Source organism: Ixodes scapularis, unplaced genomic scaffold (assembly GCF_016920785.2).
Source record: "Ixodes scapularis isolate PalLabHiFi unplaced genomic scaffold, ASM1692078v2 PGA_scaffold1__304_contigs__length_218370807, whole genome shotgun sequence".
NCBI lineage: Eukaryota > Metazoa > Arthropoda > Arachnida > Ixodida > Ixodidae > Ixodes > Ixodes scapularis.
In genome coordinates this window covers 31,798,026-32,228,994 of record NW_024609846.1, presented here as the reverse complement: position 1 = coordinate 32,228,994, position 430,969 = coordinate 31,798,026, and the positions used below count along the sequence as shown (strand labels likewise).

General features: G+C 47.2%; 3 protein-coding genes, 1 long non-coding RNA gene and 1 pseudogene across 4 annotated transcripts; 3 read left to right on the top strand and 2 right to left on the bottom strand.

Annotated features, from left to right (window-relative positions):
* Positions 1-59,168: 59,168 nt before the first annotated feature.
* On the bottom strand, positions 59,169-61,154 carry LOC121835671 (annotated as a pseudogene).
* A 55,465-nt stretch (positions 61,155-116,619) lies between these two features.
* Positions 116,620-220,139, top strand: LOC8023440 (the record flags this gene model as incomplete). Its single annotated transcript, XM_002401139.4, has 7 exons — positions 116,620-116,805; positions 141,453-141,527; positions 142,813-142,873; positions 185,538-185,656; positions 202,310-202,415; positions 207,166-207,221; positions 219,966-220,139. Coding segments are annotated over 7 exons (777 nt in total), but the record flags the coding sequence as incomplete, so codon positions are not given.
* A 4,406-nt stretch (positions 220,140-224,545) lies between these two features.
* On the top strand, positions 224,546-380,434 carry LOC8038010 (calsyntenin-1). Its single transcript, XM_042290670.1, has 17 exons — positions 224,546-225,070; positions 324,988-325,089; positions 343,791-343,974; positions 348,266-348,477; positions 351,839-351,985; positions 353,239-353,430; positions 354,031-354,306; positions 355,762-355,940; positions 356,545-356,671; positions 358,118-358,272; positions 359,908-360,059; positions 362,056-362,263; positions 363,022-363,217; positions 364,532-364,677; positions 370,353-370,593; positions 372,630-372,829; positions 376,867-380,434. The coding sequence occupies exons 1-17, from the start codon at positions 225,010-225,012 to the stop codon at positions 377,101-377,103; spliced, it is 3,015 nt and encodes a 1,004-aa protein (XP_042146604.1). The 5' UTR covers positions 224,546-225,009; the 3' UTR covers positions 377,104-380,434.
* Positions 380,435-388,476: 8,042 nt separating this feature from the next.
* Positions 388,477-390,681, bottom strand: LOC8026428 (sentrin-specific protease 2). Its single transcript, XM_002403641.5, has one exon. The coding sequence runs from the start codon at positions 390,530-390,532 to the stop codon at positions 388,781-388,783; it is 1,752 nt and encodes a 583-aa protein (XP_002403685.3). The 5' UTR covers positions 390,533-390,681; the 3' UTR covers positions 388,477-388,780.
* A 200-nt stretch (positions 390,682-390,881) lies between these two features.
* On the top strand, positions 390,882-405,312 carry LOC120840335. The gene is made up of 3 exons (XR_005715521.3): positions 390,882-391,031; positions 398,050-398,275; positions 403,713-405,312. It is a non-coding gene; the product is annotated as an uncharacterized LOC120840335 (long non-coding RNA).
* The last annotated feature ends 25,657 nt before the right edge of the window (positions 405,313-430,969 follow it).

The following is a 430,969-nucleotide window of genomic DNA, read 5'->3' as shown; positions in this document are numbered from 1 at the left end:
TCTACTCGTTCGTCGTCATTCGCCGAAGAAGTTTTTTGAAGACTCCGTGTATTGTTGAGACTTGCCGTCGTGAACACGTGGAAAATTTTACGAAAGTGCAGTGTCGCAGGAAAAAGGCACAACGCGTCGAAAGGAAGGGCTGGCGGCGTGTTCAAAGCTTCCTTGGCACGCCGAAGTGCCGTGTCCACCGTGTCTCTGTGCCTTCGCACGCTTGGATACCGACCAAGAATCGACGCCGTGTGGATGTGTTTTGCGAGTGCAATGTGCGTGAAGCCGTATCAAAAGGTACAACTCGTCGAAAACAAGTGTCGCCGGTGTCGCGGCGTGATCAAAGCTTCCTTGGCACGCCGAGTGATGCATCTTTGTGCCTTCGCACGCTTGGATACCGGTCAAGAATTGACGCCGCGCCAAAGTTCTGAACGTGTGTCGCGCGTAGAAGCCTTTAGATCATTTATATATATCGGCCACGGAGTTCTGGATCATCCAGCTGTTCCGGTGAGTTTCTATCAATAAAAGGGAGATATCTGTACGTGTTCTTATGTACTATATTAACCATGGCTATGTCCCAAATCTACTCTAATAGATTCCGTGGGAGCACGAATAGGGCAACGTTGTGGAGCCAGGGGGGTTTTCGAAAGCAAAAGTACAAGACGGCGAGAATGAAAATCTTTGAAGCGCGGCCGATATGGTCGTGTGCAATCTGCTGACCAATTACAATTAGGCGAGCCGCGCTCAAACGTCAAGTGCTATAAAGTAGTAATAAGCCGGCACTGATCAGTGATGAGGGGCTGTTGTGCACGGTATTGTGTAAATCGTCTAAGGACGAAAAAAAGACCTACCTTCCCCCCATCTCCCGTCGCTAGTGGACGCTGGATTAAGCTCGTTCCTAAACCGCGAGGGGAAAAGACGCTGATCCAGAGGCACGCACAGCTTCACGCACATTGCACTCGCTAGACACATACACACGGCGTCGGTTCTTGGTCGGTATCCAAGCGTGCGAAGGAACAGAGACACGGCACTTCGGCGTGCCAAGGATGCTTTGAACACGCCGCCAGCCCTTCCTTTCGACGCGTTGTGCCTTTTTCCTGCGACACTGCACTTTCGTAAAATTTTCCACGTGTTCACGACGGCAAGTCTCAACAATACACAGAGTCTTCAAAAAACTTCTTCGGCGAATGACGACGAACGAGTAGAAAACGTGTCCACAGCACGCTGGAAAACCGCAGCAAAGGCTAGCAAAAACGGCAAATCGTATCCCAAGCGAGTGAAGTCCGGTGGCTTCACTTGCGCTGCAGCGAACAAGCGGGGGAAGCGGGGAAGCGCGATCCAGCAATTGTCATAGAGATCAGTGCTCTAAAAAATGAGTTTTAGAATAAACAAACATTGAGGCTGCCTGCATTGCTCGCTTCAGAACAAAATCATAATGTTCGCATATTGGCATACATAAGCTCTGACTCGCAACTCGCTCGACTCTAGTGACGTGCCAAAGACGTGACCACTTGTGACTTGTGCAGCGGTCTTGATGTATTGGATCTTACATGTGGCAGAAGCTGCGTCACGATCGCCTTCGAAAGCATCAATAAGACAGTGGGGGTCACCTTTCTGTGCATTGCAGGCGCCTTAATTAGGCAGAGTTGAACCCAATCGCGGAAAGTTGAAAAAGGAGGTTGGAAAGGCTTTCGTGAAAATGAAAACTACGAAAGCGCATATATTTTATAGTTTGGTTATATATATTATATACATATGATGTATAGATTTGGTCTTGACTTTAAGCATTCATACATTTATGATTTGTAAAGATAATGGATAGATTTGTATTTACCTACTCAATATTTGTGGCACAGGCAACAAAATGTTCGTTGAACGCAAATGTATTGCCTTTTCATATTATTCACTTCACTGATTTCGTTTGTCAGCCATATTGGTGCTGCAAGCAAGAAACGCTAGCATGTCGCGCTACGTATTGGAAACCCTGTTCTATAATGCTATGTTCAGACTGCGGACGCAACTTGCATAAAATTCATATTTGTCCTCTCTGGCACAACAGCTGTAAATTGGTGTTGCAGTTGTTTCATTCAGACTGTGTAGTGCAAGCAATCAGTATGCAAGGCGTATGAATGATGTTTACAACGTAGGTAACACTGCACTTTGTCATTTGTCTGATGAATTTTGAGACGTCCTACATACGGCTTGTTGGGTTTCAAAAGCTGCCCTGGTCCGTTCTTGAATATTTTTGGAAAGCCAATATCAGCTGCGTTTTGAGTGCGAAGAGAAGTTGAGAGGTCAATATTGGATCTCCCAATTTGTTGCCCCCCTAAGCTCGTTCAACATGAATCAAGATTCCAATGTGGGTAAGAAGGTCTAAGAGATCCACGGCCAGTCAAGAAGTGCACCGTGTCAAAAGATGCATTGCGGGTCTAGAGGTTCAGTGAGTCAAGAGAACCACAACGACTCAAAGTTAAACCAGTCAAAAAGCGATCCAAAGAACTAAAGGGCCCAATATTGGATCTTTTGACTCGTTGGTCCCACGATCGCGTGTGTTTGGCTAAAATAACTAAAATTACAAAGTTTTACGTGGCGTCAACAAGAGTCCGCAACTTCCGTCAAAGCGCCACTTTTGCTAAGAATTGCGTCACACCTGCGCCGAGGTGAGCTTGAACAAAGCAGACATGATAATTTTATTATTGGTCGATCCTAATATAGAGAAGTAGAAGGAAACGAAAATTGTACAAATATATGTTTCACAGCGTCTCTGCGTCGCATGGGCGCTGCCATCTTGGAATCACGTGATACGGCCGACATAACGTAGCTTCTACTATAAGTAAGTTACAGGTCAAGAATATAGCGGCAAATGGCCCTCAAAGGGATTCATATATTCCTCCGCCACCTCCGCATCCAATAGCGTCTCATCGTTTTCGCGACGTCGTGGCCAACGTGGGGGAGGGTTTTGCCTTTCTGTAAATATTTGCTTTATCTTTCGACTTTGACTTGGCGTTGTGGAAGCCACGAGAGGGAGATTAGAATCTTCCCCCTCCTATGAATACAAAGGCCACTTTCAGGGGCTCGGTTCCTTCTCCGATGAATACTAAGGTCGCTTTCTTAAAAAGTGGGGGTCGGAGACAAGTTAACCGACCGCCGCTCGCCCCTCCGCACCTTGGCGAAGGCTTTACATTCGTGTTTTTCGTTGCGTTTCTCGCCTTATTGTGTAATGTGTAGCCCGACGCTTACATTCACCACTTAATTGCGTGCCATCATTATGGGCACGACGACTTCTGCAGGTTTGTAACACATTTTAACTATTTTCAACGTCGGCGTGTGAGAACGGAGTAGGCTTATAATCAGCGTCAGCCCTGGCGCACATTGAGCCGAATTATTTAAGACGACTAAAGTTTGCTCGGTGATAGTGGCGGGATATTCAAAATATGTAGCACAATGTAGAATACTCAGCATATGAAGCTATCTGTGTTTCCTGAAAGTTTCCTGCTTTGCCTTCATAACAAATTTCAAATAGTTGTTTTTGATTATATAGGATATGTAAGATAGGAGTACGGGTTCTTTCGTTGCTCGGTCACCTTGCGCCGTCCGGACTGCCAGGTCCGGATGGGGTGACGGGCTTCGTTGTGGGAAGCTGGGCGGGTCTTGCCGGAGACGAAGTTGCTTCCCTTGGCCGTCGACGACTAATTCAGTTGAATTTGGGAATTACTTTTCAATAGACAATTTAATACTTTGGTAGAGAATGAAAATACAAAGATAAACAATACTGCGAAATGATAACTTCCCCTGTACGGGGTTGGGAAGGAGGTGGTCGGGTGTTAGCTTATCCAAGCTCGGGAGTTGGCTGGCTCGTGGGATTACGTCCCGATTACGGGGACAGAGGTCCCTCGGAATCCCACGACCTGACTCGATTACGGAGCGGCAGCTCTCGAGCCCCAGCACGAACTAAACTCACTTGCTGAGTTTCCCATCAAAGTCACTCGTTGGACCGTCCCCTTTTAGCAGGCCGGCGAATCCTCGACGCGTCGTGAGACAGGCGTTTCCCACCGCCAACCAATCGGCTCACTTTCTCGCCACGTGGGAATTGCCTATATTCCTGGGTGAGAACCCGCGGTCTGCGTACATCTCACGGTCAAAGGTCGGGCTGGTTCAGATGCAAGCAAAACCATTTCTCGCATGGCGAAGCGGACAACCGACCCCAGTGTGGATAGCGCCGACTAAGTGAGCCATCCCGCAATTCATTCTGCCAGAGGCGGTCTGCCGTTGCCGTTCTGCCGCGACCCCCCCACACTCGGGCGAGAAAGGTAAACGCGCCGTGTAAACAGCGCCGGCCAGAGCCACTGCGTTCTGGTGGTGGTGCATGGTGTAACTTTATTTTCCCGGCCCGGAACGTACGCTCCGATTCTCTCGGCAGAAAACGCGCGTTCCGAACCTCGCGTCGTAAAGTACGCCTGTCTCTCGAGGTCGCCCGCCAAGGGAAGTGTTTACAATAGTGCTTTCCCCCCAGCCAAATCTCCCTGGTGCTAACGGCCCACCCGCGGAGCTCTCGTCGATCCTTACAATAGGTAACGAACGTTTAACTAACCTTTCATATGATTCTGGGGATCATGGTAACGGTACATTTGGGCGATTTGTTCACGATAATAACTTAAATGTGTAAGTCGTTTTTGCGGTATAAACATTTGCTTGATTTGTTTATGGTTTTAAAGAAACTGTACACCTTGCTCGGCCTCATCTGCAGTCATTCAAATTGTTTAACAAATTCTTTAAGACATATAGCTCTAATTTATTTCAATTATTTTAACACAAAAGTCGGGACTATATACCCGGTGAAAAGATCCGCCACAGGCAGCTTGACAGTGCCTAGGGCTCTCATTATGTGATGCCGAAAAGAAGCCATCTTCATACAGATCACCCGAGCCCAGCGTTGTTGATTCCAGACGACATCACTCTCAATGAAGATCATTTGTCTTGCATTTGACTTTAGCCAAACGTGCAGGAAGTCACTTCTCTGGTGCCCTTTAATTTCATTTGGAAAAGATTTACTTTCTGGCGCCAACGGCAGGGCCGATCGCTAAATAAATCTCCCGCCCTACCCTTACAAAAATATGCATGGACACTCCGAGGACGTTCTATAGAGCAGCGTCCTTAAGAAGAACATAGGCATCTTCAGACCACGACTACTGTTGCCTTCTTAAAGTCATCCTTTGGCCGCCCTATAGAATATTGGCCAACGGATGTTCTATGGACGCCCAATTCTAGTGACGATGTAAGGTCATCCTATAGTCTACATCCTATTTATGCTAAGACACGCTATGGGGTTCCATACGGACTCAATAGGGTGTATACACAGGATCCACATGGTGTCTGCAGAGAACCGGTGTTGGACAAAACACTTGATAAAAGTATTGAAGCTAAGTTACTAAATACCTGCTTCATAAAGTATTTAAAATGCTACTCAAGTTACTTTCACTGTAAAGTATCTTGAGTAGAGTACAAACACTTAGAAATGTAATTCAATTCTTTTTGAAGATACTTCCGCATTGCGTAATTTGTATCGACGTCAGTGACAACGACAATTATACAGTTGCACAAATCTGGTTTACCAGAATGGTTTTTTAGCACGTAACAACACAAAACTGCAAAAAGAAAAAAAAAGCATCGTAGGGCTATTTTATGCAGTCCAACCAAAGGAACAGAATATTGTCACGAACGACAAATGATGAGGCGCCGAATAACTGAAGAAACTAAATCTTTAATAGGGCGAACTTGTGCCCAAAACAAAATAGAGAAAGGCTAGCGTCTCAGGTGTCGATGTTGGCGAAACAGCGCAGGATCGAGCGCTGGGACGAGACTGACTCCGGACCGCCACGCGAAGCGCTTATAGCCAGAACATCCATTGGGTCAGAACATCCATCGAGTCAACACATCGAAGAGGTCACGTGACACCAGAGTCAGAACATCCAACGAGTCAAGACATCCATCCGAGTCGAAACATCCATCGAGTCAAAACATCCATCGAGTCAGAACATCCATCCCAGCCTAAACATCCATCGAGTCAAAACATCCATCGAGTCAGAACATCCATCCCAGCCTAAACATCCATCGAGTCAGAACATCCATCCCAGCCTAAACATCCATCGAGTCAAAACATCCATCGAGTCAGAACATCCATCCCAGCCTAAACATCCATCGAGTCAAAACATCCATCGAGTCAGAACATCCATCCCAGCCTAAACATCCATCGAGTCAAAACATCCATCGAGTGAAAACATCCATCGAGTCAGAACATCCATCCCAGCCTAAACATCCATCGAGTCAAAACATCCATCGAGTCAGAACATCCATCCCAGCCTAAACATCCATCGAGTCTAAACATCTATCGAGTCAGAACATCCATCCCAGCCTAAACATCCATCGAGTCAAAACATCCATCGAGTCAGAACATCCATCCCAGCCTAAACATCCATCGAGTCAAAACATCCATCGAGTCAGAACATCCATCCCAGCCTAAACATCCATCGAGTCAGAACATCCATCCCAGCCTAAACATCCATCGAGTCAAAACATCTATCGAGTCAGAACATCCATCCCAGCCTAAACATCCATCGAGTCAAAACATCCATCGAGTCAGAACATCCATCCCAGCCTAAACATCCATCGAGTCAAAACATCCATCGAGTCAGAACATCCATCCCAGCCTAAACATCCATCGAGTCAAAACATCCATCGAGTCAGAACATCCATCCCAGCCTAAACATCCATCGAGTCAAAACATCCATCGAGTCAAAACATCCATCGAGTCAGAACATCCATCCCAGCCTAAACATCCATCGAGTCAAAACATCCATCGAGTCAGAACATCCATCCCAGCCTAAACATCCATCGAGTCAAAACATCCATCGAGTCAGAACATCCATCCCAGCCTAAACATCCATCGAGTCAAAACATCCATCGAGTCAGAACATCCATCCCAGCCTAAACATCCATCGAGTCAAAACATCCATCGAGTCAGAACATCCATCCCAGCCTAAACATCCATCGAGTCAAAACATCCATCGAGTCAGAACATCCATCCCAGCCTAAACATCCATCGAGTCAAAACATCTATCGAGTCAGAACATCCATCCCAGCCTAAACATCCATCGAGTCAAAACATCCATCGAGTCAGAACATCCATCCCAGCCTAAACATCCATCGAGTCAAAACATCCATCGAGTCAGAACATCCATCCCAGCCTAAACATCCATCGAGTCAAAATATCCATCGAGTCAGAACATCCATCAGAGTCGAAACATCCATCTGAGTCAAAACATCCATTGAGTAAAAACATCCATCAGAGTCAAAACATCCATCTGACTCAAAACTATTATTTGAATGAAAAGAAAACAATATATATGGTACAAATACCTAAAAAGTTGCAATACATGAGAAAACAAAACTAAAATTTGTTCCGATAGTCCTTCCGTAATTTAAAAACTACTATTTATATACAATTGAGTAAATCCATGTAGAGTGCTTTCTCCGAGAGTGAGACTAACTTTAAAAAACCACGAACTAAAGCTACGATTCTCTCGGAATAACGTTACTGATCACGGCGAACGTCTGGGACAAGAGCGTCTTGAAACAATTGACAGGCTTAACACAAAAATGGAAGCAATTGACTGGCGAGGTGAAATTAATTTTTCTGAAGGGCTTACGTTGCATAATTCCGCGACAACAGTATTTTGGTCCCTCGAGCAATGGTGCGCCTCAGTGCCAGCCCATCGCCGCGCTCTGCTGCTCCCACCCACATAAAAAAAAAAAAAATAATAAAAAAAAAATAAAAGCTTTTTCTAAAATTTGATGCGGCGAAGCGAAATACTTTTAAAATAGAGCCATTCTGTTTTGAAAATTGTTTCACCATCACAAGCTTGAGAGTGCTCTAACTTTTCATGTGAATAACAATATCGTTCTTTTCATTTGGATGATTTTTATCACGTACCTTTTGAATGAATTGCTAAAATTTGTTACCCCACATTGCCTGGAAAAATACACTTTTCTTTCCGAACCTCTTAGGAAAGCATTGCCATACACCAAGCTAAAATTAAAGAATGGCTGTCGCACTGGTTTCTTCAAAGGCGACCTAAATACCTATCATTTTTATATGGATTCAAAAGGCCTTGTCCATTGTCTGTGGGTCACGTAGCTGCCACGAATCGCAGAGTAGCGTGCTCTCGAGCTGCACGGGTCAAACGACAGCAAATAAAACGCTACCAAGACGGCAAAGCAGCGTATTTTACCGATAGTGCAAGCAAATTACAATCTTAAACCACGTCGCGTGATCACGTAACATTACCGATCGCCGCTTTCGAGAGCCATTGCCACTGCGCCGTCGTGTCCTACCTGATTTTATTACGGAGTGGACCACCAAAATACTTTCTTATTTTACGCTCCGTTATGCTACAAGAAAGACACAGGGTCACTGACGAGCGTACACCCACTAATACGGGATAAAACAAAAGAAAAATTATTTAGGTCCGTTTACATGCCCCTGACGATATTAACTTTAATATTTTCTTTATTTATTTATTAATAAAAACAACATACCATGAGTGGTTCAAGCAGGGACCAAGAAATACCACAGCAATTATCTTGCAGAAAAAATAAACAAAAAAGTAACTAACACTGGTAGAGAAAAATTGAAGAAATCGGAATCACAAAATACATATAAAAACCCACGTTTATTTAATAGCCTAAATAACTGACAAGGTCTCAATAAGATAATAAAATCGTAAAGGCAGTTCACAGCTCAAATAATAGTAAAGAAATAAGAACATAGGTATCCTATCCACTTCCGTCAAATACCGAACTCAATTTTGTCCTTCATAAATTATTAAATTTTATCTAGGAGTGTATGCAAACGGTCCTTGCTTACCATAACGTCAAAAGTCATTTACACAACAGCTCTCTCCTTTCAGGCAAAAAACGATAGAACATTCAACTCGTCAAAATAATCATGACAGCCATCCGAGTCAAAACATCCATCGAGTCAGAACATCCATCCGAGTCTAAACATCCATGGGATCAACACATCCATTGAGTCAGAACATCCATCCGAGCCTAAACATCCATGGGGTCAAAACATCCATCGAGTCAGAACATCCATCCGAGTCAAAACATCCATCGAGTCAGAACATCCACCGAGAAAAAACATCCACGAGTGGATGTTTTGACTCGGTGGATGTTCTGACGCGTTGGATGTTCTGACTCGGAATCCACGCGAAGCACTTTTTGTACCCGCGTGGGTTTCTGGAACGTCCGGCTTAGAACGTTCGGCACGTAGAGCATTTGTAACTAGATCACACGATGAGGTCCTCGAATTCACGAAAATGTCAAGTTGAAAGAATGAACAAAAGAGGAGTCCGCTCCCTGAATCGAACCCGGAGACTCCGCGCGAGAGTCAAGAGCGGCAACCATTCGGCCACGTGCTCGCTCGGCAACGCGCGTGACAATATCACTGATACATGTTACAAAACATTTTGGGAACAGAAATAAAGAGGTCGCTTTAGCTATAGTGACATCGCTGAATATCACGTCTTGTCCTGCGGCGCACCTTAGACGCATCGTTTAACTACAATCCATTTCCCCGTGGAGTTCACTACGAACGAACTCGGGATACGGGTATGAGTGAATGAATAACAAAGAGAGCCCACATAATAGCCACGGCGGCAGTGGTCGCACCTTCTTCAAGTAGGTTTCGTTCAGAAAGGCACTCAACGCTGGGGGACGCTTTCTTGAGATTTTGAGGGGTCATCCAGCTTTTAGTTCGTTTCCTGTCATGTTCTCTGCTTATCAATGCTCATCAATGCTGAATGCTGGGCCAGTTGGTATTGGTCTTGGGTTGCCAAAGGTATGGTAGAGCTTTTTAGACGAAGACTAAAGAAAAAAGACAAGATAGAGACGAGCACTCGTGTCTGCCTTGTTTTTCTCTCTTTTGTCCTCGTCTAAAAAAACGCTACCATGCCTTTGGCAACCCAATTATCAATGCTCGCTTACAGACAGTGTTCCCGAGAGCAATAAGTGACGGACTGACGACAAAAGGAAAATAAACAAAAGAAAACCTCGACGATTTGCCGTAACGGGGTTAAATATAAAAGCAAAACAAAAATGTCTTTTTTTTTTTTTGTCCACTTCTCATTTTCTTTTATTTGTTATTTTCTTAACACTCAAGTGTGCATTGCTGTCGTAGGTCATTTTCCGGTCTGCGTTGGGCCTCAGTGTGGCAGTCTCTGCTTCCAGAAAACCACCCCTTTTGTTTGAGGATTTTTCGGGAGAACTCAAGGAAACAAAAGGCGCATATTTGGGAAGGCGAGGGGAAAATCTTCATTGTACGAACTTTGGGCTGAAATATGAGTCACAATCGGCAAAAAAACGATGTTTTTTTTCACGAGCTCAGCCAAAGTCACCGTAGCTAATCGGAGCTAGCAACAGGATTTGGTTGCTCTAAAGAATGTTCACGTTTGCTCGCGCCACGCCCACGCCACTTCATACCGAAAAACTCGAAATATGGCGGAATGTAAGAAAAATGTATTTGAGATAATGAGTACAAGATACACAGAAATGTAATTAAAATAGAGTATCAAATACTTTTGACCTAAAGTATTTTTCAAGATACCAAGATACTTCAAAAAGTACTTGAAACACAGTATCTTGAGTAGAGTATTTGAAATAGGCACAAATCTGCTACAGAGTGATGCACGTTAAAGACCCCAGGCTAGCGGTTGTCCTGCAATGGCTAAATTTCTCACCTACAGCTGAGACACATGTCGCCCGTTGAGGCAGACTAAGTTCAGGCTGTATAAACATACACCCCCCCCCCCCCCCCCCACCCCCCCGATAAAAAGAGGGAAAGCCTTGGTACCTTATACGAGCAAATAATGTCCGAAAACACTCGGCATGTCATATCTTTGAAAACTCGGATTTATTTATTTATTGATATTCGTTAAATTCACACAACTATAAAAAATATTGCCTGTTCTGCAAAGGAGACGGCGCCGACTTTGAAAAGTATGGCGCGGTATTCCAAGACTGTTCCACTTTTTAAGAATTGTCATAACCAGCTCGTATTTTGAGATATGCGTCTTCACACCTGTCATTCAAACCTGCTCATTACGCATTCAAAACCACGAAGGTCGGCACAAAAGCTCACCCCGGTACGACCCGCGTCGGACCGGGCTGAACTTTTGCGCCGACCTTCGCGGCTTTGAATGCGTAATGAGTCAGATTGAATGGCAGACTCGGAAGCGCATATCTCAAAACACAAACTTATTACGACAATAAGAAAAGAAAAAAAAAAATTGGACAGTCTTGGAATATGGCCGCCTTGAAGTTTCCAATATAAACACACACCCCAATTACAGTAATTAAAGCGTTGATGAATGATTTTGAATTAATTGGGTAATTGAAACTACAATTATTGTTGCCCTTAGTGTCACTCAAAGAGCTTAACTTAGATGCAAAAAAAAAAAAAAAAACGAATGTCACTTACCACAATTGTTTTTCGTAAAAATTATCTTCCTGTGTATTTTTTTGCATCCATTCTGAAAACACGCTCCTGGTACAATTTCATACTTCCTATTTCCAAATTTAAAACAAGAAAAAAGAAAAAAAAGCTGAAGGCTAACCACTTTCCATGCCCACGCGCAGTTTCTATTCCCGCCGACATCGAACTGATCGAACCGCCGTCACCGCGCGCGTTGCGTTCTTGGAACTTGTGGGCCAGGAGCGGTGCGCGTATGGATTTTGCTTGCCCCTGATTCCCACAATGCATAACGTGGCATTACGCCACCATGAGGCGCTTCGAGTTTTGAAATAGGTGTATTGCCCATTAGTCTCCGAGCACAAAGGAAGTTATGGTATCGCAAAAGACGGCTGGGGCGAAGGAAGGACTGGTTTTATGAATATGCTCTCTCTTCAATGGTACTGCTTCTTTAACTGTTTTTTTTTTGTGTGTGTGTGTGGCTATTTGCAGCAAATTGGCACAGTGACACACGGATAGCCACGTGGGACGAGAATACTATACCTGCATATAAATGACCTCGTTGTTTCTTTCTGTTTTCCTTCTTGGTGTATACAACGCATCGGTTTTCAGAGTGCATTGAAAGGGTTGTTGTGATTTGTAGCGACCAGATGGGTTTCCCCGATTTCGCCGCCACGAGCGAGTTTTGGCGGACAAAGAGGCCCAACAAAACGAAAACCAGGTCAAAGGAACTAAACCATGCGAGGTTACACTATCTCCGCGCAACGAGGAATGTCGCAATTTCAACAGCTTGTCTATAGACGATCCACGACAGACACCGAGAAAACGCCCCCCCCCCCCCCCCCCCCCCCCCAACCGCCGTCTTTGCAGACGCGGCGCCGGGAGTGCTGTTTTCCAGAAAGAAAAGACTGCGTCATGCAACCAAGACTCCTCGGAATCCTCAGGCGTCAACGGTAGCAATGAAACGAGAGAAAGGGGGAAACAAAATGTGTGTGTGTGTGTTCGTGGGGAGGGGGGGGGGGGGGGGGGCAAGCTGGCGAACTAGATCCACTATAAATTTCAAACCAGGAAAAGAAAAATGGGCAACCACAATAACGTTTTAGCAGTAGAGAAAATAAAAAAGTTGCTCGCGAACACTTTTTTTATCATTGTTTATCCGTCTGTGTTGTCCTCTCACTCCTGAAAATTTTATCGATTATAGTTGTATTCCTTTTTCTTTTCTTTTTGTTGCTTTTGGCGTTATTTTTTCCCATTTTCGGCGCGTCAGCCGCCATTCCTGTTTACTTACTGCCGCCGCCCGTGAGCCTTCTTGCTGGAAGACGTTCGCTCTCTCCTGTTTCTCTGCTAGGCGTACTTTCCTTCTGACTTCGGCAGTAACGCTCACGTCGGCTATTCGCAATTCCGGTGTAGGCGCCCAGCGCCACCTAGCGCGAAAGTCAAAAGAGGGGAAGCTGTCATGTGCTACGCGCGCGCATTCGAACGTGCGGCGTAAACTGGCGCAGCCTTCCGGCCGAACTAAAAACTAGAGAAACCGGAATTAGAAATAAAAGCACGAATGTTTGGCACGTAGTAAACGCTTACCCGGGCACCGGCGCTTACATATTTGCTGCGTATTTTGACGTCGCTTTCATCTACAACACCGGTTGTGTGTCTATAAGCGGAGCCCACCGCACTGGGCTTGCTTCTGTCCCTTCGCTCGTCTCTTGGCCGCGATTCAACGAGTCAATATCGGGAAAAAGAACGCAATAAAACGAAAAAAAAGGCTTACTTTAAAAACAAACAAAAACTAAAACGTTTTGTAGTTGTTGTTGATTTTGACTCCTTTTTGTTGGTTTACGGCGCAGTTGTCTTCGCTTCTCTCTGCGCGACTTACATCGTCCGGGTGCCCTAAGCTCCGAGTCGACGGTTGGGCCCTCGTTTGGACGCTGTGGCCCACTGGTCCGTGTTGTCGAAGGGTTGCGGCTTCGGAGCTCGGAAGACATTCGCCTCGAGTCCTTCGACGCCGAACAAAAACGGAAACAGAAAGAGAGAAGGGACCCCCTTCTTTTTGAAGAGCCTCCAGTCTGAAAAGACTCAGAAGCAAGAGGCCCGAAGCGATGTGCTTTTCAGCAGAGTGGTTCGATAGCGGCGCCGTAAAAGCGCCGTCGGTTGCGAGCTCGGTGGCGAACGGCGTTTGAATCGATGGACGGAATGACCTTGGCGCAGGGAGATACGGGCTTTCGATAAGGGCTTCCCTTCCTGCTCCGAATGCGATTCGGGGAAAGTGCCTGGGGAAAAGATGAAGCGACGGTCGCCATAACCATCGACATCGTGCGCTGAAGACGTCGCTCTTGTTTTTTTGCGTTAAACGCATTTATGGAGAGGGACGGCGTTCCCTATAAAGAATGCAAGCACCCGAGTATTCAGAGATATGGAGAAGGAATATGCAGCGTGCCTTTCCGCTACGTCTATTGTCTTGGGCTTGGCTGATCAAGTTGTTGGAAATCGCGTGGAGGAATAAGCAAGAAAAACAAGGGACGGCCCCAAGCGTATCTTTGAAAGATGGACCTGTGTCCGTCCTTAGTTTACTTATTTATTTCTTCTTTCGTACGACTGCCCCTACAATACTACATGCTCACCAGTTCATTTAGGACGTCTTGATACGCTATTCCGAAGATAAACTTGATTGCAGCAGGCGCGGATATAGCAATGACCGCCGGCATTTGTCGCGACGTGCAGCCGCCACGCCCGTTTCGGCGAAGGGCGGAACTTGGCTCCCGTTTCGGTTAGCTCCAGACTGTCATAGGCTATGCTTGACGCAAGCCCTTAGGAAGGTACTGGTTTCGCATGAGGTATGTGATCTCCAGAGGATCACCACTTTGGTCATTGAAACAACAGGGCAAACGAATGTGTACACCCAATGTGGAGCGGAAGTTTGTCCGCTTCTAACGCCGGGCTCTGATTGGTTCTGAATGAAGGATAGCGTAAACAACCAGAAAGAATAAACACAAATTCGGGACGCAAACAGACGATACAACTCTTTCAACTCTCAACGACATTTATTTCGTCTCCGCTCAAACGACGGCCTCCCCCCCCCCCCCCCCCCTTTTTTTTTTTTTTTCCTTCTCCGCTCCCTCCCCAGAACCTGCTCGATGGCCGTCGTTTGAACGGAGACGAAATAAATGTCGTTGAGAGTTGAAAGAGTTGTATCGTCTGTTTGCGTCCCGAATTTGTGTTTATTCTTTCTGGTTGTTTATGTATTTACCAACACGCTCGTTTTTTAATGTTAAGGATAGTGGGTAGACCTCAAGGCAGCTTGCCTCGAGGTCTACCCACTATCCTTCAAAGAGAGCCAATCAGAGCTCGGTGTTCTGACGTCACCAGAACCCCCGCAAAAGAAGCAGACGAACTTGCGCTCCGCATATTCTGTAGCCATCGAGTTGGTATTGCAGGGGTGTCAATGCTTATTATCTTGGGATCATTAGTTTCTGCCTCTGTTGGACACATGTGGTCACTTAGAAAATAACAAGGGAGGTATTTTGTCCCGCCTCCGGCGCGCCCACCTTCGACGACGCGTCTCGCGAGCCTCGGTGTGCACCGGGCTGCCAAAAGCCGACGGACGTCAACGATCGTCTGCTGGGGGACACCCTGCGTTTCGCGTCCTGTCAGAAACTCTGTCGACACTCGACAGGAAGGATGAAATTAACTACAACTTGATTCTACGCGTCCCCTAGGAATTGCAGTCGTTGCCGAAATGTTCAACCCTGTGCGGTTCAAGATCCTTCGACTGGAAAGAAGATGTGGTGGTGCGGCCGAAAGCCACGACCGTGTTGGCCGCTTTCCTTTCTGCCACGTGCACGTCTCCCAGACAGAATTCTCGGAGGACCCCGCGGGGGGCCGAAACAGACGCCGACAACGCGTCTCCATTGTTATTCTAAATTTGGACATTTAACCATCAGTTAAATAAATTATATGTGTATATATATATATACAGGGTGTTTTTTTTTTATTCGTACACATTTGTTTAAAAAATACCGTTAAAGCTACACTAATGCGGTTTGTGCAGGTGGGTTATACGGTTAGGTGGACATTATGTGGGTGGCTAATCTTTGCTAATTAATTAAAATTCGTCAATTAACTCTTTAATTACTGAAAATAAACATATGGTTTCAATTAGAAACTTGCTGAGCATCATCGAAAACCCCTAAATCAACTATTTTTAGCAAGATATAACGCCGGGGCAGCATTTTACGGCGTTCTGTAAAAGCGTTCCAGTTGGACGCGTTTCTAGATTTCGGTTTCTTATCGGAGCGCATCTCCGCGCCCGCGATCCTGCTCCCTGGTGGTCGCGGCGTGAAGCCACCTCCTCGCCTCCCTCGTAGAATGGAGGGAAGTAGGGCGCACGTGTGTTTCGCGTCTCAGCCACTGGGGAGCAGGACCGTGGGCGCGGTGATGCGCTCCGATAAGAAACCGAAATCTAGAAATGCGTCCAACTGGAACGCTTTTACAGAACGCCGTAAAATGCTTCCCCGGCGTTATATCCTTCCAAAGATAGTTGATTTAGTGGTTTTCGATGACGCTCTACAAGTTTCTAATTGAAACCATATGTTTATTTCCACTAATTAAAAAGTTAATTAACGAATTTTATTTAATTAGCCCACTTATCGCAAAGATTAGCCACCCACATAATGTCCGCCTGACCGTATAACCCACCAGCACAAACCGCATTAGTGTAGCTTTCACGTTTTTTTTAAAATGTGTAAGAATAAAAAAAAAACACCCTGTATATGTACATATATATATATATATATATATATATATATATATATATATATATATATATATATATATATATATATATATATATATATATATATATACAGGGTGTTTTTTTTTTAAGCTTAACAGATTTGTTTAAAAAAAGCCGTGAAAGTTACACTTAGGCTTCTTGTGGAGGTGAGTTATACGGCCATGGGGACATATTATAGGGGGCTAATCGTAACAATCAGTCGACTAATTAACTAAAATTCGTTAATTAACTTTTTAGCCCTCTCATGCATGACTTATAATCACTGTCAGAAAAATTTTATACCGTGTTGCATTCATGTGAACCGCCAATGATGTAAAAAAATGTCTAAAAAAATTCAACCCTATTTACAATAGCAGAACTTACATGTCCTGATTTGAGGACAACGTGCATTCCAGTGGTCAAGTGATTTAATTTCTGGTATTTGTGCAATGGTCATTTTAATCAAAATAATGAGTATATTCGGGCTAGAACACATGAATACTGTTTCATTTCTGTTCCACAATGCTAAAGAAGCAGGTCTCAGCTGAAAAAAAAAAAAAAAAACGAAAGTGAACATCTCACGAGGCTTGAAACTCTTCAAAGCACTCAGGGTAGAAAGAAACATCGCAACGCCCACAGGTGTACCGCGTCTTGCTGCGACAGTTCTTACTGCGACAGCGCTGCGCATTCTTCAGAGTCATTTTTCTGGGGTAATGTGCACCGCCGTCAAGCCTCTACTCAAGTGGCACGTCATGCTTAGCCCGTTTTTTTTTACCGGCTGCAGAGGAGAGAACGTCTGCCGTTACCTTTTCATTCAGCTAAAGGCACTGAAGAGTTAGTAAGAAAAAATGTGCAAGCGTAGCTCAAAGTTTTTCAGGCGCAAATGCCGAAAAGCCCGCGAAGCGGAATGAGAACAAAGCAGTGTTCCTGCATGGTGTCCCTATCTAAAAAAAAAAAAAAAATATAGCGGGCATCAAAAAAAAAAAAAAAAAAAAAAAAGGGAACAACTATTTCAAAACTTTTATTGCTAATACATAAAGTGTGTCTAGAACAATCTGAAAACTATTTTCCTTGCAATTTTCATACAAAGTTTTGCTAGTAAAAAATAATTACTTTTACGAACTGTTGCATATGGCTTCTCCATGAATGAAGACGAGGAACGATGCCCTCTGTGCGAGATGCGGCAAGTGCTGCCATCTGGCGGCCGTCTAGAAAACCTTTTTCTGTCCTCATTTGAGGACACCATGCAGGAAGGCAAGGCATGAGAACATATTCTGTTGAGAAAAAAAACGACTAAAAACATCTGTCCTCATGTGTGGACGTGATGCATGAGAGGGTTAATTAATGAAATTAGACATACGGTTCCAATTAGAAACTTGCTCAGCGTCATCGAAAACCACTAAATCAGTCATTTTCAGAAAGACATTGAGTGTGTGAGAAGCGTAGTAGTGCACTAAAGTTACCACTCGTGGAGCAGGTACAAAGCTAGCGGTTGCGATAAGACGCCCGAGCGATTTTTCCGTCTCTTATCTAGCACCAGCTTTGTACCTGCTCCACGAGTGGTAACTTTATTACAATACTACGCTTCTCACGCGCCTAAAGTCTTTGAGAAAATGACTGATTTAGTCGTTTTTCATGACGCTGAGCAAGTTTCTAATTGGAACCATATGTCTATTTTCATTATTAAAAAGTTAATTCACGAATTTTAATTAATTAGCCAACTGATTGTTACGATTAGCACCCTCTAATTGTCCCCCTGGCCGTATAACTCACCTCCACAAACGGCATAATTGTAACTTTCACGGCTTTTTTAAACAATTCTGTTAAAACTTAAAAAAACACCATATATATATATATATATATATATATATATATATAGTGAATGAAGGGGGAGAGGGGGACTAATGAATTTATTGCGTCAAAGTTAGGGGAACGGAAAGAAAAAAAGAGCTGGCGAAAAATTGGGCCCAATTTTTCGCCAGCCCTTAGGGTATTTTTTTTTTTATTATTCTATCAGATTTGTTTTAAAAAAGTTGTGAAAGCTACACCTATGCGGTTTGTGCAGGTGAGTTATACGGCTAGGGTAGCATAGTATAGGAAGACAGTCGTAACTATCAGTCCACTAATTAAGTAAAATTTGTTAATTAACTTTTAAATTAACGCGAATAAACATATACTTTCAGTTAGAAACTTTCTGAGTATCATCGAAAAACACTAAATCAACTCTTGTTAGAAAAATATAACGCCGGGGCAGGCATTTTATGGCGTGCTGTAAAAACGCTCCATTTGGATGCCTTTCTAGATTTCGGTTTCTTATCGGAGCGCATCTACCCGCCCGCGGTCCTGTTCCCCAGTGGCTGAGACGCTTCCCTCCATGCTACGAGGGAGGCGAGGAGGTGGCTTCACGCCGCGACAATCGGAGAGCGGGACCGCGGGCGCGTAGATGCGCTCCGATAAGAAACCGAAATCTAGAAACGTGTCCAAATGAGGCGTACGGAACGCCGTAAAATGATGCCCCGGCGTTATATCCTTCTAAAACGAGTTGACTTAGTGGTTTTCGATTATGCTCATCAAGTTTCTAATTGGAACTATATGTCTATTTGCGCCAATTAAAAAGTTAACCCTCTCATGCATCACGTCCACAAATGAAGAGAGATGTTTTTAGTTTTTGTTCGTCAACAGAATATGTTCTCATGCCTTGTCTTCCTGCATGGTGTCCTCAAATGAGGACAGAAAAAACTTTCCTAGGCGGCCGACAGATGGCAGCACTTACCGGATCTCGCACAGAGGACATCGTACCTCGTCTTCATTCTTCATCGTACCTCGTCTTCGTTCGTAAAAGTAATTATTTTTTACTAGCAAACGTTTGTATGAAAATTGCAAGGAAAATTGTTTTCGGATTGTTCTAGACATACTTTATGTATTAACAATGAAAGTTTTGAGATAGTTTCTCCCGATTTTTCCTTTTGATGCCCGCTATTCGCCTCGAGATCGAACAGTGTCGCCACCGCGCGGCCGAAATTGGAAACGCGCGAAAGCGGGGATACCGCCGTGCGTCGTCTGCTACGAACGCACGCTCAGAAGCATGGATCTCGACGACGCAAGCCCGTTTCCGGCTGAGCTTGACATTCCTTATTAAATGCTTTGTTTTTGCTGTCGTCTCTTCTTACTAAAGGTTGTGTTGTATCGTTTCCCATGCGTAGAAATTCAGCAAAGCGATTATTATTAAGTCGGAAACTTCCATAATCTTAGTGTGTTGGTTTGTATACAATCGCTGGTCCCAAGTATTTTTGTTATCTCACACACACCGTGGCTTTCATAAAGCATTGAATTTCGAGTGGGTTTCTGGTTTGATTAGAAAATTAATCCGACTGATTGCTATCCTTTAATAGACTAATCAATCAATAAATCCGTATGCTGATTTTTCGCCGGTCATATTGCGTCAAATACGTTAAAACTATTTTTTTACTCGTTTTACTCTGTCATAAATGGCATATTGCATTCCCATTCTAAATATGAACACGGGAAGCCTTTTAAAATGAGGTATTTTTAAAGTTATTATTTAAACAGTATAATCACCCTCGGTGAAATGACAAGCACGCTGAAGTGGTTTACCGTGCAAGCCTGAGCCACAAAAGAAATAAAGACGTCAAAAATATTAAAGCAGGCATTTTTTACCCCTTGTTGACTTTCTCCAGCTCAAGAATCCAATTAACCGGCAAAAAAATTGCAATTGAAGCATTACTTGAATAATCTGAACGTTACTCGATTAACTGCCCAGTCCCGATACACGTTAGGTGAGGGCGGAGGGTGATCGGAAGGTCTCGTGAAGGACCCTCATCAGTAAAAAAGTACCACTGCGGCCGATGCTGTTTGTGTCGTGGTGCGCGTCGTTTGTTGGGGTTGCACAGTCTGCTGTGGTTGAATACAAAATTATTTATCCAGAAATTTATAGTATTAGCCTCTTGACATCCGCGGCCCTCACCAAGAAAATTGAAGCGGGTGAACCCACACTACCGAGAAAAGCATTTAATAACAGGAACATTGCTGCGTTACTCGGTTACACTCGTTTATTACAGTCACAGCACATATACTAGAACAGTTTGTTTCACTTGTTTCAGTTGTCCTGCCAATTGTGCAGTTTGCAGATCTTAACTAGAAGAGACACACTCTCCTCATCGCAACGCAGTAAATTTGTTCGAACTCCAAAAAACTTACCCACACTACTGCACAGTAAAAGGGCGGAGGAACTCAATAGCATGGCAATTTCCAATACAGCGCTAACTTATCTTAATTCTAAATATTTATATTACTGCAAAAGCTACAAGTTAAGAAAAGAAAAGCATAGAAGCTGCGATTTCACAGCCCACAGTATCAGTTTTATGTTATCTGGGTGGGAATTTATTGTTTTTTTTTTTAATTCCCACGTTGATGAACCGATACATCCATTTTAAAAGAAACAAATATATAACATAAATATTCCAGTTCAGCCGGAGACAGGCATCAGTCGTGGTTATCCATGCCTTCCAACGTCTGCCTGGAGCAGACGACGCACCCACAGAAGCGATTATATAAATGTAGGCCGCACGCTGGCAACACAATTCGATCTCCACTGAAGCACCGAACAATATCGCACCATTTTCCGCTAGAATTGGTTTCCCACCGATAGTATGCGACAAAATAAACGAAAGAATCTACGCCGTCTCGCGCGCGAACGTGGAGAGTCTATGGGGCGGCCGTTCTCCTATCCCCGCTTTGATGATGATGATAGCGCGACCGTAGCGCCACCACTAGGTCGATCTCGAGGCCAATATCTGTCCTCAAATAGGGACACCATGCAGGAACACTGCTTTGCTCTCATTCCGCTTCGCGGGCTTTCCGGCATTTGCGCGCAAAAAACTTTGAGCTACGCTTGCATATTTTTTCTTACTAACTCGTCAGTGTCTTTAGCTGAATGAAAAGGTCTCGGCAGAAGTCCTCTCCTCTGCAGCCGGTGAAAAAACGGGCCAAGCATGACGTGCCACTTGAGAAGAGGCTTGACGGTGGTGCACATTACCTCAGAAAAATGACTGAAGAATGCGCAGCGCTGTCGCAGTAAGAATTGTCGCAGCAAGACGCGGTACACCTGTGGGCGTTGCGATGTTTCTTTCTATAGCCTGAGTGCTTTGAAGAGTTTCAAGCCTCGTGAGATGTTCACTTTCGTCTTTTTGAGCTGTGACCTGCTTCTTTAGCATTGTGGAACAGAAATGAAACAGTATTAACGTGTTCTAGCCCGAATATACTCATTATTTTGATTAAAATGGCCATTGCACAAATACCAAAAATTGAATCACTTCACCACTGAATGTACGTTGTCCTCAAATGAGGACATGTAAGTTCTGCTATTGTTAATAGGGTGGAATTGTTTTAGCCATTTTTTACATCTGGCGGTTCACATGAATGCCAGAACATGGTATAAAAGTTTCTGAGAAAGTGATTATAATTCATGCATGAGAGGGTTAATTAACAAATTTTAGTTACTTAGTGGACTGATAGTTACGACTATCTTCCTATACTGTTGTTACCCCTGCTGTATAACTCACCAGCACAAACCGCATAATTGTAGCTTTCACGGCTTTTTTTAAACAAATCTGAAAGAATAAAAAAAAAAAACACCCTGTTTTATGAAGCACCCTGCATACAGGGTGTTTCATAAAAAGTGGACAAATTCGATATTTCAAAAACTACGCGTCACAAAAAAAAAAAAAAAAAAAAAAGGCTTGTGTTGTTTTGGTCCTAGGCCAGGGGCCTACGTCCGGGATAATTAGATTGTTAATTATTTTTGCGTAATTAACTTTTTTTAATATTGTGTTTAAGCGCATGGTTTCAACTAGAACATTGCTTAGCATCATCGAAAAACACTAAATTAACAAACTGCAGAACGACAGAAGGTATGCGAAGCATTTTACAGCTTTCTGAAAAACCGCACAAATTCGACGGGTTTTTGTTTCGGTTTGCAATCGGAGCGCATTTCGGCCCCGAAGGCACCGCACCCCGTGGAGTGGCGATCCTTCGCAAACACACCCTCTCCGGCCGATTGTGGATTTCACAACCTCACCACTTCGGGGATTGTCGAACTACCTCCACAGCACTCTCGCTCCTCTCGTTGGAAACACAGCGACCTGCGTGCGGAACACCGGGCACTTTGTGGAACAGGTTGCGCAACTAAAGGTAAACGATGACGACAGCCTGGTGTCGTTCGACGTCGTCTCGCTCTTCACCAGCGTGCCGGTTCCCCTGGCAGTCGCCACAACCAGAGCTGCCCTCGAGGGAGACAAGAAGCTGAGCGAACGGACCAGACTTATGGCGCATTCACACTGGAAGCGGATCCGCGTTCGCGAAACGGTCGCGGATGCGGTTCGCGAGCGACCCCGTTCAGACACACCGATAGGCGGTTGGCGGTTTCTCGGCGATCTCGCGTGATCTTCTGAGACTTGCGTTTGGCAACCCTGTTTTACAATCCAAAATCTACTTTAATTCAAGATCCAAAGCCGAACTTTTGCTATTATGGCACTCGGAATATTTTTCTCCGGGATGTTCGCACGCATCACGAGTGCAGACAGCGAAAAAAGAAGCATAGTCCCGCCAAACTCGCCTGTGATTCCCTCGACTTCGCCCACAAGCAAAGCCCAGCTGGGCGCGCCTTGCTGACTCAGAACAGGATGCCCCCGATATCTTCTTCGAAGTGGACCCTTCCCGCATGAATAGCTCACCTTGTTTTCGGGATAGAGGGCCAGTTTTTCCCCCTCGTTGTTGTTCGCTCTTATCATTTTTGAAGTTGTGAGCGGTGGGATGGACCGTAGTGCGGGCGGGGAAATGTGTTCGGTGCTAGCCGGTCGTGGCTTCGTTAATGGCGGACTCCTCTCGTCACTCGCTCGTCGATCGAGTGTACTGTTTGTTTGACATTAAGCTCAAATAAACGCCGTATGGATTACCTCTGCATTGTCTGGTACGTACACTTTATTTCTTGATTAGGTTCCTTTTATTTATTTTGTAAGTAGTAAACGTTACAGGTCGAGCTAACGCAGGTACCCTGCCCGCTCCGCGGTAGTACGTTGGCTATGCAATCAAGCTCACGACGTCTCTATCGGCCTTCGTGGTGGTCATGCACGGTGTCGAAAGCTTTCAATAGTTCACGCGACTATCTTAGTAGGTAGAAAGGTTGACGTTTCGGTCGATCAGGGGCGGGTTCCGACGTTCTACAGGCAGAGATTAACAAGGCAGCGAGCTTGGGCTGTTGCACCCGGAATAATGAACAAACCCTTACCCGAACCAAATCACCGGTGCGAAGCCCGTTAAAATTACGAGTCAATTCTTTTCGCGGCGGATTCAAGTGACGGACGTGAGCATCAAGTTTCTCCGTTGATTTGTCGAAAGCTAAGACTACAGCGCTAGGACTACAGCGCCTTGGACGCCTCACCAGCGACAGGTGCCATCTTGTTTCGAAAGTCACAGACGTCACGCACGTCAGCGTCGCGTTGTGATTGGTTGCCGCTTTGCGGTTCGTGAAAGCGGTTGGGAGAAATCGGTCCCGAAGCGGTTGGGAAAAACGCGCTCGAACCGCTCGATCCTAGCCGCTTTGCGGTTGAGAACGCGCGGATCCGCTTCGCGAACGCGGACCCGCTTCCAGTGTGAACGCGCCATTACGGGACGAACTGTGCCGCCTGCTGGAGTTCTGCCTGGGGAGCACCTACTTCAGCTTTAAAGGAGAATTCTTCAAGCAGACCAGCGGAACCGCAATGGGCGCATCCATCTCCGTCACCACGGCCAACCTGACAATGGAAGCCATTGAACATCGCGCGCTGCAGTCTTTCACTGCACGCCCTAAAGTGTTTTTACGGTATGTCGACGATTGCTTCTGCATTATGAAGAAGTCAGAAGTGAAGAACTTTTTGGCACACCTCAACTCCATCGAGCCGGCCATCCAGTTCACCGTTGAATCTGAAAAGAACGAAGCCTTGCCGTTTCTTGACGTGCTGGTCAAAAGACAAAAAGATCAATGGACCTTTTGCAGAAACATCGGTTCGAGAGTAAATGGTTCCAGTACTCTCTCTTTCTTCCTTCTGGCCGAACAGAGAGGGAAGATGGTTTCGTCAAATACTTCGGGGCGGAAGATTACGCACGATGGGGACAAAAACGAGTTTGCGGGAGTCGTATCTAGGTCACAGCGCCTCAATGGGTGAACAGGATGTAGCTGACGTTTTGGGTGTGGAACGGGTGGGAGAGGCTTTGCGCGCGCGTTGTTTTCTCGCCACTTAGCCTCGAACCCAGTCGCGTGTCTAGGTGGCAGCACATATTTGCCAAGAGGTCCATTGGAATTCACAGTATACAGAAAACCGACACACACTGGGCGCTACCTCCGATTTGACTCAAACCACCCTGCGAGCCACAAGGCGTCGGTCGTCCAGGCACTCCTGTCCCGAGCGAAGACTATTTGCTCGTCGGAGGACTACAGAAAAAAAGAAGAAGAAACCATCATCTCCGACCTGCTAAATAACGGCTACACACACAGTTTTATTCAGCGAATCGCTCGTCGTCAACGTAAGTCTGATCGACGCCTAAGACCAATCGGCGAAACACAAGAAATCGCACATCCCCGCTCAACCACGCGCGTCTGCGTCCCTTACATAAAGGAAACCAGCGAAGCGCTCGCGCGTGTGCTGGCAAAAGAAGGCATTCAGATGGCCCACAAACTAGTGTCAACGCTTGGACACCTGATGCCCCGGCCAAAAGATCATCCCCCCAAGCAAGGCGTTATTTACCAGATTCCTTGTGCGGATTGCCCTGCCACATACATCGGCGAAACCAAAAACTTTAAAGAAAGACGTGGCCAGCACAAAACCGACGTGCGAAAGTTCGATCATGAACGCAGCGCGGTTGCGGAACACAGTGACTCGAATGACCACCGCATTGACTTCGACAACACACGCATCCTCGACATTGAGACCAATTCCCGGCAGAGGCTCTTCGTCGAGTCATGGCACATCCAAACCACACCGCAAAACATCAATCGGTCGCTTGGCGCTTTACCGTCCGCCTACGTCAGCGGGCTCAGCCACATTACGATCGCGAAAACATCGCGTTCACCGCCGTAAAAGAAGACCACTTGCTCCTCGCGCACACAGTCGCCCCTGAAGAAGAAATCAAGCAGGTTTCGAAACGTTGGGCTCCTTTTTATTTTTGTTGGCGTTCCTTCCCCCTCTTCAGAAATAGTGCAACCAACATCTGCTGCGCTGTCCTCACGCAACGCATCAGATGTTGTTTGCACTACTTCTCCACGGGGCGCGGTGTCGTCGGGGCCTTATGCGAAATTGCTTTGTGGTCTGACAACTTGCCATTTTTTGGCAAGCGCCGTCGGTAGCGAAGCACGGTGGAAGCATCGGAGAGAGCCGTACGGGCAATGTGCGATGGCGCGGCAACTGTTTTCCGCTTTCCGACCATATTATGTGGACGAACAGTTTAAACAACCTACCGCAACTGTCTGACAAAACTCTCAGAGACCTGCACACACTGGCGACAACCTCGTCGAAGCAGCGGGCCAAGTCCTACGCCTTCGCTGTGGAAGCATATACAATGCGGGTTGTCGTCAGCGTGTGCACAGGCCTCCGAAAGGGGATCCGGACATTTTGGTGTAGGACGTTTCGGTGTAGGGCGTTTCGCTGCAGTCTTTTCGGTTCACGGACCTTTCCGGTGCACGGACATTTCGGTGCACGGACTTTTCGGTGTGGAGCTTTTCGGTGCGCGGACATTTCGGTGCACGAAAAATGAATATCACGAGTTTTTTTTTTTTTTTTTTTTTAGTTTTTTCTAAGCGTAATACGCACTATTCTAGCTAGAAATTTATATTTTCGCACTTCAAAAATGTGCAGACAAGGTCATTCATTTACGGTCACTAACTCATATACGACCTAAGCGACTTTGTAAGGCGCAGCACCATCCTGCGGGAGGACCGGATACGTTGGACGTTATGTTTATTTTGCCGTTGTCTCTCTTTCAACGTACGCACTAGACGCATCACATCGCGTTTGTGCGTTGGGTCGATACAGGCGTTTTGGGCAACTTGTGTACAGGTGTGGGTTTTATTATTGGTAATCTGTGTAGGAAAGGCCCCAACAGGAATAAGCTTGAGATTGTTGAAAATTACCCGAGACATGTGATGCGACTAGTGCATACGTTGGAAAAGGGACACCAACAAACGAACCATAACGTCCAGCGTCTTCAGTCCTCACGCAGGATGGCACTGCGCCTAACAAACTCACTTATGTGGTACATCAGTAAGTGGCCGTAAATTAATGACCATGTCTAAAAAGTTATAAAGTGCGAAGAAATAAATTTCTAGCTAAAATAGTGCTTATTACGTTTAGAAAAAGCTAAAAAAACAAACTCGAGATTTTGATCTAGGCCTTCATGCCTTTCATCTTTGAGAACACTTTTAATTCTTTTTTCGATGCGAATACGCTTGAAGTCGTACTGTTTAGCGGTATAGTGCTCCATGCAAATTCATGCAAATACATGACTCAAGGTTAGTTTTTTTTTAGTTTTTTTTTTTTTTTTTTTAGTTTTACTGGTGGAAGGACCGTACCACTGTTAACCATACGCATCTTCAATTATGGTTAGATTATTAAAACTGTCATCTTTTTGCCTCGTTTAACAGCCTTGGTCTCGTCCGTATGCATTGAGCTGCTTCCGCATCAAGAAAAAGGCAGGCCGACACTACCACGCAAATAAAAGAAAAAAGAAGGTCGTAAGCAAATTTGGTACAACTTCGTGAAATGATTAGGGCCCAGTTCAATAGTTGTATATGGCTTCACGCCGCGAGATAACGTCCGCACGTTTCTTCGCGTAGTCACCGATTGTTTTTGTCAAAAGCTGCGTCTCAAGTAACATATAAAAATAAGGAAAAAAGGTGAACCCTGTTCAGGTTTGCGTTCACGTCACGCACGAATCGAAAGTTTATCGTTGCATCCGCAGCGGAACGCAGCAATCGTTGGCATCGCATCTCTCGCACGAAACGCGGTCGCTGGTTTACGTGGGTCTTTGGTTTCGTTTTCTCGCCGCTAACAAGATGGCGGACGTAGTTCTCAGCGGGCTACTAGATGGCGCTCTACATTTCGGATATGTAGAGTTCCTGTATAGGCCATTCCATTTAGCGCTCTCTGGGCGGCACCATTTTCTTCGACCGCAGCGCCCTCTCCACACATCCGGGAAGTTCAGCGGGTTCGGCGGGGTAAAACGAGAGAGAGAGCACGCGCCCGACTCCGCTAGCAGACGACAAACCGGGAGGTTGCCGTTCTCCATCTTTGGGCTGTATCGGCGGGCTCTACCGAACATCGAACTCTCGCTCGTGGCTGCCGTTGTGAAGTGGTTCGCGTTCTTAGTATAGTTGTGGCCACTCCAAAATCAGGCTATAGGTCTCTGTTGTTCTATTTCGCTAAATGATCAACTCGCATATCTTTTTTTCGTTACTTAAATAGCAGTTGAGTCAAGCGGCAGTACTACCCTCAGCTACTGCGTGTATTGCGGCAGAAGATCACGTTTTATTTATTATTTCAGACTTCCACTCATGGTCGCTAAGGGCCTACACTAGTAGGAACTTTGTATAGTAAAAAAGGTACAGCAACCGGATTTACTTCTTGCCAAAGAGATCGGCCAATCTGACAGAGTTTTCCCTATATTTTTTTTATTTGCACGCAGGTAACAGCGCAATTGGACCCTGTGAGTCTTTTTATCTAGCATAATATTACACGACAACTGGCATACCAAAATCCGCGCATCTGCGCTTGAAAGTTCCAAAATGACGCGATTTTAAACAGAGTTTGCACGCCAGCAGGGCGCTAGCTACAGCCCACTCGGCGGAGCGGACAACATGCGTGGTGAGAGGGGGAGTGCATTTTTTTCTCTTTTACCCTCTCTGCTATGACCCTAATGGAACGGACCTTTGCAGAAAGAGCGCTCTGGCCGCAGCCATTTTGCGAATCGAGCGACCCCTATCAGCCAGAAATTTCTTGCACCCGCCTGAGCTGTGGAAACCCGGTCAGCGTGACTCCCCACCTGCATTTTGCATTCGGAGTTCGGCGGCTTTTCTTGGAAGTTTTTATTTTATTCGCCTGTTTAGGATGCTTACCCTTTGTATGTTATCTTCCGCTGTGAGAACCAGGGAATACCAGGGCTCGTAGCCCGCTCGGCCTTCGCAGGAAACGAACGAAGAGAGCGAATGTCAAGCAGCCCGCGACGCAGGCAGTTGGACGTTCTTGGAGGATTATTTCCGTTGAGATAATCTCCAAAAAGCTTTCCCGGCTATGTTCCGGGTCTTCGCAAAAACTATACTGATAGGGTCGGGTCCGGGATGTGGCGACGGAATAAGCACGTTCGTTCATTTGCTAAGGAGCTGTGCAAAAAAGGAGCTCTCTTCTACATGTTCCCCAAAACACGCCGGATTCCGTCCGATCGTCGTGAAGTGACTATCGTCGACACTGTATATTGGATATGCTGTGTTGTTTGAGACCTTTCTCAAATCCTGTTCGGATAACGCGGCACCGTGGGGTACGTACAATATATTTTTTGTTCGAGTGATGAGACTCATTGAATTTTATGTTGTGGGCGGAGAATATCCATGCAGTACGGATATCCTGTGTGGTCAAATATTTTGACATTTATAGATTGACACGGCTGAGTGTACGGTGCCGTAAAACAATGAACATAAAATTAAACAAACATTCCAGTTGCATTTGTTCTGTCGCGCACGGACTCACCAAAATAGCTTTCATTTCTTTGTTTTTGGTCCAAAAAATAGAGCACTGCTTTCTTAAAGACCTTTATAAATTATGCTCGCCACAGAACACAATATAAAAAAGAAAACGCGGCAATTCAGCCGCCACCAGCGTCCGGAATTGCGCCTACGCAGGCTGCCACGGCCCACTGACGAGAAACTCCAGAGCTCAGCGCAGTCGGGCAACACTGACGTGCACTCTCAAAACCAGGGATACGCGCTGTAAATCGCTTCGTTCGAGACTGCCGCTGGAAAGGTCTATACAGGAACTCTACGCATATGGTCTATTCAAACCGAAACTTAAAAACCCGTCGAATTTGCGCGGTTTTTCAGAAAGCCGTAAAATAGTGCGCGTGCCTTCTATCGTTCTGAAGTTTGTTGATTTAGTGTTTTTCGAGGATGCTAAGCAATTTTCTAGCTGAAACCATGCCCTTAAACACAATACAAAAAAAGTTAATTACGTACAAATAATTAACAATCTAATTATCCCGGAGTTTAATAATTTTTGCATATTGTTGCACTGCAGGTTTGTTGACAATCTTCCCCCTAAAACTGTGTAGTTTTTATTGCTGTCGTTGCTGCTGAACTTCCTTTGATCCGAAAGGTTTGATCGCTTTGATCGCGGAGGGGGACGTCTAAAAACGCAACTGAGAGGAATAGTCGTAATGATCTCCGCGATCTCCGCGCTGAAATGAGGACATTACAGAACAGCATGAATTTTGTAAACAAAGAATTTGAGTACACGAAGGAAAAGCTCGAAGAAGCACGCGGAGAAAGAAAAGCTTCGAAAAAAGAAAATCAGGATCTTCGCGAGAAGTGCAAAGAACTCAAAAGTGTTATCGAGCAACTTCGAACGAGGGTTGTTCGAGGAAAGTTTTGTTACACTCGCGAAGGTGTAATATAGAGATAAAAGGACTTGCGCAGAAATAAAACCAGAGCATCGCTGAGCTTGTGAGCAGTATAAGCGAAGTGATGGGTGAGCTCACAGCCGCCAACGATGTTGAGTCCTGTCATCGCGTGCCAACCCATGAGGCAAGCAAGAGCAATGTCATCGTACAGTTTAAGAGCAGGCAAAAACGAGACACTGTTCTTGAGAGGGCCCGTAAAAGCCGTATCAGGAACAGCCAAGTTGGAATTCCGGACGAAACACAACTGTACCTGGATGAGCATCTATGCATGCCTTGAACTCACTGGATCTTTACTATGCCCCATGCTTCTTTCTTTGGAAATTGCCAAGAAGCGCGAATGCCAAAAGCGGTCCTTTTGGACACGGAACGGCAACATTTTCGCACGGACAGACCAAAGTGCCGTAGTACATATTATGACTGATAATTACTACTTGTATAAAATTGTCTTAAGCGATAGCTTTGCATGCTTACTCTTTTCGATAAAGTATGTTGTACCAAGACTTGATTTTGCCTGCTGACATTCAACGACCAGTTCCTCGCTGGACGTTTCTTCTTTTATCCATATAAATGCCTGATCACTTGCTCCTAAGCACGATCAATTTTTTATTTTTATTTTTAGATGAATTTTACTTTCGCTTTGACATTTTAATGTTTACCGAAACGTGGTATCGCACGGATAATGACATGTTGGTTTTGGATGAATACAGTAATTATTTTATGAACAGAACCGGGATGGGCGGTGGTATTGCGATGCACGTCAGACAACAAATAACATGCGAGGTTCTGGAAGAGTTCACACGTATTAGTGTGGACGTAAAGTAACAGTCAAATGTTTTCGATTGTTTATCGCCCACACTCCGGCAACCAAAGTGTTTTCCTTGAGTTTATTGACGAAATATTAGATTTAACCTCACACAATCAGTTTAGGTTAATAATTGGAGGGGATCTTAATATAAGCGTGGTTGATGAAAACGTGTAGGCTCGCGATCTAAACATCAGAACAGGCAACGTTCGACGTCCGGAAAAGGGGGGGGGGGGGGGGGGGGGAGGTGTATATAAGACGTAGAGGCAATGAAGTTTTTAGTTGAGTTTGAGACGTTGTCTGTCCCTTTTTCTTTTTACTTCACGCTTTTCTGTTTTTCAAACCACAGTCTCAGGTTTTCAATCATCATGTATAGAATATACTCTTACGGCTCCTACAACGTTATCACTACACCGACCCGCTCAGTGGCGACGCCAACGGCGACGCCGACGCCGCTCAGGCTGGAAACGGGCCCCTAAGAGCTGCGCTCTAAAACAAATATTAGAAAAATTGGGATAAGAGCACGGCATTTCGAAATGACGGAAGAATAACCTCTAATTAAAGCATCCATGCGTACAAGGGAACCGTGTAGACTTGAGACCTTTAAGAAATATAGAAACAAATTAACTGCAGAGTTAAGGAAAACAGAAACATGCCATTACAACAACCTTTTTAGAGCGCAGCTCTTAGGGGCCCGTTTCCGGCTTGAGCGGCGTCGGCGTCGCCGTCGGCGTAACCGCGCGGTGCATCATGGGAAATGTCCCATAATGCACAGCGCGAGCCCCCCACCGGGGTCACGTGACTTCGTGGGGGGCACGTGACCCCCCCGAGGTCACGTGACCCCCCGAGGTCACGTGACTCCCCTGAGGTCACGTGACCCCCTCCTCGAGGTCACGTGACCCCCCGAGGTCACGTGACCCCCGCCGATGTCGCGTGACCCCCCGATGACGTCATCGACACTGATGACGTCACCGGCATCCACATCGTCATCGTCATCATGACTGATGACGTCATCATCAGTGATGATGACGTCATTGTCATCGTCACTGATGACGTCATGATGACGATGACGTCATGACGTCATCGTCATCATCAGTGATGATGACGATGACGATGCGGATGCCGGTGACGTTATCAGTGATGATGACGATGACGATGTGGATGCCGGTGACGTCATCAGTGATGATGACGATGTGGATGCCGGTGACGTCATCAGTGATGATGACGTCATCAATGATGATGACGTCGTCAGTGTCGATGACGATGTGGATGCCGGTGACGTCATCAGTGATGATGACGATGACGATGTGGATGCCGGTGACGTTATCAGTGATGATGACGTCATCAGTGATGATGACGATGACGATGCGGATGCCGGTGACGTCATCAGTGATGATGACGATGACGATGTGGATGCCGGTGACGTCATCAGTGATGATGACGATGACGATGTGGATGCCGGTGACGTCATCAGTGATGATGACGATGACGATGTGGATGCCGGTGACGTTACCGACATCCGCATCGTCATCGTCATCATCACTGATGACGTCATCAGTGACGTCACTGATGTCGTCACCGGCATCCGCATCGTCATCGTCATCATCACTGATGACGTCGTCAGCGACGTCACTGATGACGTCACCGACATTCGCATCGTCATCGTCATCATCACTGGTGAAGTCATCAGTGACGTCACTAATGACGCCATCGGTACCCACATCGTCATCGTCACTGATGACATCGTCAGTGACGCCAGTGATGACATCATCGGCATTGGGGTCACGTGACCCCCAAGGTCACGTGACCCCCCAAGGTCACGTGACCTCCCCCTGGTTAGTCTAACCCCCCCCCCCCCCCCCAGCGCCCTTCCCTCCTCCTCCTCAAGAGCTGCGCTCTAATTCGGTGTTACAGGGAGTTGTAAGCGGCTTTCACTTTTTTTTTTAATATTCCTAAAAAAGTGCCTTGATAAAGTATGGCAAACGATAATTCAGGTTATAAAGCGGCAAACATAAAATGTAGCATAACGGAGTTGACAATACTAGAAAAGAAACTTTCAGGGGTCTCCCTAGCTGAATACTTTAATACACATTTCGCGAGTATACTGTGGAACCACTAAATAACTTTACAAGTCACAGTCTAGATAATCATGTTGTGGGAGAAGCGCTAAGTAGATTCACTCACCCTCAAACTCACACTCACACCAGAAAAACGGTCATTCACGTCGCGCTGACTTTCAACTCAAATTGTATTTTCGTCTTCTTTCGTTTTTCTTTTACCCGTCTTAAAATTGTCATCTCACTTCATTCTCTTCTGTACAAAACAATTAGCAATGTCTATCGCACATTACCTTCGAGAATGAAAAGAGAAAAAGAAGTGGTCAATGTCGAGGTTGTTCTTGACAACGGCTCCCTGATTTTCTGGCAAGTTTGGAGACTGCATTCTTTGTTTCCACCTTCTCCTGGGCTCTGTTTATACAACCGCACTACTCGACGCCCAGAAGATCCCTTCCTGGGTCAAACTGGGTACCTAGACCACTAGATATGACCTCGCCGGAGGCCGACCCAATGGATGACCAAGAGCTGGCCGCTGAAAAGGACACCACAAGCAGTGCCACCTTAACAAGTCAGCGAGCTTATATACATGGGAAAAGGCGATTTGACGATCAGGATGACTTCGTGCAACCAGAGACAACACCAGCGAAGCTGTACATCAAAAACGGTGATGCAAGGAAAGAAACCCAGGCAGACGATGACGACGATGGTTTCACCCTTGTCCAACATCGTCGAAAGAGGACAACAGGTATACCCGTGCTGCTGACTCCAACACAAGAATCCAGCCGTTTGCAACACCTTAACCCCCTCAAGCTAAGTGAAGAACTGAAGGCAGCCGCTGGCGCAACTTTTGTTCGCCATCGCTTCACTGCTAAAGGAGGACTCCTCGTCGACGTAACGGAGCCGGCAACAGTTAACCGACTGTTGAAGATTCACTCTATAGGAGAAATCGCAGTTCTGGCAACAATCCCCAAGGCATATATGCAAAACAATGGACTTATCGAGGGAGTTCCTGACTGGTACTCAAACTCACAGTTGACAGAATTTCTTGGACCCATTGGCGTCATCGCAGCTCGTCGTCTCTACCAGAGATATGGCAAGCCTGGTGAAGCAGCTAAGCCCACGGATCGAGTCGTGATCACTTTTCGCCCGAATACGGAACGCCCTACCAAGGTAAGCCTTGGCTTTACTCGACATGAAGTGATCGACTATGTTGAAGCGCCACCAAGGTGTTTCAATTGCCAAGCGCTGGGCCATGTGGCTAAATATTGCAAGGAAAATGCGAAATGCAAGCATTGTAGTGGGACTCACTCCACAAAGGACTGCAAAGGCGAATCACCTGTCAAATGTTCCAACTGTGGTGGGAACCATCCAGCCGATTATGTTAATTGTAAGGCAAGACTCCAGGCGCTTGCCAAGAAGAAGCTTTTTGTCCACGGCCCAGATCCTATCAAAAGCACAGAAGGTCAAATTGTTGAGCCCGGTATGCCGTCCTCGAGCACAGCTCATAAGGAGGACGAAGTCACCGTTGAAGTGGACACACGCTACCGACCTCCAAAGTACAAGGCGAAAAAACAGAGAGCAAGCCCAACCTCAACTACTGGACAGCAGAAGGAAGCTTCTTTAGAGACCAACGACATGGGAACATCTTCCCCAAAAACAGCAAATGCATCCGCTGCCCAAGTACCAAGCCAAGGTGCTACGGGAAGGCGCTTATATAGCAAAGTGGTAACAGATACCAGACCCCCTCAGAGTACTACCAGATCTCAGCAAGGATCCATGGCGATTGGAGACATAATAAGTTTCATTTTTTCTGTATTGCCGAAATTCGTCGCTATCCTACCGCCAGGTATTTTCAAGACCATACTCCAAGGAGCTATGCTTCTACAACCAGCCATAGTAGAGATGACACGAAACCTGCAAGAGTGTCATGGCTGACTCTTCAAATTGTCAACCTAGCTCTAAAGCCAAACAACGACAATTACCTTTTCTCATGCAATGGAACTGTGCTAGTCTTCACCTTCGCCATGCGGAACTTTCATTGTTTTTAAAACGTTCGCGAATTCCGATACTTGCATTTAGTGAGGCGGGTCTGCCAAAGGATCAGAGTATATCTGGGTATTTTTGCTACCGAAACCCTACAATGACCGGTTTTCCAAATGGGAGCGCGGCCCTATTTATAAGAAAGGCCGTCCCTCACCTTCAGATTGACACCACTGACTTATGTACAGAGGATTTGGAGATTATAGCAGCTCGTGTCAAATTCAACAATCAGATTTTGTGTGTGGTAACAGTGTATGTCCGTGCTGGAAAGGGCGGAATCAAAGTTGCAGATTGTGTAAAAGAAATCTGCCAACGCTGCGAGGATCCGATTTTAATGTGCGGCGACTGGAACGCACACCATGGCCTCTGGGGAGCAAACAGAGATGATACGCGCGGCCGGGCTTTGGTAAGAGTTTTTGAAGAATGCAATCTTGCTGTGGCGAATGACGGCAGTCCAACGTTTTTTCGACCACCTGACACTTACAGCGCCATCGACATCACTGTCCACTCACCAAGCCTGTGTGTAGATTGGAAACGATACCCTGACACAATGAGCAGTGATCACTATCCAATATTTATAGATCTACATGGATTTCGTGGGACTCGACAGTGCACCAGACAGGTCACCCATTGGGACTCTTTTAGAACATACATGGAAACGTCGACAGAGCCCATACTACAAGCTATATTGACAAGCGCGGAGAAAGCTACTATAAAGATCCGACTACCAGAGCACTACCCAGAACCTGACCTCAAGTTGCTTAATCTTTGTGCAGCCCGAAGACAGGCCCAACGACAGATCCAGCGAAAATACTCAAGCACTGGCAAAACTAAGTTAAACAGAATCAATGCACTTACGAACCGCTATGCCAAGAAAACAAAACGAAAGCACTGGGATGACACATGTGCTACAGCTGATGCCAACAAACCTGGAACTGAGATTTGGAGAATACTCGATGTTTTTACAGGCAAACGTGATTTACGCCTTTCACATGCTTCGATGGCATTTCGCCTCGGAACAAATCTGAGGGAAGCAGCGGAGAAATTTGCGGACCAATTTTTTTCGACCCAAGACCAGACCGACAAGGTGTATGAAGCTGTGACCAGATCGTCTCCCTTGGACACGGACTTCAACATTGAAGAATTAACGTTCGCGTTAAAATCAACTAAGCGGAAAAGTGCCCCCGGACCAGACGGAATCACAAACCAGATGCTGCAAAATTTACCAGCAGAGCGTCTACAAGAGCTGCTAAAGTTTTTTAATTCTGTATGGGAATCAGGTATCATACCAGAAGAATGGAGAACAGCTTGGGTTGTACCCATACACAAACCAGGAAAACCACACGACGCACCATCATCCTACCGCCCCATTTCTCTCACCTCCTGTGTGATGAAGCTCATGGAAAGGATGATACATGCTCGACTCACATGGTGGCTTGAAACTAAAAATCTTTTGCCGCACGAAATGACAGGATTCAGACGCGGGCTATCGACTCAAGACAGCATCCTAGACCTAATTAGTTCGATCGAACACAACCAATCTAACAAAAAATCGACTTTGGCGGTATTTTTCGATATCTCGAAAGCATACGATAATGTTGAACCAGCGGTAGTTCTCGAAAAATTGACAGACATCGGCATAACAGGGAAGTTCCAAACATTTCTGAAAAGCGTCTTCACCAACAGAACTCTCAGGGTTCGGCTTGGTCCGGCTCTCAGCACTACTCGCAGATGTACTAGAGGCTTACCACAAGGAAGCGTTCTATCGCCCATTTTGTTCAACATTGTTTTGGCAAGATTACCAGCATGCCTTCCTAAGTACACTCTTCCCATTAATATGTCAGTGTATGCGGATGACATATGCGTCTGGGTTTCAGGGTACAGGCACCATGGCCTTCGAAACGCCGCTCAAGCAACCATCACCGCAGCAAGCAATTATCTCAATGATTCTGGCCTACAATTCTCACTCGAAAAAACTGCATTCATACTGTTCCTGGGAAAAAACCGACGTAATACCAAAATTGACCTCACACTTTACAATACACCGATACGTCGCGAACGACAACACAGATTCTTAGGAATCACTTTGAACTCTAGGCTTAACTGGCATGCACAAGCTATGATGGTAAAAAAATCTACGCTGACAGCAAGAAACGCAATTCGTAGAGTCGCAGGACAGTCGTGGGGAAACTCACCAAGATCCATGATGCGTCTGCATTCAGCCCTTATTGTAAACCGTATATTATATTCTTTGCCATTCATTAAGCTGTCATCAACAGACTCCCAAATGCTCGAGTGCATACATAGACAAGGCCTGCGCACTTGCTTGGGGGTTCCTAGGTCAACAAAAAATGAAAATGTATACAAAGAAGCTTGCGCTTTCAATTTACCCCTGCTAGCAACCAAGAGCCTTCTTTCTCAGCACGTACGTTTGAGTACCACACCTGCAGGAAGAGACCTGTTGCGACGACTTAAAACAAGGCAACAATCGCGTCTTCATATTACTGGACAAACTCTACAACACCTTGGATGGACACCTGACCTTTCTCATGATCGAAATGGTGTTAAACCATCGCCCCCCTGGAACAACTACTGCCCAAAGTGCACCTGCCACATTCCGGGTATACGCAATAAGATGAGCGAAAATGTAACAGTAATCAAGCAAAAAACAATTGAATATATCTCGATAACATACGCTGACTGTCTACAAGTATACACAGACGGGTCAGTAAATCGCACCAGAAGAAGCGGCACTTCCGCTTTCTATATGCCTAGTTTACAACTTGAATGGAGTGGACGACTCGATAAGATGGTATCGTCAACAACAGCTGAAATGTATGCGATTGTAGAAGCTCTTAGTATGATAAGTAAGCTCACACCACAAAATGTGGTTTTACTAACAGACTCTCGTGCTGCACTCCAACAGCTACAAAGACCCCAAGAAACGTCGAAAGCAGCAACGGCAGCTAAATTAACTACAAAAACACTGGAAGCGAACGGTTTCAAAATTTACTATCAGTGGGTACCGGCACACATCGGGCTACGAGGCAACGAAAAAGCGGATCAACTTGCTTCCGCCGCTCATAATTTACCCGCTAGCATTAAGACCGCAGAAGATACTAGAAATTTCTACAAAACTATATATGACCATATATGCTCGTTATCCATAGGCCACTCCTCTCCGGTTCAGCCGTGCTTAACCCGAAATCTCCGCCGCGCAGACGCCACTCTGCTTTTCCGTTTACGTACAGGGAGTGCACGTACAGGCCAACTGCTGCACCGCTGGAAAAAGCGAGATACCGATACCTGCAGCAAATGTGGAGTAACCGAAGACCTCAATCACATGCTGGACGATTGTCAAAAGTTTGAAGAGGAAAGAAAAACATTCTCGGCTGAGTTGAGAAAGCACAAATTTGTGATACAGGACACAGCGCAACTTATATTTCCTTCTGGTACTCGTGCTACGAGGAAATTACTTCAGAGATTATTTTTGAATTTCCTGCGAGCCACTGGCCTACACACTCAACTGTAAAGGACCCGTATACTACAAATGTGACAAAGACAACAGTGGAAATTTCTGACCACTAACTTTAATACCTCCTCTAATCTTCTCATATCTATCCTTTTTCTTTTTATCTTTTCATTAATTTAATTTTATATTTTTCCTTTCGCGCGTGGGACAATGTCGGCCTAGTGGCAAGACTAACTCCAGCCGGATTTCCGATTGTTTTAATAAACGATTCATCTCTCTCTCTCCCCTTCGAGAATCGAGAAGAAACAATTATTTTTCCGTTAGCGTTATGGATGGACTGCTAACACAGGTGTCACTTCTTTTTATGATGTGAGCTGCCTCTATTATCTCACGTGTTAACTGATGATGGTTCTTTGCGATTATGGTGCTATTTTCGAAGTTCGCGGCGCAGCCACAGTCACGGCAGTGAATGCCCAAAAGTCCTGAGTTAGCTAATCGGGTGTTGTTGTTGTGTTCCCTTAATCTGTCGTTAATACATCTTCCAGTTTGTCCTATGTATTGTTTGCCGCATGATAGGGGAAAGGAATAAATCACTCCTTCTGAGCAAGGTATGTATGGGGTTTTATGCTTTTTAGTGCAGACGGTATTAGTTTTTGGTATGGCGTTAACTTTTTTACAAAGGCCTGATAGTTTGATGGGGGCAGAAAAGACTACGTCGATGTTTGCGCGATTCCCAATCTTCTTCAGGTTATGAGAAATGTTATGAATGTAGGGGATGACTACCGGTCTCTGGTTACTGAATCTTTCGCGTAGCTTGCGGGATGTGATTTGACCTTTTTTAATCTGTTTAAGGATACTTTCGGCGACTGAAGTTAATATATGTGAAGGATATCCCGCACTTACTATCCTAGATACTTGTCCTGTGAAGCTTGTTAGGCCTGAATGTGGGCAGGACTTGAAAATAGAGTTTTTGAAGCACTGATTAACTATGCCTCTCTTTACCAATTTGGAATGCGCCGAATTATAATTGAGGAGTGGTTTTTTCCCTCTTGGCTCATACGACCAACAGACATGACGGGGCTGAAAGAACAATCTTAGGTCCAGAAATCTTAGGGATCCTAGCTCTGGAAGCTCGTGCGTAATCTCCAAAGGGTTTAAGCATGTTTTAAACTTGACGAGCACATTGGGCACATGAATCGGGAGGTCTTTTTCGTTGGTGTCCAGGAGTGTTCCGCTACGTTGATGACTATTTGATACTCCTGGACACCAACGAAAAAGACCTCCCGATTCATGTGCCCAATGTGCTCGTCAAGTTTAAAACATGCTTAAACCCTTTGGAGATTACGCACGAGCTTCCAGAGCTAGGATCCCTAAGATTTCTGGACCTAAGATTGTTCTTTCAGCCCCGTCATGTCTGTTGGTCGTATGAGCCAAGAGGGAAAAAACCACTCCTCAATTATAATTCGGCGCATTCCAAATTGGTAAAGAGAGGCATAGTTAATCAGTGCTTCAAAAACTCTATTTTCAAGTCCTGCCCACATTCAGGCCTAACAAGCTTCACAGGACAAGTATCTAGGATAGTAAGTGCGGGATATCCTTCACATATATTAACTTCAGTCGCCGAAAGTATCCTTAAACAGATTAAAAAAGGTCAAATCACATCCCGCAAGCTACGCGAAAGATTCAGTAACCAGAGACCGGTAGTCATCCCCTACATTCATAACATTTCTCATAACCTGAAGAAGATTGGGAATCGCGCAAACATCGACGTAGTCTTTTCTGCCCTTATCAAACTATCAGGCCTTTGTAAAAAAGTTAACGCCATACCAAAAACTAATACCGTCTGCACTAAAAAGCATAAAACCCCATACATACCTTGCTCAGAAGGAGTGATTTATTCCTTTCCCCTATCATGCGGCAAACAATACATAGGACAAACTGGAAGATGTATTAACGACAGATTAAGGGAACACAACAACAACACCCGATTAGCTAACTCAGGACTTTTGGGCATTCACTGCCGTGACTGTGGCTGCGCCGCGAACTTCGAAAATAGCACCATAATCGCAAAGAACCATCATCAGTTAACACGTGAGATAATAGAGGAAGCTCACATCATAAAAAGAAGTGACACCTGTGTTAGCAGTCCATCCATAACGCTAACGGAAAAAGAATTGACAATTTTAAGACGGGTAAAAGAAAAACGAAAGAAGACGAAAATACAATTTGAGTTGAAAGTCAGCGCGACGTGAATGACCGTTTTTCTGGTGTGAGTGTGAGTGTGAGTTTGAGGGTGAGTGAATCTACTTAGCGCTTCTCCCACAACATGAATACCCAACTCGCCCGAGCATCCATTCTAAGAAGCTAGATAATCAGTTCAGGGATTCAATGTTTCTCGAACCAACTGATGAAATAAGTCTTTCGCACATTTGCATGTCTAAAAAACACCAAGTCCGCAGAATAGATGGTCTGGAACTAAACCTGTAAAGGATGTGATCGATGCTATCACGCCTTGCCTTGAATGCATATCTAATTTGGTTCTGGAATCCGGTTTATTTCCGAACGCAATAAAAAAAAATATTGATAATCTTTAAAGGTGGAGAAAATAATCACGTTAATAGCGATAGGCCTTTATTCATACTCCCCGTGCCCTCTAAAGGACTTGAGAAGATTATTTTTCTACGTATTAAAAATTTTCTCTCAAAACGCAACTTACTCGCAGACTCGCAACACTGTTTCCGCCAGGGAAAGTCGACTGAGACAGCACTGTTGACCCAGAAAAAACTATGCACTAAAATTATTGATGCTAACAAGCTTACTCTTTGAATATTCATTGACTATAGTAAGGCATTGACTATAGTAAGGCAAAAAAACGTGCAGCGCGGTTTGTGACTGGCGATTATGATTTCTCAAAAAGCTCGTCTGCTATGTGTACTAAATTAGGGTGGCCTTCGCTTGCTGACCGCCGAAAATATCTTAGACTGTCCTTATTTTACAACACATTTAATAACAGAAATGGCATTAATAAAGAACAATACATAAAAGAACCAACTTATGTGTCTCCCCGTACAGATCACCCTCTGAAAGTCCACGAATACAGGTGCAGAATAAACATATTTAAGTATAGTTTCTTTCCCCGTACAGTACATGATTGGAACAACTTACCAGCTGAAATTGTCTCTGCTCCATGTTTCTCATTTTTTACAACGCTGCAAAATTTTCTGTTAAATTAGTTTTTGCTGTCAATCTCGTATCATCTTTTTCTTGGTGTTTTTGTTGTAAAATTGCTGTGGTGGTATCACCTACATAGTTTGCTATTGCTGTCATTGTCACTGTTTCCGCGTCACACAGTCTGCTGTTTATTATGTACTATGCATCTGTGTATATCTTGTACTGTCTTCCCCCCTACAATAATGCCCTATTAAGGGCGCTGTAGGTAACCGAATAAATAAATAAATATAAATCATGAAATCGTGTTAAATAAACTATGCATATGGTATCCGCGGGCCTGCCCATCTGTTATTTTAGTCCTACCTTGAAGAGCGCATACAATGGGTCTCAATAGAAAATCGCCGGCCGTATTTTAAACTAATTAAGTCGAGTGAACCGCAGGGCAGTGTGTTAACACCGCTTCTATTTAATCTATACGTTAACGATATAGAAAAAAAGATAGCAACGCAGTCTACGTATTTACGTGGATGATATAAGTGTGTTTATGTCTGGTCGTGATGTAAATGAAATAATCATGAAAGCTGAAAATGAATTCTTAAGACTATGGGAATTGTCCAACTGGAACGGTCTAAGAATAGAGTGTAGAAACCTAAAGATGTTTTACTTAAAACTACGCAAAAAAGGTAAAAAAATATCGAGACATTTGGTATTTGGTGGCACACATATTGATATATGTAACAAGCATAATATCCTCTGTGTTACTTTTTCTCAAATATGAAATAGACAGATCATATTCATAAAGAGTCTTTATCTATATCATCAGCCGCAGGAGCACTCGTTATTTCCTTCCCGGCAATGCGAAATTTCAAATATACCATGCTTTGTTTATTTTAAATATAAATTATAGTTCGCTAGTCTGGGGCAAAAAACAGGGGGTAAAATATACACAACATTTTATATTTAGAGGAGAAAGCCCTTCGCTACCATGCTAATGCACCACGATTACATTCAACGGAACGGTTGTTCAAGCGTTATAACATTATAAATGCAGAAAAAAATTATGAATATAAATTTCGCTGTTAGCCTTTCTTCGCAAATAAAAATTTTATACCCTTTTTGAATGTTTCCTCTCAATTTGCAAAAGAAGAAAACGATATTGACCCTAGGTGTTTAGTGCCACGCCAGCGCACTGATTATGTGGCTCAGTCACTAACATAAGTAGGATTTCGTGTTTTCGGAGATTATTTTTCGTCAGATTCGGAGGGTGTTTTTCGGAGTTTATTTTTTCCCGAAAATTCGGAGTTTATAGGAGTTTATTTATGCTCGATTCCAAAATCTTCGAAATTCTGAGCTTAATTTCGCAGTGTTTCCTATAAAAAATAAATAAATAATATCCGAGTGTAAACATATGCTAGATAAAAACAAATAAAACGCGCTTATATCAATGAATATTTTTTCAGCTGGACTTGGTGTTGGTGACATTCCCATTTGCAATACGAATTTGTATCACGGCAAAAGTTGCACACATATGTGGCTTGGATAAACGTCGATACCTTAAAAATAAAGTGGAGGTAGTAACTGGGAAGCACGTATTCATCCCATCATATTCCATGCTAGTCCGCGGCCGCGTGACGTGGAGTGGTAAAGAATGTAATAGGGAAGTTTCAACAGCCCCTCTTCCCAATTTTATACAATCTCTATGATTCATAAGTTTCACTGTTACAAAAACACAACCTATCCTTTAGTGTGGCTCAAACTGACAAACCAATACAGGGGCTTTTGTCGTGACCCGAAAGGACAATGACATGTCGTCTTGAACCTTGACAAGATAAGCGGACCCATTTAGACAATGATCCGAGCTTTGAAAGATAACTGCGGCATTTTCTCGGGACCATTGACTCTGTGCGCAGATCGAACTTAATTGTAAAATACCGTCTCTATTTAAATTTCTTTTTTTTTTTTTTTTTTGGGGGGGGGGGGGGTATTAAAATTCGGAATTTATCGGATAAATCCGAAGTGACTAAAATTTTACCGGCGGGTGTTTTTCCGGAGGTTTTCTTTATTTATCCGAAAACGCGCGGAACCCTGAATATGAGCTGCTGTTCGTACTAAACAAATATGACAAAAAATATTGATTTTAACTCGAAAGAAGATGCGAGAGTATATTGTAAACCAGAGTTGAATTACTTATATTTTGTATGTTATGGATCAATATATGTTCAAAGCCATTATTGTTCGTTTGTGAGGATTGAGTTTCTGCTATGAATTCAGATCTCGACTATTTTATTATACAACTTTTTGTACTGTATTTTTGTGCTGATATTGATTGTTCCTTTATAATTAAGTGCCAAAAATGTCAAACTTGTGCTATGCAAATTTATATGACTGAAACGCTGCTAGTTGTAAAGGCCACCAGCCATTCTGAAGCTGTCTATGACAGCTTTTCTTTTGGGGGTCCCCAACTCTGTGTTGAAAAAATAAAAATGAATTTAATTGAAATTGAATTGACTCTACCGAAGATGCAGTTTTCCAGCGCTCTTCGCGGTTACTCTGAAATCTAGCAAACTATCATGGGCACGCTAGTCGGTTTTCAAGTGACCGAAATAATGCAAACCTCATCAGCGGGCGACATTGGGAGCCCGAAGCATGTGAGGTTGCACGTCCTCCAAGGAGATTGTTACCGCACTCGCTGGACCCTATTTACGACGGTCGGAACTTGAAGGGACAGGAGAGAGGAAAACACGTTTGTGTGCCGTCACATCGCACTCTATATTTGGCCTTCATCCATTGTAGCCTCACGCTGTGTGGCCACAGCGAGAAAAGGGACAATAGCGAACGCTGTCGTACAATTGGACCTTGAATCCTGGAGAAATAGAGTGCTTTTTCTCTATAGGCTTCAGTGTGCTAGTAAGGTTTACATTGTGAACCATGTTTTTGCGTGGTTTATTTATGTTCACTTCTTTGTTGCTCTCCCCTATTGTTGTCCCCGTTGTAGGGACTGATAGTTTTGCCAAATAAAATGTTCTGGTAGGAATCCAGGACGGAAGGATCACACCCATTGTATTAACCAGGGGGGCTATGTTGCGCTTTTTGCACTCCCAGGAGACTAGGGAGAGGGAAGTGACGTCAACAACGCAGCAAATGCAGATTGGATGTTGATTTTGTTTTCTTCTGTCAACATCCAATCTGCATTCGCTCTAGTCGTTGATGTCACTTCCCTCTTCCAAGTCTCCTGGGAGTGCAAAAAGCGCAACATAGCACCCCAGGAGACGGTTGAGGACCGTGTGTGGCGAAGACGAGTTAGAGCTTGTCTGAAATTAAACTGTTTTAAGCGAAGGCGAGCATTTTTTTCGACGGTCTTCTTGTTACCACCAGGGAAGTCCCCGAAAGATGAGATCAGTAGGGCGTGTCTTGTCGGGCCTCCAGCAAGTGTTCCCCGTCATGCTTTGTCTGCACGGGCACGCTCCAAGCTCAAGTAGCCGAAGAAGCTTATGCTGAATGCGGAACAAGACCTCCCTGCCGCTATTACCTTGACGCAACAACGTCTCATGCTCCCTTTAGCATTCTGGAGCTCTACCGTGACATCAATGGACACCTTCCTTTGTTCCGGATGGGTCAGAAGCACGCGAACGGACATTACAGGGCACAAAACTGTGCTCACTCTCGCTGATGACGCTGTAGAGCGCTATCTGGACGGCGCTGACCGGCCCGCCGGTGGACACTTCCATTATTTATTTATTTATTTATTTATTCCTAAATACTGTACGCCCAATCGGGCGCATTACAGGGGTGGAACATAAGTAAGAATAAACAAAAGGTCATAAAGTACAACCGCACTGACTCACATATCCTGTCATATTCAAACACAACGAAGATAGGAAATTATGTTTTTATAACAGTTACGTACAAATCTATTAGACGTTTGACGAGGGATTTTATTGTATCACAATTTGATTACATTTTCAGGAAACCTGTTCTAATTTTCTACTGTCCTAAACGAAATGAGTACTTATAGGTATCAATATTAACTTGTTAAATTTGAAAAGCCCTATTTTTTAAGAAGACGATGAAGTTTTTCGAGCATGGCAGCTTTTTTGTAAACTCATTTCTTCGAAATCATTTTTTTTTAAATTATGAGCAGTTTACACATTATGAGCTTCAGGCATCCACAAGAAGGCTGTTTCCGCTTCTCAGCGGAGGGATCTGCCGCTCAAGGTTACCCCTTGGCTACCGGAATCGACCTGACAATGTCGGCTGGAACTCGTTCAATAACGACAAGTCAGAAAAACGGTCACCTACCGGTACAGCATGACTTCCTGAATATGCGCTGAAACTGAGGGCGAGAACTCCAATGCTGGCCGGCCCTAGGACCTCAACGCTTATATGGAGCTTTCAGACGCCAACAAAGGTGACTGGATTGACCCTTATGCATTCAAGAAGCGCAAGAAACCAAGCTCCATTTCGAGCGGGAGCGCTACGACCGTGGTCAAGCGCCCCGCGATCTCAAAGGGGCTCGTTGTTATCTTTACGCCAAAAAAAAAAAAAAAAAAAAAGGCTGCTGACGTTGATTACAAACGTCAGCAGCCTTACGATGTCAGTCGCTTTAGAACAGAAATTCCCGGAGTGCATCCACGAGATCAGGCCAAATAGCAGGCTTAACCTCATCGCGGTCTTTACGCGTAATGGCCAAGCAACGCGAACACTCCTCGCCTGTATTAAATCCTGCAGCCTCAAAGTCAGAGAGTATACGAGTCCGTCCCTCGCCACGCAATCCGCGTAATCCAAGACATCGACAAAGAACTACCGCGGACGCCGACATCGAACAGCATTTGAGATCGCCTGATGGTCGAGTCGCTAGAGTGCGCCGACTTGGCCAGAGCACTGTAGTGAAACTATCTTTCTGCGCATCAACACGGCCAATTTATGTGTATCTCGCCCACGTGCGTCATTCGGTTTACGAGTATAAGGAACGCCCAAGCCAATGTCGCAAGTGGTGCGGGTGTGGACATCGTGGAGCAACCTGCAAGGACCTTTCCATCACCAACCGCCGCGGAGACACACACGAGGGCGACATGTCTTCTGCACAACAAGAGATGTGCGTCAACCGCGGAGGTGCTCATGTTGCCCCATCTCCATCTTACATGAAATGGAGGAAGGAAAAGAAAGCTAGAAATTACGCTCCAACACACGCAGTTGACTACCACGCTGCAAAGGCCGCCATACATCGGCCTGAAAGGGCTAGGCAAGCGACAAGAAGTATCCAGCCGTTCCGAGACACCGCAACCGATACGAATAAACCACTTGGAGAAGACTCTCCATAAGCCAGATATACCTCAGCGTTCAAAAGTCAAAAGAAATCTACCAAGATGGCGGCTCGGCTGCAGAAGCAGAAACCCTACAATAAAGAGCCCAAAGAAAACAGCCAAAAACGGTTAACAACAAACAAGCTCTTCCAAGCGACAGGCTTCTTCTGACTCTCCTTCTGATAATGCGAAAGGAACATTAAAGGATTGGAAATCATTACTGCAGTCGGTTATACGCTTGGCTCGCACAGAATGGGCACAGACTACCATTATACTTTCTTTGACATGAGACTCCCGTTCATGGGAGCGTATTAAAAACTGGAAACGGCAATATGCAATGCGCTCCAGCAGCCACCACTTACAGCGGCGTCACCTCCGTTCTTTGACCCGCTCACCCAGCAGCCAGTCGCTTACAGATCTTCCCACCGACGAACGACGATCCTGCCACCACCATGCCCTCCGGCCCTCCCCTCGCTCACATCCCTTCTCCCTCACCTCCACCCTATCACCTGTTCTGCTTTCTAATGGAACTGTAACGGCTTGAAAACGCGACTCCCAGTACTGCGAGACCACCTCCGGGATCACGCCTACGATGCGGTGCCCTCTAGGAACCCGGGATGCCAGCTGGGAGCACACGAATCGCGGGTCCCCTCGGCCGCCGCGAAACCACGGACCGCCCTCCTAGTCCGAAGACGACTTGCGCAAACTGATGTCGAACTCATTGATTTCTGAGCGGAGGTTCCGCAATTTGTGGCAGTGACTTTCGAGCTGGGAAAACGATATTTACGACTGTCTCGTCATACGTGGCCCCTGGTGCTCCCTGTGATCCTCGCGTACTTGAAGATATCCGCGCACGAGCGAAAGGAGGACTGCTAGTAGCAGGAGACTTTAATGCGCACTCACAGTCCTGTGGGGACGAACAGGACACTCCAAGAGGGCGCCAACTGCACTCAACACTTGATATGCTCGACCTTAGGAAGATCATAAGCAACTATCCGACGTTTGCGCGCCCCGGAATCATGGGGATACGAGTTGGGCACTACGACTCAGCGCGAATCCTGGGGCGGGCAGCAGAAGAAGCGATCATCTCCCGATAGTCATCGGAAAGTCACCTAAAGCCCCTTTGATGACCAGCTTGGTAGTCAGTCGACTGGGACCTCAGGAACGTGCTCGGAGAGGCTCTCAATGCGGGACACCTGTTCACTTCGGAAACACTCTGTCGCGCCCTCCGCGCGGCCACCCGAGAGGTCAGTGCTCCAACAACGTGGCCCACACCGGACCTCGAATGACTGAAACTCCAGGTGAGAAGAAGACGAGCCCAGCGGCGGTCATCGAACACCGGGAAACCGGCGGACGTCCGGACTTACCGGCGACTAGATGCCAAATTCAGGAGAGATGGAAAAAGACTGGCCCGCCGACAGGGGAGTGAAACGATTTTAATGTTAAAACAATAGGCAGTTTTTTTTTCTTTTAATGCTTATTGAAGCACAAGTGGCAAAAAACGCGTCACCTTGCCCCGAAAAACTGCTATTTCAGTGCGTAATCGCAAAGAAGAGAACGAAATCTTTGCCGATCTGCAGCCGCTTGTGGCGGTTAGCGGAACTGATGTGTGACGTACTCTGGGGGATACACGGAAGTGTCCCCCTCCGCTGCTACACTCGTCGTCACCCCCGTGGCGAACCGTCTTTTGTGTCGATTGCTCGCCGCGACCTTCGACGATGCTGATCCCTTAAAAGTCTATAATCGCGGAGGAAGCGGCTGGGGTCTCTGAAGAGAGAACCCAAGGGGAAACCACGTGATCCACCAGAGTACGTCACTCCAGAGGCGACGTGGAGAGTTGGGAGGTCAAATTTGGGGGTTTTACGTGCCAAACCTACGAGGGGCATCTGGCACGCCTCAGCGGAGGACTGAGGATTAATTCCGACCACCTGGGGATCTTTTGACGTGCAACCGAAAACTCGCTTAGACGGCGCCTTCTCCGCAATAAGCATCCGTCATATTGCGGGCACCTCGGTCGGGATTCGAACCCGCCACCTGGGGATCCGTAGGCCGGCGCTCTTGCCTCGGAGCCACCGAGGCGACGAGAGAGAGGTGGGAGGCACTTCGACCTTCGATTTGTTTCATTTTTCTACAGAAAAACTAGCGCACGCAAGAATATACAGTTTTCTGTTCTTTGTTCTATGGGTGACACAGATCAATTTCCGCAGTTAATTGGCCAAAGTCTGCAAATCGTTGCACGGCCCCTTTAAACGAACTCCTACCCGAACCAAATCATCGAAGCGAAGCCCGTTAAGATTACGGGTCAATTCTTTTCGCGTTGGATTCAAGTGACGGACGTGATCACGATTCTTTGCTTCAACGCTACAGCGTCTTGAAAGCCTCACCAGCGACAGATGCCATCTTGTTCCGAAAACCACCGACGTCACGTCAACGTCGCGTTGCGATTGGTTGCCTTATCGCGGTTCGCGAAAGCGGTTGGGAGAAATCGGTCCCGTAGCGGTTGGCAAAAACGCGCCCCAAATAGGGATGTTGCGGACCGGTCGAGCTTCGAGTTCGACCAGGGTCGACTTTTTCGACCTTGTTAAAATTTCGACTCAGGTTCGACTGCTATGCGCATGCGCGACAGGCTGGCCAGTTGGCTTCGGATTGGATGGTGATGGCTAAGGGATGAACTAAGGGCAGCACGGATTGGTTATTTCAGTTAATACAGTACACAGTTAACTTCTTCAGTGATTAGAATTAGTTTCTTTTAATTGCAACTGTTCATAAAATTAAAATAACCATTTTCATAAAACAAATTCTCCAAACCTAGACATGCTTGTATCAAACCCTGGCCACACTGTCCACAAAGTCGAACCAGTCGAATCTGGTTAAGGGGTGGAAGGTTCGTCGAACCAGTCAAACCCCGAAAGTTCGACTGAATAATCCGGTTCGACCAAAGTTCGCGACACCCCTAGCCCCAACCGCTCGATCCCCAGCCGCTTTGCGGTTGAGAACGCGCGGATCCGTTTCGCGTTTGCGGATCTGCTTCCAGTGTGAACGCGCCAGAAGGGAGCCATGCATGCGATCCGCGGCGGTCTGGCGGGCGCCTTCGAGTATCGCCCGAATTTCGTTTTCTGTTGGGCTGCGTTGGCCGTTGGACCTGCGGCTCGATCTGTTCGCGTTGTTGATTGTATGCACTTCGATGCTCGCGTGGTCGTCCTTGCCGACCATCGCGCCCGTGTACACGAACAAGATTTTGTGTCCGTGGTGAATCCTTTGACGAATGTTCCGAGCTCTTCAGCTCGATGTCGTCGCCGTTCTTTGTGTTCCTTGCCCATGTTGCGGGGCGAGGGGGCAAAGGTAGTGAGCTGAAGTCTGGTGTCTTCTAGGTTGAGAGGCGGGATCGGTTGGAGGTTGGCTGTGTCGCAGTCGATGTTGCGGAGGATAGCCCTCTTTGGCTCTCTGGTTTTAAGACGGTCGAGTTGGGCCACCTTTTGAGCAGCTTCGCCCTGTCCTCTAGGAAAATGCTATCGCGTTTCAGTGACAATCTGCGCAGCGATCAGAGTGACAATTAAGCGAAAGAGAGAGAGAGAGAGAGAGAGAAAGAGAGAGAGAGGAAAAACTGAACGACTAGAATGCTTTTGAAGCACCAGCTGGCGGCCGTCCCCTCATTACCGCCAGATTAACGACACCCTGCCCGCGGTCCCCGGCTGTAAAATAGGGTCGTCTAGATGTTTCTGCAGTCGGCTCGTCAGCCCCTCGCGTGTTCCACCGGCGAAATTGATCCAAGTAGGAATTCATAATCGTCTCCCGTCCGGGCTCCGGACAGGACACCGCGCTCTGCCGCAACTGCGTAACGACCGCCGCCAAAAAGCCGCGCTTTATGGACAGCTATCAGAGCTCCGGTCGTGGCCCCGGTGTCGCTGTCCACGTACCAACAACCGCCTTCTGCGCGCCGCCATCTTTGTTCGCTGGGCTGTGCAACGCGTTCTGAGCATGCTTAGTGGCTCTGTTTTGCGAAATATCGGACGTGTGCTCCCACAGTACAGTGACTCGGCATTTTTTGCCTGATTGATAAGTGCTCAATTAAAGAGCTCCTTCGCTGGTCGGCGAGTTTCGATGCAGGAGAGCTAAATTGCTCGCTTCCTTTCTTCTTTTTGTTTCGAGGTGAATCTCACTCTTAAACCTTATGATGGATATAACTTAGCTCGTTGGTATCTTCACCAAGGGCACCGTTGTGCGTCAAAAACAGGCTATGCAGCGTCGGAAGTCAATCAATCATTCCCAAAGAAACATGGTAGCAGTGGCGGAGCCCCGCTGGAAAGTAGATGAAAAGTGCCGTGGTGACGCGGTCGAAACTTTGAGGACGAATCGGGGGATAGCTCGGGAGTAATTCGTGAGAACAACTCACAGGCACGAGCCCACATCATTTGAAAGCGCTCCGACTTTGAACGAATGTTACGCAGTCACGGCGGAAAAAAACGTGCTGGATCTCTTTCCCTGCTGCAGCAGAACTGTCGGCAACAATATTCACTTGAAAGCGTCGTCACACACGAGTGAGTGTTCAGGGGTGACATGGCGAGTAAGAAAGAGAACAGTGATTTGAAACCACTTTTCTAATGACATAAACCTTCACTTGCCTAAATATTTATGCTTCTTCTCCCTTTCGGCAATCATAGCCGAGGGCCTCTACAAAAAGAATTAAGATGTAAAATGTTGTGAGTGCCCTTTTTACACACAAATGTAAGCGGCGCAGCACCTAACTACCCCAGTGCGCATAAAAAATACAAAACTGGCAAGGGCAACGTAAATGCAGCTGTAAGAAACCATAGGGTACTGTGGAACCATTACAGGTGCAGTGAAGAAGGAGGTTTGTAAGGAAGACACTGTGCCAGGTTTTATTTCCGGAAATGTAGCTTTGTGGATGCAAGCGGACGCTCGAGAAAGACAATCAAAGCAACGCGAAGTTAGCGTTTAGCAAACTAAAAGTTTGAGTAAGGACGTCCAAGGTGATAGAGAATGGTGATCACTCAAAGGCAAGGTTGTAGCAGGTTAGAGTTTGAAATACAAAAGCTCTTAGCTACTGGAACATGAAGGGTGTCGACGCGAGATGAAGGAGGTGAACAAGAAAACTCAGATCGTAACTTTGTTTGCAGCAGAGAGAGAAATACGGAGAGCGAGTACGCAGACTAACTCAGCCTCGCGATCATAAAGAATGCCGGAGATGGCTATTGTTAGAAAAGTACTATATGGCAATTTCAGACGAAGCTCATCTGAGGCCCGGACAAGAGTAATCTGAACTAAAATGTACAAGGCAAAGTGTTAGATTAGAGATCAGGGGTGGCCAGGCTAACCTGTCCTAAGAGCCGCAAACAAAACCACAAAACTTCTGAGAGCCGCAAACTTTTGTCCAGGGCAATAAACGAAACTCGAACTACTTTATATCTATCCGAGTCAAAAGCAGTCCAACTGTACGTAAGGTAGCAGTAGCACACCAATAGCAAACCGCAGCCTGTCTTTCAATTAAAAACGCGTTCCATTTTTCTTTTTGGTGAAGTGCTCGAGTGACCAGGAAGGGGTGGGGGGGAGGGGGGAGGGGGAGGGGGAGGGGAGGGGTAGGGGAGGGAACTGCGACCCGAACTTTAACACGCGAAGAGCCGCAGGTTGGCCACCCCTGATATAGATAGTGCGCTGAGCGTGTAGCGGTGAGGAGGAGACGACTGAACACTCGACATTTCATTGTAAAGAACTTCACCCTGCAGTTGCGAAAGGGGAGACTGATTTAGTAAAGGTATTGGTACTTTAGGACAGCGAAGAAAAACGTAAACTTCGTGAACATGGAGATAATAGCGAGTTTTAGAATAGAAGGCCCCAAACAGCTCGGGGCATCGCAATGGGCATGCGCAAAATTTCTGCGCATGCGCAGTGGGACGCCCCAAGCTGTTTTGGGGTACCCAAAGCTGTGGGGCCCCCTATTCTAAAACTCGCTAATAATCTGGCTTTTGAGGCATCAGTCGAATATAAGGATACACATTTTCCTCATTCTCGCCTTAGAGTGGAGAAGGGCTTTTCTTGTCATTCTCCAAAATGCGTCAAAGGAATATAGACCAACTCCTATTTACAAACAAACCGGAGCGCTCCTAGCGGACGCCACCGGCGCCGCGCATGCGCGTTGTAGTGTGACCAAGAAGCTCGCCGTCGCCCATAAACAAACCATTGGAATCCGCTGTTGTCGGCGTCGGTGTGAGTCCCCGTGCTTTTTTTTCGCGTCGGAATTGTTGATTCTATGTCTTCCTGACATGCCTGACTAGTTTAGAAACCTCAACTAAATTAACGAGGCTCGTTACAGCGCAAAACTTCGCGTGATTAGTGTGACATGCGGCGATTCATTCTGCGTGGATGCCGCAGGATGGGCGCTAAAGCCTGATTCACACGATGAGATTCTGCTCGCTATTTCCAGTCGCGACGTCGCTCGGGCTGCAAAAGCGTGGACCGTAGCTGAGATGGTGGACGTCGAAAACAAAACGCCAGCAGAATCGAACCAAGTGAATCGGGCATAACAAGTCGGTGATGGCCCCTGGTAGCAACGATCAACATCTCCTTGTATGTACTGCTTACACCGAGCCTATACTTACCCCAACCCACCTTCAAACTTAGAAGTCCTTTGAGGCCTGCAGTTACTTCTTATCGGAATAACGGGGTCTACATTTGGTCGACGGGCCGCTGTCGTTTGAACGAGCAGACGACAAGCAGAAACGTGTGAAAGAGCAGACGAGAGTTCGAACGATCAGGCAGCCATTTGAACATGAAAGCGCACTGAACGTAGTCCGCTGGTGGTCTGTACAACTCGGCGGTTTTCCCGCGTTCATGTTGAAATAAAACAAATAAATTCAACGACCACAAGTACCCGTGAATTTAACACTTAATATGCTTCCCGTCCAAACAATCGTGGTCCGACGGCGTCTGGTTTTCCCTTTTCACGGCACATATCCACGTTGTCGGACGAACCGAGCACATGTAAACTGACCTTCCAACCTTTCTCGACTCTTTTGGTACATCCACAGTCACGGCGTTTTGACGAGAAGGCAGGTTTTTGTCTCGTTTCTTTCAATACAACGCAGAAATGCACGTCTCGCATGGTGACTTCCTCCCACAGCCCCAGACCGGAAGTGCTCTCGACGCGCCACCACTGCGCCGTGACGTAACAGAGTTGAGTTCGTGTTATTAGCTGTAGAAGTTCAAGACACTGGCCAAGTGGCTCAATCCGCCGCCCGGTACAGAGTGAAGCCGAATCTATCTATCCATCCATACATTCCCACGCTCAACGCCAATAGAAAGAGCCTCCCTCTCTCGTTAATGGATGTACATACACATATATTTTCATTGGCACCTCAACCCTGGCTCATCTTTGCCTCCCCAACTAAGACGACGAATATATCGCCATTCACCAGTGGCTATAACTGTACGTCTTAAATCGCTCTTTCCGTCGTCGTTTTTTCGATCATTTCGTTTTATAGCGACGCCACCATACACGCATCCCATTAGTATACAATAGAGACCCCCGATCAATATTTCTCCGCCTCGATAGCGAGGCGCCATTCCGTCTCTAATAAAGGTCCAATTGAGCCCCGATGGCCCCGGCCCGACTTGAAAGCCCGCTGTGCATGCTCCCGAATGACCATCGTTAACAGATCGGATCGAAACCCGCTTCGGGTCGAACCCTGATCGAACTCCCAGCTCCGAGCCAATACCAGATAGAAGTCAAGGCCTGCGTATGAAGTCACCGTTAGTGGATTCCCGACGCGCCCCAAGCGGCAAACATATCGAAAGTCGACTAGAGACGCCACGCCGCCGAGCGGCAGAGACGTCAGTCGTGGCGTTGCCGCGTGCTAGCGTCGCGCGTCGTTCTGAGCCACTGCGAGACGCGCTGGCGGCGATTAGTGACGCAAGGGCGCTGGGTGGATTCACTAGTGATGACGTTGGAGGGCGAAAGGCCCGGGCCTTGTTGTCTATGTGGTGTTGTTCGAGCCCACGGAGTTACGCAGAACTCCGCGCACGTAGTGCCTTCCCCCAATCGTTTCTCTGTCACGTTTGTCATGCTGGTTTTTGCTCGCGTGTGCGTCGTCGTGTTTGCTCGGGCTGTGTCGTCCGCGTCGTTTGTGCGTGCGCATCTGTCGCCGCGTGTTTGCCGTCGTCTTTGTGTGCCTTGTCTGTGCGTGAGACGCCGCATTTGGCGCGCATCGAGCCATTACGTGCGCGTGTGCGCGAGTCGTCTGACGCGTTTTGCTTTCTTGCCAGGTCGATACAGGTTCGACAATGAGCTCCAGAAGTGTGCAGGACAAAGGTGCGAACGTCAGTGGCCGAGTGATTGATTAAATTGCCGACGCGAGTTCGTGCGGAAGGAGCGGTTATCTTTCTTTTTTTATATGATGTCGTTCGTTTGCGTTTTTTTATTTATGCTGTCTTTTTTCTTTAGCTAGCATATATACTGTTTGATACTTAGCGTGCAACGCTGTCGAAGCTACTGGCGTGAGCCCGTGGCTTCATCTATGGTTTTATTTGCATGAGAACGCGCGCAAATTATCAACGAGATCAAGCCCCATGCTCGCGCCAGTAGCCTTGACACCGTTGCACACAAAGTATGAAACAGAGCAGAGTTGCAAGGAGCGAAATTATTCAAGCGAGCTGGGTTGTAAACATCATAATCTAAACTTTGAGACAATGAGCAATAAAATAACGGACAAGACGGCACAAAATCGCAAAATTTTGTGTCGTCTTGTCCGTTATTTTATGGCTCCTTATCTCAGGGTTTAGATTATGATGTAGCATAGCTGCATAGGGTGTTCTTTCGTGCTCCTTTTTTGCTTCTTCAGCCTTTCATTTTGGTACGTTGTGAAAACATGCACAGAGTATGTGATATACGGTTCTGTACACTCCGAATAAAGTGCATCCCTCAATTAATTTATGATGGGCACAGTTTGTCACCAGGGGAACACGCCATTTGTTTTTCTTCTTCTATAATATCAACTTTTGTCATCAGCGCCTATGGACATAGAGTGCGCGAAAACTTTTTATTTTTCCTGCGCAAATTTTTCGATTTGTAGGTCAAAGTGTAGTGCGGCTGATATCCGTTTCGCTAGTGTTTGCACTCAAGTAATGATTATCAATAGCGCATAGGAATCACCCTCCCCCTCCTACCTCCCCCTTCTCCTTATGTGATGCCCTCAAAGACCCTTTAGGGATAGCTAAATAAATAAACAAATAAAGGACCATTAAATGATTTTCCAGCTTTTTCCAAATGAAGCCTCCAAACAGTAGCGTATCAAGTTGTTCTTGAGTGGACGGGCAAACCAGACCCCCCCCCCCCCCCCCCCCTCAGGGCCGGTGGGCGGTGCCCTTGGTATCCCTTGGGCGCCGCCGGCCAGTGTTTGCCCTGCCCAGTGGCGGCTCTTTCGGGGGGGGGGGGGGGGGGGGGGGGGACAAATGTCTTGCCCCCCCAACTCTGAGAACTGGGGGGGGGAAGGGCAAGGCCCCCCTTGCCCCCCGGGCTGGTACGCCCGTGACCCCAAATAATCTTCAGTGTTCATAAAACCCGAGGCAAAAATTCGTTTTCGCTTTATTGCCTGCATTTACGCACACAAAAAAAGAAAAGATGAAAACTCACGTCTGCTTTTCTCTTCGATTCGACCGGACTCGGCCACCAACATGTGAAATCACGTGGCCGTGAGGTAAAGTCAACGTTGGGTAAAGTATGCCTTTCTACCGGGAACGGAAGTTCTCCCATCCGAGCGAGGGAGCCGCGTTTGGCACCAGAGCTGCGTGACACGGACGCTTGAACTTGTTAACAATCAATCCGTCGACAAATATCTGAATTCGCGTTCGTGGCCAATGAGTGCAATGACGGGACTTATCATCACTTGCGAATGACAAGCTCCAAGGCGAGCTTAAAAAGCACGGTGAGCTCGGAGTCATCGTACCGGTGCCCAAGCACATCACGACCGCGTGATTTCTTATTTCACTTTTCAGTAGAGGAGGAAAGAAAATAAGGAAGAGGTTAAAAATCATTTCACGGTCCCTTTATAAGATTAAAAAAACGCAAACAAAACGAGGACAAAGACGACACGAAGACAGGAGTCTTCGTGTCTCCTTTGTCCTTGTTTTGTTCGCGCTTTTTTAAACCTTTTGACAGCGGAGCTGTTAGGGGCTAGGTTCCCCAGGATTGTGTCCGGTACCAAACAAATGTCGACACAAATCTCTGGACAGCTACCACCATCTATGAGCGACGGCGGCAACCAGACAACCGGTTTGCCGGCCTCGCTCATAGATGGCGGCAACCTTTCCAGCCTTTCCAAACAGTTCCTTAAGGATTATCGGCCCCTGACCGTGACCTCTACGGTATACCGGACCTTCGCCCACATTATCAAGGAGCATGTACATGGCAGCATGGGCAGAAGAGAACGAACTGCTCACCGAACTTCAGGGCGGATTTCGGAGGGGTCGAAGGTTGGAAGACAACCTGTTCATCCTCACGCAGTGTATTGAAATTGCCCGAAAACAGGGAAGAAGACTGCTGTGCTGCTTTCTAGATGTAGCAAAAGCATGTGACAGCGTACCGCACGCGCAACTCGTGCGACGTTTGGAGGAGCTCCACCTTCCCCTTCGGTGGCTAGCTTTCATACGGCGCTTATACTCACGCAATACAGTAACGACGCAACTGAAGGGGGTCGACTCAGAGCAAGTCACAGTGACGAGGGGGTCTCCGCCAGGGATGCCCACTCTCCCCGCTTCTTTATATTCTGTATGTGTCAGGGTTGGAGGAACGCCTGATCCAGTCGGAGGTGGGTTTTTCACTGGCACACATGGAAGAAGGCGCAGAGGTGAAGTGGATGCAGCCGGGCCTCACCTATGCGGACGATGTTTTATTGACGGCAGAGACGATGGAGGACCTGCAGCGTCTAATATGTATATGTGAGACGGAGGCGGCTACGTTGGGCCCTCAGTTCAACGCCAAAAAGTCCTTTAATTAGCCGGGTCGGATGAGGCTAAATTACACAGTCTGGGGCTGAACAAGCACAGGTGCAGGAGTCGCACAAATACCTGAGAGTTGTACTGACCAACAAGCCGGAGTACTTGTCCGATCATTATGCTCACCTCCGACAGGCAGCCGTGCGAGGTACGACTGTACTCTCACAACGCAATCTTTGGAGTTGCAATCGTTTTCCGGTGACTCGCGAACTCTGGAAGGCAGTTGTGGTGCCTGGATTAACCTTCGCCATCGCGGTTCTTTGTGTCCCTGGCACAGTGCGGGAAGTCATGGAACGTCGTCAACGAGAGGTCGGGATGCAGGCCCTGGGCTGTCACGGAATGGTGGCCACCGGAGCAGTCCAGGGAGATCTTGGGTGGTTGTCGTTTGAGGTCAGGGAGGCGACCAGTAAGATAACCTACAACAGCCATCCCCGTCTCATGAACCGCGGCCGGTGGGCCAAGAGACTCTTCATCTACACGTATCTCACGGGAGTGCAGACTGGCTGGAGGAAGCGGCTGTATCAGTTAGAGAAGAAATACGGCTTCTTTTCAACCCCTGTAACTATTACATCAGACAGGAAGTGGGAAATGGAGATACGAAACAGGGTGAGAGAGGAGGAGGCAGCTTGGTGGGCAGAAACGACGAAGTCCAAGTCGACACTATATATGTACCATCGATATAAGCACGAAATTTCGGCAGAGACTAGACTATACGACAACAGCCTGGGCAGCCGGCTCCCCTTTGAGTCACGCGCAGGAGGGCTGCGAACGCAGGTGTATCGCCGTTGCTTCGGCCAGACGGTGGAATCTGCAGCATGCCGTGTGTGTGGTCAGGCATGTTATGTTGCTAGTTAAGCTCAGGAGGATGGTTTAAGCAAACTGTTTAATATGTAACATACGAGATCAAAGCAGCAGCTATGGCGATTGCTCGTCAGTTCCAAACGCAACAGCGCGTGCCACACCGTGCGAGCGTGCTCACTGGATGTCCTCTTCTTCTAAGATCAGAGAACCTCATGACATCATAACATCCCCCCTTCCTCTTCTTCTCCTTTTTTTTTTTTTGAGATTACGCAGTGCGAGTGCGGCACTTGTCAGTCTCTGTATCGTAGCTGCTTCACCACGACGCGTCCACTTCTTGTTGTTTTTTGGTTTTCCTGTTAACCTTGTAGACGTGGAAATGTTTTCAAGTGATTCGTCGTTAGAGACTGTAGGGACATAATCTTCAGCAACTTCGTTTGAGACTGTAGGGAAATAGTCTGCTGTTCCATGTGCTTCTTTGATGTGGTACCGGTTGCGCCTGTAAGTCCTCGATGTGTTTCAGCTGCTTCTTCTCCTGGTTCCACTTGCACTCCTCGGCTCGAGACTGCTATACCGCCGGGAGAGTTTCTCTATCTCGTCTCGGCTTGCTGGTGCCTCCGAAGTTCTCGCTGTACCCCCAGTGCCCTCGGTGACATGTTCCATCGAGGCTCCCACTTTTTGGTTTGGCACCTGTACCAACCGTTCTTCAGCCTTGAGATGCTTGTCCTTGAGGAGGCGAAAGCGCTCTTGCAACTGCTGGTTTGCTTGCCAGAGCTCTTGCAGCTGCTGCATGGTCTTTTGTCCCACTGCGCCCTGCTGCTTCTCGAAGACTGCGAGAGCTCGTCTGGCTGTTGCCCACTCTTCTGTGAGCTGTGCGCACCTGTCCTCCAAACTGCGTTTCTCTTGGGCTGCCGCGTGAAACTCTTCCTGCAGGTTCCTGTGTCTGTATACAATGTGGTAATACCTGTCCAACAGCTGGGAGTAGTGTGTCTTCAGCGCTGACAGTGCTGCCTCACACTTGGCCGCTTCGTCCAGCGCACTGCAGTGCTCGTTCTCCATCTCCTTAGTGGCCTTGACGTGCTGCTCGCGCTGAGTCTTCAGCTCCTCCCCGAGGCAATGTCGTGCATGTTCTAGGTTCTCTGCTAGCTGTTGAAAATGTTTGTTGTCGTTGACGACCATCTCGGCTTGCTCCTCCAGGCTGGAAAGTACTGACCGCAAAACGTCGGCTTCGATTTCTAGCTTTCCGTTGCGTTTTAGGAGGCTGCTGACTTTCTCGTCCAATCTGTCACACTCTGTTTTTGCCTTCTCGGTAATGGAGTTTCCGTCTGCTTCTGTTTGCGACGAATTGTGACACTTAAGAACATTCTCTCTCTCTCTCTCAAAGTCCCCGCCACCTTTTCATGTCTCTGCTGCCAGAGGCGACTTTCATCAGACACGCATCTAATTTTTTCACTCGCATCTTCACAAGATGATTTTTACTGCTGCCTTTCTTGAGCGAGGAGCTCGGTTCTAACTGTCAAGGATGTGACCCGTTCCTGAAGCACTACCAGCAGACAGTTCAAGTTTTCCAGCTGACTTGCTTCAAGAGACACTGCAGCTTCTGACAACTGGTTGGTGTGTTCGATGATGCTCCGGACAATTGCCGCCGATGATGCTCCGGAAAAATGCCCCGAGATCTTGTAACGGCCACTGGTACCGATCCTTTAAGTACTGATAGTTTTGCTGAAGTAGATTGAACTGCTCCTCTTTTTTAGCAAGCTGGTTTTCCAGGGCTCTCTTTTGCGTTTTGAGATGCCCAGCAGCTTCTTGAGGTACTGAAAGACACTGAACTCTCGTTGTTCGGAATCATTCTCAACTACCGGCAAGTTCTCGCCACAGTCTTGAAGAAGGACATCCTGCAAAATGCAGTACTCGGCAGAAAACCTCTCAAGCTCAAGCTGAGATGCTTCAAACTTCTCCTTCAGGGTGTCCGCTTCCTCTACCTTGGCATCTACAAGCTCCATTCGCCAAATTCCCATTTAGAGAAACTAACTGGGCTTTCAATGCTTCGGACTCCTGATACTTGGCATGAGAAAATTCTGCTTGCTGTGCTTGCATCTTCCCCAGGAGAGCCGAAGCTGCCTTGCACTCGCTTTGAAGGGCCTGCTCACGGCCAAAGCTCGCTTCAATATTTCTCTCGTGCTCCAAAGACACTCGCTGCATTTCGGCCTTTGCCAGCACCAACTCTGAAATCAAGCCTTGTCCCTCTTCGGGGCGAGATGCCAGCATGCCCTTTTTTTTCTTTGACCGCCTATCCAGCTTTCTTCAAGTTTGCGCAAGCTTGGATTTGAGCAGTTCGAAGTTCTCTATGGATGCCACTGCCTCTTTACTTCGTAGCTCTTCCACCTGGGTCTTCGAAATATCATTAATGTATACGCTTTCGTACCATGCTGTTGCTTTGGTTGATGGAAGAGGTCCAATTGTTATGCCTCCCAAATGAATCGTTTCATTGGGGTCATTGTTCATGGATGAGTTGGAAGTTTCTTCTACTGCAGAAACACGTCGATATCCGTAGGTTTGCTTTCTGCTGTGTCTGGTTGCACAGTCGGGAAAAATGTCCAAACTTTCCTCTGGAAAGGCAGTGCTTTCCGTAAGCTGGGCAGTTTCGGGGTTGATGGGAAGTACCACATCTCGAACATGAACTTTGCTGTCTGTTGCTGAATTGGTCTTTTTGTGGTTTGGATGGTTGATACCTTCGTTGCGCTGCTCTGAAGCTAGATGGCTGACGATAGAGTCCATCAACTCTAACTTCGTCTTCAGTTTTCAGAATATCATTCACGTGTTTCTTTGAGATTTCAGCTGCTTTACAGGTTGAAATGATTTTGTCCAGGGTTAGACTCGGTTCGCGAAACAATCGTTCGCGCAAGGCCACGTCTCGTACCCCAATGATGATACGACCACCAAGGAGCCTGTTTTCTTGAGCTCTGTAGTCGCATTTCTGAGCCTGCAGTTTTAGCTCAGTTACAAATTCGTCAATGGTTTGTTCCGGCTTTTGGCTCATTGTGTTAAAAATGGCTATCGATTGTGTGACGCTTTTGTAAGGTGCGTACAGTTTATCAAATTCGTGCAGTATGTAATCTACTGCATTCTCTCTTTGCCCGCTTTGGCCACCTCCCGTTGGTTGCAGAGGAAAGGTTCGCGTAATTCGTCTTGCCTGAGGTCCAAGGCAGTGGAGCAGAAAAGCTTTCCGAGTTGCGATAGGCTTGGATGCATATTCACAGGCTGCCTCGAAGATAAGGTACGATGATTTCCACTCCTCCCATGCTCTTGCTGGGTCGTCACCAGGCTGGAACGGAGCCGGCGGTTGTAGGAAAGCAGATGCCATGCTGTTGCTGCTGTTGCTTGTTAAATGAAAAATGTGGACGTTGAGCTGCTCACCACTTCTGACACCATGTTATGTGGCTAGTTAAAGGGGCACTCAAGTGGATTCTGAGATCGTCTATTTATTGTCATAACTCAATCTGCGGGCTCTAAGCATCCTAGAAATCCCAAAATTACATTCAAGGGCGGCCGATTTCCCTATTAAAAATCCAATCAAAGATCGCTGTTCTGCGCCTAGGCGCACGCCGTCAGGGGCGCTGTCGGACGGGAAGGCAGCAGGGAAGGGCGTGCGCCATCCAATCACGAGTGACGGCTTCCCGGCGGATTGATCCTTCGAACCGGCGGAGTGATCTTCCGAATGTGCGCGTATTTGATGGATTCTCGTTGGGACTCATTTTGTTTACTTCGGGTCTTGCGTCGTGCGGAGATGGACCTGCCAAATCTAACACCGTTGGAGGTGGAAATTCTTCGGCGGACGGCAGATATCAGCTCAATCTCCTACGACGCCACTCCTACGCGCGACGCCGATGCCTCGAACGCGACGGACTCGGACGACAGTTCGCGATGCTCAATGTCGACACTGGAGGAAGACGACGAAACCGACGACGCAACCCAGCGGCTTGGGAACACCAACTGGTAGGTGATGAGCTGTTTATTATACCTCTCATATGTATAGCTGATGCTGGTTTTCTGTTTTAAGGTGCCAATGCAGTTGCTGCGTGCCGATGGAAACCGTCGCAGAGTGTGTCTGCTGCCGTGACTACCCGGCCGCCGTTCGCAAGCAGCCGGGCCGGCAGAGCTGCGTGACAAGCCACCCGGATTTCGAGGGGCTGTGCCTCGATCCGGGTGTGCTACAGCTGGCCTTGTTGAACATGCGCCACTATGGTGAAAGAAACATGGGGGCAACCTCGAACGAGTGAGTACAACTTCGTGTTACCGGTCGCGAAACTTGCTGTTCTGCCTCGGCCCCCGTTTTTCTTGCGTACGCATTGAAGCGGCGTGATAGCTTTGAATAGAAATCATCATTAGCGTTCAACTGCTTTTGAATGTTTTTCGCTTTGCGTGTCTGCTTTTTTCTTGTTTGTCGTGCGTTTTTGGTTCCATGCCCATGCCTCCCAAGCCGCGGGCCAAGGATAAGGACGGGTAGCTTTATGACAGCGTCTATTCTCCCGGCAGCTGGGAGAATAATTTTTCGAAATTTTACCGACGATCGCCTCCCATTGGTTGTCTGAAATCATACAACTGCCGGTAGAATGCTGATTTTCTTGTTCTTCCAACATCTCATGGAAACACGTTTCATGGACAACTTTTCCTGGACACGTATTGTCGACGCTGACGTTTCATCGACACTCGTTACGCGAATTGCACGCTGTAGGGACACTTCATCGCGCGTGTATCCCTCGGGCCAGTGTTAAACCCCCCCTCTTCGCCTCCGCTTTCCCTTGGCGACAGTCAATGGTCCAATGGGAGTCAACTGCCGGTTGAATTTCGGGGAAATTATTCTTCTGGCTGCCGGGAGAATAGATGTTACGTGGCTTTATAGACTGACATGGAGTCAGAGTTGGACTACTGTCTCTCGTCGGTTCTTGAGGCTGTTCAAGTAGTCAGACAATGCAAGCACAACGTAGTCAACTATTCAAACGCAAAAAAATACAAGGGGAGTCACACAGACGCCAGCAACATCGCATTTCAATGGTTTGTTTATGGGCAAAGGCGAGCTTCTTGCCCACACTCCATTGCGCATGCGCGGCGCCGGTGGCGTCTGCTAGGGACGCTCCAGTTTGTTTATAAACATGAGTTGGTGTATAGTTAGTTGTGCCGATCATTTGTTTGTTTGCAAATACATCACATGCACAGCGAAAGGAAACATAAAAGAGAACCATAATAAATGATGGTTTTTTCGGGGAAACAATCACAAGAGAGGTGTAGATTTCAGAGTAGCGAATATTGCTTATTACATCTGATTAGTCTGGTCATTGCCTCAGGTGTATGGGTGGTGGGTGTTCCTTACATTCAATAAATGTGGACTTTGTTTCAGGCGCTTCCGGTTCGCTGCCTATAGGCAGTGTGTGCTTTGGCTGTGGCGGAAACTTGGACAGAAGAACAGGCGACCACTGCCCTCCTGCATGGTCAAGGCAATTAGAGGTCACTTTGCCAGCGACACCTACTCCGGGTTTCGGTACCCCTCCCTTGAAAAAAATAAAAGCGCTAAACACTGCATTGCCCAGCAGTCGTTCTTCGCCCAAATGTAATGTTAGGCGTTAGAACCAGACGACAACTTATTTTTGTCCAGTTCAATGTCAGTATCGATTTTCATGTTTCAGCGAGAACATTGGGAGTTTTCATTGGCTGCCATCTTCTTGGCGCCTTTAAGCACTTACTGCTATACTCCGTGTCACCTAACAACCGACTGCTGTGGATGCTACGAGCCATTGAGGCGAATCCAAGGCGCTTTGAGGGTTTCCCATAACCTTTGAGAAAAAGCACGTTTTTTCAAGATAATTTTTTTTACCGACTTGACGGATTTTGTGAATAACACATTATTTTTGGAACAACGCCACTAGATACAGACGAAGGGAAATACTGGAGAACACGAGCATGGACAGATTGTTTTCATGTAAAGCCTAGCCAAGTGCTGTGTTCTCGGAGCCAAATTGGCTAGGAAGACTCGAACACTAATTAGGAATTCTTGCTCTTATTCCTGCAATGCACATACAAGTTACCCAGTAAAAAGGCATCTTTACTTGACATTCTTTTCAGCTAAAATTGGATCTTTTGCTAACACACAAAGGAGCCTCGGGAAGAAGATCCTCTTCCTTATCGTTCTCGCGGCGAGATAAGCTGCGAGCCACGCGCTTTCCACAAGAGCCGCGTCGCCGCGTGGGCACATCACTCCCGCGTAACAAGGCGAGGAGAAAACGTAGTTCGCTCTTTTTCAAACAATAATAGCTGTATTACGTCACCTACAGCCAAAGGTTTGACGTTGTTTTCAAAATATAATGTGCATGCGCCTAAAAAGAGCAATAATAATAACTTTAGCAATCTTTTCGCAGTTCGCTATTTCTATTGGTCGAATTCTATGGAGGTGGTGGAGACACGGGATGGACACCGCAAGAGGATATAGTGCCTGTGTATTTCTATTGCTGTGAGTTTACTAGGGCGCCTTACCATTTAGAACTGGTCATTTTTATTGACTGAAGCCCAACAAACAATATGCTTCCAAAAACAAGCTTCTCCAAAAAGCACTTGAGTGCCCCTTTAAGCTCAGGAGGATGGTTTGAGCGAACTGTTTAATATGTAACATAGGGGATCAAAGCAGCAGCTATGGCGATTGCTCGTCAGTTCCAAACGCAACAGCGCGTGCCACACCCTGCGAGCGTGCTCACTGGATGTCCTCTTCTAAGATCAGAGAGCCTCATGACATCATAACAAGGCGGATGAGACAATTGAACACCTTGTGCTGTCGTGCACCGGTCTGCAACCAGTTCAACCGGCGGAGTGTGGACAGGCAACCCGGGAGCTCGCACTGGCAGAGGCACTCGGCTTTGGGTCTGCTTCCAGCTCAGTGGCAGACTCTTCGGGTGGGACTAACGGCAACAACAACGCCGACGCTACACCTATAACCAACGGAGGGTGGCGTGAGCTGGTGGAAGCCACGAAGCGAAGATTAGAGAACTGGTGGATGCTAGTTCACTAACGGGGATAACCGAATACCCCACTGGCTAGGTCCCAAACTCTATCGGCAGACCGCCCTGGTTAACCCCTCTGTTTTCTCCTCCTGCCCTTACCTTATTCTTCTTCTATGGAACCGCCCGATTCAAAAGAAAAGAGCCGCAAACCATCATCATCATCATCATTTCCTTTCTGGTTTTCACCAGAGTGGAAACGCTGAATTTCTCTAGGCGTCGTCCTAGATGTCGTCCTCGAGGTCGTCCCAGAAGTCCTTGAGGTCGCCCTAGACGTCGTCTTCGAGGTCGTCCTAAAAGCCATCCTTGAGGTCGTCCTAGAGGTCGCCCTACAAGTCATCCTTGAGGTCGTCCTAGACGTTGTCCTCCAGGTCGTCCTAGAAGTCGTCCTTGAGGTCATCCTAGACGTCGTCCTTGAGGTCATCCTAGAAGTCGTCCGTGAGGTCGCCCTAGGCGTCCTTGATGTCGTCCTAGAAGTTGCCTTTGAGGTCATCTAAACGTCGTCCGAAAGGTCGTCCTAGACGTCGCCATTGACGTCGTCCTCTAGGCGTCGTCCTTGAGATCGTCTAAGAAGTCGTCCTTGAGGTCGTTCCATCATAGTACAGCTTCGCTGGTCTTCCTTCTTCACCAGAATGGAAAGGCTGAAAGTTTAAATTAGTTTTAACAAGTCCAACCTCGTGGTTTGAAATAATCTGCACTTTTCGATTATCGGTATCACACGGGAAAACCATTTAATAGAGAGTTTTAGTAGATCGTTCCGATACCTCCGATAGCCCCGATAACGATACTATGCATGCACAAGGGAGGCAGTGGCGGAGTATCGGGTATCGTTATCGGAGTCATGGGACCGATCTACTAAAACTCTCTAGTAACATGCTCCCAGTTTCAACAGGTGACCTAACGGTGAAAAGTTTTTTTTTCGTGTAAATTGAAGTTGACAAACTTTTAGTGAGGTATTTTTAGCTCGTATTGGGTAAGAAACCTTTGACACAGCCCGAGTGCGGGTTGCCCTGGCATGGCGTTCGGCTTAATTTATTGGTAATTTAATTCGATTCAGTTTATCTCTTTACTTATTTATTTATTGAACATACCCTCAAGGCCCGAAAGCATTATTCGCCTCGATATTCAATCGACATGGCTCATGTGGTGAAAAGCAGAACTCTTTGTTTAACACTTACTTGGAGCAAGACGAATGCTACGCACGCGAGGATCGAAGCCATGGGAGGCGCCAATGCAGCGCGCGCGCTGGAATCAACTGCTAAGAAGAGCTTGTGCTCTGTACCCTTGCCCGTGCTTTGTGCCGTTAGTGTGGATGCTTTGTCTTCAACCGTGTTGTTGACAGATGTAATCACCACGTACCTCATGGAGAAGCATGGATAAACAAAAGCACGTTTCCACACAGTTCAATCTGGGTCTCGAGGCCGCTACAGGGGGAGAGCAGGTACAAAAATATAGGAGGAAAAACTGTAAGAAATTAGAGAAAGCAACAATATAGACCCTTTTGCTGTTCCCAAGCATGAATCGCCGCTTGCGTCCCAAGCGACTTCCGGTCGCTCCGTCTTTGCAAGCCTGTAGAGCTTGCTTATATCATCAGTGCTAGAGAGCATAAATGCTCCACGGAAAACAAATTAGGAGATTTAACGAGGGCCTTTGGCTGTACAACTTTTGGTCTTGGAGGAGGCCAGTTGGCTTACAAGAATATTCGAAAATATTTAACATATTTCGCGCTTCTTTGTTCTGTTGGCGTACTCCTGGATAATAGACCTATTGCTAAATTACCCAAGCATTAAGGAGAATGCAGGGAACGTTGCTCTACGCGCCGCACGTGCTGGTCTCAGCAGTAGTACAGTGAACTAGAATAGTAGTAGTGGAAAAATAGCCGGCCTCCAGGTAGCGCTGGTGTTCGATTCCGTAGCACTCCTGCCAGCGAAGTTCGCGCCAAGCGTAGCTGTTTTACAGCGAAGCTGTTAAAGGGGCCATGAAACGAATTTTGGGATGGGATGAATGATTTTAAATTGGGACTTTACTAATCGCATATCGTTTAGTTGGCCAAAAGAAAGAGGCTAGAAAGTCCAAAGCCAGCTTTTCGGTACGAACATTCGAAAATATAGCGGACTATTTTGTACCTTCTTGCCTTCGAAAGCTCTCCGCCTTTTCACTTGATACATCCGCGGTTCCAAAAGCGCGTCACCGGCGCCAAACTGACGTCGGCAGAGCCCAGCTCACGCATTGGACACGAGAACTGCATCACTCGGACGTATGCGCTCGTCGACAATCAATCCGTCGACGAATATTTGGATTCGCGTTCGTGGCCAATGAGTGCCCTGACGGAACTTATTGTCACTGGGGAATGACAAGTTCTATGGTGTGCATAAAACGCACGGTGGAAGCTAGGAGTCATCGCACCGGTTCCGAAGGAATGTCATGACCACGTGATTTCACAATTCTCATTTGAGTTGAGGATTAAAGCTAAGGAGGAAGAAGTAGGAAAACCGTTTCATGACCCCTTTAAGGGCTAGTTTCCCCTAGTTTCCCCAGGATCGTATCCCCCTCAAAGAAATGAAGACACCGAATTCTGGACACCTACCGCCATCTATGAGCGAAAGTGGCAAGCGATATATCTGGTTGCCGCCGTCGCTCAAAGATGGCGGCAGCCTTTCCACTCTGGCTTGTCGACTTGCGGCCGGCCATTACTTTCTATTGTACGGCCCCGCTCCGCTGATCTTCCTTAAGGCCCGTTCACACTCTTGCGACCGAGTACGACTGAGAGAGACGAGATCTCTTACAACTTCTTAAATGTTTCTAGAATGAGGGAACACGCTGACATTGTGGCGCCATCTATGCGGTGACCCTAGAACTGCATTTCACAAAAGCGAAGGTTTTGCGGGATTTCCGAGGTCAAATGTGCGTAATACCCACAGAAAGGCTCGTTTATAACATTGACAAAAGCTTTTCGAGCCAAAAAAGAAAGGATATTGCGCGAGAAATAAAAAAAAAATATGCCGGACCGCCGAGTTTACACTGCTTCCCAATAGATGGCTCCAGTGTGTTCTCTGGTTTAAGAAGTTTTAAGGAACCCAGGTTGAAGAGGTCGCAAGCAGTCGCAAGAGTGTGAACGGGCCTTTACGTGGAAAGGCTGAAAGTTTTTTTTTTATCTGAGCGGTTCATTAGTGTGGCCTATGTATGCTTGATGGGTGTTTCAACGTCCATGAATTAATGTTTAAAGTTTACTTGGGCAATGTAGTGAAAACCGGGGTAACCAGTCTTGCATGCTGGCGCGTAGCGGTGCGCATCCGTCTTCTTTCTCTTCGTTTTCATTGCTTAGCGACAAAACTCGAACTTAAGTAATCACAATGCCAAGCGCTTGACATTCACGAAAACAAATTTCGAAAACCGACCATAGACGCCACAGAAACCACCTGAGAACGTACGCGACGCCATATCCCATGTTACAGTAGCCATGTCCTCCGGATTTCGACAACAGCGCCACTCGCGGCAGTCTACACTTCTGGCTTCACACAGCCGATGGGGCGCCGCCGACGCTTTTTCCACTGCCCCTATACTCTAGTTCACTGTAGCAGTAGTAACTTTTCTAAAGCAAATTCCTAAAATAAATGGCATCTTGCAGATGCGTTCGCCAACTTTTTATTTTGCTTATTTACTTTGAAACGTTTATACGGGGAAGGCGTGCGTGCGCCTGTGGTGCGTAACACACTAATCCCTGCATTCTCCTTGATGCTTGGGTAATTTAGCAATAGGTGTATTGGTGGTTAAACGTTTCATCGACATTTCAGGCAGCGGTGTTATGGTGGCCTCTGTTCATTCTTTGTATGAACCGGAAGTTCTCTGATACGTCAAAGACACCACCTATAACAAACAGGTCGGGAATCATTGCAAAAAATTGTTAGTGGTAGCATTTCAAAGTAGACTAGGGTCAGTTATGGTAGCAATTAAACCGGGGAGGTGGTTCCATTCTTGTGCTCTTCGAGGAAAAAAATGATGAGTGAAATGCAGTTGTTAGTGAACTTGGGACTCCAACTTTATGCTGATGATCAACACGGCACAAAATGTAAAAGGGGAGAGCTTTGATTGGCGTAAGATAGGATTGTGAAAATATACCTTGCGAAATAAACATAAACGTTTAATTTTACGGCGCAGAGAAAAAGATGGTAAAGTTAAATCATTTCTATCGATGTGACACATGGCAGTGCGACTATAGTTCGATAGAATGAAACAAGCTGAGCGATTTTGGATGGATTCTAGTGCCATGACGAAGGGTACCGTGGCGCTGATCCCAGGTAGAGGCTGCATATTCCACTTTCGGTATGATTAATGTTTTATATAAAATTGCTTTAAGTGAAACGGGCGCCAATGATAAGTTACGTCTTATGTAGCACAACATGCAGTTAGCACGAGAAGTGGCATGCTGAATGTGGCGTTTCCGTAAAAGGTTAGAAGTTACGTGAACACCCAGATATTTGCAAGATGATACTTGTTCCAAGTAGTTCGTCGGAAAGAAACCTTTTCAGAGTTCTCCCGACAAACTTTTCTTACAAAACAAAACAAATGCAAAAAAAAGAACCATGGTTTTTTTGGCGTTTTGCCGGCCCCGCGTGGTGCGCAATACAAACTTTATAACTTTAATAAGCGCAGTACATGAGTCGTGGGTGCTGCGCAAGCGCAGAAATCTATTTTAAAAGAGAAAAGCTTGTGCGCATGCGTGCCTTGGAGTCCGTCTGACGGCCCATAACCTTAACGTGACCTCAGCAACCCGAGTTCGCGCCCACACCTTTCCGGTACTCGAAATCCAGGCAAAACGTGCCGATTCACTGGACTGTCGACGCACGTCTGATAATCTGCAAAGGAGAGTTACTGCGCACGCTCAAAAGGCCCTTCACAGCCCGGACGGCAACGAGGGCAGCGCGAAAAAGGCGATTACTGGAATGGTCCATGCGGTGGCCGAACAGGCGATAAGATGTGGAAACTCCAGATAAATATTCGAAAGCGCGCTGACAGCTGCGGCCTCGAACGAGCTGCGAACTATGTCAAACACGTCGATAACCTTTAACCGAATCTTGGCTGAACGGCGATCAGCCTCGACACTCGCTATCGAGCACGTAGTACGTTAACACGTTTCGTCTGATAGCCATGAACTGTCCCGAACGTCGCATGTTTAGCGAACAGGGATTTGGATCGTGCTTTGGGTCCGTCCAAATCCGCATCCGACCCCAGTCCAACGTTGAGGCCCGTGCGTAGCGGAAGCTGGATCGTCTGCCAGCCGGGACCATGCAGGCAACCTCGCCCCAGGGGGACCGGTACTCCTCGATGGAAGCCGTGAGTCACGCCCCTCACCCCCTCAGCAGCTGACCCGCCGGCGCAGTCGACACACTAAGCTCAGGGGCTGTACTCGTGCCTCGTGTGTCTTCGCGGGTTGGCTGACAGTAGGCGTCGTTCATTTGCTCTGGAGCGGGACCACCTACAATACAACCTGTCCCTCGAAAAAATTACAGTGCTTTTTCACCGCAAAAATAAACGGCCCATTGCCGAGCGCTTAGACTGTTCCCCAATGCAGCGGTAGCGGTCCCCCGAGTCAGGTTCTCCAAACTTTCCAAACTAACCGTTCTGCTATTTAGAAGTTCAACTGATTTTGGGGACATATACATTGGAAACTGGCGCCCATCCTTGTAACTTACGCCATTCAGATATACGCATTCGAGGACACAGTCGGCCGCCATTGTCTTGCTAAAATCTTTCAAAAAGCGAGATAACTTTTAAATAAGATACAAGTGAGTTCTGAAAGTTTTGCATGTGGTTCGGACCGCTAGCGTGACATTTCTTTGGGCAACGTATAGGGAGTTTTTGTAGACCGCTTTCCCACCTCCGCTACGCTCTGAGGAACAAAGACTCCTTTACCGCGCATGTGCGGCGCTAGGCTTCCCTGCAGAGTCCTGGATCTCGTAGCGCGTTGCAGAGAACGTTGCGGGACTACGGAAACGATATACGAAAACTCCCTAATGAGCGTTCGGCAATAAATAAATTATTTATGCGTAAAAAAAATGTTAAAGGGGCATCTGTATACATTTTAATCGCGGCTTATTACCGCCACTATAATCCGGTCCGCGCAACGCCTTGAAGTGGAACGCAAGGAGTCGTAGCGCAGTCGGTCCCTCTCCAACGCACGATGTCCGGCCAGTCCGTTCCAACTCGGCGTTCATCGCTGCCAAAGTTACTAGCGTGAGTGCGTCGCTTCCACTTGCGTCTCATCTGTGCGAGAGCACGCGTGCAAATGAACCGCGAGATGATGCACAGGCTCGCGCCAACAACAGCTGTGACGGTCTCGAGGAGAGGAGGAGCGCTGAACCAGCTGAACTCTGGTTGGAATGATCGGCGGGTAGACGCAAGACTAGCTGCCTTTGTCCCTACTCACTCTTGGAAAGCATTGGAACGTCCATTGCAGTGGTTAGAACATGTGCGAATAGTGAGTCGAGACAGTTAGCTGTGCGTCTATCCATTAATCCCTCAAATCAGAGCCCGGTCCTCTGGCATCTCCGCGCGCTCTCCTCCTCTCTGTTTCCATCCCCGGAGCACCACTAGCGAACGCCACCGGCGTCGCGCATGCGCGATGGAGTGTATAGCAAGAAGTTCCCCGTCGCCCATAAACACCATTGGAATGCGACGTTGTCGGCGTCGGTGTGAGTCCCCGTGTTCTTTTTTGCGTTCGAATTGTTGATTCTACGTCTTCCTGGGTAATGCCTGACTAGTTTAGCGGCCTCGGCCAAATTAACGAGGCTCGTTACACCGCGAAACTTCGCGCGAATAGTGTGACACGCGGCGATTCATTCCGCGTGAGCGCCGCAGAATGGGCGCTAAAGCCTGACTCGCACGATGAGATTCAGTTCGCTATTTTCAGTCATGACGTCGCTCGGGCTGTGAAAAGTGTAAACCGCAACGTAGATGGTCGACGTCGATACTGAAAATCGCGAGCAGAATCGGACCGAGTGAATCGGGCATAAGTAGTCGCTGATGGTCGCTGACAACAATTATCAACATCTACTCAAGTTACTGCAAACTTTAGTATTTGGCGGCCTACACTTAATTCTTATCGCAATTACTGGGTCAACGTTTTGTCTACCGCCGCTGTTGTTTGAACGGGCAAACGACGAGCAGAAACATTTGAAAGAGCAGACGGGAGTTCGAACGATCAGATGGCCGTTTAAACTTGAAAACGCACTGAACGTAGTTCCATGTTGTCCGTACAGGGTTTTCCCACGCTCATGTTGGAACAAAGCAAATAAATCTGACAATTACAACTATTCGTGAATACAACCCAAAGTACTTCCCGCACAAGGAATCGCGGTCCGACGGCGTCTGCTTTCCTTTTTCACGGCCCTTTTCCACGTCCTCGGACGAAACCGATCGGGCAGAAAACACATAAAAACTGACCTTCAAACCTTTCCCGACTCCTTTTTGACGAGAAGGTAGGTTTTTGTCTGGTTTCTTCCAAAACAACGCAGGAATTCACGTCCCGCATGGTGACTTCCGCCCACAGCCCCAGACCGGATTCGCGCCCGACGCGCCACCACCGCGCCGTGACGTAATAGAGGCAACTTTTCGTGACTATTTGTCCCTCTTTGTCGCTTATAGCCGAAGCTGAAGCGGTTTTATATTTGATGAAAAACACTCGAATCTTTTTAATCCGACCTCAAGCATCACGAATATTGCAAAAAAGTAGGCTATTACATGTCCACGTTGCCTAAAAAGACTCATTCGAAGTTGCGTTCAAACCACGCCCCTCCGTGACAGCGGGAAAGGGCAGTAAAAGAACGAGGGAAAACATGACATCACGAACGGCCCCTCACGCGTGCTCGTCGGCTCGCAGAGAAGCGTCGTGCAGAGATGGCAGTAGTGACATTACTGTAATGAAATTACTTTTTTATAAAATGAATTACTTTCCTACGCTGGTAATTTAGTAATGTAATAAATTACTTTCAGGCAGTAATCTTGAGAAAATTATCATTACTCGTTAGTATTTTCCGGGGCCCATCTGAGACCCAAAATTGCAGAGTGTCGAACCGATATTTTTATTGGTTCGGTTCGGGTTCGGGTTCACGGCTTTCGGTTCAGTTCCGGTTCACTTCCGGGGCGCAAAAAATAACGGTTCAAACCGGTTTGAACCGCTAAATTGAGAATATATTTTCCGCGTTGTTCTTTCAATGGGCGCTATTTAGGCCGTGAAACTAACTGCTGTAAACGATCTGATTTTTGCGAGGACCTATTTTTGAGAATTTCGCGAATCGCCTAAAATTCGCGAAAAATGGGTCCCGCGAACAATTTCGGTAAAATGTAAACAGATTGAAATTTATATTGAGATTCCACCGCGTCGAGAAAATTACAACCCGCGAATTATTCCAAAACTTCAGCTTTGACCTAAATCGCGAAATATTGAGCCCACGAAAAATAAGTCGTTTACAGTATATAGTTTTCTTTTTTTTTATCGTTTGTTCAATTCAGTTTTATTTTCAGGTACCAAAATTATAAAATTCTGTTATTTATTCCTACACAACAAGAAAGGAAAATCTACATTAACATACAAAACGTCGTGTTTATACGACTCAACATCCCTTCGTTTACCAGAGTCACATATATTGTACCTGAATCGAAATGTTTTCGCGAAGTGAAGTAGGTTGCCTAAAATACCCGTGATTGGTACAACTTTGTATCGCAGTATTAGATGTTGAATCGTGGTTTTGCCCTTGAACTAATGAATTAATTACAGTGAATACAATCATGAAATGGGCACCTCGTCGCCATATATACCATAAAATGTGTTTTACGGAATACGTTTCACAATATATGTATGATGACGAGACGACTGAGCTTAAGGGAATATAATTTTCAAAATGTCACGAAAGTCACGGGACAAGTCCTTCCAGTCTATATTCTATAGAAACACTCAGCGACAATCGCAATGCTTGTTTTTCTGACTAGCATTGTTTGCTCTCAGCACCATGATGCGGGCGACGAATCATGCGAAAAGGAGTGGCTGAAATTGTTCACTCTAACCTATGAGCACCTTAGTACTGAGATCGAATCTGACCTAAAACAGTGCTTACCCATGTGAACATTTTCTTATATTGGATAAACTGGCATAGCCTGGATGTTGAGGTTTGCTCTTGACAAAATGCAGGTCAATTTAATTTGCAAATAAGCATCACCCTCGCTAATTGATGATTTTTGTTAAATAGAACAAAGTGGTATTTCATGCTCTACTCAATTCGGAAGCTACTTAATTGGACACTTTCTGAGAGTTTACGTGTGCAATCGTCATAGTTCCACCATTCGTTCCAGTAAAAAAAGGCGATAATAAAAACACATAAAAAACGCGATAATAAACTTCTATATATTTGAGAAGTTATATATTCGTGAGGAACACATATAGTTATTTAAATTAGCTTCAAAATAAAAACAAACATTATTTAAAGCTTTTCAAAATCACCTATAACGTGTCTATAGAGGATAAAAGCGCCGAAAAATATTTGCAGAACATCTTTCAGATAATTTAAAGGCGCATTTCCTTATATATCTTTGAGGTGAGGATCTTCTATTTATGCTGCCAAATCTTCAGACAGGAATTAAGTATTTTTTATTATCATTCATAAATTTGACTTTATGAAGTTCACATAACCGCCTGAGACCGACACGGAAGGACGATACTCAAAATACGCCAGCTGTTGTGTCTTCGGCAACGTGCTTTTGTCAGCTGTTTTGCAGTGTAAAATAGTGGGTTGCAGGGTATGCCAAAAAACACTGTGGTCACATGATATATCGGAAGGCAAATACACGAAATGTGCAGAAATAAGGAGATGACACGCAATTTTTTCTAAATAATCCCTTACACAACGCTTTACTGCAAAAAGAAATGCATAGAAATGCATAAAATGATATTCCTAATTAAACATAGATTCCGCGCAGGGCAAACGATGATTTTTTAGAATCCTAATATAAATCACTTTTGGACATCAGCTTGCCTCAGCTCAAAACGTCGCGAGATACTGCCTCGGGAGGCTACTGTTATCTTAAGTTTTACGTGCACTTGTTTTGAGACCTTACTTCACGACTCTGTTCTTTATCAGTCATGTGCTCCAACATTTCATTAGGCTGCCGTATATCATCGCGAGACTGCTATAAATACTACACAACTTTACACATTGGACGTCTACTGCTGGTGTTGCGAACGTCGCACTTCACCAGAAAGCTGAAGTATTTAACATGGTTTGCACGTGACGTAATCGCACTAGATACTGGTTGTCATCGCGAGTTGTTCTTGCTGAGAAAATCAAATCCGGTTTGGCAAAATGCACGCTGCAAACGTTTCGCGCTCAGTGCAAGCTATGTATTTGAGAGGCACACATTTTTCTTGTTGGCACATCGTCGTTAGGCACGGCGCGAGTATCTGGCACGACGAAAACGTGCTTTCTGGCAAGAGTGTTTTTACAAATAAAAGTTGTACCAACTACCCATCTGTCACTATCGTTTCCAGGCCACGCTTTCTAGTCTGCGCCGAAAATGTGGGGCAGAGGAATCTTTACGACACAGTATGCTTTAAAACTACCCCCCTCCCCACTCCCTTTTTTGTTTAGTTGCTCCTCAAGATACTTTTTACTCCTCAGGGATTGCCTGCTCCGTATTGAGTGGAGTTCACTCGACAATTATATTTGTGTCACTTGTTAACAGTAATTCTTCCTTGCTTTAACTTTGCACCAAACTGTGAAGGTTAAACAAAATACAGGGCGGTCGAAACTTGGAGAACTTGAGAACGACACTGCTGTGAGACTTAGAGCGGCTGCCAACGTTCGGCTATCCCCGTGAGGCCACTAGGATCTTTCTTTTCAAGTATCCCACCCGTACACACTAATAGTTTCATGTAACGTCGGACTAATACGTCACATTTAGACCCTTTAACACTTCTATTCTTGGAACAACTTTCTGAGGCAGTTCAGCAATAACGAAAACATGTTTGGGAGCCTCAATGGTGTGCATACATGTAAAATGGGTCGTGCAGCATTTTTTTTTTTTACCTTAAGTTCAATAAATACCGCTAAGTTGTAATCCCTGACGTTGATAACTTGCAAAAGCATCCATTAGTTTGCCCCTCCGCGAAATGGCAGACAGTCGAAAGAAAGAAATGAAACAGCTTTCCCCTCCTCAACTCACAATTAGAACTATCAGCCACGTGATATGATCCTAATATATACACCGTCAGTGTTTATCATAGTCATACGCAGGGTTGGCAAAGCAGAGAGCATGGGCTGATCTTCAGATATGATCTTAGTTGGGCTATAATGCCCGAGCCCCACTAAAGCGACAAACAGAAACAAACGACAGCGGCTAGCCTTAAACCAGAGTATTTCGCGATTTGACAGGCTTTGTAAAATAAAGAAGTCTATGCTCAAACACGAGTATCATGCACACGATGGTACCATTTGCAGGCTTGTAAACACTCGTGCTAACTTCGCGAGCACCGAACAACTCAAAGCCGTATAAAGGTACCATCGCGAACTTGCTGCATCTGTCTGAGGCTTGCCGCTTTCGTTTGTTTCTGTTTCTAGCTCTAGTGGGACTCGGGCCCATCATAATCTTTGAGTTGAACACGAGCCGTTACCCGAATGTTTGGCGATACTGGTTGTCATGAACCAGAGAATTTGACTCGGGATCATGACAATCGGGTACATCATGGTGTCACGTGACTTTCAGTGCGAAGTTGTGATGTCATGTGACGTCACGGTATGAACAACGTTAATAGATCTAGCGACGTCCTCAATTCGAATCGACTTAACGCGGTGAGTCACGTGACGTCACGGGGTCACGTGATGTGACGTTACTTGACAGCATGTCTTGACATCATGACGTCACGTGACAATGTGACACATGGCTAATCATAGTGCCAATAAGAAAGCGCCGCAAAAAACCAGGATTTATTATACATTGCAATTCTGTATGTGACGATTTGATCAATACATAGAGGAATACACGTGCCAATTTTTTATTCCCAAATAATAAATTTGTAATACTAACAAGAAAAAATACCGTGAACCGTTTTGAACCGGTTACCGTTATATTTTTTTCCGGTTTAGTTCCGGTTCAGTTCCAAGATGGCGGTGAAGATTTCGGTTCGGTTCAGTTCCGGTTCGGCTAAAAATAACGGTTCTGTTCCGGTTTTCGGTTCGGTTCGGTTCCGGTTCGACACCCTGCAAAATTGTGACGCGGAAGTCGAGAGCGAGACAAACGCACAAAGGCGGGTTCGAAAGGTGAAGCGAATGAAGAGAAGCTTTCGAGTGAATGCATAGCTGGAAGGCCACGGCTCACGAAACTCCAATGAAGACGGATTCACGGCGAAAGGGAATCGGGGACCGTTCCAGGCTACAATGTGGACGGCACGTCACTACGGAGATGAACACATTTTAAAACCCGTGACGTGGAGCCGGGAGTTAATCTGAAATATTTTGCCAAGAATCTGGAACTTCTCGTGGGTTGCCTTGTCCTTCGTAGGTAAAGATGCTTTGTGAACGGGCCTTAAAGACCGCCCTTCCGAATCCTCTTCTGCCGGGTAGAAAACCGGTGCCCAGATTTTTTCTCTTCGTTTCTCGCACTCTTCTCTCCTCCTCTCCACACAGGAGCGGGTATCTGAGCTACTCCTCGCAGAGAGGAGGAGGGGGGGGGGTCTTCCTTTTTCTCGAATGGAAAGGAGGAATGGTGAGAGAGTTTCCTCCTTTCAGCTTGTTGGTCGGCCTTTAAGCTGACAGTGCGGTGGAAGCTGCGTGCTCGTAGAGGCAGTGTTGCGCCGATCTTTCGCCATCTGATCAGGCTTCCGTCAATACCCACGCGCGGAGAGCGAAGCCGGGGGATGAAAGGGAGGCGGTTGACTGGTCCACCGCACTATCAGCTTATAAGTGGCTGAAATATAACAGGAAACGACAAAAAGCGAGCAAAGAAGGCTCACATTGAAAAGTTAAGTCAGGGAGAAGCCAACGCGCAGATATATCCGCACGGTTCGTTGGGGAAAGATACATTTCTGGAGGAGCTCGCCTCCCCTTTCCTTCTCTGGTGGCGTTTCTCCCCAGTAAACATCCGGCCCCCTCGCGTGACAACGCGCGATGATTTGCACTATTCTGGTGTTACGGAACGATACTCCTCGAGAAGAATCTCCGGGAATACGTCGACCAGCGCTCTTGAGAGAAAACGATTCGACTGCGTCGGAATGAGAAGAAAGATGTTTTAGATATTTCCTCAACCTTGCGTAAAAAGGATTCGGGAACGATGGATCCCGTTCGCCATAGGCCAATAGGGGCAGTTTAACGCATCTCACAACAGTCGTTACGACTTCATGTAAAAGCGATTTGATATGGCCCGACCAACCGAAGTGGGCGACTTCTCCGAAATCAGGAGGACGCAAACACATCAGCCGTTAACCGATCAACTTCACCGTTGAATGAACAGCGAAACCGATGAGCTGTCTGTTTTAGTCATATTTTAAGAAACTCTGCATTATGTTTAACACTTCCGTCGTTACGGGCACGAATTTCTGCCTAAAGGAATTTAAAAGCAATTTCGAAGTAATTTCATAGCTTTTCAAAATTAATTGTAACGTTATGTAATGTAATTACTCTTAGCCTTCGGAAATTTGTATTGGAATATAATTATATTTGAGTATATTACTGAGGAGAGTAATGAATGATGCAATTTAATTATTTTGGAAAAGTATAATTCTGCCACAAATAGCGACTTGCGTCGTCGATACTTGCTGCGACTGCTTGTAGCTGAGCAAGTTGTTGAGTCATGCTTCTGAAAGATGCCAGCTGAACGTAAGAAGAAACACGAAGAGTGAGAGAGAGAAAAGAAGACAAACACACTGTTGGATTAACAACCATTTACTGAAGATCTTCCACACATATTAGCTTCATATCTCGGAACTAATGAGTGAGGAAGAAGTTTATCTTCAGTAAATGTTTGCTAGTCCAGCAGTTCCCAGCATCTTTCTACAGAAAAGACAGGCTTCTAAACGAATCCAAGGAGCTTACGCGAAGCTGAGACGAAACGAGGTAAGGATTGCCAGTAGCTGATCGTTCTGCGAAAGATGCAGTTAGAATCGTGCCAGGTCCTTTTATGACGTCACGGCTCGACCAGCCAATGACGTTCGGTGGTGGCAAGCGGCTGTATGTTTTTTTTTATTTTTTCCCCATGTTTTATGTTGTTTTGAGGGCAAATTTTGGTGATATTCAGACTCTCCAGGAAAAACTACGCAAAAAAACAATAACATTAACCCATAAAAATACCCTTGCAGCTTTGTTTTAACTAAAAAAAGAAAAACCCTTAGTTTTAGGTCAAGTCTAGACGCAGCCGATGCTACAAGCGCGAGCTCCGGGCTTGCAGCGTCCCTGCCCGGCACGCCTGCTGGTGCAGTGCAAGCACTACTCAGGGGCACATGCTCGCGCTTGTAGCATCGGTTGCGTCAGGCCTTAAGCTGAAACAACGAAGTATAGGACATAAGTATTCTGGGAACTCTGGCAACATCGTTCTACATCTTCGTTTCATTTTGAAAACGAAGGATGTTACCGTACACGTTGGAAAGCAGACGTGACCTGTGCGCTAGGTTACGTAGCTGATGCGTAACAAAGCTTCGTTTTGCGAAAAAAACATCTCGTGCTATTTATGATTTGTTTGGTCATTTAGAAGAGCACGGTTCAACATGGTTAATTGATCTTGTAACTGCTGCTCTTCCCACCTCTGTTGCCATGAAATGCGCTGCTCTAATTCTTCAGTTTTACGTTTTCTTGTGTGGACGAACTACTCTTTGATGTTGAGTGTCTGTATTCAGGCCCTTCAGATTTATTTTCTAAAAATATATGTTTTGAAATCGTGTCCGTTAGGCTTTATCCAAATCTTTACAAAAGCGAAATAAAAACTTGGAATGTTTTGCGAGGTTACTATACGGTTCGCTGTGGAGCGCCCAGTTTTTCGCGTTCGCCTCTTCGTGTTTGTAAATAAACAATCCTCGTTCTGGCTTGTTAGCTTCTCTGCCGCGTTTCCTAGCTCTATTTAAAAGATGTGTAATTAGTAAGCATATCTGGCAAAGTTCTTTTAAAACGCCTCGTGTAGTGGAACGTGTCTTGAGAGACGGTGAACGTTTCATAATCCCACGTGTTTATACAAAATATGGAAAACGACTGCGCTCATTTTATGTACCCGAACTCTTTACCGGCTTACCGGACACGTTTTTTGGGATAACCACAAAGCGCCAATTAAAAAAAAACTATAAGAGCAATATGCTAAAGTCATACTTACGCTCTTGTTTTCCAGTTTACATGCACTGTTAGTCCCCTTCGGCGTTATATTATTAATTTGACCCTAATCTTGAATAATCTGCAGATAGTCCCCGATGCTGAATTTAAGCTTGATTTCCCTTTTGGCCTTTGCCTCCAATATGAAATAGCAATAATTGTAACACGTGCTTCTCTCCAGTTATTGACAGGGTTTTTGTCTGCGGTCTGGTGGTTATTTGGTTTAGTTGTGTATGTGCTTTATATTTAAATGAGTGTTTTGCGGGAATTTGCATATGTATCCTGACTGCTGTGTGTGTTTTTTTTTCCTTTATTTTTCATTGTTGTTTTGCGTGATATCTTTCAATGACTCGTTTGATGTTTTATTACACCGCTGCCGGGTTCAGTCCCACAAGCCGCTATTGGCTTTTGACGGACCCGCATATGTATGTATTGTATCTATATTTGTGCAATAAACATTATTATTATTATTATTATATATCTTCTCAAATCCAATTCTGGCTTTTTAATTAGGTGAGAGATGTACGTGGATTACATAGACACATAAAAGGCTTGTGGCATATAGCCCATCTAGAGTCTTCCATTTTGTTTACGTCCAAGCATCGATTCTGACTGTGTTTGTTCCAAACGTATGAGCCAATTTCTTCCCAGCTTGCCAGTTTCTTAAATAAAAAAAAAATAAGTGGGCCCGTTGTTGTTTAATCTTCTTTAATGTTCTTTTTTTTTTTTTTCAATCAACTCGACCCATCAATTGCTCCGGCGCAATTTCGACTTACCCAATCATTGCACCGGTGCCACCACAGCACTCAATTGGCGGAAGTATCTTTATTCGTTTTCCTTAATTTCGTTTTGGTACAAAGATATAAAACAAGATTCCCGAGTTCGGGGAAGGGCCGAGTTATCGATTCCGGATCGCCAAAGCACTCACCTATAGGTGCGCGTTCGTTGAGACCGTCTGTGGATCGCCAAATAACTTACCGATCGACAACAAACTTCGTCAAGTGAACCACAAAGAGGTTAGAAACAGAAACATCTTAAGGTTTGAGAGTGGAAGCCGAAGTTGGGATAAAATGGGCTTTGCGTCGAAGAAAAGCCCCTCTCAGAAATCCCCGGAAAGACGTCTCTTAGCGAAGCGGCGGTCGCCGCTTTAATGCTTAGGTAATGCCTTTTTTAGTTATTGTTTCTTTCTGCTAGCTCGTTACGTTAGAATGTTGTATAAAGTTGGATTTCGAGCACCGCATATCACTTTATAAAACCCATGGCGCATTTTCTTTTTGCCTAGTTATCGGAGAAAAGCTTATTCAGCTAATGGTCCGAGTTTTTATAAATATTCCAATCAACGTTATATTCAAGCAGCTAATGAATATTACGGTTCGGCAATTCATCGATTGACCTACCGGTTGATCTATTCATGCTTAAACGCGATGAATTTTTTTTTTCAACCGGTTAATCGGTAAGCATTTTACTAACCAAAAGAAAGTAAACGCTTTCACCACGCAGATGAGGGCGAGAACAACTGTATGAAGGGCGAGATTTAACTGAACAATATGAAGGTTGATTCAAAATTGAAATAATATATTGCACCGTTTATCACATTACCAGCAAAAACAAAACAAAAATTATTTAAAAAGTAGGCATAGAAACGAACGAGACCGATTAATCGAATGCTTAGTCGATTAATGCGTGCCGATTAATCGAGTTAAAAGTTTTACCCGATGCCCATTCCTAATAAGTATTTCTTAATTATAGCGAATACAGGTGGTCCTTTTCCGGCAAAATATTTTGGCATATCTTCGGCAAGGGCGTTCGCCTGGTCAAAGGCTGGCGAGTGCAAGCTGTTCGGGTAGCGCTTTTCAGGCGCGAGCCGGCATTCCACTTTTTTAGAAATCATGGTTCCAGAGTTTCTGGTATGAAAACATATGTTCGCGTTCATCGGATTCACGAGCGAACATGGCATGCTTTCAAGCGAGATCTCGTGAGAGCTCTCGTGGTGTGTACGCGGGTTCTCCGCCCAAAACTCTCGAACCGGTGATTTTCTAAAAAGGTGGACTTGCCGGCACAATTTTTGCCCGAGCTCCAAGAGGTCGGGCAGCTTGCCTGCCAGACTATATCCGGTATTTTCACATTCGAATCAGGAAAGGAAACGAAACGAAGCAATGCTTGCTGACAACAGCAAGTGGTGGGTTCGGGTCGCAAACGAAGCCATCGGGAAAGATACTCTTTTGTGCTCAGAGACAAGATTGTAAAAACAACGAAGATAAAGATAATTAATGTTTTAAAGTAAGATAACATTTTTGGAAGTATTTGACCAGCCTGCTCAAGGTCAATTTGCTCTTTGACACGGGTTGCATCACTACCCATACATTATTATTATTATTTTTACAGCGGTTTAATAACACGTTATTATACACCGCTGTAAAGCACTTGAACGACACTTGAACTCGCATTACAATTTTAAGGGCGGCGGGCGCAACGAGAAGACTGGATTAAAAAAAGTGAAAGCCGTTTACAAATACCTGTAACGCCGAATTGGAGCGCAGCTCTTGAGGAGGAGGAGTGAAGGGTACTGAGGGGAGGGTAGACCCCTCCTCCTCCCCTCATTCTTTAATATGCTCCGGGGGGGCGGTCACGTGACCTCGGGGGGGGGGGGGGGTGTCACGTGACTTCGGGGAGGGGGGTCACGTGACCTCGGGGGGTCACGTGACCTCAGAGGGGTCACGTGACCTCAGAGGGGTCACGTGACCTCAGAGGGGTCACGTGACCTGGGGGTCACGTGGGGGTCACCTTGGGGTCACGTGACCTTGAGATGACCTTGGGAGGGGTCACGTGACCTTGGGGGTCACGTGACCTTGGGGAGGAGACCACGTGACCTCGGGGGTCACGTGACCTCAGAGGGGTCACGTGACTTGGGGGTCACGTGACCTTCAAAGGGTCACGTGGGGTCTTGGGGTCACGTGACCTTGAGATGACCTTGGGAGGGGTCACGTGACCTCGAGGGGTCACGTGACCTTGGGAGTCACGTGGGGTCACGTGACCTTGAGATGACCTTGGGAGGGGTCACGTGACCTGGAGGGGTCACGTGACCTTGGGGGTCACGTGACCTTGGGATGACCTTGGTTACGCCGACGGCTACGGCGACGGCGACGGCGACGGCGACGCCGCTCAAGCCGGGAACGGGCCCCTAAGAGCTGCGCTCTAAAAAAACGTAATAACAACAAAACATAATATAAAAAGCGACGCTGGCGCGCCTCCTTGGGATCCTCGTAAAATGGCAACAGTTCCTCGGAAACCTGAACAAAACATATTGAAATCTGACACTTGTGCGGGCAGCTCCACACCGATTTATAAATTTGCGCCCCCGTTAACTTTATAATTTAACATCGTGTAGGCTGTGCGGACTGTGGTAACGTTACCATTTCGAAAGCTATTATGAAGCCGCTTGTGTTTGCACACATCTCAGAGAGTCGGAATTTCTATTGTTGACGCATACAGCGTGCTCATTGTATCATAGATTAAGTGAGGAAGGAAGAAGTTCACAAAGCTCACGGGCGACTCAGGCAAATAAAAACGCCAGTTGCCAGCGTTACAGTGTTCCAGCGTGTTGTGTTCGGGTGGAGAGGGTCACGTGGTGGGCCGCTGGCGCGTTTTTAATCACCTGTGCCACCGGCATTAACTCGTCGGCGATTGCCCACCTGAATTTGCCACTAGTAGACGTGTTTATTCATTGTTAGATATGAAGTGTTTGGATTGCCCCTCACTATTGACAGTACAACGGTCTAAAAATTTGGCTAACGGAGCCATAAAATAATAATATCAATAATAATAGCACCAGTAATAAAATTAGTAATAATAATAATAATAATAATTTCTATTTTGACGTGTCCACCATCACGAGCAACTCTATACTTACGACCACTCCATCTGGAAACACTCCTGCACGCACCTCCCGGAGGGCCTTTAGGAGGGCTAGAGTTCCTGTATAGGCTCCCTACCCGCTCATTCACTCTGGAAGCGGATCCGCGTTCGCAAAGCGGTTGCGAACGCGGATCCGCTTCCAGTGTAAAGGAGCGGTACGGGAGCCAGAGTTGCACGTTCATCTCCGTAGCGCCGTCTTTCCTGCACGGCATGTTGATCCCGCTTGCCATGTGACAGAATTCGGCGAATAGCGGCGCCGCGTGCCCTCTTCTTCTTCCCCCCCCCCCCCCCCCCCCCCCCCCCCAAAGCAGGGGAACGTACGCCAGGGCGCGTGCAACGTCTACTTTCCTGCAAGGTACTTGATCCGGCTCCTCACGTGATCGGATCTCGGCGCATAGCGGCGCGGCGGCACATGGAAAACAGACGCGCAACTCTGGCTCCCGTTCTCAGGAGAGTCACCGGTCATTCAAAAGTCGACTCGCTCATAACGGGAAAGCCTGTGGGGCTACATCTATAGTACCTGTGAGTAAAATGTGGTATGCACCTATGTCACTGAGAGGTTATGGTCGTGCAAACGATAGGGAGCCAGAGTTGCGCGTCTGTTTTCCACGCGCCTCGTGGCGGAGCCAGGAACTCGGCATTTGTTTTCGTCTTTTTCCGCGCTGCACCAGGTCGTGTTCGCCTCTATGGCGTTGGCGGCGCGCGGTCGCAGCCAGTACCATCTGGTGTAGGCTGCGCAAACTAAAAAAAAAATAAAAAAAAAGAAAACTAATGAACGAATTTAACTCTTTCAGTATCCTTTACATAGAAAAAACCATTTTACAGCGCGAACGTTCTTGAAACCAGAAAGCGCGACCAGCTGGCACGCACCCACGGACAAGAGAAGAACCCGACGAAGTAGGAGTTAGGTAGGAGGACCGAGTTCTCGTGCCGCCTAGCGAGAACGCCTCTCACTAGGCGGCGCTAAAACTCGGCCCTCGGCCGGGACCAGGCTCTTCCATAGGGAGCGCTCAGATGGAGTGGTCGTAAGTATAGAGTTGGTCGTGGCCCACATACACATATGACCAACACGCGGCCCTGCGTCACACCGCTACGGTGGCGCTACTATTGACATTGCGCATGCGTAGACGCTCCTCAAGAATCTGGTTGGTGTGCACGCGCAGTGCCCACACCTTGTGGTTTTGTAAACAGGTGTTGGCCCATAGATAACTTGAAAAGAAGTATTCACTAGGCAAGTACTAGACCAGCGGACGGCGTCTGTGTGCAGGGCAGGAACGACGATGTCTTCGACCGGAGCGACCTTCCGGAGCAGGCCCCCAATCTCAGCCTGGTGCAGCGCTGTGCCGCTTTCCTGGTCCCCAGGAGGTGAGGCGGCGTGGCCAGTGGCGTTTCCACAAGCACTGTTCTTTCAGTGGTCCTCCTTGGGGCCTGTTGTACGAAATCGCGCAGTCCCGTTGCTCCACACAAAAAACACGGTCTTCGCTTTAGACACGAGGACATGAGGACATGTTGAGAGCATGTTGGCATATCTATGCTTCGAAGAAGTCTGCAGGCAGGTTTTGTATGCCCAGTTTGTGACAACCCCGTCATACAAGAAAAAAACATGCCTCAGGGAGTGACTGCATGCAGACTGTATGGTGCATGAGCATTGTGACCTCGGCCTTAGTCAGCCCTGGCACTGGTCAGCCCTAGTACCTCTAAATAAGCTACAGAGTATTGAAACTCACCCATCTTGTGGCTGAAAATCATGGTTGCCAGTTATCCGAAGCTTTATCTGAAATCGCAGGAAGCGTTTTCTCCGTCCTCCACAAATGTTTAAAGGGGCGGTGCAACAATATTCAATTGGAATGTTTTTCACTTTACACGAGCTTACTGGCACTAATGGGAGTCAAGGATACTCGCACGCAAAGCCACTGACCAAGAAACCCCTTTGTTGCGCTGTAATCTTCAGGACAAAACCGAGCGTTTTCATTCAATCTCTCCTTCGCAAAACCTGATGACGTAGCTCGGCGGTAGCAGTACCACCCAGTGACGATATTTGAATGCGGCTCATAGATTGGACCCGAGCATTGCGTGGGCACTCGATTTGGGCTCGTGATAATCTATAGCTCGAGAAGCATTCGGGTAGTGTCGCGTGTCCAATCGCTGCAATGACGACAACAGCCGAACCATAACAATGCCTGGAACTTAGCGCGTGTCCTGTGCGTTATCGACCCCAGCGCATGGCTATGGTCAACATTTGCGGCATATAATCGGCTCCAGATCACGTGGTCGCTTGTCCTGGCTGCGAGTTGAGGGGATGAATTCTGCTCGTTTTTTCTTAATTTTTTTCTGCGACTTCGATTGCGTGTAGTGAAAAACGAACGGGTATTTCACAGGTCATTAACGTCAGGGATTCGTTCTAAGCGGTATTTGCGCAAAATACAAAAATCGGGTCATCGCCCCTTTAAACAGTTCGCGAAAAAGCGCAGCAAGATTACACGAACTTGCTCACATCGAATCTAATGCTGAGGAAGTCGCACTTTTGAATCACGACGATGGGCAGTTGCGTCTCCTCTGTACAATCACCAAGGTGGCGGCGCCGACGACAATATCGGGGAACAGAGTGCCGATACTCCGAGCGAATGTCATTTACCGGCTCTAGTCAGCCTCAATAGCTCGCACGCGAAGGTGTGTGGCCTCCGAGATTTTTCGCGCGCTTCGCTCCGGCCTGTCCAAACGCTCAGTTTTCGTCTTCACCTCTATCTTAAACTTTGGTAACATGAACCTTCATGGTATTATTTCATTTTTCTGCGCATCCATTACTTTTGTTATTTCGGCCATCAATATAAATTTGGCGACCGAAACGAACTTGTATTCGCTCATCCCGCATGACTGTAGAGGCCCTTTCCGAAGATATCGTATCTATATTTAAGATTAATGCCTTTTCCGGCAGTCACTGTTAACGTTTGTTCTGTATGCCCGTTTTTGCTTTTAGTTTGTTGATTTTAGTGGCACGTGTAATTTCTTTAGTCTACAAGGCGTACCAATGTCAGTATGTCTATGGTTCAAATATTTTGCCGCACTTGTTCCTTTCCGTGGTGTTGCCTTTGACCCCACCCCGCTGTACAATGCTTCCACGTTCGAGGACGTGTATAATAAATAAACAAATTAATAAATTAGCCCGAGTGTCTACCGGCCAGTGCAGCTTAATTCGTGCACCATTACAAGATTCATTCATGCAGTTTGCATCGGGTTTGTGCAGAGTTGAGCACCAAGCAAACTTCTGCTTGAAAAACAACAGAGAAGTAGTAGTAGTAGTGCTTTATGAAGGAAAGGCAGAGATTTTAACCCGAACGTCAGTTCTACTTTGCTACCGCACCGGGGGAAAGGGAGAGAGATACGTCGGTACCGCATGGCGACGCAAGCCGTAGGCTTGTTGCTCTCGGTCAAAGGGCGCGGGCGTGTTTCTAAAGACTAGGGTTCCTGTATAGGCTTGCTACGGGAGTTGCGCGTCTTCCTATACGAGAGATGCGCGTCTGTTTTCCACCACGTGCCGCCGCGCCGCTATTCGCCGAAATCCGATCACGCGAGGAGCAAAGAATCTAGCGCCGTGCAGGAAAGTCGACGTTGCACACGCCCCGGCGTATGTACCCCTGCTTTTGTCTTAATCCCTTCTTTTCTTGTTCTCTATGCGCGCGCGCCGCGCCGCTATTCGCCAAATTCAGTCGCGTGACCGGCCGCAATCGACGGAGCATGGCTCCTACACGCGCGAGGTGTGACTTTCCCGCATAACTTATGATTTCAAGATGACTGAACGCGCAATTCTGGCTCCCCTAGGAAGCCTATAGAGGAACTCTACGTAAGACTAAAGCCGGGGTCACACTGCTTATACATCATTCGAAGGACAGTCTGCAAACAGATTCGAACGCAAGTTACCACGAGATCCATGTTTCGAATGCCGTATGGCGACGAGTTCAATGAGACACTTAGCACCGGCATTCGAATCACGAATATTGCGGTGACTCGTGTGTACAGACTGTATTTTGTATGATGTATAAGCAGCGTGACCCCGGCTTAAATTGCAGCACTACAGCATGCTCGATTCACCAATACGGCTCAGGCTGGATCTAAAGTCCCTTGATACTTCTTTTTACAAGGAACGACAACAAATTACAAAGTGCATTCCGCTGGAACCAAATAGCGTCATGCATCATTCAGTTCAGTCTTCTGCTGCGCGCCGCCCTTCGCTTTCTAAAACCTTGCAGTCGGCGCTTGAAAGAATGTATACCTACTTGTAGGATGCTCTTATGTAGGAACTTCAGCTCGATAGCATGCACGATTCATGGTCATTTACAAGCGTGTGTCAGCATATGCCTACGCGCGGTAACAGAGCGCATTAATGAACTGAAAGAAAAGGTTAAATTGAATTGAATTGAAGTTTATTTGACATATGAAATGTCGGGGAGGGAGGAGCAAAAGGTTGCCGAAGCTACCTGACGACGCTCCATTCCCCTTTTCGGCGCTACACCAGTCGCAACAGCAGTGTAGAAGTCATACATATAAAATTCAAGTTGAAAATATTTTCACAGACACTGTTTTGACATAAATTAAACACAAACAAAACACAAATTAAACACAAACTAAACACAAACCAGACACAAACTGGGATGATTTGCCTTAAATCGATTCATAAATGAATGCATAAAATAGTAATCATCTGAATCTGGAGAGCATGAAGCAGCGGCCCAATATTTAAGCCGAGAGCGTAAAAATGTACTCTTTTATTTCCTTTCTAAAGCTCCGCAAAGAAGAACAGCAATTTATAAAATCTAATACTTCTGAAAATTTGTTTAAATATTCCGGAATCAAAAAGCTCAATTTCTGTTACCCGTAATTTCTGCGAATTTTCTCCTGAAGGAATAACTCATGCCGTAAATTATATGTCGTAATTTTCTTTGGATATATATCTAGAGACGAAGACCCGCTGTTTTTTTATCTATTTATAAATTAATAAGGCTAATTTGAAGTTTTATTGTTGGTGAATTGTAAAAATTTTGTGTTTGGAGAAAGGAAGAGCGGTGTGAGCGCAAAAATCTAAATTGTCTATGCATCGAATCGCTTTCTGTTGTAGGACAAGTAACCTGGTAAGATTCGTTGTTGCTGTTGTACCCCAGATATGTAGACAGTAGTTGAGGTGAGAGTATTGTGGGGATTGTGATCCCTCAACATTCTGTGGCGTCAGCGTTTTGGCGCGCCGTGGCGGCCGCGCTGGCGTAGCGAGAGGTGGCGCTGCTTACCACTGTGAGTGGCTTCCTCCTCTCCCCCCTTGGGGCGATTTCCGTAACGGACCCCCGCACAAAGGAGATCGACGTGTCGCTCCTTGATTGGCCACTTCGCCCCCGCCGTGATCTTAAAACCAGCGGACAGGAGTTCTCCGCTCTCTTCTTCCTGGGATTCGGCGGCGGCGACAACGGGGACCCTTCCGGCGCACCGGTGAGCGTTTACCCCGTCCTTTGTACATTTGTGAACGACCGTTCGGCCGTGGGCGATCTCCACACCGACGGCGTTCACCAGCTTATAGCCGCTGTGTTGTTGTTATTTTGTTTCATTGTAAATAAACAGTTTATCACAGTTACCAACGTGACTGGTGTCTGTTTGCGCTCAACGAGCAGCATGCCACGCGAGTACGAACCCGTTTTGCGGTAGAGCGTCTCGCCGCGAACGTGGTACTCCCAAAGGCAGTGGCCCCAAGGAGAACCACAGTATAACAATCCGTAATATAATTGAAGTTTTAACCAACATGGAAGAACCAATCTAAGCCTGCGCAATATGCCAATAGATTGGCAAAGTTTCGAGCAGAGGTGTTCAACATCGCGCGACCAAGTCAAACTTTCATCAAACCAGACACCAAGAAATTTATGCGAGCTTACGTTTTCGATAATAGTTCCTTCAAATGTGATTCTCATGTTATAACTAACCGGTTTATTTTTTTGGTTTAAAACGAATATATTTTGTTTTACCAGTGTTAAGCTGAAGTGTATTAGACCGCAACCATAGTGACAAATCGTTTAGCCACTCCTTCGACAAAAATTCTAGAAAAATGCAGTTTGCGCTTTCAATGACTTCAAAACGATAAGAATGCTTTTCTTGGTGCCTTTCAATACGTTAGCACTACAACCCTCGTTTTGCGAAATCCCGGCGGTGTCTTCCGTTTGTCAGTTGTCGTGTGTGACGTTTCCATTGGCCCGAAGCACTGACGTGGGCACGCCTCAACCTCTTCCTCTCACCCCGTCGCAGACAAACTGACAGACACCGCTGGGTTTTCGTCAAAACGAGCCCTTTTGTTTTTGGCAAAATCACACGCACAGCTGGCACGGAGCCAGAGAGGAGGAGGCGCCGCGCAACACCTTCTAAATAACAAAGCCGTAGTGCTGAATCAGATTGCTTAATCAGAGAAGGTCAATGCTGGACAGATTGGAATCGAGTGCTGCGTTAGCTCTCGGCTTCGAGTTAAGTTTGAGCCGAACCGCGCAATCGTGATGTCCAATCTGTGCCCAACGTTGACCTTCTCTGATGACGCCATCTCATTCAGCACTTCGGCTTTGTTATCTAGGAGGTGTTGCAGCGCTAGGGAATGCAGGCGTGCTCAGTTGCCGCTCTGCCGTCGCCGGTTGTTCTTCGCTCTGGGTTTCTGTAGTAGCGGTGCGTTGGCTGTGATATGTCTGTGTGTAGTTAAAACTATGGATGCGGTTCCCTCCACGAGTGGTATGAATGTGGCTCTTTCCACGAGTGATATGGGTTGCCGTATCCAAGGACATCAACGTACTCTAACAGGCAGAGTAAAAAGAAAGTAAAAACAATTACAGGAAGATTTATTGGTGGATTTATTTATCTATTTAGATATACCGCTAATCTCACATGGAGATCACAGTAGGTGGGATACAAAGATAATGAAACATAATAAGCAAGGTCAGTTATACAGGCACTCACATCCTCCAGTACACAGTAGCAAAACACAATAAATGATTCTAAACGCCCGTCAAACAAATCAGGAGATCCTAGTTCCACTGTCTCTCGAGGAAGCCCGTTATGCGTAGGGTCATGCTAACGCATCCCCGAAGAATCCACCAATGGATCTTCATGCAATTTTTGTTCATATTATTTTTTCGAAAATTTTATAGACAACAAAAAAATCCTGCCAGCTTGGCGCCCACGAGCAATGCGCGAGAACCGAAAGACACACAACCGATACGCGACCGAAAAATATTCGGTTTTGATCATCGACGCTGCTCAAACTTGGGAGCTACAGGCATATTGTACAGTCGCTGTTTTCTGTGCAATTATTTACGGTTCTATAGTTTTTATCTTAAAATGCAGCATGTGTTGACACGTTGCAGGGCAACAAAATTGTTTGGAGAGTTCTATAAACCAAATTAAATAAGAGTCTCGTGATTAATTCCACTGTCGTTGAGCAGGAGCTCAAACTATAGAGAGCTCTTTATCGAGCTTGTTGTCCTCCCAGCCCGGGGTTTACTAACACAGCATAACGAAAAACTGAACCTCGCCCAGTACGGTCTGGGGACGAGTGCTTCACTCTGACCAGTGCTTTGTTTGCGCGAGGAGCTGTCTGCAAATCGTTATCTTCTATTTCTCGGACCAAAAACAAACAAATAAATGCGGTTTGTTGTCCCCTCAGCGGGAGCGTACTGTTATAGGCGTGACCGCTCGATCTTCTCTCCAAATGCCGAAAGGAAAAGCTTTATCGCTCCTACGAAAAATTAGGCCGCAAACGAGCCGGTGAAGGTTCAACATGATTTAAAGGACACATGCAAAGGAAAACAAAAACATTTTTTAAACAGCCTAGATGAAAAACGAATGTTATAAAATGAATTTACAATAAAGAAAGAAAAATTTTAGAGCTATATTTACGGCGCAAAACGAATTTGTAGTTGGCGCCCGCGGGAGCCACCTCTGGTCACGTGGTAGGCCTGTGCGCTGCCGCTCTGCGTCGCCGCCGCCGCAAAGTCACGCCGCCGCCGCACGCTGAGTGTTGTGCGCCGCCGCTTCAACGCGCTTCTCCACGCCGCCGCCGCCGCCGCCGCCGCGCAAGTTCGCGTGCTCCGGGGTGCCGCCGCAGTCATCTGACCGGCGCATAGGTCTATCACGTCTGCTTGCGCTTTTAGATGCCGAACATCTCTTGCTCGGGTCTATGTCCCGCGGCGTCGTTGTCCGCACTCACACTACGCATGCGCAACTCCCCTCCTTCCCTCTCTCCAACAGCTGCGCGTTACTCTCTCCGCTTTCGCTCTCTACCAGCTGCGTGCACTTCGTGTGCGTTCGCTTCTACTCACACCGCGCGCGCATGCGCAACTTTCCTCCTCTAGTCTCCTCTCCTTCAAGTGTGAATATAAGCAGCGGTAGCGCGCAGCGTGCGTTCGAGGGAGGAAGTGGCCGAGTGGGCTAACGCGTCTCAGCTCGGAGCGTGGAGCGAAAGCTTGCGCTAGGAACCTCCTGGGTTCGATCCCCGCCTCCCCCGCCCGTTTCGATCTGGATGAGTTTCGTACCGGCACGCGTTCGTGTGATCACTACTGCGTGATGTACGTTAAAAATCCCAGGTTAGCGGTTGTACCGCACTGGCTAAATTTCTCATCTTACATCAAGGCTGTATAAACATAAAGAGCAAGCCAATTTTTTTTTTTTTTTTCAGCGCGCGTTCCTCTTTTGATTTTCCTGCTCTGAAGACTCTGACTGACTGACTGCGCGCGTTCAGTTCACCGCTGTTGACTTCACTCCGTTCTTCCGATGAAGTGTGATGTAAGCAACAGTCCCGTGAGTTAGTGGGTTGGCGCAAGCAAGCGTCAGCACCACCCCACAAACTAACGTTGTTTATTTTGTAATAAAGAAAATAAATATAGTGAAAAGGGAAGGAAACGGAAACGCGTAGAACGAAAGGTTAGTCTCCCGTAGGCGGGGTCAGCTTTTTCGTCCTACAGGAAGAGGGAGAGGGGGAAAAGATAGAGGTAGAAAAGGTTAAAAAAACGTATAAAAAAAAAAGAAAAAAAAGCTGTACATTGGCCCTTAGGCAGGGCGCACAAAAGAGTCAGGGCGGGTTCTCGATGTCGTGATTTGCGCTGATCAGGCTGTTACTTTTCAAAGTCGAGAAGAGAGTCCTGCCTCATCCACGAAGTCAAGCACCGCCTGGAGTGCAGCGGTCCGCTTGGCCCGTGGTCCTTTCGGGAATAGGAGTTCTTGTGTAGTGCTGGCGTTGATGTGAAGTTTTCCGAAGGTTTCTAGTAGCGTCTTTCTCTGATCCTCATGCGCTGGGCAGGTCCAAAATATATGGTCGATGTCTTCGGGTTCATTGCATGAGCTGCAATTTTTTGTGTTTGACCGTCTGAGGAGGTGCAAACGGATGTTGGTGTTCGAGCAACCCGTTCTCAGTCTGTGTAACTGCGATTCTTGTTTACGGTTGAATTTTTTCTTTTGTATCGGGAAAGGTGGATAACCAGCTGCCGTTTCTGCGTCAGGGTGTTGTTTTGTTAATTCTTGGTGGATTATGATGCGTGCGGAGTTGTATTTATGGATAGCAATTGTAGGGCAGGTATCTTTGTGTGCTGCCAATGCAAGACCGTCTGCTTCCTCGTTTCCTAGAATTCCCACGTGTGATGGAATCCACTGGAAGTATATAGTGATCCCCGAATCGTTTGCTTTCCGTGTGAGTTGGGCGATAGATTTTGCAAGGGGACAAGCTGTGTTGAGGTTAGCCAATTGCATTAGTGCGCCTTTCGAGTCAGTGAAGACAGCAAGGTCTATTGAGTTTATGTATTTTGGTACTTGTGTGATGGCAAGCCATATAGCTGTAAGCTCGGCTGTTGTTGAGCTAGTGCAATTGCTCAGCCGATCTTTACAACGCAAGCCCATTTCAGGGACGACGTAGGCTGCTGTGGCCGAATCGCCTTTCACACTGCCATCTGTGTAAACGTGAATCATATCTGCGTAGGTGCTGATTGTTTCGTTTCCAATATAACGAGCCACCGTCTCTGCAACTTTTTTCCGTCTTGGAAGGTCGACAATGTCTGTCGCTATTTTGAGATGGTTGTCCTCTCGATGCGGTGGCGGGATGGGTGGTACGTTCTCTGGGCATCCGATGACATCCAGGAAGGTCTGCGCCACCTTTCCGAAGTGGGAGGATGGCCTTGCAGTGACTGAGTTTAGCAAGGCGTATGAGGACTCAGTACCAGCAAGCCTCGATATCTGGCGCAAAGTCCGTTCTTTTGCCTGTAGTTGAAGTGGGGAGTCGCTCGCCTCTACCAGGGTGGGAACGTTCTTTGATGAAGTGGGCAGGCCGAGGCATATACGGATCGCCTTCCTGTGAAATGTCTCCAGCATCGTCCATTGTCGTTGTTGAAGATTCAGGAGAGGCAGGGCATACATAATTCTATTAACAATAAGACCTCGATAAAGTGTCATCATTGTCTGCTGGCTGGAGCCCCAGTTTTGACCGGCGATTCGGCATAGCGCTCCAAGTAATTTCCGTGCCCCTTCTAGCACCGTTTGCACCGCCGGCCGCCAGTTGACTCGATCGTCGATTATGACTCCAAGGTAGCGAACTTGTGGTTCTCTTCTGATCCGGTTGCCGTAAATCTGTAAAGTAGAATATTTTCCTTTCAATCGACCTCGTGGTCGGTATGTTAGAACTGTTGTTTTTGGTGCTGACAAGGTAAGGCCGGCATGATGAAAAAATGAGGTAGCAACATTCAGGGCTTGTTGCAGTTTGGCTTGTACGGTCGTGGAGATCTCTGTAGGACCTGTGCACCATAAGGCTACGTCATCTGCGTAGATGGCACAGTTGACGGGGATAGCTTCGAATTGTGGGAGAATTGGGGGAAGTCCCGCCATTACTATGTTGAATAGTAACGGACTGAGCACACTCCCTTGCGGTACACCTTGGGTTACGGTGCGTGTTGTGCTGGTGTGTCCACCCATTCGTATTTGAAATGTTCTACCACTTAGAAATGCTCGAACGAATTGTAGAGACCGTCCTCCGACCCCGATGAGCTCTAGGCGCTCAAGAATGACACTTTGTGGAAGTGCATCAAAGGCGCGGTGTATGTCGAGGAAGACGATGTGGGCTACCTTCCCTTTTGTCTTTGCTTCCTCCAAGGATGATGCAAGGTCCCCTATTGAATCTGATGCTGACCGGCCTTGGCGAAATCCAGATAGTTCAGTCGGTAGTGCTCGCGTGCGCTCCAGTTGCCAACTGATTCGTCGGTGAATCATTTTTTCTAGCAGCTTGCACATGCATGAAGTAAGAGATATAGGTCTGTATGATGTTGGTTCATGTGTAGGCTTACCAGGCTTTGGGATGGCTATCACAATTGAGTGTAGCCATGTATTTGGAAGATTGCCAGAGCTCCATATTTTGTTAAGGTGCTCCAGTAATCTTGGCCTGAAGCACACGTCTATGTTCTTGATGGCTTGGTATGTAATGCCGTCAACCCCGGGTGCGCCGCGTCGGCGACATCGTGAAAGCGCGTAATTTAACTCTGTCATTGTAAAGTCGTCGTCAATTGCGATTGGGCTAAACGCTAAATTGGGCGGCTTTGGTACCGACGGGGTTTCTTTAGGTGCCTCAATTGTTTGGGAGAATGTATCCGCAAATATTTCCACAAGTTCTGCAATCGAGATGTTGCGTTTGATAGCTATTGCTGCATAGGGCGATGTCGGACTCACGGGGCTGAGGAGGCTTTTGACTGTCGTCCAGGGCTGCCGTGACCCTGCCTCGGTGTTGAGCGATTCACTCCGGAGCTGCCACTGTTGTCGTCCTAGGCGCACTGTGTGACGGCGGAGTATAGCTTCGAATTTTCGCGATGCGGTCCAGTCTTTTGGGGCATCTGTTCGCCGCGCAATTCTTTGGGCACGCCGCGCCAGCGACCTTATTTTGAGGTATGTCAAGTCAGGAACCGGTTTGTTAATGGGAAGGCAGACTAATGTAGTTGCCTTTTTCATTGATAATTCAATGGCCTCCTCAAGAGATGGAGCGTTTGGGCTCGTGAGAATGGTCGTAAGGGCAATTCGGTATTCGTCCCAGTTTATAACACTGTGAGTTCGCTTCTTCGGAGGAATGCTCGCTTGTGGAGTAAGCCGGATGGGGAGGTGATCTGATCCCCAAGTATCTGGTTCAGTATCCCAGACCATCTTAATCTCAGGTGATACGAATGTCAAGTCTAAGACGCTCACTTTGCTGAGGTGAGCCCTGACGTATGTCGGATTGCCAGTGTTGAGGCATCGAAGTCCAAGTTCCCTGATCATATCAAGGAGCGTGGTCCCCCGAGGGGTGCAGTCGTCGCTTCCCCAAGCAAGATGGTTTGCATTGAAGTCTCCGCACCATATAAGTGGTCCTGGGCAGCGCGCACGAATGTTTCGCATTGTGACTGGGTCCCATGGCTGGTTTGGTCGGATGTAGCTTGAAATTATCGTAACGTTTTTATCCGCTATGCGAATTTCTGCTGCGACGTGCTCGTCGTATTCCGTGTTCAAGTCTTTTAGATTAATTTCATTTTGGTGAATATGTCTTTTTATTAGTAGAGATGCTCGTGATTTGCCGTCAGTATGAGGACTATGGCTGTTGTATTGAACGTACGGGGAGATGCGCTGTGAGCCTGGGGTTACGTATGTTTCTTGCAAAGCAAGGACATCTATTTGGGTTAGTAGCAGTCGTCGCCGAAGGTTTGCAAGGCGAGGGCGAAGACTGTTTACATTCCATTGTATAATTGTCGGCAGTGTTTTTATCGGTTTGCCTACAGGCATGTTGAGTTCAGGAACTGTATTATAGTCAGTATCGCCCTAACTTCTGCGATGTTATTATCAAATATTGAGTTTGTTGTTGTCCTTATTTCAGTAAAAAGTATGAGAGGATTCTTTTTTCCAATGTCGTTCACTCCTTCCTGGAGAATTCTATGTTGAGTTGAAGAGTTGGAAGGGTTTTGTACCGTGAATTACTTGAAAACAGCAATTAAAAGAGGAAAAAGGAATTCAAATGCCTGTTGCGCAAGGCGAGCAACTGGAGACGAAAACTTGGCAAGGAAATCACGTATGTGCTTCTCTGCCGCAAGGATGATCGCTGACCAGACTCCAGAGCTGGGTTGCAAATGGTCAGATGGTTGGTCAACACGGGGAGGATGTTGTTCATCGTGCCTCTTTGTTGTCAGTATCTGGCTGTAGGACGGTCTCGTCCGTTCTGATTTTTGTGAGAAATGATGTCCCAGTGTTTTGTTCTGGGCCGGTGTTTTGACACAAGTCTGGTTTTGGGGAAGTGTATCTTCCCGTTGGTGTTCTCGTTGGGATGTTTTACTGTCTATTATTTTAATGGAGTCCTCCTTTTGTGTTGTGCTTGAAATTCCAGTAGTGGTGGAGCGAGCGGCTGTGAGGTTCTCTCGGGGGATAGGTTGTTCCGGGGCCGTTAAGTTGGTCGAATTTGTAACCGAGCTGCGAGCTGTTTTGTAGTCGAGCTTGTTGACTTGACGTATGCGACGTATTTCAAGCTCATCTTTCCATATAACGCACTGGTGAGATAAAGCCTCATGGTTTTTGCCACAGTTACAACATCGTGTAGATGTCTCATCGGTGTTGCATTCTGTTCGCTGGTGTGGCCCAGAGCATCGTGAACATGTTGGTGCATGTTGGCATGTAGATGCAATATGCCCGAAGCGAGAACATCTGTGGCACTGTATCGGCTTTTCCACGAAAAGTTCCACTTTGTGCCGAACAAGCCCTAGGAATATGTAGTCTGGAAGTCTTGCAGATGCGAATGTTATTGCGACAGATGCGGACGTACCGAGCCGACGTGCAGATATCACCGGCGTGTTGTCACTCGATCTAAGCTGAGCTATGATGTCTTTGGAGTCAATATTGATAGTTGCGTCTATTCCCTTGATAACTCCTGTTGCTTGAGCGGGTGACCGTGGCTCGAATGCTCCAACCGGGATTCCTAGTAATGATGACACCTTCAGAAGCGAGGAGGATGCAGCCATGTTTCGAGTGTCAACCGATAATAAGTTGAGTCGGTGGTTGGGACGGATTTGAATTACTGACGCTGGCGCGTGCGATTCGAGCAGCTCGGTGAGTTTCAGTTCGTTCAGCTTTGTTATTATCTTTGTTTGATCTTCGTATAGCGCCATAAATATAGCTCTAAACATTTTTATCTTTCGTTGTAAATTAGTTTTATGACTTCCTTTTTCCCAACCGGGATGTTTAAATTTTTTTTTTTTTTTTTTACTTTGCATGTGTTTTTTAAGACAAACCCGCGAGACTGGGGAAAAGACGAAGGACAACACAACACACAGAACATAGCCTCCTCTATACTCACACAGCCGGGCAGTTCGACGAAGGAGCCATATAGTGGCCGGTCGCAGATTTGGAGCGCGAGGATCTGGTAGCACAGAGCATTTCCGGTATTCATCCCACAGCTTCTGCGGTGGCGAGGACCCGAAACATGGTTTTCAAATCCGACGAGAAAAGAAGCGATAGCGCGAAGAAAGCCAGGAGCACGAGCGGACATTCCATCGCTCGGGACAAGTGTTTCGGCGTCTCGCCGCAGCGGGGCGCCCGTTACATGCCTCTCCTAGAGTGCCTTCATACACACGCGCGCTTTTGCTTGAGTGGTGACATCTCAGCCATTTTTCCGCCCAGTCGTTTTTTTATGCATTTTGAAGTGCACGCAATCCGGTGTCAGTCAGCTCGAGCGCGTAGCTTTGGCTAACGCATAGACGCCATTTTACCGCCCAAGTCACGCACCGAGCGCTCGTGAGCCTCACGCGCTGACACATCCAGGGCAACAATGAATGTCTTCACCCTGAGACAGACAGACATGTAGGCACCCTAGCCTCTCCTAAAGCCCCTCGATGTGTTTACGTGTCGTGCAAGTAGCGTCAAATGCGCGAGCGCACAAGGCCCATGTCTCAAGCGGCCCTTGGAAGCAAATGGCGGTGCAGCACTGAAATGAGCGGCCCTTGGAAGCGAATGGCGGCGGAGCACGCGCTCGCGGCACGTGTCTCGCGCGTTTCCACAACAATGGTTGGCGGTACTTGTAAAAAAGGCCTTTATCAAGGGGCTTTAGCCTCTCCCCTCATCATTTGTCTGCCGCACTACCTTTTCACTTTCGGCGGCCGCGTCTCGTGGTGATCTGTCGGTATAGAGGAGGCTATGCGCGGAGTCTCTGTTTTGTGTTGTCTTTCGTCTTCTCCCCAGTCTCGGAGGTTTGTCCTAAATTATGTTATCGCTCCTTTCGTTCATTTTGTATGTACATGGAGAGCAGCTTCATGTCTCTTGCTGTCCTTACGATGATGACGTTATTAAGAAGCCCTCGTAGCCCCCGGCATCAACAAGTCTAAGAAGCGGCCAACAAGCTCACAGCCACTACTCAAGTAAATACACAGCACCGTGCCGTGCTCGTGACTCCAGGAAAAAAAAGAATAGCCTATGTCGACTGGACTAAACCGAACCAGTCGCGTCTTGGGGTCAGTCGTGACTGGGTGGCGTTTGAGGGCCGGACTGTGATTCCTTTTAACTTGTCTTCCTTTTATTTGATGTCGTGACGTATGTAACCTCTCCATCCCTGTAGATGGAGTCGGTTTAGAGACGTCTCAGTCGTGCGTGTAGCTATAGAATGAAGCGTTGGAAAGGAGTCTAATTGGAACGCTTCTGTATTCATTAACGTTGATGTGCGTGCAAATGAGGTGGAAGGCCCAGGAAAGAGATGAAACTCAACCGCCGACCTTGCACTTTCTTGGGTCTGCACGTTTGTGCGTTCATCACTAAATAGAAACCTTCCAACTATTGCAGTTATCCTGGCCGTTTTTTTTTTTCACGACGTCACTTACAGAAACCGATATAGCAACGCAGGTTTATTTAAAAACCGTATTAGAAGCGGTCAAATTTCTTAATTGTTTCGCTTCTAATACGTTTTTTTTTTAACTTCGTCAATGCGCGTTCAAGCATTTAATTATATTGAAACCTGCAGTGACGAAGTTTATAAAAAAAATTCGCTATAAGGAGTATTCACTGAGCGCCATATTTGTGGGTGCTATCTAGAGCGCATGCTCAGAACGAGCCCACATTAATAGGCTGCTAAGACCGGCAATCTTGAGGGTGCGGATTGCATGTTACAAAAGAACTGTGGAAGCTCGCCATCAGCACGCGCTCAGCAGTCGCGCGCACAGCTATGACCGCAAGTGAATACTTCCTATAGTACCGTTAAAAAAAATCTCGCTGTTGTTTGATATAGCTGGTCACAAAAAATCACGAATAACGCGCGTGAGATGCTGTGGTTGACTATTTAAGTTTGCGGTAATTGCTCATCCCTTTAATGACGGGAGATTTTATTGTTGGGTTAGTGACGAGCCATCAAAGCTGGCAGTGAGACGACTCGGGCAGCAACGAGTGGCGACTCCCTAATGGCCAATCGTCGCCGATGAGTGCCATCTCCTGAAAGAGGCGACATTTGACGCGGCAGACGAGACGTCGCATCTTCGCGATTGTAAACACATTGATGGCGACGAAGCAGCAGAAGTGTATCAAATAAAGCTCGATCCTAGATGAGAGCCTCCTACAAATAGCGACATTCTTTGAAGCGCCGACTAAGTGACGGTGCAGGTTTAAGGAAGTGAAGGGTGGCACACAGCAGAAGACAAAACTGAATGACGTCAATTTGTTCCAGTAGAATGCGCTTTGTCATTTGTATTCGTTGTCGTTACTTGTAAAAAGGAGAATCAAGGAACTCCAGTAGCAAAAGAATGACCGCACCTCCACGTGGTGAATGATGTTGATTGGGGCGAACCTCTGGTGGTGCTGATGATACTGGTTTTGTACATAGGTAGTGCTGATGGTGCTGATTTTTATTGCTCATAGGTAGTGCTGAGTTCCGGGTTGCGTTTCGACTTTATTATTACTGCTTTATGGTCGGTGAAATGCAGAGCCAGTGGTTCTTCTAGCGGATCAGCTTGGATCCGCTAGAAGCCGTGGGAACGCATCTCCACCGCTTAAGTCAACGGTCCATGTCAGAAAGAGTGTGGTATGGAACGTGGTTATATAGGCATTTGAGCATTTGACTGCAGCGCCCTCTCGTCTATAAACGTTGAGCCAACGCATGCAAAGTTTAACGCTATTATATACGCGTGTGACCGCAGCGCCCTCTCCTGTATAGACGCTGAGCGGCTACATGCAACGTTTCATCCATGACATCACCGGCTCTTGAGTTACTACCACATCTCAGAGCCCCCCTACTCGTCCCGCAGTCGTGGCCGAGTGGTTAAGGCGATGGACTAGAAATCCATTGGGTCTTCCCGCACAGGTTCGAATCCTGACGACTGCGCAAACATGTTTTTCTTTTTTTAAGACAGATGGGATGGCAATCGATGTGAGCACGGACGCCGGACGGACAAGGCTAGACCCCAAGGAGCTTCGCCCCTAAAATAGTCAAGAAAGCAAAAACTAACTTTCTTGAGTCATTTCCATCGCGAATTAGAAAGAACCCGAAGGAGTTCTGGAGGTACGTTAAACGTAACAGAAAAGATAAAGTATGCATCCCACCACTCGCGCATAACGGCGACTTCATAGAAAGTAGCCTTGGGCAAGCAAACTGCCTGAACGACTTTTTTGGCTCAGTCTTTTTACCTAAAACGTTAAATTCTAATCATTCAAGTCTAGCTAGAACGAAGAATGAAACCATGGGGGAGGTATTAATCGACGAGCATGGAATTACACTGCTGCTACAGCGTTTGGATCCATCCAAAGCGGGAGGACCAGACGGCTTGCCAAGTAGTATCTTGAAGTTGTGTGCGCGGTCCGTTTCACCGTTTCTGAAGGTGTTGTTTACTAAGTCTCTTGACACATGTGGCCTTCCCAGCGATTGGAAGACAGCTTATTGTGTTGTTCCTGTGCATAAATCATGATTTAGGGAGCTCGTCACGAATTACCGACCCATCTCTCTAACAAGTATTGTTTGTAAAACGTTAGAGCATATTTTATATACTAGCATTATAAAACACATCGACGCGCATGCAATGTTTAATCCAAACCAACATGGTTTTCGGCAGGGAGTCTCATGTGTTACTCAACTAACAGAGTTTGTTCACCAAATAAGTGAAAAATTGGATCAGCGAAGATGCATAGACTGTGTATTTATAGATTTCAAAAAGGCGTTTGATGTTGTAGATCACAACTTAGTTGTTCGTAAGTTAAATAGTTTTAATATTAACCCTCGCATAGTTGAGTGGATTCAGGAATATTTAAATTTAAGATCCCAATATGTGGTAGTGAATGATGCTGCATCTGAAACTATTGACGTGACGTCAGGCGTCCCACAGGGGTCGGTGCTGGGCCCGTTGTTGTTCTTGGTTTATATTAATGACGTCGCAGAAAATATCACTTCTTATATGAGACTGTTTGCAGACGACTGCGTCGTGTATCGAGAAATTAGAAGCGAGGAAGACAGCTATGCATTGCAACGCGACCTATTCAGAATACACAGGTGGTGCCAAGAATGGAATACGAAGCTAAACCTAGAAAAAACAGTACATACTGTACATGCTTTTCAAGAAAAAAAGATGGACCTACAAATGTATACATGATTGACAGTGCCCCATTACAAACTGTGTTTGAATTTAAATACTTAGGAATATACCTAACACCATCCTTATGTTGGCACAGGCACGTTGATTTCGTAACAGGGAAAGCTTGTAAAGTATTGGGTTTTTTTACGACGCAATACCCGACAATTTCCGCAAAGTGCGCGAGATTTGTTGTACAAAACTTATATCAGGTCTGTTCTCGAATACGCGAGTACAGTCTGGGACCCACCAACTGCTGTTGATAGAAATAAACTTGAAAGAGTTCAAAACTTAGCGGCTAGATATGTTTCCGGGAATTATAACAGGCGACTCAGCATGACAAGTCTGAAGAAGTTCTTAGGCTGGGAATCTCTTGAAAAAAGAAGAAAAAAACTACGGCTAAAATTATTTCATAACATTTACCACCGCAGAACTGGTATACAGCGCGAAAACTACATTTTCCCCCCGCAATATATCTCTCATCGTGTCGATCACGAACGAAAGGTACGTGAATATAAATGTAATACAAACCAGTTTAAATCTTCTTTTTTCCCCAAATCTATTAGCGAATGGAACCAATTGCCTTCGGAGCTTGTTGACATTTTGGACAATGACGCCTTTTCTGCTTCATTGTGAGAAGTGTTTTCTTTTTTGTTTCCCGTGTGCTGGGTATGCATATGCGCGTTCTGTTGTGCGCGTTCTGTTATGCTCCTTTATATTTGCTTAAATGTATCACATTGATGTACACTCCCCCCCCCCCCCCCCACTGTAATGCCACTGGCGCTGTGGGTAAGTGAATAAATAAATTAAATAAATAAATAAATAAAGGAAAAACAGGATACAGGTGACGGCTCGGAGTTCGCTGTCAGCCGCAAACTCGGAAGCAGCGATACTTTAGGGACGTCCACCAGCGGTCTCACTAGCCGAAAAAACATAGGACATAGATTGCCAACACTGCGATAACCGATTTGTTGGCGATCCGACCACCCTTCAGCGCCAGCGCCGATTAGTTGGGGAAGCATTCTTTTATTTCCGGCTGGGGATTATTTGGAATTAAGGCGGTTCGCGTTTGTCGTATGTTCATATACCTATATATGAACATACGACAAACGCGAACCGCCTTAATTCCATGATGAAAGGAAGTATGCTTACATAGTGTAACCATACTTCCTTTCACCATGAGCCATACCTAAGTTAAAAAAGAAAACGCACCGAACCATGCACTCCCGATTTATTTCTTCTGTGAATTGATTTATGGGTTTATAAGACTGGCTTGCGGTTTTCTGGGATTATTTTTAGGCAGTATCATCTGGCGCAATAAAGCTGCGTCTCTGTGTACAAATTGTGTGGGACTAACTTGGCACAAATGTTCGCTACAATTAAGTAAGTGTTGGTTTGTACTCTTCTGGCCTTCTGATCACCCATTCGCAAAAGGGCAGGATTGCCAAGCCCGGCATCCACACTGGTATATCATCTACAATCTACATACAGCATCATCTACAATCTACGTGGGAGTCCAGCGTGGTGTTAACGACTGGTTCTAACGCCGATTCTTCTGCATTTTCTAACACCCGGGATGAACGCTGCATGAATACCGCAGGACGCCACGGCCATTACGTGGCATCGAAAGCTTTGAAGCCACAGGCATTCTGTGGCATCGAAAGCTCGACAAGTTTCTCGTCGCCAGTGACAAGAACGACCGAGGCAAAGCGAAACCCGCTTTTTGCGCTCCTCATTGATCAGTTATCGACCTTCAAGGGTCTACGGAAGCCTCTTGGTCGCACGGTGAAACCGTTATTGCTCTATCGGACAGGGGTCTGCCGTCGATAAGCTGCTAGGATCATGATTGGAGCATGTGACGGTTTATTTTTTTTTTCTGCTGCTCTGTTTTCCGAACTCGTCTTCAAAAGCGAGCGGCAGACGACGGTGAAGCGCAGTCCAGCAGGGTGTTAACGACACCTTCTAACGCCGATTCTTCTGCAATTTCTGGGTAAGAATTGGCTTAATTTGTTTTGTTTTCATTTGTTTCACGCCTCGCTGGACTGCCGCATTATACCCGTAATGTCTACTGTTCATTGCACTACCTGTTTGAAGTCGATTCTAGAAGATAGCGAGAGTTTGAAGTGTGCTGAGTGCGGGAAGAGTTACCATGTGGGGACATGCGCGGGGGTATCAAAGACTGTACTTAAAACATGGTCTAGCGAAGAACCGAGCATCTGGCTATGCGTGACTTGCAAATCCCGCTTATGTCAGCAGGCAGTACTTTCGGCTACGTACTCTCAGGATATTGGTCAACATAGCACAAGTGAAAGCTCGGGAGAACCAAATGTGGCACTTTTGATGAAGCATATTCTGGACATGAGTACTAAGCTGACACACGTTCTAGATCGAATGAATAACTTCGAGAAGTCAATGGAGGAGCACTCAGGAAAACATGACGCTGTAATGGTGAAGTTGACTAACGAGGAAAAAACAGTGAAAGGAATAGAACATTCTTTAGAAATAATGGGCAAGGACTATCATGAACTTCTGGGGAGGTTAACGTGTAGGAAAGGGAGTTAAGAGCTAAATAAAATATACACAGAACTTGAAATGCAAGTCCCGAGAAAAAAAAAAAGACACGGAGATCCAGGAGCTCAAAACCGCAGTAGACGCTGTCGAACAATACTCCAGAAGGAATAATGTGGAAATTCATGGTATCACTAAAAACGATAACGAAAATCTTTTGGAAGTCATCCAGCACTTGTCTGCTAAACTGAAGCTGCCGTCTCCGGCACCTGAAAGCGTAGAAGCGGTCCACAGATTGGACCAAAAAGAGAGTAAGATAGCACCTATCATCGTCCGTTTCAAAGACAAGGCGGTTAGGGACCTCTGGATTGTGTGACATAGAACTGCTGCGTTCGCGCGTGTCACATAGGTGGTCACGAGCAGTGACGCTGGGCTCACGAGGTGGATGCCCCGCTGGCCTGGCTGGCTGCTCGATGTTCGATCTGTACATATGATGATGTTCTTTTGATGTTATAAATGTTCTGCTTTCTATTGCCCATTTGCCGGTCATGAGGTATTTACTCTGCGACTCGCAGAATAGAACATGGATGTCTAAAAGAAGAGTGCTAAAAGATGAACAGGCGTTCATTAATAAAAATCTGACCAAATGTTTTAGACAAATTTTGTGAAAAACTAAGCTGTGTGCAAAGGAGAATGAATACAAGTTGGTGTGGGTTAGTAATGGAAAAAATTTTGCCCGTGAAAAAGAAGGCTCGGTTGTGATCTATGTGGAAAATGAATATGGCTTGGCTAAACTACCTTAAACATGGCGAATTCATATTCATAATTTGATGACTGGGACCTTAGTACCCAGAGCATGTTAGCAGATATAGACGGTAGAAGGGTGGAACTTAACAAGGGGTGAAGCAGAAGGGCACGTGTGTCAGCTGTTCCGCGGGATTTCACCACAAGCAGCAACAGATTGTTTGCTGTGTGTGTTAAATCGCTTTCACTGCAAGTGCGTGAATATCGTCAAGGATGACTACGACCTACTCATGCAAGATGGGGTGAGCCAGTACAAGTGTGCGAAATGCGTCAAGCGAAAAAACAGCGACGACGACGAAGTTTTTACACCTAGAATTTCAACCAGGGTATATATAAAGTCACTGGATCCTGGGAAAGTAACGCCAAGCTCCCCGTGTGGTCGCCATCTTGGTCCGTGTAATGAGCAATTTCTCCTTGACCCCTCCGCTCTTGGTGAGCCGATCTAGGTTCGCTGGTGACGGGGTAGCTTTATGGAGTGGTTTTTTGTATACCGAGATATTGCTAACCACACACCGGCGAAACAAGCGCACACCTTCGTACCACCACCAGATGCTGTGTCGGTGCTTGGAGGCTCTGAAAAATAAGTTTACTGTATTGAATTACGTAAGAAGAACAATAAAATTGTAAGACATCAATGGAGATGGTCATGAATAAAAAGTTGATTGCATACTGAGTGCCAAAGACTCTTATATTGGCGAGGAACGCCTCCAGCACGATGATGCTCCATGGTAATCTTGGCGCGACTGGTTTAGAACGACCCTCTGGAAGCTTCGAAGATTTAAATGGACCAGGATGGCGATTTCCATGGCAACGTAGACCGATTAGCCAATCGCCTTGCTAGGTTTGGGTCGTGTGTATGTTAGTATCCGTTTGTGCCCGGCTAGCAGGTAGGGAAGGCAATGGCGCTACTTTCCCAGGATCCAGTGACTTTAGGTATATATGGTGGACGCGGCAGCGGACACCGATGACATTCCGTGTGCTGCAGATTCATCGACATCAAAGAAGGACATTCAAACGGTACTGGAAGAGCTCGTCGACAACTTCGCACGACTAAAAACGGGAAACGTCTCGCTACGTCAAGAGGTTCGTCGTCTCAAGGACACCGTTTCTTTGTTCGTGAGTCAACGCTCCACGAATATTTCAGACAGAACTGACGGTTTTCATCCGTTATCCTACGCCTCTGCCACTACAGAGCTTCCCGCATTGAGTTCCCGACAGCAGAGCCTACCGAGACCTCGAAAAGCGCTGCCAGTTGACACTTCGACAAATACAATCGGACCAATTGGGCCCCTTTCACCTGCAGCGTGTACAGCCCAACGAGACTGCGTTCCGCGAAGCACCGTGGATGGTGACGGCTTCACGCTTGTCACCCGCCGTAAGCCCGTAAAGCCCTCTTTGGAACTTTGAAAGCATCAAAGATAGCCGTGATTCAACGTGCTCCACAAAAAAGTGCCCTGTTTGTGTCAAGACTGCCCCCGGAAACAAGTACGAAAGACGTTGAGGATTTGGTCGCTGCTGTTTTGCAAGGTAAAACTTTTGTATGCACGAAACTGAAAATTAAACTTTCTTACTTTGCGTCTTTTCACATTCTCGGTGACAAAAAATGTATTTGAAGCGATAAACAGCGTGTCTTTCTGGCCAAAAGGCTGCATCTTCAGGCAATGTTTTGGGCCACTTCCTGCGTCGCACAACTTCGATAGTGCAGAAAGCAACGTTGAGGCTGGTGCTACTGCAACGTAATACATGATTTTTTTTTTGCATTTTTAACCTCTAGCCTTATGACCGAATACCATGAACTTCAATTACCTGTTAAACTAAAGCGATATGCATGAGTCAGGGACTCGACCACGATCTTGCATTTAAATATACGCTCTTTGAAATGTAAGAGTGATAATTTCATTACTCTTTTAGATCAACTCTTTGTTTCGTTTCAAGTGGTGATGCTTTCCGAAACATAGGACGTAACCGATGACGATGCTCTTATCGTGCTTGGTTACAATCACTCCTTTATGAATCGAAGCGGAAAACGAAGGGAGGTGTTTGCATTCATGTTAGACAGGATATTAGATGTGAAATACTCGATGCCTTTACCGAAGTGGCAGACGACTATGAAATCGTAACTGTGAAGCACGGACGTCAGCTGCTTTCTGTTTTGTAGCTGGTAACTTTAATAATTTTTTTACTTTTCTTGGGACGCATCTTGATTTCATATCCTTGAATAACTACTACTTACTTGTTTTGGGTGGTGACTTAAATGTAAATAGTGCGGAAAACTCTTCTCTTTCGTCACGACTGAGTAGTAAGTACACTCAGTAGTAGTGGTTTTTTCAATGTGATTGTGTCCCCCACCCGAATCGCCCATTCTACGGCAAGTTGTATCGACGGTTTTATTATCAATATAAATACTATAGTTCGCAGTGCAGGCACTATTAATATCATAAGCGATCATTTACCTTTTTTTTTTTTTCAAACTCGTGATTTATCAGGGAGCGTCGATAGACTTAACTTTCCAAACGATAACCGACTGCCAACTGCGGTCCTTTCGAAGTACAGTCCTGCAAACAGACTGGACTTCTGTCTTCTCAAAGGTATGCGTGAACAAAGCATATGATTTCATAAATATTTGTAAGGCGATATACATCGCATGGTTTCCATTAAGACGGTTACGGCTAAAAAACGAATAAGAAAACCATCGGTTACGCCACCTGTTTAACAATAAGAGAAAAGAATTGCTTATATCAAGCGTATCCCTCTGTCCAAGAGATGACGGGGACCATGCAGTTTTCAAGAAGTATCGCAATCAACTCACATCTGCACTAAAAAAATCAAAAACAGAATATCACAAACTTCTTTTTTATGACGCTCACAAGAAGCGTCCTGCGATTGTTTGGCAGTCGATAAACGAAGTGCTTAATCGCAGCAAGCAGAAGATTTCAATAGATAAGCTTTCACTTTCTGGTGAAAGCGTGTCCGGAATACAAATATCTGAGCTCTTTAACAGACATTTTACGAACTTGCCTTCTAGAGCGCACAATGAGCATGCTTCCTTGTTTATCTCGCACCGTGTAGCAGGCACAATTTTCCTACAACCGACAGACGAATTGGAAGTGATTCGTGTATTTATGGGATTGAGTAACTGTAAAATCCATGACATAGACGATATACAAATAGAGCCCGTTAAATTCCTAATCGATGTGGTGGCCCCACTCTTGGTACATATATTTAACCTAGCATTGTCGAGTGGCCGATTTCCGAATAACATGAAACTTGCGAAAGTTTCAGTTTTGCGTAAAGGTGGAGAGAAAAATTTAGCTATAAATTACAGACCCATCTCGGTTCTTCCAATATTTTTCAATGGGTTGGAAAAATTATATTATATCGTTTAGACACATTTTTTACCCAGAAATAAGTTTTAACTGGCTTCCAGTTCGGATTTCGAAAGGGAAAATCAATGGAAAGCGCTTTGATATCACAGAAAAAAATAATATTACACAATATAGAATGAAAACGGCTGACACTGGGAATCATTTATTGATCTTAGTAGAGCGTTTGATTGTCTTAACCATTGAACGCTCCTTGATAAACTCTCGTGTTATGGCATACGTGGAACGCCTTTGATACTTATTCCATCATATTTAGAACATCGTAAGCAATGCGTCTCAGTGAGCGATCATGTTTCCTCTTTGCAAATCTTGAAGTTTGGTGTGTCCCAAGGCAGCATACTCGGCCCTCTGCTGTTCAATGTGTATATAAACGATCTAGTCAATATTTGCAACCAAGCACGTTTTATAACGTATGCAGACGACACGAGCATGTTTCTATCTGCATCGAATATGGACGAACTTACACGGGAAACTTAGTTCTAAAAAAGTTTCTTTCGTGGTCAACAATAAATGGTCTTAAAATGAACACTGTAAGGTCTAAATCAATTTCGTTTAGACCTGTAAATGAGCACGTTTTTGGTAATTATGCTCTAGAGATTGGCAGCGACCAGATTTAAATAGTTAAGCAGCACAAAACGCTAGGTATCATTTCCTCAGAACATGCAATCGGATAACCACATCAAATACTTAGTTAAGAAACTGTCAAAAGTTGGTATAGTATGTCACTGTCACTCTTTGTTGCCTGTAAATATTAAAATGCAAATTTATCATGCTCTATTTAGCTCACAAATAAACTATTGTCATTTGGTTTGGGGCACAACAATTAAATCTAATATTAACAAACTTACGATCCTACAAAAGAAAATGCTGCGTTTTATTGCAAACGTGTCGTGCGGCACTCATACAGAACCATTATTTCTTGAATTCAACGTCATGAGGATTGCGAATATATACGAGTACCGTTTGCTATGTTCTTATTTATTTTCGACCGATGGGTTCTGGAATGTGCCTCATTTTCGTACAAATTATTCACTGCAATCTATTGCGCATAACTTGCCTACATTACTTAGCAGGTTCTTTATAGACCACAATGATATTCACTGTTTAACAAAAAAGTATGTACGCGTTTGTTTTATTTAGACAAAGTGTAGTGTATATTAGTTGTTTTTACCATGCCCTGTAAGTGCAAGGGCACCAGACCCGGACAAGCTACCTCATTGAAACTTTTTGTCTGCCGCACTTAGCACAATATTGCTGAAAATAAATATTACTTATTACTAAAAGCACTGGGAACAAGTAAATGTCTATTTACAAAATAGAGAAGCATGCTTGGATATATTAATTTTAACGTACATAAATATTGACTCAACGGTGGTAAGTTCTTTCAATATGACCGGATTTCAATTGTTTTCGGAGTGCAGTGAAGGAAGAAGAGATGGTGGCATATTTGTCGTTATAAAACAATCCTGGATGTCCGATCAACTGGCAATTTCTTGTAACTACGCGGAGGTTTTGGTATTTTGTTTGTCTAAACGGGAGGTATCTTTTGTCATTTGTGCAGTATATAGACCGCCCAGTGCAAATACACCTTGCTTTCTCGTTTAATTAAATGAAATCTCTAAAAAAATTAATAACAACAAATACTTGCTTGCTGCTGGCGATTTCAACATAGATGTAATGAATGGGGCTAAGTACGGTGTGTCTGATTATCTATATTTACTAGCAGGTTTTAGATTACGAAATATAATTAATGATTATAATAGGGGAAAATACTTGGGGTCCCGCATAACAAAGTAATCTACTGACCATGTCATTGTTAGAGGAAGTGATCTTAAAATAGTTTCACGTGTTATTAGACAAAAAGTTGCTGATCATTATTTTATAGCTCTGGCAATAATAGGGGTGAGTTCTGAGGAAACCGGGCGTGCGGTATACAGGCGCATTCTCAATAACAATAAGATTGACAGAATGACACGATAATATAACTGGGCCTCCCTCCTAGCTTTTGATCATATTACCACTTACCAGATGCTTGGGAATAATTTGAGGTCGATATACGAAAAGTGTTGGAAAACTGTGAAACTAAGACAAAGAAATCCACAAAATGCCTGGATAAACGACGAAATATTGACACTAAACCGTGAAAAGGATAGGTTGTGGAACATTTGTAAAACAAGACCACATGATCTGATAATTAAAGGGGAGTTTAGAAAACTACGCAATAAGGTAACTTCCAAAATAAGACTGGCAAAAAAAAAATCATTATACAACTAAATTTCAAACAAATGCGAGGGAATTCTGAAGAAAACTTAGGATTGGATAAAGGAAATTACGGGCAGTAAAGAGAAGCAAAACATAGACGAAACAATTGAAAAAGCTTTTGGTAGTAACAATGTTACTTCTTTATGCAACCGATTTAATGACTTTTCTTGTTCAAAGGATTGCGGATCTGAGAAAAGTACAACTTGAAGAAGAATCGAATAGCTGCGAGAATGGTGTGCACTCAGCTTACTTGCCTCAGATGACAGAGATAGATCTTAGACGCATAATAAACAGCATGAAAGCGTCAAAACCTGCGAGGAATGGTTCCGTTCGATTAAGAGACATTCAGACAAATTTCGAGGTATTAAAAGACGTTTTAATAAAAATCATAAAGGAATCACCATCATCAGGGAAAGTTCCAATAGAATTGAAAACAGTTGTCGTGAGACCATGATATAAAAATGGCAGTAAAAAATAAATTAGGAATTATCGACCCATTTCAATATTGCCAATCATAGCGCAAATGATGAAAAATTTTATTTTTAATACTATGACATTGTATTGCGAGAAGTTGTGTTTAATAAACAAGTCTCAGTACGGATTACGTAAAAATAGAAGCGCTGAACTTTTGCTGGAGGATCTTTTAGATTATGTTAACTACAGCCTTGATAGGAATCAATTTGTTTCAGCCCTATTTTTAGATATAACAAAAGCTTTTGAAACTATCGATCATAAGCGGCTATTAATAAAACTAAGGAATATGGGTTTTAGAGGTCCCTTCAACGGCGTTCTTGAAACACTATTACAGACAGATATCAGTTGGTCAAAATTGGCAAGTTTAAAAGTAGATTAACATCATTTAGCTCGGGAGTACCCCAGGAATCAATACTGGGACCCCCTTTTATTTAACATTTATATAAAACAAATTTAAACTCTACCTTATACATCTCGATTGTATCAGTATACGGACGATACTGCCTTGATATTAGGGCACAGTGACGAAAAAAATGCTTTGTCCATTTTTCAGAAAGATGTTGAAATAATGAGTTGTTTTTTTGCTAATCAGATCTTTGTTAATTCCAGTAAAACAAAACTGATGTTTCTGAAGTCCGTATAGATATTTACATTTTAGCACTCCATTATTTCTCCACTCACAGAAATGCATTTGTTGCAGTTGTGTAGCATTAGATCATGTTACAACAACTAAATATTTAGGATTGCACCTAGATCAAAATCTCCCGTGCAATGAGCATGTAGAATATCTTATCTAAAGAGCGCATGTCGTCTCGATTTATTTGTACAGGATGCGTAGTGGTAGCGACAATGTCATTACGAAGTAAAATGTAGGGTGCACTGGGTGAGTCTATTCTCCGATATGTTATCTCTTTCGTGGAAATGGAGCGTGCTGGTTAAGTTACGGTGTTTGTGGAGACTAACATAGAGGACGAAAACAGGACGATACGGCGTGTGTTCTAATTATAAAAAGAAAAACTTAACAAAATACTACATGAAATTGCAAGTAATATTGTCACGAACGACAACTGATGAGGCGATAATAAAAACAAAAAGGGAAACAGAAGAAAACCGCAAAGCGTCGCGGGCGTCGATGTCAGCGAAACTGCAGGATCGAGCGCAAGTTGAAAGAATAAATAAAATGACAGTCCGCTGACTGGAATCGAACCTATACCTTCCGCGCGACAGTCGAGCTTGGTTACCACTCGGCCACGCACGCGCTTGCTCGCCAGCGTGCGTGGCAATATTACTTACGAAGAACCTACGCAAGGTTGGAAATGAGTCAGAAAATGTATGTCTTAAAGTTGTTATTCTTAGAAAAACTGCGCTGCTACGTTATTTTAGTAAAACACTATTATAAGAGAAATTTTAAAATAGCATTACAAAAGGAACGAACACTTAGGCGCATAGAAAGTTTTGTTATTCCGAAGATTTACACAAATAGGCTTCTGGAAACTTACTGTAACATGGTCACTGAAACAAGTAAAATACAAGTAAAATATGAACTAAAACATTGGTGTCTGACTTTGCAAATTTAACCAGTACATCAGTGCTTTCGCGGGCCTGCATGTGTAACATGTTTATGATCTGAATAAAATTATTATTACTATTATTATTAATATTATTATTATTATTATTATTACAGGCATGATCATTTAGCCTTATCACGTTGCCGTCGCTCCAGTGTTTCCTACATCCTCTAACTAAAAAAAACGAAATGATTGGAACGGCCACTTAAATTTCTGGTGTTCATTTATTTTTTCGCTGTATTTTTTTTGTCTCTTTCCAACCCCTTCCCCTACGTCCTGGGAGGAGCGGCTGAGCAATGACACCGCCACCGGCCAGCAATGGCTGGTGGACAGTGCCGAGTCGGTGGTCGCCACTTATGAGGCCCCAGTTGCCGATGCTCGTCTCGCCTGGTTGGCGTCTCGCGCTCGCATTGTAGCCGAAGTTGCCTCTCCTTGTTCCGCGAGACGTATTCGTTTGCTTGGCATCTTGATCGCGTTGCAGCCAAAGTTGCCGTTTTTTTTTTTTTTTTTTTTTTTTTTTTTTTTTGTCAGTTTTGCTGGCTTTCTTATTGGTTCTTGCCTCTTGAGCTTTACACAAACGCCTCTCACGTTGTTCGTCAGTCTCCTCGGCAGTCTTGCGGCTCATCGGCATTTTTATTTGTCTTTTTTATTTATTTACTTCCAATACTGGAGACAAGCCTTAACCCCATTAGGTTTGTAGCAGGGTTGTACAGTTTGAAGTATTACGAGCGAATACAATATTCAACACAAAGTTTGCAGTTCAATATTCAACGCAAACATGGAAGCCAAGAATAAAAAAAAAAAAAGGAGTAAATAAGTTCGATACAACAGATACATTGCACTTTGGAAAACTGCATAAAATATTAGTTTATGATGAAATGTGGGCATCTGAGTAATCGAGAAAGATTTCAATTGAAGATAAATGAACGAGGCAGGTGGTTCCATTCGTTAATGGTTCGGGGGGAAAAAGAGAATTTAAAGCAGTTATTATGGGCGACGTCTTGCTCATCAAGCTTGTCATAGTTGTACCGTGTTAATCATTTCCTTGTGTGGATTATATTATTTTTGTTGGTAGGTTAGAATGATCGTTTGCTAACTCGTATAGAAGTTAAGTCTGGCCATTTTCGCTCTGTTTTCTAACGAGGAGAGACACGGTTGCCTGCAAAGTTCAGAGGGAGAGACGTGCCTACTATATTTATTGCAAATAAACCTCGCTGCCATTCTTTGAACACTTTTTTACCTTATTGATGCCAGATACTGTGTGTGAGAACCAGACGACGTTGGCGTACTCGAGCGTAGGACGTCTAAAAGGTTTGTAGGCTAGTAATTTAGTGGCAGGAGATCCAAATTTTAAAACTCGTTTAAGGCATGATTTCAACATTCGGAGAAGCTCCTCCACCGCGGAGTGGAGGCACTGCGGATCACGGGGTCTTTCCGCGGCAGCCAGTGGCGGCTTCGCTGGTCACGAACAGAAGGGCGGACACGAAAGTGCGAATGGTTCGCTCAGAAATGCTATCGTATTTCAAAAATAGTAATGTACACGCCCACTCAATTAGCATATTTCGTTCTCTTGGTGAGTAATAAATTTTGTTGACCACCTACTAACATGTAGACACAACTGAATCTTAACATTTATTGAACTTAGGGTCTTCATAGATACGAAAGGTAACCATATTTTTTTTTCTCGCTTGCGAGGAAGGCATCAAAAACGGCACGGGTCCAGTTTGTTCATGATCACATAAAAAGCGCCGAAAAACACTCAAGGACAGGAACGCGTACGAAACAGGGCGCTTTTTTGGTGCAATGAAGTTTTAGCGCCCTGTATCGCCCACTTTCTTGTCCTTGCGTACTTTTTTTTTTTTTATGTGTGTGTTTTTCTAAATGCAACGAATGAGCGGCATTTTCTTGGAAGCGCTCGCCCTTGCCACTGTCTCAGAGTGCCACGACCTCGTTGACCGCTGCCGCAGACTACGAAGCTTCATGCGGTTCGACGACCGCGACGGGCCCGACGCCCCCGGCTGCGGTGGAGGCGGCGGCGGCGGCAGCGGCACCTGGTGCCCCGAGCAGCGCGACCTGCTACGCCGCGACGTGGAGACCCTGGACCTGCTGGTGCTCAAGCTCGAGGGCCTGGCGGGGACGCTGAGGGACGCCATGCATCTGTCGTCGTCGCAGAGCTCGCCGCAGAGCCCCGGCTCACCCGGATGCCGCCGCGTCGAGACGGCGCCCTACTTCATCCGCTTCCAGCTGCCCATCGTCGCGCTGGTCCAGGCGAGGCCCGCTTTCCAACCTAAAGCCGCCGCGGTCGCTCTATGCTAATACATCGCACAAAAGGCAGTCTGCAGACTCTTCCTCGTAGGACGGTCAGATCGATCATACCGTCCGCAGACGTGCTTGAAGCATGTACGAAGCCAACATGCTCGGGGCCTTTCCGAAGCCAACTCTGTCGTCCTGTCCTTTTGAACGATATGTGAGCAGTGTGTCTACGGCTTAACCGAGGCCGCATAGGTTTATTTATTGCTCATTTGGACTGGAATGATAGATGCAAGGATGGATGCGGCTCAACTCCTCGAATCGGACGGCGACCTGCGCCACCGAGCTTGCAAAGTACGTTTGCCGCCTCGCGGATTCCCAGCGAACTACATGCTCGTTATCACGTGGCCTGCGAGATTTCTGGTTCACCGGTGATCTGGGGGCCGTCATATTCATTTCAAAGGCCGTAGTTTAAAAACAAACAAAGAGCTTGGTTAAACATGAAATAGCGCAAACAAGGAGACAAGGACAAGACAAGCGCCAACTTTCTAGTTTTACGCAGGAAAAGCAAAGCATATATACACACTACACTCGAAGCAGCAACAGATAAAAGCTAGGAAGTCAGTATCCGGTCATGCAAAAACTGAGATTCATTCCCATGGAGCACAATTAACGTGTCGCTAACACATGTCGTCCCACTTTTTTTTTTCTTTTTTTTTTTTTTTTTGATAAAGAACGCCTAAAAAAGCACAGTCTCACGGCTTCTCCTCAGAATCCTTATAAGCTGAAGTCGCGGAACACAGCCACACATGTTGCAATGTATTGGCAAATGCGAGCCATATTTATTTTTTACTGGTAATGCGTGTTCTCCCGAGCTCGGTCATTGATGCACCGCCCCGTGTGGCCGATGTAGACCTTACCACAACTCAGTGTGATTCCGTAAACCACACCCACTGTGCTGTCCACCTAAGGGGTGGCGTGTTTCTTATCACATGGCCTTTTGCTTTCTCATCAGAGATGCAGGAGCACAACCCAGCCAACTTTTTCGGGGCAGAGAATACAACGGGCACATCGTATACTTGCTTGCCACTTTCTTCAGATTGTGGGCAACCTTGTAGATGTCCAGAATAATTTCTGGTCTTTTTGTTCTCTCTGCCTCGAACCTCGCTGCCTTTGCGGTACCCGCTTTCTACGCTTCGACCTTGCTTTTAATTGCCAGAATCATATTAGAGCCATCCTTTGGAACGAACTAAAAAGCGACTCCTTTGAGCTCTTCAATTTCGTCTTGCGAATGACCATCGTTCCTTTCATTATCGCAGACCGGCGTCTACGAACAAGAGATTAGAAGGATTAGAAGTTCGACCATTAAGTTCTATTGTACATGCTGACTGCATCTAACGCTCAGTCGTGCGGAACATTCCTGCAAAAAAAATATCTGCGCTTTATTTTTTTCAGATTTTTTTTTATTGGCGGCGTTTCACGCACAGAAGTATGCTATGAAACCCAAAATTTTCTCTCAAAACTCATTAAAAAAATTGACATTTTTTAGCTTGTTATTAGTTATGTAAAGGCTCCAGAAGTTGAACCTTTTATACTGTATATACAGGGTGTTTCACGAAAAGTGGACAAATGCGATATTGTGAATCTACTCGTCGCAACGAAAAAAGGCTTGTGTCGTTTTGGTCGTGGACCTGGGGTCTATTTAGGAAAATTATGAAAGTCCGGGATAATTAGATTGTTAATTATTTCCGTGTATTTAACATTTTCTGAAGAAGTAGAAGCCGAATTAAAACACGAAATACAAAGTTGCTAGTGAGCGCTGTGTGAGAGGAGTGTTCTTTGGGTGTGTGAATGCTTGAATGACAGTTTTTCGAGTGCGCTAAACGTCGACAGGCATGATTTCAATTAGAAAATTGCTTAGAATCACCGAAAAACATTAAATCAACGAATTGCATAACGATAGAAGGCACACGAAGCATTTTACGGCTTGCTGAAAAACCGCTCAAATTCGTCGGGTTTTTAAGTGTCGGCAACGCAGCAGAGGCTGGTTGCCCTATTTCTCCACGGGGCGCGGTGCCGTCGGTGCCGAGATGCGCTTTGATTCCAAACCGAAACTTAAAAACCCGACCAATTTGAGGGGTTTTTCAGAAAGCCGTAAAATGCTCCAATTTGCTGTTTTAGGGTTTTTCGATGATTCTGAGCCAGTTTCTAATTAAAACCATGCCCTTAAACACAATATTAAAAAAGTTAATTACACGAAAATAATTAACAACCTAATTATCCCGGTCTTTCATAATTTTCCTAAATAGGCCCCTGGCCCAGGACCAGAGCAACACAAGTCTTTTTTTTTTGTTGTTGCGACGCGTAGTTTTCGCAATATCGAATTTTTCCACCTTTCGTGAAACACACTGTATATATATATATATATATATATATATATATATATATATATATATATATATATATATACACATCAACCCATGTTAACAAAAAAACTGGAGCGCCCCTAGCGGACGCCACCGGCGCCGCTCATGCGCGGTGGACGTTGGGCAAGAAGCTCGCCGTCGCCCATAAACAAACAATTGAATTGCGTTGTTGTCGGCGTCGGTGTGAGTTCCCGTGCTCTTTTTCGCGGTGGAATTGTTGATTCTACGTCCTCCTAACAATATCTGACTACTTGAGCGGCTTCAGCAAAATTAACGAGGCTCGTTACACCGCAAAACTTTGCGTGAATAATGTGACGTGCGGCGATTCATTTCACGTGGACGCCGCAGAATGGGCGCTAAAGCCTGACTCCAACGATGAGATTCATCTCGCCATTCTCAGTCGCGACGTCGCTCGGGCTGCAAAAGCGTGGACCGTAGCTGAGATGGTGAACGTCGATACTGAAAACCGCAAGTAGAATCGGGCATTACAAGTCGGTGACGGCCACTGGTAACAATGATCAACATCTTCTTGTATCTACTGTTTACACTTAGCCTACTTACCCCAACCCACCTTCAAACTTAGAAGTCCTTTGAGGCCTGCAGTTACTTCTTATCGCAATTACCGGGGCAACGTTTGGAATACGGGCCGCTGTGGTTTGAACGAGCTGACGACAAAAAGCAGACAAGTTTGAAGGAGCAGACGACAGTTCGAACGGATGCGCAATGGAGTGCGAGCAAGAAGAACCGCGTCCCGCGTCGACAAACCATTGGAATGTCACGTTGTCGGCGTCTGTGTGAGTCTGCATACTCTTTTTCGCGTTCGAATCGTTGATTCTACGTCCTCATAGCAATGTCTTAGCACTTTAATCGCCAGAGCGAAATTATCAAGGTTCGTTAAGCCGCTAAACCTTGCGTAAATAATTTGGCGTGCGGCGATTCATTCGCATGAACGCCGCAGAGTGGACGCCAAAACCATGATGAGATTCTTCTAGCTATTTTCGGTCGCGACGTCGCTCGTGCTGCAAAAGTGTAGAAGGTAGCGGCGATAATCGACGTCGATACTGAAAATCGGAAGCGGGAACACACCAAGCGTAACAAGTCGCTGATGGCCACTGGTACCAATGATGAACATCTTGTATCTACTGTTTACACCGAGCCAACTGAAGTCTTTTGAGGCCTGCAATTACTTCTTATTGCAATCACCGCGGGCCGCTTTTGTTTGAACGAGCAGACGACAAAAAGCAGACAAGTTCGAAAGAGCAGACGAAAGTTCGAACGATCAGGCGGCCGTGTGAATTTGAAGACGCACTGAACTCGCGGGTGGTCCGGACAACTTGGCGGTTTCCTCTCGTTCGTGTTTGAACACAACAACTACGTCTGGCGAGCACAAAGTGTTGCCCGCACAAGCAATCGTAGTTCGACAGCGTCTGGTTTGCCCTTGTCACGGCTACTATCCACGTTCTCGGACGAACGGAGGAGGCAGAAACACATGAAAACTGTTTTTCAAACCTTTCCAGACTCTCTTGATACAGCCCCCGTCGCAGCATTTCGACAAGGCAGGTTTTTTTGTCTGGTTTCTCCCAGAATAACGCAGGAATGCATGTCTCGCACCGCGACTTCTGCCCACCACCCCAGACCGGAAGTGCGCCCGACGCGCCACCACCGCGGCGTGACGTAGGAGAGTTGAGTTCGTGTGTATATATATATAGTGTTTTTCAAAGTCTAAAAATGCTTCACAAAAAAAGAAAATCGACGTGAAGCTTTTCTTGGCAACAATAACGTAAAAGCAGAATTAATTGAAGAGGTGGGGCGTCAGTGGAGCGAACACGATCGCGCTTCCGAGGGAGCAGCGCCATGGGCACACTTCCCGCGTTTTGCAATGGCCCTTATTTATGTAAGTATACCCAGACGCACCCGGCACTACGAGCTAATCGGACCAATCAAGCTGCGTCAGAAGCGGCCTTTCCTGTTTATTATCGGTTCAGCGATAGTAGAACACGTATAGAAGCATGAAACACCATGACGATGAGCTTTTGACGCTGTCTCATGGTTCCCATCAACTCGTAGAGTCAGCTGCGTCTGGACTTGCGTGTAAATAAAGTATGGCGTGCCTATACCACGTAAGCGGCATGAATCGTTGGCCTCGTACTATTTCACTTATATGTCAAAAGCTGCTACCATCTCTTGGTTGTAGCGTCGCCCCGAAGTCTTCCATTTGCACGCGGCAACGTTCGGCAACAAATTCACGTAATCTTTTGCCCCTTTACTGGGGTAAGGTTATTCTTTGAAATTTTGATACACAAAATTCACCACTTCGAGTCACATCTGAACAACATCTCTGTCCTTTCAATGGGCCAACGATCCATTTGGCTACTTCGTCCGGCGACAACTGCGCTTTCAAAGATCTAATTCTGTGAAGATTAGGAAAGGACCACGTTAGACGATAGCATGGAGCAACTTCTTGGAATTTAGTAATGCATAAAATTTAATTATTTGTTTCTTTTTAGTATCGAAACAATGGCTAGGGTTTTGAACCGTGTATGGTCGGTGGCATAGAAGGAGTTCAGGGGAAGCCCACCTTTTTTTACTTTAGCAGAGTAAACAGATTCGCCCTGCTAAAGTGGAAAAAGGTGGCTTCGCTTGGACACTCTACCTGTCACCGACCACAGCCTGCTTCAATCCAACCCGGGTGCAGATGTCGGGCGTGGCGAACCGTACGCGCTGACTGTTGCTCCGGGCTATAGACCAGCGGGGACACACGCTAGCAGCAACCACATTCACACCAAAAGGGAGAGAGAAAAGCAGCCCAAGCACTATTTTGGGTCCCAAAAGGGGCCGAATCCCGCGAGTTGTGTGGGTCCGGAGACCTTCGTGAAAATGGACTCGCTGAAACAACGAACACAAAACGCAACATCGGATCGAAATGCCGGGTGGAGGTCATTTCTCTTCGGGCTTGTCTTTTGGGTCATAAAAGGAACGAAGGGGGTGTTTGCCCTGAATGTCGCACCGCCCCTCACTGGAGCTTCGTAATACATCACTCGTTGTTTTTTCGTGTATTTCTATTTATTTATTCGTCGCGTCGTTTCAGTGCAAGGCATGTTTATCGCTTCACTTTCAATTTTGCGTGTGTATGCGTGTGTGTTTGTGCGTGTGGCGGCCGCTGGGCGCCAGTGGAGAGCCGACATACGGCCATCGGTCGACGATATTTATCGTTCCTTACCATTAGCTCACAAAAAAGAGAATTAAAGTGTCTACACTATACATTGGGAATTAATGAGCCAGTGAAACGGCCATGTATTCCATTGAAGCATTTCTGTCCCCTTTTATACACTAATAATGCTTAGGATTGTAGTCTCACTAGAGCGACAAGCAACAAACATTTATCTTATACACGTCAGCTGTATCTTGTTAGTAACTTGAGTGTCACTAACCGGACACAAAGAAAGAACGTAGCCACGAACAAGCCTCAGCGTACCGCGGAAGACTCCTCGAATCACCGGGAGGTTGACTGTGCTTTGTCGGCGGTCAAAACTTTGTACAACTTTCTCGGAAGAAAACTCGGTACAGCGAAGTACGCAAAGGCGACATCTTCCCCCCTCCATGACGTCAAACTGGTTGATTAAGCGTAGCGTGCTAATTGGGTCACGAACGTTGTGTCGGCGTTTGATAAGGCTCCCAGTCCCACCGCTCATCTAAAAGACAGTCTTCGCAGAAGACCTGCGGACACATACCAAGCATGTTTGTTTCCTATGTATACTTCGAACACGGCTGCATACAGTGTTTGTACGACCAATGGGCAGGGACAAGGAACACCTCAGACAGTGTATGCAGACCTTGCTTTTGTAAGAAGCAGTAGCAGAGTGGCCGCTGCTTAAATTGGGAAAGAGCGATAACCACTCCGTTCTGGAGGTCGCCAAAGTTGAGAGATCAGCTGAGGAGATTAGCTGAGTCTCTCGCGTTATCCGGGTGTTGGGAAACATAGAAACAGAGTTTATAACTAAGGCGCCGTTGTAGGTTTGTCAGAACAGTAGAGGCGAAAAAGTCGAGAGATGCCGACGGACGAGGATTGAAAACGATGTGCGGACCACTATAATAGTACTTACTAAAAATGAAGCGAAAATTCATCGTGGACGGACTGCGCATGCGCAGAACCTTGCGTAGTGCGAGGCCCCAGGCTACTCGGAGCACTCAGAGCGGTTGGGACTCCCAATCTAAAACTCTCTGTTCTTATCTTAGGGTTAAGTCGTCACACCGAGTGGCATGTGACCTTATTTTTTGCCACAATCATAACCAGAATTTTTTTTTTTTTAGTTGGGTCACTGAAGCCGATTTTGAGACCGTCATTTTGTGGTGACAACTCAATTCAGACGCTCTAAGCATCCCAACAAACCCGAAACCACAACCGTGCGTAGCTTATTTCCTCGTTAAAAGCGTGTTCAAAGACCGCTACCTGCCCTTTTTGAGGAGAATTTTCTTCCGAGTGAAGTGGTCGACGAAGGGCACTTGTCGGCGAGTTCCAAGCGATGGCTTCGCCCGCAGAGAAAAATAGGAGTCTTATCCGAATGTGTACCTTTCAGACTCTTTGAAACGAATTTTAATAAAATCATTCGGAATCTGCGCGTATTGTAGGGCTTTCAATGGTCCACACAATGCAGTACGCGAGAAAAAAAAGTTCACATGTTTTTCAATTGCCCTGGGATGAATAGGCGGTTTTGTAATATAGGACTTGGTTTATGCGGGAACTAACACGTTTTAAACAATATAAGATCAAAAACGACCTTTTTCAAAAATGACTTTAGTTCCTCTTTAAATAAATGCTTTGCAGCTCTTCTTTTTTTTTTTCTTTCTTTTCTTTATGGGTTTATAGAGGTGCACCCCGCAGTCTCTTCGGGCCTTTAGTAATCGACGAGCGCTCTTTCCAGTCTGTCATGTTGTCGATCCCGTAGCCCCCGTGTGCGAGGGAAAACACCTCTGTTCCTGACGCGCGTTGATCGAATTGCCTCGCCACCTGGCGGCATTGCGAGGCGGAGGCGCGTGTTTCAGAATTGGATCCCGGAGACCCCACCGCGAATAATACGCTAGTTCTGAGGCGCCTTGGGGGTCCAAACTCCGCTCGGCAACAAGATAATAAGCCGGCTTGGAACGGCACTCGACGACAGTGTAATAAGCCCTTTCAAAAACTCGGTGCCGTCTAGTGACGGAAATATCAGTTTAGTTTTTCGTATACTATGACGGTCCGTACCGTACTTCAACGACCGACGTACAAAAGGGGCAAGTTCGATAGTGACGAGAAACTACGAGGCGTTTACACGAGTAAAATACTTGGTAAAATCACCATACAGATGCCGAGGGCCTAGCGTGTCAACTCATTCTTCAGGTACGAGCTTGACATTATAAAGGAATCGTCCAGTGATATTCGAAAGTTACTAAACTTTTGCGCTGGTTACGTAGAGAAGGCCTAAATACAGACATATGTAATGCTTGTTTCATTAAAAGACGCCCCAATATTCGGTAAATCACTTATGAACATCGATACGAAACTACATGCTAAATTTCGCAAGTATGTATGGCGTGTTGTGACGTCACATCGGGCATAGTTACGTCAGAGTGGCGGGTGTTGACTTATTCCCGGTTTTGATCAATATGGTTGATGGTGCTCGCAAAAATCATCGACGAAGGATTGAGCTTTTCTCAATACCGAAAATCTTGTCTTTTTTAAACCAAGATTTTTTATTGAGGCAGAAGTCAAAAGCCGAGGTGGCTCTCTTTGCCTGATTTTACGTCAGAGCTTCCCCTGTTACCAACGAAAACTATGTGAGTTTTGCAGGTGCAATCTGAGCAGTTGTGTGCTGCTTAAATTCGAATTACTTGTGCGGCGAAGGATTGAAAATTCGAATATTGTGCGGACGATACTCCTAAAAGCAATGACAATATTATTTTGTTTTCTCAGAGACAAACTTTTACCGGACAATCCCTTTAAAGTTACCAAGAAATGAACTTTTGGCTGGGATGAATGACTTTATATTGAAATTTTACTAATTGCATATCGTTTAGTGAGCCAAAATAAAGATGGTAGAAAGTCAAACGCCCGCTTTCGGTACGAAAATGATAATATAGCGAACTATTCCTTGCCCCCTTCCCTTTAAAAGCTCTCCACCTTTTTCATGTGACGCACCGCAGTGGCCATGCACGTCAGCCGAACCTGCAGCTCATGCAGTGGACGCGATAACTGCGTCACTCGGACGTATACGCTCGTCTGCAATCAATCCGTCGGCGAATATTTGAATTCGCGTTCGTGGCCAATGAGTGCCCTGACGGAACTTATCATGACTTACAAATGACTAGTTCCATGGTGCTAGTTCCAAGCTAAAAAAATAATTTCATGATCCCTTCAGTCTGGTTCAGGCAGTTGCGTTTGACTGCGTTTGACTGCGTTGCAACAACGAGAAACCAGGACATCCCTGCTGCTTATATCGCGCGCCAAGATGATTCCTTGGATTGGATTCCACGCTTCATACGAAGCACAGATGTGCCGGTGACTCGCTTTCGGTTCTCGACGCAACGCAGTCAACCGCACTCAAACGCAAGTGTCTGAACCGGCCTTTAAACGTTGACGCAGCGCATAGCGGAGCTCGCTGCTGCTAAGCTCGTGTTGACGGCAAGCTTCCACAACGCTTCCAACACGCATCTTGCACACCATCAAGATTGTCTTCTTTGGGAGGCCATGCATAAGAACTCCTCCCGAGCATGCGCTGCGAGCAGTCACCTCAAATATGGTGCTGTTACCTTCAATTTATAAATAAAAAGTGACGCAAAGGTAACGTGCGTTACTTTTGATCGGTAACGGTAACGCGTTCCTTTTATTTTTAGGTGATGTAGGTTGCAAGCCGACCTAAGCTTTCGTAACTTAACACAACGTAAGAAAACGGTGTTATGTGAGTTGGCCTCTGAAGGGGCGATGCAACAATTTTTGTACTTTGCGCAAATACCGCTTAGAACGGATTCCTGACATTAATGACCCATGAAACACGCGTTCGTTTTTCACCCCACGCAATAAAAGTCCCAGAAAAAAATTAAAGAAAAACGAGCAGCGTTCACCCCCTCAACTCGCAGCCAGAACAAGCGGTCACGTGATCTGGAGCCGATTATATGCCGCCAATGTTGATCATAGCCACGCGCTGGGGTTGGCAAAGCACAGGACACGCGCTGAGTTCCAGACATTGTTATGGCTCGGCTGTTGTCGTCGTTGCAGCGATTGGACGCGCGCGACTATCCGAATGCTTCTCGAGCTAGTAATTACCACGAGCCCAAATCGAGTGCCCACGCAATGCTCGGGTCCAATCTATGAACAGCATTCAAATATCGTCACTTGGGTCAAGGTGGAAAGTTGGGCGAGTTGGTTGATGGTCATATTGAATGGGTTAAAACAGCGCAGAAAGACGAAGGACCAGTAAAAGAAAACGCACAGACACAGCGCTGACTTACAACTGAAATATTTCAGTTGTAAGTCAGCGCTGTGTCTGTGTGTTTTCTTTTACTGGTCCTTCGTCTTTCTGCGCTGTTTTAACCCATTCAATATGACGTCACTTGGGTGTTCTGCGATACCCACGTTACGTCATCAAATTTTGCAAAGGAAAGATTGAATGAAAATGATCGCTTTTGTCCTTGAAATTACACCGCAACAAAGGAGTTTCTTGGCCAGCGGAGTTGCGTGCGAGTATCCTTGACTCCCACTAGTGCCAGTAAGCTCGTGTATAGTGAAAAACATTCTAACTGAATATCGTTGCACAGCTCCTTTAAGGAACATTCACGCAAGATCGAGCGTTGTATGTTTTCTTACGTTACGTTACAAGTAACCGCTACATACATGCTTCGAACGTTGCGTGCGAAGCTACTTTTTCAGTTGGTTCTTTCTAAGAAGAACGGATGTTCCAGTAAAGTCTGGGACGACCTTAACGAGCGAAACACCGCAACAACCGTGACTCGTGGGTCGCTTCATGAAGGTGTGCCCTTTGCATCGCTTGCCATGCTGTGTACAGGTCGAAGACTTGTCCCGGTGACTTTGTCGGTATACGGCCGTTTCGGTTGCATGCGAACGCAACCAAGGCAGATATGTGAAGTCAGCTGTGATTCTCAGTGTTAAGGCCGATTCACACTGCACCTAGAGTTACAAAATAAGCTACGCTTTCGAAGTACCGCATTCCTTTTCTTTGGCATTTCGCCGACAATACAGTCGCTCTATTCAACAATATTCTGGTTTGCTGCGGCATCATTGGATAGCGGCAGTCACGTGAGTCGCTATCATCGTCATCGCGTTTTTTCAACGCCACCATCTTGGGTCCAGCGATCCTCTGCCTGCTGCTGTTTGCTGTTTACTGAGCGCGCACGTTGAAGTCCGTCGCTCAGCACGCGCGTTTTCCGTGTTGCGTCGAGGTACGAACAACACGACCTTGATTCGCTGCCACAGCTACTTCTGCGGTAGCTGGCGCAGGCGACGGCTACAGCTCGGCTTGGCTCAGCTACAGTCAGCACTCCTCCATCTCCGCGCGCGGACCCAAGATGGCGGCGACTGACGCGTTTCAGACGCGTAGTTTGGGAGTTTCGGCACTCTTAAAGCGTAGCTTTATATAGTGACTCTAACTGCACCATTTTCTTACGATAAGTAAGGTTACGTATAAGTAACCGAAACATTCGTGTCTCGAATGTCGCGTGTCATGCTTTCTCCTTGAACTAATAGCCTCGCTTAATATGAAGCACAGAGGTGACTTGAACGTAATATTTCGTAACGTAACTTGACGTAAGGAAATGGGGTAGTGTGAACCAGACTTTAGAGGTCGGTTCACACGGGGGCAATTTTCTACATTACGTTACGTTACAACCGCTTACGGTCGGTTACGTCCCTTCCAACCGGGACGTGCGTGCTTCGAATGAAACGTGGCGCCCGGTTCAAGGATCTGCTTTGCACGAGACATACAAAACACGAAGGTCCCGGTGGCTTCTCACATGACGTAAGAAAACTTGACGCAACGTAAGAAAACGGTGACGTGTGAACCGTGTTTTATGGCGAGGACTAGGGTGCCTTCAAAGACATTGAGGAACTCTACAGAGGACAACAGCGCCTTTTTCATATTACTGAGACTTTATTGATGAACGGCAAAATGTACCGCACAAGTCGGTTCTCCGAGTGAAGCCCGATCCATCATGCAACCAGTTTAGCTGACAGCCATTCCGTTATGAAAGTTAAAGAGAAAAAGCCGCCGATCGCTTGAGTGTGTTAACATTGTTGCCCTTTCCAGACGCGACATTAGTCTTACGCACATGGCTCGTAAGGATACCACCCGATACTATGTAAGGCGACAGCGTGAATCGTTTGATTTTTAATTTATCAATGTCTTGGCCGCAAAACATTAGAAAAAGAAAAAAGAGAAGGGTGTGAATCTGTCACTTTTTGCGTGGTTGGAAAATGGAGCACTGGGCGCCAGACCACCCCGACAGAGATTAACGTAGCAATGTGTAACGAGGTCCAACAAGTTTAAGGCCGGTTTACATAGAGTGCGTAGCGCTTAAAAACTGCCCTGCTGCAGCGCTGACATGAACTACTTGAACGTAACCTAGCACTAATGCAGCCCCGTATCAGCGCCATAGAGGGACTTTTAGCGAACCGTTACCGTGTCTCGCGTACCGCGTTATACCGGAGCCTTTGAATCATACTTTTAAGCGCTCGCGCCCGAGGGATACCTTGACCACGGGGAGCGCGCTTAAAAGCATGCATCAAAGGCTCCGGTTGTGCGCAACACGGTAATGCTTTGCTATATAAAAGCCTCCCCTTCACAGCGTTGACAAATTAATTTCAGGCCTATGATTGGGACTATTAGCACTTTTAGCATTGTATTAGCACTGTTATCGCGGCATTAGGGAGTCCCAGTTTGCGACGGGCTGTGGATTTGTAAGCAACGAAGTGCCGCATGTTTGCCCTGGATCCTTCAAAGTCCCAACACGCGGAGGAATTGATGGATTCGTCGCTACTCCGAGGCGCGATGCAGTAAAAAGAGGCTACTGGAAAGCCCTGTCTCCCCAATCCCGACGTGTCTCGCGCATTCTCCGAGTCGATTTCTCAGCCGAGCTGGGACCGGCCGTCTGCCCTGCTTGCGGCTCACCTTGAGATGGAGTGGCGCTCTCGGCAGACGCGACGCGCCGTTGACTGGCGTTCGGCCGAACATCCGTCATGCACGCTTGAGCGTCTCGGATGTCACGTGAGCGCGCCGCGGTGATGTTCTTCCAGATCGTGCCTAATGAGGCCCGTGATCGATGGCGAGATCTGCGGTCGACGCAAAAGGAAGCATGTTTTTATCTGCTTTGTTTAGGTCTCTCGCTTCCGCGAATGATAGCTCTGGGTGTAGGTCTTACCAAGGCGAAATGTACGCGTTTGGTTGAAACACCGGGATACGTGATAACCGTTCTCAAAGGGACACTCAAGAACATTTCCTAACGAAAATTATCGAGGAGTTTCAATTGAGTTTCTAATGCTCTCTGTAAGAAGATATTGGAAACTAAATTGAGACTCATCGATAATTTTTTTTAAGGGTTTGAAAAACATTTTGAGGAATTGTAGTTTCACTTCTGTTACTGGCTGACGCATGTAACTTTCTCTTACCGCGTCTGGGGTGTTAGTTTGTATCTCATTTCCTCGGTATCTCTTTCTCTCACCTCCTGACCACGGAACGTTTCGCGAAAGCTTCGCACTCCTCCGGGAGGCAAACATCCTGCTCTCTTTTACAGCAGGAGTGCGAAAGAGAGCATGCGTTAGCCTCCCAGATAATTTTTGAGATAAAAAAGCTATATATTCCGTGAAAGACCATGAGCTTTCGGCGGAATCTTTCGCACATCGAAAAGGCGAAAAGACAAGCAACCAAGAGGAGGCGGAGTCGGTTTTCGCCAGCTGTCGCGATGTAAAGAACTACGCGGGAAGTTCACTGCATGCACAAAGTATCACTTGGGTTCGCTATCGGGGGAGGTTCGAAATACTGTTCATACCGCCGTTGACTGGGCGTAATGGCCCCAATTCCTGTGACGAAACTACACGAAAATTACTTTGGTTACGCTGCGGAGCGTCGAGTTGTCGAGGCGTGCGTGCTTCGTATGAGGCGTGGTTACCAAATCAAGAGAGAGATTGGCACGCGGCATACCATGTACGAATTTCACGGAGCCAAACGCAGTCGCATTAGGGTGTCTTCAGATAAGATCGAACAACCATGTCCGGTGACCATTTTTAATATTGATGAAAAAAAAATTTGGCTGGTGTCATGCCAAGAAAAATAAAATAAATCCTTGTTTTCGAAAAAACATTTGTCTTTGCGAAAACAATTTGTAGCACCCTCTCAGTCAAGTGCGTGTTTTCCGTTAGGCGCGATGTTGACATTTCGGGCGGCTTCCCCAAAAAGCTGTTCTGGATACGAGTCGAGCAATATTTACTGATAAATTAGACATAGGAGGGATTTATAAAAAGTGTTAATCACCATGTATTAGGGTCGTTATTGTGAGAATAAAACTTGCAAACGCGGCACATTGCGAAATAACGCTCTGGATTAACGATTGTTTTTCTCCGTATCTTTATAAGCTAGGGTCTTAAAGGTTTGCCAGTGTGTTGCGCTGTATATAGTGCATCTTTGCGTAAAATTTCGTGGTCCTGGTTAGCGAGACAAATTTACAAGAACTGCTCACACAGGAGCATTTAACTAAAGATGCATTATTTTGAAAATCATTTAAAGAAAGACCATCTTTAACTTTCTTTAAACTTTCCGAAATCAATATTTATAATATGTACTAACAGAATCCGCAAAAACATAATGCGATATTTGTGTGGCTTTGAAGTTATAAAGCGAGAAATATGGCCAAATTGAAGCTAACGCTGTTGCCTTAAATGGGGCGTCTCGTAACCATTTTCACAATTTTCATTAATTTTAAAAAGCGTAAAAATGCTACGGGGTGGTCAGGAAAAGATGAATTGACAGCACAGAGGCTGACGGTAGTTTTGAAGAGAAAATTCCAAATACATTTTCGTACAATCGACCCAAACATGCCCATGGGCCGGAGCGATCAAGGTTTGCCACCCCGTAACATGCTTTGCGGGGCCTGTTTCAACAGCCAGCGTATAGCGTCTCCGTCTACGCGACGTAAAGGAAGCATCCGGAGCGACTTTGCAAAGAGATCAGCCTACAGCCTTGGCGGTAACATGATATAGTGTCACGAGTGACATTGATGAGGCGATGATAACTGAAGAAACTAAACGTTTAATGGGGCGAACTTGTGCCCAAAACAAAAAGGGAACAGAAGAAAACAGCAGAGCGTCACGGGCGTCGATGTCGGCGAAACCGCAGGATTGAGCGTTGGGGCTAGACTGACTCCGGCTCGCCACGCGGAGCCCCTTGTACACGCGTGGGCTTCTGGAACATTCGGCGTAGAAGTTTCGGTGCGTAAAACATTCTTCGAATCAGCAAGACGGTTCTCGAATTTACCTGAACATCACATTACAGAGTCAATAAAAACGGGTAGCCGCGGCTACGAAGCGAACCCTGGCCTTCTGCGCGGAACACAAGCGTGATAACCGTTAGGCCATTGGCGCGCTGCCTACTTGTTTAGCTGCGCGCGCGACAATAGGAGGTAGGGCAGGGCGAAACCTTAACCTGCGCCGCCTGTGCCCCGCGAGGGGCACCTGTGAAAGCAGGTGTTTGGTGAGTGGCGTCACCACGGAGCCTGTGAAAGCAGGGCGAAACCTTAACCTGCGCCGCCTGTGCCCCGCGAGGGGCACCTGTGAAAGCAGGTGTTTGGTGAGTGGCGTCACGACGGAGCCCGAGCCATGCGGGTTCGCCCGCCCACGTCTGGCTGTGCGTGGCTTTCCCGTGTCCGAGGAAAAGGTCATCCCGGAGGTTGAGCCGAGCCCGGGATAGGTTTGGACCCTTCGGGGCCCCCCGGGTGAGGCAATACACCACTTCGGCCCCCGCTTCTCGTAGACGGGAGTCCTGGTAAGGCCTGGTCAGGATGATTCAGTCTAGTCGCCTTTTCTTCTACTATCCCCTCCAATTTTTTTATCTTTACCTTTCCTGTTTCTTTTACTTCTCTCTCATTTCTCTTACTCCTTTTTCATCCCTCTTTGGCGGCAAGGGCTAACCTTGGGTGGCAATAGACCTCTGTCTTGATCCACACTTGGGTATAGTTTCCCGGCAGCACTGTTAGCGTAACGTCTCCAGCCAAGCCCTTCTTGTTATGGTGCGTTACCTAACCCCTTGTTGGGCTCGGTGGTGGGCTGTGCACCGCGGATTCTGAGCACTCTTTGCCCTCGTATGGCGCCCCACCCTTCCACCGTTCAGGACACGCCTTTAAAAGGCGTTGCCTTGAACACAAAAAACATTGACAAAGATCCCGAGATGGAACCCTTCACAAGGTTTTTTGTTGTTCACTCTCTTAATGAACACAAGACAGTTGCAAAGATGTCACCCTTCATTATAGCCAAAGTTCTAGAGCATTTTGTAGGGTTTTAATTCCTACAAGGCCAAAAAAACTGTGCTCTGGAGACCTCCTTGTGGAGGTAAACACAAAAAAACAAAGCGAAGCACTCCTCAACTTGACCACCATTGTTGACGTAAAGGTGTCGGTGAGTCCTCATCGCACACTTACCACCCTTCGTGGAGTCCTCTCTGAGGATGACTTTTTGTACACAAGCGAAGAAGAACTCCTCGAAGGACTCAAAAGTTCCGGCGTTGTCGCTGTCAAACGTATCATATTTCGGAAAAATGGTGAACAGGTTCCTTCGAAACATGTTATTCTGACCTTTGAAAAGCACACACTCCCAGAGACCGTCAAGGCAGGATACCTGAACTGCCGCATTCGCCCTTACGTCCCCAACCCCCAGCGGTGCTTCCGTTGCCAACGTTTTGGTCACGGAGCACGCAGCTGCCGATGGAAGGAGACGTGTGCAAAGTGTGGCAGTCAGGGCCATGTTTCTGACATTTGTGAGGAGGCTGTGATCCACTGTGTTAATTGCGGTCGACCACACCCCGCTTACTATCGTACCTGTCCCCCGTGGAAACACGAAAAAGACGTCCTTACTATTAAAGTGAAGGAGAACCTATCATATTCAGAAGCTAAGAAGCGATTCTCCTTTGTGTCAAAGGGGAGTTTTGCCGACGTGGTGCGCAGGGGCCCAGCACCACGTTCGGAGTCGAGGGCCACCCAGGTCTCTCCCGAGATCTTGGCGGCCGACCTCAGGGCTCCAGCTCCCCAACAGGGGCAGCAGCAGCTTCCCCCAGTCCCTGGTGGTAGCACGCGTGCTGCCCCTCCATCCAAGGACAGGCCGGCAGCAGCCGCGCCTTCCCCTTCTCCTAGGTCCCCTCCTAGGGAGAGGGAGCGAGTTTCTCGCTCTTGCTCGCTGGAGAGGGCCACCCTACCAAAGGAGCAGCATGGAGCCCATGCAGCTCCTGTGAAAGGAGGGGACAAGACGAGCTCGGGTGACCCCTTGCCCAGTTTGTCCGCCACTCCTCCAGTCGGCCGTGGCCGGGGCTTGCCCCCCCGTGGGCCAGGCCGGACAAGTTCCGTATCGACTCCAATGGACACTTCTCAGTAGGGGGAGATGCCAACAGATGTTGACACTCTGTCCACTTCTGGGTCTGACCAGGATGGCATGGAATGGGAGACGCCCTCCCGCAGATCCAAAAAGAAACAGCCTGTAGTACCGCCCAAATGATGACCCCGTCAGTAGCCGTATTGTGGCCATATCTTAATTTTTGTTGACTCTCCATGGTTTTATCTATTTTACTATGTTTCACTCATTATATATTTACATGTTTACACATTTTTTAATAGATGACGAAGTTACATTATATGCAGTGGAACTGTCGCGGTATTTTAAGAAATATTGATGATGTTAACTATTTCATGGATGAGCTTCGGCCCATTGCTCTTGCTTTGCAAGAAACCCACCTTCAATAAAAAAAATTTTAACATTTTAAAACATCATCAGGTTTTTAGGAAAGACCGTCCTGCTTCCCCTCCTTCTGGTGGTGTTGCAGTGGTTGTGCAGAGTGGAGTCGCTTGCTCTCAAGTCCTACTCTGCACGCCACTGGAAGCTGTTGCAGTGCGTCTCCTCGTGGACCGCCTTGTAACCGTTGTCTCTTTATACTTGCCACCAAATATTCCTTTGAATCTTCAAGAGCTGCAGGGACTTGTAGGACAGCTTCCTCATCCTTTTTTTCATTTTAGGCGATTTTAACGCTCGTCATCCCATGTGGGGTAGTACCCGTCAGGACTCCCGTGGTGGTGTAATTGAACGTCTTTTATTGTCTTCTGGGCTGTGCCTTCTTAACGGGAGAGAGCCAACTTTTCTTAGTGCGGCACACAACTCATTCACATCCATTGACCTTTCTATTGCTTCACTTTCATTACTTCCTTGCTTTTCCTGGAAGGTTCTTCATAACCCCTTTGGAAGTGATCACTATCCAGTTATTTTGGAGAGCACCATCCCGTTGCCTAATCTTTTAAAGCGGGTCCCTACGTGGAAGTTAGACAAGGCTGACTGGACGCCTTTTAATCTTCACTCCACTTTAGATCCTTCGATTCTTTTTTCTATGTCCCCTGAGAACGCTACTCTCTATGTTACTGAGCAGATGCTAAAGGCTGCTCAGCAGTCCATTCCACAAACATCTGGTAATATACACAAAAAATGCAAACCGTGGTGGAATGAGGAGTGTGCCACAACCCGGACAGAACAGAATAGGACGTGGGGCCGATTTCGCAGATACCCCACTTCACGCAACCTTGTTGAGTTCAAGCGACGAAAAGCTAAGGCTCGTTGGACTAGGAAGCAAGCAAAGCGGAAGTCGTGGATGAAGTATATCTCTTCTCCAACTAGTTTTGTCCCGGCCAAAGAGGCCTGGGACAGATATCGGAAAGTAAATGGAGATTATAGGTGCTTTGCTATTCCAACGTTTAATGCTCCTTCATCACTACGAGACATTGGTAATATACTCGGGGAACATTTTTAAAATGCATCTAGTTCGGCCAACTACAGTGTTACCTTTGTACAGTTGAAAGCTTGTGCGGAGCGACAAAAACTTGTCATGTCGGGAGGAAATTCAGCATCTTATAACCAACCTTTTACGCGATGCGAGCTTGAGGTGGCCCTTAATGTATCTAAACTCTCTGCCCCTGGGCCTGATAAAATTCACTATGAAATGCTTCGCCACCTTTCTTCAGAATCCCTTGAAAACCTCCTCTTTTTCAATCTTTTGTGGGAAAAAGCATGTTTCCCTCAGGCTTAGAAACATGCACATATCATCCCCCTTCTAAAACCCAATAAGGATCCCTCACAACCATCTAGTTATCGCCCAATTTCCCTGACGAGCTGCCTCGGGAAAACGTTTGAAAGGCTTATAAACAGGCCACTGGTATACATGTTAGAAAGCCAGAGGGTCTTGGATAATAATCGGTGTGGATTCCGCCAAGGTCGATCTACCATTGACCACTTAGTGCGCCTGGAAGCTGTGATACGTGAAGCATTTGTAAACAGGCAGCACTGTGTTGCAGTTTTTTTCGACTTAGAAAGGGCATATGACACAGCGTGGAGGTATAGGATTCTCCGAAACCTGTATGTCTATAATATCCGTGGCCGCATGTTGCGATGCATAAAGGAATATCTGATGGACAGGACTTTTCAAGTTCGTCTCGGTTCAGTCCTATCTGATTCCTTTGTTCAAGAAAACGGAGTCCCTCAAGGGGGTGTTTCAAGTGTGACTTTATTTTTACTAGCAATGAATTCACTTACACGACTGCTGACACCTTCAATTAGATATTCTCTCTATGCTGATGATATACAGATCTCATCATCCTCTTAACCTTTCCAGTTGTGAGCGTCAGTTGCAGTTAGCCATAAACAAACTGTCAAAGTGGGCCGACGAAAATGGGTTCAGATTCTCTGCTTCAAAAACGGTCTGTGTGCCTTTTTCTTTGCGCCGCGGGTTGTCTTTGGATCTATCCCTGGAATTAAATGGAACCCTTATTCCAGTTAGAAAGGAGCACAGATTTCTTAGTGTAATATTTAATAAAAAGCTGAGCTTTATTTACCACCTTGAAGCGCTAAAGCAAAAATGCCTTCAGTCCTCAAATCTTTTTAATGTTTTATCTCACACGTCTTGGGGGTCTGATAGAAAATGTATCCTGCAGTTATACAACGCCCTTGTACAATCCCGTCTTGACTACGGTGCAGTAGTGTATGGATCGGCTCGGCCCTCTGCCCTTAAAATGTTGGACCCAGTTCACCACCTTGGCTTGCGACTGGCAACAGGAGCCTTCCGGACGTCGCCCGTCCTCAGTTTGTATGCAGAATCTAATGAGCTGTCCCTGAACAAACGATGTAGATATCTTAGTCTAACATATGCTTACAAGATTCTGGCCGACCCCCAGCATCCGACTTACTCTTCACTTACAAGGTCAAGGTACTTTCGCCTTTCTGAAAATAAACCAAGCATTGTGACACCCTTAAGCTTCCGTATTGAACATCTTCGCAATTCTCTGCACCTTCCTCTGGACCAGGTCGGCCTTGTTAAGAAAGCCAATGGTATTCCACTTCGGAAAGCACAGCGAGTTGAATCCGACTGGTCTCTCGCGAAGTTTAACAAGCATGGCATTTCCCATGCTGTAATTAAGCAAGAGTTTGGTGAACTGCAAACTAAGTAGGATGGTTATCATCATGTTTATACAGATGGTGCCAAGACTTCCTTTTTTGTCGGTTGCGCTGTGTATTCTGAAGGCTTCTCCAAGGTTCAACGACTTGACTGTATTGCCAGCATTTTTACTCCGGAGCTCTATGCGGTATCAATGGCGATCGAATGCATTATTAATAGGAAAATACTGAGGGCAGTCCTGTTTGTTGACTCTCAAAGTGTGATTCTTGCAGTTTGCTCTCTTAAAGACACTAAAAATATGCTTGTACAGCAGATTCGATATAAACTTAACTCTGCTTTGCATGGAGGCCAGAATATAAAATTTTGTTGGGTACCCAGTCACATTGGCATACAAGGCAATGAAGAAGCCGACAAGCTTGCAGGGTGTGCCGGTAACCTTCCACATTCTCTGTCCTGTTTACCCTATCAAGATATTAAGCCCTTGGTGAAGTCCTCGATTCTTCATTCTTGGCAATTGGAATGGGACATGAAGTGCGATAACAAGCTTCATGTTGCCAAACCGGCTTTGGGAATTTGGGAAAGCTCTTCATGCTAGAGCCGACGTCATGAAACGTTGTTGTGCCGTTTGAGAATCGGACACTCATTTATAACCCAGGTATCTGCTTTCGGGAGAAGATCCACCAGTCTGCGGTCAGTGTGGTGATAGGCTCACTGTTTTGAATATCTTGTGGTTGTGCCCAGGCCTTGAGCCCAAGCGCCGCATTCATTTCCCTGAATTTTTTCAATATCATATTCCATTTCATCCTGCTCTCCTTCTGGGAGAGAATCCTCTGGTCTCTTTTGAACGAATAATAGAATTTTTTGGTAGTGTTGGCCTTTTACAGCGATTTTAGCTTTTTGATTATCCGTTTTTAAAACCCACTTTATAGTACAATGAAACCTAAAATTAGTTTGGCGCAGATGGCCTCGTAGCTATTGCGCCATAAACCCCCAAACTCTCTCTCTCTCTCTGCGCCACACAACGCTTAAAAGATAAAGATACTTAAAAAAAGAAAAAAAATCCGATTTACAGAGATTCTCTGTATTGGGGCGTTTTCAGATAAGATCGAACGATCATTTCCGGTCGACATTTTTTTTTTTTTTTAAATATTTACCAAAATATATATTTTACTTATTGTGCAAGCGCAAAAACATAATCGAACTTTTTTGCTGGAAGTAAAATTCCTCTGAGGAACAAAATTACTAATTCGCTGTCGGTACACGCGCACGTTTTTGCAACTTGCGTGAAATCGGCCTTCTGGATATTTATAAACGAAAAACTGTTGTCGCCTTAGCTTTGATATGTTTTTGTCCAGAGACTGTGCATAAAATAAAAGGGTAAAAATGCATTTTCGATTACGAAGCGATTCGGAGCTTTGTGGACCCGGATATTAAAAGACTGGAAATTCAAATTGTATAATAAGATATGGACGCGTTTGCTCTATATTCGCCTAAATTGCCATTGAAATTGAAAACGATACACTAGAATGTAGAAAGGTTACAGATTTTGCAATAATTGGAAAATCAGTTTAAAATGAAGGCCATCTTAAATTTTCTTCTAGTTTTCACAGATCAAGGCTCATAATCTGTTCTATAAGGCCCTTCAAAAAATGCTTTGCGATATTATTTTATTTATTTTACAGAGCGCTAAATCTACAGAATTGCTGTAACGGGAGTAGAGAAATATTGGACGTTGCCGATTTCAAACAAGGGCAAGAAAGGGGTCGAGAAATGTAGTAAATCTGTGAAGAAAAAGTACTGTGACAGGAGTTCGTGAAAAATAAGAATTCACATCAAAAGATTACAGTTGAGTTTGAAGCACAAGTCAGCAATTTAAATACAGATTTCTCCAAGCAGTGAATTTCGGAGCCTACCCTTCGTAAGGAGGCTGGGCTGTTGACGACCAGGTTTAAATAGTGTTAAGAAAGAACGCATGTTTAAAGTAGTACAATTGAAAAAAAGTTTAATGAATCAAGATCATTTGTGCACATTCGGCGGTTGTCGCGTGCATTCTTTCTGCCGGACGCTGACCTAAGTCGGTCACGGAGCTCTCCTGGCACTCCGAGGAGGAACATTTTTTCCCCCGTTTTTCCTATAGCGATCACTGTTCATTTCTTCTCAGTGGCACCGCAAGCTCGCGACATCGATCTGCTTTTCGCAGCCGTAGGAGACTTCACTTTAGAATATATATCTTTTCTGCGCCTACTGCTCGTGCTAAAACAGCTGTGGTTGCGAAATGTGGGACCGCGTGCACTGCCACAAGTGACAGGACTGCATTCCACGCACAACAGATAGAGTCCCACTCCTTTGCTTTCATGCCCCTGAACGCTTTGGCGTCAGCTTTCGGGAGGTCGATTAGTTTTCGTTCGGCAGTTAAGTGTTCGGTGGGGCAACCATCTCTGACGCCGACTTGATCACCGACGTGGGGAGCCGTCGGAGTTTGTACAACGTTGCCTGGTGCTTGACACGACTCCCGATTCTAGCGGAGGCACTCTTGCCATGTCCAGTTGCGGAAAAAATGCACTTCGCTGGCGTGTACTTGTTGCTCTGCTGCTCCTGTAGTTGGTATACTTGTTTTTAAAGTGGCTTGCTGCACCATCGCTGACGTAGGTCACATGAGCCTACACAAATTGGATTTCACGATTCTCCAAACCGTTGTCATATAAATTAAATTACAAACAATCTCACTCAATCGAAATTCTTTTTTTTTTTTAAGTATCTTTATTCTCTACGCGTTGTGCGGCCCTCCACGGCGACGGATCTATTGGCGCTCACAGGCGGCGCAGGTTCAGGTTCTGCCGCGCCCTACCTCTATATCATGTTACCGCCAAGGCTGTACGCTGATCTCTTTGCAAAGTCACTCCGGTTGCTTCCTTTACGTCGCGTAGACAGAGGCGCTATACGCCGGCTGTTGAAACAGGCACCGCGAAGCATGTTACATGCAGGGTGGCGCACCTCGATAGCTCCGGCCCATGGACATTTTTTTTCGGTTGTACGAAAATGTATTAGGAATTTTCTCTTCAAAACTATCGCCCAACTTTGCGCTGTCAATTTGTCTTTTCCTGACACCCCGTAGCATTTTTACGCTTTCTAATAACAATGAAATTGTTAAGAACGGGTATGTGCACGCCCCATTTATGGCAACCGCGTTAACGTCAATTTGGCCATATTTCTCGCTTTATAACTTCAAAGACACACAAATATTGCATTATGTTTTTGCATACTCTGTTAGTACATGTTGAAAAGGTCAATTGCAGAAAGTTTGAAGAATGTTAAAAATGGACTTTTTTTTTAATGATTTTCAAAGTAATGCTTATTTAGTTAAATGCCGCTGTGTGAGCCGATTCCTGTAAAGTTTTCCCGCTAACCAGGACAACAATATTTTACGCAAAGGTGCACTATATACAGGGCAACATACTGGTAAAGTTTGAAAACTTTAGCTTTTAGAGATACGTAGAAAAAAAATCTTCGATCCTGAGAGTTATTGGGCAATGTGCCGTGTTCGCGATTTTTTTTTTCTCAAAATGACAGCCCTAATACTTAATGATCAATTATTTTTGTCGATCCTTTCTCTGCCTAAATTGTCAGTATATATTTTATACCCGTAGCCAGAACAGTTTTTTTTGGGGGGAGCCGCTGAAAATGTCAACATCGCGCGATACGCAAAACGCGTACGTGACTAAGAGGGTGCTTACAAATTTTTCCCGCAAAGACAAACTTTTTTTTTTTTTTGAAAACAAGGATTGGTTTTATTTTTCTCGGCATGGAGCCAGCAAAATGTTTTTTCATCAAAATTAGAAATGGTCATCGGACATTGTTGTTCGATCTTATCTGAAAACGCAATTCTGATATGTGTATTTTCTTGACAGTCGCGGGACATCCATGCTTTCCATGTCCCGTACTAAGTTACTCCTTGAATTGCTTGCCACGCTTCATGCGAAAGCCTGGAAGACCCGATGACTCGCGGTTGTGACTCGACGTTAGTGCACGCAGTCAGGCGTGTCAATATGAGACGTGAGACGAGTCATGCGTATCAGTTTAGACATGAACTCCGCATGTTGCGCCTACTTTGAACGCTGTCATAGAGTGCTGAATTCAAACTCAAATGTGCCGATAGAGAGCTTTAGTAAATCGTTCCAATACCTAATACGCCCCCGCTAACCCTGCGATGCGTGCACGAAGGCCACGGCGGAAAATCGGGTACCGTTATCGGAGTCATCGGCACGAAACTCCCTAATATCTTTATCGCGTCGGAAAATGAACCATAAACAATCGCAGCGCTTCTCGTCGCCGTTAAGTTAAAAAAAAAGAACTTTTAACATAACTTTGTTGTTTTGTGTGACCAACTGCAACTACGACGAGATACATTCATAAAAAAGATAACTATTATTGCATTGTACCTTAACTTCCTAAAATGTACATCTATGAATAGATGTACCATCGGCGATAACGCTACTTTTTTCACGACGGAAGTGTATCTTACGATTGCACGTGACATATTAATTTTGTTCTTTTTCTCTACCAGGTTCTGTGGGTGGGTATGCTGGCCGCCTTCGATAACGTGACTGGAGACCGTGCCAACAACAGCTACCTCTACCTGGTAAGTCTGACCATCCACTTGTTCGACACGCATTACGAGCGCGGTTAGCTTGAGGCATAGCCTCCTTTGTACTCACAAAGCCTGGCAGTTCGATGACGGAGGCATAGAGCGCCCGGTCGCATATTTGGAACTCGAGGATCTGGTAGCGCAGAGCATTTCCGGAGACTCTGGTATTCAGCGCACAGCTTCTGCAGCGGCGAGGACCCGAAACATGGTTTTCAAACCCGACGAGAAAAGAAGCGGTAGCCCGAGGAACGCGAGAAGCACGAGCGGACATTCCATCGCTCGGGAGAAGTGTGTTTCGGTGCCTCGCCGCAGCGAGGCGTCCGTTACATGTCTTTTGTGTGCCGCTGTACCTTTTCAATTTCGGCAGCCGCGTCACGTGACGACCTGCCAGGCTTTGTCAGTATTGAGAAGGGCAATTGCGTCTTGTAGTACTCGTTGTCAATAGAAAAGGAGACTGGGTTCGCTCAAAAGCCCTACAAATAAAATCAAAATTGACGTAAAAAATAATACACACGTCTCCCAACGTGGGAACATTTTTTTTTTTTAATTAGTGTTGGTCCCAGTGTTGGTTCCATTTTTTATTTCGTATTAGACGATTATTAGATTTTGTCGTTATAATAATCTTTTGTAACGCTATTAAACTCTTTGTATGTTGACGCAGCAACAGCACTCGCTGACTTCAGTAGGTTTTTTTATTTTCGGTTCCGAAATTGTTTTGCCCCGCGTCTCAAAAATGCTTGACAAAAGTGACCTGCGGAAACGCCAGCGTATAAACATTTCCCTATTTTCTGCAACGTCTGTTCTACGTAGTAGGGTCCCGTTCCACGAAGGATCGATTCAGATGTCTTCGTGCAGAGCGAGTGTTGATTACCCACCAAACTGCCAAAAACCTCTCTCCTTCGAGTATTGTGCCGGCGTCCGGCACATTTGACGAGTGTCGGATGCCGAATGCTAGTTTTGTGTGGTCACGACCCTATAGCAGACGAAGGTCTCGTTAGCTCCTCGGTACCCTCTCATTGGCAGCATGGTCGGATGGATGGTCCATAAAACGGCTCAGTGCAAACTCTGCGGCGCGTGGTACGCATCTTCGACTGGTGTGTTCAGCGCGAATTAATTAGGTTTTGTCCTGGCAACGTCGTGATTCTGTAATTTCGATTCGCCGCGATCCTAGCGTTGTCACAACGGTGGATTCCTCAACGGCCTCCGAGGCGATCTGTGCGCGAAGTCGACATCGACCTCGCGGAATGAAGCAGCGCGCTTTTAATTTCTTTCGGGACAGGTGGACTGCATCATGGTGTTCCTTCAGTTGGTCAACATTCTGCACGTGGGGCTGGCATCCTGTGAGTGGGCACTTGTCTTTTCATGAATCACTCTGGTAAAGCTCCCCTCTCAAAGAACTTGAAAAAGTGAAAAAGGAACTAAATATCCCGATGAAGAGGTACACAGCTAGATCCCGCTGATATGTTTGTGCTTGCATTACTTGCATTTACCTGAAGAACCGTAGTAAAAAAAGAAAAAAAGAAAGACGTTTATAATAGACCCTTTGCGAAAATCCCAAAAGCCCGCGCGACGACTAATGGGAGTACTCGGTTCGCCCCCTTCCATCGTCTTTCCTCCTACTACAACATGTCATACACGAGCAGGCGCAGGTTACCATAGCAACAACATTCGAGCACCCCAGAGCCGATTAGCCGAGTTGGATCGTCGGATGAGCGACGAGCGCACGGGGAGAGGGTCTGCCCTTTTTTTCGTCTCTCCTTTGTACCACAGCGGCTCTGTCGTCTGCTGCGCCAACGCTTTGTCGAACCTAGTCGAACCCTGCCATGGTCGCGGTGCAAAATAAGTGGATTCTGTGACTCTGCAAGACGTGAAGGTAAGTTACGGCCAATAACGTATACAGATCACCTGTATACGTTATTGGAGGAGGTGTCGCGGCGGGCGACGAGCGGGAGGAGAGGCAGGGGGCAATGAAGCCGGGGGGGGGGGGGGGGGGGGGGATGGAGGATCGGTGCCACCGCCCCGGTGCCGCTGACACTAGTGACGCCACTGCTTGCACCGAGTCTTGCTCTGGAGGAGTACCTTTCCCCTTAGTACGCGGGTGTGCTGCGGCAAAGAAACACATGCAACATCGCGACGCCTAGTTCGCGACTGATGCTTCACTGCATTACACCACTATGTGGTGAGAAGCGCACTCAACCAAGCTAACTAACCGACCAGAACAGACCACGAACACGAGACTTGTTGCGAAACTTCTGAGTACTGTCAGTGCTTGGTGCGAAATCGAATGGTATGTTATTTGAGGCGACTATCGAAAGTTCTGTAAACCTGTAAGAGCCTACACTAACAAGTCGCCCCGGTAGCGAGGACTGAAGCTGTTATATTTTCAGTATTATTTATTTGAACTTAAAGACCGACGACCAGTTCGCGCTTTCCACTTTTCGCCCGCTTCCTCCTCTCCCTCCTACCCTTTCCAGCCACGCCCGTCCCTCTTGGTCCCTTCTTTCCATCCTTCGCTTCCCTCGCCCGAAGGCGTGGAGAGGAGGGTCTTCTGCCTTGCAGAATCTCGAGTCTGGTCGTCGGCCTTTAAGTTCTGGTACAATGTTGGCGCAAATTCCTCACATTTTGATCAAATGTAGCAAGTGTAGCAGAATAAGCACTTTGGTGCAGTTTGGCACAAATGGCGCAGCAATCACATCACTGGGTTATAAGAGAGAGGCGGCTGATTGGTCCGGCAGGGTGAACATAGTATGGCTGGTGCACACTTTTGAAAAGGGTCTATTCAAGGGTAGCTGACAAGCTGTTGGTGGCTGCAATACAAACAAAGAGCAGAAGCGCATACTGCAATGTTCACTCATCTCCTATGATTTTGATATAGACTTTGTTTTTCTCATGGGCAACACTGGATCCCACCGCTGCCGGCATGTCGTGGTCGAGACAGGTTAACGACGACAACTAATTTATTGCATACAATACGTGGTCTTGTGAGTTGTTGGGCTGGTGGCATCGATTACATGGTGGGCCTTGTCTTATAACCCTCTTTCGCATCTTTTTTCTGGTAGTTGCCACATGAGGTGCTGTGCTCTGCGGTGGGCCACGGTGTTGCCTACAGCAGTTATAAATTGCTATAAAAAAAACAGGGTGACAAACCTGTAACAATGTAGCAAACAGATTTTTTAGGCTGGCTTCACACGAAAAATCTTTTTCAACATTTTGACATCGCAAGGCAAAGAGAATTCTGGAAGTTTCACGATCTAAACCAACAAGCACGCACCCCCAAAGGATTAAGGATCCATTCCACTGCCTGGCCATGGTCTGACGAGCAGCTGAAATCTCGTTACATCTTGAAGTCGCAATAGCTGCAATTCCAGTCTCTTGAGTTCGCGAGCAGCAACCGCTAAAATAGCAACATGCTACTTCTGGTTTGAGCACCATCCAAAATTACAGTTAGTTCATGCTGTATGAACCCCAATTTTTGGAGTGATAACATGCAACTATGCCTATGTCTTTTGCTGATGCACCTAGAACCATAAATTACAAAACTAGAAGAAATAAAGCAAGCAAATCTTGTTGTCAATTAACCTTCTGACCCTGTAACTACAAGCATATACAGATTCATTAAAAATATGTTTAATATCTATCTTGAATGAATTGCTATATTTTTATTGTAAATGTCCCATTCTTGCGAGCACATCCAACGCACTCACTGAAATGTGACAGAGACATCTTGGGACATTTGGGATGCGAGTCACCTCACCACGGCCATTGCTAGCCTAGCTGCAAGCATACCAGTTGACAGTGTCACCAAATACCTTACCAAAAAAAAATACATTTGTCTCCATTCATTTATGCCAGCGCACCCACAGTGCCAAATGTTGCTCTCTTAGTGGTGTAGACTCCACGCATCTGAGAGAATGCATGATGATTACACCGTCCACGCTGTACAGCAGTCATGCCGCACCAAGGGAGAGGGCTGCCGTGGGCACACCGAGATACCGGGTTTGCCGAGAGAGCAGAGGCAGCTGTCGTGACTAGTGCTCCAGGTGTCCGCAACCAGAGATGGCAACAGTCATCTATTGTTGCCATCAATCATCCTAATAGACAGATCTCACGTGATGCCACCATGGAGAAGAACGTCAGAAGAAAGGAGAGGTGAAGCAAAGCGACTGACCGAATCGTCCTGGGCGAGCCAACACAGGACACCACTCTGTGCGGAGCGTGGGCTGGGGTGGTGTGTTGCCAAACCTGGGGGGCCTTTGAAGGAAACCTAGCCCGGGCTTGGCTCAACTGCCAAGACCCCAGTTTCATCAGACGCGGGGACACCTAGCACAGCCAGGCATGCAGGGAGTCTGAACCCGCTCGGGGCTCATGGTGATTGGTGACACCACTCACCAAACACCCACAAGCGCACAAGTCTCCTGTAAAACAAAGCATTGCAACAACGACAATGATGCCGAGAAGCCGTGCTAAAATTCTGAAAAGTGGTGCATGCTCTGTTTTTGCTGCATAATTGGTTTTGCTTTAAAGTTCAGAAGGTGAAGAGGAATTGCAACAGCCAGGTTCCTCTGGGGTAACAACTGCTACGAAGTCATGTAAGCACTGTGGAAGGTGTTATCTGTGCCGGGGCTCACGTTTCGTAATGACGCACTGTGCCTGTTGTGAGGCGCCCGTCACTATATACCTCGAGCAGTGCAAGAAAGATGTGCGTAGGTAAACAGTAAGAGCCAGTCAAGAAGCACCAGAACAGGACCTGGAAGGGTACTTGGGCTCATCCAGCTTTGACACCAGAGAGGCCTGAGCCAAGCTGGGCTTTGAGTAGAGCCTCAGCAGAATGCACGAAGGAGGACCAGACAGGCCTTCCTTCATGTACGTCACAAAAAGGTGCCTAGAACGCACTATTAAGTACATAGGAGGTCGAATTTGGGATGCAGTCTTTCCTCAAAATAAGCTTTAGTCACTTTCCATGAACCCGGGTGTTGCTTAGTATCTCTTGAAATGACAGCCCCGGCAAGTTCTTGCCCACAGGTACCACGACAAATGCCAGAAATAGCACCAAGAATACAAGAACGCACGAGAAGCGCTTATTTTCATTCACATTTTCTGCCTTGTATAGGAAAGCGACGCACCCTTGTGGTGATAGCTGGCAACTGGCAATTGAGCAGGCATTATCATTATACAGAAGGCTATGCTCCATGACACCTATCCTGGGGCCCTACGTTGCGCTTTTTGGACTCCCACGGCGGCTAGGGAGACGGAAGTGACGTTAAAGACGCAGCAAACGCAGATGGGATATTGATTGGTGAGTCGCTGATGACGAATTTCCGCAGAAGAAAACAAAGAAAAAGTGAGCTTTGTTTTCTTCTGCAAAAATTCGCCATCATCGACTTTCACCAATCAACACTTAATCTGCGCTTGCTGCGTTGTCGACGTCACTTCCTTCTCCCTAGTCGCTGTGGGACTCCAAAAAGCGCAACATAGGGCCTCACGCAGGTCAGTCATGAAGAGCTTGACACAAACTATCTTCTGGTACCCCGGTGTTGACAAAGACATTTAAGACCATGTAAGAAGGTGCGAAACATGTGCCCAGTCCTGTTAAATGTCCCTGGTGCAAGTTCGGGTCAGCTGACTGGATACCAGGCAACGCTGAACATGGCTTATATTATGCCGTACTGCTGGAGAGTTACGTGATACCGATCGTGGTCCACTGGGAAACGAAGCAGATAGAAGCATCGGCCGAGACCACAGTGGAAGCCCAGTGCGACATCTTTGATCTATTTAGACAGCCAAGGACACTTTTGTTTGACAATGGACCCAGATTAATAGTAATGTTTTCAATCAGTTTTTACAACGGTCATGTACATCACCCCACCAACACTTTGTATCACCCGCAGTTCATCGGGTTATCGAAGCATGTGATATGTGGAGACAAGGGGGCATTTATGAGTACTCTTTTTAACTGTTATTTGGCTACCACATCAGATCCCAGATTGATTTTTGTCTATAGGCCTTTGGACTCGTCCCCGCACATGGGAGGCAACCATCCTTTTGGTGTGGGACAGACTGTGAGGGCGCGCAGTTTAGGCCTATGGTGGATTCCTGAAATGGTCTGCTCACTTCATGGTATACGAATGACCACAGTAGGCACTTGAAGAGGACAGCAGCAACAGCGGGCAGATCAGCTCTTGACACAGCTTCCCCACAAGTGGACCGGCCTGCCTGTAGTAATTTTTTGACGGAGAGGCAGAAATGTTGGAAGTTCAGTGGTTCAATGGTCAGGCTGCTTCTTGGCAGCAGGAGACATCCAAAAAGCGCTGGTAGAGCGGCCAAGTGATGGGGTACCCTGACTGGAGACGAGTAGTGGCCGGGGTTCACTTTCAGCGCGAACCCTGCCGGCGACAAAACAGAGGTGATTGACTTTTAGGTTTAGATTTAATTAATTATAGAGCAGAACATCAAAACTGAAGAACAAGAATGGCAAAAGAGGTTCAAGCTCGGGCTCGAACCTGCACTCATAATAGTACAAATAGCGTCTGTGACGACGTAACAAACTAGTAAAAGCCAATTATTATATTCTCCTTTCCTTATATTTTTTTAAACAAAACCCCAAAAAAGACATTAAGGGGTTACTGAATCAAAACTTGGAATATCCCCGGAACACTTAGGAATCGGTGAAATATGATCCATGATATCCGGAAATGATAATCACTCGCTTGTGTTTTCAGCAGATGGCTATATTTTTTGTTCCAACCGACAGATTCTGGCGAGCGCTTCAAAATCAGCCATCGAGTTGGCACGACACATCTCTGGATATTTGCCCGTGACATCACGCTCGCAACGTCACGGGCCCATACGAGGCCAAGGGTGTAGTAATTATGACCGTCGTCTCTAGGTGGTGCCAGCTTCATCGTCAGCGCGTTACAATACTGCCAAGTGCTGGCCAAGTGGAAATGCCCGAAGTATGGTGTACTAGACCTGGGAGGTGCGCCAAGCGCCGCTCGCTCCCGCACGCCTCTATCGGACCCGCCACACCGTGGCATAGCTCCTGATGGGCCCGTGACGTGAGACATTCCAACAAAACTCAGGCCTCAACTACCAGGTGGAATTAGGAATTTGTTTTATTTGTTTTAAAATTGCTTTTCTTGCATTTACAGACAAAAGACTGCTGTTTGTGAGCTGCTGTCATGAAGCAGACCTTGTCTACACAAACGAATAGGCCCTAAAATTTTGCTTCAGTACCCCACTAAAGCAGAACGAAAAGCTACTGCTCTCCCATTCTTAATATCTTTTTTTGACAGTAGCTATAGTGAGAATACAATAATAAAATACCAGAACACGACACTTATCTTCCAATACACACAAGTATTCAATGAGAAATGATATTGAAAAAACTTTATATCTGAGGAAAGTTAGTCATATTTGAGATAGTTGCAGCAGTCAGAGAAAAATGTCGGCTTAACGGCTGCTGTTGAGGTCACAGGCATTTATGATAAAAACGTTTTCTTAGAAGAAAAACGGAAAGAGAAACAATTAATTTCACAACACTGCGATTCACCAAAAGCACCCGTCTTGAACAGAGGAGATGCTAGCTCCTCCGCGTAAGGGCAGCTGTCGATGAAGCTTCGTGTCGCGTGCTGGTGCACGGTGGTTCTTCGGCATAGGGTTTCGAGCGAGGAGGCCAATGAAGACAACGGCCGTCTTGTAAACACCAACTTCTTGATGTTTACAAGATGGCTGCGTGGCCATCTTGCACGCTGACTATATTCCGTTCATCCCTAAGCTGAGACTGCGGTGAAAGCTACGTCCTCAATGGACCAGTCATACATCCGACTTTCACCACGTGATCACACTCCCGCTCATACCCACACACCGAGGACTGGGTCAGGTGATGAAAGGGAGGCGGCTGATTGGTTCGGCGGGCAAGTAGTTGCCACTGCAGTCTCAGCTCAGAGCCGTGTATAGAGAGTGTTTGGTAAATGGGAGGAGCGGGCAGAGCCTGGGTGTGCTCCAGAAGCAGAAAGTGGGCTTGACATTCTCTCTTGGCCAACCCGAAGCCTAAAAGAATCCCTAGCGGTAGTAGCGAGAAACTGTTTTAATCATAGGTATATGTTGGTATATGGTTTTAATAAGCACGTAAGTGTAAAGTGTAGTGACCCTTCATGGTTGAAAATAGGGTGCACTTGATGTTACGATCATGATCATGCAGAAAGATGTAAGAAACAAATGGTGCTGCTCAACCCTGTTTTGCTCGGGCAGAGTGTGACCGCTCAGACGGCAGATTCCCGGCCCTCGGTGCACGGATTATGTCGATCGTTCCGCCGGTCGCACTTTTCCACCATAGGGGTGAACGGAGTATACACCGACACGCGGGCTTGACATCACGGAGCTGCGGCGGCGCTGCAATCGCGCCGGAGCCGAGGGGTGTGGTCAAAAGCGCGCACGTTTCGCATGGGCGTCATAGCATTTCTGCATGCCGCGAAGCTGTGTTGCCGTTAATTGCACCGAAAGGTACAAGAAAAGCAGCGGAGTAAGTGTCCACAAGTTCCCAGCAGACTCTGAAAGGCATAGAAGGTGGATAATATCCGTGGATGGAAAAAAAAATAGTCGGCTCGCGCGAACGACCGTTTGTGCGGCAAACACTTTCTTCAAGGCAAGTGCGGCTTCCATTTCAATCTCCGTCCGGAGGCTTGCTTATGTGCAAGGAAACCGTTGTCTGATCGAGACCACCCGGATTTTGTTTCCACGGTGTGCGCGCACAAAGCATCGGCCAAGCGCTCGTCGAATGCATGCTCGCTACGCCCGTGCTACCCAGCAGAAGGGGATCGACGACAGAACGGCAGTGTTGTAGGCCTTACCAAAAAAAAAAAAAAATAATAACGAAATGCGTCACTCGTTAATTGCAAATACAAGGTACGCGTTACTGAGCTACGTTACCTAAAAGTAAAAGGAACGCGTTACCGCTACCGATAAAAAGTAACGCACGTTACTTCTGCGTCACTTTTTTAAAATTATGATTTAACAGGTTTTGCGGTTTTGACGATACAGGCCATATATCAAGAAATATTATGTTCATGCAGAAACTGAACATAATTACTTTATCTTTTTTTACGGTTTCACCTAAATACTCACGAGAAAAAACGCAAAGAAAAACATGGCTTGACGCCTAAAACACGGAAAAGAATGAAGCGTAATTTCTTTAAGACGTGGGGAGTAGTAATGAGTAACGTAGTCACTTGAAATGTTAACGTAAGTGCGTTACCCGTTGCTGTGTCAAAAACGTAGCGAGTAGGTTACTACGTTACTGGAAAAAGTAACGCGTTACCGGCAACGCCGTTACTTGTAACGCGTTACCGCCAAGACTGCAGAACGGACAAAACGTTACTGCTTGTCATGCCTTGTGGTCAAGAGAGTAGGAAAAATATCATACCTTGACTTGAAGACGCTGTGTGTATTTAATCAATTAATGAATACACTTCCGCAGACCCACAGTCTGCTGATCCCGCCGGCAGTGCGGAGACCGACTCGAAGTAATCGTAGGCCTCGAGAGACTTGTACGCCTGCACCGTGTCGGCCATGAACTGGCTAGGCGAAAAAACTAAATAAACGACGACGTGAAACGTCGACTTCGGTGGCAGCAACTTTACGTCAGAACTCCAGCAGGCCTTGTTTACGGCGTACGGATCCTCGTAGGCAACGCCGTCCACGCACAGTTTGTTTCGATACCGCTGCCGTTCAAGCTCGGTAAGCGAGCTCAAATAGTCGGGCATAGCATACGACATACGTTGTCAGGAAATATGACGCACAAATAAAGATACAAGCGTCCCTACAACGTCAACAACGAGCGCACGCCATAGAACGCAATGGCGGAAACACGGAGAGCCGGGCTGGTTTTGCCCACATAGCTGCCGCGCATGCGCGGCTTTCCGGCCGTGTTGGTAAACAGAGTCGCTCCGCGTGTCGGTCTATAAATAAAATTTCGTAAAGTCCAAAACAGGGTACAGCAGAGCGACTGGCCAAGGGGAAAAGATCAGGGCCCGTTTGCTCGAAGCACTAACCGCGGCTAAAGTTAGCCGCAGTACCTAGGAGAGGGATTTTGAGATCACGTGACTGAGGCTCGGTAGGGATGCGGGGAAACATGGCGGTGCCCCAGTGAGTGAGCGCCGCTCGCTTTGGAACTAATATGTCGTTGTGGTTGCAATATCGGGCGCGTTAGTCAGCAACGAATGGTGCAGGAGGCTTTCGCTTTGAATTACCTCACTTAAACCGCAAAGCATGGGTAATGTCATCGCCGCATTTTTTAGATAGTGTTTCGATTCTGGACACTCCTAAGCCTAAATGAACGCGATAATTGTCGGCATAGCAACGTCTTTGGAAAGCAGATTGTTGATAGCACACAAAAGCAGACGGCGTCCCAGCAGACCTTTTTCCTAAATTATCCAAGCACCGAGGTGCATGCTACGACTGTAGTTGCACGCGTCGCAAGTGCTGGCGTCTGCAGTAGTAACCGTTCTAAAGCAAAAAGTATAAAACAGATTTTGCCTTGCTTGCGCGTTCGTTAAAGCCTTATTATGATTTTTTACTTCAAATATTTTATAAGAAGGCCAGCGCGCGTGAACCGTAGAATTACACTTCCAGTGTTCTGCTCGAGATGCTTGGATAATTTCGAAAAAAGTCTGTCGGGACGCTGCCTGCTTTTGTGTGCTATCAACAATCCGCTTTCCAAAGACGTTGCCATTCCGACAATGATAGCGTTCATTTAGCTTAGGAATGCCCAGAATCGAAACACTATCTAAAAAATGCGGCGATGTCATTGCCCATGCTTTGCGGTTTAAGTGAGGTAAGGCAAAGCGGAAGCCTCGTGACTTATTCGTTGCTGGCTAACGCGCCCGATATTGCAGCTACAACGACATATTAGTTCCAAAGCGACCGGCGCTCACTCACTGTGGCACCGCCATGTTTCCCCGCATCCGAGCCAGTCATGTGATCTCAAAATCCCTCTCCTAGGTACTGCTGCTAACTTTAGCCGCGGTTAGCGCTTCGAGCAAACGGGCCCAGAAGGTTTTAAAGGGCATGTCTTGCAGGGCAGACTAGTAAACTGATCGATCACGAGCGTTGGAACACTGTGAAGAACATCAGGGGCTTATTTACTATCCTGAAAGAACTGAAGAAACACAAGTGTTGGAACACTGCAAAGAACCTCAAAAGCTTATATACTGCCCTAAAACAAAAAAAAAAAAGGAAAAAGCTGAACGAGCACGCGCATAAGAACGTTATGAAAAACCGCAGGGGCTCTTTTTGTGATCAGAAGAGAGTAAACAGTCGAAAAAACGGAATGGGCCAACAGGCTCGGCCGACGCACCAAAATATAGCGACAGCTGACGCGCCGAAATATAGTGGTAGCTGACGCACCAAAATGTAGTGATCCGAGGTGACGATGGGTGTGGTTTGACGATCCGGACGTCCAGGAACAGCCGGTAGAGCGGCAGCGCCATGGGGTGCCCTGACGGATGACGAGGCAGAGGTGATTGACTTTTACGTTTTGGTTTAATAAATCATAGAAGAGAACATCAAAACTGAAGAACGCAAACGGCGAAAGAGGCGCAAGTTTAGGCTCGCGCTGGCGCTTGTAAGGGCACGAATAGAGCCCGTGACGACGCAACAATCTAGTAAAAACCAATTACTACGCTGCCACTGAATTTCAAACTGCTACTGAATCGGAAAGTTCGCGCACTACGTACGTATAGCCAGGAGATCACAACCACGACGGGTGCGGCTCAGAAATTCAACCAGGTCCGAGATTGATGAAAACAGTACGGGCGACACGGTCACATAACTCTGAGCACGTTTACCCTGCGGATTCTCGGTCTCAGTGGTCAATGGTTCAACACGATCCGATATAAAACTAATCTTTTTTTTTAAATATTCTTAGCAATACAATACGGCAAAAAGATATCCTCACCTCAGTTCGGCAAACACCAAAACACCCGCGCCGTTTGTTGTTGTTATGATGCCACAGCTAAACCATACCACGGTCCACGGCTGTCGTCGCTGTCGTCGAGACCAGTGTTGCTGCTCGCGCTGACAAAATGTTTATTCCACCAATTTACGGGAATCGCACGACAGATGTGATCTTGGCGGATCTTACATGAAAGCTAAGGAAGGATATAATTTATAGTATTTCTGTAGTTATCTATAAGTTACTAATATCATTTACGACTGCCTGCACGTGACTATCAGATTAGAAAGTGACCACTCCCTGTCGTAACCTGCAGAAAGGTGGTCATTCCACAGCGGTTTGGGGTCGTCACTTTGCCCAAAGGCTAGTAACTCGCCTTTTGGGGTAGTCAAAGCCTCCAAAGCGCCATTTGACTACCCAGGGTAGTCATTTTTTCTTAGAGTGTAGGTTTGACCATAGCCTCCTGTATAGTCGCAAAGCCTTGCAGTTCGACGATGGAGCCGTAGAGTGCCCGGTCGCAGATTTGGAGTGCGAGGATCTGGTAGCACAGAGCATCAAAGAACCATTTCTCGGGGAAGCTGGACGTCAGCGCACAGCTCTCGCAGCTTGTTCGCTCGGGAGAAGTGTGTTTCGGCGTCTCGCCGCAGCGGGGCGCCAGTCACGTGGCTCTCCGGCTCTCCCCTCATTCGTTGTCTGCTGCTCCACCTTTTCCATTTCGGCGGCCGCTTTTCCTGACGATCTGCCAGGCTTTGTCAGTATATAAAGGGGTATTCACACGAGGGGGAAATCCCCGGGATTTCTCCCTCGTGTGAATACCCCTTTAAGAGGCTATGATTTGACCCTAAGATCTGAATTTTGACTTGGCTTTACCTTAGATCAGAGCGCAGCCAACACTACGGGCCGATGATGCCAATCAAGCAGCGCCAAGGCTGCACAGTTATGCAGTTCGTTTTTTTTTTCTTTTTGCGTTTGTGCGATTATTGGCATAACCAAATGTAGTGAATACGCAGTGACATTGTGTCTTTAGTGCGTGTGTTTGCATTTTTCTTTTCCATATATCTTTGATTGCGCTCTTGCTTATGATGAATCCGGGTATAGTTGTTAAACTTCTGGGAAAATATTGTATTTTTTAAAAAAATAGTAAAAAGTTAAAGCGAAAAAAAAAACACACGAAAATGAGAGGTTACAGTGACCTTTCTATGTTTCTGATCGCCAAATACCTCAATACCCGTAACCACGCTAATTGTTTACCTTGATATGGAAAGAAAGCCCCGATTGTTGGGGAACGTCTTCGTTTTTGTTTTTAATATTGTTTTTATTGCGAATATTTTTTTATGCTGTCGCAGAACGAAATTATCATCTGTACTCTACATCGCAAGTATGCGACTTTATTTATGGCGAATTTGCGTGGTTCTTTCTGCGCGATGTCGCGCGCTCTTTCGAGAGCGCGCGACATCGGGAGGTGGAAAGCGAGTGGGGTGGCCTGATCGGCTGGTTCTTTCCGAGGGCGCCCCTTCCTTTCAGAGCGCTCCCTAGCACTCCGTTTCTGGCCGTCGGAGTGCGGAGCGGAGCGGCGCGGGTGTCACGTGCTAGATGGATGGGGATCACGTAGTTTTGTTCACGATGGCGGTCTCTGGTCTGCTTTGGTCTGCGGAGTCCGGCATGACAGCTATGAATGCCTGGTTCTACAAAGTGCTTGTGCGTTCGACGGTGCGAGGATTACAATTCGCCTCGAGATCGAAACGTGTCGCCACCGTGCGGCCGAAATTGGAAACGCGCGAAAGCGGGGATACCGCCGTGCGTCGTCTGCTACGGGCGCACGCTCAGAAGCATGGATCTCGACGAGCCAAGCCCGTTTCAGGCTGAGCTTGACATTCCTTATTAAATGTTTTATGTTTTTGTTGCCGTTTCTTCTCACTAAAGGTTCTGTTGTATCGTTTCCCATCGTAGAAATTCAGCAAAGCGATTAAGTCGGAAGCTTCCATAATCTTAGTGTGTTGGTTTGTATACAATCGCTGGTTTCGCGTATTTTTGTTAACTCGCACAAACCGTGGCTTTCCTGAGCATTGAATATTGAGTGGGTCTGTGGTTTGATTAGAAAATTAACCCGACTGATCGCTATCCTTTAATAGACTAATCAATCAATAAATCCGCATGTTGATTTTTCGCCGGCCATATTGCGTGAAAGACTTTAAACTACACTTTTTTTACTGGTTTTACTATGTCATAAGTGGCATATTGCATTCCCATTCTAAACTTCACGTTGTGAGTCGTACATAAATATGAACACGGGCAGCCTTTTAAAATTATTTTTTTTAAGTTATTATTTAAACAGTATAATCACCCTCGGTGAAATGACAAGCACGCTGAAGTGATTTACCGTGCAAGCCAGTGTCACAAAAGAAATAAAGACGTCAAAAATATTAAAGCAGGCATTTTTTACTCCTTGTTGACTTTCTCCACCACAAGACTCCAATTATTCGGCAGAAAGAAAAATTGCAATTAAAGCATTATTTGAATAATCTGAAAGTTAATTGAGCTGCCTAGTCCTACGTTAGGTGAGGGCGGAGGGTGATCGGAAAGTCTCGTGAAGCCTCGCTAGCCCTTATCAGTAAAAGAGTATCACTGCGGCTGATGCTGTCTGTGTCGTCGTGCGCATCGTTTGTTGGGTTTGCAGAGTCTATTGTGTTTGAATACAAGACTATTTAGTCAGAAATTTATAGTATTAGCCTCTTGACATCCGCGGCCGTCACCAAGAAAATTGAAGCGGGTGAACCCACACTACCGAGAAAAGCATTTAATAACAGGAACATTGCTGCGTTGCTTGTTCACACCCGTTAATCGCAGTCACGGCAGATATATTAGAACAGTTTGTTTCACTTGATTCAGTTGTCCTGCCAACCGTGCAGTTTGCAGATCTTAACTAGAAGAGTCACTCTCTCCTCATCGCAACACAGTCGATTGTTCAGACTCCACAAAACGTTCCCACACTATGGCACAGTAAAAGGGCAGAGGAACTCAACAGCATGGCAATTTCCAATACAGCGCAAACTTATTTTCATTCTAAATATTTATATTACTGGAAAAGCTAGAAGTTAAAAAAAAAAAAAAAAACATAGAAGCTGCGATTTCATAACCCACAGTACCAGTATTATGTTATCTGGGTTGGAATTTTTTTAATTGCCACGTTGATGAGCCAATACATCACTTAAAAATATTTAATATAAATATTCCAGTTCAGCCGGAGACAGGCATCAGTCGTGGTGGTCCATGCTTTCCAACGTCTGCCTAGAGCAGGCGACGGACCCACAGAAGCGATTATATAAATTTAGGCCGCACGCCTGCAACACGATTCGATCTTCGCTGAAGCACCGAACAGTACCGCATCCTTTTTCGCTAGAATTGTTTTCCCACCGATAATATGCGACAAAATAAACGCAAGAATCTACGCCGTCTCGCGCGCGAACGTGAAGAGCCAATGGGGCGGCCGTTCTCCTATTCCCGCTTTAATGATGATGATAGCGCGACCGTGGCGCCACCTCTAGGTCGATCTCGAGGCCAATATGTACGGGACGACATTTGCTTGTTACCGTGACAGGAAAACTCGACTTGGGAAGTATTCCCAGCGCTTTTACGAGGTCGTTCATCTCACGGTGGTTAACGCACTAAACATAACCGATGAAAAAACAGCTCCCAGAGCTCGCCGCAGTTTTACCGGGTTTTGTGAACGCTTCGAGGCATTTGGTTTGGTAAATCCGCGTTCAAAGGTTTTGTGTTGTAAAATAAAGGGAAAGCCGACTATAATGCACTGTGGTTTGTGTCACATGGCGATACGTGCTATGTCCTCTGTGTATGATGTTTGCACGATATTCCGCCGTGAAGCTGTTTATGGGTAGTGTTCAATGCATTTTTCGTGGGCGTTACCAAAAATTTAGATCCAGGTATAACGAGACTTTGGCCATTAATTGGGAAGTATAGGAGAAAATGAGGAGGCACTATTGGCCGAAAGTGGGCTGGGCGCTTTCCAGGGCGTCTTCACAAATTCGAATGTGGCCAACCAGAAGCCGGAAATAATACCCTGGCGGTGGTCGCGAGAAACAAACTTCCTCTCGTCCAACATCCATTCACCCAGAACATGGCTATTACGCGGTATGTCACGTGATCCTCAGCGTAACGACGGGTGGGACTGGGGCGGGCGTGTGCCAGGCGCAAGTGTCGTCTGCACCGCATTCTTCGCCACGTTTTGATGTCTACGACTTTCGACGACGTCTGGAACAACTGTGGCATAAGTCTGCGCACGTAGTGTCCGTAGTGTGAACGAAACTCCGAGACACAATAACGACCAACGATGAGACGACGACGGTGGTTGTGACGCAGGAGACGGCGGCAACGGAGGGACCACGACGGAGAGGGTCGGCTCCCAAGAAGCGCACTGCGCATGCGCGTAACGCCAATCACGTGGGCACCGCTGAGTGACGAGAGAAAATATTGCTGACGACACCCGTTACGCTTGCTCGGAGAAGTAAAAACAAGCAGAAAGGGGCAATGGTGGTGATGTTTAGCACAATGTTGGCCACGCCCACGCCGTAGCCTTGACTGCGCTGTTGGTTGCGCCTCAATTCGTCCGCTCCAGTCAGACGATTTCGGCAACTTGGCGAGTTGCAAAGTTTTCCGGACCGTTTAAGAAAGATTTAAACAAAATTAGGTCGTAATATTTGACGTGTGATCTTCCTAGGTGATACTAAAAAAGGCTGCATTGTTTTTTGTTTTGTTTTTCAAAAAGAAAAATTAAGCGGAGTTGCCCTTTAAGGTGCAACGAAGTGTAGCTCCCCGGAGTGTTAAAACTAAAAAGAAAGAACAGCGTTCTTGAGCCAGGCCCGTGACTTGATAACGAATCGATATGATTCCTCTCTACAAGGCCGGAAGCTTATTAGTTCTTCCGGCGCAATGCCCCTTGTTTTATCGGTTCCGTTAGTTTCCGATCCCCGACTTCCTTCCCGAAGCGGGGAGTGAAAAACAACGTCGCCGCTGTACGAATAATTTCGGAGTCGAGGAAAATATCCTTGTAATCTTTAACTACATCCTTAACGTGTACATCCTCACTACCGCTACTTACAAAAGACCGTAGTTTAGCGAACGATATGGCTTGTTGTTGTTTCAAGCAGCAGAAAGACTTTCATAAAAAAGGAAAAAAAATGGTAGACAACGTTCGGGATAATAGGTGCAAATTCGTGATGAAGCAAAACGCGCTAAAATCAAAGAAAAAAAAATGTTAGCGCTTTTAAATTTTTTTTTTGTCTATGCACTAGTGTACTGAACGTGCAATTTTATATTTATTCTTTTTAATCCACTTAAACGTAAAAATTTGAAGAAAAAAAGTTTCTTCCGTCGATTTAAAATTTCTGAATGAAGTCAGTTGATGGGTTCTAAAACACGAAGAGCGCGTCTCGTTGATGAATTGACAATGTGCTCCAGAGTCTCGAGATCAAAGAGGAAACCCTCGTAACATGGGTCTCAATCGTTAAAAAACAATGTTTTATTGCTACGTTCAGCTATTTCTTAGAACAAACGCAAATATAGCAACGGTGAGCTCTGCATCGCTCGAACGAACTCCCATAGACCTTTCTTCTACGCCTTTCTTGTTCGTTGTTTTTTTTTTTCTAGTTTTATTTACTTTTCGTGTATCTAGGAGGTAGTCCCATTTATCCGGCGTAACAAGCAGATTTGTTTCCTCGCCGGTACCCCGACGGTAATCCGTTTATCCCGAGATAATCTGGTCCTTGTCTTCTCCGTGCCGAGTAAACAGCTTAGTCAACGGCGCTACGCCGGCGGCCTGCCTCCGTCTCTTCGAAAGGGAACAAATGAAACAGAAAAAGAAGACCAAACAAGAGACGGACTTCGGCGCAAAGAGAGAACGACGGAAAAAAGGAGCTCTCGGTTCGACATGACGATCATCTCTTATGTAAGTTCGAACTCTCTGATGTGTTTTTTTCCTTTAAACCGAGGTCTCCTTTTATTACGAGCTTTTACGAAGTAGCTTTAGGGCTGGCGTCGGTTCTTGTTTTGTCGTTTGTTTTTGTTTTTCCTGCGGGAACGTCGCTTTAGCGAAAAGAGAATGGCTTTTTATGGATCAGTGGCAGTGGTATGGGGGCGTAAATTGGAAACGTTCTTCAAGTGAAGCTCTGTCTCTCTCTCTCTTTGTTCTTGTTTTTATTATTAGGTTCTCGGGTTCTCGTAAAACTCGTAAAAACTACATAGTCTTGCTTACCGTACACTTCCCTTCATTCCGACCTGCGCCCTCGCATTTTGAAAGGCCTCCCGAGGCGAGAGATCTACCATTAAACCAAAATGAACAACATCAAAAAAGAAATTCCTTCGGGTTCGTACCAGTTAAGGTTCACTGCACCCTCCCGCGTTTTCTTTCCTTTTTTTTTTTTTTAACGCACATATTTGTGTGTTGGCTATCGTCTACTTTTATGCAGGCACATAATTCCCCCTCTTTTTCTTTCATTTTTTCCGCTTCTACTTTTTTGGAAAGCTTTTTTTTTTTTTTTCAAGTACGAGTGTTTATAAAACACAAATTTGAGGGAGGGGGCACAAGTAGGGACGATGGCACATGCGCGATTAAGTATATGACGCCTAAATATTCTACTGTACCCAAAAAATTCCTCTTTGCGTGTACGCTTCATTTTGAAGAATGTAACTATACTTTACGACTGTTCTTTTTCTTTTGTGGGGGTGGGGGGGGAGGAGTGAGGGGGAGGCTGCGTCGCCTTCGGGGCTAAGCTTTTGCGAAAGAAGCTTCGGTTATGCGAGGGCGGCAAGGCTAAAACGCTAAAACAATTAAGGCCACTTGTTCAATCGAAACATCTTGTGGGGTTTTTTATTATTATTTTTATACCTCGTCAGTTTCTCGACGAAATATAAAAATGATCGTTTTTTTTCCTCTGGTTTAGCTTACGGTTGAATCTCACGGAAATGTTTATTGTGCGATTTTCTCGGCGCTTTCCAATAAACGAAACCCGGCCAGGCGCCTTTGTGCGCAGTGCCTTGTGTGCACAGTGTCCAACTGAATGATTAATTATTCAGCAAAACGGAGAGAGGCGCACGGGCCCCGTATTATGTCTCTCATTTCTTTTCTCTTTTTTGCAAAGAGTAATAATGCCCATTTGGGCAAGCCGAGTCCGATAGGTCATTGATACTTGCAACTAACGCAAAGATTCGCGTACATTCGCAACATTCGACAGATGGCCAAAGATAAGAAGAAAAGCTCACGTAATAATAATAATAATAACAAGAATAATAGTAATCTTATTTGCAGGGGAAACGTTACCCCGTGTTGCTTGCGAGACTAGGAAGAAAGGTGAAAACCCGTGCGCTGGTGTGCCACCCGGGGCGGGAAATAACAAAACAGCAACAACAGTTAAGGAGCAAGATTATGCAGAGCGCCAGCTCGTCTGCTACCAGCGCAGGGGCTGCGGGAACGCGATGGCGGCGCGCCAAGCCCTGTCCAGCTCCGACCGGAGGGGCACAACCCCGCAGAATATAGACCCCGAGTTACTATAGGTAGGTAGATCCCAAAAGCTGGCACCTCAAGGCCGCTAGCCCAGAGCTACCCCCACCATTAGAGCCCGGCGCGCAGATACCACCGCAAGAAGCAGCCGAACCCGCACTACCGCACACATCGGTTCCGTTCAGCGTAATGAGCGCGAAAACGCCCGGCGTAGACCAGCCGACTCTGCCCGGTCGGTGGGGAGCGGAGGGTTTGAGGAACAACGGCTGGCAATGCGGCAGTTTCCGTGGGAGGCAAACTTTCCACTCGGAAATACTTTTGGCCAGCTTGCCCCGAACTAGCGTCTCTCAAACAAAACGAAACCATACGAAAGCGATGGCGCAACTGATATTTTTTGAATGGAGGCCGCCCGTTTCCGTAGTCAGTGTTTAATGATGCCTACGGTTTCAACGCCCAGTAAGTAAAAATAATTTTTGCAGAACACGATTGTCACAGGCTTCGGGGAATTATAAATAAAAGAACCCAATTCCTATGAAAACAAATTTATATTTTGATAGGTCCACGCCCTGGTGGACGGACTCACGGAGGTGAGAGAAATCAGTCGGAGACGTTGGAGAATAGGCGTTCTTTACTAAAACAACAAAAATCAACGCGACACTCAAAAGCTTAACCACACGTCACACGGAGACGAAAAGAAAAAAAATAGCACGAAGGCGCTGATCCTAAAGAAATGAGAATGCAGCAAAAATATAGATGCACTCACAAGTGCTTACATTATTGAAAATACACAAGTGCGGACAAAATATATATACAAGTAAAATCAGATTATGCTCAATCCCGACAAAGCAATGAAATTAAAATATACTCGCCAATTGACATGAATAAGAACAAAAAGAAAAAAAATTGCAGGTGAGAGGCGCGAGCCAGGGATGTTGGCCGCGGTCACGTGGCCTCCTGCGTCGCCGGTTGAGCCAGAAAATTCGTGCGTGCTTGGGGACCTTGTGCAGACGCCTCTCGGCGTAACACTCCTCCACTAGCACACACACTAGAAAGCCTGTGACATCACGGCGATGCCCCCCACACAGCCCTCCGAGCTCTTCCCGTTACGGTGGTGAACCCCAACAACACCGCCAAAGAGATGCCCGAACCATGCCCGCCCCTGACCGTCGGCCGAATCTTCACGCGCACTGACTGACTACCGCCCAGCAACACCCCATCAGATCTCGGCTGCTGCATCTCCGACGTGAGCGTCCGTACAAAGTGCAGCGAGCTCTAGGCTTGTGTGTCGTGTGTACACACACACGCGCGCACGCACGCACGCGCACGCGCACACGCACACGCACACACATAAACACATACATACATACATACATGTATACGTACATACACACATACATAAATATACACACACACATACATACATACATACATACATACATACATACATACATACATAAATATATACACACATACACATGCACGCACAAATACATGCATACATGCATACATACACGCGCATGCATACATGCATGCATGCATACATACATACACATATATACACACACATACACACATATACACATATACACACATACACACACATACACTCACACATACACACATACACCTACACACACATACACCTACACACACATACACACACATACACACACACATGCACACACATACACACATATGTGCGGACACATACATACATACACACACATACATATATACATATATACATATAATCTCCGGAGGTAGAGGGATAGGGCAGCCTGAGCCACCGGCAGGCATAGCAGCGCGCGTCACGTGTGCAAGTTTCCCTGTTCGTTCGTAGTAGAATAATAAAGTCGTTCATACTCAGCAACCGACTTGTGTCGTTCGTCGCACTAAGGACTAACCAGCCCCCAAACATAGCTGTATATTTACGCCAACTTTCCAAACAGAAACTCATGGCCGTGTCTGAAACTCCGGCCAGTTTTGTATTTTTACCAGCTAAGCAAAGGGAGAAAAAAAATCCAGGAGTCTCTGTTCCGATCGTGCGCTTAGAATTTTCTACGTAAATACATTTTTAAACTGACAAAAAAAAAGGGCTATGCTTGACGGACTTTAAAGCGAAAGGTGAATGTCTCTACAGATGAAAACTTCCAGTTTCGTGGAATTGGATTTAAAATCGGGCAGAATATTGTTTGACGTGCGAGTACATTATAATTTTGTTTGCACCAGTTGCCATAAGTCGAAGCAGGGACAGTCTAAAGCAGCTGTTTATTTACGATCACTCGAAGGTTCCCCTGCGTAAGTGCTGGTTCGCTACCTCGTGAGAAAAGAAAAAAAGATGTGAAGGGTTAGGGACATAAGCAATATTTAAACAAGATATATATATTTTTTATTGTATAGATAAAGAGTAAATGTGATTCTGTCCGTTAAAGATGTGTACCTGTTCAATGTTTTCCTGCACAATTTGATGCACACAATGGACTTCTTCCAAAACCGACGCGCCCCATCGCGGCGAAATACCACGCGGTGCACTCTGGGAACTAGTTGGCCACTCAGTTTCGGTTTCGACTGAGCAGGTTCATCTCATGCAATCACGCCGCGACCGAACGCGCTGCTTGAGTTTTCGATTATCTGACTTTTCACGAACGTACAATACACTTATTCTTGAGCGATACAAAACGAAGACCGGGGCACTTTCCTTGGTTCCCGAAACACCGGATATTTTGAGCGCGTGTGCAAACGTAGTAAGACGTGGCTTAGTCACCTCACCCCACGAGTGCATCTTTGAGTTCAAATTCAATGATCCCGTCTAGTACCAGTGAACTAGAACTGAAATTTGGTCATCTGGAGCCTTACACGTATTTTGTTTGCCAAACGTCCGCTTCTTGTTACTCCATTTAGCGAAAAGCAAGCCGCATCCTCACAGGAGAATCAAAGTTGAGCCCAGCGTTGACGCATGAACTTTTAAGGAAACGCAATAAATTCGACCTCACTACTGCACAAAAGTTACTTTGATGTCTTCCTCCGTGTCATTATATATCTCCCACTCAAATTTTATGCTGATAGAAGATGAAGTTTTCGCAAACGCTGAGATCGGCTAGCTAGGACGGACCTAACAAGCGTCCCCTACTCCTCGCTAAGCCTTTTTGGACGAGCATTACTGACGCCCAAGATCTGTGCCTGAACGGTGTGTCCGAAATGATCTCGGCATACTCAGGTAGGAAGAAAGCAAACGCATAATAAATATTATGGCCATTAGCAACCGTCAACCGCGCTTTGAATAGTTTCGTTCGTTTGGTTCATGCCCGTCCGGCGCACTTGCGGCGAACGGTGCAACATTCTTCACACAAGTGCTCGACTTTTGCTTTCTTAAAACGGTCTGTCTGTGCGAATGTGCCTATATGATTTCAGGATAACTTTATGCGCATACGCGATGTTGAATATTAGAGGAATGCAAGCGGGTGAGGACTTCACTTCGTGCAGTGCTGCGGGTCAGTACAGATAAGCGATGGGAAATGTGTTCAAATGAAGCTTTCCAATGGCGCCTCCGAGTTTTACCTCGCGTACTCGGGCGTATTAAGAAAAACAGTAATTGCAAAAAGTAATATTTCGTCTATGGACGCACGAAACAAACAAACTTCCTGATCAACAACACTAATGTAAAGGCGCGAGCTCGATGTATGCATACTTATTGGCTGCTACAGCTTGTTGACTCGTACACAAGCTTCGCAGTGTCGAAATTCCAAGCACTGGCTAGTCCACATACGTCGATTGGAACGCTAACGGAAAGGCTCAAGTACAAAAATACAACAAGCATGTGTTAAGACAAGCTGTATGTCTCGGGCTTGTGCTAAAGCTTCGAGGTCTAGCCATTTAGGTTAGTTTAGAGGCCACAAATGACGCTCTCGGGACCAGAAAACATGAGATAACGACCGTTAATAGTCCACGCTCTGTGTATATACTCTCTTCTCGACGTGCCGATCGAAACCGAAACTATGCCACCCTCCTCCCTGGCCAACTAGTTCCCAGAGTGCAACGCGCGCCGTGTTGCATGCAGGGCTTTATGGAAGTAGTCCATTCCCGAAGGGAGTCGATACTAGAATACATAAGTAATAACGCCCCTACAAGCTTCAGGGGTGGCAGCCGACGTTTCTCTAAGTGACTTTATTAGGGCGCCAGAGCATTGCATCGTGTCATCTTCGTGACGTTAGGCCCCATGAGGTGGTGCTTACTGTCGAACATGGCATGTGTAGACGCTTCACTCTTCCCAACACGAGAATTGCTGCGCCTGCGCAGTGTTCACATATTTTGTAGGCGAGCGAGTACGTGTATAAAAAATGTGTATAGGTGCATGAAAGAGTTACTACTTGGTGAGTAGAGACGGTGAGGTAAGGGGGAGAGAATGAGCGGGAGCAACAGCTCTTGGATAGGGAAGCCTAGCTTAGTGCTGAATTTTTTCTGCGTCAGCACAAGAGGCCACCGCAGGGCACAGATTCGATAGGCCAGCGTTCGGCCGGAACTCGTGTCGAATCGGAACACGAGTCCGAGCCGAACGCTGACGCCGCAGTCGTGTGGGATCTGCGGCGGCCACTTTTGCTGACGCGACAAAATTCAGCGCTTAGGCGTGTTTATCTAGGATGTGCTGGTGGGGGTTGAGAGATCGAAAGGGAACGAAGAGAAGGTCGATCTAGTCGTGAAAATGTAAGGACTGTTCCCGAGAAGACAATAAAATCTGGATTAGATAGTTTACTAGATTGGCTAGCAGTGCCTGCGGCTAGGCCCGAATGCGTAGTTTTGGGCAAAATGGAAACGAAAAGCGGTTATTTGTGGAATATTAGCGGAATTTTGCAAATTGAAATACATATTGGCATTTGGATTGTCTGGTTGAGGCTCTACAACTCTGCGGAAAGCGCGTAGCTCGTGTAACTTAATCGGAGACGAGATGATGCGGGTATATTCGGCAGATATCGCGGCTACGCTGGAGGGCGAGAGATTCATAATATGTATTGTGACTAGATGGTTTTCTTAGGTTAATTAAGATATAGACTTGCTAAATATCGCTGCGCTTGAATGTCTCAAAAGCTGAATTACGGTAATTTGTTTTTCGGTCATTACAGAGTCCGGGGACGATGACTCCTCGACCAACGACCGCAAAGTGGCGCGTACGTGACTTGGCAGCGAATGTCGACGCTCTTGATCGTGTTAATTGTAATAGCCCTAACCGCCGTTAAAGAATAATAATGGTCTCTGACTCGCGACGTCTCCCGGCCGTTTCCTTCGTTACCACGCTCACTGCAGCTATCGACCGCGAAGGTCTGCTTCTCTGTACGGGTAGTCTTAATGAGGGAAAGCCGAACCGCGTTTAAATATCGCGTTGGTGCAAGCGTTTTTTTTGTTTCGTTTTTTTTACATGATCACGCTTTTTTGATGAAGTAACTCAATACAGTTGCTCGTTAGCTGCATAAATAGTAAGCGCTCGCGGCACTTGTTATCAAGCTTCATGCGGGACGAGTTACTTATTCGTGTTAGGAAGACACGACACGGACTCAATTTCGCCAGACCGAACTTAAATTTTACTTCGGGTACCCGTTAAAAGTGGCACACCTCATCTATACACCATTTCAACAAACCTTGTATTTATTTTTAGACAGGTGTTATGCTGGTGCATTCACGTACCGCGAATTGATGTAAATATATAAATAACCTCATGGACGCGTCTTTGATCATAAGAACTGTCAACAATCTCTCTCTCCCTTTGGCTCTCCCTCTATCTCTTAGTTTCGGAGTAATTGAGAAAGGAGTCACTTGGAGAAAGAAAAAAAAATTCTTTATACTTAAAGCCGTTAATTATGGCACGCTACCCATTTACCCTTCTCTGCACTATCTGGAAGACTTCCGATATATGTTTGACTAAAATTATTATAAAATTGTTCAACTACGCACTTGCTCTTTATTAGCGTGCCTTTTAGAGCGCAGCTCTTAGGCGCCTGTTTCCGGCTTTCGCGGCGTTGGCGTAACCGCGCTAATTTTACCTGGAAAATTGACGTCTCGTCACCTCAACACTAATTCAATTCCGCGCTTAATTTAGCGGTTGAGAATGACGTCACATGACTTGGGGTCTTGTTATCTATGAACAAATTCAGTTCCTCCGCTAGATTTAGCTGGAAAATTGACGTCACGTGACCTCAACAGCGATTACAATTCCCCGATAAATTAAGCGGGAAAATCTACGTCACTTGACATCAACACAAATTCAGTTTCCCCGCTAAATTTAGCGGGGAAGTTGACGTCACGTGACTTGGGGTCACGTCACCGGCGAACAAATTCAGTTTCTTCGTTATATTTAGCGGGAAAATTGACATCACGTGACCTCAAAATCAATTCAGTTTCCCCGCTATTTTTAGCGGGGAAAATGACGTCACATGACTTGGGGTCACGTCACCTATGAGCAAAATTAGTTTCTCCTCTAGCTTAGCGGGAAAATTGACGTCACGTGCGGAGGAGGACGAGAAAAAAGAGAAGGGGAGAAGGAGGAGGGGCATACTCTCCCCTCCTTACCTCCCCCCCCCCCTCATTCTTCTCAAGAGCTGCGCTCTAATTTTGCGTTACTCAGATTTGTAAACATCTTTAATTTTTTATCGAAATATTGCTATCCGGAGATCTCGCCTTTTTATGAATAGTCATTTTATTTTAGCTTATTTGTTTTCCAAGTAAACCATGGATTGTTCGTTTTAAACTGGAGCGGGATCCTTCAGGAAGCAAATATTGTTGTTCTGTAGCACATTCAACCAAAGAACGAATGTACTGTAGCCGGTGTAAAACTACCTTTTTTGTTTTGTTATTCTTTATACATAATGATTGCGAGCTTGCTTTGCATGAGGTAGCAGAAGCAAACAAGACTAATCAATACGCAACAAGTGCAAAACATTTAATAAATGTATGAAAAATTTTCGGCGATGGAGGTCTAATCTGATAGCGTGTGCCTGTCTGAGCTTTTTCACTATATAGTAAACTCAAATTCTTCGTCAAATTCGGTTTTCGATTATTGAGTGTAATTGTCGACCTCATTTATGCACACCGGTAACGGATTTTTTTAACTGTATTGCACGTAAATCAGCCAGATATTCCACATTTGCAAAATGACAGCTTGATATAAAGTAGAGACAGGCATGTTAGAGTTTTAAAGATTAAATTCGCGCATTGAAACTTTTTCTCGGCGTTGCCGCAACGTAATCAATCTAGAAAGTTGGTAACTTTGTTGTTTTTTTTAGCTTGACACGCCGTGCTCGCTAGTAAGCTGAATTTATCAACCAAATTGTTTTCTAGACATAATAATAATTCGTTTATTTCCATCTACATTGATGGTGGAGGTCGAGGGAAAAAGCTGTGAAGAACAGCTTGACAAGGCACTCGACCCCCTACATAGTCACAACAGCAGAGGTACAGGCAAAAATGATACTTCATGCGAGAGTACAAAACGGGTGAATAATATACGATCACAACACACATATTGTAGAAGATTGAATAACCCTGGAAATATTTAACAAACCGCATGATCACTGGTATCTTACCTACCTAGGCTTACAAAATATTCTCCAAGTTGCTTAAATGACATCCTAATAAGGTCCAGCTCACTAGCACCAAACTGGTTGAGCAATTTAGGCAGCATATATCTAGTCATCTGAGAGCCGTAAATTGTCCTCGGTTCCTTCGCAGATAGATGTGCCAAATTTGTAAGAAAACGCGTGTTTCTTTAGCTTTCCATTTTGAATGTATTGCCAAGTCTATAGTTGTATAAATTGTATGTATTAATAACGCGGAGAGCCGTAAACAGACCAGCTGTATGAGAGTCAAACGAGACACCACTGATAGACCTCAGCACCCTTTTTTGTAATAAAAATATGTTCTCAAGATTGAATAATGTAGCTGAGCCTATACTGTAAAACACTGTGTAACTAATATAATTATACTGTATAGCACTCGCTAGACAGATACGCACGGGGCATAGAAACAATTAACTCCCTGGAGTCTAAACCTATACTATTAGGTTTAAGAAATAACGTTTTCGTATCGCGTGTTCCGGATTTAGTAAATAGACTCCTCCTGCTGAGCAACAATGTTCGTTTCAGCTGTTGCAGATAGGATTTCTCTCTTCCTTTACTTTTCTTCCTCAGTTTCATCCTTCTTTATTTTCCCGTCTTTTTCTTGTCTTTCCTTCTTCCCTCGCTTTATTTATTTATTTAATTATTTTATCTCTTTATTTATATGACTTGTATATTTTTTATTTATTTCTCCCTCTTACTTTTTTTGTGGCTGCGTAATGAGCCGTGCCGCTGATTCAAATTTCGTTTAAGGTCTCGAGAGACCGAGCGTGAGAGAGAATTAAGAAGAAGGAGGAGGAGGGGGGTCGAGTCTCGGCGGAACTTTCCAAATATTAATTGGAAGCGTTCTGGCGCGTGCGTCGTTTGACGCGGGGGCGTGCTTCTCCCGCGTTATTACACGCCTGCGAAACCTCCGGGCGTTTACGCAAGCCGCCCGCGACCCACTGTGCCTAGTTTACAGAGTGTTTCCAACTGATCGGTTGGTGTTTAGGGGCAGCATTTGCAATACGAGCGCTGCGAGGAGGTGACGAACGCCTTGGTCGTCCTCGAGCGTCCCTGCCTCCCCAGCCGCTTTCTTCCCAGCCAGGTGACAGACAACATAACGCGTGCGCACTTGCGACCCATCTCCGCGGGAGGCAACTTTGGCAGATTACCTGAGTTGTGGAACTACCAGCTTTACTAGATTACCTCAGTTGTGGAAATCCCAACTTTACTAGATTACCTCAGTTTTTAACTCCCAGCTTTACTAGACTACCTTAGTTGTGGAACTCCCAATTTTACTAGATTACCTCAGTTGTGGAACTCCTAGCTTTAGAAGATTACTTTCATTGTGGAACTCCCAACTTTACCAAATTACCTCAGTTGTGGAGCTCCCAGCTTTACTAGGTTACCTTAGTTGTGGAACTCCCAACTTTACTAGATTTCCTCGGTTGCGGAACTCCCAGCTTTACTAAATTACCTCAGTTGTGGAACTCCCAGCTTTACTAGATTACATTAGTTGTGGAACTCCCAGCTTTACTAGATTACCTTAGTTGTGGAACTCCCAACTTTACTAGATTACCTCAGTTGTGGAACTCCCACGGGGGGTACCCCCCTCACTCACTTCTGTCCGCCTCCCGTAAGGTCCCTAGCCTCCCTTCGTTTAAAGCGCCATCTAGATTTTCGTTTCAGAACTGTACGTTGCATAGAATAACGGCGGAACACCAGCTAGACGCTGTGCTTCGAAACCTACGCATTCCATAGAATACACTGCGAGCAAAATCTATGAGCAGTTTCGTAACTGTGCTAATACAATAACGTTGGCAGGAGGCGTCCAGTATTAAATTTCAGGCGCTTTTCACGGTTCGAGTTTTTCCCTCTCTTAAATATTCGGATAGCAACTGAGAGAGAGGAGACGAGAGCTCCAAGCTCTGACTGGAATGACTGACGGGTAGACGCTGCCTTTGCCTTTACTCAATGATCGAAAGCGCAAGAACGCGAACGCCGAACGCCAGACGCCGGCTTTCGAACGCCTTGAGAGAGAGACTAAAAACAAACGCACCTCGTCTACCCACCAATCATTCCAACCAGAGCTCGGTGTTCCGACTGCCCGGGTGTATACCCCCGTACGATTAACTTGCAAACGCGGTTCCAGTTGCTCCGTCTCTTAAATCTAGGCTCTGTACCGGCGTCCGCTCGCAGCCGTCGCCCCCCTTCGCGGGAGCTGCAGCGGGAAACCGTACAAGCGTCGCGACAATGAATGACGCGTCCCCGAGGAACTTCGTTAGGCAGAATCTGTTTGGGAACTTCCTGCCGACGCTACACGGCGGAAAGCGCCCGAAACCACATCTGAGTTGAGTGTGCCTAGATTTCGGAGTGTTTCCAACTGCTGGATCAGGGTCACGTGGTTCATGGACCCCGTTCATAAACCCTGGATGGGAGGAGGTGACGAAAGCGTTGATTTGTCTGCGAGCGTCTCCGCCGGCTTTCCGCCTTGGTAAGCCACGACCCGGCGCATGCGCTTTGGCGACCAATCAGCGTCGGAGGTGTCCGCCATTAAATTACAGACGCTCTCCCTTGTCTGAATTGCTTGCTCTCTTAAATCAGGCTCTCTATACGAGTCTTTGCCGGCGTTTGGAAGGATAGTTTCAAAAAGTAATTCGTTACAGTTAGATACTTTCAGATAAAAGTGTCGAAGTTAACGTTAGAGTTACCGCCACAAAAAGTCATTAGTTACGGTTATTTTTAAAAAGTAACGGCGTTACTTCTTAAGACTACAAATCTATAAAACGAGTAGCGAATGCAGACCCCCCCCCCCCCCCCCCATAAAAAAAGCAATAGTGTTTTTGTATGGTTATACCAGTCTTGTGCGTGAGTTAAATATTCTACTCGAATTACTATGTCTTAAATTGGTATCTTGCAAATACTTTCAAAAGTCAGTACTCAGCACACTTTTGGATTACCTTTTGCGTGTAACTTTGACTCAATTCTTAAGTGACTTGTCGGTTACTTCCACCTCTTTTCAGACGGTCGATGGTGACCTAGATTCAGCTCCGGTGGCATTGCTTTTGTGTCCATGGTGACTTACCTTTCGCCCCCGAGTTAGCACGATGGAGCTTGTTCCCTCTCCTTTCTAATGGAATGCTTTTTTTTATTTCATTTAAGTTAACTTTTTGACATGGGGAGCTCCTGGGTGGGGCTGAGAAAACATATATTTTCTCACCCTGATTAGAAGGAGGTTGGAACCTGTGGTATAAACATTTTGCTTGTTTGTTTTTTTTTTATAACTTGTAATTTGATAATATCTTGGCAGTAACGAGTTATTTTTATGAGTGTCTAGTACTCTACCCAGATACTTTTCAAGTTTGGGCATTCCGTACTCTACTCAGTTGCTTTTTAGCCTGGTGATCAGTAAGCTAACTTAAGTACTTTTTTTAGTATCTCGTACAAGCCTGGTTTGTACAGTCTGAAGTTAGCCCCAGTCTTGTACACGTTACGGGAAAAAAGCAATCAATCACAATTACAATTACTCTCGCTTAAAAAGTATTCAATTTGATTACTTCATTACTCGAGACGAAAAGGAATTGGCCATATTCTTTGCAAAAGTAACCGTTACTTACCTGATTCAATCAATCAATCTTTTTTGGGGAAAAAAAAGTGGAACACGGGAAGCGCGCGTGGCTGGCGGGAAGGTCAGAAAACCCGTAACTTTAGCGCCTGCGAGCCAACTCCTTATGAGCAAAGTAATAAATAAGCAGACACAAAACAAACAAACCCGTCAATTTGACGTTTCAGACGCGGACGAACAAACGAGACGCGAAGGGCAAAATATGGCCCTCGGTCTAGCGAGTTCAGGCCGGCCTACATCTTCGCGCCAGGTGCGCGGTGCCGCACAGTGCAACGCAACGCAGAACACCCGGCGCAAACGGGCGGACCAGGTTCTCAATCGAGCGGCTCTATAGTGTTCGGAGAGCGCGCGACACGCTCCGACTGAAGTCGGGGGGCTCGTCACCAGACCCAGGCGAGGGTGAGCGCACGTTTCCCGGCAAAGACAAGTGTGCGACCACTGCTGAAGGGAACATGGAGTGCCGGGCGCGAGCACGGACGGGGGAAGGGAGACCCGTTCGGCCGGAGGAGCGCGACAGCGACGCTGAGCCGACCAGAGACGGACCAGAGACGGACCAGAGACGGACCAGAGACGGACCAGAGACGGACCAGAGACGGACCAGAGACGGACCAGAGACGGACCAGAGACGGACCAGAGACGGACCAGAGACGGACCAGAGACGGACCAGAGACGGACCAGAGACGGACCAGAGACGGACCAGAGACGGACCAGGGACGGACCAGGGACGGACCAGGGACGGACCAGAGACGGACCAGAGACGGACCAGAGACGGACCAGAGACGGACCAGAGACGGACCAGAGCCGGACCAGGGACGGACCAGGGACGGACCAGGGACGGACCAGGGACGGACCAGGGACGGACCAGGGACGGCCTAGGAACGGACCAGGGACGGACCAGAGGTGACGTCAAGGAGGCGGACTCGGACGTTCGCAGTCGCGCCTCGTAGTCCAGTGACTGATCCCGACTGACCAGCGTACGAGACGCGCGGCGCCGAACCCCCTCGAATCCCTCCGTGCATCGCACCTGGTGGGGCAGGGGAAGGCGGGGGGGGGGGGGGCGGGGGGGGGGGAGGGAGGGAGGGAGGGAGGGAGGGAGGGAGCGGGGGAGGGGGGCTTCAGATAGAGAAGCATTCCAGTTGAGGAAGTACTAGGGCACTGTGATACAGAGTCTTCGGGGTGTCTCTTCCAAAATGGCGAGAGAATCTGGGCACGAAGCCCGGTAAACTGCGAGCCTTAAGGTGTATCCACACGACGGACCGGGCCGCGGACCGATTGATCACGTGATGCGCGGCCCGCGGGCCGCCCGGCTGCAATGAGCATCCACATGGCGGACCAAAAGAGCAGACGACAGAGTGAACGGGCCGGTCTAACCCTCGACCTCACAGCTCCGCCAAACGCATGCAGCGAGCTGCTTTGAGGCTATTTGTAAGGAGCCAAGATGCAGTGTTGCCAACCGTAGGGTAATTACCCTACTTGTAGGGTATTTTAGGCATTTTTGGTACATTGTAGGGTTGTAGGGCCGTCCGGCCATTTCCCCTCCAAAAATAAGGTAATTTCAAAAAGTGAAAAAAAAAAAAAAAGAAAGCTCCCGTGCAGGTTTAGCACAGCTTTGATAGCTTTGCAAACTCGTGAGCTGCCACACCATGACATCATGCAGAACGAAAGTATCCAAGTTGCAAGACGAGCTAACAGAGAGTACCACACACCAAGCTGGAGAGTATTGGAGAGCTGGAGCAACGAGCAAGTGGGAGAGGTGGGAGGAGTGGGAGTTGCGCGGAGGGAGTTTGGAGCCAGAGGAGGTAACTTCCCAGTGGACATATTCCCGCCAATTTTTCTCTGATGACTCTGGTACATCCGGCGGTTCTTGTTACACCTGCGAAACACGTGGCACCACGGGCGAAACCACCCCGAGCCCACCAGAACCGGAAGCCACCTGTTCAACTGAGCTCTTCTACGACTAACAATAGCTGGAACTACCACTCGTCCTCTGCGCTCTTTTCTTATGGCGCGTTGCAATTAACTCTTTCCTTACCACGCCCATAAAGCGTCGATCACCGATGATCGACGAGTTTTAGCGACGTTTTAGCGAACGAAACAGAAGCCATGACGTTTCATCGAATGACACTTTGGCGAATACGAAAGAGCCGCCGGTTTCCTATCCTCCCCAATAGCATAGTTTGTCGAAATAGTACCTTAGTTCGACGAATCCCTAGGCGCGGTACACCCAAAGAAGCTAATATGCCGCTCGGATTAGCTTCCTTTTGTAATGAGCCGCCTTGTCTGTCGCCGCGAGTGCTGGTCCCACGTAGCCCAGTTTTTAATTTGACGACTAATCGGCTAAACGTGTTGGTTGGGGATATGTTTGCGCTCGCTACATCACTGTTGTGCTGATTATACAGAGCGCACCTGAAAGCATGGTGTTCTAGAATAATGCAGGTATGCGCCCGGATGCGTGCCCTGTCGCTTTGCACTGTATTAATATTACCCTGTATCATGATCATTTATGCAACAGTAATATCTGAACAAAGATTTGCCTCGTAGAGTAAATTGTAGGGTAATAAGAAACATTCGTAGGGTAATGTAGGGTTTTCTGGACGTTGGCGTGGGGTATTTTCAAAAAATAGGTTGGCAACACTGCCAAGATGGAGGTTGAACGAAAGAGACGTTTGGCCGCGGTGGCCCTGGCGTTGACTATTGAGGACGAGGAGGACTTAAGTGAACCAAAGAGGGCATGCATTTTTGTCCCACAGAGCGGGGAATCGCTCCACGAGCGCAATGAAGTAAAAAGTTCCATCGTCGCACCATGCCGCCATCGTCGCACAACAAAAGGTTCGCCTTCTTCGTCTTCAACAGTTGGCGCCAAAAGAACACGACTTTGGATTTGGATTCCAATCTAAATAACAAAAGTCAGCTTGTTGCCAGACTTAGCACTTCAATTATACTAAAAACGCCGCGGTCCGCCGCCAAGGTCCGGGCGAGAAAAGCGCTTGGCATTTCTCAGAAGCGCGGGCCGCGGACCGCCGGCGGACCTCGAAAAGCGGTGACGTAAGATCACGTGATGCGCGGCCCGCGGGCCAAAACAGCAATTTGGTCCGTCGTGTGGATACACCTTTACCGACGGCCCACACGAGGACAAAAAACCAGAGTGGGCGCGGCGCGAAGGACACGCCTAGGAACGACGGAGTGTTTTGCCGTTTGGAAAACGGGTCTTTTGTACTCTCCATTCTTGGATTGAAATAATCGGAGTATATCTTCTTCATCCACCAACCGGGGTAAACCATCCTCCTGTCGGAGATGTTAATCGAGGATGCCTCGGCAGGAAACTTGTACGAACAAAGAGTGCCACTAAAACGGGAGGGGGAAAAAGAAAGTTACAACTAATTTTAGTATTTCCCGAAGTAATCAGATTAATCTCGCGATTCTTTATTTCTTTAATAAAAGTAATCATAATACTACAAAAGTACTCTAATAAGGAATTGATTACAAGTACTTCGATTGCTTGTAATGACTTCCGTACAAGTCTGTCTGTTCAGCCGCAATGGTGTCTCAGCTGTAGATGAGCAATTTAACCACTGCAGTACTGCTAGCCTAAGGTCTTTAGTACACGAGTGCACGCATGTCTGATGCTCATCCAATTCGGGCAGGGGTGGGGATTGAACTCAGGTGGTTCTGTAGCGCGAGCTTTCGCTCCGCCTGCTCCGAGCTGGTGTACGCTATACTCGGTACACCCTTAAAACCCCTGCGCAAAGTTGCGTTTGAGAGCGTTTGACCGCGTTTGACAGCGTTGCGGTTCCGAGAAGCCAGGACATACCTCCTTCGTATGTGGCGTGCCAAGCTATTCCTTGAATTGAATTCCACGCTTCATACAAATCACAGATGTGCCGGCGACTCGCTTTCCTTTGTCGACGCTGCGCATTCAAACGCCACTGTGTGTAGCACTGATCTCTATTATGGCGCATTGCCGCTTTCCGAGCAGGGCGCAAGTGAAGCCGCCGGAAGTTTGATCCGTGTACCGGAAGTCGGGTGCATTCAGTCAAGGTTTTGGCCCATACTGTCCCGTGTCTTTGAATGGGTTTTAATAATCATGCTCCGAATTAAATCCCGAGAATGCGGCATTTGAACTTAGGACATGTGCACACTTGATCAACTAGAATCTCAAAATGTCTACATTGAATAGCTTCCCATGATACTTCTCGGGTGTGCATGCGCTCGTACTACGCAACAAGCAGACTCTCTTGAGGGGACAAGCGAAAATCCAGCGCCCTCGACGCTTTTCGATCTAGTACTCGGAAAAGGTACAAAGCCTGCTAAGCGGCTTCTCCCGGAAGTGAGCGCTTTCACTTCCGGGAGAAGCCGCTTACTTCCGGTGACTTCAGTCCCACGCGCTCGACGCGTCATCCAGCCTCCTATTGGTGACGTGCGCGATCGAAAGCGTCTCTCTGGTCGACCTGCCACGATTGACCAAATGCTGACTATGACGACAGCAAAGGATTTCCCATCGACGGAAAAAAGAGGAATGTAAGAACTTTAATCTTGAAGGTGTTGGCAATGTTGATGTGAAAGTGGAATGATTTTGAGCTTCCGCCATGCTAATTCCAAACACCATTGAACTTGTTGTTCGCGAGGTAGTGACGTCACGAGAGGACACCATAGGAGGGCGCCACTAAAACATCTCGCGGCTAATAGTAGAGATCTGTGGTGCGTAGGGGCCTTTAAGCTGAGACTACGGCCAAGCGAGCTAACCCACGCTGCCGGCTTTGAGACGCGCGTTTCCAACTCGAGTGCTCGTTCTGCAGAAGAACGCCTCGAAGCAGCGAGCTCGAGCTCTCGTGCTTGCGGCATTGACTGCAGTCTCAGCTTAAAGTGAGACCCGCCCTCGGTTAGTGTGGTTCTGAACCAACAGATGGCGATGGGATCGGCTTCCAGACCTGTCCATCGATGCAATGAATCTGGCGTGGCGGCGCTTAGATACAGTGGGGTACTTTTCTTTCTCCTGAAATTGACATTCCTGGGGCCCTAAAGTCGTTAAACACAAAGTTGGAGCGGGAAGTTCGTGGAGCGCGTCGATTGGACCTCAGCGAGAAAAGCGCGAAGTCATCGTCGTGATCGGCCAATCGGTGCGCTCCGTCAACTTCGGCCCCAACTTTGTGTTGGACGAGTTCAGAGGCCCTGGCCGTTCACTTGTTTCTCGATTCGCGAGCTTTCTGTGGAACGCGGCCCGGCTGCTCCGGTTCTCGTGCCAAGTGAGTGGCGAAAGAATTATAGACGCTTTCAGGCAGCTGTGCATGGGCGCCGCCATAACCGACCTTCAGTTTTTCTTCCCTCTTATTCCGTTCGCTCCACTTCATCATCACCACAGCAGGACAGGTTATTGCCATGTGAAGTGTTACTGTGTCCTTCTCCCCAGCATAGGCCCTTGTGGAGACTCGTCAACGCCCGCTTCAGTTGCTCGGCATCTCGGTAAGACAAGAGAAGGTCGGCTATGGCGGCTCGATTTGGCGCGCGCTGAAAGCGTCTATAGTCACAGTGCAGGTGAGCTGGTGTAACTTGAACATGAGGGTTCATTTGAGAAATCCCGGAGAGAAGCTTACCGGAGAAAAGCTGAAAGGAGAAAAGCTTGCCTACCTTTCTGCGGGCCGGAGAAAAGGTTACCAGTCTTGAGACAGAACCCCCCTCCACCCCCCCCCTCCAAAAAAAAAAAAAGCTTACTAAGATTTACACTTTTATGCACGTTGGTAATGTCTTTATCCATTCAATGCTTATTTCATGGAGTGGACAATTTGTTCCTGCATTCCTGGATCGGGTTGAACATTTTAAAAGCAGTAGTGGAGCTAAATCTACGGGCGTGTCCCATGCAGGTGGTATAGACCCTTTCCTTTACAAACGCCACGGGGCGGTGCCCGTCATTGACGTCCCAGCGAATTTACGGTTCATAAAAAGAATTCACAAAGCCCACTTTAACATCGCTGCTTGAAACGTTGATGAAACATTTAACCACCAATTTTTTTTTCGGAAGAACGCTGAAGGAACCACGAAGCGCGAGATCCGTTAAAATGTTTCGAGTGTTCTTGTAATCCAACTTGTCTCCTCCAAGACGTTAAATCGTACAGCCGAAAGCACTCGCTAAATTTCTGACGTCGTTGCCCCCGTACCATTTGCGCTTTCTAGCACTGGCCGTGCATACGCAAGCTCTACAGGCTTGCAAAAACGGAGCGACCGGAAGTCGCTTGGGGCGTAAACAGCGGTTCATGTTTGTAAACAGCAAAAGGGTCTATACATTTGAAAGCAAGGCGCTTTGCTGCAACCTTCGTTTCGCTTTTCTGTCGGCCATTTTGTCGTGAGTGTGCTGCCATATTTAATTGTGACAGCCGGGATAGAGGAAATGTCAGTTTTATTTAGATGCTCATTGGAAGAGCTTAGAATATTGAAAGTGTGCCTTCTTATATGTCGAAATGTGAAGTTGCGGAAATGAAGCATCCGCTACTAGTAGATGAAATGTAATTTAATGCATTCTGCAACACCTACACACACATAATTTAATACCTAACAATTCAGGAAGGAACTACTCAAGCAGCAGCCTACTACACTGGTTGTATTTTCCCCCGTCTATTCTTCGATTGCCGGTTTATACATATTTTTTTTTATTTGAGTTTTATTGTGCAACCAAATTTGTATAATCAATGTATACTTAAAAGGACACGATTTATTAGTAAAATTCAGAATGACCGCTGTATGTATGGCATCCAAACACACTTGAGTAGAAAATTGTCTTGCTTGTATGTTTAGACAGCCTTGAAGTCGGTACGCCTCAACGGGTGACCTGGCTCTCAGCTGCAGGTGAGAAATTTAGCCAGTGCAGTACAACCGCTACCCTGGGTTTTTAAAGCTGCGTCACCCAGTAGTGATTACACGAACGCGTGCCGGTACGGGTGAACGTAGTTTAGTTAGGCGAAGGCTCGGTTCATAGATTCGCTGGTGAGCTTTTCTCCGCATCCACCAAAAGTCCGGTTAGCTTTTCTCCGCATCGGACGGTTTTGCGGTGACCATTTATCTCGTGAGCTTTTCTCCGGTGAACTTATATCCAGTGAGTTTTTATCCGGTGAGCTTTTCTCCGCCGACCAAAACTGAGACTAGGCTAGAAAAAGAAAAACACAAAGGAAGACAGAAAATCCCCAACACCGTCACCACAATCACCAGAAGGAACAAAACCCCACGACTAGAAAACACAATAACACAAGAGCGTAAAGAAACACACGCACAAGCACACGCACACGCGCACACACACACGCGCACACACACACAGACACACACACGCGCGCACACATACAACCACGCACACGCACACACACGCACACACACGCACATATACGCGCACACACGCGCACACACGCACGCACACGCACACACAGGCGCACACACGCGCGCACACGCGCACACACGCGCACACACGCGCTCACGTAGTTTTTAAGAAAACGGGGTAAACCTCTTAACGTCGGCTACTAAAAATTTACACAAAAGGTCACAGTTCAGCACAACCACATCATTGCCCTCTGCGAACGCAAGGGGTTCATAAATGAACACGAAGAAAAGGACATTCCCTTCCGAGATCGAACCAACAAATTAATAAAACTGCGCTTTCTCTAGCAAACGACACAGTCCAAAGATACACATAGACACTGCTAGCACTTCGGAACTGCCTACTCGGATCCGCGACCTTGTGACAACCTGCAACATTCCTTAAAAAAATAAAAATAAAATCTTTCAAGCGCAGATATAGTTTACACTCGCTTCCGAACTGCAACGACGCCTGACTATGCATTTACCAGACGTCTTTGTACAAATCGTTTCTTGAACTACACGTTTCATATCATTACATCCTTTGTGAATTACTTCAGTTTCGGACCAGTTCGCTTTACATGCGTGACATTCCTGAAAGTGTCCGACTAACTCGGAGTTGGAAGCGTTGTTTCTCACTTTCCGTTAGTCATCAGTCAGTCTATTATTTATACACATCGACGTTTGACCTAAGTATGTGGACACGCACTACAAAAGGATCTTGTAAACCACAAACCGACCTTTCGCAATGTCTTTTTTTTTTTTTTCATTTTTGTTTCGATTTAAAAAAACGTGCGTTTGCAAAACTTTAAAAAAGAACTTTAAAAAGGGACCTTTTGCTTGCGCGATGAGAGCGCGTCTCCAACAAATGTGATCAAAGCAAAACGTGGAAATCGTCCTGAGGTAATGGCGAGGCACATCTTCGACAATAGAACCGACGCGTCAAAAAAATGGGATTGTCGGTGCACATTTATCGCCCCGGGGATTTCGGAAGCCAATTACACGTATTTCAACGTCGTCAGATTCGCATGACGGTCGGCCGTTTTGTCGTGCACGTATTTATCGCTTTATAGATTAAAAAAAAAAAAAAAAAAAAAACGTGATGACGTAATAGACGCGTGTTTCCGAAATTCCAGCTTGAGAAATTAAAAACTTCAAAAAGTAAAAACAAAAAAATATTTGGTCAGGATTTTTATTTTAGTTCACTGGGATTTTCAATTGACAGTGAGACTTGAAAACACCAACTAATTCTCCTTTTCTGTTGCATATATTCAGTTTGGTGAACACAAAGTAGGTCTGTCACAAAAGTATTGTGCTTACAACATAACAAACGTAATGCCAATGTTAAAGAATTACTCACACCAATAAAGGATCAAAATAACTTTTAGCACTAAGTGCGGGGACAGTTAAAATGACTGAAGCCTATCAATTATTAATTATTAGTTTTATTGATAGTTATCACAAAGTTTAGGCGATGTAGCAATTTTAATTTGTGACTTCTGCGGACGCACTAATCATGCAACAAAAATATTAAAAAAGTGCAAGGGGTGAAGTGTGACATTATGTCAAATATTATGTACGTACGCATATTGCGCGCGCTGATGAAGACTGCAAAAGCGCTACATTTTATATTCTTCAGCGCATCAAAAGTTAAAGCTTGTACACGTATACTGTTCAGGCTGTCATGTTTGCATTTTCATAGTACTTTATTGCAATGAGACGTAGTGTAAGATGTATCTCCTGATTGCTTGCAATAGAACAAATGGGAGCATTCTAACTTTAGGCTGCTGAAGAAAAAAAAATAACATGCTGACGGCTGACAATCTTTTCGGTTAAGCCACAAAGCGCGCACTGACAGCGAACTTTCGCCACGTGGTTTTGCACCGTCATGGTTGTTCTTGACAGACGACAACGTTTACACACGCGAAGGGAAAAATCTGAACATTCTGCGTTGATTGTACCACACATAGCCAATGGTGTAGGTTTTTTTTGTTTTTTTTTTCTAATCCGATTTGATTCTCAGTGTAAACTATAACCAAATCAATATTGATAAACAAGCGTTAAAAGTGATTGGCACTGTGCATATTTATAAGGCAAGCTCTTTTTCACCGTAAGTGGGGTCCATATCGTTTCGTCGAAACACGTTTCGTGGAAAAGTTTTCATGGACGCACAATACATTGACATATTTCATGAACATACTACGTTTCATCGACACTTGAATGTTTCGTGGAAACTTGTTTTGTAAACATATAAAACTGCAACGTTTCGTCGACAACGTATCCTTTTTTGCTAAGTGGATTGATTTACTGGCTTCATTTGGTTCACTGGAAGGTTACCGGAACCAAAGCAAACTCACTCAGACGGCTCCGATAGGGTAAAAACAAATTCGCGAGTGCAGATAACGGGCTTTCAAACACTCTTACACTACGCGTGGAAACCCCTCACTTCGCTCGGGGAAACTTTAGTATAATCTGAGGCCCGAGCTTTCACGAGCCCTCATCGGAACAGCCATGGATTCGGCCAGCTATAGGCCCATCTAGAGGCGGCGATAGAGGCGATGTGCGCGGACAGACGATTTCAACAAAACGTCGCAATATCCGTCAATGAAACGATCGTGGGGGAACCTTTCGATGAAACGAATTGTGGATGGTACGTCGCAGTATACGAAACAATCTGTCGATGAGACGTCGTTCGACGAACTGATGGCCACCACTCGGCAGGCTCGTTCAAAGCACGAAACTCGATTTGTAGCTTTTGCTGTGCTGAAATGCCCACAATATATTTTTTTTTGTGAAATGTCGAAATATCGTTATTACCGCAAAGGTTGTGTAGTTTGTGCATAATTTTGGGGATATGTGCCTCACCTTCTTTTCTCATGGCAGCTTCAGTAAAGGTCGAGTGACTAGTCTTGGCAGGGGCTCCAAATACACGACAAAAATAACAATCGCCGTGTTCCAAACTTTACTCGATCTTACTCCAAGGCAAAGGTTTTGTGCTTTGACGTTCTAAAACCTACCCGCGTCCAGCGTTTTTCAGTCTTGTCTTATCACGTGACACGACCCGTCGGAGTAACTCGGATTCATTTGGGTAAGATTTGGAACACAGCCGATGTCATCACGGCCGCAACCGTGGCAACCAAATCAAGGAGTTGAAGGGCGAGTTGTCACATTGATCAATCAATCCCATATGGGAATGTCCACCGATCTCTATGACAATTGCTGGGGCGCGCTCCCCGCTTCGCGCATGCGGCCACCGCAACGATCATCTTGCGTGTATCAAAGTCTACCTTTTGGAGCATTGTACAGGTTGGGCGGCAGCGTGCTGAAGACATGTTTTCTGCTTGTTCGCCGTTATTCGCCGAATCATTTTTTTCTTAACCTTGTGTATACGGTTGTAGTTGCCTTTGAAAACACGTGTGAATTTTTACAAAAACGGATCATTGCAAAAAAAATGCACAGTTTGTCAAACGCCAGTTTTGCCGGTCTAGCGGCGTGATCAAAGCTTTCTGTCATGCCGAAATCCTGCTGCACGAGTGCTATCTTGAGCGCACTACTGCGCTACTCACGCACTCGGAAGTCTTTCTAAAATTCATGATTTAGTGGTTTTCAATGACGCTCGGCAAGTTTCTAATTGAAGCCATTTGTCGATTTTCTTTCAGTTCAAAGTTCATTAACAAATATTATTAATTAGCCGACAGATCGTTACGATTGGCCCCCTATACTATGTCACCTTGGCCGTATACCTCACGTGCACATACCGCATAAGTGTAGCTTTCACGGCGATATTTTAAACAAATCTGTTAAGCTTAAAAAATTAAAAAAACTCCCTGTGTAATGAATCTTTTAGAATCTCTATGCAAAATTTATTTGTGACAGAGGTTTTTATCCGCCGCCTTGCTGCTAAGTAATACCGAAATCCAAGGTAAGGAAAGCACAACGTACGTGTGCTTTGAAGGTAACGGTATTTCGTTACATATGCAGAACGGTAACGAATCTCAATAATCCGTTTATATCGGACAAGCAAACGAGTAACGCTATTTCGTTACTTATTCTCGGTAACTAGCACAAGACTGTATGAGGCACAGCCTGAGGCCTCCCTGCCAGCCATCCATAACGTTGAGTTAGGGTTTCCTTATTTACGCCACGTCATGGAAACATCGTAGTAATGTCTTTAGATGCGGAGCGTGCGCCCTCTCGCAGGCGACAGTCCCCCTCCCGAGGGACCTCCATAACCGAGCTGATCTAATAACGTTGCCCCTGGCTCCGCACATTCATTTTGGCAGGGAACGATCGGAGCCAAGGTACACCGAACGCTTTCCTTTGTTTTCAGTCAGAAAAGGCGCCGTGGAATTGAGATGTCTTCTACTTGGACTTATGCCTTAGCCACACGGGCACCCTCAAACGCGGTTAGGTGGGGCCAGACTTAACTGCTGTGTAGGCTGTTCGGGTAACTAGGGCGTAGATGGAAGTAACTGTACGCCACACTTAATCGTAACTGCGGTCTAGGATGCCGATCGCACACCCTTTAGTAACCGCGGTTAAGGTTGACAAGCGTGCTTTTTGAACTAGAGCCTTACTGTTAGTCTGAATGCCTGCGTTAGCCCTCCACCTATTCCTGCACAGGAGCAGAGATCAACTTAGACTTGCCTCTCCGTGTTTCAATAAAAAAGAAAAAAAAAAAGACTCGCTTATCGTGCGCTGGGATATTCTAGAGCCAAGTCTTGCCCGTGTCTAGAATTGTTAGCATGAATGCTCGAACCTGCAGCCTGTGCGCTAGAAAATCGCCGCGGGTCACTGGAAACGGCGAATAAACAAAAAATTGTCCGGCTTATTCACCAATTTCAAAGACTCTGGGACTTTTTAATAATGCGCTAAAAACATCGAGATATTACGGAATTGACACCGCAGTGATACATTCACTTCAATAATCAGAACCATACAATAAAAGACAATCCATTACGTTTTTTCGTCATTTTACAGCTTAATTGGCACATAAACCAATAAGGCTTTTGTGCAAGACGTGGCAGTAGTGGTACAGGGCAACGCTCCAAACGGATGCTTGAACGTGAATATTATATTAATTATGGTTGACCTGCTGGATGCTTTCTTTTTGCGCACGTTACTAAGCAGCACTTTTATCTCTGCCAGAATAGGATGTAAGTTTGATGGAGGTCTATTGAATCTGCGTACTGCGAGCCTCATGGACGCTAAATAAAGCTGTCGTGAGACATTTCTTGTATCGATGCTTTGTGTCTAGTGTGCGCAAAGTCTACCATCATGTAAAAAGCCAAATCCGACGCTCTAATGGCGGCACTACACAGCTTCCACACACCAAAAGCACGAACGTCTTCGAAAGCATTAGAGCAGAAAGGGGAAAAGATGTCGGTCCTTTTACGCCACCTTTGATTTACGAAATCGAGGGTGCTTGATCTAGCCGAGCGTGACCTCCTATCGCCGCCATTAGAGCGGAAATAATAGAGCTTTTGGGACTGCCGCAAGGTGACTCTGACTTTTGAAAGGGATCTGTGCTTCCGGGCGCCGTGACAAAGTCGACCAGCAACTTGAGCTCTCGCGCTGTTCTTCCAACTGATCGAATTGCCTGTTCACAGCGTGACATGTAAATCCTATTTCGTAGTTGGATGCACGTAACAATACGTGCCCACGTCTTTTGTGGTCAGGCTTGGTCGTGTATTTACTCGTTCGGGACTCCCGTTTCAAGACGCTTCGAAGGCGCACTCAGCCTTCTCGAACGTTGGTCTATAGGGAGTATTCACTAGACGCCATATTTGTGGGGGCTGTTTAGAGCGCATGCTCAGAACGAGCTCGCATCAATAGGCTGCTAAGACCGGCACTTTGGTGCGGAATGCACGTTGCAAAAGAACTGTGGAAGCTCGCCATCAGCACGCGCTCAGCATTCGCGCACCAAGCTATGGCCGCCAGTGAATACTCCTTATCGCGCTGTTGCTTCTCACCCGAGCATCCCCTGGCTCGTGCGCAGGGACGCTGACGCACCAGATGCTCAAGTTCCGCGCTGCCAGCGGCTTCCTAATGGCCCAGACATACTTGTCCACGGTGCTGCTCTTCTCGGGATTCTACCTCATCATCTATAGACTTGACGTGAGTGCCTATTCGTACGTTTCCGGCGCGTTGGTGGGTGGATGAATGCATGGATGCACACGGCCGAACCCTGTTAATCGGGCGGTGGCTAGCGAGTCAGTGTAGTTTTCAGCAACGCAGTTGTCGCTCGGAAGCATGGTGTAAGGCGCAAAGACACAAGAAAGAAGACACACACAGACACCAAACTTGTTTTTTTTTTATGTAGTTGTTGTTTTGCGTGACTTACACCATGCTTCCTAACGTTCAACGGCTAGCCCAACTAAAAGTCCTACAGTCGTCGCCTCGCGGATTTCGAGCGACCTTTTCCCAGGATCCATATCGACAGGCGTTCCAGCTATGGAACCTGGAGGGCATCTTTGACTGATGCATTTGCTGCGTCCTCAAAAGGCGTCCCTCCATTTCCGTTCATGACGTCATAAATTGCCACGCTGTTGCCTGCTAAGACTGTGGCGCAGCTGCAGAGTTGAATGCGGCTAGACGCCTGTTCTGCAGCCAGACAGTCGATTGAAACCCCAGCGGACATGGGTCGGGACGCCACGACGATAGCAATCCTTGCGTCCGGTCGCCCTTTGCGCCAGCATTTCTAGGATCAGCCGCCAGGATTCAGACATCTGACGGCATGTCACACCGGCTCCTGTGACAGTCTGTTGCCACTTTGGGGGCCACTTTGGAAGCATGGGCGGACGGGTAGGTGAACACACCAGTCGAAGAAGCCTTCTAAGCACTATAGCTTGAACGTAATGCCGTCTGCTTTTTCATGCTTGACCGGAACGTTGATCTGAGTCGTCGAAGATGTCGCTTGTCTGGACATTTGACCTAAGCCGTCGCCAATACAACTTGCTTCTACTAACCGGCTTTCTTGAGACAACAAATCTAAGCAGGGCAACGGAAGAAACGCTAAGAATGCGCAAGGGAATACGCTACGTATCTAGCGAACCAGTGGGGTCTGAGTTCTACGCTAAACTGGGGTCCTAAACCTTAGTCAAGCAGATAGTGACTGCGCAATTGCAGGCCGCCACGTTGCTTATCCCGGTCAAAACGAGCGAGGATGGGGGATTTTACGACGCGAGCATTAGCTCCGCGTAGTCAAGGAACCGGATGGCCTTCCTTCTCTCCCGCGGGAACCTTCGAGTGACGTCACGGCATACTTCGTGTGACGTCCTTAATTTGCTCGTGTGACGCGTCGGGTTATACATCGGGTATTGCGTGCAGGTTTTTTTTTTTTTTACTTGTTTCGTTCAGTTAGTTGCGACGCTTGCCACTTTTCAGATTTCAATATCCAGCAAGCCCTGCTAAGCGGATTATCCGCGGCCAAGATTTAATCCTGTCCCCCTCGGCTTCGGGCCGCCCAGTTGGGGATAAAAGCGGTGTACTAAGAAGGAAAAGGAAAGCCTCGTAAATGGACTCCTGGAGAAAAAAAAAAGTAGCCCACGTCAAAACAAACTGGTCTGTCTCGCTCTTTATGGAAGTGAAGCTTTCATTCTGATGACTACTTGGTGGGAGTGAAAGCGAAAGCTTCTTATGGTTCCTTTCGAGCGTTTTAAATGCGTCTCCTCTCAGTCGCCTGCGCGCCGTCTCTCGTCTCTTTCGGCTTCTGTTAACTCGGGCCTTCGTAAGAATGACGGCTTAATCCTCATGCTTAATCTCATTACCCCACCTGCGACGGATCGGAGAAAGGTTGCGAACGTCGTTGGCATCGGGCCACTTCGTCGAGAGCTCCTTCGGGCTCTTGCCCGCCACCCTAGACCCCCTTCCTCCGTGAGGCCCCTAAGGGCGTGCTTCGCCACGTGACGCTGCCACATCGCGGGGAAAACCCGCCTCTGATCGACCGCGCGAATGCGGAACGTGAACAATTCGGGTGGGTTTCTCCCGTTTGTGCTTCGAGCGGAGAGTGAGTGACCCCTGACGTGCGGACTAAGAATAATGTTTAAATATCAACGAATCCGTTCAGGCTCGTAGGTATTTCGTCGCGTCCAATTCGCCATCGCGGGTTCTTGCTCCGGGTTGCGACACTGGCGATTTCGATTGAGAAACTCCGGCTCGCTTTGATAGGGTTTCTCTATCGCGTTACGAAAGTGCATCGAATCTCAGAGCTCCGACCAACGACGGCTGTGGCTCGCGACAGCTGACGAAAGTAGCCGGTACAGAAACGAAGCATTTTCCAGCGCGATTCCTGTGCAAGCGCTTTCTGGCGACGCCTCCAGGCAAGACACTGACCGCACTAATTGAAAGATGCGCGAGTTCCCTCAATCACTTTCACAAGCTTAGATAGATGTTTCGTCTCGCGGGAAACTTTTATGGAAGATCTAAAACCAGGGAGAAAGATACCACTTAGTTTGCTTATGTATATAAAAAATACCTTCACTTTTAAAGTCTTCTAATGAATGAAATGCAGCATTTAAGAAGCAATCGTTTTAATATATATAATGTCTTCCTTCTACTTTCTTTTGATTCTCTAGTTTTACTTATTTTACTAGGCTTTATTTATTCACAATTACATATATAACTAAGTTACATTTTATGCAATGTAACTGTCGCGGTATTTTAAGAAGTATTGATGATGTTAATTATTTAATGGATGAGCTTCGGCCCATCACTCACGCTTTACAAGAAAACCATATTCAGTCCAATTTTTTGTAACACTTTAAGACGCTATCAGGTTTTTTTTAGAAAAATTCGTCCCACTTCCACCCCTTCTGGTGGTGGTGCAGTGGTCGTGCAAAGTGGAGTTGTGTACTCTGCTGTTCCCTTCTGCACGCCATTGGAAGCTGTTGCTGTCAGTCTCCTAGCTTCTGAACCGCCTTGCAACAGTTGTTTCTTTATACTTACCGACCAATGTTCCTTTAAACCGTCCAAAGCTGCAGGGACTAGTAAGACAGCTCCCGCGACCTTATTTTATTTTTAGTGACTTTAGCGTCCATCTTCTTATGCGCGGTAGTACCTGTCAAGACTCCCGTGGTAGTCTAATTGGACCTATTTTATTGTCTTCTGCGCTGTGCCTTTCTTCACGGGAGAGGGAAAACAATTTTTAATGCGATACACAACTCGTTCACATCTATTGGCCTTTCTATCGCTTCGCCTTCATTACTTCCTTGCTTTTCCTGGAGGTTTCTTCATAGCCCTTTTGGAAGCGATCATTATCCGGTTATATTAGAGAGCACTGTCCACTTGCCTACTTTTTTTAAAGCGGTACCCTAGGTGCAAGTTAGAGAAGGCTAACTGGTCACTTTTTAATCTTCACTTCACTCTAGATCCTTTGGTTCTTTCTCCTATGTCCCCTGAAGACGCTACAGTCTGTTGCTGACAACATACTAAGTGCTTCTCAACGCTCTACTTGAAAGGTGCGCTAAAGACGTTTCTGAGATCGTCTTTTCTTGGTTATAACTTATCTTACGGGCTCCAAGCATCCTAGAAATCCAAAAATTATGCTTGTGCGACGTCGATTTCATTACTAAAAATGTGATCGAAGTTTGTGCCACTCCCCTTTCTGAGCGTGACGTCAATGTTTGCCGCCAAATTTAACTTGGAAACTAGATTGGTGTATAGTTCACGTGAGGTCGGGTCACGTCACGTGTCGTCAATTTCCCCGCCAAATATTAGCGGGAAAACTGAATTAAATCATAGGTCCTGTAAGGTCAGGTCAAGTGACATACATTTTCCCGCAAAATTTAGCGTGGGAACTGCTCGGACGGACGGACGCACGAACGGACAAAACTTTGGGATTAGGGGGGTTCTGTTAAAAAGCCTTTCGTGCTTTAAAAAGTTTTTTCGGGGCTTAGCAAAACGTCGGCTATCCTTGTCAGACTTCCACAGGTTCGTTTTTGAAGACTGAAATTCAGTTACATAGCATCCCTCTGCTTGCTGTGATTGCATCTACGGTTGCATCCACGATTGCGCCCACGGTTGCGGCCACGGTTGCAACCAAGGTTGCGACCACGGTTGCGACCACTGTTACACCAAACCGTTCGTTTGGATTAGTTTTTTTTTTTTTTTTTTTTTGATGCAAGGACGATGAAGTAGTCGAGAGAGTCTTCGTTGCCTTGCATCGATCAGTATTAGATGAACAAAGGCCCAGCAGAATATTAGTGACTGGAGACCACGTGCCACTTGTGAAGAAGGAAATATATATTGGGGCCTCCTCCGTCTCGCGGTTGAATTTAGTCGAAAATAACTCGGTTTTCTGAGCTTGTAAAGGTAGGACTCAATCGATAGGTATTTACTAGCATCTATTCACCATGCGTCCGGTCCAACACATAATGTAACAAAACAAACCTTGGCGGACCGCAACCAAAAAAAAAAAACGCATTAAAAAAAATAATGCAAACAAAACGTGCTTATTTTTGGCTAAGTTGCACAAGATTTTTCCCGTCTCATAAGCCAGAATCAAAAAAAGAAATTATGTTTGGTGACCGCCGATTATATATCGTGCCATCTAGGCACTATTCACACACAAATGAGATACCCGATCCAGCGCAAAACCAGTGAACACAGCGAAGTCGAAAGGAATTTTGCTTCCTCTTCATTTTGGGGTCGTTGCCCCGTCTATTGGCCCCGCAACGAACGCGCAACGCCATATTTCAAAGCACATACTGACTTCCGGTTCTATTAACGTCCATACACCCGATTTCCTATACTCGCGTGAAACCCTAAGCTTATTTTCATTTTTGCTCCCATTGAACGTCAGGAACCTGCAACCCACGAGAAAAGCGAGCAACCAACTCTGGCCGGTGCGTGCTGGAGAATAATACTCGCGCTCATGCTTTCCATAATTTCACCTTTGTTTACAGAAGCGTGACAGAGGCGCATACGTCGGCAAGGTTCTTCCATATTTTTTCCTTTCGCTGTTTGTACCGAAGCTCTACCTCCGACCCGCTCGACTTGGCGTGCTTTTAACCTGTCCGGCAGCGCCTCCCCTGCCTTCGTGAAAATTATATGGGACCGCCGTATTCTGCGCGATAACTGATTTATCGACGGAAAAGCGCGGCAAACTACGTGCCCACTTTCGCTTTGCAGTTCCACCGCCCCATCGCGTGAGTCAAGTGCGTGTTTACACGCAAAAAAACGCTGAAAATATGCATGTTACTATTCTATTAATATGCGGATATTACTATAATTAATTTGTGTGTGTGTGTGTTTCTGTTCTTTTGTTTTTTTTCTAGCAGAGGGCATGAAATAATCACATAAATGCGCTGTTTAGACAGATATAATGCTTTCTGAATTGCGGAGCGGTTTTTTCTAGATCTCTCCGGACAAGGCACAAAAGCAAAAGGCATCCCACTGTTACATATTTTTGAAAATCCGTAGACGGGGGGGGGGGGGGGGGGGGGGAGGGGGGGGAGGGACGGGGGGACGACGACGAAACAGGGAACAACACACAAAACGTCTCAAAACGCAGCTGCTCAACTTTATTGGCTTGTCGTTATACCATCCAGTGGCGTAGCCAGGATTTTATTTCGTGGGAGGGAGGGGGGGGGGGGGGGGGTTCAACGGCATGAATTCCCCCCTCCCCCTAATGACCAAGCAGGGTGAGCTCGGCGGTACGGACGCTCACGTAAAGGCTAGCCCACATGGCGCGCTTTTCTCCGCGTCTGCGTCGCGTCTGCGCCTGCGCTTTGACGTCACTTCCGGCGCTGGGACGAAACGCAGCGTTTTTTGGCGCATTCCGGCGTATCTGGAGGAGCCAGATATTTTGCGTCCAGGCGTCGCGTCTCGCGCTGCGTCCAGATGGCAACAACCAATGAACGGCCGTGTTCACTAGTTGCAATGAGCGTTGGAATTTTCTCCACTGTTTTCGCCACTGTACGACTGTAGTTTTCGCCACGGACCTTGCGACAAAGGCGATCATAATAAGAATAATAATTTTTATTTGCACAGATTGCGACACCCCCTCGGCAGCGTGCAAGGCTAGGCAGAAAGGTTGAGACCCTTACGCAGGTGCACCTGCTAGCCCACCGCCAAGTAGGGAAAGAGATACGGGAGAAAAAAAAATACAAACACTCAAAACAGAAAGATACACACACACAAAGGGTAACAGCCCTGTGCCATTCCAAAGCAGAGCGCACGCACACACGCACACCCGCGCGCGCGGAGTTTACAAAATTTGCATGCTCGCGGCCTTAAAAACGGCTTTTAGCCCCCGCCCACACTGGCAGCAGGGCGAACATGGGTAGTTAGTAGTTACGTCCTTCCCTCCGCGGATATCAGTTTACCACACCTTTTACGCAAGTCCAGGGACTACTCCCTGCTCCGCGGGAGAGGCTGACGCTGCTTCAGCGGAACAGAGAGGACCTAGCAAAGTACAAAAGCGTCCTGCACTCTGGCAGGCCAAATGTAAAGAATACAAGGACACCGAGAGACAAAGATAGAAAATTAATACTACCGGCAACAACCGCAACAACGCAACCTCTGTCGCCTCTGTAGCGGCCAGCGGCCAGCTGTCAATGTTTTGGCGCGGGCGCGGGCGATGGTGATGCCGTATCGAAACGTGGATGAGGCATACGCACTAAAAAGGATGAAAATGAGTGAAATTGAGCTTCATTGCCATTGCTGTAATAAAAATGAATCCTTACTATTACTAAAATTAAATATTACGGCATGTAGCCATCATTTACCGCGCGATTTCTATTTAAAATTTGCTTTTGTTTCTTAAGCGCGTCTGGCTACGTTGGGCGGACGCTTCGGAGACGCAGACGCGAAGCGCGCTGCGTGTGGTTTGACTGGGCGCACGCGTCTGGCTGAGCGCGCGCGCCAACCCGAGACGCGCGTCTAGACGCACTGAAAAACGCGCCATGTGGGCTAGCCTTTAAGGTTAGCGAGGCGCTGTTAAGATAAAACGGGTAAAGCGGCATTGTCATTTTTGACACCGGAGCAGGCTTCATTTACAGGAATACGGGCGTGCTGGCTCACTGTTCTACTGCCGTCGTAGTTGCGGCCCACCAACTTGAAAAGCTTCCTCACAGCACACAACTACCTCCGCTTTTTGCGGTACCATTTTGCATTACCAAAGCGTGAAGGCCAGACAAAACACAAGGATAGCTATAGAGAAGTGTCTGCTCTGTTGCATGGGCGCCACCATCTATGCTGACACAATGACACGGTAAAAGGGGAGGGTGGGGGGGGCGGGGGGGGGGGGGCTGTGCTTTTTGCGAGGCTCCGTTTTTTGTAGAAACCTTCGCACATATCATAGTGCAAGAACGTCGGAAAGGCATAGTCACGAAGCTTCCGGCCCCGCAGGGGGCACCTGTGAAAACAGGTGTTTGGAGAGTGGCGTCTCCACGTACCCCGAGCCCCGCAGGGGGCGCCTGCACCTTTGGTGCTAGGTGCTTGGTGAGTAGCGTCACCACGGACCCCAGCCATGTGGGCCACCATACCCGCACGCAGGGGGCACCTGCCTTGGTAGGTGCTTGGTGAGTGGCGCCACCGCGAACCCCGAGCTATGTGGGTTTTCCCACCCACGCCTGGCTGTGCGTGGCTTAACCCGTGTCCGGGGAAAAGGGGACCCTGGTGGTTGAGCTGAGCCCGGGGTATGTTTGGACCCTTCGGGGCCCCCCGGGTGAGGCAATACACCGCTTCGACCTCTGCTTCTCGTAGACGGGTGTCCTGGCTTGGCCCGACCAGGATGATTCAGTCAGTCGCCTCTTCTACCCTCTTCTTCCTTCTTTCACTTTTCCTCCCACCTCTTTCTCTTTTCTTCTACACTCTCTTCCTTCCTTTTTCACCTTCTTAGGCGGCAAGGGCCAACCTTGAGTGGAAACAGGTCCTTTCCCTGCAACCACACTAGGGTATAGTGCCCGGGCAGCACTGGTAGTGTAATTGTGTCAGCCAAGCCTTTCTTGCTATGGCACATTACCTACCCCCTTGTTGGGCTCCGTGGTGGGCGGTGCACCCGGGCACTGAATGTTCCTCCCCATGTCATGGGTTCTCGTGCAAAAACCTTCCTCGATCGGCCCCCGAAAAGGGGCCGCACCGAAGTTCCGACCACAGTCAACACACCATCTACTCCTGCTAGGTTCCCAAAGTTCTTGGTTCTGCACTCTGAAACTGAAAAACCACTATCAAAGTTTTCTCCCTTCCTTGTAGCCAAGATACTTGAATCTACTGTCGGAAAGAAATTCAAGGCCAAGAAATTGCCCTCTGGCGACCTGCTTGTTGAAATCGAATCAAGCCAGCAGAGTGCTGCCCTTGTTGCTTTAAGTTCCATATCTGACCAGAAAATCACAGTTACACCTCACCGCACCCTAAACACCATCCAGGGGGTCATTTCTGAGGATGACCTCCTTGACTCCTCAGACAGTGAAATAGTTGAGGGACTTTCCGACCAAGGCGTTGTAGCGGCAAGGCGTATCTCCTTGCGCCGCGACGGCCAAGAACGGAAAACAAGGCACATAGTTCTTACCTTTGAATCCACTACATTGCCAGAGGCTGTGAAGGCTGGGTACCTTCACTGTAGAGTCCGGCCCTACGTGCCAAATCCTCGCAGGTGTTTTAACTGCCAGAGATTTGGTCATGGATCCCAGAACTGCCGAGGCAAAGCCACTTGTGCGAAGTGCGGTCAGGCTAACCATCAAGCAGATACATGCTCTAACGACGCCAACTGTGTCAATTGCAACAATCCCCATCCTGCGTATTCCCGCTCTTGTAAAACTTGGAAAGATGAAAAAGCCATTCTTACCTTGAAAGTAAAGGAAAACCTCTCGTATCCAGAGGCACGCCGTCGCTTTGCGTTTTTGCAAAAAGGCGGCTTCGCGGAGGTGGTGCAGCGGGGGCCTGCACCACTGAAAGTTGCAGTGGCAACCCAGACGTCTTTTCCAGACAATGGGAAGCCACTGCAGTCCCCCACGCCCAAGCTGAAGATTCAGCTCCCTGGGCATGCACTTTCAGCAGGTCGGTCTCCCGACCATTCCAGCAAGAGTGCTAACTGCCCTGCACCTTCAGGGCAGCAGCCTCTCCGTTCTGGCAGAGAGTGTGCACAAGCTACCTCCCCTTCTCAGGATGGGCCGGCAGCTGCAGCTGTCGTGCCCGTCCGCACTCCGCGGTCCCCTTCCAGGGAAGGAAGTCGACGCTCTCGTCCGCACTCGTCGGAGAGAGCATCCTCTTCCAAGGAGCGGCATGTCTCTTCTGTCGCTCCTACATCGAAAAAGGGACAGGAACGGGTGGAGTCGGGCAGTGCACTGCCCGACACACCTGCTGCCTCTTCTGCTGGATCAGGTCGTGGCCGAGGCCTGCAGCACCGCGCTCCGAGCCAACCCAAAGCTTTACCCAAAGCCCCGTCCCAAGAGGCGGAGGCAATGGATGACAGCAGTGAGGTGTCTGCGCCAGCGTCTGATCAAGACGACATGGACTGGCAGACAGCTAAATCTAAGCATAAGAGCAAAAAACCAGTAACCCCTCCAAAGTGACGTAGGACATTCTTTTTTGCCCTGCGCGGCTAAGTTAAGGTTTTACTTTTACTTGTCCTTTACTACTTTTACTTATTTACTAATCTTTTAACTGTGTTTTAGAATAATGTCTAAATTTACTTTTATGCAGTGGAACTGCCGCGGTCTTTTACAAAATATTGATGATGTCAATTTTTTCATGGACGAATTGCGTCCTATAGCTCTCTCCTTACAAGAGACACATCTTAATGATCATCATAATTCAGTGTTACGTCGCCATCAGCTTTTTAGAAAAGATCGCCCTTCATCAAATGCATCAGGTGGAGTAGCTGTGGCTGTTCAAAGTGGAGTCGCATGCTCGCAGGTTCCTCTTTGCACACCTCTTGAGGCAGTGGCTGTGCGCCTTCTTTTGGATCGCCTCATCACTGTTGTATCTATTTATATTCCACCAAACATTCCACTGCATCTTCATGATCTCCAAAGACTTGTTGCACAGCTTCCTCACCCTTTTTTACTTTTAGGAGATTTTAATGCTCACCACCCCTTATGGGGTAGCGCCCGCCAAGACTCACGTGGTGGAGTCCTTGAGCGGTTTTTATTAACATCTGGGCTGTGCCTTATGAATAAGAGAAAACCAACCTTTTTCAGTGCAGCTCACAATTCATTTACATCTATCGATCTTTCCATCTCATCCCCTTCAGTGTTTTCTTCATTTACATGGAAAGTCTTAAATAATCCTTTTGGAAGTGACCACTTTCCAATCATTCTGGAGAGTCTTGTTTCAGTTCCAAGCCTTATGAAACGTACCCCTCGTTGGAAACTTGACAAGGCAGACTGGAGTCTATTCAACCTAAATGCAAAGCTTAAGCCTTCCATGTTCTTGTCCTTAACACACGATGAAGCCACCACATACATTACACAACAGATCACTAATGCCGCTTTTCGCTCCATCCCTCAAACCTCCTCTAGCATCCCCAAAAAGTGTACACCATGGTGGAATGATGATTGTTCCAATACTAAGAAAAAACAGGACAAGGCATGGGGTATATTTCGCAGATATCCAACATTCATGAATTTGATAGAGTTTCAGCGAAATAGGGCCCAAGCTCGTTGGACCAGGAAACAGGCCAAGAGGAAGTCCTGGAGAGGCTATCTGTCCTCTATAAGCTGTTATGTCCCAGCAAAGGAAGTGTGGGACCGACTGCACAAGGTTGAAGGCAAATACCGATGCTTTACAGTACCTCTTTTTCCCTCTGTAAGCTCTTTATATGACCAGGCAAATGTGTTGGGTGCTCATTTTGCAGCCGTTTCAAACTCATCTCATTATTCTCCAGCGTTTCTGAAGTTTAAAACAGATGCAGAAAAAACGAAAGTCAGCTTGGCAGGAGGAGCCTCTGCACCGTATAATCAGCCGTTTACAATGGTTGAGCTTCAAATGGCTCTCAAAATCCGGAAGCATTCATCCCCCGGTCCTGATCGAATACATTATGAGATGATCCGCCATTTATCGGAGGAGTCACTCTCAGCCCTCCTGACATATTTCAATGAACTATGGAACAATGCACACTTCCCCGCCGATTGGAAGCAGGCAGAAGTAATTCCGTTACTAAAGCCTGGAAAAGATCCTTCACTTCCTACAAGTTACAGACCGATTGCACTGACTAGTTGCTTGGGTAAAACATTTGAAAGGATGATTAATAAGCGTCTTGTTTATTTCCTGGAGCAACACAATATTTTGAATGTAAATCAATGTGGGTGTCGATCAGGACGTTCCACCATAGACCATTTAGTCCGGCTAGAGACTGTTGTACGAGAGGCGTTTGTGAATAGGCAGCATTGCGTATCTGTCTTTTTTGATTTGGAAAAGGCTTACGATACCACTTGGAGGCATGGCATCCTACGTGACTTGTTCATGTATGGAGTACGCGGCAGATTACTTCATTGTATAAAAAACTATCTTAGTGGACGTTTCTTCCGTGTACGGTTAGGCACGACAGTATCCAACAGCTTTCTCCAGGAGAATGGTGTTCCTCAGGGTGGAGTACTGAGTGTCACCCTCTTCGCCATAAAAATTAACTCTCTTTGTCGTGTCATACCTTCCTCAGTATCATATTCATTATACGTAGATGACATTCAAATTTCTGTAGCATCATGTAATAGGTATGTCTAGTTGTGAAAGGCAGCTACAACTAGCCATAAATAAAATGACTAAATGGGCTAACGAGAATGGTTTTAAGTTTTCTCCAGAAAAAACTATTTGTGTTCCATTTTCTTTACGGCGGGGTCTCTGGTTAGAGCCCTCTCTCATGTTAAATGGAAATACCATCGAAGTTAGAACTGAGCATAAGTTTCTGGGATTGATATTTGACAGTAAGCTTAGTTTTGTCTCCCATCTCAAATGGCTAAAGCAGAAATGTATGCAGACATTGAACATTCTTAAAGTCCTCTCACACAAGTCTTGGGGTTCTGATAGGAGGTGTCTACTTCGTTGGTACTTCTCTCTTGTACGATCGCGCCTTGATTATGGGTCTGTTGTGTTCGCGTCTGCTCGGCCGTCTGCCTTAAAAATGCTTGACCCTGTGCATCACCTTGGGTTGCGCCTTGCGACGGGTGCTTTCAGAACATCTCCTATTTTAAGCTTGTATGCTGACTCCAATGAAATGTCATTGGAAAAAAGGCGGCAGTATCTAAGTTTGGTTTATGCCTACAAGGTGTTATCAGAACCCAGCCATCCAGCCCACAATAGTATTCGAGAGTCTAAGTTTTATCGTACTTTCGAGCATAAACCAACTGTTATTCGACCCTTGAGCCTTCGTTTTGAGAGTCTCCGTATCTCCCTTAACCTGCCACGTGAGGGTGTCCATTTCCTAGAAAGTGCACATCATACTGCCCCATGGGATATGAAACAAATAGCTTGCAATTGGTATTTTACAAAATTTAATAAACATAATGTTTCTCCACTCATTCTACAACAGGAATTCTTAGCTCTGCAAGAAAAATACAGACATTACCGCCAGTTTTATACTGACGGTGCCAAGTCCTTAATGTATGTCGGCTCAGCTGTTTATTCAAATTCGTTTACCCATGTTACTCGACTTCACAATGTCGCCAGCATTTTTACTGCCGAACTATATGGTGTTCTGGCAGCACTTGACTATATAATCAGGAACAAAGTGATGAAAGCCATTATATTTGTAGACTCTCAAAGTGTTCTTACTGCAGTATGTTCTATCACACCAACTACGAATAAGTTGACTCAACTTGTACGGGCCAGAGCTCAACAGGGACTTGCTGGTGGGAAGGACATTGAGTTTTGCTGGATCCCGAGCCATGTGGGCATCGCAGGCAACGAGGCTGCAGATAGACTAGCTGCTTCTTCACAGAACCTTTTACCATCGAATGTCTGCATACCTTACCAAGACCTTAAAGCGTCCGTAAAATTTTCACTCTCGCAACTTTGGCAATCTGAATGGAAGTTAGCCGATAACAATAAGCTTCATGTCATCAAGCCAGAACTTGGTGCATGGGAAACCTCGTATAATAAAAATCGTTTCCACGAAGTCCTCCTGTGCCGGCTGAGAATCGGCCATTCATTCCTAACCCATCAATACCTGCTTATAGGTGAGGAACCGCCGATATGCGAGCACTGTGGGGAAGCTTTATCTGTTCTGCATGTTCTCTTTCTTTGCCGTGGCCTTTTACAACAATACAAGATCTATTTCTCCGAGTTTTTCAGGTACAACATCCCATTTCACCCTGTCTTATTTCTAGGGGAGCAGCCTCTCATATCACTTGAACGTCTTTTAGCTTTCCTCAAAACTACAGGTATCTTACATAAATTATAGCCAAATTCTAGTCTAGTGAATGTACTTTTACCAGTGTTTTTCAGCTTACCTAGTTTGGCGCAGTATGGCCATCGGAGCTCTTGCGCCATAAAACCCGTAAACAACAACAACAACAACAACGAAGCTTCCGGAACAACACCAATGCCAGGAGTGCTGTAAAGTGCAAAAACCTTGTTTTATGCGCAGCCTCTAAGAACCTGCGCTTGAGATTATTATTTTACATTTTTATCGCTGGGGGCTAGGATTTTGGACACTGCATGGTCTATAGGCCACCTGCAATGCTGTTTAGTTCGGCGCTATCTATAGCGACTGAAGCAAGAAATATTGGGTATGCCTGGGAGTGGCATCTGTATTGTTCAAACGTGACGTATTACTTTGGTGGCGCCGCTATAGCCTAGTGTCTGAAGCAAGAAATACTGGGTAGGCCGGGAAGCTGCGGCCTGGCGGGCCAATCGGAACGTGACTTGGTATCACCGGAGTGCGCTTTTAGTGCGAAGTATCAGGCTTTTCGCTGCGTCATGCTCCAATATGTGTGCGTCGCGTAGCGGATATCGAAGCCGTCGGCACGCAATGGGGAGCTTATCGTTCACCCTCTGCCAAGTTACACTAACACAGCCGAACTCTGCGTCAGAAACACGCCCAAATAATTAATGTTGTACCCATGGGCTTAGTTCTAAACTTACCTGCTAGGGGCGCGACAGTTGGGTCTACTACCCAAAGGGGTCTCAGACCCCCCGTCGAAATCGGGGGGGGGGGGGGGGGGGGGGTCTCAGATCCCCCGAGACTTTAAGCCCTGGGGCCGAAGTATATTTCCATAAAGCCACTGACCAAGAAGCTCGCTTGTTGCGGTGTAATTTCAAAGAGAAAAGCGAGCGTTTTCTTTCAACCTTTCCTTCGCAAAACGTGGAGACGTAGCTGGGCGATCGCGGTACCGCCCAGTGGCGATATTTGAACGTAGCTCATAGACTGGACCCGAGCATTGCGCGAGCACTCGATTTGGGCTCGTGATAATAAAAAGCTCGCCATGGCATTCGGGTAGTGGCCCGTGTCCAATCGCTGAAATGATGACAAGAGCCTACCCATAACGATGTCTGGAACTCGGCGCGTGTCAGTGTGCCTTGCCAACCCCAGCGCGTGGCTATAATCAACATTGGCGACATATAATCGGCTCCGGAGCACGTGGCCGCTTGTTCTGGCGGCGAGCTGAAGAGGTAAACTTTGCTCGCTTTTCCTAAAATTATTTTTGCCACTTCTATTGCGTGTGGTGAAAAGGGAACACGTGTTTCGTAGGTCGTTAACGTAAGGTATTCGTTCTTAGCGGTATTTGCGCAAAGTACACAAATCGTTGCATCGCCCCTTTAAAGCTACCTTTATGATCGTGTGAATGGGGTATAGTTTCACACGTTGATAAAACCAAAGTCGCTTCTTTTTTTCTTTTTTTTCTTTTTTTGCAGGCATCTCAGAAACCGCGTTGTTACAAAAATAAGACTACCGAATAAGCTATTTTTGTAAAGTCTTTTTCTTTTTACAGTGTTTTTTGTGTTTTTTTTTATACAAGGTAGGAAAGAAGGGCCGGGGAAAATGGTTAACACGCCTAACAAGGCACGGGCTTCTTACAAGTAGTGGGAATGACCGGAAAAAATACATTCAGCTGAAAGCGATATGTCAAAATTGATCGGAATATCTCATAGGGTCCTCCTTCTCAGAACTCTGAAGATACTGAAATTTGGCAAAACAAGCAAGACCTTACTTACGCCGCGGTCACAATCCAAAAGACAGTCCCGTCTGAGTCGTCTTTCTTCCTTGCCGTGTATTAATCATACAAAAACTCTCTGCAGTCGTGTTCGGAGTATACGCATGCATGCATCAAACATGCTCGCAACACTCGCCAATCGTGTCAGCCCATATTTCGGTCATCTGAGGCTCTAATCTGGAGGACACTTGGCGAAAGAGTCAGCGAAAGATTCGACCACTGTGATGGGCCGGCGCCAAGGTCAAGCGCGGCGCCTACCATTCACAGATCCTGGCCGACTTTATCGCCATGATTCCAGATTAGAGCCGCTTGTAGGCAGCGAACAGCCTGTCGTTTGTCTAATGTATGACCAGCGTGAGTGCGGTGTGCACCTCGATAACCACGTACCAATAGACCCTCTCCAAAACCCCATCAGGCAACATTGACGGTGCGCCATTTCCTGGACACGAAGCGTGTGGTTGGATACGATTGCTTGCCGAACGCTCACGTGGTACTTGTTATCGATACAACCCGAGCCGAGCTCACGCCGAAAGCTGACGTAGTCCTCGTCGTGTCCAAGGGGTGTTCAGAGTGCGTTAATTTATTCATTGGTTTTGGGGTGAAGGGAAAAAGGGTGCCCAAACAACAACCGGCTGGGAGTATTGGCGCAACATCTATACTGTATCGTACGCGCTTTTAAAAGGGTATATTGCTTGGAGGTTAACGCCCTATGTGTCATGGACTGTATGGACTTGTCATCTATATGGTGTCTCTTGTACACGCCAGGGCCAAGTATTTTGAGCTCTACCAGGAGAGGGACTCCATATTTAAGCGGGATGCCCACACCACAGCTCATGCACTTAGGACTAGCTCTCACTCGTTGTCTGCCAAAGATCTGAGTGACGCAGAATGCTCTTTGCAGAAACTGTCTCTCGCTGTCACTAAGCACTCAGTGACTCAACTCTGGCTGCCGCCAGTGAGTATCGCCCATACACGTTTGCAAGCAACAGCACTTAATAAAAAAAATTAAAAAACTAGTTTGAACATTGTGCGTGGCGAACGCTTTGTTGGGGAACTAGACTGGCAACCTTCAATACTTGACTACCAGGTGAACTACAGATCGTCTGGTAGTCAAGAGATCAAGAAATCTTCAGCTCCAAGATGGTGGCACCCAAAGGGAGGTCGTTCCTGCAAACAAAGAGCACAGTAAAGGCATTCCATAAAGGCAGGCGACAGAACTGAGCCTTCCGGCACCCCGGCAGTCAGAAAAGTTGTAATATTTTGGCGATTTTAAATAGCTACGACCTGGGGACGTCCAGAGAGGTACCCGTTTAGAAACTAGAAGAACGAACTCCTAAATCCGAGTTTGTATAATTTAGAACAAAGCATTCTGTGATTTATGCTATCCAAAGCTTTTGTAAGAAGTTTCTAAAACTTGAGTTCCCCGTTCAGACACGAAACCGGTTATAGGATAACAAATCCAACCGTTGTGAAATACTGCTCATTACCTTTACCGAGTGTTTTTTTTTCCTAGTAATTGTGCAATGGACGACAGTATCAATATTGGGCGATAGTTTTTAAAATGTCTCGCTGAACCTCCTTCGTACAGTGGTTTTACAATAGCTGTTTTGGTTCCTGCTGATCCGTTTCTTGTCTGAATGGCATTATTCAGCGCTGCTGTACATGAATATCTGCGCAGCCGTCCAGCTGGGAGCTGTCCGTGTCGGACCCGATCACCAAAGGTGGCGCCTTCACGCAGCACGTCCGCATGTTCTACCTCTCCGTGTCGTCGGCCACACTCTGCGGTCAGTTCCCCTCTCCTCCATCCGAGGCACTTCTCTACGGGGAGGGATATACTGTCTCTTTAAAGGTGCACGGAAACGAAATGAAGTGACCGCGAGCTCTCTACATCTCGCTTCAAAATTAGCCAGCGAGAAGCGCAATGCGTATCGCGTTCGTGACGTCAAAGGTTTCCGCGCGGCCAAGGGTACTCGCCTATAATCAGCATACTGTGATTAACAACCAGTCGTCAGCTTATTCTCCTGTATCATCCGGAGTCCCCCAAAGCAGTGTTCTCGGACCTCTGCTTTTTTTAACATTTGTAAATGACCTACCAGATCGCATAACATCCTGTATTCGACTTTTTGCTGATGACTGCGTAATTTACCGATCTGTATCTAACCTGAACGATAACATAACCCTACAAGCTTACCTTAACCTAATAGCCGACTGGTGTAAACAGTGGAAAATGACAATTAACTTTTCTAAAACAAATCTCGTTTCCTTTACGCGTGCTCATAGTCCTCTCTCTTTCACTTATACCATGTGCAGCCAGGTAATTACCAAGTGTCCATCTTACAAATATCTGGGTGTTCACTTATCTGACGATCTCTCATGGAACACGCATATAACACACGTGCTGTCTAATGCTAACCGCTCTCTTGGCTATCTTCGACGGAATCTGAAACTAGCACCATCATCAGTTAAACAACTAGTTTACACTACACTCGTAAGATCGCAACTTGAATACGCGTCATCCATCTGGTCCCCTTGGCAACATTCATTGATAACAAACATAGAGGCACTTCAAAATCGCGCAATCAGATTCATTTTTTCAGATTACCCACGAGACACCAGCATCACTTCTTTACAAATGAAAGCTAACCTTGATCTCATCTCAACCAGAAGGAAATTATCACGCCTGTCTCTTTTTCACAAGATTTACTATCATAGCCATGACATCAAAACTTCACTATTATCCCCAGTCACTCGCATATTTCCTCGCATTGATAACGTCTGTAAAGTTCGTCCAATTTTCACCTCGTCAGTTTCGTTTCTTAACTCCACCTTGCCATTCACAATAACGGACTGGAATAGCCTGCCTAAAAGTATCGTGACCCCCAGACAGATTATAATACATTCATATCCCAACTGACCATCCATCTGCATTTGCACTAATAGCAAAGTCAACTCGTGTTTATAGAAATGTTTTATTTGTGTATTTTTTCTGTTTCATCAGCTGTTTTTCCCTAAAAATGTTTAAGTGTTTTTTTTTTCCTGTTTTTGCTGCTTTATATAACGATGTTTTCCAGCATGTAACCCACTTTTTTGTTTGTTCCTTTATATAATGTTTCTTCAGCAGTTACTCCCACCTTGTGTAATGCCAGCAATGGCCTTCAAGGTTTAATAAATGATGATAAAAATAATAAATGATGAGTTTTGCGGCTTGGTGGTGTCAACGCGTTACGATCTTGCCTAGTAGTAATATCCGAGGACTGGACTATTTTCACCTTATTCGGCGGGAGTTGGTACCACGAGGGCGACACAGTATTTGGTGGCCCAGTAGACTTCCGGTAGCGTATTTATTTGACCTTCAGGAACGAACAGTGATCGGGTAAGAGAAATTTCCTTCTGAGAATTACCTGTAATACGTTTGTAAGAACCTGCGCGCTTTGTAGAACGCAGTACAAGTAACAAAAGGGTGCGAGACAAAAGGAAGGAAGAGGAAAACCTGAAGCACGCGGGGGTCCGGCGATAGAGGGCGGCAGCGAGCTTGTTTGCAAACAGACATCGGTGAATACACAGCTTGCCCGTAACGTCATTCGCGGCCATGCCGGTATTTGATGTGCCGTGAGCGTTCGGTTTACCTAGAGCCACTAAATGAGCTGCGCTTTTAGAGTATCGTCACTCGGTCTCCTGATATTGTTGTGGGCGCCGCCATCTTGGTGCTTAGTACAGAGCACACGCAACTGCCGATCGTCATTGTCCAAGAGTGCGACGTCCTGAGCATGAGAATCGGTGTTAGGAAGCGCATGTAATATTGCTTCGCTCGGTCACGGATTGTTTAAACATTTGCGGAGGACGGAGAGGCGTTTCCTGAGATTTCAGATAAAGCTTCAAATAACTGAAGCGCAACTCTTTTAGTGGTTCTAGGTTCACCGGGTTAGTTTGACACCGCGTAAGTACGAGCTGGAGGGAACCAGTAGGTAGAAATGACCGTCAGTACCTAGCAATGGCGACACCTACAAGCTATGTATGTAAGGTATTCACTGCGTGCCATATTCGAGCTCGTTATTTACAGCACATTAGGGGGGGGGGGGGGGGAGAGAGTGAGAGATATGGTTGGCTTGACAGAGGTCCCCGCATCTTCAGATCAATATATACCTATCGTATTCTAAGGACGGCGGTCTTGATGGTGTGGAATGCACGTTCTGGGAAGCACTGTGGATTTTTCTTGGCCAGATTTCGCTGTTCCGTTCAAGCCCGGGTTGTCTATTCATTTCCGTCGTACTTCCGTGAATGGCGCTGGTGCGGGAGGCATTCAACGTCATAACTACATCCGCCTTCCAACTACCCTGGTGGTGTTGAGAAATCGTTTGATCAGTTCTAAAATTAGTTTTTTTTTTTTTGTGCGTTTACGAGCGAAAGACTGGTGTTTCTAAGGTGCTGTCACAAAATAGTTTCTGGATAAACAAAAAATAAGAGCCAAAAATTTCGTTTCCGTACCCCTTTAACACGCATGGTTTTGATCGTGATGCTCGATGTGCGCGATAGCGGGGTGCCCGTATTTGGGACTTCATTGCCACTGAAATTTGCCCCCCAGTGTGAACTTTTTAAGCAGTCGCCAGGTTCGTAGTGACCGCTTTGATCGGTCACCAAAAATATATATATATTGCCGTTTTGTTTTTGTTTTTGTAACGTATGAAATGTTTTTCTTTTTACTCTACCCCCCTTTCCCAATTTTCGCTTAAATTTGGCGGAAACAGGGCGTCACGTGATGTCATGTGACCTATAGACCTCGTAAAAATTGACAGCACGTGACCTATTCGTCAACCCCGTTTCCCCGCTAAATTTAGCCGGAAACCACGTCATGTGGTCCAAACATTAATTCAGTTTCCCCGCTAAATTTAGGGGCAAATTGACGCCACGTGACTTATACACGAATTCAGTTACGTGCTGTATTTAGCGGGAAAATTCACGTCACGTGACCAATACACCCATTTAGTTTCCCCGCTAAATTTAGAACGAAAATATATACATCACGGGACACACCAATTCCCCTACCAATTTCCTATAATGAATTTCATGAATTATAGGACAAAGGTAACTTTGCTTCAGTAGTTTTTAAAACAAAGATCGCTGCCAATTTTTTTGTCCCATTTTGTTGGTTCTTCGAAAGAAACGGTCGAGCAAGTCGTCTCTCTCATGCCGCGAGCATACTACTAAAGAACATACAAAAGACGAACATTATCTGAGTCGCATTTCCTCCTTGTCACGCTGCACATCTGAGAACTGCCAGCAGACATGTTCGAAGTGTATGTGAAGCCTTCGAGGATGCTTGAGGCCGCATGTAATTCTTCCATCGTGTCTCCAGCGATCTCTCCCGTAATGAAGGAGCAGTGTGATAAGGTTCCTCGCATATACGACACTTGTTCAGACATAATTTTACCTACGTGACAGCGCATATCTTCCATTGTTTCAACAGAAGGCTTCTTGCTCCAGTGTGGTGGGCGAAAGTACACCATGTGCAAGCCTCGCACACGGAGCGCAAGTTCGTCTGCTCCTTTTGAAGGGGTTGTAATGGCGTCAGGAGGCCGTGCTTTGATTGGCTCTGATTGGAAGGATAGTGGGCAGACCTTGAGGCAGCTTGCTTTGCGGTCTACCCACTATCCTTCAGTCAGAGCCAATCAGAAATCGGCGTCGTTCTGACGTCACCGGAACCCCTGTGCAAGAAGCAGACGACTTGCTCCCCGCATAGCGAGCGGGGTGCACCATGGGGCCGGCTTGCTAGAACAGCGTCTCAGCTGAGACTGGGTGGAAGAAACCACTGCAAAGGTCGGGGCGCGCGCGATCGTCTTGTGACGCGGTTTAAGTCCCGTTCAGCTCGTCCGTTGGCTTTAACGGTGCTTTCTTTCACCTGCAGTTTCAGCTGAGACGCTGTTTCTGTCAAGCCGGCCCTGATCGCCGCCATGTTTCTGCTAGTGAGATGAACCACGTCCGATTCCGATCCTAGCAAATCGAAAATTGGAGTTACCTTCGCGCGCATGCTGCACATGCGCGTGGCGCATCAACCGGAGCAGCGTGTTTGCAGCCCCGCTCACGAGCAAGCGGCATGAGGGTGAGCGGTGAGCCCCCGCGTCACCTCCCGGAGGCCAGCGCGGGGCACACATCGGACATGAGCATTACATCCGCGAGGAACTTGTGTCCTCACTGATCGAACACGAGTCCTGCCTGCCGAGCGCAGCTCTTGTGTCCGGTCTGCGGCGCATATTGGCCTCCGGGAGCTGACGTAGAAGATGCGGCACTACGGCCTCGTGGTCTGGCAAGTGTGGAGTGAGTGCGCGCAGCAACTCCGCCGTTCCAGAAATCGGCCACGGCCCGTGTCCAGTGGCCACGCTCGTGCCCAGTGTCCACGCTCGTGCCACCTGTTAGTGAATGAGGCCTACGCGGATTAATAATAAAACCCTCGCAAATGCGAAACGCCGAGTTGAGATCATCTCCTGTTTACTCAGCCGATCTCGGTGCTAACGGAAGTGACGTCAATACTCGATGCAGGCGCGGCCAACATCCAGCCGGTGTCCTGGTATGCCACGATCTTTCTCTGCGTTCAGGTAAGCTCAGTCGCCGAGTCGGGCGTTCGGCGCGGCCGTGTCGGTGCAATGAACTTAATGACGCCGCCTAGAACTACGGATCACACATTGTCGAGCCGCGCTGTTCACACGTCGTACAAAAGATGTTCACAAGCAGAAACGATGGCAGGATTAACGTGTTTCAAGCATGTCGACTGCTGATGTAAGAGGAGAAAAGTCTCGGGCGGCCTTTGCTTCGATCTGGTGTTTGTATGGCACGCTAAACCCATACCAGACCTAGAAGACAACACCTGCGCCTATCCCCCCGCCCTGAACTTCTTTCTTTCTTTATTAAATGACAAAAAAAAAGGGGGCAATTGGCAGCTTCATCACCTCATCAACATCGCCGCAGGCACATCTCGCAGCGTTTCACAGCGAACGCGACGCCAAAACGGACGCGTCTGCCGCTTCAAGGCGACCACGGAGGTAGAAAGCTTCTGGAAGTGGCATGGCGCCACCAGAGCTGAAGCCAGAAGTGAGGGACACGCTCCCAACGATAACCAAAACCAAGAGACGCTATTGGACGAAAAGGAGACAACTCTCCTTTTCGTCCATTAGCTTCTCTTGGTTTTGGTCATCGTTGGGGGATGTTTCCCTCCACACTTCTGGCTTCACTACTGTGGTGTCATGTCGCCTCTAGAAGCTTCCTACCTCCATGGCGGTTTCTCTCGTCGAGCTTCAGCGTATTTGCCGCTTGTTGGGGGATGCACCATCGATGACGTCATGCGCAGGCCTTGTCTTCAAGGCGGCTTTGGCTTCGCACACCACTCGGAATCCCTAATCTCCATTGCAGTAGGCTGGATCGCCGATCGAGACTCTTCTTGCTGGAGATGAGCGGCACCACCGGCGGCCATCGCTTGACACCAGCTAATGCATGGGACTCTATGGGAGAAGCGGGCAAAACTTCAATTTCTTATCTTTGTAGGTTGTTCTCAACGATAAAACTTTGATCGTGTTTTCCGGGTATAATAGTTAATATTCTGGGCGCAAATATCAAAACCGTTAAAAGGAAGCTGAAAAGGTTCTTGAAGAAAACGAGTTAGAGGTGAATTCTCGTGTATTTTTATCCCGTGAATCTGAATACCACGTTCGTTTTCCCCGAAAGTGAAACTAAACGCGAGAAAACACGAAAAACCTAGGCCCAGTCGTTATGTCTATAACCCAGACCTTTCGGCCGCCAAGCGCGTGTCGCTTGCGTGTAATGGCAAGCTTGCCAGGTAATCGCGGTGAGAAGCTAGCAAGGGGCGCTTCTGTTTTCCTCACTATGGGTAGTGCACGTGCTCGCGGTTATGTTTTCATTTTCATAGTGCGTAGAAGCTTGGCATTGCACGTGTTTTCACCAGCAGAGCAAGTTGAAGCATCCTCATTCTGGGTAGGGAAAAAATTCCACCAGGCGGCGACACCCAAACTTCTCGTCAAAAATGCATCGTACAAAAGACAGTCTGCAAACAGATTCGAGCGCGAGTCATTGAGAAATTCCTGCTTCGAATGCCGCATGGATATGAGTTCAAAGGGAAAACTTGGCACGCGGCATTCGAACCGGATATTGCGGTGGCTCGTGTTTGCATATGACTCCGTTTTTTGTTTTTCTTCTATAGATAATTTTTTTTTTTAACAAATGTTGTGGTTGAGGGTTGCGGGTTGCGACTTTGTTGGGTGTAAACTGTGATCCGGTTCAATAAGACAAGGGTTACCGAGAGTTAATGTCGAGTCGTTCGTGATCTCGAAGTCATTAGAGCTTAGCAGACGATAAGTTGGAAAGCTTGTCGTCTGCTGGGGACATTCGCATATTTTTAAACGCTTTTACAGCGTACAATGCTGGTGCAGGCTGTTGCTTTGGACTTCATTGAGGGCTCCTGTGAAGAACTAAAAGTCGGAGCGTGTCGTTCATTTGTTGAACGTGTCGTTTATTTAGCAAGTGAAGCAAGCGACGCATACACAACCAGTAATGCTCCAGCACGTTTGATATTTTTTTTATCGGCTTTCGAACGCTTGAAAAAACTAGTCGATTTTTAAATCGACTAGTTTTGAAAATTGAAAAAACTAGTCGATCGCAGCACATCATAAAATCCACTCCTCAGTTCGAGCATCGCGTAGAACCTTCAATATTACTACTTTTGTGTGTTACTCCCATAGACTCGCGTGTATTGCCTGATGTTAAGCAATGGCCGCCGGTGGTGACACTGACGGGCTCCCGATCCGCGATCCAGCCCACTTCAATAATGATCAGTGGTCGCAACAGGCGGAAAATAATCGTAGCGCCGCCGCGCGTGGGATCGAACTCGTTTGAAGCAGACGGATGACGGAATCGATTGACTGCGCTAAAAGACCATCCGATAGACTATTGCCCAACCGTGGCCGTGGGATGTGCAGGCATGCCTGGAAACCTGACCGTTTGCGAAAGCGAAACACTGCCCAAGCGCACCGTGGTTCCGGCTAGGGATTCAAGTGTTCACATGATGTCGCAAGCGCTGCAAGCTGAAACTCCAGAGCATTGAGAGAGAGAGAGAAGAGAGAAAGAGAAACTCGAGCGAACACAGGCCGGTTCGCGTGGCGAAACACATTGGCCAAACCATATTTCACCGATTGAGCTTTTCTTTTAGATTGGAAAATTGTTGAATCACGTTGCGTGTGTGTACTAATATTTCAGAAAACTACGCAGTACCCGTGCTTATCGGAGGAAGACTTCTCCGATCCGCCTGCTCAATTTTCTTCGGGCGGCAGCGTCCCGTAACGCGAGACAATTAAAATGGTTTCACCGATATGCCGAGACGCTGTATGCGCCGGGGCCGCGGGTCTCAAGTCAAATTGGTGGTGTATGGATTTTTATCGACGGTTTTTCCTGATCTCTTCGATCTCAAGGTGCAGTTCAGCCGGGGACGCTGCACGTCTGCTAACCTGGGATATTGAACAGTCATGCAGCGTGCTGCGATCGCAGGAATCTACGATTTACCCTTTGAGACCAAAGAAGGAACAACAAATTTCGCTACGTGTTTTGTTCGAATTCAGATAAACCGCGCTGTCTCTTTTTTCTTTTTTTTTCTTTCTCCTTTTGATATTTTGTTTGTTTATTTGTTGTATTTTGCAACAATCGAGTCAATATTTCCACCCCTCTTGTCTTCATCTCGCTGTTCGAATTTCTCCAGAGGTGGAGGAATAAGTCACGAAGTTTCGAGTCTCGAACCGCCCCCGACCATCGAGGCACTTCTAAACATATACGGAAAGCAAATCGTGCAATCGAGAGCTTCCTTTTTTCCAAGGCCTTTCTCTAGCTCCCCTACAACTCGAGCTTTGCATATCCGGGAATTATCCGCAGATATCCACGGATATCCCATTTCCGCGGATATCGGATGCCGATACCCGCGGGTCCGGATCCATTTTTGTCAATGCGGCCCATAAACGTGTGCGACCGTACAGTGTAGAGTAAATAAGTGGGTGATCCTATGGAGTGCATCATCGAATGAATGGCGGGGGACAAACTACTCTCTTAGATAAAAATGTGCCAATAGGGGAGAATATTGTTCATTACGACAATAAAGATTTCATTCGCACTGAAGATCGCAATAGAGCGTTTAAGAACGTTCTATCTCGCTAAACATACTGTACCTAGAAAAAGTGAAGAAAGCAAAACTATCAGTCGTCCCGGGAAGCGTGTTCTTGTTTGGCAGGGAAAGAGCGGAAAACGTTCTTTGGGGCAAAGGAAACCTAAAACGTACAAGCCACAGAAAGTAGAAGAAGGCTGCAAGTGGCTTTTTCGCCTACAAATATATATTGAGGACACTGCATTCGATCCTCTGGACAGGTGTAACTTGCACCAGCACGAGTTTCCGGACCTCATTCTTGTAGCGAAGTTTGTGCATACCATCCCAGCATCAAGTGCACCAACAGAAAGAGACGTCATTAGCGGGTATTACTTTGAGGGGCGAACCAATCTGAATCCGTCTGAGTTTACGATATTCTGTCCCTTTCACTCAACAACCACGACAAATAAAACGTTGCGTGTGTGCGCGTGTTTTCTTTTTCTCGATAGTTGGCACTGAGTGTTGTTTTTTTTTTTTTTTTCTTTAAGTATATGGTTTTGAGCGTGCAGTTGAGGGTTCGTGTCTGAAACTGTAACCGATAGGAGGTGTTGCCATTATTACATTGTTTAGCTTTAAAAAAAATTATACAGTTTTATTAGTTTGTCCTTTGGCAATTTTCATGTTTATAAAATATGCGTCTCCTTGAAGCGGGTTTTACGAAGCAAAAATGAAAATAAAAATACATTTCCTTCCATCTGAACGCATATACTGGACAGAGTGTCATTGTCACGGACTCCCAAGACGATCGCATAACTGCGATCATCTTTCGAGCGATGCAAACTGTCTCTGGAAGGATGATCGCTTATTTTATAAATACGATAAAACAGAATACGATAAAATGACTTTCACCGTATTCTTACACGAAGAGTTCTTCGTAGGAAGGTAAGCAGGCGACTTATAGGATACCATCCAGATGTTTTTTTTAATGTTTATTTATGCCTGATTTTATGTAAAATGAAAGCGCGGATTAAGAGTCGGATGCGGTTCCGAATTTTGCGAATCGGATGCGGATGATCAAACTGTTATCCGCGTAGGGCTCTACCTACAACCTTCGTTAAATTTCCTCCCTGTCCTTTGTTTAATTTCCTCCGTCTCCCCTCCCCCCTCTCTCTCTCTCTCTCTCTCTCTGTTTGTCTGTCTGTGACTTTCTGCGGATATTTCCCCGGAACTAAGATTAGACCGACCCTGGAGTTATTTAACAGAATTTGTGCGCCGATAATACCCTGCGAAATTAATTCTCAAATGGAGCGACAAAAGTCAACAATTAAAACAACTCGACAGGGCCTAGGCGAGTGACTATATGCTCGTGGCTTCCAGTTTTTATTCATTGCTTCACTGTCCGTGATTAAGACGCCGGAAGGCGGTGGTACTTAGCGACGTCTCAGAAATGTCGCCTTGATTTCTTCAATAAACCGCATACAGAAGGTGGCACAGTTAGCGGGAATGCACCATGATTTGTATGTGCAGTTCCGCGACGCCAATCCGATACTGAGTTGTCGTGTCACTTAAAAACGTTTTTTTTTTCTTTTTTTTTATTTGCTTCAAAATACTGTCAATCTCTTTCAGGGATTATAGGAGACATTTGAAATGCGAAAAAACCGCTACAAAATGAGGTGCACGAATAGCAAGTTCCACGATATGTCACGTGTTTTTTTTTTAATTACTAGAACAAAACGGCAGTTACTATTCATTCGCACGGTGCATGCATCTCATCTCAACTGCTTCTGTATAAAATTCAACACTGGTGTAGTTGAAGTAAATGAGGCTCAAGGTCATTGCAGTCTGTTACAGCAGCAAGAAGAAAAAAGAAACGAGTGTCTAAAAAAAATATTGTTTTTCAACGAGTACTGTATTGCTTTGCTTATGTCTGCCCACGCTTCTATTGTTTTACCATAGGTTTCAATCAGAAGCATGGGAAGAGTCCCATCGCAGACTGCATTTCCAGGTTTTCCAAAGGTTTTCTTTTTTTCTTTTTTCGGTCTTATGATTTGTCAAGCTTTTTCCTTGAATGACATGCGCATTGACGCTTCTCATGCTTTGTAGAAATGTAGATACATGATTCTTTACCGTTATATTGCGGTGTAGAGGTAAAATTCGTGTTCATAACAATGAAATACGTATGAAAAAAAAATGCAATGGGAAATGTTGGTTTGCTACGAATGGCCTTGATTTGGGTCACTGCGGTTACCATTTAGCTAATTTACATCATATACGTCGCTCATTTTTTATCGCTCACTATTGTGGGAAGTTTATGATTTTAGAGACATGGTGCACGGCCACGGGTATCGGAAAGTTGACCGTAACACGATCTACTAAAAGCGCGTTCTCAATAGTTCCGGTGAGTGTCTGTCCTCGCAGACACGTGTGCCTCCGGTTTGCGACATCCATGCCACTTTAGCAGCAGTTTCCGGCCGTTTTGAAAAGAATATGAAGTGTCTCGAGATGTGACTAAGCTTCGGTGATCTTCGTTATAAGACAGTTTTAAAGGGCCTCCCTAGCCTAGCTTAATTTCATCTAAAAACCTTGTGGCAGGTACTAGGACCTCCTCATGGAAGTGACCACGAAATGTCCACGAAATGGCTGTGAGCCTCACTGGAGCGACTCCATTTATTAGCTTTCAAGTAATTACGGCATGAGCGTTTACCTTTTACTAAGAGATTTATCCCCTGAGCCGTTTAAAATACTCTCAGAAGTATCACATTACTGAAAAAAAAAAAAAGATAACATGCTGACAATATTATTTATTGCTTAGGTGGTCACCGGGATCATGCGTACCTACAAAACGACAAAAACAAAACAAAAAAAAAAAAAAAAAACGAAAACGCATAGCTCAGAAGTAGTGATCGGGTTAGTGTGCTGTTGTATTGATCTTTGTATGTGCCATGTGTGTGTATGCGCCCATTGTATTTGTTCAGCTGATGCTAGTGGTATTCGTAATCCACCCACATGTATGTATAATAAAGGTGCCCGAAGGGCCCTAAGCGAAATAATAACAAAAACAAATAAATCTTGTTGTTTTTTTTTTAGCACACGAATTAGCCGGTATTTAGCGCCGACGCTTCAAGCACTCTAGATATACGTGCAATATCCGGCGGTACTTAGACGACACTGCCAGTACTCGATTGACATACGCGATGCCCGACGGATACTTAGCCGACGCTCCAAGTACTCTATAGATATACGGGTGCTATCCGGTGATATACTCAGACGACACTGACGGTACTCGATCGACACGCGATGTCCGGCGGGTACTCAGTCGACGCTGGCAGTACTCCAGTGATATTTCATTTCATTTAATTTCACTTCATTTATTTTCATTTCATTTATTTTCACCTTAAGGGCCCGGTTAGGGCATTACATAAGGGGAGGGCAGTAGAACGAAGAATGCAATAGCAGACGCAGTGGTAGAATAATAACAGTAACTATAAACAAGAACATGAGAAATTATACATAATGGGCTAGTAGATTATCGTAAATCACTGTTCCATCAGAGGTGCTGACGATGGAGGATGGCAACTGGTTCCGCTGTGTGGTGGCATATGGGAGGAATGATTCGTTGAATGAGTTAGTTTTACCAGAAATACGTTTTATTGCACAAGAGTTGTTTAGGCGGGAGGATATTCTATCGGGGGGGTGAGAGCAGAGCGTTCTTTAGTTCTGGGCAATGATAATAAATTTTATGAAGAAGGCATAAACGGGAGAGTTTCCTTCGAATGAGTAAGGGTATAAGCCCGAGTTGACTTTTTGGAGAAGAGACACTGGTGAATTGGTCATACGATGATAAGATAAATTGGGCGGCTCGGTTTTGTACTGACTCCAGGTGATTGATTAGATAGACTTGATGAGGACTCCAGATTGCAGATGCATACTCTAATTTTGGCCTTACATAAGTTTCATATGCCAACTTTCGGACTTGGGGAGGGGCGTCTCGCAGGTTACGTCTGATGAATCCGAGGGTCTGGGAAGCCTCTGCAGAAACGGCTTCGATGTGCGGTTTCCATGAGAGGTCAGGCGTTAGTCTAAGGCCAAGATATTTATACATTGAAACTGATTCGAACACGTCTTTGTCTAGGGTGTAATGGAAGGGTAATTGAGTTTTCTTGCGGGTAAAATGGATTAGCTTACACTTAGATTTGTTAAGCGACATGAGCTATTTTCCGCACCAGTCGTTAATTTTTATGAGATCATTTTGAAGCAAAAGATTATCAGTGTCTGTTGAGATGGTGTTATAGATGACGCAATCATCGGCGAAAAGTCGTATTTTGCAGGAGATGTCATGTGGGAGGTCGTTAATACAAATTAGAAAAAGCAGTGGGCCAAGGACGGAACCCTGAGGTACACCTGAAGTGACGTTTGTTAGCTTTGATTCGTGCTCGTTAACAACCGTGTATTGTATACGAGGCGCGAGAAAGGTGCTAATCCATGAATATGCAAGGGGATCTAAGTTTAGGGATGATAGTTTAGAAAGCAGACGTTGATGGGGGACACGGTCAAATGCCTTCGAAATGTCGGGAAATATGGCGTCGGTTTGTATATGGCGTTCTAGGTTAGTCTGCAGTTCATGAACAAATTCACATAGTTGGGTCTCGCAGGAGAACCCCCTACGAAAACCGTGCTGGTGCCTGAAGAAAAAAATATTTGACGTTAGGTGAGTCATGATGTTAGAATACAAGATGTGCTCAAAAAGTTTTGACGCAATGCAGGTTAGAGAGATGGGACGATAGTTCGAGGCGGAAGGTCGAGTTCCCCGTTGGTGGACTGGGGCGATCCTCCCAATCTTCCAGTCGGAAGGCAGACAACTCTCGGAAAAAGATTGATTAAAGATGAGACTGAGAATTTCACCGGAAACGTTGGCTGTATTTTTAAGATATTTGCATTAATATTGTCTGGGCCTGCTGAGGAAGTGAGCGGTAGTTGTTCTATTTGCTTAACAATACCGGATGAGTTAACAGTAATCAACGACATGGGATCATAACACTCTTCAGGCACAGTTGGAACATTTTGTGGGGATTCAGTGGTAAATACAGAAGAAAAGTAATCGTTAAGCACTACAGGGCGCTCCCTCTCCGGTACAGGCTCACCAGCAGTATCCTTCAGATTGTTATTTACGTGGCCACTTTTAGGTGACATAAGCTTCCAGAATTTTTTTGGATTATTTTGCAAGATTGCGGGCAAGTCCTGGGAAAAAAAATTTAATTTTAGATAGCTTAATGGTTTTGGTATAGTTTGTGAGCGTAGTGTAAAAAGCGTCCCAGGCAACAGATAAGTTAGTTCGTTTTGCCCTTGCAAACGGTCGTTTTTTCCTATTGCACAATGACCGGAGCGCTTTATTGTACCATGGATTCGAAGAGTCCGTCCTAATACGCAAGGTAGGGACGTATAATCTAACCAGATCACTTATTTTATTCTTGTAAAATACCCAGTTTTCCTCAACAGATCTTATCGAGAATTCAGTTACGTACAAGCTATAAAAATTTGATAAATCAATGTTCATTGCTACTTAATCGGCTATATTGTGCTGATACTGCATCACTTTTGAAAATATATTGTCTAGACATCGTGTGGATGGGAAGAACCGCATATTCGGAGTATTTGCCAACAATATTGTGTAGATACTCGCCGAATATTCTTGTGTCGCTTGGGTCGTTTTAAAATTAGTATTCTTGAATTTTATGCCGTCAGCCCAGAACCATTAGTCTAGACTACGTACTGTTTCTGGGCTGTCGGCACAGTATAGACCGTTTTACTGAAAGAGGGCGAGAGAGAAAAGGGGAAAGGGCTACCGGCGCTTTCCCCCTTTCTGATTGTGTAGAAAGAGTGAAAATCCCGGATGAGAGGCTTGGCCGGTGTTGGGTGTCTGCTGTGCCCCAACTTCGTTCGCGCTTTCTTTTTTGTTTTGAACTCGCAAACTTAATTAGAGTAACGGGCTTCGATGGCAACAGTTCCCCGGTCATAGGGTGCACGAATAACGGCAGAAAGCGTCGAATACTGTCCGAGGACCTATGTAGCTTGCAATGAATCCGGCAAGGCGAGAGCGACTGCAAATGTCTTTAAGCTCCATCGCTTTCCACATGACCCCGGTCTTGGCGGCAGCGGATTGCGTTCGTAAACCGAAAAGACATTTCCTCAACACCATCTTCTCGACTGTGCTCGGAACAGCTTGTGAATGGAGCGCGCACCGAACGCTGTACCGCCGATGAACATGGGGTACGCTCGCAAGGTGCGTGCCAGTTTTCTCGTGATAATTGCTGTTTCAGCTTGTAAAATTTTGTAACTGAATTTATCTTAATATTGATAATTTGCAGTGGTGACTGACTCGATTTCATCATTGACAACACTTAGTTGAAGGCTTATTTCCGCCGCCGGGTGAGGCTAGAAATTGTTGAAAAAGTAGTTCTATCGGTTTTCCTGAATAGCGATCCCCTGTGCGATACCAGAGAGCCGGCAAAAGCGCTCCTTGGAGTGCCGCTGGTGCTATTTGGGTTGTTTCCGCTGATTGGGCGCTTTGAAGCGCTGGATAGTCGCTCCAGGGTACGACTCGTGTGTCGCGATCTGCGTCTTCGAGCCCAGTGTGTACGTTTCTTTGTTCGAGTCACGGCATCCGCCAGTGCGGCAACGGGGGGAACAGCGGCAGCGAACGTGTCAGTGATAGAAATTGGAGGTTAGTACTCAAAATATTGCATCAAATAGTAAAATAATTCGTGGCTGCTTTGACGCTTTCTGCGGTTCGATATAAGATCATCTAGAACGTCTTCGTCGTTCATCCACAATGAAATATCAGAACACGGACAAGCAAGATAAAAGCAGCGCAGCAAAACGATATGTAGCAGCTCCGGGTGTTTACAAAAGTTATTTGAGGTTCCCGTTTCGTGTATCTCTTGTTCATTACTAAAAACGGCTGCGTTGAAATGGGCCTATTGCAAGCAAAAATTTATGAATGGTTCATCATTTCCAGTCACGCGGAAAGTGGTGGAGCTTCAAAACATTGCAGCCGCACGTGCCTTGCCGAATTCCATGCAAGCTACGAGGTCCTTGGGCGGTATTCGACGCTTCCTGTCGTTATTCGTGCACCCAATGACCGAGCAATGGTGTCCCGATGACCGGGGAACTGTTGCCATCGAAGCCTGTTGCTCTAATTAAGTTTGCGAGTTCAAAACAGAAAAGAAAGCGCGAAAGAAGTTGGGGCACAGCAGACACCCAACACCGGCCAAGCCTCTCCATCCGGGACTTTTACTCTTTTTACACAATCAGAAAGGGGGAAAGCGCCGGTAGCCCTTTCCCCTTTTCCCTCTCGCCCTCAAAATGGCGCTACCCACGATAAAACGGTCTATAGACCACATCTATATAAAAAAAAAAAATAATAAGTGCAAACCTTTCGTTTCCGTCACCCTTCAAAAGTACCTTTATGCTGGCGTGCAAATGAGGCATTCTACCTCTTTGTGAAAAAAAAAGGACCGTGGTAGAAAGAAGACGAAAAAAATAAAAACAACAAACCCTGGAAATCTACGCTCATCACATTGACTACTTCGCCAAGTAGTATAATTCTTTGGTGAATAAGAGAACGGGAGGGGCTCTGACACACTTGTCATCGAGTCGAGCGATCTTCTCGGCCTCGATACTTCATCTAATTAAAGGGTCGCCACTCCGCGGCCAAACGGTGCATTCTATGGAATTGGGGATCAAAACCAGAGTGTCGACAGTGAATCCCTAAATGGCTCGAGAAAGTCTCGATCGTGTCGTTGTGATGCTCTCGCAGCCGATCGTTGAGACATCAGTCCGTTTGTCCGACATCCGTGTCGGGTGTCTCGGGGGAGCGGCTTGCTGTTGGCAGTGTTGGCGGTCACGGAAAGCCTGGTTCACACAGCACGGTTTTCTTACGTTTTCTTACATTACGTATAAGTCACCGAAAGATTCTTGTCTCGAGTGTCGCGTGCCAGGCTTTCTCCTTGAACTGGTTGCCTCACTTAATATTAAACACGGATGTCACGGTGACTTCTGCGCAAGCTTTCGTAGCATAACGTAATGTAAGAACACGGGGCTGTGTGAACCAGCTCTTACGGTGTTACCTGTAACGCGTTACTTTTTTCGGTAACGGGTAACGTACTCGTTACATTTTTCAAAACAGTTACGGGTAAAGTACTTGCGTTACTTATTTTGAGTGACGGGCAACGTAGTTACGTTTCTCGTTACATACTCATCCAAAGACTGAAGAGAATCACGCTTTATTTTTATTTTTTCGTGTTTCTAAACTTTAGCCACGTTATTTTTCTGTTGTTGATTTTTTGGGGGTTTTTTTTTTGCGTTTTTTTCTCACGAGTATTTAGGTCAAACGGTAAAAAAAAGATAAAATATTTATGTTCAGTTTCTGCGTGAACTTAACGTTTCTTGAAATGTGGTGCTTATGGATACCAGTAACGTCAAAAGAGTAAAACGTGTTAATTCATAATTCAAAAAAGTAACGCAAAAGTAACGTTACTTTTTACAGGTAACGGTAAGGCATTCCTTTTATTCTTGAGGTAACGTAGGTCGGTAACGCGGTTCCTTTATCTGCACTAACGAGTAACGTATTTCGTTACTTTTTTTCGGTAACGCGTATAACACTGGCTGTTGGTAAGGAAGGGAACCGAAAAAGTCGTTACGTCACGATTAGTGGTTGTAGTATCTTCTTATATCAGAGGTTTCGTCGAGTGACAAAATGAAAATGTGTATGTCAAAATCTGAGCTTCTCAAATTAATTTCCTGATGGAATCCTAGTTATTTTGGTTTGATAAATTAGCAGCGTAATTGAAGGTACGTTATATTTCTCGATGCGTGAAGACATATACGATAGCTATATTTAGGCTGGAGGTCATTTAATGGCAAACGCACATATATATTTTTTTCTTCAAAATTCCCAATAGGGCACTTGTCATGCGGGCAACGAATTATGGGAACGTATGTTCCTCTTTGCCCCCGCCGCATCCACCGCATGACACTGAGGAGAGAGAAGGTTGCGCAGTCACAGTCCTCCGTCGTCTGCTACAGCCGATTATGTACAGCCAGTTCCCGGCATTCCTTTCGGCGCAGCGGAAGGCGCTGCCCGCTTCCGACTAACGAGGCGACGTAAACTCCCCGATGGCCGCGTGTGTTTCTCCCCGCGCCGCAGAGCCTGGTGAACTTCGTGTACTTCGCATCGATCCTGGCCCAGACCATCGGCCACTGCGGCTCGTCGGAGACGCTGCTCGAGCGCAGGGAGCGGCTGCAGTCCATCTCCCGGAGGCTGTCCGGTCGCGCCGCCGCCGTCCGGTCCCCGGCCTCCCATCGCGCCACCGTCTCCTGACCGCGAGCGCCGCACGAGCCACCACAGCCATCCACGGTCTTGCATCCGCGCCTTCGTGTGTTTGGCCGCCAAGCACCATGAGAATAAGCACCCACGTTTATTTTTGTGGGCGCCGAAAACATTCCTGCAGCCAGCGACGTGTGAACATCTCCTAGGTGACAAGTCCGTTGTGCTGGAATTTTTACGTTGCCTCAACCGCGGGCCAACGCGCGGCGCTGATTGGACACGAGTGTGGCGTCAGTGTTCGGCTGGGGCTCGTGTCCTCGCTGATTGGACGCGAGTCCCCGCCGAACGGTGACGCAGCACTCGTGGCCAATCAGGGCCCTCCTCTGGTCTCCGGGGTGTGACGTGAGAAATATAACACTATATACGGCCTGGTCGTCTATAGGAAGTGTCCGGAAAGCAGAGGAAGCTGCGGGTCGTTGAGAGTTTACGACAGGGTTACCGACACTGGCTCATCCGGTACGTCGGAGTCGCTACTCTCGGTGGTCGGAAACGACGAGCGAGATCCTCGTCGGAATGACCTAACGGATCCAGCCACACGGGGGTTAGTCGAGGGTCTCTCAGGGTTTACTCGCAACAACTCTTCGGGAGGGACTGTGCCCGTGGGCTAGGCTTTACCAGACCGGAAAAAAAATTAACTACAGTCCGTTTCAAAGTAACTGGTAAACACGGACGCCACGGCACCTGTGAGCCAATGAGAGCATCGGGACTTCACTTTTCAGGAGTGAACTTCGACGGCGCGTTTGTCACGTGTCTGACTTCGACGCTCCTGTTGGATTACGAGGTGCCGTACCTTTCCACCGTTTTCCACGTTATGCCGAAACGAAGTTTTCATAACGTCGGTTTGTGTCACGTGAGGGCTATTTGAGTGGAGGTTGGGTTAATTTGCCCGTCTGAAACGGCTGCGATAAACCAGGCGATGGCGGAAAGTATAGTTCGCTCCGTTGCCACCAGTGGGGCGCTGAGGTGGCGTGTTGAGAACAGTGATTCGCGAGTTCCGGTTAAGAGTTTGCCGACATTACGTCCCTGTGGCTGGTGTAAACGACCCTAGAACCATAACAAGATAAAGATGCATTGTGGGTGGTAACTCGTGGATCTCGTGGGTAAACTGTTTTCTACCCGAAGGTTGTGCGGTTATTGTTTTCTTTTTATTGTTTGTTCGCGTATTAGCTTTTTTCCAATTTGCGTTTATTTTGTTCGAGTTTTTTGCCAGCGGCGAACCATTGTCTGCCCCCCCCCCCCCTTCCTCCTTTCTCTTTTTTTTTTGACGTATTGCAGTTTAAGCGTACGCAATAATGACGACAGACACGGGGCCGTACACATTAAACTGATGAAACTTCCAACGTGTCACTCTCTCTCGAGTGTACATAACGAGCCAGACAAAAGCGACAAGAAAGCGAAGGGCGACTTTTATCGTCGCAGTTTGGGTCACATTATCGCGCGGACGTGAACGCGCTTAGTTTAAACGAGGGCAGCATCGACCGATATTGACTCGGAGTCATCGCCTCGTCGCAGCTTGCCTCTTTGCATTTCGTTTGGCTCATGGGGGAGTGCCACCAATGTTAATTTGTCAGTCTTATTGTTGGATGTCTCTCCATCGTTCGGACTCTATATCGCACCGCACGCATCTTCAGTCCCTTTGAATGCCCACAGCAGTGCGAAACTCTATGGGCCATCGAAAGAAAACGATTGTGTTAAAATAGAGTGGGTCCGCTTATTCAGATCGTGCGGGAGATCGAACGTTACTACGCCCTCTCTATTTTGTGTCATTCTTTTTCGTCCGCGTTGCACTGCTATTCATTAATTTCTTTTTTATAATATTGCGTGTAATCGAGCGCTATTGGGGCGTAAAACGTTTTATAAATGAACCAATTGAAACTTTTCACAGCGGTGTCTTTATGTACACTCATATTTCATGAGTAGGTTTCTACTAAAGAAATAGAAGTATTAAACACAACTGTTTTTTTCCTACCGACAGGGAGGAAAGCGGCAGAAACCGGCTGGTTGGCGTTGTTTCTCACAGATGGCGCAACTTATGGCAAAAACGTGTAATTTTCTCTTAGAGATGAACACCCAAAAGCAGACTAAGCAGACCCGAGAGCGTACGATATACCTTCTTTGTGTACCTGCGTTAAGCAGACGATTTCCGCCGCCTCCCTCCTCCTGCATTAAAAAAAAAAAAAAAAAAAATTATTATTTATTTATTTACTTTTTTTTGGGGGGTGGGGGGTGGGGTTAACTGTCTATCTGAAACCTACCCTCGTGAAGTTCGAGTAGAATAAATGCGCCACTTACAGCCGCCTTGGTGAAAAAGTTTCAATGCACTCCGTACGTTCGATTTACTTATACAAATGTTTTTTGTTTGTTTTTTTACGCCCGAACAGCGCTCGAGAGCAGCCTGTATATAGTTCACGTTCGTTGCGTAATCGCTGGCGGATGTTGTTGCCCGTTTCGGAAGTCAGGTGTTTGGAACTTGGGCGTCCGGACGTTGACGTCAGTGTTCGCGGCATTGGCGAAACGGGCGAGCCGAGCTTGTGGGCCGATTGCTGGGCAGTGGCCCGGAGATAGCCCCGTCGTAATCTCGAGTGTTTGTGTGTCAGGGGCCTCCTTCACATCGGAGCCCGAGCCTCTCTGGGATTCCGCAGTTCTCGCTGCTCTTGCTTCGGTTCAGCCACTCTGCTGACCAACTGTCAATAAAGCTGTCTCAGTGTGCAGAACTTGCGTCCGCCTCGGTGAATTCGGGTTAAACAAAACGGGTTTTGGGTTAACCGTTGCCTGCTTTGGCCTTTTTAGAGCTGCGTATTTTTGTTATTACGTTTTATACACTGACTTGTGTCTCATGGCGTCATGGAGGGGCGGTGACGTAATGCGGTGACAGTACGAGCATGCGAAGATACTTGGCTCGTTCTAAAACCCGTTCCATCCGTTGCTCTCGTAGCTCTTATTAACGAACCATTGTACAATGCACACGCACGCCATTCATATGTGGATAAAGTTCAGCGTGACCTAAAGTGCTCACTTTACATATCCAGTATCATTATACTGCAACATCGAACTGTCAACAACAAATATGCATTAAAAAAAAAAATGCAGCCGAACTGGATAAGGTTATTTAAGGGGTATTCACACGAGGGAGAAATCCCGGGGATTTCTCCCCGGCACGCGCATTCCACGACGAAAACGTCAAGCTTTGCGATGTGCAAAAGCCTCGCGTTTTCATCTCGTGATGCGCGCGTGCCGGGGAGAAATCCCCGGGATTTCTCCCTCGTGTGAATACCCCTTAACAAGCTTCCACCCATTCGAATGATCGAGTTAATTTGCTTTTAATTCACTCAGTAGACCTTGACTTTGAATAGTTGGCCTATTTAAATACGGTAACGAAAGAAGCGATTTGAGATACAAAAATAATTTTCTAGCGAAGCCCATAATATGCTCTCGATTTACCAAAGTTTTCTTTCTTGAATCATGAACTTGAAAACAACATCACGACCACTGATGCAACTCGTCAAGATGTCGCAATCTCATGTATACTAGCCGCGGTTTTATTTCTAAATGTATACAACAAGGTAGAGTTTTCACATCAGCAATGACTTGGGGATCTTTCAATAGTTTCCAAATACCCCTCGCGCGCTTGTGCAGAGCTTTGCAAAAATGCTTTTCCCCTCAGCGCGCGCGTGCGCTGCGGCAAAGCGAGGTCCGCACAACCATATGATGTCCGCTCTGCGGGTGTCGCTTTAGCGCGGTAGGATGCACACTGGGCGGAGCTGGCCAACCTACTCAAACGCCACGACACACCACGAAAAAAAAAAAAAAGAGCGTTTTTAAGTACGGTCTGTGTTTTGAAACGTAGTTGAGATCGAACATTAGATTATTCAAAGCGATAATCGAAAGCTGGGAAAATGTTCACAAGTGCATGGTGACGATCTGGCGGGCCTGAGCTATTCGTCTCAGTGTTGACGAAGTTCAATTAACTTTCGACCCAAGAAGAAATAAAGAAATACAGCGGGATGTAGCGAGGTAAGTACTTCGGCGCGAATGGCGCAGCAATCACAACAATGCTATGTTGAAGGAGAAAGGTATGATGGAACTTACTTAGCTCATCTGAAATTTTACTGTTTTCCTAAACTGGTCGTTATGCAATTGCGACCATCGTCCTCTGTCTGATACGCTTAAACCTTCTCTATGTGGCTCTCCCGGCAAACGGACGCCAGTCGTCTCTTGAAATCCTCTGTCGGTTAGAGCAATAACATGCGCGAGATTCACGAAGGAATAATCCGAAGCGTTTTATCGCAGAGAAGAATGCGCAGGCACTCGAGAAGCGGGCGTCCCATCGAACAACCAGCTATTTTATCATCGTGGAAACGATACGCGTATTCAATCCGATGCCGCCGTCTTGTCGCGGCATTCCTATTCAGAGACTGGATCAAATTCCCCGCACACCGGGAATTCGCTTCTCCCACCTGAAGGGCCAACTGGCGCGGGATTTCTTCGAATTTCATGCCGCCCGCACTTCTCCGAAGCTTCCAAAGGCGGGGAGGAGAGAGTCGGATCAGCAACCCGGACGTGACGCACGACGTCGTCACGTGACCCGTCTCCGTCACATCCGCCAAGACCGGTTTCCTCCTCTCTCCGAGGCCTCCGCGTTTGCAAAGCGGAACCCGTGGAGCCGCCACTGTCGTCTGCCCGGCGAACGGAAACGCCCGACCTCGAGCGTCTCCTCTGCTCGGCACGGGGAATACTGTCTGGTCGGCGGCGTGCTGTGTGTGAACCACTCCGATCGGCTTCCTTTTGTCCGGTGTGTGTGTCGCCCGTGCCGGTGGTGGGCCGCGGTTTGTGATCGGACGCTCTGCACCATCTGGATGAAACGATGAGGTGTGCGTCCGTGCTAGCGCTCGCGCTTTTCGCTGGCCTCTCCGCCGCGCTCAAAGGTAAGCGTTGCCTCTTTCCGAGCACCCCCGTGTGTGTCGCCGCCGCCGCCGCCGCTCGGTTCCCCATATTTGGGAGATTCGAGGGTGGCTCCCGCCCGAACGGCCGAGGGACGGCCGCTCGTGTACGTTACAGGGCCGGCCAAAGGTTGGAGTGTGGCTTTCCGCAGCGCCGCGATCGCTCGGGGGAGAGCGAGCCGCTTTCGCCCACCCCAGCAGCGGCGGAGCTAAGCCTAACTGTCGAAGGAGACGCCAAAACGCTGGGCTGCGGCAGGCGCCTCTCCCACCCGCTTTCCTGAACCACCAGTTTAAAGGGATCCCGAAAGTTCCTGGCAGCCCTTTGATCGTACGGGCGGCTGCGACCGAGTCCCGACGCGGCTGCCCCTTTACATCGCGCTTGTTTACGCACCGCGGCCGAAGAAAGGATACGGACAAGCGCTCGAGTGCTTGTATGCTAGTACGCAGAAGCCAGTGGTTGCTAGGGGCAACGCGCTCGGGGCTTGTGCTCCGGTAGTACGTCGCGAGCTTCTCTTTTTTTTTTACCCGGACCTTTTGAAATTTTGGGTTCTCCTTATACTTCTAGCATACATACGAGTTCCCACGGGCAAACGCGAATTTAACTCTCGCCGCGCGCGCGCACCCGAGAAATGCGCGAGTTGCGGGTCGGGATTATGCATGCGAGGCTGTACGCCGCGCTAACCAGCCGCTCTGCGCGATCGAGTTTTCGCTCGGATCCCGTTCGCTGTAGCGGTAAAATTGCGCTTTTCGGGTTTTATGTCTTTATTTTTTTCTTTTCCGCGAGACGTAGCCGCCGTAACGCTGGCACAACGTAACAGTGCCGCAATTACCGCGCTGCAACGTGAACAGACGGCTGGAACCAGTTCGCCCTTCTTTCCTCAGCGCCCCTGCCTTTCGTATAGGTCTATTCGTATGCACTGTGTAAAATGGCGGCGTGCTTGTGTGGGCTTCGTCCGCTCCTGCGTTTCTTTGCCTTCTCTCTTTCCTTCGAGGTAATGCTTAATGAGGCCGTTCTTCGTAATACGCCGCTGTGGACTTCAACACCGTATTTAGCGTAGAGGCAAAGCAACCAGACAAGAGAAGATAATGCGCGCGTTTCGGCAGTGCTCGGTTCATCGGAATAAGAGCGCTTGGTCGATGCCTCGGGGAAATTGGGCGGCACCGATAATTGACCAATTTGCTTTCATTCTTGCCTTTTCGTGCGTCTACAGTCGACGCATGCATGAATATCGGCGTTCGTATGCTGGGAAGACGCCAAAGGCGGGCGCCGAATCTTGTTGTTTTTTTAACCGGTGATCCTGCTTTTTTTTTTTTTCTTTTTTTAACAGATTTTGACGTGAAGCTTTAGTAAAATAAAAGAAGGTCGGACGTATGACTTTCGTACAGTAAACGTACGTTAAACACGTAATTAGATGACGGACGAAATCGGTAACGAAAGGAGCTCGTACCGCAGGCTACAAGTTGATTTCCGTACGTGGATCTCTGGCCGTGCTACCCCCTTTCTGTCATCGTCCTACCGCTGTGATTCCTATGGAGCAGTTTCGCCACGAGCCACGGGTGGGATCAGAAATCAGCCCCTGCCAACGCCTGTATTCGTCGTTTCATTCGAAACAGCTTCAAGCTTGGCCAGGCACGGTGCGAGAGACGTTCGCTAAATTACCCGAGGCGCATGGGGCGGCGTCTGGAGCAGGAACCGGTCTAAAGCAGAAGCGCACGAGAAATGACACTTTCCACGTGCGTTCGTCAATTCCTTGGTTGATAAGCTGAGCGGGTGTGCCTGCGTTCCCTGCTTTCTCCTCGGCTGCTATGTAGGGTGCCGCGTTATGGAGTTTATTTTTACTAAAACTTCGAGGCTGTTTTTCGGACTTTATATTTCCCCAGAAATTCGGGGTTGATCGAAGTTTATCTTAGCTATAGTTCAAAACTCCAAAATTCAGAGCTTAATTTTGCTGCGTTCCCAACTTTTCAAAATCAAAATAATAATTATCCGGACACAAACATATTTACAAGAACTCGACATGTACCGAAGCATATATCTTCGGCTCAAGCTATTCTCGGCGCATTGGCAATATTGACTGCAGCCACGGCGAAATTTGCAAACGAGTCTTTTCCGAATCAAGTTCGAGTCTTAGAAAACGAAACGTACCTGGACGTGGTTGCTGAGAAGCTTCAAGTTGCCCTTCCCTCGTGTTCTAGAATCTACGGGTTCATATGTATTCGAGTTGGCGTTGGCCCGCACAAGGCGATTCGAGGCTTTTGCGCATGCGCAGCACCGACAGCAGCGCCACCGAAGCGGTATGACGTCAGAGCCGTGTGTTGGTGCGTAAGAAGCGCCAATAGTACGGCCCAAATGAAGCGATGGAAGTGCCGCGCCATTTGTGCCATGAACGAAAGCATACGCGACATCTTGCGCCATACTGCCATTTCTCGCTAAGAATTGCGCCACAGCTGCGCCCAGATGGGCTCGAAGGGATGCGAGAAATACAAGTATTTAATTATTGGTCCCCCCTATTTATGGGAGAAGGAGGCGGAAAGGAGAATGGTACAAATATGTATTTCACCGAATGTCTACTAACCTTACAGTTTGTTTCTTCATTTAGGTCAGAGCACAGTCGAAGGCTCGTACACATACAACCACGAACGCACATACATCAAAAGCGCGAGTCCCGCGGGACATTCGCTGTTGCGATTGATTTGGTCGATGAAAGAGCACTTGCAGGAACGTACGCTGTTTGGTTTGGTCACATCGGCTCGTGGCGTCGGTTGCGCTTTGAATTAAGATATAACGAAGCGTAGAGATTGCTCGTCAACCGCTCTGGCGGGCTGATCGCCGACGTCGTCGAAATTTCTAGACGATGTCGGCCATGTCCGGAGCCAGAAGTCGCGAGAAAACGTTGCGTAGTAGTAGTAGTATGATGGCGATTACTGTGACAACACAGAAGCAGAATCTTGTACTCATGACGAGATCATCTCGATCATCATGTGTGTCGCGTGGTTCCTTCTGCCGCCTCTCACTAGCTCGCCCGCTTCCATCTTCACCGCTTTGCATCGGAGTGCTAGGAGCAGTGGCGGACATGGGTGAGCGCCTGGGTTAATGTGATAGGCTCGGAAATTAAGCTCACTACTATTACAGGTCCCCCCCCCCCCCCCCCCCCCCGGGCCCCCTGTGTAGTTTGGATGACAACATCCTTTCAGTTGGCAGATCCTAAAGTGAGATAGCTCGACCTGCGTCTGCCGGCGAACCAGTCTGCTTTCTACGAGTCGCACCGTTCTGCTAGAAACCCCCAGCGGACTGTCTTATTATTTTTTTCTTTTTTCGTCCAATAACTATTTGTCGGACCTGTTTTCTGCCGGGGTGACTTCGAGCGTCGCGAAAAGTGTCTGCACGCCCACCGTCCGGCCTAGGCGACCGGCTGGCCGTGCGCCGCACCCCGCCGCCGGTTTCGAGGCGCTCTTTTCTTGCCCGGCCGGCACGGCGTCATCTGTTTGCCATTCCTCGAGAGGGCTGATGGACGCCCGCTGCCTCTGCCAAACCGTTTCTTTTTTGCCCTTGCCGGTTGTTGCAGTCGCGGTGGCCATGGCTCTCTTCCGATCAGACGCTTCTTCCTCCGCTCGGCCTTCCGTCAGTGCGTCTGTTATTGTTTGCCTCCCCTCTCTCCGGTGGAATGCTCTTCGAATTGGTGCCAAGATCCGCTCGGTGTATTTCTTTTATGCCTCGCAAGCAACTCCGTTAAAAAAAAAAAAAAAAAGGGGGGGAAGACATTTTCCGCCCCGTATGACGTCACAGAGTTCCGTAGCGGCAGTTGGCTACAGCGATTCGGGTTTCTTCTTTCCGGTTTCGTTAGTTTTGAACGTGTATTGGTTTAAGTGTGTGAACATGCCTGTTTGTGTTCACCGTTCGGCAAGCCTGGCAAAGCGGATTTCCCGTAGTTTCGAGGTAATCCTTTCCTCTTAGGACGAGAAACAACGCGGGTGAGGTGGTAGGCCGGGTAATTTAAAACACGAAGACGGGGAAAAAAAAAAAAACATGTATTACAGGTCGGGTTTCACGTGTTTCCGTTATTTTCACGGTCCCTGTTCGGGGTATTACAATTACGCGAGCGGCGGCCTCTATATTCGGAATAAAGGAGAAATAAGATACGATCAAACCATTCGGATCTTTGGCCAACCCTCGCTTCGGGTCGGTTGCATGAAGCTTTCGGAAATAACAGCAGCACACTCGCTGGGATTAAAAAAAAAAAAAAAAAACATTATTGGGGTGTGTTTTTTATCTTCTCGTTCCTCAGTCTGGGGTATTCGCAAAGTCGCCATTTGACCGAGCCTTTCTCGGTCCTTTTTCCACGCTCGCATGGCGATGTTAGCCCGCCGAGCAACGATGTCGTGTCCGCGGTGTCGCTTCTGGTCGGGGTCGAAGAAAAGTAGCCCCAACGAGGGGAGGGTCCTCTCGCTTCCCCTGACCTTCGTTGCCGTCAGTTCAAGGGGGCGGCTTCCAAGCCTATACATAGAACGTCTCCCCCGACATGCCGATAACATTTTTGAAGCGGGCTCTTGAATTCTATTTTTCACTTTAACGACTGGGCTGACGCGCTGTCTTTTCTTAATATTTTTTTTTACGTGTTTATTGAATTTTGTTACATTCTTGCTCCTCGTTAACTCCCCGTTTGCCATGCGACCAGAAAGCCACGGCAGCAAACCAGGAAAGAATACGTGTCATAATGACGAACCTCAGATCCCGTGGAGATCCTGTGGATGTGCGTTTGTCCCACCTTTGTTTTGTGTCCCTAAGTCGCGGGGATTTCTCACGTATAGCCCCCCCCCCCCCCCCCCCCCCCCCAAGCCCCAACTACAGCCTTTCCTTTCCCTCAGAATCATTCCAAGTGTATTGTATATCTCGTTTGGCAGCGGATAATCCAGTTGTTGGCGGGGCTTGCCGGATGCTGAACAACTCGTGAACAGCGAAAGGAGCAAAATTGAAATTATTAACCCTTAATCGCCACTGTTTAATCGATTAATTAATCGATTCATCGGTCTCGTTCTAATCTCGTTCTAACCTGCCTAATATACTTTAAAGAACAAATTAAATATTTGTGTGCTTTTGTCGTTAATGGGATAAACGATGCAATATACAATGTAGATAATGAATTAACTTTGATGTGTGGTTGAGAACATTAGCGAAACACTCAGACCCGCAGATTACTTTTTCAGCTGCATGAGGCAAGGGGGTTCGTCGATAAGAGCGACCCCCTTTGATTATCTGCTGCGCTAAACGGACACTCGCACGGCCTTTAAGTGTCCGGGACCTTCTGCACTTGCCTAGAGCTACAAATCTCGCCCCTACTGTTTACTTAAGGTTAACATTTCACCTACAGTTTGACCTTCATACAGGTGTACCCGTCCACGTCCGCGTTGATGAAAGCGTTCCGTGTTTAATTTCATTTGGTTCGTCAAAATTGTATCAATTAAGATTTTAAAAAAAATATTAATCGCGGTTAAGGCATTAATCGTTTCATCGAGAGGTTCATCGACCAATTGCCCAGCCCAGAACTAGGTTAGGTACCTGTCTCGTACACGTTCCCCTCCATTACTTCATCAAAAAGTAAAAAAAAAAAAAATATATATTCCTCGTTCCTTGTCTTTGAGAGTAACTAGGTCGTGTTAGCGAAAAGAGTAAGCACAGCGCGCCCCCACGCCAATCACGGAGTGTCTACCGGCGCTGATGGTTCGCCTCGGCGCACGGATGCGTCGGCAGGTTGTAGCTTCTGGACTGCGGCACGTTTGTTGCCGGCATTTCCGACGAGACTCGAACTGCTGTCTGTTCCCAACTTGAGGGGGCCCCGTCTCGTAATGCGAAATCGTGACCACGGCGTCGTGTTCCTTTCCTCCCCCTCCCGAAGAGCGCGAGCGCTGCTGCCTGCTTACTTTGCGTTCTGTTTGCTCGGCCGACGCGTTGACGTTTTTTTTGGCCAATGCCGCCTCGAAGCCAAGGCCTGCTCATGACGTCATCGTTAGTGGGTCCAGGCGGCAAACACGCGAAAGCTCGATGAGAGTTGGGAAGTCCGTCCCTGCCAGACACGCTGGCGGCGATGCTGTGGCGAGCTACGCTGGGTGGCTTGACTAGTGATGACGTGGAAGGGGGCAGGCCCTGTTCTCTACCTGGTCTTGGGTCTGGCGACCATTGGCAGCTGCGTCGTGGTCGCTTCCTTTCCCCGATGGCAAGCTCGGAAGCTACATCTTCGCTCGTAGGGTGCCCCCCTTCGCCCAGTGACGTTTATCGCGCCGTGCAGGGATGCCATTGGCTGGGTCGTTGGCAGCCTTCGCGGAGGCTCGCTCGGGAATTCAATTCCGTCGACGAGGAATCATCTCGCAAAGGTGGCGCGACACGTCGCGTCGTTCCTTCGAACGGTCAATGGAACCTTTTCGAAGCCGTGTATTGGGAGAGGTTGGCCATTGATTGGTTTGAACAGGCGAGCGTCTCGTGGCCAACCACAGGCCGCGAAACAGCCCCTAGCGGTGGTCGTGAGCTCTAAAATTGCGACTCGACTCATTTAAGCCGTTTGAGCGTCGATAGAGTAAAAGAGTGTAACTCTCGGTGACTGAAAACTTGGCGCATGTGGGTTTTTCGTCACGTCCATATTCAGCGGTAGAATAAACGAACGTCCGCTCAGAACGAGAGCAAACTGCGTTGTTGCGATCATATTGCTGCTGATTTGCTATTGACGCCATTGTCACCGAGATCATACCGAGACGCCGAGATTGAACTCTTCTGTTTCACGCTTTAAATGTCGTTTCTAGTAATGTGACGTCGCGGTCTGCTGATTGGTCGACCCTTACAAAAATTTTTAATGAATTTCATTTGACAGTTTATGGAGTCTACTCATTACATCTTTTCGAGTCTCAATAGAAATGCAAACGAGTTTTGTAACGAGTCCGTAAGGAGTTTACGAAAACTATTGGCCACCGCGTTCCAATTGATGTTTCGACAAAGCTACCGCATAAAGTTTCCAATGTATTTCATATGAATATAATTTGAAAGTCTATTGACACCGTTTCGAGTCTGTGTTGAAAAACAATTGATTTCTTGTAACGAGTCCCTAAGGAATTTACGAAAACTATTGGCCACCGCGTTTCAATTACGGATTTCCCGTGCCACCTCATAAGAATTTCTAATAGATCTCATTTGAAAGTCTAGATACACTGCTTTGAGTCTTTGTTGAAAATCAAATGTTTTTTTTCTACCACGTTGTACTTGAGGTTTTGACGTGCCATCTCATTAGGTATATTCCGACGAGTCGGAATATACCAAATGAGATGGCCCATCAAAACCTGAATTGCAACGCTGTAGAAAATAACATTTGATTTTCAACAGACTCAAAGCAGCGTATCTAGACTTTCAAATGAAATGTATTAGAAATTATACTCCTAGCATGGGTTTCTAGATAGACGGCTCTAAGGGGGAAGACGGCAATAGGTTGCATAACATGTGGTCCGGATCTAACCATTGTTTCGAGGGAAGGGGAAAGTGAGTGCAAGTGTTTTACTTATATGTTCGCCTATATACGCATGCAAGGTTCAGAAAATGCCTGCATAAAACCGTGGGAAGGAGTAATAACTGGTTTATTAAAAATGCAAAATTCGAGTATACGGTACACTGCCTTTGTGTTCATGGGGGACCTTGTACTGCCTTCGTGTCCATGGGAGACCTTGTACTGCCTTCATGTCCATGGGAGACCTTGTACTGCCTTCATGTCCATGGGAGACCTTGTACTGCCTTAGTGTCCATGGGAGACCTTGTACTGCCTTCATGTCCATGGGAGACCTTGTACTGGTAACCTATAAAGAAAAAAGATGCACAGTTACACGTTGATCTGCTTATCTAAACTTCAGTGTCCGCGCAAGGTATCCTGATCACAGCGCAGCACTACCTCAGCGCTGAATCAGTATTACAAACCGGGACATCAGTCCTTTATGAAAGGAGGACCCTCAGAACACACGATACAGGCCATGGAAGTAGCAGTGACTCGTTGCCTTAACAAGACTGGGTTAGCGCTGCACTGCATGTGTGAACCAGCCTTAAATGCAGAAGGTCACATTCAAAAATTCCTACATTTTTGCTCACCCAGGCACTTAATTTACACACTACCTTGATAGTTTAATGAGTGGCACTAATAACACTGTCAGGGGCACCATAATGCAAAAGTATATTTTGCCCCCGAGTCTGCGAGAATCAATCGCTCACTGTTTTGCCGCCGCATTGCACTCTTTTTTATTTCGGCTTTTGAAAAGGTTTTCCAAAGATAAGCCAGCAGATGTTGCCGCTTATGAAGTTTACCAAATTCGAACATCGAGAAGCTAAGACTTATAAGCATCTCGCAGAATTAATATGGCAATTCGAGCCAATTGATCCATGATTGTAGACGAGCGCCGCAAAAAACACATGGACAATAAGTGGTGGTAAACACTGGCGCCAGTGTTTTATGCCCACAATTGTTGTCCCTGTGTACTTTTATTTACTTTTTTGTGTTTGTTTACTATCTTGAAGAAGTATTTTTAATCGCAACGGACACGAAGGAAAGGGTAATAGGGTTCTATGCGGATCATAAAGCCATGCTCCGAATGGGTGAGTGTCAACAGCAGCTTTCACAACAGTGGCGGATCCAAAGGGGAGGGGGGCCATACAAAGTTGACCCCCCTTGCTCCCCCCTTTTCGGAGGGCAATTAGATATGAGTGGACCCCCCTTGCACAAGAAAGAATGGGAGAATAGTATCCTTAAAAATTTTCCGCCCACACCAAAACGGAGGTCTGGATCCGCCACACTAAGTTTGAATTATTGGGAGGATCGAGACATCAGAGGCCGAATTCAAAAAGCAAACTTACGATAAAAACTTGTGTATGACAAAACCCGAGAAGAAATCCTTATTAACAAAACAAGATTGTCGCAACTTTTGTGTGACTTACAACGGAATATTACGACATTATCCAAAGTGTCTCACAAACTTTTTAGGGCAAACATGGCCGCACATCACTTGGCTATTTCGCTGCGACCAGCAATGAATATAGAAGCGTGGGCAAGAGGCATGTGTTTTGCGCACTGTTCACATGCATCCCTACTTGAAGCAGCCTAAGGACAATGCTAAATTACACACGGAGGATTCAGCCGACAAGTCTGCCGAGCTGTCCATCCTGCCCGTTAGAGCTAACGAGGTGCAGGACTGCGATCAACGGCGAGATGCGCCAATGAATCAACGAAAGAAAATGCCACACAAATCTTCAGTGCACCCAAAAGGATCCTTCACCTATGAATGGCGTGAACCTGATTTGGTGATCACTAGCGCCCTCTCATACTTCAGCAGTGATTTTCAAAGTGGTGAGCAGCTGTGCGACTCTACCACACTAAAAGGCACATTCCTGACTGGATGTGCCTTTTTAATGCGAAAGCATTATATCTCCACGGAGCGGAAAATCCGAGTTGTACTAAACGTTAACAGAGGAATAAAAGGAAGAATAAAATGTGCCTCCATGGCTGAGATATGAACCCAGTGCTGCTGTGTGAGAGCCGGGCATGCCAGCTGCTCTGCTATCTCAGCCGCTTTGGAATGCGACATTACTCTCCCCTCAAAAAGAAGCTTGTCCCATTACAGCAAAAGACGGCATGTCTTTACCCGCTCTTCGTCCCTGTTTATCCGAGGCTGTTTTTTCATCATGTTTGACGGCATCGGCGTTGATGTGCCCGAAAGATGGTCATAAAAATATGTCCTCGGTTCGATGACATCACACTCCACGTGACGACATGACGTACCATGATGTGTGACGCCGCATGATGTAATGTAAAACAAATATTAGAGGGGCACTTAGGTATCCCTACGTGGATTGAATGCGAAAGCATTGCCATTCCTAACAATAGAGGGGAAAAAGAAGGAAGTGTCGTTAGGAATGGCAATGCTTTCGCTTTCAATCCACAAAGGGATACCTAAGTGCCCCTCTAATATTTTGTGTGGAGTAGAGCTCAAATAAACGCCGTACGGTGCAGTATATCCACGATTAAGTTGCTGCTAGTCGTGAGGCTTAATGTTTTGCACCAACAATACCATAGTTTTTCCTCGGTTGCGACGAAGCGCCACTGCGCTACGAACTTGCTAGAAATTTCTGCATATGCGACCGCTTTCTTCTGGAAACCTATGCTGACCTGCCACTCACTTTTGGCCAAAGAACAGTGAAAATACCAGATGTGAAAACAGCCATAACAAGTATTAAAGAAATCAAGATGGGGGTCATAGCATTAGCTTCCTAACGTGGCGAGACTAGCACAGGATTTCTGTTACTCGCCGTTTATAAGACAGGAGTCGACCTTTTCCGGTCTGATCTTGAAAACAAAGTTTGGTTCGGTTAATTTTGTAGCAGAAGGCCCGTGCTTTCCCATTTGTAGGGTCATTTTCTCGGTTCAAAATATGACACCGAGTCCTTCCCATAAAAATGCATGGGTGCCCGCTAGGACTCTTCGAAATGATTAAATTAACTGAGGTCATGCTATACTCTGTTGCCACCCTAGAATAGCAAAGCCCCTCCCACAAAGCCCTTCACTCTTTTTAATAAGCACACACTAGAGAGGAGGAAAGCCAAGAGGACACCGCCAATCATGGCGAGCAAAGGGAATTGTGGGAGGGGCTTGTGCTATTCTATAGTTGCAACGGACTATAACAAAAGTTTACAGTACCATGAAAACAAAAAGACCAAGTATGCACAGAAATTTGCAGGAAGTGTAGCAGGGAAAGAATAAAAAAAACTGCAGCTGCAATATTTACCCTTTAAATTTCCCTCGACAGCAGAACAGAGACGACATGCTGGTCGTCAGAGCCTGGAGGGCCACCCCCTTGTACTGGGAGCACATGTAGTCTGAAACAAACAACACACAAAAAATTAAATGCATGGACCGCAATCCGCACATGCTGTTATTTCGCTTCATTGGCCGCTTCAGAGAAAGCAAGCATGCACACCGTTGTCCAACCATGTCAACTGCTAGCCGAATCTTCCTGCCGCCAGGATTAAGATATTGCTTGCGCTATAAAAAAAAAACAAAAAACAATTACACACTACCCAGCTGGCACGCTGAAAGTTCAAACATTGAAGAAACTAATTCATAAAACTTCAATGCACGAGCTACACCTCGTGGACAATACACAAAAGTATGTTCAGTGTAAACCTTGGTGCACTGCAAGGCTGCTTTACCTCAGCCAGTCTGGAACATCTGCAGTTTCATTCTTTTCAAGATATTATGCCTGAAAATTTGTGACAAATAACTGGGTTAAAATTTGTTAACCGACACCCGGCCCAAATATTTAGGAAGTATACTAGTGGGATAATTTCTAACTTACCGTAATTATTTTCGGCATCCTGAAGGCGTCGCGCTTCAGGGTCCAGTTTTCATATTGGATCCACCTCACCCTCACAGCTGCAACCACACTGAAATGTTTGCAGTTTCAGGCAGGGTAATAAACGTCTGCAGTTTCTCTCGAACACCGCTGTCACAAATTTTGTCTTTTTTGTCATTTTGTTCTGTTTAAGGGTGGTTTGGGGGAGGGTCAATTGCGATTCTCACACGTTTACCTGAGCGCCAAAGGCATGAGCTCGGATGAGACTATACTCCCTTTCATACTTAGGGTGCAACGCTGTCAAAGCTACTGGCGCGAGCGTGGGGCTTGATCTCGTTGATCATTTGCACGCCTTCTCGCGCAAGCAAAACCGTAGATAAAGCCACGCACCCGCGCCAGTAGCTTTGACAGCGTTGCACGCTAAGTATGAAACAGAGTATAATGCCGGCCGAACTTCAAACCAATGGGAAGAGGAAGACAAGAAGAAGGAAGTGGGACTTGGAGCGTTTCAGGTTGACCAACCACGAACCTGTGACAACCGCATAGGTCATTCAACACACGTCCCATACCACTTAAACACTGTGTCAAACTGCATTTTGAAGTCAGTCCCAGTTCCAACGGTGTATGAATAAAGGCATCCATTTCGTAGCATGCCTTGAAATGAATCGAAGTGACGCAAGCTGGGAACACACTGCTGCTGCTTCATTTGGGAATAACTGCGGCCCTCGGCTTTATCACATCACAATTGCAAAATGAAAGAGAAAAAAAAAAAAAGGCAAAAGGAACAACTGCTTTATCAATCTAACCGACAAATGTAAACCCAGTTCAATTCTAGAAAGCTAGGGGACCGAAGTTTGTCCTAACAGTACAATCCAGTCCACTTCCATAACTTCAAAACAAAAGATGGATATCCTCTTCAACCATATTGACTGAAAAGGAATATTGGCTCTGCATGAAGCGAATTCCAAGGAAGTCTAACTTCTGAAATGTAATGAAGTATTATCAATGTAATCAATTTATAGTTGAATGACATCAGTACACTGCTAAACCAATAAGACATTTTCTAAAGCAACGGAGTGAAAGTAGCATTAGGAATTCAATACATGCTCTGTTGACATAAGCTACAATTTCTTGAACCATACACAGAATGAGTGGCAACTTTTCATTACGCTACACATAGAACCAAACATTAGGACAAATAAAGCAAACCCAACTAGTTAAAAAAAGAAAAAAAAATTCTAGCTTAACGAGAAAACGTGTGCCGAGAAAATAGGGAGTTTTAGAATATCGGGCGCTACTTTACCGCGCGTTACGGACGGTAAAATAGCGAGGATTGCGGCGAAGAGTTTTAGAAAGCGTTTCTCTGCCGGGGACCCCCCAAAACGCAAGCGTCTCGCGCTTAAAACGCCACCAAGATGTCGCGACAGCTTTTATTTGGAATTTAGAACGTTTAATCTTGAAAATTAAACAAGCTTTTTGTCCAGAGTAACATTTTTATAGTTGTTTTATACTCAATGCCGCATGTTTTGTTTTTGTCACTGCCAATCTGCTCTGTTGTACCAGAGCATTGAAGGACTCTGGTTGTACTTACGAAGCCCAGACGATCCACTACCCAGGCATGCTTAGATGTCTGCCACGATCGTAAGTACACGCGCCTCGATAGCTCTGAGCTGTGAATCCAGCGATCCGTGACGTTTTGAAAACGCTTCGACCATACCGACCGCGGGCGCCGAGTGCGACTCACGCAGTTCCCGAGCGGGCGACGGCGTCGAAGACGCGATCAACGGAGATGTCGTGGGCGCCGCCTTTTGCGGTACCCACGCCATTATCGAGAAATAACGGGCCCCAAAGCTCGAGTCCGAAGCTTGTTTTGGGCCTCCGCATGCACAGCAGCCACGAGATTAATCTAAAACTCCATAATGTTCACTCCTCGTTCAACGCGTACAATGCAAACAAAGAAGTATGCTTACCAACTGCGTTGAGTTGCTCGTTCTGTCGCGTCGTCGGTCTTCCGCGCTCTTCTTGAACATAATCATCACAAGAGAAACTTCACAGATAGATAAACTTGATTAAATTAGCACATTTCCATGTCTAAAGGCCATTTCCATCCCGCGACTTACCCAACGGTTGGCAAAACTGGCGAAACCATGGCGGAAAAAGAAAAAAAACAAAGAACTGGTGTCGCTACCGATGGGGCGTCGAAGACGCGATCCTTAAAATATGAAACCGAAACCAGTAAAGTTACAATACTGAAACCGAAACTGACCAAATCGCGGTAGTGGGGCGCTGTAAATAGGTCTGTTCCTCTGGTCCGTTCCAGAGCCGTTTATGGTCTGTTCACATGATGCATCGTGTTGGCGAATCTTGTGGCGCTAAACTAGGTTTCGGGAAACAGATTCCCCGTCTGAACTCGACCGAAAAAAGTGGCGCGCCTCCGAAAAAAGTGGCGCGTGTTTCTCACTTCTGCAGCAATTTTTCGCTGAAACCTCACCGACGCCCGTCAATCACCCGAAGGAGAAACGCGGACGCTGCCAATGGCCGCTCGACTTCGCTATGACGTCTGACCTTCGAGGAGGAGCGAGCTTTTGGAGGAGTCTAATTTTTGGCCGATCCCGAATCCAAGCTTTGCCGAAAGAAAACAAACAAACATAGCGAGCGACAAGCCCCCTATGCGACAAGCGAAGAAGCGGTGCGTACGGGCGACGAGTCTTGGTCCTACTCGGTTGCAGGTGTGTGAACGGCGCCTACAGTACGGATTGGGGGCGCGGTGCAGATTCGTCAACAGTCGCGGCGGGTGCAAGCACCGTATAGAAACATGATGACTGGGGATGACGTTTTTTATTAGCGGTGTAAAAATGTCTTAAATGCTTCGAGATCATCTCGCGGTTTTTCGCGGGTTTGGCAGGACTAGTAAACCCAGTGAGCCGAATCTGACGAAATTCATTGAGTGGCATTAATAAAACAGGCTGTCCCTTCACGCTGTGCGTACTTCATATAATTTTGATGCGAAACGCTTGGTATTCCCGGTGCAGATGACAAGGTTTGGCGGAATTCTCGTGAGTCAATACGTCACAGGTTTCGCGCGTCAAACTCCACGTGTGAACAGGCCGATTTCGCGAAATCTTGGTTTCGCTAAACTGTGGCGCGTTGAAGAGATACATCGTGTGAATAAGCCTTTAGGAGTAAAAGAGAGTGAATACAGTTATTATTTTAAGCACAGGAAATAAACCTGTATATCAGAACTAGCACCGACGCGCTATTTGTTTCGGGTGCAATGCAGTAGGGAGTAGATTTATTGATTTTTTTTGATAACACTCATTTCAATGTGTAATTAGTAAACTCAAAAGAATTGCTATTGATTGGGTAACGATAAACCTCACTTGAATTTGTAATGAGTAAACTCGAAAGAATTGATATTGATTGGGTAACGATAAACCTCACTTGAATTTGTAATGAGTAAATTCAAAAGAATAGATATGGAGTGGGTAATGATAAAACTCATTTAAGGATGAGTTTCTTATGAGTTTCATTTGACTCTATAAAAACGCATTAGAAGCTCAATTGAAACTCATTGTTCATTTTTGTAAGGGGACGCCGTGCCGTACTTTTAGTTTACGCTCTAACCGCGGGGGGAATACACGGCGGCGGCGGCCTTTGCTCTCCCAATATACGGCTCTGAACCTTTCTGAAAGTGGTCGCCACCACGTAGCTTATGCGGCAATTCTTCGAGTCGGCCATTGTCTCTGAGCGCGACTCGAGGGCAGCGTAAAGGCGGGAACTTGGCTCGGCTCGTATCCTTCCTCGAGGCGCACGAATCCAATCGTCTACTGCTACGCTCAACTGTACCGACCCATCTTGTTTTTTTTAAAACAACAACAACAACGATAACAACAGTTCTGATTGCCACAGCGTCCACTCAAAACCGCCTCCAACACGCAGAGAGAACCAATCACGGCGAATGACGAAGTTCGCCGTGATTAGCTGTCTTCGTGCTCTGCGGGAAAGTGAGCTCTCAGACCTTTTCTTGGAGGCCGGGGTTCCGAAAGGTTTCTCGGTCTCGTTGGCAGCGAGTTTTAGTATAGATCGTTCGGACGACTCCTATAAAGATACCCCGATACTCTGCCGACGCCTTTGCACGTGCGTCGTATCGTACCGTTATCGAAAGGATCTGTACTCAAACTCCCTTTTAGCCGTTATCTTTCGGCTTCCAGCGCAGCGACTGACTGTTCGTGGTTCTCTGCGGGGAAATCGACGAGCGTTCATCTTTATGTTCGTGACAAGCGTGCTGGTATAATCGTATACGGTCTATAGCAGAAGGAAAAACCTCGAGGTACACCTAAGCACTTATGAGTTGTGAATGCGAAAGCATGCACGCCGCTCGTCCGCTCCCTTATTTCGTCTGCTGCTTACTTTTCGTCGCCGGTCAGCGCGCGTGCTCCCCTGGTGACCTTGGACGCTGCGTGTTAATAACGGCGCGCTGATGGACACGCAGCGCCATGGGGTGAGCGGTCGTGGAAACTGACGAGCGCAGCGGCCAATGGGAGCCCCGTCGACGCGCGCCAGCCAATGGAACCGAAGGCGAAATCTATGAGCTTTATACTTCGCTTTTATTGAGATCGCGGAAACTAGGTGCCGTTTTTGGGCTTCAATCTGATGACGTGAGCTCGCTCCATGGGACATTGAATGCTCTCGCATAAATAAAACGGGAAGAGGACGAGAGACACACGGCGACACGATGTTGCGAGTTGCAAGGATGTGTCCGTCTTTTTCTGCCTGCTAGGGGCCATCTTTCGTTTGTTGACAGCGTAAGCGTCGCTTCGACTGCGCGAGCGTCACTTCTTTATCGTTGCTCTCTCTAAATAACAATAATAATAATCACGGATCAGTTTTCGTCTCCGTCGAGGACGGGGCAGCGGCGGCGACCCAGAGCAGGAAGCTTTTTTTTTTTTTGTTCGAGAGGCGATAGGAAGTGCAAAGAAGCCTCTCCTGTGCCGGCACCGAAGGCAACAGATGGCGGCACGGCGGTGCTGGTGGGCCTTCGAGAGTGGGCACACTACCGCTGCCCGCTCTCTTTATTTTTTTGCGTGCTCTGCCGGCCTAGCCCTTTGGAAGTCGCCGCAGTCTTCCGTCTGGCCAGCGCCCCCTTCCGGCCTGGAAGGAAGTCCGCCGAGCCGTCGCCCGCTCGAGCCCCGACTGCTGGACGGCACTCCACTTTCGCACATTTTTCATTTCATTCGTTTTCTGTTATTATTATTATTATTATTATCTTTCATTTTTTCTGAGTTTTCGATGGGCAGGTTTCGAGAGTGGGGTTTCCGAAGGCCTTTAATCGTCTAAAGCACAACTCCCCCCCCCCCCCCCCCCCCCCCCAAAAAAAAAAGAATTGTTGCATAAATGTATTTTTTTTTTTTTTTTTTTTTTTTTTTTTTTTTTTTGTGGGAATGTCGTTTTTGGGTTGAATCCGCTTTCCCTCGAACATTTTTCTTTTTAGCGTTCGAGATTTTGGGAGAGTTTGAGGATTGAGCTGCAAACGTCTCTGTGACGGAGGCCGCCTCCTCCCATCTTTGACCGCACGACGGGGGCTCCGTAAATCTTTTGAGTGCGGGTAGATGACGTCATTTCCGGAGACGCGCATGCAACGAGAACGCTGGAACGCGTAGTAGGAGTGTAGATACGCCCTTTACCTTGTCACCAAGTCGAGAAACTAAGGGAAAAACCTCGACTCAGGCAATCATCTTTGACCTTGAATGGATCCTTGATACATAGAATAATATTAGTTAACTTTCGCTCATTGGAATTCAGACTTTAAATACAGCTATATTAAGGTCAGCAAAAGACTCGTATAACGCCCAGAATAAAAAAAAAAAAAAAAAAAAAAAAGACGGGAAGAACAGAAAGGCATAAAAAGAGTCAAACCAAGAACGAGGTACAAATAAAAAAAATACTTGTGAGGAAGAAAAGAACGCGGCGAATCTGAGTCAAAATTTAAAGTAACTAATTACTGTTCCAGTTCGAGGCATGTAGAGCCAGCAAGGAGGCGCTTGAGTTCCTTCTTGAGTTATTTCAGTGATGATAATAATAATAATAATAATATTATTATTATTATTAAAATTAATCACGGATCATTTTTATTACATGCCCAGGACTAACCGTACAGTCTTTAGGCTGGCACACTGAAATTTACACACTACAGAAGTACGCATAATAATGATGATAAGAATAGGAAAAACAATTATGTCGCATGAATTGCGGTGAGAATGTGTGATCTGTTCTCGATTATATTTCGAATACACGAGGATGCTCTCGTATCAACCTGCCTACCCACTTTGCTTTGGCTTCACGGCTGGCGGTATGTTCGAAAGAGAAAAATGAATCAATAAAAGCCGGATTCTCTCATTCTTGCTCACGATTCACCGAAAGAGTGCCCCGATTGAAATAAATAAAATAAGGATAAAAAGAAAGCTCTACGCCGAGCGTTCGCCGTGTCTGGCGGAAACGGCGACGCTTCACGTGCAAAGCAGTAAAAGAGACGACATTCCCGAGTGTGTACGGGCTGCGTTGGCTTTGCGCCGGAAACGGCGAAACAAAACGCTCCGAGGGAGACAGGACGACGACGCATGGCGAGGCGTGAATCCTGCCGGGAATCGACCGCGCGGGGGGACGTCGTCGTGTTAAGAATCCCCGATATGTTTGCTGGCCGCCCGCCGCCTTGCCACGTCCGTGTACCTATACTTCTCGGGCACATAACGAAAACTGCGTTACAGTCAGTATACATCCGTCCAGAAGCTGAGGGAGAGGAGGGTAGAACGACGAGGTCTGCTTGGAATGATGAGTGGGTAGACCTCCAGCCTTTGTGGAACGCGTTGGAACATGGAACGCCGGCGTTTCAATTTCGCCTTCTAATTCGCGTTGGGCGAGTGCAGTGGAAGCAATTGGAGCACCTTATAGCTTCGCGTCTACCCACTATTCGTTCCAACCAGGGCTCGGCGTTGGGTCCGCCTCTACCTCAGCGTTAGGGTCGTCGCACAGAGCACGAGCAGGACTCGTTATCTGTGTTGCTATTTCTCGAGTTTGCGACCTCTGCGTCCAAACCTCCTGCGAGCGAGCGACGAAGAAGAGAGAGAGAGAAAAAAAAGGTATCCTCACGGTCTCTTTAATCGCGTTAACGCATCAACCCCTCCCCTTCTTTTTTTCGATGGAAGTTTGGCGGGAAGGTCTAATTAGTCGGTGTCCTAATGGCGTCCCTTTTCTCGATCGGTGGCCTCGAGTGTTGCGCTGACGCGACTACGGCCTTCTCTCCGCCCCGTCCAATAGAAAAAAAAAAAAAGCAAAGGCGCGCGCCTTCGTACTCCTACGAAGACTTCCATCCCGGTCGCAAAGATGTTTTTGAGGCTCGCGCTGATCGCTAGGTTTGGCGGTGATTAGGGGATCACCTTCGGGGCGACCATCTGCCGCAGGTTGTTGTAGCGGGCTGGGAACACTGTCGGGCGTTCCCAGCCGCAATCCCCGTCTTGTTGGCAAACTCCCAAGGAACTCTTTCTTCGGAAACTGTTCGTCTGTTTCACAGAAACGGGGACAAAATTGAAAACTTCCAGAAAGAGGGCTCGTTCTTTTTTTTAATTTTTGTGTATTTTAAACGTAGCGTATTATATGTCGAGTTGCGCGAGATAACAGCAGCGTTTTTTGTTTTTGTTTTGTTCTGTAAACGAAAAAGTTGTTTTCTTCGTAAAGAAAGAAAAAAATTCTTTTTGTTTTGTTTTTTTATACTCGAGCAAGTTAGCGTGAGATTCGGAAGGCAATTAACCGAAGTTAGTCGTACAGGGGGAGGAAGCAACGTAATGCGCCAAATAAGAACATGCTGGCGAATAGGACTGTCAAATGTGGCAGCGCCCCGAGTCGAGAAAGCGAAAACAACGAACAAACAAATTGATTCAGTACAGTGTGCGTGCTCTTCCTTTCTTTTTTTTTTTTTTTTCAGTCTCTGCGTTGTTGACGCGTTAGAGGACAAGAACATTAGTTTCTGCCCCGCTTTGTCGACGTCCGGGTAGAAAACGAACGACGAGGTTCGAGCAAGAAGTTCGAGCAAGAAGAGCACGCTTGGGTTCGAGCACGAAGTTCGAGCAAGAAGAGCACGCTTGGGATTGTTTTTTCCGACAACCGTCTTTGACGTCTCACTCATTCTTGCTGTCGAGCTGGCGATGTTCTCACGTTCCAGCGGGTCCTCTTGGGTTCGCATTGTTCCTACGGTCTTTCAGAACACACGTATAGCGTCAGAAGCTCCGTCGCCGAATTCCCGGTGGTAATTGCGCCACTCCATAAAAACGCACCATTTTCCTTCCTTCGCGGAACGGGACAGCGCGGAACGTGCGCTCCTATGGGCGACGTGCACGACCAGAAACGTCGCTGTATAGTCGTCCTTCCACGATTGGCCATACACTCAGTACGATGTCTTGAGTGGCACTCATTCTGCTTTCATCGGCGGAAGTAAGATTAATGTCAGGCCGTCCGCTTTGACGGTGTCGCTTGAAACTGAAGCGATTCCGTATTTTAGGCAAAAACACTAAATTCTTCATTTGACCTCCAGAATCACGAATATGAAGATTAAGTTTCAATTTGGTGCACGGAGGCTCCAGGAAATCATTATGAAAGTACCGCCGGCCCCCCCCCCCCCCCCCCCCCCTCTCCTTTTCCCGGAGCGTGACGTCATGTCAGAAGTTTTCGGAATCTCCTCTCTCGCGCATCTTCAGCGCTTATCTAACTTATCGAAGCTAGGCACGCACACTCTTGCCGTTCTCAAAAAGGGTCAGGAACAGGCGTCACCACTGGTCTCAGTGCGGGGAAATATACGTGGCAAGCTTGCAGTTGCACGCTCTGCCCACACAAGCGACACGCGCTTCGCAGCCCAAAGATCTGGGAATGACGTAACGACTGGACAGAGGTTGTTCGTGTTTTCTCGCGTTAAGTGACATCTTCGGGATAAACATACTCTAAAACTCACCTCTACGGTCTATCTCGTTTTTTTTTTTGTTTTTTTTTTTTCGAGAAAGTATTTTTTTTTTTTTTTTTAGGACGAGATGAATTTAGGTTTTTACCACGCTTTTCACGCACACACCGTCGAAGCCGTCCTTGATAGCAGATAATTCTTGTCGTGACGGTCATACATAAGACAAGTCTTGTAGGAAACTGCGTTCCAAGGAACGACGTTCCTGGAATGGGGGTTCCTTTTTAGGAACGTCACTGTTCCATCTTGCATCGGTGGAACGGGAACTCGTTCCATTTTTGAGGGAACAGCTGCACAGGGAATGGCGTTCTTGTCTTAATTGCGTTAGAGTTTATTGACCTGGTGCGTGCAGGCCCATGTGACGATGTAGACTGGAGGCCGCGGCGCTGTTCCCGTCATGCCCATTCGCTCCGTTCGTTCGCTCGTAACGTCCCCTCGCACTTGCCGGGGAAGCGACGGGCGCGACGACATGTGTCGCGGTTCACCGCGCAAGCGACGTCGTGCATTTCCCAAATCACTCGGAACCGCGCGGTTGTCACGTCGTCTGCTAGCTCACGGCCACTTTGGAACGGCGCTCGCCTTAGAACATGAATGCAACTGCACAGATCGTCGCGTGCATGGGTGAGAGGGAACGCACGTGGCTCTCGACCGTGCACATTTGTTCCAGTTTGTTTTCGACCTCCCAGACAGTTCCTAATCCCTCTGGGGTTGAAATAGTCGATAATAAAGAAACATTTGGGTTAAATTGCTGATATATATAACAAAGAAAAAGGGAGCGTCGTCCCTATACTGCCCTCGAAAACGTGATGAGTTCTCAGTCGCACCGATGCAAGATGGAACGGCGCCGTTTCTTCGTTCCCTCGAAAAAGAACGCGTCCCGGATGATGTCGTTCCTTGGAACGCCGTTCCGTACAAGAATGGTCTCGCGGATCGAAAACATGTAAGGTGAAAGGTCGCTTGCGCTCGTGAACGTACGTTTCGCCGTTAAAGTTCGGCGAGGGAGGGGGGCCCTGGAAGGGTATTCTACGGGAGCACTACAGTATTGAAACGTCATCCGTAGAGTGCATTCCTCGTTTCCATCCGGCTCATTACTGTATATCGCAGGTCGTGGATATCGTCGTTGATAGTTTAGAAGTAAAACGGAAGATAGTTTTTTTTTTTTTTTTTTTTCACCCATTCACCTCATTCACCTTTATGCGTTGATCTTGCGATGAAACAACCCGCCCTCTTTTCCTCCTGATTTATTTTTTCCGGACACATATTACGACATTATGGAAAACAAAATATAAGGACGATGGCTACGAAATCCCGGAATAAAAAGAGACTTAACATGGCCATCGCAGGCACGTACACGTACGAGATTTGACGTGGGCAGAAAAGGGGGGGGGGGGGGGGGGGGGGGGGGTGCTTGCTGCGATTCTGTTCTTACTCTCATTTACCCGCAGCAAACCCCATGTCCAGCTTGGGGTTTCGACCTATTGCTCGTCAACAAGCGCGTGTGGTCGCAGGAGGTGCTGTATACAAGGTGAGCAAAGGATCGTGAAGCGGCAGCTGCGCATGCGCTAATCGCCCCTTAGTGACGTCAGAGCTACGAATTTGTCTCCGTTCTTTAAATAATCTTTCGAGGTCGCGTCTCTGTGTCGGCGGTGTCGGCGCGCGCGATGCCACCCGGTCGGCAACATCGACCCAGTGAGTGGCCCGTGCTCTCAATTTCCTTTGGCAACGGCAGCGATCCTCGTTGTGCAATGCGTCGTCGTTACGGCCCGCGGTCGTCGTTACGGCCTTTGGATATCGTCTTCTGTCTTTGCAGCAGCTTTTTCATTCCACTCGTGAAAACCGAGCATCAAACTGCCTCAGCGCTCAAGAAAAAAAAATAAAAAATAAAAAATAAAACATGCAGCTTGTTTTGGTTAATTTTGACAAAATTATCGTACGTAGAATACGCGCAAGGACCACTCTCACGCTGGTGACGTCTTTCCTACGTAGACTAGGAGGGAAAGCGGTCCAGCTGTTTCGGAACGCAGCGAATAAAGCCTCCAATGGGATTTGCGTATCGCGTGAGTGAGTCTCGGGCGGCGCGGCCGGCTCAATCGGCGAAATGGGATCATCCGCGCGCGCGAGGGTGGGTGGGTGGACGCCAGACCCCGCACCGCCCACGGTGCGTCGCCGGAGAACCGGGCCGACGACGGTGGCGAGCCGAGAGAGTGATATAGTACTGCCTGTTGCGGGGCACCGGCCGCCGTTCCCATGGCGCGGTGGCCCTGTGTGTACCCGCGCCTTCCCACGACGCGCACTGCCCCGCTGCGACCAACGGCACCTAGAAGGCGAGGCCTTCTCCCCGCTAACGTCATCACTCGTGGATCCTCTCAGTGTGGCGTGAGCATCGCTTTGCTCTCGTCGAGCCTTCAGCGTGTCTTGGGGCGGGGATCCACAAACGATGACGTCATGCCCAGGCCTTCTCTACGAGGTTCTATTGCTGCCGGCCACACCTGTCTCACGCCGAGGATGCGGCGACCCTCGCACTGCACGCGCTCGCTCGGCCCTCCCACGCAGACGGCTCTTTTCCTCCTGGTGTTCGTTCGCGTACAACGCCGCACCGACGGTCGCTCCGTGATTTACATTTTTCGAAGGAACACGCCCTTTGGCTCGCGAGGGAGAAGACATGGAGTGTTGTCTGAGGCGTTCCCTTGTCCCGTTGCTCGTAGAAAAACTGTCTGCGGACATAGCGTACGTGCGAAGCCTTCGAAGATGATTTTGAAGACAAGCTTCCCCCCTCCCCCAAACGTCATCACATCCACGCAGCGTTGCCTTCCTCGCGCCACTGCATCGTCTCCAGGCATCGTCTCCAGCGCGCCTTGCAGCGTCTCACAAAATTCTGTCAACGAGCGTGACGCTACGCAGAGCGCAAATTCGTCTGCTTTTATTTATTTTTTTTACGCCAGAATGACGCCGAGCTCTCATTGGCTCTGATGGAGGGATAGTGGGTAGACCTAGAGGCGGCTTGCCTCGAGGTCTACCCACCCTATTGAAAATTCCATCAAGGTACGTAATTTGGGACACTGACTGCCAGTCAGCAGCCTTGGTGGAACGTGATGGACCATCAGACGTCATCTGATGGTCCATCAGATGACGTCTGACTGCCACTGCCGAGGGAATTTGATCGACAAGGGCAGCATTTATATAAGAGTAAAGCTGTACGCACTCATAGATATCGCCAAATGCCTCGATAAAACAAAATATTCGAGAAAAAAAAAAGCTGGACAACCGCGGATTCGAACCCGTGACCACTTGCGTACAAATCGCACACGTTAACCGCTATGCTATGGAACCGTTTTTAAAACTCGATTTCACTAATCCTTTTATACGAGATGCTTCGGCTGCAAATGCAGTTAAGCCGTCAGCATGTTATGCAAGGCACTCGTACATCACTCGCCGTACTTCAGTTCTACTCACCTGCCATGTAGAGTACTTTCGCGTCGTAGAACGATCCTTTTGTTCGCGCGTCACCGGCCCAGTAGACCTGGTACACCTTGTCGTCTTCAACTACACCGCTAAAGTCCCTTACATCGTCGGAACTCACAACAGGCTGGGTCTTGTCGGGCAGAAATTCTACTAAAACATAAGTCATTGTAGAACCCTGGCAGGATCGACAGGTTGGAGCAAGCGGGCAAACAAAACGAGTCGAGAGCGATCGTTCATGAAAGCTCGGCGAAGCGGCGAAGCCTCGCTCCTTGCATTGACGTCACATCGCACACATTTGCACACCAAGTAAAAGGAGGAGAGGGAAGCTGCTTTTGTAAGAATTTTGAGTGACGGGTTAATCTTCTATAATCTTCTGGGAGGAGAATAGCGACGCCTGTGCAAATCCGGAAGGCACAAAGGAGGGTCCTGATAAGAGGGGAGCTCCTTCTCCCCCTCTTCTCTGGAGGGTATCGGAAATGACGTCATGTGCAAGCGAAGTGTCGTTTTCGGCGCTTCGGCGGGCTTCTGATCAAGGTTGTCGGTCGGTTGCGTGTCAAATATCTAACGTCAGCGGTTTTATGGGCTGACGTCCCGAAATCGTTTTCTCGTGCATAGATTGCTTTTCGTATTCATAGATTTGACGAAATAGTGGTGTCCGAACGAGCTTTACGTCCTTTGACCGTACGTCTGTCTGCACGTCAAAGCTTTTTGACGTACAGTCAGAGACAATCGATGTACAGTCAGAATCGCCACCAAGACATCCTGATGGAATTTCGCGGCGGCCGACTGCCACCAGGAAACCATCAGAAAGCCGACAAGCAGAGTCTGACTGGAGTTTGACTGTCGGTCAGAGTATGGTGCCTGGATCGCGTCTTCGACTGGTGTGTTTAGCGTCCTATCCCGCCCATACATCAAAAGTGGTCCCGATGTGGCAACAAATGACGCGAGTGTCATGCTGTTGCCTGTCGCGATCCTGCCGGTTGGCCGTAGAAATGCTGGCGAAAAGCACGAGCGAACGCGAGTGTCGCTGTCGTCACGGCGTCCCTTTAGACGTCCCAACTCCGGCTGCTGTAGCTTCCGTGAACTGTCACAGTGAAAAGCGACCTGCAGCAGAACAGGCATCTGCTACATACACCACAGCTGTTGGGACGCCGCCAGGGTCGCGACCGGCGACAGCATGACACTTTTATGACGTCATCAGGCGGAAATCGAGGGACCACTTTTTTGGCCGCGGTAAGCACACCAGTCGGAGACGCGTTCCAGGCACCATAGGTCAGAGTAACTTGTTGGCCAATCAGACATGCTTGACGTACAGTCAGGCACAGTCAGCGGTCCACTAGAAAACATTGACTGCCAAACAGGGTTACATTGATGGATTTTTCCTTCGGGCACTGTCCTTCAGTCAGAGCCAATGAGAGCTCGGCGTCGTTCTTACGTCACCACAGCTCCTGCAAACGAAGCAGACGAACTTGCGCTGCGCATAGCACGCGTCGCAAAGACGGACGTGTCTCGCCATCTCTCGTCCAACTGAAAGCATAGATTAATATTATTATTATTATTATTATTATTATTATTATTATTATTATTATTATTGTTGTTATCGTTGTTGCATGGTATTAGCTGACGCCTCATCGATGCGGTACTCCGTCTTTTCGGCTTTTAGGCAGGTATAATGAAGAGCAGCGCGCATGACAAAGCACGTTTTCCAAAATAAACAAAATTGATATATATATATATTGTTCAGCGACGTTTATGCAGGAGGTCCCGAGTAATGGGAAACGAGGGCGGTGTTCTCTTCGCGCTTCGAATCCAATTATCTGAACGTCGTACGGAGGGATTTGCGTCTTGACGCGTTAGGACAAACGAACCGGAGCAAACAAACGGATTGCTCTCGGGAAAGAAATAAGAGGAAAACTAGCGATGACGGCGAGGCGTACGGGAGGAGCGGACGATGCGGACGGTTCGATATTTGCCTTCGCGGGTCGTGTGTTGTCTCTTATTTCTGGGCCGCCCTAGAGGAGCGACGCCGGTGCAGGTACTAATCTGTTGTCGGCTGCTCATTCTCGAAGCAACGCGCGCCCTCGAGGCAAAACAGAAAAAAAGATAAAGAAAGAAAGATGGGACTTTGAATTTTGGCAGCGAGTTCCACCTTGCAGGCTTGTTCGCGGACTTTATAACTCGTTCACACACAACTGAGTTTGCTTACGACCGGTTTCTTGTGACCTCTTATATCGAGAGAACACACTGGCATGCTGGCGCCATCTATGAGCTGACCCTGAAACTACATTTCACTAGAGCGAAGGTTTGCCGCTATTTGCGGGTCAAATGCACGCACCATCTTGTTTTTTTTTTTTATTATTCTATGTTATACTGATTTGTTAAAAAGAAATCTTTCAGCCACTCTGCTGAAGAAGGAAGATTAGCGAAGCTGTACTATGCTGGGGATGAAATAATGGCCGGCCGCAAGTCGCCAAGCCAGAGTGGAAAGCCTCGAATGGTTGCCGGCGTCGCTCATAGATGGTGGTAGCTGTCCAGAGTTTTCTGTCATCATTTGTTTGCTGGCGGACACGATATTGGGGAAACTATAACCTTAACAGCTCCGCTGTAAAAAACCGTAAAAGCTACTCTTAGGGAGTTTGTGCCGGTGAGTCATACGGGCAAGGCGACATAGAATAGAGGGTTAATCTTAACGATCAGTCGGCTAATTAAGTAAAATTTCTTAATTAAATTTTAATTAGTGAAAATAGAAATATGGTTCCTATTAGAAACTTGCTAAGCATAATCGAAAACCACCAAATCAGTTTGTTTTTGGAAGATATAAGACCATAGCAGCATTTTACGGCATTAAAAAAAAAAGAAAGAAAGAAAAACAACCCGTTAAATTTGGACGCATTTTTGTTTCGTTTTTTTTTTTTTTTTATCGGAGCGCATCTTTGCTCTCGCGGTCCTGCTCCCCGGTTGTCGCAACGCGAAGCCACTTCCTCGCCTCCCTCATGGGAGGACGTCGGGCGCACGTGTGTTTTGCCCGTATCAGCCACTGGGGAGCAGGACCGCGGGCGCAAAGATGCGCTCCGATTCCCGAACGGAGGGTTACGGAAACGTTAACTCCTCAGAGATGTGCTGAGAGACTGCATTCACCATGCTTTGTTATATTTAATCGCTCCGCGAAATGCTCACGCATTTCTTCGAGAATCAGCGTAACGGCAGCAACAATTTCGGTTCATCTTTTGTAGCGTGAGCAGTTTCGCGTTGCTCCTGGAGAGCCGTGCTGCGCATGCGTGAGGAGCAGTGACGTCACATGGCGCCCAGCTGGCGCGCCAGAGCCGCCGTCGCCGCGCGCTCCGCCGCCGCCGGGCCCGCCTCGCCGGCCTGCGCATTCCAGAGTAGTGACGTTATAGCCGCGGCAGACGCACTGGCACCGCCGCGTGCCCAGCTGTGCGCCTCCATTGCGCAGTAGCCAAGTCTGACGCTGCACCGGAGCCGCTTGATAGCGCCTCTCTGACGAGCTCGAGTTGCCGGGCTGTACTGACCTCCTATTTAAGACTTAGCAGGGTAGCCATTTATATCTCCGTTCGTTGTTTTTTTCTTAGTATGTTGGCGTTCTTGTGGTCAAATTTAACGCTTGCGTCACAAAATCTTATTATATCAATCGATCAATCAGCGCACTCGCCGTGCTTTCACGGGTCCCGGGAGTGGACGTGGGCTCGTTTAGGAAACGCGGTGAGTCGATGTATCTACGGGTTGGGGGGAGGGACTGGCGGAGACAGTTCTCGGGAATCACGACGAGACGTGATCGTGACCTAGTTGTCGGTACTCTCTCCTCGAGCCGAACAAGGCGAGGACGTGACTGGGTCTCCTCCTGGCCAGCAGCGGCTCCGGATGATTCTTCCGTCGTGACTCCCGCTTTCGGGCGAAACTGCCTGCGGTGTCTCTCTCTCTGTCCCTTTCCCAAACAACCCAAGGAAAGGAGCCATGAGCGACAAGATTGGGGTTGCCGTGAACCGCCCATATGCCTCTGGTTTGTTTCTGCTTGCTCGCACGTGTGCGGTTTGCTGAGGCGCTTGGCGTGAACGCGCTGTGTATAGGTTCGAAACTTGGGCGGCGCCGCCTTTCGGATCTGCTGGCGAGCGTGCGTCCGTTGAAAGCCAAAATCGTTAATACTGGGAGAGTGACGGCTGGGGGTTTGGTAGCCGGGAATGTGCTCTCTCCGTCGTCTCATGTCGTTGGCGCATAAGACAACCACGACATTCTCTCCGTATAAGACAACGCGCCGTATTGTGTTGTTGCGAAGTCGGCAAAGTCACCTGCAGGTCGGCCCCTCGGCTGAACTTCGCAGTATGCATAAGCGGCTTTGCTTTAACCGTACCTTAGAATAGCCCGAACCTAAGAGTATCGAAATTAAGGATAAAAAGAGCACTCGAAAGGTGGCGCAGTCCGACGCCCGGTCGAAAGGGCTTCGTCCGTATCCATCCATCCAATACAAGCGGTGTGGAGGCATGTGTCGGTTTCAACGGCCTCGAGTGAGCGGAACGGCTACACGCGTATTTTGGTTCGTGGAGGTGGGGGGGCCTCTGCGGGGTGGGGGTGCGTCGGCGTGGCAGCTGCGAGACGACGACACCCCTTGGGGAGTTTCCGTCCGTTTGGGACCCGAGAGGACCCCGGAGCGAAAACAGCGGCGTAGCATTGCGCGGGGCTCGGAGAAGGAGGCTCCATTATCGGCGAACCAGGATGGCTTCGCAGCTGTCGCCGTCTGCCGGCGGGAGTCGCTCGAAATGTCGTCTGCGCCGCTTCCCGCGCTGCTTTTTTCCATTCCGGGAGGTGCGGACTGAGTGGAAGACTTTAGCGCCCGAAGCTCCTCCAGCGGGCAGGAGAATATAGCACCCGGCAGCAGGGAAGAACGGGAGAGGAAAAGAAACACACAGAAAACGAGAAGCGAACTTGAAGGAGTGATGGCGTCGTTTTTCGGACGCGTTTTCAAACTCTCCCCTCGTCGCCTTATACAGCCTCGGTTTTTTGTTTTAGATTTTGGCGGGAAGGGCCGCTTGGTGGCGCCCGACAATATTGAACGAAAGCTTCACTCACGCTTTGAAATCGAGATTTTACGAGAGCTGCAATAAAAACCCCAGACACAGACAAAAAGAAGAAAAAAAAGTGTTACAGGCGCACACGAGGTGACAAAATCCGACCGACTCAGAATTTCGAGATGATACGCGCGGGAGAAAATAAAAGTGACCTACATTTTGATGTTTCTGGTTGGGCGGTTTATTTGGTGCACTTAGGTTGCGACAGCGAAAACGCGGCGGGGGATCGGCCCCCATTGGCTGTCGGGGGTTCGTCGGCCAATGGACTGCTCAGTAGCTACCTATGGCCTGCAGTACCGTCTCGCGGCCTCCCTGTTTACCAGTGCTTGCAGATAATCTCAAACAGTTACCATTACAAGGTAATTGAGTTACGATTCCCCGAGCTGACACGTAATTAAGTCAGCTTAAGTGAGGAAGGAAACGAGCCTCTGAAAGGGCCAACGAAACAACCTCTTGATTCTGCTTGTTGTAAGGCTGACGACGGGGTTAATTACGCAATGAAGGAACGCATTTAGTACAAAGCGCTGCCATAGTTTGTTACCCGAAAAATAACGACCGCGTTATAAACAAGTACTGAAGCCGTCACTCGGAAAAAAAGAAAGTGACCAGTCAAAAGGAGGCGCTGTAAAGTTCGGATCTGATCTGGCGGCGGTGTTGGTCGAACGTTGGCGTCGACGCGTCTCTAAACGCGTTGTATTCCGCCTTGGGGCACGCGTGTCGAGTCAAATGTCGGGGGTGTGTTCCGTGTTTATTTTCCTCTCCGGATGCTTCGTTCAAGGCCGCGCCGTCTCGATCCATTAGGGTACCAGGACGAACGGCCCTGCGGACAAAACAGGCACGCAGGCGAGAGCGAAATGCCGCGATTTTGATATTGCTGCGACTGCGAGGGGGAGCTTCCAGGCGCGCCGAGTCGCGTTTCCGACGTCGTGGCGTGACGTCACTTTGCGACGGGCGCTGCCGGTTCTGCTGCTCCCTGTTGCGTGTTCGGTTGGGGGAGTCGGTCCCCTTCTCTCGTGCTCGAGCTGACGAGCCCCCGCTGCGAAGTTGATTGTCCTCGACGACCTGTCGTCTAGTACCGCGCCCCCGCTGTTTTCTTCCTAGGAAAAAAAAAAAAAAGAGGCTAGGAACGAAGCCGAACAGCGGAGCTTGCGCACTCCGTTCAAAACATACGCCCCGTCGTGGTAGATATCGCTTTTCTCGTCTTTTTTTTTTTTTCCATCCGAAGCGCTTCGCGCGTTCTTGGCGCACCGTGCGATGACGAATTGAGCAGCTTTTTTTTCTTTTTCGGCGAGCCGTCGGTGCCAGACGCGTCAGCCTGATATGTTACGCGAATGAATTTCTCCGCTAACTCGTACATCGTATACGAAAGACGCTCGCTGTGTAGTATCTGGCTTGTTCCAAGTGCTATGCTGTGTCTACAGAGAGCTTTTGTGTCCCACGAGGAAGAGACAGCGTCTGATGACGGCCTTTTGTAGGATGCATTTTAACGGCTGCGGCTTTAGGGTGTGGGGGAGGTACTCTTGAAAAGGTGCAGAAACGAAAATCAAGATATACGCAAACCTTTTATGAAATGGGTGAAAACCTATGATATGGGTAACTGATAATCGCACGTTCGTATTTTGAGCGGATGAGTGTATTTTGTTTCGTTTCGAGCCTCCGGTTCTTAAGCGGGCGCTTCGGAATCGGTCATCGAGGCGCGCGCGATGCGTCGTCGTGGGAACTCCGTGGCAATCGTGACGTCAGCACTGTAGTCTTATATCTACTACCTAATTGCATTACATCGTAATTGGGACAACTTTTCAGTTCATTTTGTAGCACGATTTGACTATTTTTACCTTATAGGTCTACCAATGTGCATGAGGATGAGGCGCAGGAATCAGCGTTAGCTCTGAGCCACATTGATTGTGTATGTGACAACGACAGCACGCGGGTGCCAAGGTCAGTTAGTAATGACAACTCAGGTTTGTTTACTAGTAGTGGCGAAAAATTCGCAGTTACAAGTGCGACTATATTTATGATCTCGTATTTGGGATCCGAAGGTGTCCAGAATAGTCGACGTGAGGAGACTATGTGTTTTCCGAAAGCATAGCGTCTTTTGCATTTATATTATATACGAACAAGAAAGTTTCAGTTAAATATCCGATCGAACTCGCGTAGTATAGACAGAGAATGAACGTTTAACTTGTCGGTTTACCCATGCGTTTTAAGGAACTGTATACCGTGTTGGGGCCAATTTCGGCAATCTTTCAATTGATCTATCGACTGTCTTCAAATAACCAGTTCAATTCATTGATTTATTTATTTTTTAACGCAAAGGTTGGGACTTCCAAGCTTAAGAAACTGTCGCAGGCAGCTTAATTAAGAGTACGGACTTTTAAAATAGCGTACGCCAGACCTTTGAATACGGAATGAAACAGCGTCGTCTCTATGTGCCAGTCAAAAATGCGGTTTGGGCTCGGCGAATGTGCAGTTATTACGACACTTTTTTTTTTTATCTTATTGCGTACGCAAAAATTTTTCATACGCTGCTCTAACTCTCGCCAGTGCCTAGAGTTAACGATATTTGACGCATAAAAAAAAAGTAAAGACGTCTGCATAAAGATTAGTTGGATTCAGCGTTGTTGATGGCAAATCGAGGTTTGCTTTTAGTGGTTGGCGACTCCAAAATTTACAAAGCGCATCGGTTCAAACAAATAGAGATATGTTTACACCGGTCAATCAAGTGGCGCATAGCGTTAGACTTCGGCCAAACTTTGCGAGGTGCTTCTCCTGCACCCTGGAATTTTATTTGGGCAATTTTACCGAAGACTTAATTTGACTTAATTTGACGGGCCTGTCACTTGTATAATATCGATTATGTACGCGGTAAGCAAATATCCGCATAAAAAAAATCATTTCCAAGGACCAATAATGTGAAATGCTGCTCATGAATACTTTAGCAGGGTTGATAGTTAAAGAAATTTCCTAGTCGTCCTAGGTCGCACTGTCAAAACATTTCTCGAGTAATTAATATTTCTTTTTAAATAAGAGAGGCTGAGACAATGTCATTTGTTTTCATAAATGTTCCGAGTCATTGTACGATACTTCTTTAGTCTGAGAAATTCACTTAAATTTGGGTGTTCACGCAAACAAAACATTCAGAGGTAAACTCGGGAGTTCATATTTTCTGGCCGATTCAGCACATTGCTAATCTAGCTCTCATTGTTGTTGTTTTTCCTGTAAACTAGTGTCATTGGGTACGGCCCTACACCATGGTAATCTTTCCTTTAGATCAGTTTAGTCGTTTCGTCGCCGACCATAATCATACGTATCACAGGTGTGCCTAAAAAAAGCCAAGAATTTAGGCTCGAAACCACTTCGTAGTCTTCAGAGTGTTTTAATACCACTGTTTCATTGGTCGTGTGCTACAAGAGAAACATTTGTATCGCAAAATTAAGCAAAAACTATAAGTAAAACAGCAACACAGCCGCGTCCGCGTTGAAACCGAAACCAACCAAATTGAAGCAATCTAATGGCGGCGAGTGCGTTAGCGCCCTCTATCATCCGGTCAGGCAACTGCTGAGAGGAAAACGGTCTTGTAGTCCGCGGTGCGTTCCGCCATAATTTATGAACTTGAGAGAACGAAGATTTAGACTACCAACGAGGACGAGTAGTCACTCTCGCACATGGTGACGGACAGGCGATTCCTGCTAGAACCGTACGAACTCTCCGACAGACCCACCGCCCGCCCGACAAAATCTGAAGGGGGTCGCCAAAAAATGCCTCGCATTTAATAATGATTGGCGAACTTATAACTTTGCGCTATTAGGTGTTTTGTTAACAGCGTGCTCTCTTACAAGTTTGCTTCGTTTTTCGTGCGGTTCGCTGAGCGCTTCTGCTATTCTTTTCCTGGGAAAAAAAAATAAAAAATAGTCGCCACAACCTCTGGCAGCAACTGCATATTCTTGGTAGGAAGACCCAGACTCCCGAGGACAGTGGGTAGCTTTTCATAGTCTTTATCGCGGAAATGGTCACCTTGCAGGCGATCCGTTTTCACCGACGCCCGAGAGACGACGGATGTGCGAGACGGATCCACACGCTTCGGAGGTTCTCATCGTTTCGAAACCCGTGGTTTGGCGTCTCGCAGTTCAGCACGCTGTTGCCGCAGCCCTCTGCCGCGCAATATCGCGGCATCCTGCAAGCAAACGAGATGAATAACTCCAGAAACAGTCGGCGGTTCATAAAACCATCGCGCGCCGCGGGAAGCATGCGCGTTCGCGTCATTGCGTTCACGGCCAAGCTATCTATATGAGTGGGGTGTATACTGCCGAGGGTGGCGCCACTGCGGGAGTAGCAGCACGTTTTAACACGTCTTCGTTTTAAAATTACTTTTTTTCGCGTTTACAAGTGAAAGCCTGATGTTTCTTAGGTGCTTATGCGATGTGGTATATACCTGAGCAGTAAAATGAGCCCTAAAATTTCGTTTCCGTCCCTCTCTAAAGGGGTACTCCGGTGTTTCCTTCATAGTCCCCGATTTGCCTGAAAATTTGCTAGATACGCCAACAAACATCGCATCGCCAACTCAAATATTGGGCCGAAATATGTATTTTTCCGCGAAGTTATTATTGAATTTACTATATTGGTTATTAGCGTGTTTGTCAAAATGAAACTCTCGACTGGCAGCCATGAGAAAGTGACATCAGCGGAGGGCAGGGGTTCACTCTTTGGACTGTAGACTTTGTTCCCAGCTGATCGCAAGCACTTTCGTGGTCTCAAATGAATGCTCTGGAAGCTAACGAATGCTGACTGCTCGCCGTGGCGCTTGGTGTGGTGTGGAGGGATTACGTGCAAAACGATCCTGATGCCAGTTTCCGCGTTTGCTCGCAAACAGGGCGTATTCGCCCGATTATATGTTTGTTTTGAGTAACATTACGTTGTGTCTCGCCTACCACGACACTGATCGGGTCAGGTTGTAGTAATAAATAAATAGACGAGTAAATACACAAATAAAGAATAGCGTTAAGAATAGCATAGGGTGCACGCATACTCCCAATTGGATCATTACGGTGACTCCAAAACCGCACGTCGTCGCCTTATTGGTCGAGCTCCCGCGGCGACGGTTACGCTATCGAAAACCTCGACTGTTCGGTCTCGATTAGGCTCGACTCTAAAGTGTTGAAATGAGCGTCGCGTGCGAATGGCGACGTATGAAATAATTTTGCGAAGAAAGATCCACATGGTGTGCGGTCGTTTCGTTCCAGCCTGACGGAGTCATCCACGCGTGGGCGGACGCCTAAATAAGGTCGCGGTTCGCGTTCGCTTATACTTCTCGCTCGGGTTTGCGCATGCGTTGTTCGGTCCCAGCGGTCGCCATGACAGGCCGCTTTGACGCATCGCAGCTGCCGTCTGCTTTGCCGAACCGTCGCGTTGGCTGTGCCGAAGAAGTTGATTTTACCTGCGTGGACGTTCGAGGCACGCTTGTCAAAAAAGAATACGGAGGACCGCGGCCGCTTGATCACGCCGCTTCGACCTGCCGCTTTACGGAAGATGCGTCAGTGACTCGGTTGACTTTACCGAGTTCGTTCCTCGAGCATAGCACGAGGAGTGCTATTCCGTTGCACGTGCCTGCAGTGCGAGCACTTTATTTAGTTGGTATACAAAAGCCACCGCGACCCGCACTCGACTCCATATTCGTATACTTTCCAGCGCGACCACAAGAGGCAGTGTCGCGCAAACAAAAAAGACGCTCTTTAATGGTACTACTCGATAATAGTAGAATCTTTGTTTGCGCGACACTGCCTCTTGTGGTCGCGCTGGAAAGTATACGAATATGGAGTCGAGTGCGGGTCGCGGTGGCTGCATGCCTGCGACCGCGTCTTTGTTCGCCGGACGAATCGGCTGGCGCGCTCGAACAAGCGGCGGCGCCGGTCTTGCTCGCCGACGACGGTTGCGGCGAACTGAGGAAAGAGGGGAGGTTTTGGAACCGACGTCGGATGGGGCCGGCCGAGATCGACGCTGCAAGCTCTCGCTTTGCCAACGCGATTCGAAGCGAGACGTAAAAACAAAACAAAAAAAGGAACTGGAATTCTTTCCGCATATTTTGCGCTGGCGTGAGTACGCATGCGGCGGTCCGCGCGTAAGATGTTTTATTTTTTACGAGAGTGAACGCGGGTTTGGGATATGCGAGGATCCCGATTGTAACTCTCTTCGCCGTCCATGTTTCGAAAATAAAAAGAAAAGAATAAAAAGGGGTCTTTTGTGTTTTTGTTTTTAGTTTAATCTCGTTTATTGCCCTCGTTTATTTTTCGTCGTACACGGTCCGGAGTTGTCGGCGCTGGTTCTGCAAAAATACCATCCCCCTTCCTCCCCCCGAAAGAAAGAAAGAAAAAAATGAATATATATATTTTTTTTTCTCCTTTTTTTTTTTTTTTTTGTAAATAAAATCTGGAATTTTACGTTGCGTGCTCGACTCTGTGCGTAATAAGTGTGCCGAACCGACCGATTTGCGCTTCATTAAAAAAAAAAGAAAGAAGAAGAGTGCTCGATTTGAAATATCGAATAATCTATAAAGAACACGCCCCCCCCCCCCCCCCCTCAAAAAAAAAAAAAAAGAGAAGAAATTGCGAGTTTGCGTTACAGTTTTTGTTCAGAAAAGTCCCTCACCGAAATTCCAGCCTGGGTATTTCCGTTTCTCTCTCGTTGCCAGACGCTTTCGTTTGCCGGGAGGAGGTCTGCTCGCCCTCAGCGCCGCTAGAGCACTATATAGCTCCTTCGGAGCAGAGTAGCGCAATCTAGAACGCCGCCTCTCGGCGACTAGCGGCGAACGGCCGGAGGTTCCAACTGTGGTCAGAAATGCATGGAGAACGTGAGAAAATCGTTGCTTCTCCAGTATTGTGAGAATGTACGGAATCGCAATCATTTTTGACATAATAATGGAACACTTTAGAATAATTTGCGGTAAGTTTTGTGCCCCGCAAGGACCTGACTTTTTTTAAAAAATTGCCTGAGCGGCGTCATGCAGCAGACGACACGGCGACGTCACACCATTCACGTGACCCGCTCCGGCCAACCCGAAAAGCCCATCTCCGCTGCGAGCAAAAATCGTCTGCTTCAAACGCCATTGACTTGGAAATTGCCTTCTCAAAATTTGCACACGCATCCGATATTATTAAAACTTTGATAAAGTGTTTAGTGCTTTACTAACTTCACGACAGACTAGTTTTGAAAAGTGTGAACTCGCCGCTCATTTTTTAATCAGCCGTGTTGTGTCGATCTCCATGTATTTTCCCATAGGGCGGGCCGCCTCCTGGAACCCTGAGTACCACGTGACTCGCGCCGAGCCGCTCTGTCGGCCATGTTGTCGGCAAAACACGGGGTTCAAAGGATTGCGCTACTCTGCTCCGTAGGAGCTATATAGTGCTCTAAGCGCCGCCAGGTGCCGTGGTAGTGGCCGATCGATCGGCTTCGGGCCCATCCGGAGACGGCTACGAGCTCGGCTCGGCTCGGCTGCGCCCTAACAACGTCTCGACGTCGTCGTCGCAGCCGTCTTCGGTCCCGCCGCCCCTTCCCGGCCCTTCCACTAATTGCGACACAGTAGCGCGCTAACCAGTCCTCGCGATGGAGGTGCTGCTGCTGCTTTTTTCTTTTTTTTTTCCTAAGGTTGCGTCGTGACCGGATCTGTGTATTCGTATTTCTCTCTATCTCTCTCTGCGCGTGTGTATTTATGCACATACGTGTCTTTAAGTCGTCTTTATATTCGTACATCAATGACTGCGTCTGCAGGGATCCGGCCGAAGTCCATCCAATCAACGGGAGACCCATCTTTTGATCACCAATCACGCTATCAACCCATCTCTTTCTAACCTTACCAATCATAGTCGTCAAATTCCGATGCAACCCCCCCCCCCCCAAAAACAAACAAACAAACAAACAAACAAACACACACACACACACACACACACACACACACACACACACACACACACACACACACACACACACACACACACACACACACACACACACACACACACACACACACACACACACACACACACACAGCTTTATCTTAATTTATTTTGCAATTATTACTTTACATATCTCTCTGTATGCGCCCACCTACTTGGATATATCTAAATATGCACCCATAGGTCTTTTAGATGAGCCGGTCCGTGGCGACAATATCGCGAATGAAGCGATCGATACTTATACACCTCCGCCCGGTTGTTTCCGTAACACGCGATGTTTTATGTCTCTGCTCGTCGAATACGCGAATTTATTTTGCTCTCCGCTGTTCGGCCTACCTGCAGTGCTGGGATTGGCCGCAAGCCCAGCACTCGCGGATGAGCCTCCTCGTGGCCAATAGTGCTTGTCCTATCTTACACTTTTTTTTTTTCGCGCTTTTATCTTACGTATGTAACGTCTCTTATTCAATTTCGAAAAAAAAAAAAAAAAAAAGATCCGAGGACGTTTCATCACTTTTAATGAGTTGTGAATGCGAAAGCGTGAATGTCGTTTCCCCGCTTCCTTAGTTCGTCTGCGGTGTACTGGCGTGGAGGGCCACGTTTCGCTACTGCCGAGGTTGCGGCCGCCGATGATGTAGATGCCTCAGGCGCCGCCATGTTCCTCGGCGCCGAGAGGAGCAGAAGCGGCCGCAGCCCCCCTCCGGCAACGTCTGACACGAGAGCGGCAGCCGAGCGCGTGCTCTCGTGAAGCGGCCGCCAATGGCTATCTAGGAGCCGTTTCGTTCAGCCAATGGGAGATTGGGCATTTCTTTCGAGTTTTTTTCGCAGTTGCTGACGCCGCCGGCTCCGCTCCAAAAAATAATTATGCTTTCGCATTAAAAAAACAACAAAAAAAACTGGTAGTTTAGCAGAAGACTTGGAAGTGTTGTTGGGAGATTGCTAGAACGCGTAGGCGCCACCACGTTTCAACTAAAAAGAAAAAAAACATGTTTACATATGCCACGGAAACTGTGCAGTAAACAAAGGATCATAAAATGTCGGGCTATTAACCTGTCTGCGTTATCCACCAATGAGCGAAGCCTTTACAAACAAAAATAAATATAAAAAAGATTAATGGACCTTGCACGTGAGGGCTACTCGTCCGGCGGTTCCGGCCAGTCGTCGCCGACAATTACGACGGAGTAATTGCTGGCCACGCTTATTGAGCCTCAGGCACACGGCATACATACACGCGTACGTGCAGGCACGGAAATGGTCGAACACTCCGATTGTTTCCTGCATGCATCGATAGATGGAATGGACGGTCCAGAGAAATTCGGGCCGGTCCCGGCTAAGTGCGGTTTTGCCTCGCATGACCCTAAAGTGCTCCTAAAAAAAAAACAAAAAAACACCGTGGTCAGATTGGCGTGAGGTTGCGACAGGTGTTTCCGATAGCTGCGTTTCGTTCTGCTTCCTCTATATTGCAGTTCCTGGCTTATGGGCTCGTAAACTATTCGCGGTCTCCCAAGTCGCTATCTATAACTGCCTGCTCCGCTTTTGCTCGTTTTTTTTGTTTTTTTTTTCGCATTTTATTTTTATTACGTTTCGACGGGCGAAGGGATGGCAACAACTTCACGGTTGCTCGCCTTCCGTCCGATCTGTAGCGAATCCAAGACGCGCGGTGGACAAACCCAAGAGAAAAAAAGAACGTTCGGTGCTCCAGAACGATATCTATATATCTCCGGATGCGATATAAATGACACCGATGACGCAACCGGGGCCCGGACCCAGTTGGGGTGCAGACCAAAAGCCCGGCAGTTTCTCGGCGAGGCTAATGCAGGAAACACGCGGCGAGGCTGGGATTGCCGAGTTGGGAAGCCGGTGGCGGCACTAATCTCTGCGCTCTCTTCGAGCCGAGAGGGAGGCCGGCATCCGGGCATCAGCGGTGGGATCAAGGAGCTCTGCGGGAAAGCCTACCCCTCGCTCCCCTCCGAACCGCCTCCTCTCTCCATCTTCTTTTCTTTCCTGGTTACGCTTTCTTTCTCTCCCTATGGTCTCGTATCTCTGTTACGCTCTCGTTTTTTCTTTCTTTTTTCTTTCTCTCCTTTTTGGGTGCGGTTGTTTTGTGTCTGTGTCTTTGGGCGTTGCGTGTAAATGTGCCTCCAAGCCGTTCTGTTTTCTGTTTGTCCGATTTGTTTTTTGGTCGTGGCTGGTGGGTGGGAGGAGGTCTTTACTGCGGTTCTCCTTCTGCCCCTTCCGAAAAGGGGTAATATATTTGGAGCCCGGCCCCGTTTGTTACTGTCGCTATTTGGGACGCTGGTGCCGCAAGGACGACGGGCTCCAAGGAAGCCTCCTTTGCAGCCTTTGGTTTTTGTTTTGTTTTTTTCCTCGTTTCTTTGAGGTCGGCTGACTTTTTTTTTCTGATTTTCCTCTTTTAATTCTTTCTCTCGTTCCCTTCCTTATCTCCATCTTTGCCTTCGTCTGACGCGGCTGCTGCCCTCTGGCTGACCATTCCAGGGTTCGTACAGTCGCCGTTGGTCGACATTTCGACCGAGCAGCTCTTGGCGAAATGGCTGGATGACTCGTCGTTGTCGCCGTTTCGTTCGCCGCGTTTGTTTGTTTGTCGGTCTGTTTGTTCTCTCGTTTCGGGGTGGCCCCTTTTATTAGCGCGATTATTGCCTGCGCCGCCGCTCTCGATATTGACTGATTTTTTTTTTTTTTTTTATTTCTCGCTCACGGGCCTTTTGTGGGTTGTTTGTTTGTGGAGTTCGGAAGATCTCGAGCATTCTTTCCTTTTTTTTTTTCCTCCGGATTTTGATTTTATCTTTGCTTTTGGGATCGGCTTTTGAGTTGTAGGTTGGCTTCGACGTTGGCTTCTACCTTGTCTCGGCTTGGCACGGCTCAGGTGCGGGCAGGAGGGAGGCCGAAAGGCAGGTGTCGTTATTGTCGGAAGAGCTTAATGGCGGGATGCGATAAGGAATGCCTCGGAATGCTTCGGGATTCTTTTTTGCTTCTCTTCTATTTTTCTGTTGTTTATTTTTTCTTCACGTAAGCGTCGATGTGTTTGCTCTCTTATCTCACCCCTTCCTTTTTTCTTTATTCGCGTTTTTCGTGTCTGTTTTGGTTCTCCTTGATGCGTGCGCGGCGGAGAAGATGCGCACCGGCCTCGAGGAGAGACCACTTCCGGCTAATGGAATAACACTGAAGATACGCGAACGATGATGGGGCCGAAAAAACACGGTCTGCCGAATAACGAAAAAAAAGAAAGAAAGGGGGGGGGGGGGGGGGGGGCAGAACAAGCTTGTCTTCAGTCCCTTTTTCGCACTTCTTAGCGCATGCAGGAGGCGCTGTCGCTCCCCGCAAGCGCTCTTTTCGTCTGCCATCTTGATGAGCAGAAGAGCAGACGATGAATCTGAAATCGCAGCTGTTTATTCGTCGCAACGGACCATAGAGTTATTATAATGAACGCTAGAGGTTCAACTGGCGCTGTCTATGCGACTTCCGGGATGCGAATAGAAGCAGACAGCCCAGTCTACTTTTGCGATGCTCCTGTGCATTCCTACGGAAAAATAAACCCGGCGCATTTTCTTTCTTCGCCGGAAAATAACGTTGATAACTTTTGTTATTTCGGTCGTACCGAATGGCATGCTCGTTTATTATCATTGTAAAATTGTGATTGCTTTAGTTGTAGTATTTTTCTTCACCACTGAACGATGTTAAACTTGGCTATATTTCAGGCCCGACTGTTTCATAGCACGTCTGTATAAAAGAGCGACGATTCTAACCCAAATAACAGTCGAAAAGAATGTAGAGTGCGTTCAAGGTTCGCCAGCATTCCGCTGACGCGTACATATTGCTAAAATGCCCGTCCTGTCCCTATATAAAAAAGACCCCGTCGTGCATCGTTACGAGCTGTTAAAAACATTCGAAGCGTGGAGAACAAAGTACGTGGGACATGAAAGGTGTTTCTTTTCATTTTTTTTACTATTCCGGGCAGCTTTTATCGGACTCTTGTTCTTTGGCGTGTTTTTATTTTTTAAAAGATTTCAAGCGCGTGGATGATGTTTTGAACGCGGAACAAACATCATCGCACATATTATTGAGCAGCAAGAATAAAACAGTAATTTATTTTGAACGCCTGCATGCACAGGGAGTTACTGACACAGTGTTACTGAGTCTCTTGGTTTTGCAGACGGCCTTCGTTCGTTTGAAAAGCGCCGACGTCGTGTTCGCGATAACATTTCCCGACAGTGCGCATAACTACATGTACGAAGCCGTTTATCCGCCGTTTTTAAGGCCATGAATTTGAAAGAAAAACGTCGTAGCTGACCAATTATTTCATATGCGTGACTGGGAAATTTTCCAAGCTGCCTAGCATGCGAATTATTCGGGATATTTGCTGTTATAATTGAGCGCAGGGAGAAAATGCACTCGAGTTTTCAGATAGAAATGCATTACAGGAAGTCAGTTTTCGACTGGTTGCTGTCTGCTTCGATTTGCATCAGTTCACTAGCGCCAGTTGAACCCCTAGCGTAACATTAGAGTATATAGCTCTATGCAACGGACTTGTCGTCTGCTTTTCTTTGCTGGACCAGGCAGGTTAACTTTGCACCCCCCCATGCGCGTGCCAACACACGCACGCACGCGCACGCACGCACGCACGCACGCACGCACGCACGCACGCACTTACGCACGCACGCACTTACGCACGCACGCACGCACGCACGCACGCACGCACGCACGCACGCACGCGCGCACACACACACACACACACACACACACACACACACACACACACACACACACACACACACACACGCGCGCGCGCGCGCGCGCGCACGCACGCACGCACGCACGCACGCACGCACACGCACACACACACATACAAACAACTTTGGTATCAAAGGTATTGAGTATTTGGTTGCCAGAACCGAGCTGTCTCAAACACGGTAAACTTAGTTATCACTTAAAGGCTAGATTCCATACAGTTGCGCGAATCGGCGGGAGAGGCGCTGCAACAGCAGAGGGATCTGTGGGAGTTTTGCGTTCCTACGCAACATACAATTTGACCAATGTAAAAACGCGCGTTCCTAAAAAAAAAGAAAAGACAGTTTTTTTTTTTATTATTACAATATGTTACGTAGCGCTACCTCAATTTACTTGAAATGCAAGACTGGCCAAAACAGCCGCGGTCTGGAATTCGTCGTCTGCTTCTTGGCCAACAAAGATGGCAGACGCTAAACAGGGGTAGAGAGCCTAGATTTAGGAGAGGGAGCAGCTAAATCTATGGGGAGTGTTTTCAAGTTACCGGCACACGCCTTCGGCGACGATTGGTCCCAAGTGCTCATGCGCTGCGTTGTCGCGTGGGAGGAGGAGGAAAGCAGGTGGAAAGGCTCGCAGACGACCAACGCCTATGTTTCCTACTCGCAGCTCTTACTGGAAACGCGACGCATGGACCACGTAACCCTGATCGAGCAGTTGTAAACTCTCTCTAACCGAGGCTCTCTCTAGCGTTTTGGCTGCACCGACAGCGACCCCGTGCACTGAGTCGGTGGAAAGCGCGAATGGATCGATGGCCCGCCAGTCGTTCGGTCGGAAGAGGGGGGCCGGGGACCGCGCGCTTCGTCTGTGTATACGCACGGCACGCCAACCCCGGGCCTGGCCCGGCGCTCCTGCGTGCATTGCCCGCCGGAGCATTCCTCCACTTGTGCTGAGAGAGGCTGGGAGGCATTCGAAGACCGCGGAGCACGCGCGAAGCTGGCGGAGTGGGGGAGCACGAAGGAAGGAGCGGAGCGCGACCAAAGACAGAAGGGGCCTAGGAAAACGGGGAAACAGCTGTGTCACTAGACACTTGTAGATGTCCTTGAGTCGGTCCCGCTGCACGACGTACTAGTAGCGGCCAATCGTTTGTCTGTCTTCTTGCATAGACCTCTTGCCTTCCGACTGCTTCTGAGTGCTTCGCGGTGCCCGTAGACCTTTTGCGTGTACTCTCGTCCCCAGCCACCTAATAGGTGTATTCGGTATGGGCGACGAAAAAATAATAAAACGGTTCAACCTGCAAATAGAAAAAAAAAAAGAAATAATAATAAATAAATAGAGGGGAGCCAAAACGAGACGACAATTCTTTTGGCGTGGCGACGGCAAAACAATGTTTTCGCCCATACTGGAAGTGACAATTCAAGATGGCGGCGCCCTTGCCGAAAAGGTCTATAGCTGCACGAGGTCCTGATAGTGTAGACTCCTTCGGGGAGGCGAGGAAGCAACGAGTCGTGAGAAAGCGCATTTAGTGACATTTTTTGATACCGAAATACTTCCCAAGTTTAGAGTTGAATATCGAACATGGTTCCATCGCAGGAGCTTCTCTGAAAGCGGCAGGGAGGGTGCGCCATGGGTACTTTGACGCAGTGATCTGGGTGGTGCGTCATTTGCACCACACTGTTTGCCACGTGTTGCTTGGAATTAGCGCTAACATAGTGCCAGAATTTATAGATTTCCCTTTCCGAGTATACTGAAGTTGATATCCCCTCTACACTGCCAAATCATTATGGTATGGTTGCGTTAATAGAGAGCTTTAGCCAGATCGTTCCCATGGACGATATTCGGCAACGATATTCGGCATCGTATCGGGTATCGTTATCGGAGGTATCGGAACGATGTACTAAAACTGTCATTTTCGGAACTCTCGATTATCGGTTCAGATAACGTACTATTCTAATCGATCTTCGTATCGAACGCTGGCTGTACTCGGGCCTCTTTCGAGATGTGTTCGGGTCTGTGAGCTCCGTTGAGCCTGCTTCACCGCGGGCCCTGGTGCACTGCGGGCGAGCCACACCCGCGGGGTGTACACCACCGCTATTCTGCGTATCTTGCCTCGCCACAACGCAGCCGCGAACTTTGGAAGCCCCCCTCCCAGAGTGCGTAAAGCTCATTTTGACTCTTGTTTATGCCGCTCAAGCTATGACAATTTCTTTTATATTGGCTCAGTAGAACCACAGGCGCCGCAGAAAAGCCTGCAGCGCCGCATCTGTCTACGATGCGATGAGGTTGTGCGGATGGCACTAAGGAAATGTTTCAAAAGTGACTGCTTCAATGGAGCTTCATTTCCGGAAAGGACGGCTGTTGTCGCAACTTTTGTCTGCGGCTGCTTATCGGCTTGTATTCACTGGCGCAGTTCAGTGTGCCGTGTGACTGTTCCCTTCTAGCCCGCACGTCCAGAGTTCTAGGCTTCGACTGACATACTTACTGTTCGCGCTGTCACCACTGCACTTCTCAGCTCACAATAAGTTTATTGCGCCAGCGTGGAAAAGCGTCGAACAGAGATGGCGGATCGACATCAGGGTGAAGCAAGCAAGGTGGTGGGAGCTACGGCCTGTTATAGCCCATTCTTCCATCTACCCGGTGCGGGCGAGCTGGACAGAATAAACGATAATGATCTCTGGAGAAGGGGAAAAGGGGGACAAAGGACAAGCACAAATCTGCAAACCCAGCTAGTCTCAGCTTAAAGGGCCCATGAAACGATTTTTGGGTTGGGATAAATCAGTTTAGATTGGGATTTTACTAATAGCACATCGTTCGGTGGACCAAAAGAAAAAAAAGTAGAAAGTCAAAAGCCTGACTTTCAGTGCGAAAATTTGAAAACAGAGCGGACTATTTCGTACCTCCTCCCCTTCGCAACCTCTCTGCCTTTTCACTGTGATACATCCGCGGTCCCAAAAAACGCGTCATCGGGTCCAAACTGACGTCACACGCAACCGGACCTCACTTATTCCCTTCACCCCTAAGCTGACATTGTGGTGGAAGCTACGCGCTTGCCGGACCAATCAGCCGCCTCCCTTTCATGACCTGACTTGATTCTCTGCAGCCACATTTGTCACGCTCACGTGGCAAGTGTGGCTGGCTCACCGAGCACGTAGCTTCCAACAGCACTGTCAGCTTCGGAATGAACGGGGTAGGGAAAACAACTTTTGTCTGAATTTTGAGCGACGGGCTAATCTTCTAGGGGGACAATGGCTATGTCCGGGTAGACAAACCAGATTCCGAGCGAGAGGGGCCTCCCTTCTTTTCGTCTTCTTTAACTGTTTGGTGAAATGCGCGATATATGAGTTGAGGAGGAAAGCTAAATAGGAAAAAGTTCGAAACGCGTTTCATGACCCCTTTAAAGGGACACTGCCCCCCCCCCCCCCCCCCCCCCCCCGAAAAAAAAGTCTTTATTATTTGTTAGGCAATTTATTATGAGGTGGTCGGCAAAGGCACTCTAGAGGTCCGCGAAGCCCTGCCTCATCAGTCAAGCCTGACAATAGAAGTTGTATTTTTTCAGATTGAGAAGAATCGTTCCAATTTTCGGGTGAGTTTTCTAGTGCGTATGTCAACGAGAAAAGTCTACTTCACACCAGACCTTAGTTATATCCAATTATTAACAACTCATTATCATAATTAACCCACACCATTCCCTTCCCCTCGCCTCAAGCGGGGTCCTCCATCATCTCCACTGATCCGCAAGGGATCCGCGAAACATCGATGGTTGAGAACCACTGCATTATGGTGTCAGAAGACTACCCAAACAATAATTTTCTGCAGCGTCACGTAGAATTATAATATGCGTGACGCAACTGCTCGAAACCGAAACGGCACTGGGGAGGAAGAAGAAAGATAGAGGAGGAGTGTTGCACGCGGTCACGTGACTGTGCAACTCTTTTTTTTTTTTTTTCTGTCAGCGTAATTGCAGTTTTTTTAAAAGCCAAAAAAAAAAAATTGTATAATATTTTTGTCTTTTTTTTTTAGCATTGAGTGTGTGCCTTTCGATGACCCACGACTTTGATTATCTTTGGTGGTTGTGTCTAAACCATAGAACACGGCACGTGACCACGGAGAAGAGAGTGAGCGCGACTCAAACAGGCCAGTTCTCGATCGGCGGTTTTCCGGTTGCAAAGAAAAACACATTTCGAGCCGCCAATTGTGTTTTGGGTAGTTGGGCTCTCATATGTCATGTATATGAATAAAAAACCTTGGCGAGCTTAAATGCCCTGTCAGTGTCCGGAGCATAAAGGGCTCGTGCCATCTCGTGCTCCCCACGCGCAGAGCTCCAGCGAGGTTGTAGCACGTGCAGGAAGACGTAAAGTTCCCTCTATCATCTACGCACTGCGGTAGCGATCTCAGCAGCCACTCAAACTGGCTAGTGAGATATGGGTCTATTCACGCGTGAAACATCTTGCTCCGCAGCGCACGCTTCATTTCTCCGGAGAAAATGGTTTTCCAGCCAAGCAGGGATAGTGATGGGCTTCTGCGGGAAAGTAGACGCTTCCCTGTGTGTTCCCTGTTGCGCGTGTCTCTTCGGTCGTACAGCGGAATCGCATTTCCACCGAAGGGAGGGCTTGGTGCGCAGCGTTGGCCCCGCCATAAGAGGGCTCGGTCTAATTTTTTTGTATTAAACGTTAAGAAACTCGTTAGTTTCTCCCGCATTGTATCATCAGTTGTCCGACCTCGCGTCCGCAGCCTTTCCGAGAGTTCTCGACGAAGTACGCGTGGCAGGGGGCGCAGCCCCCGCGTTTAATTAATTTCCAGCGAACGAGCCAACAGCCCCGCGTAATGTTCGAGGTTCCACAACGCGAGCGTCGACGAAACGAGGAAAAAAATAAATGCAATTTTCTTGCGCCGCACACCTAATTAGGTTCCTTCCGTAGTCGCCGTTGCCCGGTAATTATTAAAGCGATTATAAAATAAAAAAAAAAATCCTGGTAATTGATTATTAGGCGTAATTCGACTGCTCGTTGTTCTAACACGTACAGGGGGACGTGATTTACCGGAAGCGCCTCACACCTCGTGTTATGTTAGGAAAGAATAAATAAATAAATAAAGGGAAGGGGGGCGTCGCTTGTGCACGCGACCCGGACGAGGTCACGTGGCACGGTCCCCCCCTGTGCAGGTCGGGGGAGGGGGTGACATCCGCCCGGCGGCGCACAGTGGCGTCACCGCGTCGCATCGGCGAGGTCGGCGTCCGCCCGCCAATACCGCCTGGAAGGCAAGGCCTACGTGTGACGTCATCCTTAGTGGACCCCCGACTCGGGCCAAGCGGGAAATACGCTGATGGAGCGGCAGCCGCGTCCGTCTGGGCGTCAGCGTGGTTGTGAGGGGGTGTCCGAACAGGACACTACAAAACGCACGTCTCCGACAAATCGTGAAAATTGAAGCGGGCTTGAAGGGGGCGCGTCCGCTTCAATTTTCGCTATTTGTCGAATTCGTGCGTTTTGTAGTGTCCTATTTGGACGCCCCTTGGGCGTCAGCGTGGTTGTGAGACGCGCTGGAGGCGATGCTCACGAGCGGGCCTTGTCTTTTACTTGGTGTTGCCGGCGTCGTGCTCAATCGATGCTCTCCTGGCGGCCGCTTCGGAGCGATAACTGGGAGGGCATCTCTCTTTCGCTCGCCTTGCTTTTCTAAATAACGAGCCGGGTGCGATAATGGAGGGGGATAGCGGAAGGGGTTGCGTTGCTGGCTTCCTGTGTTGGGGCCCGGCTGCGGTGGCCGACCGGGAGAGAGCCCCGTCGCCTTCCTTCCTTCCTGCCGGCTGGCAAGATCTCATTAAGACACGACCTCTTCCCGCTTCTGCTCTCCTCCACTTCCGACTTTTTTTTTTTTAATTTTTAATTTTGAGTCTGCGAAAGAGATAAAAAAAAAAAGCGCGCACGTGTGTGTGTGATAGCGAATGAGTGTGTGTGCAAATGAGTGTGTGTGAGAATTAAGCGTGAAAAACCGTGTTAGCGGGTGGGGAGAACAAGGAGAGAGAGAGAACATGCAAATGTACGTTTGCGCGTCTGTGCTAGCGAAATTTCGCTCGCGCGTCTCTTGGGCCCCCGATTTCTTCCGAGTTAGAAGGTATTTTTCTTCTTATTTTCGATAAAGAGATTTCAAGAAAAAAAAAGTGAAAATAAAGATAAAAAAAAGACACTCGCTATCGTAGTTTGCCGCGCGCCATCAGGAAAAAAAAAAAAAAAAGAAAAGAAAAAAAAAGGGGGGGGGGGGGGGGGGGGCTCAAAATGTTGCGGCACTTTTTCGGGAACAAATGAAACGTACCGTTTAAAAATACCCAAAATAAATTTAAATGTAAAACGATAGAACTGGGGTAGCCCAGGGTCTCCTCCGATGCTGTTACCTTATGTCGTTTTCCGAAATAGAAGAAGCAAAAAGGTCAAAATCTGGTAAAAAGAAAAATAAATAAATTAAAATACAGCCGCGACGAATAGGCGAGGAAAACCTTGGTCGGCCTTGCGTTTTTTTTTTTCTCTCCCTCATTTTTGTTGCCAGGCTTTCCTTTTTTCCGCGCTCATGCGCTCTCCCTTTTTTTCGCCCCGAAAGTAGATTCAAAGCCGACTGATTTGCCTTAGAATGCAATCTTCGTCCCTCGAGATAAGCGTAAATTGCTTCTTTTTCCCCCTTGTCTTTGTGAAGGGTGTGCGCATCGGGCTGAATCTCGGAAGACGTTCTATACTTCGTTTTTAGGACGCAGCCGCTGCTGCAAGCGTGAGCATGTGGCCCTGAAGAGTGCTTGCACCGCACGGACGCGCGTGGTTGGTAGGGACGCTGAAAGCCAGGAGCTCGCGCTTGTAGCATCGGCTGCGTCAAACCAAGTATAGTTGTCAGATCTCGATGGTTGTTCGAAAGCGGTTATGGGAGTTGAGGCGGAACACGCGGTTGCGTGGATGTTGGTCCGTCGGGTTGCAGTGAACTAGAACATTGAGTAGTGGAAAATGCTTAATAATGCAATTGCTGCGGCCTCTGCGTGAGGCACATGGTGTTCAACCTACCAGGTGGTGCTAGCGCTCTTTTCCCGAGCACTGCCTTGCCTTGCTAACACTCGACATCAACGAGCCGCAAACCTAAACCAAACGGTCCTTTCTTTTTTTCTTTTTTTTTTCATTTTTGCGTGCACAGCAGGGCACAGCACGACGTCATCGGGCTTTCGACAGCAGCGCCACTCGAAACTTTCAACACACTTCCCTTCACACGTCTGAAGAGGGGCACCGCTGCTGCCAGTGATTCTAGCTGCTGTTTTTTCTTGTTTTATTTTTTTTCTTCTACTATTTAGTTGTAGGTCAGTGTGGTGATGTCATCTTGGAGCTGTGGGCACCGAATGTGCGTCCGAGACGGGTTCTACAGTGTCCGAAATCCATCAGTCAGTCAAGCAGTCTGAAAAAGTATGGTAGATATGGTGCTGTGCCGCTGCGCAGAGCCGAAATGGGGAGAAATATCTGCAGTAAAGAAGGGAGAGAGAGAGAAGTGTTGAGAAGAAAGGGAGTCTGGAATGCAGTAAAGAAAAAAAGCACAGGCGGCGTGAGCCTATAGATCGCTAGAATGCTTTTCTTTGTGCGAGAGCTCGTGCGCAGAAGGCACTTTCCAACGCCACACGCTCGTGCCCGGGCACGTTTGTGCGGTTGTGTTTGAACAGCGACAGAATCGTTTAAAACGACTGCCGAAAAAATAAATACCAGTCGTAAAACACGTCAATGCGAAAAAGAGTTAGTTCGACGTTGTCTTCAACGCCCCCTTTTAACCTCCAGGTCACGTCTATACAGAAACGATTCGCGCGCCGCGGAGCACCAACTCGCATCTCTCCACCGGCGCGTCTTCCGAAGAAAAACTCATTCAAGTTCGAAGCGGAGAGTCGCGTGGCATGCGCAACGCCGCTGATGTGTTATTGTGTCTCTTTTGCTGTTGTTGTTGTTTTGTTCCCGTGGGGGTTTTTCCCTTTGGGAGGCATTTAAAAGCCGGGCCCAGCTGTCCGTCGTCGTCGACGGCCCTCCGAGTTCGTTTATCGGGGCCGTCACCTGCCCGCCGCAGCTGGCGTCTCTGGCCCGCTCTCCCGCGTCCGGCCGGAGCGGCCTGGTTTCCAGTCGCGTCGGACGCGCACGCACCCGGTCGCTTGCGCCGCGCCAAGCAACTGTGCACGTTGCTTTTTTTTTTTTTTTTTTTCCCCGAGCTGAGCTTTCGCTGCGTCAGTCTTTATTAGCGCCGAGATGTTTCGGTGGCGCCCTCTTATAGTTTCCCTCCGTGACGTCACGACTGGGACTTGCCTCCCCGTGACGTCACCAGTTGTTATTCTGGCTACTTACTATCGGGTGCGACGACGAGTTCCATGGTGTGTTTAAAGAGCACAGTAGAAGCTAGGAGCCATCGCAATTCGAAACTAACACCGCCAAAGTTGACAATCTGACAGTGCTCATATGCCCATGGTTTGGCCAATCGTGGAAAGCTGACCACAGCGACGCTTTTGGCCGCACACATCGCTAATATTTACGCACTCTAAGAAACCCGGTGAGTTTCCCTCCTCAAAACACTCGGGACGATTTGTGGAAGGAGCCCGGCAAACCACGGGGCGGCTGAGAATACGACGCTGTGACAGAGCGTGACGTAAGCGCGTGACACGTCATGATCGGTGACGCGGCGCACACGTTTTCAGCCTGCTTATCATACTCCGTAAATCGCAGCAGCGATTGGTTCTTTCGAGTGTTTTGCCGCAGAGTAGACGATCTTTGACCGTGGTACCAGTAATTTCGGGCCGTGTCTATGGCCGAATAGACCATTTGTAAAATTCCCAAGTGCCCCGGCCCGCACTCGAGAAATAATGGGAACGGTGTTCCTTCAGATCCCTAGTGATCGCTATTTTTGATCAATTCCATGGTTACGCAGGTTTTGAGCGTTACTCGGAGTCACCCCGAACAAGCGCCTGATATACCCCAAGGACCTGCCATATAACGTTTAAAATTTCTCGTCAATATCAGCATTTTTGATACTGTGCATGCGATCCACCTTTCAACTTGGCTGAGCTGCAGAAACCTCTTACGATAATATCATTCTCGTGATTGTTGTTTTAGCAGGAATTGCTTAAAATGCCGAGAATTCACAACAACAAAAACCAGGATTTAGCTCTGAATACGCAGGGCTGTTTATAGTATTTTTAGCGTTTCTAACTTAATAACAGCGTCTCTAAAGCTGTACGAGCATAATAATAATGTAAGAGATTTCTGCAGGCCATCCAGGTTGAAGGGTGGACAGCATACACAGTATCAAAAACGCTGACATTGAGGAGAAATTTTAAAAGCAATATGACAGGTCACTGGGGTATATCAGGCGCTTGTTCAGGGTGACTGCGAACTACGCTCAAAAGCTCCGTAACCAAGGATAGGGTCGGAATTACCGATCACTAACGAGTTGAAGGAACACCATTCCCATGATTCTTTTAGCGCGCGCCGGGGCGCTTTGGGGATATGGCAAATGTTCTCCTTATTCTGAGCCTGCCCAGTGGCTCTCTTCTGCGGCGTATTGGACAGACGGGTCCCCGGCATCCGCGACCGGCTCACCGGAAAGGTGCAGCTGGACGTCGTAAGAGAGTTTCTCAGTCCGATCGCTTTTGGGACGGCCTTACGCAGTACCGCTGCATACTGAGTTATGCACTGCGTGACGCTCGGTTATCCTTTTTTTTTCTCGTTTTTTTATTATTATTGTTTGCTGTCAAGCGCCCAATTTTCCCCCTTAATTTGTTTCCTCGCGTGTCCACATTCCTCCAGAATGTTTGATAGCTGCCTTGTCACTACTGCGCGATGCACGTGAAATCTCAGGTTGCCGTGGCTACCGCACTGGCATATTGGTCCTGTATACAACGAAGGCACGAATCGCCACATTTCGATACAAACGACCTTTCCTCAATTTGTGGACATCCCGTCCATTAGGTGTCGAAAGTATACAGCCGAGATAACTTATTATTTGGCAGTTTGCCGTATCAAGCATATATATATATAATTTTTTTTTTTTTTTGCATGCATTGCGACACGATTTGCGCAAGCTAGGATCGACGCCGCCTTTTTCTCTTCCGCAAATTACGGTCGAGTACGAAAGGTTAGTGCGAAACCTCAGGCTTTCCAACGACACTAATAGTCCCGGCGGCTGCGAAAAGCCGGAGACCGCAGAGCGCGCGCTCCGCGTTCACGAACAGTCGCTCGCTCGTCGCATTCCCCAGTTGCACCTTCGCGGGAGTCAGGTCGACTAATGAACCGCAGGACCAGGCGGGAAACGCCCCGAGTTCCCCGGACGGTGATTCCACCGGCATTAGGGCGTTCTCATGCCGTCCGGTATTCTGCTGTCGTCCGTGTTTCTACTTCCCCGTGTAACGCCTCGTCACAGTTTGGTCCTCCTTGGCTCGCTTGTACGCCATGTATGCACGTTTGGAAGTCCGTCTTGAGGGCGCCGCCATTTTGATCGGTGGGGGTGCGCTTGGACGCGTCATAATCTGATTACGAAGCCTCGCTAAGGCGTCGTGATTGCATTATGGCCGCGCCCAAGCAAGATGGCGGCGCCCTGAGACCAGACTTGCTGACGAGCCTTCTAAAGCGTCCGAACCTCCTGCTTATTCTCCATTTTTGCCTGCGAGACCGCGCTGTGCTTGGGTTAGAGGTAGGCAATGAACTAAACTGAGAGAGAAAAAACAAATAAACATCACTCTTATAAGTTCGTCCGTACTTGGTCACCGAGCTCCGAGAACCAATCAGGAGGTTCGAAATTAGCTTGCCATTTAGTGTATGCTCTCGTCATGCTCTCTGCCACACCGCAAGCTTGATGCTTTTCTTTTTTTCTTTTTTTTTTATCTGCAAACTTTTGTTTGGTCATTTGGCGAGCTCCCTTCGTAGAGCACAGTGATTGTCCTCCCAGACGGTGCTTCCCACGTCGCGGGCCACATTGAGTGCAGCGCCATCGCTCGGCTGGAACTCGAGTCCCAGCCGAACGTTGTCGCACCACTCGGGTCCAATCCTCTCTCTGCTCCGCGGGCATGCAGGCGGGATTCCTTTTCTCCGAGTGACGGATCAAGTTGGCCGACCCTGCCTCGTTCTTATCCGGACACTTGGCGAAGAAGTCGGCGAGGACTTTGGCGGCCGTGATTGGCCGACGCTGCGCTTGACGTTAGCACCGCGGCCAATCAGAGTCGCCGGATTTTCTCGCCGACTTTTTCGCCCCATTAGAGCCCCTGCGTCCCTTCCCGCCAACCTGCATGGTCGTCGCAGCGAAACGCTGCTGTCGTCCGTCCTCGGCAGTGCACGGCGTTGCCACGAACTTTCCATGCGCTTTGGGCTCCAAACATGTCGGGGTACATATTTGACTCGGCGCGAGTGCGAGACCGAACGTTTGTTTCGCTCCCTGTTTCAAGAAAAAATATAACGCCAGCTCCGAAAAAAAAAAAAAAAAAAAAAACACAAAAAAACGGAAGTTAAGTTTTTTTGTTTGGAACATACGATTAGATTCCTGTTCCCCGCTCCTGCTTGTGCGCGGCCTGCGGCTTCCTTTGGCAATTCGCGGGGGTTCCCAGTCGCGGAACCCCGCGGCTAAGTGAATTTGTCCGGGCCTCATCCGGGAGGTCTCTGGAGGTCGGCGAGCCGTTCTTCTTCGCTATTGCTGTCTCTCTTTTTCTCACGTAGAACAGCGACAAGCGAAAGGGTATGGATAATATAGAGAACCGGACTTTAAAGGAGCTGCGCAACGATTTTAACGTTGAAAGAATTGGCATCTTATACTTTTGACATTGCTTAGCCTGTCACAAAGGACAGAAAACACACCCAATTCCTTCGAAATGTTGCTATTCCGCCGCGTTATCGCGTAGCAAAGGCAATGAAAGCCGCTCTGGCTTCCCGCTGCATACAGCCTATCCAGATCATGCTTTAGTGGCGCCCTCTCGCGCCGTCGACACGGAGTGCGGCAGCCGTGAGGGCTCGCCTAGATCACTATCCCTCCTCTAGTTCACGGCCACTCACGCAACCAAGGACGTCATGAAGGAGGTTATTTTTTGCTTGTTTTTTGTCATTTTAATTTGCCTATGACTTTTAAAATAAAGCGAATTTCGAGAAAAGAAGAGTTTCATTAAGTTACTTCGTTCAGTGCACTCAGATTCGGTGCAAATTAAAAACCAGTCAAAAAAGTCCCTTTAATTAAGGCGGTGTACTGTCTGGGGGGAGCTGTTCTGTGGCGCGGAGCACCTCGAAATTAAATCTGATAGGGGTGCCTGATATGACCAGAGTTTAGGCGTCCTGAATTTCGGCGTTCACACCAGTCACGCGTCTAGTGAACCGGCACGCCGTCGGCGGTCGCTCTCTGGCTATGCAGATGATAGAACGTTTTGCTGGTTTCACTCTGGGCCTTCTCCTCCGGGACCGGTAGCCTATCTCGCTCATTTACTCCGTGCCCTCGGGGGAGTGGCGACGGATATCAGCGACCCGTGCACGCAGTCCTTGCTTGGCTGCTGGGACTCCGCGTGTCTCTTGTTTCGTCGCCTTGATTCATGTAGCAAGTTTACGAGAGACCAAAAAGCAAAAAAGAAAGCAATCTCCGGGACGCCGAACGTTCATTTCTCTCGGGAGAAAGCGAGGCGCCGTGGCAGCAAGCAGGCTCGCGTCCCTGGCGTGTTGGGGAGACGCTGGAAGAAAAAAGAAAAAAAAGAGCGGCGATAATAAAATAGAAGACGTGGCAGGGCAGTCAACCGTCGACGACGACCTGCGAGGGAAAGCGAAATTTTCTTCTTCCGTGGAAAACTAATTTTCTTCCCCCCTTTGGCGTTGTCTCCGCTCGCTCCTCGCGCCTGTTTACTTATGCGCCGCGCTCTCATGTTCTCTCGTCCGGGGTCGCCAGTTCTCTACGTGGTTCGGTCTTTTCTTACCGTCGTCTTTGTTTGTTTATCGCGTATCTGTCTGTTGGGTTCTTTGGCTCGACACCGTGCTTTTCTTTCGGTCTCAAAATACGGCGTTTATTTCTTCATTGCCTCACTCGTTTCCGAGATTTCTCCAGCGGAGTAGATCGATTCAACTTTTTGTCTCGTGCTCTTTCTTGCGCGCGGACATGCTATTTGAACTATGCTTATGTTCTCTCTCTCTCTCTTTCTCTCTCAGCTGTCGCGTACATGGATCTCTCTCTTGGTTGAGTGTTGATATTTGGTTGGGTTCTATGAGGATGTGTGCGCGCGAATGCCGGTGCGCGCTCGCGAGACGACCTAAACGCATTTTGACGTCGGGCAAGTCAACACCTGCGCGGCACTATTTGTTTCCTTTTCACCGCGCGTAATGACTCCACGCGCTTGCTTTGGAAGAGCTCAGACGTTTTCCCGGTTGTATGTGCGCTCTTCTATTTTATTTGTTTCACTAATGACGTCGGCGCTAAGCTTTGCTGGGCTTTTCTTTTTTTTTTTTTTGTTTGTTTTACGATTGGTCTTGCCCGCTGTAATTTTGTTTTCGCCCGGCGTAAGTGCGTGTACACCGACTCGATGTTTATAAACAAGCGACCCCACTCTAGCTGCGTGCACTGTATACGCGCGCGCAGAAAGCCGTTTTTTGGAAGGGCGTCTATAGCTGCCCACGCGGTGTTCGACAAGACGGCAAGAGGTCATCTGCGATTGACGTCATGCCATGTGGCCCTGGGAACGCGTATAGGTGCTTTGCTCTTCGAGAGACGTGTTCCTGCGCTTGCTCGTTTTTACTCGAGGTGTCTGTTTCGGATCAGTTCCTTGGAGCCCACTTTTCCGTGGAACTCGGGGCACATGAAGGCACCCTAGTGACACCCCCACTCAAACACCCCCTCTGCGCAGATCGCATGTTTCGCCGAGAATCGTTTTCTCCGCCTCCCCGGCCTCGTGTCTCGTTGCGATGATTGATTTTATGTGCGGTCAACGGCGTTACCGTTGGTCACACACACATGGGGGGAGTCAACGACGTTAACTTTGTTTAACGGTTCTGTACAGGTCAATGCGGTGATAAGCCCGCGTCTGCCCGGCCTGGACACTGCGCATGCGCAGGAACCAGTGTGCCGACGGCAGCGCCACCACAGCCGCGTCAGCAGGAATGGCCGCGTCACAATAAACAGCGGCGCTCCGCCCAGTGCCCCAATGCGCCGACGAGAAGGGCTGATTGCACCGTTGTACCGCAAAAAAAAAAAAAAAAAGGTAACGAAAGGCGTCCCTTTCAAATACAAGGAACGTGTTACCAACCGACGGTACCTCAAAATAAAAAGAACGCGTCGCCGTTACCGATAAAAAAAAAAAAGTACCGCGCGTTTCTTTTTCAAATTATGAATGAACACACTTTACTGTTTTCACGGTAGCGGTATGCATAAGCGCCATATCTCGAGAAACATTAGGTTCGTGCAGAAACTGTGCATAATTACTTATCTTTTCTACGGTTTCGGCTAAACACTCACGAAAAAAAGATAAGCAAAAGGAAAACGCAAAAACTCGAACATTTACGTAGCTTGGCACCTAAAAACACAAAAAAGAACAAGCGTAATTTTTTGAAGTCTCAAGAAGAAGATGTAATGAGTCTACGTTACTCGTAACTTTTTTTTCAAAAAGTAACGAGTACGTTACTACGTTAGCGAGAAAAGTAACACGTTAGCGGAAACGCCTCTACTTTGTAGCGCGTTACCGCCAACACTGGTTTATTGGCCATTGGGCGGGACTCTGTTCCAACCTTTGCTTTAAAAAAAACGCTTCCCCTACCAAAAAAAAGAGAGGGGGGGGGGAGGTGGGTGCACACTGGTGGTGTCATGACGTCATTACTTTCTGTAAAGTTGTTCCGTTGCAGCAGTTCTATAAAACGGGGAAGGGGGGGGGGGGGGGGGGGGGGGGGCGGCGGCGGCGGCGGCGGCGTACATGGCTTATGAGGCTTCTTGCGTTTTTATCGGTCGCAGTCTCAAAGAAGTCGCCCCGCGTTTCTTCAGAAGTCGATGAACTTCGTTGCACTTTAAAGCTGGAGAGGTTTTTCTATGCAGAAAATGGTGAAAATTTGAGCGCGGGGAAATAAACATCGCAATTCTAAAGTTTTCCTTCAATTTTATGTTAAAAGTTTTCCAAAAGGAAAACACGCAAAAGCAGCGCCAAAAGTGCTTCGTCACAGCATCGTCGTCTTTCTGCCTTTGCTATATCATCGACAATCGCGTATACGGTGAGGGCGCCGAAATCCCGCGCTTTCTTCTTCCCCTGATTGGTGTAGCCTGCGGGGTATCATAACGAGGGCTCTCTTGGCGCTTTCTGATTGGCTACATCGGATTCTAGCGTCCGCTCAGCTCCGTCTGACGCTTGCCGTGCTCACGTTGGCCGACAAAAAAAAAAAGAAACTAAGAACTACGATCAAAAGAAGTATTGCGGGGGGGAGAAAAACTACGACTCCTTGAATTACAGCAGTACCTTCCAGTCGGCGGATAAAGTGATTCGCCATTTTGCCACGACTCAGCCACGTCAGAATTCAACGTGGCTGCCCTCACGAAAAACAACAAACAACGGTATACGTCTCCCGATATTGCGCCGCTTCGTCGGTTGGCTGAAAGGTGCGACACGTCGGCAACATCCGACGCCATGGTCTCTTATTTACTCGCGGATTTAATAACTGGGTTGTTTCGTTTTGTTCGGGGTTAGTGGACGTCGACGCCGCACCAGTTGGCGCCGTGACGTTATTAAATTCCACGTCGTCACACGTTGTAGCCTTTTTTTTTGTTTTTCTCCCCTTTTGCGTTCTGTTCTTTCTCGCTTTTTTCGGTGGTTGGTGTCGGGCGAAATAACGTTTGGAAAAGTGAGAGTGAAAGAGGGATATTTGCTCTATTCTGAAAGTCGGCCTTCATTTTGGTGCGAGATTTTGGTCTGGAGATGGTAGTTTTTTGGTGACCCCGTCGTCGATTTTAAATGCACCGCGATATATGATTTCACTAGCTCTGATCAGACAAACCTAGTACTCCAATAACCCGCTTTTTTATAAACTTTTTTTTTTTCCATTACGGCATTGAGATTTTTTTTTTTGTCTGTCAAGCTACGAACTTTCCGGACGATAATTTATTTAACCTTTTTTTGTGTGTGTGTGTGTGTGCCTCGTGAAGCACGGAAACGTGTTTTTATGGCATCCTGGTGATAAACTTACATAGAAAATCCCGATTCGCGTGCTGGTGTTTCCGATTCAATCTGCGCGGACCATGTCGCATTCTTACCTGTTCTCACCTACGTAGATTCAGTTTCGTTGGGAAAACTCCAGAAGCGTAGAAGCATGTACAAGGAATGATGTGTAGAAGGACCCGTTCGGTTATAGTAGACATATGTATGTACACGTGACGTGCGTTTTGTTCTATTAGTTTTATCGACCCGCAAAACGGTGAGGGATTCTACCGGCGCGTGTTTCAAAGCCTCGGCCGTTCTTCTAGGAAGGCCGAAAGACATACCGGAGAACTACACAGAAAACAAGAAGAAGAAAAAAGCTGTATAGTGTTACATGACATAGACGACAACTCACCCGCGTCGGTATTTTAAGCCGGCCGTTTTCCGAAGCGCCATCGAGCGAGTTTTTCTGAATCTCGTGACCCCACCGTCTCTGTGGCTTGGTTGACGGTGCTGCATGCAGGCGTACCAACAAACAACGGGAAACGAGAGTAATTTTGTTCGAGCAGAGGCGGCCGTACAACGGAAGACTTGCAGATACGATGCAGGTGCCCGTTTTTTTCTTTTGGGGCCATTTTGATCCGTTCGTATTTCTTGTTTCTTCTCGGCGCTGCTGTTGTGCGCCCGAAAAATGGAGGTGACGTGGCCTCCTCTTCGCCTCTCTTCGTATCGATGCAGGAATTCGGAACGACGCCGTATCGTCGCTTTGATTTGTTTGTTCGGTGCACTTATGATTTGCATTTGTTTGGCGCCCCCTACACGTTTTTTGGAAGGGATCGGCTGTGTTGGGAAGGGAACGCCTCTCTGCCCCGCGTTCCCGCCGTGGGGGACTTCATTGTTTGCCGAGGGGATTATGTGGCGCGCCGAAAATCGAATCATCGCCCCCCTTTTTTTTTTTTTCTTTTTTTTTTTTTTGAACGGCATGTGGGGTCTGAGTCGCTTCGTCTAAATTTTTATTTTAACCAATATCAGGTGGGTCCACGAGCTTATACGTGGCGTGTGCCTTTAAAATTTTCGAAATGTAACGGTGGCCCAGAATAGGGTAGTGAGCTCACCGCCGTCTCTCGCTCATGCTTCGAGGCGAGGCGGACTATGTCGGAGGCCCACGGGGGCGCTGCTGTCGACTTCTCCTTATAGCTCCTGTACCTACGGTAGCAGAGTTGCACAACCAGGCTCGGCGGATGGCCGTAGTGCCGGTTTTCCTGCGCGGACCGGGATGTTTTGCTCGTCACGTGACTGAACTCAGTGAATAGCGGCGCATCGCGCGCCGCCGCGCATGGAAAGCAGAACAACAGGAGGAGGGGAAAGAGGCGGAAGCAGGGGAACATACGCCGGGGCATGAGCAATGTCGGCGGAGCGACCGTAGCGGTGACTTTCCTGCACGGTGCTGGATGCTTCGCTCCTCACGTGATCGATCTCGGCGAGCAGAGGTGTGCGGGGAAAACAAACGCGTAACCCCGCTCCCCCTTCGAGGAAGCATATCGAGGAACTCAACTCCTCCCATAGGGCGACCTGCATTCGGCAATAATGTCGAAACACATTGTTTGAAAAGTGCAAGGTATAGCTGGATTCTCCGTGTTCAGCGATATTCTAATGCTCGTCGTTACTTCGGAAAAGGTAATAGAACTACGCAGTTAAAAGTTAAATTTCGCAAGTGTAGCGCGTTACACGGTTAAAATGTACCAAAGAAGTAACGAAGTTGGAGTAATGTGTTACTGCCCAATTCCGGTTCCTCTCGCGTGCGTTCCACGTTTCCCTGTTTTGGAGTCCTCGTCTCGGCGGAAAGGGGGGGGGGGGGGGGGGGGGGGGGGGGGAGAGAGACGTGACGGCTTGACGGCGGGTCCGAGCCGACCCGCGGCTCTGCCCTGGGCTCAAACGCCGCGTCCGTCCGTCCTTCCCGTCTCCTCGGAGAATTTCATTTGAGCCGCGGACCTAAGTGCGCCGCTTCGGAGGAATCGGCCGAGCGCGAAACGCGATGCACTCTCTGCGACTGCTTCTTTCCGTTTCCCCCATCGACGGCTTGGCACTTATCCAAAGGGGAAGATCGGCCAACAAAAGTCACAATCACTTTGTTGTTTTCTTTCTTTTAGGAAGTGAAAAAGGGCTATTCCCCTTTTTCGCTTCCTTAGAAGGCGATCCTGAGTTTCTCCCCTATACTTTGGCCGAATTGAATGTCGACCTAGAGATGGCCGCGAAATGTGCTGCGGGCCAAAGGCCGTCCACCTTGGAATCTAACCGTTGCTCTCCCGCACTGAAAAAAAAAAAAAAAAGAGAGTAGCATTTTTTTTTATTCTTCTGGAAATAGCAACGTTTTTAAATACATTCTCTTAATGTTGATTGTTTTATTGTTTTTATACACGCGCAACAATTCCTCCAAACATTGTTTTCTGCGATGCAGCCAGAACCCCCCTCACTGGTTTTCCTTGAACCGCTTCAGGTAATGGACATCGGAGCAGGATACCTATCGTTCGTACGATTGGCCAGGCTGATCGAGGGAAGACCGGTGATTGGTTGTTTCGAGTCCATCGCGAAACAGCACACACCCGGCTAGTTTTCGACGCGCGCGCGTGCTTAGGCGCGTTTATTGTTGGGTTTTCGTGGGCTAGGCTGCGCGTGCGCGTTTCTACTTGTCCCGGCGCGCGTGTGCGCACGTGCTTGGGGTTGCTTGTGCCCGAGTCCCGCTACAGCAAGAAACCGCAACAATCCTTTAAGTTCAAGCACGTGCATGCAGCATTCGCGCGAGGCTGTACCTTTGGCAGGCTTACAGTGTCTCAGTGCTCGTGACGTAAGCACGAGATATCCCTCGCGTGCATGCCGTATACCTGCACGAGGCTCGTCGGTGTCGGCGTTTGTCGTGGGATTATTGGGCATTACGCGAGAGTTTAGGTTCGCTCGTGCTGAGACGCGGCATATGCTCGCTCCATTTCTCAGAGCGCGCAGCAGGGCCTGACCAATAGCAGCTAGAAGATAACACCCGTGCCTTTTCCCGGGCCCAAGCGTCAGGATCCACGCGGCGAATCGTGGCCTGCGTCGTCAAGCTTTAGCGTATTTGCCACTTGGAGCAGATTGGAGATTCACGAACGATGACGTCGTGAGCGGGCCTTGTCCTCTCTAGGTATACTTTACTGGTCCGACGTGCCGCGCAGACACCCGGCGACTGCCCCCCGGGCTCTCTGGCGTCAAAGGCGATCGATTTCGAGTTTCCGCATCGTTGCGCTTCAGCACACACGACGCACGCAGGCACGCCAAAGCGGCTCGCGTCTGCCGCCTCCAATCCGACCCTCGGAAGATGTCTGTCGGCCGAGCCAAAGCCGCGGACGCTGGGACGCTGTCAGTTTGGGATGGGCAGCGCGAGCCCCGGGTTCCGACCAGCTAAATGAGAAAGCCTGCGCGTCATCGTTACTGGATCTCGCCCCGGGCGACAACCACGCCGAAGACAATTAAGAATGGCCGCAAAGCGGTAGACGCGCGCGTCTTGGTGTCGCCGAGTGCTAGCGTCGCCCTCGGTGTGAGACGCTTCGAGACGCACTGGCGGCGGCGCTCACGCGAGCTGGCCGGCGCTGCGTGGAGGGAAAAGGCGAAGGCCTCGTCTTCTAGAAGTGCCATGCGGGGCGCAATTTCGTCCGCTTCTTCACTCTAAGAAATGCCAGGGCGTCCACTTACCCACCAAACACTCGAAGAGCCAATCTCTGCGATCTACAAAATCAGCTCAGCGAATGATGAGGCGGAACATCCGTTTAGACCCAAAAATGAAGTCTGCGCTGTGGCATCACGCAATGCAAGCATGACGTTTTGCATTGCGTAATGCCACGGCGTAGACTTAATTTTGAGGTCTAAACAGATGTTCCGCCTCATCCTCCAAACATTGTTTGGAGGATGAGGCGTTTTTACGAAATCAGCTGAGCTGATTTCGTAAATCGCAGAGATTGGCTCTTTGGGTGTTTGGCGGGTAAGTAGACGCGCAGGCATTTCTTAGAGTGTTGCACAGGGGTTGCGATGATGTCAGAACGCCGAGCTCTCATTGGCTGATCGAAACAAAGATAGTGGGTACACCTCGAGGCATCTTTACTCCGTCGCAACCTAAGAACGAAGGGCGAGGGTAAGATTGGCCGGGGAGGAGCAAGCCGACGAACCGCTGGAGAAGAGAGGGGGAAACCTCCTTCTCTGTTTAGCGTTCCGTCTGCTTCCTCCTCCCCGGCCCGTCTTACCCTCGCCCTTCGTTCTTAGGTTGCAACGGACTATATCCTTCTAACCAGAGCCAATCAGAGCTCGTCATCGTTCTGACGTCACAGCAACTCCTGCGCAAGAGGCAGGCGAAATTGCTCTCCACATAGGTTCGAGCCGATCGCGTGTAGCCGAGCCGAAAGAGACACGCCCGAATCTAACCACGTGCGTGGGGACCACGTGACGCCGACGTTACATGTCCCGCCTCGCCGTCGAATCGATCGAGCCACGTAAACAGGAAGGTCAAAAATGTTTATTTTCGTTACGTCACCGGTCTCGTGGTGACGATGGCTCTCCTCAAACACCTGTGCGCACTCTTGCAAATAATAATAGATAACTGGCACTTAGGCGATCGGCCACGCGTCCTACCAATAATGACGGGCGAGAAAATAAAAACAAAAAGAGGACTGACTCTAAAACACGGCTTGCGTGTTTTTTGATAGTGTTTTCGAGTCGAACCGTCTAGTTGGCAGTTATTCATTCGCTGGATGCTCTCCGTAGATGAGAATGCACTCTAAAAAAAAGTTTGTGCGTCTACTTTTACGCACAAACACACTCGGAGAACCAATCAGCGCAACTTACGGAAGCAGCTCAGCGAATGACGATGCCGAAACATACGTTTAAACCAAAAAACGCAGTCTGAGTTGTGACATTAAGCGATGCAAGCGTGACGTTTTGCATTGCTTAATGTCGCAACTCACACTGCGTTTTTTTTGGTCTAAACATATGTTTCAGCATTGTCATTCGCTGAGCTGCTTCCGTAAGTTGCGCTGATTGGTTCTCCGAGTGTTGTTCGTGAAAGTAGACGCACATACATTTTTTTTTAGAGTGTGATTAGTCCCCCAGCACGTGTTCCGGGGGAAAGGAGACAAGCCGTACAGCAACGTGAATGGTGACCCGAAGCTTTACCAGAAACTAAGCGCTTGCCTGGGCCATGGTCAGTCGCAAGTGTACTAAGTAGAGCATTGGCTCGTTTAACAAAATGCAGCTCAAGACAGGGACAGAGTAAGGGAGACAACACCAAGCGCTACTTTCAACTAAATGTTTCTTGAAACAACATACACTATTTATACGCCCAATCGGGCGTCTCAAGCCGGAATTCAAATTCCTTGTCTGTCATCCCCCTGCAATCTAATGTGGAATGACTCGTACAGCTCTCTCGAGATTTTGCTTCTTAGCTTTCCCACAATTTTTTTAGATTTCGGGGCACGTGGGCATTTATCGCAGTGAATAACAAAAAGGATATACGTGGACCCGTTTGGCCCACGTATATTCTTTTCCGCATGTTTCGCAACCTTGGTCGTGTACGAAATTCGAATGACATGCGGAAAGGGGTACGTGCGCCAAACGGGCAGACTATGACTTTTTTTTTTTTTTCGTAAACAGCGTGTGACGTCACTTAGGTCCACCTCGAAGCAGAGCGCCCGAACGACGGGTTCGGATGCCGGGTCAGCGCCCGATGCGCTTCACGCTCTGGCGACGCCGAGTGCGTATAAGCTGCGCATCGACTGGATGACGAGCTTCCGGCACCCGGTCGACCGTGTGTCTTCTTTTGCTCTCGCGTCTTCGAGAAACAAACTATAAAAACGGGAACGGGTAAGCACACGGGGACCGAGGAAACCTCGAGGACGTCAAAAAATGACAGCTGTCGTAAAAAGAAAAAAAAAAAAAGTTTTTTGTTTTTTGCTTTGATCGGTACAGCGATACGTTGAATAAAAAAAAAAAATGAAATAACACATCCCTGATGTCGGTTGTCACACTGCGGAGCTGCGGGGCTCGTTAAAGACGTTTGACAGCCAGGTTTTCTCAGGGAGACAGTCTATTAATAATTATGTATCGCGCGTGTTTAGGCGGCGGGGTGGAAAGCCGCAGTCGCGTTGAGGTACAAAAGGCGCCTTGTTCGCTGCAGAAGTGTGCACTCTGTAAGAAATGCCCGGGCGTCTACTTACCCGCAAAACACTCAAAGAGCCAATCTCTGCGATCTACGAAATCAGCTGAGCGAATGATGAGGCGGAACATCCGTTTAGACCTAAAAATGAAGTCTGCGCGGTGGCGTTACGCTTTGCATTACGTAATGCCACAGCGCAGACTTCATTTTGAGGTCTAAACAGATGTTCCGCCTCATCATTCGCTCAGCTGATTTCGTAGATCGCAGAGATCGGCTCTTTGAGTGTTTTGCGGGTAAGTAGACGCCCAGGCATTTCTTACAGAATGTGGGGACACGCCTGGAGCGAATTCGAAGCCTCCGCTTCATGCGTGCTCCCCCGACATGTCCGCAGACAGTTCGACCAACATGACTGTCATAGAAGAGCCTCCTCAGACAGTGTATGTATTGTATAGAATTGTGGCCGCGTCTTTCCGCTGTATACGGGAGAAACGTAGTCTTTTAACGCGCATCGCGCAGTATACAATCTCGAAAGATGATATATATGCGTATCATTCTGATGTCGCATCAGGTGCCGCGGGGCCTTGCTGCTGAGCGCGGTGCGGCACACATTTCGCTCTGCCGAATGCGATCTCCTCGGCAAGAACAAGTATATATGAACGGCAAACAGCGGGGTGCGATTGCGAGCCATACCGCCTGCTTCGCTCCGGTCTAAAGCAGGCCCGAACATCTTAGAATCGCTCCACAGCTAATAAAAATCTAAAGTTACCATTGTAAAAAAACAAAAAAAACTTTTTTTTTTTTTTGTATACCATTGTATACCATTGGTTAAAAAGGCGCCGGCGTCTCCTTGCCACTGAATACTGCGTTTCCATCGTGCGCGTCGTGCCGTTCGCCCTTCTCGTTGGCGGAGGCGATTCAAGGACATCCAATATAACTGCCGTTTCGAAGGAATCGCGCGACTCGTGAGAGGGAATCAAATAAAGGTCAGGTCCCAAGCCGGTGACGCAGGCGTTAGATTGGAGACGCGGTGCCGTCATTTCTGGGTTATTAAGTCGACTGGCCGAGCTCCGACAATCCGGTGATCGCGTTGCGTCGGAGGCCGCACAAATGTAATGAAGCGCCGCGTTTAATTAAGGCAGCATCGTCGCGTGCATCATCGTGGAAAACGGGGCCGAGCTCTCTGCTGGCGGCACCGGGGGCCTCCTCATTATGTGGATCACACGCCGAGCGCCGGCTCGGCTCGTGCCCCTTCTCGGCCCACCGTTATTAACCTGGTCGGCCGCCCGATTGTTTCCCCGTGCACGATGCCCACCTTTTACACGCTCGCGGGATGTGAACCCTGATTAGGGCAGGCTGATTGGGAGCGCTCACTTCCCAAATGCAGACGCTGGAAGTGGTTCGGCAGTGACATAGCCTTCTATATACTGACAAAGCCTGGCAGATCGCCACGAGAGAGAGGGAGAATAAACATCTTTATTATGATAAAGCGATGGGGAGGAGTCCTTAGTCCAAGACGCCTTGAGCTTTCCCTGCTTCCACAGCCCTCGACACGAGCATGAGCTGGTCATCGAGGTCGGAGCTGGTCAGTGCTCTCTCCCAAAGCTCGTATGAAGACTGGAAGGAAAATCGGCCGCCGAAATGGAAAAGGTGGAGCGGCAGACAACGGATGAGAGGAGAGTCACGTGACTGGCGCCCCGCTGAGGCGAGACGCCGAAACACACTTCTCCGGAGCGAACAAGCGTGTTTCGGGTCCTCGCCGCTGCAGAAGTTGTGCGCTGACGTCCGGGTTCCCCGAGAAATGGCTCTTTGATGCTCTGTGCTACCAGATTCTCGATCGCGCTCCAAATCTGCGACCGGACACTCTATGGCTCCGTCGTCGAACTGCCAGGCTTTCTTGAGTATAAAGGATGAACATTTTGGCACGTGCCCCTCGAGCGCCCATGGTTTTGTTTCGGTGTCTTCTCTACTCCGTTTCGCTTTGCGTGCGACCAGAGCGAACGCTACGAGGCATCCCAGCTCCTGGAAACCTGACGAGGCCTTTCGTCGCGCGTCACGGCGCTTCCTCTCGAAGGGAACCTCACGCAGACTTGGCTTGGCTCCGATGGCCCATCCGCCGCGACCGGTCACCCCGTGGTCCGGACGTAAGGGGAAACAAAGCCTGGTGATGCTCACCGTCGGGCTCGACACGAGAAGTGTCTTCACATTCCCGGCCGCCTTTGCGCCGTCGTATTCATTAGGAAGTGTTCGTAGACCGCGTTTCCCCCTCTGCTAAGCTCTCCGCAACGAAAAAGTCGCTACTGCGCCTGCGCGCCGACGGCGTTGATTGTAGAGTTCCTGGTATCGTAGCGGGTTGCGGAGGACGTTGCGGGACGACCACAAACGATCTACGAAAACTCCCTAATGGCGGCAGTCTGTACAGGGAAAGAAACGGATGGCGTCCCCGGTCATTTTATTATCGTTCGCCAACCAAGCAGATTGCGGCATTGGCAGATGGAGAACCCATCCCGTAGCAAGGAGTGTGAACACGATAAACCAGCCGTTTCTTTACCTGCGCGTTGCTGCTGCTGCCTCGACGGACCCCGCATTCCCCACCATCGATTGATCAAGTTAAGACGATAGGCGAGACCTCGATCCGAACATGCGCTGTGAACGACCCGCTGGAATGTGGCCTCCAGTGAGTAGAAGTCCTTTTAAGGGGTTCTCAGAGTATCACACCTGGTTTCTCCTCGCATCCCACATTCGCGTTTTCCAAGATCGATCGCGTGAGAATTTCTCCCCACATTTTATTCAAAATGTACATACCCGGAGCGTCGTAAGAGTCTGATTTCGAGCCAGGTCAAGAAGGAGTGCACTACGCTACTTTTTGCAAAGACATTAGGGAGTTTTCGTAGATCGTTTTCGCCGTCCCGCAAGGCCCCCCGCAACCCTCTACGATAGCGGGAACTCCACAGTCAAGGCCATCGGCGCGCAGGCGCAGTAGCGACTTCTTCGTTGCGGAACGCTTAGCGGAGGGGGCAACGCGGTCTACGAAAACTCCCTATTACGCCCGAGGCCTTCTGCTAGCGGTTCCTTTTATTAGGGAGTTTTCGTAGACCGCGCTGCCCCCTCCGCTAAGCGTTCCGCAACGAAGAAGTTGCTACTGCGCCTGCGCGCCGATAGCCTTGACTGTGGAGTTCCCGCTATCGTAGCGGGTTGCGGAGTGCCTTGCGGGACGGCGAAAACGATCTACGAAAACTCCCTATTAATGCACGTTCCCGCTGACTCCGCGCTAATCCCCATGCGGGCTGAAGATGGCTCTGGGATGTATCCAGGTCGTTCAGCGCCGAAAGCGCCCTCTCATTTCATTCGACGTGTTCCATCGAGCTTGTCTCTCCGTTATTCGATACCGGCTCTATGCGCACGACGCACGGAGCTCGGACTAGAATAAGTCGAAGGAGGCCAAAAACCTGATGTTTTCGACGTCCTATGTATACTTGCGCGCACCTTCGCGCGACCACGCTGCTTTCTACAAATTTCCGCCTCCCTCGCGAGCAGCTGGGGACGGCGATGTTTCTTTAAAGGGCCAATATATATATAAAAAAAAGGCTAGTCGCGATGGCGGTGACGTTGTTGGAAGGGGAGAAAAATCGTTTTCTGGGTGTGGCCCCACTCTTGTCGTGATTCTCGCCCGAGTCGATTCGTCCGCCCTCCCCGCTGTCCGGGCCTTTTTCTGCCCGCCCGAAATGGGGACAGCGGGGACAAAAAAAGGGGGGAAAAAAAGGATCGCCGCTGCCCTTTGTTCGCCGCGCTCTTGGTTCGTGTATCGCGTCGCGGCCGTCGTCGTCGTCGTCGCTTCCCCAGGCTCGCGTACTCCACAGAATTGAGCCGATTCCTGTACGCAGAGAGAGAGCTGGGGGTGGCGATCGCCGGGACGGATCTTCGCTGCGGGCTTTTGACCGATGCGATTGTTCGCCCGTTGTTGCCAGGAAAAAAGAAATACTAATAAAAACGTGTTGGCGTATGCAACGAAGCCATTTTCCAAGTTTAATTTTATGGTTGGTCGCTAACGTGAATTGTTCCGATTGAAAGGCGCCGCAGTTAGTTCACTCTAGTGACTGTTGAGAACGGCAGGGAGGAGCTTCCTACCATCGGGTGCGAAATTCTGATTATTTTTGTTTGGTCTCGTTTACAAAATATACGCGTTTCTTTGGATCCGAGATTAACATCGAGAAAATAAATTAAAATGCGAGGAAACTTATCAATTTACGTTCCGTCACCACCACCTTTTTTTCCCCCCCTCGAGTCGGGAGAATGATGTCAGCTCGAGTGACGTCATTGTGATATAGGCTCCTTGCATTGACGTCACATCGCACACATTTGCACACCATGTAAAAGGAGGAGAGGGAAGCTGCTTTTGTAAGAATTTTGAGTGACGGGTTAATCTTCTATAATCTTCTGGGAGGAGAATAGCGACGCCTGTGCAAATCCGGAAGGCACAAAGGAGGGTCCTGATAAGAGGGGAGCTCCTTCTCCCCCTCTTCGCTGGAGGGTGTCGGAAATGACGTCATGTGCAAGGAGCCTATAGGCTCCTTGCATTGACGTCACATCGCACACATTTGCACACCAAGTAAAAGGAGGAGAGGGAAGCTGCTTTTGTAAGAATTTTGAGTGACGGGTTAATCTTCTATAATCTTCTGGGAGGAGAATAGCGACGCCTGTGCAAATCCGGAAGGCACAAAGGAGGGTCCTGATAAGAGGGGAGCTCCTTCTCCCCCTCTTCTCTGGAGGGTATCGGAAATGACGTCATGTGCAAGGAGCCTATACCGACTGGTGTCTGTGACGTCACGTGAAGGCGGGTGCGGCGCTGGCTCTGGTACGGAGCTTGAGTGAGTGCTTCACTCAGAAAAAATAAACAGGCGCCTGCGGTAAGTTCCAAAGGATTCGTGGTAACACATTGCCCTTTGAGTGCGACCGAGACGAGAGAACAGACTGGCGCCACCTATCGGGTAATCCTAAAAAGTTTCCGATCCACGAATATTTTTTTTTTTTCTGACAACGTCATAAGCGACCAATGCTCATAGAATGTGCGTATATTTGATCTCCCGAATACTGCGAAACTTTCGGTCTGATTCAGAAATACACGCAGATCGGAGGCGTCCTCGGGTTCCCCGATAGATGGCGCTAACGTGTTCTCTCGTAGTAAGCAGTCACAAGCTACTGCGACGCAGTCGGTCTTACTCCAGCGTCAGTGTGTGAAGTTGGTGCATAAGCGAGTTGGGGGATGTCTCGTCTGCGATGGCATCATGCTGGGACGACGGTTACGTCCAAAATTATATACTTTCGGTAACGCGACTGCTTTCTTTGAACTACGTAATCAGCGCTCGGAAGACACACGCACACGTAACTAGCTAGAACAAAGAAAAGAAATCCTTCCATTGGGTGCGCCAGTGGGAGGAGCGTAGTCATCCCAATATTGTCTGGTAGGAAAAAGTCGAAACATAGCGACTCACTATACAAATATAAGAGAAGCTACGAGATGGGAAAGGCGCCGTCGCGTTGGATATGTAGAGTTGATTGCTTTCGAAATTCGCCATTTCGCTTTTCATGAAGGAACCGCGAATAGAGAAATGTTCTCCAAGTTTCCCTGTTACAACCTAATCTGTGTTCATTTTTTTTTTTTTTTTTTTTACCTGGTAAGTGTTTTTTGGAACGCTCTGGGCACTGCGACACTGGTGGTTTCGTGGTGAAAATTTACCTCCACTCACTGAGTCTTCTTGCGAGTAAGAACGCGGGTAAATCCGCGCATTAAATTCGAAAACTCGTAGTCAAAAAATGGATGATTATAAAAATAAAGAGAAAAAGTGTGTTTCTATCGTAACGTTCGTCGAATTCAAATGATATTTGTTCGTTGAAGTAAGGTTTTAGGCTCCGATGTTGCACACACTCACACACGCACGCACAAAGAAACAAACAAGCGCGTGCGTTTCTTGTTCTGTGAGGCTCGCAGCGTATAGCAATCGCTGCAACCTACGGAAACAGGCCCAGCCGATAGGGAGTTTTCGTAGATCGCTTTCGCCGTCCCGCCAACGCCTTCCGCTACCATACCCAGAACTCTGTAGTTCAGGCCATCGGCGCGCAGGCGCAGTAGCGGCTGCTTCGTTGCGGAAGGCTTAGCGCAGGGGAAAACGCGGCCTATACGAAAACCTTCCTAATGCCGTGTCGTTAAAATAGAGACGATTTTACTCGAACGCGCGAACTTCGCAGAGACATTAAGCGAGCGAAACGTCCTAATCATGGTCCCGGCGAAGATAGCATTTCTTTTTTCGAAGCCCAAAGCGCGTTTTCGGTCCTCGGCCAGCAATCGACGCTCTCACGGCCCGCCTCGTTAGCCCGCCGCTGTTAACGCTACTTCGCGATCTGCGAAAAGTGGAGAGGAGCCCCCTTTGGCTCGGTCGAATTAATCGGCAGGCCCCGCTAACGCGTAGAAAACAAGACGCCCCCTTTCCCCGAGCGTCATCACTATGGGATCCACGCGTATAGAGCCGCTTATAGGTCGCTTCAGCGTCGCTGCAAGCGCGTCTCGATCGTAGCCACTCTCGTTGAGCTGCGGCGTCGCTCGGGGCGGGTCGAAGATACCCGAATGATGACGTCACGCTCAGGCCTTGTCCCCTATCGCTCCGACCTTGCTGCGTGGCTATGCGGCGACTAATTCCCATTAAATATTCAAATGGCGGGTCTCTTTGTCAGGCTCGGAGAGAATTCCGGGCGGCTCTGTACGGTCGAGCGTGTGCTGGCGTACCGCCGCTCAGACGGCAATCGTTCCGTTGCTCGGTTGCTCAGATAGGAAGGTTGGACCGTAACACTGCGCCACGAAGTCGGAGTTTTTTTTTTTTTATTTTATTTTTGCATTTTTAATAATTTGAGTTATTGCGCGAAAGCTTATCGTTCCGTATCGGGCCCCGTGTAAGTTCATTAGCGCGGCATTAGAAGTTTTGATGAGAGCAATTCAGTATTGGGAATCAAAACAAACAAACAAAAAACAAAAAAACCGGCAGTCCCGGCCTCGTCGTGCTAGCAGTGGCGTTCTGCGAACGACAGCTTTTACTGCGTACACGCCTATCTGTTTCCTCAGAGCTTCGCGATGCTCGAAAACGCGCTGTTGTAACAATCATTTCACGAAATCAACGTACCTTGTTTTGCAGATTTTCAGATTTTAACGTCGCACTTTTTATTCGCCCACGCGCAGGCTCTCTCTCACAGGTGTCTGGTATCTGTACGACCCTCCCTTCGTCGCCTTCCAATCATTAGACAGTTTTAGTGGATCGTACGCTAAAGCCTTGCGTACGCAATAAAATTGCGGGTCGGGAGTGCGCGTGCGCAGAACCCAATAGAAGAGCTAGCGTATTGCGTACGCACGCAACGCTGGGGATTTTGCGTGGCGGGCTAGCGGGCTCTGCGGGACGTTCTCGAGAGATCTCGGACCCAACGAGAGCGCCAGTTTCAAGATGGCGGTTACCTCGACTGGCGCAGCAAAGGCGACGTGGTGTTTTCGAAGATCTGTGTTACGTGAAATTGCGTGGTGTTCAGCTCGGCAATTCTTTCCGGGACCTCCGGCGGTCGAATCAGATCGCCGTGCAGCTGAAGGAGTGCACAGTGAAAATGTTCGCCGCTTGGAATGTGCGTCAACGCTGCGATCTGCTCAACGCTAAGCCTATTCGCACAGTTCATCGCCGACGGACGAGCGACCATAAAAGAAATCGCCGAAGTTCTCGCTATGTACTGGACATCAGTAGGTCATGAATTTCATTCCGCGATAGCATTGATAAAAGGTGCCGTTTCAAAGGAAAGATTGACGGAGGCTCCGTGATCAAATTTGGCTACGCACTCTTAAGCCTGGTTCAGACAGTTGCGTTTGACTGCGTTGCGGCAGCGAGAAACCAGGACATCCCTGCTACTTATATCGCGTGCTAAGATGATTCTTTGAATTGGATTGCACGCTTCACACAAAGCACAGATGTGCCGGTGACTCGCTTTCGGTTCTCGACGCAACGCAGTCAAACGCACTCAAACGCAAGTTTCTGAACCGGCCTTTACTCGTAGCCTCTGTACCCCGCAGAAAAGCACGCTTGACGAGGCAGCTGCGGCTTGGTTTAATTTGAAATAAAATCATTGGACACGTTTTCATCTTCAATATTTCTTTCCAGGAGCATGGTTGCTCTATAAGCACGCGGAATTCTGCAGCTCTAGCAAATCTAACCAAGATCATGCGCGGTGTTCACTCGAAAACGTAACGTACAGCTAAATTCGGTCCGAGCAGGTCATTTTTAGCGTACGCTATACTATTGCGTATTGCGTGCGTAAGAGCCAGCAACGCTATACTAAAACTGTCTAATGTTCATCAACAAGCCCGTTGTTTACCAAGACATTCAAAACGTCCCTAAAAATAAGGTGCTAAAAAAGAAACGTATTTTTTAAAGAAATTAGTAATGGCGGACGTCACGGATTAAAAAAAAAAAAAGTACAAATTACCAAAATCATTGTCTCAAATTTACTACAGTCCGTTGCTACTCTACAGGGCACGTCGTGGAGAAAGAAGCAGTCGGAACGATGGAGAGAGCTTGGAGATTTTCCCCTCTCCTCTCCAGCGTTCCGTCAGCTTCCTCCTCCCGGGCCTTCCCTTCTCTCGGTCCTACCTTGTTGATCTGCAACGGACTATAATTAACTTCTCTTTTTTACTGCACTTAAACATATGGCTCAATTAGGAACTTGCAGGGCGTCATTGAAAACCACCACGTAAATCAATTTCAGGACGCCTCGAAGCACGTGCTAAGCGCAAAGGCGCGTTGAAGTTAACAATCGTGCAGCAGAACCCGGATGATAGTCTGATCATTAGGGTTTTCGCGTCGCGTTACACGCTAGTGGTGACGTAGCTTGTTTCGGAGGCACCCCCTGAAGTCGGTGACGCGTTGCAGGCAGCGTATCCGATTGCGAACGCTTCGAACCGACCATTGGCTGGGACTCTGCGGGGACGCTTCCCGAGGAAAAAGTGGAGTCGCGGCCGGTATTTTATGGGGCAAAGTGCATTACGCGCTTTTAGCCCACCGATATGTCTTTCCCCCTACGCTCGCGAACCTTGCGGGGAAGTCGCACCTCCGGCGTATCCGCCGCTTTGGCGTGCGCGGCTTTATCGTATACTTGGGTCCATTTGTCACTTTTATGGCGTGGCGTCGCCCCTCTTTCCTCCTCTCCCGCGGCCTCGATTAATCCCCTGCCCTACCGAGACCCGAATCGACGACACCCGACCACGGACATAACGGAAGAAGTTGAAGATTAAAAGAAGGAAGAAATGAAAAACGAGGAAAAGCCAAAACACACGTCTGAAGTGTGTTTTTTTTTTTTTTTTTTGGTGGGTGTGAAGGGGTGTAAAGGACCTAATTTAATCGCGTCCCTTCTTCTCGGCGTTTGATACCACAATTGTGTGTGCGGTACATCGATGGGGCGTCCATTTTCTTTTCTTACAGAAGGGTTCAAAAGTTTTACTATTTTCGAAAAATTTTTTTTTTTTTTTTTTTTTTTTTTTTATTTTGGGTGCACGGAGCCCGATCGATTCCGAGCGCAGAAAGCCGTGTAAAAGAAAATAAAGCATTGTGCGACGATGTCAACAGCAAATCGCGATAAGGGAATATGATTAAGCGTGCAACACTGTTCAATATGTATTGGCGTCTACGGCGGATGATTCGGATGCACAGCATGTATTGGGCACTTCTGCAGAGCCCCCTTTGCTCCCATAGATCGCTCCCGGAAACAACATCAGTTCTTTGGCAACGTTCCGGCGAACTGGAGATGGAACCGTCGAGACCTTAGTTTCACGCGAAATCCTCGAGGTCATACGTATTTGGTACATAAAAATAAAATTATTGTAGTCAATGTATTACATGAACAAATGCGCCTCTTTGTACTCGCGGTCCGTAAAAAATACCTCGCGGAGCTACGCTCCCGTGCCCTTTTGACTGCATGGCAGGCGTATGTGGTGGACATTCCACTAAACTCTCGTCGGTGACCGAAGCTTTCCGCCCTATAGACCTTTTCCGCTTGCACTCGCCCCCGACCGCCAAGTAGGCATATCCGGTATGGGCGACGAAAAAATATTAAAACGTTTCAACCTGCAAATAGAGGGGACTCAGGGGAGACAAAACGAGGATGGGTGACTGTTACGTTTATCTATCTATTTATCTAAAAAAAAGGAAGGCCTAAAGGAGCGACGATCACTGCAACAGGGACTTTTCGTAGATCGTTTTTGCCATCTCGCAACGCCGTCCGCAACCCGCTACCATACCAGCAACTATAGTCAAGGCCATCGGCGCGCAGGCGCAGTAGCGGGTTCTTCGTTGCGGAGGGCTTAGCGGAGGGGGAAACGCGGTCTTCCCTAATGATCATTCTATGCGTCGGCGCACGGACATGCGCAATAGTAGCCAAGGTCCGTGCTCGCCTTCGACCCTCGTTATAGCTTCTGGCGTGCGCAATCGGCGCAGTATAGAGTCTCCGTGTAGACGCGTCAGAGGGCGCTAATTGCACCGGGGAAAACTGGGAGCGACTTGTCTTTTTACGGTTGCAGCGCGTCGCGCTTCTCGCGGCGGAAGAGGCGACGGGGACCGCTGTTAAAATTAAGCGTTATGACGCGGAGCGATCGGGCCCCGCACTAACGGCACGGGCCGCGCTTCTTCTGCTAACAGCCTCATCTCGGTGCCGCTACCAGTGACAAGACGAAGAAAAACAAATGGATGGGTAGAAATACGTCTAGGAAAACTAATAAGGGCGCCTCCTCGTCAACACGCGCCGTCTTCTTTTATTGCCCCGCTTTTTACGAGTCTCGTTTGGGACTGCGCGATCTCGCGTGCGACGACGAGATTAGAGCAGCGCGGCGACGCGCGACGCCGACGCCGCCGCCGCACGGGCGGGCGCGGGCGTCGCGCGTCGTTCCAGCCCCTGGCGGCTCGTAAAAATAAGCCTTTTGTTTTGATCGTCCCGTTTGGTGCGGCGAAAGGGAAGAAAAAGTATACGGTCCTTTTGTTTTGTTCGTTTCGCCGGCCGCCGGTCGTGGAAGGTGTGCAGTCCTTGTCCCTCCACCTCTTTGTTTGTTTGCGTGCCCCTTTGTTTCGGGATGCTTTCTGTTTGCGTCGTTTTATACGGGAACACGGAGGTCCTCATTTGCGTCCAAAGTGCTCTTCTTTTTTTTTCTCCCTTTCGTCGTCTAGTATGAGGCGATGACGATAAGAGAGTCGAGGGCTACGTGATCGGTATGCAGTTGTCGGGTGAAGGCTGGGCCTGCGCACACACACGACCGCTCATTCGTGTTGTTTTCCTCAATTTTACTTCCTTTAGGGGTCTTTTCAGAATTTGAGGCGGGTTTCGGGCCAACGGGTTTGCGGTAATTCTCGGAAGGAGGACCAGGGTCCTGTCAAAAATTTCTTTTGTAGTCCCACGAACTTCGACAGAAACATATATCTTGGACAGAGTGAAAGATGTAACGCGCAGATAAGTCGAATTTCCGGCTTCTCTCTCTGAACCTCGTTTAACCTCAGCTGAGTGCTCGTTCCCTTCTCTTGAACCCTAACTCTGTCCCAACTGACGCGCGCTTCGAAGCGTGGGACAGCGTGAGCCTCCGACACCGGTATTGTTCTAGGATTAACCAACATTCGCAGTCTGCTGTTTTTTTTTTTTGTGTGTGTGTGTGTTTTTTTTTTAATTAGTCGCGGAGGCAGATAATTTAGTCGTCTTGTCTGATGCGAACAGCGTGTTTTTTATATGCCGTACCGACAGTCTGACTGGGGCAGTTGGGACCACAAAATGGCGGAGAGAGAGAGAGCGAAAGGGAGAGTTTTGAAAGGAATCTGTGGCCCTTGACCTACCGTGCGCCTCGCACCTTCCCTCCAGAATGCAGCGCAGCGTAAGAGTATCGCCGCTGCCGCGAGGGCCCGAACCCCGCGTCAGGACCCGGGGTTTCGTGCAGTCGAGGGCGAGGAGGGCTCCTCGCTCTCGGTTCCCATGGCAACGCGATTAGCTGCGCGGGAACGGGTGGTATATTGATCGGCAGCCGCGCTGCTGGCGACCTTTCGCCGACCGGCGCTGGTGGCCGCCGGGTCGCTGGACGACTCGCTCCCTCTCGGCCGAGCTGTGTTGGCGGGAAACCAACGCGCAGAGCCCGGCACTGGGGAAAGTGGTCTACAGAGGGAACGTGGAGAACGATACTAGCTTTTAGACTGCAGGAAACAGTCTGCGCTGTGGCCACGACGTTTCACCGTGCGCATTGCCACTGCAGACTGTTTTAACGTGTGTGTTATCGGACTCGTCTTTGGGCCAGATTTGAGCGATTGGCTAATGCGATTAATGCGAAGGTGCGAGGCGAGCTGGACAAGAATGATGGACAATAATCGACTCGGAGAAAGGGAACAATTGCATTTTCATTGTAGAAAATATACGCGACTTGGGTCCTGACGTCAGGCCGTGGCGTTGCTGTGGGCATACGGCGCACGGCCAGACGGTTCACCTCGCGCGAATGGTCCGTGCGCATGCGCAAAGCCCACACCTGGCGCAGGAAAACGCGGTGTTGTTTGATCCGCGTTTGTTGGCGCAGTCCGAGCGCAGCTAACGGTCTTTGTATTGAAAAAAAAAAATCTCTCGCCATTTTTTTGCGCACTCGGGCTGGTTGCTGAATTGCCACAACGCGACACGATACCTGTATCTCGAAGCTTTAGTGCTAAAGTTTCATTAGCAAAAAGCTAAAACACTTCTTGAAAAAAGAAAAAAAACTGTTAGCGGTGAATTTTGCCGTATTTTTATCCGGTGAATCTGAATATCACGTTCAATTTTTCCGAACACGTAACTAAACGCGAGAAAACACGAAAAACCTCCGACCGGTCGTGACGCCATGCTAGGATCTTTGGGCCGCCAAGCGCGTGCCGCTCGTGTGGGCAGCAGAAGCTTTGCATGGGCGCCGCCATTACCGACCTTCAGTTTTTGTTTCCTCCCTTGTTCCGTTTGCTTCACTTGGTCATTAGCATAGCAGGCCGGGTTATCTCCATTTTAGATTCTATTCTGTCATTCTCCCCAGCATTAATCTTTTGCGGAGGATCGCCAACGCCTGTTTCAGTCCCTCGGTATATCTCGGTAAGTCAAGAGATGGTCAGCAATGGCGGCTGGTATCTGGCGCGTGTGTAAACAGCCTATATTCCCCCGCACTGGACGCAAGTCGTGACTTCTCTCTTTGGAAAATAGCAATGCGCGTGCGTAGCTTTGACATGCGCTGAAGATGCGCGAGAGCAGTGATTCCGAAAATTCATGACGTCACGCTCCGGGAAAGAGGGGCTTCGGCGGTACCTAAAAAATTAGTTTCTGCAGCCTCCGTGCACCAAATTGAAAAATAACCGCGATATTCGTGATCCTGGAGGCCAAATGAAGACGATTTAAGTGTTTCTCCTCCCGTCTCCTCGCAAAAAAATAAAAAAAAAATCAGTACCGACGGTTTTGCGCAAACGCTGTTGCAAGAGAAAAGAAGCTCGTGCTCCATGACCCCTCGTAGCAAGACGAACCCAAAAGCATGCATGCATGTTCTTCCGCGGTGATCGAATACGCGCGAGGTTTCTCACGCAAAGCACACTAACAAATTAAAAAAAAAAAAAAAATTCTGCGTTGGGCAGCGCCAAAGAAGCAAAAAGAAGGCGCAGTTCCGCGCATCCATCCAATGGATTGCAAGCGGTTCGCCGCAATCCGTTGGACGTGCGCAGCCGACGTTTCCTGATGGATCACTGGGCCGACTCGATGGGACTCGTGTCCCTTGTCGCTCCTCTCGTCGTTCTTCGCGTGGACATCTTTGTTTTTTCCTCCACGAGGTGTCTCGTACGGCGTTGTCCGTCCGCCGCAGGTCAGCCGAGTTCATCTCTCTTTTCTCCTTCTGCCTGGCCGGCCCCGAAAACTCCCTATTGTTCTCTCAGCAATAACAAATCATACGGAGTTCAGTCTGGCAGAACATGGCGACATTGTTAACCACTGTAGATGAGAAATTTAGCCAGTGCGGTACAGCCGCTAGCCTGGGGTCTTTAACGTGCACCACGCAGTAGTGATACACGACCGCACGCCGGTACGATGCTCATCCAGATCGACACGGGCAGGGGTGGGGATTGAACCCAGGGGTGCTATGTTGCGCTTTTTGCACTCCCAGGAGACTTGGAAGAGGGAAGTGACGTCTACGTCACAGCAAATGCAGATTGGATGTTGACAGAAGAAAACGAAATCAACACCCAATCTGCGTTTGCTGTGTCGTTGACGTCACTTCCCTCTCCCTAGTCTCCTGGGAGTGCAAAAAGCGCAACATAGCCCCCCTGGATCCCTGGGTTCTGCAGCGCGAGCTTTCGCTCCATGTGCTCCGAGCTGGTATGCGCTAGGCCATTTAAAGCCCCTTCATGTTTCAAAAGTAGCGCAAGTTTGCGTCGATGCGCGAGGCACGTGCAACGTGCAGCCCTTGGGAAGATCATGGCGGCACAGCGCAGCACTGAGCTATATTTGAGACGCCATGTCCTTCCCAGAAGTGGCGCGCGGCACGTGTCTCGAGCATTTTCACAACAATAAATGGCGCCACTTATTTCAGTCGCGTAGGGGGGATCGGTGGCCGAGTGGCCTTAAGGCCACTCGGCCACCGATCCCCCCTACGCGACTGAAATAAGTATGTTTCCATCCATATCCGAGAAAAAAAAAAAGTATTTTTTGTTTACAATGTGCGAACAAGCGAAACCGATAGCTGTAGCAGGGTCGCGCAATGCGGGTGGAATGGTTCTGTCACGAGGACGGAGGTGCGACGTGGTTAATTGTCATAGCAGTCCTAATTGGCTTCGTGGGCTCCACTGACGACGGCCATTAGTGGTCCGTCAGGTAACTGGGTAGACGCGGTGGAAGTTTCTAAAAACCATACACCATTACTCGTAGCAACTGCATACTCCTGCCAAAGTGGGATTTCGCATAACGCGGGTAATGTTTGAAAACAAGTCTTTCAAGCAGATGACAGAATGATTCGCCCTTCGTGACGCAATTCTTGGTGGGACGCCAGGGACGCTTCTTCACTTGTATCGCTCGCTTCGCGAGGCACGTCCAACTCCAGTCTCCTCGCAAAAAAAAAAAATGTTTTTTTTTTTTTTTTGTATTGCGGCGACAAGAGACGAGGAGGAAATCACTGCAAAGTGTCGCCCATAAAGTTATCGCTTTAATATCGCTTTGAAACAAACTGGGGAAGTAGAGCTTGTATTAAAACTGGGTAAAGAGGAGTGGGTGAGCGCGATGGTGTGCTCGAACCAGTTATCAGACGCTTTCACGCGACGAATCGTGTTGTATTTTGTATTGTGTTTCGGCTTTCCTTCGCGAGTGTCTTTGTCTCGTTCTACGTACAGATTCCACTGGCGGGACTCGGCGCCAACAACGATAATCCGATAAATCCTCCTTTCCTTTTCCCCCGCACCCGAATTTCTTTCTCCGTGTCGTCCGTGCCACCTGTCGCGCTGCAAACTTGAAAGAATGAATAGTCCTTTTTTACGATGTCTGAAACGAAAGAACGCTCCTACGTCTGTTCAACCAATCGGGTGCCGATGATCCCACATTCGAACAAGCTTTTTTTTATCGCGAAGTTGCTGCGACGTAATGTTGTGATGGAGAGATGAAAAAAAAAAAAAAAAAGCAACTTTTGCTGGATGTTTTACTATTGTGCCTACAAATATACGCCATTAGGATTATTTTTTTTTGTCTCGTACAATAAAAGATGCGTTGCTTAACGCTTATGATCAATACTACGAGTGTTCATTATTCCAGACGGCTTATGGCCAGCAGGGCAACATGTCATGTAACCTCCCAAAATGCTGGCTGTGATCCTAGGGTTTGTCGCGTTTTATTGACAGTAATGACAACTGGACCAGAGAAGTGTTTTCTCAGGACAGATATGAAGAAATCCCACGTCTCCTTTCTGTTTAGTTATATTGTCATTAAGGTCATCACATAACATCTACATCTATCCAAAGTCTCAAATGGCTCCCAGTGAAGCGTCAGCTGTCGATCAGATGATTTGTCAGTTTAAATCCACGATCTTAACGAAATGACTCGTTGATAAAGATAATTTGACAAAACAATTTCGACTAAAAGCTTGCCAATGTTTCTCTTGTATCATTCGAATTGCGTGTAATGTTTTTTTTTTTTATATTATTATTTATGCTTTTAAACTGTGTACGCCTTCAGCATTTAACATCTCTTTTTGCATTGACTCTGTAACGACTCATTGTGGTCATCACATGTTATATGTTGGAAGCATTCACTTCACTGTAATTACCAAAATGGCAAACATGGTGCTGATGATGAATTTTATTAAGCTTGGTAAAGTCTAGGATGTGTATAAAAGGAAATGGGTACAGGACTGCCCCTAAAGATGCAACAATAGGGATAAAAAAACTAGTAAGTTTATTTCAAATTCTGAAGGGATGAAACCAGGACAACAATGTTGCCTTTTATTGTTATCCAAGGAACTAGGATAAAGAATTTTTCTGAAACTGTCGATTGAACTCAGAAAGAAAGATGGAACTTCAAAATATTAGTGAGTTAAAAAGGAGCGGCGTCACCGTGCTTTGTCCAGGACAGAAAAAAATAAGAACACTCCAGTTAGCAGCATCAAAGCCTGGGATGAAGACCTGCCAGACGCAGAATTTGTAATTGTTCGCAACGAATACAAAAACATCTTATATATATATATAAAAAAAATGAAATGTTACTACCGAGGTTGAGCGAACGCCCACCAGCTCTGAGAAGCAACGACGGCGTCCCCATTTTGGACTGTGCCACGCTTCCGCTAGATGGCGACACCGGAACTTCTTGCCGCGAATACAGCGCCCCCTGGCCCAGAGAAACAAGCCTATTGCCGCTACACTCGTAAGAAACGCGAAGCGTAGATTGATCTCTAGGGACTTTACTTTAGCGGGGGAGGACGGTCAAAGTACGCGCCAAAGGCACAGCCGTGCAGCGGCCAAATGGAAAACACTTGTTTGGGGTAAGGAACAAAAGGGACTCAGTTTTCTTTGGCGTCCGTTCGCTCCGCGGGACAAGCCTGCCACGATTCCCCGCGTCCAAGCCGCGCAAATTGAATCCCTCCCTTTCCCCGAGGGAGGAACGAGGTGGGGAGGTGTCCCATAATGAACGGTCACGCCCCGGGAAAGGTCATGGACGGGTTCTTTTCGGAGCCACCAGTGCAGGGCGTCGCTCGACGTGGAAGGACAAACAAAGCGGGGCAGTGGTGGACCACGTTTCGCGGCGAAGTCCTTTTCTGTGTCTCCCCATCTGTCCTTCGATCTTCCCCGAGTTCGGCACTTCCCCCACGGCTGGGTGCTGGGAACGAGCCGCCAAGGGAAAGGGAGCGCCGGGAAGCCCTTGTTTTCCCATTTGGGGAAGGGGGTGGCCGAGTTTAGACGACACCGATCCGTTAGCTCTCGTGCTCTGACACGGTACATCTCGGCGCCCGTTTGGGTGGGATGCTTTCGTTGCGGGTTTGTGCTCCGCGCTTCCGGGTGGGTGTGTGTGTTTTGGGGAAGCGACTCAGTGTCGTGCTCGGAAGGGTGTACCGGGGTCTGTCGTTTCGCGAGAGAGCACCTTCATCTCGGCTCTCGTGTGGACACAAGAACCGTTCCCGACGAACGGAGCCCCCCGTTGACACGTTCAGGAGTCCCTGGGGGAATACTGCGCCGCGACGCACCCGGAGCACCAATCATCGATCTTCCTTTAAGCGTTCTAACCAATGTGGAGGGTCAGACGCCTGGCATTCGTGCGTGTGGTACCGCTCGCCCTTCACATTCGCGGACGAGTCGGAGGTTTATCCAGGACAATCAATCTGTGGAATGTAAAGACTTTCTGTGTGTGTGTGAGGGGGGGGGGGGGGGGGGGGGGGGTTCCGGGCGATGTCATGTGCCATAGGTTGCGTACTTTGCGTAGGTAGGGTGTTTCGGACTCCGCCTGGGAGGGAGCAAAATTTCTGCCTGACCTGGTTACAAGAAGATAGATGAGTATACTTGTGCATCGCGTGGCAGTATCCCCACAGGGACTTATGAGAGAGGGCTCGAACCAAGGCTTGCCGAAACGGGTTTTCATGCTCCGGTTTCTGAAAGCATTTTGGTCCATACTGAAACCGAAGTTTAGGTCCCCTTCTTTGAAATGTATCGCAAAGCGAGAGATCATGAAGCACCGCGAGACAACAGACGCGGACCGGATCGGGTGTTTCAGCTCGCATTGTCTAGGGCGTCTTGCTAGCCCGACGAGACCGCGGCCCGTCCTACGGCTGTGGTGCCTGGAGCGCGTCTCCGACTGGTGTGTTTAGCGTCCTATCCCGCCCATACATCAAAAGTGGTCCCGAAGTGGCAGCAAATGACGTCACAGAAGCCGGAGTGTCATGCTGTTGCCTGTCGCGATCCTGGCGGTTGGTCGTAGAAATGCTGGCGAAAACCACGGGCGAACGCGAGTGTCGCTGTCGTCACGGCGTTCCAGGCGTCCCAACTTCCGTTTGCTTTAGCTTCCGTGGACTGCCGCATTAGAGAGCGACCTGCAGCAGAACAGGCGTCTGCCACATATACACCACAGCTATTGGGACGCCGCCAGGTTCGCGACCGGCGACAGCATGACACTTCTATGACGTCATCAGGCGGAAATCGAGGGACCACTTTTTTTTTGGACCCGGTAAACACACCAGTCGGAGACGCGTTCCAGGCACCGTAGTACGGCATTCCTTGGCCGGGACGAGGAATTGGGGCGTTCGCCCACACAGTCCAGTCTCGAATGCCAGCGAGCCCTTTCGCTCCAGTTGGCCGCCAACTAATCGTTCTCTCTCGGCGCCTTCCGCCGGATCCGCCGAGGCGCTGGTGGCCATTGCACGCGCCACCGGTCGGGGCCGGGTTGCCCCCCGCGCAGCTGATGCGATGCAGATTTCTGGCCGCAGCGCCCGACCGCACCCTTCGAATGCCGCCGAGACGGCCGCTTCCATTCGCCTAGCTGCTCTCTGGATGTCCGGGTTGGCCTGGCTTCCTTCGTACCCCGCGAGTGAAGTTGCTGCCCCGCTGCAAATGCACGACACTCGTTTGAGACGTGTTTCTTCCTTCCTTCAATGCCTGTCTGCAGCAGACATGTCCGAAGCACCTGTAAGACGCAGACGTATACTTTAAACGTGATGGAGGCGTCTCGGCAGATGTCATCGTGTCGACAGCGAACGTCATTTATTTATTTATTTCAATACCTTCAATGCCATACGGCGTTACAGAAGGGAGTGGGGGAAAAACAAAAGCACGAAAAATAGAATTCAACATATATTAGTTAGCATAATAGTTTTCGATGGCAGATTTGAATGCGGGAGCGTCTGTGATTGTGGCGATGGAGGTGGGCAGGTGGTTCCAGTCATTAGGGATGAAAGAAGAAAAAAAGCTTCGTGCAACTGAAAGGATGTGCTTAACCTTATTTATTGAGTGCATTTGTGTCACTCGTGATTTATTGTTAAGCGGTGACATTGAATCGAATCCGGGACCTGATGACTGCCAAGGGGGTGGTAACCCTACAATGGAAGAGATGGTGAAGGCGATTCTGGACACACAAAACGTGATTATGAGAGATCTAAGTCAAATAAAAAATAACCAAAAGCAATTTGAACACACAAATTTGAAGGTCTAACAAAAAAAGTAAATCAAATTGAAGCAACAGTTCAAGAAATGAAAGAACAAAAAGTTCAAATCATAAGCATTGAAAAACATGTTAAGGCAATCGATGATGACTTGAAGGAATGCCAAAAAAAAAATCGTCGACTTAGAAGATCGGAACCGCCGTAACAACCTCATGGTTTTCGGTCTTCCAGAGGCTCAAGGGGAAACAAATGACTCATTGCGGTCGAAAGTACTTGGTGAAGTGTTTGAAGAAAAACTTGGAATTCATGTTAATACAGTCGAGCGTGTACATCGCGTGGGGCGAAAAACAAACAAAAACCGCCCAGTTGTAGTTAAATTTCTTGACTACGCAGAAAAAGAAAACGTGCTAAAAAAGCGAAGGTGTTTGAAAGGGACTAAAATAACGTTAGAACACGATTATTCTTGGCAGACTATTCAAAAGCGCAAACAGTTGTGGGAAACCAGTAAACCCAATCGCGATAACGGGGAAACTGTCTTCTTGATTCACGATAAAATTAAGATAGGAGGCCAGGTTTTCGAATGGGATGATAATGTGGGGCAAATATGCAAAGAAAGAAATCGACCAACTCGACAAAAAAGTGTAAAATGACGTCAAGCACACTCCGGGAAACCCCATCGAAAGACATTTCGACTTCTTTCCTTCAATGCGCAAAGTATTGTGAATAAAGTGGATGATTTGGAAACAATCTTGCTAACTCATGACCCCCACGTGATCGTCATCACGGAAACATGGCTTCACAGCGGTATTGGTGATAATGAAGTTATTCCGCCTTGTTACAGAATGATTAGGAAAGACCGAGGGTTAAGGGGCGGCGGCGTGGCTATTATCGCAAAAAGTTCGGTGGACCTGGTACCTTTAGATTGCGTTGTCAACGGGGAGGTGTTATGGTGTAAGGTTAAAGTTCACGGCAACGTGTTTGTTGTTGGTGCTGTATATAGGCCACCAAACACCGCCCCGAGGTTTTTAGAAGAATTGTATGATTACATGGCGTTGCGCTTCAATGACAAAACTAAAATTATTTTGACTGGAGACTTCAATCTTGCTGATATTGATTGGGCAAAGCAAAAACCAGGTAAAAATGAAATCGCGTCCTCCGAGCTTTTGTTAGATATGGCACTCAGTTTTAATCTTCAACAGTTAGTGGACAGCCCGACAAGAGTAACAGATACGAGCCAATCGATTCTGGACTTACTTTTTGTTAGCAACATAGTGGAAGCGGATAAAGCACATGTGCTCGACGGAGTGTCAGATCATAAAATGGTGTTTCTTGACTTAGAACTACATAAAACAGCTGCCGATAATGCTCGTCACGAACGTACTGTCAGAGATTTTCAAAATGCTGATGATGTGTCCATCCTCGATTATTTAGATGAACATTTTGACCATTTTAGTCAGTTAAGTGATGTTACCGAATTATGGAAAACATTTAAGAGTATTGTTTCCTACTGTACATATCACTTTGTTCCGACAAGGGGCGTGAGAGCACAACGACATCACCCATGGGTAACAAGAGAAATTTTGCAAATAAAGCGAAAGATCAAGCGCAAAAGGAAAGCAAAACAAAATTCCTCAGACATTGCAAATTTGGGGCGACAATTGAAGAATCTTATTTCCCAAGCTAGGGAAAATTACTGTGGCAATGTGCTCTCTCGTTTCTTGCTGGAATCTCCGCAAAAATTCTGGCGGTTTTTCTCGTCGAAAAAAGAGGTAATAACAGAAGTGATGGTAAGCGATGAGGTTATATCATGTCCCATTAAAGTGGCAGAGGAATTTAACACGTATTTTCAGTCAGTCTTTACAGTCTCGAGTGACCCGCCGGTAGACCACGTCAGCAGCTCTGATGAACCTTGTATGTCAGATTTGGTTGTCTCGGAAAGTGGTATACTTAATTTGCTTTTGAATATTGATGTAAAAAAGGCGTCGGGGCCAGACGACATTTCAAATACATTTCTGAAAAGATATGCTGAGTGGGTGTCCCGATATCTTTTCATAATATTTCAAGCCTCTCTCCAACAATCCAAATTGCCAGCAGACTGGTTGTGTGGTAAAATTATACCCATTCACAAATCTGGAAACAAAATGACAGTCCAAAATTACCGTCCTATATCATTAACGTCGACTTGCTGCAAACTGCTGGAACACATTATTTCAAATCATGTCACTCAGTACTTAGAAGAAAACAACTTAATATACAAACATCAGCACGGTTTTAGACGGGGTCTATCGACGGTCACACAATTAATTGAGTGTGCGCATGAGTTCTCATCTGTTGTAAATGAGCGGGGTCAGGTTGACGTCGTGTTCATGGATTTTTCAAAAGCGTTCGACCGCGTGCCTCATAACAAATTAATTGAAAAGCTTCACCTTGTGGGTCTAAACAGCAATATAGTGTCGTGGGTCCGGTCTTACCTAACTAACAGAACACAGTATGTCTACTGCAATGATGCATGCTCTACCCGCCTTGCAGTGTTTTCAGGTGTGCCACAAGGGTCGGTATTAGGTCCACTTTTGTTTTTACTGTATATAAATGATATTGCAGATGATCTGCCGCCAGCTGTCCAGGTAAAGCTATTTGCGGATGACTGCATGTTGTTTTCAAAAGTGCGTACAGTTGAAGACCAAGACTTGCTTAATGCCTCTCTAGAAAAACTTTACTTGTGGTGTGAAAGGTGGGGTATGGTAATTAACTTTGATAAAACAGTATTCTGCAGCATTACAAACAAACGAAACATTTTAGAATATTCCTATAACATAGGTGGCGTGCAACTGCGAAAGGTGGACGAATTTAAATATTTAGGTGTTATTTTTAGTTCTACCATGCGATGGAACAGTCATGTAGATTACGTTTGTTCAAAGGCCTACAAAAAGTTATTATTCCTCAGAAGACAACTTAGGCATGCCAATAGTGATGTTCGACAACTTGCGTACATGTGTTATGTTCGCCCATTGTTAGAATATGCTTGCACTGTATGGGACCCGTATAGAAAATGCCACGAATCACAAATTGAAAGAATACAAAATCTGGCTCTTCGATTTATCTTCTCCAGATATAAACGTACAGAATCTGTTTCTTCAATGAGACAAGAGGCGCAGCTTGACTCGCTGGCAAAGCGACGGAAAATATCAAGGTTAAAAGAACTCTTTTCCACAACGACTGGAATGACAAAGCTAGATCCGCAGCTTTACTTGCGGCCTTCAACGTCTCGTTCCCAAAGGACTAGCAACGTCAGGGCGATTGCTCCGTATCAATACAAAAATGATGTATTTAAGTATTCTTTCTTTTGTAGGACAATAGTAGAGTGGAACGCTCTGCCAAACGAAGTCGTCAGCTGCTCTAATCTCAAGTCATTTGAATTATCATTGCGCGAATTTTTAACTGAATAATGTATGTGTGCGGAATACATCTTCAGATGTGCAGGGTGTGACGCACCACTGCATGTGCATAAGTGCTCACTTGAGTGTGAATGCATTTTGCTTGGCTTGTACAACTTATTTTTCTCTCCTGTGTTGACCGTAAGGTTCACAGTATTGTAAATAAATAAATAAATAAATAAATAAATAAAATAAAAGGAACGTTGACTTTATTCTCTAAGAAATGCCTGCACGTCTACTTACCCGCAAAACCGTCAAAGAGCCAATCATTACGATCTAGAAAAATCAGCTCAGCGAATGATCGGGCGGAAGATCTGTTTATTCCTTAAAATTCAGTCTGCGCTGTGGCATTACGCAATGCAAGCATGACGATTTGCATTGCGTAATGCCACAGCGCAGAGTTCATTCTTATGTCTAAACAGATGTTGCGCCTCATCATTGGCTGAACTGATTCCCTAGATCGCAATGATTGGCTCTTTTAGTGTTTTGCGGGTAAGTAGAAGCGCAGGCATTTCTTAGAGTGTACGGTGATGATCCTTTCGATGGGATACATACGATGGTTCATAGATCGTCATTAGTACGATGTATGAGGCTGACTGCAGCTTGAAGGAAGAACGACTCCATTTTCGCCTTATTCGGATAAAATAGCACATATTTGACGTCACCCCGCAGCGATGGCGCTTTTCCGGCCTTTCACGCGCGAATTGTGGGGATTCGGTGAGCGCCTCTCTTACGTTCAACTCAACGTTACTAGAACGCTCATTTGGGAAACTCGCCGTTGAAAACTGGGCCGCTGGCGTCTACCGAGGCCGAGCTAAATACGACAACAGCGCCACCCTTTATCATTGGTCCGTACTGTAGTCACCTTGAGCTTTCAGAAAGCAGGTTTTTGCGTAAAAAGCAACGGAAAAAACTTTTTTTGTAGTAACTTTTATTGGAGTTTAGTACAAAATGAAGGGCGGGTGATGTTTTCATAATCTTTAGTTTGCGAGGTTTTGCGGCACAATTAATATTGTTTTTATACAACCACGTCTCAGCGGTGATTTCAGGTAGTTGGGATCAGGGTACGTCCTAACTTCGGTAGTAATTCGCGGCGCGTCCGCTTGGGCTTGGCAGGGGCAGGGGTGCCACACCCCTGAAACCCCTTCACCGTATCTGTTTCGGCGCCAAAATGGCCGATTGAAGGCAAAATAGAAGTCACTCGCAGTTCTTCGAGTGGCCGCCGCGGGAGAGATGGCGGCGTTGTGATCGCCATTAGCACTGTTCTCGAGTACGGATAGGTGCCACTTTTTCAGAGCAGTCTCTATGGCAGTTTCCCAACTTTCCCAATTTTAACATACGCACTAGGAACCCAGGCTCTGTTAACACATTTAATATCCTGCGCTGTTTATAGAACCTGCTAATTGTATTGCGGCAATTAAGCTCAATTAATTTTAGCTCCCTGTGATATATCTTTTATGCCAAATGTGTTATTAATGTGTCGAAGTTAAAAATATAAAGATCGACTGTATAGCATAACTCAATCCATCAAATGGATATAAGAAACAGTGCATCTTTTTCGAGTTATTGTTTCCTGTCAACGCATACTTTTATCAACATGGTCCTACACAAATTTTTAACATTATATTCTTTCTCGACCGTTGCGAGTTGTAGGTTTGTGTCTTTGTATGGCTGACCTTCACTAAAACAAAAATCCACAGCAACCCTTCCGCATTGAGACAGCGATTTCTAAATAATTAGAATATTTTATATTGAAATTTTTGGTAAGCAATTTGGCAGTTTGATACTTTAGACCCATGTTACGGATAGAAAAAACAGGACGCGGGATGGCCAAAAAAACATGCTTTTCGTGCAAGGCTCGTCAAATCATGAGGCGCTGGAGAAATGCAGCCTTCTGCCTTAAGTCCTTATTTCGAACTCTTTTTGTTCGCCTTCCGCCCATTGAAAAGCATGCGGGAAGGGCCTTAGAACGCACCTGGTATCGCTGCGCCGCAGCGTTCTTCCGCATCAAAAAGTTCGTCTGCTTTCCTCGCCGTCACCATGGCAACGAACACCGAATGAATAGAAGCACGCACGGTACCGCCGCGTGAAGCCAGCAACAGCTGACGCCATTTTACGAACGCCGTCTGCTAGCCAAAGCCGAACGCGGTGTGTCAGATCAACCGCCTCTGCCGGTGCGCCGCAAGCAAAGACGACGAAGCTGAGACACGCCGACGGCGATCGAGCAAGCAACAACACCGCGGGACGACTGCAACGGCGGCATTTATTCGGATCAAAGGCCGGCTTCGCCGGTGCGCCGCTAGCAAAGACGACGAAGCTGAGGCACGCCGACGACGAATGGGCGAGCCACAGCACTGCGGGACGACTGCAACTGCAGCATTTATTCGGATCACGGGCGCGAAATAAGCAAGAACAATTTTTATTTGAATCATAACACCCGATATCCAAGTTGGGGACCACATACCTTTGCTGGGTCTTTCCTGTGAACTTTTTACAGAGACACGGGGTGCCACATTCAAAACACGGCTCCGTTTGCAAAATAGGGGGGCCCTGAGAAGGGCCTTTTAGACCGCTACCAGAACCTATAACTGACATAACGAGCACTTGACGAGCGGTTGGCGCATAAGTCGTCTTTATGCACGCAGGCGGGCGACGGGCTCAGCGCAGCGGATCACTCGAAGTCACCGGGGCCGTCAGAATCCTCGTCCTCCGCACTATAGGGAAGATTCCTGTCTGCGTCGGGGCTATAGATTTTGGCGGCCGCGGCGACGAACGACTGGAATCTGTCAGTGTTTCCGCGCGCCTTCTCTCTCCTCCAAAACATGAACTTTGCAAGGTGACCAGTGAAATGGTGGCTCTCGCGCCGTCCAGATGGAAGAGAGTTTTTGACGTGGGCCCAGGTGCCCTCCACCGTATTGGTGTGCGCACCAGTGTTCGGGTCGACAAAGTGCAGCTTGTGGTTAACGGTGAGGTGCGTGAAGCGAGCGTCATCTGCAAGCTTGCGATAGCCAGCCCAACAATCTGTGATTATTCTTGTTCCAGGGCGGACCCACTTGGCTATTAGCCCTAGCAGGGTATTAGCGTCACGGGTCTCCACGGGAACAAGAAAGCAGCACCCGCTGCCACGCTCCACACCGCCGAAAACCCACTGGCCAGGCCTTAAATACCCGCGATGGTACTTTCGCCGCCCGAACATACTCTCGTCTAGTTCTACAGTCACGCCTTCGCCGCCAATCATCTCTGAATGCGTAAAGACGGCATTTACCACAACCTCCCGACAAAGGCTCGTCCAATCAGTTATTGTCTTACTTGCGACATCAGTCTCCCGCTGAATGACGGCGCACGGTAGGTTCTGGCACCAGAGGTAGATGATCTTCATGAGTTGGGGAAGCGTCAGGTGCGATATCTCGAAAAAGAAACCGCTCCGTACCGAGACCTCGCCCCGGCACTGAACCTTGACCGGCTTCCTCTTGGGCACCTCACGAGTCATCCACAAACCGCATCTCCACGAATACCCATCCGCAGATCTAGCGCGGACTTGCAGCGTCATCGCAGCTTCGCACTCTGGGCAAGCACGAGAAGCCAGGAGCAGGCCCATGCCCTGAAGCAAATTAATTGCTTCAAGAGGATCTTTCATGGCGTCATGAAGACGGCACAAGTTAAACGCCATGGCACTGCGACGCTCGCCTCTGGAAGAATAAAGCGCCAAGGGGGCTAAACGAGCAGAAATGCGCGCTTCTTTGCATTTATTATTTTTATTTGATCCGCCATTTTATACCTCGTGACACCCTTCTAACGAACTGATTGGCTAATCGGTCGGGCCATGTCATCGCGTGACAAAAGAAACGCCAATCGTATGACCAGAACGGTTGCCACGGTCGGCATCGTTACAAAGAAGAGAACAGTCGGACCCAACAACAAAATAAAGTAACAAAAAGAATTAAAAAAAAAAAAAGAAGGGAGCCGTTTTCGGGCGGCGTGTTCTTTGATGAAAGGTGTTGCTCGCAATGGTTACTTGTTTTTCTTTTTTGTTTCTTTACCCTAGAGAATGCCACGTCCCAAACAAACCGTTGAAACGAAGGAGGGAGGGAGTCTTGGCGTCAGAATTCTTGAAAAGAGCCTCATGACGCCGCCAACGCCGCCGACGACCGTTAGGCTATTTATTTTGTTTCTTTAGACTTTTATCGCGACCACTACTCCACCGTGCCTCAGATTTTCCAGCGAAGGTCCGGCAGTTTTTAATAATTATTAGTATTGTCGTTTGAAGGGCACTCTTTTTATGCTGCTTCGTTTTCGTTCCTGACGCCATAAAAATATGGGCGGAAAAAGTTTGCCCTACGTAAAACAAAAAAAAAAAAACAAAAAAAAAAAGTTTAGTTCAAGGTCGGATTGGTTTGTGGATGCAATTAGTCCAATAATTAATTAGCCCAATTATTTATTTTTGTTATTAGCATCTTTTCTGTGCATGCGTGAAATGCAGCACCCAACGATATGACATGAGAAGAACGCTGCAAGTGCTGGACCGTAGACCATTTAATGTCACCAAAATCCTGGGCCGGAGAACACTTGGAGGTATTAGTGTATCGTTTTGAAAGCGCTACAAAAACACGTCGGGGACACTGAACTTCTGGACCAACTTTGAGTGCGTGAGCGTGTGATGTGTGTGTATGGCATTCCTTATTTTTAGACTGTAGGCGCGAAAAATCCACACGGACTAGGGTCTGAGTAATGCAGAGTCTAGGCCAACATCTAGGTGCTGTTACTCATTCCCTAGTCAGTGTGGATTTTTCGCGCCTATAATCTAAAAGAGAAAGAATATTTTTATGGCGTCAGGAACGAAAACGAAGCAGCATAAAAAGAGTGCCCTTCAAACGACAATACTAATAATTATTAAAAACTGCCGGACCTTCGCTGGAAAATCTGAGGCACGGTGGAGTAGTGGTCGCGATAAAAGTCTAAAGAAACAAAATAAATAGCCTAACGGTCGTCGGCGGCGTTGGCGGCGTCATGAGGCTCTTTTCAAGAATTCTGACGCCAAGACTCCCTCCCTCCTTCGTTTCAACGGTTTGTTTGGGACGTGGCATTCTCTAGGGTAAAGAAACAAAAAAGAAAAACAAGTAACCATTGCGAGCAACACCTTTCATCAAAGAACACGCCGCCCGAAAACGGCTCCCTTCTTTTTTTTTTTTTAATTCTTTTTGTTACTTTATTTTGTTGTTGGGTCCGACTGTTCTCTTCTTTGTAACGATGCCGACCGTGGCAACCGTTCTGGTCATACGATTGGCGTTTCTTTTGTCACGCGATGACATGGCCCGACCGATTAGCCAATCAGTTCGTTAGAAGGGTGTCACGAGGTATAAAATGGCGGATCAAATAAAAATAATAAATGCAAAGAAGCGCGCATTTCTGCTCGTTTAGCCCCCTTGGCGCTTTATTCTTCCAGAGGCGAGCGTCGCAGTGCCATGGCGTTTAACTTGTGCCGTCTTCATGACGCCATGAAAGATCCTCTTGAAGCAATTAATTTGCTTCAGGGCATGGGCCTGCTCCTGGCTTCTCGTGCTTGCCCAGAGTGCGAAGCTGCGATGACGCTGCAAGTCCGCGCTAGATCTGCGGATGGGTATTCGTGGAGATGCGGTTTGTGGATGACTCGTGAGGTGCCCAAGAGGAAGCCGGTCAAGGTTCAGTGCCGGGGCGAGGTCTCGGTACGGAGCGGTTCCTTTTTCGAGGGATCGCACCTGACGCTTCCCCAACTCATGAAGATCATCTACCTCTGGTGCCAGAACCTACCGTGCGCCGTCATTCAGCGGGAGACTGATGTCGCAAGTAAGACAATAACTGATTGGACGAGCCTTTGTCGGGAGGTTGTGGTAAATGCCGTCTTTACGCATTCAGAGATGATTGGCGGCGAAGGCGTGACTGTAGAACTGGGGGGCTATGTTGCGCTTTTTGCACTCCCAGGAGACTAGGGAGAGGGAAGTGACGTCAACGACACAGCAAACGCAGATTGGGTGTTGATTTTGTTTTTTTCTGTCAACATCCAATCTGCATTTGCTGTGTCGTTGACGTCACTTCCCTCTTCCAAGTCTCCTGGGAGTGCAAAAAGCGCAACATAGCAACCCTAGACGAGAGTATGTTCGGGCGGCGAAAGTACCATCGCGGGTATTTAAGTCCTGGCCAGTGGGTTTTCGGCGGTGTGGAGCGTGGCAGCGGGTGCTGCTTTCTTGTTCCCGTGGAGACCCGTGACGCTAATACCCTGCTAGGGCTAATAGCCAAGTGGGTCCGCCCTGGAACAAGAATAATCACTGACTGTTGGGCTGGCTATCGCAAGCTTGCAGATGACGCTCGCTTCACGCACCTCACCGTTAACCACAAGCTGCACTTTGTCGACCCGAACACTGGTGCGCACACCAATACGGTGGAGGGCACCTGGGCCCACGTCAAAAACTCTTCCATCTGGACGGCGCGAGAGCCACCATTTCACTGGTCACCTTGCAAAGTTCATGTTTTGGAGGAGAGAGAAGGCGCGCGGAAACACTGACAGATTCCAGTCGTTCGTCGCCGCGGCCGCCAAAATCTATAGCCCCGACGCAGACAGGAATCTTCCCTATAGTGCGGAGGACGAGGATTCTGACGGCCCCGGTGACTTCGAGTGATCCGCTGCGCTGAGCCCGTCGCCCGCCTGCGTGCATAAAGACGACTTATGCGCCAACCGCTCGTCAAGTGCTCGTTATGTCAGTTATAGGTTCTGGTAGCGGTCTAAAAGGCCCTTCTCAGGGCCCCCATATTTTGCAAACGGAGCCGTGTTTTGAATGTGGCACCCCATGTCTCTGTAAAAAGTTCACAGGAAAGACCCAGCAAAGGTATGTGGTCCCCAACTTGGATATCGGGTGTTATGATTCAAATAAAAATTGTTCTTGCTTATTTCGCGCCCGTGATCCGAATAAATGCTGCAGTTGCAGTCGTCCCGCAGTGCTGTGGCTCGCCCATTCGTCGTCGGCGTGCCTCAGCTTCGTCGTCTTTGCTAGCGGCGCACCGGCGAAGCCGGCCTTTGATCCGAATAAATGCCGCCGTTGCAGTCGTCCCGCGGTGTTGTTGCTTGCTCGATCGCCGTCGGCGTGTCTCAGCTTCGTCGTCTTTGCTTGCGGCGCACCGGCAGAGGCGGTTGATCTGACACACCGCGTTCGGCTTTGGCTAGCAGACGGCGTTCGTAAAATGGCGTCAGCTGTTGCTGGCTTCACGCGGCGGTACCGTGCGTGCTTCTATTCATTCGGTGTTCGTTGCCATGGTGACGGCGAGGAAAGCAGACGAACTTTTTGATGCGGAAGAACGCTGCGGCGCAGCGATACCAGGTGCGTTCTAAGGCCCTTCCCGCATGCTTTTCAATGGGCGGAAGGCGAACAAAAAGAGTTCGAAATAAGGACTTAACGCAGAAGGCTGCATTTCTCCAGCGCCTCATAATTTGACGAGCCTTGCACGAAAAGCATGTTTTTAGACCAGAGTTTGGAGATAGTTTTTTTTACAACAACATGGGTCTAAAGTATCAATGTGCCAGCAATTTTTCTTAGGATAGTTTGCCACCAAGGGGAGAGGCACAACGGAGCACGCGCGTCCGTTCTCCCGCAAGAACGACGGTTGCTTCCCGCAATGCTCGGATAGAAAATGGTGTACCATTGTGATTCACACGATTTCCAGCGACCTCCGCGCTTCCCTATGCCCCGTTGTTCGGCAGCGTCGTGAGTTGCAGAGTGAATTTACTACTGTATGAAATGCGGGACATTTTGAAGATTCGAGAATTTCTCGCGGGACGCGGGACACGAGGCCTCAATGCCCGCGAGTCGCGGGACGGATGGTCACCCTAGCTCGCACTCGTGATATCGCTCCGTGGAAGCGGGAACGTATATATATATATATAACTTATATAAATCCTATATGAACGGAAATGTTTGTCAATAAATATCAGCTGTGTTTGAGAAGTATGTGTCATATCGACCCTGACTCTCCCCCGGCTCGGAGAATCTTACACTCTAAAAAAAAATAAAAAGTGTCTTACATTTTTTATTGCATATAATACAGCCCAAAACTTCAGTTCCACATGCAGCGCACTAGCTGACGTCCAACTGACAGCCCAAACTATTAGAGGGGCTTGATGACGGTGAAAGTTGGTACCCTCAGTTAAACGTGAGTGCGCTGTACGTCCAAGTCAAATTTTGGGGTGGATTATATGGGACAAGGGGGCGTAAGACTGTACCTTCTTTTTTTTTTTTCTGATAGTGTACGTTCAACCATCACTAGCTCGTTTACGCCCTAGCATTCTGTTCACCAAGGAGGACGTGTTTTTGCGGCACCGAACACTTTAGCGAACACGGCGTCAATAACGGTAAATAGTGTACATAGGAAGTATGAGGCACAAAATGAACGTTATCGAAACTTGGCGCCGTCTGAGCCCATTTAAAAGCGATTCTTTCCTGCACGAGACGCGCGCTGAGATGTCCTCGCTCCATCAGGATCCCGAAGAGAGCGTGGGGAAAAAAGGCTGCGCTCGGGGTGTGCTCGGGGCCATTTCCTCTTTTCCCCCACGATGCCGCCGCCGCCTCCTCCACCCGCGTATGCAAAATTGGGGACGCGCCATTTAGCTGCGCCCATTTTCCGAGATTTAAACTTGATTTACTTTTCCCTCTCTCTCCCTCTCGTGTCGCATTTTGTTTCTGGCTCGGTTGGTTCTCGCTGTGAATGGCGTGCAGGGACGAAGATCTGCTTGCCTTCCCTAGAAAATGCGTTCCCCTTTCCCCTATTTTCCGCCGGGTGGCTTCTTTTTGGCTCGCGCGCGCACAATGAGGGTGCGGTCGGCGTGGCTCGCCGCTAATGCGGACGGACTAGGAAAAATTGGATACGCACTTTTATTTAGGGGGACGAATTGATGACGAGCGTGCGGGCGTTCTCGAGTTCGCCTCGTCAGCGGCTCCCGCTGGAAGATGGCTCCTCCTTTGTTCCCGACACGAGTACAATGCACACACACGCGTCTCCGATCGAGGTTTCTGATCGTCGACTTCGTGCGAGTGCGTGGAACGAAAGTGGCGGCGCTGTGGTCGCTTTGTACGTGGCGCAGAGGCTTCACGCGAGTCTGTTATCTACGCATGCGCAGCGGCCACACCTCTTGTTCGTAGACAGCGCGTTGGCCTAAGCAAATGTAAAAACGCGGCTTTGCTGGAAACCGGTGCAAAGCCGCATTAGCCGTTTTCGTCGCACGGTTTCGTGTTTTGATGTCAAAGTACCGCGACAAATACGAATCGAGCCACGCCGTTGATTTTCTGCTTTTCACACGCGGCGTTTCAGAGCGCCCCGCGTGGGAACTCCGACGGGCTATGAACGCGTACCCCCCGTCGATTTGTTTATTTTATACTGCACCGTCCAAGGGGCATTATTGGCATTATCGCGGAAGGTATGGTACTATTTTAGAGCGCAGCTCTTAGGCGTCCGTTTCCGGCTTGAGCGGCGTCGCCGTCACTACGCGGTGACGGCGACGCCGCGTTGTGACGTCATCATGGGAGACGTCATGAGACGTCTCCCATGGTGACGTCACAAGGGTCACCAGTGACGTCATAGATGACGTCGCCGAGCATTGCATTATGGGTAAATTTCCCCCATAAATTTAGCTGAAAATCTTCCCCGCTAAATTTAGCGGAAAAATTTCCCCTCTAAATTTAGCGGACAAAATTCCCCGCTAAATTTAGCGGACACAATTCCTCGCTAAATTGAGCGGAAGAATTTCCCCGCTAAATTTAGCGGAAACTTTCCCCGCTAAATTTAGTCGGAAAAGCTCCACCAAATTTAGGGGAATATTTCCCCTTAAATGAGAGGCGAGCAGGAGAGGAGGCGGGGCATAGCCTCCTCTCCGTACCTTCCCCTCCTCCTCCTCCTCAAGAGCTGCGCTCTAATTCGGCGTTACAGGGGATTGTAAACTTCTTTCGTTTTTTCGTTTACTTTTTAGCGAATACGTTTTTCTCCCGCACAGAAACGTACAAACGTTCATAAATTCTTCTGCCGTGGAAAGACAAACAACATACATATCCCGTAAGCAGGGGAAAACATGCATTACTCACATTGAATTGAAAAAAAAAAAAACGCGAGTTATTCGAAAGCAATGAAAGGATTTCACCGGGTATGCGACTTTATTGTTCGAATGTATAATCATAAAGAAAGAAAGAAAGAAAAAAAGGACATTTTTGAATACATTTATTTTGGGAATTTTTTGCAATCCTGATTTGAGCTTTCCGGAGCAACCTTTGGTTTTCGATAACCGTAATGTACCCTTTTGAATAAGAGTCCCGCTCTCCTCAAGCAGCGGCGAAAACTACGGTCGGTGAACTGAAGCGGAATTGATGGAGGCTTCGTGGGAAGATGCCTCGGATCCCGCCCCCTCCGTGTCCCATGTGCTGCCATTTTTCTTCCAGCGACGTTATTGCGCTCGACGTAGTCTTTCCGGAGAGGAAAGCACCGTCTCGCTAGATGTGACAAAAGTTGAGGGAACTCTTTTGCATCCCGGCCTGGCCAAGAACCGCTGCCGAACGACGTGCCGACAGTCCGTTCTCGCCCGCCTCGCTTCGATCGCCTTTCTGCTCGCAGAGAAAGCGCTAAGAGGCCGGAAATTGGGGTAAAACGATTCATTACCCTTCCCCCCCCAATTAAAAATTAGGCTGAAACGAGCTCGAACTGCCGGCACGTAGTTGAGGCTTGTCCCCGCGGGGAGGCCCCTTTCCGAATAAAGGGGCTCAGCCGTTCACCTCTTCACTCATTCGAAGCCACCGAGCGTAGTTAGGGCGCCTGCCGCTTGGTGCCGTTTGTGTGTGGAAAAGCTCCATCGTGCTTCAAAATGTACGTTGAATAGAGCATTCTTTCAAAAGTTCGTCGACCAACATTGGCGGTCGCCGTATCTCGGTCTTCTTAGACTTTAGTAACTAGGTGGCGCAAGCTACCGCCCGTTACAAAGGTCATTAGCCTCCATCCATTGGGCACGTGTTTTTGGATCCGAGTGCTCGTCGAACGCTAACGCAGCACCTGTTTTGGCGTTTCGGATACGAGCCGATCGCTGACTTAAAGCTCCGTGTCCACTAGAGGTGCCCGAACAATGCGGTCTCGTATTATTGGCGCAGCAGCTGCAGGTGCCCACTTTTGAGAAAGGGTCTACTTGGGAGCGAGCCGAACGCGCCGCTCCGTTGATCGCAGTGACTGACCCGACCGCCTGCTCTGCGGGAAAGTCGACGTTTCCCCCGGAGTGTGTGGTTGAAAGGTTCCTTCGGGCGGCCCGCGGTCTTCGCTCTGCCGGCCGTTCACCCGACGCGGGGCAGCTGTCTCGGGGACGCCTCGTCAAGGGGCATTGATCGGTCGATCACGTGTCCGCTCCTGCCGCTGGCCGGCACCCGGGGCTCCAGCTCGTTGTTTCCTCGTTTCGATTTGTGCGTGCTTGCACTCGCGGGGAAGGCGCTCGATTCGTCCTCGCAGATTCCCGAAGGAAAAAAAGAAACGCTCAAGGTGCGCTTTCCGGACGACTGTGGCTGTTCTGCGCGCCATAGAGTACCTAGAATGAGAGAGTGTTCAACTGCCCGACGGGGTTCGCGCGGTTTAGGCCACCATTAAGACGCGGTTACGCCCCTTATACATCGTACAAACGTTAGTGTGCGTACCGATTCAAACGCACCGCGACATCAGTGCTTCGAATGCCTCGTGGCAATGAGTCGAAAAATTGGCCCGCGGCGTTCGAACCACGGACATTGCGGCGACTCGTGACTGTCTTTTGTATGATGCATGAGCAGTGCTGCTGATACATAAATCAAAAGATACTGTCTGCAGGAATGTTCGAATGCTTCTACCATATGCAGTGATGTGATTGCTGCGCAAATCGCGCCAAACTGCGCCAAGGGGCTAACCCTGCTACGCTACATTTTGCCAAAATATGGGTAATCTGCGCCAAGCCTGCGCCAAAAGACCAATTTTGGTCGTCTTTCAAAACCGAAACTAAACTGAGTACCGTAACTGCACGACAGAGGCTGCACGACAGAGGCACAAGCCGGGACGCTTGTAACCCTTTTTTTTTTTTTACGTTTGCTTACTTTTGACGAAAATCTGGTACGTCGGGAACCAGTAAAACGGTGGCAAGCGGTTTTTCGGAATTGCTCGGCAACGCCCACAGCACTGTTCGCTTGTGGGACGTCTCAATGTCTCTTTGGAGACATTGAAAGTGGACATTCATTAATAGCCATAGGCAAAGCGAGGCTTGCAGCAGCCTTGTAGAAAGTTTCGAAAAGCAAAAAGAAAAGCACCCGCTAGTTTTAATGCAACTTTGTCTTGTGTACAATTTCGCATTGCACTGCAGTAGTTACGTGTTTCCTCAGTCGGAGTCAGCTTCCATTTACTATATTATATAACTGGGGTAGTCAACCTAATGCTGTGATATTTACTAAGAAGCTGGTCATTTTCAAATAAGGTTTAATATGTGCAGTTTGGTTCTTGTTTATCTATAACGGTACATATATATATGTATAATTTAACTGAAGCATTGCAAAATGTGTCATGTCATTGGCATTTCAGTTACATGTTGAAAGACTCCCAGCACTTAAAGCGAATATGTTTATTTTTCTAAGAATATCTGCTCCAAAAGCCACTTTTGCTGCTCCGACACACTGTTTTGGCTGCTCCAAAAGCAACTTTTGCTGCTCCAAAACACTTTTTTTTGCCTGCTCCAAAGGCCACTTTTGCTGCTCCAAAACACCGTTTTGGCTGATCCGAAAGGTGCTCCAAATTGACTTGGACAAATCACATCACTGCATATGCTGGGGGACCAGGCGTTTGCAGGAGCTTTAAGAGCGAGCTAACACTGAGAGCCTTCCATTCGGTTCTTCTCTTAACGTGTGTTGGTGGTGTTCCCGTGCAGCGCCCCGGCTGGAGCACGTCAACTCGGAGGTGGGCTACCATGCCATCGTCAAGGAGAACAGCCGCAACGTCAAGATCATGCCCAGGATCCGGGTCCTCGACGGTGAGAACTTGCTCCGATCACGTATAGAAGACGAGGCCCGCGCTGTCCACGATGTCACTAAATTGACAGCTTTTCCTCGCATATAACGCGTTTGATCTTGTTCTCTCTTTCTTTCACTTTGCGGCTTTATTGAACGCGTCTCGTTCGTCCCATGGAAGTTGTTTTCTTAACTCGCTTCGTCAGTAAGAGAGAGAATATCGTCGCTCATCGCAACAGTTGAAAGTAAAAGCGGAATGCGGCGATAGCGCCAGTGTCTCACGCGTTAGCGACGTTCCAAACGAGACGGACGCCCTCCGGTCTTCCAGTCGAGACTATTTGACACCGATTCCAAATATCAACGTCAAATGTCGAGGAGTGGTAATTGTAACGCCCATTGGGCCATTATATTGACGTCCCGAGGGCAGCCTCCCCCGGCGGCACCTTTGACGTGGTCCGTGGTGCTCCCACCAACCGTAGAGAGAGCCTAGATTTAAGAGAGCGAATTCGTCGCAAGTGCGCATGCTCCGAGTTGTCGCGTGGTAAGGAGAAAAGCGGGCAGAGGCGCTTGCAGGCACGTGACCCTGATCCAGCAGTCGGAAACGCTCTTGAATCTATAGACCAACACGCGGCCCTGACGTCACGCAGCTGCGGTGGCGCTGTCGACGGCACTGCGCATGTGCAGACGCTTCACATTTCGCGTATTCCGTTTCTGCGCACGCGCAGTGCCCACACCCGGTGTGGGCAAACGCGGGCTTGTTTGTAAACAGCGCGTCGGTCTATATAGGCACTCTGGCCAACTGTTCCGACGGGGCCCGTTATCTCGGCTCCCGGCCGAGGTTGCCCGACGTCTGACTGCCCATTAGCCCCGGAGAGTTTGGCGGGGAAGGTAGCGACGGTCCTAATCAAGACGTCGTCGCGCCGGACGTATTCGACCTTCTGCGCGGAGCAGAGAGGGAAAGCAGCTAATGGACGGGAGGAGGGCTCGGACACATTAATTGGCCGAGAAGACGTCGATGAACCAAACGGATCTTTTTTGGATCTCCGCGGGGAGATGAGTTCTATTCGGGGACACCTCGCCAAATTCCGTGTTACAGTCAGGCGAGTTCAATAGGCCTGCCTCCGATTTTTCCCGCGTCTATCAATTCTTAATCAAATCTACCAACTTTTTTTTTTTTTTTAAATGTATTTTGCTCGATTTATTTCGGTAAAGGGCGGTGTCTTCTGTAGGCGTGGCCGAACGCGGACGGCACTGCATATTCGAAGAATTTTGATTAACTTTGTTCTCGCCCAATAACGTGGGTATGAAATCAAACGCGATTCCCCGTAGTCCCCGCGGTAGTGTTCCACCTTCCACGACCGTAGGGTTTAAAGAAAAGTGCGTGAAATTTCGAAACCGCCAGTTGCGAACTGGCGTTCAGGTTCGTAGTTCGAGGGCAGCGAGTTTGTTTAGTTCTGTCCACGCGGGGCGCTCGCATACAGCCCGTGCACGTCTCTTTAAATATTTATAAATTGCTTAATGGAGTTCTCCTTAGCTGTTTTCATTTTTAGAATACCCAGGCTCTACTCTTTCCAGGATGATATTGCCGCGCGCAGGGTCACGGACTTGTAGAAAGTTCTCGTTTATTCTCGCTGCGGAAGTAATTTCTATCGTTTATCCCTGCTTTTGTTGTTCTAGAAAGTGCGTGTCCATTCTCGCCCGAGCGCGCTACGCTCGAACCTTCTCCGCCGAATCTTCGAGACAGTGACTCACTTTAGATAAGAGGCCGCCCGCGACCTTGTCGAATCAGTTTTTCGGCCCACCGTTCGACTCTGCTGACACGCCGACTTCGACGCCCGCGACGCTCTTCTTTCTTCTGTTTCCTTCTTTATTTTTGGGCACAACTTCGCCCGATTAAACGTTTAGTTTACTCAGTTATTCGGCACCTCATCACTTGTCATCCGTGACAATATTCAATGCCTCTAGATTCAAAATAGCTATTGAGAAAACGGCCGATGAAAGTCATTCCAGAACTAACATTATCTTGCCGCGCTCTCCAGAGAAGTGACGCCACATGTCGTATTATGTACTTGAAAGTCGAGCAGGCAGTCTAAAAAACACAATATTTAGCGTTTATTTTTTTCCTTTCTTGTTTTACTGATATGAGCTTCTCCACTGTTCATTTCACGCCATCAAACTTCTCGTGACCCATCGGGAACAAGCTGCAATGCACCCGTCAACATTATTAGATTAGCTCAGTTACGGAACTGTCCATAGACGCTGCTTGCCCGGGCAGTAACCCCCCCGTCTCCCCCCACGGCTCGCCTCCCATCGTTCGACGCGCCACCATTCACTTTTGGGGGACGGCTCATAACTGCCAAGTTAATAACTGCAGTGTATTCTATGGAAAACGCGTATATGTTTCGAAGCACAGCGTCTAGATGGGGTTTCGCCGTATTCTATCACACAGTTATAAAACGAAAATCTAGACGACGCTTCCGACGACGGGACGTATCCGGAAAGGGGTTACGGTGCCTGGTTTGACATTTGGAAATGCTGTCTTGTGCATGATACCGGAGGTGCAGTCGAAACTGAAGGTCAAACAGCCTGGCGTAGGAAGGTTGCCACTATGGGCTCATGGGAAGACCTCTAATGAAGGCGTACAGGGGAGGTCTGGGCCGGTCGTCAAGGGGGGCAGATAGCAATCTGGAATTTGAGGTACGGCTGCGTGAAATGGATGAAGAGAGATGGGCAGGGAAGAATATTTAGGTGACACGGAGATGGAGAAAACGAACCCGACGACTGGCCGTCGAGGCACTGGTGTAGCACCGAGGAAGTTGGGCGGACAGGGAAGAGATACATGTGGCAGACAAGAGTGCAGAAAAAGCCAGATTTAGGAATTCACCGGGCAAGGAAAACTAATATTAGAAAGGAAAGAGTAATCCATAATTCTCGAGGTAGTCAGTTATTCTTTAAGGCTAGGACTGGGTTTTTGAGAACCAGGACGTACAGGGCCGAATTTCAAGAGGTGGGCACAATATGCACGGTGTGTGTGGGGAGGGAATCGAAACGCCAGATCATTATGGAATTTGGGAGAGGGGGGGGGGGATGTTTGGCCACCCTAGGACATTACGCGAAGAGGCCGACTTCCTCGGAGCTTTGGGATTCGATGGAAACGGTGAAGCGAACCGTTTTCAAGAAGTAGACATCAGTAAGAGAAGATTTTAGGAATGGTGGCGAATATCGAGAGACGGATAGATTAAATTTGATTAAATTAATTAAGTCGGAATTCGGTGTAAAACTAAAACTCTGCTTGGCTAGGTGGCGCAAGTCACCGCCCGATTTGAAGGGACCTTATAAACTGTATTTGTTGCGGAAGAGAGCAATTCGAGTCGTAACTACTAATACATCGTATTACGCACACACTGAACCACTTCTTCTTTTAACATAAGGTAAAAACAAAACGAGAAAATTTTAAGTTTAAGTTTGCGGCAGTAAACCACGCGGCATGCCTTAAATTTTTTAACCACGCGTTACCCGGGATTTCTAAAGTAAGTGTCAAAAATATTGTATATGGAGTAGCTGGATCCTTCAGGGTGCCTCGTCCTGGAACAACCTACGGGCTTCAAATGGTACAGTAAACATTACCAAGAGTGCTAAACTTTTTAAAATACTAAAATGTTTGTCTCAATGCACATCATAAAAAAAAACAAAAAAAAAAACAATACGCAAAATATTTACCTAAAACTTTTACTATTTATTCCCGCATAGCACCGATTGTTTCTTGCGGCCTTTCATTTAGTGTTATTTTTTCCTGTCGGCCGATCGGGGCTTTGTCAAGTTGCACTTCTGCAGCTTTGTTCCCCTATCCCCGTCAGCCATAATGATGATGGGAGTAAAGAAACGAATTGAATTGAAATAGCCGCCGTCCAGCCATCAATCCATCGGCGCACTCAAGGGAGAAGTGGGGTATCCCCCTACGGCGGTAACACGCTTTCGGTGTGGCCAGTTGAGGCTCAGTTTAAAGTCAGAAAAAAAAAAAGTCAATAACTTCGCGAAAAAAGAAAACAACAACATTACAGTCGCTTATAATTTGGGTTGTATATTAATGACTGTCAGAAGTGTAAGCCGCTCCCGGTGTTTTTGGCCTTTGGGATTTTGGGAACGTTGCCCTAGCATTTTGGCTTCAACTAGCGTCTTTCTCGGTGAAGGAAAAATAAAACGTCGATTGAATATTCTTACCCTGGTGACCCAGACGCGATAAACATGTCAGTTTCTACAGGTCCGTGGGGGACGAGGCGGCGGAGTGCTTCGCCGCATCATCTCTTGCCGCCATTTTCACTTCTGCGTTGCCACCGCCTTTAAAACTTTTTTTTTTTTTTTTTTTTGCTGTGAAAGTTACATTAATGCGGTCTGTGCAGATAAGTTATGCAGCCAGGGGTACATAATATACAGGGTCTAATCGTCGCGATAAGTCGGAAAATTAACTGAAACTTGTTAGTATAACTTTTCAATTAGTAGTTCGGATTCCAACGGTTCCAATCAGGACCTTGCCAATCGTCATTAAAAAAAATAATAAATAAATAAATTATTTACTCTCTGTAAATCTTAGAAAGCAAGTGGAAAGCGTGGGGGGTGGGCTAAAGTTACCACTCGTGGTACAGGCGCTAGGCTGGTGCGTTGAAAACGCAGATGATAAGATTATCGTCTGCGCGAGTGCATGTCAACCGATCGTGTAAGACCGATCGCGCCTGTCTATGGCTCTGAATGATCGTAGAGTTAACTATATGGCGAAGCCAGAGAGAGTTCCTTCTCATTTCACCGCCAACTCCTCAGTGGCGAAGAAAAAGTCGCATGCGCCAAACTTTATGTAGCGCTTGAGGGGAAACCGACTTGCGCTGCGTCGGGCTTGGCGAGGGACATAATTTTCTCTCTGCGTTCCCGAAGTGTACATCCCCCACGAAAGTCTGTCGAGCAGGACGTTTCCTGAACCTTCGGACATTGTGTGTGCCATTTATAGTTGTGTAACTGAGTTCTTTTTACGGCGCAAGCGCTGTTTGCATGTGGCCGTGTCCAAACACGACAACGAAGTGCGCGCGCGCTTTTCAGGGACCCGGGAGACGCACGACAGCGCATGCGCAGTGGACAGCGCCTTATTATTAGGGTTTCGAGTTTTTCACAATTCATTTTTTTTTTCGAATTCGGAGGTTATTTATCGGTGTTTATATTTGACGTAGAGCTACGTCTTTCTCCGCTCTTGGATGCAAAGTTGCGAGTCGATATCGCGAAAACTTTTCACGGAAGTGACGTCTTTCCGGACGTACACCAATGACGCGGCGAACATGCTGTCGCGTCAGTCATGGAGGCGCCGTCGCCCCCCCCCCCCCCCCCTTTTTTTTTTTTTTTTTTTTTTTTGAGGCATAAAGCAGCGACGCAGCACGCAAGCTATCGCGTCAGCCACGGAGGCGCCGTCGGCTCCTGTTTTTCTTTTGTTTCTTTCTGGCAACTGGTTGCTTTCTTTCTGTTCGCACTGCCCCCCCCCCCCCCCCCCCCAACAGCCCTAAGAACATAAAATTGTTTTGTGCGTTTAAAATAACGGGTTGTGTGAATACTGTTTTCAATCAAATAGCGCTGCGTCATATATAGCCTTGGCAGTGCAAGGAAAGCCAAGCGGCCGGTTCTTTCCTCAGTGCAGAAGCTGCACTGTTGAGCTGCGCTATTCGATTCTAATCACTCTTCGAACCACCCTTCGCACACCCCTAAAAAATGACTGAATACGGCGAGCAAGTGCCCAAAAATTCGTCTTTGGCGCATCGAAACGCAAAGAGGGGCACGCCAATCAACATCGAGAACGCGTAGATAACGCACGATGGCGAGGTAGGCAGGCTCGCACCCCTATTGGTTGATGTCGGGGTGAAACAGACACCTGGGCGCATTTGGGGTAAACCAACTCATGAGGTGCGCAAGGAGCGAGCCAACTTGCACGCCGTATGGGCCTCCTGCGCTGTAGCTTTGAACAAGCTGTGGCGCCCTCGTTTTTTGGGTTGTACAAGCTCACCTGGGTGATACTCCCACTATTGTGGCGCCTTCGGTGTGATTTTTTTCCTTTTCTGTAGTGCAGAAGAACGAAAAAAACACCTTTGGGCGTCCGAAATCGGCTACATTCAGCGCCGCAAGACAATCGAACGTTCCGGAATCATGGCACTACCGCTAGGGTACGCGTCTCGTATCTCTAATAGCATCCTCGATCATCCGCACCGGTGCGCACCGGGGCACTGAGGTGCGCCCCTTCATCTTCGATCAACTGCACCGGTGCGCACCGTACGTCCTCGATCAACAAAGCGCACCCTCCCGGTGCGGCTTTTCGTTGCCCCAACGCGCACCAAGAAAATCGGCGGTGCGCCGGGGGGCAGTCCCATCAGGCATTGCGGCCAGGAGCGGGAATCGAGAAGATGGCGGGAGGAGCAGACGCGTATAATATCGAGATGGCGATCTTGCAAAAACGAACACGCCTCGCAGCTGCACTAGATGATTTCCTCGGGTCTTCTGGCGGCGAGACGACGAGCTTCTCACCATCGCCGCGATTACTGGCGATTGCTGCGGTGGCAAGGAGCGCCTGAAAAGCACGAACTTCGAGGAAACCGGCGCGAGGCGTTTCGATGACAGCGAGGTACGGCTATTATCTGGTGTTTCGTTTTCTTGAACTAATAATGATGGCCAACATATACATGTGTAATTATCACCCGCTTCGTGACCCCATCGACAATCACGACCACGATGTTTATTTCTGAGGGACCGTCAAATCCGCGAGTAAAAAAATAGAAGAAATTGACAGCAGACGGGCACCGTGCGCTGACCTACGCAAAATAAACGAACAAAACGCGAAGTGACGCAAGGTGGAGCTCGCCGCGGTGCACCGGCGCGGCGCAGTTTGTCCTCGATGTTGCACCGACATCGCGCTGCACGACCGAGGAGCGCTGTGCACTGTGCTGGTTTCAGGGCGATTCCGGTGCGAGTTGATCGAAGATGCTATAAGTGTTGACGTTAGAACATCTGGCGTCCCGACGTTGTTTTTTTTTCCTCCCCTCTATGTTTCTTTGGGACGCGTGATACGGCGTTTCTTGGTTCACGCACTTATCGTCCTAGCTTTGGCCTGTGCTTCAACGGCGTTAGTCAGCATTTTTTTTTGTTTTCTACTTTCCTCGTTATCGTGCTTCGCGCCAGAGCGGGCACGCTTCTCTATGTGTGGCAGTTTGAGTCGCTCAAGTTTGTATTACCCAAAACAAGTCCTAACAAGTAAATTTTCGCAGCGCCTCCTGGGCAACGCAGGATGCCTATAGTGCGCTCAGGTCGGTTCACACACTTGCAACCGAGTAGGACCGACTGAGCCCAGACCGGTTTTTAAAGGGGTTATGACGCGTCAAAAATAAAATATGAGATAACTATACTGCTAGGACCCATTGTATGTTCCTATAGTCCTGCTAAATTTGTTCTGAAAATGGCGCGATAGTTTTGTGGATAAATCGATTTATATGCGGGCCCCTCGGAGGGGCAGATCCGGCGGAGCTGGAGGTTGGCTACGTAGGCAGCCTCCAGCGGGGTGTCTGCTTGCACGCACTCACAGTCTTGGCTCTCTTCGCGTATCGAGCCTCGGCTTCCTCGTTTACCTTCCACGTTTCGAGCATCCGGTCCGTGACGATTACGTCGACGGAATCGCTCGCCTTGTGGAAGTGTTCGACATTGATCGCAGCAGCGATGAAAGTGATTGCTATCAAGAGATGTTGGAAGCTGTTCATTTTGACTGCGACCCGCTGGCGACCAGCTCCAGCGACGTCGCGAGTAACGGACGAACTCGCCGTGGTCACCGCCGTCCGGGAATATCTCGCAGGCGCATGCAGGGTGAAAGGTCAACGGGCTGGGGGTGATATAGTCGGTTACAAGTCAAGAAGGTAGGAGAAGCTCCTCCCACAAGTGTGATGCGCCCGTTTCAAATCTCTCCGCAGTCGAAAGAAGAGTTCACTGGAAACGCTCCTTGTTCCGCTTCAATGGATTCCAACTCGTCTCCGATCCCACTTTTTAAGAAAGCGACCTTTGTATTCATCGGAGAGGGAACCGAGCCCCTGAAAGCAGCCTTTGTATCCATCGGAGGGGGACGCTAATCCCCGAAAGTCGTATTTGCTTCCGTCGGTGGGGGAGAACTCTAATCTCCCTCTCGTGGCTTCCACAGTGCTAAGTCAAAGACGAAAGATAAAGCAAATATGTACAGAAAGGCAAGACCCTCCTCGCGCGTTGTCCGGGACGTCACGGAAACGGTGGGACGCTATTGGATGCGGAGGTGGCGGAGGGATATCTGATTCCCTTTGAGGGGCATTTGCCGCTACCTTCTTAACCTGTAACTGACTATAGTGAGAATAGCTTTCAGGTTACCGAGTTGTGTGAGCGGTTTTGTTCGTACCGCGACGAGGAGAGCTTGAGCAATCATGGGGGCGCCTAGAATAAGAGAGTGTTCATGGTCACGTGGTTTACGGACACCATGGTGTGACTAATTTGGGCAGTGTTGCCTGGTCGCCAAATGAAAATGATAAAAATTCGTAAATTGAATATTGCTATTACCAGAGCTCTAAAAATCGCGTAACTTGGTGTATATACTAAGTAGCCCATGAGCATTCCATTTCAAGAATAATCTATCCGTTTAATTTTCATGTCATAACCCCTTGCGACTGCGTAGGACCGGATGCGCATGCCACGGCCGTTCACTTGTTGCGCACCATAGAGATCATACATACTAACTCTAGAGGAAAAGGTCCGCCATTTTCCCATACATTCTGGCTGCCGCAAGCGGCGGACCATGCAGGCAGACCCTCGGGGTCCCAAACACGGTTACATCATCAGAGCAGTTTCGTGAACTTCAACAATCCACGAACTTACCGGTGGAAAGATACTCGCGTTCCTTTCGAAGCTTTCTTTTTGCATAGCGCGCAGATGTACGGCCTCGCGTTAACGCTAAACTAAACCATATACCCGGCTTCGCCGGTGGGGCGCGGCTGGGCCCGGTTGAGGAATACGAAACTGCGCAACCACCAGATTTCCGAGATTTCGACAGAAGGGAAGTTAATGCAGCGTAATGACTTTATTGCTTTTTATAAGCGTTAGAATAGCTCAGAATTTAGTTTACAACGTTAAATTATCACTGTTTATATTGCTGAGAGTTTACATTCTTCGCGTTTACCATGGCAACGTTGCTTTCTTTCTCTCGTGTTCTGTCGCTCTCTTTTGCGATGACCCCGGGTGTCGGCGCACGGGATTTGCCACTCCTCCTCACCCACCTTTACCCCCCTGTTGCGCACCCGCCATTGTCATGCGGCACGAGCCCGTGGACGTATCTCCAGCTGCCACTAACATCTGGGATGAGTGGAAAAGGCCGGGCCTCTCATCTGTCACCCCCCTCTCACTTCTCGTGACACCCACAGATAGAACTACACACCCACAGATGACACCCACAGATACGGAACTACGCACCGACCAATTTTGCCCCTTTCTTCTTTCGTTCAACGTAAAACCCAATAAACCCCAATCTTATTTCCTTTTTTTTTTTTTTTTTTTTTTCAGTTGGCGGAAAACACTGAATACGTGGGAAAAACTGAACACCGAAAACACGGCCGAAACCATTGTTTCGGAAAATTTCGGAAGGACGACAGCACCTCAAATGTTTCGAACACTAATCTCTGCCGGAAATGACTTTGGCCGAGTGGCTCCGGCCCAAAGTCTCCACTGTCTCCCACTGGAACCAGTGCCGAGGTAACGCCGACTAGGTTTGACCAAAGGAAAATTGGCGACTCCCTCTCCGGGGGGAAGAGGCGGAAGTGTGAATCCCCCAAAGGTCATCTTGGTGATATCCCACACCGCCTGGTGATAGTTACGAAATTGCAGAGGGGAGGCGAATTGGCGAAGGAAAGAAATCATTCATATTAAAAATAGCGCAAAAAAGACGGGACAAAAAGACGAGGAAGCATACCGACAAGCGCTATCTCTCAACCAAGAAATCATATATTTGGTTCTTAGTTTCTAGGTTGGTGGCGCAAGCTACCACCACCACTGATTTCCATACAGACCCCCTGGGGGGTACATCCGCTTGTTTTTCTGAAGGCACCTCCTCTTTTCTCAATGACCTCCCCCCCCCTCGGCGCGCCCTAAGTATTTAGACCTCCCCACCCCCTAATTTCAACTGCTGGGGAAACCCCTGGCCACCACGCAACTCGATGTACACGGTACAGCTGTTAGCATCCATCAGAGCCGTATACAGAGAGAGTTTGGCCATTCATTGGGATGTATAGGAGGCAAATGAGGAGGCGCCATTGGTCGAAAGCGGACTGGGCATGTTCCAGGGAGTCTTCACAAATTCTAATGTTGCCAACCAGAAGCCGGAAATAATATCCTGGCGGTGGTCGCGAGAAACAAACTTAATAAGTGCGTCGGAGTAACTCTCGGTGGCTGAAAATATGGTGCACGTGATTTTTCGATCACGGTCATGCAGAATAAGAACGTAGCGGAACGATAGACGTAATCCATACGCCAAACGCCGAGGGAATCTGCCGTCCGAGCGGTCACAGCCTGTCCGAGCAAGACAGAGTTCTCGGTACATTCGATTCTTACAGCTTTCTGCATGATCATGATCGAAACATCACGAGGAGCGTATTTTTAACCACCGAAGAGTTCCTACATTTAACTCTTACCGCTTATTAAAACTGTTTCTCGCTACCACTGCTAGGGGATTATTTTCGGCTTCTGGTTAGCCAAGAGAGCGTATCAAGCTCTCTTTCTGTGTCTGGTGCACGGTCTGGCTTTGCCCGCTCCTCCCATTGACCAAACTCTGGCATCCATCCATCTATCCATCCACGATGAAAAATGTTAGATTATAAACTTTCGAAAAGAAAACAGGGTCTGTTTCGTAGCTCGTGCGTTCTATCTGGCTACCTGAATCAGCTAAATCCTAGTCGGGCGATGAAAACTGTCGCAATCCTCCATCGCCACATTCCGATCCACGAACCTCCTTTCGTCGCTGGCGCGTGCCTGCCTTCCCAACGAGGCTGCAAGAAAGGATGGCATTCTTCGCGTCGCGGTTCGTTTCGGCTGTTCAACTGCCCGAGGTCGCGCCTCGGGTACCCCCGACTCGCGAAGGAAAGGAACAAGGAGACCAGAATTGCTTTTCTAAATCGCCGAAATAGGATCGTACGGTGCAAATCGTTGTCGGCGCCGGAGAAAGGGGAAATGGACCGCGATCAGCGCTCTTCTGACGTCTCGGCGAAGAAACCCCCCCCCCCCCCCCCCCCCCCCCCTTCTTGAAACGCCGGAACTTTGTCGTAAAAAGTTCGGAAATATCCGAAACAAAACCGACCTGCACAATCTTTAAGGGCAGGCAGTGTCTAAAAAGAATCCATATCACATGAGCGAGTAACGTTTTAGCGAACGGCGCCATTGGAGCGAATGACGTTTTAGCGAACGGCGCCATTGGAGCAAATCGACGTTTTAGAGAATAACGGAGGCGTGCGTTAGCCCACCCCCCTCCCTGCGTTCACGCCGCTTCGCAGCAGCAGTCTGCGGTGGTTAACTATTACAAAAAATGTTAATCCACGTGGCCCACCCGATAACACCGCTTCGCGGCGGCCGACCATTCGCTAAAGTGTCTTTTGATGAAAAGTCGGCGTTCGCTAAAACGTCGTTCGACCAACGAAAGATTCTCAGGAAGAAAAGCCTTCAATACCCCTGTTACTTTGTTTCACGATATCTTATGTTTTACTTGTTTGCATTTTAAATGCGAAATGAATAAAGATAACATAATTCTAAGAAATTTCCCGTGTAAGCCGCGTCGGTAATGTAACGTGACACGCATCGCCCGATTCGACCGACCGTCCGTTCTGTCGATGCTGATTATTCCCTAGAAACGAGCTTCCGATTTGGGGGACAGACATCCCGCGATAACCTAACTGCGACGTCGTGAGCCGAACAATTTTTGTTTTGTTTTTGCGAGAACAATGCCAGCCCGTCGGGATCTGGGAGCCCACGGCTAGCAACTGTTGGCTTCACCGCGTTGCGCGGAAGTGCGACACAAAGCCGCCTTGCGGTGGTGCAATCCGGACTTGAGATATATTTTGGGGGCGTTCTAAAAATACCGGGCACTCTCCGCCTGACATTGCAACTGGAGGCCAATTCTTTTTTCTTAACAGAGAATATGTTATATAGGGCTGCGTTTCGCGGGAAAGCGACACATTATGCTTAAAGGTCATATGAGCAATGTAGCCCTATGTTGTTTTTATGACCTTGACGTCAGTCTGACGTCATGTTAACGACTTGACGTCATAATGACACGTGACGTCATATCACGTAACATCACGACGTCGCGCGATGTCGCACACACAACATGTGACCTGCTTACTCGCAATACATTGTGTGCTTCTCTGAGTTTATCAAATGTGATCTACACTCGGCGACAACGTTTCTTGGAAATGCAGTGGAAGCACGCGTTCCCTCTTCCATTTTGAGGGCTGAATAAAGCTGTGCGTGGGCTCTCCTCCTCTGCCCGGAAGTGCCAAGAAAAGTTGTTGCCGAGTGCATGATTTGGTTTTAACTGAGTTGCAAGGAGCAAAGTGGAAAAGGAAGAGAGGAGGACTCAAACCTTGAACGAAATAGTTCACTGCTTCATCACACATTATGCCATCTTGATCAGTGACCTTCTTCCTTTGTTTTTTTCTTTTCTTTGTTTGTTTGCCCACATGGAGCCATTTTAGAGCGCAGCTCTTAGGGGCCCGTTTCCGGCTTTAGCGGCGTCGCCGTCGGCGTCGCCGTCGGCGTAACCGCGCGGTGCATCATGGGAAATGTCCCATAATGCACCGCGCGAGCCCCCCACCGGGGTCACGTGACCTCGTGGGGGGGCACGTGACCCCCCCCCCCCCCCCCCGAGGTCACGTGACCCCGGTGCATCATGGGAAATGTCCCATAATGCACCGCGCGAGCCCCCCACCGGGGTCACGTGACCTCGTGGGGGGCACGTGACCCCCCCGAGGTCACGTGACCCCCCGAAGTCACGTGACTCCCCTGAGGTCACGTGACCCCCGCCGATGTCGCGTGACCCCCAATGACGTCATCGTCACTGATGACGTCACCGGCATCCACATCGTCATCGTCATCGTCACTGATGACGTCATCATCACTGATGACGTCACCGGCATCCACATCGTCATCGTCATCATCACTGATGACGTCACCGGCATCCACATCGTCATCGTCATCATCACTGATGACGTCACCGGCATCCGCATCGTCATCGTCATCATCACTGATGACGTTACCGACATCCGCATCGTCATCGTCATCATCACTGATGACGTCATCAGTGACGTCACTGATGTCGTCACCGGCATCCACATCGTCATCGTCATCGTCACTGATGACGTCACCGGCATCCGCATCGTCATCGTCATCATCACTGATGACGTCACCGGCATCCGCATCGTCATCGTCATCATCACTGATGACGTTACCGACATCCGCATCGTCATCGTCATCATTACTGATGACGTCATCAGCGACGTCACTGATGACGTCACCGACATTCGCATCGTCATCGTCATCATCACTGGTGAAGTCATCAGTGACGTCACTGATGACGTCACCGACATTCGCATCGTCATCGTCATCATCACTGGTGAAATCATCAGTGACGTCACTAATGACGTCATCGGTACCCGCATCGTGATCGTCAATGATGACGTCATCAGTGACCTCAGTGATGACATCATCGGCATTGGGGGTCACGTGACCCCCAAGGTCACGTGACCCCCCAAGGTCACGTGACCACCCCCTGGTTAGTTTAACCCCCCCCCCCCCCCCCAGTGCCCTTCCCTCCTCCTCCTCAAGAGCTGCGCTCTAATTCGGCGTTACAGGGAGTTGTAAGCAGCTTTCACTTTTTTTCATTTGCCCCTTGTGCATTTTTCTGCTCTTAGTATGTATCCACCTTCTTGGTGGATGCGTATTATTTCTTGTATTCCCGATTTTTGAGAATTTCTTTTTCAGACCTTGACTGTAAAAGGGACATTATGTGGCGTGAACATACGGAAGCTGGATTTTCTTTACCGGTTTACAACATAGAGATATTGACGTCCCACGAAATCGAACTACTTTTCATATGCCGCTTCCTTTCATTAAGTGCACTTCTCCCAGCAGGAAACCTTTGCTTTGCATGGTGGCCAAAGGCATTGCAGTGTAGGTAAACCCAGAGCCATAGATAAGGGAAGTATTTGGCCATCTATCGTCCTCGATGACCTCTTGGCTCCTCCCAGTGGAGTGATGTTGCACCCAGCAACCCCCTAGACACCGCTTAGGAACTGCTTAGCAACCACCTAGCAACGGGTGCCATGCGAACGATGCACACCTATCCGCCATTACCAATGCCACTCTCCATGTGCTTAGATGCAGGGCCAGATGTTCCCCCTGTACCAACCTCTGTTTTAACGCAATAGCGTTAAGGAGTGCGTGCTGCAGAAGATCTGGCCTCGATGGCATGGCAGAAAGGCTGGTGTCGGTGGTGTGATGCGAAAATACTGATTCATCGATAGGGTCACAACGTCACAGCCACATGACCTTGCACGGGAATTTCAAACAACCCACAGCGCTCGAGTGAAACGTTATGTCATGCGTGGAATGAAAGTGATTAAAAAAAAAAATGACATTTGATGTGAATTTAAGGTTGTCACATGTCTGAAATGATATCACCTTATAAAGTATCGCATTTGCCTTAAAAAAAAAAAAAATGAAGAATTTTAGACGGGATTTGAACCCACGACCCTTCGGTTGTGAGCCAGACACGCTACTGACTGGGCCATGTCCACCGTACTTCCTGCTCACTGGCGGGAAGAGCATGAGATCCAAATCCAAAGGTGATGCGAACTGGGCCCGATAGCGCTATCACGTTCCACTCTTAAAGGCGAAGCTTAAGCATCTTCCAATTTTTTTTAGATTTCCTGGTTAGAAAATGGTCGTATGTTATGCTGTTGAATGCTCCAACCACAGCCTTCAAGGTTTTCATTTTTGTATAACCCTGAAAGGTAACCAATTTTGTTTTCGAAATATATAGTAGTTGATGAAAATCAAGGGGACGCCCATGGCAAGCTCCCGGCTTTGAGAGAAGCTTGTTTCGACTGGAAAGTTTTGTTTACAGAATACAGCTGTGGTTAAAGTTCCGATCATACGGGTACGGGTTTCTAAATAATGGTCAGTAGCTTCAATTTCGTCACAGAAGTTCTTGAACTAGCTGCTTGCCCATGAAGTTATGATGCTGACCCTATCCTGGTCAAGACCATAATGCAACTGTTTGTAGCGGAAGACGGGGACGTCTTATGCTACACGCTGTGCTGCTTATTAAGGGCAAAGCTCCGTAGGGTCTAGGCTTGTCCGTCCGGCGTCCGTGCTCACATCGATTGCCATCCCATCTGTCTTCTTAAAAAAAGAAAAGAAATGTTTGCGCAGTCGACAGGATTCGAACCTGTGCGGGCAGACCCCAATGGATTTCTACTCCATCGCCTTAACCACTCGGCCACGACTGCGGGACAAGTAGGGGGCTCTGAGACACGGTAGTAACTCAAGAGCTGTGGATGTCGTGGATGAGACGGTGCACGTAGCCGCTTAACGTCTATACAGGAGAGGGCGCTGCGGTCAAATGCGTATATAATCGCGTTAAACTTTGCATCCATTGGCTCAACGTTTATAGACGAAAAACAATCAGCACCATCAGCACTACCTATGAACAATAAAATCAGTATCATCAACACCACCAGAGCTTCGCCCCAATCAACATCATTCACCACGTGGAGATGCGGTCATTTTTTTTTTCTGCCTTACTTCCCAAACCATGAAGTGAACTAATCGAAACTTTAATTGATGACTTCCAATAAATGTATTACCGGATTTACATATGAAAAAGCTTGTTTGTTGATTTTTGTCTTGTTTATTTTTATGTGCCGATACGATGATGGGTGCTGGGACCTCAGTACTGTGGGAAGGGCCAATCAATTGATTTTAAATATATTATTTCAAAACGAGCTAACTCACTATTTGCGGAGATTCGTCTGACGCTGAGCCCTGTTTCATCAATGAAGGTTTTCGATTGAGGATTGCAGTAGGCATTCACGGCTCAATCATCCAATATCAGGATCCTCACCTCGAGCAAGCAATCTTATTTGACTCGCCGACGTGTGACTGAGAGGAAATTACAGTAAAACCTCGTTAACAAAGTTGAAGGAGCGGTCGTAATTATTTCGTTATAACCATTAGTTTGTTATAAGCCAATGTCCATTTCTTCCCACTATTAGCAAGCAAGGGGAATTATGATTGCTTTGTTATATCCATTAGTTTGTTATATCCCGTTTTGTTATAACGAGGTTTTACTGTACATTAATAAACAAAGTTCCGTAAAACTAAGCTCATTTTTACGTTCTCACAGACCATTTTCTTAGAAGATATCTCGGGTGACAGCATCATCCTGTAACGCATTGACAACTTATCTACACTTGCCGACCCGAAAATTCTACCGAAAGTTTGTCCGCTGCAAGTTAAAGTTGTCACTCAGAAAGAAAAAAAAATTAATGAGAGTCTGAAAAAATCTAAATTTCCGCGATGCCCCGAGCGCACGCAATGCGCATGAACAGGCTGATGTTGATGCGTGTATGGAGGAAAAATTGACAACCAGAAACTTACTCACTGTGGTTCCTAAGAAAAAAACACATCAGACAGCATAAATACCACTAATGGTAGAATTTAAACAGAATCAAACAGTCATACGTTGAAGGGTACCGAGAGCCAAGCTCACAGTTGTAAATACCTGTTGTGGGTGGTATCGAAGATGGCAAAATGGGGCATGGCCATGGCATTTGCGTGACGTGTCATTGACATCGTTGACAAACTAGCTGTCAAGCAGGTCACGACCCGTTGACCAAACTCTTCCCCTATCAATAGCTCTGGGTAAACCCAATGGTTTTCTCTTTTCCCGTATTTCAACATAACCTCCATCGGCCCTCCACTGCTCTTTCAGAAAACTGATTTGAGCTAAGAATACTCTGATTCACGCTTCTTCATCACCTTGCACTGGCATTGGTCACATCTTGTGGAACAGCACCCATGGCATGCACAACAATCGTTAAGACGTTTTATCTTTCAGGAAAACAGAAAAACACAAAATTTGTGCCCTTGTTTCCTGACGAATGCCCAGAGCAGACATTTGTCGAGCTGGCACTATTCCTTGCCTGCATAAAACTGACAACGAAGAATCAATCAACTTCAATTTTGCAAAATGGCGACAGTGCTGTTAATTTCATACCACTTACATGCTGCTATGGTACGGTAGTAATACAGTGCAAACATGGCACGCTGCTTTTGCTGTAAAATAGTGTGTGTAACTTTTAAACGAGGATTCCACCTGTTTCTACATTGATTATTTGTCGTTCACTCTTACCATCCTGACTTTAATGCATGGGACCTGTGCAAGCACCCATCAGTTCCTTACGAATGACTATACGCCGTTCAACTGTTGAACCCACGTTGTGTAAGAAAATGGGAAAACCCAAGACTCAAAAAAAAACACAGAGCCAGTCTTTGGGTTTTCCTACTTAATGGTTTGCCCGTGTCTTCAGCATTTTTCCTGTCGATTCCATTTTTGGGCTTTCACAGAGGCATCATTTTGGGACATTACATATGAGAGTGGAATTATGCAAACAAGCAAAAGAAATTTAAAAACAAATAATACTATCCGCAAATGATAGAAGGTGTTAAAGGGATACTGACAGGGTATTTATGTTCACCAAGGTTCTTATTTGTACGACATATGAGAGCCCAACTACCCAGAAAACCATTCGCCACTCAAAATTCGGTTTCTTTCCGCCCGAAAACCGCCGATCAAGAACTGGCCGGTTTCAGTTGCGCTCACTCTCTTCTCCGTGGTCACGTCCTGTGTTCTATGGTTTAGGTACAACCACCAAATGTAATCAAAGTCGTTGGTCATTGAAGGCATACACACAATAAGAAAAATAGATATAAAATATGATACCCATTTTTTTTTTTTTTTTTTTGTGGCTTCTAAAAGCCTGCAAATAAGTTGATTGGGAAAAAAATGTATCACAGCCACGTGACTTGCGCCATGTCTCCCCCCCTCTATATTTCTTCTTCCTCCCCAATCCAGTTTCGGTTTCGAGCGGTTGCATTTCTTTACTTTATTAAAAATATATGCGACGCTGTTGCAAAGCATTGATTGGGTAGTCTTCTAACACCATAATAAATTGCCTGGCAAAAAAGAAAAAATAAATTTTCGGGGGTGTCAGTGCCCCTTAAACACGTGCGGTGCGTACTTTGTCCTAATAATGCCGCATGAAGCCAACAGAATAAAAAAAACATTCAAGCAGACGCATATTTGGCTGAGCTACAAATAAACGCGTTCGCCGAACTTTATTTGTGTCATTGTTGGAGCAAGTAATGGCACTTGTGTCACGCATTTGTGGCATCTTGTTAATCAGTAAGCCATTTCAAGTCTCATTGTTTTGACCTTAAAAACGAAGGAGCTGCAATTATTTTCAAGATGCAGTCATGGCACGCATTACAATCCATAAGCATTGATCCTTTTTATTTTGATCGTTCTGCTGACAGCTATGCTTGGTTTGGGTGTGCTTGTGCTCATTTCAATGTCGCACCTTTTGTCGCACAGCCAAGGTGTGCCGGTTCCTGATCTCCAACAAGCACCACACGGAGGCTCCGTTCGAGGTCCGGATCACGGATGATGCCAAAGGCGAGGCGGAGCTCTTTGCCAAGAAGGACCTCAACTGCGAGAAGCATCGCAATTACAAGTTCGACATTGCGGCCGTGGGCTGCAATGGGCTCGTCTCTGAAAAGCAAGCGACTCTCCTCTTTTCTTCGGGTCTTTGTTGGCCCCTCTCTTTTCATTCCAAAGGCAACACAGTTGACACGAATGCAGTGTCGGCCCTGCATTCATGTTGGTTGTGAGAACCAGTTTGTACTGCCTAAGTTGTAGCTGCCCTACATCAGCACATTCGATTACAGCAGGTAGTTAGTTTGATCACAGCCTCCGAGTTGTGAAAGAAGCACGAGAAAAAAAAAAGTGCTTGCATGTTTGTGTCACACTTTGTGCTGCCAAGATCAGCGTAGTTTCGAATGTGATGAAATTTGTAATGTTGATAGAAGCTTACCACCAAAGAACTGCAGAAAATTGCGTTGCAGCTAGACCAAAAGGCAAGGAATGTGGTGTATCTTGGTACCGACACTGAAAATAGATTATATTACAAAGAAGCAAACAATTCAATCGTAATAAGTTAGTAGTATAGCTTCTTGATTTTATGTTGGTGTAGTAAAGATTAGCTGCTGTTTCTTTTGGTTATTGAAGCAAATGGTTTTTCGGTTATTTGATCAATAATGTGCTTTCACTTATTGAATCTTTACTTTACTGACATGCAGCATCAAGAAACTCTTTTAAAACTTTCTGATTGATTGGTACGATTCTGTGTGATATTTGTGTTAATATTGTCGACATTATCAGCATGGATGTTGGACAGTCGTAACTTACTCTGACCGAAATCAGCCAAAAACGTGCACGTGGATTGGCTCTCCTCACGCTCCGAGAAGAGGCAAGAGAGGGACCCTTCCCTAGAAGGTTGGAAAATGATTCAGTTCTAATGAATTGTGATCACGGGGAACCAGAGCGAAAGCTAGGCAGCAAAACAAAGACATTGCCAAGCCTAGGATTGCCCGGTGGGCGATCATTTGCATCGAGGAAAGCGGGAGCACGCATAGAGCTCGCAATGTTTCTAGGGCTTGTTAGGAGGCATTCATTTGTATGCACATAATGAGCCGTCCTCCAATTGCCTCCATCAGCCTGCGTCGGAGGGGCCCGTGCATACGCTTTGCATAAGCAGCTTGTCGTACAAATAATGAAGGTCACGGGCTCGAGCGCATTCTCCTCTTCAAGGAGCGTCAGGTGCGTAGTACCGAGCACACGGGCAGTGTGCCGAGTACCTGGCATACTTCCCTGTTTCACTTGGCCCGTGCTCCCCAAGAAACATAGTATTTCTTTTCTTTTTTAAATTTAGTAGCAGAGTATGCATATATCTGCGCACAGGGCCTCTTCATCTCGTGTGAAGGTATCTCGACATGCAAAACTTCTAGCTCGAGTCGAGAAAGAAGAAAGGTGGCACGAACAAACTATCTTAATTGGCAGGTTGTTCTGGAACTAATATGCGGCTCCGGCTCACTTGGAAGCAGTTTCTTCCGAGAGATAAGTAATAAGCGTGGCAAATCGTAACGAGATTTGTAAAGCTCTACAAGACTACCGTGTGTATGAGTTTTATCTTCATTTGTAATCGTGCTGCAAGAGTGAGGGAAAGTGCATCCCAGAAAAAATTGGCTGCTTGTTTTCTCACACAAGTTCTCTGAATTTTATGGCTGAAACTATATGTAAAATATTCGACATCACGCAGTTCTGTGCAAAATGACCCAGAGCACAGCCTGCAATAAACTGCCCTAGGTAGCTCCTGTCTTTAGGAACCAAACCCTTATCCCGCTTCTTTCTCTCGTCAGTACCACAACGTTTTCCAAGTATTAGGGCCGCAAGCATATTTTTTTACAACGCTAAAAATTTACATTGACAAACAGAGAATCTGTGGAAAAAATGGAAGCCCAAAATAACACACTGAAATTTTAAGAAAGATAAAAAACGTGCCTAGTACGCTAATCAATATTCGCTTCGAGATGAACTGCGATATTCATATTTTTCATAGCGTTAATCGCAGCAGGTTAGCTCCTTTGACTGAGTGCACTTTTTATCGAGCATCGGTGCACTGCAGAGAAGCAACACTCGCTGAAGTGAGCTCCACAAGTGTTGCCTCTTTGTAGTGCACCGGTGCTTGGTAAGAAGCGCACTTAATGGGGTAACTTGCCGCGATTAATTGCAATCGCCTGCTGGTAGAAAAGCAATCTTTCAGAACGGGGGACGGTGCATGCACACGCTTGCACAAAAACTATGTGAATGTAGACTTTTCAAAATTTAAACTGTGGCTGTTATGCCCTGTGGTAAGGGTGACATTTGAGCTAGTTGGTAGTCTAGCATTTTGAGGTATTGAGCGCACAAGGTAGAGAGAAGAAGAACAATAGGACAGAAAAAAGTGCTGCTCGCAACTGTAGGTTTACCGACAAGAAAAGAAAGGAGGAGCGATCTACCCCAGACACGTGCATCTACCACCAGTCCCGTGAATGACAGTCGCCCGTTCCTCCAGGGTCGTGATGGAGCCATCATTGTCTTTCGTAGGAATTATTTTTTCTCGTTTGATAACTTCACCGATTCTACACTTCCACAGCTCTTGTTTTCAGAGAGCTTGTTGAAGGCCTCCAGCACCTCGTGGGTCAGTTTGTCGTCGTTCCTCCCGAAGATGCTTCTCTCGCCGAGTAGTGGGCTGCATGCGCACTCACTACATGTGCACTCCCTACAAAGAAAACAAGGCCAGTGGTTACACTGTACATTTACAGGATGGCCCGTAAATTAAAAAAAACAACGTTGCAAGCATCATGGAGTCAGTGTAATGTTTTCAGCACCGCAAAAAATGAGTCAAAATTGTTCTACAGTGAATGTGCATGCTGAGGGTACCACAAAACAGGAGTGCACCAAAAAGCATGCAAACCCATCTCTCCCATGCGCTTCAGCCGTCGTATATAAGATACCACTTTCGTGTGGCAAGAGCTACATAGGCGAAACGAGCAGATGCCTCAATGATTGACTTTTTGAGCATGATTACTCCTTGAAGGCTACGGTGAGTGGCCATCTTCCAATTCATTGTAAGGAGTGCACATGCGGACCGTCGTTCGGCGAGACGAGCATCTTGGGGAGGAACAATGACAAAATGACCCGCGAGGTGCTAGAGGCCTTCCACATTCTGAGTGAAGGCAAGAACTGTATAAGTGTAGAATCGGTGACGCTATCAAACAGGAAAAGAGAATTCCTACATCAGGCATTGAAGGCCGCATCATGAGTTTGGATAAACGAGCGGTGTCAGGGGTGGATCATTCCTTCTATCTTTTCTTCTGAAAATTTAATTGGGAAATTGAAGCTCGTTTTTGTCCGTTTTCGGTAACTGGTGCTATTCAAGGCTATGTATTCAGGAGCTCCGTGGCTGCCATTTTTCCATCGAAAATTTAAAAAACTTTGGCATCATGGTTTTAACTGCTAAGGCTACATTTGAGCAAAAAATAAGCGTTCAACAATGCATAGTTTACTTTTGTAATAAAAGAAACCCTGTGAATTTTTTATTTTTTTTGGTGGGGAGGACACTCTGTAGATGGATTGAATTAACTTAGCATGTAAATGAACAAGTATAAGCTTGGGAAGAAAATTCACGAATTCTGCTGTGTTTTCATTTAAAAGCATGGCACAACAGTAGTGAGAGGCTTGGAGAAACTATTTGATATTCGATTAGAAAATATTTGGCCAAAACTGCTTTTTGCTTCAAATTCACTTCGAACCCAAAATCTTTTATCTGCACCTGCTTAATTTTTTCAGTGAAAAATGTGCCAGTCGTACCTCAGTTATTCTCCCCTGCTTTGGCCCAAATAGGCTGGTAGTATTGATAAGCAATAAATAATAACCTACCGTAATATTCCGAGAGATTGGCCACGTAAAATCAAGAGCAATTCATGGGAAAACAGGGAGTAAGCTAACCTTCAATGTATGAAAAAAAAAAAAAAACTTGTGGTGAAAGTGCGTGAAGGTGTGTTTACACTTTCTCCACTCACCGTCAAAAGCTTTAAACGAGCAGTCGCTACCACTCTCAAACAAACTGTCAATCACTTCGTCACGTAGGCCCAGCGACCTTTCAAGCATGTTATCGCCGCAGGGGAGGGCTGTGAACCGAAGACGACTGTTCTGCCCAGTCAGCATTTATCGCCTGCCTAACTGGCACCGTTTCCATCGAGGTCACCGTTGGCCCGGGCAGTGCAATTACTAGAAATGGCATCTTTCGGTGTTTTGGGCAAAATACCGAATTGCACCAAAGGTAGGGGTGGGTTATCTTTCCGGGGTGGGGCATCTCTCTGGATATTACGCTCCCTCTGCACCGTGACACATTACACCCAAAGGGAGTTTTTGTTGTACTGGATGTCTGAGGTGGACCCTCTGCGCAGCGTGACGGTGCACCTGTCGGTGGACGACGTGAACGAGTTTGCGCCCCGGTGGGAGGAGGAGTCGTACCAGGGCAGCGTGGACGAGGGACGTCCCCCGCACGAGCGGGTGCTGCGCGTCAGGGCGCTCGACGCAGACTGCACCCCCAAGAACAGCGAGATCTGCAAGTACGACATCCTCGACGCCCACGTGCCCTTCTCCATAGACTCCGAGGGTGAGTTCCACCTCTCCGTACTCCGCCGTCTCTCGAGTGGCTTCGCTCGCGGCGGGAAGGAACTGAAACCGAAAGACGATCTGCGGGGTGTACCAACGAGGACGCGAGGTTTAACTTTTGTAATAAAATGTATCACTCATTCAATGAGTGCCAATATTTCGATGCCTGTACAAGGCACGGACACACGACGATTAATTGTGGAACGCAATATATGACAGACGTCCCCCTCGTCTCTGCCGGAACACCCTTCCTGTTGTTCCGAAAACCATTTTCCGGCCGTGTCAACTCGTGCGGTGTCACGCGAAATTGGCCACCGAGTTTGTGTGATTGGACATTGTGCAACTTTTTTTATTTGGCGGTTTGTGGAATCTTCTGTCTGTGGCAACAAACTGAAAACAAATCCTGAGGTCAAGATGGAAATTCGATGCATTATTTTGCAAAATTGAGCTGCCATTGAGAATTTCGCCAAAGATAGAAAGAATGTGGCACCCTAACTTTGAGGACACTTGTCGGATATTGCGTTTCACAATTGATCGCAGCGTGTGTATTTTATGCCGAAGTAAAAATATTGTCACTTTCTCAATAAATTATGCGTTTCATCACGAAGTTGAACCTTAAGCCCTTTCCAGACGCTCTATGACTCTCGGACGATGTGAGCCATTTGGTCTTTCCGAACTGTGGGGCACTAGCTCTGTCCCTACAAAACAGGAAAGTAGCAAAGTCCACTGGAAGAACTTGGAACTTCCTCAAAGCTTCTCGGTAACAGCAATGAAGAATCTAAGAGGCGGTTTCTGCAGGGCACCTCTTATGGTACCCTGAAGGCACTGCGTAAGTCTTTTGGGCTTCCCCAAAAATGCCAGATCTCCTGAAGAAATGTTGGCTGCTACCTTGAGGCTCTCAGGAGTTTCCATTTCAAGTAGTTAGTACTCCCTTCCTGTAATAGATTAGTGAACATCATTCTACGATAACTCCAGAAATAAGGGCAGTTTGATCGGGGATGGCATTTCTAATGAATTCCCGCATGCATGCATTATACTTTCCGTTCTTGTTGTCAAGTTCCGTTTTCATTCAAATGTCGGCCCACTTCTTTCACATCACATCTGCAAAAGAGAAAAAGACACTTCTTTTTTAACTGTAATTACAGATCTAGTTATTTTGTAAAGCTGTTGGAGACCTCGAAGCAATTTGGAGCACTCTGTGAACACTGTGCATATACCAGACTAGTCATGTAAGTTTTGATAATCGTTTTAACTTTTCTTTGTCTCACCTGTGCAATGTGTTTTTTTGGTCATGTGGACACACTGAAACCATACGATGTGCATTGTCGTTTTTGTTTTGTTTTCTTTTGTGACTTCGTGCGACAGCCAGTGCTGCTGACACATAAACTACTGCAAAGAAGTCCATATTTGCTTGCTTAAAATATCCAAATTTTCTAGTAGTATGTCTTTTTCGGGATTATTTTGTACCAGCGAAATTTCACGATTGGAAGCAAGTCGCTTATCGAGACCCATATATGTAAGTGTGACATGTTTGCATGATCAATTATAGGTAATTGTTTTCTGCTTGTGAGATTTGCAAAAACTAAGCTGTGTTTTATGCCTTTGTGCCGTACACTTCTGTGCATGCCCAAATATTCTTTACCCAGTACTATTAAAATTTTGTTGGAGTTGGGAACAGTTGGCCACTAACGCTCCCTCCGCTGTGCTGATTGCCTCGGTAAAATTTTTTCTTCTGTCTCGATACGTGCACCGCATTTGACAATTTATTCTGTTTTTGAAGTTCCAACCCCAGTCTTTTTTCTTTGTTAGTTTTTATGTTTTTCAGTGTTTGCCTTTGCATGCTTTCTGAGGGTGCCTTGATTTTCAAGGGCAGCTCATTATGCAAAGCGGATTAGTGGGGAAGCGGGAACGCAGGAAAACTCAATCAGCATGTGGTAGCACTATAGTACTTTTAGCTTTACTGTGGCTATTTCTGCTTTCTTTCCAAGTCTGGCTTTTATGTAGACAAAAATTGAAGTTTGCAACTTTGCTTCTCTCTTGACAAGTTCTTTTGAATTTGTGTGCATCACACGTATTGCTAATTATTTTACATAATGTCCATGTTCCTTTTATTTTTTAACATGTGTAGGCCTTATTGCTAGAGTGGTTCCCAGTAAAGCAGTGGTTCTCAACCATTGATGTTTTGCGAACCCCTTGTGGATTGGCGGAGATGATGAAGGACCCATTCGAGGTGGGGGAAGGGAAAGGTATTATTTAATTACGATAATGATTTAATAAATGGATATAACTAAGGGCTGGTGTAAAGTAGACTTCTCTCATTGACATGCACACGAGAAAACTCACCCGAAAATTGGAACGTTTCTTTTCAATCTGAAAACGACAGCTTTTATTGCCAGACTTGACTGATGAGGCAGTGCTTTGCGGATCCCTAGAATTCCTTTGCAGATCCCCATTTGAGAACCACTGCAGTAAAGGTACTGATAGTATTACCGTAAAATACCGAGGAAGCGCCCATACCCGTACAAGCGCCCACTATTAACATTTTTGAAATTCGAAAATTTGGGCAAGTACACATCAAGCGCCCTAATAAGCGCCCATAGTTGGCTTTACGCGTATTTCGATAAAATGAGGGTGGGCGTTTCTTCGGTATTTTACGGTAGGCATAAAATACTAGAATACAGTTATGAAGCATTGACACGAATTGCTTTCGTAGCCTTTATAAAAGGCACGTTCCGATCATTTTCTCCAAGGTTTCTTTTTTGATGTGTACCCTAACATGCTAAAACCCCCGAGTTATATTTTCGTCATGTGAACTGCTGTTTTTTTGTTGTTGTTTTTTCAAATCTTATTTACTTATATATCTAGAACATAGTATTTTTTCCAGATAAAATGGATTGAACACAATTCCCAATATAAGTGCCACTGAAGTTGTTCTGCACGACCATTTCAAAGTGGTGATGAATGTTATCACTTAATGTTCTCGTTTGGTAGGCACTGAAAAGATGGATCCTTCGAGTGCTTAAAACACATACCAACTTCTCTAAAAGAAATAGAAAGGACAAAAACAAGCCAGTCTCATTGCAGTTTTACGCAAGGAAGCCCAGCAAACAACAAGGTTCGGACGAGTTTGTCAACGCAAAAATGAGACCTTTGGACACGTCGGGATTAGTCACCTTTTGAGCCATGCATCTCACCTGGCTCGATCCATAGGTTGCGGTGATTGGCTCCCTGGATTCTCTGCGGTAAAATAGATCCTTTCCAGACTGCATGGCAGAAAAAACGAGGCTCTGGGCATGGAGAAAGAGAGGTAGAGAAGGGTCCCTTGACGGCGTCTCTTCCCTTTCCTCCCCACGTCGGTGCAGGCACGCTGTGGACCACTGAGCCCCTGGACTGGGAGGTGAGCAGCAACCACATCTTCCAGGTGGTGGCCTTCGACTGCAGCATGAAGCAGAGTCGCCCCGTCACCATCACCGTGCGGGTCAACAGGGTCTGCCGTGTTGGCTGGAAAGGTGAGCACTCCCCGCGGGGGAGGACCCCGTCGTTTAAACTTTCCCGCCGCGTCATCTTCGTCATCTACTACTTCCCCGGTTGTGAGGCTGGTCCACGTGAAAGGTTTCACTCCACCCCGGAAGTTTGGATTGGTTGGAAAGAATGACAGGGGTTTTCGTTTGGCTGGACCTCAAGCTTGTGGTGGGATAGGAAGCTGGGTAGTTGGTTCCTCACGTGCTTAGAATGCGGAGGCAGCTAGGACAAGAAATGGGCGAGGAATATCAATGTCATCTATTTCTTGTCCGCGTCGTTTTCGTGTCTGAAGTTTCTCGTTACGTCGTGACAAGCTACCCAGCTTTCTGCGGCATGGCCTCAGAATAAAGATAACTCATTAGGTTCTGCCAGGCATTTGACTGTGCGTGTCGCCAGCTGGTTTTATTCGGGCCTTTTAACCTCAGGGGGTGGAGACCGATGAGACAACGCAGCATGGATCTATTTTTTTATGTGTCACACACTTGTCTCTGGATTGGTTGCGCTGCATAAGTTGTCTCCTGAGAGCGGAAGCGTGTTTTGTGCCGTCATGCTTTTGACGTGTTCCAAGTTGAAACGGAACTATATGGTCCTGAGGTGAATGTTGCTGACTCAGTGATATCGCGGTTTGCTATGGGCAAAGAGGAAATTCGGAATGAGGGAGAGAGATATCCACGAGGGACATGGGGAAAAAAAAAATTAACAAACGAAATGACAATTTATGATAATTGCTACGTAAAGAAGATATATTTGTATGCCCCCCCCCCCTTTTTTTTCCAATGAGAAAAAAAAAAAAAAAAGCTAAGGGAAAAAAAAAACAGTGCTTAGCCTACTAAATCAAAGTTATTCTGCTGAAGTACAGTCAGGTTTTCAGTGCCATTTCACGGTAATTGCTAAGTCTGGAATTTTGAAAATTCAGGGTAAACCTTTGTTACATTGAATACAGCAAATTTAGTAGCCACCTGCAACCCAAAGATATCCACACCCAGTGAGTATGAAACACTTTGCTGCACCCTGCGGCAAGATGCACCCTCATTCCCATCTCCATACAACCAATGCATCGAAATACTACCACAAGCCTCGAAACAAAGTCCCGCTAAAGAATTTGTTTCTTGCGTACTGATTTGTTGCATATGACCGTCCGATTGAATGAACCTCTTTCCAAGGATTGTCAAAAACCTGCCATAGCGGCGCGTCTGTCACATACTCTCCTTCTGAGACGCACTGCTTGCGCTCCCTGCAGGCTTGGAGGAGCGGGTGGAGTACAGCCCAGGGTCCGGGCGGCGAGCCCTGTTCCCGGACGCGCAGCTGGAGCTCTGCGAGGGTAGCTGCGACCCCGAGCAGCTCACGGCCCGGCTGACCCTGGCCACCCGCCACGTGGGCAAGGGATGCGACAGGGACACCTACTCGGTGGACTCTCAGAGAAAGCTTTGCGGTGAGGGACCCTTCTTTTGAGCCGTGTCCCGGACGTGGCCTCGACCAGCACATTATTTAATGCAGACCCCTCTCTCGCACATCATTAATGTCTCATGGGGCTACTGCAACTAGATACCTTCATGTGAGGCGTAGGGCACTGAAGTGACTGTCAGCCGCTGCAACCTTTAATTTCCTAGTTTTGCTACTTGTAAGCCCTATGGTCCCTCTCACTGCATTCCACCTCCGACAATTTGGACTACCGTAAAATACCGGACAAGTGCCCACTCAAACTTTGGAGATAATCGCAAAAAAATGGGGTAATGGGCCCTTCTCCGGTCATCAGTTTTACATGTAAATGTACTGTGTGTATTTTCTCAGATCCTACAAATTTGGGAATGGGCGCTTAGTGTGGTGTGGGCGGATGCACGGTATTCTATGGTAAGCGAGTTATCTACCGCCAAGATAGAATACCGCCTTTGCGTAAGGAACTCGAGTTTCATAAATGTCCATTTGGTCAAACTTAACTTGTGCGAACGAAACCTGAAACGGGTTCCCTCTGCCCCACGAATCCGAAGTCTCCGTCCTGAGCCCCGGTTGATGCGGGAACCCGGCACCGCAGGGGCCAGCTCGGACAGCGTGGACTTGCTGCCGAGCCCCGGGGTGGGCGCTGAGTGGACCCAGGGCCTTCCGACGGACGAGGGGCGTGAGAGCGACCAGATTTACGAGTTTGACGGGGCCACCAACGCCGTGGTGATCCCAGAGTCCACCGTGAGCCACAACCTGACCAACACCTTCACGGTGGGCTTCTGGATGCGCCACAAGGCGCCCACAGGCGGTGCCGCCCACAACGCCTCCCACCTCAAGGAGCACGTGCTGTGCAACTCCGACGACCACCGTAAGTGCGCTCGCTGGACGGGGCACTTTTGGAAGGTGTTGCCACCATACGACGATGCGGAACTGTATGCTGCGCTTACGGTTAAAGGGACGCTGCTATAAAAAAAATTTTTGAAAGAGCATAGATGGGACACATATTTTTAACGTGAAAGCGTTAAGGAGCTCATGTCACAGAAAAGTTGGTGTCGGTGGCGTGACGCGAAAATCCTGATTGGTCAAGAGGGTCAGGACGTCGCAGCCACATGACCTCGCGCAGGAATTTTAAACAACCCGCAACGCTCACATGAATCAGGATGTCACGCGTGGAATGAAAGTGATTAAAAACATGACATGTAATGCGAATTAAACCAAGTTATGAAGTGCTGGAAAAGAATGATAAATTCATTTGCTACATTGGTATTGTATTTTCCGGGCTATTGTCCGCACTTGGTGCACGGATCGCAGAGACCAATTTAGGCTGAAAAAAATCATGAGCTACTCCACTCTGCGAAGGCGGATGACGAGCGAAGCTGTTTAGCAGACGACGCAGGCGTCACGCAGAATTTTGAACAAAGGTACAAACACATTTATTGTCTTCATTGGTGATCATTGTGACGAAAGGTACGCAGACACATGTCGAGGACTATCGCCTCCCCAAGAAAGCCGGAACAAACTAGACACGCGCAACAAGTCTGCCACCCGGCAAAAAGTAGACACGCACGACGGGATTGCCACCCCGGGGAAGGAAAGGAAACGAGGCACGCAAGCGCTTGGAACAATGACAAAGAGAGGGTGGTGCGAGTTTAGACAGCCGAAGGAAACTATATGCGCGTGACCGGACCGCCACCCGGCAGAAGGTAGATATGCGCGACGGGACCGCCACTTCAGGGAAGAAATGAAAGGAAACTAGGCACGCAAGCGCTTGGAACAACGGCAAAGAGAGGGCGGTGCAAGTGTAGACATGGCCCGAGTTTCTGTTGATGCACACCAAAAATGCACGGAACCCTAGCCATAAACAGCTTTGCTGTAAAATAAAAGTTTTCGCTTTGCTAGTTCCCACCTGGTGCATAGTCTGCACACGTGCATAATATGCCCCTGATGCTTAGTCGACACGAAAATCTTCTCATACATGGCACTACTTGACAAATGTCTGCTTTCTCAGCTCACAAAGAAGCTTGTATCATTTTTCTTAGCTCACAAAGAAGCTTGTAAAATTTAAAACTTTTAGACATGTAGAGTCCGCAGACTATAGCCCAGAAAGTATTGTAATTTGTTTTAACTGGGATATTAAACACACACATGATAATTAAGCCTTACACCAAGCTTGACGATTTCTTTTTTTTCGTTTCTGTTCGAATGGTACATTGTCGTTGGTAGCTGACGAAGACATCGCGGCTTGTCCCGGCTTTTGCTCCTCTTGGGCAGTGCTTTCTCTGCCCCCGACGGGTGGCGTAATCTGTATGTCTTGCGCCTGCAGGCATGAGCCGCCACCACACGGCCCTGTTCCTGCGCAACTGCCGGCTCATCTTGCTGCTGCGGAGGGAACCGATCCAGGAGGAGGCCAACAAGTTCACCCCGGCCGAATGGCGCTGGAAGACGCCCGAAGTCTGCGACGACCGCTGGCACCACTACGCCGTCTCCGTCAACTTCCCCGAGGCACGTTTCCCCCTCTCCTCTTCCTTCGTCTCTCTCTCACTCGTGCCGTTGAAACAAGCATGCACTACTATGCCGCTACGTCGCAAAAGGTGGGGCACGCCTTCCAAAATCGTTGCAAGGGCTGGACGAAACGTCAGAATTTTACGAAGCCCCGACAAAATAATTATCATTACGGAGTTCGCCGACAAAATTAAGCTGACGTGGTGAAACGCGAAATGTGCGGGGGAAAGATCCCGGGTGTATGAAGTGTAAGTAGTATGTGCCACTGCCTCTCTTGGTACAAGGTAGTGACCCGCAAGCTTAAATGTGACCGTGCAACGGGGAAGTTGTTTCCGAGACGGCATGGCGACATCAAGTTTGTGGGATGCTTTACTTTTTACGGGGCCACTTTTAGCAGAAATGGATGCATGCTCTACTAGAGTCTCGAGCACGCGTTCATTTGCTGTTTCCCGTCTTCCCAATGTTCTCCTCGGTGTTCCTCTTGTGTTTTGTCTGAAATCAAAGTCGGACCGTGCCTGGGCCGGTACGGCAGTCTGAGCTAGAGTACGGACTGAAGCGTCAGCCGGGTCCTGTCTGGGGTCTCAGGAGGGCGCTTCCCACGCAGGCGTCCCTGTACGTGGACGGGCGTCCCTTCAAGGTGACGGCCAACAACCCGGAGATTGTGGACGACTGGCCCCTGCACCAGACTAAAAACATCAACACCACCTTCGTGGTCGGCGCCTGCTGGCAAGGTACGAACGGCGCCTTCCCAGAGGCACTCGATGAGCGTCGTCTGCTCCTTGGTTCGGGGGCTCTGAGAACGTTGTGTTTGGAACTCCTAGCTGCTTCGAAGGACACCCGAGGAATAATTCTACCTTCTTAGCATTTTTGTACTAAGGGAGTTCAGAAGCCCATATAACGGACAATGCAAAGGAGCTTTGGACTTTCGCATCGATGCATCAATACGGGGATCAAATATTCTAGAACGCTTGTGTTTAAACAAGTAAAGCACTTTACTTAAACAAAAGTGATCCCCGTGTTCCTAAAAAAAATTGTATTGTAAAAAAATAAATAATAATATGCTGCATGGGACAACAGCATACCTTGCCTTGTGGCAACTCACCAACTTGTATGTGGTATGCTAGTTGAAAATAAATGTTTTGTGAACTATGTTAGCAACTTTTGAATGCATGAGTGTCACCAAACAGCCATGAAAGAACATGTTTAAAGGGGTGGGGATGCTCGAGCGAATTCAAGCATTTCAGGAGCCCCCGAGAGTATTTCAGAGAACGCCTGGGTTCCGAGGAACCAATTTCGAAACCCCCGCCTTCGCCGATATGGCGTGACAAGTGAGCTTTGATGGCGCCTCCATTTAAATATTTTACATAATTGTCCTTCAGTTCTATGTACCGTGGTTGGACCCTATACAATGAGGCAGGATCAAACCTAAAGGGACATTGACACTCATTTTGAAAAACAGCGCGAGTTTAAGATCCGAGCAAGGACATTGACACCCCCAAAATTTATTTTTTATCTTTTGTCAGGTGATTTATTATGGTGTCAGAAGACTACCCAATCAATATTTTGCTACAGCATCACATATATTTTTAATGAAGTAAAAAAACACAACCGCTCGAAACCGAAACCGGACTGGGGAGGAAGAAGAAATATAGAGAAGGAGAAAGTTACGGAAGTCATGTGGCTGGGGAACTTTTTTTTTTAGTCACCGTATTTGCAGTTCTTTAGAAGCCACAAAAAATGGGTATTACTATATTTCTTGTCTATTTTTAGTATTGGAACGTGTGCCTCCGATGACCCATGTCTTTGATTATCTTTGGTGGCTGTGTCTAAACCATAGAAAACGGCACATGACCACAGAAAAGAGAGTGAGCGCAACTCAAACCGGCCAGTTCTCGATCGGCTGTTTTCGGGTGGAATGATAACAAATTTCAAGTCGCAAATTGCGTTCTGGGTAGTTGGGCTCTCGTATGCCATGTACAAATAAAAACCTTGGCCAGCGTCCCTTTAAGTGCCCAGAACGGGGCGGGCACTGAGCCACTGAGCACAGCTTTTACAGGTGCTCTGACAGAAAGTAGACTTTCCCTTCCTTTCACGAGGACGTCCTCTCGCTATGCGATTGCACGCGATTTGATGCTAGACCCGCGAAACCCTTTCCGACGCGCGCTGCCCTCCCGCAGGCAAGGACAACAAGATGGCGTTCCACTTCCGGGGCTACTTGACGGGGCTGTCGGTGCTGCGAGGCCGCACCGAGTCGCCCGACGTGCTCTCCTGCCTGCACCGGTGCAAGGAGTGGCTGGACGTGCCTCCCGCAGATGCCCAGGCCACCGGCACCGTGAGCTTGCTGTCCTCTTGTGCTGCCGACCAGCTCGGAATCCGAGCATTTTTGTTGCCTTCCGATTCGATGTACTCTTGCTTGAGTTTTCGGTCCGGCACCAGCGAGTATGGCTTCCAAAATCTTCCGTACAAACTTGCTATTCTTCGTGTAAAAACAAAACTTTTGAAAGCTTTCCATCTCAGTGTTTGCTATCGCCGACCGATCGGCAAGTGGAGTAACTCGTGCTGGTCACGTACAACGAGGCTTTTGCGCTACTGCTACGTAAATTTTCCGTTGGGACGTGCATTTTTTCATTCTATATAAGCAGGGTTTCGTGTTTTCGGATCAATTTGAGAAACTCGGAAAAACGCGCACCGGTCTAATTTTCTTTCATTCGGATTTATCTGATACACTCCAAATTTTAAGGTCACAATGTCAAAAAAGAAATGGTCGTATACAAATACGTATAGTTCAGAGTCGATCTGTGATCGTGAGTGGAGGCCACTCCAGTTTCCTTTCAAATCTTTTGACTACTGACAAAAGCGGGCTATACTGTTCATCTCCTCAGATGTTTGATTCTGAACAGTGAATCATTGTACTTATGGGGCACAACAAAAGCCACTGTTTCAGTTTCCAGTTTGGACTTTATTACTTGTGCTTCTTAGGGGGAGGAGGGGTTCTGTTTCATAAGACTGAAAGGTATTGAACTCATACATTTCATTAGACGGCTCAAATCCCTTCAGCACTTCATTCCGTGCAACAAGTAGAGTTGTGGAACAGGATGGGGGAGAAACGAGGTTCCCAGCAACTATGTCCAGGGTTTACTGATCGGCATCTATTAAAGCCACACTTATTTTTTACAAGTTTTATCGTGGGACAGTAATACCCAATGGCAAGGGGACCAACATTGAACCCAACTGGAAAAATATCTATTGATACGAGTGAGTTATTATGAACTTAGTGCTCTTTTATTTTCGGATATTTTAACGCAGATTGTGTTTTAGCAGCCACACGCCATCTCACGGCGGGAGTTAGAAATGAAAGGGAATCTTCAGTGGACAATGCCTATCAGACGCTCTTCTCTTCTTTCCTGGAAAGCCTATTACACGTTCTGTGCTTATCAGTTTTTGTCAGCATGATCAAGCTTGTGTATTTCTTTTTTTCTCTTGAGTATCAAACAATCGGGAAAACTGCAAAATTAAACACAGAGTTTCCGAAAATTGAGAATCGAGCAAAAATTAACTCTGAAAAACTTTGAATGTTGGACAGAAGATAGACCTAGAAGAACTACCTCCGAATTTTACAAAAAGTAAACTCCGAAAACCTGAAATCCACAGTTTTAGTCATTTTTGAATGTTTTTCTTTTTCAGTTATCCGTTTTAATTTGGTACATACACCTCTGTTTGCTCTTTTTTTTCTCAAACATTGCAAATAACAGACAGTGTTGTCCCACTGTGCACTGTTGTGTTATTCAGTACATAAATTAAATAAATATATGAATCGATGGCAACTAAACAGATCGAGCAATCGGTCAAACTTGCGTTGCCAATAGTCAGATCCAGTGTAGGGCATTCCAAGCTGGATGCATTTTTTTCGGTCAAAATGAGTGGTGCATGGTGTGAAGCCCACTCTCTGTGCCGCTGGGCATTGCAGGAGGTGGCTTCCAACGCTGAGCGGAGCGAGGTGACGGTGATGGCGCGGGACCAGGACACCCTGGAAGACTTGGTGTCGCGGGTGGCTTACGTCAACTCTCGAGACTTCCCCACGCCAGGACGCCGAACCGTCCACATTGCCACGACCGTCATGTAAGCTCCACGACCTCCTGGCTGCCACTTTTGAAACTCCTGCTTGGTAAAACTCGCTTGCGCTACTAGCCGGATTCTTAACCCCTTAACTGGGGACTTTTTTGACCAAAAATATATGTAAAATGGGGAATTTTTTTTTTTTTTTTAAGAGTTTTTAGTTTTTGAGGGTGTAACAATAGACTTCAAACCTAAAACAAAGTTATTTATATCAAGTTGGATGTGCACCGGCACTTCCTACCATCCGAAATGGATCTTTCACTGTTCTGGCGTCTTGCCAGGTTGCAGCAGACCCCGAAGTTGATGGTGTTTTCCTAAAGAATTCTTTTGCTGTGTCATCTTCAGTTTTCGTGTGGGATCCCGGGAAGCATTCCATCGAACTCGAGAAATCAACATCGCAGTCGCTGTCCTTGCAAGTATTTTGCAGCAGCTCAGCGATTTCTTCATCAGTCAAGGGATGCACTGGCGTTGTCTGGACGCATTTTCCAAACAAACAGTCAAAGGTGTCAACAGGAGTCTTCAACATTTTTTTGGTGCTGCCATGTGTGCATTGTTTTTAAAATTAAAAATGTTTCCGATACACGAGGATAGATTGTGCATCCTACCCACATGCTAAATATAGCGAGCGTTTAAAGACGCGCTTCCCAACAGCAAAGAAAGCGCAGCGCGTCTATAGACGCGCCCCCCAATCTGTGGTCAAAATTGACGCGCGGCTAAAGACGCGCTCCCCAGTTAAGGGGTTAAGGCACACACTTCCGCTTGCTTACGTCCTAGTTCTTGTGATCTCTTACAAGTGCCGTCCATGAGATGGCCCTGGAGCTGCACTTCACTACAGCGAAGGTTTTGCAGTATTTGCAAGATCAAATTAACCCAGGTACCATGCATATGCATAAACGCCCAACTTGGGCAAAAGTGTGGCAAACGTAAGGGCCTAACTTGGGCTTAGTTAGGTTTTGCTTCATGGCGCTTGTCAGTACCATAGTATGTTGCCTAACTATAGCCCTAGTTGGGTGGATCCTAGGGCATGCCAAAGTTTGGCTTTCCTCTGGTCCACCGCAGGAGTGTCAAAGTAAGTGCCACGCTTGAGCCATAACTGACAAAGTAACGCCTAGTTTGGGGATTTCGGACATGCCGAAGTTTGGCTTTTCCCTGATATGCCACAAGAGTGCCAAAGTGTGTGCCAGACTTGAGCCATAACTGCCAAGTAAATCCTAACTTGGGGATTCAGGGCATGCCAAAGTTCGGCTTTTTATAACTAACCATGAAAGGGCCAAAAAAAAATTAGGGTGTGTGTGTGTGTTTATATTTAGCCTAAAACTTGGTCTGCCTCAACGGGCGACTTGTCTCCCAGCTGTAGATGAGGAATTTAGCTCGTGCAGTACAACCACTAGCCTGGGGTCTTTAACGTGCGCCACGCAGTAGTGAGACACAACCGCACGTCAGTACGATGCTCATCCAGATCGAAACGTGCAGGGGTGGGGATTGAGCCCAGGATCCCTGGGTTCTGCTGCGCAAGCTTTCGCTCCATGTGCTCCGAGCTGGTGTGCGCTAGCCCACTCGCCCACCGATCCGAAATCTCTGCAAAAACAAATTGTGCTGAAGAAAGCCCAGAGGCTTGCCGAAGTTTGGCATTTCTCTGGCGTGCCGCAAAAGTGCTCTATCACACGATCCAGAACAAAATTAAATTAGTGTTAGTCTGATGTCATCATCTCCGTTCCCAAGCAGCACGGAGATACTCAGCAGTGTCGTGCCAGTATCGGCCGAAAATCGGTTCCAGTGTCGCCCAAATGTCTAGTTTTGCACCACCGCTTGATATTCGGCAGGTATTGGCTTAACGTCGTTTTGCATCACCCTAGTGTTGGCGCAATATCTTGCGAATACTCTACAACGTACGTCAAAGAGTCGACGTCCGCGTCTATACCCTGCCATTCCAAAGCGGCCGAAATGTGGGATACCTTTCCCTAGATGATTGTATTAACCGTATGCCCCTCCCCCACAGGTGCAGCAATGGCAAGGCCCAGAAGGTCCCGACGGAGGAGTCGTGGGTGACGATCTTGGCGGCGGAGCAACCCAGCATCACCATCAATGGCACGCCCAACCTGGCCCGGGAGTACGAGCCCTTCAAGCAGGGCATCGAGCTCTTTGCCTCCGTCTTCATCGCCGTGGGTAGGGAGCGCCAGGCCCCCTCCCCCTCCTCTTCCTCCCAGGTAGGTCCCCCAGGCCTTTGATACTGCTTCCATCTCAAGGCCCAGTCACACACTCGCGGTCGCTTACGACCGAGCTCTCGCAATCTCTTGGACGAGAAAATGCACTGGCACGCCGAAGCCATCTTTGAGGAACTGCACTTCACTAGAGAGAAGGTTTTGCGGCATTTGCGAGGCGAAACGGACATACTATGTAACGAGGAACGGTAGTTCATAGCACCGTCAAAAGTTTTTTGAGCCAAGAAATAAAGAGTGATGAGCGAAAAAAAGCAGGAAATATAGGAAAACTGCGAGTGGACCCGATATATGGTGCCAGTGTGTTCTCTCGTTGTAAGAGAGAATAACTCGGTTGTATGCAGTTGCAAGAACCAGCCTTCAAGTAGGAGTGGAATCCGCGGTAGAATCAATTCAAATAGTAACCATAAAAAAACGAGACCGCGAGGCAAAAAAAATTATTTCCAGCCGTATTTTGGTTTTTTGGTCGAACTGTGATACGCAGAATCCCTTCGTACGAGAAATAGTGCGTCTTCGCTGCGACTTTTATTGGCACAGATTCTGTTTCGTTTCCTCCGTAGAAATGAAATTCCCAGGCAACCTCGAGCGGCCCTCTTCAATGCGCTAAAAACTGCCGATTTGTTTGAGTCGCCGGAAATTGGCAACGCTCGAAAGGATCGCGCGTGTCATGTCGCATCCCGTCGGCCGTACGCCGGCTTCCCGTACCCAACGACGCACCGCCGCTGCAAGGGGGTTCCGGTTTGCAGGAGGAGGAGGAGGACGAGGAGGACAACCAGGTGTCGCCCTCTGTGGCCAAGCAGCGCCAGGGGCGGCTGGACTCTTGCAGCGTGCAGGTGTACCCTCCCCTGAACCCGGACCACGAGCGGTTCCAGCTGCCCTCCTACATGATGGCCCACCTTGGCATCCACCATCGGGAAAGCAAGGACGGGCTCGTCATCTACGGCAAGCTCTCTTTCCTCCCCCTCGCCCGACTTCCGCCCGGTGACATCTGCGATATGCGATTGGTCATGGCATAAAACACTGTCTGTGACAATACCAGATGCTTCGATATTCGCTTCGAGATAAACTGTGGTATTCATATTTCTCGAAGTGTTCATCGCGACGGGTTAGCCTTGGTAAGTGCCCTTCTTAATGAGCATTGGTGCAATGCGAAGGAGCGACACCCGCAACGCTTGCCTTCATGAGTGTTGGTTCTCTGCAATACGCCGGTACTCGGTGCATTGCGGAAAATGTTACTCTCCAGTGACATTTTCAAAATTAAACTGCAAGAATATCTGTTATGCGGAGATATGCCTCTACAACCTGCATTAATAAGTCATGATTGTTCTTTTTTAAAAATTTAAGGTGGAAGTAAGGATATTTGTATGTATATCGCGAGAAGATTCATAAATCCTCTTGATTAAGTATAAATAGGCGTCTCCATATGTTTAATTGTATGTCAAATGCATCGTTTATTTGCCATCTCAATGTAGGCATTGACCTTTCTGAAACCACAATCTGTAAATATACCGTAAAATACCGGACAAACGCCCACTCAAACTTAGGAGATAATCGCAAAAAAATGGGGGATGGGCGCTTGTCCGGTCATCAATTTTACATATAAATGTACTGTGTGTATTTTCTCAGATCTCACAAATTTGGTAATGGGTGCTTAATGTGGAATGGGCGGATGCACGGTATTCTACGGTAGTAAGATTGAAATTGACTTTGCATAGAAATGGCCAAGTGGAAGCTTGGCAACAACCTTCAGGAGTTCAGCCGCTTTTTCGTTTAAGCGTAGTGCAGCAATAAAAGGCTCAAAGAAACAACTTGATATTTTATTAAAAAATATTTTGCCGAAACCACCATTTGCTTTGACTTTGCTTCAAACTCAAAATCCACCATTCGCACATGCATATATTCACATCGTCATACTGACTGAGTTAGGAGCGATTCTACAACATGCTTCTATTTCTATTATTATGCTTCTATCGCTTTGCCTCTATTTTTTCTATTTTAGATATCTATTATATTATGCTTATATTATTTTGCTAAATTTGTTTTTCTTCTACGATTTTTTTTTATTAGCGCTATTCAGGCAGTTAAAGAAAACTGTTCTTATTGGGGAATTGAGTGTACTTTAGGTGATTGCTACAGAGTTTCTTCACTAATTCATTCTCTGACTTACTCGAGCGTACAGTTGAGTGGACGAACCAGTTCCTGCTGGGGACTGCGTGATTGAGACATCTTCTGTCGGTCGTTGTTTCTGACCCGCAGGAGCCGACAAAGTTCAGCACTACGAGAACGTGCTGCGTCAGATCCTGTACTTCAACAAGAAGCCCGCATACTACCTGAACCGTGCCTTCAAGCTCGTCTGCTCCGAACTCAACGGGCGCTTTGTCAGCAACGAGTACATTCAAACTGTAAGTGTTTCCTCCTTTTTCCCACTAATTTCTTTTCAAGTTGGCTTTGCGTCCACGCTGTACGGGTGACTCAGAGCACCCGCATAGAACTTGGAGCCCAGGCCAGGCTTGGAAAAAGGATAGTTGCTCTTTGTAAGACGTTGATGAAGGAAATATAAACCTATTAACCCATTGGGATTGAATAAAAACAAAAAGAACATGGTGCAGCAAAAGCAAAACAGAGGCTGTCAGTTTGGGAAGGACAGCATAAAGGTCTCCATTTCCTTACTTTGTGGACTGAAAGAAGTGTGGACTCGACATATATACTACCTTTCAGGAAATGATTGCCCTTGTTTTCTTCCTAGATCTTCAGTTTAGTTTTTTCTTTTTCCATTATGCTTTTGGAAAATGCACACTTTGGAGGTTGCGGGATTTGGAGCAAAGAAACAAATTCTGTCACATGCTGTAAGTGCCCAAGTGCGGAACAGAAGCGTGCGTGGGCACCGAACACCGGGGAGAAATGCTACTGACGATGCGCCTCAACCTTGCCTTTGAAGCGCCATTCTTTTTTCTTTTCAACTTGCGCTTTGCGAGACTCCTTTTTTGTTTCTTTGTAAATAGGCGTTTGCTTGTTTTCGTGGGCCATTTTCTGTTTCAGAGTTTGATATAGCCAACGGGTTGTTGGTTATAGAAGTACAATTTACATGCATATTCATTCGAAATATTTGGCCTTTCTATATACAGTTGCCGACTGATATTTTGGACTTCACATGGACCGAAAAAACGTCCGAATAATAGAGCAGTCTGAAAAATCAGCAGATTAAAAAACTTACTACCTTTATTACGTTTAAGTGGACTTAAAAGAGCCAACAATAGTGCCTTGCTTCAGGTTACACCTCCGCTTCTGTTCGGCCACTTTCTATTAGCTTCAGAATCGCTGCCTTTTTTTCTAGCGTTATGGTCGAGGACTTTCTGCGCTCCTTATCGAAACTTTGTGCCAGCGAAAGAACAGATGGGGCATTGACATCCTAGTTAGCATACCGCAAAATCCCGTAAGGACGCCCACCTTCGAGAAATCGCCCATCCTGTTTTTCTGGCTAAATATCTGTAATATAACAATTCCGAAACATCGCCCACCCCCCAATTCCCGTTGGACGTCAGGCGATGTCCGACGGGAATCGCGCATCAACGGCGCGATCTGCGGTCTTGGTACATCCAAGAAGCGAGTTCATAGAGGGTTCCCGCGCTTTTGTCTGCGATCTGCGCACGTGATATCGGCTCCCGTAATACGCGAGTGGTTTCCGTGTGTATATTGCATCGTGAAATGTGAATCTGGTGCGTTTGCAATTTGCGGTATTCGTGCACGAGTTCATAGTGGATTCCCGTGTTTTTGTCCGCAATCTGCGCGCGCAATATCGATTCTTAGCTGTTACACGTGCGAGTTGTTCCCGCGTGTGTATTGCATTGTGAAATGCGATTGTGTTGCATCCGCAATCTGTGGTGTTCGTTTCCGTGACATGCGAGTTTGTAGCATATTCCCGTGTTTTTGTCCGCGATATCGGTTTCTGTGACAGGCAAGATTGTAGCGGGTTCCCGCGTCTTTATTGCACCGTGAAACTTGAATCTGCGGCGTCCGCGATCTGCGGTACCCGTTCCCGTGAGACGCGAGTTCTCGGCGGGTTTCCGCAAGTCCTTCGCACCGTGAAAGGCGAATCTGCTGCGTCGGCCACTTGCGGTATCCTTTCCCCTGACACAGGAGTTTGTAGCAAATAGCGGCGTGTTTATCGCATCGTGAAACGCGAAGTTGCCATGTCCGCGGTCTGCGGTATCAGTTGCCGTGTCACGTGGTTTGCGCGGGTGCCCCGGTGCTTATCATTAATTTTTGATAAAGTTTTGTTGTGGCATCCCCAAAGATAGCCCACCCCATGTTTGTCACCATTTATCTCTTCATTGTGGGTGGGTGTTCTTACGGGATTTTACGGTAGTCGGAAAACGTGACTCACCGAGACGAGATGAGAGGTGCAAGTCCACGACTGCAGAATGACGAATGAACCAAGCAAAATGGTAACAATGATGATGATAATGACATGCAGCTAGGGAAAAAAAAAAGCCGTAGCATAGCGTCACCTAGTGGTAGGACTTAGCAGTACTCGAGGAGCGCTGCCAAACCAAGCCAATCCATGTGCAGCCAACATAGAATCTAAAGTGGTGGCTTCTCAGTGGTGTTTTCGGCTGATCGCTCGTAATTTTGTCCAAAAAATCTAACTTTCAGACTTCAAGCTGTCCGAAACATTGGTCGTGAATATGCGCTATGGTATTTTATCGGTTGGGTCGCGATTCTTCCTTTAGTTCCGAAATATCGAACAAGTCCGAATTATCGGCGTCTGAAAAATTGGTTGGTGACTGTAGACAGTCGTCTTAAACAGGCGCGACTGTATTGCGCTAAAAATCGGAACGTTGGAGGTGTATGTTGGCAGGCATGGCACGACGTCATGCCTGAGATCATGTAGTGGATATTGCTCTGTGCATGGAAGCAATCTTTGCCGAACAACGTAGCTCCCGTCTAAGAGTTATTTTATTTATCGTAGTGTTTTTAGCCTAATTATAATGGTGGAATGTGCGTGCCTGAAATTTAGCGGTTTTTTGGAATTCCTACTTCGGGTTTTTGATTTTTGATATGGCAACGCTGGTAAGCATCTAGATTTTTAATGATTGTATTATTAAAACCGACCATTAAAGGGACACTGACACCCCCCAAAGTTTTTTTTTCATTTTTTGCCAGGCGCTTCATTATGGTGTCGGAGGACTACCCAATTAATATTTTGCAACAGAGTAGCATATTTTTTTAATAAAGCCAAAAGGCGCAACTGCTTGAAACCGAAACCGAAACCCGACGGAGATCGGAGAAGTGGAGAGAAGAAAATGAGTGGCGGAAGTCACGTGGCTACACCCGACCGTGCGGTTTTTCTTGTTTTTCTTTTCTCCTCTCCGTAGCAGACGACACGACATGCGGCGTACGGGAACTGTTCGCCGTGGCGTGCGCTTCTTTTGCAGTTATGTTTGTTCCGCTCGTTGTTCTGTACTCCAAGATGAGTTGTTTTGTACATTGAGGAGTTGGAGATGAGTAGTGAGTGCCCGTAGGGAATTTCCATGATCGGCTCCGAAAAGAATACACCCAAGATGTTGCGTGAAGAGCTGGCTCACATGTCCTGCGTCCGGAAAAAAAGGGCATTGTGCGACAGAGTTTCCGAAAGATCAACGGGATCGGGACCATTGGCTGGCTGCAATTAATGTAGAACATATACGGGGACCTCGGAAAGCGGACGCTACCTGTTTTATATGCTCCTTGCATTTTGTGGAAAGTGATTACATTGAGTTCGCAGGTGTCAAAGAGGAAATCCCATACCATTTAATTCAGCGAAGTGTCGTCCACAACATTTTTTTGCTATTTTTTGTTTGTTTCTTTAGTGATAATTGTAAAAAAAAAAAAGAAAAGATGTGTAAACATAAAAAAATGTTTAAAAAAAAAAAAAAAGGTTTCACGGGGGATTGAACCCAGTCCTACAGCGTGCGAAGCGGACGTCGTTCCCACTGAGCTACTGGAGCATTTCCTTAATGGCGGATCTCTTTCCTTACTAATAATTCAGCCGGTAAACTGTAAGTTGGAAAGTTTGCTGCCGATTTTCCTCTAGCAAAAGCACTCCCGGGTCTAAGTAGGGAAGCACCACGCATTGGCAACATTCTCACCTAGTAAAGAAATCGTACGCGTGCATATTCAACTCGAAGTAGACACGTCGTGCTTGACGTTTGCGTGAGCGATGTCTTCAGCCACGAGAAGGGAGCGACGTCTCGGCGACGTCTTCGTGCAAATCGGCTCGGTGGTCGGGCGTGTCGTACGGGATGAATACCAATTCTTTTGATCAGTCCCAAATTTCTCTTTCAAAAGTAGACAGAATTCACCGGTACCGCGAACGACAGTTCTGAAATAGAGGTCCCATGCCCGTCGTCCGCTGCCATCGCCGTTCCCGCGAGTCCCACGATACGCGAAACGACGAACGCACAGAATGCTTCCGGTTGTCTGTGGAACTTTTTTTTTCAATCAACGTATTTGCAGCTTTTTAGAAGCCACAAAAAATGGGTTTCATATTTTTTTCTATTTTTAATATTGAGTGTGTGTTTTCAGTGACCCACGACTTTGATTAAATTTGGTGGTCGCATCGATACCTTAGAAAACGGCCCGTGACCGTGGAAAAGAGAGTGAGCGAGACTCGAACCGGCCAGTTCTTAATCGGCAGTTTTCGGGCGGAAAGAAACCGAATTTCGAGCCGCAAATTCTGTTCTGGGTAGTAGAGCTCTCATATGTCACGTACAACTAAAAACCTCGGCTAGCATAAATACCCTGTCAGTGTCCCTTTAAGAGACGACCCATCCAAAATTCCCTCTCACTGTCCGAAGGAGCCAATTTTTCCGGCTCATTTTACGGGGCGGGAATGCCAATGCCGATTCCTCACTTTGGTGGATGATTTGTTTTGGCTCGGTGGTTAAAAGAGTTCTCCATCTCGGTCCTCCGTGCCAATAATGTGGGTTTCGTATAGGACGCATGCTTGGTGGTGAGCGGGCGTCACGAAAAGCAGCTGTGCGGGGACCGCAATGCTCTTCCGGCAATTCATACTGCTTGTAACGATCACTCCATCTCGAATGAGTCGGAAAAACACAGTTTAAATACAGAAAGGGGATACACACAGACACAACGCGGGACAAGCTCCATGACCGAAGGACGCCGGGCCATGCTCCAGTTCATGTCGTCTTCACTCGTCCATTGCTTCAAAATTTCTGTTTTTATCGCTTCCACTAAAAACAAAAATTTTAGTTTTCCCTTCTGCTATCAGTATGGCAGCTGGAACGCATTTTCAACTGGTGTGAGCATGCAGCGTCTCTAAAGGGAACAGCGGCAGGACATCTGGCAGCTCATTGGAGGACATGCCAGTGCAGTGTAGCTTTGAACAGTACCACCATTCTTGCACGAAACAACAATCCTCATGCACGCGAAATGCTCGAGGCCTTCGCCATCGAGGAGCACGCCAAGGATTGTGTCAGCACACCATCAATCACCGTACACAAAAAAGAAAGACAATACCTACGGAATGTCACGCCCCAAATAACAACAGCACGAGCATGTGGCGGGTTAGTTCAAAAACAATAATTTGCTAGGAGTACTGTGTAAATGATTTGTATATATTTTTTGTATAAGTGTAAATAGCGGAAGGGATCTTTAATATTGGAATAGGGCAATTTATATAATAGGTTTATCGCGCTCCACTTGGGACTCATAAGGAAGGAGCAAAAGCGCAAGGAAGAAGTTTACTAAAATATTGTTGGTAGTCAGCTGTGTGTCATATCCTGTCCTTTCTGTCTTTGTGTGTTTAGTGTCCCATTAAATCCATGCGTTGAAACTGGTTAGCGAACGGTAACACCACAAAGGGGAGTGCTATGCCGTTGGATGTCACGATTTTGGTGGTTGGTCGTTGAAGGAAGAAATGCGGCACTAATTGAGGGACCACTTTTTTAGACAAACGCACCAGTGGGAAACATGTTTTAGGAATCATACTGTCGGTCCCCGGAGAGATTCAGCTCAATAAATGTTTCCCTCGCTCCCGTTTGCAAAGTGACTCGAAAGGTGCTCTTGCATGATGCAGCTGACAGTGATCCACCCGCGGCCCGAGTCACCCAACCACCGCGAGACGTCCGCTCCGGCCGCAGCGGGGGCGGTGCACACGACGCCGTCGCCTCCGCTCCCGGCCGGCGCTCCCGCGGCGGCGGCACACGCCCAGGTGTCTTCGCACAGCGTGGAGCCCAAGGGCGCCAAGGTGCATGCGGGCAAGTACGTGGAGCTGCTGGACGGAGGAGCGTCGGAGGCCCTCGCCAAGAGCTCGGCCAGTGAGTGGACCTGTCCTGTCTCTGAGATTCGTTTCCTTGTCTAACGGAAGGGAACTACAGATTGTCGCCGTATCGTAGCTCTCTAGTCCGTACGTTTGCCCGCCCTGTTTCCTTCCGTTTCCAGCATCGTCGTTAGCCGACTGACAGAAATCGGAAAAGGACGACCGTCGTTGGACGCGTCAGCATTCTCTCGACAAAACAACATTTGGGTGTTGCAACCAATCGCCAGCTTTCTTCGGTGTGCCTAACAAAAGATGCCGGGAATGCGAGGAGCATCTGCCACTAGTCGAGTTTTGTGCGTTACCGCGAGGGCTGCCAGTGCAGCGACCGGGCAGCCTTTGCGGGTACGCAGCTGAGAGAGAAAGGGCGGAGAACTCGCTCTTGCCTCGTCACTTTCGACAGCGTCGCAGTTCTGGCTCGGATAGTGACGCCACAGATGGCTAGCAATAGAACGGAGAGCGTGAAAAAGAAGAGAAAGTGAAATGGAAACCAGTCTGGACAGTGGCGGTCTTTATTCGGAGTTGGGACTAGTAGTCCACGCTAGAGCAGTTGGCTCGTTAGCGGCTGGAATGACCCCTGCCCCCGACTGGGACAAAAGGGTGCGTGCGTGGGTTTAGGCAACCCTCGCATGCCCCCTGTCGGACTTTTGAGCGAAGCCACTTGCCACGCTTATGCGATACACCAACACCAAAAACAAAGCTAACGACGTACAGGAAATGGCAGAAAGGGTGGACCAGTGTGCTTCCTAACCACGTATTGGAAGTGAGGCCAGTTTTCGTGAACTTGCCTTTAATGTGCCAGGAATACAAACGCGAAAGAGGAGACACAAAAGAAAGCGACTTGTGGAGTCTTTCCTCCATGCTATTTCTTGGCTGTTTCTTTCACTTTGTTTTCTTGGGAAAGATGCAAATCTGTAGTGAACAACGTTGAATTATATACAATCTATTAAATTGTATTGGAATGATTGTATTGATGTTATATTCTTGCGCATTTTCATGTGCTGTACAATTAGGCTTCTGTGTTTTCTGAGTTTAGTTCTCCTGAAATTTGAAGGGTTGTTTTTCCGAGTTTATTTTTCGCTGAAAATTTTGTGTTTTTAGGTGTTTATATTTGCTAGATTGACAAATTTTTTTTTTTAAATCCTGAGTTTGTTTTACTTTTCTTAAATTTAAAAATAAATAAATAATTAAAGTCTGGGTGCCATGACTCATTGCCCTGAAGGAACCTCGACATGCTAAAAGGCAAACCTTTTTTGTCAGTAGTTCTAAATTTAAAAGAAAAACTTCAGCAGCATCTCCTCAGGACTATTGACCCAGTGCTCTTATGACGTTTGTTTGTAAAACACGGTGCTTTTTGCTTTTTATTTTGTCGTGACCTCAAAATTTTGAGTTTCTTGGATAAGTCCAAATTAGAAAATTTACTGGCAAATGTTTTTCAGGTTTTTTCGGATTTATCCGAAAACACAAAACTTTATGTATTATCTACACTCCCATCTTGGTCGTAGGACCGGCAGTGTTTTAAATGCATAAATAATAAATGTATAATAGCATGCCTTTTGGGAGCATATTCTGGTGAACTGGCTCTTGTCTACTGACGTTTCGAGAACCCCTTCTGGCTCAACAAAAGTGATGGGGGCCACCATCCATCCATCGGGAGGGAGGGTATTGGACAATTACGATGACGAAAGGGCGAACAAAGGAAACTAAATGCGTGCAAACTAACTTTGCAGCCCTGAGACAGAGGATAATAATTCGCCCTACTCACTCCATACGCATAGTCTTCTTTTCTAGAAGTATTCAGCTTTGTAAAGCAACCAGCATCAATAAAAAAAAAATGTTTTACACCAAGGTGGCCTTCAGGACCGCAAAGAGTCTGCGGATCGCCGTTTGAGAACCATTGCAGTGTTTCAGACGAAGAAACATTTCCTTTTGGAAAGGGGTGGGGTGGGGTGTATAGCAGCCCTGGAACGGGAGCAGCTTGTGCAAGGTACACGTCTCCGTGGAGCCTCGATTCGAGAGCGGTCTTCTCCTTCCCAGGCCATGCGGTGACCATCATCATAGTGGTGTGCGTGGGCTTCCTGGTGTTCATGATAGTGCTGGGCGTGATCCGCATCCGGGCGGCCCACCAGCACCAGCAGCAGCGGCAGGGCGGGGGGCGCCACCGCACGGGCGACGCCGACGACCAGGAGATGGCCTGGGACGACTCCTCGCTCACCATCACCGTCAACCCCATGGACGTGAGTGCCTTCCTCCAGTCCGTCTCGCCTTGGGAGCTGCTTTGCACGCTGGCATCCGATTAGAACCACACGAGAAAACTCTCCCAAAAATTGGAATGTTTCTTCTCAACCTAAAAAAAAGACAACTTTTGTTGCCGGGTTTGGCTGATGAGGCAGGGCTTTGCAGACCCCTAGAATGCCTTTGCGGACCCCATAAGGTTCACAAAGTACCTTCATTTGACAACCACTGCTTTAGTCTAAATGCTGTTCTTTACTGGAATTTTATAGGAATTATATTTGCAGGCTAAATAAACTGCCGAATATAAAAGGGTGGAGGAGAAGTGAGCGTTATCTCAACATAAGTGTTAAGCTATGCTTCCAGTTTAAACAATTTTTTTTTATAGCCATTGTAAATGAAACCTACTCTGACCTGAGCTTACTCTAACCTAAGCCTTATTTTTTTAAAAAGGCTTTGTGTTCTTTTTGTATCCTATCTATACTCATTACAGATGATAATAATTCATTCATTTAGCAATTGATGCTATTATTTTCATTTTCCCTCAAGTGATGTGCTACAGTCTAAGCTCGTTATAACAGACCTTGATTTTGACCAAAATTTCGGTCTGTTGTAAAAGGAGGATGTTGTATGCAGATATGAAGTTGAGTCAATGGTATGTAGAGGAAAACCAACCAAAATTCACAAATTGGTATGTTATATCCAAATGTCTGTCATAACAAGGTCTGTTTTAGTGAGCTTAGACTGTAACAGATGTTGGCATCTGCTTCGAAAGCATCAGTGGGTGCTCCAAACCAATATATTGCCTGCTACGAAACCTGCTCCAAAAGGTCAAATGCCACTTCCATCATTGGAAAATCCCGCTGAACTTGTGAAGGTTGTTCACAAGCTTCCACTTGTTTACTTCTAATCGAAGTTAATTTTAATTTAACTACATTTATCGACCGTGGCCTCAGAAAGTCCATTGCCTTCATTGGGATGGCAAGTAAACAATGCGTATGAAATAAAATTAAACCTATACAGATGCCACTATATATCTAATCGAGGAGATTTATAAAATTCTTGCTATACGCAAATATATTTGATAAAATCACGAATGATTAACTCTTTCCTGACCGCACCCATAGGCCATCGATCACCGGTGATCGATGGTTTCCAAGCGCCATCAAGAAATTAAGTTTAGTGCAGAGAATTATGTTCCATCTTGTGGATAGCCGAAGAACTGTAGTTTCGGTTGCAACATAGGTTTAAGCTTTATCACAAGCTGGTGGGCTGTCAAAAATAGTCGTCGGAACAGTGGTTGCACTTGTCTAACATGGCTAACTGTTTGCATCAGTCTTTCGTAACAAAGATGGCATTATTTACATTACTTAACTGTACTGTGGCATGTTTTTTAGACCACGAGAACTCTGGGGACAGTTCCACTTGTGGTATAGGCATTGCTTAAAGGGGCACTGACACGCCAAAGGTCGTATTATTTTTTATTGTCTAAAACGATGCAGGTTGTAGTCATAGACACGCAAAAAAAAACGCATCGCGAAAAAAAATTTCCTTGCGCGCGTGCGCGCTTTTTTATTTTTGGCGTTTATATTTCCCGCGCTAACCTCCTTGCTTCTTTTGATCGGTGACGTCAAAAATCAGGAAATTTAGAAGCTTTGTAGGCGACATTTCTATAACATTTAATAACGGCAATCGTAAAACATGTTTTTTAACGCAATGACAAACGCACTACGGCCTTTCTTTTTGAAATACCAAAAATCAGATTTCGGTGTGATGTTGCTTCCTAAATTTGTGTTCTCCCGGCAATAAGCCTCTGCTCGGCGGCGCTCGAGCAGAGGCTTATCGCCGAGTCGGGGAAGAAACCGGTTTTTCCCCGCGCCGGCTCCCTTCTATCCCGCCTGCTCACCTCCTCCTCTCTTCGGGTCGCGGTAGCAACGGCGCTTTGCTTCACAGCGTGGTGCGGAGGTCCGAAAGAAAGTCGAGTCGCAGGAGACCGCAAAATTTGACTCACTGCGCTGGCGCAGATCGTGCGGGAACTTCAAATTCGGCATTTGGAAATTGTTTTTTTTAATTCACAAATACTGAATTCCCAAGTTTCGAATTTTGAGGGTAATGTCCCGGCATCATTTTCAATCGTTTCGGATAATAAAATAAATTACGATTTTGATGTGTCAGTGCCCCTTTAACAGATGGTTGTTGCTAAGCATCACTATAATTTCCAAGGCTGTCCTGAGCCGGCGTGCACGTTTTATGTTCCCAACAAGGCGCACAAAAAGTTTAAATATGAATGAACTGCAATCGAGGCTATGACAAAGCCAAGGTAGAACAAAAGGAAAGCATTCTGCTGAGGATGTGAGCTGTACTGTCTGTGTTTCACCAATATAAGCATTCCTTCGTTTAAAAGCACAGGAGTTACGGAGGCTAACTCTCTGACGAACCGAAAATAGACATCAGTTAGAGTACACTAACTTTCAGAAGTAATAACCGTGGGTGTGGGCCACATTTTTTATATTCAGAATTTTTCTTATTTGTTGTTTAATTAGACATAACTGTAGAAGTTTCGGCGTTTATACACCTTCCGCACATACACTGTATTTTCAAGAAATAAAATTTGAAATACCGTATAATGGCGTGTAAGGGCCGCACCCCCGTATTTAAAACAAAGTATTGAAAAAAAAAAATTTTTTTCAGAAATTATTTGCGTATGCGTTGCACCCCCTTGTCTGTAATGCCATGCTTCTATGAATATATTTCGCTAGGTGGCGCTAGCCACCGCCTGAGCACGTAGCGGCACGCATCCATATCCCCGATATTTGCTCTCCACTCATCCGTATCACCGCATGGCAAAATGCACAAAATGTCTGTCGACCTCGGTCGTGGTCGGCCGCACTGTCGGGGTGCATTTATGTTGCGGCAAGGCATTGAGAAAAGATAAAGGGTATGTCAGTGTCAGGTTCCGTGGCAAGCGCGTGGAATGTCGATTCAGCGGGCTCGGCTCGCGCGTGCACTCAGGTTTCCGAACGCCACTGTACGCTCTGAGGAGGTTTCCTTTTGTTCTTCGATTCGTGTCAAAGCTTTGTGATTTGTCAACCTTTTCGCCCAATCTGCGAGCTATGGGCAAGTACCACTTCAACAGCCATACAAGATTCAAGTCGAAAGTTGCCAAGCAATGCTATCAAGTACGGCAAAAAAAAGGCGTATTGCGCAGTATGTTAAGTTGTAAACTAATTAAATCCAACTGATGACTGAGTCCGGATTCTGGAGTGAAGGCGTTTCCGAGCAGTGCAGCCGAGCGCGCTCATGTATGTTCATTTCGGAATGTGGATACAGATATATTTTTTTTTATCCGTGTATGGGCCGCACCTCGAAAATTTGCCCTCAAATCGGGAAAAAATAGTGTGGCCTTTGCACGAGTTTTTACGGTATTTTTCCCCACATTACATAACCTCTGTTTCTTTTGAAAGAGCAACTAATTGGCCACATTTTGATGTGTCATGTTGCTCCATACTCAAGTTAGTTAGGAAAATAAAAGTGTTTGCAGTGACCCTTTGGAAATAGTTACTCTTCCCGTGGTCAGGAGAGAGTTAACTCAGGTTGTCAGGGCATCTCTGCCTGACACGTACTCGCACATAAAAGCCAGTTTAATTTTGAAAATGTTACTTCAATGAACATTTACATTTTGTGTCTTTTTAAATACTCCATGCGCGTGTGTGCACCTTTCCAAGTGTTGATCGCGGCAGGTTAGCCCCTTTGAGTGATTCTTGCCAAGCGCTGGTGCACTGTGGAGAAGCAACACACGCAGAAGCGAGCTCCTCCATGGGTGTTGCTTCCCCGCAGTGCAGTGGTGCTCGGTAAGAAGCACACTCAATGGGACTAACGTGCCACGATCAACACTTGGAAAAATATGAATATTGCAGTTCACCTCGAAGCAAATATCGAATAGCATATTATTCGAAACTATGATCAGAAAATTATTCGCACGAACCCTACTATTTGGGTTCTGCCTCCGACATTTGCTCCAACCCGCCTTCGTTCCCCGCAGCAAATCACCGAGGAGCGGGAAGGGCACCGCAGCAGCGGCGGCAACAACGGCCACGAGGGCAGTGCGGGTGGCGCAAGCACCACCTCCCGCCGGGGCGCGGCGGCGGCGGACGAGGAGGACTCTGACAGCTCGGACGACGGCAGCAGCTACCACGAGGAGAGCGAGGAGGAGGAGGTGCCGGACAAGGCCAAGGCCAAGGGCGACCTGGAGTGGGACGACTCCACCCTCACCTTCTGAGCGCCCCTCCGGCCGGCCGCTTCCGGACTTCTCTTCCCGCCGTGCGGGCCACGCCTCCTTGTTTTCCTCCCGGAGGAAGTCCGGAATCGGTTGTCGTCCCGCCGGCCTTTGTCCCGAGCGGCACGCGGCGCCTGGGAGACGTCGGAAATCCGCCTCGCGCGAGGTTTCGCTGTTTCCTAGACATTGCGCGTTGCCTCGGCGGGCTCGAGTTTTATTCGTTTGGTATTGTTCCTCCAATCCTCCCCCTCTCCTCCTCCTTCGAGTGTGCGGGACCCTCTTCCCCCTCCCACGGGACGTCTTTTGGCAGACCCGGAGTATTTTATTATTGTTCATATCTTCCGAGACGCGTCCTTATTTTTTCTCGTTTGTTACAGAACGCTTTGTTTTCTTAAAAAGTATGGGACTTCCTTCCGCCTTTCCTAGGAGCTTCTGCCTTCATTCGAGAGCCTGGGGAGTCTAAACGCCGCATGATGTGACGTCGAAGCCGAGGAGGGGTGGCACGCAACCGTGCGGTTTATGTCGGGATCCTTCTGGCAACGTGGGCTCCGTTTCATATCCTCGCTGCGCGGCCCACGCGGCGATTCGGAGTAGTTTTGAACGCGTACCCATCGCGTACGTGCCCGCGTGATGTGCACGTCTCCTGGTCTCTGAACTCGTCACCAGAGGCAGCGGCGGCGGCGTGGTTTGGAACGTTCCTTCTTCGGCGTCTGAATCCCGGAGCCTCCTTCGTCGTTGCTGCTTTTCCGACGCAGATCCAGACGGTGTTTGCTGCAGTGGCGTTTCTCTTCCTGGGGTCGTCTCTCTCTCTCTCTTTCTCTTCTTTTTCTTTGACGCTGTGGAAGGAAAGCATCCCAGGGCCCGAAAGAGCACAGAAAGGAAGGCCGGTAAAGGTTTGTCGCGCCACACTTTGAGCGGTTGCGCAGATTCCTTGTACTTACTTTGACACCGCGGGAAATTAGGATGGAGAAAGCGCACGGGCCCCCGTTCCTCCTGCTTCTTCCCACAATACTCGCCTACATGCCCAGGTCCGCCTTCCAACTTGCCGTCGTTGCAGTATTTCAACGACCGGTGCCGCCGTCGCGGCTGCCTCATTAACATTACCGCCATCACTCGCGCAGGATGTGGATCGAACAGGGAGGTGGTAGGCGTTGCATTTCTCGTCGGATCACCCCGCTTACATTGGTATCCTGCCTAGTTGTGCTTCAGTAACTTTTCATTTGGAGTGACGCGTAGCTATTGCCATTTCTTACGGTCGTACCGCGCTTGAGTTGCGGCACTTCCAGCACCTCCACCAGAAGTTTCTCCCGTAACAGCAACTGTTAGGAGTCGTACCATTGGCTTTCACCCATCCTTTTTTTTTTTTCTTTTTTCATGTGGCAGCTTTTTTGTCTGTGTTTTCCAAACCTTGGCATCGCTTCTCGCTCCCAGTCCTCTTCCGTGACGTGTGTACCTCGCGGGAAGTGCCCTGTACAAAAGAACACCTTTATCGATTCCAAGCACGACACATGCGAATGCACGCACACAGATCAACTTGTACAAGAGTCGTGCGAAACATTTGATATTTTCGGGCTCCTTTGTCGAGAAAAGTGTCAGCCTTCGCTTATTAACAAAACGGGCCACCACAGTCCTGCAACGGCATTCGTTGTTTGGCGCATTGCGACCGACGTTGATCGATCGGCACTTTGTGAAAGGGTGATTGGGTTAGCTTGAGATTAGACGGCAATGTCGGCGCGCTTGCATGCATCAGCCTTCTCCAGAAAGGAGCCTCGATCGTTGAGACGCTTTTCATCCCTCGCCGTTGGGTATTTACCCAACTCCGCTTTGTTCCCGTAGGCCTCTTACGTTCAAAGTCCCCTCGTCGTCAAAACGACACGTGGCACTTCAGCACCGTGCCGCACTGTTTACGCTGTTGTATAGGTTATGCAGCCTCTCGTTTTATCATTGAGTGTGTAGCCTTACCTCTTAGGATTTTGCACATTGTAGGCTGTTTTTTTTTCTAAGTTTGCATTTTCGAAATGGGCGTCAGCCCGGGCACGGGGCAGGTTTAATTTTTTTTTTCCTCGTCTGTCCCGGTTCATTGTTGGGTTGTTTCGTGTTGTTCGTTGTAGCCGCCTCCCCGTGAGTGTTTGGGAGTTCGAGACCTTCAGTGCCATAGCGTGGACTGTATTATTGAGTCTGAGCACACTTGTTTCTTCAGAGATCACGCCGTTTTTCAGTTTTTCTTTAACGGAGGGAAGAGTCGTGTATTGCGGGAGAAATGGAGCAATTAAAGAGAGGAAGAGCACCTCGACGTACCCGGCCAGGCAGAGCTGTGTAACGTTGGTCTTGACCACGTGCAGACGTCTGTCGAAGAGTACGGTGCAAGTGAGGATATACTTAAAACATGCGCCGCCTTTCTCCGTCGTGCAATCGAGCGACGCCATTAATATTTTTTTTGACGTGGGAACACATATCTAATGTTATTTTCTTTCACGTCACGAGCGTGAATGGCATGCATTGGGGGGTGGATAACCTCCGAAAAGCAGTTAGAGACCCCTGTTAGCTGTTTGGTGTCAGTCTCCGTCGTCCTGAGTTCCTCGTTTTCAAGCAGAGGCTTCGACGACCGACGTTCTTAGACCGAATCGGCCTGCGCCTTTGTCCGCTCCCTCGAGGTCAACTCTCCTCCGCAACGTGCGCGGGGTACTTCGACGATCCGTCGATCGTTTCGGTTCGACGGAAACTCGGACGCTTGGCCTCGAACGACCCGAGAAAGGTGCGACGAAGCGGTCTCGTAACTTTTGCGCAGCGGGAAGGAAAAAAAAAAAAAGCGTCGCGTTTTATTTGAGCATGCCATCAACGTTTGGACAGCTTGGTGTCGGTGTCAAGCAGCCGCGTGCGTAGAGCTTTCAGTCGTGCCCGCCGTCCCGCCCGCTAACCGCGGCGGGCGGACGGGAACCGAGACATTCCACACCGAGGTTGAGTGCAGAGCTTTATTATTTTTTATGTTTTTTGACATTTTGATCCGCAAAGCGTACACGAAGCCAAACGCACGGGTTGTCGCCGGCAAGAACGGCCCGCGCGACAATCTTCGCGTACGAGGCCGACACACACCGGTCCTAGCGGAAGGCAAAAGAAGAAAGAAAAGGAAGGCAAGACGATTTTGAAGAACACGTGTGTCTTGTGTCCTGTACGGCGTGTGAATTCGTGATATGTATGTATAAATATACATATAATATAATAATGCAAATTGTAGTCTTGTGTAGAAATAAAAAAACAAATCCTGTTTAAACTAACGATTCTTCTGTACCAGCCGATCACTTTGATTGCAATAAACACCACATGGTTGTCCCAACCGGCGACTCTCTTCTTTTGGGGGGGGTGTCGTGACTGGTGGCATTTGACTCCGAGTTTGCAATGCAGCGTTTCTGTTGCCTCTGCGAGCCATTGCGGATACTCTATTTGCTACGACAGCTTGCTCTGCCATTTGACATGCACTCTCTATTGCAGACCCGAAGCCTGGAATAAACTTTTCAGTCGTAATAACGACAGTCTTTCCTTATTAAGCACAAAATGATTTTTGCTACCAACAAGTGGTATATCTCCTCACCCAAGACGATTTCAGCTCGTTGTGGCTTCTGTCAAAATTCTCTCCGTGTACTGTGGCTTGTTTTGTTGCACCTCGAACTAGTGTTCGTAATGAAAGGCTCGAGAGATTACCATGGGCCAGTTCTAACATAGAAATTGTGAGGATCCAATATCTAGAAAATGCAGGGGAGTTCATTATTGGGGATACTGTTAAACCCTTTATTTTCGCGGCCCCTATTTTTTGCGAGTCGGTCACAGAAGACATAATTACGGCCACAGAATTTCGCGTATGCCAGACGCCTGCACTAATACTCTCGAGGACCAAAATTTTCGCATGCCCTTAATTGTTGTGAATTTTTCAATTTGCGACATTTGCGAAACTTAAGGGCTCGCTAACATTAAGGGTTTTACAGTAATTGGGTTTTTCCCAGAATTTAGGAATTTGACACACAGGTCATCGCAAACGTAGGAAGTGGTTGGAGGTTAGCTTTCCTAGCTCGTTCCCTAAAAAGCAAGAGTCTATGAAATGTTTGTCTCTAATTTTCCTGAAGTTGCAGCAGTCGCTCAACATCAATTACCGCCTGTGCAGGAACCGATATGTCGTCTTTGTACTTTGTACCATAGTAAAAGGCCGCAACATTATTAAAGTTTTGAGAAATATGTATCTTGCTTTTTTCATCTTGGGTAGGCGTATCGCATACACACTAGCTACACGTGTCTTAGTCAGATTGGCTTTACTGCAGTGCACACAAACACTGCAGCAAAGCTAGCGTGATGGAGTAACCTTGCATCACATTGCAGGAGAAAGAGTTGCAAGAATTATTATATCTATAATGGGCTTGCTTTGGGCTTTCTGTAGAGCCAAAGAAAGAAAATTTACCTTAAGTACAGACAAAGTAATGATCTGTTAAATTTAACCGAAAAGCGACCGGAGTGACGAGTTTGACCTGTGTTTTAAAAAAAAATCAAATTCCTAAAAATATTTGAATACATCAAGGTATTTTTATAATACCTATTAAATGATGGGGAAAAGTTAGAAGGGTGTAGAGAATACAATAACGTTAGCAGAGGGTGTCAAACACGCGACCTGCGACGGCAGGCAAAAACACTAGTTTCTGCCACTGCGGCTTCTACGGCTCTTAACTCGAGAACAAAAAATCGGTTTGCGCCCTCCTTCATTTGAGAAATACCCCAAAAACATATATTTTTTCGTGAAAATTAAAAATTAAACCCTTTTACCCTGCCCGATTTGAGATGAAATCACCCATATATATACACCGTGAAATCACGACATGTACGACAGAAATGCGACATCATTCAATCAGTGCTTGTCAATCTGCTATCTACTTTACAAAATATTTTAAGAACGCCTCCTCAGAGCCAAACAGGGCTATCGATGGAGCGCTGACACACGTGCCTTCAACGCACTCCGATATGAAAGACGCTTCGGATATCTCCCTTGTCATTTTGTTTCGGTTTTGGGCCAAGATAATGGTGTTGTCAAACTTCGGGACACACCCACATCTGTCACAGTGCACAGCCAGATCTCCCGAGGGTGACGATCTAACTTGCAATGCATGCCCCCCCGCGCCAGAATACAGCCGCCATTGCTGACCTTCTCTTGTTTTACCGAGATACCGAGCCACTGAAATTGGTGTGGAAGAGCCTCCACAAAGGTCAATGCTGGGGAGAAAGACAGAATAAAATCTAGGGTGGCAATGACCTAGCCTGCTATGGTAATAATGAAGGGAAGTAAACGTGAGAAGGGGAAACAAAAACTGAAGGTCAGTTATGGCGGCGCCCATGCACAGCAGCTGCAAAGCGTCTTATCATTTATACAACGTCCCGATTGGCCTATGTATACTTTGCTACATGATAAATGAATCTTGTAAACCATGCCCTCGCTACACTTCACATACCTGGTCAAGACCAGGTGCTGCCGGCTCTACTCCATGGGACAGTTAATGCTTTTGCATTAACACAAGTATTTGGAATATCTATTTAAAATGCTTAGTGTATTTTGTGTTTGATTGCATGTTGTGCAATATATTTGTCAACTGTATTTAATCACTGAAAACTGAATATTCCAATACATATATTTCCAATACTGCCATAATACAATTTTGGCACTCTTCTTTGTAATCAAAATTACAGGAGAACACTTATGTGTAGGAAGGCGAAAGCATCACAGTGCCGCAGGTGAAATATTTTCGAGTAATGTTTCGACACATGTTAAAGTTTAAGAGACGACGTCCTAGAGATCGACACCAAGTACGGCATCTAGGACGACCTCTAGGATGACGCAGAAGGCAACCTCTTGGGCGGCCTCCAGGACGACGTCTAGGATGACTTCTAGGACGACGTCGAGAACGACCTCAAGGACGATGACGACTTCTAGGATTTCCTCATGGACGTCGCCAAGGACGGCGTCGTGCTTGAGCACATGCTGCGCGTGCTTGATGACATATGTTTATGGCCATCTTTAGGGCAAAATACCGCCGCCTTTTCGTGAAATGGGGCCTTTGGCTTAAAATGCAACAGTGTGCAAAGGGCATGAAACTTGTAGCACTTTGCACGTAATATAGAAGAAAAAAAAGGAACAGTAGAACAAGAAGTGAGCAGAATGAGAACAATATATTGACTTTTTGATTAAGTGATCTATTTTTTTACCACATCATCGCATTAACCACATGTTGTTTGAAAAGCTCGGCCTCTGATATAGCCACCTACAAGTGGTGACAAACAAGTTTTCTCTTTAGAGCTGCAACGTTCTTTTTAAAGGGACATTGACAGGGCATTTATGCTCACCGAGGTTTTTAGTTGTACGTGACATATGAGAGCCCAACTACCCAGAACATAATTTGCGGCTCAAAATTCGGTTTCTTTCCGCCCGAAAACCGCCGGTCGAGAACTGGCCGGTTTGAGTCGCGCCCGCTCTCTTTTCTGTGGTCACAGGCCATTTTCTAAGGTCTAGACGCAACCACCAAATATAATCAAAGTCGTAGGTCATCGAAGGCACGCACACAATATTAAAAATAGAAAAGAAATATTATACCCATTTTTTTGTGGCTTCTAAAAAGCTGCAAATGCGTTGTTTGGAGGAAAAAAGTATCACAGCCACGTGACTTCCGTCGCCTTTCTCCTCCTCTATATTAATGCGAAAGTATTAGCTATCCCATGGAGCGAGCTGACATCATCAGTTCGACGAAGCACGAAAACGGCACCCAGTTTCCCCGATCCCAAAGGAGTGAAGTAAAGCTGATGGATTTCGCCTTCGGTTCCATAGGTTCCATTAACTGGCGCGCGTCGACGGGGCTCCATTGGCCGCTGCGCTCGTCAGTTTCCACGACCGCTCACCCCATGGCGCTGCGTGTCCATCAGCGCACACGGAGCGTCCAAGCTCAGCGCGCCGAGGAGAGCGCGCGCGCTGTCCGGCGACTAAAAGTACGCAGCAGACGAAAAAAGGGAGCGGACGAGCGGCTTGCATGCTTTCGGATTCACAACTCATAAGAAGTGCTTAGGTATACCTCGAGGTTTTTTCCTCTTCCTCCTCAGTCCAGTTTCAATTTCGAGCAGTTGCGTTTTTTTTTTACTTTATTAAAAATATATGTGAAGCTGTAGTAAAATATTGATTGGGTAGGGAACAACAGGGTTTTGGAGCAGAGATTCCTACTCTTGGAGCAGACAATTTTGAGCTTTCATTTCAGAAAAGTTTATATGATCTCTTCGAAAATTAGCCTGTGGAAAAAAAAAAAACGGCAGTTGTTGGAGTGTTGGGAGAATATTTAAAGTTTTGTACCTACAAGGGGCCTGGCCGCTAAAATATTTATGTATTTATTGAACATTCATGTGCGGGTAATTTTGCAGATGTCTCGATTAACCTTTAGGAGTATCGACGGCGTCTTTGGTATGTGTTTGACATAAAAGATCTTTTCGGCTACTTTAAAGGGTTTGTGTCACGATGACATAATTGTCATGAGTTCGACATAAAACGGACACTTTTGTGTTAAATGTGTCTCACGCTGCTCTCTGTTTTGTAGTAGTTAGGCATGTGCAAATAATGAATTTTGGGTTCGAAGCAAATTCAAAGTGTATGGTGGTTTTTGGGCGAATCATTTTGAATCGAATATTGAATAGTTGCTGCGCCTTTCTCAACACCTTTCACTGCTGTTCCACCACGCTTAAACGAAAATTCAGCTGTACTCGCAAGGGTTGTTCCCAAGCGTCTAATTGCCCACTTACAAGCTCTGTTATAATTAATCTAGCTATATTTATAGACTGTGGCCTCAGAAAGTCCAATACCTACATTTAGATGGCAAGTAAACGACAGATTGGACATTAAATTAAACCTATAAAGGGCCCAGCCATACCTAATTGAGGGAGTTTATAAATATTCATTCTTGCTATATGGAGATATTTTCTTTGATCCTGAATTAAAAAGAAAAAAAAACAAGCACAAATAATGAAAATAGGTTGTTAGAATATCGCTGCCTAACATACACCCTTGCAAAATAGCTAAAGTTATTTTTTTTTAAAGATTTTACTGCAATGTAAATATCAGCAATCACAATGTTTCCTTTTTTTTTTTACATTAGGCGCAAGTGCACCATACTATTTTGGAGGTGTGTTTTTCGCCTAAGTGCGCGGCTTCGCTGCGGCGAGGTCGCGAAATCGCGGTGTTAGCTCCGCGGGTACTGCTTCTCCGCACGGTACTGGTGCTTGGGGAGAAGCGGACTCAAGGGGGCTAACCCGCCGCGATCCAGACTTCGAAAAGTGCGAACAACGCAGTTAATTTTGAAGCGAATATCAAATAGCATATTATTTGGAACTACTATTCGAAAATTCGAATATTCGCGCAACCCTACTCTTCGCACATTGTGCTAAAAAAATACTTTTATTATATTTAGTAGCATTGCCAAGAATGCCACGTGCCAGACACTTTCAGTTTTCTTTTCAAGAACAGCTCCCTTTGGCGCAGAAATGGCCTGAATTGTGCACAAGTACAGCCTTGGTAGAAGTATGTAGCAGGTTATTCGTTCTGGCGCCGTTTGGCGCAAATGGTGCGGCTAGGAAAATGCTTCTCCTATGTCTTGATGTAAAAGCGGCATCTGGAAATGTTTGTAGCAGTCATAGAACAGAACGCTCTTGCGGAGACCATGGAGAGCTTGGAGACCAGCAGCGTCGCAGAAGGTTCACAAATGTGGCTGCAACACTTCCAATTTTCCACAGGCCTTTGGAACTGTGTTGCTTTCGAAGTTTATTTGGGGGCCCGTATTTGTACCTACAATGAAATGTCCAATGTGTTTCGAAATCAAGCAGCTACTCCGAGTACCGGCAGAATATAAAGTGCATATACTAAATATTAGGACGCTATATGCAACCAGGCTCCTATTCCCGATTCCAGCTTGTTGCTCGCCCTCTCACGGCGGAAACGGGAAGCAGTCTAGTGAAGGTCCCCCGGTTCTCCTGCTCAGCAAGCAGTGTGGAACTGCTCGCAATCGTGGCTCGCCAACAGTCATTTCTGAATGCAAACAGCTCTTCACTGTCCCAATGTAGTGCTACAGCTGGTATGGGATTGTACCTTATTAAAGAGATTTAGTATTGCATATAGAAGTAAGCGCTGTGCATGCGCGTCTTCGCCATGCTCCAATCTAAGACCGCAATTTTAGGCTCCGCACACTTGCAGTGTGGAATACGCAATGCTAAAGCAAACACGGTGCTTGCGTTCGCTCGTATACACAATATTAAAAGTCATCAGTGCAGATTGCTGGCCGATTTGGCACACGGGTGTTCAAAAACATGATAGCGCCCGAGACGAGGAGGCGAGTGGACAACACAGAGCATTGCGTTGCCCAGTATAGTCCCTTGCCCTCATCTCAAGCACCACCATGTTTTGGAATACTAAAAACTCACTACTGTTTCACCGGCTTCCAACGCCAACAAAACGTGCTGCAGTGAGCAGACCTGCAAGCGGGTATGTGTTCTTTCAAACTGCAAAGGCCGAGATTGGCAAAACTATGGTGCGTAAAAATGAAAGGAAAAAAATGTTCTGGGACGTTTTGTAATTAAAAAAGAACAGCGGAATCCGTATTTTGTATTGGTGACGAACTTGGAAGTTTTGCCGATTGTAAAAAGCAGCGACTTTGATAGCATAGCACCCGCAAATAATGTCATTTTTACATGGATTTTTTCAGACTAGCTAGGATTTTCATTTATTTTTACTGTTTCTATTTTATAGCTTGTTAATTAAACATGCTGCAATTGGCACCAGTGATGATAATTTGCCAGCTTTGGATTACCATAGTTGTTTGCATGTTTAAAAGTATGTAAAAGCAACAAATATATTAAATTCTTAAAAAATTATGTATTAAAATATTTTAATTGTATTATTAATGCAAATTGCGGTAATACAGGCCCCCAATAAACGTCACAATAACAAAAATATGCCATTTAACCATAATTGTCTTTACATAAAGGTCTCATTTTGTTTTCTTCTTAGAATATGAAAAACTTTGACATCGTTATCAAGATAGACATAAACCCAGGATTTAATAAAAGTATGACTCCAACTCCATTTTTTACTTTTTGTAGTGAGAACAGTTTCTTAATTTACACGTTTTCTGAACATATTCGAAACTCGCCACCCATTGCAATATTTTGAAAATTTGGATTGATTCTGTTATTCTTGTGCTGAAAAAATGCTGAAGCCATCAAAATGCCCAGAAATCCATTAAAGGGAAGATGGGGCGGTTCTGCATTTGAGAACAAACACTCGTATTGTGTTCATTTGGGCGTTAGATTAACAGATATCACAATTATATTTCAATGCGACGTGCCGGAGAGCCATAAGAGCAATTTCAAAATGGGGCCTCCTAGCCTTGGGCAGGCAAAAGATCCGTTGATGACGTCACGTACAGCGACTGTTTTTTGCGTTTTCTCGCGTTTAACAATACATGCGCAGCAAATGGTTTGGGCATTTGGGTTCATGAGGTAAAAATCCACTAGAATTCACTCCCATCTCATTTTTTTCAAGAAGCTCCGTAGCTTCCCTTTAAAGAACCTGCAGTTCATTATTTCACATGACAATTATCTGAGTGAGAAAAGGGAGTAAGAACACACATATCAGGGCTGATTTTTTCAATAAATGCAATATTTTATGTTAGCTCTAAGGAGTATGAAGGACTCTGTCTTCAAAGGAACACTGAGCATTCCAAAATATATTGAAGTGCCCGGATCAGAAACATAATTTCCAGCAAACAATTCCATTAGCTCGAGAATTATGCTGCAAGACACATCTTGAGGTAAGCAAGAAACCGAAATTAACGCCTTACTGAGAAATTGAGCACAAAATAGAAGTTAGTTTCAGTTTCGTCCCTGAATTAAAACGTGCCTCCTGGCAGAAATTTTACGTTAAAGACTGTTTTTGTTTTCAGGATAAAGAGGTGACCTACGCGCATAACATCCTAGCTTCCTTATATAAGTAGGAATAATATGAGTCGCTCAGTGAAGCCCACACACTAGACAGGCTCAGCAACTGGTATACGAGCACGCATCTCCGATCCTTACTATAACTGCCATTTTGGAAAACGAGTGGCGCCACCTATAGACAGAGTCGCAAATAGTTTCCCACACACTCCTGGTGGAAATATATTGCCAGAAGACGAGTGCCTGAGGTGAAGGATGACCTTGTAATATACTGCATCACGAGAAGTCGGCAACCGAATGATGCATGCCTGCCACACCACGTAGTGGCCATATTAGTGCACTTTCGTTCATGTTCATTCTAGATCAACTAATGAAGGAAGCTCGTAAAAACTTAGCCCATCTTTATTGTCAACATGCAAGAGTGTAAAGCAAGCTGTATTCGGTTGCAAAAAGATTAAAAATTAAAAATTGCACCCCCTCTTCCGATGCTGCATCCAGAATGAACTTCTTTGAACGAACAGTCCGAGCTCAAGAAATGTACAAAATTCAATGCGCGACCCACAACCGCGAGAGTTTGATGTGGAGAAAGAGTCTATTGTACAAAGCGGTTGCGGTCGACCCCCGCCCAGAATAAATACGACATATCACTATTGGTTCGAAGGCATTGTGGTCAAGCACGGCGGGGTCCTCAAAGAAGCTTTTTTGTTAAGATCTCGTAGACCATGCGCCGCCGAAAGTAGGGCATGTGCATCTGGTCGAAGGTGATCTTGGCGTCGCGAGTAATGTACTCGGCGTACTTGAGGGCAAACATGCCACAGTCGCTGCCGTTCATCTGCTGCGGGATGTCCTTGACAGCCTCGAAGGTCCAATCGGACAGGTCCAAGTCAGTGGCCCGCTTGTCCCGGCTTTCGTCCTGCAGGTATTGGCGCAGCACCTTGTGGCACTCCGGGTTGGAGCCGCCCAGTGAGTCTAGATAGCGGATGCTCTTGATGCGAAAGTCCACCACTGCCAGGCACCAGTGCAAGCCCAGGTGAACGGGCACCAGCAGCAGGTCATGCGCAAACACGTCCACGTGCCGGGTCCAGCGCCGCAGGGCTGCATGGCCGCTCGTCAGTAGCTTGGGGTAGAAGAAGGTGTTGAAGGCATACACCGAGGGCAGGCCGGGCTCCGTGCGGCCGCGCTCCATCAGCAGATTCATGTAGAAATTGATCACTTCGTCGTTGAGCCAGTTGAGGCCCGCCAGTGTCTCCATGTCCTTGCGGGTCACCAGGAGCTTGAAGCCCCGGGCCAGAACCTCCTCCGGGGGAGTGGGCCGCAGCGCCTTCTCGATGGCCGCCTCCATTTCAGCCGTCAGCTCGGGGAGGACCTCTTCCTTGGCGGGTTCCGCCACTTCCTCGACGACCTCGGCTGGTCGGACGAGGCGCTCTTTGCTGAGCAGACCCTCGCAGGCCCGCTCTTGCCGCTTGATGCGCGCCGCCTGGCTCTCCTCCGAGAACGTCAGCTTGGTCTTCAGCTCCTGGAGCCACGAGGGCGACAGAAACGGGCTCGAAGGCATCGGTGGCAGCGGCTGCAGGGGCTCCAGTCGCTCGGGAGGCTTCTGGCGCAGTCGAGGCGTCCGAGGCGGCTCGCGTCTCACGGTGGACGCCACCTCGAGCAGGTTTCGGGAGATCCGTGGAGGACGTGTAGACTCGTCCTTTATGTCCAGTTGCTCGAACCGTCGAGTCGGGGACTCCAGTTGGACGGTGCTCACTGACGCGTCGCGTACCTGCGGTTTGGGGCGCGGTCGGAGGTACCCGGACGTGCATTGCTGCAGCAGTTGCTGGTACTGCTGCTTCTCGTCCATTCGGATGCAGTGGTACGGAGTCAGCTCAGGGAACCGACCCCCGTTCCGCTCTTGAGCAGGCTTCGCCGCTCCCGTCTCGGCGTCGGGACGGCTCTGGCCACCGTAGTGTCGACCCCAGGCTCCGCCGCCTGGTCGACGCAACGCGGCGGTCGACCCGAAGTCATGGTTCTTGACGTGTGGGCGCACGAAGCGGTCCGGCAAAAGGGGCGCGCTCGATGACCGCTCAGCCGCATGCTCTAAGCGAAAATCCCCGGACGGAGGACACGTCGTCTGCTCCTCCGGCCTGGCAGGTTCGGCAGTGACGGGCGGCGCGCTCGGGTGTAAACACTCCATCGCCTGGCGCACGAAGTAATTGTCCATCGGCTTGCGCAGGACCCTGTGCAGCCAGTTGAGCGGTACCGCTCGCCTCTCCATGCCGGCGCGTTCACCCAGCCCTCGGCGAGGACACTTGCGACTCGTCGAGGATTCATCGTTGTCGTCGTCCATGGTCTGTTCCCGCCTGCGCTTCTGGGACCTCCGCCGCCGCTCCTCTGGGGCTCTGTCGGCTCCTGGCGGAGAGAAGAGACGACGTAACGCTGCCCCGATCCCTGCCAACATTTGTTCGCGCGGTGTTTGACACGCAGCGTCTCAAATTTGCATTCCTCGCACTTTGTCGGGAAAGTTTGTCCAGTTTGGCGCGTCGAAATAGAGCAATGGCGGACGGAAGCCGAGCCGGCATTTGCAAAAGTGATAGTTGCCTGCTGCAAAACCTAGTCGACGACAAGTTTAGTCAATATTTTTTACAAGTGAAAAAAAACACCAACGAAATGTTTGTTATCTAAAATATTTATTTGAAAAACGTTAGAATGCGTTATCTTTGCTTCGCAGCGAGATCTCATAGTTTTACGAGAAAACGAAACCTTCCGGAACGTTTGCGGAAACAAAAAACTGACAACAAGCACCACGTGGGGGGTTCGGCGCATGCGCAGTTTCGACTTGTTGCGATTTTTGCGACGGGGTGCGAGAGTGATTCAATATTCAATGATTAGCTGATGAATAAGCGCATTATGTCACTGCGCTCATTATGTAACCAACGCTGCACTGCTTACTGCAATTGGTAAGGTCTCTTTTCTTTATATGGTCCATGCTTACATTGTACAGTTACCCGATACCCGATTGCGGGAGTGACATTGTATGGTGCGGTAGTCGATGCCAAAGTTATCTCGAAATATACCTTGCTTTTGGAAATGTCCGAAAAATGTTCCACACAGTATGCCGTCGGGAATAAGCGCGTTTTCATAGCCAGACCTGTGACCCGATTTTTGCGCCTGACAGCAAATTAAGTATCTAAAAAAAGTAAACAAAAAATGCCATGAATTTTATTTTGCTGATTCATTAAAATTCCGTTCTTAGTGCTCGAAACGCACGTTTTCCCCCGCATATAAGCCTAGTTTTGTCGGTAACGTGCCAGAAAAGGTTCCGAATTCCAGTCAAGGTCGGCGACTGGGTGTTCACCCACCGAGTAACTGCTCGATTGAGCGAGAAGACAGCACATGTTGCATCGTAGCACACTTTTTTTTTCCCCTTCTCTTTCATCTTTGCCGCATGTTCGTCCGCCGTGTTTGCCGTCAAAGCTGCTCGCCCTCTCGTATTTATCCGCGTATCTCGGGATCCGAGAAAGCACAAAACTTCAGAGTGAAAAAAAAAAAAAAAAAAAAAGTTTTTTCGTGCGTTTTTCGGTTTGCATGTTTACCATTTCTGAGAACGACGGATGCGTCATACGATTTCGCCTTGGCTCGTTTACGCTGAACGTCGTGCCCGCGTTTGCCGTTATCTGGCAAGTGGAAGTTGCCAGTTTTGCCTAGGTACTTGCTATTTATATTCTGTATATCTCGGGCACCTAGCAACCTTTGAAGTTACGACGACCTTTTAATGTCAACTTTCTTTCCGTTCTCTCTCTCGCCAGACGATTCTTTTTCGACTAAAAGGGGGTCTAACTTCGGGTGACGAAAGATTTCACACCCCTGGCCAAATTTGCAGCAAGGGTTACTTGCCTCTGTTAGTCAAACTGACTTCAGTTTGCATTTGAGAGAAGCTGCTGTTTATGATAGGGTTGAAGTCGAATAAACATCCTTTTGGGTGACGTTTCTTGTCAGGCCTGCGTTTCTTCCCCACTCCCGAGCCAAATAAATGAAAATGTTCAGTTTACTTGAACTTCAGATATTTCAGTTTAATTGAATCTGTGCGGGATGTGCATAATCCCCAGTTGAATTTGTGCTGATACAAACAGTTCAGTATGAACATGCCTCGTTGCTGCACTGTCCCAGTTCAAGATGAGTTGCTTTCGTGGCACTTTATGCTCTCTGTGGCATAGTGTATTTGTTGTGATGTGACAGTCTGATTCCCTTGTCTTTTTTTTTTTATTAGCTGTAAAAATGTTTTTTTTTTTTTTGTTTAACCCAAGATGTCCAGGTAATGCTCAGATAGGTGAGCGGGAATAAGTCGGTCACTTAAGAAGCTTGACATCTTTTTTTTCTGTTTTGTCTGTCATATGGACACTGCATTTGATCAAAGCTGTGTCATTCAAATTACTTTTTCTTGCCATAGTGGTAAGAAGGTGTGCCTGGCAAGGGTTGTTATCTGAAATTCTGCGCGTGAAGTCCATGACATCATGGAATGGTCATTCGCTCTTTTGACCTCAACAAGATGGTCATTCACTCTTTCCACATCAACGTGAAGGTTTCTTCATTAGCAGTGGCAACTCAACCACTGCATCTATTGCACCAATCCCAATTACACTTTTTAAAAAAACTTTTTTTTTTTCTTTTAGTGGTTTTTTTGTTTAGCATTGACGCACTTAAGAGTGCGTCAACGCTAAACGAAACAAGAAACTAGTATGGTTTGCTCCTCGCTCATCCCCAGTTGATAAAAAAAAAATGGGCTCATTTTCACTCCTGGTGAACAGATCCGTGAATCGCTGATAACTATCCCAAATAAACAGCTCACTGCAACAAGTTTATGATTTTCTAAAAAAAAACAGTGCTCAATTTGATATTAAATAGAGGTGCCAAGTTATTTGACACCTGACACCTATTTCTCGCGGCGAGCGATTTGAATGCGGAGAATCGTAAGCATTGATAGAACTTTGTTTTGTGATATGAAACTAATGCAGGTGTTGCCAAAATGAAACAAGTAATATTCACTACCACTGTGACAGTTAGGTCCTTTTGTCAGAAGCATTTGATCGTAAACTAAAGCCAGAGAAGACCAAAACAGGATACCTCTCGTCCATTGGAACTTTGAACCAGTTCTGTCCCAGCTTTCGGCAGTAATGGACCTTTTGGCGAATATGTGCTGCCACCTAGAAACGCAACTGGGTTCGAGACTAAGTGGCTAGAAAACAACGCTCGCGCGAGGCCTCTCCCACTTGTTCCACACCCAGAACGTTAGCTACATCCTGTTCACCAATTCAGGCACTGTGACCTAGATACGGCTCTCCCAAACTTGCCTTTGTCCCCATCGTTCGTGATCTGCCCCGAAGTCGACACGAAGAAACCATCTTCCCTCTCTGCTCGGCCAGAACGAAGAGAGAGAGAGAGAGGGTACTAGAATTAAACACTCTCGAACCAATGTTTCTACAAAAGGTCCATTGTTCCCACATTTGGCATGGCAGTTGGTGTGGTGATGACGAAAATCCATGCTTAAAGGAGTACTCCGGCGATTTTTTTAGCTACCCCAACTAGCTCTATTTTCTGAATCCCCAACCCTCACTCTTTTCGATGTGCTGTTTAGTATCGCGAAATTCATAATAGTTATTGTGAAATCGGCAGATGAAAATGATGCAAAAAAAAACAATCAAATATGACGTCAGCGGCAGGTAGGCTTGCCAGTCAAGCAGACAGTCTAAAAAATGAACTATGGCGAGCAATTGTTCCAGAGCATTTATTGGACACCATGCAACTGCTTGAAATCAGTTGTAAACAAATACTATAGTCCAACGAGTGAACCCCTGCCTTCCGTTGACGTCATTTTTTTCATTGTTGCCAGAAGAGACTGTTTGAAAAATATGGTGAGGACTGAATTGTAAATTCAATAACTTTGTTAAAAAATATATATATATATATTTTGACCTAATATTTGGGATACTATGGACCAGGGGTGGCCAAGCCGCGGCTCGGGAGTTGCATGCGGTTCTCCGCTTGTTCAAGTGCGGCTCATGGCTCCCTCCCCTACCACCCCCCCCCCCCCCCCCCAAACACACACACACTCCTGCGCCTCCCTCCCGATCACCCGAGCACCTCCCCCAAAAAAGAAATAGAACGTGTTTTAAAATCAAAAGACACGTTGAGGTTTAGTAATATCGTGCTACTGCTACCTTACGTACAGTTGGACTGCTTTTGACTTGAATAGATTGAAAGTAGTTCAAGTTTCGTTTATTGCTCCCCCCCCCCCCCCCCCCCCCCCCCCCCCTTCCCCTTTGCGGCTCTTGGAAGTTTCGTGGTTTTGTGTGCGGCTCTTAGGTCGGGTCAACCTGGCCACCCCCGCTATAGACCGTTCCATTTAGCGCTCTCAGGGTGGCGCCATTTTGTTAGACCGCAGCACCCTCTCCACACATCCGGGGAGTTCAGCAGGTTCGTCGGGGTAGAACGAGACAGAGGGCACGAGCCGACTCTGCTAGCAGACGATAAACCGGGAGGTTGCCGTTCTCCATCTTTGGGCTATACCGGTGGGCTGCACCGAACTCTTGCTCATGGCTGCCATTGTGAAGTGTTTCGCATTCTTAGAATATTTATGGCTACTCCAAGATCAGCCTTGAAGCGCTCTGTTGTTTTATTTCAGTAAATAATCAACTAGCGTATCTTTATTCCGTTACTTCAATAGCAGTGGAGTCAGCCGGCAACTTAACCACTGCGTCTATTGCGCCAGGAGAGCACGTTTTTACATATTATTCCAGACTTCCACTCATTGTCGCTAAAGGCCTACACCAGTACGAACTTCATATAGTAAAATAGCTACAGCAACCGGATTTTCTTTTCACCGGAGGACCGGCCACTCTGACACAATTTTCCCCGTTTCTTTTTTTATTTGCACCCAGGTAACAGCGCAGTTAGACCCGGTTAGTCTTTTTTAGAGCATAGCATTACACGCTAACTTACATATTAAGATCTGCGCTTGAAATTTCCAACAGGACGCAATTTTAAACCGAATTTGAACGCCAGCCGTATGCTAGGTACAACCCACTCGGCGGAGCAGACAACGTGCGGAGTGAGAGAGGGAGGACATTTTTTAGAGCGTAACTCTTAGGTGCCCGTTTCCGGCTTGAGCGGCGTCGCCGTCGGCGCAACGAAGGTCACCCCAAGGTCGCGTCCCCAGGGCATGCGACCCCCCAAGGTCACGTGACCCCCAAGGTCATGTTACCGCTCCAAGGTCACGTGACCCCCCCCCCCCCCCCCCCCGAAGTCACGTGACACCCCCCCCTTCCCGAGGTCGCGTGACCCCCTCCCCCACGAGGTCAGGTGACCCCCCCCCCCCCCCCCCCCCCCCCCCCGGAGCATATTAAAGAATGAGGGAAGGAGGAGGAGGGGTCTACCCTCCCCTCAGTACCCTTCCCTCCTCCTCCTCAAGGCTGCGCTCCAATTCGGCATTACAGGGAGTTGTAAACGGCTTTCAATTTTTTTCTCTTTGCTCTTCCTAGTGGAACGGTCTATTGCAGCAATGTTTTTGGTGTGTTTAGCAAATTTTCAGGCAAATCGGGGACCACGAAGAAGTCTCCTTTAACCATATTCCAAAAGCAACGCATTTCCAAGAAGAAAAAAAAGAAAGCTGCACTCACAGAAACCTTTTGTGGCGAGGTCCTTCCAGAAGCGAAACAGAATGCTGCTTGCGTGTCTTGCCCGTTCAAACGGTTCACCGACTTCTTGACACCAGTGGCCAGTGCATCTTGAGTTTGGAGAGAACTAAAGTTCACCCAGGCATGTTGAAAGAGTGAAAGAGAAAGTTACACTAACAACTGTTAAAGCTATTCATGCCTTCAAAACAACTTCACCTTTATTTCATGTTATGAATTATATTGATCCTATTTGTTTAAAACAAGATAACGTCTGTCCACGCCCGCTGGGAGTGCGGCAATCGGTAGCGGTTTGTCGGGCCGGACATACGTCATGAAAATCAGTGGCCTAAAGGAAGTGGCCGAGAGCTTCATTCCCCTGACTGAGCTTTCGGTTGCATGTCGAAAGATCCGCAGGTGGACAAAATTAATCCTCGGTCCTCCGCTGGGGCGTGCCAGATGCCCGTCGTAGGTTTGGCACGTAAAACCCCCAAATTTGACTTTTTTTCTTTGGTAAAACCAGCTGAACAAAGGAAGGAAAGTGACAAGGAGAAAAGATTGGCGAACCGACCGCTGGACTACCAACTGTTTTTTTCCAGCGGTCGGTTCGCCAATCTTTTCTCCTTGTCACTTTCCTTCCTTTATTCAGCTGGTTTTACCCAAGATGTCTCAGAACCAACTAGCTCAGCTTTTACCCTTAGTAAGTTGACTTTTTTTATGCTAAATAGATTTTTTCCAAAATTCAGTCGGGTCACTTTGATCACTATCATCACCATCTGAAAAATGGCATATGTGCCATACTAATGGCGGCCTTCTGTTTACTGATGAAGGAACATGTTGAAGATACTCCTCAACTGAGGATTTGAGGCCTATACATTTGAGACGTTAGCACGTTGCGAAGGAGGAGTTGAATGTAAGAGCTGCGTAAGCGTTTATTTCTATAACTCCAGCCCAGTCAATCTTTTAGTAGCACAAAATAGACTTCAAAGCCCCTTGATGTATAGAACTTTATCGAGGCGTCTATCTGGGTTGGCGCTTTGTTCTGACTGGTTGCATCTTTGTGGCCATCAACACTGAAACGGGTGATCGAGAAATAACTGCACAGTGAAGAGCACATTCTCGTTTGCCGTTGACTTGTGAAAGTGACGGTGCCCGATAAAATACTGCAGGCTACAGGTTCATTGCCGCTATGAGTACGGCAAAGGTTAAACTGCCAATTCAGCCACCAGATGGCACTGAATTTTGAAAAGGATCTATTGTGCCTTCAAATTTAAGCAAGGGCCAACATATGGACGCAGATACAGCATGTTGTCACGTTAGCGACATAACTCAACTACTCCAGCCAAGCTTTTATATAAAATTTTTTTTTATTTACAATATGGAATGCTCGTGACCAGAGCTTTTAGGTCAAGATTTTGAGCATCTAATGTTAACCTTGCCAGAAGGAATTGGTGTCTTGAATCTGTGCTTCTCTTTCAATGTTTCTACTAACGTTCTTGGGGGGGGCTACATCAAACAAATTAATGTGTAGCAACCCTTTATTACCCTCACTGTCATGGACGAACATACTTTGTCCTCAAGCGAACACTTTTGCTTCTCATGCCCCTCCTCCACAAATTTCTGGAGAGAGGAGCCTTCTGGAAACCTTGGTCTGGCAGCAGACTAGTTTTTAAGAGGCTTAGCTTCTTCCGCGATCTCTCTAGGGTCAAAGTTTCGTCCCTTGGGATTGGAAACCCTACTCTTGTCGGGTGTCCCTCTGTCTGCGTTGTCAGGTGATCCAACCCGCGGGAGTAACTCCGATTTACCCGAGAAGTATTTGGAATACGCCCCAGATGGGGGGTTTGTTCTCTGTCTCAGAATTTCACTGTTTTTGTAGACCGCCAAGTGCAACACGACCGACCCCGTCGATATTATGGGGGTGTAAGTGGTTCACCGGGTGCCATTGCTGACTTGGATTAGATTGTGGCAGTTTAAAGGCTGGTTCAAACACTCGCAACTGTTTAGGACCGTGTGCCTTGAAATATCTTACGACGAGAACTTACTGGCGCCATCTGTCAGGTGGAGCAAATGCAGCTTCCGTATTTCCTTTTTTCCTTGCTCATCATACTTTCTTCTTTATACATATAATGCATGAACACCACAAAACCTGTCCAGTGAAATTCAGTTTCAGGGTCGTCACCTAGATGGTGCCAGTGTCTTCTCTCGTGGTAAAAGATCATAACGGTCCTAAGCAAATGCGAGTATGTGAACGGGCCCTAACCCTTCGTATCGCAGCGTAAAGAACTCCCGAACCCCGTGTTGCCCGCAGAGTGTGCGACCGAGAGGGGACAGAGACGGCGGAAGGCGGCACCGGGTGCGGGGCTTCCGGGGGGGAGGCTGGCTTCTCCCTGGAGCCTCTCCAGCCCCACAGCCCCCTGGCAGGGGTGGCCCTGGCACAGCTGCAGGACCCTGAGCAGCTCAAGGCCATGGGCCTCTGCGGGGATACCCTCATCATCCTCGGCGATGCGGGGCAGGGCCCGCAGCCAGTCAGCGTGGTGCGTTCATACGAGTTCCGCTCTTTCGCCCGGGTGGTCGTGTTTTGCGTATGCGGCGACCGTTGGCGAGGTTTTTGCAGCAGGGAATCGCAGGGATCTGTTTGGCCCACTAAATTTAGCGGTAAACGTCTCCGGCTATATTGAGCAGGGAATCGCAGTTTCACGTAACAAGTTAGTGTTCTTCCTCTAAATTTAGTGGGGAAGCGCTCCACGTGACGCAAAGTCACGTGAAACATTTCCCTGCAACAAGTTTGTAGGATATTGTGATGCAGTGATCCGATTGCTGCTCCATTTGCGCCGAAACACTTAATTTGCTACATCCTGCTACATTTTGTCAAAATGTCAGGAATTTGTGCCAGCATTGCCCCAAAATTTATTTTTTAGATTAATACTGTAACTGAAATAAACCTGGCCCTGCTACACACTGGAATGTTATGAATTTCCAAAACTTGCAATAACTGCTTCAAATGCCATCATATCGATTTGGCCTCTATGAAACACTGACAGTACTCTGAAGTTTTGCAGTATTGTGCTCGTTATCTGTTCTGGCTGGATAGCTAGCATCATTAAAGGGAAGCTACGGAGCTTCTGGGAAAAAATGAGTTAGAAGTGAATTCTAGTGTATTTCTACCCCGTGAACCCGAATACCCAAACCATTTGCTGCGTAAGTATTGTTAAAGGCGCGAAAAACGCGAAAGACAGTCGCTGTCCGTGACGTCATCGACGGCTCTTTTGGCTACCCAAGGCTAGGGAGGCGGGGCTTCAGTCCTATTTTGAAATCGCTCGTATGGCTCTCCGGCGCGTCGCATTAAAATACAATTTTGATATCTGTTAATCTAAAGGCCAAATGAACGCAATTTAAGCTTTTTTTCTCAAATGTAGAAGTGCCCCATCTTCCCTTTAAGTGCACTTGTCACCGTGCAGTGGTGTACTGCAGTGAAGCGGCAACCGTGTAGTGAGTGTTTCAGTTTTGCATATCTTGCTTCGCCGCAGCGCATCCAAGTGCTAAGGGGAATGCACTCCTCCAAAGCGGGACGTTGCACGCGGTATTTTAATAAAACTGCGGCTAGTATACATTATAGACTGCAATATTTTGACAATATCTTTTTAACATTCGAGATTTATCCCGACTTGAGTACTGTGAGAAAACTTTTATGGTCTGCTCCAGGGATGGGCAGTATTTCAAATACTTCGTGTATTTTGCATTTGTATTTAATTACAAATTGGGTAATGTATTTGACGTGTGTATTTAAATACTAAAATGTGGGTGTTCCAAAAACAATTGTAATTAAATACAATTTTGTGGGCAAAAATACATCCCTCAAAATTATTGTCATTGCCCAGAGCAGGAAGAAAACTATGTTCTGCATCGAATGCAGTGTCTCTCAATCAAGCGTTTAGTGACTTTGTGATTACGTTGCTAGTCCAGGGCAAGAATAGTGACGAAATCGACGTTCACAGGCAGACTGGCTAAATAAGTGCCTGTAACAACTTGTGATGCTTTCCAGCCTGATTTCCATCCATATTTTTGCCTGGAACATTCTATGCACAGGTAAAAAAATAAAAAAAACAATAAAAAAAATCTCTAGCTAGTGCGCGTCTTGTCGCCTCGGTACTTTGTTGGTCTATACCAAAATGTAATCGACAAAAAAAGCTGCTTGAAGCTTTGTACTTTTTTCACCTATTACGTCCAAGCTGATTACATTTTGTTGTGATTATATTTCTATTACGTTACTAGAGCCTCGCACACTAACTCCCGAGTGTGCGACGCAAAATTAAAATGAGATACCCAGAAATCCGTTGCAGGTGCCTTGAAGTCGCTGACGCAAATTTTGAGGAATGTATTTGGAAAAGTATTTGGAGGAGACCAAATACATTTGGTTGTAATTGTATCTTTTACTTAAATGCTTTTTTGGAAATGTAATTAGATTTGTAATTAAATACATTTTTGACGAAGTATTTTGTATTTGTATGTCGATACATATCTGCATGTATTTTGCCCATCCCTGGTCTGCTCCATATATTTACTTTGAACGTCAGTCAACCCTCGTTTAGTTATTACTTTTATACAGGTTCCTTTTGTTTGATGGCAAAGTGAACACGGAAATTGAAAACTAAATTAGCTGGAGTAGAATGTACGAGCATATTTATTGTTTATATTCTGATTTTTCTTATAAAATTCTGCTGATAAAGTCATTGATGTACATAATCAAATGACAAAAGCTTTGTTATTATATTAAATTAGAACTGCAGTTTTGTTACAACCTTTAGAACTTGAAGAATATATATACTTGGGTGGTTGAAATTATGATATTCCAACATTATTTAAGTGGAATATACTATTTGGTTTATGTTTGATTTCATACCTGAAATAATCATGCTCAGCAGTTTGTACTGCCCTTCATCAATCAACATCTTGTTACTGTGCCTTGTGCTTCTAAGTGTGCAGTTAAACTGCTAGCTAGGGAATTAAATCCGCCATGCTGTTGATGCCATCAAAAGGTTGCGTAGAAACAGCAAGGCAAAGCAGACATAAGCTTGCGAGTCTTAACATGACATTCACACTGGTATGAATGAAAATGGGAGGCACTCACTTGATCGAATGACGTTTTAGCGAACGCCCACGTTTCATCGAACGACACTTTAGCGAATAGTCGGACGCCGCGAAGCGGCGTTTTCGGGTGGGCCAAGTGAGTTCATATTTTTGTAACGAGTTGCCGCAGACTGTCGCCGCGAAGCGGCGTAAAGCGCAGCGCGACAGATGGGTTAACGCGCGCCCCCGTTATTCGCTAAAAGGACCATTCGCTCAAATGTCGCCGTTCGCTAAAATGTCATTCGCTCTTGTGATATGGACCCGAATGAAAATAAAATGTGTACTTATGCTCCAAAAGTGCTTTTTGCTGCTCCGAAATGAACTTTTGGTCGCATAATGTCATGTTACCTCACACTCTAATACGGAGTTTTAGCATAGCGTAAGCAAAGGCTTTGCATGTGCGAAGAATGGCGTCGTCGCCACTGCACATGCGCCGAACGCGAACTGTGTTTTGCGCTTAGCGTGTGCTTTTTTTTTTTGAAATTGCGCGCATACGTAAACAGTCTGGGTTCCTCCAAGGAGGATTCATGTCACACGAGAAGTTGTCTAAAGCCGAGACTACTACAGTTAGAAAATGGCGGCTCTCAGGACCATGGCTTTGGAGGTCATTGTAAGTGCAATGGCGGCAGCGGTGGCATCCTTGTAACTGCTGTCTTCAATACGGCACGACATTTCACTCCTACGGGAGGTGCAAGTCACAAATGGTTTGGAATACGCTTCTTGGTGAAGGTACGGGTACAAAGGTTAGTGTACACGAGATCTTTTTTGGCGTGGCGACGCAGGCGGACATGACCATTGGACCCCTTGCGTTGCATTCTGATATTTAAACAAACGTGTGAGATGAAAATTGTTACTGTATCTTGGCGACGTTGCAAGTGCGAGATGCTTGGGTTTTTGCGTCGCGGCAGAAAAACGCTATTCTTAAGCTCTCATGCACACCATGCACTAAGGCAAGTGCTAAATTTAGTGCCAGCGTGCGCTAAAATTGCATGCGTTTTTTTAATACTCCCAATGTCACGTGAAACGCTTCCCCGTTAAGTGGGGAAATTTTGGCGTCGCATGAAACTCTACTTGACATCACATGACGGTGTAATTTTTACAGGTTTGCCAAATTTTTAATGGTAGTGGAGAATGATTGTGTTCAGTAGAAAGTGCAGCACCTTGGCTGTCACCTCTGTTCGTTCACAGGACAGGGGGCCAACAATTTTCTGAGAAAAAACAGTAATTTCATCAGTGTAGCCAATTGAGTGCCCGTGTAGCAGAAAGTGTTCTTGTCCCCTCTCCCACTCACTCATCAACTCGTTTCCTCTGTCATTTCTCGTCTTCTGTGACTTCCTCCTCTGCTTCCCTCTTAAAGGGGCCCTGCAATCCTATTTAAGCGTCTACCTTTTTTGCGGTTTCCACGTCTCTTGGGGTTCGGGCAACCCGGCGGGCACGGAGAGAGTAACTAAATATCAGCACGTCAAATTTTAGCCTGACAACGCGGAAACCTCTTCCTCCTACGGGAGCGCCCGTAGTGTCAAACGCGCGCAGCATGTGACGGAATCGTGACGTTGTTGGTCCTGGTCAGCCAAGGAAAAAGCTTCCTCGTTCCCGGGCAGCTCTCTCTCCTCGGCCTCACCTCCTTTCCCCATCTTCCCTTCCCTTTTCACATTCCTCAGTCACTGCAGCAAGAGGAATGCTCCGGCGCGGGAAAGGGGGGGGGACGGAGGACCAAGGACGTCATGAAGGAGGTTATTTTTCCGCTAGTGTTTGTAATTTTAATATGCCTATGACTTTTAAAGTAAAGCAAATTTTGAACGAAGAAAAAGTTTACTAAGACTCAAATTCGGTGCAAATTTAAGAACGGTAAAAAAGTTGTTGCAGGTCTTCTTTAAACATCCATTTCTGAGGCCAGGCCTTGCAAGGGGAGACGTACGATGACCAAACCAGCTTACCAGGTCCAACCCACTGTAATCATTTGGGATTTTAATAAACAGCTTGTAAAACGTGCTGCTAACACAAAAGTTTTCAAAATCGGTTTCTTAATGTATCGTGTTGTAGTTTACTACAGAGCTGTGGCTAGGGGGCGGAAGTTTTGAGTGAAAATGTCAACAAATAAACTTGCCTCGTTCGTTCGAAGACAGGGTAGACTGTGGTTGACTACTTGGATCTGCTGCCGACAGATGATGCAACATTAAAGGATGCGGCACTGGACCCGTCTTCTCCGAATAAGAAATGGGTGGCCCTGAAGGATTACGATGTTTCTTATTTTATTTTATAATGAACATAAATAAATTATTTTAGTTTGCACGTCTCACATTACATGGACTCTTGTCATGCTGAAGGAAGCATAGTCAAAACTTTCGGAAGATTGTCTGCTAATCTTGGTGCCTTCAGCGCTGCTGACGTTTGTGGGCAGCACATCCAAGTAGGCTCGCATCATCCACTAAATGTTGCTGTAGAATGCCCAAAACAGCGTTCTTTCTTTTCTTTTGAATGACACATGTTTATTTGCTGATTTTTACTCCAAATGTCCACCACATAGTCGCACCGCTGTGCTAAATCTCAGCACACTACATTGAGAAACCGACCTCTTCATACCGTTTAAAGTTGGTTCGAAGCATTTGCCTACATGCTATAGATTGCAAGTCATCCAGGACTTTTGGCCGTACATTCGCCAGTCCAATTGCCTACTTGAACGTTTTAAAAACGGCGTCGTGCCAGCCCCTTCCGCAGCCACTTCGTTAATACAGCTTGTCTGCCTCCTCTACTGTTCCCGGAGCCCCGCTTTCGGCAAAACCCTCCTTGGGGCATATTGTTTCCCCGGTCCCCCTAACCCACGCCTGCCTCTGCCGGTCCCAGCCCGTGCAGTGCATCTCAGGGGGCGGGGACTCTGCGGTGGGCTCCACCAGCCTGGTGCTGTGCCTGCCCGAGGACACGGTGGCGGTGCAGGTGGCAGCCTCCAGCCAGGAGTCCTGGGCCTGGCTGCAGGAGGCGGCCCCGCACAGCCAGGGCCTTGTGGCCACCACGGGCGCCACCCTCGCCACTGCGCCCGGTGGCGAGGTGGTGCTGGTCATGGACTCCTCTGAAGACTCCGTGGGACTTGCGGCCAAGAGCTGGTTCAACGACTCCATGATCGCGACGCAGGCGTTGCTCACGCTCGAAACGCACAAGTGACTTCGCCGCACACGCTTCGTTGGCTGACTTGTCGCTAGGCCACCAACTCCGTTCGCTCCTGGGCTGGCGGTGGACCGACTGTCTACCCTGCGCCGTCTGACTGCGCTCTCCTCGGTCACTCGCGTTCGGAGAGTGCTATCATGTGGCCAGGGGTTGTTGACAGACGTTCGACCCATACGCTTTTTGTGCCGAATTTGTCTCGGAACTACAGCTGGTTTGCCGGTTGTTTTCATTCTTTCTTGCTTTCGACTTTTTACGTTTCCGGTGGTGCAGAATGGATATCTGATTTATTGTACATTTACTTAGAAATGAGAATTAGCTTTGGCTGACATGCTCCACCTTAACTTAGGGGTGAACGGAGTTGGGGATTTTGGCGACGGTTGCTTTTTTTGCTGTCTGTTGCATTAATTAGTCTGTGCTGCTTCATGGGAATGTTTGGTTCTTGCTAGAAAGCCTAGGGGGTTTTGTTGTTGAGCCTTGTTTTTTTTGCAAATGTGAGACTGCTTTCATTGAAGACGTTTATCTGTGCAGTGAAGTAGAAGAGGCTGTAGTTTGACGCCAGCTGACACAAATGTCAGAAGACGGTTCTTTTCTTTGTAGTTTTCCACGTGCTTCCTGTAGACTAACGCAGTTGCTGAATGTGTTGTTAAGTTTGCGACCAATGTGTTTTTGGGCGCCACAGTATACAACAGTTATATTTGAGTCAACGTTGCATTTTGAAACCTTTATAGATGCGATATTGCGCGCCGTCAGGAAAGAGATAGTACCTATAACCTTGGCCGGGGCATCCCCTTTGTCTTGTGAGGGCTAACTTGGGAGAGTGCTGATTCTCGACAGTCACTTAGCCCTCACGAAGATGATGTTTCCCGCTAGCTACTTTGCCGGCACAAAGTAAGAAAAAAACTAATAGTTGCTTGCTTCCTTCCTCTTTTGGCATGAGCTCGGCCGAACAAAGGGCGACTTTCGCATGCTTTGGAGCCTTGAAACATTGTTTTCAGTGAGGTTCCCCAAGATTTTGTGACTCCAAAGGTGTGCCAGCAGGGATTAGAGGCCCCAGGTGCAACGGTTGTTATCGAGGTTTGTAGCCTCGATGTCGAGAAGGCTTTTATGTAGGACGCGGCGCCAAGTCGTGCTCACCGCACGGTTTGAGAAGCAGCTTCGGACGCTGGATGAAGAACTGACGTGTTTTTGGAGCTTGTCATGTACATAAGAGGCACAGTCGACCTGTTTGTGCATGTACATAGAGTATTTTCCTCTTAGACTTATTAAATCGTTCACGACGCTGTCCGCTGTATTGTCAGTTGCTGATGGAGCCGTGGTTTGGTTCTGGGCCCATTACTACTAAAGGTAAGTGTTGTGCTTGCTTAGGACATGAGAAAGACTGTTTTGGGGTGTACACTACAAACCAGCTAAGACCACTGAGGGCCAACAACCAGTTTTAACTACCTGGGAATCTCCAGAGTGCAACTGTAACCTCGGTTTCACGGTGCTCGCACCACAAGGAGCCTTTTATTGTGGCACCTTCTGCTGTGTGGATCTAACTGGGGACCCAATGGCAGTTGCTGCAAGGGCAGACTACTAAGCATACATGTGCAAATTACTGTAAAAATTTTAGTTAATTTTAATATCGGTAAAAAGCTTTTTGATTAGATGGAGTCTATATTGCGTAATTCTGAAAGTACTGTTGTAAGGATTCATACCCTGGCTTAAATGTTCCTTTCGCAAATTTTTATTTTGTAATAATTTTTTTTTCTTTTCTAGTAAGCAATAATTTTTGCTCTATCCTAACAGGGAGGTGATCCTTTTCTATCTTGAGACTATTATTGCATTCCGAAAGTTTTACTGTTAGAAATTGGCAGAGTTTGCATTTCGCTGGTACCCAGGTGGCTCTGAAACAAACTCGAGGGCACGAGGTTGCGTAGGGGGCAAGCGAGGCAGCGTTCTTGCCACGGCTAGAGAGCCTGGTTTTTGAATGTAAACTGCTGCAGTGATGTGTTTGGTGTGCCATTTGCACTAAAATGCATTGCTTACCCAGCTACATCCTGTTACGTTTCGCCGAAATGCGATAAATCTGCGGCAACACTGCGCCGAAACGTAATTTCAATTTTCAGACTGATCTCCAAGGAGGACAGAAGGGCAGGAGAGGGCATGACGCCAGCTGCGTAGCATCCACAAGCCGTGCTCCCTTGACCATTTGCAAATTTCTTTTCTCCTTACCCTCCTCACTTACCAGGCCAACGTGACCACATCACGTGACCGTAGCTAGCCTTCGTCTAGCTACCGTAGTCTAGCCTTCGATCTGATAAAACCTAGGTTGCCCTAATAAAACCTACCGGACGGAGCACGCGGAAGCCTGCAAAGAATCCTACACTCAACCATCCATCTCCCAAGTGACACGTCACGCGCACCAATTGCGAGAGAGAACGGTCACGTTGGCCAGAACCTCGTTTAAACTTTTAATGACTAGGCTTCACTAATATTGCAACGTGCCCCCTCCTTGCTGATCTCCAACGAAGTGATCTCAATCTCAATGACAACTGCTGAATCGCGTTTCCCGCTCCCGCGAGTGAAGCCACCGGACGGCCATCTTGCTCGTAGACGGCTTGCGGTTTTGCTAGCGTTACAGAAGCTGGGGGCAGCGTGCTGAAGATACGTTTTTTACTCGCTCGTCGTCATTCGTCGAAGAAAGTTTTTAAGACTCGATGTATGAGTTCAGACTTGCCGTTGAGAAAACCTGGAAATTTTACGAAAGCGCAGTGCAGCAGGAAAAAGCCACAACTCGTCGAAAGCAAGTTTCGCCGGTCTCGCGTAGGGAGGCTCAAGTGAGGGTGGGTGCAACTGCTAGATCGGCGATCACGGGACATGGACGCCATTTAATTGCTAAATTTTGCTGGGAGTCTATGGGGCAAAGGGTCGTTTTCTTTCCTAACTCAGGTCATAAAAGCCCAGTAAGGTGCTTGAATAATTTACACAAGGTATAAATGATTACTTTTCCATAGCCACCAGTTTTGTTGCGATAGGTTAAGTATTTTTTTAACGCGAAAAATGGTAAATTCCGCCATCTTGGACGTTGCTGCTTGTCTGGCAACTTTGCTTTCTCCGCTCGACGTTTGCAATTCTCGGAGCGAGAAGGAAGCGAGAGAGGCTGCGCCAAGGCGCTCGTTGCTTGCAATGGGAGGCGAGAGGAGGAAAGGCGCATGGAGCAACAGAGTTGCAACCATGGAGAATAGAAGGGTAGGAGAGGGCATGACGTCAGCCGCGTAGCCTCCACAAGCCATGCTCCCTTGACGCCTCGCCTCTTTCGCATTTTCCTTCTTACTCTCACCACATCACGTGACCGTAGCTAGCCTTCGTCTAGCTATGGTGTACTAGAATACACCACAGCCTAGCGTTCGATCTGATAAAACCTACCGGACGGAGCGCGCGCAAGCCTGCAAGAATTCTCTACAATCAACCATTCATCTCGCACGTGACATGTCACGCGCACCAATCGCCAGACAGATCTGCGGTCACGCTGGGCACAAAATCGTTTAAACTTTTTATGACTAGGCTTCACTAATATTGCAACGTGCCCCCTCCTAGTACTTCTAACCTCCTTGGTTGCAACAGAGCGGGCGCCTGTTCTCGTGCAGGCAACACGTATTGTGTTTTTTTGTTTGTTATGTTGAACTTTGTTTTCGTTTCCTGGGGGTTGGGCCAACAGACGCACCAGCGTACGGGCTTCCGCCTTTCTGTTTCGCCTCGCACGCCCCCAGGAAAACACCTGTCTGTGCAAATAAAGATTATTATTATTATTATTATTATCCTTTCTCGAATCCTCTGCCTCAGGCGCCGCCATTAAATTGCAAACGCTCTTCAGGTTTCGAGTTGCGCCCACCCTCACTACAGCCTCCCTAGTCTCGCGGCGTGATCAAAGCTTCCTCTATCAAACACTGGCAGTGCTCGGAAACAGGGTTGTAAAAGTTTCTTCAAAAATGTACCTAAAATACAGTTACTCATACGAAAAGGTACCTAGGCACGTACAGTCACGATCAGAAGTAATTGGAACACGGGAGCGGTGGCCCCACTGCATTGCAGCGCGATCTAGGCACACTCGTGGGAACTGATAGGAGACTACGCGCATGCGTGCATGCCGGCCAACGAGGTTGATGCCGACAGCCTCTCCGCTTCTCTCGACCTATTCCTTTTACCGGCGGTTCGAATCGTTCTTTATCGCTTCTGGGACGCAACGCTACGTCCCCGATGGCGCTGATAGCAGACAGCGGGCACGCTTCCCGCGCTCTTTAATGTCTATAATATATCTTTAATATCTTATCTTGACACAAAAAAAAAAAAATAATAAAAACGCTGTTCGTTGCTTGGAATTAAGGGTCTTTGTCAACTTTGGGTGTAAGTTTCTGCAGCTGGCGTTGCTATCTAGTCGAGAACAATTTAAAGACCTTTTTTACGAAGCGATGCGTCACGCAGCGTTTGCCGCGTCATTGAACTTGCACCGAACCGCTTTAGAGTGCACCCGTTTCCTCAGTTCGCGCTCGGGGGGAGCTTCCTCGTAACGCTGACGTACGCTATCAACGCCATCACGGTTGCAGTGCTGTATCTGAGAAGCAGCGACGGATTATTTGCACCGCCGGTAAATGAAATAGATAGATATGTGCAAAGCGACTGTCGACGCCGGCAGGTAGGCATGCGCTTAGTCTCCTATCAGTTCCTACGAGCGCAGCTAGATCGCGCTGCAATGCAGTTGGGCCCAGAGCCGTATATTGGGAGAGTTTGGCCATTCATTGGTATCAATGGGGCGAAAATCTATTGGTTGAATAGTTGATTGACAGGCCGCTCGTGGCCAATCACAAGCCGCAAAACCTCCCCTAGCGGTGGTCGTGAGCCTCAAAAGTAAAGCAGGGTTCGGTAATTTCATTTTAGCGTCGCTAGAGTTAAAAAAGTTAACGCTCGGTGACTGAAAACTTGGTGCATGTGAGCTTTTCGTCATAGCTTTCTTTAATGGTAGAATAAACGAATGCGCACGCGGACACGTGCGTTGAAATAACGTAAACAAAAGTTTGTGTAGCCGCGGGAGTTCCGCCGTTCCGGTCTTGTTTGAAAAATGGGTCGTTGTTGTGCTCTGAAGTGCCGGAACAGAGCTTCCAGGGGAATTCGCTTGTTCAAGCTGCCGAAATCCCCGAGGAGACGGAAACTGTGGCTTTCAGGAATCAGGCGTGGCGCGGGGTGGAAACCTCCCGACAGAACGTACCTTTGCGAGGTGAGGTATTGTTCATTGTTAATATTGTGACGCGAGCACGGTGGACGCGAGTGCACTGTGACGAAACCGTGTATTTTGTGATCTATTCTCTATTGCCGGGGAAGCGTCCTGTGCGCTTTCGCTTCACCGCAGAAAGACGAGTGGTTCAGGCCTGTGGCGGTCGTGCGATGATGGATTTGTAAGATCGCGTATTTTGAAAGCGTGAGCCTCTCGTCAGCGGAATAACTGTACTGTGACGCGAGCGGCTGAATACACAGTTTTGACGTCTACCAAAACGTTATTCGCTGCAGGACCACTTCGAGCCCTCCCAGTTCCAGACGAGGTGCTCTGACGGCTGGAGGAGGCTAAAAGCCACAGCTGTTCCGAGCTTGTTTCTGCATTCTGAAAGTCAAGTGAGTGTGTGTAACGAGGATAAGTGAGATTTTTGTTCTTTTGGTATTTACCTAGATTATGAGAGTGAATTAAAAGCAATAATTTATCTTGTGTTAAGATGTTTTTACTGATATGATTTGAAAGAGGCACAGGTGACCTATAATAATGTGGACTTGGTAGGCTGTGGACATCTCTGTTCCATGTCAGAGACCTTTTTTTTTTTAAATCGGAGTGGTCCTTGTGCAAGAGTGCATGAGACACCATCATTCAGTGTTGCAGCCTGACACAGCACAAAACCCCGCCTCATGGAAATGTAAGTCAAAACCCAATAACTCATATTCTGTTGCTTCTATTAAGTTAATGCATGAGGCATTCATCACTCTCAGCTGCCTTGTAATGTTATGACAGCCTCACCAGCTAAGTATCTGTCATGGTTCTTGCATGGCTTGGAGTGATCTCGTGAGGTGGGCAACACCCAGTGGACCATTTGCAGAATTAGTGGTTCGAGAGTGCATGGCTAAAAGACGAGAGTTCCCTGGCCGCAGGCACGTCCACTGCGTCCCGTTGGCTTATTGTGTCGCATTGACTTAGATAGAGCTCCCCCAAAACCACTTTTGTCCCCCTTGAGGATTATCTTTCACCCCGAGGTAAATACAAAGAAGCCTTCGTCCCTCTCCGCTCGGCCAACATGAAGAGAGAAAGGGCGACAAATCCATTTATTCTCGAACCCATATTTCTGCAAAACGAGGATTCTCGTACCGTGTTTGCAGCAACCAGCGGCCAGGACCTCCGGAGCGACCCTGCAGGTCGGCCTGCTGACGCAGCCGCTCCCCACCACCAGTGGGGCGTGCTTCGTAAGCATCTTCCAGGGTCCTGCGTACCCCCGTGTAGCAATACCACCACGCTCTTCGCCGCAGGTGACCAGTGACAACCAGCGCGGCCAGGCCAGCTCAGCTGCCCGCGGCACCTTGGTGTCGGCAGACACCATCAGCTGGGTATGTGGTTCTTGCACGGCTTGGAGTGATCTTGTGAGGTGGGAATCACCCGATTCTCGTACCGTGTTTGCAGCAACCAGCAGCCAGGACCTCTGGAGCGGCCCTGCAGGGCGGCCTGCTAACGCAGCCGCTCCCCACCACCAGCGGGGCGCGCTTCGTAAGCATCTTCCAGGGTCCTGCGTACCCCCGTGTAGCAATACCACCGCACCCTTCGCTGCAGGTGACCAGTGACAACCAGCGCGGCCAGGCCAGCGCAGCTGCCCTCGGCACCTTGGTGTCGGCGGCCTCCACCAGCTGGGTATGTGTCATGGTTCTTGCACTGCTTGGAGTGATCTCATGAGGTGGGCGACACCCAATTCTTGTACCGTGTTTGTGGCAACCAGCGGCCAAGACCTCTGAGCGAACCCTACAGCCTCTTTCTCCATCACCCGTTTCACCTAGGCTCACTGAAGATGTCTTTCTTCAGATGAGCCGGAAGATCAAGCAGCTGGAGAACGAGAATCATCGCTTGGTGAGGCAGGCTGCCTTACAAAAGACAAGGGAAGCGACATTCCGGTCTCACTTGCACGAGTTCTTCGCTGTGGACCAACTGGCAGCTCTATCGAGATCCAGCAACAGGGGGTCCAAGTGGTCTAATGAGACGGTGAAGAAGTCGCTGCAGATGCGATCTGCATGTGGCAGCTTGGGCTACGACTTGCTACTGGAGGGGAGCTTCCCATTGCCGTCGTCTAGAACTCTAGGGCGGCGGCTTGAAGGCAAGTTTGTTGTCAGGCTACTCAAATGCTTCAAAGCTCCCTGTTGATTATTTGCAGGTATAATATCCTTGTTAGTAACTGTAGTGTTTTTGTATTTTACACACTTTATTTTTAAATGATAAGTTGGTGTCATGGTTCCTTTTTCACTTAGTTGCAGTGTGGTATGAAGGGGTAGATTATTGATATTGTGTTGGAATGATTCTCTCATCGCAGGCATACAGCACTAGTTTGACCTCAGTATCTTGCACTCGTCGAGATGTGAATTCAAGTTTAGAGGGGGAGTGTTTCCTTCACTCCCAATTTTTGTAACCTTGCTGATGCGACCATGGAGGTAATTATGCTGACGGTGTCTAGGAGAGCACCCTGTGGTGATGATGGTCGAATGAGGCTTATGGATTCCATACGAGCACTGCATGAACACTTGACTTGGGTTCGTGACAATAGGTGCCTCGGCAAACATTTGGGCAGCTCATGACTAATCTCTGCACACGAATGGCCAAAATTAAACATTGTTTACAGCTCAGCACATGCTGCACATGTTGCCATCCCCAGCCTATGGCTATACACAGTTCTCACGTGACGTCATTCTAGTCACCACTCCCAGGTACTAAGCGTCCCATTAATGTAGTGGAAGGTAGGTCTAATCTGCACCCCGTGATTGGCGCGGCCCTACTAGAATAAAACGTCATCATCTCACCTACCAATCGTGTGTGTCCTGTGTCCTGTGATGTCGAGATCGCTCTAGCGCTCTTATCAGTTGCCCTTGGGACTCGCGATGAGTTGGCCGCGTGCCGTTCGTTCGGTGATGTGCACACTTTCTAAGTGCTGGCAAAGTCGCGATTGCAGCGAGTTAGCGCAGTTGAGTGCGCTTCTTAACGAGCACCGGTGTGCTGTGCAGAAGCGACACTTACAGAGAAAACACCGTGATTGTGCGTATTTCGCAGGCACTGCGATTGTGCATTGAGTGGAAGGCACACCTCCAGAGAAGAAGAGGTCACGCGCGTGTGCGACGAATTCAGGAAAACATTGTAATGTAGCGTAATGATTGTTCATGTTCCTGGTCAATATAAGTGCTTACCTCAAGGCCAAAAAAAAAAAAACTGGCTTTTACCATGAATATGTGTTACTCTACAATTGAGGTCCCGTCAAGCAGTGTGCATCATTGCTCATCATTTCTTTAGTCTAAGATTTAAAACGAATATTTGGGTATAGCAAGAGGGCTGACAAATCTCTCATCTACTTACAATCTCTATGTAGGGCTTGATTTATTTGAAGCGAGAGTCATTCAGTAATTTAGATCAGAATTAACTGAGCCTTGGCTGTGGGTAGGCAGATACTTGAGAATAACCTAAATGAAACCAGCTAGCTTTTCCTTTACAAAGTATAATCATTGCTCACATGCTGAGTTTGTGCACTAGAAAGCTATCTCTACAGGAAAAAGGCTGTTGACAAGGAGAACTAAATGACAAGCTTCATTTGTTGCTTCGATTAGCAACTGCAGAATTTACGCACATCCTTGAGAACGTGAACAAAACATACTCAAAATTACTCTTGTCTAACCTAATTTCAGTGGATTACTGTGTGCCCCTTGATATTAGGTGTTTTAGGTATGATAGTCTTTATATCATATCTAAAATGACTTTTTATTCATACTCGTTCACACTCATCCATCACTCAAATACTATAATGTTTTGAAAAATGTGTACTAAGGTAAGAGTGCTAAGCTAAGTTAGCACGTAGCTTAGCTTGTTTGTAGCTAGCTAAGCTAGTTACACACGACTGGAAGCTAACTTAGGTTAGCTTCCATTAAGCTAAGCTACCTTCCGCCATCTTGACATCAACACTGTCAAGATGGCGGAAGCTGAGCGCAATGGCAGTATCAGAAAGGCACAGCAAGTATTCAATATGCGATTCGAAATTATTCGACCCAAGTCACTATTAGCTTCTTATTCGCTTGAAACATAAAATTCGTTATTCGCACGTGCCTGCTTAAGGGGAAACTAAAGCGGTTTTGTACCTTTAAAAAACACTTGCATCATCTTCATATGGCCTCCAGTATCACGAATATTAAAATTATTTGTCAATTTGAGGCTCGGAGTAGCCATCAAAGCATTTTGACCATAGCGCTGAAGCCCCGCCCTCCCGAGGTGTAAGAAGCTAGGAGGAAATTTCTGAGAGACAGCAGCGTCGCAACAAGGATCCTCGGAATCTCTGCAGCTATTGCAAGCTTATTTGAGTGGTCGACAAATTGTGTGCGATTCACCTCATGCTCACGATTTTCACTCGCCTGTTTGTTTTGACGTAAGTTTAGTACACCTATAAACTTTCATAAAAGATTTAGCGGGTGTTGGTCAGGCGTGAAAGATTGTAGCGGGAACTAGGCGTCTGTAGCAGATGACGCACCATTTCACGAGAAAAAAAAAAAAACGCTGCATTGGGCAAGGCTGGTCACATGTGCCGGAACACTGCACGAGAGATGGTGCTTGAGCTTCGGTGGCCAGGTGAAAGTTCTTGACGTGACATCATGCCGAGTGAATTTTTTTAAATATTTCTTTGTGTTGGGTGATACTTCTTGAGCAAATAGTGCATATTCAGATTTGCAGGATACAAATACGGAAGAATTTACCTCTAACTCATTTTTTTTTTGAGAACCTCTTTAGCTTCCCTTAAAGTGTTTTCAACAAAATCAATCAGTGGTTCACAAATCGGAGTCGATGACACTTTTAGCAACGCACAGCTACCAAAGTAACCATGGAGTGTACTTTACTTCAGTGCTGGCATTCATCACCTTTGCTCATGAAGTGGAACTGCCAACTTTAAGAGAGTGGCAAAAACTCGTAAAAAACCAGCAAAAACCATTCGTATGGACAACAATAATGGAAGTTAGCAGCCTTTTCTTCGTTTAGTGCCCATGCTGTTCTTTTATTGACTGAGGGGGAAGTTTCAAATCATTGATTCCTTCAGTCGAGTTTACCAAACATTGCATACACTTGATGATCTAAAGCAGTTCTGTGTTTGTAGGTGAGCACTGCCCTACAGGTCCTCAGTCACTCCACGGCCACTGCCCTGCGCTTCCTGGTGGAGAAACATGGCTGGAGCACCAACTTCCTCACCACGGCTTGGTTCTTGGAACAGGTCAACAAATGGTTTGATCTTATGAGCAGCAGGCACCCAGTCCTTGCGATCAGCAGGCAAAATGAGGCCTGCTACAAGAACACCCTTGACTTTTTGGTCAAATTTAAGGATCTTTTTCTCCACCTCACTATTGGGGATGGGGCGTTCAAGCCAGTGCAGGCGGGGGTAATCCTCTCTACCAAGTCCATTCTAGACCTGCAGCAAAGTCTCATTGAGGGACATTCTTTTTCATTTGTGCTCACATCCAGATTCACGCAGGACTGCCATGAAAACTTGTTTTCGGTAATGCGACAGGGCAACCCTATTTCAACTTCTTGGAGTTTAAGATGACCTTGGAAATCATCACACACTCGCAGTACCTGAAGGCGTCCAGGGCAGGGTCCTACGAACTGGACGATGCCTCCTTCTACCTGGCTGACCTCGCAGACTTGGATGTACAACCTGCTGTGCCCACCGACATTTTTCTTGAGGAGGTAGAACTCACCATGTCACAACCTGAGGAGAATAGCTTTGACTATTACGCGGGTATGTGGTACGAAGAGTTGTAAAACATAATGCTACATGTGACACGTGTGCTGCAGCTGTTCAAGTCCCCATGGCACCTGCAAATAGCCTCCTCAGGCTAAAGAGTTATGTCCCTGACGCTCTGACCTGCCCCTCTGAAGCTGCACGCGCCCTCTTCACAATTTGTGAAAGTGTCTTTCGCAGCCTCATTGCGGATTTGATGCATGCACGGGGCATCCTGGACGGCCTATCGGCGAGGATGGCTGCAGAGAGCCAATGTGTTCAGCTGCCCGACCGCCATGAAATCAAAATGAAGCTCATCAGGCGATTCTGCCATGCACAGCTGCAACTGTTCCTGCGGGAAAAAAGTCGCGAGTTGGCGGCTAAGGCAGCTGAACGCAGGGACTTCGGCAGTCGATGGCAGGACCTCGGAAAACTAATTAGTGTTTTAGATTGCCTTAGTTGATGAAACTGTTGTCCCGTTCTCATTTTGTTTTTACTTTGCTTTCTTCTTTGTGTTAAGGGCAGCTTTCATTTTTTGCGTTCCTTGTTTACCGAGGCACTTCTGAATTTTTTTTACTCTTGCAACGGTTGTTTGTGCGAGGCCCTTTTTATTGTGATCTCCATGTAAGCCTACGTGAAGCCTCTGCATTTTTTTTTATGCTTGCTACACATGTTTGTGGGAAGTTTCTTGTGCTGTGCTTGTAAGCATCTGTAATTTTTTTATGCTTGCTACGGGTCTGTGAGAAGCCCATTTTTTTGTGCTCTGCCTGAGGCCTCTGAATTTTTTTTACGCTTGCTATGGGTCTTTGCGGAACGCTTTTTTTCTTAGGCTCTGCCTGTAAACCTGTGTGACGCCTCTGAATTTTTTTTACGCTTACTAGAGATGTTTGTGGGAAGCTCTTTTTCTTATGCTCTATGTGCAAGCCTGCATGAAGCCTCTGGATTTTTTTCATGCTTGCTTCAGATGTTTGTGGGAATCCTTTCTTTTTCTTGTGCTTTGCGTGTAAGTTTGCGTGAAGCATCTAAATTTTTTTCACACTTTCTTCAGCTCTTTGTGGGAAGCTTGCTTTTTCTTATGCTCTGCATGTAAGCCTGAGTGAGGTCCCAGAATATTCTTTTACTTTTACGCTTGCTTCGGATGTTTGTGGGAAGCTTTTTTTTTTATTGTGCTCTGTGCGTATGGCTGCATGAAGCCTCTGAATTTTTTTACGCTTGCTACGGTTCTTTGTGGGGAGCAATTTTTCTTCTGCTCACGTGTAGGCCTATGTGAAGCTTTCGCTGTCATGCAATCTTGCTCTTCTTTATCATGTTTTTTTTTTCTTGTCCTCCTCCTTGTGCTGTGCACTGCTTATGTTTCACTCATCCCTTTTTGCTTCATGTGGATGTTTGTAGCCTACACTTTCCTTCCTGGTGTCTTGCATGAAATCCTATGCAGAGACTTCCTGCCCATGTTAGCTTGTCTTTTCCCCTGTCATTCTTCTGTTCACTTTCCTCGTGTCATTCGCACACCTCGAAATATGCACTCTCTCTGTATCCTCAAGTTTTTCACTTCTGCACTTGCTTAAGACATTTGCAAGCCATCCCTTTACTTCATGAGCTTTCCATGTGAGCCTTCACCGTGCAGCACCTTTACGCTTCTGGGAGCTAGTATGCTTTGCCTCCGACCCTTTTGGTTTATCCACTTGCCTATTTTAATTTTGCAGTTTCTGTGCTTTTTCTTGCAGAGGCACGAGACCCATGTCCCCTCCATGGTCATCGGTTGCAGCTTTTGGGTCTGTCTCATTTTATTTCATTGTAGTTGCAGACTTAATTATTGTCAGGTATCTGTGTGTTAGTTCGTTTGCAGTAGACCTAACTGCCGCCATTTCCTTTCCGTGAGTTAGTTTTTGTCGGACGCTCGTACTCAGTGTAACAGGTGCAAGCGCTGGGTTTTGTTGCTGTGTCCAGGATGTTGCAAGGAGACTGCTGGCCAATGGACTTCTTCCAAAACCGACGCGCCCCATTGCGGCGAAATACCATGCAGTGCATTCTGGGAACTAGTTGGCCACTCAGTTTCGGTTTCGACTGAGCAGATTCATCTCATGCTATCACGCCGCGACCGAACGCACTGCTTGTGTTTCCGATTATCTGACTTTTTTACGAATGTACAATATACTCATTCTCGAGCGATACAAAACGAAGGCCGGGGCACTTTTTTTGGTACCCGAAACACCGGATATTTGAGTGCGTATGCAAACGTAGTAAGACGTGGCTTAGTCACCTTAACGAGTGCATCTTTGAGTTCAATTTCAATAATCCCGTCTAGTACCAGTGAAGTAGAACTGAAATTTGTTCACCTGGAGCCTTTCACCTATTTTGTTTGCCAAACGTCCGCTTCTTGTTACTTCATTGGGCAAAAAGCAAGCCGCATTCTCACAGGAGTATCAAAGTTGAGCCCAGCGTTGACGCGTAAACTTTTAAGGAAACGCAATAAATTCGACCTCACTACTGCACCAAAGTTACTATGATGTCTTCCTCGTGTCATCATATATCTCCCACTCAAATTTTATGCTGATAGAAGATTAAGTTTTCGCAAACGGGGAGATGGGCTAGCTACGACGAAGGCCCTAACAAGCGTCCCCTACTCCTCGCTAAGCCTTTTTGGACGAGCTTTTACTGACGCCCAAGATCTGTGCCTGAACGGTGTGTCCGAAATTATCGCGGCATACTCAGGCAGGAAGAAAGGTAAGACATGACAAATATTATGGCCATTAGCAACCGTCAAATGCACTTTGAATAATTTCGTTCGTTTGGCGCACCGCATAGGGGTTCATACCCGTCCGGCGTACTTCTGGCGAATGGTGCAACATTTTTCACACAAGTGCTCGACTTTTGCTTTCTTAAAACGGTTTGTATGCGCGAATGTGCCTATACGATTGCAGGACAACTTTACGTGCATACGCGATGTTGAATATTAGTAAAATGCAAGTGGGTGGGGACTTCGCTTCGTGCAGCGCTGCGGGTCAGTACAGATAAGAGATAAGAAGTGTGTTATAATTAGGGTTCGGACTTTTCGGTTTAAACCGATAAAAACCGATAAAAGTACGCCGAATCCATTTTCGGAAAATCGGTTTTAACCGAAAAAGGTCAGTTTGAAGGTTCCGCGTTTTCGGTTTAAACCGATAAAAACCGATAAAATACGTCTGATCCGTTTTCTGAAATTTGATTTTAACCGTTTTTAGGGCCGTGTCGAGGTGGGTGGGGGAGGGGGAGGGTGGAGAAAGAGAGGGCTTTGGCAAGGTTCGACATTGTGTGACGTCTTCGTGATTGCCCTCTTCCGAGCTTTAACATGCAACAAAAGAGGTCTTAGATTGGCCTTTGCGGGACATCTGTGTCCTTTCTGTGATCGGGCTTAATGTGTCAAACTTCTGGTCCTTAAAAAATAAAAAGTTCGGATATGGGCTAGTGTAAGGTTTTTCGCTTCCTGGCACTTCAGAGGACAACGAGGAAAGCCGTCAATTAAGACCTTTCTTAACACCCTCTCTCAAACTGACCTCTAATTGAGAACATAAATACAATGGATATTTTTGTTGCCATTCCGCTGGTTCCTGTACGGTCATCACCTCACACGGTCACGTCATCAGAATAGGAAAGAAAAAGAAGCGCGCTGAAGAAGTTATGCCCGCGAATTCCGCGATTTTGAGGTGTGTCCTGACGGAAGTTGTAGCGAAGACCACGCACGTATATGTGCCTCTTTGAGTGATCACAAACATCACAGCTACAAGGATCATCAGATCCGGTGCCCGATGGTGTTTCTTTCATATTCACCGAAAAAAACCGGTAAACTTGTTTTGGGAATAAATATACACCGAAAAAAACCGAAAATTTAATTTTAAAATAAACACCGAAAAAAGTACGCCGAATTTTGAAAAAATAAAAACCGAAAACGCGGAACCCTAGTTATAATTGAGCTTTTCAATGGCACCTCCGAGTTTTACTTCGCGTACACAGGCGTATTAAGAAAACAGTAATTGCAAAAAGTAATATTTCTTCTATGGACGCACGAAACGAACAAACTTCCTGATCAACAACATATAATGTAAAGGCGCGAGCTCGATGTATGCATACTTATTGGTTGCTACAGCCTGTTGATTCGTACATAAGCAAGATATCCCCGAGCTTCGCAGCGTCGAGATTCCCAGCACTGGCTCGTCCAGATACCTCGAAACGCTAACAAAAAGGCTCAAGTACAAAAATAGAACAAGCATGTGTTACGAGAAGCTATATACGTCTCGGGCTTGTGCTAAAGCTTCGAGGTCTGGCCATTTAGGTTAGTTTATAGACCACAAATGACGCTCTCGGGACCAGAAAACATGAGATAATGGCCGTTTATAGTCCACGCTCTGTGTGTAATCTCTGGTCGACGTGTCGATCGAAACCGAAACCATGCCACTCTCCTCCCTGGCCAACTAGTTCCCAGAGTGCAACACGCGCCGTGTTGCATGCAGGGCTTTATGGAAGTAGTCTATTGTGTGCATGCATCAAGAACAGTTGTGTGTCAGAAGTTCCTTTATTTCCTTGTTTTTTGACTCCATACAGACCAATGTTGAAATTGTTGGTGGCTGCTTCATCCATGGAGTGCAAGGATCATACCTATTTGTTTATTAGGGAATAATTGACATGGCCGTGTCATACATATTTGTTACATGGTCACTGGAAAGTGTGGGAAAAGAGAGAAAGCCCATGGCCATTGCACAGGGAAGCCCCCAGAAACACTGACCCCTGGTGGTGGCCTGATCCAACACTTTGCCGCACAAGCTAAAGGTTCATCTTGGTTGGTGTCCCCCGTGCCTGAGTGGGGCATCCTTGCACTGCTTAAAATGCCTGCTCAGTTCCTGGTCCATAGCCTGGTTTTTTCACTTGTTAACTGCCAATCAAGTTAGTGCCCAGTGGTAATATCATCATCTGACTAGAAATGAGTTGAGTTAAAGCGTCTGGGGCACAACTGGCCCAGGTGCTGCTTCATTGTGCCATGGTGGATTTTACCAAAGTCATGCAGTTTTCGACAACCTGGAAGATGATCTTGGTCCCCATTGTTCTACAGCTCCCATGTTTCTTTCAAAAACAGGGCTGCTTTCTTTGAGGTTGCTAGGTCTTTCCAGGTCTACCTTTGGCTCCTGGGTCTCAGTGATGAGGTCCATGCAGCAAACTCTAGGACAAAAGTTGAACACGAGCTCTGTTGGAGATTGTCCTCCTGTGGTAGGCGGTGTGCGACGGTACACAAGGAGCCATCTTGGCAAGTATGCGGCCAAAGAACCACCCGAGAGTTTCTTTAGACTGTCCTTGATCGTTCTGACAGCTCTCTCGGGAAGTCTGTTTGACTGTGGATAGTTAGGTGCAGTCCTTAGGTGGCCAATTCCATTCTGAGTAATGAAGTCAGTAAACAGCATGCCGGGGAAGGGTGTTCCATTATTGGACACCAAGCAAACAGGAAGTCCTAACCAGGCGACCGTGTTCCTCAGATATTCGACTGTTGCAGTGGAGTTGGCTGGCTGCAGATGCCAGTGGTTTCTTTCAATCTTGGTAACTGTTTACCACAATTAGCACCGTTTTACCTTCGATAGGTGCAGTGCAGTCCATGTAAATTCTTGTCCATGGAGCCGTGGGTTCTGGCCAAGCTTGTGGCTCTGCTTCTGGTGGCATTAATGCAGCCTGTTGGCATATTGTTCAAGGTTGTACGGCATCAACCATTGCCTTGCCTCATTGCGTTGATACCCATGCGTGTGTCATGGAATTCTTGGAAGAAGGTTAACCTCCTATGGGCCTTTTGACTCCGTGGATGTTGTGTGACGCCACTGGTCCAACTGCCTCTGGAGGTGTGGCACATTCAGGATCAGTTCCTCAGTGTGGTTGCGATACACCAGGAGCCTGACGCAGCAGTGTCTGCTTTGCCTTGTTAAAGCTGTCGTCTTCCTTTAATACACACCTCTATTTCACATTTTTCCGGAGCAGGTGGTTGAATGGAGCCAATAGCTGAAACATTTGAGGCAGGCAGCTTGCATGCTATAGATGATGAATCCTGAGAAATAACAAAATGCATGGCAATTCCATGGAGCAGGAACCTTCAGGTTGGCTTTCAGCTTGTTGAGATAGGTAGGTAAGTCTATCTACCTAGTGATCGAGCTGAACGACTGACTTGCTTGCATCCAAGCTCGCAGGAAAGTCCTCAGAAGTACTGGCCCTCTGGTAGCCGGACCCATCAGTGACATTGCCTTTATCTTTCGTAATTAGGTGAAAGCTTGGTAACTTACTCGGGTGGACAAAGATCAGATTTCTGTCATTTCACATCATTCATGCTATCTGATTAATTAATTTGAAGTTTTTTTGAGTGTCCAAATTGTGAAAATATTTTGAACTTTTCCATGGTATATACTGGTAGTTTAGTGGCTGGATATTAAAACTGAATGTGTGACAAATGTTAGAAAGAAGGTCCTGTCGGTGCCCATGCCAACGACACCGCTATTTTAGAACCCCATAAATTGCCGGAGCAGTATAGAAAGAGAGAACAGTGCAATTTATTAGAAACGAAAGAAGGGGTCCACCGTGCACATCGGTACTGGTTTGGTGATTGGATGAGTCAATTCAGGGACGTTCAGCGCTTGTATGAAGGCTTCCTAGAGGCAGTTTCATTCACATAATGTGATCCTTCCAAGAAAAAAACGAGTAAACTGACCTTGTAGTATTTTTCTTCGTTGTTGAAGGCACAATTAAATTCATTCCAGAGCTCAGTTTAGTTGGTTAAATTATTCATATCCTTTTCATTAAAAGTCTCTATATAGCAGCACGTGTCGGTATCATTCTATGAAGTCTTTTCGTAGTCGATAGCGTGGCACCTCAACAGGACCCCGTTGAGCAAAATGACTGATTTTGTTGAGGCGAATGAAGTGCCTCATGAACGAAGGCAACAGTGAGAGTGAGAAATGCACCCACTCACGAATGTTTAAGTCCTCACAAAGGAAAATGTGTCTAACGAATTTAGCAACGTTTCTATTAGAGCCCCGTCTGTCTTCACTGACGTACTCAGCAACTCTGGGCATTTCCGTGCCCAGCGCCAGTGCTCACCATTAATAAAACGCAGTCTTAAAATGTTTGAGTCGTGTATTCGCTCTGTGCAGGATTATCTCTCTAGAAATTATTAACTATACGAGAAGGGCGCAAACTTCTGTTGCGATGAACAAAGAAGCTAGTGCTCCTCGGCCAGACTAGTAACTCTAGCGCGACTAACATCACCGACATAAAAAAAAAAAACTAGCTTTTTAGCAACCTAGTTTTTTCAAAAAGGTTGTTTACGTTAAAACATAGAAAACACAATCAGCAGGCCGTGTTTGGCTCGCCTCCGAGCAGCGGTTGCTGTTGTTAGCTTGGAGAGACTATGCTGAGCTGTCGATGAGAAAGCTGTCGTAAAATTTCCAAAAATATATATTTATTATTGGTGCAGTTGGTTCTGTAATTGTTTACTCAGACTTCTTTTTGAGCGTGTTCTAAGAGCCATGTTAACAGGTAAAAAGAAAACTAAAAAGTTATACTTCTTTTATTTGTTTGCAGCACAGTCAACAAGCTGCAAACAGCAGCATGAACAAAATGAACCGGAAAAGATGTCCAGCGACCAGCAAGCTGACGACTGCGCCACTTCACCATGCTGTGCCACGACGCCAAGCTGTGCCACGACGCCAAGCCACATCGCTGATGCACCAGATGAGCCTCCGAGATTTTGCTCAACGCTTTCCACCAACCAGAACCAAATGTCTGACGACGACCCGTCGCTGCCAATGCCGACTAACGACCTGGACAAGCAAGCCAGGCAAGCACGGGGTCCTTTTCAGCCTCATCTGGGCAGCTATGCCCAATCAGAAACGAATAATCGAAAGCGCAGCTTTTGTGAACACTGGTTTGCAAAGTTCAGCTGGTTTGAATACAGTACAGCAAAAGATGCAGCCTTTTGCTTTTGTTGTCGGGCGTTTCCGCCGGGCAGTGGTATATCCAAAGCACATTTAGACCCACCCTTTGTTTTAACTGGGTTTCGAACTTGGAAGAAAGCGATAGAAAGGTTTAATCAGCATGAAAAGTCTCAGGGCCATCTTAGCAGTGTTGTGTCATGGAATTGCTCCAAAGCAAACAGATTGATTGCTTCAATGCTGGATGAAAGCTTTGAACGACGAGCGTCTCAAGTTGAAGAAAAACGAAAACAAAATCGTGAGGTGCTAAAGCGCCTTTCTGACATCGTTGTTCTTCTCTCAAAGGGAGGAAGGCCATTCAGAGGGCACAGTGAAAATAAGGAAAGCGCAGAGCAAGGTCTATATTTAGAGATAGTTAATATCTTAAAGAAGTACGACCCCGTTTTGCGGGGCCACTTAGAGTCAGGCCCAAAAAACGCCTCCTACATCAGCAACAGAATACAAAATGACATCCTAGAGTCACTGCATGCAGCCATTTTTTCTTCGATTGTCCACCGCATAGAAGGTAAAACAGTCTCGCTCATGTGCGACGAAACAAGTGACTGCAGTCATCATGAACAACTCTCCGTTGTTATTAGGTACTTCTGCGAAATTAAGAACAGGCCAGTGGAGGTCTTCCTTACTCTCGACAGGCTTAAAAATTTAGGCAGCGACTCTGTGTTTTCCACATTGCAAGCAGTTCTCATCACCATCAATGTTTCCTGGAATTCTGTGAGTTCCGTCTGCTTTGACGGGGCTTCTACTATGTCAGGGCACGTTGCTGGCGTTCAAGCAAAGTGCAAAGAGCAGAACAACAAGCTCGTCTACGTTCACTGCTATGCCCACAGCTTAAACCTGGTGCTTGTCGATGCATGCTTGTCTTGAGCAGAAAACAGAATGATGTTTGATTTCTTTGGCGTTGTGCAACTTGCGTACAACTTTATTGAAAACAGTGTTGTGCGCCATGCTGTTTTTGAGCGAATTTTCCAAACTGTCGGCACACAGCTGAAAACTTTGAAGTCTTTGTCTACAACCAGTTGGGCATGTCGTGCTGAAGCAGTAAAGGCCAGTTCGCTGTGAGAGCTACAGCGAACTGTCGAGTGCAGTAAGAACGATTGTGGACTCCACAAAGCACCCGGAGACGAAAGCAAAAGGCAAGGGACTCCTTTCCCAGGTGATGAGCTTTGGCTTTGTCTGCAGCATGGAAATAGCTCACCCTATTCTACAGCTTATTTTGAAGGTTAGCCGAGCTCTTCAGGACCCTAAAATTAACCTTACCACTGCACTCACTGAAGTCAGGCATCTGCAAAAAGCGCTGCGAGAGATGAGGCAAGATGGGACAGTCTTTAAAAAGATGTTTGCGGAAGCTTCTTCGATCTGCGAGATGAACAAAATGAAGATTCCGGAGATTCTATGCGACAAAAGAGGAGGAATTTTGTGTCGGTGTTTTCTTTCCGATGCTTGACTCCTGTGTTCGAGGGATCGAGGAAAGGTTCACACAAGAAACTTTTGAGCTTGTGTGTGCTGTCCAGAACCTTTTGGGCCTCTCTGCGAGCGACGAACAAATATCTCTTATTTGTAGCTTTTTGAGGTAGATCCCGACAGCTTGGGTGCTGAAATGCAACTCCTGAAGTTCCGAACCAGCGACGAAAAAACAAACAGCATGACCGCCTATGACTGGCTGGATTCACTCAAAGAAAATGGGTTGGACAAGTCAGTATTCAAGGACTTTTCTCGCGCTCTTCGACTTTTTTCCACGATTCCTGTAACCAGTTGCTCGTGCGAAAGGACATTTTCGAAGCTCGCACATGTAAAGACCAAGTTAAGATCCATGATGTCGCAGGAACGGCTTCGTTGGCTGATGCTGCCCTTTGTGGAGCAGGACCTAGCAACATCCATCAGTTTTGATAATATCTTAAAGCATTTTACGACTGAAACGCGCAAACTTTTGTTATGAATGTGTTTTAATTTCGCAGGATATGCTATCGCATTAACCTACAATGTCACATAATTCTACTTATCCTTAATTGGTTGACAGCCGGCGGAAGAGGGTGCTTTACAGCCGATTCCGTCCGAACTAAGGTTCGCCTCTCACACCAATAGTATTTTTGCACAGCTCAGCTTGAATAGTACTTTTGTATAGTGTAGTTAATTTTACTGTGTGTTACTGTTTTCATTTGCACCAGCCCTGTTGTTGTGTTGTGTTAAATTTTTTTTTTAGAGTCTACCGTTTGTGAATTGAAATTGTGTATCGTCTGAGCCCTCGTGCGATTCATTTTCTTTCTGTGTTTTGTGATGGCGCTTGTGCCCTACGAGTGCAAGCTGTGGTTTCTTTATCGTGGGGGTCTCCACTTTTGTTTGGCAATAAATTGTTTTTGTTGTTAGAAAAGTTATCTCATCTTCTCATTTCTCCCACACTTCAAAGTGCATCTAAGCCCACTTTCACGCAGAGCACTCGCAAATCCAATTACTGCGGTCTATGAGGATATAGATACGATGACACGTAACAGTGGCTAGTATGACGTTTTGTGGCATTACGTCATGTTCGCTGTCACAGCTCAGATTTAATTTTTAGGTTCAAACATATTTCAAGCCTTATTCTCCGGGCTCCATTCGTAAACCGCAATAATTAGACTTCCAAGTAATCTGCGGGAAAGTAAACTGAAGGGTAGTTTTATAGTGACACTGAAGTAAACTTGGAAGTCATATTTCGTGGTTAAAATATGGTGTTCTAGTGCACTCCTACTAGGGTACACTAGAACACCTTACCCCTACGGCGTAAGGGTCTCGGTGAGACGGGGGGGGGGGGGGGGGGGCGCGCTGCAGTGAATTTGGCCCCCCCTATAGGAGGACCTTGTGCACGCCTATGATCTTGCAGTATGCTTTGCATGTTATATTTCTCAATTTAGAAATGATTAAGTTTTGATATATTGATTGGAACATGTCATAGCATCAGTAAACCTAGGTGCAAGGGGACAGAGAGGAGATAAAAAAAAAGAGGAACAACACACACACCATCCCGTTCAGTGTTGTCACTCTTTTCTTTGTGTCTTCTCCTTTCGGTCTTCCTGCGCCTAAGATTTAGTAATGTTTGAAATTCACGGTCTTGCCTGTGCCGTGATATGTTACAATGTCTGCTATGTTACAAGTCAAGAGAGATGCCTAAATAGTTGCCATAGCACCCTATTTATAATGGCATGCAATAGCGGTTTAGATGTGTGGGATGTGTATGGGGGGGGGGGGGGGGTATGTTGCCATGACGAAAATTGTATAAATTATAGGAGGCATGTTGTCTCTAAAATGTTGTGTTTTATAAACTTTACTATAACTTACCTGATGCAGCATAAAATGCCCCAAGTTAACTTCTTTGCCTTCCTTTCTGCACTTCCTTCTTCCTTCTAATGCAGCAGTAGTCACTACTAACCATTCATGTTTTTAACTTTCCGTGACGCATAACACATCATTTCGACGCATTTCTACTACCCGCCATTGTGATAGGCAAAATATTTGCCTTACTTTTTTATCTCTGCCATTGCATGTGCCATAAAATGATGAGCATGTGCTCATATCGCAATAGGTGTCCACCCCCACTTTTGAACATTTAAAAAGTGATTAAGAACATATCAAGCACCCAGGCCAGTGAACTTCTGAATGTATTGAATGAAACAAGGCGCTCCTCCGCATCAACCACATTTCCCAGTGCGCTGCTGCAGAGCGGTGAAGCTTTCCATGCTCACTCCGGTAAGAAGCAATGAAGCTTCACATGAGAGTGCCAGTACAAAGCTGGCTGGATGCAAGCGGTGCAACTGCTTTAAGAAAATAGGGGTCCCACCAGACTACAACACTGCTCCTGCACCGTTCTGACTTTCAGCGCTGGAACCTGCAAAGTGCCTATCCCATATTTTTTACAATTATCTCCAACCATTTGATGAGCGCTTACTCAATATTTTACGGCACATAGCTTCTGGTAGGAATGCCAGTTTCTTTGTCTTAAACACCAGCTGGTGGAGTACCTGCGAAACTCTTGAAAACCCATTGACAAACTTGGGGATTATGATTCTAACCCATTGTTCATAAAGTGATTGTGGTAAGATTTGTTTGTTATACCAAGAGCACAATAACACTGATCTTGGGAAGCTGCTTTTAACCACATTTTGATATCATACATGCATAACATGCCATTTACGCAAAATTAACAGGACACCTGAGCATGGTAAGTTATCTTGAGTATTTATCATTCTTCTGTTCTTTTTGGGATGAGTTTTGAGTGGAATCCCCTTGCTTGAATGGGAACAATATAAGGCTTAAAATTTCACTGTTAATTATTTTTCAGTAATTTTTAATACATTTTAAATAAACTTTTTATTACTAATGAAAGACACAGGACTTGTTTATACTAACACTTCTTTTTACTGTAGGCTGCAAGTTTGCAAGCAAATATCAAAACTTGCCAATTTTAAATTAAGGAGTGCACAAATCATTCTTCTCTAAGAAGCTTAAAGGCTTTACTGAGGATTGGTACTCGGATAACTGACACTGCCTCACACTCTTTATAATAAAATGTCATTCTTTTGCTTTAACATTTGTGGTACACTGTTTCCCCTCTAATGTGTGGTACACGCCTTAATGCTTTCGGTAACTCTAATGGGATGTCTGGATCACCAAGTGGAGAAAGGTAATGTACTCCAAAATTTATGAAGGGGAAATAGGCTCTCAGAATTTATTGTTAAAAGTTTGCCGTTTGTCACCAGATTTAAAAAAAAAAAAAAAAAGTGTGCACAAGAAGTTGCGTTTATAATGGTAGAAGAGTGGCGTAGTAATTCCGTAAACACAATAATTGGGAGGTGCATCCACCAAGGACACGCTGTCCATATAATTGAGCATCCAAAACAACAATGTTATTCTTCTATGTATCATCATTGGTGCAATTTCCTGCACTCTTTCCAGTGCGCCATTTGACTGTTAACCAACAAAGTTGCTCTGCTCTCTCTGAAAGCATATTTTATACCTTTTGTGAGTGACTCTCGAAATAAATTTGCATACTGGTAGCTGTGTGTGTTTCTTTTTATGTACCACCACATTATAATTCGTTGGGAGTAGTTTATAATAGACTCCGTGACTAATGAAAGAGAAGTTTAGGCACACTAAGATGTGATTCTCGGTATAGTGGGCATACCTCTGTAATGCAGATTTTTTTTTTGTTAGCCAGGAGTGCAAGTTTTATGGAGGTGCTAATAAAACATTTGGCACGATGCATGTGTTGCTAAAAAATTATTGGCCCATTCACCTCGTTTGGACAGAAGGTAAATAAAAAATAATCACACTGACGCACTGCCAGCACATCGAAGCAAAAGTTTTGCAGCAGGTGAGTAAGGCACAGGCACAAAAAAGGTACGTGGACACAAAACTTTGTGCACATGCCTGTGTGCCCAAACATAACTTTACATTTTAGCTCTGATATGGAAGGATTTATGCTCCGCTCATATAGAAAGGTACTTCGCCAATTGTCTTTTTACTTGATTGCAAACAATGAGCTACTATAGCCTTTTTTTAGAAAAAATCTTAAGGGTGCAGGCGAGCTGGTGAATATTAACCATGTTGAATTAACCCGAGACTGGGGTAGAGAAGAAACATCAAAACGTAGAAGGGACAGAAAATAGACAGGACGACGTCTCAAACTCAGCTAACTCGTTTATTTAATCCACCTCCTTATATAGTCTCAATCTCAAGGTCATCTCCACCAACACGAAAGGACGAAGTCTATACAGATCAAGTGCCACAGCCTTCATCACACAATGCAAGAATGTTGACAACGTTTACAGGTCGACGCGATAAGGCAACATCCATCCACCCTCAAACTTGAAGAGAAGTATGAACTGTGTATAGAATAGTAGTAGTGGAAGAGATCCTTTTGTTCAAGTTTGAGGGTGGATGGATGTTGCCTTATCGCGTTGACCTGTAAACGTTGTCAACGTTCTTGCATTGTGCGATGAAGGCTGTGGCGCTTGATCTGTATAGATTTCGTCCTTTTGTGTTGGTGGAGATGACCTTGAGATTGAGACTATATAAGGAGGTGGACTAAATAAATAAGTTACGTGAGTTTGAGACGTCGTCCTGTCTATTTTCTGTCCCTTCTACGTTTTGATGCTTCTTCTCTACCCGTCTCAGGTTAATTAAACATAGCCTTTTTTTGCTTCTTTGCCACATATCTTCCTGTTTTTGAAGTTATGGTTAAGAGTAGGACTGGAATACGAAGTTTCAGTCCCAAACTCTCTACTCTGAGAAATTTGGAGATCGCTTGTGAAAATTGCAACAGTACCAAAAAGCCAGATTGAGTGCTGAAGCTCGTAGAGCCTGGGATGGTACTCATTTGACCGCATAGGCAACTGCAGACAAGAAATACACCCAACTAAATGTGATGGGACTGTTTTTATTACAGCAACAAAATGAGATACATTTTCCAGTGCTCGCTTCACCTATAAGTATCTCTTGCTGTAATTAAACTTGTAACCAATCCAGTGCAAACACACTATGACAGCCACCTGGTTCGGGCCTTCGGCCTACATGCTCTACCCCCGTCTCTCGTGAGCAGAAGAAATGACATTTCAAATTAACTGATGTCGCCCAGATGAAGTAGTGGTTCGAAAATATTTACTGACACTCAGCTTCCTCTATGCACTGGTCCAAATGAGAGTTGTCTTTGTCCTAAACGATCGAGTGACTTTATATGACGCGAATTTGGTGTAAAAGGCAACCTCCACTGGACAAAACCGCAACACCCGGGGAGCTTCATCTCGATCTAGCTTCTTTACTGCCGGTGTGGTAGCGGAGTCTGCTAAGCATACTTCCGGGGCAGAAATTATTAAAGTGGTAGAGAAATTTCAATCAAACAAGCCGCTTGTGTGGCTCAGAGGTGTAGCTTCTTTTCCGGCGCCGCTCATCAGGGCTCTGATCGATGCATCAACCACTTCGGTCCACGACGAACACTCGGGCAGCGCAGCTGGGCACAAAAGCAAGGTGCTCGCCCTCGCAGGATAGCATGATACCGCTAGCTTCCGCCGGTTGCGAGTTGCTTTTCACTACGCACTCCGACACCGGGCGGGATGTACTACAGTCCACTCTGGTGCAGAATATAAGTTCTGGTACATGCAGCTTGTAAGCAAGGCGCTGCACAGAGCCGTTAGGTGTCAGCGGAAATCCCGATGCCTTCTCTCTTCGATTAGGTTGGCGCTCACTCACCTGTTATTGACAAAAAAGGAAGTCTAATTTCCACGGAAGAGAGACTACCGTCTCGATTATGGGAACGTTTTTATCAGTTTCTTCGTAGCCTCAGTCACGCCGCACTCAATCGGCGATCACCGTTGCTCTGTCGCCGGTTGTGTCACCGACCGCTACCGGCTAAACCGACTGAACCCAGACTGAACGCTTCACTTACACGCCTTCAATGTCGTTTTCAATGTTGTGACGTAACGGTTTGCTGATTGGTGCAAATGGCTTACAAAAAGTTCAAGCTATAACCGCTTGGGGAATAATTGGCACTGGCGGCGGCCCTTGCGCCTCCCAATGGCCCAACTCTCCCAATATACGGCTCTGGTTGGGCCCAGAGCTCTGGTTGGGCCTAAAGCCCCTCGATGTGTTTACGTGTCCTGCAAGTAGCGTCAAATGCGCGAGTGCACGAGGCCCATGTCTCGAGCGGCCCTTGGAAGCAAATGGCGGTGCAGCACTGAAATGAGCGGCCCTTGGAAGCGAATGGCGGCGGAGCACGCGCTCGCTGCACGTGTCTCGCGCGTTTCCACAACAATGGTTGGCGGTACTTGTAAAAAAGGCCTTCATCGAGGGGCTTTAGTTGGGCCACCGCTCCCGTGTTCCAATTACTTCTGATCGTGACTGTACATAGGTACTCGTTTAAAAATGTACCTAGGTAAAGGTACAGTTACTTCAAAGATAC

What these genes read in the sequence shown, in the direction of transcription:
- LOC8026428 (XM_002403641.5), bottom strand. Translation starts at nt 390,532, where the DNA reads ATGTTGGCAGGGATCGGGGCAGCGTTACGTCGTCTCTTCTCTCCGCCA.
- LOC8038010 (XM_042290670.1), top strand. Translation starts at nt 225,010, where the DNA reads ATGAGGTGTGCGTCCGTGCTAGCGCTCGCGCTTTTCGCTGGCCTCTCC. An exon ending in AATGGGCTCGTCTCTGAAAA is followed by an intron (nt 343,975 to 348,265) that starts GCAAGCGACTCT and finishes CCCTCTGCGCAG; the next exon opens with CGTGACGGTGCACCTGTCGG. An exon ending in GGTCGGCGCCTGCTGGCAAG is followed by an intron (nt 356,672 to 358,117) that starts GTACGAACGGCG and finishes GCCCTCCCGCAG; the next exon opens with GCAAGGACAACAAGATGGCG.